This window comes from Lissotriton vulgaris, chromosome 10, assembly GCF_964263255.1.
Source record: "Lissotriton vulgaris chromosome 10, aLisVul1.2, whole genome shotgun sequence".
Taxonomy (NCBI): domain Eukaryota; kingdom Metazoa; phylum Chordata; class Amphibia; order Caudata; family Salamandridae; genus Lissotriton; species Lissotriton vulgaris.
Window position 1 is genome coordinate 63,048,383 of NC_141698.1, and position 531,419 is coordinate 63,579,801.

General features: G+C 45.8%; 2 protein-coding genes across 6 annotated transcripts; one reads left to right on the plus strand and one right to left on the minus strand.

The window, feature by feature from the left end:
* Positions 1-98,676: 98,676 nt before the first annotated feature.
* On the minus strand, positions 98,677-420,079 carry GRID2IP (Grid2 interacting protein). 2 transcript variants are annotated; one of them, XM_086942375.1, is made up of 23 exons: positions 419,959-420,079; positions 385,558-386,138; positions 351,964-352,118; positions 183,728-183,985; positions 178,899-178,984; positions 174,868-174,937; positions 174,591-174,685; positions 167,367-167,550; positions 164,238-164,392; positions 163,548-163,652; positions 162,515-162,612; positions 160,999-161,119; positions 156,247-156,569; positions 154,446-154,868; positions 150,596-150,683; positions 146,484-146,561; positions 138,233-138,429; positions 136,973-137,128; positions 129,433-129,519; positions 124,049-124,178; positions 120,875-120,993; positions 118,714-118,878; positions 98,677-99,143 (listed from the first exon to the last, which is right to left on the minus strand). In XM_086942375.1, the coding sequence occupies exons 2-23, from the start codon at positions 386,128-386,130 to the stop codon at positions 99,072-99,074; spliced, it is 3,738 nt and encodes a 1,245-aa protein (XP_086798501.1). In that variant the 5' UTR covers positions 386,131-386,138; positions 419,959-420,079; the 3' UTR covers positions 98,677-99,071. The 2 variants fall into 2 exon arrangements, with proteins under 2 accessions (XP_086798501.1, XP_086798502.1); XM_086942376.1 differs by lacking the exons at positions 351,964-352,118; positions 385,558-386,138; positions 419,959-420,079 and adding an exon at positions 306,363-306,714.
* Positions 420,080-433,291: 13,212 nt separating this feature from the next.
* ZDHHC4 (zDHHC palmitoyltransferase 4) lies at positions 433,292-475,972 on the plus strand. 4 transcript variants are annotated; one of them, XM_086940473.1, is made up of 8 exons: positions 433,292-433,395; positions 451,878-452,011; positions 457,261-457,391; positions 461,493-461,566; positions 463,989-464,167; positions 470,897-471,022; positions 473,703-473,947; positions 475,139-475,972. In XM_086940473.1, the coding sequence occupies exons 3-8, from the start codon at positions 457,269-457,271 to the stop codon at positions 475,418-475,420; spliced, it is 1,029 nt and encodes a 342-aa protein (XP_086796599.1). In that variant the 5' UTR covers positions 433,292-433,395; positions 451,878-452,011; positions 457,261-457,268; the 3' UTR covers positions 475,421-475,972. The 4 variants fall into 4 exon arrangements, with proteins under 4 accessions (XP_086796599.1, XP_086796598.1, XP_086796600.1 ...); XM_086940474.1 differs by lacking the exon at positions 451,878-452,011 and adding an exon at positions 438,894-438,942 and having other exon boundaries at positions 433,303-433,395; XM_086940472.1 differs by lacking the exon at positions 451,878-452,011 and having other exon boundaries at positions 433,294-433,536.
* Positions 475,973-531,419: the final 55,447 nt, after the last annotated feature.

Sequence of the window (531,419 nt, forward strand, 5' to 3'; positions counted from 1 at the left end):
ACATGACTTGGAATGTCAGTCTGGGATGCTGTGTCAGGACTGGGATCCTGTGGCTGATTTACAGCGGCCATACCTTCCTGAGAGGGTGTTTCAGGATGGAGTTCCCTGTCCGAATCACACTTGGTATACCAGCATGAGAGGGTTTCTCAGAAGAGTGAGTCCTGTCTTGGTTCACACCTGGAATATCAGAGATGCTGGGTCTGTATCACACGTGGGATACCTGCCTGAGAAGGTGCTTTAGGAGTGAGCTCTCCTGTCAAGAGTCACAAATGGGATACCTCTTGCAATATAGTGTCTCAGGACTGCTAGCTCTGTCCTTGTCAATCCTCGGACATCCTGAAAGTGGGTCTGAAGAGAGGTATTCCTTGAGTCACACTAGAGATAACTGCTTGAGAGAGTGTCCCAGAAGTGAGACCCGCCTACACGAATCAGACCTAAATAGGAAGATGTCTTAGAAGGGAGATCTCCTGTCTGAGTTCGTTTTTTGATAATTGCCTCAGGGTGTATCTCAGGAGCGAGTTCCTCTATCTGAGTCACACCTGAGGCACTTGTCTGAGAGCCAGTCTCAGGCGTGAGGTCTCCTTTATGAGTCTCCCCTGGGATATCTGCCTGAGCGAAAATCTCTGCAGTGAAATGTTTGTCAAGAGGATGTCTTAGGCAGAGCCCTGATTGACTCACATCTAGAATACCTGCCCCAGAGCCTGTCTCAGGAGCGCGATCCCCTGCCTGAGTCTATTGACTCTCATCTAGAATACCTGCCCCGGAGCCTGTCTCAGGAGTGCGATCCCCTGCCTGCGTCCATTGACTCACATCTAGAATACCTGCCCGGGAGCCTTTCTCGGTAGAGTGATCCCCTGTCTGAGTCCATTGACTCAAATCTAGAATACCTGCCCGGGAGCCGGTCTCGGGAGAGTGATCCCCTGCCTGAGTCCATTGACTTTCATCTAGAATACCTGCCCGAGAGCCTGTCTCAGGAGAGTGATCCCCTGCCTGAGTCTATTGACTCTCATCTAGAATACCTGCCCGGGAGCCTGTCTCAGGAGGAGGTATCTTCTTCGGCTGCCGGTCGGACCCAGATTGGCAGGAATGGTGGCCTGTCAACATGTTTCCTCCAGCAGGCTCTTCCCAGCTAGCCAAGAATCTGGGGATTAAGATCGATAATGGCCTGACGTTGCAATCACAGATCCTGGGCCTAACGGGCACATGCTTTGGCCTCCTCAGGATGCTCCGCAAGTTTCTACCTCTGCTCTTGGAAGATCATAGGAAGATCACGGTTCAGGCCTTAATTGGCTCGAGATTGGACTATTCCAATGTCCTTTATCTCGGCTTGCCGGAGTATCTCTTGCAACGACTGCAGGTGGTCCAGAACTCAGCAGCACGGGCCATTTTTGGCCTTTATGGGCGAGCCAGAACCTCTGGCCTCCTGCAGTCACTTCATTGGCTGCCCATCCGGAAGCGGATAGTTTTTAAGGCCTTGACCCTGGCTCACAAGGCTCTTCGCGCTTCTGGAGCGAAATATCTCCAAAAGAGGCTAGCCTTCTACCATCCTGCCAGATCCCTGAGATCCGAGTCTCTGTTCCTTGCCGTGGTCCCTCGAGTAAAAAGGGCACGCATTGGGGGCCGGTCTTTCAGGCTGCTGGCGCCACAGCTTTGGAACACTCTGCATTCCGTAGTACCTCCAATCTGTTGGCCTTTAGGAAGGGCCTTAAAACTTGGCTCTTTGCTCTTTAGATATGCTCTTTTCTTTGATCTTTGGTCCTTTTTATCTGCCTTGTTGTGTTTTCTGCTACAGGTTTACAATAAAGCGCCGGGACACTCCTTGGAGTAGCCGTGCGCTATAAAAGACTCAGAAGCAAAAGCAAAGACTCAGACTCAAAGACTCAGAAGCAGGAGTGTAATCCCCTGCCTGAGTCTATTGACATCTAGAATACCTGCCCGAGAGCCTGTCTCGGGAGAGCGATCCCCTGCCTGAGTCTATTGACTCTCATCTAGAATACCTGCCCCAGAGCCTGTCTCGGGAGAGCGATCCCCTGCCTAAGTCTATTGACTCACATTTAGAACACCTGCCCGGGAGCCTGTCTCAGGAGAGCGATCCCCTGCCTGAGTCTATTGACTCACATCTAGAATACCTGCCCCGGAGCCTGTCTCGGGAGAGCGATCCCCTGCCTGAGTCCATTGACTCACATCTAGAATACCTGCCCCGGAGCCTGTCTCTGGAGTGCAATCCGCTGCCTGAGTCTATTGACTCCCATCTAGAACACCTGCCCCAGAGCCTGTCTCGGGAGAACGATCCCCTGCCTGAGTCTATTAATTCTCATCTAGAATACCTGCCCCGGAGCCTGTCTCCGGAGAGCGATCCCCTGCCTGAGTCTAATGACTCTCATCTAGAATACCTGCCCCAGAGCCTGTCTCAGGAGAGCGATCCCCTGCCTGAGTCCATTGATTCACATCTAGAATACCTGCCCCGGAGCCTGTCTCTGGAGTGCAATCCCCTGCCTGAGTCTATTTACTGACATCTAGAATACCTGCCCCAGAGCCTGTCTCGGGAGAGCGATCCCCTACCTGATACTATTGACTCTCATCTACAATACCTGCCCTGGAGCCTGTCTCAGGAGAGTGATCCCCTGTCTCGGGAGTGCGATCCCCTGCCTGAGTCTATGGACTCTCATCTAGAATACCTGCCCCAGAGCCTGTCTCAGGAGAGCGATCCCCTGCCTGAGTCTATTGACTCTCATCTAGAATACCTGCCCCGGAGCCTGTCTCAGGAGAGCGATCCCCTGCCTGAGTCTATTGACTCACATCTAGAATACCTGCCCGGAGCCTGTCTGGGGAGAGCGATCCCCTGCCTGAGTCTATTGACTCTCATCAAGAATACCTGCCCAGGAGCCAGTCTCGGGAGAGCGATCTCCTGCCTGAATCTATTGACTCTCATCTAGAATACCTGCCTCGGAGCCTGTCTCGGGAGAGCGATCCCCTGCCTGAGTGTATTGACTCCCATCTAGAATACCTGCCTCGGAGCCTGTCTCGGTAGAGCGATCCCCTGCCTGAGTCTATTGACTCACATCTAGAATACCTGCCCGGAGCCTGTCTCAGGAGAGCGATCCCCTGCCTGAGTCTATTGACTCACATCTAGAATACCTGCCCCGGAGCTTGTCTCCGGAGAGCGATCCCCTGCCTGAGTCTATTGACTCACATCTAGAATACCTGCCCCGGAGCCTGTCTCGGGAGAGCGATCCCCTGCCTGAGTCTATTGACTCTCATCTAGAATGCCTGCCTGGAAGCCTGTCTCAGGAGAGCGATCCCCTGCCTGAGTCTATTGACTCTCATCTAGAATACCTGCCCGGGAGCCTGTCTCGGGAGAGCGATCCCCTGCCTGAGTCTATTGACTCTCATCTAGAATACCTGCCCCCGAGCCTGTCTCGGGAGAGCGATCCCCTGTCTGAGTCTATTTACTCTCATCTCGAATACCTGCCTGGAAGCCTGTCTCAGGAGAGCGATCCCCTGCCTGAGTCTATTGACTCACATCTAGAATACCTGCCCGGAGCCTGTCTCGGGAGAGCGATCCCCTGCCTGAGTGTATTGACTCTCATCTAGAATACCTGCCTCGGAGCCTGTCTCGGTAGAGTGATCCCCTGCCTGAGTCTATTGACTCACATCTAGAATACCTGCCCGGAGCCTGTCTCAGGAGAGCGATCCCCTGTCTGAGTCTATTGACTCTCATCTAGAATACCTGCCTGGAAGCCTGTCTCAGGAGAGCGATCCCCTGCCTGAGTCGATTGACTCTCATCTAGAACACCTGCCCGGGAGCCTGTCTCGGGAGAGCGATCCCCTGCCTGAGTCTATTGACTCTCATCTAGAATACCTGCTCCCGAGCCTGTCTCGGGAGAGCGATCCCCTGTCTGAGTCTATTGACTCTCATCTAGAATACCTGCCTGGAAGCCTGTCTCAGGAGAGCGATCCCCTGCCTGAGTCTATCGACTCTCATCTAGAATACCTGCCCCCGAGCCTGTCTCAGGAGTGCGATCCCCTGCCTGAGTCTATTGACTCATCTAGAATACCTGCCTGGAAGCCTGTCTCAGGAGAGCGATCCCCTGCCTGAGTCTATTGACTCTCATCTAGAATACCTGCCCCCGAGCCTGTCTCAGGAGAGCGATCCCTTGCCTGAGTCTATTGACTGTACTTCAGTATTAAAGACTACTCAGTACTGTAATGGGATTCATTACTTGTAAGCTGATCTCTGTTCTTGACCTTCTCTGCCTCCTTTCTTTTTGCCTGTAGGCCTACTATACATAACACAGCTTTTGGAGAAGCTCTCCTGGATACAATAAGTGCCAAGACTTTTCTTTACCTCTGTATCTAAGGAGATTTCACCACCTGGTTCGACAAGCCAGCACTGTGCCTAACCTATGCATACTCAGTACCTTAAAGCACTTTATTTCTACCAGTATGGGATTGGTCTCACCCTAATGGCAGGTCATAGTTTTCGTGACACTATCTTCACCCCAAGTGGTGTAAGTACAGAGACAGATATCAGTACATTTCATCGTTTTTAGGCCTGCAGGTACTTCACTAAAATTATTAGGCTGGAGGAAGTCTGGAGTAGCTTCCACATTAGGGAAATAGGAAGGCACATTGGAAAATAAAAGAGTTAGGAGGCTACAACTGCATGTTTGAAAGAGCGACCCACAATTATTTGTGTACCTCTAAACACAGAAACTCGTTTCAAGAAATCACAGGTTTTAAAGAAGCCATGGTGGTTTTGGAATGGCTCATTGTTTCTTAATAACTCGACCACCAAAATGTTAGTGTTAAAGTTCAAAGGCCCAGGGAATATTTAAGTAAGTCTGACCTCATAGCCATCTATTGAAGACTTTTGGAAGTCATGCAGACGGGGGAGAATTAAAAAAATAGAGTGTGCTGGGAGAGTGCGTGCAGGGTATGGTCAATGGCCATGCCTTCATCCGTAGGCCTGTGGGCACAACAAATGCCACGACTCTGAGGTCGTGGTCTGATCACAAGGCATGGAAGGAGACAAGCCCAGCAAGCCTGGTCAGGGGACTGGGCTTATAGGACATGATCAAATTCTCACCTTGAGCCAGGAAATCTAGCACATTCTGGATCAGAGTCTGCTCAGAAGGTACTTGTGGTAGAGTTAATGCGCACAGAGTGTGGCTAATAACCACTCTCTGTATCTAGTGTGAGTACAGCCCATACAGTGCCTAACGCGTAATGGGAGCACGTCAAATGGGCACAAAGTGTGACTAAATACCATGCCCTTTTTTGCTGGCTGCAGCCACAGATTCGTTGGGCGGTGAGAGCGGGAGTACAGATTTAAGTATATCATGATTAAAAAAACATAATGCACCCCATAAACTCTTCAGCCAACTGAACGTTTTGGGTACAATCCTAAAAAACATTGAAGGTTGCTAGTTATAGTTAACTCATTACGTTTTATGTTATCCTAAACACAGCACATGGCCTCATACGAGACGTCTGCTCATAATTCAGAGAACGTTATATTTTTGTTGAATGCTGATTGTTCAAAGGTTTAGCTCCAAGAAAGAAGAAGGGTTGACACTACCTGGATGTCCATATGGTAACTCTGTTTTCCAAATCCCTCAAGGAGCCGTCACCTCAGAGACTCATTTTAAATTATTTTAATCCTTATCTTCCATTTCTGGCAGCCCTAGTAGTAGAAGAGAGGGCTATAGAGGGAGTCAGAGAGGCTAAGCTGACTAAGTGATCTTTACAACCCCTCACCATGCTCCTTCAGGACATGCCATTGTTCGAGTTTTATTGGGGGAGTTCAAGTTTCCTACCTGGCAGAATGTGAGAAGTCAGAGGAGATATTATCTGTCTACCATTACTAGGGTTGGACCAGGTTGGGGAATCCTTTCCTGATGTAGTTTGAGTGATTCTCACAAAAACAGTTTGGGAATTTGCAGTGCCTTTTATCACTAGATCCCAATTTTCACCATCTGTCCCTGAGTGTAAATTACTTCACACAGCTGTCTCTTGTGATTGTTCACCATCTCGCCAGTCACAAGGCAGATGTATACGACGTAGTGACTCACGTACAAAAGGCTTGCAAGGTACTTACCCCAAAATATCCATTCAATATCTGTAAGTCGGGCAGTGAACGTTGCTGTTGCAGCGCATGTTCCACATAGAGTTTCACAGTTCACATAAGACTTTGCAGCTTAAACCTTAGGTACACGGTTGTGTGAGATTAAGGCAAACAGGAAATTAGGTGCACAACAAGGAGCACAATAACCAAGGTCTACACAAGAGATGCATGAGTAATCAAAATTACGCAGAAGCTACATCCTGTCGGGGTCTTGAGAGTAAAACAAGGTCATAGAACTCTAGCTCCCATTGCCAGGTATTGATGACAGAATCTAACTTAAATAATAATAATAAAATCATTTGTAAAGTGCATGGTTACATCTAGTTAATGTGTCCCAGCGCTGGCCAGAGATCTCCTAGGGGGGAGCCATGGGGCATTGAGATCAGGTGAACTGCATTAGAGTTGAATTGGGTTATTGAACAGCCTGGTTTTCAATTTCTTCCTAAAGTCAGCTTCAGAGGGGAAAGCTCTGAGAACAAGTGGAAGAGAGTTCCACAATTTAGCCGCTTCATAGGCAAAAGATCCTGCTGCCAATCTCGCTTTTCTGATCTTGGGGATTTTAGCCAGTTTCGCATCTGAGGTTCCAACCTGGTATGTAGGCTTGAATCAGAGAGTGGCGATAGCTGGGGCCTTGTTTATTAAGTATACGATGACATAAATACAAGGCTTTGAAACCGATTCTCTTGGACACCAGGAGCCAATGTAGCTGGCCAAGACCGCCTGACGCAGTTGATCTTTTGTAGATATTCAGTATCAATCTAGCTGCCGCATTTTGAAGCCGCTGCAGTATGTTAAGTCTACCTTTAGAAGCACCCAGATAGAGTACATTCCCATAGTCCAGTTGGGAAGTAATGAGTGCATGAACTAAGGTTTTCTGCGACTTAGTGGGAATTAGGTCAATAATTTGCCTCAGCGTCTTGAGGGTGCCAATACACTTTCTGCCTGTTTTCCTGATTTGATCTTCGAAAGAATGTTTTGAGTAAAATACCATTCCCAGATTCTTGACATTTTGTTTAGGGACTGGTGGTTCCCCCAGGTTAGCAGGGCACCAAGTTCTCTTTATTTTGGAAATCTGTTCACGAACTGACTGATATCGGCTCGATACAGCTGAATATTTCCCTCAAATGTTTTGTTTTTGGTTACACATGCCTCTTAAGTCCTCCAGTATTGGAAATGAAACCACAGGCTGACCAACATCAGCTGGATAATTCATACTTACAGCCAGTGTTTGACATCAGACACAGGTTGGTACTCACACCACATGCATTTTTACGTTTGACATGATACATTTAAGGGCCTTCTATTGTATTTCTTATATCAATGTGCAGTGCTCATGTTTTCACTCGCTTCGAACTCCATTTCTGTAAACAGGCCTGTGAATCTTGTTCTTATCTCGTCACATTTACTGTGCGTTCAAATACCAAGGTCAAATGTCAGGCGCTGAGTTTATATATGCTTAAACTGAAACCAAAGTGCTTTGACGTAAGGACATGGTATATACTTATTAGAGACTCCTTACCTTTCAGTTTCCTGTAACAAAATGTGGGCAGCCACACTTAGCTGTGCTGTTGCTTCACGTGCCGCTAAAGTTCTCTATATTTTGAAAATATGCTCACAGACTGACTGATGTCAGAGCGTTTTAACATGCACATTTGTTTATCCAACAGCTGTTAATGTCGGTCCATTAACTGTGATATGTTGGCATCTGCATTTGAAAGACTGTTTCAGCCCTCTCACCCACTGGGCTGTATAATGCTTGATTCCGTACAAAACAAATAGGCAGAAGGTCAGGAACTAAATTTTATTTAGCATTTCAGAAGTCTGACAGTTATAAATGTAATTGTATATACATGCCACTTCAGAACCTACTGATAGAGGTAATTAGGTAACAGTTAGCACTAACACATAAAATCAAGGCCACTGGAATAATGTGTTTCTGCAGCTGCAGCACTTTGCGCATTGTCATGGATTTTCCTCATTTGCCAGATAGTTCACCATCTGTTGCATAATTTGAAGATTCCATATGATGTGTTCAGGTGTTAAACTGGTACTAGTGTGGTGGAATTTGCTTAGACATTTTTATAGTTGCTAAAATGTCAATATAAAGAAATGATACTCCTACAGATTGTGCCGCATTATTCTCCATATTTGTCCTTTTCTTGAGGAATAGTTTTGTCTCCTGTTGGATAATTTTGTCCATCACTGCCACATAATTCCAGTGGCGCAGCTTATAATACCATCCAACATTCCTGTATTATCAGTCAACAACATATTGCATTGTGCTGTTGGTTACGGTGACCTAAAGTGTTACGCATAACATTTAGCCACTTTCAAGCTATGTTTTAGAGAGCCTTTTAATGTATTAAAAAAAACTACTTGTTTCACACATAAAACCAAAGTCAACTCTGCTCCCATATTTTGTTAGGCTCACTCTTTCATTCCCCTCATGCATTAACATAAGCCTTGAAAATGAGGATTGTTTTGTTGTTTGTGTAGTTGTAAATTTAACACTGAGCTTCACATCACTACAACGGTATAATATGCGCAGCAGTGCACTACCTCCTCTAACACACAGAATGAGTAAAAGACAGATCACTGGAGGGACATCACATGGTTCTCTCACACATACGGAAAAGGTACAACATAGGTAGCTAATACCCTAATGAGGGAGGGAATGGAGTTAAGGGACCATTGTAAACACTCTGTGTACAGATATCATCAAGAAGTGCAACAGTCCTGGAAGAAACAGCTAATTCTCCTATGAAATTGCCGTACATTCATGAACTCACTTTGGATAATAAACCCTTACTGATCTAGCTTAGTATGCATCATCAATGGGTTCCACTTCTAGTTCAAGGTGCTTTTTTCTGTACCCCTCACTCTAGCAGTGGCGGCCACATGTGCTGCTTATAATGGAAATATGTCCCCCTCTGCTCTTGGCAGCCTAGGCATCCACCTCGTATTCCCCCATTCACATGTCTCACATTATCCACTATTGTCACTGCTACTCTCTTGGTCCCATTTTTATCATCCATCCCCTTCTTTTCTTACATTCACGGTTCTCATGATTTCTCTTCTCAACCCTCCACTTCCCTCACTCTATCTCCCATACTGCTTTCTCTCACTCTTTTCATACACACTAATTTCTGGTGCCGTCTGATACCCTGCTCTCTCTAGCCTTCTCACTTCTCTCAATCTCACTATACACTACTCTTCCTGACAGTGGTCTCTCTATTGCATCTGACGCACACCTTTTTCACATCTAGTTTCACCTTTTCCTCATGCCCTTCTCGCAGGGGGGGGGGGAGCGGCTCCAGATCAGTTGAAGAGCCAGGTCCTGAGGTCCTTCCTGAACGTGTGCAGGGTCGGGGAGTGTCTGATGTTCACTGGGAGCTCGTTTCAGGTTCTGGCCGCGATGAAGTGCTCCTCTTACTAGGAAAAGTGCACATCCCATTTCCTCTTTCCAGTCCTCCTTTCCTTTACAAACCTCAATTTCGTGCTCTTCTGAAACACTTAAACTTCCTCCTTACACTAAGAGTTCTGTTTCTCAGCTCCTGTTTTTCACTAGCATGTTCACTTTTTCACACTGTTCATACAAAGACACACACACAATCGATTGGCTGTGGTTTTTATGGTCCCTATCACCAGCTCGAATATTGAGTGATCATTTTTGAACATTACTCTAGAGAAAACAAGTCTGTGTTCCACAGTTTAGCAATATTGACTTACAGGCCCTGATGATTTGTTCTAAAGAGAAAATCCTATGAAGAAGTGTAGACTTAAATTAAGGCAGTGTTAATTTCAAGGTAAAACCTGAATACTTAGTGCCAGATGTAGGTGGCCAAATACCGATCGATAACGCCGAAATTTGCAGAATTTCAACGTTTACGATCAATATTTGGCTGAGAGCAATGTAGGTGAGTTTAAACCTACTAGCACAATAAGGAATTGCTAAATTGTGATTCCTTATTTTGCTCTTGCATTTAAGGAATCGGAGATTGCGATTCCTTAAATGCAATGTAAGTAGCACAAAAGAATGTGCACTTTAGCCTTAAGGAATCGCTAATTACCACCAATTTCAAGTTGGTGGTAATTAGCGATTTCCTTTAAAAAAACACTTTTTGCTTTTTTTAACGTGCCATGTTGCACACATTCATGCCCTTAGGGCATGTATGTGCGCCACATGTGCACACATGCACATTTCAGGGGTGCAACAAGGTGTCCTTTTGACACCCTGGCACCCTTGAAATAGTGCCCGCTATTTACGATTCTTTAATACCGAATCGCAAATAGTGAATATCTTCCCATTCATTCCTATGGGCCTCCTAGCCCATAGGAATGAATGGGTAGGTATTCCTTATTAACGAATCTCAATTTGCGATTCATTTTTAAGGAATATTAAGGAATCGCTAACATTTTAGCGAATCGGTAAAATTTGATATTAAGGACTCGCAAATTTGATTTTACCTACATCTGGCCCTAAGATGGGAAATGGAAGGAAAATTAAAGTTTGGCGCAATTTACAAATTGCAGGTGTTTGTGCTGATGGTTTGGTTTTCCACATATTGAAAAGTTGTTGTTGCCTTGTATGTTATTGTTTTTGGAGCAGCCCAACCACAGCCCAAGTTGTTATGTTCTAGACAGGCACACAGACGCCAATGTCTTCAAAAAGACGTTGAATACCCATGCACCAGGCGCTGTACAATCCCCACCTCAGTGCTGCATGTATTCAAAATATTGTGGGCCACGAGTGCCTAGAGGTACCACTGTATGTCACATGGGTGAAAGTTCATGCGTTCTTAGTGCCTGTACTTGCTGGTATATTGAAGGGGTTCAGTGTGGGTATGGATTGGTGCAGATGTGTGTTAAGTGTGATGTCTGTATTGAGCTTTGAAAAGAGAGCCAGAACACATGCGTGTGTGAGCTGGTGCAAGTTGCTGGCATCTTTCTGGTGTTTTTAATTCCCAATATATGTATAAAAAAAAATATGCAGCTTCCTCACTGTATAGTAGTATGATGTAAAAGTAAATTCTGCCTTTCTAAAATTACCAGTAACCACTTCTCAGTATTGGATGACAGCGCAGTGCCCGAAACAAGGGACAGAAAAGGGAGATCCCATTTCTGCCCGAACTCTGCATTTGCACACAGCCTGCATTTAGTTCTCAGAAACTCGTAATTTACTAAAACCCAATGTATTCCCTTAGTTGTAAGTACGATTCTCCAGTATTGGGGTGTCTTTCATAGATTCACATGCCTGAATTATTCCCCGTTGTCGGAGTGGGAGTACCACGGTACATAAAAAAGCAATAATATGCGTATAATAAACCAAAATCCTCAGGCTCTCAGATTTTCTACTGCACGTCGTGTGAAGGGAGTCTCCCTGAGCTCTGATCAGTTCTTCACAACTTGATTGGTTTTTCCTTCTTGAAGATGTCATCTTCTAAATCCCTCTTTAGACCTTGTGAATCTTGTGGAAAGCTTAGGCTTTTTAAGGAAGATCCCGACAAGAAATGTATTTATTGTTTATATCCAGATCATGAGGTAAAGGAGTGTTAGATCTGCAGAACCTTTCTGCAGAAGACCCTCAGAGACAGAGAAGGTCGTCTTCTCCTGTGGCTGCAGAAGATCAAGGACCAGGATAACCCTCTTTCTGAGGTAGGGAGTATAGCTTCGGGATCTACTGTGTCCTCTAGAAAGAGGAGAGCTGAGGTTGAGATTACTTCTCCTGGGGCAAAGGTGTTGAGAACAGCCCAATCCTCCAAGGGTTGTTGTGTGCCTTCGACTTCAACATCAAAAAAGGCATCTCCACCTTCTAAATCTGGTCCTGGAACGCCCCCGAGAAAGTCTGGAAAATCTTCATCTTCCAAGAGACTATCTCAAAAAGATTTACCTCAGAAAATGACTCCGACGATGACAGCGTCGACGACGGCCTCTCCATCGACGAGTATCTCCGGCGACGCATCTTCTACGTCGACGATTATCTACTTATCGCCGAAGCCAAAGATGGTAATGTCTTCAACATCTTCTCTGTCGACGCTGGTCTACGTAGCAGTTAGGCCCATCTCGTCGACGACGGTAATGCCAGCGATCGCCGATGCATCATCATTGGCGAAGATTCTTAAGGTTCCGTCGACGAGCGCATCGTCGTCGAAGCATACCTCGACAATGCACATTTCGTCGACGAAGGTCAGCCCGTCGACGGAATCCTCGTCGACGAAGACCACCTTACTGTCGACGGTCCCATCGTCGACGAAGAGTACATCATCTTCGACGGCCACATCGTCGATGAAGCCCACCTCGTAGTCGACGGCCACATCGTCGATGAAGCCCACCTCGTCGTCGCGGCCACATCATCGGAGAAGACCAACTCATCGTGGACAGCCAAATCGACGACGAAGACCACCTTGTCGTCAAGAACATCGTCGACAAAGATTGCCTCGTCGACGAAGACATCGTCGAAAACATCGTCGACGATGAAAGTCCTTTCAATTAAGGTTTTTGTCCCGTCGACGGCCCCTATGGTTACACCTTCTCTGTCAATGGCACCACCAACGGTTCTCCCGTCAAAGCCTCCACTCTCATCATGTAAGGAGTTACAAGCCTGGTCTGCTGTGTCGTCGGCAGTTTTGTTGCCGTCACCATCTACGACATCTTCCTTATTGGAAAGACTGGGTTCTTCCTTAACAGTTCTTCCCCCGCTGAAGTTACCAGAACAATTGTTAGACTCTGAGGAGAATGAAGAGTCTGAAGAGTTTTCGTGCAGCCAGAAGTCCATCGGAGCTGCTTATAAAGTACCAAGATGAGGACCAAGAAGAGGAGGAAGAACAACAGTTCCTTGAACCTAAAGGTCGGGCTCCTACCTCTGGGCATACGGCACAGATTCCGTTAGATCTCCTCAACAATTTACAATATATGCTAAACGACTACTATCGCCGGTTTCCACCATCGAATCGGGTGAATCACGCCTTTCTACGCATCTGCCTCAAGCTTCTACGGCAAGCTTTAGACCTTCAAGGCAATCTTCTCCGGTACCAGCCTCAGAGAAACAACCTACAGTTCCTCCTTCTCCGATACCATCTCACCACACACAGGGGGATGTAACTTCCGATGACGACAGAGAAGAAGGAGAGGTGGATGACAAATCAGTATTGTCGGAGTGGGATGATTATTTAACGCAAACTCCTTCTCCTACGGACCCACCTGCTGCAGACTCTCCGCCTGTTGATATCAGAGGATTCCACCTTATAATGGAAAGAGTGACAAAAATTAATCACAATGGAGACTAAACAGGATGATTTTAAAGATCAACCACAGAAACAGGTTAAGACGATTCCAATAATTGACTTTATTTGGAAAGAGGGCCTAAAGATAATGTCAGCACCGAATTCTCTTCCGGCAGTGTTGCCTCGGGTAGATAAAAAGTATAAGGCACCTCTCACTTCTCCAGCGTGCCTTATAGGACAGTCGAAGACTGAGTCAGTTGTCCCCCATGCGGCTCAAAGACGTGCCATAAATTCATCTTCGCAAATAACTGTTCCACCGGACAGGGATGGCAGACGGCTGGATTCCATCAGCAATGTGGTTTCCACTATAGCTGCAACTACGGTGCGTGCTGCCAACTCCCTAGCGATTTTAGGGAGATACGACAGACAGATGTGGTCAGACATATTGCCATACATCGAAAAGCTTCCGGTACCCAAAAGATCTGAGGCAAAGAAGATATTGCATGAAGGAGAATGTACTTCTGCAGAGAGATCATTGATGCTGCAGTTGATGTAGCAGCTACCGGTTTCAGGCAACTGGCAGGGGCTGCAGTGCTGAGAAGGCAAGATTGGCTGAAATCAACATCCTCCTACCAAGAAGTTCAGTCAAAGATTATAGACATGCCTTATGATGGGGAGTTCCTTTTTGGGCAACATGTGGATGAAGCATTACAGACCATAAAGAAAGACACAGAGACAGCAAGATCGCTGGGAAGTCTTCAGTTTCGTAAGTCGTCCTTTCGTGGCGCAAGAGGACGAGATAATTTTACCAACAGAGGGGGTTACTCTCAACAACGTTCATATCAAACCTCTCAAAATAATCAAAGATACCAACCGTACAAGCAACAAACATATGGTCAACGAGGAAACAATTATTCACAAGCAAGAAGGAAGTATTCTTATCGAGGAAGAGACTCCTCCAAGAATAAATGAGACGGACAGCCTGCCACAATCTCTGCCCATCCCAAAACCGAAAATTGGAGGAAAAATATCCTGATCTTATTGAATTGGTTAAAGATTACTACAGACAAGTGGGTCCTGGATGTAGTGGCCAGGGGCCACACATTGAAATTCGTCAAATCCCCTCCAAATTCACCTCCAAAGGGTCCACCACCAGCTCATCTAAAGGAGCTGTTCTCCCAAATACACGTAATGATTCGGAAAGGAGCGATCGAAAAAGTTCCCCAACTTCAAAGAGGAAGAGGGTTTTATTCAAGGTTTTTCCTCATACGCAAGAAATCAGGAGAATGGGGCCCTATCCTCGACCTGCGTGTCCTCAACAAATACCTCAAAAAACTATCCTTTCGGATGTTAACCCTTCAAGAAATTCTCCAGTTTCTCTCAGAAGGGGATTACATGGCAACACTCGACCTTCAGGATGCTTATTTTCAAGTGCCCATCCTCCACAGGCACAGGAAGTTCCTAATATACAGAGTGGCTGGCAGGGACTTTCAATTCAAGGTCCTCCCTTTTGGACTCCGCTCAGCTCCCCGAGTTTAGCTCCAGTGGCAGCACATGTTCGTTTGGAAGGTATTCACATTTTTCCATATTTGGACGACTGCCTTATCAAGGCCAGTTCTCTTGGAACAGCAAAAGCACATGTGCAAAGGTGTCTGTCACTTTTTCAGTCTCTGGGTCTCTCAGTCAACTTTGAGAAATCCCATCTGATTCCGGCTTGAAGAAAATCTTTCCTGGGAGCCATATTAGACACTCAGCTGACTCAGGCTTTCGTTTCAAAAGAAAGGCAACTCAAGCTCTACAAGATGGCTTCACTTCTACTGCAAAAAGGGTGCGTTTCCTTTCGGCGGTTCTGCCATCTCAGAATCAGACCCTTACAAGAGGAACTCAATCTCCAATGGGTTCAAATTTCACAATCATTTGAAGACATGATCAGCATAACTCCACGAATAAAAAGAGGCATTCCAATGGTGGAGACATCACTGACTTCATCACCCCTCACGCCCTCCCCTCCGAGGACTACATCCTACTAGGAGACCTCAATTTCCACCTGGAAAAGAGCAACAACAGCAACACCACCACTCTTCTGGACAATCTCGCCAACCTCGGACTCAAACAACTAGTAAACACCCCCACCCACTATGCAGGACACACACTCGACCCCATCTTCACCTCCAGCAAGCACATCTCCTTCAGTCACACCACAGCTCTTCACTGGACGGACCACAGCTGCGTTCACTTTGCCTACAAAAAGACCACAACCCACAACCACCCTCAACCTACTCTGCGAAGAAACTGGAACAAAATCACCATCTACCAAATCTCCACATCGCTTCTTCAAAACGCTCCTGCCTATTCGTCGAACCCCAACCAAGCAGCCACTAACCTCACTCAATGGCTAACCAACACCGCCGACAACCTAGCACCTTTGAAAAAATGCCATATCAAACTAGGCAGCAAAAACGCCCCCTGGTTCAACGATGATCTTAAGAAATCCAAGAAACTCTGTTGCTTCCTTGAGAAGGCCTGGAAAAAAGACCCAAACACTAGCACCAGGGACGCCTTCAAAAACGCCACCCGTCTACACCACCAACTGATCCGGACAGCCAAGAAAGCCGCATTCAAAGACAGACTTGACAACAATGCCCACAACAGCAAGGAATTATTCAACATCGTCAAATAATTCACCAACCCCACTGCCAACTCCAACGACATCACTCCTTCTCAAACCCTTTGCGACTGTTTAGCCTTGTTCTTCCACGACAAAATCGTAGACATCCACAACAGCTTAGACAACCAACCCGGAGACCAATCCTCCCAACCGTCTGCCGAACCTTCATCCCCCTTGAACACCCTTAATGACTGGAACTCAATCTCCACTGAGGACACCATCCGCCTGATGAACTCCATCCACTCAGGTTCCCCCACTGATCCATGCCCCCACCACATCTTCAACAAAGCAGACTCCATCATAGCACCCCACCTCCGAGACGTCATCAACTGCTCCCTCAACTCCGCCACCTTCCCGGAAAGCTGGAAACACGCCGAACTCAGCGCCCTCCTGAAAAAGCCCACAGCTGACCCCACTGAACTCAAAAACTACCGCCCCATCTCGCTCCTCCCATTCCCGGCCAAAGTCATCGAGAAAGCAGTCAACAACCAGCTCGCCGCCTTCCTCGAAACCAACAAATCCCTCGACTCCTCATAGTCCGGCTTCCGAGCCAAACACAGCACTGAGACCGCTCTCATCGCAGCAACGGACGACATTCAAATTCTACTGGACAATGGAGACACAGCCGCCCTCATCCTCCTCGACCTCTCCGCAGCCTTCGACACAGTCGGCCACAGCACCTTGTTACAACGCCTCAGAAACATCGGAATCCAAGGGAATGCACTTGAATGGATCACCTCGTTCCTTGCCGGAAGAACTCAGAGAGTCCGCCTCCCACCCTTCAAGTCAGAGGCCACTGAAGTCATCTGCGGCGTGCCACAAGGATCTTCACTCAGCCCCACCTTCTTCAACCTATACATGAGCCCCCTCGCGACCATCGCACGCCAACACAACCTCAACATCATCTCCTACCCTGATGACACTCAACTGATCCTCTCACTCACCAAAGACCCTAACACCGCCAAAACCAACCTACATGAAGGAATGAAAGAAGTGGAAGAGTGGATGAAGCACAGCCGTCTGAAACTGAACTCAGACAAAACAGAAGTCATTATCTTAGGTTCCTCCCCTTGCGCCTGGGACGACTCTTGGTGGCCTACAGCCCTTGGAAAAGCACCCATCCCGACGGACCACGCGCGGAACCTGGGCGTCATCCTGGACTCCTCACTCTCGATGACCAGACAAGTCAACGCCGTCTCATCATCTTGCTTCAACATTCTTCGCATGCTCAAAAAAACATTTCGCTGGATCCCCACCGAAACCAGAAAAACGGTCACCCATGCACTGGTTACAAGCCGCCTGGACTACGGAAACACCCTATACGCCGGTACCACCGCAAAACTTCAAAAAAAACTCCAACGCATCCAGAACGCATCAGCCAGACTCATACTAGACATCCCGCGTAATGACCACATTTCTGGTCACCTGAAAAACCTCCACTGGATCCCTGTCAATAAGAGGATAACATTCCGCCTCCTCACCCACGCACACAAAGCACTTTACGAACTTGGACCCGAATGCCTCAACACGCGACTTTCCTTCTACACCCCCTCCCGCCAGCTACGCTCTTCAAACCAAGCCCTTGCTGCTGTTCCTCGCATCAACAAAACCACCATGGGAGGTAGATCCTTCTCCTACCTGGCGGCTAAAACCTGGAACTCACTCCCCATCCACCTTCGCCTCACTCAAAACCACCTAGCATTCAGAAAGCAACTTAAAACCTGGATATTCGACAAATAATTCCCCACCCTTTTCCAAGCGCCTTGAGACCCTCTGGGTATGTAGCGCGCTATATAAATCACTTGACTTGACTTGACTCGACTACTCTGATTCAGGCATGTGAATCTATGAAAGACACCCCAATATTGGAGAAGTACAATAGTTACTTACCTGTGATCTGTGGTTCTCCAGTATTGGTGTCTTTCATAGATTCACATGCAACCGCCCACCTCCCTTCAGAGGCTCCTCAGACGAGTATATTGGTTTCACTCCTGTGCGAGAAAATCTGAGAGCCTGAGCCTCTGGGGAGAAAATTCTGGTGGGTGCTGACGCCTGATTGGCTGCAGTTTGGTCTATACAAAATGATTAGGATAGTCATGAGTGTGAGTTTGTTTTATACTGTAGCTTAGGGCTACTTTACTTCCTGGTTGGTTATTACCAAGGATTTTGGTTTATTATAGGCATATTATTGCTTTTTTATGTACCTTTGGCCTCCCACTCCGACGACGAGGAATGATTCAGGCATGTGAATCTATGAAAGACGCCAATACTGGAGAACCACAGATTACAGGTAAGTAACTATTGTTCTTCCACATTCTTTCCAGAACTTCCCCTGCCCAAAGAACTGCTGGGTCTCATGCACTGTCCCACCTCCGGTGAAGAAACCCCTTAGAGCTGCCATTCCTCCTCCACCCAGGTTTAAGCTCTGTACATACACTTGTGTCGGGCTTCCCCTGACATTGTTGTGTGATCAGCATGGGGCCTGCAATGGAGGACAGCCTTTAAAGCACCCAGACCTGTTTATACCCCTGCACTCAGTGCTGTAGACAGACTGACTGGGCCACACTGAGAACAGCCTGTGGAAAGATAAGAAGAACACCTGTACCAGCGCCTAGACACCACAACTCTATCTGATAGCACTACTAAGACCAATTGCCTCATTGATATATGCATTAGGGTAGGCTAATGGGACACTATTGCCTCTTGAAGCAGTTATCTCCCCTTTCCATGTCACCTCCTGCAATATTAACAGACACTGCCCTCTGTACAGAGATGATACTCCTCGTGTCAGGTTCGAAACAAATTCCTTGCGTACTATGTACTGACCTGTACTCCCCGTGCCAGGTGTGAGGCTAGGTTCTCCCTTACTGCAAACTGTGCTGTACTCCTCGTGCCAGGTTTCAAACAAGGCGTTCCCATACTATCTACTGTGCTATACTCCTCGTGCCAGGTTTGAGACAAGGCGCTCCTATACTCTCTACTGTGCTATACTCCCCGCGCCAGGTTTGAAACAAGGCACTCCCTTATAGCTTAGTGTGCTATACTCCTATTACCAGGTTTGAGACAAGGCGCTCCCCTACTCTGTACTGTTGTTACTCCTCATGTCAGGTTGGAGAGAAGGTGCTCCCATACTATCTACTGTGCTATATTTCTCCTGCCAGGTTTCAGACAAGGCACTTCCATACTATCTATCGTGCTGTACACCTCGTGCCAGGTTGGAGGCAAAGCACTTACATACTCTCTACTGTGCTATACTTCTTGTGCCAGGTTTGAGACAAGGCTCTCCCATACTATCTACTGTGCTATACTCCTCGTGTCATGGTTGAGACGAGGTGCTCCCATACTATCTACTGTGCTAAACTCCTCTGCAGGGAAGCAAGGCGCTCTCTTACCGTTTATTATGCTGTACTCCTCATGCCAGGTTTGAGGCAAGACATTCCTTTACTCTGTAATGTGCTGTACTCCTCGTGCCAGGTTTGAGGCTAGGTGCCTCCTTAATGCATAATGTGCTAGACTCCTCGTGGTAGGTTTGGGGCAAGGCGCTACCTTACTCTGTACAGTGCTGTACTTTTCGTGCTAGGTTTGCGGTAAGACGATCCCACACTATCTGCTGTGCTATACTCTTCGTGCCAGGTTGGAGGCAAGGCCCTCTCCTACTCTACTGTGCTATACTCCTCGTCCCAGGTTTGAGACAAGGCACTTACATACTATCTACTGGGCTATACATCTTGTGCCAGGTTTGAGACAAGGCCTCCCATACTATCAACGGTTTGAGATGAGGCACTTGCATACTCTCTACTGTGCTATACTCCTCGTGCCAGGTTGGAGGCAAGGTGCTTTCATACACTACTATGCTATTATACTCTTTATGCCAGGTTTGAGACAAGGCGTTCTCTTACAGCGTAATGTGCTGTACTCATCATGCCAGGTTTGAGGCTAGGTGCCTCCTTAATGCGAACTGTGCTATACTTCTCGTGGTAGGTTTGAGGCAAGGCGCTACCTTACTCTGTACTGTGCTGTACTCTTTGTGCTAGGTTGGAGACACAGCACTTACATACTATCTACTGTGCTATACTCCTCGTGCCTGGTTGAAGGAAAGTAGGATCTGCTTCTTATGGTTACCCCCACATTTTGTTTGATGTGATGCTGTTTTTGACTAGTCTGACTGGGATCCTGCTAATCAGGAACCCAGTCTATCTGCTTTCTCCCTAAATGTTTGTGTTCAGTACTTAGGTACATCCCAAGCTTTGAGACAAGGTGCTCCCATACTATCCACTGTGCTATACTCCTCATGCCAGGTTGGAGGCAAGGCACGTACATACTCCCTACTGTGCTATACTCCACCGGCCAGTTTGGAGGCAAGGCACTCCCATACTATCTACTGTGCTATATTACTTGTGTCAGGTTTCAGAGAAGGCGCTCCCATACACTCTTCTGTGCTATACTCCTTGTGCCAGGTTTGAGACGAGGCGCTTCCATGCTAACTACTGTGCTATACTCCTTGTGCCAGGTTGGAGGCTCCCATACACTTTTCTGTGCCATACTCTTCATGCCAGGTTGGAGGCGAGGCGCTCCCATACTATCTACCGTGCTATATTCCTAGTGCCAGGTTTCAGACAAGGCACTCCCATACACTTTTCTGGCAGGGAGACAAGGCACTCTCTTACCGTTTATTATGCTGTACTCTTCATGCCAGGTTTGATGCAAGGCACTCCCATACTATCTACTGTGCAATACTCCTCGTGCCAGGTTATAGACAAAGTCCTTCCATACTATCTACTGTGCTATAGTCCTTACGCCAGGTTTGAGACGAGGTGCTCCCATACTCTGCCCGACACAGTCTCATAAGCGGGACCAACCGACCTCAGGTCGGCGGTCATGGCTGCCTCATAAGGATGCGACGGAACACTTTTCGGTCACCTTCCGACATTTCCCCAAGGGAAATGAGAGGTGTTGTTAATCCCTGCACCCAGTGGCAGGCACCTTAAGGTGCCTGCCTCGGGATGTAGCGATTAACTTGGAACCACCACTGGTGTTCCCTCTGCGCCCAACTGAAGGCAGCGCACACAAGGGGGGCCCTGCTGACACGCTTTCTGCCATAGTTTTCATGTGGGACAGCTCGGTATGGAAACCCTGTCGAAAACAGTGCATCATAATCCCAAGGGTGGAAAGGACGCCTTTTGGGATTATGGGCTGGCCTCTAACGGGCTGACGGGCTCCTTGAGCCGGTCGTAAGCCAGCTGGAGAGAACGTCCAGTTTCAATTCAGCCTGTTGGAATTGAAACTGACAATGGCGGTCGGAAAGCCTCCGGTCGAAGGTCAGATGCTTTCCAACCTCCATCGTAATAAGCCCCATAGTGTTCTCTTGAGTCATGTACAGTGTTCCAAAAAAATATACAGTATTCAAAAATATATACTTGGAGGCCAGTTCTTAAATTCAGTTGGTTGGTCTGTGCAGCGATCTATCCCTTAAGTTGGTGCTCGTTCTAAATGCAAGTAGAGGTACTTCGATGGAAGTATCGCCTGTGTTCAGAATTTTCCAATTTTTGCAGATCGATTTCTTGATCTTATTGGTGAGAGTGCAGAATGTGTTAACACATGTTAGTCTAGAGATCGGCGGTGCGGTCTCTATGGATGCATCTCTGTTGTTGTTTTGTGCTATCTTCGCTGACTGTCGTACCAGACAAGATGGATAATCTCTTTACTTTAGTTGAGAGGTCAGAGTATCTGTATGTTCCACAAATTTTTCTGTGGCTGAGAAGTTCCTCCTAATACGTAGGAACTGTCCAAAAGGGAGATTGTCTTGTAAAGATTTTGAGTGGTAACTGTTGTACGATAACAATGCATTCCGAGCCATTGGTTTCTTGCATAGCTCTGTGGTGAGGCCTTTTCCTGGCGGATAAATCAAAATGTCTAAAAAAGATAGGCTAATTTTGCTATATTCCAAGTTGAACTTCAAGAACCACTAATGGAAATTGATGATGGTGTCTAGCTTTCCTCGCCAGATGACCGAAATGTCATCAATATATCGTTTTCACATGAGAATGTGGGCTCTGAAAGGGTTGTTTTGAGACAGTACCTGACCTTCTTTAAAAGGGTGCATCTACAGGTTAGCTAAACTCGGTGCAAACGTGCTGCCCATCGATGTTCCTGACACCGGAAGATAGAGTACCTTCAAAGCGGAAGAAGTTCTCTTTCATTGCTATCCGTACTGAGTTCATAATTAATTCATCCGGGGTGATGGGCAGCCTGTTTGCGCTGAGTTTAGCTAACTTGCACATGCACACTTTTGAAGAAGTTCCGGTCATCAACATACGAGTGAAAGCACCTGTTACTCCTCTTATCACTGCTCACGTTCCCGCATTGATTTCTGGCTCGTGACCAAAGATATACTTGCCTGGACCACAGTGGTGGAGCACTTGCAGCGCACGCTTTTGGACTGCCCCAATGTGATTGGTCATGCAGATCTCACAGACCCTCCCACAGACATTCTCATGGAGACTGCCGTCACATGCATTACAAGTTCAGACACTTCAGGAAGAAATCCGCCCTACCATTATAGACTACTTCGACCACAACGTCGGATCAGTTCAATTGCCATCAAACTTTTGGGAGGCGTTCACAGTGGTGATCCGAGGGACATGTATTGGTAACCAATCCAGAGTGCTATGGGCGATTTGGGGATCCATCAGCACTTTGGAGTCGGAAAGCTGGAGCCTAGAGCAGACATACAGTGCTGACCCTAACCTGGACACACTGGCTGACATCATAGATAAGCTATCGCAATACTGCATGGACGCGGACAGAGAGGTGAAATACTTGGGAAGGGAGGCGCAAGGAAGGCATCATTACGGTGAAGAGGATCAACCTTGCAGAAAGCCGGCAGGACTATTGTGCAGACCCCATGCCTCTACTTTTTTTAAAACATATTTTATTAGGATTTTCAATCTTTTGTTTGTCAAACAACAATCAGCTGCCATTACCATATAAACAATTATAGAGAATACATGAAGATACAGAGTACAGTCAATATTCAAGAGGCTATAATGCCTATAGTGGAAGTCACAAACGTACATTAAGGTATTCTAGTTCTTGGCACATCCGTGAACGGCAAACTGTAGTGTCCAGATGAAGCCTCAAGTTGTACAATGCGGTCTGTAGTGCAGTACTACCCCATGCCTCTACTTATGTGACTGAACTGATGGGCAGTAGTTCACAGCTGGTTACCTCCCCAACGAACCTTCCTACGGTCATGTCTTCCTTCTATGCCCAAGTCTATTCTGCTGGTCCGACATGCAACTCGAAGCCCCTGCATGACTTTTTTGATTCTATCCAGCTGCTCTGGCTAGGCTCAGGACATAGGTAATACCTTGATGCCCTGATAACGCCAGAAGAGATTGCCCAGGTTATAGCGAATCTGCTGGCTGGCAAAGCCCCAGGTTCAAATGGGCTCACAACTGCTTTCTATAAAGAGTACGCGGACATACTTATTCCACACTTAATAAAGAGGTATTAAGACTCGCTGACCACTGGGCCACTTCCTCCATCCCCCAGAGAGGCTATTATTGTAACTATACTCAAACCAGAAAAGCCAGCGGAGCTCTGCGACTCCTATCAACTCTTGTCCCTTATAAATGTAGACAATAAGATATATTCAAAAGTCTTGGCAAACCAGCTGCTGCCACTCATGACCCCACTTGTATGGCCTGACCAGTCGGTATGTGTGCCTGGGTGAGCTACATTTCATAATCTCCGTACAATTCTTTCTGTTGTGCACCATGTTCACTCCTCCCTTACAGCTGTGGCTGCTATCCTTGATGCCAGTAAGTTATTCAACTCCCTGGAGTGACCTTTTCTTTTCCCATTACTTAAATAACTGTGGTTCAGCCCTAATTTCATAAGAAAAGATCCAAATCCTGTACACTCTTCCTATGCCCCGTATTAGACTGAACGTGCATGTATCTAAACCAATTAAGATTGCTCGAGGAACCAGACAGGGCTGCCCCTTATCCCCACTCCTGTTTTCTGTGGCCATGGAGCCTGTTCACTGTTAGATTATGTCAACATCATGCTGAGCGCAGCATCAGCTTTACCACCTGGGGACTTGTGTCAAATTACGCTGACGATATTACCCTTTTTATCTGTGAGCTGCGTAAAGACCTTGAGCTCATGACGTGTGAAGTAATTCAGTTTGGGGGATCAGGAATACAGGTTAACTGGGGGAAGTCGGTGCTTTTCCCACTCATGGAGGCCACCACCTGATATCAGACAGAGTACCCCTTGAAATGGGCAAACTGAGCCAACTAAATATCTGGGTATATGGTTCAGCAGAGACTTGGAGGAACTCTCGAAGATGAATTACAGGCGTTCAATAGATTGGTTGGAATTGCACATCAAGATATGAAATACATTACGATTATCCATTACCAGGCTCATAGCAATGGCAAAAAATGATCATGCACCTGACATTCCTATACCTTTTTGTGAACATCCCTATGCCATTCATACTGCAGTTTTTTAGACAGCTGAAATCCAACGTAATCACACTTTTATGGGCAAGTCATCAGCCTAGAGTGGCATAAGAACTCCTACCATTGCCACTCGTACGAGACAGACTTTATGCTTCCGACTTGCAATTATAAACTCTCTGCGCCCAGGCAAGTTTTCTGCATTTCTGGATGCATTCCACCCAGTTCCAACCGCATGTGGCAGTAGAACATGACCAGGAGTCCCCATGGCCATTAGCAATGGCATTGTTCCAACCGTAGAAGGCATCCAAGGCTGAAATCAATACAGTGGATTGCATGAAATGGGCATTGGATGTATCCGCCAACATTCTAAGCTCACAATGCTATATGCACCATCTGCTGAGCTGGCGTACAACCCCCTGTTCCCCCTACTACAGGATGAAGGTGTGGCAGGCCTAGTTGCCACGCTCGGCATAAAAACAGGTGCAGACTTATTCCCAGTGGGCCAGTTTCCGCCCTCCATTTGTCAACTCCACTATACGCACGCTTACGCCTATAGACACGGTATTGTACTATCAAATTAGAGCAACCTGCCATGCAACATTTGATACATTCCTGCCCCCCTGCAGCCTCTGCGGCATTGGAGTATGTTTACACTACCCCATCTCCACGTAAACTCATTAAACCCGACTCTACTCACTATGAAGGCTTCCCTGCTAGATACCTCAAGGGCTCGAACGGCCTGTTGTGGGGGGGGGGGCTGGGCTGTGAAATCTCAACGAACAAGTGGGACTACTGCTGTGGCCTGACGGAACGATTATCCCCCAACCATAGGCTACTATTAATACACTTCAACTATTTACATAGAGCCTACCACACACCTTGGCAACTACACAAGATAGGTCTCCTAGGGGACTAGAGCTGCCCGCGCTGTTCTGCAACGGAGGCCAAGTTCTTACATTTGGCCTGGACCTGCCAGAGGGTGATGGGATATTGGGTGATTATATGCAACACTATTGGTGACATTCTGGAGACCCCTCTCTCCCTAGACCCACTGATCTGCCTTACCACCGTCTATTGTCGATGATGCTATTGCTGGCAAGGCGCAGGGTTGCAATACACTGGGGCTGGAGGCCAATGCCAACGAGTGCTGCGGGGCTGTCCGATGTCTCGTATTGTCAGGAGCAGCTCACTGCATTCTGGGACCTAATGCCTGCTAGATCTAGGCCCATAGATATCTGAGAACCTTTCATTATATATCTCAGAAATAGGGCTGCTTTAACACTGGACACACCTGACCCTGCTGTGCCCAGTGCCTCGGTTGCCTCTGTGGGGCGCCCTCCAGCTGGACTGTGAAGCCTCGCTGTGACAGTGGTTGCATTGCTCCAAGCTTGAGTAATGCTAAATGGGTTTTGTTGGCCTGGGTTCAACCATGGAAGATCTTTGCTCGCAGATGTGCTGGGGCCCGGGGGTAGAGCTAGAGCTTGGGTGTGAATTGCACTGAGTTGTACGGAGTAAGCGAGCGCCTTGCCTCCAAACAAGCATGAAGAGTACAGCACAGTACAGAGTAAGAAAGCGCCTTGCCTCAAACCTGGGACGAGGAGCAAAGCACACTAGATAATATGGAAGCACCTTGCCTCAAACCTGGCACAAGAAGTATAGCAAGGGATGCTAGCGCCATGTCTCAAACCTGGCACAAGGAACATAGCACAGTAGATAGTATGGGAGTGCCTTGCCCCAAACCTGGTAAGAGGAGTATAGGAGAGTAAACAGTATGGGAGGGCTTTGCCTCAAACCTGGCACAAAGAGTATATCACAGTACATAGTATGGGAGGGCCTTGTCTCAAACCTGGGATGAGGAGCATAGCACAGTAGAGAGTTTGAGAGCGTCTTCTCTCAAACCTGGGATGAGGAGTCTAGCACAGTAGATAGTATGGGAGTGCCTTGCTTCAAACCTGACACGAGACTTATAGCACAGTAGAGAGTATGGTGCGTGCCTTGCCTCAAACCAGCCACAAGGAGCATAGCACAGTAGATAGTATGGGAGCACCTTGCCTCAAACCTGGCACAAGAAGTATAGCACAGTAGATAGTATGGGAGTGCCTTGCCCCAAAACTGACACGAGTATAGCACAGTAGATAGTATGGGAGCACCATGTCCCAAACCTGGCACAAGGAGCATAGCACAGTAGCTAGTATGAGAGTGCATTGCCTCAAACCTGGTAAGAGGAGTATAGCACAGTAAATAGTATGGGTGCGCCTTGTCTCAAACCTGGGAGGAGGAGTATAGTACAGTAGAGAGTATGGGAGCATCTTGTCTCAAACCTGGGATGAGGAGTCTAGCACAGTAGATAGTATGGAAGTGTCTTGCCTCAAACCTGGCACACAGGGTGTAGCACAGTAGAGAATATGGGACCCCTTGTCTTAAACCAAGAACAAGGGGTATAGGACAGTAGAGAGTATGGAAGTGCCTTGTCTCAAACCTCGCACGAGGAGTACAGCACAGTAGATAGTATGTGAGCACCTTGCCTCCAATCTGGCACAAGGACTATAGCACAGTGGAGTGTATGGGAGCTCATTTTAGGGAACTTGCATGTACCCAAAAGAAAGTACTCTGGTGAGAGGGTTAGGGTGAGCTTGAAAAATATAAAGAAACAGGAAAAAAGACAGTGGGGAAATTAAGTAGCGTAGGTGCATCTTGGGTTTTGTCTTAAAAACTATCTAAGGATGGATGAGGCAGCTGTGACTCAGGGAACATTGGTGCCAAGGGCCCTGATACAACAGGAAAAGTGAACCTACTACCCATGCATAGCCAGGGAAATACAGTCATGAGTGTGGTGCAGATGACCTCTCACAATTCGGATCCATGGTGCCACTGTACCTTCTGTTCTTCTGATATTTACCCCCCCCTACTTGAGAATGGCAATCCAGAAATTTCCTGCAAGTTAAGAGAAGTAATGGCAGAGTTAGGTGACTTTGAGACAATGTAAAAAATCTGCACATAGAGTAGAATACGTAACAAGTAGGGAGTTTGTCTTTGAAATCAAAAAAGATATAGCCCAGCATACATACCATACAAATAAGTAGCTAACCACTACAATATACAAATAGAATCCCCATACTACCAAAGTAATGATCAAAAACTAAATCCTGTCATGGGCTACTCTGAAGACACTTCCATTTGCCCACTGCACCGTTCTAGCCACAGACACCAACCCAAGTTTTAAATACCACGGTGGAACGTATACAACAGTGCCATAGCTAAGCAATCTAAAACCAACAACGCAGTGGAAGAATACTATGCCTTCCAAGCTACATTAATGCAAAGTATCCTACCCTAAACAAATTTATAGAAATCTTGTGAAAATAAAAAAGTTGCCGACAACTACGAATACACCAGTCAGTAGGCCAAATCAAACCAAAAATGACTAAACAGACCAAAGAGATGTACCAAATTTTACAATTCAAAGTACAACTCTTTGTAAATAGCAAAGTACTACACAATCTCGAAACGATAGCTAAAAAAAACTTTAGCCAAATTGTATTTCTGATAGACTTTTAACCACAGATTCCTCACCTTTTGAATTTCCTCATACGCCAAACTATATTCCTCCCTAAGAAAAAATCTCACTGCAAACCACCTAGCACAAAATACAATTTTTTTAAATACATTTTACTGATATCTTTATTCCTCAGTCTATAACATAAAGGTAAATAAAATGTAAAATATGAATCAGAAATACAAATATTATAAAATAAAAAGTATTAAAAAAGTCTGAAAACATATTACAACAGAACTGTATTTGAACACATTAAAAACTCTACATCACATACAAACAAAATAATACATTACATTTTAAATTGCATAGAAATAAATAGGTATATAACAATAACATTAACCAAAAATGAACCTTAACATTTTGTAGCTGATGTCCTTATTCCACAACGAGTCTGCAAACTAAAAATCCACAATAATTTGCAAAACTACACTAAAACAAATGCAAAAATTATAGCTCTAGAAATACATCGAAAGAAATATCCCATAATACTAGGGTACCAACTTAGCCCCGAAAAATGAAATAACTATTCTTGAAAAAACAAAAACTAAAATGACATTTAAAAATAACGTTGGTTAAAATGTAACTCAAAAAAATTCTGTTTATAAAAAAACTCTGCCAAAAATAGGAAAAATCCTGTACTGTGACTCAACAACCTGTGAGAAAAAAAAAGAACATACTCGCCATCAAAAAACATACATTTCAAACATTACAGCATTATTACAAAGAAAACCTTATCAACCTAACTATAATAACTATTGTAGCCACCTACACTATGCAAACTATAGTAAGGCTTACAGTATTGCACCTACACCAAAATGCTAACTAAGTCTAAATAAAGTAAACACTACAATCTAACACTCTCACCTCCAGTAAAAACACCTACTCAAAACAAACACTACAATCTAACAGCCTCCTCTTCAATAAAAACACCTACCCACATCCCTCTCACCCAAATAAACCCTAAACAAAATAAGACAAAAAAAATCCTACCTTAACCCCTTCGCTGCGGCGGCTATTCCACCGCAGCGCTAAAGGGGCGGGGCGCCCGCGCGGCCGCCGCATGCTGGTGACAGAACCGCTCCGTCACCAGCTACAGTTGAGCTGTGCTGGTGACGGAGCGGTTCCGTCATGACCCGCCCCGCTCTTTAGAACGCCCGCGCAGGCGCGAAATCAGCGCCGCGCAGGCGCGGCGGCCGGGCCATGACGGAACCGCTCCGTCATCAGCACAGCTCAACTGTAGCTGATGACGGAGCGATTCCGTCATCAGCATGGAAGGGGTTAACAGTTGAAAGAGCAGCAGGTAACTAGAACTGACTGGAACCAAAAACTGCCAAACAATGATGTTAATAGAATACTATAGGTAGCGATAAAAAGAATTACCACATAATAAATATTTGAAAAGAATACATTTTTCCTATCAAAATAAAAGCAAATGTTACCATAAATGTACAAATATATATCACCATGTTCTGCACTAAAGGAAATGGGAAGTATACCACCGTTTTGTGAGAAGCACACTGCTGTGCCACCTTCCTTCTTTCACTGGCCTACTGGGAGGGAATGCCGATGTGGTGGGAAAATCTTGCTGGAGAGAACATATACATATAAACACTTAATTATATACAATATGTAAGAATATGAAAAAGTAACAAACCAATACTGATGTTTATGTAACAAATATATTTAAAGTATTATACAAATACACATAAACAATAGTATTAATAATCTAAAAAACTATGCAAATACTGTTATAAAAATATTTACATTCAATGTACTTGTGAAGAAATGCACACAAGAAACAAATATGTACTACGTGTTAAAAAGGAAAATGTATTTGACATAAATGCATACATAAAAATTAAACTACAAAATGTGTATAATTATTAAAAACTTTTACACATGTATGCAAAGGAAAAAATATATCATAGGTATTGTTTCTGCTATAATAAATGATATGTTTAATATAAGCTATGACAGGGTGTGTACAAAAATATTTTAAACGTCTTAAATATATAATAAAAAATAATTTGTAATAAATAAAATTGTTTTAATTACCTGCAAAACAAAAAACAAAATCAACTCCAACTAGTACAATACTAAAACACTTCACTTATCTAATAAAAATATATTTAAGTCAAATATCCCAGCAACAAAAACACAAACTAACTGTAATACTCTTAACGCCTTCGGTGCGGGCGTTCTAAAGGGTGGGCGGGGCTGCGTCGGCCGTTGGTCGTGCGCAGCACTGAGAAGGGAGTACTCCGGATGGCAGCACGGAAGCGGTTAAAACCCTAGAATATAATTTACTTACAGAAAACACTGCACTTTAAATAAATATACTGCTCCAACTCCATACTAAACCATCTTGGGAAAGGTGTTGGACACTAAAGGGTTCTGGTTTAGATTCCCTCTTCAATCTAAACCATCTTGGAGAAGGTGGTGGACACTAAAAGGGTCAGATTTACTATTCCTCCTCCAATCTGAAGCATCTTGGGGAATGTCTTAGACACTAAACGATGCCACTTCACTATTTCATTCCAAACTAAACCATTTTGGAGAATGTGCTGGACATTAAAGGGGTCAAATTTCTTATTCAGACTCCAAAAAAAGGTGTTGAACATTAAATTGGTCAGATTTACTATTCCCACTCAGTATCGGCCCGTGCTGCTGGGCGCTGACGTGAAGCGGGGGAGGGGTAGGGGGTGGTAAACTACGGATTACGGCCGATTAGAGTTAAGTAAACATATAAATAAATAAAACGAATTTTGGTGCGCGCGCTGCATCGCCAAATGCGCTGCAGCGCGCGCAATGAAATTCGTTTAATTTATTTATATGTTTACTTACCTCTAATCAACCATAATCCATAGTTTACTACCCCTCCCCCGCCCCACGTCAGCGCCTAGCAGCACTCCCACCACGGGCCGCTACTGTTCCCACTCCAATGTAAACCATCTCGGGGAAGGTGCTGAACACTGTGGGGCAGATGTACAAGCCCCATGCGCCGCCGGTGCATCATGTTACGTGACACACCGGTGACGCAGCCTGCTAAGGGATATTTACAAGCACAGGTAAAGTCACCCTGCGTGACTTAACCAGTGCTTGTAAATATCGCCCCTGTTCATGCAGCACTTTGCGTGTTAGGGGCGGGACATGCGTGTTGCTGTGGGTGTTCCCACACAACACCCTTGTCCACTGATGCATTTCCAGATTTACGAGAAATCGTAAACCTGGAAATGCGTCACTTTGCTGCGCCACCGTAGGGGTGGCGTAGCCAAGCGAAAGGAGGAGAAATGTTTTCATTTCTCCTCGTTTTTTCCTCTTTCAATGCGTGCTGCATTCTACAGCACGCATTGAAAGAGGAAAATGCCTGCAGTGATTGCTTTTGTGCAGGAAGGGGCCCCTTTCTTCACAAAAGCAATCTCCCCATTGCGCAGGCAGCTGTTTCTGCGCCAGCACTTGGGAGAGCACAGGAATGCGACATATCATTGTAGATATGTCGCATTCCTGTGCTCTGAAAGTGCTGCAGCGTGGCGCAGCCAAAGGGCTTGCGGTGCCGCGCTGCGGCACTTTCTTGTAGATCTGCCCCTAAATGAGTCAGATTTACAATTCACACTCCAAACTAAACTTTCTTGGGGAAGGTACTGGACAGTAATTGGGAAAATTTACTATTCCCACTCCAAACTAAACCATCTTGAGGAAGGTGCTGGATTGTAAAGGGGTCAGTTTTACTATTCCCACTCCCAAAAATGTTTACACAATACATAATGCTACAAGATCCTTAAAATATATGTTAAAATCTGTAACCCTCTCAGAGCAAAAATAAAGATACAACTTAATAAATGTATGATACATTACGAACACTCAAACACAAAATTGAAAAACACTAAATAAAAAAATCTAAATCTATTTTGGGGGTGTTTCTTTCCCACTCCCAGTCGGGAAATTTAATAACCTCGCCCAACAAAAGGAGTAGATACAGTAACCTAATGTCCACAAAAAGAAGTGTTGCCAGTTTTCATCCCATAATGGAACACCTGTTCTCCGCCCCGGTTAAAATAACTCACAAAAAAACAGTCTGAGTAAATCTTTTTACGATTCTGTTTGGCGTTTTGTTCGCACCTGTTGAACCGCATCTTGTTTTTTTCCTCTGTCCTTTCGTAACAACTTTCGAAAGCCACCACACCAAGCGGCTTCGTCTTGCTTCATCACTTTGCCCAGAGGAGCACCTGAGCCACTGTTTGTTCCCATGAAGTGTGAAATCCGTGACCTCATTTAAGAGCCTCTTACGGTAGACGCTTGGCAGGTGGGCCAGGAAGCGGGGGTTTAACCTTTAGTCCCAGAGAACATTCTGGTTTGTATCAAACCTTCAACATGTTATTATAAAAATACATTCTGGACTTGAAGTCCCAGCTGTCATTTTCTTTTGGGTACTGCCGTTGTGATTATTTTCATGCAGGATATTGTTTGTGTTCAAAACAAAACCTTCCCTCAGCTTTAGCCGTGGCACTTTCCATGTAACTTTACAGAATCGATATTAATCAAAGCGACCAGGTGATTCCCGCATCGCGCGTGACACCTTCAACAAAGTCCCTTGTTTTTAGTTTTTATGCATTTTAGGACTTTTGAGTCTATGTACGTGCACTGCTATAAGGCGGACTGCAAGTCCCAGAATGCAACTTGCGGATAGCTAAAAAAAGACAGGACAGGCTGAAGGCGTCACACATGACAGGAACGTGCTTGGTAGCTACAACATTTTTCATTTCAATACATTTGTTCTTGATAACTGCTCACATATACATCTTGGTTTTGGTGGAGAGTACATGTTGTCTACTGTCTTTGCTCAAGTCCACTTTTAATTTCTTACAGTGCTTTCTTCCCAGGGCTTTTTAATACATGATTCACGCAGCCACGCTGAAAAATTGCATAAATTGTCTGGTGCAAAGGCGAGTTTCCTGCTGTGCCTCCATCTTTCCGACATGAGCTCTTTTAATACCTCCCCTCTTACCCCCTTCCCCGCTGTTGGATTCGCCCACCCTGATTGGGTAACATTGACAATGAAATGTCCCAGCAGGCCAAACAAAGGAGCGTGTACTTCAGTGTTGACATGAGGTGGTGAAAGGGAGGTGGAAGGCCGCCTCGGATTGTATTATAGGGGCAGGGCTGCCTTTTTGTCAAAACATAACATTGGCAAACACCACACCACCTCTTTTTTGTTTACATTGCTGTCTTGCCAAGGAAATGATACTTAAGTTCTAAGTTTCCGTCCAACACGGAAGTGCAGTCTGCCCGTGGGTTATTGCCATTGATTGGCTATTTATAACAACGTTCCTTTCTCCCACCATCACCAGGCGAAAGTTTTTTCGTTTGTGTGTGACACTTCTTTGGAATACACTTTGTGGTAGGTGAAGATAAGCGCTTATTTCTATGAAGTGGGGAGCCAAGTTTCCTATGGTACAGCTGACATGAAAGATGGCTATCATGGGGGCTAAGCCCGGGCCCAGAGTGCTCAGGACATGACTGGACTAAGAAACGTTAAGCATAGAGGATAGGGATGGGGACACAGACCGCCTAGGACAGGGCTGAGTGATGGAAGACCGCTTAGGACGGGGCTGAGTGATGGAAGACCGCCTAGGACAGGGCTGGAGTGATGGAAGACTAGCATAGATGGTAGGACCAGAGACACAGACCGCCTAGGACATGACTGGAGTGATGGAAGACTAGCATAGATGGTAGGACCAGAGACACAGACCGCCTGGGACAGGACTTGAGTGATGGAAGACTAGCATAGATGTTAGGGCCGGGGACACAGGAGTGATCGAAGACTAGCATAGGGGGCTAGGGCCAGAGACACAGACCGCCTAGGACCGGTGGAAGTCTAACATAGGGTGCTAGACCATGAGCTACAGATCGCTTAGGGCATGGCTTGAGCAGTGGCGTAACATTGACTGCCGTGGTTTGGGGGGACCCTGAGCTCCAGGGGGGACCCCTCCAGCACTGTGGATGTGCAGCGGGCACCTGGCCTGAGAGTTCCCATCTGGAGCATGGTGCCCCTCTCCACACACTTTGCAGGGGAGCCTCCTCAAGTTTTTTTACGCCACTGGGCTGGAGTGACAGAAGCTAAGCAAGGGGAAGGCTGGGGGCACAGACTGTCTGGGCAAGGCTGTAGGGACAGTAGATAAGCATAGATGATAGGCCTGTGGACACAGACTGTCTAGGAAAAGGCTGGAGGGATTGAAGACTAGCATAGGAGCATCTAGGACGGGCTGTAGTGATAGGAGTTAGGCATAGTGGGTGGACAGGAGACACAGACCGCCTAGGACAGGGCCGTAGTGATAGAAATGTAGCCGCTGCTACGGAGGACCTAGACTGCCTAGGGCACGTTTGTAGTGAAGAAAGTTGACTTTGGGGTTAACCAAAGTCACAGAGTACATAGAACAGGCCTGCAGTAACTATGAGCTAGGTAACGGATACAGAATGCCTGGGCCACGGCCAGAGCGACTGAAGATTAACATGGGTGCTAGGGCCTTGAACGCTCATTGCATAGGATAGAGGAAGACTAGTGTGGATGCTATAGCTGGGGACAGAGGGACTAGGCTGGAATGTAAGAAGGCTAGCCAGGGGGCTGGAGAGACAGACTAACAGTGCTTGAGTTTCAGGAGCCTAGCAGCAAAAAGAGGTGGTGTGGGAAGGTAGAATGACTGGGGCAGTCCACATCAGAGTTGGAAAAAAGGGCTGCATTTTTAATTGAAGCCACCTATTGAAGAACACGATTATGTGAGTATGACCTTGTGCTCTTGTTTGTGCACACAAAGTACTTAACCACCTCTTGGCAAATACCTTATCAGGCCTCAGAAAATCCTAAAAATTTACTAAGCCTGCAGATCTATTGACTTAAATAATCTACTTAACCTAATTATAATGCTCTTGACCCCTAAACCGGTTTCAAATTATGCGTTCCTAGACAAATATTTTAATTCTAAGAAGGACAATTTTTCTTTATCACATATGAGAGCAGCTTCAAATAGCAAGTTCAACATGTTTGCTGTACAAAAAACACTTTTGTTTGATTTAATACACAAAACTTTTTCTCGATAATTATAATACAAATCAATGCCACATTTAGGATACACATGACCGCTGACTTGCCTCTTAGTTCATCAACTGCATTGTCATCCGGAAAGGGGCAGGAATGTTTGTGAAATCATGTTTAAAAATTATCCCTTTTAATAAAAACATACCTGAAGCATGAAGTGGTAGCCCACTTATTTGCAATCAGCAGATTTTCCATGGCAATGGCCACATTTCCCACGGATGTAGTTCTAATGATAAAAGTGTATAGTGTATAATGTTTGGAAATTGAGTTTCTGAAAATATTTGTCATTTGCACATCACCAAGTAAAGCGGATTTGTTTTGTTCCTATTTAACTCCTTGACAGCGGCGCAAATTCCACTGCGGTGCGGGAGTTCTAATCAGTGAGCAGGGCCGCGTCGGCCAACCGACGTGCGCAGCACTAGCGAGGAAGTGCTCGCGACGGCGTTGGCCGACGCAAGCACGGAAGGGGTTAAATCTTTGTTTGCATCACTGTTCTGAATTCAAAACAATGTTCTTTCGTAATTCCTGACATATTTTAAAAATACAAGTTGTTTAAATATTGTGAGTTAGAAAAAAAACTGGACATCTTACAGCCTTTAGTTTCACGATTGTCAGACCACTCACTTGACACAAACCTCTAACAGTAATAAGCGAAAGAAAAGTAAGCACAATTTTCCAGGATAAGATAAGAAACAATTAGTAAAAAGATAATTTGACATTTGACCTCTGTCCTTGAACAGACAGCATATGTGTCAATATAAAAAACAGTTTAAAGGCTTAGTCATTAACTTTCTGAATGAACAGAACACCTGTTCCTTCCAGCTTAAGTTCACTTGCAGAACCTATGGGTAGGTGCTAAAAATAGCTTGGCCTGATAAAATCTGACTTGCCATAGCCAGTGGGCGAGTAGATTTTTTTTAGCTGTGTTGATACGCTTAGGGAGAAGGATTTCACCACTATTGCTGGATTTCAGACCATCCACTCTACTTCTCCAGCTGAAAACAGCCTCTCCAGCATGTAGGAGATCTCCAGTCCAAGAGACACCTCAGCTTAGCTCCCTCCTAGGCTGTCACCAAGCTGCATGCAATAAGCTGCCAAGACTCACTTAAAAAAACAGTGACAGCATGAATACTTGAATTATTAATTAATCTCAGCACTGGCAATTGCTTGACTGCATTCTACTACATCGTTTTTACCTCACTATGTCACCCTAGACAGAGACTTGCGGTATGCAAATCAGCCATGATCCTACTCCAATAAGAACAGTGATGGAGCGTTTTCTTCTCCTGGTAATTTCTCAATGCAAAACCCTCATGCTACCTTTATTTACCGCTGAAAAGGTGTTGGGCCCTTGACACCTTGTACTACCTTCCGGAGACTTTAACTAAACATGAACAGTCAAAAATGCAATTATTATTTAGGCCAATGAAGAGAGTTGTTGAGTCTTTTAAAGGGTTTTATTTTCTAGTCAAACGTTACGTTTTTTCTCTGACCTTTTATTCATTAGTAAAATATCATTCAGGTTACAGAATTTGGAAAACAGGAAAAATAGCATTAATACAGAACACATTACATTCTGCATATAAGCATCACATGTAGAAAAGAAAATGTGACGCAAAATATCAGTTAAAACTCTTAAAGAGTTTCTAAGAAAAATAGTCTTACAAGGCTAATCATTAATTAAATAGTTTGCAACAATCTCCCATAAAGAGAAATAAATGCATAAGACAAATAAATATTTTCAGATCAAATAATTATTCAAAGCATAAACTTAAAGTTTAGCATCTAATTCTAAAAAAGCCTTTCTATCTGTTGCTGCTCTCTGCATCTCTGTTTGTGTCAAAAAGAGCGAGCAGCCCGCCCTTCACAGACCTCAAAGGAATGTGGCCTGCCATGCCAAAAATATGACGTGGAAGCAAGAAACCTCCCCCTGACTCTCCTCAGATGCAAATTCCCTCCCAAGGCTGCACTCGTGACGATCTCGTACCTAACCTGTATGAATGAAACAGAGCCTAAGCCTAAAGAGCCCAAAAGCCAAAATGAGCAAAAAGCCAGCCACGCCTCCAAAGAGGTCATTGTTTATACTCTAATTCTTGGCAGACTACACAAAAATGTTTCATCTTCAGGAAAACTTGTACATGATTGGTCAGCCATGATGGCATGAGGTCTCACTATCCTGACTCATTCTAAAATCCTGACTATACCAGTTTTAACAAAAGAAGCATAAATGAGTAAATACATTTTTGCAACATTTGCTAGGATTTTTTTTTCTATCTTTCCTCTTCCTTCCTGTCACAGCACAGGCTAGAAGGATACTTTAGCTAACTGGTACATTGGCACAATCACAAGAATGTACAGTTCACAGTGGCCTTGACTTCTTCATTTCGTGAGACAAGCTAGCACAGTCTGCGCATGCTCGCTTCTCTTTAATGCAAGTCATAGCCTTGATGGATTCACAGGCAGCCATGATTTCTTAGGCCCAAAAAGCAAACCAAACAAAAGAGAATATTAATGTCATGTAAATCAGCCCATTATGTTTCCCAACTCCATACTAACACCCCTTATAAATGTTTACCTAGCCAAGCTATTAGTTTAAAGCAGCTTTTATGACTGGTTATGTGCAACATGCAAAAAATGTGCAATGTACAACATAGCATTATTATGCATTTAGTGTAAAATTTAATAGCGCACACAGTTAATACAGCGCACACAGCAACATGCTTTAATGTTTTAGATCGCTTTTCATGCAAAAAAGCATTTAGCCCCATGTGTAGTGTTTGGTGCATTTGTTAATTCACACACATTATAAAAAGAGGTGTTATTAACTGAAATATTTATCTAAATGTGCAACAAGCCAAAGTCTTTTAAGACCGGAATAGTGAATTTAGATTACAAGGATGAGCTGGGAAAAGAGAAACACATTCTATTAATCTTCAAAACTAAAAAGGCCACTTTTCTCTACACTTCAAAAACACATGTTAATTCACCAAAAGCATTTCAGACTAAATAGGCCTCATTTCATGTCTTATGTGCCATGTGTTTTCACTTGCACCAAAATGAATGTGGCAATTTAAATGCAGTCTGTCTGAGGCACAATAATAAAACAATGCCTGACTGCAGATGAAACAGCTCCAACTTCCAGACCATGTTGTCTTAATATGAAAAAACAAGCCACACCAGACCAGTTTTGACCTGCCTAGTTCTCATCAGTGAGGTATAGCTTGAGTACTCTAACACAGTGACCGATGTTAGCCAGTGACTACAAGTGGTAGAAGGTGCTGCGTGCCCTTCCACAACAGCTAAAAATACACATTTAAAAAAGGGCGTATCTTACAGACAGTGCAAATTCAAATGCCTTATATGTCTCTTCCTGTGAAAAGCGCACATGTAGCGTTCCCTGGGGTTAAATGCAAAGTCCTTCGTGCCAGGCACAAGGTATATTGGTGGAAGAGGCCCCTCTCTACTCAACTTCCACTAAAATACAGCTGATGCACAGGCCACCCATGAGCAAAGGTTCAAACACCAAAATCATAGGAGCAGTACCCTTGGAGTTCAGGGACTGACGTGCTGGAACAAACTCAGCCTGTCCTTGTACTCCTCCTCTAGAGAAAATTCTTGAAGAGTGATCAATGAAAGAATTACTTCAAGATATAGCTTGTATGCACAGGTGCAGCAACCGATGACGCCAGACAAAAGACAGTGCCCTAAGGCTGGTACCCATTAGACTGCTGTATAATTACAAAGGTCTTCCTTCCATTCATGTATGTAAGTTAGGTGTATATGATTATTTGTAGCGCATGGTCGTAGCTAAAGAGAAGTGCTATACAAGAGTGTGAGTCAACAATACGAGTCAAGATTGTTTACAAAGAAGAGGTAGGGTCTTAACATGTAGGCAGGTAGTGCTCTCTAAAGAGCTGTATAGGTATTTTGTAGCAGTGTGTGTATATATAAGGCAGATACTAAATGTGTAAAACAGGGCTCTGTACGTTAAAAGCAGGTGCTGCGTCAAGCCAATGGCAAAGCCTAAAGGCCTTATGTGTTAACTGAGAAAAGGTATGGCAGAGTTCATTGGTTTAATCTGTTTATTATGAAATATGACGAAGCCAATAAGCCTGATTTATTGTGAAAAATGTGTTAAATGTAATAAGCTTTTTTTGTTTCATATTTCTTTATTGAAAATGATAACAGAGCATAATGCAGGTACATTATAGCACTACATACTGGCTGAGGTCTGTTGTCTGTACAGATACATCTGTGCTGTTGTAAAGAAGAGATAGAAAAAGAAAAAACAAGCAGAAAAAGGGGTAGGTGGGGGGAAGGGTGCAGAAAGGAGCCATAAACAAGAATATAATAAACTTTTAAGGATGGATAGTTATTACACTGTGATAAAGCCTATAGGCGGGTAGTTTGCTATGTGGAATCTCACAGGTTACCATAGTATGCAAGGGGTTTGGTGTTGGTGACCATAGTTCCCTCTAAAGTTCACGCGGGTGAGCACACTCAAATTTCTCTCCGAGAGACATACAAACACTGCGCACCACACACAATTCCTCTGCATTTGGAAAGTACTTAATTGGAGTCTTTGTAGTGCTGCTCAGGGGGGACTCCTCCGTAATGGCGGATTAGCGTCTCCTCACAGCCCGTGCCACCAGACAATAAATAAAATAATAATACCGCAATGTTGTTATCATTTTATTTATGCTGTCTGAGCCCAACATAAAAATATAGTGCGGGCGGGGCTGAGCAAGTCAGGGAGGAGTAAGGTGCACTCATAAGTGCACATTTGTGTTTGGCCGGTCGACCAAGGTCGACCAAACACACATGTGCACTTATGTTTCTCCAACCTGGCTGTGCTACGCAGCCGGGCTGGAGAAACAGCACAGACTCCAATGCTGTGTCTGAGCGGCAAACGAGGGCGCTCAGACCAATCCTGTCGCTGCTCTCGTGTTAGAGCAGCGCCTGGATTGGGTGCGAAGCCTGTGCCCTAAGGGCCCATCCACTTCTGGTCGTCTCCATCTGAGAGGAACAGTGCTGCAGGAATCAGCGGGAGTGGAGCTGGGCAGAAAGTACGTGTTTTTTTATTTATTAATATTATTTTTCCTTCCCCCTCTCCCCATCCCGCCGCCCTCTCCACCCGCGGCTGCCCTACTACTTTAGGGAGACGGCGGCTGCTACTAGTGCTGCTGTTGTGATGAAGCTGTGCTGCTAGAGGCATTTTAAAAGACGTGATTCTGTCTTTAAGAATGCTAATCGAGGTGTACATCAGCCCTGACGCAGCAAGAGAGCAGCCCCAGAGCCTTCACTGCAGCCCAGAGTCCTATCTGTTAATGCCTCGGGAATTGTGGCAGTTTCCAGGCATTAACATTCTTTGTAAATTGAGGCACACATTGGCCATTCAAGTGTCAGCTATCAGCAACATCACTGAGGCTGAAACTTTACAACTGAATTAAGGCCATCAGTTTTGAATGCCAATTTGTTTTAAAACTTAACAGCTGGCAAAGCTGTGTATTTTCACAGCTGAAACTCCTCTTGTTTTAAAGGGCAACATGGAAAGAAATTGTGCAGCAGATGCAGTGTCACCAGGACCCAGGTCTGCAGGGAACCCTCTGGTGGATCCTAAGTTCAAATGTGCTTCAAAACTCCTCTGATTATCATTGTTGCAGATTTTATTTGGTTCAAAACATAATAAGTATAATTAATTAACACAGTCCTACTACTTAGGTTAATATATTTTCACACAGAGAAGTTCCGTTTTCCTTATAGTCCGTGTCACTGGAATTACGCTCAGTTTCAGTTTATTTATTTTATTTTGCAGAGTTACTTAACACTTCTGTTGGTTACAAGTAAAAAAATGCTCGCACTAATCTCATCATAGGGCCCAGTAGTTTGGCTGATAAACTTTTCATGGTTAAGGCAAGGATCATCCCTTCCTTTTGATCTCTTCTTGTTGACGAGTAAATGATCCTTCTTTATCTAAGTAGACTCCCAGATACTTATAAGTCTCTGCTGGTTCAATGTGTTTGTCGCCTAAATGCCATAAGTAGCTCTTTTTTCGTTTGCTGTTAATTGTCATGGTCCTGGTCCTGGTTTTATTTAGGTTTATTGAAAGGCTATTTTCTTCTACGTAGACCTGGAGACCATTAAGAACATGATGCAAGCCAACTACAGTGTGGCTAAGTAGGACTACGTCGTCCGCGTATAGTAGATTGGACAATGAGGTGCCCCCTAGTCTGGGCGCATGGGAATTACAGGTGTTAAGTGTCTGTGTTAAGTCTGCCATGAATAATTTAAAGAAGATAGGGGCCAGCACACAGCCCTGTTTGAGTATTTTCGTTGTTTTAACTTTTCTTTAGAGATGGGACCCCGATCCTAATTTGAACTGTACCCAGGTGTCGGTATGTAAAAGCATTATCATTGATAGAAGGGCGTTTGGTATGCCCTATCTGGCTAGCTTAGTCCACAGTTTGGACCTCTCCATGTTGTTGAACGCGGCACTGAAGTCGATGATACAGATATGCAACTGTGCTTTCCTCATTTTTGTCGTGTCCATTATCAAAGATATTGCCATGGTGTTGGATATCGTGCCAGAGTTTTTTCGGAATCCTGTCTGATTTAGCGGGATTATTTCAATTATTTTCTGCCCAAGTTGTCAATTCCTCCAGAAGTGTTCCCGCAAAGTATTTGGCCTCGTTATCGATCAGTGCTACTAACCGATAATTGGCTGGCAAGACCTTGCTGCCACTTTTATGGATCGGAATGATCGTTGAACCTTTCCATGAATCAGGATGAGTGCCCAGTCGTCTTACTTCCAGAAATAGTAGCTGGAGTATTTTTGCCCAATCTTCCGGCCTTTCTTTAAACACTGCTGGTGGGATTCCATTTGGGCCCCGCACTCCTTCCTTTCTTCCCTTCCTGATCTGTTTCCTGATTGTTAGCTGATCAGTGACGAGTGGACTTTCCTCCTCATGATAGATAAAGTCGAAGAATTGAGTCTGATATCTGCCCTTAATCGGATAGCGGCGGCAAAGCTGTCAGGGAAGTTGTTGTTGCCTCTTTCCCTTCTTCCTATGTTGGTATGATGTCTGTCCGTGTCTGCTCTGCTCTGCTCCGGTGTGGGCTGATTGTTACTTTGGCTATTGAAGTGGGAGTTTAAGTAGCTTGCCCAGGTTTCGTCTAATATGTAGGAAGTAAGTCCCCCCTGATGCAGGTGTATGATAGTGTTTACTGTTTTTCAGAAACGTTCGCTGGCATTATGCTTTATATTGTGCAAGAGTTTTGCCCAGAAGACCTGTTCGTTGTTATAATTAATGTTCAATTTCAGCTTCTTTAGTTGAGTTCTTTGTTGCCGCAGGGATAAGCGGAGGAGTGTGTTCCCTGGTTCATGGCATAGAGATCTTATAGAGCCGTTTATCATTCTCTTAAGTACTTTTATTTGCGCTCTTTGAACCTTGGTTATCTTTTTCTCTTGTGTCAGCACCGAAAAACTCCTTGTTTTTATGTCTGTAGCCTTTAAGTTGCTGAGGTTAGTTGTGAAGCATTCCCAGGTTTTTTTGTTTCTTTCCGAGTGGTTGAGCGAGTAAGAGATTGATTGCTGTGTCTGTTAGGGACTCTATGCTTTCTGTTGTAAACTTGATCCTCTTATAAATCGTTGTATAACTTGAGCCTAGATGTGGAGCAGGATAAATGCTAGTCGGAGCAGTTGCCGCTAAAATAGTCTCTTGTAGGGGGTGGTCGCTGTCCCCTTTGTCGCCCATTCTAAAGCCTGTTACGTGTTGAAACAACGAGAGGCTGACAAACATGTGAGCTTGTTAGTTCAGTGTGGTAACTTGCCACTGGAGGAGTATCACCGTCTGTTCTTCCATTGAGGGCCCTAAGATTTAGGTGTTCTAGTTCTTCCAGCAGGAGCCTGTTTACCCTGTTAGGCCTCCCATGCGTAAAGGATCCTTGTTTTGGTAAATTGTAATTTAACGATTGGAGGCAGACTTCCTTTGCTTTGGGTGATCCCATTAGATATAGATTTAAGTCCCCCAATAGTTTAAGATTTGGGGTTTTGGCGCGGCCTACATAGGAAGTTATGTGATTTGTTAACTTTACTGAGTCAATTGCTGTCCGTTTTGGGTGGATGTATACGTTAAACAGAGTTACTTCATTTTGTGTCCCTGCCAAGGAAAGAAATGAATTAATAAATTGAAAGTCCGTCGGTGCACTCTATTAATTCTATAGTACTCTTATTTATCTGTGTAAGTTTTGTGCTTCTTCATCCCAGTGCTTTGTCTGGAAGCACTCTAATTAAAGCTTGTTTAGGTAGGACGGAAGGTTCCGCCCTGGTGGGTGCGTGCACTTTTACATAACAATCAAGTTTTCTCAGTTTATGCTCTTCTGTAATGAATTCATTCCACACTTTATCCTTGTTTCAAGAATGATATTTTATTCCATATATCCTTGTATTTCTTTATTTCATTCTCCTTCTCTCGTGAGATTATCGAACTATAGTGTGAATATTACATTCAAAATGGTAAAATGAGTTATCAGGATAACTAGCTGATTGTAGATAAGCCGAATTGTAAAGTTATAGCTGCATAGAATCAGTAAATTCATGGTCTGGTGTATCGGAGGTAAGGGCTGTAGCGTGCTAATAAGTGCCGAACTGAATCAAAGGTCAGAAGTCAATGTAATAATAGTGCGGCCGAAATACAAACAGAGTGGGTTCTGACTGGGGTGAGGGGTTCTTAAGTATAAAATACTTTAAATCGCTAAAAGTAGACTTACTATTGTAAGAAGCTTAGTCGGGTTCGAAGTTCTCCCGTTCTCCCGTCATGCGTGGTCTCGAGATTCCAATGACCAATAGGAATCGGTTTGTTGGAAGTGGGTTGATATCGGCAATCAAATGGTGGTTTCTATTGGGCGGGAAGGTGTCATGTGATCGCGATGTGATCGGGGAAGATTACATGATCCTATATCTTGGGCTAAAAATGTCAAGAAATAGTTGTGGCGAAAAGTATAAATGGCCAAAAAAATATAAGAAAGTGGATCAATATTTTTTTTCAAATGAGTGTGTATGGAGTGTAGCTCCTATATATGTTCACGAAGAGAAATTGTCGGCCATCTTGGGTGAGGATGAATTCAGTTATTCTACCTGTGTAGGTTATGCAGGTTTACAAATACATTCGTTCATAACAGTATTTACAAAAAACACAATAGTTCTATTCTGTCATTGAGTCCTTGGGGACAAAGACTCCCCATCTTCCGTATCCAATAATATTCTGCTCTAAGTCTTTGCTTATGAGGGTCTGTGTCTCTCTGTATGTTTATTACTTCCAAAATGGTAAATCTGAGTTGCGCGATATTATGACTCATTTCTTGCCAGTGTGTGGCTGCAGTAGATTTCAAATTCTTCAGGCGTATATTGCTTTTATGTTCTGTAATTCTTATTTTTATTTTCCTTTCTGTTTGGCCTTCATATAGATTTCCACATGGGCGTTTTATTCCATAAATAACGTTTTTGGTGTCACATGGGCTGGAATGTAGCAAAGGGATTTTCTGACCCGTCATTGGGTGAGTAAATATTTGACCTTGAATTACATTATTGCAGTGAGTGCAATTTTCACATCTTTGCATTCCCTTGTGTACTTCCTTCGTGTTTTTCTTTTTTTGATTGGTTAATAATTCTTTTATATTCTTCGATCTGTTATAAGCAAAGGTGTTTTTCTTTTTTTGATTGGTTAATAATTCTTGTATATTCTTCGATCTGTTATAAGCAAAGGTTGTTCGTTCTGCGAATAAAGATTTCAAATCACGTTCTTGAGTGATCAATGACCAGTGATTCTTCATTATTCTGGTGATTTGTTTAGCTTGTGTTGAATGTTTTAATACGCATACTGTGAGTTTGGAGTCAGATTTCATTTTGCTTTTTAGTAAGTCATCTCTATTCATATCCATTACTTTCTTTTTGGATTCTTCTAGTATTTCTCTGGGGTATCCTCGCTTTAGATATTTTTGGATGTGATTGTCATCAGTAGTTGAGACATCTGTGGGATCTGAAGTAATTCTTTTTTGTCGAATGAATTGTGATGTGGGTAAGTGCTTTTTGAGAGAGTAGTGATGAAAGCTACCAAAGTGTAAACAGCTGTTTCAGTCTGTACTTTTGGTGTAAACGTTGGTTCTTATTTTATTGTTTTCAATGGTAATCAAGACTTCTAGAAACGCTAGTTGCTAGTTGTCAATTTGATGTGTGAATTTGATAGGTTCATGTTGTGTATTTAATGTTTCAATATTTTCCACAAGTTTATGTTTGTCTCCTATCCACAGTATAAAGATATCGTCTATATATCTTTTGAATAAAATCACTCCTTGTTGCCAGTTAGGAATATTAAGAATATAATCCATTTCAAACTTCTGAAGGTATTTGCGTAGGATGGAGCCCCCGCAAATCCCATGGATGTTCCGCTACATTGTTCAAAGAACGTATCTTTCCATTGTAAATAACTATGGAATAGAGCAAAATGTAAAAGTTCAAGTAAGAAAACCTTCTCTGAGCCCTTTATTTCATTCTGAAGTAAACACCATTCCATTGCTTCCATCCCTTCATTATGTGGGATGGAGGTGTATAAGGCTGTTACATCAATCGAACATAGCCTTTTTTCTTGGTTGCTTGTGATGTCAATGGTTTGTAACATCTTCAGAAATGAAGTGGTATCTTTGATATGTGTTTGCCAGTTTTGTACTATCGGTTGTAGAAACCAATCTAGATACTGACCTAAAGGTTCAGATAGAGATCCGCAAGCGGAGACTATAGGTCTAAAGGGCGGTTTGATTGCATTTTTATGCATTTTAGGGAGCATATAAAACTGAGGTCTTCGTGGATATTTTATGTTAAAAAATGTGTACGTTTTCTCCGTGATCCAGTCCATCTGTAACGCATGACCCAGTATCGTTTTTAGTATGGTTGCAAAGGTATCTGTTGGATCTTGATCTAGTTGTCGATAGATGTTGGTATCCTGTAGGTGAGACCAAACGCTGTTTTCATAATATTCTGTGTTCATTATCACTAAGGCTCCCCCTTTGTCTGCTCTTTGGATATGCGTAAGGGATCCTTGTGTTGGTAAATTGTAATTTAACGATTGGAGGCAGACTTCCTTTGCTTTGGGTGATCTCATTAGATATAGATTTAAGTCCCCCGATAGTATAAGATTTGGGGTTTTGGCGCTGCCTACATAGGAAGTTATTTGATCTGTTAACTTTACTGAGTCAATTGCTGTCCGTTTTGGGTGGATGTATACGTTAAACAGAGTTACTTCATTTTGTGCCCCTGCCAAGGAAAGAGCAAGTTTGACTGCTAAAGCTACCTACATCTGTTTCTGGGCCAGTTGCCTCCGCTGTTGATATGGATGTTGTTGAAATATAGGTTGCCAGTCCCCCTGAAGAATGGCCCGTTTTGCTACCCTTAACGGCCAGACGGTCAAAGCAAAGGAACCCATGTATGTGTAGTGGTTCCATGAGCCATGTTTCCTGTAGAATAATAATATCCAAGTTCTTAAGATATTGCAGGAATTCTGGGTCTTTGAATTATGCGGTTAGGGAGGACCAAATTTTGTGGCAGGGTGGACTAAGTTATGCAACAAAAGGCAAATTATGTTGCACAATGTGGCACATTTTGTGATAGTATTGTTTCGTGTTTTTGCACAGGTTAACACTGTCTGGACAAAGGGATCATCTCATTAGTACCAGCTTAACACCCAAATACAACAATAAGCAACACAAAGGAGGCAAGCCAGCCTTTGCAAGACGCTCTGTGTTTACATGCGTCGCATCATTTTTAGTAACATATGATCCGTTTGAGCTAGAAACAATCTTTTAAAAAGAAAAATCTGCAGATTATGTAGCAGATGATGGATGACGTGGCAAACGTGGAAAAATCACAAATATTATAGAAATACTGCAAGCGCAAAATCGCATAATTCCAGTGGCTCTGCTTATATTCTGCAAATGCTTAGAAAAACAGCAAGTACCAGAACTGTGGAGAGAGAATTAACAGATGTTTTTAATCATATTTGTAATTTTATAACTTTATGCACACCGGTTAGCAGCTTTTGCGCACTGTGCCACTTATGGTGCGAAGCCAAAGGAAAAGACAATACACCTCATTCATTCACTGGGAAAAGTTATGTCTGATGCCATACGTTTTATCTAAGGAAGTAGGCCTGGCTCGATTATTGTGAAAAGCATATGTTAAAACCAACCGGCCTATAATGGGGGATTGGTATAATAGTGTGCTAAAGCCTGTAGGCAGGCATTTACTTACATAGAATTTCACAGATTACTGTAGTAGGCAAGGCTTTTGGTGTTGGTGACTGACTCAACCAAACTGTGGCGATAGAATACTTGCAGTATAATAATCCTTGTTAGGCCTTCTCAGGGGGATTTTTTATTTTTAGAAAACTGTCATGTGTATATATTTGCAATTTTATTGATGGTTGCCTTGTAGTAAAGCTTATGCCTATTACAGTTGGCCTACCTCTATTATAGTGATGAGCCAGTAAAAAAAGCTATAGACCTGATTAATTCATTGGGAAAAGTTATTTCATATGCCATAGTTGTGATCTATCTCTTGTGAAAATTTCTGATACAGGTAGTAGACCTGGTTTATTTATTATAAAACACACCTGTTAAAGCCAATAGGCATTTAAGGGTAGATTGTTATTGCACCCCGTTAAAGCCTGCCGATGTATTTTGTTGCATGCAATTCCACATATTCTTTTTTAAGCAAGACATTTTTGTGTTAATTACCCCTTTGACAAAACTTTGGGATACACAATTTGCACTGTAATAAATCTTCCTAGACTCTCTTCGGACGGTCTGACAGGATTAGTTGTCTGCCAGGATCTTGTAATAAAAAAACATATTTACCACTACTATATGTACCAGTGGTATATAAAAATGTATATACCATTACAATATATACTAGTGGTATGTATTCCACTTCAGTTATTGACTCTCTTGCCATGTGAGTGACATTTGACTGATCATATGTGCTCAGCCACCACACTTCAGTGCGAAGGCTGGTGGGCAAGTTCTCTAGTTTAGAGAAGACCTGGCTTGGCAGTTCGGGCTGCACTGTTCCCATGAGGGACAGGGTCAAGGCTGATTTGCAAATGGCTGGGTCTGAACTGGGGTGGCAAAGTGAGCTAAAGAACGATGATGGATTCAACCCAGATCTGTGACTGGGGGTAAGTGTCTGAAAAGTTTCAGAGCTCCGTCCATCATCTCCTTGTGTTTGTTTTGTTCACCCTAAATTGCCAGGGTATGCCCAGACGTGGGTCCCTAGCTCACTTTGCCACTGGATTCAAGCTAGCCTGGCTGATATGGGGTGTTACCCTGAAACCTGTCCCAGGATGCTTGTTTCCGGTCCATGGAAGACTTGGCTTGGCAGTTTGGGCTGGACTGTTTCCATAAGGGAAAGGGCCTAGGCTGATTTGCCCGTGGCTGGGCCTAAACTGGGGCAGCAAAGTGAGCTAAAGAACGATGATGGATTCAATCCAGATCTGTGACTGGGTATGAGTGTCTGAAGAGTTTCAGCGACCCGTCCATCATCTCCTTGTGTTTGCTTTGTTCGCCCTAAGTTGGCAGGGTATGTCCAGCCGTAGGTCCCCTGCTCAATTTGCCACTGGATTCAAGCTAGCCTGGCTAATGAAGGGTGTTATCCCGAAACCAGTCCCAAGATGCTTGTTTCCGGTCCAGGGAAGATCTGGCTTGTCAGTTCGGGCTTGACTGTTCCCACGAGGAACAGGGTCAAGACTGATTTGCACATGGCTGGGTCTGAACTGGGGTGGCAAAGTGAGCTAAAGAACCATGATGGATTTAACCTCGATCTGTGACTAGGGGTGAGTGTCTGAAAATTTTAAGTGCTCCGACCATCATCTCCTTGTGTTTGCTCAGTTCCTTAGTTGTCCATTTTCCAGTTGCAATTTCTTTTTCATTTCTTTACTTGTCCCCGTTTTACTGTCATGATTAAAGCATGCTACAAGGCCAAAGACATTTCTAACTGGCTGCTTGTCAGCCGCCCACTTCATCTACAGTGCACCACAACATGTACGGCCACTGCATGTAAACCACCTGACCACCATGAACGGATATTGTACATAAGGTTTAATTGTTTTTTCGATTGCAAGATGGTGAACATGCTGGTTCTAAACTTGGCAGTCAGATGGAACTATAAATCAATACCGTGTGTACAGAACAATTACAAGACGGCCAACTGCTGCTTTGTTTAATTTTGTTACTGCAAGCATATGGGGATAGCATGTTTTCTTTTTTGTACTTTTATTCTTTATATTTATCTTGCATATGCTGCTGGGTTCGTGCATGCATTTTATTGTGGTTGTGTAAATGGGTGAAAATAAGAGTCAGTGAGGAATGGATGCATGAGTGTAAGGATGTGTAACAGAATGCATGTATGAAGATTTATTCTGTGCCTAAACAATATATGACTAAGTAGGCACTTTCATTTATTAGCCAAGCCTTATCAACCTTCAAGTGGCCGCCGGTCAATTTTCCTAGTTGGACATCTGATCACTCGGCTCCGCACACAAGCTGGAAAGGTGCGCCCACAAACATTCTGCTCGCATGTGAAGAAAAATGAGAGGGAACATTGTTGGTGACCCACCCAAACAAACCATGGGGATAGAAGATGTGCATTGAAATAAACCTTAGTAGGCAGTTTTAGGAGGGATTTTATATTGTTTTCACAATTGTAATTTTGTACATATTTGTAATTTTACTATGATGTACCTGGTTGTTTTCTTGAGGGAAACCAGAATAGGTCTGAGTGATCATGTTGCAGTTGCTCAGTTGTTTCCGAGTATAACTGTTAAGTATTCAAAAAGTTAATTCTTTTGTACAGGAGTTGGGTGCCTATGTTGCAGCGCTGTTGGGCAGGAAGGTACTCTGTGTCGTTGGTGGCCCAGACAGCAACAGTGAGTTTGGGCAGCACCGAGCACGACCACCTGGGAGGAATACTGTGCTGGAGAGCTCGGCAACAGAGGGGCTGTAATGGAGAGGATTCCTTGGCGAACCATTGCTGTCCTTAAGCCTGGGTCCTGACTGCCTCTAATCGAAGACTTTGCTGAAGTTCACTTCATGTTTAGTGTCGGAAGGGACGAACCCTGGTGTCTACAGCATGTCCCTCGTTCATTCTTCTGGAGCCGCGGTCTTGCTTTCCGACAGATATGGAGGAAGGAAGACCTTAAACCACCCAGTGCAAGTCTAGTTTTTCTTACATCTTGGCTGTAATATGTATTGTTAAGATGCATTGAGGCAAACACCAGTTTTTTAAAAGGCAGTGTATGGAGTGAGTCAGAGATGTAAAACAACACCAGCCTGACTCTCCTTGACAGGGACACCAGGTCCCAGGATACTGCTGTGCAAGGGAGATGGAAGGAGGAGATGGAAGGAGGAGATGGGCCTCTTCAGGGGCCAGTGCTACATAGCTTGGGCCCAGGCATGGCCCGCCCTTGGCCCATCACACCCGTCAGCGACTGGAGGAGGCTGGTCCGGGCCACCCCGCTCTTATCTGTTATCTGAAACAGCATGGAGAAGTGCAAGAATGTGGAGTGGTTGGCGTGATTTCTAAAGAAATGTAAAAGTCATCTCTTTTGAGTGTATTGTACCTGCAAATTCTCAACTAGAGGTAATGGACCTTTCTTCTGTACTGATGTTCCCACATCACCTGATCTAGGTGTACCCTAATACTCTACCAATACAATTTTATCCCCATCCATGGAACCAGTGGTGAAACGCAAAAAGAGAAGCTTGCATCCCCCCAAATATATTTATAAAAGTGTCAGTTACAGACCCACACAATCCACTGTACTTTCTCAATATTTGGCTGCACAACTTATGTTACGTGTGGGGATCATTTGAGCTTTGTATGTCGCTGAAGGTAGTTCTACTGCGACTAACTAATTCACCGCACAATAATCTTGTGCCTCAACATCAATGCCTCAAAGGCCATTTATCGTTTCCAGCGACCCAAACAGCAGCCCTAAGAATTTTCTGCCTAGCATCAGTCTACCTCCTGAAACATGCCCAAATGGGCTTTTCCTGGCTAAGGTCTATGTTCTGAGTTTGGATAAGACTGCACCAAGCTCAAGAACAAAGTGGCTCACTGGCTGTCCAAACATCTGGACTTTAGCGTGTTTCATTTTAATCAGATTTTATTGGTCATGAGGGTGTCATGGATTGGTCCTTCTTAGAAATCCTATAAGGGTTATTGTATCATTGTCAATTCAATATATGTAGTTCCATGATTGCCTTAACCTTGTGCTTCTTCAGTCGGCGCCTACCAATGGTTCATTCATCAGACAACTCTCTTGAGTTTTCTTGTGCTTCACACACTAGAAAGTCTGGGTTATCGTTTGGTAACATATTTTGACATTAGAGAACTTAGTGTGGTCCAAACCCATGCCACTTTAAACCACAGTGTAATCACTGACTGCCTACGATGTGATCATGGTAATAAGATTCCCTGGCTCTCCTACATAAAGTCCATAGAGAAGATTTGGGTCTGCCCACGCTATTTCTCAATCCGTCTTCTGTTAGCAAGAGGACAAGGCATAGGTCAAGAATTCCTTTTTGGATGATAAATTCATGAACAGGGGATCTAGAAAATGAATCAAACCTATATTACAACATTGTTATCTTACAGACTAACCCTGGTGTAGAACCATACTAAGGGCCTCATTGTGATGTTGGTCGTAAACTAAACTGCCCGACTCCTAGTCAGATTCGGTTGCGGCCAACTGGCAATCAGCGGTTCTGCCAGACCGATTATGATGCTTCCAAACACCGTTCGGAAGGACACCCATTGACTCATATAGGAGCCTGTGTTCCGACTGACAACATGACAACACAGGCTCCTATGGGAAAATTAGGTGTCTGTGGAAAACCTTGCACCTTGTGACGGGCACCCCATGGTGCCTGCCACACTGTACTTGGTTTTACAGGGGGGTCGCTTGGGTACACGCTCAACCCCCAACCAGAGGACTCAGGAGGATGGAGGGGGCCAGCTAGAGGCCCCAAAAGTCAGTTTCCCACAGCCTTTTCGTGTCAGACAGACCGAGTCGGAAAGGCTGTCAGATTCTGGCACCATATTCAATCAGTGGGAAACGCGGTCCGTTGAGCTGTATCAATCCGCTCCAACCGACTCAGATTCTCCAATTGCCGGTCGGAGCCGATTGCGAATGTTCGAACTGTGCCTTTTCTGACCGCGAGCGTCGTAATCGGTCGGTCGGAAACAATTATGGAGGCTTTCCGACCGACATCGTAATGAGGCCCTACATGTATGTATCAGGCAACTGGGAAAGTCAAAGAACTTTGTTTTTTAGATTCTGAGTTGGGTTGACACGCAATCTAATGTTGTTTCCCCTGTGTCCATACAATAGTGCAACTGTTTGTGAATACCCCAGTGAGGATTCTCTGATCAATCTCTATTGTATTTTGTTTTCTGTTGCACATTTTATTGAATTTATGCTAAAGGGTTTTTGTTATTGATAAAGGTTAGTTTGATCTGAAAAGTTACAATAAATGCAGTAGGCCTGACATATTTATTGTGAAAAACATATGTTAAACTCAGTAGACATCTAAGAGTGGATTGTTATTACTCTACATTAAAGCCAACATATGGGTATTTTTTTACATAGGATATCACAGATTACCGAAGTAGGCAAGGGTTTTAGTGTTGATTAGCCCCTCTGACAAACTGTGGGTTTATAAAAATTGCACTGTGAGAATCCATATTAGCCCATTATAGGAGAGCCAATATTTTGCTTTGCCAATTGTAATTTTGTCTACATTTGTAATTTTATGACTGTATGCTTGATGGCTGCCCTGTGGGAAAGCTTACCAGTTTGTTTGGAGACAAGCCAACAATCACAGCAGTATGCCCGATTGGTACGCTGGAAAGGTTATCATAGATGCCATAGGTCTGGCCTATATATATTAAAGTTATAACAAAGGTAGGGCACCAAGCTTATTTATTGTCAAAATCATTTGTAACAGCCATTTGGCCTCTAACAGTGGATTGTTATCCTGTTGTTCAGGCTGTAGACTGCTATTTGTTACACGTAATCTCATAAATAACTATATAATTATAGGATACCAAATCCACTCCGACAAGCCCTGAGAGTAGAACATTTTCATTGTGATAATCCTTGATAGGCCCTATTGAGATATGTATATTGTTTTGCCATCAAATTTTTTACATACGTTCAGATTTATTACTGTACTCTTGGTGGTTGTCAGCTAATTTGCTCTTCAGTAGGCTTGTGTTAGTTATAGTGGCATTCCTGTGGTGCAGGCTATAGCCTTATCGGTACAGTAGTAAAAGTTCTCAAATTCTTTAACTGTGATCTGTTTAGAATGAAAAGGTCTGACAAAGCAAGTAGGCCTGAACTAATTAATTGTAAAAGTTAAATGGCTTTTAAGGGTGGATTGTTATACTGTGCTTAAGCCTGTAGGCAGGTTCTTTATTAGACAGAATCTTGCAGATTACTGTAATAGGCAGGGGGTTTGGTGTTGGTTGCTCACCTGAACAAAGCATGGAGACAGAAGATTTGCAGTGTTGTAATAATTATTAGGCTATATTAGAAGATATTTTAAATTGTTTTGACCATTGTAATTTTGTACCTATTTTTCATTTTATTACGATGTACCTGATGCTTGTCCTGAGCGAGAAAGCTTATGCCCAAATACAGTAGGTGTGAGTTAGTTATGGTAACAAGCCAATTATATAGGTTTTAAGCATGAATGAGTATCAAGAAAAGTTATGATAAAGGTAGTAGGCCTGATATATTGATAGTGAAAAGCTTATTTCAAAATCAATTTTTAACATTTATTGTTATTACTCTGTATTAACTCCTTCGCTGCGGCGGCTATTCCGCCGCATCGCTAACGGTCGCGGGCCGGCGCGCGGCTCACCTGCGCTGGTGACAGAACCTTTCCGTCAAGGCTCGTGAGTGAGCTGTGCTTGTGACGGAACGGTTCCATCACTGCCCCGCCCGCTTAATGAAACCCGCCGCGCAGGCGCGGCGGCCGGGCCGTGACGGAACTGTTCCGTCATGAGCACAGCCCACCCGAGGGGCGTGACGGAACGGTTCCGTCAGTAGCGTCGGAGTAGTTAAAGCGTCCAGATGACCAATTGCTAAAGGGAATCTTGCACATTACCATAGTAGACAAACATTTTGGTGTTGGTTACCCCTCTGACAAATCATGGACATAGAAGATTTGCACTTTGAGAATCCTTTTTAGACCCATTTTTTAGATATAGTATTTTGCTTTAGCCAACTGTAATTGTGTGCACTTTTGTAGTCAGAAGTACTTTATTTGGTTCATAGCAAAAACCATAAAAGTATACAAACATCAGGAATCAAGGCCAGAATAAAATACGACATTAAAAACTAACAATACCTTAACATGTTAAAAGTCGTCCACTAGCGATCATTGTTGAGACAAAAGGACACCATTTTAAAAGAAAGAAAAAGAGCAGAACAGGACATTCCAATACAGTTCCTGAAATCCACTATTTACAACTAGTCCACTTAATTTTTTTTCTTAGTCTCATAGCTACTGTCAGAAAGTTCGCTACATTAAAAATTTCCAAATGTTAGACAACAGCTGGAGGTACATAAGGGCCGGTTTTATGACTATATGCTGGAATGTTGCCTTGTAGGAAAGCTTAAGCAGAATACATAGGCCTGAGTTGGTTACAGTGACAAGTCAATCAATCAATCAATCATCGCATTTATATAGCGCACTACTCACCCAGAGGGTCTCAAGGCGCTGGGGGAGGGGGGACCGCTACTGCTCGAACAGCTAGGTCTTGAGTTGCTTCCTGAAGGCGAGGTGGTCCTGGGTCAGGCGGAGGTGGGTGGGGAGGGAGTTCCATGTCTTGGCGGCGAGGTAGGAGAAGGACCGTCCCCCTGTGGTGGCTCTTCGGATGCGGGGGACGGCGGCGAGGGCGTGGCTGGTCGATCGAAGCTGGCGTTTGGGAGCGTAGAAGTTGAGGCGGCTGTTGAGGTATCCTGGGCCTTGGTTGTGTAGGGCTTTGTGTGCGTGGGTGAGGAGACGGAAGGTGATTCTCTTGTTGACCGGGAGCCAGTGCAGGTCTCTCAGTCACTATAAGTCACTATAAGGGTGCCTTTTAGGATGAATTGTTTGTGAAGCATGTTAAAGTCTGCAGTCATGTGTTTTGTGTTTTGTTACATTAAATCTAGCATTTTACCTTTGTGTGGAGGGATTTTGATGATGGTTACCCCCTTTCCAAATCTGTAAGGGTAGAAGAGGTACACTGTAATAGGTCTTGCTAGTAGTTCTTTGGAAAGCCTGACAGACAAAATTGTCTGCCTGTATCTTGTAATAGTAAAAAGAAACATTAAGTAATACATACATCCATATATTTAAAGATATTATTCATATAAATACATGGATGATTTTTTTAGTCAGCCCTAATCTGGCCTTAGTCTGTCTGTGTGTCATTTACAGCTTGCTTGGACACGAACGGTCGCTCCCCTTGCCTTCCTCCAGCGAAGACCTGGTATTGTAGCGCCTGACTCTGCTGAATTCTATTCATAGCGCTGAGTGTTAACCTGTGATTGTAGCGCCTGACTCTGCCTCTGCATTTTCTATCATAGCGCTTGAGTGCAGACCATTTACCATTTAGTAGCGCTTGACTGCACTGTCTGTATTTAAACCATAGTGCCTGCATTATCAGTGCCTTTCATATCGCCAGCGCGCACTTCTTGGCTGTGCTTGTTTAGAGATACTTGATTTTTAAAAGCACCTCCGTTTCCCCTGCTGCAAAGCTTGTTGTTGTTGTTGCTGCCATTTTGTGTGCATCCCCTGGCCCTTCCCCCACCTCGCTCCCGCCTCCCGGCTGACCCTCCCACGCTCCGCCCCCCTCCACTCTCCACTTAAGACTGATGTCCCAACGCGCAGCGTCCACGCGCTACGGCCGCGCCGAAGGTGCGCCAAAGGTAAGCCCGTCTACGCCCGTCCGCGCCTGGACCGTGCCCAGCGCCAGACCCCCTGGCCCCCGTCCCACCCACCCCACCCGCATTACTTACGCCGCCTCCACCCTCCTAGCCCTTAACCCAGGCCGACTCCCCAACTGCGCCCAAGCCGCTCCTGGACACACCCATGGACCCTTCACATGCTACTCCTGCAAGTATGACGGCACCAAGACCTACTCCTTATCCACTAACACCAAACAGAGATCTGACCCCAACCATCTAAAATGCATCCTGCTCAACACCCGCTCGGTCCACAGACACGCCATCGACCTTTGGAATCTACTAGACACCATCTCTCCGGACGTCGCCTTCCTAACAGAAACATGGATGAACGCCTCCTCAGCCCCAGACATCACCATTGCCATCCCGGAAGGCTATAAGATCATCCGTAAGGACCGCATCAAGCAAACAGGAGGAGGCATCGCCATCGTCCATAAGAATTCCATCCGCATCTCAACCAGCACAGACGTCAACCTCGCTAGCGCCGAACACCTTCACTTCCAGATCCACACCGACCCCATAACCACACTCAGAGGCACCCTCCTCTACAGGCCACCAGGACCCCGCGCACAATTCAGCGAAGACATCACTGACTTCATCAGCCCACACGCCCTCCCCTCCGAGGACTACATTCTATTGGGAGACCTCAATTTCCACCTGGAAAAGAGCAACGACAGCAACACCACCACCCTTCTGGACAATCTCGCCAACCTCGGACTCAAACAACTTGTTAATACCCCCACTCACTACGCAGGTCACACACTCGACCCTATCTTCACCTCCAGCAAACATATCTCCTTCAGTCACACCACAGCTCTCCACTGGACTGACCACAGCTGTGTTCACTTTGTCTACAAAAAGACCACAACCCACAACCATCCTCAACCTACTCTGCGAAGAAACTGGAACAAAATCACCATCAACCAGATCTCCTCATCACTTCTTCAAAACCCCCCTACCCACTCCTCTAACGCCAACCAAGCAGCCATTAACTACACTCAATGGCTAACCAACAGCGCTGACGACCTAGCACCTCTGAAAAAACGTCAAATCAAACTAGGCAGCAAAAACGCCCCCTGGTTCAATGATGATCTTAAGAAATCCAAGAAACTCTGTCGATCCCTTGAGAAGGCCTGGAAAAAAGACCCAAACACCAGCACCAGGGACGCCTTCAAAAACGCCATACGCATACACCACCAACTGATCCGGACTGCCAAGAAAGCCGCATTCAAAGACCGACTAGACAACAACGCCCACAACAGCAAGGAACTATTCAACATCGTCAAAGAGTTTACCAACCCCACTGCCAACTCCAACGACATCACTCCCTCTCAAACCCTTTGCAACTCCCTAGCTTCGTTCTTCCACGACAAAATCGCAGACATCCACAACAGCTTCGACAACCAACCCGGAGTCCAACCCACCCAACCTTCTGCCGTACCTTCACCCCCCTTGAACATCCTTAATGACTGGAACCCAATCTCCACTGAGGACACCATTCGCCTGATGAACTCCATCCACTCAGGATCCCCCACAGACCCATGCCCCCACCACATCTTCAACAAAGCAGACTCTATCATAGCACCACACCTCCGAGACGTCATCAACTGCTCCCTCAACTCCGCCACCTTACCGGAAGGTTTGAAACACGCCGAACTCAGCGCCCTTCTGAAAAAACCCACAGCGGACCCCACCGAACTCAAAAACTACCGCCCCATCTCGCTCCTTCCATTCCCGGCCAAAGTCATCGAGAAAGCTGTCAACAACCAGCTCGCCGCCTTCCTCGAAACCAACAAATCCCTCGACTCCTCACAGTCCGGCTTCCGAGCAAAACACAGCACTGAGAACGCACTCATCGCAGCAACAGACGACATTCGAACTCTACTGGACAATGGAGACACAGTCGCCCTCATCCTCCTCGACCTCTCCGCAGCCTTCGACACAGTCTGTCATAGCACCCTGTTACAACGCCTCAGAAACACCGGAATCCAAGGAAAAGCACTGGAATGGATCACCTCGTTCCTTGCCGGAAGAACACAGAGAGTCCGCCTCCCACCATTCAAGTCAGAGGCCACTGAAGTCATTTGCGGCGTGCCACAAGGATCCTCACTCAGCCCTACCCTCTTCAACGTATACATGAGCCCCCTCGCGGCCATCGCACGCCAACACAACCTCAACATCATCTCCTACGCTGATGACACTCAACTGATCCTCTCACTCACCAAAGACCCTAGCACCGCCAAAACCAACCTACATGAAGGAATGAAAGAAGTAGCCGAGTGGATGAAGCACAGCCGTCTGAAACTGAATTCAGACAAAACAGAAGTCCTTATCTTAGGTACCTCCCCCTCCGCCTGGGATGACTCTTGGTGGCCAGCGGCCCTAGGAAATGCACCCATCCCTACGGACCACGCACGGAACCTGGGCGTCATCCTGGACTCCTCACTCTCGATGACCAGACAAGTCAACGCCGTTTCTTCGTCTTGCTTCAACATTCTTCGCATGCTCAAAAAAACATTTCGCTGGATCCCCACCGAAACAAGAAAAACGGTCACCCACGCACTGGTTACAAGCCGCCTGGACTACGGAAACACCCTATACGCCGGTACCACCGCAAAACTTCAGAATAAACTCCAACGCATCCAGAACGCATCAGCCAGACTCATACTAGACGTCCCGCGTAAAGACCACATTTCTGGTCACCTGAAAGACCTCCACTGGCTCCCCGTCAATAAGAGGATAACATTCCGCCTCCTAACCCACGCACACAAAGCACTTTACGATCTTGGACCCGAATGCCTCAACACTCGACTTTCCTTCTACACCCCCCCCCCGCCACCTGCGCTCTTCCAATCAAGCCCTTGCTGCTGTACCTCGCATCAACAAAACCACCATGGGAGGAAAATCCTTCTCCTACCTGGCGGCTAAATCCTGGAACTCGCTTCCCATTCACCTGCGCCTCACTCAGAACCACCTAGCATTTAGAAAGCAACTTAAAACCTGGATATTCGACAAGTAATTCCCCACCCCTCCTCTAGCGCCTTGAGACCCTCTGGGTATGTAGCGCGCTATATAAATTCTTTGACTTGACTTGACTTGACATGGCAGTGCAGTGCATAGGGTAATGGTTCTGTCCACTTCATTGGCTCTCTTCTCCTCTGAATTACAGCATTTTTGGATCAAATTTGCACATCCATCTGGGAAAAAACCTGATATTCAGTGTCTGTGCTGGTTGGTCGGTCCTTTAGTTTTCAGTTTTCTCCTTTTATAGTTCCCCTTTAATTTATTTGCTTTGTTTTTATTTTTCTTTACTTTTTTCTTAAGAGGAATGTAAACTATGTGACCATTATGGAATTCTGTCGCCCGCATAGTATTGTTGTTTTACCCTTCGAAGGTGGCCTACACGTTGGTTTTCAATGAGGCGAAAATGCTGGAATTTTAAAACAACGATGTACAATAATACCATAAGAAGATGGACCACACTGGTAAGTTTGATTTTGTTATTGCAAGCTTATGTCTGCCGTGTTTAGGTGGCAGCATGTTTTCTTTTTTCTACTTGTATACTTTTAATTGATCTTGCTGTTTGTGTTGAGTTTGTGTGTGTTTTATTGTGGATGTGTCAGAGGGTGAGTGCAAGAATGAGTCAGTAGATGTATGAACAGGTGCATGACTGCAGAAATAAGTGAAAGAGTGTATGTATGATGTCTTATTGAGTGCCTAAACGTATCAAAAGGCACTTTCATTCATCAGCCAGGCCTAATGACATTGCCAGAGCTTGTTTTAGTATGGGTTTAGGAATGAACTTCTGATGTGTGTGCTTTCATCATCACCCAATTAAATTACCTCCCTACCCACTTTCATGCTGTATGCAGGGGTGGCCGGCACAGCTCGCGGGAGGGGGGACGGGGTGGCGGGAGGGGGGGTTGTGGGGGGGGGGGCTTGTGTCTACTCTTCTGCTCACCTGTGTCCAACTCCTGGTCGGAACAGGAAGCAGGAAACCACCTCCCACCCCTAAGACAATAGCGTTGTGATTGGTCTGAGCTCAGCCAGGGGCCGGACATGTTCTCCATGCAGGCTGTAATGCTGACTGCATGGAGAACAGGGGAGTGTGCATGACTGTTTTGGGCAGCAGTCATTGCGCACAGGCGTGTCCTACCACTCTTCCCCTGCAGCTCCGCTCCGCCCCCTCACGTACTCCCGCAGCAGGAGGAAAAAAATAAAATTCCGTTATTATTCAATTTATTTCTTCCTTTCTTTGCTGCTCCTGGCAGTGGAGGAGCCGCCACTATTTGATTGTGACTTTAAGAACCAAATGGAACATAGTGTCTAAGAGGGGGAGGAAGGATGTTGCTTCTGTGGACTGGGGTCTGGGGTTGGAAAATCGTTTTTCTGCATTGTCTAACTTAAGCGATTGCGACTGACAACCATCTACCTGTAATACTGTTACCGTGCCTCTTTGTGCCAAAAGTACATCAGATTTAGCTTGTAATTTCACAACAACTAGCCCTCTGGGGCTTTTGACTGTCGATTTACCTGGGGTTTCTAATGTTACAACCATAGACCTGGCTACCAGGGGTAAGGTGTTAAACACGCATACTACAAGCTCCGGTATTCCTATGACACCTATCTCAGGGAATCTTTTGTCATGGAATGTGGCTGGGATATCTTCCAAAATGGACAGCGCTGATTGGTTTGAATTTATTAATAAGTATGACCTCTGTATTTTTCAAGAGACTTGGGCGTGTGAGCCTACTTTTGCATTGGGGTATGTAAACTTTCATGTTCCTGCTATTAAGGGCCCTAAAGGGCGGCCTATGGGGGGCCTTACTATATGGGTTAGGCAGTCTTTAAAAATTGCTGTAAAATGTGTGGAACTTGACCAAAAAGATATCCAGCTTATCAGATTGACCAGTGATTTACCCCTCTCCATGGATATATATAATATCTATGCTAGAGGTGGTAGCAAAGGTAGATCCGAGGTTCTTATGTGCCTCTCTACACTTCTTGAGACCGAATCTGCAGGAAAAAACATCTTAATTGCAGGTGATTTGAATCGGACATTCGAACCTCTCATCACTGGTGATTCTCCTCTGGGATCGGAAGAAGATAAGCTTTGGGACATTCCCGCACTAGAGTCCCCCCCGATAACTCGGTGGACGGCTGACATTCTAGGTCTAAACGCCATGTGCTTGGAGCATGGGTTACGAGCCCTGAACGGCCGAACCCAATCAGACCGTGTTCCCGCCATGACGTTTAATAACGGGCGAAGCAAAAGCCGTATTGACTACGTCATCTGTAGTACATCGCTATGGTCATCTCTCAGCGACATGGTAGTTACAGCCTGGATAGAAAGTGACCACGACCCGCTATGCGTCTCGCATAATTGGTGGACATCTAATGTAATCACTCCAATCCCTTGTGACTCACTTGTGCCGCCAACGATCACGCAATCCAATAATATGCGTAGGTTAAGATGGTCTGGTGTTAAGACGGACCAGCAGGCCCTGGAAAAGATAGGAGTAGCGGCAGACAAGGCCATTCTGGCATTGGAAAATATCACTACTTTTGGACAAGGACAAGAAGATGTTAATAAAGTTCATATGACTCTCTTTGATGAAGTCAAAAACTTTTTCTTAAAACCCGCACGAAACAAGGCGGCTTGTCCATTTAAATCAGCAAAGTGGTATAACCAAGATTGCAGGGCAGCAAGATTTAAACTAGGAGCTGCAATCAAAAATAATAATTTGAGCGAGACTCTGTCTGCTAGGAAGCACTACAAAAACTGTATCGCCAGGGCAAAAAGAGACTGGGACGAAGACCATTGGCAGAAACTGAGATGTGCTAGTGAAAGTAAAAATTCTAGACAATTTTGGCATATTGTCAAATGGGGCCATGATAGATCTCCAGAGCCTCCCAACAATAATGTTCCCCATGATGCCTGGGTTAAGTTCTTCAGCGAGCAGTACTCTTCCAGAGATCAGCCTGCTAGTAATTCTAACCTTACATATCTGTTCGCAGATGAAGATATTTTTATGCTAAGCGAAATCCTGATTGCACTGAAATCTGTTCATAGGGGCAGAGCCCCGGGCAATGACGGAGTTCCGGCAGATGTCTTCTTAGATGACATCGACAGGTGGAGTAAGTACATCTGCCTTTTATTAAACCATATAGCCAGGGGGGCTGAAATCCCGGTATCCTGGCGGGGTGCTGTCATTATACCAGTATACAAAAAGGGGGATCGTGCCCAACCCTGTAATTATCGCCCAATCAGCTTAATAGACACGGTCCAAAAGGTGGTAGGACGTGTAATCATTAATAATCTGCTTGATTGGGTTGAGGAGCAGAACGTCCTATCCCCTTTTCAGGCAGGTTTTCGCAGAGCAACTAGCACTGTAGACCAGGTGTTTCGCTTCCAACTGATACAATGGCGGACAGTGGTCCTGGGCGGATGCAGTCTCTACGCAGCTTTTGTTGACCTACGGGCTGCATTCGACCTGGTGCCGAGGGCAAAATTGTGGGAGGTGTTGGCAGCCCTGGGGGTCCCGATGGTTATTTTAACCTTGATCATGAGACTTCATGAGGGCACTTATGCTAAGATCCAATGGGGTGGCTACGGTAACGATACTATTGACTTCCCTGTCGAGCGGGGGGTTCGGCAGGGTTGTTCAATGGCACCAACACTGTTTACCCTTTTTATAAATGGAATTGTTCCCCTTATGCAAGCTGAGCCCGTAGATGCTCCCTCACTCGCTGGTGCAAAAGTTCCTATTTTAATGTTCGCAGATGACACCTTAATTTTATCAAAATCCCCAAGTGGTCTGCAAAAGGCATTGGCAATTTTTGACAAATTTTGTTGTGATCATGGTTTGGAGGTAAATGCAGCTAAAACAAAAATCATGGTTTTTAATCCTTGTAGGAATTATAAATCCAAAATAACCATGAGTGGGCGCTGCCTTGAAGTTGTGAATTCCTTTACTTATCTGGGGATACATATCTCAAATGACAACAGATGGAACCACCACTTGAATTTGGCAATATTAAGACACAAACAACTGGCTGGTACCATCATTAAGGAGCACACGAAATCTTTAACTAAGCCAATCAAACCGCCACTAATCATATATGAGGCTAAAGCAATAGGGTCTGCACTATACGGGGCAGAGCTGTGGGGGCAAGAAAACCTCCAGGAGCTACAGAGGTCAGAGAATAGCTTCCTCCGAAAACTAACTGGCACCCCACAGAGCAGTCCCCTCTTGCCACTCAGATATGATCTTGGTAGGAAGGAAATCTCGGCTATGTGTAAACTACGACCGATATTATATTGGCGCAGAATTTGGACCACTCCCGAGTTGTCACAATATGCAGAAGGATTTGCTGATGTGATCAAAGCAGATCGATTTCATGAAATTAAATGGTTTAGATCTTTGAGAACTGCACTAAGTGAACTGTCGGATCCAACCGGGTCATCCTTTCCATCAAAGTTGTTTATAAAAAACCTTTATTGGGAACAGGTTGAAAATAAGAGTCTCCTTAACAATAATAATGGGTCTATGACGACTGCCTTCCTTGAAGCTAAACTGTTTCCAATGTTTGAAATGTACTGGGATATTATAACTAAACCCATGGACAGGAAACTGTTTTTCCAAATGAGGGCTGGCTCTCTACCTCTTGGTAATCTAACATCTAAATGGAGAAATGGAGGTCCAGCAACCTGTCCAGTTTGCGGGGAAGGCAATGAGACGCTGGGTCACTTCTTGTTTGTCTGTCATGCATATTCTGTTCCTAGACGTGTGTGGTTGGCCCCCATGTGTAGAAATTTGGGTACTAAAAGCTCCATGGTAGCTCTACGCATTGTTAAAACTACCTCCTTAAATTGGATTATCATAGCGACCGCAAAGTACTTGGGGTGGGCGTGGGTAACTAGGCAGAGATTGCTAGTAGGGTGACTACTCTCTGCCTAGATGATCAGAGACTGCTAGTTCATCTATTCTCTGTTCCCATGCCAGGTGTCTATCTGATGAAAAAATGTTAAATTAATTTTTTACTATGTAATTGGATTGTTTTTTAATATGACTTTATAATATGAACTTTGCACCTCGATGGTAAATAACTGGATGTAATGTTATTTTAAACCTCTTTTTTAATGTGTATTGTGCTAAAAGTCATGCTGACTTAGTAATTTAATTGTATTTTATTATGTGTTTGTTTGTCTGCTTTTATGAGTAAACACTCGAATAAAGCACTTTTGAATTGAATTGATTGTGACTTCTGAAATGTATCCATGTGCGAACATGTTTCTTCCCTTTTAACAAGGCCTTTAATAAATAATAAGCACATGAGGTATTAAAGCGCTCGAGGTGGCCCAACGGAGACATGTTTGGCCGAAACTGTTTATTTGGGTGGGCCAAGGAAGGAAAACAAGGTAAACTCTAGAGATTAACCACGGCTGTTATGTCAGATCCTAGTCTGCTGTGATCTCTTCGAGATGAATCAGAGATTCCTCGGGGACTAAAGCCCTCGTGCGCAGGGCGTCGGCGGCCCCCTCAGTGGAAGGGAGACGACGCGCCTTGTGTTCCGGGAGTCCAGGGGTTCACAGTGGGAGGACGGAGGTCGGGCCGGGCGGGGTGCGCTCCTCATTGTGCTCGGAAGTGCCCCCTTCCTACCGCAGAACACTGGGAAAGCCCGGTGCCATTGGGCAACGCAGAGACCTGCCGGATATCAGGAAGACTCGCGCAGAATTCATGGATTTGGTAACAAGGGCATGTTTTGATCAGTTACATAACCCATTTAAAGGGGGCGCTGCGAGTCTTTAAACTAAGCGCACAATTCTACAAGTATTTTCCAGTTTAATGTTCGATTATTTGCCGGATGAAATGGACCCGGGGTGTGGTCACTCTCTCGTCACCCAGCTGGGCATTTCAAAACTATAATTACTGAAGTCTTCTGAGGAGTGAAAACAAGTGAGGTCACTTGTAGCAGACAGAACGAGCGAGCCCTTGTAAACAGGGCTGCTGTGTAGATATCTACAGGATTGCACCAGAGCTTCTTAGCGGGGCTGCTGTACTGATGATAGACAGCACCAGCACTACTCAGAAGGAGTGCTGTGCATTTAATGGGCAGGACCAGCACTTCTCAGCAGCAGCTCTAGTACTGCTCTGCTCTTGCATTCCTCCACACACAGGACGGCTACACCACGAATGGGGAGGACCAGCACTTCTCAGCAGGGCTGGTACTTCAAGAATGGACAGTACCAGCACTTCATAGCAGGGCTGCTGTACTGATGGTAGCACCAGCACTACTCAACAGGGGTGCAGTATTATTAATGGGCAGTACCAGCACTTCTCAGCAGTGGCAACTCTAGTACTGGACTGCACTAGCAGTCCTCCACACACAGGATGGCTACACCACGAATGGGCAGGACCAGCACTTCTCAGAAGGGCTGCTGTATATATAACACACTGTACCAGCACTTCTCAGCAGGGCTGCTGTATATATAACACACTGTACCAGCACTTCTCAGCAGGGCTGCTGTATATATAACACACTGTACCAGCACTTCTCAGCAGGGCTGCTGTATATATAATGCACTGTACCAGCACTTCTCACCAAGGCTGGTGCTCCAGTAATGGACAGTACTCTCACTTCTTAGCAGGGCTGCTGGACTGATGATAGATGGCACCAGCACTACTCAGCAATGGTGCTGTACCATTAATGGGCAGTACCAGCACGTCTCAGCAGGACAGGCATACCAGTGATCAGGTTTGGTTGTAAGCTTGAGGACGGTCTTAGATCAGAAGATTGAGTTAAAGAGTCCACTTTTCAAAGCCTTTATTGCAAACAGACCATCTATCCTTTATAGGCAGTAGTGAGTATGATATAAAAGCATAAGAGGAGCCTCTGCTTGTTCTGCAGAGTTTACTTAAGAAATGACAGAGTACAAATGTTATTAAAGACACAAAAGTGAACATATCCAAGTGAGAATCTTATACTATTCTTTACATTCTTTTTAGCCCCAGTCATATTGGTGCCTGCCACAAATTGAGGAAAATAAGTAAAAGGAAGCATGGTTTTGGGACAGGAATGTCCTTTGTGTGTGGAACAGATGTATGTATCTATGCTATGAGGGACCCGACTCCATTATGCTCTGGAATCCAACTATTTTCTTGTCCAGTTTACATGGTAGCTTAGCTTGTGCGACGATGCTTAGGCCTGTCTGTGATAGAGCCAAGCTCCAGAACTTGTTCTGTGATCTTGAGGACAGGACAAAGAACTCCGGGGCATATTAGCAAGGGCCATATCACCGCTTTAGTGGCACTTTTTGCCGCTAAAGCGGCGATATTTTTATCTCCCTATTCGCAAGCTATCGCTAACAGCAGTTAGCAACAACTTGTAGGCGATAGGGAACGGTTTGGGGCCCGCTTTGCATGTCAGCGATATTTATCGCTAATGACATGCAAAGTGGGCATACCCAAACTGTTAGCGACTGAAAGCAGTCGCTAACACAGCTATCGCCTATTAGCAAGGCAGGCATAGCGATAAAAAAATCGCTATAATCTAATACCTGCTAAAAACATGACTTACCTGTTTATCCAATGGGAGGTGGATTCTCAGGTTAAGTCCCCATTGGCGGTAATGTGTGAATATCGCTGGATTTCCAGCGATATTCACGCATTTCGCCACTATCGCTGGATATTTTAGCACAATGGAGAAAAAAGTTGCTAATAGCAGGTTTTCTCAGCTAAAATATCCAGCGATAGACAGCGATAAAAAAAAATATGCTAAGCGCATTTTGTGATAAATATCGTTATTTCTTGCTAATATGCCCCTCCCTCTTTTGTCAACATAGGGCTTCTGTCCATGGACTGTGTTATTCACATTAAGCGCTGGTGGCACCATACCGATTTTTGTTAATTTTTTTTTCTGTGTCAGAGAGGTTTGGGGTCTACTACTTCCTCTTGTGTAAAGTTACTCTTCTGTATAACATCCAACCTCTTTCGCTGATACAGTGAGACAAGTGTATGCAGGTAGATATATGGCACACATATGGTAGCTATGAGATGTGAGTAGGATTGCTGGGACATGCGGGATCCTTTTTGGGTGTGTGTGGCTTCACATGGCACAATCGAGAGGATGAGGACAGCTTCCTCAAACAGGGGAAATGTATTGCCTACGTCGCTGTGGCTCGAGGTTTGAAAATCAGACACTGAAGTGAAGGAGGATAGAGAACGGGTGACCCAGAGAAATTAAATGAGGACATTTTAGTAGAGCATTGATGATTAAATTTTCCCCAAGCACTGTTATTTGTAGGATCGTAGGGAAGAGGGAGTGAGTCAGCAGATTCAGGGTGAGGAAGTTTCTAGGCCGGGCCTGTCCTGTTGTCTGTCCCTGATTGCTACGTCAGGAAAGATGATGACAGTGAGGTTCAGAAACTTTAAACTTAGTTGTGTGTGTTTTGGATACTTCTTCTTGGAGCCAGCATCATTACTACCAGCTGTGAAAGCTATCACCTTACTCAAAGGCTCTGTCTATACTACCAGCAAAACCATACATTTAAAAGGGAACCACCCTAAACCAGTTTCATGACCGTAGACAGTGGATCCACATCCCTTGTTTGCAAACAAGTATAAAAGTGGAAACCAAATGACCCCTTTTTTCCAGTTCCAAGTTTCTCTTGATCAAGGAAGGCAGTGCTCCACCGAGTAATCAAAGAGCTGCTGTGAAACCAAGGCTTGTGTCTGCAAAACAAAGATCTCCCTATTTCTCCAGCCCTACAAATTTATAACATGCAACTGTGGGGGCTGCTTCGTATGGCGCGGAACTTTGGGGCCACAGGGATGGCACCTTGTTGGACCAAGTTGAAAACTGTTTTATGCGGTCGCTTACCAGCCACTCTGTCAGCACCACACTCATTCCCTTGCGATTAGACTTGGGACTCAGAGCACTCAGTGCCAAAAGAGGGCTTAGACCACTACTGTATTTGTGCAGAATTTGGGTGATACCTGAGTTATTAGTCTATCGTCAGGGTTTAGAGGATGTTCTTAGGTCACCTGGTGCCTCAAAAATACCATGGGTCAGGTATATCAAGCAAACGTTTAGCCAGTTAGGCTGTGCAAATCTTTGGACCACTCCAGCAGACCTTAGCGGGGCTTCCAAGGTTGCCTTGAAGTGCTTGTACTGACAGTATAAGAGATCCACATACATTGGGCAAGTGGGATCAGGTTCCCTAGCTGCTGCATTCCTTGATTTTAAAGTAGATTTTAAATTGGAACCCTTTCTTGATAAGATCGAACCCCTTTTAGCCAAGTCATTTTATTTGAAATTCCATTATGGGACTCTTCCTCTATGCTCCTTTACTTCCAAATGGCAGCAAGCAAATAGGGCTATGGAAGGAACCTGCCCTCTTTGTGCTGGACTCATTGAGACCATCGAGCATGTCTTGCCCTTTTGCCCAGGATGTCGGAAAAAATGTCGGCTTTTAGGAATACGAGACTACAGAATAGCAATAAAGATATTGGGAAGCGATGCAAGGCAATCCATAGTGTTTGCGGTCCCACTTTGTTTGTTCCATATGTGGAGACTAAGGTCCAAATGTTTGCAGTCCAGTGAGCCTTCTTTTATCGCTTGATTTGCATATATTTTGTATGTAAATTAGTTTCTAAATTGTATTGCTGCGATGGTTGTATTCGTTTATTTATTTATGTATTGTAAAAATTGCTTTAATTAACCCCGCCCCTGCTGGTGACGGAACCACTCCATCATCAGCCGCGGTCGTGCTGTGCTGATGATGGAGTGGTTCCGTCACGGCCAGCTCGGCACGCCTGCGCGACGCGGATTCCGCGCTTGCGCTGAGCGTTCCATTGAGCGGGTGGGGCCGTGACGGAACCGCTCCGTCATGAGCACAGCGCAACCGCGGCTGGTGACGGAGCGGTTCTGTCACCAGCATGGGCGCGCCGCGCAGCCCTCCCGCCCCCTTAGCACTGCAGCGGAATAGCCGCCGCAGTGAAAGGGTTAAACCATGTTTTTATGTACTTTCATGGCTTTGTGCTGAATAAAGAAACTTATAGTACGGTGCGGTAGGATTAACCAGCAGTGACGGTTTGTTGGCCAGTAGATTCTGTCTGCCCTGTGGCTCCCAGAATGGGCTCTGACCGTGGAAGTGTTTGTTTCTGTTACTTTTGGGCATGTTACTAATGCAACTTCTTTAACACAGAGACACATCAACCTATCGGCTAAGAAAAGAGGACTTGCAGACCGAGCAATGCGACATCCCTGTATGGTTCTTCTTCTGTCTCCCTAGAGTTTATTGCCTTCACAAGGATTCTTAGACTGTTGTCCTTTGGTAGTTAAGTTGGCTGCTATTTTATTATCTACCAGTACGGCCGAGCAAGATGTTTATGCCATTGCCATCTGCAGACATCTACTTATAAGTTCCAATCCCAGCAATGCACACTCGTCATTCAAGTTAGGTTCGTAAATTGAGTGCCATAAATTGGGTAATACTAACATCTGTCAGCTGCAGCTTAGAAACGGAACAGGTGTGGTGTGTAGTCCAATTTAAAAAAACAAGTTATTAGCACATACAAGATTAAGGAGTATACAACTCACCTTTGTGTCTTTAATAAAGTCGGAACTTTCAGTCCCGCTTCGCTATGTTATAGGCCTATTATGTTTCTCTATAATGCTTTCTATTTCAAAACTGCCGCATTGTTTGCATTGTGCAACACCCTGGAGATACCCAGACCTTTACCTCCATGTAATCCCCACTTCTGTGTGCTTTTACACATGAGGAGCATTGTTTCCCATTAACACAGCGTCATTTGTGCTGGCATTATCAGATTGTGGGGCTTTTTTGCTACTATTCCTTATTCCAGTAATTCAGTTTCACGTTGATTTGGAACACTGTGTGGTTAAGAAAAAACTTCCACTAGATTTCAGAATTAGTGAAATCTTTTAGTTTGCCTGTAGAGCACATTCTATTTTGTACAACTGGAAAAATCTGCTGCATGCAGAATTAAAATAAAATAAGCATTAGCAAAGACAATAGGCCTCAGCTTTATGAAGCAAGTGCCGAACAGGGGTGGCTCTTCCACTAAGGCGGCGGAGCGTCGCTCTTCCACTAAGGCGGCGGAGCGTCACCCAACTGCTCGCAGAGCAGAAAAAAAAATGATAATAACCTTGTTATTATCATATAATTTTTCTTTGCTACAGGGCTGGGTTAGGGAGGAGCGAGGCTGGGGTCACAGGGAGAGCAGTGGCTTGCACATCCAAGTGGGCATGACTGTTTGGCTGGCAGTGATGGGCCGGCCAAAGAGTTATGCGCACTTTGCATCTTCCCCACCAGGCTGTAATGCACAGCCCGGTGAGGAACATGCACAGGTTCCTTGTCCCAGACCAATCACAACGCTGCATTGCAGCGTTGTGATTGGCTGTGGGGAGCCTGGGTGCTTTCTGGTTCGGACCTCACCAAGAAGAGCGGCAATGCAATGGAGAGACGGTGGGCGTTTAAAAGGTAAGTGGTTTTTTATCTTTTCTTTTTTTCTCTATTTCAAAGGATTTTATTAGGCATTTCCAAATGAAAAGCACACAGAAACGACAAACGGCGTACAGAGAAAAAAAATGATGGGATACATCAGCTGGATAGATGTAGCAACTTCAGCAATATAAGTAGGTGGTATTGTCACAAACAGTATACAAAAAGTGTGGAGTACAAGGTACGAGGTGATACAAAGCACTGTACACTAATGAATAATCAACGAATAGTTCTTGAATTGAGGAGAAATAAAATTAAAAAGCAAATAGGAGGAAAGAAGAAGAACGAAAAGAATAATATAGTTATAAAGAGCTTAAAAGAGTTGAAAGATTGGCCTACACAAGCTTATATTGGGTATCAGATCAATATTCATGTATTGGAAAGAAGTCCTATGGAAATAGAGTTTTGTAGGTCCAGTACACCTTAAGTTCCTGAGTGTGTTTTAAACCGCCTTAAACACATTTTATGGCTGGGTAGTTAGGAAGCGGAAGTACAATATGAACAGTATCTGTAGGGAAATCATGGTGGTTTGTGTGTGGCGAAATACACATCTAGCTTGTCCCACATGTGTCTGGTTGATGGTTTCCTAGGTGAGGTTTGGAGAGCAATGTTATCTGCACCCCTGATGTGTGTAATCAAATTCATCCAACATTTGAATGAAGCCTTATGTGTGTCCTTCCAATTACTCAGGACAATTTTATTGCAGATGTGAGCAGGAGGTCCAAGAGAGTTTTGTCCATACGGTTTATTGTATCAGCACTAAGAAACCAACAATTAGAATGGAGAATTCTATTTTTAGTTGGCAATTGAATAGTTTTGATAGAAATGAAAATACGTTGTCCCAAAATGTTGATAAAACCTTGCAGTGGAGAATAAGGTGAGCTAAATCGCCTACCTCTTCATTACAGTTCCAGCAGGTTGGAGACCAACTAGGTTAAAAGTGTTCTTGTGGGCAGCTGGGCACTATTATGGCACCATTTCAGGTAATTGCTGAAACTGCTGCGATTGCTGGATTTGCAGAGAATGTTTAGCTGAAGCACTCTCATTTAGATCTGCTGTAGAGTGTCTTTGAAGTGGGGACACATTGATGGACATGTAACAGAACGGCAGTTCGGCTGTGAAGGCTGCACCACCCCAAGTTGGGGCCATGAAAGCTTGGAAATCCGGAGTTGGTTGGGACAGTAAATCAGCACAAATTATGGAACATTTATAATTTGGAGGCCCACTGGAGGGTAATTTTAAAAAGCATATTCAGTGTTGCAGTGCAGAGTCTACAAGTAATAGAACACTGTCTGAAAGGGACTACATATCCCAGCAGGAACACAAGTTAACTCACCTGTGAAACCTACTAAAGGTCAATTGAAGTGTGCTGAGAAGTTTTGCCTTTGAGTATGTCTGCGTGCACCCTGGCAGCCTGTGATCAAGTAGCTGTGCCCCGAAATGCATAAGGCTAACAAAGAACTCTGAATTTAAAATGCCTTTTGCTTTTACTAGATCTTGCTGTGGAGTGAGTCTTTGAAGTGGGGAAACATTGATTGACATACATACATATATATATATATATATATATATATATATATATATATATATATATATATATATATATATATATATATATATATATATATATATATATATTCACTGAAAAAACCATAGGTTTCACACCAGTTATAGTTAGGAATAGCATTTAAAAAACCTATGAAATTCACTGAAAAAACCGTAGGTTTCACACCGGTTATAGTTAGGAATTAGCATTTAAAAAACCTATTAAATTCACTGAAAAAACCATAGGTTTCACACCAGTTATAGTTAGCTGGAAATTTTACTGATATAAAACCATTGAAATTCCCACGTTATAGTTAGTCGGACTCACTATAACTTGCGCGTGCAATGCACTGCTGATGACATCACATATTACATCACTCATGACATGGTCAGTGACATCACTCATGACACCATCCTTGTGACATAGTGACAGACCTCCTTTCACTATAATGTAACCCTTGAGACACATATTCAAAAATAGAAACTGAAATTTTTAAAAAAATGGAGATACCTATATCAGTTACAACAAGCAATTCAGTAATTCCACTATCTATATACACATCCACTCATTCACCAACAGTTCTATATAGTCACTCATACATATACTCACTCATCATATGAAGTGATACACCTATACATCCTGTTACACACCGACATTCATCCAAAAGTTACTCACACACATATTCACACGTGCAAATAAACTATTGAACATCCATTTATTTGAATATAGAGTTATACACACACTTCCACCTTACTTCTATTTAAAATTACACATATTTATTCTCTTAAACAATCACTTATAGAAACACATACTTATTTAAACAGGAACTCTTACAATCTCTTACTCTCACATATACTCACTTATATACATCAATATTCATATATACTAGATTAAAACATATGTAGTTACTGATAAAGACACTAGTGAGACAGTCATTCACTCACTAACAAACACATATAGACACTCATCCACCCATACAGTCCTGTACATATGCTGTCTTCAAAACACATACAAACAAAGAGTCAGTCACTCATGCATCTATGTGCTAAGTAATACCCCCACCAAACCATATAGACACTCATACTGATACTAATAAAAATATCTAATAACCCATATACATACGCATGTAGCTACTTACCAACACATGTAGCCACTTATACACAAAGTGAAACACTAATATATATATTTAAATATTTAAACATAACTCACTAATATTTATTTTTCAGAAAGACACATATTCACTGGATGGTGTCATCAGTGATGTCATGAGTGATGTCACTGACCATGTCATGAGTGATGTAATATGTGATGTCATCAGCAGTGCATTGCACGCGCAAGTTATAGTGAGTCCGACTAACTATAACGTGGGAATTTCAATGGTTTTATATCAGTAAAATTTCCAGCTAACTATAACTGGTGTGAAACCTATGGTTTTTTCAGTGAATTTAATAGGTTTTTTAAATGCTAATTCCTAACTATAACCGGTGTGAAACCTATGGTTTTTTCAGTGAATTTCATAGGTTTTTTAAATGCTAATTCCTAACTATAACTGGTGTGAAACCTATGGTTTTTTCAGTGAATTTCATAGGTTTTTTTAATGCTAATTCCTAACTATAAGTTTCACTTTATAAATAAGACTGTTAGCACTCTAGTTGTTCTTTAGAACACTCTGGTACATTCTGTCATTGGGCTACAGTTGGGCTACATCTAGTTGAAATGTGGGCTACATTTACATTTTTTGGTCTCTGGTGGCCATCTTTGGGCTACATTGGGCTACTTTGGGCTACATTTGGGCTACATTTTGGCTCTAACATATATTAAGCCCAATGTAGCACAATACATATTTTTCTAAAGTGAATTTTTTTACAAACCACTTCAGAATAGGGCTACCTGTCCCTACAATTATCCCATTTTTTTTTTAAAACATTTTTTTGGAGCGCTCCCGGAGCGCGCCCCGGGGAGCGCCCCGAAAAGCGTATTTCTGAAAAGCGCCCCGGGGCGCGTTCCGGGGAGCGTCCCGTGAGCGCCAATATCGCAAACGAAAACATGATCGTGACGTATCGCGTAGCCGCGTCCGCGTGATACGCACGGCGTAAGCGCACCCGGAAGTACTCGAGCGAATACGATCGCGCAACGTAAACATCCGACGCGCTTACGCTGCGCGACCCGGGGCGCGCCCCCCGGGCGCGCCCCGGGCGTGTAGCGTAAGCGCGTCGGGTCATGTGACCAGAAAATAACACTTTTCATTGGTTCATAACAGTTTTAGTTTCATAATGATGAAGCCCCTGGTCTTGTGACCTGAAAATAACACTTCTCATTGGTTCAGGACAGTTTTTTTTTCTAAATGATGAAAGACCCCACCTTTTTTCCTTATTCTGACTTTGTCCTTTGACTGAGGAAGACCTGTTTGTAGCTCTCTCTACTTTTTTGCTCCAAATAATGGCTTCAGTAGTAGCAGCAGCTGGTGCATCTGCCCCACCACCACCACCACAACCACCAAGAGGACCAGCTCCAGATTATATTGGTGGTCAAGAACAGGAGGAGGAGGAAGAGGAAGAGGAGGAGGGGAGGAGAAGATGGCTGCCAGAAGAAAATACCCCATACAAACCCAAACCACACATTGTATGGGAGTTTTTTTCAATCCCAGAGGGGAAAAAAAAGGTGAATGCGGCCAAGGTGACTTGCCTAATCTGCAATGATGAACTTTCACGGGGCAACCCAAACAAAAAATATTCATTTGGTAACTATACCATGATTCGGCACATGACCAGAAAGCACCCAATCAACTACTCTCGTGCAGAGTTCAGGGAACTGGCCAGTAACCTCCCCCAGTCATCAAGGACCCCCTCCCAAAGAAACCAACCCACTTCATCGGAACCAGAAACATCCGAGGTGATGCCTTGCATTCAGCCAAGATTTGCTGATTTTAAAATCACTTGTTCTGCATGTGGCAAGCTTATCGCCTATGGCGAAAAAAGCGTTAAGCTCATCGTCCTTGCAGGTGATAATCACAAGTGCCCCAAAAAGAAGTAATTTTTTGGGTTTTTTGTTTTTTTGCTCCAGTTGAGCCAGTTTCAATTCCCTTTTTTTGTTTCTCCCCCTAAAAAAATACAAAAAAATATATAAAACTGTTTTGAAAAGCCAAAAAAAGTTCAAAAAGTTCAAAAAACACAAAAAAAATATAAAACAACAAAAAGAAGAAAAAAAAAAGTTCTTTTTAGAACTACCTCCAATTTCTAAATCAAAACTTCATTTTTTTAAAACTCTGTCACCTTTTTTCATCATAGTACGCTCCCCGGGCCGCTCCCCGGTGCGCGCACCGGGCGCTTCCCCCGCGCAAAACGAAAAAAAAAAAATATTTTAAATGCCCCGCGGGGCCCTTTTATAGCCCCCACATCAAACCTAGGGGGTCAAAGGGGTCTATCCCCGACGCCTTATGGTCATTTCCCCCTTTGTTTTAGCCACCTCTTATGTCTCGATTTTACCGAGACACAAGATGGCGGCCGCTCTGGACTGTTTCGAATGTTTACAGACACCCGAGAGCCAATCAGCTTTCCATGCGCACCTCGCGTCACGCGCCCGGAGCGCTCCCCGGGGCGCGTACCTGAGCGCTGCTATAGATATATATATTTTTTTGAACCTAAATTACTCAAAATCCACTGGAGCACATATCTTGAGACATAGCAAAGGCACATCGGGCTACCAGTCCCTACAATTTTGCCAAATTTGGTGGAAATCCATTCAGCCGTTCGGGTTAAAAGTGAAATCGACCGCCCTATGGAAATTAACATGGGGAAAACGCGTTTTGGGACCCCTCTTTTATCTCGGACCCCGCTTGACGAATCCCCCCCAAACTTTCAGGGAAGGACCGGAACGCCGCGAGGCCATTTTGAGGAAATTTTCAGTCAGATTCGTCAACCGGCGCCAAAGTTATTCCAAATAGAATTTTGAGATTTAACATTGAAAAAAATCCTAACTATAACTACCTACTGGCGACCGCCAGTAGGTTTTATATATATATATATATATATATATATATATATATATATATATATATATATATATATATTCATATTCAGCTCCAAGGCTGTCCACCAGTCGAGCAGCACACTTGGGCAACAGCAGCAAGACAACAGCCTTTAATTGGTACGGACAGATTACTCCTGCAGTACTTGAAACAGCCGTTCCGTATAGGACTGCCTGACGCATTTCGAAGTTCCTCAACTTCTCCTCAGAGGCTTTAACGGAACGGATGTGTGCATAAGCCAATCCCATTCATGGTAACCATCATGTCGGCAACGTGGGTCAGCAGCTGCAAACAGGATTGAGGACGAGCTCACTTGCAGGGTCCATACAGGACAAGATTTGTGTGCTATTGGGACACCATTTCCCACAATGCACAGTCTCATTCGAGCTTCCCATTGGTGGGTGTGCAATATGAAAATGGCGAAGTGGGTTCAGAGTTTGCACACACTGTCTCCGTTCAAGCCTCTGAAGAGAAGCATATGGAGTTTCGAAACGCGTCAGGCAATTCCATTACAGAGCGGCTCCTACAAGTGGATTCTGTGGAAGAAGTGTGGCTCAGGGGTTAGAGGCGGCAGACCCGGAAGCTGAGATCGGCCCTGGACCAGGGTTCAATTCCCCGCCCCGACGGGGGTTGGTCTCAATAATTCCACGGACTCGATAATTCTCGCTCCGGTGCCTACTCGACTCACGGGTTCACACTCTGCGACTCTGGGCAATAGCTTGCTTAATCTCCACAACGGCCCCTCGTGGCGGGATGCCTGGCTTTCACCTTGTGGATACCCTGCCGGGGTATCTCACAGGGGAATACCAGGACGGGTTCCCTAAGCAAGCGCATAGATGCCTGCGATGTGGGCGATTTGCGCTATATAAATACATGTACATTTACATTTACATTTACATTTACATTCTCTTCCCTGCCTATCATAAAAAAAGCTGCTGATCTAGTGCTACTGACCAGGTGGAAAACGTTTGGAGCAGAATATATATATATATATATATATATATATATATATATATATATATATATATATATATATATATATATATATATATGTAGGCAAAGTGAAAGAGGTGACGGAAGCATAAGTACGAGCTCTCTAATTGATATTGAAGACAACAAGAACAACACGGTTGTCAACATCTCTGGCATAACATCTGGCCAGATGAAGTTGCTGAATTATAGTTTGCCCCTCTGTAGGGCCTGACTTTATCAATCTACGGACTGAAGCATATAAGTTTGTGAGGAAATTGAAATTGCATACATATTTTGCAATGAAGAACTCCCGGCCCTCCAGTAACATACAATCAGTGACAGATGGATACACTGATTTTACTGGTGGGAACATCTCTAGTATTCTGGAAATAAACGCCTTGGATTCAGGCAAGGAAGTTTATAACTCTGGCACTTTGTCTGAAACCACGGAGGTCTCTTTGCTTAACCAAATAGGATTTTCTACGGACCGAACTGTTGATTGAGGCTTGAGGCCTAAGAGCAGATTTACTCTTCAATTGTCTGTGGGCAATTTTTTTGATGTCTACCATGAATTTTTAATTGATAATATCAACAAAGTGAGAACACCAGGACGACAAAACAAATGGGGTTACTTTTCTGCACAGGATTGGCTTGAATTAAAGGTATTACAGAACAACAAGAATATTATGATCAACCCCTCGGACAAGGGTGGAAATGTTGTTGTTTTAAGAACCAATCTGTACACAAAAGAAATGACAAAGCAACTTAAGGTCAAGGATCACTATCAAGAATTTAGAACGAATCCTTTCAAGGATTATCAAAAAGAGTACAACATTTTGCTAGAGGGTTGGGTTCAACAAGGGCTGCTATCACAGGAAGAATTTCAATATTTAAAAACTGACCATCCTAGGATGCCGGTCATATATTGTTTGCCGAAGATAGATAAACATCTTCAGGAACGTCCAGGGAGACCGATAGCATGAACTGCTCCAGATTGCTAGATTTATTTCTTTGCCTTTATGTCACCGGCCTTGCCTCATACATCCAGGAAACCAATGATTTTTTAGGGAATTTGAACAACATACCGTGGTGTAGTTGGTACATCATGGTACCATTGGATGTTTGGGGCCTTTGTACATCCATCTCCCATCAATTTAGGATAGAAGCTTGTCTATTTTTTGAGATCCAGGGCTCTGGCACTCACTCAACACACTATGATGCTTCTCACCATGCTCTCGCTCTGTATAACTCACAACATCTTTCTTTTTTACGAGAAAATATATCTCCAAAGGGCAGGGGACTGTGATGGGGGCAGCCTTCGCACCCATGTATGCTAACCTCTACATGGGATAGTGGGAGAAAGAAGTCGATTGGGCAGAAAACAAATTGAAGCATACGACAGGACTGCCATGTGGGTACGTTTTATTGACGATTTGTTTATCATATGGGAGGGAGATGATGCATCTCTATGTGAATACACTACAATTCCTAATGCGAACCCCTATAATATACAATTGACTGCGAATTGAAGCACGCAAGAAATTGATTTCCTGGATGTAAAATTACAACTTGCTGGTGACTCATTACAAACCAAGCTGTTCCGTAAAAAGACTGTCTGTAATTCTATTTTACATGGCAACAGTGGACACTTGTGGCCTCTAAAGTGGAGTATCCCGTACATTCAACTGTTGAGGGACCGCAGAATCTGTTCAACTGATGAACTATTTGAGAATGAAGCCAAGTTGATGATCATGAGATTTGCAGAAATATGGTATCCAATGAGGGCCCGATGGAAGCCAAACAAAGGGTTTTAACAAAGAACAGGGAACAGTTGTTGAGTACAGAATCCTCATCCGCTCTAATAGAGGAGGCAAATGTAAACAAGGATAAGACTACACCTTTTTTATGGGATACAATATGGAACATAGTTTGATTAGTTCCGTGAATAACAGGAACTGGCACATTTTGAAACATGATGAGCAACTCAACGATGTAGTTGATTAGTAACCCAAGATTACATATTGGAAGGCCCCTTCCTTGGGGGATTTGTTAACTGGATCCATGTATTTTTTAGAATCCAATTGGCTGACCAAAAGGAATTTAGGATTCAGAAAATGTGCCACTTGCAAGGCTTGCAAATTTGGACTGCATTGCACAGAATATCAGACATTTGAGGGTAGAACGATCAAAATCAAAGAATTGATTACTTGTGACACTGAATTCGTTGTATATGTATTGCAATGTGGATGTGGGTTGTGCTACGTGGGTAGCACAATTAATAGGTGAAAACTCAGGCTTTGGCAGCACATCATGGCAATTAAACACCAGGATCGCACCTACATCATGGCTAAGCATTTGTGAGACCAGCATCAAGGTGTCATGAGCTCTTTTCAATACTATGGTTTGAAACACATTAAAGTGCATCCACGTAGAGGTAACAAGGAGTTAGAATTGTGCAAATGTGAATCATGTATCATCATCCTTCTTGGTACAGAAAAACCATGGGGTCACAACATCAATGCCAAACTCCATGTCCATTTAGGAGTCTGTCTTGATATGTATCCCGTTCCTTGACCGATTAATAATTCTGGTTAGGGGTGTGTTAAATACACGAGTAGTGAAAACCCCTCTACAATAATTTGCATTCCCTGGGATGTTTTTAATAGCTTGCTTGGCTTTTCCCTTTTATCTCATACATAGAAGCAGTGAGATGTATATATATATGTACATTGTTTTCCAATCTGACCTATGTGTACCATTGTTAGTTGTCTATTAATACGCACTTGCACTTTATACAGCAGTACATTACAATATAATGGGATCTTGACACATCTGAGGCACATGTAATGAGATCGTATTATGTTCAGGGGTGCAGCCTTGCACTATTGGGGTCATCTAGAGCAGTCTTTAGAATTCTTTGATTTAGAGGATTAGGGATGGATTTATTTATACTTATTTGTATCACAGTGCATTGATTTATTCATTGTACAAACTCGTGACTGGATTAGTGAATATATTTAATCTTTCCAGATGATTTATTTTGGTATTTCTTAGAGTGGCGAATTATGAACAATTAGTTGTTTACAGATGCAAATGCACTTTACATTCCTTCCAGTGGAAGAGGTGTAGTATGTACGGTGTGGGCTAATTTGTCCTATGGAGACATTTGATGTATGTCGATGCACTTTAGAGATTAGTGCAATATGCAGCATGAGCACTTTATATAGAGGTTTGCCATCTCAGTGCACTTTATGGGTTTTGTGCAATATGATAGAAGCATTAGCACTTTATAGTATGGACTTGGATATCTGCATGATTAAAATTCATTGTTTTGAGGATATTCATACAGCAATTATATTGATATATTTACGTCATGCAGATTGATATGTTTATATAGGACCCATTGCGTCATTTGTAATTACAACCTTATTATTCTGAAATTCACAATGCCAAGCAGCTGAGTTGTATGTAGGATCATTCACGTTTCCAGTCTCGGGAATTTATGTATTAGTGTAGAATTCTTAGATTTTTCTTTTGTCCCGCCCCTCCACACACGTTTTCCTATTTTTGGTATACGTTGTGTATCTTAATTCATTCTGTGGAGTGAACCCATGAGACCGCTGTAAACTTCCCTTTGCAACGGTAATTTCATTATGGCTGATGTGAGAAGTTGGCCTGGTATATGCTGTCCACTAATTAAAGAGGTCACCTTGCACCAGTCCAAACGACCCTTATTGATGATTAGGTCAAAGACAACTTTTAAAGAAAGCTATCCTAGTGTTAGCTGTGGAGAGAAACCTTCAGGCCAAGTCTCGAAGGAATGTAAAGCAGCTTGTTTTACCAGATTGTAACCTCCTGAATTACCAAATAAAAGGAGAACTACACAAGAGATATATAACATATAAGTATTTGTTACTAAACACGCTCTACTAACCTCTTTATGAGATTAGAGCACAAAGCACACAATATTAAATCACTAGAACAACAGTAATTAGCACAATACACAGTGGGCTCCAGGGGGAGACCAAACCATATACTAAGAAAGTGGTATAACTACCATGACTTAACTAGACACAGAACCGACAGCACATATAATCGCTGGGACCCCAAGGAACCACCCAAAGTAGTGACACAGGGGACCCACGGAGGACGGGTGCACTGTGAGAAAACAGACGCGAGCTACGTACTACTCTTTGGGAAAGTCGCAGTTGGAAAATTAAAGATTAAGGACACTTCGGAGAGGACTTCAAACAACCCCTTTGGAACATAGAAGGTTCTAAGGCCAGCACCCTTGTGAATACTGGAGTACCTGTGTTACCTATTCCAGGGGAGCCGGGTGCATAGGTGCCAAGTGATATCGGAAACCTCCTTTGTTTTCTATTGCGTGACTCAAAGAAGTGCTGCTGCCGGGAAGGAGAAAAGTATCCGGTGGAATCAAAGCCTGGATCCGAGGTGAGAAGAACCTGAAAGTAGAGGGAACAGAGTCTGGGTCACTTCAGAGTGACCAGGGGCTCGGTAGACGAATGCCCACCGATGTCTGGTGCTTCAGGTGAGATGACGGGGAGCTTGACTCTGCAGCCACGCGGACCAGGAGACGTCTACGATGACCAAAGTCTGGAGGTGAGCTGTCCCACGGAGGATGTCGAGTGCGGAGGGGTCAGCGTCCGAATTGAACACCAATAAGCCTTGGCAAATGCAACCCATGCGGGCAGAGGAAAGCCGGCCCGGTGTGGACTAGCAAGGTTCAGGAGACTGTCCAAGCTATGGGGAGTCAGGGCACGTCTGGAGCAACCGTAAAGTCCAAGAGAAATCAAAGTTACCTTCTCAGGGACCTACAGGCCAACGGACCAGGGATCGCGAAGGGACCCTGAGCTGCATTACAAAATACCAGAGCACGGAACACTCGTTGAGTGTAGGTCGGAAATCTTCAGTGCAATTACTGGTCGGGGTTAGGACTACATGTAGCCCAAAGCACAGCCTCAGGGATCGCCAAAAAGCATATGCAGCTGAAAAAGTACACGGTGCACACAGGTCTGGATTGCACAGTCTCCACGAGGGATACTGGTCTCAGAATTGCTGAGAGGGCAGATCGACCTCAGGGACGTTCAGGAACCCACCTTCTGTGTTACAGAAATCTTCGGAGTCCTTAGGAGCTTGGGAGATGCAAACCGGTCAGATGTGTTGAAGGTGCCTGCTTCGCAGGGGAGTAACTCCTTTACTCCAAGGGAGATTCTGCAGTCATCCAGCGTAGTGTAGATCGTCAAAGTACTTGGTTTCTGCTTGCAGAGTTTAGTCCAGGTAAAAATCTTAAGTCCTGTAGTCAGGGTTCCTACTTTATACCCAAGGAAGGGGTGGGACAACTCTGGGGACCCACCTATGGGAGGGTCAGGTCAGAGGGGTGGTTACACCCATGTCTTTTGTCCAGTTTCGCGCCAGAGCAGGGGCAAATGGCTCCTGCAACCAGTTTGAACTGGACTATGCACAGGGACCCCAAATGTGCCCCCAGTGCAGACTGTCAGGCACTCTCAGAGTGCACCCACCCAGCCTCAATACACTAAATCCTGTCTGGGAGGTGGTCACACCTCCCTGTGACAGGAAACCTATTGTCAAGCCTTCCCCTGCTCGAGCTTGGCTCAGCAGCAGGAGGGCAAACTCGTGACTGTGGCTGGCAGCATCCACTTTGTGATGCCCAGGTCGGGAAAGCTGGTGCCGGCTGTACCAGTGTGTCGCATGTGTCCCTGGCGGGGAGGTATGATTCCAAGGTGTTTGACATCAAACACAACATGTTTCCAAAGTTATCATTTACCGCAAGGTTATAATGCACTTAAATATATAAGGTTGGCTGCATCACAAACAACCCCGGAAAATAGGTTCCGAAGGCTGCAGAGGGGCTCTGCTCATGCATGGGCACCTTCCCACATAAAACCCAGCACCCTGCCTTCAGGATTGATAAGGCCTGCCATAGGGGTGACTGATAGGTTTATGTGCAGTGATTCAGGATAGATATAGTGAACCTATATCTAAGTAAGGGGTGCATGCACCACCTTACACAGGCTGAAGTAGCAGACCTGTGTTGTCAGTTTGAATAGTCTTCCAGGAGTGGCATAATACATGTAGCAGCCCTTGAGAGGCCTCTGGGGTACCTATGCCCTGGGTATATAGTTTGCCCCAGTATTGGAACTTTCATAGATTCCCATGTTTTGTATCATTCCCCGTCGTCGGAATGGGAGTCTCTGTAATAAAAAATACCATAGTAGTAGGTACAAAAGAGAAAGGAAAGGCCTAGGCCTCATTCCCTTTTGTAGCATATCAGCCTCTTTTTGTAAAAGAGACCAAACTCTAGACATCAGCCAATCAGAAGAGCCTCACCCTTAGAACCTTCCTGAAGGAACCTCAGAGCCTCAGATTTTCTACCGCATGTTGTGCTAGGGAGTCTCCATTGAGCTCTGCTCTATTTTGAACTCTTTCTAAAACATTTCTACAGTTATTTCTTCAGGATTTTCTTCAGATTACTTCAGAAAACTCTCTTTTCTTCAAGATGTCTGAGGTTGAGAAGAAGAAAGCCCTTTTCAAGCCCTGTTCCACCTGTGGGAAGAAAAGGCTTTTTGTGGAGGACAAACACAAAAATTGCATCTACTGCCTTTATCCAGATCACAAGGCAGAGGACTGTAAGATTTGCCGCACTCTCTCCACCAAGACCTTGAGAGATCGTGCTGGAAGACTTCTTACATAGCTGCAGAGGCAGAAGGAAAGAAAACATGGAGTTTCCAGTGATGAGGAAGAATCAGCGTCATTTGCTTCCTCAAGAAGGTCAGTGAAAAGGGGTAGAGGTTCCCCATCTTCCTCTGTTGGGCGCCCCTCAAAGGCTTCAAAGAAGACCCCCAGGGAGTCTGATGGCCGGGGTTCAGGAAGTCCCCCCCACCACAGTGGGACTGACAAGGCAGAACTGGTTTCGCCTCCTAAGGGTGAGAAGACAGACCCAGCCTTCAAAAAACCCTCCTCACATTCTTCAGAGAGGAGTTCCAAGTCCTCTACGACGAAGACTTCGTCGACGGTGGCTCCGTCGACGACGAAAATGAAGCCCAAGATTCAATTGGTCCCGTCGACGGGCTCGTCGACGGGAGGGTCGACGACGAAAGCTCCGTCGACGTCGAAGAAAAGCTCGTCAACGGAGAGTGTGCCGACGGCATCGTCGACGAAGACATCGTCGACGAAGAAATCATCGTCGACGGCGGTGGCGACGACGAAAGTGGCGACGATGGTGTCGACGACGGTCATGTCGTCGACGAGTGCATCGACGACGACGACAATATCTACATCGACGGCGGGCTCGTCGTCGGTGGCGTCGACGACGACATCTGTAATTCCTATATCGTCGACGAGGATTTCTCCGGCGTCGACGGAACAACCGACGATACTGGCTGCGGAGAGACGGGTGACGATTTCTTTGACAAGAATCACGCCTGAGATGACGTCCCCGAGAAGGGTGACCTCTTTACCACCCACTATGTTGTTGGACCAAGAGGACTCTGAGGGAGACGGACAGGATGTTTTTGAATATGCCAATAGCCCATCTCAACTTCTCATCAAGAGTCAGGACACAGATTCAGAGGAGGCATATGAACAAGGCGGAGGTGAATATCAACAGACGGCCCACTCTAGGAACTATGAGCCACAAGACATGGTTTCAGTTCCGACGACATTCCTGCATGACCTGCACAAGATGCTGCAAGACTACAAGTCGAAAGCTGAAAGACCAGCACCACGTAGGTCTGCTCCGTCGACACCAGTGAGGAACCAATCATCTGTAGTCCCTCCAGTGCACCCGATACAGACTCCTCCGCCACCGCAGGGGCCAGTGCCTCAGGCTACGTCGGAGCCAACTGATGATCCGGATGGGGATCATGATGATGATAATGATGTGTCATCAGATGATAATCAAGACTCAGATCAGGACGGGGATGAATACAATGACTACATCATCCCAGATCAAGCTTCGCCTCATCAGGACTTAGGGGATTCTCCTCCCGCTGACATCGGCAGTTTTCATCAGCTGATGGAACAAGCAGCTTGAAGATTTAAATTGGTAATGCCTGCTCAAACCACGGACTGTTTCTTATACGATTTTAAAGAAACTTACCGCAAGACAACAAGGTCGATTCCGATTGTGGAAAATTTATGGGAGGAAGGTTTGAAGGCAATGAAAAACCCAGCGACGGTGGTCCCTGTGCTACCGCGCCTGGATAAAAAGTTTAAGGCACCAGAGGATGGACCTGCAGCGCTAACGGGGCATCCCAAGCCTGACTCTGTTATTTCGCAGGCAGCGCAGAGGAAGTCATGGAACCCTTCTGCTCCCTTGACGGCCCCTCCTGACAAAGATGGACGACAGCTTGATAACACGGGCAAGCGGTTTTCATCAATAGCTAGCCTTCTGGTTCGCGTTGCCAATGCTTTGGCAATATTGGGACGATATGATCGCCAGTTATGGTGCGATATAGCTCCATATTTGGAACAACTTCCACCGGAGTCAGGGCTGGAAGCGAAGAAAACTTTGCAGGAAGGTGAGGCGGTTTCGATGGAGATAATAGACTGCCATGGACATTGCCACAACGTCCTTTCGGGCTTTGGCAGGAGCGGCAGTGTTGAGACGCCAAGGATGGCTAAAGGCGACTTGGTTCAGACCAGAAATCCAAAACAAGGTCCTTGATCTGCCTTTTGATGGCGAGGCCCTCTTCGGTAAATTGATTGATGATACTCTTCAGGAGATCAAAAAAGATACGGAAACAGCTAGATCGCTGGGAACCCTCCAGTATCGCAAAACTCCTTTTAGAGGTGCGAGAGGCAGAGGAGGTGGTTACAGAGGTTCATACCAACAACAGCAACAGCGCTATTCTTCGAACAGCTCTGGATACCAACCAAACCGCCAGTCATACCAACAAAGACGAGGGCAATCTTCAGGTTACTCAAGACCTTACAACAAGGGCAAGCAGGCTGCCCGTGGACAAGATTCGTCCAAACGCCAATAGCGGCCTCCTGGCTCTGCCTACTGTTCCCTCCTTCAAGAGATCATCAGTTGGAGGCAGGTTGTCAAAATTCCTTCAGAACTGGTCCCAAATTACATCGGACCGTTGGGTGCTCAACATCATAAGACGAGGACATACTTTGGAATTTATGGAAGTCCCTCCACCCAGACCCCCGGCAGCCATTCCATCAAAACATCTGCGTCTCCTAAGACTCGAAGTACAACAAATGCTCCGCAAAGGGACGATAGAGCCGGTCCCCTCCAACCAACAGGGCCAAGGGTTCTATTCCAGGTTCTTCCTGGTGAGAAAGACGCTGGAAAAATGGCGCCCCATCCTGGACCTCAGGGAGCTAAATGCCTATCTCATCTCCCTGTCCTTCCGGATGGTGTCCCTACAGGACGTTTTGAAGATGGTCAGCCCAGGGGATTTCATGGCCACGCTCGATCTGGAGGACGCGTACTTCCATGTCCCGATTCACCCAGCACACAGAAGGTTCCTACGCTTCACAGTAGCCAAGAGCCATTTTCAGTTCAGAGTTCTGCCGTTCGGCCTTCGCTCTGCCCCAAGGATTTTTACGAAGGTGCTGGCACCTGTGGCAGCATTTCTGCGAAAGAACCACTTCCAGGTCTTCCCTTACCTGGACGATTGGTTACTAAAGGCCTCGACCAGAGCATTAGCGCAGGACGCGGTGCAGGCTTGCACCAATCTGTTTCAAAATCTGGGTCTCACCTTGAACAGAGAGAAATCCACGCTGGTGCCCTCAAGGAGAGCACGGTTCTTAGGAGCAGTGTTGGATTCAAAGCTCTCAAAGGCATTTCCTACTCGAGAGAGGATACTGAAACTACAACTATTGGCACAAAGCCTTCGAGGAAAAAAGTGTCTTTCTGTACGCAGCTACAAGTCGCTGCTAGGGGTGATGTCATCATGTATTCCCCTGATTCCGCACTGCAGACTGCGGATGCGTCCCCTGCAGGAGCAACTGGACCTCCAGTGGCAGCAAGTACACGGATCGTTCGACGACAAAGTGATTGTCACTCGAGAGATGAAAGAGGCAGTACTTTGGTGGTCGCATCAAGACAATTTATGCCAAGGTCTATCCTTCGCAAACGTTCCATCACCTCACATACTGACAACGGATGCGTCATTGGAGGGGTGGGGAGCAGTGATGCAGGATCTGCAGATCAGCGGCCATTGGTCTCCGCGCGACCAAAAGCTACACATCAACCTGTTGGAGCTGAGAGCGATCAGGCTAGCGCTTCAAGCCTTTCTTCCGCGACTCCAGGGTTCACAGGTGCTAGTCAGAACGGACAACACCACGGCTATGCATTATGTGAACAAGGAAGGAGGTACGAGGTCACTCCTCTTGTCGCGAGAGGCTCAACAGATTCTGGAATGGACATTCTTCACGGAATTTCTCTGAAGGCGGAGCACTTACCAGGAGCGCTAAACGAGGGCGCCGACAGACTGAGCAGACTCACCTCAGTCAGTCACGAGTGGGAGCTGAACCAACAGGTTCTGGATCGGCTCTTTCAAACATGGGGCACACCAGAGGTGGACCTTTTTGCGACGCCAACCAACAAGAAGTGCCGAGCCTACGCCAGCAGGTTCCACCATCAGGGCTCATTGGGCGATGCCCTCTCAATAGCCTGGACGGGGAGATTTCTTTATGCGTTTCCACCAATTCCCCTGATTCCACGCCTCATCAGGAAAATGAAGACGAGCCATGCAAGCTGATCCTTATAGCCCCGGCATGGCCGAGACAGTTTTGGTACACCGAGCTCCATCTGCTATCGCTAGTCCCTCCAATATGGCTGGAGGATGTTACGGATCTCCTGACAATGTCCGAAGGAACAGGTTTGGCACCCAGACCCAAGGTCGTTACACCTGACTGCATGGCTCCTGACCAGCGAGAATACATGAATGTCCCTCTTTCCAAGGAGATCAAAAACATCCTTTCCCAGGCAAGGGCGCCTTCAGCAAACAAAACGTACAGACTGAAATGGAAAAGATTCTGTATTTGGTGTAAAAAAGAAAAGGTTGATCCGTTCACCTCAAAACCTCATTAACTCCTGCCTTACCTTCTCTCGCTAGCTAAGTCTAATCTGTCCCATTCTACAATCAAAGTCCACTTGGCGGCAATTTCAAGATTCGGAAGATCTGATTCTGGTCCTTCGTTATGGTCTTCAAGAATTGTCAAGTAATTCCTCAAAGGCATGTTCAGGGTCTATCCGCCAGTGAGATCTCCTCCTCCGACGTGGCATTTAAACTTAGTCCTGGCTCAACTAATGAAGGGACCTTTTGAGCCGATTCACCGCTCAGACCTGAAATACTTGTCATGGAAGTTAGCTTTGCTCTTGGCCCTCACCTCGGCAAGGCGAGTGGGGGAGTTGCAGGCCCTTACTATCCAAGAACCGTTTTTGCAGTTCAAAAAGAACACAGTCATCTTGCGGACGAACCCAAGGTTCATCCCCAAAGTTCCTACAGACTTTCACCTAAATGAGCCAGTGATTCTGAAGACATTTTTTCCGAACCCAGTCACTCCAGTGGAAAAAACATTGCACACTCTGGATTTACAACGATGTCTCAAATTCTACATAGACCGGACCAAGGACTTTAGAAAGTCTTCGCAGTTGTTCATTGCCTTCGGCGGTCCGAACAAAGGTCTTCCTCTGTCCAAACAGGGGATCTCAAGATGGATTTCGAGTACTATTCTGCATTGCCACAAGATAGCAGGAAAACCTCTGGTGGGCAGGATCCGTGCTCACTCAACGAGATCAGTGGCATCTTCTACAGCCCTCTTTGCGGGGGTGCATATCAAAGACATTTGCAGGGCTGCTACCTGGAGCAGCGTGCACACGTTCACTAAGCATTACTGCTTAGAGTCATTGCAGCAGGATGACGCGGCAGTGGGCCAGGCTGTCCTGAGAAACCTCTTCAAGTGATTGGTGAGCTTTCCTTTCTATCACACCTTCCATGGGTAACACATTTTGTACTTTCATTTCTAATGTTATAATGTACTTCTTTACAAAATGTGTTTATGGTGTTTACTGCTTGCTATTCTGATACAAAGCATGGGAATCTATGAAAGTTCCAATACTGGGGCAAGAAAACAAGTTACTTACCTGTAACTTTGGTTCCCCGGTATTGGTAACTTTCATAGATTTCCATGCGCCCACCCACCTCCCCGGGGAAAGCTCAGCCTTCAGCAAGTATGGTGTCTAGCACACAACGGCTACGAAAATCTGAGGCTCTGAGGTTCCTTCAGGAAGTTTCTAAGGGTGAGGCTCTTCTGATTGGCTGATGCCTAGAGTTTGGTCTCTTTTACAAAAAGAGGCTGATATGCTACAAAAGGGAATGAGGCCTAGGCCTTTCCTTTCTCTTTTGTACCTACTACTATGGTATTTTTTATTACCGAGACTCCCATTCCGACGACGGGGAATGATACAAAGCATGGGAATCTATGAAAGTTACCAATACTGGGGAACCAAAGTTACAGGTAAGTAACTTGTTTTATACCATATACTATGGACTTATAAGGGTACCCCAGAATCCAATCTGGAGTGTACCAAAAGTACATGCAATCAATTTGGAGTAGAAATCAGCTTGACTGGGGTCCTGGATAGCAGGATCCAAAACAGTGAAACATGAGCAAAAAGTGGGGGTAACTATAAGAAGCAGATCCTACTCTCCAACAGCTGACACCCATTGACAAAGATATCTCTCTTAGCATTCTAGATGTTGCCAACAGGAAGTAGTGAGTGTGGGCGCAAGAGCTCTTTGTTGCTTTTTTAAACACTGGTTGTGGGTTGGATGGGATAGCCCAGTTGAAGGCGCAAGCCGAAATGCGTAGGCTTTCCTTTGGAAGGTGTTGCTACGATGAAAGAAAAACAATGAATTTATCGAGAACTGGACTGGTGGCTACTGTGTCGTTTTTCAGACATATGAGGAAAAGTGCGGCTGGATTGACCTGGAATAGGTGGGAGTCATTGTGGAATTATATATATATATATTTTTTTGTGTATTTATGCATTCATTGACATGATTCTATTATATATATATATTCAAGTAGATATAGGCTGTGGTTACGGTCTTCCCTGATTCCCTGAATATCAGAATTGTTTATATTGAATATTTAAATATTTCTGTGTATTTATTTGCCTCTCTGCACACATAGATACGACTGTGGTTACAGTCTTTTCCGATTCCCTGAATCGTTGATATTGAATATTTACATTCTGGTATTTATTTGCATCTTTGTACATAGATAAGCGGACATAGGCTTATGTCATTATCTCCTTTAAATGATGGATATTTGTTACTCGACATTCTTTTTTAATATTTACCAAGACCCTCAATGCGTATCAACCAAGATGAATAATTTATCATATGAGTATCTCTGCATAGACTTCTAGAACTGCAATTTATTTACTTAATTATTCACAAAATTATTTTGGGTTTTAGAATTTGTGTCCATCACAAGGACACATGAGTTAATAACATGGGTGTATATAGTTATATCAATATTTTACATTATATAGCATTTATGCACTTTAAACGATTGAGCACAAGAGCACTTTAGATCTAGTTTAATTAAGTTATGGTTAGAATTTTTAAACCAATTTAAGCAATTAGATGTCAGTATTTAATGCAGCATTTATGCCATCATATAACCATCTTGAATTGAGTAGGGTAGTGCCAATCAAACCAGATATATTCATAGATTATTTGACTGTACCACATGGGATATATAATCAAGAAGGAGGGAGAAAGAAGAAGCTGTGATCCATTCAGCTTCCTTATCGTTTTACAAAAAATCATGAGGGGAACGGATCACTTGTCTTGAGTAACCAGGGTTTTCAATTTCTTGTTTAGTGTACCAATAAAAAACCCTGCTAGGGTTTTTTATTGGTACACTGAACGAGAAATTGAAAACCCTGGTTACGCAGGACAAGTGATCCGTTCCCCTCATGATTTTTTGTACCATATGGGAGACACTAATATAAAGCATTAGTCATTGATAATATAGGCGTCCCCATTTCTATTTTTCATCTGGGACTCAGTCATTTATTTGTTACTGGTTGTAGAATGTATTGTCAAACACATCCGAATCATGCATGTGTAATTATCTGTATTTGTATTATATATGACACATGACATTTGATGGCTAGTAGTCAAAACCTAGGCACGTAGGAATACCTCAGCATGTGAATTATAAAATTGGCACAATTGATGTATTTGAACATCGGGATAAAAAAGTTGTAAATAATGTGGCAATATGCTAATGTTTATCTAACCGAACTTAAAGTGGTGGTATTGATTTTCACTGTATAAAATGCACCTAGAATTATAAAATGCTGCAAAGTCTGTTATTCATGTTTATGAATTGACTCATACTATGTGATCGGAGGTCATGACGGATTTAAGCCCTGAGTGGCTAATGCTTCCTCAGGTGATCAAGGTCACGTTAACCCCATGGCTGCTAAGGCAATTCCCCTCCTGTGCTGGAGATTGCTCTATTTCATTGTTTTATGACGAGCTGGGCTCGTCATCAGTGTACGAGGAGGCTACACCATGACGAGCCCAGCTCGTCATGAGTGTGGAAGGGGTTAATGACCGAAACGCATCATGGCGAGCTCGAGCGGTGATTAACAATAAACTGGATTTGCACGAAAACTGCAGTCCGTACTCTCTTTCTATGTAATGGTGGAGTTGAATGGGACTTATTCATGAATGCCGTAGACGCTTAGGAGCCGCCTTGGCAGAAACATGTCGACATTTTAGTGGGTTTGGTGTCCTTATTTCCCTATACTCCATTCCCAGTTTTTAAGATCAAGTGGTAAAGCCATACTGGCTTACCACATAGGTTTTTAATTTGTTTGATGGATTCTCGGTTAGAAACGTGCCTTCCTAACTCCAGGATGTAGGCCCGCTCTCTCCATCAAACCATGGCTTTGGAGCGAATGGGGCTGTCCAATGATGAAGCGTGACACCTGGCAGTTGTGTGAGAACATCTTGTCAAACTTTATTTGTATGTCAAAGAGTGACTAGACGGACAAAGAGAAAACAAAAAATTGTGAAATCTAGTCATACTTTTGTCCTTTTTTGTGAAATAGGTTCACCCTGATCCTCACACCTGTCCAAGATGTCATAATGCTGGTATTCCTCAGAGTCCAGCGACCCCTTCCATTCCACCTGAGTCTTAGCCCATAAGATTAAGAGTCAAGCTCTGGCCTGGAAGGCATGGCTCCAGTCGGCGACGATGCCCCTCTGGCTCCATGTCATATTTGGGGATTAGAATGGGGATGGCGCCGACGTTGGGCGGCGGTGGCACCGGGAGCATCAACATCGGAACCAGTTACGGGGGAGGTCGAAGCGGCAAGACCGGCATTGGTCCGTATCCAGGAATGGATTGTATGGCCCCAACTGATGCCGGGGCTGAAGCCGCCCCTGCTGAATTCTTGGGGCCTGAAGGCACGCCACTAGGTATTGGCCGCCCAGATATGAGGCATATAGCATGATATAATTTATTTTTTAGGTGGGAAGGGGTCGCTCAGGCGCCCAGAACTCTGGGAGGCTCGGATACGGCCCAGGCACTGGCTCAACTGCAGATTCAGGCCTCTAACGTGGACTCTCCCTCATCTTGTCAGTCAACGGATGTGGAGAACTCAAAGGTGTTGGGGTTTAGGACGTTATCAGATTTGGGGTCCCCACTGCCTTTTCCTCCTTTTTTCCGTTTCCCTTTAAATCTTTCCTTTTTCTTGGCTGCATGCGTAATTGGGTGCACATGCAGGATCGGGTTATCTTACCGGCAGCAGGTTTTTAAGTTCCTGCCTACAGGACACCGGCGCTTGGTTTCATTTCCGGTTCCTTGCCTCTGGAATTCCTACTATCAACAGCTCCTGCTTCGCCTGTGCCTATTTGCTGGACCTTTGTTTTACGGACAATTCGTGGCCTCAGGATTAGGGGTGTGCGCGGTTGAGCCCCCGCTGGACTGACTTTATTTTTACCCTTTTCACGTCCTTGGAGTTCGGTGGGTTGTTTTGGACCTTGAATGCAAAGGGGACGAGGGGAGTAAGGCGGCTGCGTTCCCGTGTTACTTTCCAGGACTTCCTGTAGTTTAGTACCCTATCCACCTCGTTATGAGGAATTCGGGTGGAATCAGTGGTTTGTTGTGCTCTCCGCTCCCTCGCATTCATGTTTGTTTGTTTTTTGGCTCACTGTGTGTTTCTTTTTTTCCCCCTCACGTTTGTTTTCTTAAGAAGGTGTCATTTTCGGGGATCTGAATAATTGGATTTACAGCACAATTTTTTGTGGAATACTATTACCACCTCTTGTGTGGAGTCAGGCTATATCGTGTTCATCCTTCTTGAAGACAACAAAACCAGCCTAAAGGGGTAAGATCAGTTATATCTGTTACTGTGTGCACCTAATTATTTGTGTTTGTTAAAGAGAGATTCCTCGCTCCTGCTGCTTGTTAATTCTCTTTTCTCTCTTACTTCTAAGGGCCAGCGGTGCCTTCCTGACGTTCCTTGGGTGGTAGAGAAGAAAAGAAGGAGGTCCTGCCTGACTGAAGTTTGTTTGTTATTCCCTGTATTTCCCCCACCTTCTCCCAGCGCCGGGCTTACCTGTTAACCTTATATGTATATAATGGGTGCAGGGTGACTGCGGTGTGGGTAGAGGATTGGGATATTCTTCACTCCAGCAGTGCTGGGCAATTGGCAGCGTGGTAACGGAACAGAAGGTCTCTTCAAATTCTTCTTCTTTCGGTGGTGTGACTTACCAGAGTGACAAATTAGAGTGAGACTAGGATCTCTGATTTACAAACCTTTCTCGGGACCTTCCTCTCAGGAGGGACCTTGATCGTCTCATTGTCACACATCAAGCCACCAGGAGCTTGAGGAATCACTCCCTGCTTTCGGGTTCATGGCACAGCAAATGGTGCAGAAGCATACAAGGCGAGTGTCTGTCACTGACATTGATCAGTGACAGGCACTGCAGGGCTTGAATCGAGCCTTCTTTGATAATACCCCTGCCACACCAGGAGCAAAAACCTCAAAAAAAGTTGACAAAAGTCGAAAAAAATGTAGTCAAAAAATGTCTGAAGGGTAGCTCTTCTCCGGATCTGTGCTGATTGGCGGAGATAGAAAAGAACTGATGTCATCACGCTGGGGTGGTGCCTACAAGGGCACCACACACGTCACTTCCGCCTGGACAATGCCGGCGACACCACACAGAGCTGAAAGAAGCCACCTACCGGCAACCAGGGTTACTGCTCATGAAAAAAAATCTGTATTCAGTCTGATGCCTGGGGGTAATTCTAAAGTAAGGAACTGCGGATGGAAGACTCAATAAGGTGATGCCAACAGCCATTTACTGAAGGGGGATGGCTAAAGGCCCACTCTATCGCACTGTAGTGTATTGATGTGGTAATCAAAGGTATCTGGCAGACAACTACAGCTGTCTGAAGGTGAGTCTTTCAAAGTAAATACCCCTTGTACAATAAGTTCTACACCTTACAATTTAAATGTGCACTATTGTTCAATTATTTACAAGTGTCTTGGAGCTCTCGTCTCTCACCACTACTTAACTTTGGACTCATGCTAGCAGTGTGAATACAAGGTAGTCCAACCTTAACCACATTCTCTCTGTGCTTCATGATCTGCTTGGAGTTCATAAGGATACATCCATTCACCATTTACAAGATGGCATATGACACAATCTACTGGTTAGTGAGGTAATATATTTTGCTGATGATATACTTATACATTTAGTAAAAATAAAAAAAAACAATAGTTGGGCGTCTTTAAGAAAATCAGAATAGGCTGCTACAGCATTATACAGTTGAGAGGTGAAGGGATAGGGACAATTGAATGCAGATGAAAGAATAGAGGAGGCAAGGATTAAGGAAGAAAGGAGTGATGTAAATGTAGACATGTGTGTGATTTTGGTGAAAGGGTGAAATAGTGAACTAAGTGATGGAAAAAAATTAGGGTGATGTGGAAATTGTACTATTAAGCGACTTAAGCAATGGCCAAAAAGGGAGGGATGGTGGAATGGATAGCAATTGAAAATACGGCGGTGGGGTTAATTGAAAATGTACAGGGCTTGTCTTGTAGCAGGTGGATCAGAAAGTCGACAGGATACTGAAGCCTTATCCTTGCAGAACATGAGTTTCCACGACTATGTCAGTTAGAGATACAACATGCTAAGAAACAGATTGATGCTGTGTAAAAGGCATTTACATATGTACCATGGGCTGTACAAATATTGTAGTACTTAAATAAGAATAGACACGCTAAAGCATATAATTCATATCCTCTGAAATGCTCCCAAAGGAGCAACACAGGCACCAGTAATGTGCACACTCCCACAATGCATGTCCACTATAAAGGTGAAACTGAAATGTTCTGTTGGACCACGTAACATTTCTCTACAGTTCAGTTTTTTAACAATAGGAATCTATAACTTTACTGATGTTGAGAAAATCTTCTAGATGACCAGTAAACACAACTGGAGCTAATCGGTAAAGTACCTTACACTTGTAAGTAATTTAATCTTACACTTTTGAGTAACTTTAATACTTTTGGTTGTTCACAAAATTTGAGGATAAAGTTAGTCAAAGGTGCTGACTTACATGTCTTCAGCCCCTGAAAAAGGGGGTGGTGACGAGTGTAAGTTACTACTGTGAAAATAGAAACAGTAGTAAGTCCAGCACCACACGTGGCCAACAACTGATACTGCAGGACACTCCAATAGAAAATAATGGAAGCAGGGACTTAAAATAAAATCCCATAGGAAATAATGTTAAATTACAATACATTATTTAAAATAGTTAAACATACACATAAATATAGATTAAAAAATTCTAAAATTTTTTTTTTTTAAATATTTAACCATAAAATATTTTAACAACCTGGTTTGAATTTGTGTAGCTTTAATTTGTCATTAAAATATCATTAAATTACTTTTAATTAATTATATACATTACTTGTAATAATTATGAATGCATATTAAAATATTTTTTTACTTTTGCTGAAAATGTATCTTTTTATTTAAACCTCTAAAACGAATTTTCATTTAATGTAATATATCTAATTTAATTAAAGATGTAATACTTACAATTCGGAAAGATTTAATTAAAAATGCTGTGGCATTTGTTTTATTTCGTTCTACATTCAAATAAATACATACAATTAATTTACATTATTTAACATGAACATATTTTTACTAATTTATTATAAAGTTTAATAAACATTTAATATTTTCCCTGTAACTACATCCCGACTGTGGAAAGGGTTAAAAAATGTTTCATTTTGCATGGACTGATGTGCTGCACATTGAGGGCGCCTCTCAAAACAAAAAACTAGGAACACAGATCACTCACCTCCCCACTGTTTCCTCTCTGTGGACCAGTGAAGGAATCCTGAAAATTGTAGATTCGTTGAGCGATTTGCTTCTCCAAACAAAAAATGTGCCCATGATTATTGGCCTAGAGAGACTATAGCAGCCAGGCCAGTGGTCTGTACCTCTTAGTAAGTCAGCAGTCTACAGATTAATGTAGGAGTATACCTTAACATAAAACATCCATTCTCACAGCCACATTGCACTCATAATTTCAGAAACCAGAGTATACACAGTTTTATCTTTTATCAGAAATCCAATAGGTTCTACAGCAAATACAGAGCTTGTTCGAAGCTTAAAAAGGAAACTGATTGTATTGTTGTCCAGACATACACATGGGGGACTGTAGTAGTTCACTGTGTACAACTGGCACTTACACGTTGTTTGACAACTGAAGAAAGTTGGTTATGATCATTTGGTTCAAACCTCCAATAAATACATGAGGTGGGAGAGCATTTCTTCCTTCGATGAGTGGTCTCTCATGAATAAACTGAGGCACCGTGGCAGAGACCCCTCACTCTCAATCAAATGTCTGAAGGTTATATGTTCAAGTACATTACAGGCTCCGCTCCTCTGGAAAAGGATTTCCTCTTATCATAGATGAATGGATTATGTTCCTGTAATTTTCTGGCAATGTCTGGGATTAGGATGGATGACACTGTAGTGGTGATGGGAGAGTCATTGACCACATCAGGCATGTACCAGGGTTGGAACAATCGTCTCTTTTGATAGATTACCTGTGCCATTAAAGTAGTCACTTTCTCCTCTCACTGGTAGCAGCAGCTTGCAGGCCTCCTACTATTCAATTTATCAGCTGTAATATAATGCTCTCCTACTGGTGATGATGAAAAGGTATTGCAACATCCTTCTATTGCAGACGATAAGGAGGTTTTGACGGTAACTGCTCTTTTACTCCTGCTAAACGAGATGCAAAAGCTGCTGCCTCATCATACAATTAATAGTGATAGGAAGCTTTCTTTTATCCTACCACTCATGTAATAAGGTCTTGAATCTCCACAAGCCATCAGTGATGAAAGGAACCCTTGCCCACCCCGCCCCCCACATCATAATAGAACTTTTCTCCTTTCACACTAGCATGATGGGAACATCACTCTCCCTTTACAATCTCATGATAGGAACCAGTCTCTCCTTTCACACTATCATTATGGGAACCTCTCTGCCCATTAACACTATCAGCAGGCATTGAATGGTTTCCCACACCACACAATTTATATAATGACATTACGGCGTCTCTTCATTCCACAGGATGACCTTCCATTGCACATGAAGATGATGTTGCCTCTCACCTCACATTAGCCCAGGCTGGCTTGCATGTCTCTCTTCTTGAACTATTTATGGACTATCCTGGCATCTCTCCTATGAGCAGTGGGACTGGGACTGGTCCTCCATTTTCTACACTGGCAGCAGTGATAAGCTGCCACTAGTCTCTTCACAGAGATACCATTGATAGGCTTGCATTATCACAAGCACCCTCTCCCACCATATACAAAAATAAGTAGGAGCGGGTGGAATAACATAAGGTATTTCTCCTCCCCTCAGGTAGTTACTCCTTATAGTTTCACTCCTTACGTAATGAGTGCTGAGAGGAAGACCTAGCAGTCTTCTTTCCAGTTAGCTTCCTACTCACATACAGCAGGTGGTGAAATATGCCACATCATTGATGCTAGGAAGGAATCTGTCACTCTTGTTTTGTGGGATGTGGAGCCTCCCTTCACCCGACTAGCGTATATCTGTAGTGTAGGTTAGTTCACAGATTTTGTACAATTTCCCATGAATACATCTAAGGCCTTGCTGACTGCCTGATGCAGGAAGTAAGGTTCCAGCAAGGTGTGATCATACAGGTACTGGTGGTGCCGGATGGCTGGATATGTGAAGCGTGGTTATCCTCCATTGAGTTGTTCACCTGCCCTAGTCAAAGTCCTTAAAGGGGCAGCCAAAAGGTCCTCATTCCAACAAAGGCAGGTAGGAAATGACAGAGCCAGAGCACCACCGAAAGACAAATCATAGGTGGGCCAAGAGGTCACAGTCCAAATTATTTCTTTGGATTGTTCACCTGCTTAGGTCCGCGGACAGATGCTGTGGTTTTGGAGCTAATGAGTTATCGTACCTTCTGAGATTCCAGACATCCACCTGGCAGAGTGATTCCAGTACAGGTTTCTACATGGGAAATTGATCTAGTACAGTATGGAGTCTTAAATCGCCAAAATATCTGATGCATCCCATGGTCTGCACATGCTCCAGCCTCTGAACTCTGTCGAGTGAATGTCTCTCCTTGGAAATGATTTCAAGGAGAAAAACCAATTGCACTTAGTTGGCAGGAAAGGCCTGGCATTTATGTTGAACCAAGGGTATCACCAGGCGAGTGGAGATGTCACGTGGGGAATCCGCATGCTTTGACTAGATTGGATGTCACTTATCGCCCTCTGAAAAAGAAGATTCCCAAAAAACATTAGTGGACAGTGCAGAGATTAGAAACCTCACCAGTAGTCACTAGAAAGTAACCACAATAACTCTTCCATGCAGCTACACTAAAGTAGCCCAAAGCAGTGGGAAAGGTACTCACCTGTTGCCTTTTTTATCAACTTTATTTAGGTTTTTGATTGACACAGAGATAAATGCTGTAAAACAGCAATCAGGTGCTTTTCAATAATAGAAATTACCACAAGAGAGATAAATCAACCAGTTATTAAATGAAGACCGGTAGAATGCTGTCATAAAGTCCTAAATTGGTTCATAGTAACACATTTATTTAAAAGCACATGAATCTTACACTATCTGTTGTGTTCAAAGAAGAAAATATTAGATTGTAGATCAATGTGAACATAAACCTTCCAACAATTGCTAGCTAAGTCAACTCTCACTAAAAAAGAGTCAAAGCTGTACACTCGTTTTGTAGACTACAGTCTAAACTTCATCTAATGGAAAGAGACTCTGTTAGACCTGTCAACTTTAGGGTGGTCGTCCCCCAAACTTTTTGCCTTCCCCCTATTTTTGCTGATCTCATTTTTTTTATGGTCTTGGGATTCTGCACACCTGCACACCTTACCATGGCTAACAAGTGCTAAAGTTCACATTCTTTAAAACATGGTAACATTGGCTTACCACCAATCTGCATATTTAATTTACTTATAAGTCCCTGGTAAAGCGGCACTACATGTGCACAGGGCCTGTAAATTAAATGCTACAAGTGGGCCTGCAGCACTTAATGCGCCATCTACTTAACTAGCCATTTAAATATGTCTGATACAATATGTGTGTCTGAAAACCCTTTGCCAGGCCCAAACCTTCCTTTTGAACGCATTTACGTTACACGTAGGTTAGGCCCTGGAAAGCCCAGAGGGCAGGATGCAGTGTATTTAAAAGGTGTAGCATATGCTTTTCTGTTTTATATGTCCTGGTAGTGAAAAACTCTCATATTAATTTTTCACTACTGGAAGGCCTTCTTCTCCCATCGGATACCACTGGAGTTACCTTATTACATTTAATAAGCTGTAATTTCTAAATGGGAGCAGATAAGCAGTTCATGTTTGGTGCCTTTGGAATTATAATGAAAAATCCTAACATATGGCTAAGGCAGGTTGTAAGTTACAGTTTGAAAATGCCACTTTTAGAACGTTAGCACTTACCTGCTTTAGCCATTTAGTGCCTGTAGCCTGTCTCTGGATCACTTGACTGGGTGTAGCTAACTGTTGAGCTTTGTGATTCCTCCTAGACAGCCACACCCAAAAGAGAGCTTAGGTGTGCTTGGATGGACCATCACTGGCAGGATGGGAGAGTGAAGCTTGGCTCAGCCCTACTTACACTTGAATAGGCTGAGTCCATCCTCCACAAAAAAAGACTGCATACCACCTGTAGTTAATCTGGAGTCAGGGCAGGCAGGATGCCTGGTGACTTCAAAGGGAATTTCTAGAAGCTTCTCCCACCTTCCAGAGGCAGGGTACCCCTCCTTATGAAGCCGAGGAAGCTTCTTGGAGGCCATCTTTTCACAGAATTCTATGTATAGGATTAGGGAGGCCATCCATTAGACTCACTAAGTTTTTAGCAGAAAACCATAAAAATATTAGACACTATAAAAATATTGCTAAAAATCACTTGTTTTGTTGGTCTTTGATTTGCTTAGGTGGAGATTCATGTTGATTTTATTTTCACTTTCAAGGGCCCACCTGGTAATAGTTAACAAATCTTTTCCATTAGATATACCCATTAACTCTTTAAGTACTCCCTAAACAATGTGCACAGTTGCGAACTCTGCACAATTTGAATAATTATCAGCCTGCTACACAGTCTTAAATTATTTTTTTTAAATCAGTATTTAGCTCTAGGATATTTTATATGATAAATTTTATAGTAACAGTAATGTCAATAACTTATTAAAGTGTTCCCTTTTGAGATTTATTGTGATTATACGTTTCATGCACATGTTGGTGGAAATGCCACTACAATGGTAATACATTTTGAACTTTTGAACCTTTTATCATACCGCTCTACTAGATTAATGGAATTCACAAACAATAACTGCCCCCACATGTATAGCGTCCTAAATCAATTTTTACGAAGAGAAAATATTATTTTGTTGGAAATGTAAATCTAAATGCACATTTCTTTCAAGACATTGAAATAATTTATAAGGGTTAAAACCTCTGTAATCTTTTAAATTATGTTTCCGCTAAAGTTAAACAATTAAAAACTGGAGAGATATGCAGGAGCTTCACAGAAAGGTCAAAAAGTGAACTGTTACTTTGAGGCTACATCTTCCCGCAGATTCCTAATCTTACAAATTATCCGTCCATGCTTCAGACTTCGCCCAGTAAAGCTTTTCCCCAACAACATCTCCACAGAGGCAGAAGGTGGCCCCATGTGGCATCAACTGTGACTCCGCCTTTGGATATGATAGTAGAAGAGTATATTAGACGCCAACAGGCATGGTGGAATCAGTTCCTGTGTTTCCATGCCACATTGACATGGGTCCACAGTTCTAAGTGATCTACTTCACCTGCAGGTAAACCACCTGTAAGGGAACGATCTTCCCAAAAATCTTTCCACAAAAAAAAGCTGCATAGGAAGGAAAATTCCTCTTCTTCCTCGTGGAACTGGCCCCACTCATGGAACTGTTTGGAGTCCCGGCACTGTTCCCACGATGCCAAACTCTTTCTCAGTGTTGGACAACATCCCAATGTTGAAAAAGATGAGACCAGAGTTCCTAGATCCATTGGCTGACCCACGCAGGTTGAGGCTTCCCAGCTTGCTATGTCAGATCTTTTCAAGATGGCCCCTGCATAGGTTGAGTCGTACCCCACGGGTACAATGTTCTTGTGGGCTTGATTACTCTAGCGGCTAAGACCCCACTCTTAATGCCTACAAAGGCTCCAAGCTTGGGGACTAAGAAGTCAAAGCCTGTAAAGGCAACGTTCCTCCATTAAGCTGTTATCTCACCTGTAGTAGAGAAAACAGCTGAAGCTGTGGAATTGTCTTTACTCTCATTGGAGGAAAAGTTACAAACAATTGTGAACATTTTGCAACCCTCCTCAGTGGCAGAGCCTTTGCTTCCATTCAATGAGGCCATTTTAGATTCTGACATGGCCGCATAGCGAAAACCTTGTTTGAGCCCAGTGGTCCCTTTTGAAGCCCAACAGTCCACAGACAGATAGCCAGTCTGCTTCAGGTGACCCACACTTTTTATCCTCTTGCCCATCACTGGAACATATGGTTTTCCAAATGTCTTTTTTAAAACTAAACTCGAATGCCATTGGCAAAAAGTGTTTGTTTCTGGCAGCCTAGCCCTCTGCAGTTTTAATGCCACCCCGCCTCCTAGGATTATTTGTTTATACCTTGTGGGAATTGGCAAAGCTTTCAGCAATCAGCTTATTAAACCACATGAAAAGATGTTTACAGAGATGGGAAAAGACAGACAAAATGCACCCAAATACATCTTGAATTGCAGCCTGGTCTCTAAGGACTCCGTTGTTTGATCCATGAGTATGGCTGTCACTCTGCACCAGAACCTTTGTTTGTGTTCCACTGGCTTCTCCAGAGATGTCCAAGCTGCTCTCATGGACATGCACTGCAATGATGACGGGCTGGTCGAGAGAAAGCCGACTCCTCCAATGAGAGCTTAAACAAATAGAGGAGATGCGACGTCCACGCTGCGTCTTCTCACCATGGATTGACTATTCCACCACCTATATAAAACGTTTCAAGGTTACTCCTGGCAGAGACAGACTTCTCAACCTTTCTAGACTCCGCCTGAGTTATACTGCTCCATCTGGGGAAGGGTATGATTTGAGGATAACAGAACCAGCAGCATATCCAGTTTCTGCCATCCTCTGTCAGTTCTGCTGCCTCAAAATATTTCCAAATCACCCCTCAAAATATTATCCTTCAGTGTGAAGTATACGATTTCCCATTTTGCATTAATTGGGAGAGTATAATGGCGGATCGGTGGGTCATCCTTGTAATGTGCAATGGCTGTGCCCTTCTCTTCTTGCCCTTTCCTCCAGACAGACCTCCTTCCATGGCGGCATGCTTAATGGCATTAATTTTGGAGATGGAAGTTCTTGCCCTGTTGAGCCAAGGAATCATAGAGGTGGTGCCTCAAGAAAAATATGAGCCCAGGATACTCCGCCCTTTACTTGTTGGTCTCAAAGAAAGATGGAGGTCTGCGACCCATTCAGGTTCTTCGCTCTCTGAACTTATTAATTTAGTAGGAACAGTTTAAGAGCCTGTCCCTGTGCCAAATCATACTGGCCCTAGTCGTGGGGTTCTGGTTGATGTCTCTGGAGCTCCGAGATCTTCTCATTCTTCCCGTCCACAGACCTTACTTAAAGCTCAAGATGGGATGCAAGCAAAATCAATTCAAGGCTATACCGTTTAGACTGATACCCGGTCAGTGCGTTTTATTAAATTGTTGGCAATTGCAGGGCCTTCAGTGTGACTGTCACAAGCCCATGTATTTTCTTGCTTAGATGACTAGCTTGTGAAAGCAGAGTCCTTGGTGCTGGTCATGCTAGCAGACAATGAATCTCCTGTACAATTTGATATTTGCCATGAATTCTCAAAGTATCACCCCACTCCTATGCTGATCTTCAAATGGGCTGGACTATTCCCATGAGGCACAGGGTCAGACTGATTTGCATATGGCCATGTCTGAACTGGGGTGGCTGAGTGAGCTAAATAATGGTGATGGATTAAACTCAGATCAGTTGACTGGGGGTGAGTGTTTGATTTGCTCAAACGCTCCGTCCATCATCCCCTTTTGTTTCGCGATCTTCAAATGGGCAGCACTGGACACAGCCTGCTTGAAGGTCTTTCCTTCACCTCAGAGCGTCGCATATATTTGGGAAATGATTCAGAAGTTCCTGTCTCAGACTCAGATTGCGGTTCGACTTGGGCTCATGGCATTGTGTGTCCTGTTGATGCCACACACCAAATGGTGGATGAGGGCCTTTCAGTGGTGGCAGTGGTCATGGTTTCAGCTTCGGGGGGGGTCTACTGGCTCAGGAGCAGACCTTGTATTCTGTTCATCCGGACCTGCACAGATGGACGACAGATCCCTCCAACAATTTAATGGGTCATCAATCAGCCCCCCACAAACTTAGACACCTGTGGTAATGAATACCCTTTGCTGAGATGTGAAGACCACCTGGGTGACATCAATCAGCCTTCCACAAACAAAGACACTTGTGGTCATGAATGCCCTTTGCTGAGCTGTAGTCTGCCTGGGTGGCATGACTGCACAGGGCCTTGGGTCCACACTAGAGGAGTGCCTTCACATAAATGTGCTTGAGCTGATTGTGGTCCACTTGTAATGAAGGCACTTCTCCCTTTCACCTCAGGGACCAACGTTCAGCTTCTGGTAGAAAACACTACTACCATCCATTATATCGTTAGACAGACCAGGGTGGAGTCATGGACCCTAAGTTGGAAGCTGACTATTTTGTGGCAGCGGGTGCAATGACAGGAAGCACTCTCAGTTTCTGCTGAATCCACTTCTACCGAGTGTACTCTGGAAGGTGCAGGAAACGAAAGCACAGCTGATCCTGATTGCCTAAAAATAGGGCAGAGGATCAAATACGCCTAGCTAATAATTGTAATTGCATAAATATAGAGCTTACTACCCCTGATGAGGCGTCAAAACGCTTTTTTGGTGAGTAACGCGCTATTCGGAACTCAAAGAGGATAAGTGGTGAATTAGTATGGTGGTATAGTGTGAGATTTAGGGTAGTTCATTGGACATGTTGAATTTGAAGTAAGGTAATCAATATAAAGGCACATGCCACTACAGCCTGAGAGAAGGATCTTGCAGTTGCCAACCAGCAGCCTTTAACAGATCCCAGAGCAAAAGGAAAATAATGTATGGGAGACTAATGTGCTTTAAGGAGGTCTGCACAGCCTGAATGGCAAGCCAGGCTGCACTGTTTGCAGACATGAAAACTTTTGGAATTCAGATAAATCTACCACTGCCTTAATTAAGGTAAATAAAGTCATAAATAGTACTCTATAGCAAATATATACCATGCACAGATGAAATCGAACCAGCAGCTATAAATTCCAAACCTGAAATTAGAAACAACATAAAACATTCCAAGTTAGAGGGAAACATAGGACTGCAGACCAGCAAAGGCAAGCATTGGCAAAGCCAGTAGGTCTCACTTATGCAAGAAGCCACTGGCTTTGCCAATTTGTTTTAGCCATGTTGCACACCAGCGTGGATGCTGTTCATCATGGCCAAACATTTGTGACGTAGAGGAAAGTGGCATAGAGTGTTGTAGAGTGTATTGGTGAAGTGCAGAGTGTCATGAAGTGGCATAGATCGTCATGTATTGGAGTCACATAGAGTGGAGTCGCTTACAGTGGAGCAGAGTAGAGTGGACTGGTGCAGAGAGCATTGGTGTAGAGTATTGTATAGTAAAGTGGTGCAGAGTGTAGTGGTGTAGAGTGCAGCGCCATAGAGCTCAGTGGTGTACAATACAGCATTGAATAATGCAGTGGCATAGAGTGTTGCATAGTAGAGTACAGTGGCTTAGAGTGCAGTGGTGCCAAGTAGAGTGGCATAGAGTGCAGTTGCGTAGTGTTGTAGATTAGTGTATAATGCCATAGCGTGCATTGGCATACAGTGCAGTGGCGTAGAGTGAAGTGATGCAGAGTGGGGTAGAGTGCAGTGGCAATTGACGCAGTAGTGCAGAGTAGATGGTGTAGAGTTCTGTGGCATGGAGTGCAGTGTTGCAGAGTAGATTGTCATAGAGTGGAGTAGAGTGCATTGGTGCAGAGAAGAGTGCAATACATAGAATGCAGTGGCATAGATTAAAGTGGTACATATTAGAGTGCAGTTGCGTAGACTACAGTGGCTTAGAGTACACTGGCATAGAGTATAGTGGCATAGAGTAGAGTGGAGTAAAGTGGAATGCCGGAGTGTACAGTGGCATAGAGTGCAGTAAAGTAGAGTGGCAGAAAGTTCAGTGATGGAGAGTGCAGTGTTGCAGAGTAGAGTGTCGTGGAGTGGAGTGGAGTAGAGTAGAGCTTAGAGTAGAGAGCAGTGGGGTAGACTACAGTGGGGCCAAGTAGAGCTCAGTGATGTTGAGTGCAGTGGCGTAGAATGCAGTGGCACACAGTGCAGTGACATAGAGTGGAGTTGTGAATATTAGAGCGGAGTGGCCTAGGCTGGAGTGGTGTAGAGTGCAATGGTGTAGAGTGGCATAGAGTGTACTGCCGTAGAGTAGTGCAGATTTGATTAGAGAGGAATGGAGTAGTGTAGAGAGGAACAGAATGCAGTAGTGTAGTGTAAAGTGAAATGATGCAGCGTAGAGTGCAGTGGCGTAGAGTGGAATATGCACGGTTTGGAAACACTCTTTCCTTATAGACAACACATCTTTAATTGAAATCCCCATTACATTTCCAGACACACAGTTTCACTGATAAAAGTATAGAGCGCACAAATGATAATATGTGGAAATATCACCTAGTGTATTGATTTGTTTTGATCGTTTTTAAATATTTTTTTTCACCACACTTCAGAATTACAAAAAAATGTGTTTCATTTGGACTTTTCCAAATATGAACTGTTTAATTTACAGACATTTACATTTTGTTGAGTGCTATAAAAAATACCATTGCATAGCCTTCCTCAAGCACCCCCGAGAGCCAGCGTGATTGTCACATAAATCCTCTCATTTTGAAGTCAGACAAACAATAGTAAACACCAAGCTCCCGAAAGAGAGAGCCTGATGTCTGACCCCTGTCTTTGAATGCAGAGCAAATGTGTCAAGATAAGTAAGGCCTGTTTAGAGAAATCGAGCACTGATGGAGGAATACAGTAAATCAATCAATCAGGACATTTGTTAAGCGCGCTACATACCTGTGAGGGTCTCAAGGCGCTGGGAGGGGGGGGGGGGGTGGTGCTGATACTGATCGAAGAGCCAGGTCTTGAGAAGTCGTCTGAAGGCAAAGAGTCTGGGTCTGTCGTAGGTTGGAGATGAGGGTGTTCCAGGTCTTGGCCGCGAGGTGGGACAAGGATCTGCCGTCACCGGTTGTTCTGCGGATGCGTGGCACTGTGGCGAGGTCGGCGGAGCGGAGCTTGTGGGTAGGGGAGTAGAAGCGGAGTCGTTTGTTGAGGTACGCTATGCCGGTGTTGTGGAGGGCCTTGTGTGCGTGGATGAGGAGCTTGAAGGTTATCCTCTTGTTGATGGGGAGCCAGTGTAGGTCTCTCAGGTGGGGTGTGATGTGGCTGTGGCGGGGGATGTCGAGGATCAGTCGTGCCGAGGCGTTCTGGATGCGTTGCAGCCCTTTCAGGAGTTTGTTCGATGTTCCTGCGTAGAGGGCATTTCCATAGTCCATCCTACTGGAGTCGAGGGCCTGTGTTATTGTTCTTCTCGTTTCGGTGGGGATCCACTTGAAGATTCGGCGGAGCATTCGTAGGGCGTTGAAGCAGGATGAGGAGACGGCATTGACCTGTTTGGTCATGGAGAGGGTGGAGTCGAGGATGACCCCCAGGTTGCGTGCGTGGTCAGTGGGTGTCGGGGCTGTTCCCAGTGATGTAGGCCACCAGGAGTCGTCCCATGCTGAGTGGGTGGAGCAGAGGATGAGGACCTCCGTCTTGTCCGAGTTCAGCTTCAGTCAGCTATTCCTCATCCATTCGGCGACGGCCTTCATTCCTTCGTGGAGGTTGGTTTTGGCGGTGTGAGGGTCTTTGGTGAGGGAGATGATCAGCTGGATGTCGTCGGCCTAAGAGATGATGTTGAGGTTGTCCTGGCGGGCGACGTGGGCGAGGGGTGCCATGTATATGTTGAACAGTGTTGGGCTGAGGGAGGAGCCCTGGGGTACGCCGCAGATGATCTCGGTGGCGGTGGAGCTGAAGGGGGGAGGCGGGCGCTCAGTGTTCTGCCGGAGAGGAAGGATGTGGTCCAGTCCAGGGCCTTCTCTTGGATCCCGGCGTCATGCCAGTGTGTTCGTAGTGTCTGGTGGCAGACCATGTCGAAGGCGGCTGACAGGTCCAGGAGTATGGGGGCTGCTGTTTCTCCGTTGTCCATCAGGGTCCTGTTGTCGTCGGTGGCGGCGATGAGGGCGGTTTCGGTGCTGTGGTTGCTGCGGAAACCGGACTGGGATGGGTCCAGGATATTGTTGTCCTCGAGGTAGCGGGTTAGTTGCTTGTTGGCGATTTTCTCGGTGACCTTCGCTGGGAACCGGAGCAGGGAGATGGGCCGGAAGTTCTTGAGGTCCTTGGGGTCCGCCTTGGGTTTCTTGAGTAAGGCGTTGATCTCGGCGTGCTTCCAGCTCCCTGGGAAGGTTGCTGTCTCAAAGGAGGTGTTGATGACTTTCCTGAGGTGGGGTGGGATGATTGTTCTGGCTTTATTGAAGATGAGGTGAGGGCAAGGGTCTGACGGAGATCCGGAGTGGACGGAGTTTATGATTTTGATGGTGTCATCGTCGTTGACGTTGGACCATGCGGTAAGGCGGCAGGTGATCGTGGCGGTGGGGGTCTCGGAAGTTAGCGGGGCAGTCGTGGCGTTGAAGCTGTCGTGGATGTCTGCGATCTTGCAGTGGAAGGTGGGGGCCAGTGAGTCGAACAGGTCCTGCGAAGGGGAGATGCCGTTGTTGTTGGAGCTGGGGTTGGAGAGCTCTTTGCTGTTGTGTGCGTTGTTATCTAGGTGGTCCTTGAATCTGGTCGTCTTGGCAGTTTTGATAAGTTGATGGTGTCTGCGGGTGGCGTTCTTAAGGACCATGTGGCTGTCTGCTGATCGTTCGCGGAGCCAGTTCTTCTCCAGTTTCCGGAAGGTATGCTTGGAGGCCTGGAGGTCTTCAGTGAACCAGGTGGCTTTCTTGCTGGTGTGGCTGTTGGAGGTTGTCTTGAGAGGGGCGAGGGTGTTGGCGCAGTCGTTGATCCACTGTCGGAGGTTGAGGGCGGCGGTGTCGGGTTCAGTGGGGTCGGCTGGTTGGCTCTGGGATAGGGCGGTAGCTAGCTGCTCTTCGGTGACTTTTCCCCAGCAGCGACGAGGCATCTGTTGTGTGTGGCGATGTGCGGTGGGCTTCCTGGAGGTAAAGTGGACGCAACGGTGGTCGGTCCAATGGGGTTCGGTGGTGTGGTTGAAGGAGACGTGAGGGCTAGCGGAGAAGATGGGGTCTAGCGTGTGGCCGGCGGCGTGGGTGGGTTTTGTCACGAGCTGTCTGAGTCCGAGGTTGGCAAGGTTGTCGATCAGGGTGGTGGAGTGGACGTTGTTGTTGTTCTCGAGGTGGAAGTTCAGGTCCCCGAGGAGGATGTAGTCTGTGGAAGCGAGGGTGTGGGTGCTGATGAGGTCAGTGATGGAGTCGCTGAACTGTGGTCTGGGTCCAGGGGATCTGTAGATGGGGGTTCCTCTGAGGGTGGTGTTGGGGTCGGTGTGAATCTGGAAGTGCAGGTGTTCGGCGGTGCTGAGGGTGTCGTCGGTGCTAGTTGAGACGCTGAAGGTGTTCTTGTGGACGATGGCAATTCCACCTCCTGTTCCGTTGGTGCGGTCTCTGCGGGCGATCTTGTAGCCTTCCAGGGTGGCTATGGCGATGTCAGGTGCTGAGGCGGGGGTCAGCCTGGTCTCTGTTAGGAAGGCGATGTCTGGGGCGGTTGAGTCGAGGATGCCCCAGATTTTGAAGCCGTGTTTGCGGGTGGAGCGAGTGTTGAGGAGGATGCACCTCAGGTGGTTGGGTTCGTTGGTTGGTGGTTTCGCAGGTTGGATACTGGTAAAGCTGCAGTTCCGGCAGGTGAAGTGCCCTTGGGTGCGCTTCGGGGTGGCCCGGTAGCAGGTGTGTTCTCGTCTGGGGTTTAGTGCGTGGAGGGTGCTCGCGTTGTAGTGTAGTCGGGTGTCGTGGTGTCTTCGGGGTCCAGGGGTTCTGGAGCTGGGCACGGTCCGGGCGCAGACGGGCTTGCCTTAGGCGCGCCTTCGGCTTTGGTGGAGGGAAGAGACAAACTCGAGCTGGACAACCTAAAACAAATAGAGCCAGCAAATTGAAAGGGAGCAAATTTGAAGTTACAAACCACAAAGCCAGTGGTAAACAACAGGCGGAATGCATTCCCGGGGAAGCTTTCAGAATGCACCCAAGAGGTCGTTAGCATACGAGCCAGCTGCGCTGTCTGATGGACTTTGACCTAAAAAAAAAGCTTTAAAAATTGTGAAATCAGATGGTATAGATTTGGTGTTTAATGATTGGTGTTTTTATACCATGTATGCTTTGACGCGGTCCTCATGGCACTGACTGCTGTGGGTTTACAGTTATTTCTGGACAAGTTTGTTACCTTTATGGCAAGCCTGGAACCTGCAGTACACTTTACAAAGTTGTATGTGATGGTAGTTGGCCCACAGTCCACCAGATAAAAAGACTTTTGGGGTGGGATACCACCCCTTGGCTAAAGTTCCTTTTTTATTTCTCGGGTGCCTGTTTGATTCGAATAAAAACTGGAAGCCCCTAATTGATGCTAAGAAAGTGGGGCTTATTAATACTACAGGAGAGATGGCTTGTTTTGCCCAGAAGTTGGGCTCCAGGCTCCTCAGTATTTTAACCAAGGTTTACCAGGCTAAATGAGTCTCTTAAGATTTTATACGGGATACACAAAAGGTGATAATATCCAGACAGAAGAAAAATGTTTTTAAGGTATGTTGCAGGTTCCCAAAAGTACTCAGGCTTTTTGGGTCCATGAGGAGCTAAGAGTAAAATATATAGGAGATGTAATTGCTCTCAGACCATTGTTATATTGGATCAAGGTATGGACCAGGAGAGAATCTCAGCTGAACAGGCTGATCCTCACTGATTGTCTGGCTCTTGACCCCGTGGACAAGGTCACTTGGATCACATATGTGAAGGCCGCCTTTAGCAGCCTGGGTAGGGAGGATGTATTCCATAGACCCCCAGTCCATGTGCACTTTGGAGCTGAAGTAGATGAGAGGCCAGTTTTTAGCACACACATCACAACTAAGAAACCAGATAGAACTGATGAAACCTAACGCCAGTTCAGTCTATGGAATCGTATTTATTCACTGTCACAGTAGATAACAGTGTTATTCTCCGTGTGCATAGTTAGCTAATCATTTGACCAATGTGGATAACACAGGTAAGCTGTAGTCTGTTTTCATAGTGGAAGTAGCACTGAATCTCGGCCTGGGCTCACAGTAGAAAGCCATAGCTGGCTTTAGGTTTACTGGGATATGGATTCCTGGTCTTTTCAGTTGTGGATGGAAACATTAAGTTGTAGTGTATTTATACAGTGGTTGGCAGTGATCTGCAGCATAGTGTACCATGGTGTTGTACCATTCTCATAGAAAAAGGCAATAGTTACCCTTATAGCAAAAAAGCCTGCAGTTGACGCTATGATACCGAGTAATTATTGGCCGATATCTCTCCTTAACATCCATCACAAAAAAGGGGAGAGGGTTCAAAAGTAAGTTCCACCACCCCAAAACCCCCAAATATAGTATACACACACCAAAGGGGGTGGGGAACTACACACACTGTGACGCAGAGACAGGATTAAAGAAAAACAAAATTTGTAAAAATACTGCCCTCACTCACACACAATGTGTGTGACATGCTTCATCATCGGGTCTGCTTACAATACGCCCTCGCGTAACCACACAGGGGGCGGAGCATAGGGAGGGGAAACACAAAATCACACTACTCAAACAAAAAAGTAAACAAACAACATATAGGTGACATACAGTGATCACAACCATTAGTGTTGTCCTTCCGGACTGGGCTAGTGATAGACTTAAAGTGCAGTGAGAAAGTGCTCTTTAAAACTGGCTCATGGGTACCCGCAGGTACTACATTCATGGGTCCCAAGGTCAGGATTAAAATTATGGTGAAGGATGTATGAGTGTTTAGGCAGAAAGTCAAGATCCATAAACACTACTCCTTATACTGCGGTAGTCAACATGTTTCGACCGTTACTACGTGCCCTTAATTATATAGGTCACACCGGTCTTCGTCAGGACAGTCTAACTGTCCCAGTCCTTCTACACCTCTTACCTCAAAGCAATGTTTGGTAGAGGGAACCACGTGGAGGGTACTTCCACACCCGTGGATCGTTATTACTACAAAAGAAAATATAGTAATTATTTTCAAAACAGTATCCATTGTGGTATACTGAAATAGAGTACTGTTAGGTATTGATTGCCCCAAACCCTATATACTTCATAGCTCATAGAAAAAGATTTTTTTAATTTAAAGTTAACAGACACGCTCCAGAGACAACATGATAATCCACTTGAGGAAAAAGAATAGTCAAGCCCATAATTGATGGTTAGAGAAAACCATGGTACATCTCCCATCATTCACTGTAGAGAAAAAATAGCCCCCAGGATAAAGATAGTAAAACCGGCATGAGCGTCTTACCGAGTCTACTGGTTCTTAGGGCTCGAATTGGCGTCATCAGGTGGAGCTCCAAAGAACACAACCTGTGTTCGTGGGTGAAACATATGCAAAACGGTAAAGTCATTCCCAATATAAACCTCTTATGCATGTCAATCATCCACACTTGCCTCCTATTGTACGCAAGAAGGTAAAGCCATTCCCAATGTGACCCTGCTATGCATGTCAGGCATCTTCGCTCACCTCTAGGAGATTCAGTTAGAAATATTAGTGGTCAGAATCTCCCTATCCAGTTTCCGCAGGACCTGAGTAAAAAGCCAAAGTTCATTGAAAAGCAGGGAGGGGTCGCCCATCGCCCAATCACCCCACTCACTGTTCTGCAGGACTGCTCCAGCACAATTCGTGCCTGATTGCCAGAGGACGCCGCGAAGATAGCGGGCATGTTGGAACGGCGGTGGTAATAGGCGCTGCCTCACGTCTCCCCCGTTCCCTGCACTTCCGCGTAATCACGTCAAGGAACGTCATTACGTACCTCGTGCTCACGGGACTTGTAGTATGCACATCCTCATTAGGACATCCATCATTGTGCCTACAGAGACCGCATGTCATTACACGCCCAGTACTCACTCACTTACTTGAGGTAAGAGGTGTAGAATGACTGGGACAGTTAGACTGTCCTGACGAAGACCGGTGTGACCTATATAATTAAGGGCACGTAGTAACGGTCGAAACATGTTGACTACCGCAGTATAAGGAGTAGTGTTTATGGATCTTGACTTTCTGCCTAAACACTCATACATCCTTCACCATAATTTTAATCCTGACCTTGGGACCCATGAATGTAGTACCTGCGGGTACCCATGAGCCAGTTTTAAAGAGCACTTTCTCACTGCACTTTAAGTCTATCACTAGCCCAGTCCGGAAGGACAACACTAATGGTTGTGATCACTGTATGTCCCCTATATGTTGTTCGTTTACTTTTTTGTTTGAGTAGTGTGATTTTGTGTTTCCCCTCCCTATGCTCCGCCCCCTGTGTGGTTACGCGGGGGCGTATTGTAAGCAGACCCGATGATGAAGCATGTCACACACATTGTGTGTGAGTGAGGGCAGTATTTTTACAAATGTTGTTTTTCTTTAATCCTGTGTCACAGTGTGTGTAGTTCCCCACCCCCTTTGGTGTGTGTATACTATATTTGAGGGTTTTGGGGTGGTGGAACTTACTTTTGGACCCTCTCCCCTTTTTTGTGATGGATGTTATTGTGAACGGCAGTTTAGCCGTAGGGGATTCAATATTGTACACAACAAACCTTTTTGTTGTGTCAGACACGCTCTTTGATTTGACAACTTTCGTTTCCGCTTTTTGCACATCACTGCATTTTCGATTCTTTAAGTAAACATGATGAATGATGGAATACCGTGGTGTGCTTTGGGGAGATAAAATAAACAGGTACGGGAGAACGTTCTCTAGATCAACACCCTTTTAACTAGACCCCCACTTTTGTATGCCCAGCAGGTAATCAACACTCTGCTAACTAGACCCCAGCTTGTATGCTTAGCAGCATGTTCCACCTAGCTGCTATGAGGCGGGAATTATGATGCTTAGTGACGAACTCCCCGTAACAGTAAACTAGGAGTATTCACTTAAACATCTAAATAATCGGAGCATAAGCCCTAATATGAAGGGCCAGATCTAAATAATTGATAACATTTATTGACTAAAGCACCATGATGGTCGTCGCATAGAGTATGCGCAAACTATCAGTCCCGTGAGTACTGGGCGTGTAATGACATGCGGTCTCTGTAGGCACAATGATGGATGTCCTAATGAGGATGTGCATACTACAAGTCCCGTGAGCACGAGGTACGTAATGACGTTCCTTGACGTGATTACGCGGAAGTGCAGGGAACGGTGGAGACGTGAGGCAGCGCCTATTACCACCGCCGTTCCAACATGCCCGCTATCTTCGCGGCGTCCTCTGGCAATCAGGCACGAATTGTGCTGGAGCAGTCCTGCAGAACAGTGAGTGGGGTGATTGGGCGATGGGCGACCCCTCCCTGCTTTCCAATGGACTTTGGCTTTTTACTCAGGTCCTGCGGAAACTGGATAGGGAGATTCTGACCACTAATATTTCTAACTGAATCTCCTACCCCGGGTGTGTTATGAGAGGTGAGCGAAGATGCCTGACATGCATAGCAGGGTCACATTGGGAATGGCTTTACCTTCTTGCGTACAATAGGAGGCAAGCGTGGATGATTGACATGCATAAGAGGTTTATATTGGGAATGACTTTACCGTTTTGCATATGTTTCACCCACGAACACAGGTTGTGTTCTTTGGAGCTCCACCTGATGACGCCAATTCGAGCCCTAAGAACCAGTAGACTCGGTAAGACGCTCATGCCGGTTTTACTATCTTTATCCTGGGGGCTATTTTTTCTCTACAGTGAATGATGGGAGATGTACCATGGTTTTCTCTAACCATCAATTATGGGCTTGACTATTCTTTTTCCTCAAGTGGATTACCATGTTGTCTCTGGAGCGTGTCTGTTAACTTTAAATTAAAAAAATCTTTTTCTATGAGCTATGAAGTATATAGGGTTTGGGGCAATCAATACCTAACAGTACTCTATTTCAGTATACCACAATGGATACTGTTTTGAAAATAATTATTATATTTTCTTTTGTAGTAATAACGATCCACGGGTGTGGAAGTACCCTCCACGTGGTTCCCTCTACCAAACATTGCTTTGAGGTAAGAGGTGTAGAAGGACTGGGACAGTTAGACTGTCCTGACGAAGACCGGTGTGACCTATATAATTAAGGGCACGTAGTAACGGTCGAAACATGTTGACTACCGCAGTATAAGGAGTAGTGTTTATGGATCTTGACTTTCTGCCTAAACACTCATACATCCTTCACCATAATTTTAATCCTGACCTTGGGACCCATGAATGTAGTACCTGCGGGTACCCATGAGCCAGTTTTAAAGAGCACTTTCTCACTGCACTGTAAGTCTATCACTAGCCCAGTCCGGAAGGACAACACTAATGGTTGTGATCACTGTATGTCACCTATATGTTGTTCGTTTACTTTTTTGTTTGAGTAGTGTGATTTTGTGTTTCCCCTCCCTATGCTCCGCCCCCTGTGTGGTTACGCGGGGCGTATTGTAAGCAGACCCGATGATGAAGCATGTCACACACATTGTGTGTGAGTGAGGGCAGTATTTTTACAATTTTTTTTCTTTAATCCTGTCCCTGCGTCACAGTGTGTGTAGTTCCCCACCCCCTTTGGTGTGTGTATACGATATCTCTCCTTCCCTTTTCAGTGAAGTGACTAGAGTGATACGTGAGTGGAAAGTTGTCCCAACATTGGAGAATCACTGTCTCCTTGAAGACGAATAATTTGAGTTCAGGCCAGGTCATGGCACTGAGTCAGTTTTACTCGTAGCAAAGGACGAGCTACGGATGAGGGTTGACAATGGTCAGCCAACAGTAATAGTCATGCTTGACTTGTTGGCAGCCTTTGATACTGTCAATCAAAGGAACACACTAACCAGACTAGTCACAATTGGAGTGAAGGGTATTGTGCAAAAGTGGTTGGAATCATATCTGACTGACAGGTGTCTGGCAGTAGTACTACCCCCTTCCTGCTTAGAATTTAAAAGCCTGGGTCATAGAGTCCCTCAGGGCTCTGCGCTTAGTCCTGTCTTATTTAATGTCTACATAAGTCCACTGATCTCTCTGATAAAGGAGTATGGGTTCAATTGGTCAACTATGTAGCTGACACCCAGTTGATCCTGTCCATCAAGGGTGGCAACGTGAGGTAGTAGATCCCTTTCAGAAGTGTATGGTAAATATTATCAATTGGATGAACTTGAACTCCCTTAAGTTAAACAGGGACAACACTGAATTTTTATGCTGTTCAGCCACAAAAATTTCTATGGAACTCCCCCCAACTGTATGGTCTCTCCTCACAGAAGAGGTGATTAATCAATCTTATGCCATCCGCAATCTTGGGGTAATGTTTGATAATTTAGCTCTAGAAAATCATGTTATAAAAGTGACTGGCACAGCTTTACACTGCTATGGGGCCTTAGGAAAGTGCTCCCATTACTACCTGTCCAAGCCAAATCACTTATTGTACATTCTCTTATACTCAGTAGATTGGACTACTGTAATGCTTTGTTACTGGGAGCTTCGGAGTATTTAATTAACAGACTATACAGAGTTCAAGTGGCATCTTCCAAACCTGCTCTAAATAGACCACGTAGATCCTCGGCGTCGAGTGCTTTGAGAGAATTGCACTGGCTACCAATCAGGGTGAGTATTCTGCTCTGTCTCCTCTCCTGAACAAAACAGACCTGCTCTCGCAGCAGAACACTCTGGTTCTCCACCCCAATCTCCAAATGCTGTGGCTGCATCAACTGACTGAGCAGTGCCAGCTAGAGTCCCTTTCCACTCCTGATGGAGTCACAGATATCATCTTTGCGGCCAGGAACCTACCGCTAAGCTCATCTATGCAGGTTAGTGGAACAATGTTTATTGAACGAGGCAAGTCGGAAAGCCTTAATCTCCATTTAAATATCACATTTGCGATATCTTTCAGTTTGCACAATCCCTTGCACAACAGGGCTTGGAAGTGGCAACAATAAAAAAGCTATCTTGCTGTTCTTTCTGTCCTCCTATGCCTTAATGCGTCTTCCTGAACAACTATCTCTGTTGTGATTGCGTTACTGGTTTCTGCGACTGCGGTTATGGTTTCTCACTGGGATTTGATTTGTTTTTTCTTTATTGGCATTTTAAACGTCATACGCTACAATGACAGCTTCAAAATGATAGTAGGCAAAGCAGATGGGAAGGGGGGGCACATACAGCATACACAGGTGACATGATGAAGAGGGTTACCACGAGCTGTCATAATTGACAATCACAGCACTTAACTGTGACATTCAAGGCAGAGGGATACATGTATCCTGAGCATCTCGGGTAGTCTTACAGAGGTGTAGTAGGTTAGAGCTACATTATACATTGCCCCCCCGTTATCTAATATCTCCTGCAGTTCTAATCTGGGGCATTCTGTACAGTGCAACCTATATCTAGGGTGTGGTTGTGGCTCGTGATTGCAAGTATGTTAAAAACAGTTCCCAAATATCCATCGGGCGGGCTTGTAAGGGCATCAACTCCCAGTAATTGGCACACTGTTCCTGGCAATACAAGGCATCTTGTAGGCATAATATAACCTGAGAGACAGCTCTCCTCCCCCAATGTTTAGTAAGTTGGCGTTTGGCTAGTAGCAAGAGCATAGCAATAAGACGAAGTGAGGTTGATGGCATGTCTTTAACATAGTCAAGGAGACTAACCAGCGGGGTAAATGAGATCTGGTGGCAAATGATAAGCTGAAGCGTAGAGTGTACCTCATGCCAATAATCCTCAGTGGGATTTGATTCTTAGTATTGACTTACTCGATAGCATCTCAATTCAAGCCGATACTCAGTTGCCCAGTTTCTTGAAGACAGTTTTGCTGGTGGCCATAACTTCAGCACAGTGCTACCCTCTATGCACAACTAAATTATTTACTTCTCCAGTGCGCAAAACCATCTGACAGTACCCACCACACACCCAGACTCTTCCCTCCATAGACCTTCAAAAGTTCAAGGCCCTACCTTGCTACTCCACATGCACACCCTGACACTTCCCCGTCCCACAATGCCTCTTGCTATTAACTCCAGCTCTAAGCTCTACAGTATACATTTTTCTTTCATTATCCACTTCATCTCACTATCCTTGGCACCAGCCTTACTCTCTGATCACACAAACAACTCCCCCTTCTACGTTGTCTCTTCCCAGCCTTTTAGCCAGTTGTCCTTTGCACACTACCCCTTCATGAGACCGTGTTCTACCCACTAAAGCGGGTGTACAATCGTCGGCCCTGCAATGATCTTCCTGCCTTAGGGTCCTGTCAGAGCCCGAACACAGTGATGGGGCAGTCATCCTTCTCAAAATACAGGGCAAGAGCTTAGTATCTTTCTTTGGGAATTTAGTTCCTCAGCTTATTGCCATGGCTTGGTTAACCGTCTCAGTTATCCTCTAACTCCTAGAGGTGCCCATCCACTTACAGAATGATTTTGGAACATAGAAAAATACCACCCTCTGTGCTCTCCCAACTTACCTCAAACTTATTCTTGAACTCTGCAAAAATACCAAAAAAGGTTTCAGTTGTGGTGACTTTTGGGTCTTCACCAAAGAATGATGAGACTTTACTGAACTCCTCCATGGATTTCTGTTGAAGTGTGTCCAGTGCCTGGATGCTCGGATAAGCGTTCTCCAGGAACGACTGAGTACCAAAAGTTAAGGAAAGTTTGGAAAACCGTGAATCGTACAATCAGTATGTACAGCTTCAAGGATAATGAAAGGGTTGGGTCTGTACATTTGCATACAGTATGTTACACTATGTAAGCTGGTTTGTGTGACTTCTGTGGAGAACTATGCCATTAGTTGTGATGAGTGTGCTAGATATCAGTTGTAACTAATCTTTTCATCACTAACCTTTTAAATTTCCACCTGTACCTTCATGGGACATAATAGTCATGCGAGGAACTGTGGCAGCAACAATTTTCTACTTTTTGCAATGTCATTGCCTGCCAAGTAGCATTACAACCAGGGTAAAGGTACAGGACCTCCACGGGTCCTCCTTGAAGCCATATAAAGAAGAGACTTGTGAAGCCATATAAAGAAGAGACTTGTGAATTGTTACATGCATGAGGGGGGTGATAAAACTCATGGTGACATTTTCACCTGTTGGGATATTGCTGTGTTAGGCATAGGAAGACATCTGCTATTGGTCTGCTGAGCTTAAGCACTTAAAATTAAACCAAATTAATGATGAATCACAAAAGCCATACCTCCAGCAGTTCAATGACCAATGACTATGTCTTCTCTGCACAGTAACAGAGAATAAGATGTAAATGTTCACACATAAACTCACAAAGCCTTGTGTTGAGTTTGGTAAACATAAGGGGTGGAAAGAGGATACACAGCATGGCTGGGGGACGATTCTGAAGGAACCAAGGGTGGAAGTGGGTTGAGGTTAAGAGATGCACACATTCAAGAAGGGAGTGAAAGCAGTGCTCAATGTGTGCCCATGCCCATGGCTGCAGGTGATGTGCACCAGCTATCAGTAATGGGGAATAAAACTAATATTTCTTCATCAGATGTTTATCCAGATGGTAAGCAAAACACACAAAAGGGAGCAAGAAGGAGGAAGAAGAAAATGAGAAAAAACAGGAAATATAGGATGGTGTTAGAGAGAAGCCTGGGGTGGAATTATATATATTTATATATATATACCATCCTGTCACGAGCACACAATGCACTAAATCCCTCTGCTGTTTACAGCTGTTTCCTTTTTTTTTTAACCAAACTCACACATTTCTGAAATTTAGACACCTGGGGGAGTCCAGGGAGGTGTGACTTGTGTGGATGCCCAACATTTTCCTACCTAAAATCCCTTGCAAACCTCAAATTTAGCTGAAAGAAATCAAATTTTCATCACATTTCTGTGTGGGAAAGTTGTGGAATCAGTAGGCTGATACAAATTTTTTACCACCCAGTGTTCCCCGATAAAAATGATACCTCACATGTGTGGGTGGGCCAAGTACCCATGGTAGGAAAGGGCCCAAAACGAATTGTGATGACATAAAAATCATCTATCACAGAACAACTTGGTTTTGCAAGGGAGCACCTGTGTTTTTGGTCTCGGACTGGGCGACTATCTAGGGAAACCTATACAACCAAGACATTACTGAAAACTAGACTCCTGGGGGAGTCCAGGGATGTATGACTTGCTTGGATGCCCTAATGTTTTCCTACCTAGAATTCCCTGCAAACCTCAAATTGTCCTCAAATGTGATCATTTTTATTTTTTATTCAGCTAAATTTGAGGTTTGCAGGTGATTCTGTGTATTTATTGTTTGCATAAATGTCAAATTAGTTTTGGCACAGAAGCACACAGTTGTGTTGGCACTACAAAGCAGGCATGCTGGATCGTACAGTAGGAGAGGGTGACGGACATTTTGACCAAGAGGTACACAAAATTGTTGAAGCATAATTTTAGATTGATGTTGTTGCAAAGATTCTTGTTTGGAGAAAATATGCGTACTGACATATCAGGAAAGACTGATTTTGGGCAGAAACTAAATTGTCCCAGCACAGGTGGCAGTCTCTGGTTCCAAATGGTTAGTTATATTTTTACAAGGGGTACTTTTTGTGACCTCTTTCCCTGCTCAGCTCATTGTCTTTGTCACATGTAAGCACATTTCTGGGAAGGATACACTCATAACGATGGCAAACCTGTCCTTCGGGGTGGCAGGCGTGCCCTGGCAGCAGTTCCGGATGTCCTGCATCGTGCTGTGCAGCTCAATAAGGTCTGTTGTGAGCATCCTTTGATTAACTGAAGGAAGATAAAACCAAAAAGGACTGTCAACACAAGGGTACCTTGGCTTCGAACTTGATCTCATCCATTTCCTCCTTGAGTGCGTAACACCACCTAGCCTAAGTAACCTAGTATCAGTGCGAGATCTTGCAACATAACAAGAGATGGGACACATTCTAATTTTGCGCAAGTTAAAGTATGAGTAGAGATAACCCAGTTCAAGTGGAAATATAAAACAATGTAGGATGATTGCTCTGCACAGGTTCATATACTCTCAGACCACTACCTTTCTGTATGCTTTACTCCTAGTGGTTATTGTGTGATTCCTAGAGGATTCTGATGGGGTTCTTGAATGAAGATCAAGCAATCCATAGGAAAAGTCTCCCAAGGACAGTTTTATGTCTTTCTTTGATGAGTTCCTATAAGAATTAAGCGTGACCTACTACGGTAGTAGGATATTACAGCAGCCAACATGGAATTCCTTGCCAAGCTATCACTGTTGTCCAATAGGAAATGAATATAAAACGATTCTATGGGTTTTCCATGCTATCTTACTTTCTGTTACAAAACACAACAAAAGATTTTGCACAGGTTTATTTTGAAAATACAGTCACTCTGGCTCTTATCTAGCCGAGTCTACACCCGATGAAATGTCATCACCTCTTTGGAGCAGGAGGTAGAATCACTTGTAGAGATATGTGTCACCTCTTACATAAAGAAAACATCAACCTACTAACAAGCTACTTACCTTTGGCATGTTTTAGCCATTTTGATACTTCCTCTGCCTTCCCAAAGGTTCCTCATCTTTGAAGTCTTACCAGGTTACAGACTGAATTTAGAACATTTCTACAGCAGTCTCTACAATGGGGTGCTGGGTAGCGCCAAACCTAGAAGTGATGTTTGAGGTCCATAAAGGCACCACCCATGATTGTGTTTTTGCACTGTCCCTAATTTATGCACCATAGAGAGAAAGGGATAAAAAGACAGGTCTGACTTGCAATGTAATACGTAGAAAAGGTATTATCAAGTGATCAATGACTTTCTGTAAAAGGGGGTTGATGAGGCACCTGTGGGACGATAATTTTATCCAGTAGTATAAGCACTACAAATGGTAAATACCTTGCACTGCAAATGGCTACAAAACATTCTGTTGCAATACCCATGTAAATGGGCTTTCGTATGACACCTGAATTCAATCAGCAATGTCTAGCAAATGTGTGCAGTGAAGACCTGGTTGCTTTTCAACCTGCGCAGATGATGCTAAGGATAAAGTCAACATAGATGCTTTTCTGCTTGTGGAGTTGATCTGAGGCATGTATGAGGTTATTTATTAGAGAAAGTGGAACAGAGTTTAACGAAGAGCCTGGACCACATTAAAATATTGTGTTTTGGTACTGATTTCACATTTGTTGCTCATAAGAATCCGACAGAGTTGACCATCACATGTAAACTCATACTTTTTATGCAAAAGTCAGAGTTCTCTTGCAGCCAAACCTATGTAGCCCTTTTTCATCCTTTCTGGAATGTGGAGGTGGACAGAATGTGTATAGAGCACCCCTTATTGTCCATAGCCAGGACAGCGTTATGCATTGTACTGTATTTCTAAAAAAAATCATTGTTCCTCTTCTTGAGGGTGGTAGTAGTGGTGGCCACATTTAGTGCCACCCGTAGAGTTAATCACAGGTTGTGAGCGGTTTCTTTGCCAGTTCTGGAGGAAATATCCTTAGAAATCAGTCACTGATGTAAGGAATACATAAACCTCTTGCCTCCATTCATATTCAATTTGAAATCTTCTGACTGGAAATTGAAAATATTCATCTTGCGGTCTTAGAAACAATAGGCTATCCTGGAATTCGAGGGTTTGAAGGGTCTGTGGAAGAGTGTGTTGAGGAAATGAAGCTATAAGTGTTCCCCTTTCTCAGGAATTAAGAAGTATCTCAAATAACATTTTCGTCCTCTCTTATAGTGGTAGTCTTTCTTTTCAATATGTTCCTCAATATGTTTGTCCTAATAGTGGGGAGATAGTTGGACAGGTGGCAGCTTTCTGGAGAATGGAAGAGAGTTCTCACTTTGAATTATTTGCAGGACTCGCCGTCCCAAAGTAATCCCTCCTATTTCTTCAGAAATCGTTTCACACTTTATGCAGATTGCGGGTCCTCCAAGGCCTCCATAATGAATCCAGTAAAGCCACATAGAATGGTAAAAGCTGCTATGTCCAAATTTCCACAGGTTTTAATCTGTGTAAAAAAATCAATTTAACCTCTTTGATTGCTATGGGGAATTCTAAGGCTATCGTAGTCTTTGTGACCAATGAAAGAAGATTGTTCGAGTGATGATAACCTTGTAGGATCTAGGACTGCTTTTTCTTGAGAGATGTGACAGTGACAAAAAAAAACTATTACTGAGGAAAATCCTCACAAAATTGGTGAATTTTTTTTAAAAACTGTAATGGGAACTTGCATCTGTGGTAAGCTGAAAATAGAAACAGAAGTTATGAATCGAGTAGACCTCTTTTTGTTCCGCAATGCCACTTCCAGGTGCATTCAGAAATAAGTGATATTGCTGCAAAAATTTCCAAATCCATCCTGAAGTGTAGAAAGACTTCAAAGATGAGGAATCTCTGGGAAGACGTGTTCATTGGATTTGTATGGTACTATCATCATGACTACACTTAGCTCGGCTGTAAGAAAATGACATGTGACTAAGAAAAGACATCACCATGCAGTCCCGATCACTGTGATTGCTTCAAGACAGCCCCTGCTGCTCTTTGTACAGGGACGTTGTAATGTTAGAAGACAACGACACAAGCCTTTCTTGAGCAAAAGGACACTCTACTCTAACAGTTAAGCCTACACTTTTGTCCTTGGGTGGTGATGGCTACTTAGGCAGTTGTGAAGATGTGAAAATAAATGCTTTGGCATTTCTTTTTAGAAAGCATTGACTCCTCTGTTGATAGCCAACCTGCACTTAGAGAATACATAAAAAAAATCCTGTTGTTGCACGCATTTCAACCTCAACACCTTACAACAGGTGATGCGGACGTTGTCAGGATCACTAGTAGACAGTTATTTACCTTTGGCAGCGAGGGGCACAGTCGGAAGATCCTTGGCAAAGCTCAGCAGTTCTGGAAAGTGTTGGCTCAGGGACATGGCAAGGATGTGAAGAAAGGTGGATTTCCCATCTGCTGTTTTCGTGGTGTTCAACTGTAAAATGGTAATGGAAAGTCAGATGAGTTAACCGCTGGTTTGGTAATGGAGTGATAATGTTAAAGAAAAAAGCAGTTCCTTAAATGTGAGCAGTGTTATGATACACATTTTCCAATTAAAAAGGACCATAAAGAGTCCATGCTCTGAGGGGTGAGAAAAACACAAGAATAGGAAGGCAAGCTATCAAACAAGAAGCAAAGAAATGAGTGACAATAAAGCTAACCAGAGGTAAGCAATGGGAAGACTCTTAGCCGACTGTAAGCTTACAATAGATCTTTCACAAGCAGACAGTTTGCCATGTCTGGGAGGCGTGAACTAAACATCGGCAATTTCACAGCTGGTAGATAACATTCAGAGGTAATCTCCGATTGGAAGGATGTTCAAGATAAAATCTCAGTGATTAAAAGAAAACATTTCCTTTCTTACGTGGTGCAAAACAAAATAGTTTTACTTATACTACCAGACATCATATCTATAGTCACTGTTGACCATTCATTTATTTTCAAAGAAGAGCCCCTGAAGTGGTAGGTGAGTCCAAGCAAGCCAAGCACTGGGTCAAATGATTTCAACTGGAACTTTCTGCGTGATGAAACAAAGTATATTTTCACTCAGGCATGGTGGAGTGTCTCATACGGTACATTGCTTTTTCCTGCATCTATCTAACATCCATCTAAAGCCCCTCCATGATGTCGGACACGAGCAGGCCATGATTTTTCAATCTTACACCTACAAATGGAGCTTCTCTTTTAGTTGTCAGTGAATATTATACTCTGCCAGATATACCCAAATCTTCAATTAAATGAAACGTTGGATGTGAGAAAATTGGCTCAGCCTAAACACAGATGAAATCTAAGCTCATGATTGTCAAATTAAAATCAAGTAAATATCTTCACGTTCCCATTAGTACTTTGTCCTGTCTAGCCATAACAATGAAATTACCTTTACTTAATCTTGTGTCCTTCCCTTTTGTTATGGATGCCTTCCTTTCATCTCATCTTCATGAGCCTATGCTTTAACATAATGGTAATAGTTTCCTTAATATAATTTCAATTATATTAGATTTCCTTAATACTACTCTACTGAATTAAGTTATATTTATTTATTAACTAAAATACTAAATTGCCTTAGTCTGACTCTAAACCTCCCAGCTTTACACTAAATTACATTTATCAAATGTAAGGTACTTACAATAAATTAATACTAATAAGAGTAATTTTTGTATCTGTTTAATTCAATTAATAAACTATCAACTGTTTTATAATCCTAATGATAACCGTCACCTTACACTTACCTAAATTCCAGTAATTTGAAAATAGTGTACATTGAAACCAAACAATTACCGTAATCCCATATTAAATTAAAATATATATGGGCCTTATTTTAACCCACATGATAATGCTCATTTTTCACTGCATTTATGTATAATGTTCTTGTCTTCAATTATTTGAGTAGTATGTTAACCCTATTCCTAACTCTGTATGTTAAGTAATTCATTTTAATTATATATAAGTCTTCCAGTTTTTCGTTTTTACAGATTTTTTACAGGTAAACTCAGACAGAAAACCACGTGTTGGCTCTCTGTATTGTGTTTCCTGTCTGTATTGTGTTTCCTGTCTGTATTTATTTTTAAAAGCGGAAACATAATGAGAATGGTGCTTCATGTGAGAGACTCTCCGTGCAGTCTTTAATGATTTCCAGGCAACAGCTGAGCAGATAGACAGCGTGGGGAGTTAAAAACAGGATGAGATTTCCTTTAATTCAGGCATATGTTAACATATATTTGTAGTATAACGCTAATATGTACCTGTGAGTGTAGTGTTTTGTTATTCTTAGCTGGGTAATTTGCTAAAACCTGATAGGCATCCATGTATGAGTGCATGTACAAGAGTTAAATAAACATGAAAATATACAATTTTAAAGCTCCATTTATTATCAAAACACTAAATAAATATGGAAGAATGCAAGTAAGCTGGGCAAAAGGTAAATATGGATAAATACCAACGAAAATGTTAAAAAATTAAATACCATCAAAACGAGAACCCTAATTATATATTATTCAATTAATAGTTAACGTATCCTAACCCTTACATAATGTTACTCAACTATTTTTTCAATTGGTTACAGTATTGGTAACTGTAAAGCTAAATTAAACAATACTACATTGATATAAATTATTTAAAATATCTATCCTAATGTTAGATTCTCATAAAATCTCCTTAATTGTTCTTTGCCTAATCCTTTGGCTAAAGTGATGGCGTAACTCTGTAAAAGGAGATGAAGAAAATGAGCTATTGAAATAGTGGCGGGAACATAAATGTCAGATGAAACAAATAGGGTGTATTGAACGTCAGACATTGCACTCTTCCACCAGAACATGCGTACTTTGTAAGTGTAAAGCGCAATTATTAGGCAACCTGCAGCCTGGCATAAATGTGTCTCTTTCTTACATTTACACTGAGTTGGTTCAAGCAAAAATATCTTGTGAAGATGGACAGTTGTGATGGAAAGGTATTTTCTATTGAAAATATGTTAAAAAAAGGGCATCTCATGCACTATATGCAAGAGTCATGATTTTCACAGAGACTTGTGAAATTGCCCACTCGTGTAACGTGTAAAACCCTTACATTCTTGTGGAAATTCTCTGTGCTACGTGAGCAAAAAGCCTACGCAATTCTGTCAACTCCTAATCATCACATAGCACAAGGTCAAACTTCTTCATGCTATTTTATTTTATTTAAAGTTTTTATTGACATCACATAAGGTTAGTATACATCAGTTCGTACCATGCTATTTTAACAGCATAGTCACCATGGAAGAGAAGTCCAAAGGCACCATCTGGTCCAGTAACTACTTAGTCCTAGAATCATCTGGTGCAGGAGATCCCTGGTCATTGAATCTGCTCAGGGTATTGAGAAAGATCTTCCTTTTCTTTATGAAGATTATTAGACAAGCATGGCACAAGTCATAGTTGAGTCCAAACCAACTACTGCTTCTCCCTTCACGTGGGAGCCTTGCTAAAAATTCCTAATCCAAATTCAAAAGGCACAAAATGTAGCTGCTAGAACTGTGGCTCAAACACACAAATAGGTCCACATAACTCTTGTACTAAGAAAGCTGAACTTGCTCCCAGTCGCGGCCAGTATCAACTTTAAACTTCTGACTGGATTCACAGTAAAGCCCTATCCAACCTCTGTTGCAACTAGGGTCAGCCCTGGTTTCAACCAACACTCCCTTTCAGTACCCAATGTTAACAGAAGGATTGTGGGAGAAAAAGGAATCCCTTCCCTGAGCCACATGAGATGGAGCTCGCTCCAATTAAGAACAAATAAGCTTTACAGTTTTCAATAAATTAGTGAAAACCCACCTCCTTCAGTCTCTTTTCCAATAACCACATTGTTCCTTGCTTGTCACCTTGCTTAGCGCTTAACACACCGATGTTTGAACACTCTATAAATGTATTTATGAATAAATTAATAATACAAATGTGCTATAATTACTTGCGCCAAAGGGTTTTTATGCATTTCTACTGCGGACTAAACAGGCGTAAAATTTTAGAGCTCTGTGGTCAGCCACCATTACCCAGAGCCATTTATTCCTACAGGTGAATCGCTCTGCGTTCCTTTACAAACCCTCTAAAAGGTCACGTCTTTGCAGTGAAAACCCTACATATGATTCCATGAAAAACTTAAACCCCTGAACTATCCAGTGTAAAAGGTGAAAAGTTATGTATCTAAGTATCATACCCTCGTGCCAGCCAACTATAGAGTGGAGAGCTCTAAATCCAAGTAAGAACCCTGACAAGTCAAAGTTTCAAATTCCCTAACCTCTTGAGTGTTTCAGTCCCCTAGGCACAATGTTTTGTATTGCTAAACCAACCCCATGGGATCTTATCCCAACAGGTAAAAGGTATTTTCTCCCACCATCAGCCCCCTTTGCCACCCAGTGTTAGATCAACCAACGGATGTGTCCAAAACTAGTGGTGATGGTTCTATATCCCTATAGCAGGCCTGATGGCCCCCAAACCAAGTAGCTTTTAGGGGGTGGTTTCCATACCCCTGTACTAACTTCCCAAACCAAAGACCCCTACAGGTGAAGGTTTTATATCCTTGAAACAGTCCCTAAGCAATGCACTCTTAGAGGTGAAGGTTTTCCATTCCTGTATATACAATCCTACAGGTGCATATTTGTATGTCCCTGTAACAGCCCCTGAAACATTCAGTTCTAGAGGGGAAGGTTTTGATAATCACATACTAATTTTGTCTTAGCAGTGAAGGCGTTCCATATCTCTCTACTGGCACCTAACCCAAACAGTTATATAGGTACATGCTTTATATCCATGTATTAACGCTTAGGTTATTCAGTCCGGGAGGTCATTGTTTCTATATCCCTGTACCAGCCCCAGAGACATGCAGTCCTAGAGGTGATGGTTTCTATTTTCCTATACACAGTTGTAGTAGTAGAGTTTCTGCAAAACTGTACTAACTATTAAAGACTAACATTTTAGCGGTGAAGACTTTATATTCCTGTACCCACTGATAAGCCGTGCAGTCCTAGATGTGATGGTTCTCTATCCCTTTACCAGTCCCCAGAAATATCCAGTGGTAAAGGTGTCTGTGTTCTACAAACTTTCTGTACCACTGGTCCTACAGGTGAAGGATTTATATTTATATTCATGCTCACCCCCAAGCCAGATAATCCTAAAGGTGATGAATCTATATTCGTGTAACAACCCTCTGAAACATCAAGTGCTAAAGCTAAAGGTATCTGTGTTCTTGTACAAACTCCCTTTACCACGAAGTCCTAAAGGTAGAAGGTGTTATATCTATCCCACCTCCTAAGCCATGCAATCCGATGTGAAGGTTTTCATATCCTTGTACCAATGCCATCAAGCTTGCTGTCGTAATGTTGAGAGTTCTGTATAACTATACCGATCCCTGAATTATTCAGTTATAGAGATGAATGTTCCTCTTACTTGGCATCAAGTCACTGAGCAATGCATTTCTCTAGAAGAGGCACCCCTATGTACCGCTGAGGCATGCATTCCTAGAAGTGAAGGTTCCACATATCTGCACCAACCACCTGAGACATGCATTTCAAGAAACAGGAATCCCTATGGGCCATTGTCTGCTTTATATGAGAATCAATTATGAGACAAAAAACACAGGTGAACTGGAATCTGTGATGAGTACAGGTCGCATTGATGTTCTTCGAAGCAACAGCGATAGAAACTGGCCGCCTGGGGTGGTCTTACCTCCGTCAGGAAATTGATCTTGAACCCTGTCGTCTTGTTGGTCTTTGGTTGCCCATTATTCAAGTAGTTCCCCATGGCCAGAACAAACTGAGGAGAAAGACAGAGTTGTTGTTCAGTGCCACAAATCACATTTGCCATTCAATATTTATGGAATAGCTCAGGCTCTTGAAGGTTAGTGGAGTAGTTTCAGTAGTAGTACAGAGCTACATGTAAACACGGAAGTGTCTGGAAGAGCAGATGTGTGTGGGGGGTGCAGAATATGAATATGAAGCGCTATGGAAGGCAGCACCTGAGGTGCATTGGAAGAGGTATGTGCAAGTGGGGTCCCAATACTGGACAGTTGCTGTAAGTCATGTGTAGGCGAATATGACATTGTGTCCTTGTCTCAGTACTAGAATATCAGGGGCTGGTAAGGTGCTTCTAACATTAACTTGCATGCTTGTGTGTAAGTTGTACTGTTGGGAATTGAGATGCAGTAGCCTGTGACAGTGGGCTACCCAGCAACAGACCTGGTTCTGCAACACAGCAGGCTGACACATCATCCTTAGGCAGAATTTAAGAGGGGAGCAGTTTGACGTGAGCCAGCCTAGTTTCAGACATTATGCACACATTCTGCATGTGGCTCTGCTTGTTTTCCCAGGTGTCACACATGTGCACCGCATACTGGCAGGTTGCAGAGTGATGGTTATTAAGAGAAGGCTGAAGGCCTTGTAGACCAGTTGCTCTTTCAGTCTAAGTTTTGAGCTTACATTGGTGCTTTTCTTTTGGACAGCAAATCCATTGGTTCCAACGCTGAAGTTACTGTTGATGCATTTAGGAACCATAGGCCAGATGTAGGTAACCAAATACCAGTCGGTAACGGCCGAAAATACCGATTTTCGGCCGTTACCGACCGGTATTTGGATACTGAGATGTAGGGAATGTCAAAATACAGATTCGGTAATTTTACCGAATTGGTAAATTTACTGAATCAGTAAAATTACCAAATCTGTATTTTTACATGTAGGTAGCACTTTAAACAGTGCTACAGGGCTTTAAGGATTCGTTATTTACCAACAACTATTAGTTGGTGGTAAATAACGAATTCCTATGTAAATGCAAGTATGTGCATTTACACCTGTGCCATGTGGCACACATACATGCCCTAAGGGCATGTATGTGTGCCACATGACACAGAAGCACTAATCAGGGGTGCAACAGGGTGTCAAAGTGACACCCTGCCACCCTTGACTATTTGCCAATTTTAACGAATCGGTATTTACCGATTCGGTAATTGCCATTGGTTCCTATGGGCCTCAAGGCCCATAGGAATGAATGGCAATTGCCGAATCGGTAAATACCGATTCGGTAAAAAATACCGAATAATTACCTACATCAGATTTACCGATTCTAAAATACCGAATCTGTAAAATTCTGTATTTTAGAATCGGTAAAAATGATTTACCTACATCTAGCCCTTAGTCATCTCTCATGTGACTGACTGCACATAGTGTCACTGAGCAGATTAGGAGATGCCTGTGAGCATCTCGGTCATACATCTGCCAATTTACACCCTATGCACTAAGACTTGTAAAGGAACACATTTGGAGAAGACTGGATCATCTTTGAACTATTCCACTAAGATGTGCTCATATGGACTTTCAAGGTGTTCCAGACACTTTCAGTGTGCTCCAGTGGAAGTCTATGAATACAATAAACAACAGTTGTGTGAATGGGAGTCTTTCAATATGTTTTGGAGGAAAAGTTGGGCATTTGGCTTTCAAAATGACACTAAGCTGTCCAACTTCCATTGTGACATGAAATAAAATTGCTTAACTGCCTCCTTAACACCTGGATATTGGTCGTACGTCATGGTGTAGTACTTTTCCATCTATATCGTTCTTTGACGCTTTGTTCCAGCCATGTCTCTTTCAATCAACAGTTGGTTAATATTCACCTGCCACCTGTAATTTGGCTAACTAGGTGTCACATTTTTGTAAGTTAGCACTATGTTTTAACTACTACACAGAGTTAATGTGTAAATTTCTTTGTTCACACATTAGCTGTCGGAACACGGATCTGCCACGTGCAGCACTAAAGGTTGGAGGGAAGATTGGGCGTGGGAGCAGGAGGGCGCTGTTCAACCTTATTCACATCCCACAACAACAAAGATGGTGTTTGGGGGGTCTAAGTTCGTTGCCCCGCACTGGGAAAGCAATGAGTGGCTCTCAGTCATGGAACAATACATAGGTGCAGGGCAGGAGCATGGGGCATGCATTGGGATTATTTCACAAGGTTATGGGTGGGAATTGTACAGCCTTTCCAGTAACAGCTACATTGTGCATATGAGACACGCTAAGCCTTTCCAAGGTGCATTGACGTGTACCCTTGCCCTGAGTGACCTACTGTACATTTGTCTGTATCCATAATGCTGATTTTTTTGTCATGGGCTAACACGGATCATGCTTGCACCATCACAAAGACCTATCTAATGGATTGCTGTCTTGTTGGACTGAGAGGGTTACCCAAAAAGCTAACCTCATAGTGGTGAAAGGCTGCCGACTCTGCCAGGAGTTAAGCAGTGCAAGAGCAGTGGTGGCAGCATACCGTGTAGTGATCAGTAGGGATGTATGATGTTACAACGCATGCTTTTACCATGCATGCTTTTACAACGCGGTTTTTCATCGCATACCATTACAACGCATAGTGCTTTGGGGCGCTGGATAGTGAATAGTTTAATTTACTATTCCAACTCCAGTCCCCGTGGACACTAGGGAAGGTGTTGGATAGTAAATTAAATCTATTCCCTATCCTAGAGCGCCCCCCAGGGCAATGCGTTGTAATGGTTTGCGTTGTAAAAGTTGCGTCGTAAAGGCACTGCGTTGTAAAAGTTGCGTAGTAAAGGATGTTTCCCAACCGGTAGTATTGATTGGGTCCTTTTTACCCTGTGTCACTGGGGTGAGGCTTACAGGCTCACTCCCCTTTTTAAAAGTTCTGCTGCTGTGTGCTTAACTCACCCTTGGCCTACATCGGGTAAATGTGTGCTAATGCATAGCGCAGGGGTAGTGACTCTTTGATGGATGTATGTGTGCCTGGGAAAGGTACAGTACAGGGATAGAGCAGAATGGTGTGATTCAAGTGTGGATAATACATGCACCAAGTGTATATATGCCTGAGAGGAATACATTACATGAGACATATAGAGTTGTTCAGTGTGTGCGCATGTGCTGAGTGTATGTGTGCTTGTGTAAAGTACAATAAATGAAAGGTGAAGAGTTGTGCAGCGCTCACATAGCGTGTATGTGTGTGTGCTGGCAGTAGATGTGTTTTGAAACAACAGACCGGTTAAAAATAGAAAAGCTTCAGTGCTAAACCATGCATGCAGACTGATTGTTTAAGTACTGAATGCACATGTACACGAGGGTACAGTGCATAGATGTATTAGTGCTGAACAGAAAGTGTGTTTTGAATGTACACTGAGTGAGGCTGCCCGCAATCGTACAGTGTATGGAGGACCTTGGTTTTCATTTTGGGAAACCCAGGCCAGGCTGGAGAAGACATAGGACATGAGGAGAAGAGGAATCCTCCCTGACAGATCAGTGTTTTGCTGCATTCATGTGAGCTGGGTGAGGACACACTGAAGAAAAGGAACAGACTTCTCTTCGAGTCAGTGATAGATCACCAGGAGAGGGCCTGGACACATCTCCGAAAGGGAGCTGGGGCTGATAAGAGAATTATAAAGAGGAGGACTTGGAATGTGGGATTAACCCTTTGATGTGCATGTCACTGTGCCATCCGGGTGTAAACCCTGGTCACTCCCATTAATTGTGTTGTGGACAATTAGCTTCTGAGTCGTGCATGCTGTGATAAACCTCTATCATGAAGGAAAATGAAAAGGAGAAGTGGCCACTTCAAAGAAGCCGAACCCCAACATAAAACTTCAAAGACCCAGGCCCTAAATTACTTTTGGTGTCTGGAAAAAGCCTATAAGAAGTGTCCCCAAAAGCTTGTCATCTGCCAAGCATCCAGATGCGCTGTGTGAGGAGGGGAAGCTCTGCAAGACTCCTGTCTGACAAGGACTGGGGGCCAAGGCCTGCTGGTTTTCCTGCTGGCTGAGGGGGCACCGCCCAAAGGCACCAACACCACCTGCCATGGAGCACCATCGCCGGCCTGCTTACCAAGACCAGTGTGCCCTCCGAGGAAGAGGGGAGCTTAGGAGCGAGGTACAGAGGGGTATGGCACCATATACACTTTTGACTGAAACTCCAACGATCAAACATGATCTCTTGAGTGTGGTTCAATTGTTTGCATTCCCTGATGCAGCCACCAGTGAATGGGGAATAACCCTGAACTGATTACACTATGGAGGATGGGACAGGAATTTGCTTGACAACAACTAGATTACGACCTCAAGGGTGATTGTGTTGTATTCCTTTGCATGTGTGGAGTTCGAAATTAAATACTACCTTTCCTTATAAAATTATTTGGCTGGACATTGGAATATTGTTCGTGCTGTCTGCACTTTGATTTATGATTTGTGCTCACTGATCTGTCTCTACATATCACCCCCCCCCCCTCCATTTGAGGGAACCTTGCCTGTTTGACCACAGCTACCACTGAGTTAGCTGCAGAAGATTTACTTGGCCTAGTAGGTCGGGCCAAGGGACATCAGGAGTAAAAGGCCGCAACCACCAATGGCTGGGCCCAGTATCCTCTGCATTCCCCGTGGCCCCCTGAAAGGGGTTCTTACAACCCTAATGTTTCACGATTAAAAAAAAAAGAAAATATTTAGTAAAACAAAACAACAAAAAACATTCTTTGAAAAACATTGTCTGAAAGGTTACAGATTTTAGCAATTGTTTGGTTGAAAAGCTACTAATTTCATCCAATGTGTCAAAATTTGCCCATGAGGACAGAGGTTTAGTGATCCATGTTCCAGATGTTCCATTCTTCTACATTTTTTCTTTTCCCCCTTAAAGTTTCTATAGTTGTAACTTTTTACCTTGTGGCTTCTGAACAGACGTTAACCATGGGACTGTTCCAAGGAGCCACCAGGCAGGCATTGATTCTGCCTGATTGAAGAGCACTCACAGCCCCCTCATATCATCTTCATAGGTAGTAGCCCACCCTAACAAATGAGTGACCACCTGATTCATGGCAGTATTGACCGGATATAGTAAGAGTCCAGCCTGTCCGTGTGTAAATCCACTGTGGTCACCTCTAAACTTAAGCTTTTACCAGACACTGTATGTGTGAGGGTGTGTGTACCAAATGGAGTTGCCTCTTCCTCCAGTTTCCTTATATTTTGGATTAGGTTACCATGGTACCTCTAGGGCTCAGGAAGGTCACATGTGTTTCTTGTGCATTGCCTCTATATATTGCCCTGGGTAGAGGCTATTGTGCAGCATTCCTTCTTGCCATCTCAGGGTTGGAATCAACATCCAGCTCTGGCTAAAATTGGCCTGGTGTGCCACTCTGTGAAAAGTTAAGCATATCTACCTTTCCCGTCCATTAGGCGACTGACACATTTTCATACCTAGAATGTCCTTCAAAGTTGAGCTCGTGCTCAATTCCTGAAAACCAGGATATATCCTGGCCCCTTTTGGACAGTACTTTGTGAAGCTACTGTTCACATTTTGCCCTGCAAACTTGTGTGCTGGGCTACTCAGGTTGTGGAAGTTCTGCCCATGAACTGATTGCCTGCGGCTGAAACTGCATTAAGAGACAGAAGGATACAAGTGCTAGGAGTCAATCAGTGACAAGTACTATCTTCCCATATTTACCAGAGACCATGGATGCTACTTGAGTGTGGGACGAGTGGCGGTGAAGGAATTTAGCGGTCCTAAAAATGATTGTTATTATATACATGCAGAAGAGATTTCCCTGAACAGTGTTCCTTCCTGGATGATTGCTCAGTCCCTACACAAACACAAATAGCTTGTTGTTCTATTCCCCAGAAGCCCTTTCTCCTTCACCCATGTTCTTCCAAACTGGCTCCTAATGCTGGTCCAGTTGGGCATTGGCTTGGGGCCTATACCGAGCCTTTTAATGAGCTCTGATGTTATTTGTAGTTGTCTAGAGGCTTCCTGGATCTCTGCAGTGAGACCACTTGACCCCCCTTTGGTTCCTTCATGTTTCTATTATTTCTGAAGCCCTCCAGTGTGTCCAAGAAAGCCCATAGGGGCTTATTGGCAAACTGTTGGTCAAATTGGTGATCTCTAACTTTACCTCTTAACGCAGGCCCCCAAATCTACAGAGGACCCTCTTTCAGCCCAAGACAAATGAGCATCTGTCTCATATGGGAGACCCAGGGAACCCTCATCACATTCTGCCGGGGTGCCCTATCATTTTGCATTATGCCATTATTAAGTGTGTGTTCCTGTTCCTGGCAAAATAGGTCCTCCAGTAGAGGGTGCATCAGGGAGCTCCTGACTTTGTGCTGTGAGACTCTGTGACATGGAGCAAGAGTGGACAAGTACTAGGGACCTGTTGTGCAGTAAGATGGTTATGAAAGTAACCACCTTGCTGACTGACTAACTTTTGCTAATTTTGTATTTTTTTATTTATTAAATGTATTTGTGCAGTTTGCTCAAGTACAACTTTTACCTAAGAAGCTGTCAGTATGGTGAGTAATATAGAAACACATCTGGGATAAACATATTTAAATCCAACCTATGCTTAACAAGAACTCAATACGAGAACGTTGCAAGGCAGGACACCCGGTGCAGCAGTTGCTGACAGAGGCAAATGAAGTTAAAGAAGACTGTAGCAGCCATCTTGTGTGTGTTGGGATCAGCCGCTGTCTATCTTTAGCACTAAATGCTTCCAGGTGGTTAATGTCTGAACATATGTATGTAACCACTAACAATAACCTTAACTCGTTAAAACTTATTTACACTAGATCTCACCTTCTGGAGCACCAGCCCACACCACACCACACCACACCACACCAGCCCACACATTTTCTGACTGAATGACAACATTCCATGTGATAATGCTATATGATCACGTCTATAGCCATACACCATGTTTTTGCCCACAAATCACACCCTTTTCCTGGTCACATCAATTGCTCCCGTAACAGCCCTACCCTCTTACCTTATCTTCATTCAGACCACACTTTTTGCAAACAAACCACCAACCACCTCCTCACCTATCACAATTCCTGCCACAACACCACAACATTCACAAAAAGAAGAGCTGACCACATCTCTCTCAAACATACTATATATCAGAAGAATACTCCTACCATGAGTCCCATAGATAAAACATCTCCCAGCACATCAAACTTCTTAGCACTGCACCACAGAACCTAACACTAGACCACTCTTCTTTCAATATTCCATGCTCACTATTACTAAATTATGCCTCCTGTCATAGGTCACACCTCCTAATATTAGCCTTCTTCCCATGCACAGAAAACACCTCTTTCTAATTAGTGCCCTCCCAATTGGACTATGCATCATTCTTACTTGCTCCTCCTAAATGAAGAATAAAGGGTATTTATAGAGGTGGGGGAGAGGGTGTGTGTGTGTGTGTGTTTACTGATAGCTTTTCTCACCTCTAGAATTTTTGCAATCTTGTTGCTATTCTTCAGCTCTGTGGAGGCCTGGTGGATGCACTCATAACTAGTCTTGATCTCCTCCATCTTCTCCTGTAAGGTGGTCTTGAAGTAGAGGCTGCGTAACCTCATTTTATACTCCGGGACCGAAAGCATCTGAAAAGTAGGAGAAAGGACATAAGCTGTTGCAGGGTTGACCAACTTAGGTCCAGAAAGGCTGGATTCATGCCACTTTGTCAGGATTTCTAAATAAAATAACTTCACATGTGATTAATTAAAAATGGAACTCAATTAAAAAGACAGTGGCTACCCCAAAAATTAAACATGGATCCGGCCCTCCTTGATAGAGGTTGGATTCCCCTGAACAGTGAAACAGTAGCTCATAATCCTTGCATCTCTCTTAGCCACTCAAACCACCAGCCACACAGCACCAAAATGCAAGCCAGTTGAACCAGTGGGCCTTGCAATATAAATCTCAGCTGTGTCCAAACTCCAGATTCCAGCTAAACTCAAGAGGTACTTATTTTAGGGGAAAAAACCTGTTCATGGGTATACCTAGATTGTTGCCTCAGGTCAGCTGGCGGGCTTAAAGGAGAGGCTAACTTAAAACCCTCTAATGCTATTTCACAGGTGTACAACATGGATCCTGGAAGTCACATTCATGCCAGATTGTCAGGATCTTTAACAAACATATTTACAAACACATTACAAACAAAATATTTACAAACATTAACGCTAAGCGGAACTCATTTACATAGTCAGTGGTTAACTGATAATCAGGTAGGGTTATGCGACGCGGACCTTTTAGAATATGTTGAACGGGCCAGCATTAAAGTAGACCCTTTCTGGAATGTTTAACCTACCCCAATGTATTCCAGGAAGGGAATTAAAATAGTATCTCATATCCATGTACTATTGTATAAAATCCTGCACCTTCCGCAAATATTCTGGGACTAAGATAGTTATTCAGCACTCTTAGAATCAGGACAACATTTGATAACTACAGAATCATGTATCTGGCCAAAATGACCAAAATACACTTGAGAATTAACTAGCCACCAGCTGGTTCAGTGCAATTAATACACATTACCTCCTCAACCACATTCCTGATCTCATCTCTTACTAAATGCAGTGGTGAGGCTCTGCTTTTTGTAAGTACCGGGGTGTGAGATGTGGAATCGAAGTGAAGATTAGCGGAACGCAATCTAGTCGTACGACACCCGGAATCCTGTCCACCACACCAGCTGGAGGCATACATACTTGCAGCACAAACTGGTCTGGCTCGCTCAGCTTGCTGGGGCTGTCCTGGTACTGCTGGTACCGCTGGGTCTCGTCCTCGTCTGGCGCGTAGAGTAGAAGCTGCTTGAGATGAGATGGTTCGAGGCGCTCGCTTTCCATAGTCATCAGCAGGCGGCGCAACTCCAGGTGGGAGAGCTTCAGGTGTGCGATGAGAATGGCTGTGGGTGAGATGGGGATGGAAGTGACCAGAAAACATCAGCATCCCATATTATGACGTAGAAAAGATTAATACCAATGTGGATACAAGCATATGAAGCATGACGTTTTGGTCAATACTTGGCTAGCAGGAAGATGGACCTCCATATGGAGAAGATGTAAACAACAGGGCTGAAGGAGGTGTGTTCAGGATTAGTGGTCAAGGGTGGGGGTGGTGGGTGAGGTATGGCACCACATTGAGTGAACTGTGTATGGATACCTTCAGAGCCTTGTTCGCACAGACTCTCCCCAATACAGCTGTGAATCGAATTCCTTGACTAAATCCGAAATAATTTTTAAGGGCCATATTTAGAGTTGGATGGTACTGGAAAATCCTCTGGTTTTTAAAGGAAATGGTGAATCGGACAACACAGAAGCTGTGATTTTCGTAAAGAAGACCTCTTTGTGGGACTCTACCTGGCATCCAGCAGACCTAGGACCCACACTGCCAGCCAGGCTAGAAACCTAGGGATAATTTTAAACGACAAACTTGACATGACCGCCCAGGTTAACTAAGTCACCTCCTTCCACATCCTGAGGACGCTGCGAAAAATCTTCACGTGACTATCAGAGAACATTAGAAAAACAGTCACACAGGCACTCAGCACACTCGACTACGGAACAACACTTTACGTTGGAACCCCTAAACTGCTCCTGAACAGACTCCAAATCATCCAGAACACAGCAGCAAGACTCATCCCCAACGTACCACACTGCACCCACATCACTCACCTCAGAGAACTCCACTGGTGCCCCATACACAAAGGCACTCAATTCAAACACTGCATGCACACATACAAAGCATTACACAACATGGGTCCTGCATACCTTGTCAGCCGTATACACTTCCACCAACACTCCAAACACCTCCACTCAGCAGGACTCTCACTTCAACATGCACCATGCAAACCCAAAAGCAGAGCAGGAGGTTGCGGCTTTTCTTACATCTCCCAAAAAGCATGGAACAACATCAGGGCCTCCAAATCACTTCTTGATTTCCTCAAGAAGCTGTAGACCTGGGTGTTCAAATATCCTCCAGGGAGTCCTCCACCTGCCCCTTCCTCGTACCCACCTGTAAAGTGCCTGGATAACCTCACGGGTGATTAGGACGCTATCCAAATCTGTATAACATAACAATCCAGAGTAGAATCCACTGGTGTGATTTCTTTGACTATAGTATCTGGAGTGGGGAAAATTCCACTGGTGGTTTCTTTTCCAGATTTATCACTGAGAGCCACATGTACATAGGTTCCATTTTGCGATTTCCTAATAGCGAATTTCTGTGATTCGCTAGAAGGAAATCGCAAACACCTGTGTACTAATGTGTCTTTGACACAGTTAGCAATTCCTAATGGGGTCGCAACTGAACTACCACATTAATATTCATGAGGGATTTGCAACCCATTGGGAATCGCTAAAAACTCAGGGTGGTGACCTGCTGGGGACAACAGACCACCATATCTGTGTTTGCTTTTAAATAAAAGGAAAATGGGATGCGTTTCAAAAATGAAAAGTTTTCTTTTCATTTTTTGAGAGTAGGCAGTGGTCAGTGGGACCACTGCCCGCTCTTAAAAATTGTTTTTGCATACATTCACAAATGGGAAGGGGTCCCGTGGGGACCCCTTCGTGTTTGCGGATGGGTTACCACGAACTTCAAGTTGTTGGTAAAATGCCAATGTTTTGCAATCACATTTTGGTCGCAAAACATTCTTACATACCACTGCAAGTCAAAATTAGGAAGGGACGCCCTTAACATGCCCCTTTCTAATACTGAATCGCGAACCCATTTTGCGCTTCGGTAATTGGTTACTGATTCGCAAAATAGGGTTCTGTACATACAAAAAGGCTTTTCTACGGTCGCAAACTTCTGCAAACTACAACAAAAAAGCTACGTACATGTGACCTTTTGTTCCTAAATTGCACAAGTTTGCATCCTTTCTTTTGATTGGGTCTCTCCACTGTCAATCAATAGAGCCTGTGTTCCCAGCTTACTGTGCCAAGCAGCCAATGTTAGACGTTCTGTTCCAAAGAGTATGCAGTGGGGGATGCACAGAGAATAAATAACAGAAAATCCTGGCATGTGAGCCGATGACGTTCACTTTGCTACTATTCTCACTTCACCAGCTGGCTCTTCATTAAAAGTTGCATAAGTGTGGGGGCTTTACATTCATCAGTTACTGATAGTGACATCTTCATCACGATTGGTATCGTCCTCTTAATTAGGGTTTCGTAATGTACAGCTGTGATAGTAAGCAGCTGTTTTCAGAACAGAAGGCCCTTCGAACTGTAAACGTGACACTTAGAGGTATACATTAGAAATATCTAGAATTGTAGCGCTGTACCTAGCAATAATAGGGTTGTTTTTTTCATCGAGTCATTTTGGTAAATAATCAGTATAAAAAAAAAAACACATACAAAAAATGAATCACAGACACGATATCGAATCCTGTGAAACTGTGCGGGGTCCTTGGTGCAAACACCAGACATGAACGTTTTGTGTAAATAAAGTTTGCCCTGGGCTGCTGGCATTATTTCTTGGTCTGGGCAAAATATTTGTTTTTGACGGCATAATTGGCATAATTTTAGTAATTTCTCATAACAAAATGGACGCAAAATTATCGAAATTACGTCATTACTGCACATCGCATTATTTTGCGGAGAAAGTTTAATGCAAGATGTTCCCGTAATCCCGTTAGGTAATTTTGGAACACAAGTTTCATTTCAGGTAGATTTTTTTTGCCCGAGTGCGAAGCTACAAATATGAACACAAGCAATAGTGATTTGGCAGCAAGTGTCAGTTTCTTTAATATGAGCGGCCCACAAACATTTCAGGTAGCTCTAGCTGTTATGGTTTAAATCATTTTAGTTTGATTTTGGTTTAGCTGTCAACGCCTATAACCCAGAGGTCGACGTGTAACATAAACCTCACTTGTGAAACTCAGTTGAGTTTTAACCAGGGAAAAACAGCACCTCCCTGTAATTCCTAAAATTAACATCCATTAATAGCCCCTCCCAACAGTAAAACTTTAAGCAATCTAAATAAATATAAACTAAATAGAATACCAAAGCCATGCTCATGGCTTACAAAAGTCATTCTTCGCAAGACCTTCACGTGGATCCCCCCAATTTCAGAAAGACCATCACCCGCAGCTCATAACAAGCAGACTGGACTACGGTAACGCCCTCTACGCTGTAATCAACAATTCCCTGTTCTGTAAACTCCAGATCATCCAGAACACCGCGACCAGACTCGTCCTTGGTATCCCACAGCATGAACACATCACCCAGCACCTACAAAACCCCCACTGGCTCCCTGTCGAGAAAAGAGTAACCTTCAAGCTACTCACTCACGCCTACAATTCACTCCACAACACCGGGCCCCAATACCTCAACGAAAGAGTCTCCCTCCATGTACCCAAGAGAAATCTCCGCTCCACCGACCTCGCCGAAATCCCGCGCATTCGCAGAGCCAGAGCAGATGGAAGAGCCTACTCCTACATCGCGGCAAAGACCTGGAATGAGCTCCTGTTCGACATCAGACGTTCCCCCACTCTGCACAGCTTCAGGAAGAGCCTCAAGACCTGGCTCTTCGGCTGAATCGCAGCTGCAAGCCCTCCCCCTCCCTCCCCCCCTGCACCTTCATACCCTCACGTGTGAGTAGCGCACTTCACAAATCCCTGATTGATTGATTGACCCGGGCGAATGTGGTTGAGTGGGAGAATGCTGATAAAGAAGAACAAAGGTCGGTTAAGTCAAAAGGTGACAAAATAACAAGTATAAAATATAAATATTAAACAAAAGTGAGAGGGAGATGGTAGAGGGGGTTGTGGAACCCGCCATGCATTTGAAAAGCAAAAATTCAGGAAATTCCACATAAATAGCAAAAAATTGGAAAGGAGGTCAGCTGTAAATTTCTATTCATGGGTCATTTGTATCCAAGTTAAAGTCGCCAGAATTTGGGAATCCAGACTCACCATTTGCAATTGTGATAATTTTTAGTAATGCCAATACTCCATAGTCATTCGTGATTTTTTTTATTCTTAGTCTTCTAATTCTAAATTTACAATTTTGAGAACCTTTATCTAATTTACTCACATTTTGAACCTTTCCATTAGACATCTATCTGTGGTTGTCCCTAATGCCAATCAGAAACATGGTCGGGGTCTCTATTTACTCTGGTCACTGCAAAAGTGAGTGTCACAGCATTCCAAGTACTGGGACCCACTGCAAGGAAGGTAGGGGATCCAGAGAATGGTGATAGTGCACTGTTCACAGTCGAGTTGTAGTGGTAAGTACAAAGGTTGCATGCCACATTTGGCATTGGTTACAGTTGCTAATGAGCAATCAAGCATTACCGGATGATTTATAAAATGTCTGCAACGTTGAGGAATTGGTCTTCGGTAATACAGATCTCTGATACCGGACAGTACTCACATGTAAGACAAGTCAACACCGCTGCCACGCTAACCTTCCGTTACTCTTTTTTAATGATGGCCATGAGACTAAGAAAAGTCTTGTATCGTATACAGGGGCATATTTACTCATGTTTCGCACAACACTGTACATCAAGGGAAGTTGCTGTGCTGCGTTGCGTATAAGGGAGAGAGCAGAAATGTGCCATATTTACAAAGATATGTAAATTGATACTTGTATAGCCCACTACTCACCCGCAAGGGTCTCAAGGCGCTTGTACGAATACCGCTGTGGAACCCATCCTGGCTTTCCCTGTGAGGCGTCCACTCCTGGGCACCCCAAGGTGGAGGCCAGGCACCCTTAGCGTTGTGGGGGCCGTTGTGGAGATTAAGCAAGCTATTGCCCAGAGTTGTAGAGTGGGACTCCATGATTGGAATAGGCACCGAGGCGAGAATTATCAGGTCCGTGGAATTTTTGAGCCCAAGACCCGCCAAGGCGGGGAATTGAACCCTGGTCCCGGGCTAGACCTCTGCATCAGGGTCTGCTGCTCTAATCATTGAGGCACAGTTCCGCTCTCCTGGCCAATGCAGGCAGCCTTGCACTTGAACGCAAGGGTACCTCTGTCATTGTCAGAATAGTTTTAGTGTAGGAAAATCTTCATACAAAAATATCCTTAGAGGCGTATTCCTCTTTGTAGGGGTGCTGCAGAGTTTAGCCTCGTTATGCCAGCCTCGCGTAGGCGCACCATTTTGGCCCACACCCATGTTTACTGACTTTGGTTAATATTGGTTTACATCAGGGCTTCATCAGAGTACATGGGTGGATGCAAGGGATGAAGGGAATGGCTATGCTCCACCCATGTAACGCGTCTCCAATGGAAGGTAACGCAAGGCTGCACTATGTTAGCGAACATGATTAACATTAAACAATGTATAAAAATATTTTTTTACATTTATGATCATTCAGATTCGTTCTTTTAAACATATTCACCCCCAAATAGTACGTGTGCATCTTCAAGTGAATTGATTTGAATGTATTCTTTCACCTTAATGCTGGTCTTACTTTTCCATTCGCGTGTTTAGCCTCGATCCCATTTCTGGTTTGGCGCTCTGCTGAACAGTGCTTTGGAGATATACCCTCACAGAATCAAGACGTTCATGTCTAGACATTTCAGATACAGACAGTGGAGGGGGAGTTGAGCTATTTTAAGGATTTTGAGGAGAACGAAAACAAAATGAATCAACAAGCACATTTTTTAACATAACACAACTGAACACTTACACAGCAGGCTGGTCACTTGGACTGAAAATCTTCTCTTATCACACAATGTTAGGGTTCGCTCTGTAAGACTCAGCAGTGCCTTGGTCTGTAAATGTCTGTAGACAGGGCAATTGAAAGGGTACAGCAGAGCAGATAACGTGGGGTGCTGTGGGTAATGTGATGTCTGGGGATTTAGTGGGGGAAGCAGAGGGGTGCACAATGAGTGAAACAGGTGAATTTGTTTCAGGAACCCACTCGTTGAAATAAATCCTGGTGAGTTACAAGGCAGGACGGCTTATGAGCACCTATGGTCTTAACCTATTAATGCAAAGAAACTTTTCCTGCAGAAACTGTGGATAGCTCCTAGACTGCCATTTCCGAGTCTGTGCCCATCTCCATGTTTGTCTGCATTTCAGAGAAAGAGTGGGCGTTCCTACATTTGTCACAGTTCAACACAAGACCAAATAACTCGCCCTCGTCTTCTTATCCCCTCCCTCTCTTGAACAGGCAATCACCCCCTCCCCAATGTCCTTTGTCTGAACGCAAAGGATATCACGACGGTTGTCAAATTTTCTTGTAAGGACAACAGTTACTGTAAAAAAGTTTGATATCTCCCAAACACCCGACAGAGTTAATTTACGTTCCCAAAAATCTGTTTGTTTGTATTGACCGGCTCCAAGGGTTGTTTCAGAGGTGTGTCCTTCCTTTTTATCTATGTCTAAAAGGTGCATATTTCTGGAAATAGGAATGCTCTGTAAGGGCTGCAAAGCAGTTCCCTTAAAACTCTGGCATGTTGCTTCAGTCAACAATTGAGAGGCATGCAGATATTACACTATCTTTTTATTCCAGGGCATAAACATACCATTAGATTAGCCGATGACTCCATATCATGTAAGACTCCATAATACAGTTCATTGGTTTATTTTTCTTTAGTCAAATCCATTCAAGTGTGGTGAACGTGAACTAAGCTTCCCAAGATGAACTGGGATCTTAAATGGATATCTAGGCCTGGAACTCTGTGTTCCTAGTAATGGTGTTCAGAGAGGGTGAGTTACTAATGCAAAAGTACCCGTTAGTTGTAATCTGCTTGTCCTGTTAATAATTCGGTGTCAAAAATTGTACGACAAATGAGCGTGATTTCCTTACATGCTGTTGATTCATGTCTTGAGGGTCAATTTATCATAAAAAAAATTTAACACGTGCATTTCATTGATTATAATCCATTTATGGTTTAATTGTATGTGTTCTAGTTGTAGGTCTGTTTCCTGTGAAGTATGTTTCATTATGTTTTTGAGAGTTGGACTTGAAAGAAACATTGAATGATGATAACAAGGCAAAGGCAACCTGAAAATGACGGTAGCTCAGGAGTTCACGAGACGAGAACTTCGGTGGTGGACTTTGAGCTCCTGTGGCTAATGCTTACCTCATGTCTTTCAAGCATTTGCATAGCACATTCTGACCACTTGTATGGACCCCTAGCAGTTTCCCTGTCTGGGCACCTATTGTGGTTCTGGCATTCTTTGACCAGTTCCAGGTGGTTTGGGGCTGTTGTATTGTTCAGTAAGATTATTGAATTATAGTTCGCATTGGGTAGCGGACGGGTAGATGCTGTCGCGTGTCTCTGAAGTGCACTGTGTGTATGGATGTGTAAAGGACTTTAGAGTTTGTTTTGTTTCTTTCGGCTGGGGTGCACGGTTATCCATTGCTCGAGTCTAAGGAACCCTTCATGGGGCCGATTGCATGGCTGGGATGGAAAGTGTGTGTACATAAATGAACTTGTCCTGAATGGTTGACTTGTGCAGTGATTGCTTGGAACTCTGGTAGTAGGTCAAAGTACAAACCAGGACCGCATAGCGTGTGAATGGCTGAGCAGTGTAGGTTAAACAGTGCCTACGTTGGTGCATTTACATATGTGAATATAAATGGGAGAAGCCGAGTCCTGAACAGAAGGCTGAGGGCCCAGGGTATGTGAACGTTCACCTGGGGGCGGAGAGGGTCTGGTGATGATGACGCTCGGGGACGAGGTGCGCTTTCAGGAGGGTAGGAGAAGTTCTAAAGTCTGGGGATGTCGCTCCCAGATTCTTCTGTACAGATTTTACCATCTCCTGGTTATGCTATGGCACCTGGGCCACGCGTATCTAAAAATTCACAACAATTTTTTCACATCCTGTCCCCCATGAGAAACAACTAAGCGAAGTAGTGTATTCACATAAAAGTGAAAGGAGAGAAGGTGACGCAACCGGAAGTGAGTGAAGGGGGCGGTGGGGGGGGGGGGGTTGGAGCCCTGTGATGTCAGAGCTGGTGATATTATAGTCGTCTTTCACTTCACAGAGTAGTTACTTACACGTGTTGTAAGCTTTCTTGTGAGACAGTATTTCCACAGCGTGCGTCTTCTTCAAAGACTCCGGGCGCGACGACGGCTCTGGAAGAGAAATGAAAAGAGTTATCCAGGGGCGAGGAGGGCTCCGGGGATCCTTGCAGGCACATGCATCAACAATTTTTGCCAGCGCAAACGGTGCGATTTGCAAAATTCGGCCGTTTGCGCCCGCAAAAGGGGCTTCTACGACATCAACCTGTCAGCCTCTCGCAATTTAAGAATTTGCAAATTATCGAGATTTCTTAAATTGCAATTGCATTTAAGGAATTGCACATTGCGATTCCTTACATGCAATGCATGATGGAATCGCAAATTGAGATTTTGCTAATAGGGGGTGCAAATTACCATCAATTTGTACTTGATGGTAATTTGCAAAAACTAAAGTGTATTTTTTTAAAGTTGTAGGTTACACACACATGCCCTTGGGGAATGTGTGTGCGCAACATGCGTGCACAGATCAATTTCAGGGGGTGCAACAGGGTGTCCTTTTGACACCCTTGCACCCTTGAAATTGCATGCGCAATTTGAAAGCACCTGTTGGTACTTGCAAATTGCGCATGTATCTCCCATTCATTCCTATGGGCCTGTAAGCCCATAGGAATGAATGGGAAGGCATTCCTTAATTGCGACTTGCAATTTGCGAAGCGCAATTAAGGAATGTTTGGGAATCGCTAATTTTATAGCGATTCCTACATGCATAGGCTTTTGCGATTCCTTAATAATCGCAATTAAGGAATCGCAAAAGCCTACATTAATGCATGTGCCTGTTGGAGTATACGATATGTAAGGTTGTTGAAGGTGTGACACACCACCAGCGAAGACCTATACTGGTAGCACAAGAACCTTGCTGGGGCGTGCTTTTGCGTGGCACAGGTGATATGCGTTCCCAGCTGAGACAAGAGCCAACGATTGTGTATGAAAAGCACCACTTATATCCGTATCCACCAGGGGGCGCCCTCTGCACGCTCCTTGCCTTATACTGACTCAAGGGCCCCTGCTGTGCCTGATGTACTTCTCCACATACGCAAATAGAGCGAGGCTTCTTTTGGGGGTTGGATTTGCCCCCCTCGGTTCTCCTAGTACTCTAGTCATTTTATCGTAAGCAGCAGGTCACCAAAGGTTGGGTCTGAAACACCCAGGCAAAAAAGATGCCAGAGATGCAATCAACAAGATAGACTGTAAAACCTGGGAACGGGACAGCACATCTGATAGCTATCCTAGACGTGTTACTCAATATCTTGTCACTCTACAAGTCTATGGAATATGGTGCAAGAATTAAGAGATCAGTATTGTTTCTGTACAAAGGGCTACCAGTTTAGGGATCACGTGGATATGTGGGTCACAATGATCCAGATGTGCTCGGAGTAAAATACATTTGTACTCAATAACCGAGTTTATCAAAGATCAGGGGCATGACAATGAGGTCACATTTGTTCCCTCTTTTGTCAATCTATGTGGGTTGGTAAGAGATGGTGCATGCATACCACTATGCCTTCTAGAGTAATTTTGATAATGTGATATTATCGATCAGATTTAGAGATGACATGTAATTTTATGTGTGATGGTTTCTTTCTAAGGATGCTGTCGCTAATTCCGTGCTACATGTCAATTGTGCACATTCATGGTGCCTAAATAACAGCCTTTGTTAGGGTGAATGTATTAGAATTAAGAGAACATGTACCTCACAGTGAAAGTTTGAATGATACATCCAGTAGATGTAAAGAAAGAAGATTAAAACAAGATGAAAAGAGAGAATGAAGTAACCGAGATCCTTCAAGGGGTCTATTAAATGCCAGGCAAAATACAATTGGACAGTCACAGAATCACACAAATTTCGCTGATACACTGGAAAGTGTTATTTGTGTATCCTGTATAATGTGGGAATCCCCAACATGAAGTTAACTTCCTAGTATATAGTCTAGCGATTAACACAATTTATAGATTCTGAATTAAAACAAGATTGGAGGATAATATATATATATATATATATATATATATATATATATATATATATATATATATATATATATATATATATATATATATATATAAACAAGTCCCAGCCGCTCTCGACATGGCTTCTGTTGGGTGCGGACCTCTTTCTCCCTCCAACTCCCAAAATCCAGGAATTAGGATGCCATCACACAAAGTAGAGTGAGCAGTGCAGTTTTAATATTCTGCCATTTGACAAGCAAGTGCTCTCCCTGACGCGTTTCGCTCTGCACGCAGAGCTTGATCACATGACGCGTCAGGAGTAGGCACGGCAATATAAAGAAATAAAAGCTCATGTGGCTAAAGAAATAGATCGCATGAGTACAAAACGAGTGCAACAGGTTGAAAAATAACAAATTCATAGCATGCTGTTTGTAAATACATTACACAGCAAAACCAAAAAATGAATAAATAGTCCTTGGTTTTTTAGAGGAATTTGAGCATAGTGCTCATAGATACAGATGTAATAAAGTGCAATTAGGTGAGCATATATCCAATATCAATAATGGTAAACAGTTTCCTGGCAATTATCAGCTGTCAATCAACAAAAAATAAAGTGCCAGTGCAACAATCACCTCAATGTAAATGGATACATTTGATGATTTAAATACAATAAAGTGCAAGTGCCTATATATATAGATATGTTACAGACTATTGTGCCATTCAAAAATGAGTCATGGGGCAGATAGAGCCATCAAGGAACTGGATTTTTAGCTATCCAGGAAGATTTCATTTTGAAAACAACCACAGATAAACATCACTTAATTACACTTTTAAAAAAACGGATTTCGTACTGTCACACATTAGGAGCATGCACCAGGTACTGGCAACTCAGGCAATTAGAATTGTATTCTATTTGGGCTAATGTTACATTAGTTCGAGGTGGCAATATTGGCAATGAGATGTTTGAAACTTTTGCAAATGGAACAGCTGGCAGTGGTTGAGAGTTATAATGGCTTAGTGTCCTTCTCCATTCAGACTTACGAATAAAATTAAAATGTGGAATGTACAGTAGATGGAAAATACCAGGTATTCGTGTCTTAAATGGTGCATTCATTTGAATTGATTTGCATAATTTTTTTAATGTATGAGTTTAGAAATGTGAATTGTTATACCAATTATTATTTTCTTTTATGTTTTTTTTAAGTTTAAAAACCCAGATCTTTGGGACCATAATTTAAGGGCATGTTCACATAAGAGGCCTTAAGAGTCCGGAATGAGACTTTGGAGAAAGTTACTAAACAAGGGTAGAATTAATCTGGAATCCCTCCTTCATCAAAAACCATAGTATACATTTATCCCATGAATCCTATTTCTAATATTCATGAGATTGGAGAGATCTTGTATTGGTTAAGTGGGAGTGGATGTAGGGGTGTTTAAAATTGTGATTATAGGCTTATTGTAGGAGAGACCTGGAGAGTAGATATTTTGGCGATCGGTAGAAAAAAATCAGGTGTAAAAAGTGCCAGTTTCCGTTTTCAGTAGCATACCAAAGAGAAAAAAAACACACACAAACACACACACAACCACACACACAACCACTCACACACACACACACACACACACACACACACACACACCCCCCACCCACCCACTAATTTGTGTGGATATATATCTGCCTGTATATGTGAATGCATGTGTTTGTATATGTACATAGGCAAAATACAAAGCTTTGCACTAATATACACACTAGACACACACTCACACATTAACTCTTTCGCTGCGGCGGCTATTCCGCCGCAGCGCTAACTATCGCGGGGGGGCCGCACGGGTGAGCTGCGCGGATGACAGAACCGTTCCGTCACGGCTCGCGGGTGAGGTGTGCTCATGACGGAACGGTTCCGTCACGGCACCGACCGCTCAATTAAACGCACCGCGCAGGCCTGGCGGCCGGGCCGTGACGGAACCGTTCCGTCATGAGCACAGCTCCCCCGCGAGCCGTGACGGAACGGTTCCGTCAATAGCCTCGAAGAGGTTAAGTTACTAGCACTCATCATAACAAATAAAGACCCATGTGCAGGTACCTCAAGTTGCACTGGGAATGTTTCACAAATGTCTAGGTGTCTGTCTGTACCATGCTCACTTACTTGCAGGTTTCTGTGTTCCAAAGTGAAGTTCCAGGTCAAGGTACTTGACCATGTCACTCAGCTTGTCGTATTCCGAGTCTTCTCCGAGCTGCAGAGGAAGGCGAAAGAGAGGAGAAGGTATTGGAGTTTTGTCGCCCTACACACAAACTTCCAAGAACAAAGGCTAGTGAGGAGGGGATATGGGAACCTATGTTCATTACGAATGAACCTCCAAGATCCCATTCCGACCTCTGAAAGTTTATCTTCAGCAGTTTATAATCACTATTAGAACATTGAAATGTTGGGAGCTCCATTGAAGACAATGGAATGCACCGGGCTTCTAATGGCTGGTAGAAGCCCGGAGTATCAACATTCTAATGTGTGTTCACAGCCGTTGCTGTCAACAAAAGCGTCACGGAGCCAGAGGGGATTTCAACCATCACGTGCTCCATGAGGCCTTTGTTTTACAAATTAGAACATTCTGCCTTAGAGCTCTCCGTAGCAGGCTCTAACGGCCATTTAAGGCCCGCCCCCTGATAAAGGCCCTCGCCAAAACGCTGGAGCGGACCTTTAATGGCCAATAGAGCCAGCTACGGCGGGCTCTAAGGCTATATTACATTTTGGAAAATATTACAAGTAGTCCAGTATACATTTATGTAAATAATGTTTTCCAACAGTTTATCAGAGAGGTTATAATATTTTCAATATTTGTTTCTTGACACCTCAAATTGCAGGGTTATATCGCCTATTTCGCCAAGAAACCTCTATCACGTTTTTGAATACTTTAAGGATAAAACGATATATGGCTGTAAGCCTCCATCACAACTTCACTTTCCGCAATACCCGAAATGTCATACTCTTGACTTAGGGGCACGGTCATGATACTGGATCCCCAGACAATTATATTGGTTTTGCTTCCCTGCATTTATTTCCATTCTCAATGGAATAGACCTGGCGATACCCAAAGCATCCTACAGCGACTCATAGATACTGAACGTATTTCCATTTATACCAATAGCATCTCTTATGGGTAGGGTATGGCTATCTGCCAAGCTGCAGTGGTAAGAACGCACATGCATGCCCTTGGGGTTCCACCCAAGAGCACTGATTTACTAAAGGCACACGCATTGCTTAATGGAGGGTTCCCCTGTGAAGCGCACATTCAGGGCAGCCTCCCCTTTACACGAATACGCAGTAGCTGGGCATGCTCTGCGCTGCTAAATATTCCTAGGCCAGGGGTAGGATTGGCGGCTAGGAGTTCTATTTCTACTGTACCATCGGTGTAGTCCTATACATGGATCCTTATGATAACATTCACCTATGCCACAGGCTGGGAATGTAAAACAAGCTGCTGGTCTCGGATGAGGAGCTGCATAAGGCTATGGTTATAAAGGCATGGACAAGAGGTACACACTTCCATTTGACCTCTGCTGGCATTGCACCTCTGACTAACTCCATACCAGGCTAATGTAAGTGGTCGCGTGAAGCAGGGATTCTGTTCCCAGTGAAGTGTCAGGATGCTCTGATGGCACCTCTGTGGCAGCCCCAGCCTCTTCCCCTTTTTGTGTGACTCAGAAGCTCTTGTAAATCTGTGTAAACGACGATCTAAAGGAGAACATGTTACCTTACCTTGATTTCCCTTTGTTTATTAGTTTCACTTTCTATTCGCCCCAAGTGGCAATAGAAGCAAGCGCAGATTTCACATGCTCTCGAGTAAATCTTAGCCAGGAGGAAGAAGCCTTTCGTGGAGCTCCTGAAACTCCTCAAACAAATTCGTAATAATAAAGGAAAAAAGTCTAAAAATGACAAAGGAAAATAGGTGTGTATTAACCCCCCAGAAGCTACACTTAAAGTCCATCTATAAGGGGCAGGTGTACTGAACTTCATTTTCCTTCATTCAAAGGGCCTCTTTGAGACATGCCATCTCGTAGTTGAGAGACAAACATGGCCTGGTGTCTACGCTGTGATCTATCGCCATTCTTTAGTTTCCGCTTGTGGGAATAACACCTTCACTGATTCTGAAAGGGTCTTTCGTGGTCCTGGCTCTGCTTGACCTCCCAGACCTCTTATCCATCTTAGAGGGGATCTATTTGTCACCAGAGTCACAGGCTCCACTCCTGAGTGGTTCAGTTCCTTCCTGGCAGATGCTGGTCAAAGATTACTGTCTCTATTAACCTCTTCCGTGCTCATGACGAGCTGAGCTCGTCATGAGTTGTGCCGCTCGCATGCTCATGACGAGCTCAGCTCGTCATGTAACGCAGCTTTTTGAAAAAAGCTGCACAGCGCGAAAAAAGCCGCCGCACGCATGTGGTTAATATTCACCCTTACAACCAAAGGCTCCCAGCCCTACTGCTCTCCAGATGGGAACTTTCATGCTGATCCTCAGCGGTTCAGTGCCACTCCAGTCCTAGGTAAGGATTTAAAGATCCCCATAACAGGCAGTGGGCCCTAAGAGACATTCACCAAAAGCACCATCAGGACTTAGACATCCCCGAAGAGTGAGCGGGCAGGAGCGGTGTCAAGCTTTACCGAGACAACATCAATGTACCTAATTCTCTCCGTAAGCGACATCATCTTCATAGTTATGGAATATCTGTCTGCTCTAGGACAGTTTAGGAGTGTTCCTACTACGAGTACACTTATAAACGTCTGTAGCTGTAGTACATTGGCAGGGTCTGGGGACACCTTTGTACCCGCCCTTCAAATGATGCTGTGCTGCATAAGCGGCCCAGCAGCACGGCACAGGCCGTGGCACAGCTGACTGTGTCATACGTGCAGCTCCTGTTAGTGAATCTGAGATATTGTTGGATTGACTCAGCATCGCAGGATCAACCATAACTTTGCCCATGTGATCCTTTACACCAACGCAGGTCTTCCAGGGCTGTAATCACAACAATCCCACCTTCAGAATACCCGCATGAGATAAGGTGACATTTACATCTAAAGCCAGATGAGAATTATCGACCTGGTCAGTGTGAACCTGCAAAACTGGTATGGGTGTAGCCTTCGGAGACCCTGAGGGGCAGGTTTACAGGGCCCCTGCGCCACCAGTACGTCACTTTTTGTGACATACTGGAGTCGGATTTTCCTGCTCCATATTTGCAAGGACAGGAAAAGTCACGCAGGGTGACCTTTCCTGTCCTTGTAAATACGGCCCCTTTACACGCAGCACTTTGCATGAAAGGGGTATTCCATTGGTGTTGCTGTGGGTGTTCCCACGCAACACCCATGGAACCGGACAGATTTCCAAGTTTACGAGGAATCGTAAATCTGGGAATGCGTGTGAATGCTACGCCAGGGAGGCGCAACGAGGAGAAATGTTTTCATTTCTCCTCGTTTTCTCTTCCTCTTTCTATGCGTGAATGCACTCTGCAGCACGCATAGAAGGAGAAAATCACTCTAATGATTGTTTTTGTTCAGGAAGGGTTCTCTTCCCGCACATAAACAATCATTGAAACAATCCACACACAGAAGTTGAAAAACAGCATTTCAGATTGTTTTTGTTCAGGAAGGGGCACCTTCCTGCACAAAAACAATCTCCCCACGACACAGGCATCCTTGCACCATGGTGCAAGGGTGCCTGGCAGCAGTTTGTGGGCCATTGCATGGCTAAGCACAGAAATGCGAGATATTGTTGTAAATATGCTGCATCCCTGTGCTTTGAAAGTGACTCAGTGCAGCGCAGCCAATCTGACCCAGATTGTTTAAGTGCTTCCTGAGACCCTGCAATGCACAACTTTAGAACTAATGTTAACAGGTTTATTGTGCTGATCATTCACCCATATTTGCTGGACCAAAGCCTACGAGTTGCTACCACTGCTTAGTTGTTGGCTTGTGGTTGCACCAAAGTGGTATTTCTGCTTCATCTCACCTGACCCCAGATGGTGCCTTCCGAGTTCTCCACTTGTTCCCATCGCAGTCGTTTCACGCTCATGTGGCTGGACTCACTCCTGCGATGTGGCCCACGGTGCAGAAGAGGTGGTGCGCAGGGCACTGGAGGCAACGGTGGAGGCGGAGGAGGTGGAGTCAGTGACAACGCAGTCTGAGAGTGGCCTTCTGCGGGCCCTACATGCCGGAGGTGGGGATTTCCACTGGCATCGAGAGTCAACGTCACCGGCTTGTGTGCATGGAACTGTAAAGGTGGTGGGGGAGGCGGACTCATAGGTGGGGGCGGGATGTGGTCAGACATCGAGGAGTACGTAAGGGAGCTTCCGTCATCGCTGCTGCTGACGTATTCGCTAGCACTACTCATCTCGTTGGTATGAACACTACCCTGGTCATCTTGGAAGCTCATCTGGTGCAAGAGAAGGGAACACAAGAGAATAGAGGAAAGTATCGATTAGAAAGTTAAATCAGAGACAAAAGTCAGTCCAAAAAAGGAGCATGCCCCAAATGCTGTGATCATAAGGCACCACTATAGAAAGGTAATGGAGCAAAGCCACAACACAGTATAAGATGTCACCCAATGGAAATGTTCCAGTCCTGTAGAGAACATTAAAGGACTGTCTTCAACAGTTTGCATGGCTGCCAGATTGCTCCATGCCATAAGTACAGGTGCTTCAAATAAGGTGAATCTGTACTACATATCACAGAATGCACTGGATTGTTAAATGAAAAATGATTAAATGGTGTCCCTAAGGACTTGGGCATGATGAAAGTTAGATGAGTGTATTGCACTCAACAAACCTCTCTCCCTTAGTTTATTTTCAGCTAGAATTATTTGTTTTTTATTTTTATCTTTTATTATAAAATGTGTTTAATTTATTGTATTGCCTAGCTCTAGGCACGCATCTTGGTTAAATAATGAACACGTCTGACAGTAGATAGGAATAAAATCCTTCCTGAGTCTGGTGTTTGTTGAAGAGGCGGCCAGCCTAAACCATAACTCTTTATCATCAAAAAGGGAACTATTTTCCAGTGTTACCACCATTACTACAAACAGTCTTGGCGAAAGTTTTCCTTTGTATATCATTGTTCGTCTGGAAATATTCTAGAAGGAAGTGTTTGTGCTTCTGAGAAGATGGGGCCAATACACGCATCACAGGAAGCTGCAATAATGAATCTATGACATCCCTACAGCTCATAGGGTCCTGGTATCAAGTTGTGTGGCATAGTGTGGGGGATTAACGAAGTCAATACATACTATTACAAAGGCCCCAAAGGGGTAATTAGAAAGTATCACACCTGATAAAATCCGATACCCCAGGCTTAAAAATGTATTGGGTACGATGGACTGAGCCTATTCTAATTTTGGGGGAATAACAAGTAGATTTGATGCTAAGCGCACCAAAATCTCACTGTCCCAGTCAATTCTGGGCCTTTTCCCCCTGTTAAATTCCAGCAGGTTTTGAGTTTTTCCCCTGTTATATGCCTTCAGGTGCTGTACTTTAATATAGGGTGCAACATTTATGGCACCCGGTAATTACCAAGTGCAGCAAATATCTTACCATGTATAACTGTGATTCCCATGCACACAGATGTTTACACAGGGATCACAATTTTACGAGGCACTTGTAATCAGACCCTTCCAGTGAAAAACTGTGGGGTGTAATAATTATTACACAACTCGTAATTCTGATTTCTGCAGAGTGTTTACAATTTACCCTTAGCTTATAACCGGGAAAGTTCCATGAAACTCCCTACCCTAAGCTCAACATTGAACACGTTCTTACTTCCTCATAGTCGTTTTCAGGGGTCATGAACTCGTCCACTATAGTCACTCTGTGGCCCAGTTGCTCACTCAAGGCATCCAGAAACCGGTCGGTGTCGCGGCTTCGTGGCGGTCTGGAGAAGGTGAACAGCTTCTTGCGTTGAGAGAGGGGGCTGCTGGCGTAGTCGGTGGGCGTGGGGGATGGCGCCCGACTGTTGTCCAGGCTGACGTAAGGATTTGAATCCGTGCTTCCAGGAGAGGGACTATTCCGTAAGTGATAAGGACACGGGGGCACTGGAGGTGGGTCCTTCTGCCATGAGATGGTCATCCCAGACTTCCTCCATCCTGTGGGAAAGGAAGAGGAGAAGACTGTAGAGGTTACTGCAGTACGTATTATAAAATGACTACACCTGTAGTGTAGGGCGTCCACTGAAATATGACCCTGGGCCTGCTTCTCGATAAAGTCAAAGAAACGAAGCAAATGGTGCTGAGAGAATTGAAACTACACTTTCTTTTGTTACTTGTACTCATCTATTGTATCAGGACTTCCCAGCCCTGCACTACAAAGATACCAGCATCTTTTTAAAGACTTAAACTCGTGCTCCATGTCAGAAACGTATATGGCCTTCTGTAAATTGCTCGGCTATCCTTTGCCCTGGGTCTTGATAAGGTATATGAAGAATAAACAAATAAATGACTCACACGGATACTGTGGTAATGCTCAAACAAAGCAGTAAAGATCTTTTCACAGGTGTCTTCACTATGGACCTTTACCATTAGGGAAAATGTAGTCCTTGCATCTATCTTTCATTTTCAATTTTGATTTGACTGTAAAAAACGAACCAATTTTCAATGAGGTAATCTTACATTTAAACAGTTGAATTTTCACTAAGGTACTTTCCTGACATCATTCATTTATCGTTCATGCTATTTTAAATGGGTATCGGAGTGTAAAACACAACATTTAGAGCCTTTTAAAAGAACTCCAGGGAATTTGAATCATAATATGCAACATTTTGCATTGTCTTATATAAAGACAAAATGTTTACTATATGGAATCTTTGACTTGATTACATTGCTAGCTAGACCACACATCCAACCTCTAAACAGTCCTCATTTTATACCACACAGACCATTCAGACGACTTCTCTTTTCTCTTTAGCGCGCACCTTTTCTCATAGTCATCAACTGTTCTTTCTAAGACACTTTCTATCGTGCAGGTCAACTTTCCCCAAAGATCACACATCCTCCTGAAGACAACACCTCCTCCTCAGATGATTCCTCCTCATACAGGCAACACCACTACCCTTAGACTGCACCCCCTATCAAAGATCACAGTTACAAAAGTCAACTTTTCATGCTAGAACCACACCCTTCCATAAATTGCTTCTTTTCAAACAAGCCCCACCTCCTCCCACAGACTACCTCTCCTCCCATAGACCACTACTACTTCTCATGGGCCGTGTCTTCTCCCTACATTCACGCCTCCAGTAGACAACACTTTCTCAGAGATATCTGCCCATCCATAGACGGCTTCTCATACAAGTCATATCTTCTTCTATGTATTCATCCTATTTAGACCATACTTTCTCTTCTTTCCTTTTTCTCTTTGGAGAAGTGTGGCTCAATGATTAGAGCGATTCAGAAAAGGGGGGTGGTGATGAACAGAGTGTCTGAATTAAGCAGACCACTCTTACCCAGTCCAAAGATCAGGGCTTGATCCATCACCGTTATTTAGCTCACTGCACCATCCCAGCTCAGAACCTGGCTATATGCAAATTAGTCTGTCCCTGGCCCAGTGCATCATGGGAACAGGGCAAACCAAACTACCAAGCCAATTCTTCACCAGAAAGGAGACAAGCTTCCGGGGACCGGTTTCTGGCATTTCAGCCGTCGTCGGCCCGGCTTGCTTGAATCCTGATGGTGCAGTGAGCAAGGGACTCACATCTGAGTATAGTGCAGTGAGCTAAAAAACGGTGATGGATCAAGCCCTGATCTTTGGACTGGGTAAGAGTGGTCTGCTTAATTCAGACACTCTGTTCATCACCACCCCCTTTTCTGAATCGTCAATGATTAGAGCGGCAGACCCTGATGCAGAGGTCTAGCCGGGAACCAGGGTTCAATTCCCCACCTCGGCGGGTCTTGGGCTCAAAATTCCACGGACCAGATAATTCTCGCCTCGGTGCCTATTCCAATCATGGAGTCCCACTCTGCAACTCTGGGAAATAGCTTGCTTAATCTCCACAACGGCCCCCACAACGCTAAGGATGCCTGGCCTCCACCTTGGGGGTGCCCAAGAGTGGACGCCTCACAGGGAAAGCCAAGATGGGTTCCACAGCAGTATTCGTACAAGCGCCTTGAGACCCTTTGCGGGTGAGTAGTGCGCTATACAAGTATCAATTTACATTTGTTTACCTCTCGACTTCATGCAAACTGCATCTCCTACCCTAGCCACCTTCTTATACAGACCAGAGCTCTTCCAACAGACATGTTATTGATAGGTCTCACAGATTCCCCTTTTTCTCATATAGGCCACACCAACCATAGATAGCGCATCCTCACATGGATTACATATTCTCATAGAGGAGACACCTGTTAACATAGAGAATGCCTCCTCTCTTAGATGTTATCTTCTCATATAGGACACACCTTGTAGCATAGACCATGCCTGCATACATAGACCTCATCTACACATGCAGGACACGCCTCCCACCATCAACAATGCCAGCTTGCATTGTTTACATCTTCCCATACAGAACATATCGTCTCTCACATTCTACACCTGCTCTGGTCTTCCATACTAGGAACATCCTCCACTTGATTTCTCATAAAAGCCATACCTTCTTCTTCGTATCTCATCTTCTATAGATTATACTTTCTGTCATAGAGCCCACGTCTCGCGCAGACTGCCTCTCCTCCCCTAGCCACAGTTCTTCGGAAACACTGCATTTCATGTTATTGATAGCCCTCCACCCAGATTCAGCCTTTTCTCACGTAGGGCACACCATCCATAGATAGTGCTTCCTCACATAGATCACTTCTCACACAGGCCACGCCACTTACGATTGATAGTACCTCTTTGCTTCGATTACATCTTCTCATCCAGGACACACCACCTAGCATAGCTAACGCCTCCTCGCATATATTATACCTTCTCATGCAATACCCGCCTCCTACCATCAACAGTGCATCTTTGCATAGATTACATCTTCCCATACAGTTGGCATCTCTCACATTATATATCTTCTCTGGTCTTTCCATACTGAGAATATCCTCCACTCAACAACATGCCCTGCCCCCAAACTTTGGGCACTAGTTTTTGTACCATAAAAATTAAATTCCTTTCACATTTAGCATACCCTTGTCTGACATGTGACCAGGGCCAATATACAGACATTTAAAACAACACCAGCAGGAGGAAACAAGAAGCTTTTACTGCCTCTATTTTTAAAACAATTCTGATTGGGAGCTATCAAACTGGAGCAAATGAGTTGTTTTGAAAGTCACTGCCTAAAGGACTTTGGCAATTCCAGTAAAAAACAAAAAATTATAAAGGGTGATAAATTAATTTTTGAATGTTCTTCCTCAATCCATTTAAATTGTATCATCTCCTAAAACAAGCTGCAAACCCCTTTAATGTGCCCACATGTCTGAAAGAAGATCGTCTCTTCTTTAAACAAAAAGGCCTAGATATAGAAGGACTACAGAACCTTCAATTACGCTTACAATATTTATACTCCAGGCTAACCCTCATGGAGTAGTACAGAACCAAATACCCCACCCTCACTTTCACATCATTATCTAATTCTAAAGGATAAGGGCACAGAAATGTATCAGAAATATTCGAACCGCTATCAGAACGGATCAATTTTCCTGTGCTATATCTGTGAATTAAAGCCTTCTGCTTCTGTGCAGCCCTTCGCCCAGGTGATGGATCTGTTTGACTGCTTGTAATGAATTTCAGTGGAGATAGGTTTTCAGAACGACCAAAATAAATGTAAACTAACAGGATTTTACTATGTGGTGGATTGACAATCAAACAGCTACTAAGTTCAAGTACAGCACTTCATAGATCTTACATTGGTAACATTGTTCAAATATCCAGAACTTAAATCTCAACATTTCTCCATTCAGAATCACAAGTAGACTTAGCTGAGTATAGAAGTGTGCTAGCATGGGTTTCTAGGTACACCACAGGCTGCCTTTTCAGAAAATTCCGCAAGACGCTTGGCAAGTGGGATCGTAATGGAAATTGAACTCAAAAGAGTGGAGGACGAAGAGAGCAGGAACTAACGGGAACTGAGTTTCCCTACTTTTATTTTGACTGCTATGTAATTCCGCTACTTTTTACAACTGATTCACAGTAACAATAATTTTCTTTTTTGCAGTAAAAGGAATCTTCTTTTTATTTTACAAGTGTAACCAATGCTTTTTGTGAAGCTAATTCACCTCTGCTCCTGTTGTGCAGAGAGGCTCCTAAATTGTAATTTGTAATCCCTCTCTTCAAATCTCACTTCCAGCCTGCCTGTCAGTGTTCAACTACTTAGGGCCTTATTACAAGGTTCCAATAATTTTCTTGGTACATTTTGCAACCAGTAATAACCAGTGCCACCGAGTATTGTATTTTCGGGGCCTCCAATTTGTCCATCATTTAGAGATGGACCTTGGCACAGGGGATAACCACAATATATTATTCTGCCTAGGTCTCTGCCAATCCTCCGAATGTATCTGCTTCCTCCTCGACCAGACACCAGACCTTACTACAAACCTCTACCTGCTGCATTGGCCAAGTCCGCCGGTGACACGGGTGCACTCCCCAGCTGCGACCCGTACTCTTTTTTTCTGAATGAACTGTTGGTGAAGCGGTTCTCCAGTTCCGCGTACACCGCGGACATCTGCAAAGAAAAAAGGAAACGTTGAACGCAAACATCTATTGCCCTGCCTCATACCCTGCTACTGCCGTGTATGCGAGGTGCTGGTTTTGTCTACTGTTGCTGAGGCGCTGAAGTGGGAATAGCGAATCTGAGCCTTTCAAACCCTATTTTTTATATGAATTTTTGTTACTTGTTATTGTTTCTTATGTTTTTTGGATTAATTGTTTCTTTAAATTATTATTTTTATTAAAATAATTGTATTGCACTGTTTATTGTATTATAACTTTCAATGTGTAGTATTTAATTCTTAATTGTTATTTTATATGTTATTATTCATGTTTAACCCCTTCGATGCTGATGACGAGCTCAGCTCGTCCTCAGCTACGACGCTCGTATGCGGATGACAAGCTGAGCTCGTCATGTAACGCGGGTTTTTGAAAAACGCTGCACACAGCGGAAAAAGCCGCTGCAGCGATGCGGTTAAAAAAAAATGGAAAGAAAAGTTTGTTGAGAAAAGGCAGATAAGCAATGTAAGAGCTTGGAGCCGTGTTTATCATTCAGACTACACGGTAAGAGGTTGTTCATATTCCCATAACTTTCCATTTTGCCCACATTACAGACGGTGTCACCTGTCAGCCACAACATGCTCCCTTGATGGGCTGGTAATGGTAAATAAAGCCAGCACAGCCAACATTCTAGTCAAAGCGCTTATTGCTAGAATAAATGAACAACATGTGGCACCATTAGATATTATATAATTCTGGAAGCTGGGAGCCTTACATTTACAAACAATATTACATTTTAAAAATGATCTAAATAGAATATACAAACCCTATTAATACATTTATAAATCTAAAAACTAAAATAAAAAAGCAAAATTATGCAAAATCAATTAGCATAATATGAACATAATTACAATTATTAATTCAGAACATTTTGCCCTTGTTGAGTGGAATATTCCAGTAGCATTATAGCCTTTCCGCCTTGGCTAACCAGGTTGCTAAGAGCCCTTTTAATAGGCTTTTATCTGGAGCTTGTGTGTATAGCTGAGGTTTAGAGATTTTAACAACCGGCATAGCCCTCTGCAGTGGGTTCTAATGCTATATTAATTTTTCTAATGCCTTTGATCTAACACAGCAATTAGGCCTACTCATGCACTCCCAGGATCAATCTCTGCTTCCCCTACTTAGTGTGATGCTTTGCAAATGCTTTATTGCGCTGCACCGCGGTTACCCTTTCTGCTAAAATTACAAACACTTAGGAGCATTTTAAATGAAGGTGTTATGTGCATTGCAAAGTACAGTGGTGTATTTGGCAGTACCCGGAACACTGGCACTGTTCTACTGTTGTGTTTTCTATGCTCCTCCCTGGCATACCACGCCCTCTTCCCCAGAGTGTAATGCTAAAGTCTCGAACCATTTTGGGGTTTGGTGTCTCTGGAAGGGATGTGCCATCGCCCGCCTGCCTCTCTCCTGAGCTGAGCCGAGAAGGAGCGTCCCCGTAGTCCCTGTTACCTGTTGAGGAAAGAGGAAAAGGATTATCTTTATTGTTATTATTTTTGGAACTTCATATTTCATGGTCTAGGCCTTGAGCCTGTCTGAGAGCTGTGCTAATATTTAGGTATTTTTATGAATGGGGAAACATAAAGCAGCCATGGAGATACATCTGGAGTCAAGAAAGGGATGTTTGATTGAGACTCAATCTTATCATAAGAGCGTTGCTTAAAAATACAAAAATAGAATGGGATAGCACAAAATATAGATATATCCAGGGGTCTTTTGATGGAGATGGAATTAGTTCCAAAACTATAGCAGGCCTAGAAAATAACAAAAAAGCCCAGTTGCCGAAGCATGGGGCAACCTCATAAGAAGATATGTGAGGGATGGAGGGCTAGGTAGGTCTTGGCAACTTATAGTTCACAGTACTGGACACACCATGAAGCGCATTTAATGGGCAAGATTCAGGTAGAGCTGCCGGTTGCGAGTGCAGGGCTCTTGCAGAAATAAGAGTAGCTAAGTCGTATACTTCTGTGCGTTTGGACAAACTTCCAATAGTGATTACTAAGGATCCTTGGGACAGATGTGCCATCTGACCGGGACATGGTAGCACTATCCTACACAACATATGAGCTGCAACCTGGCCAGGTCTTTGCCGTACCAATCCATATTGGCGCTAAGAGACAATTCACAGTATTTATGGCCATGGATTTGGAGGTGTGCATCCATGTGAAGGGCTGCAAGTGAGGTTTGGTGGCCTGCAAAGTACATTAGACCTTTGTCTCTCCATTCACTTTAAGAAAGTTTCATGTATTTACATGAGGCTGTTCAAGATGGAATGGGGCAGACAACACATCCGCCATTAGCTTGAAGCACTCCTAGTGGAATTTTGAAGCAATGTTACGATGTAAAACTGAGAGCAAGTGGGGTGGAACAATAAAGTAGATGGGTACCCGGTTCCTCATCTTCAGTGCCTCTTGCCCGAACAGTCCCCTGGTACATCAAGGGTACTCTCACAGAGTTCCGTGGTGGCACCTCTGGTTCTGGTTCTTCTGCATCTGAAAGAAACATGGAAATTAGTGCAAACTCCAAGTTAATCTGCCAGGAGCATCTCACAGGCCCTGTGGAGAAGACATACTGTTTGGCTTCCTATAAACGCTGGGAACCATCCTAGCAAGCGGAACAAGAAGCCATCCAGCCCATTTGTTGACTGAACGATCCCTGGGGCCTTTTGATGCTGCGAGGCAGTATCCACTCTTACCTCGGGTTGTGTAACCATGAGCATGGTCATTTTGTTACTGTACGTCCACAGAAGTTAATGTGAAAGGTAGATTGGACGGCCAGTGGATGAGAGGATAGTGGGTGGAATGGTTAAATGTGTGGGATAGTTTGGCTGGTTGAGTGAGTTGTGCGTTTAGGATCTTCCAGTGCACGGGTATTCATCGACGTTTTTTGAGAGCCGAAACCTGTTGGGCATGCGGCTCTCTAAATCTAAACTATGAGCTATTTACATTTCTGTTGGTTATACTGAGAAGTTCATGGTGCAGGTCGCTAGTGCTGTTGGCGATGCAGAATATAGGTTTGATCTTATATAGTTATACAAAATTGAAGAATATAAGTAGGTGGCCTGTGAAGTTTCTCACCTGCAGCAGCCTTGTAGCCGAGGAACCGTGCAATCTTCTGTTGGCAGTGCTCTTGTTCTTCATAAGTCAAGAGCTGGTAGATGAACTGCCAGATGATCTGCTTGGAGGGGGTGTCCAGTACTGGGTACACATCCACTATTAAAGTGTCAATGTTCCTAGGAGGGTGATGGGAATCAAAAACATGTCATCTGTAGCGTGAGATATATATCCTAACCACACATAGAAATCTTGCACCACTATCAGCCCTTAATCAACTAACTGACTTACTCAACTTTTTTTCACTGTGCTAAAGAGTGGGCTATTTGGGTTAGGAGCAAGCACGGTGCCCCGCAAAAGATCGCAGCCTGCCCTGCTGAGGACCATGCTTGCTTGGAAGCCGCCAGCAAGCTTAAGCATTCACATGTGGTCATACATCCAGAGATGTGGACATACATCCAGAGATGTGGACATACATCCAGAGATGTGGACATACAATCAGACATGTGGACATAGATCATCAAGAAGTCTTCTCTATCCCAGTGATTAGTAAAAGAAAAAAAAAGTGTTTGTCCCCAATTTTTTAAAGAAGTTGAGTGAGGAAGAGGTGTGCGCTGAAGAGGTCGATCTTTTCCGCTTTTTGATCCTGGCAGCAGCTGCACAGGCACACCAACCTGAAGCCCAAAACCACCTCTGACAACGATATGACCGACAGCCTGAATGAAGTGTAGCATGCACCCTGTTCGGTATGGACAACCACTATCCTTTTATTTCCATTGTGCGGGAAATAGAAAAAGGACTAACAGTACACCGAATGGCAGAGGTTCTCTGTATTGGCTGCCCATCTTCTATTCCTATTAAGATTTGTTGGAAATAAAAGAAGGGCGGCTCTACTATCGCTCGCTGCTCTATAACTTAAAGCCTGCAGACCATGTGGAGACACTAGGGGAGGAGACAGAGTGACAGGCCCCCTGATTTAAGGCTAGTGGTACTCACCGGCAACAACACAAATGAAGTACTGTCTACTCCTCACCAGAGAGGCCTACTCAACATTCACCTATCTCCAAGTGCAGGGAGGCAGAAGAGAGAAAACTCATCCAGATGGCACCCTAGAGCCAGACAGCAGTCTGCCCCACCCCTAAGTACCAAACTCAGGGGCATATTATCAAGACAGGCGATAAACTTATCGCCGCTTTAGTGGCAGAAAACTGCAGCTAAAATGGCGATAATGGGCTTGATAATATGCTTTATGGAATTCCAATTGAAGCCCATGTTAAATGTGAATGACATACAACATGGGCTTCAATTGGAATTCCATAGAGCATATTATTAAGTCTATTATCGCCGTTTTAGCTGCAGTTTTCTGCCGCTAAAGCGGCGATAATTTTATCGCCTGTCTTGATAAAATGCCCCTCAGTCACTAGTGGACTTCTTGCTTTGACTCTTAGATCTCAAAATAACCGCAAACATTGATCCCTTGATTTTGCCATGATGGAATATCGTTTTCCCTTCCAACAAATTGCACTATTTTCATTGCATTTCCTTTGTAATTCGCCTCTCAATCAGCAAGTGATGGCAAGCAGATTTTTAGGAGTTATCCTTTAAGAAGGAAGGCCGTGGTGCTCCATGTTCTCAAACACACCAGAAACTGCACATCATTTCCAAGCAGTCAGTGATTGTGAGCCGTATGTTTCTCTCAAATTGCGATTCCTTAAATGAAATGTATGAATCACCTAAGTTGTGCGATTTCTCCTTAAGAAATCGCAAATTACCACCAACTTCAAGTTGGTGGTAATTTGCGATTCCTTTGAAAAATGCCAAAAAGTGCATTTTTCAAAGTGCCATGTGGTGCACATACATGCCCTTAGGGCATGTATGTGCGCCACTGTGCACAAAAGCTAATTTCAAGGGTGGGCACCCTCGAAATTGCATTCTCAATTTGCGATTCTCAAATTGCGAATAGCAAATTGAGAATTTCTTCCCATTCATTCCTATGGGCCTTGTGGCCCATAGGAATGAATTGGGAAAGTATTCCTTAATTGCGATTCGCAATTTGCTTATCGCAATTAAGGAATGCCAAGAAATCGCTATTTGCGAATTTTTAAATACATCTCGTTTGCGATTCTCAAATAGCAATTCTCAAAAAATCGCTATTTGAGACTCGCAAATAGAGTATTTGACACATATGCCCCTCAGTGGACTAATGCATCCACTGCAGCGGCCTGTGTTCGACCTCATGGTCACAGGTTCAAATCCCGGCGGGTCCACTCAGCCTTTCATCCATCCGAGGTGGATAAAACGAGTACCATTGAGTTGGGTAACAAAAAACATGTTATTCAGCACCAAGAGACCTATGGGTGAACGTGCGCTTTACAAATACGCATGTTATGTTATTGTATCCTGGTTTTTATACAGTAACGGTGGACTCCCAGACTGGGGCAAATCTGTGGGAATGTGAGCTGGCCTAAATCTGATGATCGGCATGAGGTAAGGTGGATTAACGTGACCGCGAAAGGCATGCAAAATTGCATAAGTCATGGATCTGTGATGTCTGGAAGACAATAGATGACTAATTAGGTACATGCTGTGAACAACAGATTAAATAGATTTACTGATGAATCACCAACAAAGTAATTCATAGACTGACGTGAGTCGTTCGTGGACTTTGAATCTCTTAGACAATATTGTAGAACACCAGTTTTGCATTTAAATTACTAATGAGATCAGAAGAAGATTCATTAATATGGCTGATTATGAGTTTTGCTGCTCCATGAGACCACAGAATGCTATAAATGCATGGGTGAGGGGGAGGCGCATGAATGCAATGAATCTTACTTCCAATGGACAATCATTTGTTATGGTTCTTTTTTGTGCAACTGTCCCTAAATATACGATCATTCCTGTTTATTACTCCTACTTGTCAATTTTGCATTTATGTCCTTCCTCCCATCCTATTGTAAAGCGCTCTGATATCCCTCGGGATCTTGTTCGCGCTATATAAAATTTTATAAATAAATAAAATAAATAAATTACATATGGCATGCCCATAGGGTAAATAGTTTCCAGCAGACAATAGATGCTGTAGGGGCTTTGCAAATCTTTGTCGTTCGGATACATTGAACAACACACTAAGAGGGGGTTGTGCTGTCCTACCTATGCTGGAAGAACGCCTCCAGGGCTTTGCAGATGGTGTAGCGCTCAGGAGGGGTGAGTAGATGGTCCAGCTGCTGGTTGAATGTTCTTCCTTGCAGCTTGATGCTCGAAGGCAGGATCTCTGCCACCCACTGTACAGACGTCAGAGCGGACGAGGGGTTCAGCGGATCTTTCCCATCGAGATCTGCATTGAATATAAAGATCAATAATCAACAGATAACAATCGATGCAGACACCCCACTCTCACGTGCCTTTGACATCTTAGAGCACACCTGGTTCCTCAAAAACTAACTTGGAGGAAAGAACTTGATGGAAAAGTCAAATGATAATACAAATGTTATCCGAAGAAAAACTTAAAGAATTGATGAAACAACACTGAGGGACTGAGTCCATAGGGAAAATACAAAAACTAAATGACCGTAAAATAACACATATTTCGTACACAAGTAAAACGAGAAATGTAGAATGAAAAACAACAAGCATTGGCAAAGCCGATAGGTGTTGCCTTGAAAATGTGAGTGGTGAGCTCCTGGCGGTGCCTGTGTTTGTCTATAAACTATTGTTGAAAACAAATAAAAGGAAACAAAGTTCAAAATACAGGAGGATAAGCAAATACATATCTTATGGTATCTCAAAACTGTACATTGAATTCAGTTTTTTCAATCTTTACAAATAGCATGGTTTATTTTTCAAATACTTTTCACTCAGGAAGCTAAACAACATTTAAAAAGAATAATGAAGTGTCACAATGTAAAAGGAAATTCCTGCCAAGTCCTAATTTGCTTTCCACAGCATTCAGGCATTTGTCTCGCTAGTAGCCCAGGGAGCATATTTTTGCACTTGATGGAGACATGTCAAGCTAAGTACACCTTCTGCACCAGACCCTTGTTGAGTGAATGCAGCAGACGGCCCTTCCACTGCACCATACACGTCTTTGTGTGGCAAAGTATGCGTTTACATGCAATATGTGAAATGCAGTAGATAAAACAAAAACAACTCTTAAATTCTGCTTTTTAGTCATACCACAGCAAAAAGATCCCTGTTGTTGTGCTTTTACCGACAAGCTGGAGGGGAGTGGGGAGCAACACAGCAAGGGGGGCGGTAGGTTTTTGGGAGTTGGGAAGCAGCACATGAGTTTGAGAGAAAGAAAACATATGCACTCTCATTGAGTGCGTAACGTAAAAAAAAAAGTTGTTCCCATAATTTGAGCAGTGGAAAGATACAAGTCAGGCAATCAAAAGGAGCATAAAGAAGGAAGCTATGGTCCAGTATGGCAGTGAAGAAAAAGGCATACAGTGAATCCAAATCATGCAGCACTGGTCTTCTGCAAATGCGGCATTCACCAGCATCAGCAGTGGGCTCTTGTTTGGATCAGACTACTTTTAATCCATGCTGTATGCTAACACCAATCCCTCTAGCTCAAGAAGTTAATTTTGATGGGGTAGAAATGGGTTCTTTTTCACCCTTGCTTTCTCCCTTTGTCTCTTCTTCCTTCCTTCTCCCTTTTCTCACTTTTTATCTCTTCCTCTGAATTAAAGTCTGATGAGACATGTTGGAGAGCCGGCTGTTGGATGGGGGGTCAGACGATGAGGCCGTGGCCTCCCGGCAGATGGAGACTCTCGCTATCCCCGTGTGGTCATTGGAGGGTGACCCCTGGATTGGTTGACTGAGTTGTTGTACAATGTATGGCTACACAATGTACATGGGAAGGAGTGTCAGGGACTGCATAGGTTGTGGGATAGGCCATAGCCAAGAGTGTGAGCCTGAATGGATAGGTACGGGTCGGTTCTTTGCACACCCCCTAGCTGTCACCGGAATAGATAGTTTGTATACTTGCCTTAGCAAATTCAGCTGCTTCCGATCGCTACCCAACGCCCGCATCTTGCTTGCGCCCTACCCCGGTGGGATGGTGATCTGCCCCAGGTGCGCTTTGCTCACATATATAATTGGTTCCTACCCCCATTTCGAGGATTGTTTGGGGAATACCGCCCAACTGTCTGTCGCTGCCAAGTTTGTCGTTTTTCACTGTTCTGTTTGTTCTGCGCATAACTCACTCCTACGGGAGTTGTCATGTGTGCTATAAATGAAGATGTATGCCCTAAAATGATGCTTCCGAGCAGAGTACATGGGCAAACATTGAGGCTGCTGTGATATCCTGCACTAACAACCTGAAATGTAATGTAATATGTGATTGTTTTTCCGTTGCTCCGTGATCCTGTGGGACAGCATGCACCATGATACTTGTGCAATTTTGAATAAAAGACAAGTTAAAAAAAACAAAAGTCTGATGAGAAAAAATAGGTTCTAGTCCCCAAACATAAGTGCTGGCACATACCAACTGCACAAATTAAGCACTGTAGGTAGTGAATTGACCAACAAAGGTACAATTTTGAGCTCACTGTTAATTACCATATTGATCCTCTCTATGATCTTCTGCCAACCCTCTCTTCCTCTGCCTTATACCATATTCCTGTGTGCACAAGCTGATGCATCACAGCCCAGGGCACTCCTGTGTCGAAGAAACTCAAAAGGTGCATTTTGGAGGGATATTAAAGAATCCACAACCAAATCTCTTGCTGAGGGAATCCACTTGACATGACCGTGTTGGGTTTTAAAATATCACCAACAATTATTCTCAACTGGCAAGGGGTGATGGGCCTTTCTAGTTCCCCCATCCCATTGCCAAAAGACTGAGGATTTATTGATGTGAGAGAATAATAAATACATACATATCAGGGACACTGTGAACCCCACAAACAATAAGTCACTCAAGTCACTTGAGATCAATGGAAGCACGGTCTAACCTTGATAGTCCAAACCGAGTTCTAGATGGAGCATGCTCTTGCTATTGTTTCTCGGGCCTTGAATTTACAAGAAGGCAAGAACAAAACACTTCTCTTGGATACAACAGTGTTCTTAAGGATGTAAAAATATCATGCCGAGAATATCTAAAAGGGCCCCCTATCCATGTCCCAAGGAGTAAGTATGTCTAATAGGTACGCCTACCACAGCACTCTGCAAGGCTGAAGAGCATCGCGATTCATGAGCAAGTGAACTATTTATCCATAATGTTGCATTCCTAGTATCATCGGGAGGAGAATAGGGATACACCTTGGGTGATCCGGCCAGGGAGATCCTTGAAAGTGTGACTATACGACTCCCACCCATACCCCTCTGTGAGGTGAACAATCTCAAAACGCAGGAGTTTCCTCCTAGTACAGAAGGACCCGGTTTGGACCAAGTGACAATGTGGTATTGTATGCGTAGATTTGAAACGCATGTGATATATAGGGAAGCACTGTTAGTACGAATAGGGTTTAACTTGGTCCTGAAGAAAGCCCGCTGGGGGGCTGAAACATGTCGACCTGACCAATAGAATATAATCAGCACCATAACAGGGCTGTTACTATCCAATTTTCATGTTTTTAATCATCCCTACCCCACCAAGGAATAAAGATTAGGAAATTGAACTGGTAGGCGGTTGCGATTTTTATTGGACTCTTTTCCCTTTCCCTTAGTTTTCCACTAATGATTGAACTACAGCCCTAAATAAGGGCTTGTTTGCCATTAGAGGATTCTTTGGTGAACGCGGGATGGATGATGATGAAGCCTGACTCCCGGCGTGGGAGGTGGGGTGATCCGGGTAGTGAGGCCATCCCGAAAAAGTTTCTGCACATCTGTGTAAGTCCATAATATTGGATTAATATAGTGGTCAGTTAGTCATTACACATTTCTTGGTGAAGGTATACCTACACAACAAGGTGTGAAAGCCCAGAGGTTGGGCTAGTGATATTGGGGCTCGTTTGTTCTTTGTGATGATTTCATTTCTAGTATCACCACCGTGTACAATAATTCCTTCCAGTGATAATGGGACATCAGTGAGATCAGAAATGAAGATTGGTGGGAGGCCTGGCCTTTCCACTCATCTGTGCTCGATTAGATTCACATTTTTACAAGATACAATTGACCTAAGATGAACAGAAGCGTTGGCACCAAACAAGATGGAGAGTGCAGACCCCAAGGCCATGAGCAGAATCCACACCATCATTTTTGGTGAAAGCGTGAAGCGAGGGCCACGTAAAAGCTTCTCAGACTGTAGCACACGGAAGTCTGCCAGGCGAAAAGTGTTGCAATTGTTTTGGAACATACAATTCCCAAGGGCCTTTGTCCATCTGAGTCAATTTCAATAGAAAAGAGGTTGAGGACTGATTCAGAGAAAGCATAACATTTCTTATACTTTATCAGGGTTCAAGTTCTATACAATCATCTGAATGGTGCCTGGGCACTCTGGGGAATTTTACCACAAGTAAAAGTCCTTGCATTGAGAACAGTAAAGACTGCAGTCAATCACCAAACCTCTTCAAACTGCTCAGAGCCAATGGACGCTCATCAAAACTGCACTGGAGGTGGGTTGGCACCAGTAGACCGACAGAACAAATGGGAAAGTGATACACTTCAAGAAGTGGGCAGGCTACAGGGTTTTGGTGAGGGGAAATTGATAGGTATAGTGCACCTGAGGGATGTATGGTGAAGACAAGCTATACTCACGTTCTTGGAGCTACAGAAAGAATATCCAATTAGCGGATACAGAACTCTGTAAGTACCTACAGGTGAAACACGCACTAGTCAGGCACCTTAAGGCGGGGATGCAGATACCCGAGTACAGCCCGCTGGAGGACAGGTTACTATTGGATCCCATCCCGGAAAAAGTGATATCGTGCACCTATAGGAAGATTATTAATAACGCCACAGACCTCCTCGTGAAACTACAGGAGACTTGGGAATCCAATGTTGGACTGCTGGAGGACGACGACTGGGTGGAGGTGGTACAAAGCGCTTAGACTGGTCCAACTGCGACTCTTACACAGGTCCTAATCCACCAGTGCGCTAAAGTTCAGGCTGGGGCGTATACCCACAGAAAATTGCCAGAGGGGGTGCAATCAGCAGGGTACCTTCTTTCACATTTTATGGGAGTGCCCGATCTTACAGCGGTATTGGTGGGGGGTGACACGGATAATATCTGAAGTCGTGGGACAAGGAGTGCCCATGGATGCCAGGCGGCACGTGCTATTTACATCAGGGGAGCGTGTGACCTTAATATCAACAAATCTGGCTGCTAGTGGCGGCAATGGTGGCTAAAAGAAATATTGCAGGTGCCTGGGGAGCTATACAACCAACGACAGTGAAACATTGGAAGAGGGATATGGACTGGCGCTGAGCGGCTGAAAAGACAGTGTATGAAAGCAGGGGATGCCCCAAGAAATGGGAGAAAGTGTGGCAACAATGGGAAGTATATAGGGCCCATTGGGAGATGTCTGAGGGCTCATAACGGGAGGGGGTGAAGGGACAGGGGGTGTCTCGGGATGGGACTGGACTGAAAAGCTGAGTGGGTTATTACAATTCTATGTAATAGACTGTATACTACCGCAATAACAATTTATTATTGATGATTGTCTACAAGGCCGCAGTGTATAGATGTTGACGAATGTTTAATAAAAAGAAGTTTAAAAAAACAACGCACTAGAGAGCGGGTCCCCTGGTGCATTATGTATGCCCCGTTCAGATATTTTGGTTGATCTTGTTGTCACTCTTTTTTGTGCACTGGAGTGGTACCATGAAGGATTCCAAGCCGTGCCTTTGTGAGGGTGCTTTTTAGTGGAGCGATACCTGCACACAGTGAGCTGAGGTCTCCTACCCATGTCAACTAGGCGACAAGCAAATTGTGAGCTGACAATGAACTTCGGTCAGTGCAGACTGTGGTCAGCCTCAGACCAGCAGACAGGGGAGACTAACTCCCTAACCCACTTACCCAACTAGCTCCCTATGTGTCTCCTTGCTCCTGTGATGGGTACAGCAGCCAAGATGAATAGCTTATAAATCACACTCAACCAGCTGCAAAACATGATGGTTAATAGCAGAAATTAGCATGTCAAATGCCAGCAGATAAGTGGAGAGGAGAACTTTGCTTTGTCTGGAGATGCGGAGGATGGGAAGTTGGTTGGGAGCTAAAATCTTACTGAACTGCACACGCTATGCCAGCCCCACGTCCACGCACTTTTACATTTTGTGAACCTACTCTACTACAGAACAGAAAACTGGACTGGTTTTATGCACTGCAATATAAGCAATTCACCTTTCAGTTAAAAGGATATCAAAAAGTATCCTGTTCTCTGCCCCTATCTTTGCAAGCATGTGAAAACAAGAGTATGTGAGGCCAGTAGCATAGCTATGCCAAACCTCTATACAAGACGCCCAGTGCCCAATCATGCCCTCCATGTTTTGCCCACCCTTGCTTCTTGTGACCCTTTCCTTGTCCAGCCAAGGTCAGCTTCTTAAACCCACCTCCCTGGCTGGACCATGACACATAAGCTTGACTTTCAGCACATCTTAATTAGAAAAACAAGTGATGTATAGAATCTATCTCACCCATTGGTACATAATCGAGGCCATATTCCATTCCATTGTTTTTTGCTTACTGTGCCACTCCAAACAAACTAGTCTCGGTTCTGCTCCAACATGAATACTAATGCCAAGCCCCACCTGGACAAGAACAAAAGCAACTCCAGGGCGAATTCGGGCCTGTTGGGTCTCACCAATGAGTCCATTGTCACAGTTAGGACACGACAAGTATCTGTATTTCCCTGATGCCCCCAACAAGGTTGAAACTGGCATCAGGCTGTGGTCTCACGATAAAATTGGGCTTGTTCATGTCCTCATGTACCCAAATACTATGGAAGGGTGTAGCTTAACCTCTAAAGGCACAAACATATGGGATTTACTGGCATTGAAATTATAGACCAAAACATATTCCACCATGGTGTTGCTATACTGAAAAGCCAACTGTTCTAGTTATCCTCATCCTTGGAACCAGTTGAACAGTGTTTAGAGAAGGAAGTGTCATAATGCTACAATTTATAATTGTTCCCGCTTCCACACAAGTGTCCAGGCCTTTCTCTCCCACTCTTCCCCCATTCTCTGATTATAATTCTCCTTCCACCACTTCTAGGCATGACCGTGATCCTCCTCCTCTCTCCTAAGAACCTGGATGATTAGCAGAGTGAGGGCAGCGCTGATTGTGCCTAGGTGCCCTGGAATTGCCGGGGTGCTGCAAGGCAGGACGAAGATGAATCTGCTGGGTTCTTGAATGCTGAGGTGCTTGTAGGCCAAGTACCAGGTACATCTGAGGATGTGTGAGGGAGGCTTGGATGCACAATAGAGGCTCACCTTCAGAGAAGCTGATGAACCCTTCTTCTACCACCAGGGTGGGCATCGCACCGCTCCCTTGAAGCATGGACACCACCTTCTCATGAGAGCAGTTCCTTCAGGAAAAGAATAATGCATCAGAGAAAAATGTACAGAGGAAGCGAGAGATGAGAACATAAAGGAAAGTAACAACAAAGGTAATAGGAGGAGTGAGAGAAGAAAGGAAGTGTAAGATGTCTGGTATAACACAGAAAGAAAGCAAGGCAGCAAGAGTCAGTTATAAGTAGCAGATACGCACCTCATGTCAAGACCATTGAGGAATAGGATCCGATCCCCGGCTTTCAGGCCAGACATTTCTGCTGGGCTACCTGGTTACAAGAAACAGACAAAAAGTATTGCATTGATGTCGTGGAATTAACCCAGTGATGCATAGATCATGAGTACATGCCTTCTGAAGGTGGCCAGCTGCAGAGGATTTTATTTTCATGGCCAGACCACGGTTATGAGTGGTTTTTACGTGGTCCGCAATGGATGAGCCTCATTCAGGAACACACTTGACAGAGAATGATCATCCCAGAGTATTCAAAACAAGTCATCTAAGGGGATGTAGAGAATCCCGTGTCGTAGATAGATTTCAGTGCTGTATTTGGTTGCACTTCGGAGGCCAATCAGGGTCACGTCATGCACAGTCTGGAGCGCCTCTATGGGGCAGATTGGTTCATAAGACATTGAGACGGTTTATGGCTTTGGAGGAAGTACTCTATCTGGAAGGATGAAGGGCGCAGGATGGATATATGCTGGCCCTTGTATGTGGCCTCCCTTTAAGATTCTTGAAAACTTCTGTGACTTAGTCGTCAAACCTAGGCATTACTCAAGGTTTGTTCCCAGATACAGTGTAATTTCAACTACAGCTACAGAGCTTCTGGGGGGAAACATCCTTATCCTTATACACAAGGTATGGGGTCCCGATTGGGAACCCTAACAGGGTAGAGAGGTCCTCAAATGAAGAGGATGGAAGGGGTACGTCCTCCGGAGTAACTTCGGCCACTGACATAAGTAAGGTATGCCTGACTGTAAATCAGGCGGGTGGACCTGCAGACTGGATGAGAGATCTTGGTAGCTGTTGCGATGGACTGCGTTCTCTGCCAAACTCTAAATCATCAGTTAATAACTTAAAACTGGATTGTACGAGTCTTCGCCCAGGGGATAGGTTGTGACTTGGGGACATGCACACCGTATACCTATATATGTGCTGGATGGGTTGGTATGACGGTTGTCTGTGTGCTGTGAGTGTCTGGGTTAGCATGACAGTCTTCCGTTTGCTGTGAGTGCATGTTTCTGTCTCTACACCTTAGTAGACCTGCTGTTCTGTGTGCTTGTAAGACACTCACCCCAACAATGCATTTGTTGTGTTGTGTTTCCAGCATGTATGAGATCATTATTAGTGGTCAGCCAGTCAATTGTTTTATTTCAGATTTTTCAAAAATATTCATCTTATACCGTTTTCCTCCTTTTTACGACTTTTTTCTCATTCTTACTTCATAATCTCAAGAATAAATAAATTATTCGTCAGTGGTGCCATAGTGAAGGCCATTAGTATTTTCATGTGTGAACTGGGGAAGTTAAGTTTCTATTGGTGATCTCAACTTGTGTGTTGTGTGACCCTTTTATGTACACATGGAAGTCCTACGTATCCTGAGAACCACTGGAACCAGATTCCTTGGTTACGTTTACGGGGATGAGAATGAGCTACTGATGTATCCCCTGTGATAGAGAATCCTCTGTAGACCTTATTTTCTGTTTGGTTCATGAAAGAGTTTAGGCCGCCCCCTTTGAGAACACGTAAATCTGTCTCCCCAGGAAGGAAAATGTCCACAACCTTGGAAATTTGTGAGGCGTACACGCCATCTTAGGAAACCTCATTGAATCTCTACATTACAGCTGTGTAATATCCATTTACGATTCTGCTCTCCTATCCAGTCTTAGGAACTACAGTTGTTAGATTATTTCTAGAACCCCTGAAGAAATTTGGTATTCTGGATTAAGAACATTCAGCGACTGTCTTGCTGGGATTTAAGATTAATATTTCTACCCCAGGGAGCCAGGACCCACCATAAGCTTTCGATGCCTCTCCAGGGATGGTTTATGACTCCCACAACTGTAGGAGTAGTCTGCAGGGGACATTAGGTGTCCAACAATGACTACAGTCCTTTCTGGATAGCAGAACATAATTAGTTAACTCCTTTCTCATCATCTGCCAAGTGCAGCAGACTGTGGATTCCATGTATGATCTCAGTTTCATCCAGTTAGTATGTTCCTTGTCTCCCTTCTAAACCCAATCTCCTATATGTACAACGTTCAAATCTTCATCTAACGCTGGGGCAGGTTCCCAGTGTGTACCCGATGTGCCTTCACTCACTAAAATCTGTCTGCAGATGAGAGCAAGATGACTATGACCAGGTATGAAATATACTTAGTATTATTTTATGTTTGAACAAAACGCTCTACAACATTCATTCTTGCTACGAACCTCCCTCTCTCTTCTAAGGAAAGTATGTTCGGATTAAAAGAATGTAAAAAAATCAATAAACTTGGTTCAAGTCAAATGAATTAGGTTAGAAAACCAATTGCAGAACACTCATGACGCCCTATTATTGTCATTGTGACTTCCTGCTTGCTCGTCTTAGATAAATGTGGGCCTTGATCTCCCAAGAAGGTGGTCAAACAATAGTAGGAACACCTTTGTCAAGGGTTGACTCGATTAATGCATTCGTATATTTATTATCTCTGTAAAAAGAAACTGCCTGAGTCGTTCAAACTGTGGTTAAAAGACTTCCTCTTTGGAGGTATGCATAGGGTTTAAAGAAGCTTTTCTTGTGCAGAGAATCTTGTATGGAAAAACCCAAGACAATATCCGTCATACCGTATACATGCGAATGCCTAGTATAGTGATGAAGTTTGCCTATCAAAGTCTTCTGATAAACTTTACAGTCAGGCTTACAATGGCGGTTAGGAGAAATTTGAGTCAAGATACGCCCTCATTTGGAATAATCTGCCAATGTTTCAATGTCCTTTAGCCTTCAGGATAATTCTACAGAAGTTCCTAAAAGGGTGAAACACCTGATTTTCCAATACATCTTGGCCTCTATGCTTTCTGCTAATAGTGACCTTGCACAACAAATTGAAATGGTTGGATGCAGACAGGTCTATTCACTTGGATTTATTTACTGATTCTTAACAACCTGCACGATTTGTCTGTGGCCCTCGATGTTGCAGAAGGCGATATCTAAAAGCCGAAATCCAAAGCCAGCCTCTATTTACCATCCATTTGTATCTGTCTTGATGGGAAACTGGAGTCTTCCTAAAAAAACATCCTGCTAGTGCCATAACCAAAAAAAGAAACATAGTGTGCCATTCGGCACATCATCAGCCATATATTGTTAATAAAAGATTTTAAACAGTGTATCTACATGTGAACTGATAAAGATGTGATTTCGGATTTTCCCACATTTCTCTTTCTTTTATACATTTTAATCTTTGTTTAATTTTCTGTATATTCAAATCCTAAGGGGTTCAGTTTTCAGATGGTTTTGTTATCTCAAGCAGAAGCCTTGCACCGCCTCAAATATTCCTCTTCAAAAAAGAGCAAAATGCTACCTCTGCATTGTACTCTGTCCTGCTCATTGTGAGAGAAGCAGGATTGAGCAGGACGTCGAGTCCATGTGATCATGAATCTTGCCCCTCTACCGGAGAATCTGAGTGTGATCCTCGTGAACATATCCACAATATGGTAGCGAGAAGGAACTTTCTGAAAACCATCTGGAGACTCAAAACCAGTGCAAGTAGTATTGCCCACAAGTTTGGCATGAAGAGAGGAAAAGTTAGAGGTCTAGATAACATGGTCAACAGAAACTGACTAGATGAAAACACTTGTGGGGTTAGAATAACAGAGGGCTGTACAGATATATGAAAAGGGGCCTATTGGAATCTCTACACTGTAATGCCAAAGTTTCGGAAAACCATTGGGTGTGTTTGGATCAAACATCAGGAATTATTTTTATTAAGTACTCATTAGCAGAAGTGGGAGAAAAACTTTTTTTCTCGAGAAAAGTAAAAACACATAAAAAAACACATAATCCTTTCAAACAAATTGACAGATAGTCATAGCCATTCCCGAAAAGTATCATGAGTTGGACAGTTGGACATCATGGCCAGTCTGATGTGTCTACTGCCAGAGAGGTACAATCAAGAAACCCAATCACTTCAAGCAAAGTGGCTGTAGCTCCATACACCCTCACTGTGGGAGGTGAGGGTAGTTGAGTATCTTACCAGGAAGGACTGCCTCAATCCACACCGGTGCGTGACCTCGTAACGTGAAGCCAAAGCTCTTGCTTCCTTTATAAATCCGGACAGTCCTAATTTGAAAGAACAGAAAGGAGGAAAGGGAAATTTAGCAAAGCAAAGATAATGTGCAACTTTAACCCTGCATACCATGTGCAACAGGCCAGCACACAGTAGTGTGGAAACACACAACAAACAGTGCACAACAACACATATGCCAACCAACAGACTCTGCTCAGAAGTCTGCACACAGAGTATGAGACTAGAGTTGTTGGTGAGGGCTAGAGCCAAGAGGCAGCTTCGGTACTTCAAGAGTGTATATTCAATATTTGGTGCTACTTATGAAAACAATGTATGAGGCATTGACGAGGCATATAATACACCTATCAGGAGAGTTTCAGTAGTATCCAGTATCTAAGTTACTGTTCCACTGACGGACAATATTAAGTTGGGTTGGCGGGCAGTACTATTTGACAATTCGGGGCTTTATTTTGTAGCACTCATGTAAATTGTTCTCTAACACTCATTGCTAATATACAGAATAAATGTCCAACTGTTCTGTACTAATGGCGGACAATATTCTGGCTCTCTGATGTACAATAGTCTTTAGCACAAGGATTGCCATGATATATGATTGCGGTTGAAACTCTACTGATTATTGCCCTTAGTTGTAATCACCCCTTTAGGGAGGAACGTTCTGACGCCATTATTATTATTCTTTTTTTAATACTTTATCTATTTGGGTTTTCAACCAACATTAATTGAGCGATTGCGCATGACAATTCCATACATTACTCCAACACTTTCCATATGGGGACAGATTCCATCTACAAGTCAATCGTACATAAATATCTACGAGAATATAGGGTCTTGAGTGTGTGCTTTACGTTGGGCACATGCATTATAACTTCACACAGCGCTAGAGCGCAATACATTTCTTGTCTTCACAGTTCACTATTGCTATCAGGGACCTCAGCCTGATCACCCCAGTTGGTTAAAGAGCTCCCTCAGTAATTCTCTGCAGGTTGTGATGTCCTCCTCATATTTATCATCCTTTCTACAGGCTTCCATGTGCACCTCCTCTGCAAGAGACCACTCTCCCACATCCCTAGTCCAGCTCTCCGTTGTTGGGGCTTGAGCGCTCATCCAGCATATAGATACCCTATCCTTGGCCGGCACCAACGCTAACTGTAGCAATTTATAGGCCATTTGTCGTTTCTTGGGTTTCAGGACCAGCCCCAGGAGACAGTGTTCTGAGGTAGACTCCACCCTGATGCCTACCCCCTCCCGAGACCTTTCCCACCACCCTAGCCCAATACTGCTGTACCTCTGGGCAACCCTACGCTAAATGTAAAAAAAACATTTGGGCCCTGTGTTCTGACCCCATTATTGACAATTTCTAAAAACACAATCCATTTGAGAAGGGCTTCAGTAAGTAGTGAAATTAAGTCAGATATTCAGTATTCCCTAAAAATATGCAAATTCTCTAAACTGGAATTCATTCTCAGTAATTTCACTTCATGCATGGTTGCAGTGAATAGTCTGAAACGAGACGAGATTTGTAATTAATGGGTTAAAGGATGCCAGCCCTTGCATTTATGATCAAGAAGACCAGAAACGTTTGAACTGGCCCGCATGGCTCATTCTGGCATATAGCATTTGAGGGGGTGTGCCTAAGTACTCCCTAACGCGTATCTTTAAAAACCTAGCAGCTTCTACTAATATGTTGGAAGTGCATCAAAAATACATTACTTTGGGTTTTCTTTTTTTTTTTTAATCCATGGCGAGAAAACTGTAATTTTTATAACAATTATCTGTAAAATCAAATTAGTACCTCTGATAACCCTTGCCAGAAGAGTTCTAAGATTCAACACTGTTGGCTCCTTCTTTCGCAGAATCCTTTTCAGCGAAACCCAGAGTGAGTAGCGGAAGAATTATTTCTGTTAGCAAAGTTAACTTACTGTCATACATGGTTTTGATTCCATCTCACCCAATGTAAAGCAGCCAACAGCATCTTCCAATCATGGTTGTTTTTCATTAAGTAGGGAGGGCGATGAAATTTGCTGTTACTAGAACATTAAAATTCTGCAGCTCAAAAAACATTTCTCAACAGGCCTACTTTATATTATATATACATATATATATATATATATATATATATATATATATATATATATATACATATATATATATACATATATACATATATATATATATATATACATATATATACATATATATATACATATATATACATATGTATATATACATATATATATATATATATACATATATATATATACATATATATACATATATATATATACATATATATACATATATATATATATATATATATATATATATATATATATATATATATATATATATATATATATATATATCTCCAAACAAACAGGAAAGCACAGTTGAGAGAGGCCGCGGGAAGCTTAGTAAAAAGTTCATTTATTGTGCACTCGAACACTTGCCAGCAGTCCAAACACAAGGCAACAGACTTCTCCATGGAAAATGCTCTGCCAGACGCGTTTCAGGAAACATTTGCATTTAAATATCGGTGAGTGAGCATCGCATCCACTTGGAAATACGAACTACAAACACCATGAGGCATTAGGAATGCCACGCCCACATGGGCAGGTGTTTTAAATTGATAATTTGACGCGACGCTTGCACTACCGTCCATGCCACTGATGAAAGGAGTTTATTTCCTGAAACGCGTCTGGCAGAGCATTTTACATGGAGAAGTCTGTTGCCTTGTGTTTGGACTGCTGGCAAGTGTTCGAGTGCACAATAAATGAACTTTTTACTAAGCTTCCAGTTCCCGCGACCTCTCTCAACTGTGCTTTCCTGTTTGTTAGGATATATATATATATATATATATATCCGCTTCTCTTTATCTTGTTCCTGGCAGGCTATCAGCTGCATTGGACTACTGTCGAGAACCTTGGCATTATTTTTAATTGCAATCTGTATTTTACTCCACCGGTGACACGTCATCAGCTTGGATGAGCTAAAGAAGATCTTCACCTTCTATTCCAACACAGAAAGGACCTCATCGGCTGCCATGACAACTGCTGCAACACTAGTAACACCAGGTTGACAGATATGAAAAGAGACAAACTGCAATCCGACCAAAATCAAGCAGCATTCTTGACAAAGCAGACTAGTCTGAGGCCCAAACACCCTCCATTGTCAGTTTAGGACCTAATGTGTGTTTATGTATGTATGCCTGTGTGTATTTATGGATGTAAGCTCCCACAGACTCTGGACAGAATCCTGGTAATTCAGTCCACATTTGCTCCCTTCGGACACTGGTGAGGTGCATTAGTGCTGCTTCATAATGTTCCACTTAGTAGCACTGTGCATAATATGTTGCCTCATCTAGACTCAGGACCTACATCCCACTGAACTAAAATCCTTCATTGTGCGGGAGAGACGTCCATGACTCAGCAGCTGAGAACACTGGGGCAGATTTACAAGCCCCTTGCTCCTTTTTTACGCCGCCCTTGCGTCACTTTTGTGACGCAGTGGTGGCGCAAAGCCAGCGCCATGCTGCGGGGTATTTACAAAGTGACGCATCTGGGAGATGCGTCACGTTGTAAAGCCCTGCACCACAGGTAGGCGTTCCGGTGCAGGGGGGGGCGTTCGGGCGCAGGAACGCCTCCTAAAAGTGGCTGAGTGAAATCTACAAGATTTAACTCAGTCGCTTTTAAGACCATGCTGCATCAAAACCCTGTGCCTGCTTGAAGCAGGCGTAAGGATTGATGCAGCATTTCCAGGATAGGGCACCCCCGAGCCTTGCTGGAGCTGCGTCGTGCTTGCGACGCAACTCCAACAATGCGCCGCCTTTACGGCAGCAGATGCGTCACGCATCTGTCCATTTTTGCCCCATGGTTCACCGTATTGTAAATGCGGCGCATCCATGGCCACGCAGCCGTGACGCACAATAACTGGCGCATCCCTGCTGATATCCAGGGTTGCGTCAGCTATTGTAAATCTGCCCCACTGTTTCTTTCTTTCTCTCTCTCTTACCCCCACTTCCTGTGGTTGCTTCTTTCTGTCAGTTCAATCTCCTTCCGGGCTAAAGGGTCACAGAGGATACTCATTCGTTTCATAGCTTGGTGTCTTGATACAGGACACATGCTGGTCTAGGCTTAGGTCTTTATGATTTGGAAAGCAATTTAACCTAAAGCAGAAGTGAGTCAGCGGTTTGAATCTCAGAATGTCTGAGCCGGGGCTGTTTATTCCTATGAGGTTGATAATGCAAGAGACTGGGTTTCAGTTAGGTAATACTACTTTTACGGGAAACTTGGCACGTCACATACCTTTGAACAATGGAGCACATATCAGCAAAAAGCCACAATGACATAACCAGAACAGTGAGCCTCCTTCACATGTCTAAACAAGGTCAATAACGGGTGTTACTTTTACTACATCCACTGGCACTCAATGTACTGGCCTCTTAAGGATGAAAGGCCACGTTAGCCGTGTCAGGATTCCAACTCTTCACTGACACATCACAGCAGAGGTTAGCAGTGAATGTTCAACTCACCGAACCCTCTTACTGATCACTGTGTGCTACTACTCCCAAACCCCTCCTCTGCACTTGTCAGAAGCACTCTTTCCTGGTTACCCCACCTGCATCCTTTTGGAAACTCCACCTACCAGTTTGTTTTGCATAATTACATCATGTTCTTCAATCAAAGACAAACTCCTTCAGCTCTACAAAGCCCACTCTAGTCCCTTGGCCCACCCTATAACAATACTCTAAATAAGCGAGAAACATAGAACTGACATACCTTCGCGCCTTTCCTGATCCCACGTTGCTTGCTATTAGGGAGGTTGTCTTCCGTAGTCCTTTCCCCACCACCACCTCGTCCTGGCACCCTGGTACCGAGCTGGCCCGCGTGGACACCAGTAGCCGCTCATGGTGGTCCTCACTGCGGCTCCTGCGCAGTCGAGCGCTGGTCTCGCTCCTGGTACGGCACATCTTGCTGATGAGACCCTGTGACACCACATCATCGAAGCGCTGCCGGTGCTTTCTGGGAATGAAAATCCTGAGAAACATACGGATGGAATACAGTGAGATGATTGTTCAATGAACCCTCCAGTAGCCACCCTACAACGAAGCTGTTATGAGAAATATGAAAACGACATTGTTGCGGCAGTAGTACTATATGCCAAAGCGAGGGCTGTCATTGGACGGATTGCGTCGTGTTCCTCAAGAGCATCTGTTACAATCTACGAGAAGATGACGACTCTCTCCATTCTTGGCTACTCTAATCATGTAACAGGGCCAACACTATTCCTCTCAAAAATAATTGATTCTTGAAAATCCATGTATAGTCAGTAAAGGGACAAACAGTATTAATATGGTTCAACTTCCATAACCAATGCTGTGGCGCCCTAGCTGTACAGATGTTCCCTTAGCTGCCCCAGGTATCTAGCAGGCAGTAAAGTAATGTAATGACCCCAGAATATATTGGCAAGGTAGTTTCCCAATTCACATGTACTGCTTCCTGCGCAATTTAAAAAAATCTAAACCTTTGAGAAAATCTGCCTTCATTTTCAACATTTCAAAACCACTTTGGCAAATCAACCCCCAACTTTGTAGAATCCAGCTGAACTTCAACCTCCACTCTTACTATGAGCCTTCACAAACAAACATGAATCCCAATCTCTGAAATATAATCTCCAATCAGAATAAATATCCACTACAAAATCTAGGTCTTCATCTTCAAACCAGGTGTACTTCTGAAATTTGAGCTCCATTTCTGAAACTCAACCTTCACTTCTGAAAATTGACATCAACTTCTGAAAATCAACCTTCTGAAAATCAACTTCCATTTATGAAAACCAAACTTCGATACTTATCCTCCGCTTCTAAAAACCAATGTCACTTGCAAAAGGAACGTGCACTTCTGAAAGGCATCCTTCGCTTCTCATAACTGACATTCCAATAATGTACCTCCATTTCTTATCATCAACATCTTCTTCAGAAACTCCATCTCCATTTATTAAAAGTTACCCCAATTTCAGTAAATAAATCTCAGAACAGAACTCCAGCTCAAACAATTTACTCCCCTGGCAGAAGTTCTACTGAGTGGTCTTGCTGTCCTTCAGTGTGATTCCAGAGTGCAAGACCAGTTGTGTCAACAGACTGGACTGGCAGATGTTCTACTGAGTGGTCTTGCTGTCCCTCAGTGTGATTCCTGAGTGCAAGACCAGTTGTGTCCACAGACTGGACTGGCAGAAGTTCTACCGAGTGGTCTTGCTGTCCCTCAGTGTAATTCCAGAGTACAAGACCAGTTGTGTCAACAGTCTGGACTGGCAGATGTTCTACTGAGTGGTCTTGCTGTCCCTCAGTGTGATTCCAGAGTACAAGACCAGTTGTGTCAACAGACTGGACTGGCAGAAGTTCTACTGAGTGGTCTTGCTGTCCCTCAGTGTGATTCCAGAGTGCAAGACCAGTTGTGTCAAGAGACTGGACTGGCAGAAGTTCTACTGAGTGGTCTTGCTGTCCTTCAGTGTGATCACAGAGTGCAAGACCAGTTGTGCCCACAGACTGGACTGGCAGAAGTTCTACTGAGTGGTCTTGCTGTCCCTCAGTGTGATTCCAGAGTGCAAGACCAGTTGTGTCAACAGACTGGACTGGCAGAACTTCTACGGAGTGGTCTTGCTGTCCCTCAGTATGATTCCAGAGTGCAAGACCAGTTGTGTCAACAGACTGGACTGGCAGAAGTTCTACTGAGTGGTCTTGCTGTCCCTCAGTGTGATTCCAGAGTGCAAGACCAGTTGTGTCAACAGACTGGACTGGCAGAAGTTCTACTGAGTGGTCTTGCTGTCCTTCAGTGTGATCACAGAGTGCAAGACCAGTTGTGCCCACAGACTGGACTGGCAGAAGTTCTACTGAGTGGTCTTGCTGTCCCTCAGTGTGATTCCAGAGTGCAAGACCAGTTGTGTCAACAGACTGGACTGGCAGAACTTCTACGGAGTGGTCTTGCTGTCCCTCAGTATGATTCCAGAGTGCAAGACCAGTTGTGTCAACAGACTGGACTGGCAGAAGTTCTACTGAGTGGTCTTGCTGTCCTTCAGTGTGATTCCAGAGTGCAAGACCAGTTGTGTCAACAGACTGGACTGGCAGATGTTCTACTGAGTGGTCTTGCTGTCCCTCAGTGTGATTCCAGAGTGCAAGACCAGTTGTGTCCACAGACTGGACTGGCAGAAGTTCTACCGAGTGGTCTTGCTGTCCCTCAGTGTAATTCCAGAGTACAAGACCAGTTGTGTCAACAGGCTGGACTGGCAGATGTTCTACTGAGTGGTCTTGCTGTCCCTCAGTGTGATTCCAGAGTACAAGACCAGTTGTGTCAACAGACTGGACTGGCAGAAGTTCTACTGAGTGGTCTTGCTGTCCCTCAGTGTGATTCCAGAGTGCAAGACCAGTTGTGTCAACAGACTGGACTGGCAGAAGTTCTACTGAGTGGTCTTGCTGTCCTTCAGTGTGATCACAGAGTGCAAGACCAGTTGTGCCCACAGACTGGACTGGCAGAAGTTCTACTGAGTGGTCTTGCTGTCCCTCAGTGTGATTCCAGAGTGCAAGACCAGTTGTGTCAACAGACTGGACTGGCAGAAGTTCTACTGAGTGGTCTTGCTGTCCTTCAGTGTGATCACAGAGTCCAAGACCAGTTGTGCCCATAGATTGGCAGGGCATCTGCTCCACGCAGAACTTTACTTATCGCTTACAACCCATGACGCTTGGAGCTGATGAAGCGGCCTCGGCTCATCAGCCCCCGGGGGATGCGGTCCATATGTCAGATGGGTGCGGATAATGAGCACCCAGTTCAAGTATGGTTGGCACATAGCAATCCACTCTTTGTTCTTGCTCTAGCTTCGTAATCACACTTGGCATTGGAAACCAGCCCATGCCCTACATGTTATTCTACTTTTAAAGGTCATTTTTATTTAGAAGTTTACCTACCTATTGTTTTTCTATAAAATGCTTTAGTGAGTGGCTTTAAAGGTCATGCCTGCAGCTGGCATAAGCTCGTTCTTCAAAATCTGTTTAATTCCACTTAGTGACACAAGCTCCTCAGGCTGGATTTCTGTGGCTTTATTTTTAATCAAATGCAGGCCGTATTAAAATCAAGTCAAGAAAGTGGACGTCTGGTGACCTGCACAAAAACCCCACAATTGAGAAGCTGGGATGAAAATAGTCAAGATGCAATACACTGATATATGAGAGAGACATACTTCGAAACAAAAAATTGCAGCAGAGCCCACCCGCGGGTGCTGGAATTGAGGGCACTCACACCCAGCCACCCAAGTTGGTAGCTTCACCACTCAGATTAGGGAGGGTGTTTGGCACCCAGGCCTGGGTTTTGTGTGGGCACAAGCAAAGAGAGGCCAGGTCAATGATTGTGGGCAAGGAGTTGTAAGAGTGGATAGAGAGTGCGAAACGAGGGCAAAGAAGGTAAGATTAAGAGAGCTGGAGGGAGCCCATGAGCAGGTAGATCATGATGACGTATGGGGGTAAATTTGGCAACCAGGAGATGGAAGCGCACACGGAGTAAGGAAGAATAAGTGGGGCACGAGGATGAAGAGTCAAACAGTGGCAACCAAGAACGGAAGGATAGTGAGTAACAACTGAGCGCGCAGGGTAGAAAAATAGGACAATGCAGCCGAATGAACATGTGCAGAGGAGGGAAGGGTGTGATGAGGGGCGTGGCTAGCGTTGGTGGCTTTTGTGGCCTTCCTTAAGTGCAGATATGCAGTTGTTTGGGAACTCTCAGGTGCTTTTTTCAGATTAATCATATAAATCACCCTCTTTGTGTAGCCTCCTAGGCTTCGCCAGTCGCATTCTATTGCCACCGTAATACATCAACTGCTCTTCTCACTAGCCCTAGTCATTGCTTGTCGTAGCCCTTGTAGATGTAAATGTCTCCCAATAGCAATCTCTGTTGGACCTCCTAACTCTCTGTCCTATTGCATATTCCATCTCTTTCACATCAGTTATTTGCCTATAGTTTAGAAAACCTACTCCCTGCACTGGGTGGGTTTGCTTCCTCATTCAAACTGTTGATGCTATGGCCACTGGACTTAGTCCTAGTACATATTTTGTGGCACTTCCCTAAAATGGTTGGATACTGGTCATGGATCTGATCATCCCATGATGCTCCGATACCCCGAACTGCTTTCTTGGGTCTCTAGCTTGACATGTCTAACCTGTCTGAATTGGTCCAGTATGAACACAGATAGTTAACGATATCCCGTGCAGGACCTACACTTCGCATAGTCTGTCACTGGCAGCAACAGTCCACGCTCAGTGGACAAATGTCCCACATATAGCAATTCGTGTCATTTGAACATGTGATTATAAGATCAACAATCTGCTGGTCATCCTCGATCACGGGTGGAACCCCTACATTCCAGGAGTGCACATCCTCGGGGCCTGTGGGACTGCACCATCAGCCGTCTAATACGGCGCACTATGAGCCTAAAGCTTTACTGGAACCCTATTTCTTGAACACTCGATGTAGTATGTCGTTCTCCATCCGGTCTCTTTTCAGACTGACTGACGCAATCCTAATGCAGCCATTGGTAGTGCATTGAGACATATGATCGCAGCCATCAACACCTCTTCGTCCCATCCAGTTTTTACTCCCTGATATATGTGCTCTGACGACTTTCCTCAACCCTTACCTACTTGGTTTAGACTGTAACCTACCCATGCCTCTTTTTCAATGCACCTCCCTGGTGATGGTTCCTGACGGATTCCTTGACTTACTAGCACTGGATCATATGTTCTTTTACAACTCGTTTCATGAGATGATTTTAAATATTTACTTATGCCTTCCCTAGAACACCTATCGTCTCTGTGACTGGCTCGGTATTATTAACACAAGGTTCTACACTTTTACGCAAGATATGCACAAATTGAAATTCTTGAGACTCAGGACATGTTGTTGTTACTGTGAAGCAGAAGAACCCTGGGTACACTAGTAAGAGTTCTGGCACCTCTTTGACATTGTAAGTCGCTTCATCTTCACATCTTCTCAATACTTTGTCCACTTATGTTTCTTAGAAGGACAAAAAGGCCAACTCGTGTCTTGAGTGCCCCCAAACCAGATGCAGCTCATCTCAGCAGCCGGGGCTCACTGCACCCCACTTTCGACTAGGGCAGTATAAATGTTCCCCTCTGTGTTTCTTCACGCCTAGACACTATATAAAATGGAGTCTGAAGCACAGATCTGAAAGCACCCACACAGGAAGATGTAGCCCTGCGGACACCTCGTGAATTACAGTGGCAGGACCTCAGTCAGTCGCTGTGTTTCAGAACCTCCATCTCCATGTACATCCGTCTTGGATCCAGTCTAATACAGAGAGAGTTGTCCTCTCTCAGGTGAGAGGCGGTGCCATCTTCTTACTTCCTGTTACTCCTCGAATGATCTACAGAAACGACAGGTGTCAGCATTTCGTTTGCTGTCGCCCACTGTTTCTTTTCAGGCCAGGCATCAGTGTGGTTTACCACTCTCCAAGGATTTAGCCATCAGATTGTCGAACATCTAGTGGGAGCCCAAGGACAACGTGGCTTCGATGTTTTGCCTCAGGCCACCCACCCCACCAAACAACGTGTATGCAGTATACAGAAAACCTAACAGAATGAGGCCCACTGTGGACCTCCTGGGGTATTTCTACTACCATCAACGTTATTGCCTCTGTAATTCATACTTTCATTATCCTGCCTCCTAAACAAAGCTATCAGTTTCTAACTTACCCGGGGGGGTTGGGAACATCTGAACAAAATAATTATCACATCTGAGCTCTCAACCTTCACCAAATTCCTGGGTTTCATCGAGACACATATGGCATGCCAGACACTTTCTCCAGAGACCTGAGCTAAAGGACTTAACTCAAGCTATGGGCATCCCAAGAAGCAAACGTGGCTATCCCCTACCTACTTAATGTTGCTCCTAAAGACCGACTTGCACCTCTAAAAGCACCCCTGAACTCTGGGGTTCAACTCATATCCAGAACAAAGAAATGTGATCACATCAAGCCGGTCCTGGCCTCATTCAACTCGATAAACCTAGAGGCACAAAGACACACAAATACGCCTGCATCATCTACAAGGCACTAAATACAAGCACCCCCATTTAACTGGTACACAAACTCGCCTTCGTTGGAGGAAACAGAGCTGAGAGGAATATCATGCGTATGACTTGGAATTCCCAAGTACAAGAAAAGACCAACTATAAAATGACCATTCTTCTGCAACGACACAGCAATTTGGAACTCCCCAACCAACCAATGTATGACTACAAAATTCAAACCAGCCTAAAAACATGACTGGCTATAAGGAGCTTCATCGTGACATATCTGACCTTAAACTATTACTGACATTTACTATAGCCTTATTGCCCGCTGCCAAGCGCTATGCTGGTTGTTAAAGGCCACGAACCTAAGTTATAGATCCAAGTTGTAGGTAACGGTCAACAAAAAGGGATAGTGATTTCATGCCCAGTGGAGCTCAATGCATAAGGACTACAAGGCCTTTGGAATATTCCATGCACAGAGATTAATGTTCTAAATTAAACAGGGAGAAGCAGAAATAATAAACATTGGCATAGTTGAGCTGAAGGCCTTTGCCCTGAGTTATTCCATTGTCTCCAATGGACCCCCAATGTTCTAATGTAGCCTTGTAGCCTGCTACTGAGGCCTGTGTCTGTTGTTAAAGACCTTGAACCCGAGCTATAGGCATAAGCCGCTGGTACACTGCGTTTGTGAAATTTGGTAAAGTACCCGGTCACCTTAATAGAGGGCCAAGACAGTGCACTATAAATAGTAAAAATAAAGAAATATACTGGTGTGAGTTGAGGGATATCCAGTCTTCGTAGTCCAGAAAATATTGGATGTACTAGAAGTTTTTCAACGTGCCTCTGCTCTGTAGATTTGTTATGCCTCTTTACATTTTAGCACAAGCATAGTATATATTATTAGGCTGTGCTAAATCTGCGTGATGTCACAAGATTTTGAGAAAACTGAATAAAATTATGTGAGGTACATATACACATTTTGGCCAGGATCATGTGCCTCTTCCAGGAAAGGGCATATTTCGCACAAAAAAAGATATTCAAGATATGGAAGGAGACAGGTTTGAGCAAAAATGTGTTTCAGCAAGGCATTTTCTGCCTGAACCAGTCTCTTGCCGGCAAAAATCACGAACACTTTTGAGCTATGCGAAATGGTGAAAGTTTTGCACATTTCAAGTAAGGTGAAATTAAGGTGAAATTCAGGGTTATGTAGGCATAATAAAAACTCCACACGGGTCTGCTACACAGCCATTGCTTTCATTCAGTCTGTTTAGACAGGGTTGAGGCGAAGTAAGATCTCTGGGAATCATTCCAAAGTGGGTCAGATGGCGTTTGTTACTTGGGTTGGGTTGGAATCCTGGCTCTAAGCTGTTTCTGGATTAGCGGTCACTACCTTCAGACAGGCCTTCTCAGCCAATGGTGGACTCTAGGAGGTCACGCCCATGCACTGCACACCATCTATGTAGGTAGAGTCGGGATCCTTGTGATATCAAGGGCAGCGGTGTAGACGTTGCTGTAGTAGAGCCGCCTGGCTGTGCTACACGTAGCAAAGACCTGGTTATAATTTTTTTGCTCCATAGGTGTCTGTTGGATGAGCAGAATCTGGTGTCCCCAACCCCCAAGTAGCTTCATACATCAGGGTCAGACTGTGCTGATCGATATTGAATGAGTCTGGAAATACGAAGGCTTTATCTGAGGCCAAGGTTCCACATCCTGTGTCTAAAAACAGAGCAGGGGAGAGGGCCGGGTCACTGTACCCTTTTGGTCCTGGTTCGGGGGTTGTAAATGTAAATGTAAATGTGGGTGTACTTGTGAAGCACACTGTGACTCCAAGGAGTATCCTGGCGCTGAAGACCGCTGGGGAACCCGTCCTGGTTTTCCCTGTGAGATGTTCCCTTTCTGGGTATCTCCAAGGTGAAACCAGGCATCCACGGCGTCTGTGGGGGGCCGTTGTAGAGATGAGGCAGGCTAATGCCCAAAGTTGCCAAGTGTGATCCCTGGTTAAAGTAGGCACCGAGGTGAGAATTATCGAGTCCGTTTGACCCTGGTCCACCACCCTGCCGCGTCGGGGATTGAACCCTGGTCCAAGACCGTTCTCTGCTTACGGGTCTGCCGCCTCTAACCAGTGAGCCACACCACTCCACTTGTTTTTGTTGTACTTCGTTGGGCAGGCTTGGAGTTATCATGAGCTGTTCTCCCACCCCACCTCAATGCTTTTTTATTTGCACTCCAGTATTAACCACCCCCAGAAGGAAAGCTGTTCCAACCCACTGTTCTTAAGAGTGCAGATTGTATTGTATTGTAATTGCATTTATATAGCGCTTACTCCCCCTGACGAGGAGTTGAAGTGCTTTTTCGGCAAGTAGCACGCTACTCTGGAAGCCATAGAGGATTAGTGGTGAATTAGTATGGTGAAATATGCAAGTATTTTGAGTGGTGGATATGTTAGTCTGTTATTTGGATTGAGAAGGATAGTGGAGGGATAAAAGAGGGAAAAAGGTATGCATTTATATAACACTTGCTACCCCTGATGAGGTGTTTAGGAGCTTTTCAGTGAGTAGCAACCCAAACAAGATTACCAAATCACCAAATTAGGAACTACTGTCTCCCCCACAGACGTGAAAAAAGCCTTTCACTATCCAGTTATTTGATTGGTCAATGTTTGCTTAAGCTCTGGCCAATGTGTATCCCCTATACAAAAAAAACACATGCCATATTGCATTTTATTGGATCTAGCTAGTGTTGTTTTTACTAGCAATATTTAAGATAGGTTCTGTAAAATAAACCTTTGTTCAGTCGTGTTGTGTGATTATGTGCAAGAATCTAGTTTGATTTTAAGCACTGTAATATTGAATGTAGAAATGCATTTCCCCAACACAGACTTGTGCTGCCTCTCATTGTCCCGCCAAAAGTGGGAGGTACTCTTGAAGCACGTGGTGGAAGAGAAAGTTGGTGGAACCTACAACTCCATTTCCTGAATATTTTTTCAAAACACATGGAACTCTGCCACCTTTGCCCTTTCCCTTGGCAATGTCCTCCCCTCCTCTGCCCAAATATTAAATCTGAAATACTTCACATCCTGAAACCCGCCTCTAGTACTCTCAGTTTAAACCTTTCCTCCATCACACAAATATTTTGTTTTAAATACCTGGAAATCTGTGCCTCCCTCTTGTCCTAGCACAATCTGGGCCTTTCCTTCCCATACCCAACAAAAGCTGTGATCTCTGCTCCCAGTGTGAAAGTGAAGAGCCAACTTCAAGCAATGCTCTTTAAAATAACAACAACAGGGCACCACTAATCAACAGGGAAGTCAGGGGACATATACTCTTAGGTTAAGTAAGAACCCCATTCGCCCACCCTTTGGAGGTATACTCTACTGGCAAGGCATAACATGTATCCCAACATACATATGTATAAACAATGTTTGCAAAAACACATTTGTAAACATGTATTTATTTCTTCTAACAGTAATAAAATGCTTAAAACTATGTATTCACTATACAATAGTATTATCTATCCCTCACTATGATACAATAAATAATTAGATTGTGCAAACCTTTATCAATGTAGTCCTTTTTACATGTCTTTAAATTGTAATTACATTGAATTAGACCTCGCTGCATGGACTTGTATAAAGTCAGGAAGATGTCTCCTGATAGTCCAATAAGCAAGACTGGGGAAGTAGGTAGTATTTGCCCAGTGACATCACAACAGTGAAAAAAACAACAGCTGAGAGGTTAGAATTATAGGTATGGGGGTACCATGCCTTTGGAACCTGGGAGGGCTTCTTCTGAGAAACAGTTGGTGTGAGCTTCTCACCTCTGTTCTTACCTGTCCATTTTTAGGTCTGGATATCAAACAGATCTTTTGCCTAAATATACAAAAGTGGGCTTTGGGTCCACCACTTGCTGCTATTGACTTTCTTTAATCAGTCTCTTTCCGCCATTGGCTTGAAACTGTGTCAGCCAAGTCTTGACTCGGAGTACTCGTCTCTCAACCAATGCTATTGGCTCTTTTGGTGTATCCTACCATCTACACTTGAGTGTTTACCTTAAACTACTTGGCGGACTACTTTACAACTCTAGCCTCCCCTCTCTGCCCACTCCTGCTGACTCTCTCCCATGTGCCTCACTCATATTTGCTAATATTCATGCGTGAGCACATTAAACCCAGACCTATGGGCTGTGGCAAGGTTGGTTAGTGTAGTCTCCTACACTTTGGTTCCTCCCAGGAGGAGTAGTGTTTTATCAAATAGAATCCTACAGTATGGGATTTTGCTCTTTCTTTGTAGAAATCCCCAGAGAGGGCAGGACACTACCTTTGAAGGACAGAGAGCTGGATCACATAAATGCCTTATTTGGTGTTGGGCGAAGCAAAACCACTGCTGTAAATCACCAGTGTCTTTTCTCACGGTTCTCCTCCTGTATTCAGAGTGGTGTTAGCACTAGGAGCACCCCGGAATATCATCTGCTCGCTCAACAGATGAAAACCTCTGACCCGGCAGCCCATCTGCAAGGGGCTCCCAGATTCCACTGATGGTCATGCCGCCATATTGAGGGAAGGGCAGCCATCACTAATTTTCCCAGCATGTATGTGCAAACAATGCATGGTGGAAGCAGAAAATGTTGAATGGCTCACACGTGTTTCGAGAAACCTTACTGATCATCGGAGCCATTGGTTTTTCGTACTGAGAAAAAACTTCCTGCTCTGAGTGTTTACTTTTGCAATACAAAATGTCTGCCCTCTCGGCAAACCTTCAGCACTGCGGAGGGAGCGGAGGTGCATCCCCTCACTGCACAGAGATCCCTGACAGACAGGTGGCGATCAGTATGGTGGGCAGATGGTCCTCCTTTAGAGTGCCCGGGGACTCTTCAATTGAATTGGCGAGTCAATGTTCTTTATTGGAAGCCGGATGTAGCTATTTCCTGGTACCGCTCGATGCACCGTAGGCAGAAATGTGATATAGGCTGCAAGAAGATCCATTTCTCAGAAGAATTTAATCAATAAGCTTTGGGAAAAATGTATGAGTCCTATAATCAGTCAGTGAATGGCGGTGACTATTGATAAAAAGGAAGAACGACTGAAATGATCAGATGATATGTTCTGTCTTGCCACCTCCCACCTCTGTACACTGATTGAAAACAACTATATGGCACAAACAGAAAGCTTTAGATTAATTCCTTGGACGCAAATATATGGGAAACCCCAATATTAGAACAGGCCGAAATTGTGATATGCTAGAACTGGTAACTTGCAGTATTTTTCAAAACTTTGACGAGCTTAGCAAATCCGAGAGCTGGCAGAGTTTATAAAAACAAACAGGGAGTAAAAAAGGAGCCTTGTGCTACATAAGGAACCTTCTTGCTGCTGGAGCACCTGGAGCAGGCAACAAGCATTGTACACAGTAGCTGCTCACATTTGTTTTTGGCAGTACCACACACATCCCAGTAGCAGCTGGCCCAAAGATGGGATTCCAGCAGCAGGTGATGGAAGTGATGAGGCTGCCAAGGGACAGCTATTGAGTTTTCCTGGATCCACTCAGGGCCAGGTGGTCCTGCGTTAAAGCGGTTATCACAGTTCCAGGCAGCCGGATGTCTCATCAATGTTCGTTAACACCTTCCGTGCGGTTCAGATTTACCGCCGGTGCTGAGCCCTAATGAAAACGGGCGTGGTCATGACGGAACGGTTCCGTCATGAGCACAGCTCAACCGATGCTCATGATGGAACCGTTCCGTCATGAGCATCGAAGGGGTTAAGACATGCTTCTCTGGGGGAATGGGCTCGGAAAGGTGAAACTTGCTTCAGCAGTTCACAAAGTGTAAAGTTCCCCAACTTAACCCAGCTTTGTAGGTGCAAGGATTCACTTCGCCCACTCTTTACCTGTGCTTTGTTCTGGACAGGGCCGGTAAAAGAGGAGGTGGCCTTGCTATTATCTATCATGCCTCCATTGTGGGATCATTTCAGGCGGTGGCCTCACAGACGTGTGAGGCATTGGGGTTCAAGCTTTCATTATCAAATCATCAAACTTTCCAGGGCTGCCTCCTGTATAGACCACCCGGGACTAAGTCCCATTTCCTCGAAACAGTGGGCAATATTTTGGAGGAAGCCCTGTGTACTAAATCCTTCACAGCACTAGGAGATTTTAGACCTGGACACTCTAGCCCTGGCTGAAGCAATGCAGGGGGCGGGACTTACTCAGGTGGTAATGGGGGCCCGCATACAGTAGGGCACACCCTGGATGGCATTTTCACGAACAACCCGGACTTACAGTTTGTCTATACCGAGTCTGAGGCCTGGTCAGACCATTCAGTTGTGCTATTCAATATTCAAACGCCCCGGCTGGATAGGGCCAGGCAGGATACGAAGTCAGCCAGGCTGTACAGACCCTGGAAAGAGGTTGATGGGACGGCACTGGAAGACCAGCTCACATCCTCCATGTTTACTCTGCCAGCAGATGTAAATGAAGCCGCAGATAGGTACACAGATTGGATAGAGCGAGCATGCAGCACTTTAGCCCAGCCGAAACTTTGTTGCCCCACTCGCACAGTACCATCTGCTCCCTGGTTCTCTAATGAGCTGCGAGAATATAAGGTGATCTGTAAAAAACTAGAGCGAGTCTGGCGTACGGATTACCTTCAGGCAGACAAAATTAAGCTCAAAGCCAGTCAAAGGATTTATAAAGATATGATTAGGAAGGCTAAATGCACATATTTTACTGACCGGATTGAGGGAGCCAAGAACTCAACTAGGGAACTCTTTGACACAGTTGCCAATTTGGTCATCCCTAAGTCAGTGACCGTTCCTCCAAGTCTGGAACTTTGTGAGACCCTCGCTAAGTTCTTCTTAAACAAAGTGGAACTGATCTTTACTGCACTTGAGCATCAAGTGGGTTTGACTCTTCTTGAAGGAACACACAGGACCCCTTTAATCAATCCACATGAGGCAAAACTTTCTGGGTTCCGTCCGGTGAGCTCGGAAGAGATCAAAAAATTGCTATATGCAACTAAATCGGGTTCGCCCCAAGATCCCTGTCCTGCGTCAGTTGCAAAGTTGGCAGCTACCCCCATATCGTGTACTCTCGCAGATCTATTTAACCAGATGTTTGACATCGGGGAATTTCCAACATGCTGGAAACGAGCATCGATTGCCCCACTGCTTAAAAAACCGACACTCGATATTTCAGACCCCAATAGCTATCGGCCCATAGCTCGGCTACCATTGCCAGCCAAATTTATTGAGAAGGTCGTGAATGCGCAGCTCTGTACATTTCTCAGAACCTCTCAGTGTCTGGACATTGCCCAACATGGGTTTAAGGAAGGTCACAGTACCGAGACCGCCCTAATTAAGTCTACGGAAGAGATCAGGAAGGCGCTGGATGCAGGGGGACGTGCAGCTCTGGTCCTCCTCGATCTTTCCGCGGCCTTCGACACGGTCCACCACAGCATTTTGGTGGATCATTTAGAAGGCTGCGGGATCCAGGGGAGGGCCTTGAGCATTTTGAAATCCTTCCTTGCGAATAGGGTCCAGGTGGTGGCTCTGGGAGATTTTGAATCTAGACCTTTCAAACTCCCAGGGGGGGGTCCCACAGGGCTCCTCCCTTAGCCCCACCCTATTCAATATTTATGTCTCATCCCTCGCCCCGGTGATCCGGTCGTTTGGATTTGAATTAACATCTTATGCAGATGATACCCAGATCGTGGTATCTCTGCTCCCGGGGAGAGAAGAAGGCTTAGCTGCCAGGTTCCAGGACTGCATGACAGCAGTCAGCACTTGGATGGCAGGTAACTGCCTAAAACTCAACTCTTCTAAAACTGAGGTTTTACTCTTTGGTGCTGATGTCAGTTTCTGGAGCCCTAAATGGTGGCCTGACGATATGGGAACACCACCCATTCCGGCAATGAAGGTAAAGAACCTGGGAGTTCTTATTGACAATCAATTATCCTTCAAACGGCAAGTCAATGCATTAACCTCCTCCATTTACTGGATCATGAAAACCATTAGGAAGGTTCGCCCCTTCCTACCGGACAGTAGCGGGAAAATGGTGGTGACGGCACTTGTGCTCTCCCGCCTTGATTACTTCAACAGTCTCCTCCTTGAAGCCCAGCAAGGGCTGCTCAATAAACTACAGGTGCTGCAAAATGCAGCCGTGCGTCTTATTGCTGGTCTGCCCAAGTTTGCGCTGGTTGCACAGGAATTGAGCAAATTGCACTGGCTACCGGTGAACAAACGAATAATGTTTAAATCATTGTGCATTGTGTATAAGGCAGTGCATGGACTGGGTCCATCTTTTCTCCAGCAGCACTTCTAATTGTACACGTCAGGCAGATAGTTGAGGTCGGCCAACAAAGGGCTGGTCAAGACAACTCTGATTTGGAAGCCCCGATGGGGAGGCAAAAGCTTCATTTTTGGAGCGGCCACTACCTGGAATGCCCTGCCCTTGGTCTTGAAGCAAAGTACGGACCTAATGGCCTTCCGGAAAAATATTAAAACCTGGCTTTTTGGCCTTTAGAAACGGAACGTCACCTTGGGGAGATATCATTTCAGCGCCAGGACACCGCTCGGTAACAGCGCGCTTTATAAATGGTATAAATAAATAAATAAATTCTATTCACTAGTGGGAGATTTGCTTCCAACAGCTGCTCGTCCCTAAGCTGGCCACCTCAAATGAGAGGCACCAAGTTTACCCAGGGAAGACTGGCCATCACAGAAACATCAGAACTAGCAAAAAGTGGAATGTGCAGAGGATCTTAACTGGCCTTTTGAAGACTAATGCACCGAGGACAAGTGCCACATACTTTTCATTTGTACTTGATGGAGAGACTTGAGAAAAGCTGCCACTCATGTGGATATGGGAATCTGGTGTTTGTGGTTACAGGGAAGTGAAAAAGTATCAACAAGGGATGTTTTGTGAGTTAATCTCAAAATGTTTGGGGCTATGTCTACAATAGACTTAATGTCCAATTCAAAATTTGGCGGAGAGGGTAATCGGTCGCAAACATGATCCAGTACCCTGCATGCCGAACCCACTGTCCTACGGCCTCATTTTTCAAAGGGCTTACCTTAACTTTTCCATTGAAGTAGACCCCATTGGCTCCGTAGAAGGAAAACTTCCTACAAGAGCCGGATGGAGTAGAGGCCATCAGAAGAAGGATGTTGCACCACCCGCCCTATTGAGGGTTGACAGTGCAATTCCTTTTTTAATTTCTGCCCCCACGAGGGACAGAAAAAATAATAATGACCCCGAAAACTTCCATGGTGTGCATGGTGATTCGTTTCTTGTTTTTAAAAACAAAAAAATAAAGCAAACGTTTGGTGGATGGGCATTGTAACCAACAGTGGCTATCCACCAAACTTTGTGTTCTTTGGAGGAACCACCATCAAGGGGGGTTTCCTATGAATTCACAGAGATGACCGCTGGGGTGGAGGTAATCTCTAGATTTGATGGGCGATAGTCCGTCAGGATGGCAGAGGTAATCTTAGGGTCGGCTACTTGGTTTGCAGGCTTTAGGATGGCATGCAATGGTACAGAATACCACTGGACATGACATAACAGGAAAGGATGTGATATGATTGGACAGGATGGCATGGGGTAGAACAGGACAAGAGAAGATAGGAACAAGGACAACTTGCAGAGCTATCCCAAGGTTCATCCTGCCTTGCCTCTACTAGTTTATGGCCACTTTCCCAAAAGTGCCCACATCCTAGCTAGCATGCACAGGTAAAAACATGTTTGTAAAGCTGTCTTGTGCATGATACCTGCTGCATCCTTCCATCCTGTCACCTGTGAACAGATACTGACCTCTCACAGACCCTTTTCCCAGCTCATGTTCAGCAGGGGTAGGTCTGTTCGAGGGGCATTCTGTGGGCAGCCAGCTCCAGCATCTCAGCCCATCCCTGCCGCGGACTCACACTCAGAGCAGGGTTGTGACGGTGACTAGGACACATTGGTGAGTCTGAAGCCCTCGCGCTCATGCGCAAGCCGCCACGTCACCTTCACGCGTTCATGTCAGTCCCTGCAAGTCTCCCCCTGCCATCTGCCAGCTCAGCTGTCTGCTGCTTGTTCTTGCCAATTCAACACAACAGCTATTTTTACAAAATTATTAATTACATTATTAATAACTAGCATTTACATAACACATTTGCATAGCAGGGCACACATCCAAAAGCTTGTGTTATCTACCAGTTTGCCAACCTCCTACCATGCACACGAGCTGGGAGCGCTGAGTAACATGCGCATTACAGGAGCCCGAAACACACACACATAAGCACAGATCTCTATTAATGGCCTCTAACAGCCCCCAAAGGCACTCACTCTCGCATACTGCCTCATACACATGCACTTCTGCAGGGCAATGGGAATGCCAAAGAGAGGATACATACAGTCACGCTTTCCCTCAAAGAGGATGGGAAAATATTTGGCATATTTTAGATGCATTAGATCAGGGGTCTCCAAACCGGTCCTGGAGGGCCGGATCCATTCCAGATTTTTGGGATATCCCCATTGAGATACATGTAGTTATTTAAAAAATCTGGCATGGATCCGGCACTCCAGGACCGGTTTGGAGACCCCTGCATTAGATTATGCCATTCCCATTTATTTGGGCCTATTTGAGTACTTACTCCAAAGGAAACAGGTGGCCCAGTACCACGCTGCACATGTTCTACTGGAATCTCCCAGATTCAGCCTTGTGCGTCTCCTTCCCCGGTCACTACATTGGCTTTCTATCAGCGACAGTACCCTTTTCAGAACGCAAGGTTTATAGGCCAATGTATTGATAATATCCTTGATTTATACAAAATTGGATTAAGGTTTGTCAGCCCACCTAAAGTCCTGTGATTTTCAAAGGGGAACCGCCTGATAATCCCCAAATTCTCCAAAGACAGAATTGGTGGTTTGAACGTCTCTGTCGGAGCAGCCGGACTCTGGAACTCTATGTCAGAATACTTGACAACAAATGGCTGTCTATGTATTTTTAGATGGGATCTAAAACCTTATCTGCAGACTCAAACATTGGCTCATTTCAGTAGACAGTTAGGTAGGTCATTCCAGAGCCATGAAACCCTTGGTCTAGGTGCGCGTTCTACATTTTATTAACATGCTGTTCCATAAGCTGTGTGGGACAGCCCACTGGACTCCTTCACCCACAGCTCACTGAAGTTGACATATTCACCCAACATCAGAGCCCGCCCATCCACACCGCTGATAGCTCAGCTTCACAAGCCGGACGTGACGCATGTCTGCGGTGGAAACCTTGGAATCATTTGGAAAGTCACCCCTGGACCAATGAAAGAACTGCAGTGCCCAACCAAAAGCAGTGTGTGTGCTATCTATACTAATATAATAAAGAGAGAGCCCAAACCTTTGAGGTGGGTAATCTCAGGAACCACAGCACCAATCACAACACCCATTACAGTGTTGGAAAGGGCAGTTGCAGCAGAAGGACATAGGCTATTCAGACACCCACCATATACATTTAAAAGGTAAAAGAACCGTGCCAGCAAAGTAGTCCCTTGTGGGCGTGTCTGCGTTGTGCTGTGGGCGTGTACTGGGGGCGTGACAAACGCTGGGGGCGTGTGGTACGTTCCACCCTTCATGCCATGTCTCATATTGTGTGCTGTGGGCGTGTGCTGGGTGCGTGGGTGTGTGCGGGGCGCGGGATTACTGGAAAAAAAAAGTGAGCGTTGTGCCCAATATTTCATTGTTTTTTCTTCCCAGGTTCTGTACATTCCAGCTCTGGGTGTGCTTGCCCCGCGCTCTCAGTGACGTGCACCTACTTTACTGTATGGAGTTCAGGCATGGCGCTAATGCCAAGGGCCGGAAGGAGCACAAACAGGGGCCATTGTGCAGGAAATGTAATCTCGCCTTAACTTCCGGTGACGCCTGAAGCGCACACTGGAGATATTCTACTTCTGCTGCGCACAGGCCTCGCGCCACGCACATCCGGACACAAAGCCCGCCTCCACAGAAATAGCAAGAAAGGGACTATCCCTCCCCCGGGAATATGTGATGATATTCCGCAAACCAACATCCCGCATACCATCACTCCGCAATTTATATAACGCGGGACTATTAATCCGTAAAGACATCATTTCTAAACTTTTACAACGCATATGACTTTATCACGCATGCAAATGCATGTGTGGTAAAGTCATATACATTGTACATTATTAAAACATCAAATATATGTTTGTATATATGTGTATTTATATTTATATACACTTTTTTTTATTTAATTAAAACATTTATTCTTTTAAATTGCATTATTTATATTATTTTTATTTATTATTTTATTTTATTAACCTTTACACCCTAAAATCTAATCCCCCCCCCCCGGTTCCCTTTAAATACCCCTGCACCCCAAAATCATAACCCACACTTACTCCTTAAAATTCCCCAACACCCTTAAACACTAACCCATCTTAACCCTGTGAATATACCCTGTTCCCCAAACCTACCCCTGAACCCTAAAAATACCCCTGTACCCCAAAACCCAAACCTAGCCCTGAACCTTAAAAATACCCCTGTACCCCAAACCTACCCCTGTACCCTAAAAATACCCCTGTACCCCAAAACCCAAACCTAGCCCTGAACCCTAAAAATAACCCTGTACCCCAAAACCCAAACCTACCTCTGAACCCTAAAATACCCCTGTACCCCAAAACCCAAACCTAGCCCTGAACCCTAAAAGTACCCCTGTACCCCAAAACCCAAACCTAGCCTTGAACCCTTAAAATACCCCTGTACCCCCAAACCTACCCCTGAACCCTAAAAGTACCCCTATACCCCAAACCTATCCCTGAACCCTAAAAATACCCATGTACCCCAAAACCCATACTGATCCCTAAACCCTAAAACTACCCCTGTACCCCATAACCCAAAACTATATCTGAATCCTTAAAATACCCAAACACCCCAAAGCATATACCTCAGTACCCCAAAACATATACCCCTATACCCATACTTACCTTATCCAAACATTAAAAAAACATGCTTTTACCATTCACAAATTTTGTTGTAAATGTATGTGTGGTAAAAGCATATAAAATGTAATGCCATGCGTTATAATGGCATTGTGGAGTCATGGTACTTTCGTAATGAAAGAGTGATGGTATGCGGAAAGAAAGTTGCGGAATAATGGGTGTTTACCCTCCCCGGTAAGTACATTAGTGGCACGGCAGCCCACATCTCTAGCAACATACTCATATTTTTTCACCACCCATTTGAAAAATGCACAGGTCTCTCTCATTGATGGCCAGCACCGACATACACTTTTAGATACACCTCCCGCCACAAGTTCTAGAATTGCAAACTTTAGAGCTGGGGAGCTACGTTCGAATCTCGGCATCAGCTCAACATCCTGTGATTCCAGGCAAATCGCTTTGTCTCCCCGTGCCTACCACAAATGAATGTGTTATTCTGTAATGTAAATTGTGCTCATGCCATGTTGTCGAGTTCGCGCTATATAATATTGCAAGGAAAAATAAAGTAGGGAAACTCGAGTTCACACACTACTGAACGCGCACTCTTAAGTGCATCAGCAGTGCACTGTGAATCGGAGCGTTTCACAGGCCTGTCACAGATAAGAAATACTATCAAAATGAAATCCTACAAAACAATATACTACTGGCCGGCAGCAATTCATACCCGGACAACGTCGGGACGGGCTTCTAGTACAAATAATAAAATACATCCTCAATCTCAGATTAAAAACAGAATTAGCATAAAAGACTACTATTCACCAGGCATGATGCCAGCACACAACTTTCACACGCTGTTGGCGAAAGGAGGTCGACTAAAGCTAAAGCAATTAGACAGAGTTCACAAATCAATTTTCCCTGCAAACCTATGTCACAAATATTATTGGCTAGATTTATGGGTTCAAGGTATTTACAAAGGAGTGACCTGCATTTGTAAATTATTTTAATCCCACTGTCGATTACCTCACGCTTCTGTGATACTCTCCATGAGTAAATCCACACGAGGGTGAGATCTGCCATCTTAAGGTGTGGTACGCCATGACACTTGGTGAACACACACACACACATTAGTTTGTGGCCATTCATAAACCTTCCTCGAATGGTTTCCCACCCTCGACATACATGGTCATTCGCTCCTAGCAAGGACACGGGTGAGCCCCTTTACGTGGTGATCAAGGGATCAGAACACTCACAAACTTTCTGGGGGGGTGTCTGTAGGAATAAGCCTGATTCAGCTGTGGTAGTCACATTCACTGTATTGTTATGCTTTTCTCCAAAATCTAAATAAGAACCTACTAAGGAGTGTTTAAGTCTGTAGTAGGACTGCACTCGCCCAAGTAATGATCATTACAATCTTGATGTTTTTTAAGTAAAGGGTGCACACTACATCTTACAAGTTATCCTCAAAACTGAAACAGCTTGCCAGATACCTCAGGTGAGAGCCCCACTGCACCACTGCACACCCACCCGCCACCACACTGAGCAAGAACATTATGCGAGGAGGACCTTCTACAATGGAAGGAATAAAAACAGATGGGGGCTGATTCACAAAAACATTCATGAGTATGGGAAGTAGCTCTACACACACTTACGCGCCTTTCAGAGTTGGCCACTAAACATCTAAAGTGGGAATACTGATGGCATTTTCGTGTAGAAATAGAAAGGACTGTGCCCTCTTTGGACGTTTCCTAATATATAGTTGGAGGTTTAAGGCCAGTTCACAGTTCTATGTAAGAGTACTTAAAAAAGTACTCGTGTAGTACACTTCCCATATTCATAAATGCTTTTGTGACCCGGCCCAACTGACTTCACCAGGGCCCTAGACCGGATTTGCAGTAGAGGCTGAGCTGCGCTCCGTGAAGTATTGATTCTCCTCTGCAGTGGTCGAAGTGGGGGGGAAAAAGTAGGGGAACTGAGGACAGAGAATCAGAGAATCAGAGGGCGGGAATAACCCAAGGATTGGATCAGTGGGCGGAGTTAGAGGTGTGGCCAGAATAAGCAAAACATTCCAATTTTTAGTATTTGTTTGTCATTTCACTGACCAGTTACAGCTTATTATGTATTTCAATTCAACCACTGGATACACATGACTATTTAAGGTTTAATATTAGTTATTGACATTAAAATGAATTCACAAAGTGGGATATGTTTGCAATCACAGAATTTCCCAAATACACTTAAAAGTGGAAGCACAGGCCATTTGTCTCCGATGTCTTCTGTCATCAGCACTTCTCCTCCCTTTTTCCACCAGAGCAGTTCAAACAGGAATGGCAAAATATCCTAGATTGCGAATGTTTTCTATAACATATATTTGCAACATATTACAACAACATCTGCTGCATAATCTGAACATTTTCAACTAATAAATTATTTGTAGATCAAAGGAATCAAAAGTTACTAAAAAATGTGACTTGTGTTGCTGCAAAGTGGAGGTCTCTTTGCAAAGGTTGACTGATCACCTTTCTCACTGCTGCATGTGTGTGTTGCACTGGTACTAATAAGGGAACATCTTTGCAGAGACTGTTAGCATGTGTAAAAATGTCAAAATAATAAAGTATCAGAAAATGTACCGCATTACACTGCAGCCTTTTATTTGCTGCATAATTTTCTCAACACTTAGACATCATTTTGTCTTCCTTTGCTGCATAATTCCAGTGCCCCCAAAGCAGGCAGCACTTGCTAAAAGTGCTTGTGCATGAAGCAGAGAGACTGTAAAGTGTGCTAACTTAGTTTGGTGGGCGTGCAAATCCTGCATTGCCAATCCCTGATGAGTGGCAGCTACTACTGCTGAAACAAGGCCAATGAGGTACCAATGGGTGATGCAGACTGACCTCAAAGGCAGGGTCTGCTTTAGCACTTAAGGTGCCATGTGCAACAATGTTTGTCGGAGCCCCCTAATAAACGCCTTCACCACGGATTCCCTCTCTACCACCCTTTAACAGTGCCCCTCAAGTCTCCATAACCACACTCTCTCTCAGATGCATTTAATTGATTTACAGCACCACTCATACCAGTGTAGTGTGTCAGAGCACTTTACGTCACACACATTACACAGAGGCAATCAACTATACGTGTGTAAATCACTATGTAGGAAATGTTAAATAAGAGAAAAGACTACAAGGTGTGAGAGTCACATGACAACCATACAAGTAGGCAAGATAGTTTAATAGTGATTGGTCTGGAGAAACACAAACTCAGAATTTAAAATATAATACCATGGTTGGGGTTCTCTTAAATAATCAGAATTGATTTCTATCCAAAGGAACACTTTTTGCAACATTAGGTTAATCAAAGACTTGGGGAAAAAAACATAACGCTCTAGTTTATATCTTGCAGTTTGCATACAGCTCTTAGATGAAAGTTAATAGCTCACTGTTCTATGTTAGGATTTTAACTTTAAACTGCAAGTAACAAAAGGATCTCTCTGACAAAAGCAGTAACCCACTGACCTATTTACATTGTGTGCACTTTGTGATCTGCATGTTACATGATCTTTACAGCAGGCACATTAACCCTCTGCGCTACCTTTTTATGAGTCAAAACTTCCCCTAGATAAAACTCCGATCTCTCTGTAGGAAGAACATTAATCGTTGAAGTTATCATGACATTTTTAGTGTTGCCGAAAATTGCTGGAGGCCAGGAAGGAGGCAGCAAGTGCTTTTAAAACCATAATATAATTGCAAACACGAAGCCCCCACCCAAAGTCAGCGCCTGGTGCGGTCACAACGGTTGCACCGCCCTAGAGCCGGCCCTTCTCAAAGGCCCTGTGTCATCAGTGACAGAGTCACTGTTGCTCTAGGCTGTGCTGCTTCATAGGCCTGTCCGCAAGACTGGATATGATCTTCAGTATGGATTGTGGTGGACAAATTTTCGGGATTAACTCACACTTGCCACCACTACGGTCCACCTGATGGTGCTAAGACACCAGAGCTTCTAAGGTCTTGCATAGGAATGTGTACCTCATGAGAGTGGTCTACAGACTGGTCATAAAGGCTGAACCTGGTTCCGCAGTTCCAAATTCGGCAGCTCTGACCATAGTGCTACATCCTCTCCCCATTGAACACCATGCTGCCCCACTGAGAGAAACTCACACTGCCTTAAGTTACAACCCAATTGTGCCCGCTGTAAACACCTGGACGTGACTCAATTCAAAGTAGGCACTATGGGGCATATTATCAAGACAAGCGATAAAATTTTCACCGCTTTAGCGGCAGAAAACTGCCGCTAAAGCAGCGATAATTGGCTTGAAAATATGCTCTATGGAATTCCAATTGAAGTCCATGTTAAATGTGACTTCATGTTACTTGTTACATGTTAATTTTATCGCCTGTCTTGATAATATGCCCCGAGGTAAAATAAATATGCTGCTAAAAAACAAAGTAACAACATCCGGGAAAAAACAAACACTCAGGGAATGCAAGGTTAAGTAAAGCATGTGAAGTGTAAGCAGGAACAAAACCGTTACCTTAACGCTTTTACACTCACTATTCAGAAATCAGTGAGTGATTTTGCCTGGAAAGTTAGGGACATGACTACAGGGCCCGAAAGGGACCCATTTCAATGTCCATTGCTTATGTCCTTACAAAACGTAACCAGTGTGGTTTAAAAAGACCACATCCATGAACACAGAGGCACAGTACACATTTTGTTTCCCAAAACACCCATCAATAAGGCATTGCAGTGCCTCCAGGATTTGCGCATTTCCCCATCCAGGGAAAACAATGCTGTTCAAAGAACGACAAGAAAACAAAAGTAGAGCTTCACTGGCAAACTCTGAAAAAGTGACGCTAATGTGTTTGGGTGTGAATAAAATCAATCTGGCCAATTTACGACCACTCTGTCTTGTTTTATTTAGTTATTTATTTATTTTTCTTATTTTGAACCTTTTATTTCCAAGGCTGCACTTTGGAATAGAAAAATGTCAGAAAAAGACGACATTTACAGCAAAAGAGTTTTTTCATTGTTGGCTCTATCACAAAGGGGAACAAATAAACGAAAGGAAGAAAGAGGGGGTGAGAACCGTTACTTGAAGTCACTGTTTTCATAAAGTGAGGAGGAGCTAGAAAGAAAGAGAGGGAATAAGTAGATGAAAGCGAGGGGGGGGGCTGCCGATGGCAGAGCAGAAGTGGACACTGTCCTTGTCTTCCCTGGGAAGAAGGAAAAGACAGAGACCTTTTCCTCATCTGCCCACCTGCATGTCCACAGGCCCAGACGGACACAAACGCCCAGCCTTATCTGCAGGCCTTGGCTATTTCTGCTGTCCTGGGACGCATGTTTAAAATAAAAAAGTAGGGGAACAGAATCTATAGAATTAAAGAAGTAGGGGCACGCCTTGCCCTGCCGATCCCACCCACTTCGACCACTCCTCCTCTGTATATTTTCCATCTCATCTCTGTTAATGGAAAGTGTTCCAAAGCTGCAAAAAGATGTTAACGTTTTCCATTTAAAAAAACGAAATTAAAATGCACAAAAATAAAAATGGACAACAGCAGTCCTTGCTGTGTAAGTCGATTTGTTCCTAGGCCGCCTGGCAGTACAGCACAGTGGAGCACAGCAGGTCGCCCCTGATGCTGCCAACGTGCCCCGCACACTAATTGCACACGTTCTAAGGGGCAATTCTCTCCAAGCTGAATCAAGGAGAAATGCTGGAAGATGCAGGGGTGCACCCACTGAGCCGCCTCTACCACCTGCCATGATGAAGCAGCGCCCCCTGCTGCCATCCGCTGCTCTGGAAGCAGGGGAGCGGGCACAAGCTGTTGAAGAAGGAAGAAGTTGGCATTTCATGAGCCAGCTGGGCTGGTGAATCAATATCTTCTAACATTACAATTTTCTAAAGTTCAGAAGAGGTGGGATATTCTGGGAAGAGCAAGGGAGGGGCTCTAAGCTTCCATTGTAATTAGGCCGAGGCAAAAAGTAAACTGCGATTGCATAACTTGTATAATTTCAGAAATTTTGAGTTGCTCTTATTGCGAGAAATTCTCGAAATTATGCCACATTGCATAATTACGCTGCTGTTCACTGCATAATTATAGCACAGGAACAACGCAAATAGGGTGACCAACCGTCCGTAAATTTCACGGACAGTCCGTAATTTCGGCCGTCTGTCCGTTGTCCGTGAAGGAATCTTTAACGGACGCCATTTGTCCGTCATTTTTACCGGGCACCGGTTGCCTCACCCTAAAGCCGGCACAGCTTGCACCCACCTCTTTTCTTCACTCCGATGCTGCACCAAAGCTCCTCAGATGCCCCGCAGCATTGGAGAGGCACAGCGGGATGGCAGCCCTCACACCTCCAGCCCTTGATGACCTGTTAAGAGGTGCTTCGAAGGTGACTGAGAGGGAGGGGCTGCCGGTTCAGGTGCAGCGACATCTATTCAGATGCAAACAACCCTGAATGTGTCATGTCTCTGCTATTTAGAGGGGGCTCACACATTCCATTTCTACCCAGGGCCCCAAACATCCGAGACTCGGCCAGATTACACCCCTGATTACACCGAGGCAGCACGTGATTCTCTTCAGAGCTTAATTACTGTCACTAAATTGTAAGCAAACCTCGGTTCTTCAAACATGCAGTCTATAATGTAAGAAAATAAAGAAATGGCACAATCGCACCCACACTGAATAACAAAGTATGGAGGACAATCAGTTCAATCAGTTCTCTTAGAGTATCTCCTGTAAGTACTGTATATCACAGTGGGGGATGGCATTTTGGACAGAGAGCCTGTCTTCTCGTTGTCTTGTGCAGGAGAGGGCGAGGAGCCCAAGATGATACTAGAATACTGCTGTGCCCACCCTGGTGGATCCTGTTCCCTCTCCTGTGATGGCTACTGCCCTCCCCTCAGTGATGGCTCCTGTCCCCCCATGTGGTGGCTCCTGTCCCCCCAACCCCCCCTGCCTGTGATGGCTCTTGTCCCCCCTGTGGTGGATCCTGTCTCCGCCCTGGGTGGCTTCTGTCCCAGTCCTGGAACGGCCCCTGCAGCGAGGGTGAAGTTCTTGATGGGCCTCTTCTCAAAAGGGCTCAGCTCAAAATTAATATGGAAAGGTCGGCGAGTAAGTAAGTGATGGGATGGGTGAATGGCTGGATGAATTAGTGAAAGGGTGAATGGATGAATGAAAGATTGAATAAATGGCTAATGAGAGAGGATGGATGGATTGATGAGTGAGGGGAAGGATGGAGAGAAAATGTAAATAGCTTGATGTATGGGTGGAAGGGTAGCTGGATGATGGATGAGGGGAAGGATGATGGATGAGGAGATGGATGGATGGATGGATGGAGGGGAAGGATGGATGGATGGAGGGGAATGATGGATGGATGGAGGGGCAGGATGGATGGATAAGGGGAAGGATGGATGGATGGAGGGGAAGGATGGATGGATCAGGAGATGGATTGATGGATGAGGGGAAGGATAAATGGATGGGATGGATGGATGGGTGAGGGGAAGGATGGATGATGGATGAGGGGATGGATGGATGAGGGGAAGGATGGATGAGGGGAAGGATGGATGGGTGAGGGGATGGATGGATGGATGAGGGGATGGGTGAGGGGATGGATGGATGGATGAAGGGATGGATGGATGGATGATGAGGGGAAGGATGGATGATGAGGGGAAGGATGGATGGATGGATGATGAGGGGATGTATGGATGGATGATGAGGGGGTGGGTGAAAGGATGGATGATGAGGGGAAGGGTGGATGGATGGATGATGAGGGGGTGCGTGAAAGGATGGATGGATGATTAGGGAATGGATGGATGATGAGGGGGTGGGTAAAAGGATGGATGGATGATGAGGGGAAGGATGGATGGATGATGAGGGGAAGGATGGATGGATGACGAGTGGGTGGGTAGAAGGATGGATGTATGGATGATGAGGGAAAAGGATGTATGGATGATGAGGGAAAAGGATGGATGGATGATGAGGGGAAGGATGGATGATGAGGGGAAGGACGGATGGATGGATGGATGGATGGATGATGGGTGAAAGGATGGATGGAAGGAGAGTCAGTGGGTGAAAGGATGGATGGATGGATGGATGATTGGGTGGGTGAAAGGATGGATGGATGATGAGTGGGTGGGTGAAAGGATGGATGGATGGATGAGTGGGTGGGTGAAAGGATGGATGGATGAGCGGGTGGATGGTGGGTGGGGGAAAGGATGGATGAGTGGGTGGGTGGATGGTGGGTGGGTGGATGGTTGGGTGGATGATGGGTGGGTAGGTGGATGAGTGAAATGATAGATGGATTGATAAGTGCAAGGGTGAATGAATGGACGTATGAGTGAAAGGGTGGATGTAAGGATGGATGAGTGAGTGAAAGGGAGGGTAGATGGACAAAAGGATGAATAGATGTGTGAAGGAGTGAAATGATAGATGGATGAGTGATAGGATCAATGGATGGATTCATGAGTAGATGAATGGATGGATGGGTGGGTGGATGGATGGATGGAAGGAAGGAAGGATGGCTAAGTGAAAGGGTCGATGGAGAGTGAAAGGGAGGATGGATGGATGACTAAAATAGTGGATGGGTGGAAGGATTAGTAAGTGAAAGGATGGCTGGATTGGTGAAAGGGTAAATGACTGAATGGATGAGTGAATGGATGGATGGGATAAAGAGTGGATGGATAAGTGTACAGATGGATAGGGTGAAATGGTGGATGGATGGATAATGGAGATGAGTGAAAGGATGGATGAGGGGATGGATGAGTGAAATGATAGATGGAAGGATACATGATGGATAGGTTTGCAAACGGTTGAATATGTTTGGAAATGGCTGGGCTTACTTATATACTATTGCGCGACCTCTGATGTGTCTGTAAAACGTACCTATTGTCCTGAATTTTGACCTCCTGTCCTGAATTTGTGTCCTGAATTTTGACCCTTTGTCCTGAATTTTTACACTCACCGTCCTGAATTTGCACCAATGCCAGTTGGTCACCCTAAACGCAAAGAACCTGAACGCGGGAGTTTTGTCATTCATGGCACTTCTGTTTTTCGCTCTATTTTATGACACATTTGCAATTTGTATAAGTTTTCTGAATTTTTGTATAACTACACAAAAGTAAATGTAATGGATTAGAGAAAGTATATGGTGTTATAAGAGCGAGAAGTGCCAATATTTTCAGTAACTCAAAAACATGTTTACTTCAGAATTACCATAGACTGCATGCATAGATCTGTATTAAAGGGGCGATACCACGTGCAAAGCTCTGTTTTAATGGGCGATACCACGTGCAAAGCTCTGTATTAAAGGGGCGATACAGCGTGCACAGCTCTGTATTAAAGGGGCGATACAGCGTGCACAGCTCTGTATTAAAGGGGCGATACCACGTGCAAAGCTCTGTTTTAATGGGCGATACCACGTGCAAAGCTCTGTTTTAATGGGCGATACCACGTGCAAAGCTCTGTTTTAATGGGCGATACCACGTGCAAATCTCTGTTTTAATGGGCGATACCACGTGCAAAGCTCTGTATTAAAGGGGCGATACAGCGTGCACAGCTCTGTATTAAAGGGGCGATACCACGTGCAAAGCTCTGTTTTAATGGGCGATACCACGTGCAAAGCTCTGTTTTAATGGGCGATACCACGTGCAAAGCTCTGTATTAAAGGGGCGATACAGCGTGCACAGCTCTGTATTAAAGGGGCGATACCACGTGCAAAGCTCTGTTTTAATGGGCGATACCACGTGCAAAGCTCTGTTTTAATGGGCGATACCACGTGCAAAGCTCTGTTTTAATGGGCGATACCACGTGCAAAGCTCTGTATTAAAGGGGCGATAAAGCGTGCACAGCTCTGTATTAAAGGGGCGATACAGCGTGCACAGCTCTGTATTAAAGGGGCGATACCACGTGCAAAGCTCTGTTTTAATGGGCGATACCACGTGCAAAGCTCTGTTTTAATGGGCGATACCACGTGCAAAGCTCTGTTTTAATGGGCGATACCACGTGCAAATCTCTGTTTTAATGGGCGATACCACGTGCAAAGCTCTGTATTAAAGGGGCGATACAGCGTGCACAGCTCTGTATTAAAGGGGCGATACCACGTGCAAAGCTCTGTTTTAATGGGCGATACCACGTGCAAAGCTCTGTTTTAATGGGCGATACCACGTGCAAAGCTCTGTTTTAATGGGCGATACAGCGTGCACAGCTCTGTATTAAAGGGGCGATACCGCGTGCATAGATCTGTATTAAAGGGGCGATACCACGTGCAAAGCTCTGTTGTAATGGGCGATACCACGTGCAAAGCTCTGTTTTAATGGGCGATACCACGTGCAAAGCTCTGTTTTAATGGGCGATACAGCGTGCACAGCTCTGTATTAAAGGGGCGATACAGCGTGCACAGCTCTGTATTAAAGGGGCGATACAGCGTGCACATCTCTGTATTGAAGGGGTAATACCGCGTGCATAGCTCTGTTCAGGGGTGATACCGCATGCACAGCTCTGTATTAAAGGGGTGATACCGCGTTCATAGCTCTGTATTAAAGAGGCAATACCGCATGCACAGCTCTGCATTCAAGGGGTGATACTGCGTGCATAGCACTGTATTAAAGAGGTGATACCGCGTGCACAGCTCTGTACTTAAGGGGTGATACCGCATGCATAGGTCTGTATTAAAGGGGCGATACCGCGTGCAAAGCTCTGTTTTAAAGGGGGGATACCGCGTGCATAGCCCAGTGTTAAAGGGGCGATACCGCGTGAACAGCTCTGCATTAAAGAGGCGATACCGCGTGCATAGCTCTGTATTCAAGAGGTGATACCGCATGCACAGCTCTGTATTAAAGAGACGATACCGCGTGCATAGCTCTGTATTAAAGAGGTGATACTGCGTGCACAGCTCTGTATTAAAGGGGCAATACCGCATGCATAAATCTGTATTAAAAGGGCGATACCGCATCCATCGCTCTCTAATAAAGGGGCAATACCGCATGCACAGCTCTGTATTAAAGGGGCGATACCGCATGCATAGCTCTGTATTAAAGGGGCGATACCGCATGAACAGCTATGTAATAAAGAGGCAATGCCACGTGCATAGCTCTGTATTAAAGAGGTGATACCGCGTGCATGGATCTGTATTAAAGGGGTGATACCGCGTGCAAAGCTATGTATTAAATGGGTGATACCGCGTGCACACTCTGTATTAAAGGGGTGATACCGCGTGCATAGCTCTGTATTGAAGAGGCAATACCGCGTGCACAGCTCTGTATTAATGGGGCGATACCTTGTGCATAGCTGTGTATTAAAGGAGCAATACAGCGTGCACAGCTCTTAATTAAAGGGTAATACCGCGTGCGCCGCTCTGTATTAAAGAGGCGATACCGCATGCCTAGCTCTGTATTAAAGGGACAATACTTCATGCATAGGTCTGTATTAAAGGGGCGATACCGTGTGCACAGCTCTGTTTTAAAGGGGCGATACCGCGCGCATAGCTCTGTATTAAAGAGGCGATACCGCGTGAACAGCTCTGTATTAAAGGGGCGATACTGCATGCATAGCTCTGTATGAAAGAGGCGATACTGTGTCCATAGCGTTGTATTAAGGCTCTGTATTAAAGGGGTGATACCGCGTGCACAGTTCTGAATTAAAGCCGCAATACCACGTTCAAAGCTCTGTTTTAAAGGGGTGATACCGCATACATAGCTCTGTATTAAAAGGGCCATACAGCGTGCATTGCTCTGTATTAAAGGGGCGATACCATGTGCATAGCTCTGTATTAAAGGGGCAATACCGCGAGCAAAACTCTGTTTTAAAGGGGCGATACCGCGTGCAAAACTCTGTTTTAAAGGGGCGATACCGCGTGCAAAACTCTGTTTTAAAGGGGCGATACCGCGTGCATAGCTCTGTTTTAAAGGGGCGATACTGCATGCATAGCTCTGTAGTAAAGGGGCGATACTGCGTGCATAGCTCTGTATTAAAGGGGCGATACCGCGTGCATAGCTCTGTATTAAAAGGGTGATACCGCGTGCATAGTTCTGCATTAAAGGGGCGCGCTGCGTGCACACGCTGTATTAAAGAGGTGATACCGCGTGCACAGCTCTGTATTATAAGGTTGATCCCGCTTGCATAGCTCTGTGTAAAAGGGGTGAGATCTCTGTTTTAAGTGGCGATACTGCATGCATAGCTCTATATTAAAGGGGTGATACCCTGTGCATAGCTCTGTGTAAAAGGGGTGATATTGCATACATAGTTCTGTATTAAAGGGGTGATACTGCATGCATAGTTCTGTATTAAAGGGGTGATACTGCATGCATAGCTCTGTATTAAAGGGGTGATACTGCATGCATAGCTCTGTATTAAAGGGGTGATACTGCATGCATAGCTCTGTGTAAAAGGGGTGATATTGCATACATAGTTCTGTATTAAAGGGGTGATACTGCATGCATAGCTCTGTATTAAAGGGGTGATACTGCATGCATAGTTCTGTATTAAAGGGGTGATACTGCATGCATAGCTCTGTATTAAAGGGGTGATACTGCATGCATAGTTCTGTATTAAAGGGGTGATACTGCATGCATAGCTCTGTATTAAAGGGGTGATACTGCATGCATAGCTCTGTATTAAAGGGGTGATACTGCATGCATAGTTCTGTATTAAAGGGGTGATACTGCATGCATAGCTCTGTATTAAAGGGGTGATACTGCATGCATAGCACTCTATTAAAGGGGTGATACTGTGTGCATAGTTCTGTATTAAAGGGGTGAAACCGCGTACATAGCTCTGTATTAAAAGGGTGATACCGCGTGCCTAGCTCGGAGATGAATGATCAAATGTAGGTAGGTGGTGGAAGTGGTAGGAGATGTTATTTTGGTACATTTCAGGTTCCAGGCTGATAAGGAGTTAACGGTACTGTCAAAATTCAAGATTTTGTGAGGTCCATGGCCGTCTACAGTACTCAGCAATGGAAAATGTGTTTTATTTGTATCCGATATCTTCCAATTCGGGGCACATTTTTTGCTTTTGATCAGCAGTGGCAACAGCCATTTGTCTTTGTGAAATGCTGTGCTCTGCATATATACCAGAGCGGAGAAATATGCGGAAAGTGACACACTTGTGCATGAAAATGGGGTGCGTTGTGCCAATTTATACAATTGCTTAATGTTACTGTTTCTAGGTTATATTTGACAACGTTTTAGATGCGTTCCTCCTTAATATCCTTAGTATGTAGTGATCCATAGTTAAACCTCTATCTTGCTGGAAGTCATAGGACTTGGGAATGTAACAATGAATGCATCTGATGCTTGCTTGTCTGTAGCGTTAAACAGGTATTGTAGATTTTTAGAATCCAGGTATTTGGTGTTTGTTGTGTTCTTTCTGAGTTGTATGAAGGCTATTGTGGTTGCGTGTTTCAGGTTTTGAGGCAGGCTGTGTGGGTGGATAGTACGTGCCTGCATGTTGAGGGGATGTCTTGATTGTTTTTGTCTTCTGTTGTGTGTGTGCGTTGTGTAGGTGCATGTATGGAGACTGCTTGCACCTCCTTACTAGTATGATTGAGGCTTATAGGCTGTTCTGTCTGGATTTCCATGAGTTCATTCGTGTGGTTTTAGATGGGATGTGCATTTCGAGATTGTGTGCAGTTTGTCTTTAATATGTGTCCGCACAGAGATTGCTTACGGGGTCAGATTTCTCGTTTGTACATATGGAGATTGTGTGAAGGTTCACATTTGCGTGTTGTGCACAAGGAGATAGCATATAGGAGGCGGTTTCTGTTGTTGTATAAGCATGGAGATAGTATATGGGTCTGGATTTGATTTGTGTGCGTATGGCAGTTGCATATGGTTAACATATTAGTGTTACCTGTACAATTCAGTGATTGATGTGTGAATATGATGCGTATGTCAGATGGTGCTAGTGTGTGCACGTGATTGTGATGGTGAAATATGATGTGCTTCAGTCTGGTCATGGGAGTTGTTGAATTTGAGATAGAGTTTGATTACAATTCCTATTCTTGTTATTTTGTGCTTTGCCTGTGCAGACTTGGAGATGGTGGACAAACACTTGCAGGAGTGGAAGGGTTTTGTGCATGGCTGGCATCCTACAACTCCATGTCCTGCTGTCATAATGTTGTATTGTGGATTCTGTGTGTGCAGACATGGTTGTTGGGCCTCCTGTCCGAGGAAGTCTCAACACTTGCAGGCACTGGCCTGTTTTGAAGCTTTTATTTCTGTTTCACGTCAGGTGTGGGGAGCTTCCTGCCTTGTGTGCTGGCAGTGGTTTCCTTGACCTGACGTGGATTTACTCTGGCTGTTATTTGGACCTCTGTGGTACTACTTGGGTGTTGGAGAGTGTGCCAGGGTTGGGTGAATGTGTGACTTTCACGAGTTGAAGGTTTGTCGATTCGGAATGATTGCCCCAGTACTGGATCTGCAAGTGAATGGGTGTTTGTTTTGTATTTTGCAAGAAGAGAGGTGTGTAGTAATCAGTGTGTCCTCGGTTCCCGGTTGTCTGAGCCGGTGGCTGGAATGCCGGGAGTGAATGATGATGTGATGGAGGGTTGATGTGTGTGGAGTGGAAGCAAGGAGATTGTTACCGTTATTAGGAGGATCAGGGTTCGAGTCGGGTACCACGCAGGGGGACGGCGTCCCCCCACTTATTTTAACTTATTTTACCGGGTGGACGCCGTCCTCCCTGCAAAGATGCCCTTGCTGAGGAATAAAGTGTATTCTTGTCATTAACTGCATGCAAAAACATACCTAGTATAAAGACACTAACCTCCCATAAGCCTTTTTAAAAGCAGACCACTCACAGCAGACGGTGCACAGAAGATGAGTGCACGCTACTGCTACCTCTGCAACAGAGGGCAGAATTTGGGCCAGTACACAAGACTCTTAAGAAGCGTGCGTCGCAGCTGCCTTGGCCAGGAACTACCAGCCCCAATGCACCTCTATTAATAGAAGTTTATGTTTTTTATCTTTCGCGACGTCACTTCCGGTAGTGATGTCACTCCATGTCTTTGAGCGTCCCCCCACTTCTATGTTCTTACCTCTCGTGATGTCACTTCCTGTTGTGACGTCACTTCCTGTCATTGAGTGTTGTCCCCCCCCCGCCCCCCACACACTTCTTTATTTAGGACTTGTGCCCTGAGGAGGATGAAGCCCTGATTAGAGTTTTGCACCTAAAGAGTCTAAGCTGGTAATAGAGAAGGCCCCCTCCTCTACCTGTCTGCCTCCTGGTGTCACTGAAGTACCTTCTTCACTACTTAACAACCCAATGTTCCTAAACTGTCCACAGTTTGCTGCTGATAGGGGAGTGGTGGGACAGGGAGTGGAAACTTCATACATTTTGTAGTCTCCCGTTTACTTTATGTTCCTGCCAGTGCAGGGCCTCTGTGACCCCTGAAAACACGGACTGGTAAGGACAAGCCAGGGACAGCAGCTGCTTTCCCAGTGCATTAGTTGACACATCCCACCCTGCTCTTGCACCAGTCCTTTTTCTTCTTCACACTTCTAGGTGTGAAGGTACTGAGATGAATTTGCTATCGCCTCTCTCTCCATCCACACTGAAACAGAAGGACTGTCCTGAGAGACACAGAGAACAGAATGCAGAATGCACGCGCCCATCACAGGGTAATTAAGATGCAGCAACTTTTTGATCTGGCAGTGAAACCTGTGAAAGATTCTTCCTTCCCACGAAAACTAAGCAAAATATAAATGAATAAAATACATGCTGCATCAGGGAATTTTCTTAAATAAAGAATATTTCACCTACCATCTTACTCCACCTGCATGATAAGCGCATGTATGTCAGAGGGTTTATATCCTGTGCCATACCATCTGCAGGCAGCATAGGGTAACATGCAGGACGTTGGTGAATCCCTGCAGGGACATCTCAGCTAGGGTTGTGTCAGGTTCTGAAGCTTGTTATCTTGCCACTGTGCATAATTTTAATTTAGCTTTAAATAGTTTTAAACAACCACTGGCAATGCCAATAGGCCAGGATTTCAAAGACTGTTGTTTGGTAAGGTGAAACATTACAAGTAAATAGCATGAGAATGGATATGTGTTTGTGTGGAAGCAAAACACTGTAGACTAATATTGGTGTAGGGTAATAGGTCAGGTGACAGTTGCATTCTCAAGCCAGACCTAAAAAAAACATCTAGGATAATGACTGCCCTCCTCCCATCTGTGCTGCGGCCAGAGAAAGACAACAGAAATGATCTAGTTATCTAAGACACTTCAATAGAATTGCAATGTCATGTGTGTGCCTCTGAAAGTTCAAGGTCATGCTGCAGACAACAAAATGATCACAGCTGTGTGGAGGGCAAGCACTTTTTTGTGAAAGCACACAACTTCTGCCCAATCAAAAACTGGTACTCCTGATTCCCAACATGTGGGTGGAGCCAAAGGTCCTCTCCTAATGGTTCTCGCATAATTGTCTGGCGGCAGCTGTGCTGTCAAGCCAGACCATGAAAAGGAAAGAAAATAGGCCAGATTTAGTGACTGTGGGGGGAGTGGGGCAACTTTCCTGCTGCCACTCAGGACTGCAAGCGCACTAGGTAGACCGCCACGAGCCAGCAGCTGCACACTGCAATTCTCGGTCACCAACATCTGGAGCTTCAGGAGGCGGGAAGAGCTAGCGCATGGCTTGTGTGGCTGTTTACCAATTACTGCTCATGGCAAAGAGCGCCTTAGGGACCCATTAAGTTTGCCAATGCTTTTTGGCGAAGCTCCACAGTGTCTGGTTTTTCCCCAACTCCTGTAGAGCAACACAAAAAAAAAAAATGTCACAACTGCTGGTCACATTATTCCACTAGTGCCTATGCATGATGACATACGTGCATGCATGTATTAGAGAACACTTGTGTGTAGACGGAATGACGAGGGTGCCATTCACTTTAAAAAAAATTTCGCAAGTCTAAGATGCGGGACGCACAAGAGAGCACGACGCATACAAGAGTGACAGCAATGCGTGGAGTGGGGGAGAAGCTCATGAATGCAAGAACAACACAGAGCGAGCGGTGGGGCAGGGAGGGGTGCACGAGAGAGAAACGCGGAGTATGGGGCGGGCATTTGGGATAGCACACAGTTGAGGGAAGGAGAAAGCTGGAGAACACATGCACTCTCATGGGGGGTATAAGAAAAAAAAGATAAAATTAGCTCAGTTAAAGTGAGCAGTGGAAGGATAGAAGCCAGCCAATCAAAAATTAGTAATATACGGTCTGTAAGCACCTGCAAGTTTGGGGAAAATCCACAATAGTTCTTTTGCAACCAAACACCTTGGGCTATCTGGTAGGCTCCACCTAAAAACGACAACCACTGCTGTAGTCAGCCGAACCCATGGTATAGGCAGGAGATCCTAAGATTGCGAATCGGTATAAACCTATGGCTGGCAAATGAAGAATTAAAAACAAAGATGTTGGACCAAAAAGGGAGTTGTAGGTGCCGGCTGGGTACAAAGGGGGACATGTTGCATATCCTTTTTGATTGCATGTTAAACAAACAATGCCTTTGCCCTTTATTTTTAAAATATAATACAAGGACACACATACAGGCGATCAACTTACTCACAAAAATGCCCACCATGGAAATCGCAATTGCTTTAGGGAATTTTATAAAGGTAATACAAAGATTTTTTTAAAACTTAGGATCAAATTTCTAGAAATTTTACTAATAAATAGATGAACTATGAACCTTTTATGAAATTGGATGTTTTTAAGTGTATACATTTAATCTTTTTTTGATTAGGACAGGTTTGCACCAATGAATGTCTGCTGCTATCGCTACCTACTTGAAATAATGTTTTAATCAATGAATCTTCTATAAATAGTTTTGTAGAATGTTTTTACCGTAATACTTTTGAATTGTTTAAAGACCACGGTCTAAATAAACATAATCTTGACTGACTGACTGACTGACACTGCTGTAGTAAGAGCAACAGAAGACAAACCTAATTATCTATCAGTCTATCAAAAGATCACAATACTGTTGCATATTGTGTTATACAATACTTGTTTCTGGGATTCCTATTGCTTGATTATGTAACTCATGCACATAGGGCATCATTATAATGCAGGGGGGTCGGACCACGGACCGCTTCTGCGGAAGTCAGGAGACCACCCGACAAGCAGTCGGTGGTCGAACCAACAATTTAGGGTGAGCCTGCCGTGCTGATGGTCGGAAAAGCGCTCTTTTACATTACGGCTTGTTCTGCATGCCCAGGAAAAAGACTGCAGCACATGCTGCAGTGTAAAAGAGCACTTTGTGCACACCCATGCCCCATGTGGTGCCTGGCACACGGTGCATGGATGTGCGTGGGGGCACTAATTGTGCCTTAGATCCTGTTGGAGGCGGTGGTCTTTTCCCCCCGACCTCTGCAGTCCGACAACCTGCATTGATATGCGGTGGTCGGACCGATGGCCTGTCTGTCAGGTGGACCGCCACCGACGGCCTGTCGGTGGCGGGCCGCCCAACATCGTAATCGGACCCATAATGTTATTGCTGTGAATTATGGAAAATAAATTGTGGGTATGACATTCTCATGAAATACAGATTTTGAAATTAAGCCTAAAGGTATGTTGTAATGATATGAAACCTAAAAAGTTCTGCATTTGGCCAGCTATGGGTATCTGACCTAGTAACACATCCTCTAATTCACTTCTCATACAGTGAGGACCATGCCGAGGTTGAGGGCAGCGCCACTGGAATTCTAAAGCAATGGAGGACCAAAATATGCTGACGGATTGACTAAATTACGTGACAAGAAAGGGAAAATAATGTGGCGTAAAGCAGAATATTTTGTGGGAGTATTATTTGGCTATGCTATCATTTTAATACACATTTGTGTATGTATTTTTGTAGTCTTTAAATACTATGAACCTAGCCAAAAGACAGCAGCGCACTATACCCGGCCAAAGACAAAGACAGTTAATGCGTGAAAGGAGTGGTAGCAAGTTTCTAGACTGTTAATGCATCTTCAGCTCTTTCCTAAATTTGAGCATGGTTGGGGCAGTCCTGATGGGTATGGGAGTGTCATTCCCGATCCTAGGAGAGAACCTATTGCCTTGTTTTTTGCATTTTTTCACCTCCAACCTGATGGTGTCCTGACTGCTTATGTGTCCACAGCCATCAAAGAAGGTGAGCTTGTCAGCTTTATCTCAGATGCTACTTGTCGTGATGGCTGTGAAAAGTATGCCGTTGGTTTTAAAGATAGGGAGGGCAGCTATGGGAGGCAATGGAGCACCTTCATGGTAGGACATCCTGCGGCTTGAATGATGCCTGTGTGGGTTGAGTGTGGAGTCTGGAAGGTCATGGCGTGGGGAATTACAATCATCGAGATGCAGGTGTTCGAAAAGTTGCTTTATGGGAGGAATGACTTCACTTTCCAAAGCAGCGAGACCTGCCACCAGGCCGTCATGGTCTTGCCGGTATGTGTGCCTTGAGGGTGAGATGGGTGTCTAGGGTGGATCCGAGTGACTTGGTGCTGGATGAAAGCTGGGGTTCAAACCCGCTCAGGTTCATGTCTTTGTACCAGGTTTGACTGGTTGTCATTTGATGTACTTGGCAAATAGCAGGAATTCTGTCTTGCTTGGGTTAAGCTCCAGGTAGACACTGGACATCCAGTTGTGCATGAAGGTCAGGCAGTGTTTGAGGTATTAGATATCTTGTGCAGAGGAGAGATTCACATACAGATGTGTGTTGTTGCTGTACCAGAGAATATTATATGTTGTAATGTTGTCAGTAGACCCCCAGGTAGCCCCCAGTAGAGGTTGAAGATGACAAAGAACAAGATGAAACCCTTGGGGACTCCACAGGTGGATCAGGACCATCTGACACCTGGAGGCCCTCATATGGACGAACTAGTGTCATTTGGATAGCGGGGAGAAGAACCAGTCTTAAATCGGATTCACTCAATCCGATTTAAGACTTCAGGGTGTGGTGGTCGGCAGTGTTGGACCGTGAGAGGTGCAGTATTATCGGGCGGCTGTGGCCATTTTTAAAATGCAGTCGGGTGAGTGTTGTCTATGATCTTTGATGGAGCTGTCTCTAGCCTGCAGCGTGATCCGTATCTGCATTGATAGTCAGGCAGGAGATCCTGGATGCTGATTTGATCTTGGACTTATGCCTTAATTGCTTCCTCAATGATCTTGAAGATGAAGGCTAGGTTAGTGATGGGCCAGTAGTTGGTGTGCTCATCAGGGTCTAGAGTGGTTTCTTCTGAAGTGGGAGGATCTGGCCTGCATTGAGAGTGTGAGGGAACATGGCTCGAGTGAGGGAGGGGTTGTGGGTGTTGAGTAGAGGTGAGAGCTTCTCCATTAATACTGTTTGAGCAAACAATTTACCTTATTAACACCATAATAACAACTGCGCATGGATCATCACCAGAAAGTTGGACAGTTAACCTTTGCAAATGGTCTGACACAATGTTTTTTAGGGTTTTGATCCATTTAACCTATGAACAATTTATGATGAAATCTGAACATTAGGCTGCAAATGACATATTTTGATGAAACTTTAGTAAACTCATAATTCTATGGCCACAGAATTGCATAATTTCAGTGGCCCTGCGTGAGTGTAATTAACCAATGATATTGACTTGATCTGCTTTCAGTAATCTCCCAACATAACCGAATTAAGTATCTAATTATGTTGTTCTGTGCATTCATGATACACAGAATGTTATTTACTTTCCAGAATATCGTCCTTTCTCATGGGTGCCCCTATGACCCCTCATCCCCCAATACTTTCAATTCCTTGCTCAATGCATCACCTTTTTTTAAAGGGATACATCAGGGATTTTCAGGAAAGCGGAGACTGCCCTTCCTCCCTAACCCCATGGAGTAAGATAGGACCTAACTGCAGACGAGCAGATTAAATCCCTTCAATGGAGCTGATAAAGCCGGTCAGGTCTGTAGTTCGATGGGTGCCTGCCAGCCTCCAAGCAGTCGCATCATACCCGCCATCACTGGTACTTGCGCTCGGCTTGTCTTTTGAAGCAGGAGTGATGGACAGATCAGGGAGGCTCTGTGTACAGCCAGCAGAGAAAAATATAACATATTCAAATAAATGAGGCTGACCCAGATTGCAGCATTCGGCGCGCAGAGATTTTGAGTCCCCGGGGGGATGTGAGATAATGTTTATACTACTTACTGGTAATTCTCAATATTCCCATTAATCCTTTCTCATCCCATTACTTATGATTGTGAGCTTAAGGTGTGTCCTTAGCTCCCTATTTCCACTACCAAAGCATTTTTCTAGGGCGGTCAACCTCAAATCTGGGGAACCGGGTTCGAGTCTCGGCAAGGACGCGCAAAATCCTGTGATTCTGAGCAAATCACTTAATCTCCCTGTGCCTAACAAAAATGAATTTGTCCTCATGTAATACAACTGGTGCGCGTGTAAAGCCTCTGATACCCAATACCTTCAAGTCAAGTTCGCGCTATAAAAACTCTGTAAAAGAAAACCAATACCAACCCTACCCTCTCCCTGTTTCTTTTGAGCCCAAAATACAATGATGAAGGTGAAGGTGAAAAGGGAGAGGATGACATAAGTAATGGGTAATGGAAGGATTCATCGAAATAATGAGAATTACCAGTTAGTAACAAAAACATTATGTCCTCATATCCTTCCTCGTTCCATTCCTTACTATGGTGAGGGTATGCCCAAGCTGTTTTCTTCATCATTATTTATTTCAATATAAAATGAAAAGTAAGAAATTGGATTATTTGTTGAAGGAGGTGAGAACCCCCTTCAAAGACCGATCGCAAACCTTGTCAGGGTGAACCACAAAAGTTAATCAATAAATCTGTGCTTAACGCTCTGGTAGCTTGGCACAAAAGCAGTCAGACTTAATTTAGAGGTAAAGTGTAAAGTAATCATGTAGAACTCAAACAGTAATAAAGTGACAACACAACACAACAAGAAACGCAATTCATTGTAGCAAAATAGAGGATTTTTATTGCATAAAATGACACCAAAACTACAAAAATAAGTTCAGTAGAACCGGAGTTATGAGTTTTTAAAAGTAAAAATAGCACCATGCGGTGTATAGTGCCAACAGTGGGTATTTGGTCTTTCTGGACCACGGCAAAGTCACAAGTTCAGGCCGACTGCACTGGCACGCTGGCCGAATAGACGACCAAGTGCATCTCGCTGGGGATTTCACCGTCCAACTTTGGTGCGGGTCTGCTCGTCATTACTTTGCGTCGCTCGGTGTTCAGTTGGAAGCTGCACAGTCTGGCTCTGCAGGGCTCTGTGTCGGTGTTGGATCCGATGAAGCCTTCAAATTGGAGCTGCGTGGCCCTATGGGGCGGGATTTGCGCGGCGTGGCACTGCGAAGTTCTGCTTTGCTCAGCATCGGATCCAGAGAAGCATTTTGATTAAAAGCTGCACAGCTGTGCGAGGTTCTGCATCGGATCATGTGAAACCTTAGGAAGGGAGAAGTGCACTCTGACTCCAACCAAAGGTCCAGGACCTTGAGGACTTGGGCGCAAGACTCACTCCCACAGAGGCCAGAAGAGGGAACCAGGTAATGTCTAGTTGGTTCTGGTCAGCTGGAAAGCAGAAAGGGCACCAGGAAGCTTATTGTGTCTCAGTAGCTGTAACAGGAGGTCAGATAAATGACCTGTTGAGCCACTTCTGGGGTTCTGGGTTCAAGGAAATAAGGTATAGTTTTCTTTCCTGACAGCAGGGCAATCCTTCTTCTGAATCTTTGGAGGTCCAGGAGTGTCCTGGTTTCAGGTTCTGGGGGCCCTCTGTGTCAGTCTGTGTTTAGTGAACATTCCCATGTCTAACTCTAAAACTGGTTCTGGTCTGTTTTTCCTTCTTCCCCTGATGTTGACTCCCAGCTGTCGAGTGAAACCAAGGTCAGGCAAGCCGAGGTGTGACCTGGATCTGCCAGAATCAGGGTAGGCCTCAACTGAAGCCAGGCTACTCTATGAAGTGCAATCAGGGCAGGAACACAGCCCCTCCCCAGCCATCCTGTCAGGGGGCAAAACACATCACACCACAGGAGAGACTTTAACAGTCAGGTGCCCCTGGAAGCAAGCCATTTGACTTAGGCACGAAAATGCCAACTTTCTAAAAGTGGCTTCTTCAACATAGTAATTTAAAATTGAACTTCATCATTAGGTTGGATTATAAATTCCTTTTCAATGAGTCTTTGAATACCTTTTCTAACTAGTCCTAAACTGTAATTATGTATTGCAAGGTGTTAATATTTAACCCAGTGCTTTTGTACGGGAGAGCCAGCCTTGCAACAGTGAAAAACATTTTGGATATTTTTCATTGCCAGGACATGTAAACCATAATCACACATGTCCTACTTTTTATATACCATGTACCCTGCCCTATGGGCATTTAGGGCCTACCTTTGGGGTAACTTATAAGTATTAAAACTGACGGTTTATAGCTGGCAAAAGGCTTATTTTGCCAGGTCAAAATAGCAGATTAAATTACACTACAGTCTGCAATGGCAGGCCTGAGGCATGCACAACGGCAGGTCTGGGGCATGTATTCAGGGCTACTTTAGTGGGTGGAAAAATGAGTGTTGTAGTCCACTCGCAGCATTGAATTTACTGTATGTATGTATGTATATATATATACAAGAGACTTATAAGTAGATTAAATGTACCAATTGGGTGTATGCTGCCAGTGTTACCATGTTTAAAAGGGAGAACTTAAACACTCCACCTCTGGTTAGCAGGGTAAAGTGCAATGCTAACAAAAATGGGTTCAGCTACAGAAGGCGAAAATCTGGAGTGACCCTGCAGAAAGGGCCCATTTCTAACATCCAGAAATATAAAAATGCAGTGCAACACATTTGTTCCAACCACCAAAATGTGGGTACATGAACTGAAAAATTTAGTGGTTAAAGAGAATAACTATAAAGAAAATTGTAGAGGGTTTTAACCACATGGCTGCTGGGCGTCCCCCCCCCCCCCCTGTGCTGGAAAATGCCATTTTAGTGGCACCATGACGAGCTCAGCTCGTCATCAGCAGACGACACCCGTGGGTGATGACGAGCTGAGCTCGTCATCAGCATCGAAAGGGTTAATTCAATATGCCCACAACACAAAAAGGACTCTTTAGCTCTCATTACAAACTGAATCTTGCTTTGGATAAAGACTGAAGGTGAAGACCATGTGGCCTTTCTGCAAATGTCTACCAATGAGATACCAGGCCACACAACCTAAGATGCAGGCATTTCCATGTAGAATGAGCCTGAACAGAATTTGGAAATTCCTTGCGCGATGATTGGTAGGCAGAACCCATCATTAACTTAATCCACTAAGCAAAGTTAGGTTCTAATGCAATAAAACCTTTCCTTGTAGAGCCAAAATTGATAATCAAGTATTCTAATTGATGTGAGAGAGGAAGGAAAAATCCCGGATACTCAGCCACCTGCAAATCCTTGGGACCATTATATCATTCCTACTCCCTCTCCTCCGCTGTTTAACCCATCGGACTCGCCTCCAGAAGACATCGGGGTTTCACAACTTGATGTAGAGAGCATCCACCAGATTCCATCTTCCCATGGCTGTGAAACATACAGATTGTTATCTGTATGATTTCAAGGAGGAGGCCAGGAAATCTATTTGTACAATCCCCATAATAGATTATGTTTGGCAGGAGGGAGTGAAAATAATGAAGACGCCGGCCACGATATCGCCAGTGCTCCCTCGGAAAGATAAAGAATGCAGGGCCCCTGAGGATTCCCCTTCTTGCCTGACGGATCACCGGAGACCGGATTCCGTCATTTCACAGGCAGTGTAAAAAAATCCAGCCACCCGATCTCGACTTCCCCTGATAAGGGGTGACGTAGACTGGATATATTGGGTAAGCGCTTTTCCACCATGGCAGCAATTACCATCCGGGCGCCCAACACTCTGGCTATCATTGGCCGTTATGATCGACAGATGTGGTCGGATATGGCATCTTTAATAGACCTCATACCTGAAGATGGGAAACAGGAGGCGAGGAAGATCCTTCTAGAGTGTGAACGAGCAGCCTCTGAAACCATTGACTGTGCTATGGATATAGCTAATACAGGTTTCCGACAACTGATAAGTGCAGCAGTGTTGAGGTGCAAGGGATGGTTGAAGGCCACCACCTTCAGACCTGAAGTCCAATCAAAGATCTTGGATATGGCGTTCAACGGACATTCCTTATTTTGCAAACACATCGATTAGGTGCTGCTCTTCATAAAAACTGACACTGACAAAGTAAAGTCATTAGGCATCCTCCAGTATAGAAAGATGTCTTTCAAAGGAGCAAAAGGATGCAGGTTTTTTGCATACATAGGCATTTTTCAGAGGGCACAGCAATACCAGCCCTATAAGGTGCAATACAAGCAGTCCTATCAGCCTCCCACCTACCATCATTCTTCTACAGCTGGTTTCTCTCGTCAAGGGGGCCGCAAGAACACCGTCCCAAGGGCGAGACAATGTAAGGAAACAATGATCAACACCGGGTACCAGCTTGTCCCCCTCCTTACCCCGCCCGTGAGTGCCAAGATTTTCTATTTCTACTACAATGGGAGAGCATAATAACAGACCAATGGGTATTGGATCTAATTGCCTTTGGTCATACTCAGGAGTTCATGAACAAACCTCTAACTACTCCACCCAAGGGAGCCCCTCCCCTCGTCTTCACTTATTGCACAAGGAATTAAAGATCATGCTCTCAAAAGGTGCGATCGAAGAAGTTCCAACTTTACGAAGAGGTCAGGGTTTCTACACCCGTTTTTCTTAATAATGGAAAAGTCAGGGGAGTGAAGACTAATACTGGATTTCAGAAAGCTCAACAAGTACCTGAGAAAGCAAACTTTCAGGATGGTAACTTTAGTCGAGATCCTGCGTCGCCTCAACAAAGGAGACTTTATGATCTCACTCGATCTAGAAGACGCATATCTCCGCGTCCCCATCCATCGGAAACATCAAAAATTCCTCAGGTTCACAGTAGCAGGTATCCACTACCAATTCAAGGTTCCCCCTTTTGACCTCAAGTCGGCACCCAGAATATTTACAAAATACCTTGCGCCAGTTGCAGCGGCCTTATACTCTCAAGGTCACCAAGTATTACCCTTCTTTGAAGACTGCCTGTTGAAGGCACCAACAGCAAGCCAAGCAGCCAGAACCACGAATGCTTGTCTCCAGCTATTCAGCAAGCTTAGGCTGACAGTGAACATCAAGAAGTCTTCATTTCTTCCCAGTCAAATAACACCATTCCCGGGAGCCAGGTTGGATACAATCCAATGCAAAGCGTTACTAATGAACGAACAACAGACACGTCTATGGCAGTTGACTATGGCCATCTCAAGAAGAAAGTCTGTTTCAATGAGAAGGTACAAATCACTCCTAGGATGTGCTCTTCAGCAATTGACCTAGTCCGCTAAGCCAGCCTCAAGATGAGACCTCTTCAGGAAGAGCTTCAGATACAATTGCTGCAAACGTCGGGATTCTTCGAAGATATCATTCAAATCACCCTGGCCATGAAAACAGCATTGCAATGGTGATGTCACAGACCAAATATTTTGAAAGGACTCACTTTCTTGCAAGAGATTCTAGACTACATCCTGGCAACGGACGCCTCCTTGGCAGGCTGGGAGGTCACTTGCAGGACTTCCAAATCCAAGGCAAATGGTCCAATTCTCAAAAGCAAAGGCATATCAACTGCCTGGAGTTGAAGGCTATATTCCTCTCTTTACAAGCCTTTCTACCAAGGATAACAGGAGCCTCCGGACTGGTCCGTACTGACAATACGATCAGTATGTTCTACATAAACAAACAAGGGGCAACCAAATCTCTTGTGTTTTCAAAGAAAGCGCAAGAACTATGGAACTGTACAACAGAGCATGGAAACTCTCTCACGGCTGAGCACATTCCAGGCCTGCACAACACGTTAGCGGATGCTCTCAGCAGAGCTACAGACAATTGTCACAAATGGGAACTCAGCCACTCCCAACAGGATGGAGTATTTGCACTATGGGGGAAACCAGCACTGGATCTGTTTTCTCCAGATATCAATGCCAAATGCCAGTCCTGTGCCAGCAGGTTCCCCCTCCCGGGGTCTCAGGGCAATGCCCTTTCGATGCGTAGGTTAGGGATATATGCCTATGCCTTTCCCCATCCCATTGATCCCCAGAGTGTTGACTAAAATCAAGCGGGAGAGTTGCTGCCTAATACTCACTGTGCCCAGGTGGCCCAGGCAACACTGGTTTCCGGAACTCCTTCATCTTTCAGAAGCCAGATCCATATATTTGCAGCCATTCCTGTCTTTTATGACCAGGGACAATGGAAAAGTGTGCCACCCGAACCCAGAGTCTCTTCATTTGCATGCCTGGCTCCTGGAATTTAGGGACATGAACATTTTGCAGGAATGTAGAGACAACCTCTCAAAATCTAGAGCAGAAAGTACCAACAAAACGTACACACTGAAATAGAAAAGGTTGTGTGTTTGGTGCCAACGGAATGGTCGGATTCCATTTCAAGCACCTTTACAACAGATTTTGTCATATCTCCTCTCCTTGGCAAAATCTGGTTTAGATTTCGCCTCAGTCAAAGTGCATCTAACCTCCATCTCTCGTTATAGAAGAGCCTCAGTCAAAGTGCATGTAACCTCCATCTCTCGTTATAGAAGAGCCTCAGTCAAAGTGCATCTAACCTCCATCTCTCGTTATAGAAGAGCCTGGATCAAAGTGCATCTAACCTCCATCTCTCGTTATAGAAGAGCCTCAGTCAAAGTGCATCTAACCTCCATCTCTCGTTATAGAAGAGCCTGGATCAAAGTGCATCTAACATCCATCTCTCGTTATAGAAGAGCCTCAGTCAAAGTGCATCTAACCTCCATCTCTCGTTGTAGAAGAGCCTCAGTCAAAGTGCATCTAACCTCCATCTCTCGTTATAGAAGAGCCTGGATCAAAGTGCATCTAATCTCCATCTCTCATTATAGAAGAGCCTGGATCAAAGTGCATCTAACCTCCATCTCTTGTTATAGAAGAGCCTCAGTCAAAGTGCATCTAACCTCCATCTCTCGTTATAGAAGAGCCTCAGTCAAAGTGCATCTAACCTCCATCTCTCGTTATAGAAGAGCCTCAGTCAAAGTGCATCTATCCTCCATCTCTCGTTATAGAAGAGCCTGGATCAAAGTGCATCTAACCTCCATCTCTCATTATAGAAGAGCCTCAGTCAAAGTGCATCTAACCTCCATCTCTCGTTATAGAAGAGCCTGGATCAAAGTGCATCTAACCTCCATCTCTCGTTATAGAAGAGCCTCAGTCAAAGTGCATCTAACCTCCATCTCTCGTTATAGAAGAGCCTGGATCAAAGTGCATCTAACCTCCATCTCTCGTTATAGAAGAGCCTCAGTCAAAGTGCATCTAACCTCCATCTCTCGTTATAGAAGAGCCTGGATCAAAGTGCATCTAACCTCCATCTCTCGTTATAGAAGAGCCTCAGTCAAAGTGCATCTAACCTCCATCTCTCGTTATAGAAGAGCCTGGATCCAAGTGCATCTAACCTCCATCTCTCATTATAGAAGAGCCTCAGTCAAAGTGCATCTAACCTCCATCTCTCGTTATAGAAGAGCCTGGATCCAACTGCATCTAACCTCCATCTCTCGTTATAGAAGAGCCTGGATCCAAGTGCATCTAACCTCCATCTCTCGTTATAGAAGAGCCTCAGTCAAAGTGCATCTAACCTCCATCTCTCGTTATAGAAGAGCCTGGATCCAAGTGCATCTAACCTCCATCTCTCATTATAGAAGAGCCTCAGTCAAAGTGCATCTAACCTCCATCTCTCGTTATAGAAGAGCCTGGATCAAAGTGCATCTAACCTCCATCTCTCGTTATAGAAGAGCCTCAGTCAAAGTGCATCTAACCTCCATCTCTCGTTATAGAAGAGCCTGGATCCAAGTGCATCTAACCTCAGTCAAAGTGCATCTAACCTCCATCTCTCGTTATAGAAGAGCCTGGATCCAAGTGCATCTAACCTCCATCTCTCGTTATAGAAGAGCCTGGATCCAAGTGCATCTAACCTCCATCTCTCGTTATAGAAGAGCCTCAGTCAAAGTGCATCTAACCTCCATCTCTCGTTATAGAAGAGCCTGGATCCAAGTGCATCTAACCTCCATCTCTCATTATAGAAGAGCCTCAGTCAAAGTGCATCTAACCTCCATCTCTCGTTATAGAAGAGCCTGGATCAAAGTGCATCTAACCTCCATCTCTCGTTATAGAAGAGCCTCAGTCAAAGTGCATCTAACCTCCATCTCTCGTTATAGAAGAGCCTGGATCAAAGTGCATCTAACCTCCATCTCTCGTTATAGAAGAGCTGTCAGCGCTACCTCTCTCTGTGCCTCAAGCTTGGTCAAGCAATTTATGAAGGGTCTTTTCCACACTTTTCCTCTGGTGCGAGCACCTCCCCAGGCATGGAACCTCAACGTGGTTCTTGCACAACTCATTGGAACCAATTTATAAAACTGAGTTAAAGTTCCTGACATGGAAAGTTGCTTTTCTGCTGGTTCTCACCTCAGCCAGAATGTTGAGTGAAATTCAAACGTTGACCATCAAGAAGCACGTTCTACTGTTCAAGGAAGATGCTGTGATTTTAAGGGCTAATCCTACATTTATTCCTAAAGTACAGTCTCAATTCCACCTTAATGAGCCGGTCATACTCAGTTCCTTCTTCACGCAACCATCAACGCCTGCAGATCAAGCAATACATATGCTTGATGTTAAGCGTTGCCTTAAGTTCCAACTTCAGAGAATGAAGGACATTCGGAAAACTGATCAATTATTAGTGGCCTAAGGCCAAGGCAGAGAAGGGACTGCAATGACGAAGGCCACCATCGCAAGATGGATATCAGCAGCGATAAAGTTCTGTCACATCAAAGCTAACAAACCTTTGGAAAGAAGAACAAAAGCTCACTGCACCAGATCAGTAGCCACGTCAGCGGCCCTCTTCACAGGAGTGACTGTGGAAAAGATTTGTCATGCCGCAGCCTGGAGGGCCACTTAATATCTTCACGAAGCACTACTGCCTGGAATCCGCACAAGATGCAGACGCAGCTGCGGGCCAGGTGGTGCTTCATCACCTCTTTCATTAATTTAAGCCTCTTTCTATTTCTTAGAAAGCGTCTTTTGTTCTCATGGTGATTACATATGCTTACATGTTCATGATTATGTGAAATATAACTGAATAGTGTGTATTATGTGTTACGCTGTTTTTTCTTGCCTCTCGTTGCTACTCTGTACATGAAAATTCGAATTTATGAGAGATAAGTTAACTTTTTCTTACAAATATGTTCTGTGTTCATTTGTTCTCTTTTGTCCTTTTAGGGAAAAAAAAGAAAATGGAGACACAGAGACATCTTTAAATGTATATATTGTATTACTTCAAATGTTGGGGGGTCAGTACACTTTAGAGGTCTCCCACCATCCACAACTGACAAGATAATATTTGATGTTACTGCTTGCTATTCTAATTCAAGCATGTAAATCTATGCAAGATAGATACCCCAATACTGGATATGAAAATACATTACTTACCTGTAACTACGGTCATCCAGTACTGGTATCTTTCATAGACTCACGTGCACCCGCCCTCCTCCCGTAGAGGCTTTTTTCTATATTGTTTAATGAGATACTGAACTCTCACTTGTGCTTGGAAAATCTGAGGGGAATCTGCCCCTGCTAGGAGAGTTTTAGAGGGTGCTAGCAGCTGATTGGCTGCATTAAACAGTTGGTCCTTTTTTTAAGAAAAGGACATAGATAGGTTATTTAAAACATAGCTCTGTACCATTATACCCTATGGCATTATTTTAAATACTGCTTTATTATGTTACAGTGGGGCTCCCATCTCGATGACGGGGAATGATTCAAGAATGTGAATCTATGAAAGATACCAATACTGGATAACCGTATTTACAGGTAAGCAACTTATTTTCCTATGTGGCATTCCCCATTTCTGCTCTAATAACTAAACGGACGCATAAAGGTGTAGTTGTGGACCTTGTAATGAAGGCTTAACTGTTTAAATTTAGAAGAGAATAGTAGATCTTCTATACAACGATGAACTTTGACATGGCCCAAACTTTTTCAATCTCACATATGCATGCGTGTCATGATACTTATATGCTAATATGTATCTGAAAGCCAACAGATACCTTAACATGCTCTTTATAACATATTGTCACCAGAGTGTTCATTTTAAATGATCAATATCATAATGCATACATTCTGAAAGGCTGTCACTCTAATGCGTGCATAATGCCACCATGGTCCTCTAGTGTATAACTTTTAAAAGACTGGCATGCTAATGTATGCACTCTAAAAGATTGTCTTCTCCAGTGTGTATACCATAAAAGGCTGACAAGCTAAGTTATGCATTATGACAAGGGCTCTCAGTTTTCTGTTTTCACTGATTTTTACACTTCAATGTAGACAAAATCCATCTAACATAAAAAGAAAACATTCATTTTGGTTATCTGTCCATGACGTCACTTCCAAAGTCGAGGGGTGGCTATACTGACATCATGAAGTGGATAAATAAAGCCAAGATATTCACTCTGCAAACATTCCTAGCCACTCTCCCCTTATCCTCCTGGGCAGGACAAATTATCAGTTTGTTTGGAAATGTGGGTTGAGAACTATTTATATATTTTTTTAAAGTCTTCCTCTGTGGCTACCTGCGTTCCTGTAAGGAAATGGATAAATAAGGGGTTTTGTATTGGATTCATTTGACTTCTCAGGAATATTTAAAATCTGCTTTCAGGGCTTTTACCTACACACACACTTACACATTTACACACACACACACACACACGCATACACACAGACACAGAGGCACACACACACACTCATCTATGTTTTGAAGGCCTTACAAAATGTTGATTAGCTTGAAAAATATTGTTTTAAGTACCTATAACAATCCACGCTCCTCTCTTTCCACTGCACCTTAAGCCCCCCACAGTCCTGTTTCTCATATAATGTGTTTTTTACAAGACGCCCCAACATGATTGTTGGGAAATCTGTCCCCCCCCCACCAATCATACTGACCAAGCTACGCCCCTACCCTCTCTCACCACCACGAGCAGTCCGCCTGCATGCTGAGGACTGTGTAAGTTCGCGTGCACAGCTGTGGAGCATTTCAGCGTGCTATAGAATTTTAGCAAATGTCCTGATGCATCCCGAAGAAGCCTAAAAATCAAAAATGTAATGTATTTTATGTAATACATAAACCGGGCGCCCCTGTGTACAGAGTGATAATAATCGTATCCGATAAATTCTGATACATTGGCTTTCGGAATTGATAGATGTGATAATTACTGTCCATTCCGAGGTCTGCCCTCGTCGATTGTGGCTCAGTATGATGATGTTCGTGTTTTCAGCATCAAAATTCACAAGCACTGGTATTTACCACAATTTTTCTCCTGTTAAATTCCTTTCGGTTTGACCTCCAAATTGTAACAGAGGATTCGGACTTCTTGGCCCCTCGCTGTGTTGGACACTGTACCGCATATAACTGCAATCTGTCCACAAACGTGCGTAGGAGAGCGGAGGGGCCAGGTTAGGGGGGGATTCGACAGACGACCACGAGGGAAAATTAAATAAATAATACATTTTCCCTCTGCATAATCTGTCAAAATACCCCTACGTCCCCCCCCCCCTCTCCCCAACCCAGCCCCTCCCGCCCTACCGCTCTTACCTGTACGGGCTGTGGCTGTTTATAAACGACTCCTAATCAAGGCTGGAATTCAGCACAAAAACACCCGACATCCAAGCAAACGCCTCCATTTTTCATACAAAGAAATGTGGGAAAAAACAATCCCAATATTATAGGTTCACAAACAAAATTAAATGGGTTCACGATCAAAATTAAATGTGGATAAATACCAAAAAAGGGAAATAATAAATCTGTATACATGCCGATGGAAATGTCACAATAAATGGCATAGAACCAAAACAGTCAGTTATATCTGGCGCGTCTTAGGATGTGTGCACCTTAGCAGGCTAACTCTAATGCATAGATTTTAAAGGACTGAGGGCCAGAAGTTCTATTTACTTGTCATAAAAACTGGTTGAAATTTGTTACACGTATGTTTGACCAGTGTTGAATTCGCAAGCGACCCGCCTTTTAGTGAAGAGGACAAAACGCCCATAATTGAGGTTTAGGAGCCTGGGGTGCTGAGCAGTGCAGGGGAGCGCCCAGGCACGATCTGCCTGACTTAAACATGGCGCCCGCCGCTTACTATGCCTATACACGGTTTTGGCGCGCTGGGCCTGCCGGGGCCTCACTGCGGGTGATTGAGCCAGGCGGGAGACCTGACTTCGTGGCACAGTTCTGCCTGCCCTTGAGCGCCCTCCTCTATCCACAAGATGGAGCCCAGCATGACCTCAAGATCAGCCCGGGGATCCAGCATGCCGCTTCCCCCACCACCATCCGGCCTTCTACCCAAGACCACCACCCCTGAGTGCAACACCACATAAGCACCTGGCTGAACAATGTCAAGAATTTCTTGCTCTGTAAAAATGTAATATATAAATGTCCAAGCCTAATCGCTGTTAAAATGTAATCCTGAGTGAATTTGCAATTTGTATATATCTAGAACCAGTAGTATAAGTAGTAGACCTTTGTACCTACTACCATTCCTGTGTGATTTTAGAGTTTATCTGTTTGTATCTCTTCCTTGAGTGACTTTACAACTTGAACATTTGCAATTTTTTCTGTTTGTATCTCCTTTGTAACTCGTAATCCAAAATCCTTATGTAACGCAACTGGTTCCTTTGTAAAGCGCTCTAACACCTTAGGGTAATGTTTGCACTATATAAAATTGCATTAAATAAATAAATAAATAAAAAACTTGTGAATCAAACTATGTGACAATAGGTCAGTTCCCAACATTTCATTTCAGAGTGAGTCACAATCACTATTTAGAAGGGATGCCTAAAAAAGTCCTTTCCAAATAGTGATTTGTTATCCAGCTATAGGAGGCGGTAAAACGTATTCACCACCTAAAATATGTTTAGTATATTTGGGAAAACATTTTTGTGGTCACAAACTCCAATTCAGTGTTTAGTACCTCTGCCCCCTCATGTTTTTTTAACTTTTACCTATTTTAGAGTTTTAAAGTGGTGGAAATACATGCATCACTACTGATCCATGCTTATGTAGTTACTTATTTGAGTTTTAGTGGAGCACTTAAACTACTAGTAGCTGTCTCAGTGCACTGGTGGCAAAGGAGACTCATCCTCACAACAGCATAAAGAAGGAGAATCAGATGAAGATGATGCAACAATGAGATCACTCATGCAATGATTATGTCCTCTCTGAATGGCGGATGGCCTTAGTATGGGAAATACTACACACCGAAACCAGCCTGAGGTATTTGGCAAGTGACGGGAGAAAATACATGTTGAAAGTCAAGCAGAAGGCTGAGGTCATACGTGGACCAGTAGAGGGGCATCTACGGCTTCGCCTGAACTTCAAGAAGTCTTTTTCCACTCTCAGGGCCTGAGGAAGGGCATTCCTTCCAAATAACGGTACTCTGAACACAGAAAGTCTCCATACTTTTAAGTTTAAGTGGCGGCCTGTGCTGCCAGCACATTAGCAGACGATGAGTCTGGCTTGGTAAAGCAGCCACCTGCGTGACCTGTTGTTAACAATATACATAGAGTGGACTTTAGGTCAGCCATCTTCAACAACTGGCTTGTTCTTTGCGTTTTTGATGGAGGGTGTGATATGCGTCACATTTTACTTTTTTAATGGAGTATACCTCACAATTCTTGCTTTTCTGACACATCTCTTTTTTAGGTGTGATTTCCATTGTTTGCCTCCTTTTGTTGATTTCAAGTGGCACGCCCACTTACAGTCTTCCCCCTACACAGGCGCCACCTCTTCTTGTTCAATGCGTCAAACTTGTTTCTTTCCTACACTTCCCATTAATGCAGCTACAATTAGCAGAACTGTGTGTGGCCTGTTGGGTGGATAACAAACAGGAATGGCCATTATTAGGCCGCCCCAGCTATGGTGCAAATCCATTTCAGCAGTTTACAGATAAAAATACTTCAAAATGTATTCATAAAGTTCGTGAATCCTGAGACTGTCGCCATTCCACCCACCATCACTCCCCACGCGATAAACACTCATTTAGACATCTATAGCGTTGACATTTCCAAACAATAGGCCCTGATTACTGAACAAGAGGCTTAATTTGATGGCCCATTTGCATGTCACAGGTTAACTGTAAAAGCCTGGGTTCATTTTCAAGAATTACTGGAACATTATCTCATTAATTGCATCAGTACAGAGAGCTCTCTGCTCTTCTGCTGCTCTGCCTCTTTTTATCCTTTCCATCTTTTTATTTTATTCTCTTTCTGGGTCCTTTCCTTTCTGTTTCCCCCTATTCCTCTTTTCCTGTGCCGCTTTTTTCCCTGCGCTTTCCCCTCGCTTCTGCTGCCCCTGCAGCCCCTCCCCCTCTAGTGTGTCCTTCATACCTCCCAGCTGACCTGCCCTCCCCCCCCCCCCCCCATCTCTACTTAATGATGGCCACTGCGTGGCAAGAAGAGCAAGACCACTGACCTTGTCAGTGTGACTGCTCTCCCCCTGCGCCTCCCCACAACTAAGTGAAGCCCCCTGAGCTCCGTTGCAGGGTGTTCGAGGCCCTCCTCCACCCGCAGGCTCCCAACCTCATCCCTGGTGGTCTAGTGGGAGAGCACTCTGCTCTTCTGCTGCTCTGCCCCCTCTTGCCTCTTTTTCTCTTTTCCATCTTTTTACTTTTTTCTTCCTTCTCTTTCCTTTCCTTCGTGTTTCTCTCTGTTCCCTCCTTTTCCTCTTTTCCTGTGCCAATTTTTTCCCCTTGCTTTTTCCCCACCGCTGCTACCTCCACGGCCCCTCCCCCTCTAGTGTGTCCTTCCCGTTTCCCAGCAAACCCACCCTCCCCCCGATTCCTACTTAGTGGCAGCCGCATTGTGGCGTGCCGAAGGGGTGTCAAAGGCAAGTCTGTCTGCGCATGCCTGCGACCTGACCAGCACCAGGGATTCTTGTCCTCTGACCTGCCTCCTCTACGACTTCAGCAACTTCCACACTCTCAAACCCAGACGCAGAAACAACTGGCAGCTTTTGACGCCGAGCAACACCCAAGGCGCGATCTCCTATCTACACTGCTGCTACAGCTTCACCCACCTCCGGACCCCAGCACTAGCCCTCAGCCTTCAGTACCTCACCACTCACAAACTTCTCAACTGCATCCTCCTCAATGTGTGCTCCCTACACAAACACGCAATTGAAATCTGGGACCTCCATCAACACCTACGCGTCCGACGTCGCCTTCCTCACAGAAACCTGGACCAATGCAAATTTCGCACCCGACATCGCCACCACCATTCCCGACTGATACAAGATACTGATGAAGGACCGCCTCATCCGCCCAGGAGGAGGCATCACCATCGTCCACAACCCCACCCTCCTGCTGACGACCACTGGCCCGGACGACACTACGACTCTCATGGAGCACCTCCACTTCCAGACCAATCCTTAAACGACACTCCGCGGAACCCTCATCTACAGGCCACACGGCCCCATGCCCATTTCACCGACACGATCACCGACCTCATCCCACCTCACGCCCTCGCTTCTACCAACTACATCCTACCCGGAGTCCTAAACTTCCACCTGGACAACAATGATGACCCTAACACCACCTTCCTGCAAGAGAACCTCGCCAACATAGGACTGAAGCAACTAGTCACTACCCCCACAAACACAGTGTTACACACACTCAACCCCATCTTCACAGAAGGAAACAGCATCTCCTACAGCCACACATGGAACTCTTCTGGCTAGAGCACCACTGCATCCACTTCTCCTTAAAAAAAAACACCATACACAAGCACGCCCACCACCTCCTCCATAGATGCTGGAACAAGGTCACCGAAGACCAGCTCACCTCCGCCCCCATGAACACCCCACCACCAACTACGCCAGGCGCTAACACTGAAGCACGCAACATCCCCTGCTGGATCACGAACTGCACCAACACACTCGCCCCCTCAAGAAAGCCACAGGACGACACATCAAGAAAACAAACTGGTACACCCCTGCACTCTAACAATCCAATCGCTCCTGCAGATGACCCGAAAAGACATGGAGGAACAACAAAACCTCAGAAATACACACCGCCTACAGAGCAGCCACCACAGCACACCACCAACTCATCAAATCCACAGAGAAGTTATCCCTCCAAGACAGAATCCTCACCAACGCTCATAACACCAAAGAACTCTTCTCCATCATCAAGGAATATTCCAAATCCTGCAGCGAAACAACAGACATACCACCTTCCCAAGATCTCTGCAAAAGACTCAGCATCTTTTCTCACCTCAAGATTAAGATGATCTACGACAACTTCGATAACCAAGATCTCTGCACTGCTCCAGCCCCCCTCCTCTAGTGACGCCACCCAACAGACCCTGCTCACTTGGACCCCACTCAAGACAGAAGACACCTTAAAAACCATGAAGAGCCTCCATTCCGGTGCACCCTCAGACCCCTGCCCACTCCACATCTTCCACAGAGCAGCCACAGCCATTGCACCCAAACTACGCTGAACGATCAACTGCGCCCTCAAAACCGCCACATTTCCAGATGACTGGAAACATGCCGAAGTCACCCCCCTCCTGAAGAAACCCTCCGAAGACCTGACGGACTTCAAAAACTTCAGGCCCATTGCCCTGCTTCCAGTCGCAGCCAAGGTCATCGAAAATGCCATCAACACACAGCTAGCAAACTTCATCAAAACTAACAAAGTCCTGGACATTTCCCAATCCGTATACTGCAGCTATCAAAGAGACCGCCCTACTCGCTGTCACCTAAGACATCCGCTCCCTCATCGACCAGGGTCAAACGGCAGCCTTCATCCTCCTGGACCTCTTGGCTGCCTTTGACACCAACTCCCACTGCACATTAGCCACCAGACTCCACGACACAGGCATCCGCGGAAAGGCCCTCGACTGGATATGCTCATTTCTCACCGACAGAACTCAACGAGTCAGACTCCTGCCCTACCTCTCAGAAACAACAGAGACCAACTGTGGAGTGCCCCAGGGATCCTCCCTCAGGCCCACCCTCTTTAACATCTACATGGCCCCCCTCGCAACCATTGTTAGAAACCACGGGCTCAACATCATCTCCTACACCAACGACACCCAGCTTATCCTCTCCCTCACCAATGAATCCAGCATCACCAGACACAACTTCCAAGAAGGGACGAAAGCCGTTGCCAGCTGGATGAAGAAGAGCTGCCTGAAACTCAACTCTGAGGAAACAGAAGTCCTCATCCTTGGCCCCACCCCTCCGCATGGGACGACTCCTCGTGAACCCCCGCCCTCAGAAACCTCCCCACCCCAAAGGACCGCGCACAAAACTTCGGCATCATACTAGATTTATCGCTCATAGTGAACCGCCAGATCAACGCCGTATCCTCACCCCTGCTTCAACACCCACTGCATAATCTGAAAAACGTTCAGACGGATCTCATCTGAATCCATAAAAACTATCGCACACGCTCTCATCAGTAGCAGACGGGACTACAGCAACGCTCTCTATGCCGGAATCAACAGAAAACTACTTCTCAAACTCCAGACCGTCCAGAACACCACAGCCAGACTGATCCTGGAGGATGTATGATGGTACAACACGATCAAAATGGTCGTGGTACCATCACAACGCATCTTTAACAGCGCAAGTCGTTACCACGACTTGCCCTGTAGGGTTCTGGACTTAGGAATAGTAAGATTTACTATTCCAACTCCAGCCTACGTACAGTAGGGAAGGTGTTGGAATAGTAAATCTTGAATATCTTCTTGAATAATCTTTATTCGGCAATTTTCACCATAAAAGAACACAATATAAAAACAGTTCAGTTAGATTAAAATACAATAGGAACAGTGTGACAACATTCACAATTTGCTGACCAATAAAAACCATCCTTAACTAGAGGGTATTCCCGTTTGGAATCTCGACAACCGGCAGCGTATCCTCCACGCACTACCTAGGAATTTAGCCACCCCACAAATCATACTAGCAGATGAAGAGTCTGTCGTAAGGACTCGAAGTGCCTGACTATGGCACCTCAAACCTAGTTCCCTACAGACGGGTTTCAGCCAGAATTTCCGTGCCCCTTTGTAGGCTGGGCAGGCGAAGAACAGGTGGGCCACCGTTTCCTTGGGGGCCGCACAGCCAGGACAGCCATGTGAGCTAGCATCTGTATTTTTCCATTTACTCGTAAACTCATGCACCGGGAGTGTCCCATACCGTAATTTTAGGTACAGTGCTCGATCCTGCGGTTTAGTTATTAAGTCTAAAAAAGGTTCCATATTGCGTGTACACTTAATGGACAAAAATCGATCAGTGAGAGAACCCAGTTTCCTAGACCGCATAGCATTGTTCTGTACCCAGTCCCAGTATAGTTTTTTTATAACCTCTTTCGGAGGGGGTGATTGCATCTCCCATGCCTCACTGAGGCCCAGAGTAAAAACCAGCTCCTTCAGGTTGTTTAACCATGCTATTTTTTTACCGATGTCTAGTAAAAGTAGTTCATCTAGGCCTGCTGCATACTTTGCCAGCTCTTCAGTTCTTCGTAATCGGGACCAAAATAACAACGGGCGGAGCCTCACCAAATCCTTTACTGATTTCCTCCCCAGATCTAGTCTTAATGGGATCATGGGGGTGGATGTGGGAAGGGCTACCACTTTCCTAAAAAAATTGTTTTCCGCTGTCATCAAGTCAGAAATCCCTTCAAAACCCCACAACTCCGATCCATAAAGTGCTGCAGGTAGGATCTGACCCTCGTATATGATCATCGCTGGGGAAACCGGTTTGCTGGTTGACTCACGTATCTCCTTCAGCGTCACTCCGGATACTCTTTGATGGTTTAGAAGCATTTTGGACAGATGATCCTTCCAGGACATGTGGCTATTAATTCGGACGCCAAGGTAATCAAAGGACTCGACCAGTTCAAGGGGGGCGTTGTTAAGCACAAAATTGTTTTTAAATCTTTTCGAGGGTGCAAAGGCCATCAACTTGGTTTTCGAAGTGTTGATAGTTAAGCCCCTGGCGGTGCAGAAGGAGCTAAACCGATCCAGGAGTTTTTGCAAACCCACCGGGGATTTAGAAATTAACAGGGTGTCGTCGGCGAAAAGAAGTGTGGGTATTTTTTCCCCCGCCAGGGATGGGGCATCCGACTCCACCCCCATTAGATGGTCCACCACTCCGTTTATGAATAGGGAGAAGAGAGTCGGAGCCATAACACACCCCTGACGCACTCCTCTTCGTACAGGGATCCTATCTGTAAGTTGACCCTGGGATCCCCATCTCACCCTAGCATAATTCCCCTCGTGCAACTTAACAATTAGGCTCAGAAGCCCACTGGGAATACCCAACTCTCTTAGGATTCCCCATAGTTTTGTGCGAGGGACCAGGTCAAATGCGGTTTTAAGATCAATGAACGCCATATACAAGCTACCCTTCATGATAACAACCGCCTTCCAATATATGGCGAACAGACGAAAGACCTGGTCCATCGTACCTACCCTCCTTCTGAACCCCGCTTGTAAATGGGAGAGGATACTAGCCTCCTCTATCCAATCACCTACTCTTGAAATGATGACCCTGCCGACTACTTTCTGAATTATATCAATCAGACTAATCGGTCTGTAGTTTGCAGGGTCATCTCTAGCCCCCTTCTTGTACACCGTGACTACCTCGGCCCCTTTCCAAGAATCTGGGACCTGGTGTCCCTTCATGATCAGATTCATAATGATCGCAATTAAATTTGCCCAAGCCTCCGGATCTGCCAACAGTAAATCCCCCGGAATCCCATCCTGCCCAGCGGCTTTTTTTGGTGTTAGGTGTTTAATTGCCAAAACTACTTCACCCGTAGAAAAGACAAGATCACTATTATCCATAGGATCCCCTTCATCCTGACTATCCATCCCTAGGCTAGTTAGTTCTTCCGAATCGCCATAAAGAGATGAAAAATGTGCAAACCATTGCTGACCCGGTATATGATTAGCCAATGGTTGCGATCTTCTCTGCCTAGATCTATTGACCAATTCCCAGAAGAGGTTGGGGTACCTGCCACTCGCAGCATTGGCAAGATCCAACCAATGCTGTTCCTCCCACTCCCTCTTGGCCAGTGACAATGCTTTCTGGTAATCCCTCCTGGCCGCTCTAACCAATGTCGGGTTCCCTGAAAGCAAAGCATCTGTCAATTTTTTCCTATAATTTTTACACTGGTCATTATACCATACTTTACTAAGAGTAGAGGGTGTAGCAGGAGCCCTATTACCTTTCCTCTTGGAGATAAAATATTGACCAACTTGGTCTATTGTCCTTTTATAGGCAGAGTCAAGGGTGGGGTAATGGGGGGTGATGATCCTGTTTACACCAACCCATATATCTAAGGTGGAAGACAGGTCTTCAACCAGTGCTTTGATACTCCCTATATCACCCTCATTAAGCCTGGCCTTATCCCACTTCAACCTACGATTATTATTAAAAGGAATCACTTCTTTAGTTATTTTTGGGATGACCACCCCTCGTCTAACTTCCCGTGGTCCCCACTGGAACTTACAGCACAGAGGATTGTGGTCACTATCCTGGCTTGGGACGACCTCCATATCAATCAGGTCCGGCCAGGATCCAACATCTATCAGGATGTAGTCGATCCTGGACGGGCCCGTGGGTCTATTGAAGGTCCATGCCCCTGAGTGGTCGGATATTGTCCTGCCGTTCAGGGCTCTTAATTTATGGTCCCTAGTCAGTGCATTGATTTGTATAGCTCTGGACGACCATTTCCTAACAGGGGGCAGGGTAAGGGATGGAATAGACCATTTTGAATCCTCCTCTTCGATTCCTAGAGGATCGTCTCCGAGGAGGGGTTCAAAAGTACAGTTAAAATCACCCCCCACCAGAATTTTAGCTGAGCAGGGGCATTCAGCTAGAGTCAGATCCAGGGTTGTTAGGGTCAAGGAGGTGGAGTCACCCTGTGTCCCTCTTGCGTAAACATTAAAAAGGTCGAGCCTGACAACGTCCTCCCCTCCTTTCACCGAAAGATGGAGTATATCATTGCACTCCAAACTGTGTCTTGTGTCTAGTAAATCTACTATTCCTTAGTCTAGAGCGCCCTCGAGCGCAAGTCGTGATAACGACTTGCGTTGTTAAAGACGCGCCGTAATGGCACCGCAGAGTTTTCACCGCGTTGTAAAGGATGTTTCCCGATCCTAGACATCCCCCGTTGCAGCCACATCACCCAACACCTCCACGATCACCACTCCTATCGAAATAAGAATAACTTTCAAACTCCTCACTCACGTATACATGGCCCTCCACAACACCGGACCAGCATACCTGGACAACCGCCTCTCCTTCTAGGTACCCAAAAGAAACCTCTGATCAGCTGACCTCTCTCTGGCCACTGTACCACACATCTACAAGACCAGAACGGGAAGAAAGTCCTTCTACCTCAAAGCCAAGGCCTGGAACTACCTCCCCCTCCACCTCTGGCAAGGTCCTACACTGCTCTAGTTCAGGAAGTACCTCTAGACCGGGCTCTTCAGATGATCCCAGCACCCAGCACTGAGTCTTGTCCCCCCAGCACCTTGAAACCCTGGTGGGTGAGTGGTTGCGCTTTACCAACAATGATTGATTGATTGAGCGACGAACACCCCTCCTGAAAGAGCCCTACCCCTCACCATAACAATGCACGGGCATGCAATAAGGGGTGTGTGAAATAAGCGAAGGGTGCTAGGTTGCACATATATCACTATACTATCACATCATCCACGATACGGAAGTCACCTGCAAATTGCGCAGAATCTCTAGATAGAGTGACCAGATGTCCCGGTTTTTCAAGGAATGTCCCACGGTCCCAAAACTTTTTACTGAAACGAAGATATGTCCCGGTTTGGAGCAAGGGTAGGGTGAGCGCACACACGAATCACTGTGTGGGGCAGGGACCCATTTCCTTCGGCCCTCTCTTTACACCGGGAACAGAAGTGGAGTTGTTAAATGGCTTTCTCTTCACACTACTAAAAGAAGTTCAGTTGCTTAAAAAGATGCCTGCTCTGCCGCCTCGCCTCTAAGGCAGCACAGCAGGATTTAATGAGGGGTGAATAGGTGTCCGATCACTCCAAACCAGGATCATTAACAGCCTGCTCCTGGGTCTCATCCAAGAATCTAAGAGAGAAGGTATATAGGTGTGTGTGCATAATATCTATCTGTCTGTCTATCTATCTATCTATCTATCTATCTATCTATCTATCTATCTATCTATCTATCTATCTATCTGTCTGTCTATTGTATTCCTTTTGTGACCAGAATCCAGCTCTGGACAAAAAATAGTCCTATTTCTATGGCCGTGTTTTTCACTCTGACAATCTGGTCACCCTACCTCTAGGGCTCCTGCCATCACCACAGGTATGGTGAGTAAAAGATGTTCAACTAAATGGCTGAATTGGCCATATACGATAGTTTTCGCTGTGCCTGTAGAGCAGATTTTGGTCTTAAAAACAATCCAGGTCTGTTCCACAGGCGAACTAGAGAAAGAGGGAACAAATTGCTGTATTTGAGCTGCCTGAGGCTCCCTGGCGTGACTGGCCACTGCAATTCCGACTGGCCACACTTTCAACCAATCAGAACAGGGCCTTGTTAAACTGTTATAATTAGCCAATGGCAGTCAGACTAGCCCTATCACTCACTAGCTGATCTTGATGCCTGGGAAGGCTGGTAACCTTACAAGGGGTCTGAGGTTCCGTGACGATTTGAACCCGTGTTTTCAACATTGTCGTAAATACATAATTTTGGTATCAGTGAACCGCAAATGATCCATTTAGCATATCCTGGTGTTTTCGCTATGCTACGAGCAAGAGTACTCCTGCTACAAACACATTTCTGATCTACCCATGGCATCCATCTTAGATTACGGCAGCCATTTTGTATTTCTTGCCCTCACATAGTCAATGGACACACAATGACCTCTGATTACTTCATTTCAATTAAGGACACGTAAGCTTTAGCCGGCGATTCACCTTGCTAGTGACACGTGCACCTTAGGACAGAACACGCCATGGCTGCATGACTCGACAAAAGCTGCCTCCTCTGCCTGAGGCCAGTCCTGCTATACTGGTTCTCGTGTTCGTTGGCCTGATCATGATTAGGCGGCCGAAGCCGGTAGCCTTGCCCATTTACGACCCACAAACATCTCTTATCCTGCTTTTCTATCTTCTGCACCTGGCTCTGCTCCTTTCCTTCTGGGCCTTTATTAGGGGGAGGTAACGAAATTTACGATGAGGCGGTCCGGCTCTTGAATGAAAAGTTGACATGGGATTATGATGGAACAGTGGGAACCCCTCGTTCGTAATGTTTTGACATCAGATATTGTTGACGATTCTTGTGCAACACCAAATATTTATTGTTTAGGACGCAAAGGTTTAGGAATGTACTATCATGTAAAGAATTTGCCCGAAGCCTAATATTTAGTATATAAGGAGCAACCCTCTTTGTACAAATCGAACAGGCTCCTAGATACTGCCCGTGTGTAGTTTCTGTGACTTCTGTGTCCCTGCAGTAATAAACCTTTGGTCTTTGACGCCACCATCGAGAAGCCCGTGTTTCTGTTTATTTGTGCACCGAGACAGGTAGAACTCCGGGGTCTTCGGGTGTTATCCCTGACACCTCTGGACGGAACCAAAAAGTCCAGAACTCCAATTGGCGCCCAACGTGGGGTGACATCATTCGGTACCGGTCCAAAAGCCTGAAGAGTTCGAGAAGCTTCGTGTGAAGATTCCTGAGGGAGGCGCCCCACTTCATCGATCCCGGCATATCGCAAAAGTGGCCCGACGTTCTCTTCCACGAGGGTTCCCGTTCGGAAGGCTGCAGTGGTCCGTTGCCTTGACCGTCGCCCTGTCTTGGACCCGAGGTGCAGACCTTAGTACGGCGAGACGTGGACGGGTTTCTCCTTGGTGACGTCTTCAGTGCCTCAGTTAAGTATTAAGTGGTTGCTAGTTGGTTACTTCGTAAGGGTTGCTCCTGTTTGGATAATCCTTTTTAGTTCTTGGTTTGGTTTGGTTTCGTAAGATTATCACTGGTTGTTCTAGTTACGATAATCTTTTGGTTTAGTTTGGGTATCGATACATTTGTTCGCTTTGGTAGGTCTAAGTTCTTGGTTCGAGTGCACATTTTTGTTTGTGTTTTGTCTGTTCTGTGTTCCGGATTATAAAACGGTAAGTCGGAAAAATTGTATGTTGTCGTGTTTTGGTTGCAACAGTGATTCCCAGTTGGAGGACTCATGTCTGGTTCCTCCGATCGGAACTCCTCTTTATGATCTGTATTGTAAGTTTGGTGTGGGTCCAATATCTTATAATGAGGTATGGATCCGATATACCGAGAAAGACGGTGTCCTTAGTTGGCCACTGCATGGTAGTTTTGAACCTGAAGTCCTTGATAATTTGGAAGTGAAATTGTTTAAGAAGAAAGCCCGGCCGGCAATGTTTGATTCTTTCCGTTATTGGCGAAAAGAATCCAAACAAAGAGAGATTAAAAAGTTAAAGAAAGAACAGAAAGAGCAAGAATTGACTTTAGAACAGTCTGCTAAGCAGCTGCAACTCAATGAGTCTGAGAAAGCAATGGAGGTGGCTGTTAGAGAACGTAATTTAGCGATAGACAAGTGCTACCCTGCCTTGCCATCGAGTACAGCTAAGACGGTAGAGGACCCCGAAAATGATCCTCTGTTGTCTTATTTGTTAAGGTCACCACCACCGTATGCACAGGGTGCTACGGCTCCACCTTTACCGAATGTTCAATTACCGGTTGCTGGACAACCTGGTATTCCTGCTCCCGCTCCCCTGAATCAAGCTCCTGTACCTCCTGTGGTCAATGTTAATGTTCCTTCGGCACCCCCTCTTCCAGGGTTGCCGACTTCTTTACCTATACCTGCATCACTTACACCTGTTGTTTCACAAGCTACTTTGCCTGATACTCCTACTGTTCCTGTTCTATCTGTTCCAACTGCTACTGTATTTTCTGCTTCTGCTAGTATTATGACTCCACTTTCTGTTCGACGGAGAATCACTGATTCTGTCTCTAATATTCTGTCTCCCTTCTATAAAACTTTAATTAAGATTCCTGCCTCTGACTCTGTTCAGAGACGTAGTCAGCTTCCCAGTACTGAAGAACGGGGAATATTAGATTCCACCGCTCTTAGATGGATTTCAAAAAGTAGAAGATATAGTACTAGAGATGTATTAGATACATTTATGCAATGGAATGAACCGACACAACGATATGTGTTCGACGAAATGTGCTCCCTTTTGCGTGAGGAATTAGAGGAGGATGACTCCGAATCAAGTTCAGAAGAATTAATTATTATTCAGAAAGAGTTTGCTGCCGGTATGATAGTTGGTCAAAATATAAAAGAGGCGATGGAACTGATTTTAAGCTATAGGAATGATCCATCCCTTCGTTCACCGAGGGAGTTAGAGAAACGTAGTACGAACCAGAATCGCCAATATCCAATGAGGGAGGTTCCTCCAATTTGGCGCGAAGCTGTGCAAGCTAATGCGAATCTTGGTATTGCTGCTGCTCCAGCCCAATTCCAGAGAGTGTGGATACACATTCCATGGAAGCGAGCTGAAGTATTAGCAGTGAAACAGGCCTTGCCTGATCCGCGTAAGAATCCCGCCGGATACTACAAAGAGTTAGCGCAGACAGTTGAAGCTTGTGTGATGAATTTAGCGGACATTGACATGTTATTTGGAAATGTAGTTCTGCAACCAATTTGGGCTAAAATTCGTAAAGAGAATCGTCCAGTTGCCCTAGGTGGTGATTGGGCAGCTATAATTGCAGCGGATGGTCAACAAATAGGTAGTTCTAAACCCGAACCTTTAATTGCTAATTTACCAGGTAGAATAATTGACTTAATGAAGACTCTGATGCCAGCACTGCGCGTTAACTGGGACAAGTTGTCCGCATGCAGGCAAAAGAGAGACAAAAGTGTCTCCGACTTTTTCACAAGGTTCGAAGAGACTTTTGTAGATCACAGTGGTCAGGATATGAGCACGGAAGGAGGACAGAGACTGTTTGTCGATAAATTTGTACACAATCTATTACCAGAACTTAGTAATAAATTGAAAGATTCCGAGAGTGCGTGGGCTGTCTCTACAACTGCGCAAATACTTGCAACTGCACAGTATTATGAAAATAGGGATAAAGAAGAGAAGGAAAAGTCAGATAAGAAAACGAAAGACTTAAAAACTAAAGTTCTTTTGCAACAAGCGTATCCGCCTCGCACAAATCAGACTAATACACAGCAAGGGTCATATCAAAGAACAGATTATAGTTCGCCGAGGCCACAATACCAGTGGAATCAGTGTGCGTACTGTAAGAAAGAAGGTCATTATAAGAATGACTGTCCAGTCTTAGCGCAAAATAATGCTGCAGCAGCTCAGAGAGGTCGTGGTGGTTCCATGCAAAATTCTAGAGGTCGAGGACGAGGTGCTATGCCTCCACAAACGAATGATCGTCCTTCTAATCATTTTGATCAGCGGAATGGACAGTCTGCCCAACAAAATAGATCTCAACAGTATCATGTTGAAGACTATTGTGAGGTTGATGAGGGATTTCAACTAACTGAGTACTAGGACAGCCATGGACAAAGAGAGGGAGTAGTATCAGTTCCAGTGGATCAGAGTGGGCCTTATGTCGCAGTAGCAACATCAGGTGTAGTCGAACCGTTTCTGTTGGATACTGGTGCAGCAAAAAGTTCTATCATTCATGCGAAACTCCCTGGCGCACCTTTGTCTGGCTTAACAAATGTTTCAGTAGGTTTTTCAGGCGCCCCTGTTTACAACCCCGTATCTGGTCCTTTGTCTATTTCTGTTGGACCGCGTCAATTGAAAGCACCCCTGATTTTGACGACAGGTTGTAATGAGAATCTGCTTGGTTTAGACTTGTTAAAACGCCTATATGCGACATTGTACTGTTCTCCTTCAGGAGTACAGCTTACATTGGGTAAAAGAATCACTTCTCCGATGTATTTATCAATGGATGCACTCCCGCCAGAGCTGCGTTCACTCCCTGATACTCTTTGGGCGACTGGTCCTAACGATGTAGGCCTTTTGGAAATACCACCATATGTAGTCACTTTGAAAACGAATGTCAAATTTCCACGAATTCCACAATACAAGATTTCTAGTGAAGGTGAACGTGCACTTTTGTTGATTGTGCAAGACTTGATTAAGAAAGGCGTGGTTGAAGAAACTAGAGGAAATGTCTGTAACAGTCCCGTATTGCCAATTTTGAAACGTACTGATCCTTCAAAGCCTCCAGTATATAGGTTTGTAATCGATCTTAGAGAGGTTAATAAAATTGTGGATCCGCAGTTTCCTGTAGTTCCAGATATTACTGCATTGTTAACGTTGATTCCTGCTACAGCCACATGGTTTTCAGTTATCGACTTGAAGAATGCCTTTTTCAGCATTCCGATAGCCGAAGAAAGCAGAGATATTTTCGGCTTTTCTCTAGGAGGTCGAAGCTTCAGGTTTAAACGTGCTCCACAAGGCTATTGTGAGAGTCCGTCCATTTACAGTCAGGCATTAAAAGGTCAATTAGATTCTTTTGTGCTTCCTCCTGGTTCTGCCCTAGTACAATATGTCGATGATCTTCTAGTAGCCGCCGATGACAAAGAAACTTGCAAAGCAGCTACAATTTCCCTATTGCATCATTTATCTAGTTTGAATCATAAGGTGTCACCTTCGAAAATGCAATACTGCTGCCAAGAAGTGACCTACCTAGGTCATCTCTTGTCAAAGGAGGGAAGGAAGTTGACCCCAGAGAGAATAAAAGCAATTACGCAAATGAATGTTCCCAGCAGACAGAGAGAAGTACGTGCCTTTTTAGGTATTACCTCATACTGTAGGCAGTGGATCCCAAATTTTTCTCTTTTGGCAAAACCGTTGGTTGCTTTGACTGGGAAAAATGTTCCGAGTCCGGTGCCATGGTCTGCTGAATGTCAGGAGAGTTTTTCTGAATTGCGAAATGCACTATGTTCAGCTCCTGTATTGGGTACACCCGATTACAGTAAGCCATTCACGCTCTATGTTCACGAGAGAGAAGGTTGCGCGTTGAGTGTTCTGACACAGAGATTTGGTGATAAACAACGCCCTTGTGCGTATTTTTCATCAACATTAGATCCGGTAGCGAGAGCGTTGCCTAGTTGTTTGAGAGCTACAGCGGCAGCTGCAGCTTCCATTCGACAATCTGCTGGTTTGGTGATGAACAACATGCTGGTGGTTATGGTTCCTCATGCTGTGGATACACTCATGAACCGAACCAAGACGCAACACCTTACCAGTGCTAGATTATCTGGCTATGAGCTGACATTACTAGCGAGTCATATTCAGATCAAAAGATGCAATGTATTGAATCCAGCAACATTGTTGCCGACTAGTCAGGAGTTGAGTGATTCTGAGCCACATGATTGCGGTTTCAGAACCGAGGAAGAGACTAAAGGACGAATTGATTTAAAAGACACTCCGTTGTCAGATCCAGATGGCACGTTGTATGTTGATGGGTCATGTTTTAAATTGGAGAATGGTGATGTGACTGCTGCTTACGCAGTAACGACTTTGAGTACGATTGTGGAGACTGCGAGAGTGAGTCAGAATTCTGCCCAAGCTGCAGAATTGATCGCACTAACGAGAGCGTGTGTTTTAGCTAAGGGAAAGAGAGTGAATGTGTTCACAGATAGTCAGTACGCGTTCGGCGTGGCCCATAGTTTTGGCCGTTTGTGGAGAGAGAGAGATTTCATTACGTCCCATGGGACTAAGATTCAACATGGTCAGCTAGTTAATGACTTGTTGGAATCTCTAACCTTGCCGACTGAAGTTGCGATTGTGAAGTGCAGTGCTCATAAAGCAATCACGGATGATGTTGGTCGTGGGAATGCTTTTGCTGATGAGACCGCTAAACAGACAGCTAGAAATATGATGAGTAGAATGTATGTTGCTACGTCTGCAAGATGGATTTCTGAGTCTGGAATGTGTGAGGACACAGTGGAAAGTGTGAAAGAAATTCAGAAAGAGGCGACTGAGGAGGAAAAACTCGTATGGAAAGAAAGCACGGGTAAATTGGACTCGAGTGGGTGTTGGATTGATCTGTCGGAACAACAGCGTTGGATGTTGCCTGATGCGTACGTGCTTGCAGTAGTAACGATGGCGCATGGAGCAGCGCACATCAGTTCTAAAGGGATTTGTAAGATGTTGGCTCCAGTCTGGAAGAATGATGGAATTAGTAAGTGTGCAGAGAGAGTGGTGAGAAATTGTATGGTATGCCTGATGCATAATCCTGGCAAGGGAATCCCCACACCCGCTGGTCACTTCGCTCCTCCTTCTTGCCCCTTTGAAGTGATTCAGTTAGACTTCATTCACATGGATCGTTGCAACAATCTAAAGTACGTACTAGTGGTAGTTTGTGCTTTTTCCAGATGGGTCGAAGCATATCCACTGAAGGACAATACTGCCTTGTCCACTGCCAAAATTCTTCTCAAAGAATACTTCCCCAGGTATGGCATGCCACGGATTGTATGGTCAGATAATGGAAGTGAGTTCGTAGGGAAAGTTATGCAGAGTGTGTGTGCCGGTTTAGGGATCAAACAGAAGTTCCACAGTGCAAATCATCCCCAGTCTGCTGGTTTAGTTGAGGGCTACAATGGCACCCTCAAACTAAAACTTGCTAAGATACAAGCATCCACGGGTTTGTCCTGGCCAGATGCACTACCTTTGGCTCTGTTATCCACAAGAGCGACTGTGCATTCTAGAGTAGGACTTAGTCCATACGAAATAGTATTTGGTCGTCCGGCCAATGTTTGGGGAGTACCTAGACCGAAGGAATTTAAACAGTTGGAATACCCAATGTTAATTGATTACCTTTTCGACTTGACTGCTAAATTGAGTCTTATTCACCAACAGGTTTTCGATGCATTGCCAAAACCACCGGAGAGTCCAGGTCATCAGCTGAAACCAGGCGACCAAGTAATCATCCGTAATTTCGCCCGGACGAAGAACCTCCAACCCAGATTCGTTGGCCCCTTCCAGGTATTATTGGCGACGAGAACTGCTATTCGTGTGGCTGGACGGAAAAACTGGATTCATACAACGCACGTCAAGCGTGTGCCTCTGCCGCTTCCTTATGATGATTGGATAAAGAAAGGAATCGGTGCCTCTGAATCTGAACAAATTCCCAGGTTTATCCCTTTCAGCGATGCAGAACTAATCACTGGTACTTCGAACTTTGACTTCCCTTCTGAAACTGCTCCTTTGAATTCTGAACATTCGCCATCTGCGAACTTGAACATTGCAACCCCTGCTGAAAATACACTGTTTCCAGATCAAACAGCTCCTGCAAAATTGAGATACAATTTACGATCACGAAATATGGACAAATAAAGCAGGAAACTGGCTATTTTACACATTTGAATTTTGATATATTGCCTCCAGCCAGGAAGTTTGCTCATACTTTGTATTTCTTTGTTGTTTTAAAATTGCCTTGCCGTCTGGGTAGCCGTAGGGTCGTGGCTGTGTGCCTAGTTGAATCTGCGGGGGTCAGACACTAGGTCGATCTTTCTGATAGTTCTGGGAACTCCCAGGGCTGATAGAGGCATTTTCATCTACGTACACATCATCAGTGGTCGCGAGCGGATTGTAGAAGATGGAGCTTCCTGAGCTGCAACGAGAAAATGTCATTTATGTTCGCAGAAATAGACTTTACAAAATTCTTCACAGCAAATGCTTTCTAATGCAATGTGCAGTTACGTTTTTGATTGTTTTAATAATGTTGGTGGGTGGAATCGTCTTAGGCGTGCATTTAATGTTTACACCGGTAACAACTACAGTACCTCCCCTTAATCCTGTTTCTTCTACTGTTTCTTCTGTACATTCTTTTCACTCGTTTCCTGAACACGAACAAGCTCGACGCTCAGAATTCATTAATAACACATTTGTACAGCTCTTGCACCAACACCAACTGGTAGTTAACACTACAGACTGCTGGGTGTGTGGCTTGATACCCCACACTATGGATAAAGGCATTCCCTATCTAGTCTTGCCTTTCAGCTACAATGGATCATTTCAGGCCTTTCAGCCATTTTTGCCTATGCCCTCGAGACCTATCCTCCGCGTCCACCACGTTCCACTAAATACAACTCTGCCAACAAAGCTTTAGTCCAGGGAATTATTGATATGATTAAAGACGTCAATAATACTCCGTCTTACCCTAGAGATGAATTACGGGTATATTTGAGTTGGAATTCTACAGAGTATCGCCTTAGTTTGGGAGAAAGCAAGCGTAAAAGCTCCACTCCAGTCTGGGTCGTACCTCACCGAGGTCAAGTCTGTTTGCAAGGAAATGGGAGAAATCCGAGAGCTCGGCTAGGGAAGAGTGAGTGTGTTGAGACTTACGTATTTCCGTCTAACTCTTCCCCTGCCTTTCTTACTGCTAGGGTTACTTACTTCATCTGTCAAGACAGAGCATATACATGGTTGCCTGTTGACTTTTCAGGTTCATGTTATATTGCCCGACTGTTGCCTCCAACGTACACTGCTTCTTCAGATTATCCCAAGACCAGAGTAGCAAGAGGTGTCTTCAGCGAGGAAGATACCGCTGGTCAGGAAGCAGGAGACTTCTTCAAAGGTTTCCTTCCGTTCTGGGGGCCTATGGCCAATAGTAGAAATCTACGTCAGCTAACACGGGTAGTTGAATCTACTATTACGGAAACTGCTGGTGCCCTTAGTAACTTGACAGCTGAGCTTCAGGCGGATCGTCTCATGACGTTGCAGAACCGTATGGTTCTAGACGTAATACTTGCAGATCGAGGTGGGGTATGTAGAATGATCCAATCGAGCTGCTGTGTTTTTATTCCCAATAATGCTCCAACTGTCTATGAGGCTATCTCTAAGCTACACAAGATTTCCGACTCTATACACGTAGACAAGGGAAACTGGTCCCTAATGGAGTGGTTGTGGACTCTGCTATCAGCGTGGGGATGGAAGGTTCTGATGGTCATTGGTGTCATCCTAGTATTCCTGTTCTCGTGCTGCCTTATTATTCAATGTGGTCCCGCTTTGTGTAGTCTCTGTGCTGCAACCTGTTTCAGAAAACCACCTGCGTTTGGAGAAAAGGCGCAAGAAAGGATGATGATACAACAACATGTCATTGACCTGATGAGCATAGAGTTAGACTCTGACATAGATTAAGTAATTGCCTATGTAAGGGCAAAAGGAGGGTCTGAGGTTCCGTGACGATTTGAACCCGTGTTTTCAACATTGTCGTAAATACATAATTTTGGTATCAGTGAACCGCAAATGATCCATTTAGCATATCCTGGTGTTTTCGCTATGCTACGAGCAAGAGTACTCCTGCTACAAACACATTTCTGATCTACCCATGGCATCCATCTTAGATTACGGCAGCCATTTTGTATTTCTTGCCCTCACATAGTCAATGGACACACAATGACCTCTGATTACTTCATTTCAATTAAGGACACGTAAGCTTTAGCCGGCGATTCACCTTGCTATTTACACGTGCACCTTAGGACAGAACACGCCATGGCTGCATGACTCGACAAAAGCTGCCTCCTCTGCCTGAGGCCAGTCCTGCTATACTGGTTCTCGTGTTCGTTGGCCTGATCATGATTAGGCGGCCGAAGCCGGTAGCCTTGCCCATTTACGACCCACAAACATCTCTTATCCTGCTTTTCTATCTTCTGCACCTGGCTCTGCTCCTTTCCTTCTGGGCCTTTATTAGGGGGAGGTAACGAAATTTACGATGAGGCGGTCCGGCTCTTGAATGAAAAGTTGACATGGGATTATGATGGAACAGTGGGAACCCCTCGTTCGTAATGTTTTGACATCAGATATTGTTGACGATTCTTGTGCAACACCAAATATTTATTGTTTAGGACGCAAAGGTTTAGGAATGTACTATCATGTAAAGAATTTGCCCGAAGCCTAATATTTAGTATATAAGGAGCAACCCTCTTTGTACAAATCGAACAGGCTCCTAGATACTGCCCGTGTGTAGTTTCTGTGACTTCTGTGTCCCTGCAGTAATAAACCTTTGGTCTTTGACGCCACCATCGAGAAGCCCGTGTTTCTGTTTATTTGTGCACCGAGACAGGTAGAACTCCGGGGTCTTCGGGTGTTATCCCTGACACCTCTGGACGGAACCAAAAAGTCCAGAACTCCAGGTCCACGGACAGCTGTGGGGTGCTGTCTGCAATTGGCGTTTTAAGTCAGTCTTTGGTATGTGCAGTAAGATCCCTCACCCCAAAAAGGCAGATTCTCCCCAGATGTGCTTCCACATAACATGGGTTGAAAGCAGCAGTCGAAGTGCATTAAAAATGTATGGGAACTGTAAGCCTGAGTGCAAATAGGGGGCGGGGTCAGTGGGTGTGGGGCGAGGTAACTATTTTGTTAATCTTTCACGTTCAGGTAACTGCATATAAAATAACGCACAACTTAAATGAAAAATAAATGCCAGTTTATAAAAAGAAGGGAAATTGGCTATTAGTGTTCTGAAGCCTCCACTGGTTTATACGATCACAGCTAATGTATGTGCGTGTGTAACCACAGAGCCACAGAAGGAGTTTTTACACTCTGAAACATGTCGACGCACTCTTTGAGGTTGATGTACCCTAATATACAGTAAACAACCTCATCCTGCACCCCTTTTAACGATACCAGCCGAGGGCTTAATAACATTTTTTATTTTTTCCACCTACGAGCCAGGTATCTTTTAACCATCACTTTTCACCACCTCACCACTCACACTTATTTACCTCACACACACCAACACATAGTACACCTTCAGTGCTCCTACGTAGTCGTGAGTCGTAGCACGCTGCATCCCTTTGAGGGGTGCGAAGACCCCAATGATGAAGCATGACACCAAGGGGCCTGTTGGTGTGTGAGGGGTATTCAAAACAACACTGTGTGCTTCCCACCATTGTGGGGACCACTACCACTACTTGAGTGGATTCCATTCTGTTTATGTAAATTGCTAGGGGAGACCGAATCCACTTTCCCTCTCCCTCCCTCCTCTTGTTATACTTTTTTTTTTAACATCCTTACAATACCTCTCGAAAAGAATAAATCTTTGTCATTAGGAAGACTCAAAGGACTCCACCAATTAAAGCCCATGCCTGCTTCCCAGCAACCTTTACAATTACATTTACATCTCCTACAGGCAGCACACACCATAGCAAAAGGCCCCAGGATGGTTGTCTTTTAACAAGAAGTAGGCAAACAGTTTTTGCCTTACAGATCCCGCCCACTTTGACCTCTGGTTGAATCAAAAATTGTCTAGCCCTACCTCGCTGCAAAGACCTGGAACTCCCTGCCTCTACATCTCAGGCAATCACTGTCTCTGCTTGAATTCAGGAAGGATCTTAAGACCTGGCTCTTTGACGGAACCGCAGATTCCCCCCCACCCCCCAGTGCCTTGAGACCCTCATGGGACAGTAGTCACGCTTGTCAAGAAACCTGATTGGTTGATTGACATCATGCTGTAAATAAGTTGCAAAGACGTTGCGGCCCATGATGGTCCCCCTTGCTGGTAACTGGTGCTACAGTATGAGTTAGTACCCGTTTCTGTGAAGGAGGGCAAACAAGTGGCATTCTGCAGACTTTTATACGCCAAATTATGCCCATACACTTTCTCACAGCGCATAAACATCTTTCGTAACCTGCAAAAGGCAAATACCTCTACCCAGGTTCATTTTTCCAACTGGCTCACTCACTGTAGAACATATGCTTCCGCCCAGCACAAAAAGGAACAAGCATTTACAATGCAATAGGTCTGGCAATAGCGAGATTTTGAGCTACTGGCATTGTAGATGGCAATGCCTTTAATAATATTAACAGGCATTGTCATTTACAATGCCAATAGCTCAAAATTTTGCCAAAGGAATACCTATTGCGTTATATGTAGAGCGCGGTGTCCGTGAAGCGGGCACCACGCTCACCAATCAAATAAAATATATTAAAAAACAGAGCGCGGAGTCCCTGAAGGTGGCGCCGCGCTCAACATTATAGTTTTTTTTTTTTAATGAAACGGAGCGCGTTGTCCCTAAAGCGGGCGGCGCGCTCAAGATCCAACATTTTTCAAATAAATTAAAAGTGAGAGAATGCGCAGTGTCTCTGAAGCGGTCGCTGCGTTCTGATAAAAAGTAATTATTAAAAAAAAAGTCTTGGCCATAGTGCCATGAGTGCTGTGGGGGTAGGGGGCAGCCGCTTTAAAGTTGGAGAGGCATAGCGCTCTATACGAAAGCTGTGGGCATGCTGCAAATACCAAAAAAAAGCAGCTGCCATTGTTTGTCCCCATTAGTCAATAAACAACATAGTTCTCGCCCACATATAACGCAGTCCGTGTAAGAAGCCAAGTAAAAGGTCCAGTCACTATTGGAGGCAACAATTGCAGACAAGGCGGTACCAAGGAGGGACTAACAGGCCTACATACGAATCAGAAAACAGCATTTATGACAGACAATGACAAAAGCCAATAAAAAAATGTGGGTGGAGAGTGGGCGGGGCTTCCACTGCATACCCCAATACAGCATGCCTCGCAGCGCATGTGCACTGCCCTTAGGCTCGACGTAAAAAACAAGCTGGTTGACTGCACCAGTAAATGCTCTAAGCAGAACCTCTGCTTTATTTTTTTACTTGAGTCTCATCAAACCAACCATAATAGCAGAAACATTCACAAATATGAGCAATTTGGCAAGGTAATTGTTGAAATACTATTGCATGAATCAATAAGAACCGTCAACAATAATGCACATTAATTACTTAACTACCACAAGGCTTATGTACACGGTCACTATGTCCGCTTTAATACAACTTCATACTTAACTGCTTCTGACAGGTATTTAGAGAGAATCAACACAAATGGTGCTGTCTGAAAGCTGTACAGGGCCTCATTACCAGTGTCCCACAATCCAACGTGGTAACTGTGGTATTTACCAGGTCACAATTTGAACATCTTTCCTGGAAATGGGCGATAACGCTCTAATGGCACGTTTTCCCAGTTCATGGGTGCACAAACTGGGAATTCTGGCATGTCGAGTACATCATTTCAGCTATTTTTACCTGACTTAAACTGGGTTGACAAACATCTGTGAGATGTGCAAGTACCATGCTAGGTAGACTCTGAGCGTTTGCTCTGGAATAGGGATTAGCAGGACACTCAGAATACAAATGTAAATGTTTTCGGTAAACAGGCATCACTACAGGTTAAGCAAATATTTTGCTCTTAGCAAACTCTACTACATGTATAGCACACTCAAAGACATACACTTGGAATATTGATAATGCCAGTGGAGGTGTAACACAAAGTAATGTAACTAAGGGCCCATATAATGCTCTTCATCTGCCTACTTCACAGATAGGCAAAGTCATTCGACCAAGTGGTGGTCAATGTAGGGATATGTCCCCGTTGGAACTCTAGGCCTGAGCTACACCCATGAATGGCTAGTATATATAAGAGCTTTATTGCGTGATTAAAAGAAAAATCATTGCAAATACAGAATCTTTAAAATATGTAAAAGATACATTTAAAATACAAATAAAAAATGGCGACTGATATATAGAAAATGGCGACTGATATATAGAAAATGGCGACTGATATATAAAAAATGGCGACTGATATATAAAAAATGGCGACTGAATGGCTAGTAATCAGCCAGTATTCCCAGAAGAGTTAGTATTCACGCATCGGTTCCCTCCGGCAGCGATTGCCTTTTCTATGCACATAAGTATGTCTCATATCTGTCAAGCTACTCTATTCCATGCAGTATCAACAACAACAACCACAGAGGATTCAAGGTCCCTCCGCCTGTGTTAGACTTTATGCCCAAAAATATGATACATGATGACATGCTGTACCAAGGAATATACCTTAATTCCATTGTCTCCTTAATCACAGACTCTATTATTGACTATTCCTTCCCTCATCTAGCACATCTAACATTCTTCACAAACTATGCAAACCACTACACAATGCTCTATCCACCACCCTGAAATACAACTCAATGCCCCACAGGAATACTCTTAAAACGACCTTACTCTCTTTTTCATTATTATTTATTTAAATGAAATGTTATTGAACTTTCAATAATATCAGTTTGGTGTGTTTCAATAAGTTGCGCCACAGTAACATGACATCCATATCTTACCAACAGTCCTATATGAAAATAGAAATAAGACACGTGATGGGATCTTATCCCATATCAATCGGAGCTGTGCGCAAAAACTCAAATTGAACAATAATAACAAAAAAGAATAAGAAAAAAAATAATTTTATCATAAGTCCCCACAGGAATTGGGGGTTCAACTTCAATAACAAACATCCAGTGGTGCTGATAGGATATTTCCCTAAAACACAATGAATACAAAAAATGTAAAACAAATAGAAGACATTTTAAGGGGTAGTTTGGATTGCATCCTACTTAAGGAACTGAATGCATCAAATACAAATGTGCATGTGCTATGTGCAGCTGCAAATGAAACAGATGTCTCACTGTGGAGCTTCAATAGTTGCATGTAATTCCTTTGGCAACATTATGGACGACAACATGTCCTTCTACATTTAAGTGGATGCAATCCAGGCAATCATTACCATCAATCAGGGTGCAATTTAGAGTATGCCCCTTCGTGGATCTGTAAAAGATGTCAGATATGGTTGATAATATTCCCCATGCTTGCCCAGGAATGGATTAAAGAAGAATGTTTTCATTTATCTTTTAACAAGTAGCACACAGTGCCCACACCACAATTACTCAATACGTATTTTGAAGGGTAAGAAACCAATTCATTGTCGCTTCACAAGACCACATTACTTTGTGTTCATTATTTTATACCTTTTTCAAGTTTTCAAAAAATTCATAGCAGAAAAAGACAATGAATTCAGATATTTACAAGGCTAATTATGCTTTCTACAAACATTAAAAGGCAAACATTATTTACACATTAGAAAACATTTTGACATCAAGCATTTACAACAAAATTACAAAAAAATGAAATGATAATGGTTTCATCACAAACAACAATTATTACAAACGACAAATGAGTTTGTAATAATTGTTGTTTGTGATGAATTTTTTGAAAACTTGAAAAAGGTATAAAATAATGAACACAAAGTAATGTGGTCTAGGGAAGCGACAATAAATTGGTTTCTTACCCTTCAAAATACGTATTGAGTAATTGTGGTGTGGGCACTGTGTGCTGCTTGTTACTTATATAGGGTCTAGCCCCCACTACGTAAAGGACCTAACCCCTGTTGTTCATAATAATTAGAGCAGGTGCATACCTGCGAGGGTTTTAGGACTCATCCAGTCCTTCTACTAATATACATCCATTTGGGTGGAGGGACTTCCGTCCCTCCCTAATATGGCAGAAAAGGACACATTGCCCTTCACTGAGACGCATATTCAAAATTTGATAGCCTCACCTCCTTTCTCCTCAGTAGCCTTGAGCACTAGCACAAAAGAGCAAAACGAACCTAATAAGTTGATTCGACTACGAAAAAAGCATGTGAGAACAGAGCTACACGGGTATTTTCTCCTGAGGCACCTTAAGGGTGGTACCATCCCTTGGGGCCTTCAGGTGAAGAACGTGCCCGTCATTTTCACAGAAGACATCGAGTATAGAAAAGGGTTCAGCTACATTAATACCAAGTGTAGCCGGGACATTATGGTTCACACCATAGAAACGGCACAACGACTATGTAACAAGGAGGCCCAAGAAATCGAAGAACTGACTAAGACCATAGAGACCAGCCAGGTGGCCACCGATGCTAAGTCTCTTCTGGACAAAATAGAAAAAGTCATCCAGACTTTTAGGGACAATACCATTACTGATAAAAATAACAGATACGAGTGCGACGACAAGGCGTTTAAAATAGAGCAAGTATACCCATTTTTACGAGAAGATTATTATTCACAACAAGATTCTCGCCAGGCCTTGTCCGCCTACCAGGGCAGATCCAGAAATAGATCCAGCACTTTCTCAAGTACGTCTTCCTCTGATTCAACAAGGTCTGACAATAGAAACCAGAATAAGGGAGTGTCTTTTTTAGAAAAGGGCAAACAAACAAAACCGAGGTACAAGATACCATGGGAAATGCGAACCCGGAGCAGCAATTACAAGTCATAGGTAACTCTACAACTGTAGTCAGTCTGTCATCCAGAGTTTTGTCTATGGAGGAGGAAACAGTACTCAATCTTGGTCTAAAATTTGTACCCAGTAGAAACACTGATTTTACCAAATTGAAAATGGAGGCAATAGAGTTTTGCCGTAAGGTCAGACTGAAGGCTTTTTTTGCCAACACTCCATTAATTTCAAGCGCAGAAACAACTGGCCTGAGGAACAAATCGAATTTTGTTCCTTATACTAATATTCCAAAACAGGTCCAAGCCTTTGAACAGGTATTACTGTCCTCCATTACCAAGATGGAGAAAGCAAAGACTTTCACTCAACAAAATATGAGCAAACATCAGAGAGACATAATTGGTTCGCTCAAGAATGACCCTTCAATAGTAATCAAAACCAGCGGATAAAGGCGGGCGATAGTCATCTGGCCCCGTCCAATGTATTTGTCAGAGGGTGAGAAGCAAGTGAATAATACCACCTGGTACCGCGCACTAACAGAGGATCCTACAAAGGATATCCAAGGACAAATTGCGAGAGTTTTGGACTCCGGCAAGGAAAGTGGCTTCCTGGGCAACAAAGAGTATGATTATCTCTCTAAGAAATGCCCAAGGACCCCCGTTCTTTATCTTCTTCCAAAGATACATAAGAACCTGACAGAGCCCCCCGGACGCCCTATCGTGTCGGGCTGTGATTCCTGTCTAGAGCCGATAGCGCAATATGTAGATTTTTTTCTAAAGCCGTTCTTGAGTCAGGTTAAATCCTACTTGCGTGACACAACCGATTTTTTGAACAAAGTCGAAGGTACTAGCTTTGATCCACAATCACAAATCATGGTTACAATGGACGTGACGTCCTTGTATACCCAAATCCCCCAGGAAGAAGCCTTAGAGGTCATGCAGCTATATCTGGACCTGAGAGAAAGACCACACCGGGTCCCCACTGCCTTTATTTTAGAGCTGGCAGCAATAGCACTGAAGAGAAATTATTTTACCTTCAACGGCCAGTTCTACATGCAAGTGAAGGGCACCGCCATGGGATGTCCTTATGCCCCAGAAATGGCGGTGCTCTTCATGGCGCAGTATGAAGAAAAGTTTGTCGATATGAACAACCCTTTCAGACACCAAATTATACAGTGGTACAGGTACATAGACGACGTCTGGCTCCTGTGGCAGGGGAGCCAGTCCGACTTAATGGCCTTTCACGGGTTTGGCTTAATACTAGGCACAGAGACATAAAATTCTCCATAGAGAATAGCTCCCTCCGTATGACCTTTTTGGACATTGAACTAAGGTGTGAGGACAGACGGTTGGTAACATCATTGTTTAAGAAAGATACTGACAGAAATACGATTTTACACCACAGGAGAGCACATCCCCGAAGTCTAAAAGCTAATTTACCCTACGGGCAATTATTAAGAATAAGACGCAATTGCTCGGATATACAAGACTATGAGCGCCACGCACAAGCGTTTTGCTGCGACATGCAAGAACGGGGTTACCCTCGAATGCTCCTCAAACATTCTCTCAAGCGTGCTAAATATACACCTAGAGAATCCCTGTTACAAACTAAACAGTGCACACCTCTGGAGAAACTTGTGTGTGTCACAACCTTCTGCCCAGACACACACAAACTACGACAGGCTGTATTAAAGAACTGGCACCTTTTGGAGGGGTTGAACTGTCCGTTCCCCAAACCCATTTTTGCCTACAGAAAAACATCGCAGTATTGGCCAAGAACTCATTCGGGCTGATGTAGTCATACCCAAGCCCAAAAGCGACTTATTTGCGCAATGGAATCTCAAGCCAATCGAAGGCCACCACAAGTGTGGCAACTGCGTGGCTTGTCCGAGCACAATAGAAGGCGATGAGTTCGTCCACAAAGCAATCAAGTGGAGACACAAAGAGTTCTCTAATTGTAGAACCAAGAATGTTGTGTATATGATATATGTCCGTGCCCATTAATCTATATTGGAAAAACCAGCCAACAAGTGAATCAAAGAATCAGCCAGCACCGATCACGTATCAAGAGACAAGTTATGTCTGCTCCAATGGTTGAGCATTTTTGTGAAAAGGGCCACAATGAACAAGAGTTCAAATGGTCTGTACTGTATACCATGAACTCTAAGTCCAAATGCCATGACGTCGAGCACGTTCTGCTACAGAAAGAAGCGTATCTGATTCTAAAATTTAATAGCGCACAGACTGGCCTGAATACTCTGTCTGAGATAGCGCATGTATAATCAAATTTGCAGGTTCCGCCTTGTCCTGACTTGCATCGGTTGGACATCCCTGGTTTGTCCGTTGGTCTTTGTGATTGATTTCTTCACATTGATAATAAAAATCGGTCCTTAAAAGGCCTTGAGATGCCCCTTGAATGTTTTTACAAGTACAGGTTGCCAGAGTCAATATCCATAATAAGTTTAAAACACTAGGGGGCAAGCACCATTCACCCTTAATCAAAAAAAAAAAATTATGAGTGCAATGTGCCAGAAGTAGGATATTAATCCACGTGCATTCTGGTTACACAAAAACATTTTTTTAACTGACTGCAATCTTTGGGACTTCACGTCCCAGAATGCACCAGCTCATTCCTGTGTATTAAACAAACAGGAAATAACGGCAGCCATCTTTATTGAGAGAAAGAAGACCCCATCAGTATCGAGCAGTGGCTAAAGCAGCAGGTAATTATCCACCCTGCAACATTAAGCATTTATTTAGCGCCCCAACAACCTTAAAACATACCGCTAAGGTCGTGTTTTGTTTTCTATTAGGATGGTGATAGTGATACTCCTTTTTCATTGAAAATAAGAAAACGAAGGAAGGTAGGCCACCTTAATTGTTTTTACCTACCGTGTTACCCTGGTTGCACGCCACTAAGTTAATAACGTAAATCTCCCCAACACCACAGATTCAACCTCGATGGTTACGCCGCCAAAATTTATCCTGCCGTAATTCGGCAGTTCTCAAAGAATAAGGTACGCTTTCCCCCCCCCCTTCCACTCTCAATTTGTTTTTGTCATTAGCAAAATAAATCGACCTATAATGTAACTTACACACACTCAAAAAATTCCTTTAGGCATCCCTGTCTGGCCACGATATTTATCAAAAGGACCTTCAAAAGACCCCTCTCGAAGTCCTCCTCTGAACAGATTTGGTATGTAGCACAGAACGGTTTTTAGCTACTGAATGGAAATAAGGAGCCCACACACTAGATTAAGTAAAATAATGTTTTTGCATCTTGCAGATACAAGATACATACAGCCCTGATGAAAGACCAGTGACTTTACGCCAGGTCTAAAAACGCGTCGGCAGTGTTGTTTGGGAGTTAAAAACCATCATTGTAAAAAACACTAGGATCAGCTGGTCCAGTATTCAAAAAACTCATAAGTCATTGAGTTGCTTATATTTTTCCTCCCAACTCTAGTTACTCTCATTTGTCGTTTGTAATAATTGTTGTTTGTGATGAAACCATTATCATTTCATTTTTTTGTAATTTTGTTGTAAATGCTTGATGTCAAAATGTTTTCTAATGTGTAAATAATGTTAGTCTTTTAATGTTTGTAGAAAGCTTAATTAGCCTTGTAAATATTTGAATTCATTGTCTTTTTCTGCTATGAATTTTTTGAAAACTTGAAAAAGGTATAAAATAATGAACACAAAGTAATGTGGTCTAGGGAAGCGACAATAAATTGGTTTCTTACCCTTCAAAATACGTATTGAGTAATTGTGGTGTGGGCACTGTGTGCTGCTTGTTACTTATATAGGGTTTAGCCCCCACCACGTAAAGGACCTAACCCCTGTTGTTCACAATTCATTTATCTTTTAGCACTCCATATTAAGCAATGGCTCTACTCGCTCTTTTTGCTGTCTCCTCACCATGTCACCTATGCACCCACTCATCTGTTTCTCCCTCTCCCCACCCCTCCTCATCCCTCACGTCATTGAGTTTTCAAAAATATATCCTTTCCAACACACCTTCATATACATGAAAAGAAAATTCAGCAGCTATAGATAGCTGAGCTAACTATAACTCGCGCCCCCGCAATGAACGCTTATGACCTCACATATTACATCACTCATGATATGGTGAGGGACATCATTGATGACATCTCAAATGACATCACTGATGACATCATCCAGTGACTGCGAGTGTTTTTAAAACGTTTATGGGTGTTAAACATATATACCAAGGTGATTTGAAGAATCAGTGGGTGCGTGTATGAGTGCCTGCAGGGATGATTTAGTTGGTGCGTGACTGACTATGTAACTCAGCGATTAGGTGTCTCAGTGAATGCATGGGTGAGTGACTAGGTTGTGTGAATGTCTGTATCTGGCTGTCAGTTGGTGTTGAAGTGGCTGTACAGTTTGGTGAGTGGGTATGCGAATGGCTGTATGGGTGATCGATTGGTTATCTCAGTACCTGTATGGGTGTATGAATGTCTTTGTGGGTGGGTGAGGGTGTGTGTGACTGCCTGCATGGATAAGTGAGTCAGTGGCTGTATGGGTTTGTGAGTGCGGATGTGAGAGACTGTAAGGGTGACTGAGTGTGTATAAGACTGTCTCGTGAGTGAATGGATGTGTCAGTGGTATATGGGTGAGTAACTGCATATGTGGAAGGCAGTATAGGTGAGTGTTGGAGTATATGAGTGACTGTATGTATGAGGGAATGATTGTTAGGGTGGTTGTACTGGTGAGTGTGTGCTTGTGTCACTGACAGTATAAGTGCGTGAGTATGTGTCAGTATTTGTATGAATAAGTGAGTGGTTGTGTGTATAACTGTATAGCTGAGTAAGTGGCTGTGTGATAAACTATGGGTGACTGAGTAGGTGTGTGAGTAGCTCTATGGGTGACTGACAGTGTGTGAGTGGCTGTATGGGTGGAAGAGTGGGTATATCAGTGGCTGTATTAGTGAGTGAGTTGGTGTATGAGTGGCTGTATGGGTAACTGGGTGGATGGGTGTGCAGACCTATGAATCAGTTTGTGGGTGTATAAAGTACTGGTATGGGTGTGTCAATTGTTTTGAGAATGGTAGTTTGGAAGTTGGAGTGGGTGTAACAAAGGTTACATTGGGGTGTGAGTGGGTGCATCAGAGATTATGTGGTGATGTCATCAGTGATGTCAATTGAGATGTCATGAGTGATGTCACTGACCATGTCATGAGTGATGTAATATCTGAGGTCATAAGCAGTGCATTGCGGGTTGCGGGAGCGCAATTTATAGTTAGCTCAGCTAACTAAAACTGCTCAATTTCTTTGGTTTTGTACGAGTGAAATGTCAGCCTAACTATAACGTTCCTGTAAACTTTGGCTTTTTCAGTGAATTTCTAAGGTGTTTCGAATGCTAATTCCTAACTATAACGTCCCTGTAACCTTTGGTTTTTTCAGTGAATTTTTAAGTTTTTTTTTTAATTCTAATTCTTAATTTTAAACGACCAATTTATTTTTAGTGAGCCTCTAAGATTTTCATATTTTCTTTCTATAATTGTATATTATATACTTTCATTTTTTAATTTGGTATGAGTTTATCAGAAAGTACATTAATAACTGGTTTTATTTTGAATTTTTTTGGGGGGTCGGCATAACATTCTCTCATTAACTGTGGAGAATCTGTGATCAGCAAACGTATTTCACATATTGAAAAATACACTTAGACATTGTTTAAATCAGAGCCACCCAAGAGGCTAACATTCTGTTCATTTTCTTGTAAAATATATATTTTTTTTCTCTTTGAAATCTGCAATGACATAGCGATGATCGCAATCACGTTGCGAAATCGCAAAACAAAAGCAGACATTAAACGCCCACCACCACATTCAAAAATTATAAAGTATCAAATGAATTCTAACTATTACAATACACACATTACTAACCACATCACTGCAGTAAAAACATATTTGTGCACGTATATTTATAGTAACTTTAAAAAAAACTGTGTTCGAACACTACTTCCTGTTTTCAGGATTACACCAAGCGAGAGCCGTGATAACTCTGGTAACCGCGATGATCACGCTTTTTTAGGGGATGCAAAATACATATATGCTCTCATTTTCCATTATTTTAGACGCCAGGGGTTTATTACTGCACTGTTTAAAGTCATATTTTTGTAGGGAGGTTTCATAAAAACAACCATTGAAACCGATTTTTGGTTTTCGCTGTGATGCCAGGCATCACGATGATATCGCTGTTCGCGATCACCGCGAATACGTCACGGAATGACAAAACATATGCAGACATTCAATAGCCACCCCCACATTCAAAACTTATAACTCCAAAATGAATTACAACCAACACAGTACTATCTAAACGACTGTATAATAGCATGTACAGCTCCCTTAATATCTCTATAACAGAGTGCATAACTTTTTCAGTGTAATCTATGACTACATGCATCACTGTATCAGTAAGTCTCTCATTCAGTGTATAAGTATTTGAGGGGATCTGTGAGATGAAGAATCAGTCTATCAATAATTCTGTAACAAAATGCGTGACTGCCTCAGTACATCTATGAGTGGGTGCATCAGTGTCACAAAGGGTCAGGGATTGGTTGCATAAGTCTCTCATTCAATCTGTGAGTAGGTGCATGAGTGCCTTTGTGCATTTGTTAGTGAGTATATGACTGGCTGACTGGATCTGTGAGTGGATACATGGGTGTCTGAACGGGTGAGTGAGTGGGTGCATGAGTATCTGAGTTGATCTGTGAGTGAATGCATGAGTCTCTCAGTGGGTCTATGACTGGCAGCGTGAGTGTAAGAGTGGTTCTGTCAGTGGGTGTGTGGGTCTATGAGTGCGACTGTGTGTGGGTACAGGAGTCTCTGGGTGCATAAGTCTTTGAGTGGGTCTATGAGTGGCTGTGTGAGTGACTGTGTGGGTCCGTGAGTGGATGTATGAGTGTCTGTGTGGATCTGTGGGTGCGTGTATGAGCGTCTCAACGAGTCTGTCAATGAGAGCATAAGTCTCTGAGTGGGTGGGTGCATGAATGATTGGCTGAGTGGGTCTGGGACTGGCAGGGCGAGTGTCTGGGTGGGTCTAGAGTGGATGCAAGAGCCTTGACTGGGTGAGTGAGTGGGTGTGTGAATATCTGAGTGAGTTTTTGAGTGGGTGTGTGGGTTTCTGAGTGTATGAGTGACTGCCTGAGTCCATAAGTCTCTGAGACGGCCTGTGACTGAATTAGAAGTGACTGAATGGGTGTGTGAGTGGGTGTATGAGTGTATCAGTGGATGTGTGAGTGGGTGTATATAAGTGTCTCAGTGGGCCTGTGAGAACATATGTGAGTGTGTAAGTGGGTCTTTAAGTGGGTGTGTGAGTCTCTGAGTGGGTCAGTACATGGGTGCGTGCACAATGCCAATAGTTTAAACTCTCGCAAATGCGAGATCTATTGCATTGCAAATATTTATTGTGCCAAAGCGCCCCATGCTGTGCTTTCACATTAATAGAAGCCACGCCCCTTTATTTAGACAAGCCCTGTCTAAAGAAAGGGGCATGGCCGACATTAAAGTGAAACTGCGGCATGGGGGCTTTGACAAAAAAAGGCATGTTTGTCAAGCTGACAAACAAATGCTTTTTTAAAAAAAAAAATGCCCCATGCCGCGCTTTCACTTTAACAACGGCCGCACACCTTTCTTTAGACGTGGCTTGTCTAAAGAAAGGGCCATGGCCTCCATTAATGTGAAGGCACTGCATGGGCGCTAGTAAATAAAAAAAAAATACAAATTAAAAAAAATAAATAAGCGTGGCCGCTATACTTAAAGCGGACCGCGCTGCTAAAATAAAGAAAGAAAGAAACGCGGCCTCTATTGTTAAAGCGGACTGCAATTAGTAATTAACGTAGTGGGTGGAATAGGGGCAAATCATTGAATAAAATAGTGCTCACAGCCAAGATAAAGAAGACCATGTAGCAAGACAAGTAAAAAGTCCAGGGCCTCAGAAGCACTACCGGCACTCTTGCGCCGCCGGAACGTCACTTTTTTGACGTTCCTGTGGCACAATATGCCAAGGCATATTTAAAAAGCCTCTTTACGAGGCTTTTCATGGCCTTATAAATGTGTGCCCCTTCCACACTAAAAAACTACGTGAAAGGGGCGTGCAATGGGTGTTGCTGGGGGTATTTGCAGCAACAGCCATGGCTTTTTGACACTGCCCAAGATTTACGAGAATTTGTAACTTTGAGGCAGCGCCAAAAACTTACGTATCCAGGGTAGGCGTAAGGGAGGCACAACGAGGAGAAATATCTTTATTTCTCCTCTTTTTTTCTTTTTCTATATGTGCTGCATTCTGCAGCACAGATAGAAAGAGGAAAAAGCCTCTTGTGATCGTTCTGTGCAGGAAGGTGTCCCTTCCTGCACAAAAATAATCATCTCTGCAACGCAGGCACTTTCGCACCATGGTGCAAAGGTGCCTGCATTGGCGCACAGCAGCTAATTGTGCGGCGATGCAGGGGAAAAGGACAGGAATGCGCTGTATCTGATAGAAACTGCGCGTTCCTGCCCATTTCATTTGGCTTAGGCATGAAGCAGGAAGGCCTGCGGCGCTGCCCTCATAAATGCCGCCCCAGTCATTATGGAAGGTTACAAATGCAGACAAGGCGGTGCCAAGGAGGGAGTAGCTCTCAGGAATGAAAAGCAACAATGTTGCAAGGACGGTAACAGGAGCCAATTGAAAAGATGGGCGGGACATGAGCAAAGCTTCAAGGCCCTACGATTAAATATGTGAGGTCATTAGCAGTGCACGATGGGGGCGGAAGTTATAGTTAGTTCACTAACATATAACTGCCATATTTAAGTGGTCTTCATTCTTTTTTTTAAGTTAGCTCGTGTTTTATACCAACAGCTAACTGTAACATTAGCTTAACGATTGGGTTTTTTCAGTAAATGTATACTGCACACTGCTACCATGATGCTTGCTTCTTTCTTTCTGCACTCTCATGCACTCTTAACTTTTGAAAATGGCCATTGGTGATCTTGGAACAATAAGTTTAACTTTAAATACAAATGTCAAAATGGCCACTGGTGCATCCCACGTGACGACACACAGTTTAAAAAGAAACAAAAATAGAATACAGAAGACCCACTAAAGGACATAGATAGCAGCCTTGATCTCTTCTATTTCCGAGTTACCGAACCACTGCATTACCAGCAAGCATTTTTTGTGATTTGTGTTCTGATCCACTTTAACATTAAAGGGGGATTTTAAACCTAAAATCACCTCCATTGCAAAGAATTGGTAAGTATCTTAGTAAATCGAACACAGATGACTTGATCAAAGTGTTCCCTGATTTTGGCTGGTGCTCTGCCAGCACCTCCACAACCGACATTCTGAAAATGGGGGAGAAGAGACCACATACACCTGTGAGACAGAAGCATAAGTATGTATTTTTCTATGTACATGTATAAAAACATTATAAAGCGCACTATCGCGCCAAAGGAGCATCTTGGTGCTATGCGAAAGGGAGAAAAAGCGGCTCCAAGCTGCAGCAGACAGATGCTGGGATAAAAAAATCGACAGACTTAGGGAGTCCCGGGCTACAAAGATCCAAATTTTCAACAATTTCCTAAAAGCGGGATCTGAATGAGAAATTCCAAGATGGACAGGAAGAACGTTCCAGGCTTTTGCTCCGAGGACAGCTACAGATTTTTCACCTTTAGTTTTAAATCGAAAAGGGGCGGAGTGAGGAGGTTTGCTGATGAAGATCTGAGCCGACGCAAAGTGACGTATGAAGTGAACCTGGCTGCTAAGTATTTAGGACCCGGTGCTATGGTTGCTCTGAAGGCGAGAAGCAAGATCTTAAATAGCGCTCTTTCATGAATTGGCAGCCAATGGAGTACCTTGAGAGCTGCTGACGCAGAAGATCGACGAGGTAGCTTTAGCACCAGGGGTGCTGCAGCATGTTGTACCGTCTGCTATAAGTAAATCGTAAATCATACGTTCTTATATAGCGCCTTTCACCGTAAGGTCTCAAGGCGCTTGCTTTGGGAACCCGTCCTGGTCTTTCCCTGCGAGATTACCCCTACTGGGCATCCCCAAGGTGAAGACCAGGCATCCCATCGCGGTGGGGCTGTAGTGGAGATTAAGCAAGCTATTGCCCAGAGTTGCAGAGTGTGAACCCACGATTCGAGTAGTCACCGAGGCGAGAATTATCGAGTCCGTGTACATTTTGAGCTCAAGGCCCTGCCGCGTCGGGAATTGAACCCTGGTCCCTGGTCTGACCTCTGCATCGGGGACTGCCTCCTCTAACCGGTGAGCCACACTTCTCCACAGTAAAGTTACATCTGTCACTACAGAATCCAGGAAATGGCTCCATAGATGTGCAATGGCAGAGCCAGTGACAGACGTCACGCGGCCACAAAGACTGAGTCCATGCCACATCCACAGCCGTGACTGTAAGCGAGTCTTCAGCGAGCAAGGAAACCCCACTCTCAAGCTCATATCAAGGTCTATGGAAACTCATCTAAAAAGCTCTTCAGCCTCTCCTCCTCAACAGTCCTGGGATGCCGCATTTCCCAGGTAAAATCGCCGTGCTCCATCCATGCATGCATCTCCTCAGCGGATTAGCTTGACCTTGAATAGTGACAAGCTTCTTGTCTTCTCCTCACTCAAGAAGTCTCAGGAAACTCCATTATCTACACTGTCAAATCAATAAATGTGTCAGCCTCTCTTAACCACTTCTGAAATATTAATGTCATTAGAATGGCATTGCACGCTTTAGCCCCCCTCATAGCTAACTAAGTTAATAGCTTGTTTGCTTCCTCAGGACCTTAAGAATATCTTTATCAGCAAGGAACGCAATATAGATCAGGCAACCGGAGTCTATGTTAGCAATCAGATAGACACCCTGCGTGCGTGGCGCAACGCTGCCGGAAGAACGCAAGTAACAGCGCAATATTCTTGTAGATAAGGTGCTATCCTGCTCTCTTCGTCGTGTTTTAGTAAGGAAACGTCCTTTATAATGAAGCCAGAATCACGCTGTGCCTTCACAGCGCCGGCAATAGAACAAACGTGTCTTTAGCACGCTTTTATTCAGCACGCAAGTCGTTACAATTACTTGCTTTGGGGGAGGGGGGGGGGGGGCATTGGTGGAATGGTGTTGAATTTAAAAACCAACACCCTCCCTACTGTTGCGCAGACTGGAGTTGGAATGGTAAATAAAACTATGCCCCCCTAAGGCAAATTGCTACAATGACATGCGTGCTGAACGAAGGCATGCTAAAGACGTGTTCATACTAATGACGCAGTTCAGAAGGCATGTGTGCTACACGCATGCGGAATACCGACATACAATCGCCTTAGTAACTGGCCCGAGGTATTAATGCACCAATGAAATAGAACAACCTGAAAAACCCTGGGTGGCCCCAGGTGCCCGCTTCCAGTTCTAGACCGTAGAGTCCACCACAGGGCCTCTTTGCTCTGTCTCCAACTTTCTCAACACATCGTAGGGTGACAAACTCCAGCTGCACTTATATTTGATGGAGGAAAACCAAAGCACCGCGAGTATTAAAACTTACAGCATACACCACAATGCATTGGGAGGATTGGTGCTAGCATGCCAACAGAGTACTTTCACGGACTGGAAATAAAAGCCCAGGTTTACTTATTTATCATTTTGTGCCAGTTCAGAATCACCCAAATTATGCAAATTGGTGCAAAGTGCTGTTTTGGGATTTACTTTCTAGCACAAAACTTGTGTAGCACTGGAAAGTAGGCCCAAAGTAATGCCAAGTAACACTTTGTATTACTTTGTTCCAGGGGCATCCCATTGTTGGTACATACGCATTCCCAAACACCCACCCATGGGTTTTGAAGCTAATCCATTTCTACTAAAAACAGGTAGATTTGAGTCAAACAAATTATGTCACCTCAAGGCAGGCGTAAAGTTGGAGCATTGGTCAAATGTCTCCAAACATTACTGCTTGGGATGGGCGATGCATTGGACAGCCACAAACGAAGTGGGAAACGTTGGAAAGTGTCTGGGCATGGTATTTTGCACTGGAAGGGTACCCGTCAAGTACAAAGCCTACGGTAGCGACCGCATAAATGCCCTTGAACTGTGGTGCAAGGGTCTGTGCATGGTGCAATGCAGCCTAACGTGTGTCGTTGTTAGGAGAGAGACTACACGTGTCATATCCTTGTAGATAACAGCGGTGACCTGCTTCCTCCTAGTCTTAATAACTAGCTCATAGGTAATAATGTACCAATAAACTAGTATAACCAGAAAATCAAGGCATAACCCTAGGTTCCCATCTCCAAGCCTAGAGCGTAGAGTCCATCACAAAGCCCCTCTGCTCTACCTTAAACAACTCTTTGTCATCACATTGTAGGATGAGAATCACCCACTTAAATAGATATAGGCAGCACCCAAGCCCCTATGGGACACCTACCCAAGATGGCCTCATCCCTTCTCCCACCACCCACTACAAAGGAGGATTGCTTCCTACCTGCTACAGCACTTGATAGAATCTTCTGGTCAGGCCCTTGAGGCGTTGCTAAGCAACCAATAAATAAGGCCGGGACTGCAGCACCTGCCTCTACTAGAGCAATGGCGTTGCATAGCAACAGGCAAACAGAGCAGGGTACTCAACTGGCCTAGATACTCTAACTTTGATCCCCAGAGGTAGAAATGAGAGACAGCTCTCGCTGTGCGTCTTAATAAAGAAAGTTGAACTCAACTTAAGTTACGTGACTTTTGGGCAGAGCTCAGGAACAGTGCACAGTTGTTCTTCCAGGGCCTGGTACAACCATCCTGTCGCCTTGGTAACGGGAATAAGGTTCGTGACACAGGCCTGCGCTTCCGCCCCTCAATGTACTCACTATATTTGGTCCGGATTCATAAGTGTGTCCCAGGATCCCCACTCTCGTCCACAGGTGGCCTCTGATTAGTGGAAGATGGCTTCCTTCTACAGCTGGAAGGGTCAGGCACTGAGTCAGCGCCATCGTTATACCAGAAGAATGATGTCAGGGAGGCAGATGTTTGAAGGTTTCATTGTTCCCACATCAAAGGTGCGCCCCGGAGGTCCTACTCGGGCAGCGGACGGCAGCGACTGACCCGAGGCTTCCAATGCAAGCGCGTGGACACTCCATGGCACAGCAGGGATTGTGATGTCACAAGAGGTAAGCACAGGTAGAGAGATGGAAAGGGAGGGCCCACACTTCCAGTGCATAGAGGCCTCTGCAGCATAAACCTATATGTAAAAACAATGGGCCTGATATACAAATGCATTTTCAACAGATAACGCAGGATTACTTCAAAAATACCCCAAGAGTGCATTGAAGTCCACAATACTACATGTAGCGCTAGGGACCGTGAGCGGGCGTTCAAATGCAGGCTTTTTCTTGAACGTTTATGAATGTTCACAAACGTATGTTTATGGGTGTTCACACGTTCCGACCCAGCCTCTTTCTATCTTGGGACAGGAGGACATTTACTCCAGTCAAGGAGGGCTGTAAACTTCCCTTCGAGGATGATAATGCCCCGGTTACTTACCGGTAATCTTCATTACTCCGAGTCCATGTCTTCCTCGCCACAGTAATCTACATATGAGCCTCCGGCTCCACACAGAACTCCAAGTAAAATTCAAAGAGCAGCGCTCTAGTCTCCCCTCCCTCCTCCAATATGGCCCCCGAGGCTTCCACCAATCCCATAAAGGGACACATATCCAGCAACTCAGCCTGAAAACCAAGCCGCAGACATGAAGCCACCACCAGGGCCGGGAGGGAAGGGAAACTATACTGTGGCGAGGAAGACATGGACTCGGAGTAATGAAGATTACCGGTAAGTAACCGGGGCATTACCTCCTCGTCCTGTCTTCCTCGCCACAGTAATCTACATATGAGCCGATACCAAAGCAATCAGCTTCATGTAAGGAAAACAGACCACCACATCAGTGCAGCGAAACATATTTCAATATACAGAGGCACAACAACCCAAATGGACAACCTCTTAAGGCACCCCAGCAGTCAAAACCGATGAGGCAAACGAAACAGAACCCCCACCCCCAATCTGGAGGCGGTAATGGGACATGAAGGTATGCGGAGAAGACCACGTAGCAGCCCTGCAAACATCCTCCATAGACACCCCTTTGAAAGAAGCCCAGGATACAGCAACAGACCTGGTGGAACGACCCTGAACAGGAAGAGATGGAACCACCGACACCGAAGCATAGGCCAAAAGGATGGCCTCCTTAATCCACCGACTGATAGTGGACAGGGAGGGCTTCATACCCTGACGCGACAAACCATAATTCACAAACAAGCAGTCAACCTTACAAAAGGGAGAAGTGCGAGAAATGTAAATCAGTAAGGCACGCCGAACATCCAAGAGGTGCAAAAGGGACTCCTCAGCCGAGGAGGGATCAGGACACAGAACCGGAAGAACCACCTCGGCAGACCGGTGAAAAAAAGAAGCCACTTTAGGAACAAAGGTGGGATGAGGGCGCAAGACCACACGGTCCGCCAAAACCAACAAAAACGGGGCAGAACGAAGGAAAGCACCCAACTCACCCACACGCCTGGCAGATGCAATCGCCACCAGAAACACCACCTTGAGAGTCAAAAACTTCAGGTCCACAGACTCCAAAGGCTCGAACGGAGCCAACTGCAAGGAACGCAAAACCAAAGGAAGGTCCCAAGGAGGAGGACGCATGATAGGACGAGGCCGCTGGAAAGAAAGAGACTTAAAAAGTCGAGCAACCAACGGAGAAATGGACACCAAAGGCAGGACATGAAAAGCCCGAATGGCGGCCCACTGAGCCCGAAGGGTCGAGATGGCCAAACCCAACACAAACCCATCGTTCAGAAAGTCCAGAATGCGAGCTGGATCCAAAGAATCCAACGACAGCCCACGATCAATACACCAAGAAGCAAAATGATCCCAATGCTTGGCGTAAGACTTAAGCGTAGAAGGCCGACGTGACTGCTGAATGACACCAGCCACAGTCACCGAACAACCGCCACGTATCAGAGACTCCCTCTCAAGAGCCAGGCCCGCAGACCCAGGGAACGGAACACAGGCAGTGGAAGAAGAGGACCCATCAGCGGATACGGCACGAACGGCAAGGGCCACCCCGGAGACACCGCCAATTCCCTCAGAAGGGGAAACCAAGGGCGACGCTTCCAACAAGGCGCAATCAGAAGCACCAATGACCTCTCCCTCTTGATTTTCTGTAGCACAGCCGGAAGCAGGGGAACAGGGGGAAAGGCATACAGCAGACCCTCCGGCCAAGGGAACGAAAGGGCGTCCACCCTCCAGGCGTCCCGGCAAGGCATAATTGTGCAAAAACAACGGGTCTGGGCATTGTCCTGGGAGGCAAACAGGTCCACAATCGGACAACCAAACATCATCCGCAACCTCCTGAACATCCACCTCGTGAGAGATAAGGAACCCATGGAAGGAAACACCCGGCTCAGACAATCCGCCACCGTGTTCTCCGCCCCAGGTAGGTAGATGGCAGACAGGGACAACAGATGCACCTCCGCCCAAGAACCAATCCGACGAGCCAGGCAACTGAGGGAGCGAACCCTGCACCCCCCTTGATGGTTCACATACGACATCACAACCTGATTGTCCGTCCGGATCTGCACGTGGTGACCCCGAACAAGAGCTGAGAATTCCAACAGACCCAGAAGGACGGCCTTCAGTTCCTTGAAGTTGGAGGAACAGGACAAAACCGACTGAGGCCAAATCCCTTGAGCCGCCGAAACCCCCAGAGTAGCACCCCATCCCAGCAGGCTGGCATCGGTAGTGACCACGCGGGTGGGAACAATCAGAAAAGGGCGGCCTTTGGACAGATGACCCTCGTCCAACCACCAACCCAGGACCACCCGAACCTCCTCCGACATAGGAACCAGAACATCCATATCGAGGGAACAGGGGTCCCAATGCGATAAAATGTGGGACACCACCGGGTACATATGAAGGCGAGCCCATGGCACCGTCAACAAGGAAGCCGACATCAGACCCTGAACTCGCAACCACAGGCTCACAGGATGAGAAACCCCCACCAACAGGGAGCGAACAGCAGACATCAGGGACAAAACACGGGGAGGGGGCAGGAACACCATCCCCAACTGAGTCTTGAACAGAGCCCCAATGAAAGTCAATTCTTGTGCAGGAACCAGGGAGGATTTCGGTACATTCACTAGGAACCCATGACGCGTCAGGACCTGGCACACCTTCTGGACATGCAACTCCGCCTTAGGAAGAGAAGAAGCAGAAATTAGAATGTCGTCCAGATAAGGAAAAACACTAACCCCCTCTCCATGTAAATGTCCAATAAGAGGAGCCAGAATCTTAGTAAAGATCCGTGGAGCAGAGCAGAGTCCAAAAGGTAATACCTGGAATTGGTAATGACGCCCCTGCACACAAAACCGGAAAAACTTCTGAAACTCCGGATGAAGAGGAACATGAAGGTAAGCATCCCTCAGGTCGATCGAAGCAAGGAAATCCCCCTGAGAGATCAGAGGAAGGATCAAAGGCAGGGAAACCATCTTGAACCCTTGGTGAGGGACGAAAGTATTCACCCACTTCAGGTCCATCACAGGTCGAAGATCCCCCGTGCGCTTGGACACCAGAAAAAGAATGGAGTACACCCCCTTCCCCACTTGGTCGCAGGGCACAGGAATCACCGCCTTTTTGACCACCATGGAAGCGATGCCGTCCAAAAGCGCCAACCGTTTCACCGGCTCCCTGGGACAAGGAGTGGCCTTGAAAGAGTCTGGGGGCGTCTGGGCAAATCCAATGCGCAACCCCTCCGAAATCACGCGAAGCACCCATTGGTCTGACACAGTCTCGCGCCAAGAGTTCATGAAGCAAGAAAGTCGACCCCCAACCGGACCGACACCAGGAGCGATCCAGTCAGGATTTGGAAGCAGGAGCGGAGGAGGCAGAAGCGCCGGAGAACCGGGACTTATCAAAGGAGGGAGCACCCCGGCCACGCCCCCGTCCACGAAAGGGCTGACCAGCCCGACCCCTCTTCGAGGTACCAAAAGACCGATGGGAACCAAAAGCACGGAATCTGCCAGGACGGTCAGGAGCAAGCAGTTTACGGTCCTCTGCCGTCTTCTTCACCATGTCGTCAAGAGACGAACCAAAAAGCCTAACTCCAGAGAAAGGGATTTTCATAAGCAAGTTTTTCTGAGCAGCATCAGCTTTCCAGGAACGGAGCCACAACTGACGCCTCGCAGCCACAGAGGATCCGGCCGCAGAAGCAGCAGCCCCCAGCGAATCAAAGGAGACATCCGACAGCAGACGGACCTGCTGCTCCATCATCGCCAGGGTAGAAGAAACATCCTCCCCTTGGTCCAACAACTCCGACAGAGACTGGAAATCCTTGAGCAAGGACTGGATCGTGTAAGAGGAATAGGCCGCCGCCCGGATAGAAAAATTTGCAGCCGCAAAAGTGCGTTTCACAGCACCATCCACCTTACGGTCAACCGGGTCCGCAGGAGAAGAGTCCTCCGAGACAACGGACCCCTGTGAAGACATGCTCGCCAACAAAGAGTCAACCTTCACGGAGGCAGGGTATTTCACCGCAAAATCCTGAAGAGGGTACCTCCTACTCAAGAAACGAGGAAAAGAACCTTTGTCCACATCCTTCCATTCATTCTCCAGGACTTTCAAGACCGAGGAATGGAGAGGCAAAGAATCAGGCTCGGGACGACGATATTGCGAGAACAGATCGTCTTCCAGAGGCACCGCAGAAGCAGGGAACACCAAGTTTTCGCGAATGTGGCCCAGCACCTCCTTCAGGTCGGCACCTTGCACAAAGCGACCCCTGACATCAACCTCCCCCTCATTCGCGGAATCAGCATCAGCAGCATCGTCCTCAACCCTCGCCTTCTTAGGAGGAGGGATAGGAACATGACCCCGCAAAGCAGCAGAAACCGCAGTATTTATCATCTGCTGTAAAACTTCCATAGAGGGAACATGCACCCCTGAACCGGAAGCCACGGCCAAAGTATCAGGATCATCCACGTTAGAAGAATCCATGACCGACAGCCAAGTGAAAGAAAACAAACACAGGCATAACGACGAACAGCCCGGTAAAATAGGACCCCAGGTTGCTAGGCAACCCAACAAACTCCACCCGGACCGAAGCCGAAGGAAATAAAACATCCGGAAGAGCCGCGCGCCGCAGCAGGAAGACGCCCAGACCGCAGCGCGCCAAGCCCAAACAGCCCCAAACGCGCCTCCCGCTCTGCAGGAAACGATGGAGGCATGAAACGCCGCCGGCGCGAAAACCGGCAGCAGGTAAGGCCGTAGACCGGCAAAAGCACCCACGGAAGCCCTCGGCTCCCCGAGACCCCGCACCCGGCCGTGTAACGTCCGCTCAGCAGGACGCGCGGCCGGGAAAGGAAAGCAAATTTGCCAATCAGCCTACCACCAAACCCCGGAAGTCCGCTGAAGCAGGACACGAGGCAACCAGGCAACAGAAGGGGGAAACAAAACATTTAAGCAAACGCAGGTGCAACACCCCGCAGAAGGCAACATGCAGCAAACTAACTTCCCCCCAACCATATACCACGGGACAAGGGGAACCGCTAAGGCAGGAACCCCGACCCACTCACCTGACCAGCAGGGAAACCACAGCACTCGGAGAAGTGCAGAAAAAAAGAACAGGCTGAGTTGCTGGATATGTGTCCCTTTATGGGATTGGTGGAAGCCTCGGGGGCCATATTGGAGGAGGGAGGGGAGACTAGAGCGCTGCTCTTTGAATTTTACTTGGAGTTCTGTGTGGAGCCGGAGGCTCATATGTAGATTACTGTGGCGAGGAAGACAGGACGAGGAGGTAATGAGCGTGGATCACCCCAGATTGGGCGGGAGGCGGTAGGAAAGGACTTTTTCCACGGGGAAAAATGGTTTCCCTGTGGAGAAAAAAAATATGCATTTACACAACAGGCTCAATTCTACGGTACGTAAATGTACGCTTGTTAGGAAAACAGACGTATTCGTTTCAAAGAGCGCTTCCGGCGTTCGTGTTTATCCCCCGGCGGAGAACGCTAGCAATGCGTGTTATCACTGGTACCACGCATGTCTACCATACTGCAGATCTAGAGAAAAGGGGTAATGCACATTTAGGTCAAAGAATTAACGCAAAAGGTTCCACTAGCAACAGACTGGTAGAAACCAAAGCATGTAAAAGAAGAGAAATGCACGGTAATGTTTTTCATATGTCCACGTGACATCTAGATGCCACTGAGGGTTGTCTTATTACCGCTGTGGTCTGTGGGGTTTCTATCTACTCACAATTTTGCATAGACACTAAATATGCCCGCGGGATGGAAGTAACGTTGTTTTTGCAGAATACTAAAATACTCCACAGGCCGTGAAAATCATTGCGTTTCTGCCCCAGCCTGAGTTATAGAACGAGGATATTCGATCGTGTTTCTCCGCTGCTGATCTCGGGTTACTTGCGTCAGTTCCCTGAAGCAGGACTCCCAGAAGCCTTTGCACCTATCTCAAGCCACTTCCATCCGCGCCCTGGAGAGTCACCCAAATGTCTTTGCACCTCTCTCGTGCCATTGCCTTCAGCACCCTGGAGAGGGCCTATATGACGCCCATGCACCTATCGCACCCTACAGCACCCTGGAGAGAGTCTCCCAGAAGCCCTTGGATTTATCTCGAGCCATTACCCTCAGCACCCTGGAGAGCGCCTCCCAGAACGCCATGCACGTATCTCACGTCACCGCCTTCAACGCCCTGGGGATGGCTATCAAAAGCCCACACGCCTATCTCAAGCCACTGCCCCCAGTGCCCCGGAGTGGCCTCCCAGAACCTCATGCACGTTTCTCACACTACTGCCTTCAGCACCTTGGGGAGGGCCTCTCAGAAGTCCACGCAACTATCTCAAGCCACGGGTTTCAGCACCCTAGAGAGCGTCTCTCGTAGAACTCTGACGCCTCTGCCCTCCCCCAGAAGTCCATGCGCCTATGCACGTGGCAGAAGTTTATTTAGGTTGCCAGGTCCGCCTCCCTCTTAAGCTGAGGGTCCTCAACTAAATATACCAGTTTGGGAGAGGGCACTGCAAAGCATGTCTGCAATAAAAGACAGGGCTGGGTGGGGGAAGGGGTGCATGCCTGCTTATTGCGTTCTTTGCGGGTGTCTTCCCCCTCTGCTTTCAGTCCTCTTTTTTTAAGTTAGCTGTCCATTTCCTGCAGCTGTGTTTAATTTCCCTTTCCCTTTTTTGTGCTATTGTTCGCTCTTGTCATTCTCTCATCTTTTTCAAAGTCTCTTTCCTTCTGTGTCTCATTTCACCAACTTTTCCCTCTCCTTTCCTCCAGTGTCTCATTTCAGGACTCACCTGTAGACAGCTTCAGCTGTCTTGCACGACCTCATGCCACCACATACAAACACACACATACTTACATACGAAGGGACTTTTGGATATCTACTATTAGCCATTGGCTACTGACGTACCTGGCTTTATCCATTGGCTGGCAGGGTTGTCCATCAGCCTTAATGTTAGCCCATGGAATATTGTGGTATGTGAACTACTTAAAAATGTAGTTCACATTCACGTAGACCTCGAATCCCAAACACCCCACCCGAGAGACTCTGGTGCTCCCCCAAACTTGATGCTTGTTTTTTTTGTTTTTTTAAAAACATGACCAAATAAGTGCAAAATACTACTGAGTCTTTAACTGCATTTTTACGCGTTGGTGCACATTTCAAACTTGTTTTTACTTTACTGTTCTACCAAGGTTGTCAGCCATATTGGAACAGTAGAAGCATTAAGAAAGCCAAAAGGCCAGCACTTGCTTTTGAAGAAGAGACCTATCGGATTTTCCAGTGCTTGTTAGATCTGTGCTGGCCACACAGCTAACTGCAAGACATATTACCTTCAATATGCATGGAGTTTTATTTTATTCTATGACAGACAGGTGGAGGGGGGGTTCCGTACATTTATGCCCCGGCTATAGAACTGAAAATGAAACCATTCTGCATGTTACTCTTTTCTGTCCAGCCTATTCACATATACGAAGAAAGTGGATAATACAATTATGTAATAATTTGGGCATAAGAGACTACCAAGTCTTCTTTAGGATCTTGAAGTCTGACACGAATCCTTTGATAGTGTCTGCTATAACTAAGTTTCTGTTCTCCATGTGGTCTATCCGAAGGAAATTACTTAAATAACAAGGCACCTTATGTATTTATCTGATGACGTGAGAACTATTTGGATCAACAAATGTTATCTTAACTTTTTAAAAAACTTTTTTAAATTATTAAAATCGTTATTGTTTTAACAATTTGTCTTCTCCCCTCTGATCGCATATGACGTATTTTAATTCTTATTACTTCTTATTACTATTACCTTTTATGCAGCCACAAGCATTTTCTAAATGCTTTTGTCATGACATGATTTGAGTGACATCCTGATCCTAACATGGCCTGGTATTTGCTTCTCGTTTATCTCATCTCCAAGACCCCATCCACCACCAATATCTCATCACCACCACAATCACTAATACCATACCATCATTTATGCCACCACCAATGTGATGCACATGACACCACCACTAATACCACAACAGAAATACCACTTCCACCTACACCACTTTCCAAATGCCACACCAATACTACTGCCACCACCAATACCACCACCACTAACACAACTAATACCAATATAACCAGCCTACCATCAATACTACCACCTACCTACAATTGGCAAAGAGCATAGGTCTGGCTTTCACATAGTATCACATGAAGGCATCATGTCTGCATGCCATGGTCTGTATGTGTTATAACATTAAGTGCTGACCTATTATTGGCTGTGCTGTTTTTGTTTCATTTTGCTGTTGTGACACAACAACTGCAATGTAAATTTATACTTGTATAGCGCCCTACTCACCCTCAAGGGTCTCAAGGCACTTGTACGAATACCGCTGTGGAACCCATCCTGGCTTTCCCTGTGAGGCATCCACTCCTGAGCACCCCCAAGGTGGAGGCCAGGCATCCCTAGCGTTGTGGGGGCCGTTGTGGAGATTAAGCAAGCTATTGCCCAGAGTTGCAGAGTGGGACCCGATGATTGGAATAGGCACGAGGCGAGGATTATCAGGTCCGTGGAATTTTTGAGCCCAAGACCCACCGAGGCGGGGAATTGAACCCTGGTCCCGGGCTAGACCTCTGCATCAGGGTCTGCCGCTCTAATCATTGAGCCACACTTCTCGATGCGTGATGGTCAACTAGACCAGACACCATGTAAGGCCAACAGGGTAACCTGATCCTTGTCCCCGATGTCCAATGGCACAAGCACAGGAATAAATTCTTACAAAATGTGCAGGTTAGGGAGGGGTTAATTAGCATAGACGACACAAAAGGACACCAAAGGAAGTGAGGTGACAACCACATCATAATCTTCACGTCTATAGGATATCTCTATTTTTGTGTCAAAATTGTGATACAAACTGTATCATTATAAGTGTTTGAAATGGAGTCTCTAGTTGACAGAGGTATGCGCCCTTTCCAAGCAGGGACCAAAATCCTTGTAAGGGTAAGTGATAAACCAGTCCTAAATTATCCTGTGCTCACCATCTGGTAGCTAGGCACAGAGCAGGTCGGCTTAACTTGGAAGGCAAAACGTTAAGTATTTGTGCAATAACTCATACAACAACACAGTAAATACACCACAAAAGACTCCACAACAGTTTTAGAAATATAGAGACTATTTATCTGAGTAAACCAAGACTAAAACAATCATAATCCATCAAGTAGAAGTCGAGATATGGAATGTTGGAGAAATACATGCAAGAAAGCGCTTAGAGGCAGGTAGTGCTGAAAAGGTTGCTTTAGGTCACAAGGGACCATTGCAAATCCAAAGTTCAGGCTGATCGCAATGGAGCACGGGCCGGCTACAGGGACCTGCTTGGGCCCGCTGAACACAGTACCTTGGATCCTGGGCGCAGTCTGTGCGGCAAAGCTTTGAGTTGTCCGGGACCAGTTCCAAGAGGTTGTGCGGCAAGGCTTTGCGTTGTCTGGCGTCGGTTCTGAAAGCCGTCAGCTGTGTGGTGAGGCTTCACTTTACTTCACATCAGATTTGGCAGAAATTCAGCTGCAGAACCCACTTCTAAGGCCCAGAACTCTGAGAGGATACCTCAGGCAAACGTAGGACATAGACGGCAGAGTTCAGCAGCACCAGCAGAACTGCAGGAAATCATTTGTGTCCCTGAGACTTCAGAAACAGAAGGCAAGCTAACAAGCTATTGCAGATCGGTTTGATGGAGGAGAGCTGAACTCTGCCTTCCCTCCAGAGTCATGGAGGTGCAAGCAGCAAGGCAACAAGAAGGAAAGCAGTCCTTCCAGAAAAACAGTCCAGTTGAGTCCTTTGAGCAGCTCCGCAGTTCTTCTGACAGAGATTCAGTGTAGGTTCAGAAGTGTCTGATTAAGGAGGGTCAGAGACCCAGTTCTTACTCCCAAAAGTACCTTTGATGTGGGGGAAACTTCAAAGAGTGGTTTTGAGGAGCACAAGCAGCCCTTTCAAACCAGTTCTGCCTGCCAGATTATCTATGGGGATCACCAGCATTTGTGTGGGGGTCAAGTCATTAGTTAATGTCCCGGTGTGAGCCCCACTTCCTTCAGTCTCCCCAGGCCAGCCATCGGAAAGCAGATTTATGCAGAGTGTTCAGCCACCCCTGACCTTCCTGTGTTTATGGCTGTTGGGGAGGAATGAACAAATGGGATCTGTCACTCCGTCAAGATGGGTATCGGAGACAGGCTAGAGGTCACATATAGCAAAATTAAGAGCAGAAACATGCCCAATGTCTAAAAGTGGCATTTCTGCACTAGTAGATTTAAATCCAACCTTACCAGCAATTATCACTAGTATTCCACCCATACCAAACATGATAAAGTTACTCCCCTGGGATCAGGAATTATTACTTAGAAGCACGTAAGGGAATTCCCAATGTTAGTCTATGAGGGGGAATAGGTCTCACAGTAGTGGAAAACGAAACAGGCTGTTTTTCACTAACAGGATATGTAAATATACAAGCACATGTCCCTCCCCTTGTTTACATAGCACCCTGCCCTCTGGGTTTAAAAGGGCCATCCTTAGGGGTGACATGTATGTAAGAAAAGTGGTAGCTTAGGGCATGGCAGGTAGTTTCACATGCCAAGTCACAGTGACAGCGAACTGCACGTGCGAACCCTGCCATGGCAGGCCTGAGACATGGTTGGGGGGCTGCTTACGTGGGTGCCACAATCAGTGCGGCAGGCCCACTAGTAGCATTTAATTTACAGGCCCTGGGGACCTTTAGTGCATGTTACTAGTGACTTATAAGTAAATTCAATATGTCAGTTGGATACAATCCACTGTTACCCTGTTTTAGGGGCGAAAATACAAGTACTTTAGCACTGATTAGCAGCGCTAAAACCCAGAGTTCAAGAGCCAGTAAAAATGGGTTCCGAAAATGGAGGGAGACAACAAGCAAAATTGGGGGAAGAACCTCCCAAAGCTGTCAAGTCTAAGGTGTCCCCCCAGCTGAAAGTGGGGAGAGCTACCCAACTCCAGGGAAGGGCTCTTCGCTAAGGCGGGAGAACCTGGAGAGACCGTCAGCAGTGGCGTGGTTTGCCCCCGGGCGATGCTCCACCATAAAGTCTATTCCCTGTAGTGAGATGGACAAACTCAAGAGTTTAGAATTCTCCCCCTCATCTGCATGAGCTATCTGAGGGGCATGTGGTCGGTCTGAGCTAGCAAGTGAGTCCCAAACAGGTATGGTCTCAACTTCTTCAGTGCCCAGACCACAGTAATCGCTTCCCTTTCAATGGCACTTGACCTCTGTTCCTGTGGAAGTAACCTCCTGCTAAGGAGGGGTGTTGGTTGGTCTAGGCCCTCCTAGTCAGCTGTGCTAAGACTGTCCCTGTGCCGTGCTCTGAAGAGTCCATCTGCACAATGAACTCCATGGAGAAATCAGGGGCCCCCAGCACCAGTAATGTGCACATGGCTTCCTTGAGGAAATCAAAGGCTTCCTGAAAAGCGGGCTCAATCATCCCTAAGGCTAACATCTTCGAGACTCCTTCCTGGATGCGGGCTCACAAACATTTTGACAACCTCAAAGCTTGTTCTTTACAGGGAGACTGCCTCTGGTGTCAATATTATGGTCACCCAGATGTGTGATGCTCGGGTGAGTGAGAACAAGTGGGCGAAGTGCCCCAGTAACTGGTAACAGTCAACTTGCTGGTCGAGGGCCAGGGAGGCAGAAAGGTCAACACCCTCCACTCATCCATCCATCATATTCCTGTGCAGAGAGAAGGTCAGGGGAAGGTGGACTCTCCTCTTCCAATCCCGCATGCTCACTTCGGACCTCTCATCGCCAAAATCCAATGAAATTGATGTAGCTATCATAAGTGACATGGAAGCACTTGGCAGATACGGGTATTTTGAAGCATATGCAAGGCAGGCATGCCCCTGCCAGCTTCTCTGAAAAGGTTTTGAATGTGCACTGGCATTGGTACAGCACCAGTTCAAACTGAGCGAGAGCCACCTCTGAGGCTGCAAGCGTCGCCTCGATTGAAAGTTGGGTTATCATGTCAGGTGGCTGGGAGAGGAGGGAGAAAGGAGACTGTTCCCTTTAAAGTGAGGTATATTGGATTGCATCAAACCTGCTGACATCACTTCCTGTGATATTACTCGGAGTGGCCCTTATTGTCTATGTTAATTAGTCCCCCACTGTTGTTCTTAGGGATAGGGCCTTAGTGTCTCATGAGTGAATCAGGGGAGGGGAGATATCAATGTAGGCCAGTCACTGCTCTGAGGCGGTCAGCATAACCTGGCCTGTGAAGACAAAAGGGCCACCACCGAGATCACTGCAAAATAAACAAATTGATGGACAGAATGCTGAAGAGTGCAAACATGTACCCCCAAGGATCTGGGTTTAATCCATCAGTCTTTTGCTCACCACACCACCCCAGTTTGGACCGAGCCATATGCAAATCAGTCTTGACCCTGTTCCTTGTGGGAACAGTCCAGCCCAAACTGCCAGGCCAGGTCCTCTCTGGACCGGAATCAAGCATCCTAGGACCGGTTTCGGGCTATTAGCCCTCATCAGCCAGGTAGCTTGAATCCAGTGGCGTAGTGAGCACGGGACCCACGTCCGGGCATACCCTTCCCATTTAAGGCGACAAATGCAAAAGAATCAAATTCACAGCAGGGCCAAAAAAGAGGAAAGAGATAAGGTTTAAGTGACAGTGAAAATTGACGAAAGTGGCATCCCCCTTTCCCCCCTTTATACCCCCAAGAACATTCCATTCCCGGACTGCTTTTAAGTTCTGCAAGACAACAAGGGAATGGGTGTGTGATCTAAAACCAGTAACACACATAGTATGAGTAGCCAAGATGGCAACCGTTATTTGAGTCACGCTCACACTGCGGGTACAGACAGTAGTGTCAGGCAGAAAAAGAATAGTGCAGCAGCTGCGCTACTTTCTGTTACGAAGTAGCTCCTGTTAGACACAGCCTTTAGAAAAGGGCGGGTGGGAGCAGACGGAGGAGGGGGGGAGGATCACGTAGGGCGCCAAATGTGGTTTCGCCCAGGGCGCTATCTGAGTAAAGGCGGCCCAGATAACTCCATCCAAGCCCCCCTGTGTGAGTGCTCACAAAATATCCCGTGTCCAGGCCACCGTTGGTGCGCGTGCTCCAAATATCAGAGGTCATAGACACCCTGTGGGAGCTCTCTCGAAAAGTACCCTGTCCCGGAAATACTCTCTGTCCCGGTAATTGTGTGGCAGCCCTCTCAGAATACCTCTTCAGCGTCATCCTCTGTCAACACTCGCGTAATGTTGCCTCTTGTGTGCCCAAGTAGTCCTGTGTGTGCATTCACTTGTGACCTACCCCTGTCCAGGCCACCTTACATGCACATTCAAGAGACGGTCCCAGTCCAGGCCACCCTGCGCGCGACTTGCTCCCTGTCCAGACCCCCTGGGCGGGGTTGGATTGGGATTAAAAATCGGCCCGGGCACACATAAAAAATCGGCCCATATTTGCATAATGCCTTCCCTCAAATCACTGCTTTCAGCGTAATTTTACATAAAAAAGGGGGGGGCGGTAAAAAAAAAATGCACACATCAGTTTACACTAGTGAAACACACCTTAAAACAAGTGAGGCCACTTCTGCTCAGGCCCCCTGCCCCGCTCTGTATGCCTGCATTAATGGGAGGCTCAGCGAAAGAAAAGGGGTGACACCTCTACCTGTTGCTGATATACGGGAGGTAATGAGCGCCCATCTCCCTCCAGAAAGGCCACTCAAACACCCACTGGGCCGCTGGCGGTATAGTCGAACAACAGAGACGCCGCCCAAATCGGCCCCAAGGCTGCTCAAAAGCAGCCCTCAGCTGGAACTCGGACCCCGGCCCCTCGGGCATTGCCTGAATACCCCTTTTACCAATCCGACGCTGCCCTTGGGTGCACCTTGCTCCCTGTCCAGACCTCCTGGGTGCACCTTGCTCCCTGTCCAGATCTCCCGGGGGCACTTGCTCCCTGTCCAGATCCCCTGGGTGCGACTTGCTTCCTGTCCAGACCCCCTGGGTGCACCTTGCTCCCTGTCCAGATCTCCCGGGGGCACTTGCTCCCTGTCCAGATCCCCTGGGTGCGACTTGCTCCCTGTCCATGCCTCCCTGGGCGTGCCTTGCTCCCGGTCCAGACTCCCTGGGTTCACCTTGCTCCCTGTCCAGACCCCATGGTTGCACCTTGCTCCCTGTCCAGATCTCCCGGGGGCACTTGCTCCCTGTCCAGATCCCCTGGGTGCGACTTGCTCCCTGTCCATGCCTCTCTGGGCGTGCCTTGCTCCCGGTCCAGACTCCCTGGGTTCACCTTGCTCCCTGTCCAGACCCCATGGTTGCACCTTGCTCCCTGTCCAGATCTCCCGGGGGCACTTGCTCCCTGTCCAGATCCCCTGGGTGCGACTTGCTCCCTGTCCAGGCCTCCCTGGGCGTGCCTTGCTCCCGGTCCAGACTCCCTGTGTTCACCTTGCTTCCTGTCCAGACCCCCTGGTTGCACCTTGCTCCCTGTCCAGATCTACCGGGGGCACATGCTCCCTGTCCAGATCCCCTGGGTGCGCCTTGCTCCCGGTCCAGACTCCCTGGGTGCGACTTGCTACCTGTCCAGACCTCCCTGGGTACGACTTGCTCCTTGTCCAGATCTCCCGGGGGCACTTGCTCCCTGTCCAGGACAGCCTGGGTGCGACTTGCTCCCTGTCCAGACCCCCTGGGTGCACCTTGCTCCCGGTCAAGGCCTCCCTTGGTGAGCATTCTCAAGGTCTTCCGTACCGGTCACCATGGCAGGCGCACAGCGGGTGGTGCGGTGTGGACGGGCCTCCAGGCCCCCCTGCCATGCAAACAGTGGACGGTCGGGTGGGGAGGATGGTCAGGGTCGAAGGAGGAGTTCTGACCTTGGGAAGTCTGTCCCTGCCCTGGATAGATCTGCACCTCTACAGCAGGAGACGCCCCACCCCCCACATTGGGAACGCATCCTGCCGCCTGTCTGCACTAGAATCGATTAAAGAGGTAATCCGAGGATCCCGTCGGGATTAACCGGAGCTCCTCCAGAGCCCCCCACAGCCCCTCCCCCCGCCTCTGCTTCCGCATTTAGCTCGCGCTCGGCCCTCGTGCTGCTTCACTTCGAGGTGTAAGATCTGCGCTCTGCCAGAGGCTGCACGTCACTGGCCTGGGACGCAGCATCTTTCAGCAGCACAGATGCACTCCAAGGCACGCGGCACAATCATGAAACGCAATAAAACACGGCAGAATCCTGTGCTTGGGTGGGGCAGCCACAGGCTAGTGCTGGCCAGGCCGTATAGGATATTCGCCCCCTTTCAGTGCCCCCATGTTACTGCAGTGTGCTGCCGCATCAGAGTCAATATCGCAAAAGCACATATCCGTGTAAAGTTATCACAACCCAACTCCATCTGCACCTAACACCATCTTCGCCCATAAAACATCATCTCTAGACTCCAGCATCATCTCCACCTAACGCTGTCCTTATGCAACAGCATCTCAGCCAAAACCACCCCCACCCAACGGCATCTCCACCCAACACTGTCTCAATATAATACCATCTCAGTCCTACAGAAAATTCCGCCCAATCGTATCTCTAAACACCATATCTACTCAACTCCATCTTAATCTAACAGCATCCCAGGCCAACACCATTCCCACCTAACGCCACCTTCACTCACGGCATGCCCACCTACCACCATCGCAATCCAGCACCATTTCCACCTAACACTCTCTCAATCTACAAAATCTCTAATCCTCACCATCTTGACCCATCACACTCTCAGTCCAGCACTCTTTCGAGCCAACATTAATTCTTGGAATCACTTAACAGCAAGACTCCAAAATTAATGTCTAAGAGAATAATTAAATGCACTCCCATAAGCAGGCTAAACTCTAAAAGTTATCCATCCTGTCATCACCGATCACTTTGTGGAAGGCTATCTCGGCTCAACCCCACCAACTTGGACCAAATGTATTCACTGTCTCCAAAATATGTGTCGTTATGTTATTTTCAGTAAAGCTCTAAAAACGGGATATTTCCATGGTCACCTATCCACGGCTCTCTGTTTAAGTCTTCTTCAATACTGCCAGGAGGCCTACGGTTGGTAGTGTGCTTTATAAACACAAACTCAAATCTCTGCCTAACCCCGTCTACATCATCACCTTTCACAATCCAACGCCATCTCCACTAAACAGCTTGTCTGCCCAACACCATCTCAATCATCAAAACATCATCTGAATTCAACTTTCCCTACCTTACTCAATCTCAACCCACCATCCTTTCAATCCAATAACCTCTCCACCTAACTTCACCTCTTCCTGATACCGTCTCAGGCCAAAACAATTTGCATTCAACACGATTTCCACCCAGCACCATCTCCCTCAGGTTAGGTTTTTATTTTGTTGAGTATGCAATTCAGTGAGGAACCTCATTCCTATGCTAAGGCAGGTCAGGTAAACCCGTGCAGCGCAGTTAACAGGACACTGGTGCTGTTCTACTTTCCGATGGTTGTTACATATTTTTGGCATTCTTGTTTTTGCATCTTTGCTCGCTCCCATGTGCACATCCTTCTAAATAGTAGGTCGCTGCAGAGCCAGGGCTGGCTGGCCAGTCTCTGTTTTCATTCCTGCTTAATTTCATGTATGTTTTCAAATTTAGTTTTGCTAGGGGCCATTTGCAGGGCTCACCTGTTAGATAGCTTTAAGTTGTCTGGTAGGTCTCAGCCGCTTGTGGAGCATACCAAAAACATAAAGAGGGCTTAGAGCACACCATTTGCTTAGTATTATTTGGCTCTATTGCCGCACTCATTTTCTAGATTCTTATTGAATGGCATGGCTTTCTTTTGTTGGGTTTGTCTCACCTCTGGTTTCTACTATTGAAAATATCAATATTTTGACCCCTAAAGTTTTAACTTGGTGTCTTCATCAAGACAGAGGGTTGTAGCACCGACAATATTTGATAGCCCAAATCAAACCTTCTCAAAACGTAGATCTCTCAATGTAAGGAATCAGAATCAAATCCGCTCCATTCAAAAAGTTTCTCGCACTCAGCTTCAAAGTAATACGGGCTGTAGAAACACTAATCTATTGACGGTGTCTTGAGAGGATTAACGTAACCCTTGCAATATTATGAAATCGCAGTAGTGGATTTGATTTTGAGTCCTGAATTTGGGGAACTATGTTTTGAAAAGGTTTGATTCGGACTATCAAATATAATCTGTGCTACCACTCTGTCCTGATGAAGGCCCCAGGATAAAACTTTAGGAGTCGAAACGTTGACATTTTTGTATTTGTATTTGTATTTGTAGGTATACTTTTAGAGCGCGATCCTGTCACCCAGAGGGCATCCTGGCGCTTGAAGTTCGGTCAACAACACTTATCGCTGCTCAGACATTTCTAGGAAAGAGATGCGTTTTTAGGGCTTTCCTGAACGGATAGTAGTCCCTATGGCTTCTCAAAGAAAGTGGCAGGGAGTTCCAAAGTTTGGCCGCTGCAACACTAAACGAGCGGTCACCCATCCTAACTCTCTGGAACCTTGGGACCACAAGCAGTTGTGCCGAAGAAGAGCGGAGAAGCCGCGGGGCAGAGTACCTGGCAAACATATTCTGCAGTGGCACTGGGCCCTGTCGGTGTACTGCCTTAAACACCAGGCACGCCGCTTTATACAGTACACGCAGGTGCACCGGCAGCCAGTGTAGGTCCCTTAACGCTAGGGTGGAAGAGCTGAAGTTAGGGCGAGAGAGAGCCAACTTGGCGGCCATATTCTGCACCCGTTGCACCTTCCCCAGCAGATTTTTTGGGGCCTCTAGAAGCAGCGCGTTGCAATAGTCTAAACGACTCAGTATGGTCCCGTGAATTACTTACGGCCTGGCCTGGGCGGGGAGGAGGGGCAGGACTTTACGCAGTATGCGTAGCAGCATCATGCACGAAGAGATGGTCTTGTTAACGTGCATGTCAAGCTGTAAATTTGGGCCAAAGATCACCCCCAAATTGCGGGCTGACTCCGCAGCCAACACTGGCTCGGGGAAGGTGGCAGGCCAAAAGTTCTCTGGGAGTGACCGCGGGATCCGGTCCATGGAGCAGTGAAGTACCTCCGTCTTTGTGCTATTAAATTGTAGGGAGTTGGCCCGCAGCCAATCCGCTGTGGTTGCCATACAACAATGGAATGTCTCCAGCGGGACATTTTTACTAGTGGACTGTTATTCTTTGTATTTTTGTTCTCATTCTCCAAATTTGAGTCATGGTGAAAAAATTGCAGCAGTAATGGGTCCACAGTGTTGTTCATTACTGCTTTATATACAACACCAGTGCACCATTTTTTCACTTGTGCCACAACCCGCATTCACAGCGCGATTTGCTGGAGCACATACAACAAAACTTGTTCTTATGTCTGTGTATTCCAAATGATTCTAGAGTAAACACATTTAACTGTATCTCTATGATTATGAAAATTAATAATTTGTCAAGCCAAAGGAGTTTAGGCTTAATACTTCCTCGCAGGGAACCATTGTCATTTCATATAGGCTGGAAAGGTGCCTAGGATACCGGGTTATTATATTGCTCCGGCTGCTAGAGTGTGGCCGTTCCTTTCTGCATTTACACACCGGTAGGAGGTGACAGTCAGCAGCTGTAGGCTCTCTCGCCTCTAGCACCTTTTGAACCCACCAGCACCACTTGTCTCTCATCTGTTGTGGAACTGAGACTGGAAATTCAGAGGCGTCAAAAGCGAACCTTGATTCTTGTACACAAATAAGTGCAAATGGCCTATGGCTTGCAGTGGAACTCTCCTCCCCCAAGACTGCGTCAATTCATAGCAGTGTCTCCATGAGACCAGGAGCCTTTTTTCTTTGATCGACCAGTCGTTTTCAGCCACAAGGTCAACAAAAGTACACCAAGCCACTGCCACCCAAGCATCTCACTTTCAGTTACTAAAAGATATACCCCATCAGTGGTAGCAAGCGCTATATAAATGCAAACCTTATTCCCCCTTTATCCCTCCGCTATCCTTCTGAATCCAAATAACTGACTCACCTCTCCACCTCTCAAATTACTTTCATATTTCACTATACTAATTCAACACTAATCCTTCTTGGGTTCCGGAGTAGCGTGCTACTCGCCGAAAAAGGCGCTTCGACGCCTCATCAGGGATAGTAAGCGCTATATAAATGCAATTACAATACAATAAACTAGCACAGAGATGTATGCTCATATAAGCTGGGACCAGTTGTTACAAGGAGTTACGCAAATAGTTTGCCGGAATGCAAACAGGGCAAAATCCACACATTTTATAGTACACCTCTGGAGAGGAATTCGTTTTCGAAACCAACCAAAATATGTTCAGTGCGGGGATGGAAGAAAAGGAAAGATATCACTAACTTAACACAGAACAGAGCTTGTGTTCAGCCTGCCAGAGAATCCATTAATCGCAAAATACATTTAAAAAGGCCGGGTATTGCACAGCGGATCAGCCAATCAGAATGGTCCTTTCACCGTGGCCTAGCCTTATTTAAAACTGTGAAACTTGTCTGCTACTAAAGGTGCCTCGGTTTCAGCCTTTCATCATTTGTGGATGCTGCGTTGTCGGCCAGTTAATAAACAGATCTTGTTTAAAAGCTTATGCATCCGTTTTAAAGCTCCCAACAGCTCAGGTCCTTTTTAGGTCGAAGCTACAAAAGACCTATTGTGGCCTTACCATTGGTTGGCATTATTGTCAATCTCATTTGTCTGCTTCTTAATCAATTACTTTTGTTGCCCCCGCTTGTCCATCTTGTGTTTGTCCCTCCCCCGGAGCATGTCCTCTGTACCATCTCTCTGACGGACTGGCTTCTATCCTACTACTGCTCACTTTTAGAGAACTACTTTTTGTGTTTTTGCTTAGCACTCCATGAGAGTGCATGTATTTTCCAGCCCTGTCTCTCTTGTGCTGCCCCCCCAAAATACCCTCCATCCAGTGCTGCAAGCTGTCTCTCATGTGCTGTTTCTCCTCGCCAAACTCTCCTGATCTATGTGTTGCTTTCTCCCGCATGTGCTTCTCCCTCAATCTCCATATTGATTTTCCCATCACCCATCACACTCTATGCTTCTTTCCACACCCACCCGCTGCCCATTACTCCCTCCACTCCCAATGACCCTGTTTTTTTAGTTTTTTTTGCAGGGCCAGGAAAAAAATGATTGTGGCACATCCACCTAAGTTTTTTTGCACAACTTCAATTTCATATATTTTTTTCCTGGATCTGTAAATAAAAAATACATAGTATCCACGTCATTTCATAGGCATGCATGTGAGATGACACATGCATGTGCCTACTAGATCACATTGCTAGCCGCAGCGTTGCAACTTTTAAAAACATATTTATTTAGCCATCTCTTGCCAATGAAGTACAGCATCGCTAAAAGGTATTGGCAACATTAATAAGTCCCAATATGTCTCAAAGCTGAGAGCTAATGGTTTGTCCATTGCTTGGTTTCATTTGCCATCTTCTTCATTGGTACTATCCATCTAGTCCTCTTCGTTCTCCTGGGGTCTTTTTTCTTCAGGTATCTACATTGAACCAGGTCTGTCAAGAAAGTTGCTCCTTTGCTTATCTGACCTGTGTCCTTAAACTACAGGTCTTAGGTTTCGGAAGCAGCTTAAAGCATGGTTGGCCAGATGTATCAAGATTCCGTTTTGCGAATCCTAAATAGCGATTTTTTGAGAATCGCTATTTAGAATTCGCAAAACGGAATGTATGTACAAAATCGCAATTTTTTAGCGATTCCTTATTATTCTTTATTTGCGTATTCGCATTTTGAGAATTCGCAAATAAAGAATAATTTCCAATGCATTCCTATGGGCCAGGAGGCCCATAGGAATGATAGTGCAATAATTCTCAAATTGCGAATTCGCAATTTGCTAATCGCAATTTGAGAATTATTTCAAGGGTGCAGGGGTGTCTCAAAGACACCCTGCTGCACCCCTGAAATCTACATGTGTGTGCATGTGGCACACATACATGCCCTATGGGCATGTATGTGTGTCACATGCCACCCTCACAAATGCCAAATAGGGCATTTTTAAAAGAAATCACAAATTACCACCAACTACGAGTTGGTGGTAATTTGCGATTTCTTAACAAAATCGCAATTGTAAAATGTTTCATACATATCATTTAAGGAATCGCAAAATTTTCGATTCCTTAAATGCTATGGCAAAATAAGGAATCGCAATTTTTTGCGATTCCTTAAATTGCGATTATTTCATACATACCAGAAAATGCTAAAAGGCTGTTTGCGAGTCACAAATGCCGAAATTCTGTGAATTTCGGCCTTTGCGAGTCGCAAAAGCCTTGATACATCTGGCCCGGTATGTTAAGAGCAGCAGATGGGTCCAATAATGGAGGATGCCTACTGGCCACTGCGCGTCTTTATAAAGAAATTGATATAGAATGGAAGTATTGGTGAAAAGAATGACCAATCAGAATTGCTAACAAAGAAATGCTCTTTCATAAATCTTATATGCCAACCTTTCAACCAATGGGAATGCGGTTCTGGGTTTAGACAGTCCAACAGCCAATCTGCAAGAATTTGACAGATACTGCCAAGTAGCAAGTTGGAGTTAGCAGCAGTCCTTGGATAACTGCAGAATATTATTTGTTTTTGGCGCCATTGTTCATCATTTTGCGATTTATCGATGCAGATGCTGTAAAACGTGGATTCGCTCGCGGGGAAAAACACCCAGTCCTTACTGCAATGTCCGTGGTCCTTTCTAATATAATCTAGTTTACAGTAAGAAAATGAAGCCTGCTTTTATTAGGGATATTACAGTGGCATATGTACTATAGTAAAATTAACCATTCTTTTTGCACACACCACACAGATTGAGCGGTTTCTCTTGGCTTCAATAATAACCCTTGTTAATATGAATATTCACATAATGGCACAAGTAGAAAACTATTCCTTTTGAACTAAAAATGAATAAGTGCGAGGCAGATGCTATTGGAGTGTGACACGGGGAACATCCTAAACAACGAAGTCTCAACAACGACTTACGTTTTCAACGACGTCTTTACAACGAACCACGATGAACAACGAAGACCGGAACCACGAAGACTGGAAACCACGAAGACCGGAACCACGAAGACTGGAAACCACGAAGACCGGAACCACGAAGAATGAGGAAGTCGTGGTTTAGGCAGTAGTTGTTAGGTCATACATTCACCTGCACAATATCCCACAGCATGTCAGCAAGGAGAACTGGGTTAACCTCCAAACTGCTCAACTTGTGGCTTCCTTTAGAGCGCCTCCATAAGTGGTAAAGGAGCGGTAGTTGAGTCACCATAGATTGAAAACATTTCACTTATTTAAAGAAACATATTATTCCAGCCTTGCTGAATATCATATTGGGCTTGGAAATACCACGCAGGTTAACACTGGATAAAGCGAGGTGTAAACAACCCCCCCACATGTATGCGCATAATAAGGGTAAAGATTATTACCTTAGGCTGAGGTCTATCCTTCTAAGTTCAGCGCCCTAAAATTTACTTCCGGCAACAACAAAAAAATGATGTTTTCCTCTATCCTTCATTTGATGTATCAGGATACTATAAACAACCACCAGCAACACTGCCAACAGCTATCCCCATAGTATACCTATGGAAAGGTCTTCAGTAATAGTCCATTCCAGGGATAGCTCCCCACCCAACAAAAGCTTACAACAGAACACTAAGGGCCAGATGTAGGTAAATCTCATTTACCGATTCATAAATACCGAATTTTACCGATTCGGTATTCATGAATCTGTAAATGAGATGTAGGTAAAAATTCGGTATTTTTTACAGAATCGGTAAGATTCTGTATTTACCAATTCGGTAAATACCGAATCGGTATTTGCTATTGAATCCTATGGGCCTTGAAGCCCATAGGATTCAATAGCAAATACCGATTCGGTATTTACCGAATTGGTAAAAATACCGAATTGCTAAGGGGGACAGGGTGTCACTTTGACACCCTGTTGCAACCCTGTAACTGGCTTTTGCGCCATGTGGCACACATACATGCCCTTAGGGCATGTCTGTGTGCCACATGGCACAGGTGTACATGCACAGATGTGCATGTACACAAGAATTCGTCATTTACCATGCAATTGTATTGCATGGTAAATACCGAATTCTAAAGGCTCTGTAGCACTGATAGAAGTGCTACCTACATCCCAAAATACATTTTCGGTATTTTTACCGAATGGTAAATTTACTGAATCTGTAAAATGTACAGAATCAGTACATTTACCGATTCTGTAATTTTACCGATTCGGTAAAATTACCGAAAATGTACGTTTTTTTAGCCCCTATATCTCCATAGCCCTTTACCGGTCGGAAACGGCCGAAAATCGGTATTTTCGGCCGTTTCCGACCGGTAAAGGGCTACCTACATCTGGCCCAGAATGTTTAAAATCAATCTTTTAAAACATTTTCTTTTTGTATAATATGAACAAAAGGCCAACGTTATTTTTCACTTTTTTTTAAAAGAGTTATGTGAATCACAGCTGTCCTCTTATATCCTAATAAATGGAAGAATACTGAAATGTAAAAATCTTTAACCTATATCTACTAATATACAAGCTACATTATAGCATCTGCCTAATTTAGAAAAAAAACTCAACATAAGGCCACTGGTCTTTCTCACCATATGATGTGGCCTATTGTTTTAAATTCACCCCTAAAAAAAAAAACAGAGGGAAACTACAAAGAAGTAACCTGTATTATTGTTTTACCATTCCATGATGGCCGCCATGCAAAGAAGTAACCTGTATTATTGTTTTACCATTCCATGATGGCCACCATGGTGATAATTAGTCAGTGAGCAGTGAATCAGTACTGTGGAGCAAGTGCTTATAAAGCATCTGAAAAATGGATAGCAGATAAAAGAAGTTAACACTCTTTTCAGTAGCATCAATTTTTACATGCTTGTGTCTGTTTGATCTTTAGTACAAAAAGAAGCACTGGCAAAGCCAATAACATGCAGTACAAACATCTCACCTATTGGCTTAAGCAATGATGGATTACAAATCTGTTTAGCTCAAGCTTACATAGCTCAAGTTTTTTTCTAATGGATAGATCTTGAATGTTTTGTTTGTGTTCGGTCTAATTTAATCTGCAATTCCACAGACTGTTCCACAATATGGAGATTTCTGCAATGCAGAATTAACAAAGGAAGGAGTATCACCACCGAGACCTTAACAAAAGGTTCTGAATGGGATGTCAATGAAAAAAGGAAAAAATTCCTTTTATTAAAAACCCCTCACTCACCAACCTGGTTGGTGACATGCTTCATCATCAGGGTCCACCCTGACGGCCGAGTGCTAATCAGAGTGTGCTGCGACACCTGAACTACAGTGGAGCTGGGTTTTTTGAGTGTAAAGTGCAAAAAGTGGTGTTAAAAATTGTCCTGGTATGACCATTTGAAAAAACTTTATTCAAAGGCTACTGGACAATATTAAAAAAGGGGTGAGAACATACTAATAGGTGATTATGACCGTGAGTATCTATGTGAATGGTCTACATGTTTCAACCTTAAAGGTAAATCACAGGTTTTCGTCAGGACCAGAAACAAAGAAAATGAGTGGTCTGCACACACTAACGAGCAGCCGCTCCTAGATTCCTTTTGCCTAATTGCAAAAAATCGGCAATAGGCGTAGGCTCAAACCTAAATAGGCGAGGAAAAAGCAAGACCTGTGGGAGGAACAATGGAAAAGCAGTCACAAACAAACAAATTACGTGCCGGTAACATAGTGTCGACTCTCACGTGTCTGCATGCTTCATGCGAATCCCATTCTGATTATACAACCAACCAATACTGTGCTCAGAGCACATAAACGATTGTACTTCATTTTTATGGTGCTTGTTTGTCGTATAGTAAAAGCTGGCAGGTGCCATATGTTAGCACTCTTTCGCTCACTCAGACACACTAGATCAATGGTGTGCATGGTGGCAGTAATTGTAATTAGATAAGTCACTCACATCCAAGTTATGGGTAGGTGACCCATCAGAACTCACAGACATTATCGGGAGCTGATATACTCAACTTCTTCAAAGTTACTTCTAATTAATTTGATGCCTTACCATCGTCCTTCATCAAAGCTCTCTCTGGGGACTCTCTTGTTACACATATTTCCCACGGCCAATGCTTCCCTCACTCAAGGCATCTTCCCAGAAGCTCTCAAGACAGGCCAGATCTTCCCACTCCTAAAGAAGCCTACACTAGACCGAGATGATCTTGCCTATTACTGTCCCATCACTCACCCACCATTCATCTCAAAATACTTGAAAAGGAAGTCTATGTTGGACTTCAAGGCTAACCCTCTCTGGCATTGCTATCAGTCTGCCTTCAGACCACGCTGCAGCACGGCGACGCCACCTTACACCGTAGGCGATGCGGTCGTGACCACGGATGAACATGACCCCTGGCTCCTGGTATTGCTGGACCTCACAGCGGCCTTCAACACAGCTGACCAGCTCACTCTCATACGTACCGTGGAGTCTCACATGGGATTCACTAGAAAAGTCCTTCACTGGTTCTACTCCAACCTTTCCAACCGACACCAGTTTGTTCATAGAGGCACCTCCAGGTCACAAGAGTCCCTATTTCCTGTGGAGTACCCCAGGGTTCCGTACTGTCTTCTGTCATTTTCGGTCTTTACATGGAGCCCCTTTGTGCTCTACTCACAGACAACAGCATTAAGATTCCTCAGTACGATGATGATTATACCCAACTCTGCTTTAATATCTCTGCTACTTCAGACATCCACTGCCTCAAACACTGCTTCCACATCATCCTGACCTGGGTGTGCAGCGCCTACCTGAAGCTCTACCCAACCAAGACAGAATTCACGGTATTTGTCAAGAACAATAAACAAGATATAGTACAAACTGGCTAAATGCCAGGAACCATGACAGCTTCGAACCCTAAATTTCATTGAATACCAAGTCACTTCGATGAACGGTAGACACTAACCTCACTCTTAACCCCTTGGGCGCGGCTGCGATTCTGCATCTGTGCGGCACATTCCGATCGCAGGTGCAGTCATGACGGCCGGGAGCCGTCATCAGCACACGAGCACTGTGTGCCATGACGGCTCCCGGCCGTCATCAGCATGGAAGGGGTTAAAGAACACAATGCCAAAAAACAAAAAAAACAAAGGCAGTCTGCCACACGCTCTTTCTTCTTAAGAAAGTCAAAACATTTCAGAAAGAAAAAACAAGACAGCAGGTCTTTTCCATCTATGCTCCAAGGATAAGGAGCAACATCCCCATATTCACCTGGACAGCCTCAACACTGCTCTAATTTAAGGGGGTAGATAAAGACTCGCCTCTTTAAAAAACACTCCATCACAATGCATTAACTATCCACATCACAGCCTCCTCTCTTATTACTCGTTGACCTTCTGCTTGTCTTTGACCATGCAAAGGACTACGCTGCCGTTTGCCTAGATTCACGCTAGAGAAATACCATATACATACATACATAATGGTAGAAAAGCAGTCTGCTTCATTTTTAAATGCTTTTAAAGTGCACACTATTGGCAAAGGAAGCAATAACACACTATACCGCCAATAACAAGTACAGAAATACAGGAGATGTGGTTGAGAGGATATCGTTGCTTTGTTGATGTAAACAATAGTTCGACACTTACTTTAGCCTGATCTTTACTCATCTTTCTCTCCATAGGGCTGTTACACGGTTCAAAGTCCATCATCAGCCAATATGTTGGCAGAGCCCAGACAACTGAAGGTATCGAAAGTAAAGGTGCTATGAGAGTGAGGGGAGGCGGTTGTAAGGGTTGTTGCTGTGGTCTAAGGGAGGTCATGTGCTAGAAAAAAGGGAGATGCTCTCGTGGGGATGGGTCCTAGAAATGGAGGCATAGTTTACTTTAGATGCATGCTGGTATAGGGATGTGGTCTGGGTGAGATGTGATCTATTGAAAGAGATTTTGTCTAGTGTGAAGACGTGGTCTGGTGGACGAGGTGTGGTCTTGTGGACGAGGTGTGGTCTGGTGGAGAAGATGTGGCCTGGTGAAGGACATGTGGCCTGGTGGAGGACATGTGGCCTGGTGGAGGACATGTGGCCTGGTGGAGGACATGTGGCCTGGTGGAGGACATGTGGCCTGGTGGAGGACATGTGGTCTGGTGGAGGAGATGTGGAGTGGTGAAGATGTGGTCTCTTGGAAGAGATGCGGTCTGGAGGAGATGTGATCTATTAAAAGAGATGTTGTCTAGTGGGGAGGTATGGTCTGGTGGAGAAAATGCGGTCTGGTGGAGGAGAGTGGTCTGGTGGATGAGGTGAGGTCTGGTGGATGAGGTAAGGTCTGGTGGTGGAGGTGAGGTCTGGTGGTGGAGATGTGGTCTGGTGGTGGAGATGTGCTCTGGTGGAGGACATGTGGCCTGGTGGAGGAGATGTGGTCTGGTGGTGGAGATGTGGTCTGGTGGTGTGGTCTGGTGGTGGAGGTGTGGTCTGGTGGTGAAGGTGTTCTCTGGTGGTGGAGGTGTGGTCTGTGGTGGAGGTGTGGTCTGGTGGTGGAGATGTGGAATAGTGAAGATGTGGTCTTTTGGAAGAGATGTGTTCTGGAGGAGGTGTGGTCTCGCAGAGGAGAGTGGTCTTGTGGAGGAGATGTGGTCTGGTGATGGAGGTGTGGTCTGGTGATGGAAGTGTGGTCTGGTGATGGAGGTGTGGTCTGGGGTGGAGGTGTGGTCTGGTGGTAGAGATGTGGTCTGGTGGTGGAGAAGTGGTCTGGTGGTGGAGATGTGGTCTGGTGGTGGAGGTGTGATCTGGTGGTGGAGGTGTGGTCTGGTGGTGGAGGTGTGGTCTGGTGGTGGAGATGTGGTCTGGTGGTGGAGATGTGGTCTGGTGGTGAAGGTGTTCTCTGGTGGTGGAGGTGTGGTCTGTGGTTGAGGTGTGGTCTGGTGGTGGAGATGTGGAATAGTGAAGATGTGGTATTTTGGAAGAGATGTGTTGTGGAGGAGATGTGGTCTCGCAGAGGAGAGTGGTCTTGTGGAGGAGATGTGGTCTGGTAATGGAGGTGTGGTCTGGGGTGGAGGTGTGGTCTGGTGGTAGAGATGTGGTCTGGTGGTGGAGATGTGGTCTGGTGGTGGAGGTGGAGGTGTGGTCTGGTGGTGGAGGTGTGGTCTGGGGTGGAGGTGTGGTCTGGGGTGGAGGTGTGGTCTGGTGATTGAGGTGTGGTCTGGGGTGGAGGTGTGGTCTGGTGGTAGAGATGTGGTCTGGTGGTGGAGATGTGGTCTGGTGGTGGAGATGTGGTCTGGTGGCGGAGGTGTGGTCTGGTGGTGGAGGTGTGGTCTGGTGGTAGAGGTGTGGTCTGGTGGTGGAGATGTGGTCTGGTGGTGGAGGTGTGGTCTGGTGGTGGAGGTGTGGTCTGGTGGTGGTGGTGGAGATGTGGTATGGTGATTGAGGTGTGGTCTGGGGGTGGAGGTGTGGTCTGGTGTTTGAGGTGTGGTCTGGGGGTTGAGGTGTGGTCTGGGGTGGAGGTGTGGTCTGGTGGTAGAGATGTGGTCTGGTGGTGGAGATGTGATCTGGTGGTGGAGGTGTTCTCTGGTGGTGGAGGGGTTCTCTGGTGGTGGAGGTGTGGTCTGGTGGTGGAGATGTGGAATAGTGAAGATGTGGTCTTTTGGAAGAGATGTGTTGTGAAGGAGATGTGGTCTCGCAGAGGAGAGTGGTCTTGTGGAGGAGATGTGGTCTTGTGGAGGAGATGTGGTCTAGTGGTGGAGGTGTGGTCTGGTGGTGGAGGTGTGGTCTGGTGGTGGAGGTGTGGTCTGGTGGTGGAGGTGTGGTCTGGTGGTGGTGGTCTAGTGGTGGAGGTGTGGAATAGTGAAGATGTGCTCACTTGGAAGAGATGTGTTGTGGAGCAGATGTGGTCTCGCAGAGGAGAGTGGTCTTGTGGAGATGTGGTCTACTCTAGTAGAGGTGTGGTCTCTTTGGAAAGATGTGGGCTACTGGTGGGGATGGTGCATTATATTGGAGAGGACTGGTTCTAGTGCAAGAGATGTCCTAGGAAGAAGAATATATGGCCCCTTGCATCTGTATCGGAGGAGGAGATGGGATCTTGTGGGTAAAGCATCAGCTGTGTATACAGTAAATCTGTTGTGTTTTTTAACCTGGCTTCACCCCCCCCCCCCCCCCCTCAACCACACTGCGCGATTCTGATCATATCACTTCGTTTCCATGTGCCCTCAAGAGGAGTCGTTAATTTTTGCTTCTAGCGTCATGAGGGTCCCTATACAAAGTTGCATGTGTATATGTATAGATGGGGGCAGTGTGCACATACTAGCGAAGTAAAAAAACACAAAAGCATGACACCGCAAGGGCTGTCTGCCGTTCATTTGCACAATACATCACACGCACCTAGATGTCCTTGGGCGCACAGCATGCCAATATAACCCATCTCAGATAGTACTAATCTCATCCATATGATAACATGCGGAGTATATAGTTTCGCTTTTAAACATATGCCCCGCGGGTTACACCTAGCTCTGCAGCATGCGATGAACCCACGGGTCTACCTTGGGCGCTTGAGCGGCCCTCCCTCCTGCCTTGCCCCTTTGATGGTGGGTGGCAGAGGCCGACTGCTCTCTGCAGCATGCGCCGGACCCACGGGTCTACCGTAGGCGTATGGGCGCCCCCCCCCTGCCGTGCCCCTTTGATTTCGAGTGATCGAGACTGACTTACCCGAGGCAGCTCATCCTTCAGGCTCGGTGGATGTCCTCCGTCCACACCATCGCTCGGAGCTCACAGTCCCGGGGCCCCTTGGAAGCGGGGGGCAGACGGGCAGGCCACGGAGACAAGGGGGCGACGCGGGTCCATCCTGTCAGCCGAAGCCGGAGAAGGGGCAGCGGGCACCAGATAGGGTCAAACTTTTAGTGCACCTATGGAGATGCCAGTGACCTGGTCAAGGGCACGGGGGATATGCAACAGAAGTCTCGGGGGGTGGGGAGGACGGGTTGGCACAGCACAGCCAGTGACGCGGACTTCGGTGGCATTCGGGGTGGTGAGTGTTTCCACACCAGCAGCAACGCACTCCTTCTGAAAACTGTTCAACTGTCTGCTGTCGGAAGCAGGCGGGGGCGCAAGAGGGGGCTATCCAAGGAAAGCTACATTCAGAACAAGGGCGGCGTCCAATCAGAGAGCGGGGCTGGGAGAGGGATGCAGCTTAGACAGCCGGCGCATCTGGTCCTGATGCGAGAAGAGTGCGGGCTCTGCCAGCTGAGAGCCGTCATCCTGAAGGGACCGCGCGGGCGCGGAGAGCATCCCACCCGCGGGCGCATCCCACCCACGGGCGCAACCCACCTCCGCAGCACCAGAGGCGGCCTGCGGCAACCCACTCACAGACACTGCTCACCCCCACCGAGCTATCGCACGAGAACCCGTACCAACGGGCACATCCTAGAGCGGCGCCCGCCCTAAGGGCGTCCCGCTCACAGACACGGCTCACCCCCACGGGAGCCCCGCACAAGAACACCCACAACCAGGAACTTCCCACAGAGGCGCCCGCCCTAGGGGCGTCCCACTCATACACCTCTCACCCCCACGGGAGCCCCGCACAAGAACACCCACCACCAGGAACTTCCCACAGAGGCGCCCGCCCTAGGGGCGTCCCACTCATAGACACCACTCACCCCACGACAGCCCAGCACAAGAACCCCTACTAACGGGCACAACACACTGAGGCGCCCGTCTTAGGGGCGTCCCACTCACAGACATAGCTCACCCCCACGGGAACACCGCACAACAACACCTACCAATGGGCACAACCCAAAGGGGCACCCGCCCTAGGGGTGTCCCGCTCACCCCCACCACTCACCCCCACGAGAGGCCCGCACAACACCCACAACCAGGAACTTCCCACAGAGGCGCTAGCCCTAGGGGCGTCCCGCTCATTCATCTCTCACCCCCACGACAGCCCCGCACAAGAACACCCACCAATGGGCACAACCCACAGAAGTGCCGCCCTAGGGGCGTCCCACTCACAGACATAGCTCACCCCAACGGGAGCACTGCACAAAAACACCCACCAATGGGCACAACCCACAGGGGCACCCGCCCTAGGGGCGTCCCACTCATACACCTCTCACCCCCACGGGAGCCCCGCACAAGAACACCCACAACCAGGAACTTCCCACAGAGGCGCCCGCCCTAGGGGCGTCCCACTCATAGACACCACTCACCCCACGACAGCCCAGCACAAGAACCCCTACTAACGGGCACAACACACTGAGGCGCCCGTCTTAGGGGCGTCCCACTCACAGACATAGCTCACCCCCACGGGAACACCGCACAACAACACCTACCAATGGGCACAACCCAAAGGGGAACCCGCCCTAGGGGTGTCCCGCTCACCCCCACCACTCACCCCCACGAGAGGCCCGCACAACACCCACAACCAGGAACTTCCCACAGAGGCGCTAGCCCTAGGGGCGTCCCGCTCATTCATCTCTCACCCCCACGACAGCCCCGCACAAGAACACCCACCAATGGGCACAACCCACAGAAGTGCCGCCCTAGGGGCGTCCCACTCACAGACATAGCTCACCCCAACGGGAGCACCGCACAAAAACACCCACCAATGGGCACAACCCACAGGGGCACCCGCCCTAGCGGCATACCACTCACACACACCGCTCACCCCCACGAGAGGCCGGCACAAGAAAACCCACAACCAGGAACTTCCCACAGAGGCGCCCGCCCTAGGGGCGTCCCACTCATACGCCTCTCACCCCCACGGGAGCACCGCACAAGAACACCCACAACCAGCAACTTCCCACAGAAGTGACCACCCTAGGGGCGTCCCACTCACGGACACCGCTCACCCCCAGGACAGCCCCGCAAAAGAAACCCACCAATGGGCACAACCCACAGAAGTGCCGCCCTAGGGGCGTCCTACTCACAGACACCGCTCACCCCCAGGACAGCCCCGCAAAAGAAACCCACCAATGGGCACAACCCACAGAAGTGCCGCCCTAGGGGCGTCCTACTCACAGACACAGCTCACCCCCACGAGAGCCCCGCACAAGAACACCCACAACCAGGAACTTCCCACAGAGGCGCCCACCCTAGGGGCGTCCCACTCACAGACATAGCTCACCCCCACGGGAGCACCGCACAACAACACCTACCAATGGGCACAATCCACAGGGGCACCCGCCCTAGGGGTGTCCCGCTCACCCCCACGAGATGCCCGCACAACACACACAACCAGGAACTTCCCACAGAGGCGCTAACCCTAAGGGCGTCCCACTCACAGACACCGCTCACCCCCAGGACAGCCCGCAAAAGAAACCCACCAATGGGCACAACCCACAGAAGTGCCGCCCTAGGGGCGTCCCACTCACAGACATAGCTCACCCCAACGGGAGCACCGCACAACAACACCCACCAATGGGAACAACCCACAGGGGCACCCGCCCTAGAGGCATACCGCTCACACACACCGCTCACCCCCACGAGAGGCCGGCACAAGAACACCCACAACCAGGAACTTCCAACAGAGGCGCCCGCCCTAGGGGCGTCCCACTCATACGCCTCTCACCCCCACGGGAGCACCGCACAAGAACACCCACAACCAGTAACTTCCCACAGAAGTGACAGCCCTAGGGGCGTCCCACTCACGGACACCGCTCACCCCCAGGACAGCCCCGCAAAAGAAACCCACCAATGGGCACAACCCACAGAAGTGCCGCCCTAGGGGCGTCCTACTCACAGACACAGCTCACCCCCACGAGAGCCCCGCACAAGAACACCCACAACCAGGAACTTCCCACAGAGGCGCACGCCCTAGGGGCGTCCCACTCACAGACATAGCTCACCCCCGTGGGAGCACCGCACAACAACACCTACCAATGGGCACAATCCACAGGGGCACCCGCCCTAGGGGTGTCCCGCTCACCCCCACGAGATGCCCGCACAACACCCACAACCAGGAACTTCCCACAGAGGCGCTCGCCCTAGGGGCATCCCGCTCACATACACCGCTCACCCCCAGGACAGCCCCGCAAAAGAAACCCACCAATGGGCACAACCCACAGGAGTGCCGCCCTAGGGGCGTCCCACTCACAGACACCGCTCACCCCCAGGACAGCCCCGCAAAAGAAACCCACCAATGGGCACAACCCACAGAAGTGCCGCCCTAGGGGCGTCCCACTCACAGACATAGCTCACCCCAACGGGAGCACCGCACAACAACACCCACCAATGGGAACAACCCACAGGGGCACCCGCCCTAGAGGCATACTGCTCACACACACCGCTCACCCCCACGAGAGGCCGGCACAAGAACACCCACAACCAGGAACTTCCCACAGAGGCGCCCGCCCTAGGGGCGTCCCACTCATACACCTCTCACCCCCACGGGAGCACCGCACAAGAACACCCACAACCAGGAACTTCCCACAGAGGCGCCCGCCCTAGGGGCGTCCCGCTCACATACACCGCTCACCCCCAGGACAGCCCCGCAAAAGAAACCCACCAATGGGCACAACCCACGAAGTGCCGCCCTAGGGGCGTCCCACTCACAGACACCGCTCACCCACAGGACAGCCCCGCAAAAGAAACCCACAGCCAGGAACTTCTCACAGAGGCGCCCGCCCTGGGGCGTCCCACTCATACACCTCTCACCCCCACGGGAGCACCGCACAAGAACACCCACAACCAGGAACTTCCCACAGAGGCGCCCGCCCTAGGGGCGTCCCGCTCACATACACCGCTCACCCCCAGGACAGCCCCGCAAAAGAAACCCACCAATGGGCACAACCCACGAAGTGCCGCCCTAGGGGAGTCCCACTCACAGACACCGCTCACCCACAGGACAGCCCCGCAAAAGAAACCCACAGCCAGGAACTTCTCACAGAGGCGCCCGCCCTGGGGCGTCCCACTCATACACCTCTCACCCCCACGGGAGCACCGCACAAGAACACCCACAACCAGGAACTTCCCACAGAGGTGCCCGCCCTAGGGGCGTCCCGCTCATACACCTCTCACCCCCACGGGAGCACCGCACAACACCCACCACCAAGAACTTCCCACAGAGGCGCCCGCCATAATAGGGGATCCTAAAGCAGCTCCTCACAAGCGAATCCTACACACTGCACGTCCCATCCACCATGCTCCCCACAATATACCCCACAACAGAGACATTTCACTCAAAGGCACTTCACACAGAGACAACTGCCACAGGAGTGTTCCAACCACAGAGACCTCTCGCCTACAAGGGAACGCCTTAAAAATCCCACCCACCTGGGCACCCCCTCATGGGTATTACAACATTCTTGAATCCCGCAGAGACATCCCACTCACTCTGACATCTTACCCACATGGGCATCACAACCACCTTGACATCCACCTGAGACACCCCACTCATATAGACATCTTACCCACATTGATCTCACAGCAATCTGGGCAACACACCCACAGTAACCTCTCACCCACCAGAGAAGCACCCCACAAGCACATCCCAATCATGAGGCATCCTTCGCAGACATTCTACCCACAGGGGCATCACACCCACCAGAGTATCCTCCCGAGAACATCTAACCCACAGGGGCATCACACCCACCAGAGCATCCTCCCGAGAACATCTAACCCACAGGGGCCTCTCACCCGCCACAGCATCCTCCCGAGAATATCTAACCCCCTGAGGCCTCACACCCACCAAAGCATCCTCCCGAGACCATCTAACCCACAAGGGCATCACACCCACCAGAGCATCCTCCCGAGAACATCTAACCCACAGAGGCATCACACCCACCAGAGCATCCTCTTGAGAACATCTAACCCACAGGGGCCTAACACCACCAGTGCATCCTCTCGAGAACATCTAACCCACAGGGGCATCCCACCCACCAGGGCATCCTCCTGAAAACATCTAACCCACAGGGGCACCCCACACCCACCAGAGCATCCCCACAAGAACATCTAACCCACAGGGGACTCACACCCACCAAAGCATCCTCCCGAGAACATCTAATCCATAGGGGCATCACACCCACCAGGGCATCCTCCCGAAAACATCTAACCCACAGGGGTATCACACCCTCCAGAGCATCCACACCCTCCAGAGCATCCCCACAAGAACATCTAACCCACAGGGGCCTCACACCCACCAAAGCATCCTCCCGAGAACATCTAACCCACAGGGGCATCACACCCACCAGAGCATCCCCACAAGAACTTCTAACCCACAGGGGCATCACACCCACCACAGCCTCCTCCCGAGAACATCTTACCCACAGGAGCATCACACCCACCAGAGCATTCTCCTGAGAACATCTAACCCACAGGGGCATCACACCCACCAGAGCATCCTCCCGATAACATCTAACCCACAGGGGCATCACACCAATCAGAGCATCCTCTCGAGAACATTTACCCACAAGGGCATCACACCCACCAGAGCATCCTCACGGGAACATGTAACCCAAAGGGCATTACACCCACCAGAGCATCCTCTCGAGAACATCTAACCCACAGCGGCATCACACCCACCTGGGCATTCTCTCGAGAACATCTAACCCACAGGGGCATCACACCCACCAGAGCATCCTCACGAGAACACCTGACCCACAGGGGCATCACACCCACCAGAGCATCCTCACGAGAACACCTAACCCACAGGGGCATCACACCCACCAGAGCATCCTCACGAGAACACCTAACCCACAGGGGCATCACACCCACCAGAGCATCCTCACGAGAACACCTAACCCACAGGGGCATCACACCCACCAGAGCATCCTTGCAAGAACACCTAACCCACAGGGGCATCACACCCACCAGAGCATCCTCACGAGGAAACCTAACCCACAGGGGCATCACACCCACCTGAGCATCCGCTCGAGAACATCTAATCCACAGGGGCATCCCATCCACCAGAGCATCCTCGCGAGAACATCTAACCCACAGGGGCATCACACCCATCTGGACATAATCTCGAGAACATCGAACCCACAGGGGGATCTCTCTCATCAGAGCATCCTCACAGGAACATCTAATCCACAGGGGTATCGCACCCACCGGGGCATCCTCTCGAGAACATCTAACCCACAGGGGCATCATATCCACTAGAGCAGGGGTCTCCAAACCGGTCCTGGAGGGCCGGATCCATGCCAGATTTTTTGGATATCCCCATTGAGATACATGTAGTAATTTTGAAAATCTGGCATGGATCCGGCCCTCCAGGACCGGTTTGTAGACCCCTGCACTAGAGCATCCCCACAGGAACATCTAACCCACAGGGGCATCACTCCCACCAAAGCATCCTCCTGAGAACATCTAACCCACAGGGGCATCACACCCACCAGAGCATCCTCTTGAGAACATCTAAAAACCCACAGGTAGTTTCGGGAGGATGCTCTGGTGGGAGTGATACCCCTGTGGGTTAGATGTTCTCGTGATGATGCTTTTTTTCGTTCCAGACTTAGTATCAATTGGTCCTTTTTTTTCACTTGTCACTCTTTTTGGGCATTACACTTGGTGTATACATGTTAGCTTTCCCCCTCCCCAATTCGTTCTTATTCCCTTTTCTTTTCAATGACTTTCACTTTCAGGTTATTCATCGGTTTCTGCCTTGTTTTCGTTACTATTGGATTGACACTATTTAACAATAGCTTGTTGTCGTATCTGTCATAATGTAGGTCTACCTGTTTATTTATATCCCTGAGGAAGGCGGTGGATAATTCCACCAATCGAAACACGATTTGGCTAAAGTTGTTTTCTGATGGCTGAAGTGGCTGTAAGCTTGCTGAACTTGGATTAAACAAGATTGGAGAAGATTTCTTCGGAAATATTGTGTGGACTCATATTTTTCATTTTGGACAATTTGCTCAGGATATTGACTTTATATTGCTTTGTATATTTGTAGACTGCTGTCTACAAACGCAAAAACGTCTGGTGGGTGTCATGCCCCGAAGGCCTCTTCTTCTGTGGCAACCTGTACTCGGCGGCACACTGGAGGGAGGTGAGTTGGTGGTGGGGATGGGAAGAAAGGGTGCAGGTGGCCCACTCATGACCCTCGAGCATGTTCGCCAGGTAGAGTTACCGCGCCAGGGTCGCGGACCAGCACTTGGTCGTTGTTGGGCAGCTCTCCTCTCTCTCTGGTAAAATGGTTGACGGGCGGCTGCCAGTGAAACCGGAGGACTTCCTCAAAGCCTTTCTATATCTATGACATTACCCCAATCAAGCAGGCCGATACAGCAGCAGATGCTATAAAGATGGCCTACAGGCTTGTCCCCAGTCTTGGGAAGACACACAGCACCTTCAGGAAGTCACCAAATGTCCACATAGGTCAGCCTGCTGGCAGTCTTGAAAGAACTACCTCCAATCATTCAGAATTTATTTACTCTGGCCAACTGTAAAGATTTCAGTTCCAATCACAGTTTATGCAATTTTTCCATTTTTTGGCACCTGTTGATTATATAATAGAGCTCCTTCGCAGGTTTTCCACCAAAGTAGTCATGAGAAGTGGTTTAAGCAGGTCCTGGATGTGCATTCCACCACAGAAAAAAAGAAAGTCCTTATAAGGAGGGCTTTCGTTTTAGAAGTAGGACATCTTTGCAGGCTTTTTGTCAACATTTTGGAAAGACAACCTGGAGGAAATCTATGTGTGCGTCCGCTAGACAGACAAAGGACTAGGCAATAGCTGCGAGTTAGGAGGATGCTCATGTCCTAGTGCTGATAGGTATCCACCCACCATTATAATTGCGAATAGACTTTAGTGATAAAATCACACATTAGCGGGTGTTCAAGGATCCAAGGTCGGGCCACATTCAGCCTTTGGGACAATACTTAATGTGTGATTGACTGTTAAGCACACAGAGCCTGATGTATGAAAGTGTTTTTTTCCATTCTCTGTCTATGCCAACATGCCTAAGTACATATGGACCTTGGTTCATCATCAAATTATTTACGAACTCCATTGAAGCGCTTAACGAGAGATACTTTTTAATGTTCCTTGTATTGGATAAAAACCAAAGGGGATGATGGACGGAGTGTTGAACAATGCAAGCACTCACCCCCAGTCAACTGATCTGGGTTTAATCCATCATTCTTTAGCTCACTCCGCCACCCCAGTTCAGGCATGGTCATATGCAAATCAGTCTGACCCTGTGCCTCATGGGAACAGTCCAACCCGAACTGCCAAGCCATGTCTTCCCTGGACTGGAACTAAGCATCCTGGGACCGGTTTCGGGTTAACACCCCTCATCAGCCAGTCTAGCTTGAATCCAGTGGCAAAGTGAGCAAGGGACCCACGTCTGGACATACCCTGCCATCTTAGGGCTAACATTGTATTGGATCGGCACAAACTAAGAGCCTTGTGAAGAGGTTTTAAGACCTTTTCCATATTTGCACCCAGAATCTGGAAAAACGTCCTTATATCCACCAGGACCGCCCCCGGCATTGCAAAGCATTAACCCCTTAAGTGCTGCGTCGGTGCGTTGGCCGACGGCAGCACTACCTCCCCAGTGCTGCGCACGACCATTGGACGTCCATTCAGCACTGGTTCCAATGGACAGCGCAGCACTGGGGAGGGATGTTTACTAGCATCTATGAGGTTAACCATCGACAGTCCAGCTGCCTCTCCTATCACTTGTTGACTTTTTGCTCGTCTTCGACCATGTAATGTACTTCACTGCCTAGTGAGCAGTAAAGGTAATGCCCAGAGTAGTTGTGCCAGAATCACAAGACCCATTCACGTCATACCAGTGTTGTCTTTTTTTACCACTACGTCCAGCATCAACCAAACTGCCTAGGTACCGCTTCTTCCTTCTTCGGCACCCCCACCAGTAGGCACCCCAACATTCAGCGGTCAAGCTCCTCAACTCTGCCGCAAATGTGTTGTTCATATTTGATCTACCTCATTTGTTTGATGCAAGTTTGCACATTATGTACACGTCTATTCGTTTCGACTTGTTTTGTATTTTGTTGTATAATTTTTCTTCACTGCTGTAAAGCGCTCTGATACCTGCAAGGGTCTGGTTCGCGCTCTATAAAACTTTCAAAATAAATAAATAAATATGGTTTCCAGATTCTCTAAAGGACAGTAAACAAGTGACTGGCTTGTGGTGACTTTGTATCTTTCAGGACATGCCTCACAGACAGTTTTAAATTCCTATTATGCCCATCCTCTGCCATGCCAATGAAATGCCCTAGTCACAGAATTCTAGTGCTCATGACTCAAACGCTATGGATTCACTCATCACCCCTCCTGGATCTGACTTAACACTGCCTCAATGTCGACACATTAAATGAGGTCTTGTGATTTACTTGGAAACAGCATAAACTAAGAGTCCGACTGATATCACGCTCTCGGGCAATGGTCGTCTCATTTCAATGCCCTAATATGATGGTATTATGCTGCGGACATTCTATTTCAATGCAGTGATATCGTGCTCTCTACCTGCGGTGGTCCTCTTTCACTGCTCTAATATCGCTCTCTCTGGCAGTGACCATCTTACTTCAGTGCACTGATATCATGCGCTAGAGCAGTGGCCGTCGTACTTCAGTGCACTGATATCATGTTGTCGGCCAGTGGTCGTCCTATTTCAATGCACTTCCTTTCCTAAGTGGCGTATATTAAGTGTCTACCAATTTCACTTTAGGTCTGATATCCTGCTTGGAAGTGGTGCACTGCAGACATGTTTCACGACTACTGACATTGCTTCCTCTTGTTGGTCAGACCACTAACGCACTGGCATATACGGGAAACTACCTTTACAACTCAGTCATTACATCGCAACATCCTTTACATAGCATATCATTACAACGCAGCCATTACATAGCATGTCACTACAACGCATGTCATTACAATGCATGTCACTACAACGCAGGCATTACATCGCAAGTCATTACAATGCATACCATTACAACGCATAGTACCCTTACACTATCCGGCACTTACCCTACTGTTGCACCCCCTGGAGTTAGAATAGTAATTGTTACCCCTACACTACCCAACATTTACCCAACTGTTGCACTCACTGGAGTTAGAATAGTAATTTTTACCCCTACACTATCCAACACTTACCCTACTGTTGCACTCACTGGAGTTAGAATAGTAATTATTACCCCTATACTATCAAACACTTACCTTAAATGCAATGTAAAGGCATGCATTGTATATGTATGCGTTGTAACGTCATACATTTGCATATACAGGTGCTGCTCTCAGTAGGAGAAGATCATAAGGGTGGAGAGGTGAGGAATGTGTGATGCAGAATAACCCAATTCAACAGCTTGTAGACTTCTTCAAATTTGCCATCGCCTTCTAGATCAGTGGTCCTCACACTTTTTATTGCAACGCCCCCACATGTAAAACATTTGATTGGACTCCCAGGGCAAAAACATATTTTTTCACGATTATTCTATCAAATTGGCAGCTCTAAACATATTTAACGATTAGAACATTGCAGTAACATTGAGCGATCTCTTTTAAAATGCAATCAAAAGGGTGAAGCTGACCAGGGATCGGATCTCAGCGTGAGGTAATATTAGAAGGTACAGGGATTCTAAATGAATACCAAACTTTATACTGCACACTATGTGCCGTTGCGTCCAAATCTTTAGATCAGATTTGCACTTACGTAGCCACAGCCAATCTCACAAAACTTACCGAAACACAGCCCATAAAGTCAGAGAAATTTGTGGCAAGAATAAGACTATAAGTACATAGATCTGCGGTGGTCATTGACTTCTATAACACTTTTTGTAGGGTACACGCCCCCGTAGTAACCACCTATATACCATGTGTGCTAAGAGTTTAATTATACAGGTATAACAAAACCTGGCAAAGGTATGCGTTGTGCTCCTCATACAGACCAATATCGCTCCTAAATGTGGAAGCAAACATTTTCAGAAACATACTAATAACTAGCCCATATACTGAACCCTCTAATGCCAGGATTAATAGATCCAGATCAAGCAGGCTTGATTCAGGAAAGACGCTGCCATGGTAATACAACGAAAACACTGCATGTTAACCCGTTTACCGCAGCGGACATTCCGCTGTGGTGCGGGCGTTCTGAAGAATGGGCGAGGCTGCGTTGGCCAACGGTCGTGCGCAGGACGAGGGAGGGCCGTCGGAACGTGTTAAAGTTGAAATGAAAGGATCATGGATGAATTCTTAACTGCTAGCTGATGAAGCAGAAAAAAACATTCAACAAGGTCCATTGGCCCGATTTGAGGGAAACACTTTCAGGATAAGGCTTTGAACAGTTTTGAGTAGATGGATAATTAGTGGATGTGGCAACCTTTGGCAAGAAATGTCTAGAAAGGACAAACGTTGTGCTTAGGGTCCTAAGCCAGGGATCTCCCTTCGCCCCTCTCCTCTTTGCTCTGTACACGGATGCAATGGCTGAGGGGTTGAGGGGCAATGCCATTACCACTGGCATTAAGTCTAGCAGGGAGAGCCACAAGTTGTGCATGTACGCAGACGATGTCCTTTTATTTCTAAGAGACCGAAACAATCCCTACTGAACTGATACACAAACTGCAGGGCTTTAGCAAAGTTTCTGGATACAGTCTAAACTTACATATCACATCCTAAATATTTCCACCCCCCACTAGCTGCAAATCTCTCTGCAACAGTTTCCCATAAAGTTTGCTACAACAACAGTACAATACCTAGGGATCCAATAGCAGCATCTACTAGACACACCACCCAGATGAACAACCAGAAGACACTACCAAACACACAGCATGACCCGCATCCATGGCACTCATACCATAGCATGACTGGCTGAGATAGCAGCTATTAAAACGATCACATCACCAAAACCTCTATATGTATTCCAAACACTTCCACTACAACCACCACCGAAAACGGCAAAGAGGGTGATGGGTTCCACATTAGCGCAGCGAGAGAGAGTGCAAAAATATCAGCTCTTTCTTGGATGTTACAGGAGTGATACCATTTGGCCAACTTAAGAAATATGACAGCCTAGTGGAAACCCAAAGTCTGAGATACTTCTAAATATGACATTAAGTCACAAATAAGTCAAAGAAGCCACATGGTAGTAGACCACTTAAAGAATCTGAAAAATGGCTACGCTCACAACAGGACAATAAAAGGCTCCTACCAGAGATTTACAAGTGTCTAGTGTATGATACTCACTATAAGAAAATGGCAAGCCAGAAAACATCGGAATAACAAATTGGTAGTCTACTCACCTTTCACGAAGGGGATGAGTTACATTAAAGAGCTCGGACCACTACTCGAAGCATGCACAGTAAAGAAACAATGTAGAAATCATCTTGTTTGGGTACCTTCCCCCGTTAGATTAAAAGCCTAGAATCCAGACAGATAAGTGTTAGTGGGACTGGGACAACCCAGGCTTGCGACTGCGGATGTATGACGGTACAACGAGTACCGTTACAACGCGTCCCTTTACGACGCAGTTTTAACAACGCAAGTCGTTACAATGACTTGCGTTGGGGGGGCGCTGATAGTGAATAGTTTAATTTACTATTCCAACACCAGTCCTTGTGGATAGTAGAGAAGGTGTTGGATAGTAAATTAAATCTATTCCCTATCCTAGAACGCCCTCCAGCGAAAGTCGTTGTAACGACTTTCGTTGTTAAAGCTGCGTCGTAGCGGTACTGCGTTGTACCAGTTACGTTGTAAAGGATGTTTCCCTACTACTGCATCTGCTGTACCACTTTCTGAAGTTAACTGAGTACAGGGAAAAGGTGTTAGATGCCATTGATACAATTTCCAACTCACAGATCCCCACCTATATAATACGGGGTGCGTCCAAATAACAAACACGCCCATTGCGCTCACTGATAGGGAAACAAATAGCTTTACCAATCTGTCAGCAAAGCAACTTATTATCACCTATTAAGGAATGGATAGAACTCCAGAGTACAGAACCTCCATACACCGACTCTGGGAAATTCTTGGTATGGAAAAGATTGCAGCTACAATAGATTATAGGGTAGAGGTGTTTGTTAATATATGAGCTCAACTTACTAAGGACATGATTTAGAGTTTGGTGTGCAGGGTAGACCGTCGCAAACACGACAGAGTACCCTGCCAACCAAACCCTCAGTCTGCCTACCTCATTCAGAGACAGGTGGACCTTAAGTATTCAGTCGATGGAGCCCATGTTGGCTCCGCCGACAGAATACTTAAGGTCCACTGGTGCAGCCGAGTTAGACCATCAGACGAAGGTCATTATACCAACCACCATATTTAGGCAGATGCTGGAATGTATTTTTTTCCTGACCCTCTCCGCCAGGAAAAATCGGGCAATGAAAGAAAGACAGGAAAAAAACGAATTACCCCCAACACCATGAGAGAAATCTCCCAGTGCCTGGGGGTCTTTAGTTTTTTTTTATATAGAAACAAACTCCTGCTTTGGAAGTTTGATTCTGAAAAACCAATAAAAATTAAAACGTTTAGTGGACAGCTGTCAAAACTGATGACAGTTGTCCACCAAACTTTCTGTGCAGTGAATGGAACCGCTGTGACAGCGGTCATCTCTAAATTTGACAGGCGGTAGTCTGTCAGGGTGGCAAAGGTAATGCCCGCCACCACTCTGACAGACACTACTCCGCCCGACAAACCAAAAATCAAGTCCTAAGTTCTTATCTGAAGAATTTAGAGAACTGACCTGTCCTAAGTACTTAAAAGGGCTGTGCATCACACTAAAACAAAATAAAGAAAAAGCACCTGGGCGAGAACTGGGACCTAGTAGGATAACAACGAGAGCTGTTATCTAAGCTCTCAGGTTTTTAACATTCATCTCAGCTCATTCCTAACTAACTTCCCTTGGGTGGGGGGAGTAGGGGATAAGTATGTACATGTTATCTGTTATGTAAATTAACGCTTGAGGACAAACAGTATTCCCCACTGGCCACTGGTTGTTGGGTGGTGTATGTGTGAAGATTCTTGGAAATTCAATAAAAAAGAGTTGAACCATGAAATTAAAGTAAATACATGATTGTCAACATGCTATGGGCTATCTGGTCTTGCTAAAGTGTAAAATAATCTACAGTATGATTCGTCGTTGGAAATGGCGGGGGGGTCACTTTGAGAATTGCTTGGAGTTTCTTCCACTTGACACCTACCCCAAGCCACAACATGAGTAACAAAAGATGTTACTGATGATCCATTGGAGAGTGGCTCACTGCCGGTCTGCTTTTTCACTAAAAACAAAGCACTGTTTTCAGCATGATTCTTCTCTTGGCCAGTGCCCGACTCCCCCCTGAGATCAATCCAGCACCCACCCCCACTCCGTGGGCCCACCTCCCAGTTTGAAGACCTCTGTTCTAGAGGTTTGAGAAGCAGAAGTGCTCAGGAGTTTCTAAAACGAAGCCCAGATTAGGCCTCAAAAAGCTTAGATTGCCATATGTAATGGGGATGTGTGTCCTTCCTAGTTGGCATAACTATCAGACGGCATTTCTTGCTGCACATGGCGCCCGTTGGTTTGATACTGACTCCTCTGTGTTAGCCCCATGGCAAACAGTCAAACTCTATTGCCTTTCATCGTATTCACTACATGCAACGCTACAACAGAATTCTGCCCCATTCTAGATGTATTATTCTGGACACGATCCAAGTTCCATGGTTGCTAGAAAAAAATCTATCCTCTAATATTGAGAAATCTCAGGCCCTATCACTGTGCAATAATGAAAAACAGAAACGGTGAACTCGGCCACTATAAGCCCCAAAGGCACCAGTCTGATATCTGCTCCCTTTGTTAACCGTGAGCCCCTTACCATCGCTTCTCTGCAGGAGAAACACTCCCTTACCACCATGGATTTTCATGACTTTTTAAAAATCAACTCCTGACTCTCCAAACTTGGACCTCTCCAACCTCCATCATGGATTTATTTTATTCAACAAGCCAGAAAGGGTGGCCACCAGGCATCTAAAATATACAAAGTGTTACGCAGCTCACAATCCAACTTTGTCTCGCCCATTCAGAAGCGGTGGTCCAAACACTTTCAACTTACAAATGCACCCCCCCCCTTACTGGATACCGGCTGGCCCAAAATCTCTGCTAACCTCCTTCAGAATTAACTGATCCCACCCCTATCCCAGACTAGATTTTTTGCGACATATTTCCTATACTGGACCCCATCCAGACTAATCAAGTTGAAGCTAACTCCGATTCTTGCTGTTCTTGTGGAGCAGCCCAAGTCGACTCCGAACACGTTTTTTCTTTCACGTAAATGGCTTTCCTCATACTTGGCCTATATAAATAAACAACTCAAGGCTATTTTTAATGTGAATTTCTTGCTAACATTACCCTTTTAAAGTATTAGCCCCACTCTGGATGTCAGAGTGTTGGTCTGCACCTGGATGTATGATGCGGCCCTATGATGAAGCATGACACTGAAAAGTGTGTGAGGGCAGTATTAAGACATTTGTTGTCTTCCCTTTGTTTGTTGTGGGTCTGAGTAAATATGATATTTACCTTTCCCATGTGGATAACTACCTGACCTGTAGCTCCAGCCTATTTTGGACTTGAAAGGATAGGGTATTGTTTTTAGTACTTCTCTGGTGAGTGAGCCTACTATAACCCCTCTAACGTCTTAAAGTTCTGCATTTTTCTGTATAACTTGAGGTGTGCAAAATAAAACATCATCACCAATGTGGCTAAGTTGTTTTAATTTATGGAACAAAATATAGCTTGTGAAAAAAATCCCCAAAGAAGTAAAATTAGAAGGAGAAACAGAACTGTAAAACCTACTTTTTGAATTGTCTCACAAAAATGTTTTTTGAATGAAAAATAAAGCACATTACTATTTTTGTTTTAAATTTTGGCGGCAGACAGTTTGTAACAATGAAACACTTCACACCCCTGTAAAGTTGCCAAGTATGCAGCCCCTTAGGCATTTTCCCTGGTCCATGCAGTCGAGGGGGACAATGAAGCGCTATCAAAAGCTAGGGTGCTAGGGTTTGCAACTAACCAGGATTATAGGTATTCAGTCTGCCATGGGACGTTAGCTCCCGCAGACCCTGAGTGACAAAAACTAAAAAATGCTAGCTCTCTCCATGGAGTGGGCAAGGGTGCTACCTCCCTCAAGACTAAAGGGTGGTGAGACCCCCATATACTCTATTAGGGTATAGCAATGGGTTCCCATCAGGAGACTCAATTTGCAGTGTGAGATTCCCTCTGGACAGGGTCGGATTGGTAAGGCAAGCGCTCGGGTAATGGCCAAGGGGCCGGCATCCCAGTTCCAGCAGTGGGCTGCTTTTTTGGGCCGATTTGGGCGGTGTCTGTGTTGTTCGGATGCTGCCAGTGGCCCAGTGGGTGCCTGAGTGGCCTTTCTGGAGGTAGCTGGGCGTCCATTACCTCCCTCTTATCAAAGGGCAGAGGTGTCACTCCCTTTCTATCGCTGGGCCGGCCCATTAATTTATGCATATTGAGCGGGGGCAGGGAGCCTGAGCAGAAGTGGCCTCACTTTTTTCAGGTGTGTTTCACAAGTGGGAACTAATCTGTGCATTTTTTTCATCTAAGTAAAGCTAAGAAAACATGCCTCTGTCAGAGACCCCCTCCCCCCCTTCTTTTTACAAAACTTCGCCGAAGCAGTGTTTTGTGTGAAGGCAATAGGCAAATGTGGGCCACTTCTTTTTTTTGGGTGCCCGGGCCGATTTTTAATCCCAATCCAACCCTGCCTCTGGACCCCATAAACCATTGTCAAAAACAAAAAAGACAGTGGAACATCACTGCTTTCATTATAATTTTGCACCGTCTCTTATAAACGAAGCACATCACATGTCAGAATACAATGAAACAAGTCTGTAAGCGCTATTAACACTAACCAGGGATATGGGACATACTCCTTGGTTGCAATAGGACTCCTCGCATCCCTGCTATGCCACTGACTGATTAATCACATGTATTTTCTACTTAGCAGTGGTTCTGCAGGTTTTACCTACAGTGACCCTAGTGGGAAATTGCAGTGGGTCGCCCGCGCCTTTGGTAGCTAGATATTTTCTAACTCTCATCCCAAAAATCTACCATGATTTATTCTGAATTCGAGAATGGCTTCTTCCTAGGAGAACCACCAATACCTTTGTTTTAGTCTGGGGTTTAAACTATAAAGCGGCCATTATGGACTGATATTACTTTAAATTCATTATGCTTTTAGCTAAGACATTTTGTTACATGAACAGGAAATAAGTGCTTGGACCTTGTCCATTTAATTGTTTTGAGACTTGCTGAGAGTGCATATCCGAGGGATCTCCACTTACTTGCCACATATAGATTTGAAGTAGCACATTAGAGGAAGCTATTTTTAAGGAAATGTCACGCGGCTAAGGTAGAACGTGTGGGATGGTAAGAATACGGCCATTTTAGATTTCACATAACAGAACTGTTTGTCCTAAGGTAGTAAGCGCAGCATACGGCAGGTACAAGTTATTTTATTGGACATAGAGATACTTAGGGCTCGATGACGAGTAATACTACATTTCATGGGGAACTTCGGGGCAGCCAGAATCAGTGGCGCTGGATAATTTTCAGAATGGAAGTGCTGCCATCAATGTTACATCACTGAAGTCACAGGAAAGGTGAAAAATCCAGTCATGTGGTATGTGGGTGTGGTATGTAGCCGGTGGTGGACTTTGGAGCACACTATTGCAAATATATTACTAAAGCATGGTGTGGGAACCACTATCATTTACAGACGGCACGTTTTCCATTGAAATTGCCACTAAATTTGCATACATATGCTGGTTTACTGATAAAACTATATAGTGGACAAACAACGTATGAAATTCATCAGGTTTGAGTGAGCATTTATCATTTGTGAATCACCAAGAAAAGTGTCTAGATGTGTTTTGATTCTGTTAACATCTTTGTTTCCATCACACTCCAGAGTTAGGAAAAAAGAATGTGCCTCATGTGCTTTCTTAAAAGCGGAAATATTTGTATAGTGCATTTACAAGTATTTAAATGATGTTATGTGTTAGAATAAAAATTACATCCTACATCCTTTCCTTTCAAACTCCATGCAAGATTGACACATAGATAGCTCGCTTTACAAAATCCTCTTACCTTGCAATTGGAGAAAGAAAACTAAACACCAGTTTTCATGTTAAAAGAATAAGCAGCTATTTGCCAAAAGAAATAGCCGGCCATTTGACCTCTGTCTTTGAACACACAGCAAATGTGACAAGTTAAAAACAAAAGGCCTGATTACGATGGCGATCGGTGCAGGATAGTAACCACCCGACTAGTAGTTGGCGGTTCCATCCGACATATTATGATGCGACCGCCCTCTAGGCGTCCGTAAACATGCCTTTTTAGTTCGAGCCTGAGCCAGTGCGCATGCGCTGCTCTGCGAGGGTTCTTGTGTTTACTCCGTGTGGGTCTGACTCCTCCCACACATAGGATTGGCTTCTGCAGGTGTCGTTCAATGATGAAAGCACGCAAATGGCTAAAGGCGGGCGCATGTCCAACCTCTTTTTTAATGTTCACTCCCACTGTGTTTTGCTCTCGGAGCGAGCGGCGGTGCGCAGGGTAGCAGCTGCATTCCTCGTGGGTCAGGTTACACACAACTCGCCGTGCTTTCGCTTTTGCTTGTTTGCCCTGATGCCACATTGTAGGACAACAGAGTGTGAATGTCTAAATTAAGGTATTGCAGTAATCTAAGATAATTTATCAGTTTAAGGGGGATTAACATTTACCAACTGTGAATATGAAAGCTTCGCAGACTCTTGTGGCGGCAGTAACACGAAGTGTCCCGTGGAGAGTGGCGTCAGTCGTCACGTTTAATAAATTACCAATTTCAATGGTAAAACCTTTTTCAAAGCTCTGGGTAGGAAGTAAATGCGATGTCTATAGCTCTAACTACCCCAGTCGTGAAAAGTTCCTTTCCATTAACACTTCCTTACCTGTACCTTCTTCACCATTGTTTATCAGTTTTTAACAGAAAGATTGCAGTCTACCTATGAGCAAATGTGCATAAACGCATTTGCAATCAATGTATAGAGTAAACGTTTCCAAAATAAAGACTAAGGAATGGGGTCTCGTCCTGCAAAGGTAGACTAAGTGGTGCCATAAACCCTGTATTAATCGACAGTGTGGTTACAGCACAGAAATTCTCCATACATTATTTTTAGGAAATGCTCGAAAGGCAGCTTAAATGAGATTAAAGAACACAAAGAAACATGTTTTCCTTTCTTCTGCACCAGGGCATTTTATTTCATTTTAAGACCCCTGTGGCTGCTGCAAAGATCTTTTGCCCTGTACATCAGTGGACCAGTTCTAATTGAATTATTTGTTTGATCAAATATTTGACAGTTATGGACATGAAACCCCTGCAGCACAAGTCAGTGAGTGAGCACCAGAAGAAGACTATTCCAGATGAGTGTATTATTAACAATCACAGGCGGGCACAACAGAGTTATTTGGATGAGACAGACAGAGTGACACACAAAATTGTTGCTTGTTTCCAGAGTAGCATCGAAATTGCTTTCCCTGGTTAGGACTGTGGCTAATGGGGCCCACGAGGCCTTTGCGTGAATATCAGTGGCCTCCTTTATCTGAATGAGGGGGTCTTTATGTCAAAAGGGGCTTTGGGGACAGATGAAGATTAAATAAGGTCTCGGTTTGAGAACTGTTGTGATTTGTCACAGGAATTAAACAGTTCTCTTTGCAGTTGGGCATTTAAAATGAATATATAAGTAGCTTTTGAAGAGGTCGCCTTGCGGCAGCGAGGGGCCTGCTCAGCCGTTCAACTTTCCAGTGTAAATCCAGTGAATGCCACTGCACTGGGTAATACCTACTGTTGTTGCAATGTGCGTGTGCAATATGAAACGCTGTTCCTATTGTTAACATAATTTTCTAAGTTGCAGGCAAAATGTCGCAGTAAATCCAGTTTGCCTCCCAGGCATTGTTCAACCCTTTTCAGCCTATTGGCTGGTTGGACCTCAGTTCCCACCAGGCCGGTCCGTGTACTATTAGCAAAGTGCAGTATTTTTCCGGGTGCCCGCACAGTGGAGGCAGTTTTTTTTATTTGTATTTATATTTATTTACTTTTAAGACCTGCAGATATTTATATTTAAGACCTGCAGATATTCATATTTACTTGCTTTTAAGACCTGCAGATATTTATATTTAAGACCTGCAGATATTCATATTTACTTGCTTTTAAGAGTTGCAGATATTTATATTTAAGACCTGCAGATATCCATATTTACTTGCTTTTAAGACCTGCAGATATTAATATTTAAGACCTGCAGATATTCATATTTACTTGCTTTTAAGACCTGCAGATATTTATATTTAAGACCTGCAGATATCCATATTTACTTGCTTTTAAGACCTGCAGATATTTATATTTAAGACCTGCAGATATCCATATTTACTTGCTTTTAAGACCTGCAGATATTTATATTTACTTGCTTTTAAGACCTGCAGATATTTATATTTAAGACCTGCAGATATCCATATTTACTTGCTTTTAAGACCTGCAGATATTTATATTTAAGACCTGCAGATATTCATATTTACTTGCTTTTAAGACCTGCAGATATTTATATTTAAGACCTGCAGATATCCATATTTACTTGCTTTTAAGACCTGCAGATATTTATATTTAAGACCTGCAGATATTTATATTTAAGATCTGCAGATATTCATATTTATTTGCTTTTATGACCTGCAGATATTTATATTTAAGACCTGCAGATATCCATATTTACTTGCTTTTAAGACCTGCAGATATTTATATTTAAGACCTGCAGATATTTATATTTACTTGCTTTTAAGACCTGCAGATATTTATATTTAAGACCTGCAGATATACATATTTACTTGCTTTTAAGACCTGCAGATATTTATATTTAAGACCTGCAGATATTCATATTTATTTGCTTTTAAGACCTGCAGATATTTATATTTAAGACCTGCAGATATTCATATTTACTTGCTTTTAAGACCTGCAGATATTTATATTTAAGACCTGCAGATATTCATATTTATTTGCTTTTAAGACCTGCAGATTTATTTCCAATGCTCCTTCCAGTCTCCAGTAGTTACCTTCTACTCTCCCCTTTTTCACATTTATGGAAACTGGAACGAAGTCCAAAAACCTTCTATTTATTCTAAGATGCGGCAACCAGTGCTTGAAATGCACATATAAAAGTGCAGGCACCCTATACCAGAGTACCCTCCAATTACAAGTATTGCACCTCTGCTTGGAAGTGCAGGCACCCTATACCAGAGTACCCTCCAATTACAAGTATTGCACCTCTGCTTGGAAGTGCAGGCACCCTATACCAGAGTACCCTCCAATTACAAGTATTGCACCTCTGCTTGGAAGTGCAGGTACTTACTGCCTCTCAAATTGAAGAAGTGCAGGCACTCCGTACCGGATATTACCGCCCATCTACAGCCCTGGTTGCAACATCTGGAGGCAGCAGCCAGAGCCTTGTCTTCTCCTAGCCCATTGGCTTGCACATAGACATACCCCTGCTTCAAAGGTGTCCACGTGCCAGCAAAATCCGTGCAGACTTTTATCAGGCTCTCAAATAGGAATGCATAGTGAACCCCCGCTAGTGAATTCTGAAACATAACAACACCTAATTAAACACCACTTCATATTTAATATCGGGCACTTTACGCTTTTGCTCGTACGGATATTTTGAGTGTCAATGAAAGTTGAACAACCCACTGTTTACTAAACTGTTCAGCACACTCAACCCCGTTCCCTTTCGTTGGTTTCTTTTTAGGCACTTCCCGTCTTTGCCGAGCACTTTGCCCAGTCCAAATCGAGTCTAACTTTCGGTCTGCTTCAGCACCTCGCTAGTGGCGTGAAGCAATGTATTAATCCAATGTACTATGCTTGCCAATTACCAATCGTCGTGGAACAGACTGACACAGCACCAAAACAATTACTTTCACGCCCAACTTCTGCCCACCCATGTTAATGGGTAATCTGCTGAGGCACTAATTACAAAGAGAAAGAGGACAAACTGGTTAAGGTATATTAACTTTGGCACTCTACCTTTTTCCTCCAAGCTCCTACTCTGTCTTTTTTTTTTTTTTGCAACCAAATTTTAGGCACCTTAACGCTGTAGAGACGGACCCTTCTACTCGTTTGTTAATTCCTGTTATTACAAGTTGGGTAGGTGAGATGGAGTTCCCTTCTCCCTTTGTGTTCCATCTTGGCTTTATCAATGCTTATTCAGCTAAGGCGGTCTTCATCATCTGGAGGCAAGTGCATATATTTTTTTCACTCTTTACAATATCTAAATTATGCTGTCTTTTTTCCATTCTTTCCTTTTTCTCTTCTTTCCCTATTATTTTTCCACCCTTTAGTCTTTCTTCTTTTTGTTTCTTTCCCATATTTCACGTGCTTTCCTCGTCAGTGGCTCTGATAGATACCATTCTCCACCCTTTCTCTCTCTACTTCCTTTCTCCCCCCGTCTTATTTATTATTTTGCCCCCAACTGCAGTTGCACAATGTTTGAATTGAATTTAAAATTCTTATAGAGCGCACGTATACCAGCGGTTTCTTGGTTTGTTATGTTTATAGTGCACGAATGTGCCTCTGTTGGGCTTGTCCATTTTTGTGTTTCCCTTGTGTACATGTATATCTGTAGGTCGCTGTCAGGTGGAGCGGTAGCCGATCCCGCTCCGCCTGACTCATAATATGGCCACTAGTGACTGAAGAATTATTATAGAGTGGACTATATCGACACTCTATGGTCACGGCTATGAAGGTCAGTCGACGGGTAGGATATATGATTACCAATTACTTTAGCTCCATTTGACAGATCGACGCAAACCGTTCCAGTGAACGCATACATGGGCCTTAAATTCCTCCTTGAAATTTTCATCCAAATTTTTTTTAAGAGGGTGCACAGGGAATCCAAACTTTGCAATATGAAATCAGAATACGAAAGGAATTTTTTGCTGTCCGTTAGGGTAAAGGGTGCTGGACAGAATTAAAGCAAGAAGATAGAAACAAATCCCTCTGCTTCCTTAGCCTGGTTCTTTGCGTTATTTTAGTATGCTGTGGTAAAAAAATGGCCTGTTAATTTTATTTATTTATTTATTTATAAAGTTTTATATAGCGCGAACAAGATCCTGAAGGATATCAGAGCGCTTTACAAAAGGATGGAAGAAAGGACAATAAAGCAATATCAACATTTTTTGTGAGGCAGCTCAGGGCACCGGGTGATGGTGTGGAGAAGTTTGTGGCACACAGTGTCAGGCAGCTTGAGGCACACTGCTTGTCTGAGTCCTCACTCCCAACCCTCTTTCAAGTTCTCTTCCACATGCAAGTCACTCAGGAACACACGCCACCGCCAACATTTATGATTCAGACAGGAGAAGGAGACTTATTCTAAAAGCAAAAAATAATGATATTTCTGTTTTATCTTGCTTAAAACGTCCTCCATTGAAGTGCAAGTTATTAGGGAAATTATATTCACCTAATATTTTCCCAAATCTCGCTCTTTGCTGTTCCCAAATGCATACCCACCTTCATTTGGAGGGTGTGACCGTCTTTCATCATCTAAAAGCGACATGGTGTTGTACGTCACTATAGCTGCCCTCTTTGCAAACCTGCATAACCCTCCTAAACTCTTGCGCCTTTGTTCACTTTATTGGGATCAGACTCTCAAACACAAGACTTTACCATCATTCAGCAGCCAACAGGTTGAGAGATGCCACGTGGCGCCTTCTGCCTGCCCAGAGGCTAGGGTGACCAACTGGCATGGGTGCAAATTCAGGAGGGTGAGGGTAAAAATTCAGGACAAAGGGTCAAAATTCAAGACAAACTTTTAGGACAGAAGGTCAAAATTCAGGACAAAAATTCAGGGCAAAAGGTACTTTTTACACACACATCAGAGGAGGACAGGCAAGTTGCTGATACAATACTCTTTTTTTAAACCAAGCACCTTATGTCCCATATATGCAAATGCCATGAAGTTGTACCGGTCTTTTCATGGGCTGAAAGAGGCATTAGCCTCAAACCATGAGTTTCTTTATCAAAGGGGTGTGGATAAAGACAGGAAGAGAGAACAAGAATAACTACCTATTTATACGGTTTATTTTTTGCCGAACTGAGTTGTAAACAGTTTATCAGACTTGGAAGGATGAATAGCTAAGCGAGCCCTGACAGGATCTGGACCTGTGTGCTGTAAGAGATACGGAAGTCAGCAACAGCAATTTCACTCACTGAGTCATCCTATAGTTTACGGTGCTATTGCACACTTTTACATACTATTTTAAACTCCTAGATGGCTATCCCACGGCTTGAAAATAAATCACACATCAGCTGGTTTTAGCACCTTTTTATTGCTCAAGTTTTCTGTATGCTTCTCTCTGTCGCTTGAACTCTGCTTTCACAGCTTGCTCTGCCCTAGTCTCTTGGTCTTGTATAGATTTTCAAGTTCATGAACTCTGTCTACTAACTGTACTTTGCAATATCTTGTCATCAGGAAGATCCAAGGATTGAGCAATTAACCCCTACCAAGCAGCCTTTCACACATTTGCATTTATTTGGGCAAGCAGACACCCTGGGCTTATTTGTTTTCACCTGTCTGCCCCTCCCTCCAGAATGCAGTACAGGAGACTCCCTTGCCTGGAAGCTGAGGAATCTAAATTGTGTAAATAAACTTTTGTACTTTAGCTGAGAGGCTGAAATTACCAACAAATGCTGTCAGTGACGACATTCATCACGGACAACAGACTTAAGGGCTAATTTACGGACTGTCCGTGAAAATTACGGACAGCTGGTCCCCCTACCAGATGCTTCATATGATTCAACCCACAGGGAGTGCTGAATGAAAATGATACTCCGGTTACCCTTTGATATTTGCAGTTTTTTGTATACTCGACCCGAAGGTATTGGACCGCTTCACATGAGCACAAGTTACCTTACACAATGACACATTCATTAGGTCTCCCCTAGCGTTGCAGCGCGCTGCTCGCTCTGCGAGAGCTATAGTAATCGATAAAATTTCAGAAGGGGACTTAAAGCCCCGCCCCTCTTTTCCATTGGCTTGCGTCATCATTTGTGTTAAACGCTGGCGCGTGATTGGAAATCGGGCTTTTTTGTTACCGCACTGTCCAATTTTAGGACGGCCCATATGGACAGGCTGACGCCATCTTTTTTTCCTGTGACGTAGGAGGGCGTGCTGCTAGCTTGTTCTGCTCTCATTTTCTGTGCGCTACGCATTGGACCTGGACCCCAGGCGCTTGTTACACATTACAATCACTAAACATTATGTGAATTTTTGAAGACTGCCGGGACGCCACAGGTGCCCTGTCCACTCGGCGCAGTTCAGGAAAGATCTAAAATCCACCTCTTCACAATCTTCCTACCAAGTATGACTCTCCCTTTCTTCTCCACCTCACTTCCTGGCGATGCCATGTTTTTCTATATTAGAATCCTCAATTCTCATTGTAAATGTACCTACACGTCTTGGTATCATCTCATATTTGCTATGTATTCTCTTACGCGGTGCAGTGCTCACCAGCCTTTCTGGGCTAGGTTTGTGTTTCATAAATAATCTCAATAGAATAAATACAAAAATGCACGTCAAGTTTTAAATTCATCCAGATATAACAAGCATTTGCCATGTAACAGGTCTCGCATTTGCGAGAGTTTAAGCTATTAGCATTGTAAATGAAAATCCCTTTTATTTAGGTTTTAAAACCAAAACATAAATAAAATACATTGTCATTTACAATGCCAATAGCTCAAACTAGCGTAAATGCGAGACCTTTTGCATTGCAAATGCTTGTTTTTTTTTAGGCGCCAGGAGATAAAGGGATTTGCCCAGAATCACAGGATGTTGAGCCGACACCAAGGTTTCCCAGCTCCAAAGTCGGCGGCTCTGGCCTTTACGCCACATCCATTGCTGTGCAGTACTGCATGAGCTGGCAACTGCACTGCCAAAATAAATATAAAATAACAAACAGGTGACTGGAAGCTGCACCACTGAGACAGACCAAGCTCTGCGCACAGCATTACTTCACGGCTGCTCTCATCTCTCTCCACGAGACCAGACCGGCGGCAGCAGGAAGAGGACCGGAAGCAGGAAGCGGAGACGCGCCGCGTGCTGCTCTGCGGTCTGGAGGTCTATGCGTCCTCCACCTGGAAGGTCAAGGCTGCCAGTACATGTGGCGCCAGAGCTAAAGAATATTTTCCGTGTGGAGGGCAAGCATTATACATGCCAACATTTTAGAAGTGAAAAGTGGGAGATTGTGTATAAAAAAGAAAAAAAACGAGGAATGTATTTTCACCATTGGCGTATATTGAAGCAGAAAAGTGGCGAAATACTTGTCGGCTGCATTGCCTTTCACATCAGGCTCCAAATCCTGATGCTCTCAATATAAAAACCAATCAAGGATACAGAGAACTCTTTTTTACCCCCAAAAAGAACACAAAAAACCCAGGCACTGCCTGTGTCTCTATATTACTACTCCTACATTTATCTGGTGGCATTAGGGGTGTTGCGACCTTATCGGCAGTCCTACCTCAGGAATACTGAATAAAGGGCCCTGTCCTACCTCTGGAACACTGAATAAAGGGTCCTGCAGTGCTTTAAATGGGCCGGAATTCACCGGTACCAAGTACCAGCACTTCCGAACTTTCTGGGCGTCAGTACCAGCACTTTTCTTAGTTGAGGGAAGAGTCCCGGTACCCTCTTTGAGAGCACAGCAGGCTCAGGTTCGGTGACTCCTCCAGCTCAATGCAGACACCGTACGAGGAGCTTGCAATCAACAGAGCGCGTCAAAATCCTTTTGCAGAGTCGCTGCTGGAGATTCCAGCAGTGCTCACTTGAATGGCCCCAGACTGCAGGGGTCTGAGAGGGCTTGCCCTGCTTCATGCTGTGATCAACAGGACAGGGTCTAGACAGTGGCGTAACGAAAGTCGTAGGGGCCCCCCTGCAAGGTACACAGAGGGGCTCGCTCTGGATTTAATTGGGAGCTCTCTGGCGTGAGTACAGTGCTGATGGGGCCCCCTGCAGCCCCTGGGCCCCCCCCGCACTGCGGGGGATGCGGGGACCTGTGTTACACCTCTGGGTCTACACAGACACTGCACTGTCGATCAGGTGTGCAACGGGTATTAGCCTTAAAGTGTTAAGGCCCCCCCACCCCCTTCCTCCATTAGGCATGTGAAATGGGCTGGGGCTGCCAGTCATTAATCCTGTCCCATTTAGGGAAGTGCACTGGCCGTGCTAAAGTGAGCGGCAGCGGCAGCGCCACACAATCCACTACCTTCCCAAAGATGTTTTTTTCATCTTTTTGTTCCGCACAAGGGCTGCTTTCCTTTGTGTGCCCCTCTGTTGAAGTAGGAAACGAAGATGTAAAGTGTATAAATTATGTTTATTCAAGTAGTAACACCATAAGGGCCCAAACGCAGGTGGAAACAGTAACGTGTGAAGAACAGCTCTCAAACGATCGAATCCGCAGAACATCCTATAAGGTTATTTATATAAGATAAATGAACGTCCCAACAGATGCCATAATCAACACTAGTCTACCAATGAAATAAAGAGATATTTTTTTAACATAAACGCATTCCTTATGTGTTTTGATATGTGCTGGAACTGGTATGGAGGTCATTATTGTGTGGAGAAGTGTGGCTTAGGGGTTAGAGGCGGCAGACCCGGAAGCTGAGATCGGCCCTGGACCAGGGTTCAATTCCCCGCCCCGACGGGGGTTGGGCTCAATAATTCCACGGACTCGATAATTCTCACTCCGGTGCCTACTCGACTCACGGGTTCACACTCTGCGACTCTGGGCAATAGCTTGCTTAATCTCCACAACGGCCCCTCGCGGCGGGATGCCTGGCTTTCACCTTGTGGATACCCTGCCGGGGTATCTCACAGGGGAATACCAGGACGGGTTCCCTAAGCAAGCGCATAGATGCCTGCGATGTGGGCGATTTGCGCTATATAAATACATGTACATTTACATTTACATTTACATTATGTATCATCGTATCCTGCCCTTAGCCCCACCCCTAGCCCCGCCCCTTTGCCACACCTCTAACTCATTTTAATGATTCCTGCACTTATTTTTTCCTATTTAAAGTACTGTGGGTCCTGTCCGGGTCACGTAACCCCTTTAGCTTTACCCCTGCTCTTTCCTACATAATACAACTAGACTTGTTTTAGTGTTTGAACTTGTGTACGTGAAGCTTTGTACTTATACTGTGAATACTAAAAACTGAAATTACCATAAACAAGATTAAATTTACTACTCACACCTGACATGAGATACTCTGAGGTTATTCCATGTCCCATGTCAGGTCACATATAGAGGCCAACATTTTGAACGTGGTGATAGAGAGATTCTAAAAACAAAGATCAGGGGAAATTATTATTCCCGTTGACTTACATTGAAGTAGAGGAGATTTTAGGCTGGAGACACCTACAATAAAGGCATTTGGGGTTTAAAAAAATGGGGAGTTTCCCGCCTGATGCTTTATATGATTCAGCCCACATTGTATGGGCCACAGCCTTTTATTCTTCTTAGCTGCTTAGGACATGGCCCAGACAGTAATGATCACCAGTAGCATTACCTGTCTAAGACAGTAATGAGCCTTACTGGCAGAGGCTGTAAGAAGCATCTGTGGCCACCAGACATTAGGGAACATCCTTTCCCTTTGAAAGCACAAACATCAATAGCCCAGAAAGATGATGCACCATAAACATTGAGCCTAATCCTGAGTGAGGGATTCAAGACATCCATCAACCAAACAAGGACGACCGTGCTGCTCTCGTCAAACCTCACCCCCCCCCCCAAATCTCCCCCCCCCCTCTCTCTGAACAAATAGTGGCATGTCTTGCTGTCGTACATGGATAAATGCATTCTTGTATGCCCCCGTATCTCCATCATGCCTGCGGTGGCCATTATATTCAAGAATTATGACCACCATGGCAGTGGCATTATTATGCAAGATTTGGGAACCATCATGCAATTGTAGCCCACAATATACCAAGAATTACCGCCATTATGCAAGGAACAACCTAATACTAGAGAACTGATACTCTCATCCTGTTAACGCCCACATTCTGACAAGAACTGCTACCTACTGACCAGTGCCACCATTACACCAGAGGTTAACATCATCATGCCATGGATGTCCACAACATACTAAGAATTAAAACCATTATACCAGGACCAGCATATACCTGGAATGGGCATCATCATGCCATAAATGCCTATAACATACCAGTTGACTGGGGGTGAGTGCTTGCAATGTTCAACACTCCGTCCATCATCCCCTTTGGTTTTGCTTTGTTCGCCGTAAGTTGGCAGGGTATGCCCAGACGTGGGTCCCTTGCTCAATTTGCCACTGGATTCAAGCAAGCCTGGCTGATGACGGCTGATTAGCCAGAAACCGGTCCCAGGATGCTTGTTTCCGTCCAGGGAAGACGTGGCTTGGCAGTTCGGGCTGGACTATTCCCATAAGGCACATGGTCAGACTGATTTGCATATGGCCATGTCAGAACTGGGGTGGCGGAGTGGGCTAAAGAATGATGATGGATTAAACCCAGATCAGTTGACTGGGGGTGAGTGCTTGCTATGTTCAACACTCCGTACATCATCCCTTTGGTTTTGCTTTATAACATACTAATAGTCCTCACAAGTGGGCAAGTGGCAGTATTAAATCAGGGGTTGCCACCATCATGTTGTGGATGTCTATAGTAGGACAATAATTACCACCACTATTTCAGGGCATATGATATCACCTAGTTCTCTTTTTCACTTCGTCTTTCTCTCACTCTCTCTGCCTCTTCCCCCTACCCCCTCCTCCCCCCTAACCCCCCTTGGTGGTCATAATGACTCCGGTGGACCAGCTGCATATCCTTTGCTGCAATGAAGGCCATGTCTCGGCTAGTTAGCACACCAGAGGGCAGATTTACAAGCCCCTTGCATCACTTTTATGCCACAGGTGCGTCACTTTTGTGATGCAGATGCAGTGTAAACAAAGCGCCACTATGCAACATATTTACAATGTGACGCATCTAGTGAAATGCGTCACGTTGTAAAGCCCTGCGCTACATTATACCTGCATCAGGTATAATATATGCATGGTGGGCTTTTCGTCGCAAGGAATCCCGTAAAAGTGACGCAGTGAAATCTACAAGATTTCACGGAGTCACTTTTACGTCCCTGCTGAGTCAAAACCTTACGCCTGCTTTTAGCAGGCGTATGGTGACGCAGCACAGCAAGTATAGGGCGCAGTGCTGGAGTTGTGTCGCGCTTGCGACACAACTCCAGCCCTGCATCACCTGTACGCTGACAGATGCATCACGCATCTGTCTTTCCTTGCACCACGGTGTGCCGCATTGTAAATGCGGTGCCTCCATGGCTGCGCAAGGGGTTTCTAACGACAGGCAAAATAACTAGTGCATCCCTGCTGATATGCAGGGATGCGCCAGTTATTGTAAATCTGCCCCCAGATTTCAAATTCCTCAACGCTATGGTGGGCAATACTCACCAACACTACTACTGTCAGTACGGTGGGAGCACTTTTGGCCAAAATGAAATGACAGAGACAAACCTTCAAATCAGAGTTCAGTTTCTCACAACAAAAAAGAAATTCCCTCCCCGCGTGAGTGATATTTCTGCATTTTTCCCTTTTCTGAATGTGATCTATGCCGTGGCAGTCACTTATAAGAAAACAACCAGAAGGCCCAACCTGTAGATGAGGTCTTCCAGTCCTACAGAGCTGGTGGCCTGTAGCGAAGAGCCACCAGCGCATGTTTTCTAATGTTGGTGCTGTCCGAGTCCCAGCCTTGGCAGACTCAGCTTCTGAATGAAGTAGAGTAACTGGGAGGCTGGAAGAGCTGAGCATCAGCCACTTTGCAGCAGATGTTCCATCTTCTCCCTGGTCTGAAGCACTTTGGGCTTTAGCTGCACTTTGGGGCAACCCATGAAGACGCAACCTGTATCATGCTCTTCGGGATGCCCTTCTCCTCTCTGCTTTCAGTTACCACAGCTTGCACTAGAAACCCTCCTGGCACACTCTTACATCTTATACCAAAAGGTGATTGCCTGTCTTAGTTACAGGCCCACCATTGTCATCTTGCAAGTGTAATGTAGGGCCTTACGCTGGCTATAGTAAATTGCCTTACAGGGGTAGGATGCATAGCTACAGACTGCTATTTCCGTGTCAGGCTGACCAGCAGATGGGACGTGGTAGTGGTGGCTGACAGTGGCTGGACGAACACATAGAACCTTTTGGTTTGGCGGGCTGAAGGCAGCATATTCGGTGTAAGGAGGTAGGCTCGCAATCTAGAGATAGCATAGGTTACCATGGCTGCAAAGTTGGCAGCATCCCTCTTACAACTCTGATGGTGTTCAAGAGACTTATGCAACGAAATATCATGATTGGGTGCAAACCTAGAGGCAATTATTATATTAATATGGACACACAGAAAGATTCCTGAGGACAGAGTAGAGAAGTCTGCGGATAGCGAAGAACGTACAGGTGAGATGGGCCTTTCCTTCAGCATGCTGCTAACTTGGCATTAGAGGTAAGTAGCAAAAGGTTTGCCTTCACAAGGGCATTGATCTTGGAAGAGTGGTACAGATCCCATGGGAACCAAGTGCCAAATGATCTGGAGCAATGCCTGCAGGCAGATTCCCTGGGGCCACCTTCTTCCAAACCCATCTTTACAATTATCGGACGAAGGAAACGGAGAGTAGCTGAAGGATCTGGACCACAGTGTGGGTTACCAGCTCCATGGGATGTGTTAGGACAGATGGAGCCCCAGCACTCCAGGCTTGGGGGTGGGCTTTATCTGAGATTCCTCCATCTTTTAGGCATGGACTAGTTTTCCAACATTGGACTGAAAGTGTAACCCAACAGCAGATTGGAACCTACCTGATTTTGGAGCAATGATCCCTAACACACAAGGTTTCAATGATGCCTTACTACTGTCTGCCGTCCCGGGGCACGTGTAAGACACTTCTGCATTACCACAGGTAATGGTGGAGGTGCCACAGCCCTAGTGAGAGGATATATTTCCACTAAGGTACGTCATAATCGTACAAGCGTGAGCCGATGTTACCATAACTATGAAGATATGTGTGATTTGCTTTCCTTGAGTGATTGAGATGTAACTATACATTGTCCTGGCTTCATCAGACTGCTTTGATATTGTATGCAGCTGGAAATTAACACCTTAGCTGCGTGTAAACATCCCTCCCCAGTGCTGCGCTGTCCATTGGAACCAGTGCTGAATGGACGTCCAATGGTCGTGCGCAGCACTGGGGAGGTAGCGGTGCTGACGACCGTTGGCCGTCAGCAGCACTTAAGGGGTTAATATACCTCACTGTGTTTGCGGCAGCAGATTTATTGTAAATATACCCCTAAGTCAGATGAGTGTGAGTTCATATGAGCAGCGCCTGTTATTTACGGATGTATGTCGTTACAACGCATACTTTTACAACGCATACCTTTACAACGCATTTTTTACACCGCAACATCCATTACAACGCATTCCATTACAACGCATGCCATTACTACGAATTCTTTGAAACTACCTTTACAACGCAATCCACTACAACGCATACTACATTTACAACGCATACCATTACAACGCATACCATTACATTGCATGTATGGTAAGTATTGGATAGTATAGGGGTAAAAATTACTATTCTAACTCCAGGGGGGTGCAACAGTAGGGTAAGTATTGGATAGTGTATGGGTAAAAATTACTATTCTAACTCCAGGGGGTGCAACAGTAGGGTAAGTGTTGGATAGTGTAGGGGTAAAAATTACTATTTTAACTGCAGGGGGTGCAACAGTAGGGTAAGTGTTGGATAGTGTAGGGGTAAAAATTACTATTCTAACTCCAGGGGGTGCAACAGTAGGGTAAGTGTTGGATAGTGTAGGTATGCGTTGTAATGGCATGCGCTGTAATGGATGTTGCGTTGTAAAAGTTTCGTTGTAAAGGTAGTGCGTTGTAAAAGTTGCGTTGTAAGTGTTGTTTCCCGTTATTTACGTATACATCCCACCTTAGCAGCTAAAGCTTAGCGCCTAGATAACCTCGTGGGTGATTAGCCGCACTCTACAAATCCGAGTTGATTGACTGACACTTCCTGGATCTCGACAACCAAGTGAAAGCACCAAGTACATACTATGATGATGTTGAGAACGAATTGTAAGACCCAGATGCCCTTCGCACACTGGACGTGAATTTGTCTTGTACCAGCCGCGGTCCGTGCAGGTAACAGAGGTGAGGCCGCATGGGGAGGGGGGGGGGGGGGATTTTGAGGGACGATGCAGAGGGAAAATTAAATAAATAATTACTTTACCCTCTGCTTCGTACCTCGAAATACCCCCCACGCAGCCCCACTGCTCTAACCTGTACGGACCACGGCAGTCTTGCACAGGTAAGTACCAACCAGCTGTGCCACAGGAGATGACTCAAGGAGATGGCATTCAGCAAAAAAGCTGTGTTCTTTTAGGACCATACTGTCAATTTTGTTTGATGCCATCAACCACATGTGCCGAATAAGACTGATGAAGACGCAAGACCAGTGCCTGACAAAAGCCTTGCGTATTCATAGGCCGACTGGTGGACCAACTGTACGTTAACGGGACTGGCCATGATCGAAACCCCTTTGTGGAGAGATGGGTGAAGGATGCAAACCCTGTAGCTGGTCGTGTGCAGTCATGTGCTAAGTGTGGTGCATTCATTTGTCACAAAGGTGGAGACGGATATGGAGGGAAGTAAAATAAAATGGGAAAATAAGCAGAAGATGGATTTCCTTGCAATTCCAGAATAAAAATAGTACAAAAAATAATGCCATCAAGAAACCAATGGCAATATGTCCTATTTGAAAAGGTCACTTCTAGGAAAATGCAGCCAAAATGTCCCTGTGTCACCCTAACTATACGGAGGTTCGCTCCAGTTCTTCCGCATGTACTATGTAACTCTTTCAACCACCCCCACTTGGAAAAATGGTGGACTGTATTTACCTTTAAAAGTTGGAAAACATTGCTTCCTTTTCAAGATTAGGAGCGATTTATATCAACTTGGCTGAAGTATTGGTTCATTGCATCCTTTTGGGAGGGGGGCTGAGTTCACTGTCAGAGCAGAGCAGACTGACAGACAACCAGGGCCACTTTGGGACAGTAGAACGGATGCTGTGGACAAGAATACGTTTTAAGAAACACCCCTGCCTCGGGGGCATGTGGAAGGGGGTGAGCCTCTGAATCAAGACCTGTTGTCATAGTGACCCTTCGGCCCCTCCCCCACTGCCTGTAACTGGAGAGAGCAGCAAAGCGGCTCAGCACAGGAGCCAGATGGGCTCTCCCATCCCCATCAGCGACCCCTCCCGAGCCCTAATCCCGCAGCAGCGGGCAGCACGCTGCCCGGATTATCCCCAAACCGAAGCGGAGCAGGTCTTCATTCTCAACAAGCAATTACAAATCCCTGGGGAAATGAAATATGGGACTGGGATTGTCAAAGGGAGGGTTCCGATTCACTGACATTTTTCTGTGAATTATTGTGAGTTTGGTTTCGCGTACTTTCAGAATTCCAGGAAGAAAAGCATTTCGAACCAGCCCCTGAGAAATGAGTGTTGGAACAGGAGCGGGGAGGCAGGTCTTGCACTCCCCCGCACACTTCCTAATTCAGGAAACCGGTCCAGTGATTCTGATGAAGCAGGGCACAGAGCCCCGCGGAGACGCTTCAGGCAGCCGGCCATGACACCTCGGCGCCAGGCGCGGTGAGCTGTACAGGGAGTGCGGGGACACACATCATGGAGGCTGAGGGTGTCAGCTGCAGGGGCTGACATCTTGACACCAACAAGGATGCTGATCAGGTGTCCAATGGGAAGCACTTGCCATTCCTGGTGTTGTGGGGGTGATGGCTGCCCTGGGGGTTCAGTACTCGGGCCCTACGCTCAGGGGCATCTGGGAGTAGCTAGGCCTAACACGTGGCCCTAGAAATAACAGAGGCAGACACTGGGAAAAAAATCTTGGCTCTCCTTCTACGCGCCCAACTGGCGTACGTGCGTGCGGGGCCTCTCTTTATTATAGGGAGTCACATGACTCAACGTTGCACGCTCGTGGCGTCACAGGCGTGCCAGAACAGGGAACACAACACCTGGCTTCTCTTTTGGCGTCCCTGGCACTGTCATTGCGTCCCTGTTCTCATGTCCTTTGAAGACAGTCGACAGAACCTTATCTCCCTGTTTACTTTCTTTAGTGTTCACTCCTTACCTTTCCATTAACCTCTAAGCAGCAAATAGAAGGCTTCGAGGTACTAAAGGTGCACTGAGAAGACAGCTCGGTGATGTCACAGGGGTCAAAGGGCGTATGATGTTACCTATGCTACCCATGGCATTTAGGGGTAACCTACTAACATCTTGGTGTAGAGGCGAAAAGGGCTCATGGGTCGATACCCAACCTCTTACCACTCGTGGTTACCGGGTCTACGCGCCAGCACTGGGCTTCACAACATTTTCACTTGAGAGATGACAGGCTAATAGGCTAGAACAGGAACGTGCAAACTTTGGCTACAGGAAACGGTGTAGGGCTAAACAATCTGCTTTTTTTGGCACGGTGCGCTGAAACGTCTTACACATACCTTTCTCCACTTACGTCATTTCCTGTTTAAGTGAATAAGAAGTCTGTAAGAGTGGGGGACAGCCTAAGTAAGCAAAAAGTTCACCAAAAATGGTAAGCTTTTGATGAGTAGATTTGGCAATAAATAGAATATAATCCCTTTTTATTTTGAAAAAGGTTATGAGCCCGGTTGTGAGAGTGGAGGCAGGGCGGCCGCTGATTTACGTAGCGTCTTTGTTAATGTTTGAGAGGTAAGGTTTTACTAAGTGGCGCGTGAAAGCCCAATAGGAAAATGGAACCCATTCACCTGACAGCTAAAAGAAGTGTCTGAATAAGCCTGAAAGAATAGTGCGCTCACAACGCGGAAGTCGCTGCCCTTCCTACTGAGAACTTCCCAAGGAGAGAGACAACTTCAATTCTAGTGGTTCAGCCAAGGTGTAGGCTTGTATTCACACAGTATCAGTGAGAAATAGAATCATAAGGAATTAGGCATTGCTCATGATAATACGGGGCAACATATCACCAAACAGCTCACAGATTGCTCAAGCAAAGCAACGACTGTCCGCACTTTACATTGCAGCGATACATTTCCTGTATGGATTGTGCCTGAAGGCCCCTTTCCATATACATCACCCATGCCCTCCACCAAGAGCACCAGAGAGACCACTGTCAAGCATACATAGTGACAACTTCCCCTGCATCTCACAGAGGGTTTCGGGCAATATCCTCAGTTCCGTACCCGCACATACGCCCGGGCACCGCATAATGATCTGTCACCAGGTGAAGTCCCCACAGTGTTCAATTCCAGGCATCAGGTATTAGGGCAGAAAGGTCCAGGACTACCAGCAGGTCAGCCCCCCTCCCCTCCTGCCAGCCCAGTGCCCATACGAATCAACACCACTCCAAGGGGTCAGTCCAGTAACTTAATCCAAATATTTGGGGTAGCCCCCTTTTTCTGCTGATCAAAATGCTACCTTTCTGCAGGGGATAAGTGGGTGGGTGGGTGTTTCGTTCTCCGGTGTGCTGGTGGTGAAGGATGGGGAGAAAAAGAGGCCAATACCGCCTTCCGAGGCCTTAAATGCTACCATGCAGTAGGCCCCTCCTGATGACGTCCCGTCCTTCCTCAAACATCAACGACGGACTCATGAGTCTGGCTCCTGCCAGTGGAACGACTAATGGCACCCCTTACGCTATTTGAAGGGGGCACCGGGCATTAGCAGGGCTAGAGAGGTAGCCAAACCGATGACGTAAGTTTTGTGTCCACATGAAAGGAGGATGATGCGGTCCAAAGCCAATGTTTTACAATCGTGTGTAGTAACAACAACGTTTTACCTACACACTGAAGAAGAGGCAAAACAACATGTGATGCTTAACCCGTTTACCGCGGCGGACATTCCGCTGCGGTGCAGGCATTCAACGCAGTGTTCAGAGCTGCGACGGCAGTTGGACCTGCGTAGCACCCAGAAGGTAGTGCTCGCGTCGGCTAACGGCCGTCACGAGCATGCAACGGGTTAAAGGAGATGGGCAAACGGTTCTGTTTTGATGGAATCTTTGGCTACTGGTAGTCCCCATGTGACAGGAGTCTGCTGAGCATAGCCGGTGTCATATCCAGTTTGCTGATGCCCTCAGACAGAGTACCAGGAACATATTCACACTGTCGCCTGACTCTATATGAAGGACTGCAGAGAGGAGGCTTTTAAACTCTCTTCCAGGAGGACTCTTTCCAGTCGAGTGCTTCGTTGTGATTGGCTGGGATCTGGTCATATGAATTCCATCCCTCTAGGCTGGAAGATTCAGGGCGTCCAGAGCACGGGGACGCCGAAGCAAACAGTGACTCTCTGTGGTAACTAATGTTTGACCCTTTGGGCACTCTTTGGGCCTTTGGGGCCAGAAAGGCAGTGGCCTTGGCCAGAACCACCACACCACTTTCCCCAGAGAGGAAACAATCTGATGGTCGACCCTACCTACAGGATTCATCCCTTCCAGCACCCTAAGAAAATAGAATGACCACAACATATGCATCTAGAATCCAGAAAACAATTTCCAAATCGAACTACACCCCAACAACAAACTGAAATGTGTACTCTTCTGCAAAAAAGGAACAGGAAGAAATGATAGAATTTTACAATATGCGCAGCAGTAACCGGAGAGGAAGAAGATCGAAGCTTATCAAACCACCAGTTACGTTCCTGGTGGATAGATGGCCAAGCTTGAAAACCTCTGTCTTGGTGGAATTGAGGGGCAGAAAGTCAACATTCATCCAACAAGCAATGGTTAAACTACTGGTTTTGAAATGAGATAGAAGGAACACAATGTCCCTTTTGAGCACCAAGATGATATGAGTTTTGTCAGTGTAAGACAAAAAAAAGTGAAATTAAAGGAGTGAAAAAGACTAACGGAGTGGTCCAATGAATGAAGTCCCAACACACATGCATGTCAACAGACCTAATTTAGGCGGGAGCCTCACGATTTTTTAAGCCAAAAATGACTTTATTTTACCTGTCTCTTGCCTGAAATTGCTTCTGATGCAATTTATTTCAATGGAGAAATCCATTCTCCAGATTTGTTTTTCAAAATCTCCCACTTTTGACTTGTAAAATGTTGGCACGTATGTAACGTATGTGAACTCCTCAGCACACGTTATCAAACAAAGCAACATTCTAGAATGCCTTTTGTGGATTGTTCGCGATGGAGGCCGTGGTAAAAAGAGCTGTGTTTTTTTCTCGTCTCTGGATGGTCCCTTTAAATAGCGCCAGGCTAAGAGAAGAACAGTGAGGAATCCAACCAGTAATGAGTTTATAATCTGATTGAAAAGGAGGAAGGATGACAGCCGGCGTCTGGACAGAAAGGAAGGAAGGAAGCCAGTCCAGGACAGGCCCCCTGGGAGAGCATGTCAAAAGCAGCAGAGAGATCTAAGAGGACCAGTGGCGCTTCATGGCCAGAGCCAAGACACTCATACGGTATCACTGAGCTGCGTCTCAGTAGCAAAGAGTTACTCCGGGGTAGTGAGCACTGCCACTTCTACTCTTCCATTGCAAGCACTGGCTGGAGGAATAGGTCATCGATGGCAGAGCCGGTACCCATGCCCTTGGAATCAATGCAGACCTTTGTACATGCCAGACCCTTTCCGCAGACCCAAACGAATGGTGGCCCCAATAGGGAATTGGTTTCGTCTGACATGGACAGCGGTTTTCCCTTCAATGACCACAATGTAGGGTCATATGTAAGCTGGTTATTGAGCTTGAAAATGGAACAAAGACGAGGTCAAGACAGCAACAAATGAATACAGAGTACTTTTAAAGCCTTTTTAAGAGGGAAAGTTCAATTTTTGCACTTGTCCTTCTCTACAGAGGCAGTGGTAGACGGCATGTTTTGACAGGCCTAATGGGTATATGTGATATTCAGGGGGTAAGAGAGGCCTTCAGGCTTGCTCTGGTTGGCTCTTTTTGGGTCCATTCGATGGAAGTGCCACACGAAGTCTAGAGCGGTGCGAATACTGGTAGCTTCCCCTAGTAACAGGGGCGCTGGAATGGGCCAGGCCAGGTTGTCAGTGTATTATATTCATGAGCATTTGTATAACACACATCTGCCTCTAGTGCGCCCTTAAAGCACTGTGTGCTGTCAGTATAGGTATTAACCATCTCTAAGGCTGTGGGAGTCCATAGTGCGACGTGAAGCTTGAGTATCATGTTTAATTACAGGAGGATCTTGAGTTGTCATGTAGGGTGGTTGGGTGTCAGTGTCTTGTTCATTTAGCTCGGTTGAATGATTTTATACTAGAAGGGAAGCTTTATCTTAAGGCTCTCTTAGGGTGGGTGGTAATTGAACTGCTCTTAGAGAGTGTGTGTGTGTGTGTGTGTGTGTGTGTGTGTGTGTGTGTGTGTGTGTGTGTGTGTGTGTGTGTGTGTGTGTGTGTGTGTGTGTGTGTGTGTGTGTGTGTGTGTGTGTGTGTGTGTGTGTGTGTGTGTGTGTGTGTGTGTGTGTGTGTGTGTGTGTGTGTGTGTGTGTGTGTGTGTGTGTGTGTGTGTGCGTGTGTGTGTGTGTGTGTGTGTGTGTGTGTGTTTTTTACTGACTGTGTGGTATGTCTCACATGTGAGTGATGTTGTATTCAGTGTCTTCTATTGTATTGGTCCTGGTCGATGTTGCCTTAGTGATTAGTGCTAAAGCAAGCACCTTCAGGCTGCCTGGCATACCTGTGCTCTCTTAGATATGTGTGTGAGTGTGGCGGGGGTATGTTTTGCCTGGTGTCTTCTTTTAAATTTGCTGCATGATGTTGATGGAAATGTTGTGTTATTGGGTTGTGTGGCTACTGGAGTTTCTTTGTCATGTCTCATGTTTGGTGCATGTAATGAGTATTCCTCTAGTGTTAAATGCTGGTGGGAGCAAGGAATTTGAAAGCCAAGAGACATCCTGAGCTGTGATGGTTACACAGCTGAAGAGGTTTCTTTTTTTTTTTTCTTCTTTTGAAAGTTGTTTTAATTATCTTGAATGCAGTCATATACAAGCTGTACAATGTAACATTTTTTAGAAACAAATATATTTTCAATGTATTTTATAATTTTCTTATATTTCACTCCCAAAAATTATTTTGTAGCCAGTGCACACTCACACAGTGAGATGCAACTGCAGACGAAATAAAGTAGGGAAAAAGCTAAACAAAGAAAAATGTAATATCCAAAGACTAACTCATTTGGCAGTGCTCTTTATGGACAGGAGCACCCATCTATTAATTTAAAATAGAAGATCAGTCTACAATTGGCTTCTTGCAACTCTAAAAATCTATTGCCTTACATTAAAATGGAAGACTACAAAAAAACGAACAAAATATTACTATTTTAAAATGAAGGGGCCAAGACCATGGATAGTCTGAGGGAACATATGTTAAAAGGAGAAACTGGGAGTTGGGTAGGGATCACTTTCAACTATTATTGAGTTTTTTTTAACCTTTATTTCTCATTTTTTCACAATGAATAACAAACGTTGCACAAAACATACATTGCTGCAATTAGTGCATTATGCATTCCACGGGGTTGATGTCAACTAAGCAGTGAGCGGAACAGCTATATGCCAAATGTAAAATACTGTTCTTTTGAGTTTTGTATTGATTATTTTGTAGACCTGATATCAGGGTGTAAAGCTGTACATTGATGTGGTTTGTTCATTCATAGGTAAGGGATCCCATTGGTATATGAGGGTCCTTTCAACAGAATGTTTCTCATTGGAGTGGGGAGGAACTGTTCAGCTTTAAATGAGTTAGAGTTTAGTGAGAATAATTGGTCAGTGGCTGATATGATACTAGTCCTTTCCAGCATCCCCAGAGGTATTAGGCACTGAGGACCCTTGTATGTGAAGGATGCACAGGGTCATGGAAAGACTTTGGGGGAGCCATGCTGAGCACCTGACCTATCCTGAGCTGCTGGAGGTTGGAGTCTTCATCTGGTCCTGGGGACCGCAGACACTTCTGGTGGTATAGATCTGGTTTCCACCACAGTGCAACCAATGCCGGATGGAACCATTTGGAACAGTAAGCGGGCAATATTTATGGTCACTATGTGGGGCCACCAATCCTGGGGGTGGGTACAGCACTTGGGTTGACTCCTACCTACTGCTTAACTTGTCAAAGAATAAGTGCCAAGGCCCAATGCTTTGCTCAAAAACACAATTCATGTACTGTACAAATGCTGATGGAGGCACTAAGGGATGTTGACCATTATGCTTCTTGAAGCCCCAGACGCTGTCATTCATCCCTAAGAATGAAGGCCTGTCCTCTAAGAGTATAGAAGTTGGGTCACCTTAGGTCCTGATTAAGGTCCTGACTATCAGCGAGGCCTGCTTGCCCTGTGGTACCGCTGGCACTGTAGCTGTCACTCCTGGGGAGCTGTCTTCATGCATTCCCTTGGTGTTTATCAAGCAAGGTATTCACAAATTAAAAAAAAAAACTTTCAGATAAACATCCCATTGAAAAGGGGATAATTTGTCTCTCTCATTTTGAAAAAGACCGACAAAAGTTGTTTACACGCGGCACAGAGCCGAAATCTATCTTTTATGTTTTTGTTTAAACGTGGGGATTCTTGCACATCTTGGGGATTTATCAACAGCCAGTTTTGGTTTGATAATACTGCAGTTGCGATTCGCTTTCCAGTTTGGTGCATCAAAAACCTGGAGACATGAGCCCTAATTGATGTGCAATATACTGAATGTCTGACCAGAAGTTGGACATTTGTACATGATTTTTAAAATCCTCATTTTAACATCAACGTATGTGACTTTAAGTGGACTGATTAGCAATGCAGGGACAGGTTTCAAAACAAAGTACCCTCCTACCCCAGTTGTTTCCACTTTGTAAGCAATATTGCAGCACAATCACACATGGTTGCTCTCTCCGTGAGCACAACCTACTCTGTCACACATATGTTTGCCTTAACCCCTTGGCTGCGGCGGGGCCGCCCGGCGCTCCCGTGCTCGTGACGGAACCGCTCCGTCACGGCCCGCGGGTGAGCTGTGCTTGTGACGGAACGGTTCCGTCACGGCCCCGCCCGCTCTTTAGAACGTCAGCGCAGGCGTGGAATTCGTGCCGCGCAGGCGCGGCGAGCGGGCCGTGACGGAAATGTTCCGTCACCACCACAGCCCACCCGAGGCTCGTGACGGAAAGGTTCCGTCACAAGCATGGGAGGGGTTAATCTCTATTATTGTATTTCTGCAAATTGCTCACAACCTATGTACAAGATCACAACCTCTCCTCCTTCCTCTGAAAGTCACACCCCTGCAACCTAGCACTGCCTAATATCCACTAGGTCAGTCCCACCAACCATGTACATGAGCTCACATACCCTCCTCCCACACTAATAATCCCGACTAACTCCGATTCATTTAATCCACCATAAAGAAACTGAAGTGAATGAATGAAATGGTTTGCTTGAGTGCACAGGACTAATCCCAGTAGCCGACAATAGCAATAGTACTGGACTAACCACTAACCTTGGGTTGCGGAGCAGCGTGCTGCTCGGTGTACAGTGCTTCAATGCTATGCCTGGGGTAGTAAGCGCTATATAAATGGAATTACAATGACATATTGAGCAGGGTCACATGCACAGAAAACGAATGCCCACAACACAAGCAGAAATCCCAACAACTCGCTCAATGTGTCTCCCTAGTTCTTGCCAACAGACATGCATGTATATTGCGGAACCCCTCACCTCGCGGATGCTGTTTCGAGGATCACGGAATAGAATGCAGTAAGAGTCCACTTCTACTCGAAGAACCCATTTAACCCCTCAAAGTTCTTCTCTCTTTGTTTTTGACCCTCTGCAGCCCTCTGTGGCGCTTCTGCAAGGTTTGTGCTACAAAGATACCACATACATAAGCGCTTCCATGATATCACTTGTTCTTTGGCATCACATCCGGTGATGATCATAGGCCAAAGGTTCTCATGATGCCACTCCCAGTGATGCCATCATATGGACAAAGAGGGCATTATGGTCACTTCTGCTTCCACAAACATTTTGATGAATCGATTCCAGAATAGCTACTGCATCAAATCAAGGTCTCATGTGGGGAATGATGAAGTTATCACATCATACACATTATATATTAATATAAGCAATGTCACACCAGATAACCATCCGTGGAGATGTGCTGGCCAATTTCAGGTGCTAGTTGGTCAGCCACTTCTGTGTTTAAGTGCCTTAACTTCTTTACATTATAAATGCAGGACTATATGTACTAGAAAGCAAAGTGACAGAACTAAAAAAACAGATACTCAGGATTGGACCCTGGCAGAGGAGACCCTATGAGGGCCACCAGAAGGTATGAAAAAGCAAAGGAAGAGATTGTGGACTGGACTGGGTGGATAAGGCATTATCAGATTCCCAGAGGTAAGGCCTCCCCCATCAGCCCCTGCAGCTCAGGAGGGAGTAACGAAATAAGGAACATTACAGAAGAATGGGACACAGAGGGGAACCATGCAATGTTACAAACAGCATAGATCCAGCACCGGACATGACGAGGTAGGACGAATGATATGTAGGCCAGCCCAAGCTGATTGGAAACATTTTGTATCGGTCTTCCTGTGAAGGAGGTAAGATCCTGGAATTTCTGAAGGATGGTTTTGTTTCAGGGCTTACAGTATCTACTTTACATAGTCAATGGGCAGCCAGCAGAGGATCCCTCATTTCAAATTGTGAGACTCTTTTAGCTTTTCTGCTTAGGAGTTTTTATTCAAGAAGACCTCTTGAGGACATTCCTGCCCATTGCTGCAATGTTCCTCTCATGCTTAAGGAAGCTCCATTTGAGCCTCTGCAATCTGTTTCGTTGAAGTTCTCAACACTGACATTGTTTCCTGGCAGCGATCTAGCCTTGGTTCGTACATTTAAACCAGATTCTAACACGCTCACATCTCTCCGTGTCGATGCTTGAGTGAACGCAGCCACACGTTTGTAGCATCTTGATTGGATCACCCCTACCTACCTCATGCACCAAACCAACAATTGTCCCACAGGATACAGTACAAACCCACAATCTCCCGGCCATGCACCGCTAACAGGGTAGGCTCCCACTCAAAGATGGCGGCTCTACACAAGTGTACTGCTATCCGTCTTACACTGCTCCCCTCCACTCCATGATTGGGTGCTACAATATGTGCACCACAGTACGATTGCAGAATCCCTTCAACCCCCATGCACACGTAAGTGACCACTGCATAACCCCACACTCTCCCAAGCATGCACAATAAATGGAGGAGTCTCTTACTAAACCACCTGGAAGAGCTTCAGGACTGTTTCAGGGGAATGTGCACTACACAAATGCTGCAAAATAATACAGAACAATACAATACAATGATCTCGCCTGAAAACCGACTGAAGCTTTCTCGAACTCACCAAAATACTTCAAAACAATTTGACTAACACTTTAAATCACAGGGTTTGCAACCAAAAAATGTTTTCTTGCTATGTTCTAATCCAACTTTGCATGTAAAAAGCCATTTGTCACTTGCACAGGGATTTATCGTCCCATTCTAACTCGTAATAAAGGGGCATTAAAGGGCATCCCATCCTAATTACAATGCAGAATGCAATTTATCAATGGTTTGCAACCATTGTAAAGTCACCCACTCTTCATAGAGCTTTGTAACAGATTCGCAAATGCAAAGCTGTCCTCGTTGGACCCTTTGGAAATCACGTCAGGTGACCCTGGGGAGCGCAAGTGGTTGGCTGGGGGACCACCGTCTTCTCCGCCGCATATACTCCCAACAGAGATTTTTTTTAAAGCAGCAATCCTCTCACGCTTCCAAAAGGGTTTGTTTTTATTGTTAGAACATTCTGTCCTCTAGTGACAGAATGTTCTAATAGCCTTATAGCCCTTCGTAGATGGGCTATACTGCTATTAAAGTCCCTCTCCCTTGATAAAGGCCCTCCCCTTCGGCTCGGGGCCTTTAACGCTGGAGAGGGCCTTTAATAGCCGGTATAGCCCTCTATGGTAGGCTATAAGGCTATATTAATGCACGTTTTGCCATCCTTATACCTTCTCCAGCCCTAAAAAAAATAATCTATTTCACTAAATCTGATAGACGCCATCTCCATGCACATGTTCTCCTTTTGATGGTCATAATTTCATTAAATACATGCAACACCCTTTCTTTGAACATGATATTTTTTCATACTTCATCGCAATATCATAATCTCTAGTTTTGGGAAGTATTGTTCGAACAAAAAACCCTTGACCTGATTTGCGCCAGTGCGCGCTCATTCTGCTGGTCTCCGCCTACCTGATGTCATCGATCAGCGACTGCTGGGATTCCTGGCAGAGGATCATGGGCAGCGCGTACGCAAGGTATTCCACCCGTCTCTCCGCTGCGTACTGTTTCAGGACAGTGAAGACCTTCTCCTTGACTTCCGGCTGGTCCCCGAGGACCTCATCCACCTGAAGAAGGAGTGAGAATGTGTTCTGTTATAAGTCTTTGTACCATACATAGGCCCTCCTAGTGCTTCCAGAAACTGAGCACCCATTCCACATGAGTAGAGCAACAGTGGTTGAAGGGGTGGCTGCCCAGGGGGCCATAATTAGCTTGTATTACATGATATACAGAACAAAGAAGTAGCAGGGACAATATATTAAATACACTAATCAGCTCCAGTGACTCCCATGTGGTACAAAGCAATGTGGTCCGAAGGGTACCCAATTGAGGCGCTTGGTTGTGCAATGAGAGGTGCACTGGCCTTCGACCAGCTGCTTTTACAAAGAATGACTGACCCATAGGGAGGTCAGGAGATTCTAAAACCAACACCTGGAGGACCAGACCAGAGTAGAGTCAGTGGCAGGTCAGGCTGTTCTGCACCAGCCGCAGATGCTGATAGAAAAATCACTCAGTCCATAGCTCATGTTTCCTGCCACATATTGTTCTTGTTCGCCTATGTACCTGTGTCAGTGGCGGATGGATGTATGCAGCTTGGTGGGTGATGTGAGCTCTGGTGGGCATCCCAAAGTTTAAGATCCCTCTTGCACAAATCCAGGCCTGCTCTGGAGCAGCATTATGCATCTGGAACGCTCTCTCAATGGACACAAGAACCAAGCCAAATCTACTGTCTTCTCAAAAAAAAACATCTAAAATAAAAATTCAGCCGCTGCGATTGAACATAAATTACACTAGGATCTTATTTTATGTTCCAAAATCTCCCTTATCACCCCTTATCCCTAATCAAATTGTTCTGACATCTTACAAATAGAATGTTTCTTGAAGTAGTTCTTACCACATGTTCTTCTGTATGTGAATATCAGTCTGTGTAAAGTGTACTAATACCTTAGGGTTGAATAAAATGTAAAATAAAGTTTTGGCCCCAGACCAATTGCTTATTATCATAGGGTAACACGTGGAGTCTCATCCTTTAACCTTGTAGGTGGTCTCTACAACTTCAGGGTGTGGCAACAAAGGTGCTGTTCGTATTGGCATCCCCTGATGCTCGCCTACGAAGGCACCTTGTGCATTTCAGACCATTTGCCCGAATACACGTGTGCCCGGTTCCCAAAGGAAATACACCCTTCCTCAGTGAGCCAGGCCCCAGGAGCCAGCATTGAAATCTGGAACACAGGGAGAGGGGGAGTTTGAGTGCAGACACAGAGACACATTTCCCTCCTGATACCTGCCCCAGATTGAGTTTATTTTTAAATGAGCTGTCAAGAGGGATCCTAACCTAGTTCTTGAGCTGCAGGTAGCTGGTGAAGTGCAGCGGCCCACACTGCAAGGGAACGGATTGGTGATTCATTTAGTCTCAGCGCCTGCGCCTGGAAGGTTCCCGCGGCGCTAGGATGAGCAGGGGGTCTAATTCAGACCTTGCTCTCGGGAGAATGACAGAGTAGAGAAGAGAGATTTATTTATTTAATAATTTTATATAGCACTGCATGTTGCCCTTCATATACTTTGGAGCAGTTCACGTAAGTAAAAGTCTGGATGTTTTGAAGACTGGGAAGTTAGAGTCCAATTGGCCTAGAAGCACCCAAGGTCGATATTCATCAACCATCACCCCCATGTGTGAACTGTTTTGTTATAGGTGATCCAGACATTTGTTTGCAGGCAGCCTTTTCTGGCTGGCCTCATAGATATACAGATAGATGTATCAATTAGTCGATTAATAGTTCGATAGCTCGACAGAGTAAAAGAGCAGGCGCGAACGGAGAGATGTTAAACGCAGTGGGTTACCACCAGTTTATATGGCACCAACTTCAAGCTGTCCTTCCACTTACAAGAATGGTATACCACTCAATTTAATTTTAAAACATTGTTTGGAGCGCCACTGAAGATAATGAAGTGGGAGTGGGCCAATAATGGCTGGTATAGGCCTTCTGCTCTAACATTCCAGTGCTTGTTTTTCTGTTTCCCTCTTTTTAATTTAAAACAGTGAGCCCTCACTGGTTGACATTCTATCGTACCGCTATACCTGCCCTGGGCCATGCCCGCTGATTAACACCTTCTCCCTCATTATAACCGGTTCAGGACCTTTAAAAACCAGTACAGCCCTCGGGCTACTTATAATCAGGGGTGACTTCTCCATTTGAGCAGAGGAGCGTCACTCCCCCAACCAAAATAAGCCCCAGAGATGAAAAATAAAATGGTAATAAAGTTAATTTATTACCATTTTTCATCCACCCGTCCCGAACCGAGCATCAGGATGGGGCAGGGCCTTCTGAGTGACAGCAGCAGGGAGGAGGGTGGGCTGTCAGGGCAGTTTAAAGTGCGCATGTCCCTTTGCCGGCTGTCTTGCGAAGGCCAGCCAGACATGCGCACTTTCAAACCTCTAATCCAAGCTCAGGCCTCCAGTGCCTTTGGAAGCACTTAGAGTGGCCGCTCCCTCCAATCCTGGCGCTGCTCTCATGCTGATTAACAACATGAGAGCAGCACCAGGATTGATTAAGGGAATTGTTGAGGGTCCCGCGCTGGAGGCAGAGACAAGAAGATGAAAACTGGACAGGAGAGCGGAGGACGTTCGTGAAGGTAAGAACGTTTTCATTATTTTTTTAATTTAATGCGTCCCCAACCCACCACCCATTTCACTGCCCCACCACTCTCGAGTGCTGCCAGCCGTGACTGGCTATAATGCTAGACCAGAGCACTCGAAAGTTGAGAGTTCCACTGAAGATAATGTAGCTGCAGAGGTCCAATAATGGCTGGTACAGATTTCTGCTTCAACAGTCCAATGCTTGACTTTCTGTGTATCACTCTTTCTTTTACAACATTCTATCCCTCAGGGCCTTAACCAGCCGTTACTGCACTGAGCAGTGGGGCTTAAACATTGATTTAGAATGAGCTGTGTGTGCGTCACTGCCGTAAGAATGAGACTATCTGATTCTCATTGTACTTCTGTTGGGTGAGAAAGTGACCCCTCGTTTTAAGGTCTCTCCTAAGCCATCGCGTTAGCGATGCTTTGGCAAGATATTAAGTAAGGGGGCTTTCAAAAGTGCTCCCAAAGTCTGCAGGCGGATCGGGTACAGGGCATGTGTGCCGGGCGTGCGCACCATTTGTCCGCCTGCAGCCTTTGGGAGCACTTTCGCAGCCGCTTTGATGTTCTCAGGGAGACGCACGGCCACTGAGAACATCAAAGCGGCCGCAAAAGTGAACACTTTCCCTCCTGGCATTCCCCCCTCCCTTCTCGCCCAGTCCTTGTTTCCCTTGTTACTTAAGTCCCCACACTACGGACCAATCTGCTAGCCAATTTGTAGAGTAAATGGTATCTGCTGAAGTTCAGCAAATAGTTAAAACTTTTCTTTCTGCCTCAATTTCGAGAATATTTTGGACCATTGTGCAATTGTTGGCACTGCTTGTTACCTAAACACTTCGACCGAATGTTTGGACAAGCCAAACAAATGAATAGATGGGACATATTCTGATGTCGTAATTGTTTTTAATGAGTTTTACCTAAGATCGCGCTATGTTGTTCTTGAAAGTTCCAAAATTTGTTGCTTATCGAAATACCTTTTTATTAGAACGTGTCTCTTACTTTTGTAGAACTACATTTATTTTGTATTAATCGACTCAGTGAAGATTTTCAAACTTGCATCTATTCCAACAACAACGAAACTTGGATGTTGACATTCTTATACAAGAAGGCATTAGGGAAGCAGATAAGTCTCACTTTAGTTAACTTATCTCTCAGCTGCAACACTGTGCTCTATTTATTTTCCAGCTGTTTCTTATATTGCGATGGTTCCTGGTGCACCTGAACCAACCTGACCCACTTATGAACGGGCACCAGGCATTCTCCATTGGTCTGTGGCATCTTCTTTCCAAGGTTTCATTTCAGAATTTAGATCTCGCCTTGAGCTGACGGTGGTGTCACTTGTTAATTCTTATCGATATATGCCATGTGGGGCCCTTTTTTTCTTTCAGGCTGTTCACTGTGTTTTTTTGTTTTGAATTGCCACAGACACCGCGCTCAAAGCATGCTTGCTTTCTAGTAGTAGACTGCACTTGCACAGCACATTCTTGCAGAGCCCTGCGGGAGTCACGCGTGGTGTTCAGGCTCCCAGGTCTGCATGGAGTTGCCTTTGTCTCGTTCAGTGGGCTGTGTCTCACTTTGGTGTCGGGCGCCGGCAGCGCTTTGTTGTAGGCTGGTTGCCGGACAACGGACAGGCTCTTCGAGTGACCGAGCATGCAGCTCCTTACAGCCTCCATTCTCCTCTCATCACCCACTTGTGTATCTTTCCCTTCTCAACCAAGTGCCCCAGAGAAGAGGCCCTTCGTTACTCAGGGCTTCTTTCAGTCATGACCAAGGGGTTGGCACAGTTGCGTAATGCGTAACCGTGTTTGTGCTTTGCATATTACTGAATCGACCTTTCACACACCCTAACCGCCTCCTTGCTGCCTGAAACCCACAGTAACACATGGTTTGGAATTGGATTTTATCGAGTCGACGCCAGAGGGGTGATGGCTTTGAGAAAACCAATGGGCTCCCGGCTCATGTGAGAAATTAGCCTCTCCGTTTCCATCGTACCCGCCATGAGCACCAGCCACTTATAAAAGAAGCAAGCATATATTCACTGAGCCCGGCATGAGGATTTAGTGAGTTAAAAACGTTCTAGATATAACAGCTATGGCAATAAACACAATTAAATTTCATATGTATATGTATTGACCTCAAGTATGCGGACAGGTTAAGCATATGCTTCAATGTTAAATGTGTGCTCGGGCGAGCCTGGGCTGTGCTCATGTTGTCATCATTGGACTGCAGTGTTTCCTTCCAGAAACTCTGACCTTCTGTTCGTTTGTTTCTTGCCTTTTGACCGTGGTATACATTAGGCGCCAGGTTTCTTTCCGCTCACGTGCACTTCTCTCCTAATAGCACCCATTAGTCTGCGTGAGGTCCTCTTTCGTTGGCGCTGCTGTTTCACCTTTTTTGCTCTCTACCCCGGTTGCTACCTAACTGTTGATAAACCTAAATAATTCCTTGATTTTAGCCGTTTCTGCTCGAGGTTTGGATTCTTTTTTATATGAGGTTTTGCTTTTTTTTAAAATTGTGTTTGTTTGCAGCAGTCGTCCCACCCCACAACCCCCTCAGTCAACCACTGTCTCCTGGGTGATGGGATATCCTCAAGAACCACGGTGCGGGCCAGGCTGCCCCTGCGGCACTGGTGTGTCCCTGCACCCCTTCCCTTTAGTGTAGTCTCACTCTTTCCACCGACCGGTCCCTGTCCTGGCCAGGTCGATCTGGAAATATGATTCTGTATGATAATGCATACCACATCCATTATGTTATGGCGTTCATTGCCAAACTTGGATTCTCTTAATGCGTATAATTCTACATAGCCTTCTTCTTTTTTTTTTTTTTAATTTTTGGAAGACCTTTATTGACAAAAAACGCACATACAATCCAGCAACGAGGCCGAGGGCTAGCAAGTACAGTACATTGCAACAGAAAAGGTGCTAAGGACATGTAACAAGAATAATGAGGTCTAATTTTAAAGATTTTTTCTGTAGGATAGACAAGAGCAGGATATCGAAGAACAACGAGTTGGATCTGGCGTCGTAGGAACAGGATTGACAAATAGGAACCGTAATAAAATGCCAGATTCGCTGCCTACCACACATGCAAAACGTCTAAACCCAGAAAAGGAAAAAAGAAAAAGAATAGAAGGCCCATAGAACCTAAAAGGAAAAACAGAAAACCCCCCCTATCAACCCCCCACCCTGCACCCCTGCAGCTGGCTACGGCCCAACCCCCCTTAGCAGTGTGCCTGTCGCCCAGTAAAAGGAGTCCCGAAATATAGAGAGTAAGAAAAGAATCCTAATCTATAACTCTCAAAAATAAAGAAAGGTGGGGAGGAGCCCACCGCCCGTCCCCCGGCTCCACCGTCCCGCAAGTCCAACAACAACACAGAGTAAAAAGCCCGCTGGTATTAAGCAGTACAATCAGGATAAATTAGAGATGCAGAATCGACACATAGCGCAGTCAAAGGCAGCGACACACCACCCACATGCCCAGGTCAGCAACAGGAGATCCCCAGACCATAATAACAAACGTTCACCCCTGGCCCCTTCTCTCTCCGCCACCACTGCTAACCACGGAAACCCAGAGAATCCAGGGAGATGTGCACGATAGTCCAAACGGGGAACATCGACTGGAGCACTCAACCATGTCCCGTACATACAGGGCCAATGAGAACAAGCTGGGCCAAGAGTACGCCACACCCGTGGCACAGAGCGAAATCGATCCAAGGATGAAAGTCTCAGTGTCAGGCCCCTTCTGGAGCGATCTCCGGGTAGAGGGAGATACAGTGCTGGAGAGAACACTCGTCGTGATTGCAGTCCGTGCTTTCCACTTCGGCCAGGGCAATAATCAGCAGTAGCAAGAGGCACCCTGGGGTCTGGGGTCGCTGGGCAGGCACCGCTGCGCAACGCCGCCATCTTGTCGCGGTCAGATGTAGAACAAAGAACCCCGCTACGGTCTGACGAGGCGGCCATTTTAGAGCATCCACGATCACTTATTAGAACGTCCACCTTGTTGATCAGGGTTTGTGCAGAGTGTAGCACTTCGGAGTGAAGGGAGACAATAGCCGCCAATAGATCTCCATAGCCCCGAGCAGTTCCATGTGCCCTCCCGGTCAAGTCGTCTCGCATCACACATCCACCATCACTCCATGACACAGGCTCTCCGAAGCTGCCCTCCATTGTGCACTTCGTGATCACCACTGGAAACACCTCGAGTAGTGCAGGGCCGCTGATATTGGCTAAAGGCGTCCAGCTCGAGGAAAGGCGTTAAGCAGGTCTAAAAAGAGGCCGTAAACATTGCCCCAGAAGCAAGCCGCTCCGCCCGACATTGAGGGGGTAGAAAGATCGGGAGCCTCCCGCCGCTAGCAGGGCAGTGTTCAAGCACTCGTCCGTAGTCGCGGTATGGACATCTGCACTCATGCAATCTCTGCGGATAGATCGCCAGGCACAACCAACGCAATACCTGCAGTCCAAAGGAGCTCACGTTCCAACTTCGGCCGCGTCTATTGTAAATGGTCCGACCGGGTCAAAGCCGCTACTGACGCCCGGTGTTTATCACCCGGCAGCCGGCCCCAGCGTCCACTCGAGGCCCCGGACTCGGGTCCGCTGCGGGCCGCAAACTTCAGTCAGACATTTCTCCCACTTGCAAAGAGTCGCAAGCCTCAGAATTACACCGCAGGACGCCTGGGCACATCGGCTTCCACGTCGTGTCTTCTAAAAAGCAGGATCACCGGCAGGATAGTCACAAAGAAGGAGACGGTCTCCGGAGCCGAGGGAATACACTTCCGATCAGGTCGCCATCTTGGCTCCTCCCTACATAGCCTTCTTAATCCAGCCCTTTTATGGCCTGTCTGCTGTAAAAAGGAAACTGAGATACCACCCTTTTTTCCTGCATTACAAACCAGGCCTACATGACTCGGTACACTGGTTTGGCCGTTATCACTTTTTATACAAAATATCCTTTTCACATAATGGGGCTGTGGGTACAGACACAGACAGGAGGACTAGGCACATGGGGTCTGGGTTGCACGCGCCATAGGGGCAGGTTGGTCCTGCACGGGTCCCAAAAGGCCACTGTCTTGCAAGGTTGTATTATATATTTTTAATGTCGCAACTACTACATTTGCAGCATGGGTTGTGTTCTTCAGCTTTGCAACAGCTGTCACTCCCTGAGTCATTGTGGTATGACTGGCGGGACTTGTTTCCTAGTCCTCTGCAGGTTCTTCTCCTCTCCATTCTGCGTCTTCCTATCTGTGCATCAGAGGTTTTGGGGTCATACCTTCTGCATGAACTCTTACCTGAGTTACGCCAGGCCTGGCCTATGTCTTGCACACCCAACCACACATGCATACAACCACAGCCACAACCAACCAGACACACAACCAGACACACAACCACACACAACCACACACACACCACACACACACAACCACACATACAACCACACACACACAACCACACAATCACACACACAAGCATAACCCCACACACACACACTCACACACAACCACACACACACAAACACACACACACACACACAAACACACACACACACACACACACACACAATCACACACACACAAACAACTACACCCAACCACACAAACAACTACAAGCACACACACACAACCACACACACATCAACACACACACAACCACACACACCACAACCACACACACACAACCACACACACACAACCACACCGTCAGTGCACACTTTCACCAGACACCATCAGTCAGCAGTGAACGCTTTCACCAGGCACAAACACCACCAGCCGTCAGTGCACGCTTCCACCAGGCACACACCAACAGACGTCAGTGCATGCTTTCACCAGGCATCACACACACCAGCCATCAGTGCACGCTTTCACCAGGCATACACACACCACCAGCCGCCAGTGCAAGCTTTCACCAGGCACACACACACCACCAGCCGTCAGTGCACGCTTGGCAAACACCACCAGCCGTCAGAGCATGCTTTCACCAGGCACACACACCACCAGCCGTCAATGCACGCTTCCACCAGGCACACACACACCACCAGCCTGCAGTGTACACTTCCACCAGGCACACACACCACCAGCCATCAGTGCACAATTTCTACAGGCACACACACCACCAGCCATCAGTGCACACATCAATTGTTAACGCATTCACAATTAACTATTGTAGCAATCGCAGTATGGCGCACTCTACTTTTAAACATATTCATCTAAAGCGCAGCATGCCACAATTGCTACAAAAATAAATACACATTTTTTGGGCCTACAATTTATAGACTTTTGTTGCAATTGGTGTTGCAATATTTAGCAATGCCAATAGCTCAAACGTAATTAATGCGAGACCTATTGCATTGCAAATGCTTGTTTGCAGCGTTTCTGTGAAAAATGTTCATGTCGTCTCCAAAGAAACTCTGAGCATAAACAAGGCCCTTCACCGGTGCACAGCGTGGAGGTTGCCTGAAGTGACCACTGCTGCAGAACCTGGAATATTATATACATCGCGCGCAGCCCCCCCCCCCATGGTCTGTGCCTCGTTGGGCCCTCGCTGCGCGCACAGCGGCCGCCATTGAACCCTGGGAGGCCCAGGGCCTGACTGCGAGGGCGGCGTCACACCGAGAGCCATTGTTACAGCAGAAATGTGAGGATTCACAGCTCAGCTGCGAGATTCACACCCAACGTGTAACTTGACGCGTGCAGCCACTGAAAAAAGATCATTTTAGCGCAGAAAGCCGTTCGCTGAGTTAAACCGGGAGAACAAAGATAAGGGTTCTGCGTCAGTGCGCGTCACGATGTCACGGGAAAATAATGTTCAAGAAGACCACCCCAATCTCGCTGTAACACCCACCTGACCTTTCGAGGCTCTCACTAGAGGAACGCGTGCAGTATTATGGTCTATGGATGTGTTAAACCCAGGGCTTTAAGTGGGATGAAAAACACTGGGGGTCTCTCAAAGGGGCGTGGCCGATGTAATTGGGGCGTGGCTTAAAAAGTAAGCTAAAAATCTGTGCTTAGCATAGTGTACCGCTGGAGAGGTCTTTTGCTGCTTCTGTCATGGCATTCAGATATATAATACAAGTAACATTACACCTACAACAAGCCAGGTCTATTGGCTTTGTCAATGGTTGTTAGTTGCATAACAAATGAGCAACAACCACGGCTTCATAGTAAAGCATACTGAAAATGCTTCAGTTCTGAAATGATGAGACTGTGAAAGAACCATAAGGAGTCTCTTTGAAGTTACCTCAAAGGCTTTGAGCGGTGGTATTGCTGCAGAGTTAAGATTTTTTTTCACCCTGATGGTGAGGGCAAAAATGAAGATCCCGATAGGGACCCGTTTCGGCACCTGCTTTTTAGAACTGCCGGTGCTGAGCTCCGGCAGGACCCGGCCCACTGAAAGCCCTGGTTAAACTACCATAACAATACTTAATGTAGGCTAAAACGCTATTCGTTTTACTAGCTGAGAGATATCGTGAGAGTTCAGGGAGTCTAATCGAAAGAAAATGACAGTGAGTCCTGAATTTATTTTTTAATAAACATGGAAACTTGGCTGAGGGGGTGCTACCCCTCCCCAGTCCTGGTCTGGCCTTTTATTTACCAAAATAATGCCTTCTGGGAGTCGTAGTCTTAATTTGCCTATGCTGGACACACTGAACTAAGACACCATTGTGACCAAACATGCCCATAGACTAAAAACAAGGTGTCCTGATGTCTCATCCTTCACAAAACATGCAGCTGACTCTGTCCAAGCCCTAGACCTGCCTTTCTGGACAGTCACACGTTTTAGGCCCATCAGAAGGTTTTGTGTGGTCCAGGTTACTAATGTAATGCAGGGACTCTCTCCAGTTTTCTGGTACTATAAGCACCTCATTCAAAATAAAAATAAACAAGCATTTACAATGCAATAGGTCTCGCATTATTAAAGTTTGAGCTATTGGCATTGTAAATGACAATGTCTTTTATTCATTTGTTTTTAAAACCTGCAATCGGTGCATAAACATGCACTTTGAACGTATAGTCCATGCTTACACTGAGCAAGGCTGGCAGTAAAAGAGACTGCCAGCCTTGCTTCTCATAAGCATGGACTAGAAGTACAAAGTGCGTGTTTATGCACCGATGCAAACAAATAAAAGGCATTGTCATTTACAATGCCAATAGCTTAAACTTTAATAATGCGAGACCTATTGCATTAACAGTGAACCGTAAAAAGAGGGTGAAGAGGTACTAAACCATGTAAAGTCCTATCAAGGAGACCTCTGAGATGCTAGTGGGGCTGGGGAGAGTCCGCAACAAGTCAGGCAAAAGAGAAGAAAGTCAGACCTTTGGAAAAAATAACTCACAGCGGATTTTCAAAATGGTGCCACTCTGGCAAGAGGTTTCACAGAAGGACATGAAAATAAAGACATTTATAAACGGAAGGAACTTATTAAGAAGCATAAAGCCTTTAAAATAAAAAGTCTTGCCAGGGTGTATCTAAAAAGGGGACTTCTTGGGACGGAGGCAGAGTGAGAGGCACTATTGGCAGACTCGAGTGTGCTTATCCTGTTTGCCTGGCCTGGCCTTGGAGATAACTTCCTGTGCTGAAGTGCACTTACGCCGCTGCGGCAAGTGCCTCTTGAATGGTAACAGCTGGATGACAGCGGATTGCCTGCCTCACCGCGCTGGACTTTGGACAACCTGCATGTTAATGGCCGGGTGGCTGGCTTAGCAAAGCGCCTTGAGGTCGCAGGGCCCTTGCAACAGCGCGCCGCAAGCGTTCGAGAGCCCTGTCTGTGCAGGAGTGTGCATAATACTGCAAGCACCGTTGGCTGACTTGTAATCTCTCTTTTTTTACAACTGAGGAGAGACATCTCTCAGCCAGGCGGAGGATGTCACGTCCACAGCATTACAGATTAACCACCCATATGGTAGGTTTATCTAGAGGGGGCATCTCTCGAAATTGCAGCCTGCAGCACTACACGGATAAATTGCACCCAATCAACGCACAGGTTGATGTCACGCCGATCCAGCGAGAAACGTGCCAAGAGAAAATTCTGTCGGCTAATGCACCTGCTGCGAGTAACCAGAACGCCTCCAGTTGAAATCTTGCCACAAAAAAACTATGCTTCGGGCTGGTGGTGACCCCGATATTTACATTTCTGTGATACCACGAGTCAGCTTCCTTCCTAAAAGTGAGGTAAACAAGGTCTTCCAAGATGCAGTCAATCAACCCCACCTCCCCTGTGTAGTTTATAAACCTACTTTACAGCAGCATGCAAAGGGCTACGTTTATAAACTGCATGCAAGGGGCTGTGTCTGTGTGTGTGTGTATGTGGGGGGTTGTTAACCTTACTTATGGAACGCTGTAAAAACAAGTGTCACAGATGGTTTGTCGAAATGACACGCAGTGTGCGTGTCACTGATGAGGTAATGTTTTCCGGAATGACACCTTGTGTGCGTCACTAATGGTTTGCCAAAATGACACGCAGTGTGCGTGTCACTGATGAGTAATTCAGCTTTGTTAGTACTTACATTTATTTAACGGAAGAGTTCCGATGTGCTTCCTGTATGTTGCTAGGTTACCGGTTTTACAAAATGGAGTTACGTTTCTTGACCCCCTGCGTGACCTTGCACCGGTGTCTACGTGCTTGACGTCGTCAATTGTGACGATGTGCTGTAAATTGCGTCCATTCAATAACGTAGAGCATTCGAAATCACCGCCGCAGCCCTGCTCCGTGAAAACCGGAAGTCAGGCACTTTTGGCCGAGACGGGGGCGGGGCCTGCAATCCAGCAGGAAGTTCCGCCCGCCGCCGCCGCCGAGGAAGCAGTGAAGCCGGCCGACTCCGACCAGCGCTGAAGAGGAGACACGGAACACGCCGAAAGAGCCCGGTGAGTGGGAGGGGAGGGCAGGGGAGGGGGGGCCAGGGCTAATGTGAAGGCCTGTGTGTGTATGCATGTGTGCGTGCGTGTGTGTGTGTGTGTGTGTGCATGTGTGTGCGCATGCGTGACTGTGTGTGATTGAGAGAATGCGAGGCAGGGGATAGTGTGCCTGCGTGTGCATGCACGCGCCTGTGTGTGTGTGCGTGCGTGCATGCAGAGGGGTGGGGGCTGCCTGTGTCTGTGTGTGAGCGAGGGCTTGCGCCTGTGTGTGTGTGCGTGCGTGCATGCAGAGGGGTGGGGGCTGCCTGTGTCTGTGTGAGAGCCAGGGCTTGCACAGCGCATGCGCAGCTATCAGACGCGCGCTCCCGAGGTGAAATCTGACAATGGGAAAGCGCGCGTCTGATAGCTGTCCGCTCTCCTAAATACGGGCAGCATAAGTTGTCGAGCTGATGCATTCATGCTTCGCATGAATGCCACATCAGCTCGACCTAAAAATGACACATTTTGAATTAGCATCAACCTAGGGCGCCACCTAGTCACTGCTGACATGTCCTGTCTCATCTGGGATACATCATAAAACAAGCATTGTCAACGCCATTGGGTAAGAAGCTGGCCATTAGCATTTGAGCTTTGCCAAAGTAGTTTTGTTTTATCGTGTTTTTTGAAAAACATTGCTTGGGAAGATGCGGGCCGCCCATCTATTTAAAAATAAACATTGACTTAAAGAAAAAATATTCATTTGGATTAAAAAAGCACCCATTGCAGCTGGTCAAGCCAACCGCAGGGCAAAATAGATGAGACAGCACCTTAGTGTTGCTCCCCTGCTAGACAGAATTTGAGCCGGAGCCCAAGTGAGGCAGTAAGAGCCACTGTTTATTTTTTATTTATTTTATTTATGCATTTTTATATAGCGCGGACTTTACCCGAAGGCGTCAGAGCGCTTCACATTAGGAACAGAAATGAAACATAATGAGAAAACATTACAAAAGAACAGATTACAAAAGCATACGTTACGTTACGTTACATAAGGTAATAGTGACAATTGTGAGCAAACAAAATACATGAGGTAGTAAAAATTGAGAGCAACCAAAAATACATGAGGTAGAAAAGGTAATAGTGACAATTGTGAGCAAACAAAATACATGAGGTAGTAAGGGTAATAATGACAATCGTGAGCAAACAAAATACTTGAGGTAGTAAAAATTGTGAGCAACCAAAAATACATGAGGTAGTAAGGGTAATAATGACAATCGTGAGCAAACAAAATACTTGAGGTAGTAAAAATTGAGAGCAACCAAAAATACATGAGGTAGAAAAGGTAATAGTGACAATTGTGAGCAAACAAAATACATGAGGTAGTAAAAATTGCGAGCAACCAAAAATACATGGGGTAGTCAAAAGTGCACAAGAGGAAAAGTGACAAGTGTGCAGTTATAAGAGAAAACAAAGTATAATTTGAGGTATAATACTGCAATAAGTGCTAGTTACTCAGGCACAGGAACAAGCGTTCCGTAGGCAAAGGTGGCACTTGTGCAAGTATCAAAGGTAAAAACATGTGAGAGGTAGCAACCGTGTGTTACAAGGGCAAAGTGGTGTGTGCATGTTACAAAAGGGCACCGAACACAAGTACATGGAAAATACTGCAAAAAGGCAGACACTCCAACCACAGGAATACACTGGGAAGGCACTACCATGGTCATGGAAAGTAGAAATTATCAGTAGTGGGAAGTCTTCCTCCAAATAGCAAGAGGACGTGAATTACTTTTGGAGGTGTCTCTGGAGGAGGAGAACTTTGAGGTCCCTTTTGAAGGCCTGGGAGGAGGCGGTGGTCCGGAGCTGAGGCGGAAAGGAGTTCGAGATTCTCACTGTGTTGCCTGAAAAGGATTGGGCCATTGTTCTTTTCTTCTTGAAAGTGGGGGGTTCAAGCAGTAGATTCTCCGCATTGCGTGAAGGTCTAGAGCCTCCAGAGAGTTTCAGTTTATTCGCCAGGTAGCGGGGAGAGGAGGAGTGATACAAGCGGTCTTGTAGATAGCTCTAGCCTCGAAGGGAAGCCAGCAGAGGGTGGATAACATCGGTGTGATGTGATCGCTTCTTTTGGCCCCATAAATGAAACGAGCTGCTGAATACAAGACAGACTTAAGTGGGGACAGGTGAGATTTGGGGAGGCCAGTAAGAAGAGAATTGCAGTAGCCTAGTCTGGAGAGGACCAGCGATTGCACCAGGGTTATAAGGTCCTGCTCCGGGAAGAAGCGACGGATTCCCCAAAGAAGGCGCAGTTGGTAACGAGCAGATTTTGCAACAGAATTGATTTGGGGAGTTAGATTGAGTTTTTTGTCTAGAATGACACCAAGGGCTTTTGCGCTGTCGACAATGATGGGATGTAGGGTGAAAGGGCTCCCACCCTGATTATTTCTTTGTGGCATCACGAGGTGAGGAGGGAGGACAGAAGGGGGTGTATTAAGGGGGGTATATTAAGGGTCAACTTTGTGGTCAGTGTTCCCACCCACACACCCTACCTGGATACATACAAGGTAAAAGGAGAACAAGAATTCATGTGATGGTTTCCTTCGGCATTGCAAGGTAGAGTTACAGGGCGGTCCTATAGCTTCAAACAACTACAAAGGGTTCCAGATGGTGGATCTTGGAGCCAAAGCCGAACTACTCAAGTCAAAGGTACTCCCTACTGCAGGGTTTGAGATGATGTGACTGCACTCCTCAATCCCTCTCGAAATCCTGAGCAACTGCGGAGACTGTCCTGGATCTCGCTGTAACTTATCAGGAGCATGACGCGAAAAGGAAAGTATAGGTAGAGAGGCAACCGACAAAGTGAATGAGCTGTAAAGAATCTAAGGCAATGGGTGTTAACTTGTGGTCCGGGAACACTTGGGGGTCCACAACTGCTTAGAAAATGAAATAATATTAACAGATTAATAAAGTATATATAAATAAAGAAGCAAAAGTGAACACTTTAAAACGTTCTGTAAATGTGAAGGAGTTTGAAATTTGAGGCTGAAAATTTAGTCAAAATCCTCAGATTTATTTGTGAGAGCAGAACAGAGTATTGAATGGACGACGAGTAGCCTCAATTGAATTTATTTTTTACATATTTATTTATGAATTAAATACAATATCTCATAATTTTTGTTTTTGTTTGAATGCTTGTTTCTGTATTTTTTGTGTATTGTTTTGTGGTTCAAATCACTGAAACTTTTTAAGCTGAGATCCCCGTTTCCAGTAATGTCTCAGTGGGGGCTCTGGATTCCAAAATCATTCAGTGGAGGTCGCCGGCCAGTTCCAGTAATGATTAAGTGGGGTCCACAGAAGTCAAAAGATTGAAAAACCCTGATCTAAGGTCACTGGTGTTCATACTACCAACAGGGCGGCTCCATCTTTCTCAGGATGTGTCAACTGCTCGATGAACTCACCACTAACACCTGTTATGTTATGTTATAGGGGGTATTTGTAAAGCGCACAGCTATAAGCTAACCCAACCTTTGGAATAAACTTGCAACATATTTTAGCCACAAATTAGTTGCGAGTGCGTTTTATTATGCCGCATGCATGGTACTATTATGAATTCTCAATATTCTTCACATCCTCCAAGGGCTAAGGCTAACAATATAGTGCCATAGTTGTTCATGGCTTTGTGCATGGGTGTTCTCCTTGTGAATGCCAGTGGCTGAAAGTGACTGATCCACAGCCCCATTCTATATTGGGCAGATGGAAAATGTTAATGACGCAACAATAGACGAATAGATGAAGAGGGCTGTCTGAAAGTCCCTAAATTTAAGTATAGTATATATATATATATGTGACCAAGAACAACCACGAAACACGCTATCCTCGATCGCTTGCTGTGCCGAAATAAACTTCTGAAAAGGATTATGGGCTCGTCTGGATTCTGTTAAACTTACTGGAATTCTGTTGTTTCATGTGAAGACGGCGACGTCCGTCTGACGAAGCCCTCACTCGCTGGCTCGGTGTCCTTTCCGTCAAAAATGTAACCAAGAACAACCAGGGTTGTTCGAAACGCGTTATCCTCGATCGCTTGCTGTGCCGAAATAAACATCTGAAAAGGATTATGGGCTCGTCTGGATTCTGTTAAACTTACTGGATTTCTTTCAATATATATATATATATCACTACAATGCCCAACTATCATGTGTTAAGTATACGCCCACCACAGGCTTAATACAAAGCTTTCATGTAATGCATAGTTTCGGCGCGACTCAGAAAACATGCACTAAGCGGTTATTTAATCTGTAAAGCGTCCGAGCCTACCCGGATACGAAATGAAATGTTTAAAATGTATATATTGTAAAAAATGATCTAACTATGCTATATTACAACTAAAGCTTTTTTACTTGGACATGGAGGCAAGTTTAATGAAAGTAGTGAGCAATTTGAAATGTGCAAATGGCATATATTGTAAAAACTACGAGTCTGTTTTCACTGTCAGTCAGTTTGTAGTTCTAATCACATGACTGGTTTGGGTGCACTTTCTTTCTTAAAAATGGCGATTGAAATTCACTGAAGTATCGATGAGCAAGCCTGCTGGTCAGGCGAAACGCGTCCGAGGGCGACATAAAATAAACACTTTGGTCTGCACAAAGTCTCGTCACTGGTAGTTTGTCTACTTGGGAGGTGAAATATATACATATACATATATATATATATATATATATATATATATATATATATATATATATATATATATATATATAGATGGATAGATATAGATATATATATATAATTTAAATATAAATCTAACGCCATACCTAAACAGGTAGGGCTTACTTTTGTAATATATAAATACATTTAGTGTTGGTGCGAGGCTCTAAACAGTGGGGCTTTAGTTAAACACGAGTCACTGCTCCCCATCTTGTAGCAGCCCTGCTAGAAACATAGTCTACACTTCCTCTACACTTCCCCCATCAGCCAGTCTGCTTAATATAACTATTGAGGGTCCCACGTGACATGCAACACCTCCAGCAAGTCTTGGCTTTTTAGCACCAGTGTGTTGCATGTGGGTGTTTTGAAGCCCACACATACATTCATCAGAATGCCGGGGCTGCAGAAGTCACACCAGTGACTCTCTCACCCCTGATGACATAACAAGGTTAATCCCATGTCCCAACAGCCTCATGTTTGCTCCTGAGTGTCTAAAAAACGGACAAGGAGTGAAAACTACAGAAAGTGGAGAGGGTTCTGATAACTTGCTACTTTCTCTTCCTGTTCCCTGTACATAAACCCCAAGACCATGGTTAGTAAGAACGATGTAGGGACATGAAAGGGAAAGCTGCTGGTTGTGACTGCTAGCCCCCATAGACAGAGCCATGCTTGTAAAACTATAAGTCCCAGAATGCAATGTAGTGTTGGCAAAAAATCCAGGACATGCAAACGGTGTGACATATGACATGGGCCGCCACTACAGCTATGGCTTATGAGCAGAAGTCTCTACTGCTAAGACCTAAAAAAAGTAATCCTTCACTCTTTTATCCCTCCACTAATTCTTTCAATCAAGATTAACAGACTAACATGTTCACTTCTCAAATTCCATATTCAACTATACTAATTCACCACTAATCCTTTATTGGGTTCCAGAGTAGTGTGCTACTCGACTGTAGGAGAGTAGGGTCTGCTATCCTATGGTCACCCCAATTTTTGCTTTTTGCTTCACTGGTTTTCGACTTACTGAGGCTGTGGGCCTGCTAATCAGACCCCCAGCCTGCTGTTCTCTCTCTAAATTTATAATACATGTGCTATAGGTACATACCACAATTGGAAATGGACTCCTTGTCAGCCCCTGTACCATGCACTATAGGTGCTCAGGGCATAGGTGCCACCAAGGCCTACCAGGGGCTGAAGCATAGCTTTTGCCACCCCTGGCTGGTTCTTAAATTGACACAACTGGCTGATCACTCAGCTGGGGCAAGTGGGTGTACTCACCCCTTGCTTAGATATAGTATACCTATATCTAAACCTATATCTGGACACATATATAGCCTGTAAGCCACTCCTATGGAAGGCCTCATCAATCCTGGAGGCAGAGTGCGTGGTTTTATGTGAGATGGAGCTCTGGCATGAGCTGAGCCTGTCTGCAGCTGTCGGGAACAACTCCCTAAGCTGATCTGGGATAATGCCATACCATATACTCTTAAGCGCCTTATAATCCTCGCGGTTATATAGCAACTTTGGTTTGGCTTTATCAAAACATGTCGTGTAAGGTGTCATACGAATTGGAATACTACCCCCTCGCCAGTTCTGGCGACGGGGGTAGCATTCCACCCTTCTAGAGGGATAAGACATGTTACTTTACTGAAACGCGGTTGATTTAAAATGAGCCTCAGATCCACAAAATGGATGCCTCTGCCACAGACACGGGTCTGGCCTCCTGCTGCTGACCGAAACTCAGCAAATGGTGGCCTGGACAAAGGGTTTCCTGTCGAAGGGCGGTGTTAAACCCCCCCAGACAGGAGATAGTGGATTGTAGCAGGGAGGTTTCAAAGAAACCAGACACTGCCTGGGGAGCACAAGGCTGCCCCTTGCATAATCCGGCCAAACCGGTTCTGGGGCCTCCCAGCCCCTGTCCCAGCGCGGCCAGGATCAAAGGAAAGGGGTGTAACCACCCCCTTCCTGGGTCCCACCCATAGGGGGGGACCTAGCAGGATGTCCAGCCCACCAGATTCGAATAAGAGTGGGAGCAGTGCCAATGCAACTCAGATCATCCTGAAGAAACATAAGAAACGAATTCTGGACCCTTCGACTTTCTACTCAACGCAGAAGACTGAAGAATCTCCCTTGTGGTCAAGGAGTGACCACCCTGTGCAAACAGGCAACATCCAGCCCTCGACCCTTGCTTTGTTGCAGTTCCCGCCGGAACTCGAGCGACAGAGATCGACGAGATCAAGCTTGCCTGCCTTCTCCCAGCCCGATCCACAGTCCCTGCAGAGCTGAGACCAGTGGAGGCGACCGGAAGCGTGGGGCACGCCATCTTGAAAAGGCCACGAGACGCTGACCGTGCAGCCCACGAGTGATCCTCGAAGCTGTGCACCGGGGTCTGAGAAGCCCCCACCTCGAGCTACACTTGCACCAAAGCTACCCCCTCCACACTCGACGAGTGCTGCGTGGGGCCCTTCTGCTTGTGGCGGCTCAACGCGTTGGCCCGGTCACTTGCCAGCTGGCTTGTGGCCCCTGTGCCGACGAAAACCAAAATACGACTTGCTTTTCTGGTTGCTCCAGATCTGCACCAGCTCCTGTGAAAAGGAGCCCCCACTCTGACCCTCCTGGTTCGAGTGATAAGCAATCTCCCGGTTCCGCGTGGATTGCTTTTGCCAAGTGTTGTTTGCTGCAATCTTGAAGCCGACGGTGCTGACGGCGAGAGCCTACGTGGGACAGATCGTGACCTGCTCCTGGACGTCGCAGATGCCCCAGAGCCCACGTGACAGCGGAGAGAAGCCTATCGACAACCACCTGATTGCGCCCGACATTGCCTGGTTCCGTCCTGGTTCCACCCTGGTCACTGCTGAGTGACCCAGACTCTGTCCCCTCTGCTTTCAGGTACTTTTCTACTTCGATCCACCCTTGGATCGCACCGGACACTTCTGCTTCACATCGCCTGCAGCTGCAACAGCTTCAAGCACCAAGAGCCTGCGTGTCAAAACCCGACGCCACTTCGACCCTGTGCACCCACGGCCTGTGGGTGAGGTAACATTGCAACGCCGGTATACATACACTGGTACACACCTCTAGGGTCTGTGTCTAAAGTTTTGTTCCTCTAGGTTCAGCGGAAGTATCTTTTAATTCACTTTATCTAACTTTTACGCACCATTGACATTGCATTGGTGCGAGCCGCACTTTCCGTTCTGCACCCGTCTCCGGTGGGCTACTCCCGACTTCAGCATTGCTAGTCCTGACTGCTCCCAGCGAATCTCTAGGCCCTAGGCCTAACCACTGTTCGAGAAGTGTTACTTATACCACTTTTTTAGTATATGGTCTGAGTGGCCACCCGCCCTCATCCATAATTGTGCAACTTTATATGTTTTACTGTGCTTTTGATTTAACGCTTGTGCCCCTTTCCTCATAAAGAGTACTGGGGAGTAATTTAGAAATAAATACATATATTTTTATAATATATACTTGTGTGGTGTCCTTTCATTTGATTACAGGATTGTATGTGGTAAAACAGCTCGCTTAACACGACCTCTTAAGTTAAGCCTTTAAGGCTGCTTAGTCCATGCTACCACTAGGATAGCTTGTCTAACAAGGTTGACTTACAACCAGACATCTTTGGGGTTTGTTTGGACTGATACACAGTGGTTCCAGAATTGGAAACACTACATATCAGGCCAACTTCTCACATTGGTGTGCAGCGGTGCGGATTTGAGCTTGCTGTTTGTTTTACCATTGCAATCTTTACATCAAATTGAAAGATCACATCAAGTACCTTAGGTACATATAAATCAAAAGCTTAGCATATTAAGTTCTACTGAACTTAGTAGTTGTAGATTAAAGGGATTAGCACACCCTGACTACAACTCACTAGCAAGGTACAGTAGGAAAACCCTTAGTGTAGGTAAGTGCATCACTTACACCTCACTAGCAGTCATGTCTGATACAGGTAGAGCCTCGGGCTCTGCTCCTGTAATAGTTGATCCTATAGGGACAACATCCAGATATGACAACCTTAGCCACAAAGACCTGAGTGCCTTGTGCACAGCCAGGGGGCTAAAAAAGGGCAGAGGCCCTACCATGCCTTCCCTAGTAGCTCTCCTAGAAAAGGATGACTTAGATAAGGTGAGTCAGGCTCCCTTAGAATCAGGTGAAGGGATACACTCCCCTGAGATGAGAATCTTCCAGAAGATGAAGAAGAGGAGGAGGAAGAGGAAGAGGAAGGCTCTGATTTAGAAGAGCCTGAAGATCAGGATCAGAGGGGAAACCAGGTACAGGTTGCCAGGCTTAACCAGGCCAACCGGGACCTACATGAGAATGGAGAGGGCCAGCACCACTCCAGATCTCATAACCAAATTCTCCCAGGTAACAGGAGGGTGAGATCTCAATAAAGGGACTCTCATCTTTCTAGTGCCTCAAGAGAATCTCAAAGAGGGATGACTCCCTCCCAGAGAAAAGAGCATAGGGCCAGGATGAGGGCTGTCCAACTCCAAATAGAAAGGGAAGAGGTAGCCTTGGCTCAAGCTAAACTTGCTTTAGCAAGAGAAAGAAAATTGTGTGGCTTAGATGCCACTGGTGGCAGCAAAGTTCCTAAAGAAAAAGACAGGGCCTATGACAATAGAAACCTGACAAAAATTGTGCCCCTCTACAAGGAAGGGGATGATATCCACAAATGGATGACTGCTCTTGAGAGGACCTGCATGGTACAGCAGGTCCCTGAGGATCAGTGGGCAGCAATTTTATGGTACTCCTTTTCTGAGAAAGGGAGGGACAGGCTCCTCACTGTTAGACCTGAGGATGCCAAAAACTACTCTGTTCTGAAGAGTGCTCTTATTGAAGGGTTTGGCCTAACCACTGAGCAATACAGGTTGTTGTTCAGAGACACCCAAAAAGCACAGACTCAGGACTGGACTGATTTTGTAGATTGTGCCACTAAGGCTCTGGAGGGTTGGCTGCAGGGAAGTAAAGTTTCAGACTATACAGGATTGTACAATCTTATGATGAGAGAGCAGATCCTTAATAACTGTCAGAACCAGCTGTTGCATCAATACCTTGTTGACTCTGATTTGACCTCTCCCCAAGAATTGGGAAAGAAGGCAGACAAATGGGTCAGAACAAGGATTAAGCAGAAAAACCAGAACCAAGGTGACCAGAAGAAAACAGACCAGAAGGGTGGGAATCAGAAAGATAAAGAAAAGGACCAGAAGTCTTCAGGTCCCCAAACTAGCAATAAGGAGGGGGGTTCCCAAAATGGAAACAAGAAAAAGAAGAATGATGGCCCAAAGAAACCTTGGTGTAATACCTGCAAATCAGTTTCACACTGAGGCAGTGAATGCACTAAGAAAAATCCAGTCCCCACCACTGCAGCTCCTAAAGCACCTGCACCCCCTAGTACAGTTAACAGTGGTGGTACACAGCCAAAGGGTTTAGTAGGGTTGACCCTGGGTACTGAGGTGGAATCTGGCCTAGTCAGAATCCCCACACAGGCAGTTCTCCTATATGATGTGGACTTATCTTTGACCACTGCAGTAAGCCCCAGTAACCTGGGCAAATATAGGCAGACTCCCTTAATCAATGAGAAACTGGCTCAGGCCTACAGGGACACTTGTGCCAGTGTCACAATGGTGACACCTGACTTTGTGGACCCTGGTCAGATTGTACTAGGTGAAAGTTACCTAGTGACCAATGCAAGCAACTCCACTACTTCCCATAGTGTGGCTGTTGTGAACTTCTCCTGGGGAGGGGTAGATGGCCTAAAGAAAGTTGTTGTGAGTGCAGACCTCCCAGTAGACTGTCTGTTAGGCAATGATCTTGAAAGCTCAGTTTGGTCAGAAGTGGAGTACAGGACTCATGCAGAAATGCTAGGGATTTCAGCTCATGTCCTTGCAGTGACAAGGTCTCAGGCTAAGAAGTGCCTTCCTGAACCAGTGGTGGATCCTGAAACAATAGACCAACCACAACCCAAGAGAAGGAGCAAGAGGGTTAAGGCTGTGCCTTCCCACTTGCCCCAGGTTGAGGATCAAGTTTCACAGGAAACTGATTCTGCAGTCCAAGAGGAGACTGTCTCAGAGGAGCTTGAACCTGATCAGGTTGAGTTTCTGGGGACAGGGGGACCCTCAAGGGCAGACCTGGGGCAGGCCCAATTAGATTGCCCTTCCCTTGAACCCCTCAGACAGCAAGCTGCTGCTGAGGCTGCAGGGAATGCTCAAGGTACCCATAAAGTGTATTGGGATGAAGGACTCCTTTATTCAGAGGCTAGAGACCCCAAGCCTGGCACAACCAGGAGGTTGGTTATACCTTTGAAGTTTAGGGGCTTCCTTCTTACCTTGGCCCATGATATTCCCCTTGCAGGACACTTAGGCCAGAATAAGACTTGGGACAGGCTTGTTCCACACTTTCACTGGCCTCACATGTCAGAAAATGTCAAGGAGTTTTGTCGCTCCTGTGTCACTTGCCAAGCCAGTGGTAAGTCAGGTGGCACAACAAAGGCCCCCCTGATACCACTACCTGTGGTGGGGGTACCCTTTGAAAGAGTTGGAATAGACATTGTGGGTCCCATGGATCCTCAAACAGCATCTGGGCACAGATTTATACTGGTGGTAGTGGATCATGCCACCAGGTACCCAGAGGCAATTTCCCTGAGGACCACCACAGCCCCTGTGGTGGCAAAAGCCCTCATTGCAGTTTTCTCAAGAGTGGGCTTTCCAAAGGAGGTTCTTTCAGACAGAGGTACCAACTTTATGTCTGGATACTTAAAAGCAATGTGGAAAGAGTGTGGAGTAAACTACAAGTTTATCACACCCTACCATCCACAGTGCAATGGGCTTGTTGAAAGGTTCAACAAGACCCTAAAGGGAATGATAAAAGGTTTACCAGAGAAGCTTAGGCGGAAATGGGACATCCTTTTACCCTGCTTGCTCTTTGCTTACAGAGAGGTCCCACAGAAGGGGGTTGGCTACAGCCCTTTTGAACTTTTGTTTGGCCACCCTGTAAGAGGTCCATTGAGTTTGGTGAAGGAAGGATGGGAGTTACCTCTCAAAAAGCCTAAACTAGACATTGTGGACTATGTACTTGGTCTCCGCTCCAGGATGGCTGAATACATGGAGAGAGCATCCAAAAACCTTGAGGCAAGTCAAGAATTACAGAAAGCTTGGCATGACCAAAAGGCTGTTCTGGTTGAGTTCCAGCCAGGGCAGAAGGTGTGGGTGTTGGACCCAGTGGGGCCAGCAGCTCTCCAGGACAAATGGACTGGACCCTACCCTATCATTGAGAAAAAGGGAGAAGTCACCTATGTGGTTGACTTTGGCACCCCTAGGAGCCCCCACAGGGTGCTCCATGTAAACAGATTGAAAGCATTTGTTGACAGGGAGGACATGAGTCTCCTCATGGCCACAGATGGGGAACAGGAGGAAGAGAGTGACCCTCTCCCAGACCTGCTTTCCCAGAACCCTGATGATGGTTCAGTTGATGGAGTAGCCTTGGCAGGCAGCCTCACTGAGCAGCAATAGGTGGACGACTGCAGACAGGTGTTGCAGGCCCACAGACATATGTTTTCACTCACACCCAGCCAGACTAACTGGTGCACCCATGAGGTGGACACTGGTGACAGTCTGCCTGTGAAGAATAAGATCTACAGGCAACCTGACCATGTCAGGGATTGTATAAAGGCTGAGGTGCAAAAGATGTTGGAGCTTGGAGTGATTGAGCCATCAGAGAGCCCATGGGCTAGCCCAGTGGTCCTTGTGCCAAAACCTCATACCAAAGATGGGAAGAGAGAAATGAGGTTTTGTGTGGACTACAGAGGTCTCAATGCTGTCACTAGGACAGATGCTCATCCCATTCCAAGAGCAGATGAGCTCATTGATAAATTGGCTTCTGCCAAGTTTCTGAGCACATTTGATTTGACAGCTGGCTACTGGCAAATCAGACTAGCTGAAGAGTCAAAAGCCAAAACAGCATTCTCTACCCCTAGTGGACATTATCAATTTGTGGTAATGCCCTTTGGTTTGAAGAATGCACCTGCCACCTTCCAAAGGTTGGTGAATCAAGTCCTTGCTGGGTTGGATGACTTTTGTGCAGCATATCTAGATGATATTGCTGTCTTTAGCTCCACCTGGGAGGATCACCTGATCCACCTGAAGAAGGTTCTGGAGGCCCTGCAAAAGGCAGGCCTGACTATCAAGGCTACTAAGTGCCAGATAGGGCAGAGCAAGGTTGTGTACTTGGGCCACCTAGTAGGTGGGGGTCAAGTTCAACCACTGGAGAGCAAGATCCAGACCATACAGGACTGGGCTCCTCCAACTACCCAGACACAAGTCAGAGCCTTCTTGGGCCTGACTGGGTATTACAGAAAATTTGTAAAGAACTATGGGTCCATTGTGACACCATTGAATGACTTGACATCCAAGAAGATGCCCAAAAAGGTTCAGTGGACAGTTAGCTGTCAAAAGGCATTTGATGACCTGAAGAAGGCCATGTGCTCTGCACCTATCCTGAAGAGTCCTGACTACTCCAAACAGTTCATTGTACAGACAGATGCTTCTGAGTTGGGGGTGGGAGCTGTGCTTTCACAACTTAATCAAGATGGTCAAGACCAGCCCATTGCTTTTATTAGCAGAAGGCTGACCCCCAGGGAGAAACGTTGGTCAGCTATTGAGAGGGAGGCCTTTGCTGTGGTTTGGGCCCTGAAGAAGTTGAGGCCATACTTGTTTGGTACTCACTTCCTAATTCAGACAGACCATAAGCCCCTCTTGTGGCTAAATCAGATGAAGGGTGAAAATCCCAAACTGCTCAGGTGGTCCATTTCCCTACAGGGGATGGACTTTACAGTGGAGCACCGCCCAGGGACTGACCATGGTAATGCAGATGGTCTCTCCAGGTACTTCCACTTAGAACATGAAGACTTATCTGGTCAAGGTTAAGTTTAATGTCCCTGCGTTTGGGGGGGGGGGGGGTTGTGTAGGAGAGTAGGGTCTGCTATCCTATGGTCACCCCAATTTTTGCTTTTTGCTTCACTGGTTTTCGACTTACTGAGGCTGTGGGCCTGCTAATCAGACCCCCAGCCTGCTGTTCTCTCTCTAAATTTATAATACATGTGCTATAGGTACATACCACAATTGGAAATGGACTCCTTGTCAGCCCCTGTACCATGCACTATAGGTGCTCAGGGCATAGGTGCCACCAAGGCCTACCAGGGGCTGAAGCATAGCTTTTGCCACCCCTGGCTGGTTCTTAAATTGACACAACTGGCTGATCACTCAGCTGGGGCAAGTGGGTATACTCACCCCTTGCTTAGATATAGTATACCTATATCTAAACCTATATCTGGACACATATATAGCCTGTAAGCCACTCCTATGGAAGGCCTCATCAATCCTGGAGGCAGAGTGCGTGGTTTTATGTGAGATGGAGCTCTGGCATGAGCTGAGCCTGTCTGCAGCTGTCGGGAACAACTCCCTAAGCTGATCCGGGATAATGCCATACCATATACTCTTAAGCGCCTTATAATCCTCGCGGTTATATAGCAACTTTGGTTTGGCTTTATCAAAACATGTCGTGTAAGGTGTCATACGAATTGGAATACTACCCCCTCGCCAGTTCTGGCGACGGGGGTAGCATTCCACCCTTCTAGAGGGATAAGACATGTTACTTTACTGAAACGCGGTTGATTTAAAATGAGCCTCAGATCCACAAAATGGATGCCTCTGCCACAGACACGGGTCTGGCCTCCTGCTGCTGACCGAAACTCAGCAAATGGTGGCCTGGACAAAGGGTTTCCTGTCGAAGGGCGGTGTTAAACCCCCCCAGACAGGAGATAGTGGATTGTAGCAGGGAGGTTTCAAAGAAACCAGACACTGCCTGGGGAGCACAAGGCTGCCCCTTGCATAATCCGGCCAAACCGGTTCTGGGGCCTCCCAGCCCCTGTCCCAGCGCGGCCAGGATCAAAGGAAAGGGGTGTAACCACCCCCTTCCTGGGTCCCACCCATAGGGGGGGACCTAGCAGGATGTCCAGCCCACCAGATTCGAATAAGAGTGGGAGCAGTGCCAATGCAACTCAGATCATCCTGAAGAAACATAAGAAACGAATTCTGGACCCTTCGACTTTCTACTCAACGCAGAAGACTGAAGAATCTCCCTTGTGGTCAAGGAGTGACCACCCTGTGCAAACAGGCAACATCCAGCCCTCGACCCTTGCTTTGTTGCAGTTCCCGCCGGAACTCGAGCGACAGAGATCGACGAGATCAAGCTTGCCTGCCTTCTCCCAGCCTGATCCACAGTCCCTGCAGAGCTGAGACCAGTGGAGGCGACCGGAAGCGTGGGGCACGCCATCTTGAAAAGGCCACGAGACGCTGACCGTGCAGCCCACGAGTGATCCTCGAAGCTGTGCTCCGGGGTCTGAGAAGCCCCCACCCCGAGCTACACTTGCACCAAAGCTACCCCCTCCACACTCGACGAGTGCTGCGTGGGGCCCTTCTGCTTGTGGCGGCTCAACGCGTTGGCCCGGTCACTTGCCAGCTGGCTTGTGGCCCCTGTGCCGACGAAAACCAAAATACGACTTGCTTTTCTGGTTGCTCCAGATCTGCACCAGCTCCTGTGAAAAGGAGCCCCCACTCTGACCCTCCTGGTTCGAGTGATAAGCAATCTCCCGGTTCCGCGTGGATTGCTTTTGCCAAGTGCTGTTTGCTGCAATCTTGAAGCCGACGGTGCTGACGGCGAGAGCCTACGTGGGACAGATCGTGACCTGCTCCTGGACGTCGCAGATGCCCCAGAGCCCACGTGACAGCGGAGAGGAGCCTATCGACAACCACCTGATTGCGCCCGACATTGCCTGGTTCCGTCCTGGTTCCACCCTGGTCACTGCTGAGTGACCCAGACTCTGTCCCCTCTGCTTTCAGGTACTTTTCTACTTCGATCCACCCTTGGATCGCACCGGACACTTCTGCTTCACATCGCCTGCAGCTGCAACAGCTTCAAGCACCAAGAGCCTGCGTGTCAAAACCCGACGCCACTTCGACCCTGTGCACCCACGGCCTGTGGGTGAGGTAACATTGCAACGCCGGTGTACATACACTGGTACACACCTCTAGGGTCTGTGTCTAAAGTTTTGTTCCTCTAGGTTCAGCGGAAGTATCTTTTAATTCACTTTATCTAACTTTTACGCACCATTGACATTGCATTGGTGCGAGCCGCACTTTCCGTGCTGCACCCGTCTCCTGTGGGCTACTCCCGAATTCAGCATTGCTAGTCCTGACTGCTCCCAGCGAATCTCTAGGCCCTAGGCCTAACCACTGTTCGAGAAGTGTTACTTATACCACTTTTTTAGTATATGGTCTGAGTGGCCACCCGCCCTCATCCATAATTGTGCAACTTTATATGTTTTACTGTGCTTTTGATTTAACGCTTGTGCCCCTTTCCTCATAAAGAGTACTGGGGAGTAATTTAGAAATAAATACATATATTTTTATAATATATACTTGTGTGGTGTCCTTTCATTTGATTACAGGATTGTATGTGGTAAAACAGCTCGCTTAACACGACCTCTTAAGTTAAGCCTTTAAGGCTGCTTAGTCCATGCTACCACTAGGATGGCTTGTCTAACAAGGTTGACTTACAACCAGACATCTTTGGGGTTTGTTTGGACTGATACACAGTGGTTCCAGAATTGGAAACACTACATATCAGGCCAACTTCTCACATCGACAATAAAGAGTCTCAACACCCCATCAGGGTTACAAGTGCTATATAAATGCAAACCTTTTTCCTTTTCTACCCCTCCCCAACCCTTCTCAATCCAAATAACTGACTAACGTATCCACCACTAAAATTACTCTCATGTTTCATCATACTAATTGAACACTAATCCTGATGGGTTCCAGAGTAGCGTGCTACTTGCGCTTCAAAACCTCATCAGGGGTAGCAAGCGCTATATAAATACAAACCTCTTTCCCTCTTCTATCCTGCCACCTTCCCTTCTCTACCCAAATAACTGAATAACATATCCACTACTCAAATTACTTCATATTTTACTATACTAATTTTCAACACTAATCCTTTATGGGTTCCGGAGTAGCGTGCTACTCGCCAGAAAAGCGTTTTAACACCCATCAGGGGTAACAAGTGCTATATGAATGCAAATCTTCCTTCCCCTTTTATCCCTCCGCTATCCTTCTCACTCCAAGTAACTGACTAATATCCACCACTGAAATGACTTCATATTTCACCATATTAATTCACCACTAATCCTTTATGGGCTTCCTGAATAGTGTGCGTCAACAAGCGCTATATAAATACAAACCTTTTTTCCTCCTCTATCCTTCTGCTATCATTCCAAATCCAAATAACTGACTAACCTATCCACCACTTAAAATGTCCTTGCATGTTTCACAGTGGCATCACTAGGGGAGTGCGGGGGGGTACGGACCACACGAGTGACACCATCAGATGGGGTGACACCTGACCAAAATGTAAAAGGTGGCTAATATATATCTCTGGAGATTTAATCGGTGGTTTTGTAGAATAAAGTATAGGAAATAATTCACAAAGTGGTTAAACGGTAAACGCATTTGCAACAGAGGACACATGCAAGGGACAGTGAGAGTGACACAGAAGGAAGAGCGTGAGCTAGAGAGCGAGAGAGAGAGATTGAGAGTGAGAGAGAGAGAGACAATGGGGGAAAGTCAGAAGAGTGTCACTGAATAGCCAACAAAAAATAGGGGAAAGGCGAGAAAGGGGGCCTGAGAGAAACAAAGCGAGTCATGGTTCAAAACCATGCGAGGTTCCTGTTTTGTAACCGCTACGGCGCACCACACCTCTTCCTATATCACACCTAGCCCGTGACCTTGGACTCCCTGGCTTAATTTGGTCCTGTTTGGAAACTACCACGCTGCAGACCACAGTTTCTGTAGCACTCATCAGTCATGGATCGAGGGGTGGGAGTGCGATGAAGTTCGCCTCAAAAAGGACTTCCTCTTCACTGCGCATTGTTAATTCACACAATTTTAATCCCAGCAAATGTTGAGGGTCAAGTTTACTGAAATATTGTGCAACGCTCCGCAGCTGAGGTGCTTTTAGGAAAAGTAACTTGCCATCCTGTGAGAATCCAGATTCAGACACCATCAAGAAGTTTGTGCACAAAACCGGATTTACGGTTTCTGCTAATCACTCAAACAGCTAATTGGTGTCGTGAGTGGGTGATACCATGAGTTACCTACCCGCATCGAAATGGTGATTCTTCCACTTCTGTGCAAGAAATCATTTTACCCATGCCCATCAATTGGCTGCCCCCTCTTCTGTGGATACCAAATCAGGAGACATCCCCCTCGCCATTGCACCCCACCCCCCCTCAAGATTATTTTGTTGTGTTAAGGAGTTGAAGGATGAACGTGTTCTTTTGCCCTTAAAGAAGACATTTGCTTCTTGTGGGTGCACTGCCCTCTCGCAGACTGCATTGCAATTTACAGTCAGCTGTAATGCCAACCCAGTTTCCATTTATGTTGATTTTTGTCTGGCTACTGGGAATGTGGGCTTGAGTAAAGGTACAGTAGTTACTTGCACATGGCACGTTGACTGAAGAGTGTATCACCTGGCAACATTTTATTTATTTATTTATTTATTTTATTTATTTATTTATTGGCATTTATAAAGCGCAGCATATACCCTAGGGTGTCTTGGCGCTGATTAATTTGCCAGCTTGATGTTAAATAAGCTTTTATCAGTCTCGAATGTGCCCAAATTATATTTAAAATGCCACTGACGTATCTCTAAAAACAGCACCAATCAACATTATATGGATGTCCTATTATGTTATGTTTTATGAAAATGTTAAAAATATCTTTGGTAAAATACAAAAAACACATGCCTGAAGCAGTTTACCTGTATTTCCAGAGTTACATAAGTAGAGTATTGAAAAGCCAGGCATATACGGACTCAGGAGCCAAGTGAGGACATAATGCTACCAGACCGGAACTGTAAGATGCTGGGGTCGGATCCAGAAGATGTCATCTTGTAACTGTGAAGGAAAGAGGATGGTGTGGGGTGGAGAGCTGAACAAGCCATGAAAGCTACAGTGATGAGCAAATTTTAAGGCTGCGGGTGGGCGGGTGGGAGCGGGAGGTAGGGGGGTTAGTCGGAAGATATGCACAAGGCCTGTGTTGTAACTCAAAATGATGGCAGAAGAAGAAGGACCCCCTCCGTGGGTGCTGCATAGAGGAATACATCTCCCCGAGGAGGTCCATCATGGATTCACGGGGTACGTCGTGTCGTGAGGGGTGACACCATGAGTTACCCGCACTGGGTGACACCAACCCTAGTGACGCCACTGATGTTTCACTATACTAATTCAACACTAATCCTCCATGGGTCCCGGAGTAGCGTGTTACTCGCCGAAAAAGCGCCTTAACGCCTCGTCAGGGGTAGTAAGCGCTATATAAATGCAATTACAATACAATACAATACAATGGAGTGTCCTGAGTTCAGGAGCTTCTGAGCCGGCTCAGACATAGTTTTGGCCGAGTCCGACAGCGCGGGCTGGGCCCATAATACCACAGCCTGGATGTATAGAGCTTTCTTTAACCTGGAAGACTACCCGCCCCCGACTAATCTCTTCCCCTGTGCGCTGTCAGGGAAAGCACAGCGTGGAGGGAGTCCTCTGCGAACGTCTGACATCCCATAATTACCCCCTCGCTGCTTCCTCGTTCCTTCTGCAGCGTAGCCCACTCTCTCCTCCTAATTACAGAGCCATCAAGTCTGGGCGGCTGGCTCACAGCCTCAGAACGCTCTCAGACACGTGACGTCACCAGCTCTCTCTGAGGGGAGGGGACGCTCTAGTGATGGGGCTGGGTGATCCTGTGACCCAGGACGGGCATCCTTCCGCCTGACCCCAAAGAGGACTCGAGCTCCGTCACCAGAGCATACCGTACTTAAGCCAAACTTCATTTTTCATATGAAAGACACAACACACGTTCGCACTTAGAAGGCATGGGCTGGTTTTAATATGTGCCCAATTAATTATTCGGAATATAACAGATAAGTGACGCTAAAGGTTTCACTTATTTAAATGCATAGAGCTCTCAAGCTTTGTTAGGTCCATGCATGAGTAGCTCATAAAGGTTTGTTTTTCTGATTTGCATTCTGGAACTTGTAGTCAGGGGCTTAGCTCTGTGGTGCAGCAGGTGCAGTGGCGCTGGGGGCCAGGAGAGTTAGGGACACTGAAAAACAAATAATGTTCGATTTTTTCCTGACAAAATAGGCCCATTTGCCTTGCTTACAGTGGGACCCATAGTTCCCTTGCTACACCACTTCTTGTAGTCATGTTTACTCCAATATAAAGTGAGGACTACAAGTCCCAGAACACACTGGAAGAAACCTGCTCTGGATGAGCGACTCATGCATAGATTTGGGAGAATTGGGAGCACAGAACGAGAGCACTTAGAGAAAGGGTGTAGGTTATGTTTATTTTAAAGCATTTTTATTGAGTGTTTCAATTTTATGAGCAAAATACCCAAAATTTACAAACAAAATATAATTTGGTGACTTTGTGTTCGCCCTTTCCCTGTATGGCCTACAGAAATGAATTTATTTTCGCATATACCCATATACGGATTATGTTATGTTTGTACCACCTCACCCTCTCCGGTAGACAACTCCAATTTGAGGGGCCTCAACTTGCCCTCCATTAGTCGTGCACATTGGGCTGGAGTGCACTGGTTTTGTAGAACTGTGTTTGTTGGGCACAGTTGTTGCTTATTTGTTTGCTTTTCAGATCGGTAAATAATAAAGTGCTCGCTTTTATATACCGGATCATGTTTTATGACACAGAGGTTTGGTTACAGTGTAGTATGTAGTGCCAAGATTTAGCCATTACCCTGTGGCAGCGCCTTCTGAGGACTCTGCCCGACCTTTCCTGCACACAGAGGTTCTGGGCCTCAAGCAGAGACATAAACCCCTCACACATCTAACACCCGGGTGGGGTCTCTGCGCAAACTCTCTTGAGGATATCTATCTATCTATCTATCCATCTATCCATCTATCCATCTATCTATCTATCTATCTATCTATCTATCTATCTATCTATATAAATATATTTCCATGCTCCATCCCCTGTCCTCATCCCTACTCCGCAGCAGTGTGTGTAAGTGTTCTAAAGGGGGACCTCAGCTCTGTCACTGAAACTATCTCTTCACTTGCAGAGCCTGACCTTCCCACCCCTGGCATTCCACACTGAGCTCTTCAGATGCGCCTCAGTCCTGGCACAGGTTGTCCTCTGCTGAGACTGAGACCTTCACGGGTTTTGATGGTTGACTGATCATCCTTCTTCTCAGTGGCTACACGTAGGCAGAGGGTGTTGGCACTTACCTTCTTGTTGAATTCCTGGGCCTTGCTCCTCCGTTCCTGGTGCACCGCCTCAGTGCTCTGTACATACTCCCGGACGCTACTGTTGCTCCTTTTCTGCTTCCGGTTCAACAGACCCAACCTCAGGGTCCCAATCTGGGAAGCCTTGATCATGGACACCGCTGCCTCCAGGTGCTGCACCGGGACCCCGTTCACCTCCAGCACGTAGTCTCCTGGCCTGATCCCACTGTCCGAAGCGGGAGACTCCGGGGTGACCGTCTCCACCTGGAGGGGGCTATCTCCACTTAGGCTAAATCCAAAGTGACCAGATGCATCCGGCAGGATATCAAGCTGCCGTATCCGCGACACCACGCCGATGCTAGGTGGCACGTCGGCACACTCCCGAGCCAGGTTCACCAGGGCATCGCTGGTCAGCGACGAGACGTTGTGACCCTCAATCTCCAGGATCTGATCGCCAGGCTGCAACCCAGCCGCATGGGCACTGCTGCCCTCCTCGACTGCCAGGATGTAGCAAGGTCCATACCCACTGATGCGGAAGCCAAAGGCATCAGGCCAGCCCTCATTGGTAGCCGGCATGGTCAAAACTGTGAAGAAAAGGGACAGAAATGGAAGTGACTTCACAAAGAAAATTATGTAACAATGTCTATTTCACCACATAAACACTGTTGATTGCATTTAAAAGCAAATTCAGTGACCCATCTCACACTTCTAGACACAAAAAAGAAAATACTACAAATTGGTTCCCAAAATCATGTTAAAGCATTTAGCCAAACCCCTCAAACTGCACGGTTCATGTAGCAGTGTATCAATCTGTCCTCAGGAAACCCCTAAATAACCTGTTAAAAAGCTACAATCATACAATTCTTGAAAATATACAAAACTGATACAACTGACTCCAGAAATGTTGAATATAAAGCCCTACATTCCCTTCAAACAGTAAGAAAGCAAGAAACTCCCTGCAGAATGCATAGAAAGAGAAAAATGCCTTTAAGGATTGGTTTTTGTGCAGGATGGTAATTCTTCCTGCACAATCTAATGTTGTTGTAATCTTGTTGGTAACACAGGTACTTTTGCACCATGGTGCAAGGGTACCGCATGGGTACTCGGCTTCCCACAGTGCATCAGGGTTAGGAGACAGCAAAAATGTGCCATCTCTTAGTTAATATGGCACATTTCTGCTGACTCGCATGCACGCAACACAGCAACTTTGCTTGCTGCTATGTGTTGTGTGAAATGTAAGTAAATATGCCCCAATGTTTGTGTCAGCAGAGCTCAATCCTGATCAGAGGGTGTTCAGTAGTTTGAATTTTGTAGAAAGGATTTTGAGACCACCCCTGCCATAAACATATCTTACAGAAGCAGATATTGTTAGGCGAATAGTAGTGGGACACATGGGGGACAGTTAAGTGTCGATTGAGACGTTTCTACCATTGACATGCTTGGAAAACAAACATCGACTAAGCCAATCGATTTCACCTTTTGGACCTATTGGCTTTGCCAGTGCCATGATTTAGCCAAGCAGTACATAATCCTCGCAGCTGTGCCGCATGGCTGAGTAAGAAAAACAAAACCCTATTTTGTCATTTTGTAGACATGCTTACAAAATGATACAGATGCTTTTTTTTCTATTTGCCGAGTTAATTCGGATCAGGAAATAAAGTGAAATAAAGATAGAAAGGCATTTTTTTTTAAAGCAGACAGGGAGAAGCAATATGGGGAGGAGGCATGGAATCAACATGGTGGCAAAGCAAGTGGGGAGGAAGTAACATGGGCGGGGCGTGGAATTAACCCCTTGAGTGCTGGTGACAGAACCACTCCGTCACCAGCCACGGACGCGCTGTACTAATGACGGAGTGGTTCCGTCACAGCGCGGCCGCCCCGCCTGAGCGGCCGTGATTTTGCGCCTGCGTGGGCGAGCTAATGAGCGGGCGGGGCCGTGTCGAAACCACTCCGTCACAAGCACAGCGCGCCCGTGGCTCGTGAAAGAGTGGTTCCGTCAAGAGCATGGCGGTGCCGCGAGGCCCCCCTCCCATCAGCGCCACGGCGGAATTACTGCTGCGGCCAAGGGGTTAATAAGCTGAGCTGATAGGACTGAAGCAACATAGGGGCTGTAAGCAATAGGGAGCATGTTGATGGGGAGGGAAGCAACACTAGTCATGGAGGAGCAAATAAGTCAAAGGGATAGCAACATGGAGCACAGGGAGCAGGGGCGAAAAGCAAAGGGTAAGAGATACAACATGGAGGTGGGAGAAGCACATGGGTGAGAAAGTGATGTGAGCAGGGGAGCACATGAGGGGAAACGCCTCACGGTGGCAGGCAGGGGCGAACCACATTGGATAGAGAGAGCAGCACTGAAACGGGAATAGAAGCTCACTAAGGAGACAGCTGGAAAACACATGCACTCTTGTGGAGCACATAAATAAAAATAAAAAAGTAGCACCTGAAAAAGAGAGCAGTTTAAGGGCACGGTAATGAGTCCATGCTCCAGGGCAGAGACAAACTCAAGAACAGGAAGCAAAACCTACACATGCTAACGAATAAGAAGCAATCAAATAAGAGTGACAGTGAAGCCAACCAAAGGAAAGCAATGGCAGAACTCTAAACTCAATGCAACTAACAATTGGTCTGACAATAGATAGTGCATGCGCTCTCTTGTCGGCGTAATCTAAAAAGGAAGGAAAACAAAGAGCGCTGTGCTGACCTGTCAGCCTCTATCCCGGCATCCAAGGCCGTCCTCCAGAGAAGTAGAATACAGTCTCCTCAAAGATAAAAGATGTCCTAGTGCGCTCTTGACAGCCTGCAACATGCAAAGGAACTTGCCTTCTGAAGTCTGAAGTGCTTTGACAGACAATAACAACCAAAGACACTGACTTCACCTCAGCCACAGCCGCCTATGTGAGGATGATGCCATTCCTCAATTTTCTTGGTGTCTTGATGCATTTGAACTGACATTTTCAATACATGGCAATTTTTGAAGCTCAAAAGATCTGATCTGTCAATCACCTGCTACGTACTTGATAGTTATAAACCTAAAAAAGATTTTATGTATTGTGATTTTTGACTATTTTATCTTTTACATTTAACCCATTTGGGTTGAGTTAAGTAAGTATCAATCACTGCAAGGGCAATTTCGTTAAATGTTCTCCTTTTCTAATTGTCAAAATGTGTTGGAATTATATATGCTAATGTCTTTGGGAATTTATGTTCCTTATTTCTTTAACCGCATGCGCGCTAGCGGAATTCCGCTCGCACGCTGGGTTTTTAAAAAACGCACTTTACGTGACGAGCTGGGCTCGTCATCAGCGTGCGAGGGGCCTAGGCCATGACGAGCCCAGCTCGTCATCAGCGTCAAAGGGGTTAACTGTGTTTTTCTTTGGTTGGTTTTATCACACAAACTTATCTGGATGTCTGTCTTATCGCTCAGGTCTGACTACCCAATGTGAGCCGAGGATTCTCTATGGGGAAAAGATGTTACCATAGTGGGTCCGTCTGTTTGGGAGATGACTCACAGCTCAGATCAAGACTACGGGCCTCATTTATACTTTTGGGGATGGCATGCTCTATCATAAACATGATGGATATCCAGCCCCCCTTATTACAATATAATCAATGGCATTTGTAATACGGCAGACGGGATATCAAGTTTATTGTGGAGCATCTCATCCGCCAAAATCTAAATCACGGTTAAACATCAATGGGGTGACCCTGTGTGCCTCAGAACCTGGGTTTCATATAGTATACAAACAAAGAGTTAGTTCTGTCAAATAACTCTATAATTACTCGTTTAGAGAAACATGGAGGTCCAGACAACAAAATTCCTAAAAATTATATATATATATATTTGTTTAATACAGCAACATCTATTTCCAAGAATTAAGCATTAAAGTTACTCCATATGTGATAGGTGAAAGAAAGTGCTTGTGCAGTGCATACAAAAAATAGTGCTCAAACAATTGTGCAAAAAACGGTTGATGATTTTCAATACACATTTCCATGTTATTCAAAACTATAGACCCTCATTGATGGGTCAAGTACATCAGTCCACAGCCCAGAATCCGGGAATTGATTGATCTTAGGAAACGCCGGCTTTCTCTACATCATAGCAGGTCTTCATCAGGACTGTATATGGAACGACGTATGGTTTGGAAAATATCCCTCCATATTTTTCTTCTATGCTAACTCTCTATACGAGTACTTATTGAGTTATCCAACAGAACAATTTGTTTGTATACTAAAGTCTAAATAAGGCCCTATAACCTCTTCCCTCATAGCCTCACAGTCGAATTTACCACACATAGCAACTGAAAAAGATCCAGAAGGAAAGAAATCCTAGATCCCCGCCAGTTCAGTTGGGTCCCAGCATTGGAGGCTACTCTGCCTGACCTAAGGTAGACAAAGGTGGAGTGTAGGTTTGAATATTACCGACCAATCTCTATAGACTGTGAGCGTTAATAGCATACATGCCAACCCTCCCGATTCAGGCGGGAGTCTACCAATGTGAAGGCTAGTGTCCCACCTCACAATTCCTGCATTCAAAAACCCGATTCCTCTACGCGCTGCAGCTGGGACTGGTCTAGTGAGACTCATAGTATTCACTGACATTAACCTGATTCTCCAGGCCAGTGCACAACATTTTTGTCACAGACTCTCTGCCTGCAGTTTCTCCGTGCTCCTCACAGTTAAAGCAAAAAACATGCATTTGCGTTTCTGATATCCGATCCTGCAGCAGCACAGTTACAGGTAGAGGCATCAAGCATTTTTGCGAGCGCAAACGGTGCGTATTGCAAAATTCGGCCGTTTGCGCCCGCAAAAATGACATTTGAGATGCATCAAGGGTTCATGCACTCGCAATTTAAGAATTCGCAAATAATTACGAGTTCTCAAATTGCGATTGCATTTAAGGAATCGCAATTTGCGATTCCTTAAATGCAATGCATGAACCATTCCAAGATTGCGAATTCGCAATCTGGGACCGCTATTTACTGCGAAGGCAAACTACGTGGTAAATAGCAAAAACTTAGAAATATGCACTTTAGTGCATTTTTCTAAGTTGTATGTTACACACACACATGTCCTTGGGACATGTGTGTGCGCAACACCAGTGAACATTACCATTTCAGGGGTGCAACAGGGTGTCCTTTGGACACCCTAGCACCCTTGAAATTGCGGCACATTTGCGATTCGCTAATTGCTCATCGCAAATAAGGAATGACTCCCCATTCATTCCTATGGGCCTTTAGGAATGAATGGGAAAGCCATTCCTTATTTGCGATTAGCAATTAGCGAATCGCAAATAAGGAATCAGTAGAAATCACAAATAATATTGCGATTCCTACATGCATCCCGTTTTGCGAGTCTTTAATAGCGATTCCTTAAAATTCGCTATTAAGGACTCGCAAAACATAACTTTGATGCATCTGGGGGTAAGTTCCATACATGATAGTGGACCCGAGTCAGGCCTCGATAGAAGTCAATGGGAGAAAACAATCTCCCAGGTATCTTTCTAAAATCTTCCACTTTCCTCTTAAAAAATGTTGCCATGTATGTAAAAGTATTGAGGCTTAGAAAATAGATTTTACCTGCGCATTCCACACAACTAAATAAAAAGGACAAGAACACTTCGAAGCACAACAGTGTGTAATAACAAATCCTCCAAGACACAATGATCTACATCTGTGATATGTAAACTTTATAGGTTACCTGTGGAGTGACAGCTCACACTAAAGATTTACTCTGCTTTGCCCATCGGGCATATTCAAACTTTGGCACACCTTTCTTAATGGAAAAACCCCAACACTGCAGCTTCAGAAAGGACTTTGCATTGCACAAGAATGGGAAGCAGGTACTCGATAATGCATGTCAGGTGGGTACCAAAACTGCACCCGCAGCAGACAGGAGCGGCTGGATGCAGAGGTCAAAATCGGAGTTTGGTCCAATGCACTTCAATTGAGACTGGGGATGAGCGAAGCCACACTGCTTGCAGGTAAGTAAATCGGTTGCAGGGGTCAAGTTTTGTGGGTTAGAGCAAGCACAGGGGGCACAAAGCAGCACCAAACATACACCACCAGGTGCACGGGGTGGCCGGGTACAGGGTGCAAGATCAGTGTTGGGCACCCAATGCTTTTCAATAGAGAACTTGCTTCAAACAAACAGGCTGCAGGTGTTGCACCAGAGTTTGCAGGAGGGAGACCAATGACAGCAGAGGTAAGTAGAGATGTAGGGGATTTGTAGGGGCACCATCAGTTCAGCTCTACTAGGCCATGAAGTTTCGGGTGCCTTTCGAAATCAGAGTCTTTTTACCAGAGCTGGTCGTGGTCAGCGGGAGCCTCTGGATTCAGGATGCAGTCGTTGTTGTGGAGTCTAGGAGAAGACAGCCAACGCTGGAATTGAGGTCAGGATTTCTGGGGAACCTTTTCTGGGTCAGTGGTACACCTGGACACGGGCCGGAGACGTCGGGTGCAGAGTGGGCTAGACTCGGAGGGCACCGGAATCCTTTGTGTTGGTTTCTTGGGGACAGAACAGCTGCCCTCTGGAATTCTGGTCTTTGTCACAGTTCAGCCAGTCTCCCTTGGGTTTCTGGAAGTCGCTGGATGCCTGTCAGGCCCAGTCTTCTCGCAGGGTCTTAGAAGCTGGAGACAGGCCAGTAAAGCAGGGGCCAAGTCAGTAGTCATATTCAGGCTTCGATGCACAGAGTCTTCTTCGTCCTTCTTCTTAGGTCCCAGGTAACTAGTTTCAAGGTCTAAGGGAGCCTTCTAAATACTAGATTTAAGGGAGTAACAGATAGGGCCAATGGGCCCCTCACCTGGGGTGACTCCACCCTCTATTATATCACCCTCTCTTTTGAGGGGGCATAGTTCTAGCCCTGATTGGAGGAGTCCCCTCATTTTCAAAATGGAGGGGACTGAAAAGTGTGCCTAACTTCACCTCCTCCACCTGAGGGGTGGAGTTGGCAAAGGTGGGCACACCTCCTAGTCTTTCAAAGTTTTCCCACCCAAAGTGGGGGTGGAAACCGGGGGCTGCCAGCTGCTACTAGCAGCAGAGACTGGGGGTTGTATTACAAAGACTGCAGGCCTTTGAAGCTTCCCCTTGGAGCACTGTGCCCATCCTAGGGGAGGAAGTGTGACACCTCTGCACAGGATGTGCATTGTTTCTCATCCCAGAGAGCAGAGGCTCTCCATCCAGGGGTCCAGAAACATGCCTGTGTGTGGCAGGCTGCCTATAGCAAGTCAGTGATGACATCAGGGTCAGTAGGTTTTCAGGGGGCACCTCTGAGGTGCCCTCTGAGTACATGGTTTAATAAATCTCACACTGGCATCAGTGTGGATTAATTACGAGGAGTTGTTTGGCACCAAACACTCCTGGTTTCAGTGAAGCCATCATGGTGCTGGGGAAATCATATCAAGTTTCCAGCCCATGTACTCCTTATCGGGACGTACTGGGAATGCAAAACAGCCCTAGTGCAAAGCATGAAACACTGCTATTTAACAAAACCGGCACCCAGCACTGCTGCTTTTGAGACTGAGGGCCATTATTGCAGCATCGGTGCAAAATCGACCTATCTACTCATGCAGATATGCCATCACCTGTGGTATAGTGCACCCTGCCTTAGGGCTGTAAGGCCTGCCGGAGGCGTGACTTACCTATACCTTCAGGCAGTGCTCGCTGGCATAGCACTCAGGCAGGGTACCATGTTAACTTTGCAGTGGCAGGGTCCACTTAGAATTTAGAATTTGTAGGAAAACAAAGTAATTAGAATTACTGTGTTGTTACTTTTTAATGGAGAAAGCTACATTAGGGATATATGCTTTCAAATGTTTTCCACTTTCCATTTCAGGTACATGTTTTTCTCACTGCAAGTTTGTCACTTTGACTTCCTCAGTCAAACATTTCTCACTTCTTTCAAACTTTCATATAGATTCCTTCGCAAATCCCAGTGGCTGAAAAAAGGCACCATTGGAATATTTTTTGCTGAAAAAAACATGCCCACCGTTAATTTGGAATATATATTCTGGCACGTCCTACAGACAAATCTGGCAAACGATGCCTTTTCTTTCTTCTCCTGGAGCTGGAAAGCGAGGGCGGGATCATAGATTCCTTGCACTGTTTGCATCTGAAAATCCACACTGAAGTAATACTGAAGCACAATCTTAGAAAAACATTATCTGCCAAATCACATACCTTGCACAAACATCTCCCTAATACATTTCCGACGTGCACCTCAACCCACGTCCAGACTGACCCTGAATAATGAAAGGACTGATGGATTAATATATTATCCGAGCCTTACACCAAGCGGAAAGTGACTTTAAGAATTTTAAACAATTCAATATTTTTTGCAGGAAGATATCAATGTATGAGAATTACTATATTGTATGGGGCATATTTAGGGGCACACTTGTGAGTGGGGTTGCGTCGCACTTGCACCACGCAACTTGGTGCTTGCTCCTCGCGAGCTCAAAATGCAATGTATGAAGTCACGCAAAACCACTTTACGTGGCCAAGTGGTTTCATGAACGAGAATAGCACAACGCTGCGATAACCGCTGCGTTGCGCTACTCTGCAACAGGGGGGTGTTCCATGGAGGTTGCATGGGTTTTTCCATGCAGCATCCATGAATTTTGATGCTTTAACGAAAAGTGGTAGACATGGGAATGTGCCAGAATGTTAAGCCTTCCCGGGTGAGGCGTAACGAGGAGAAATATCTTTGTTACTGCTTGTTACTTCCTCTTTCTATGTGCGCTGCTGAATGCAGTAAGAGGAAATGCCTCAGAGGATTGTTTTAGTGCAGGAAGGTGCATGTTCCTGCATAAAAACAAGCCTTTTTTTTATCTCATGAACTACGTCATGACGTATTTCATGACTAATCTTATGTTTTTTCCGTTTGTGTTTTCCAGTCTATGTTTTCTTATGGCTGCCTTTCTATTTTATTATGTTTCAATACAAACCACAGTCTTTCTTCTCCTTCCATCCCTTTCTGTTTATTTTGTGCTGCGTAAAATGATCTTTTCTTGGTTTTCTCCTTTCCCTTTTTTCCTACCTCCTCTTCCTTTTTGTTTGACATTTCCTTCCTTCTCCCACTCCCTCTGTTCTTTCCTCCCCAATATATTTTTACTTCACCCTTTCTTCCTTTTCCACGGTTTCTCTCCACTTCCTTCTGTCCCTTTCTTGTGTTGTTGTCTCTTGCCTCCTTCCTACCTTCTCTCCTTGCCTTAGTTTCTCTCTGTGCATCCCGTGCTCCATTTCGTTTACTTTCCCCCTCCCTTCTCTTTGCACCCTTCATTCTTTCCATTTCTCCTCCCTTACCCCTGTTCAGTCTCTCCAGTCCTTCTTGTTCCTTCCCAACTCCCTTACTTCCTTGCCCACAATGCCTTCCCATTCCTTCTTATCGTCTTTTCTTTTCCCCCTGTTTTGATCTCCCATCTTTCCCCTGCACCCAGCTCCACTCTCAGTCCCTCCCTTCGCGCCTTCCCTCCTTTCTGTTCCCTCACTTTCTTATTTCCTTTGTCTTGTTTCATTTCTTCTATCCCGCCCTCTTGTTCCTCTCTGGACAATTTCCTTCACTTCCCCCAACCTTCTCTCCCTTCGACCCCACTCTCTGTTCCCTCCCACTTTATTCCTTTTCCTTCATGCTACTTGTCTCTCCTTTCCTCCACCTGTTCTTCTTCCCCCTTGCGTCCATGCCATCTTACCCTTCCTTCATCTCTGCCCACCACCCCCTCTCCGTTTTGAATGCACATTCCAAGCCCCCCGTCCCTGCTTGCAGCCCCACGTCTCTACGTCTCTCGCACCATCAGAAGGTTAGCGCGGGGCCACGCGCTGCTTCCTGCTCCAGTTCCGTCTCCCTCTTCCCCGAAGCGCCCCCGGGGCCCGCGCGGAGGCAGCGGCGCCGCTAATTAGGAGGCAGACCGGTGTCTTCAAAGAGGAGGTAGAGGCTGGCCCCGGGCGGGAGGGCGCACTGCTCTAATGCTGCACGGCCACGCCCCCACACTCACTGGCCCCCTAGAAGAGGTTACCCCTGTGCGCCGCCACCCTGTGCTTTGCAAATTACACCCTGTTTTACAGAACTCCCCAGGACCCAATGGCATTTACAGGGATAGTGCAGCAAAATGTCAGGCGCACCCCTGCTGCCGCTGGGTGGGGTCTCCCATCAGGAGCCATTCGTCTCTGTGCAAGTAACTGTTCTACCTGGTGTAGCCAGGAGGTGGCAAGATGGCGGACCCAACACACAAATTCTGCTCTTAAATGGTGTAGCTAAAGCTTCTGGCGCCCGGGGCTATCCCCTAGATTGTCGCCCATGGCAGGTAGCGGTTGGTAGGGGGGGGGGGCAATCTGTTCACTACTACCAACATGTCCACCACCACCATGTCCACCACCACAATGTCCACCACGTCCACCACAAAGTATACCACCACCACATCCACCATCACCACTATCACCATATTCACCACCACCACATCCACCACCACCACATCCACCACCACCATCACGTCCACCACCACCACCACATCCACCACCACGTCCACCACCTCCACCATATCCACCACCACCATGTCCACCACTACCACGTCCACCACCACCACCACCATGTCCAACATCACCACCACCACGTCCATCACCACCACCACGTCCACCACCACCATGTCCACCACCACCATGTCTACCACACCCACCGTCACCATGTCCACCACCATGTCCCCACCACCACGTCTCCCACCCCCACCACCACATCCACCACCACCACGTTCACCACCACCACCACATCCACCACCATGTCCACCACCACCATGTCCACCACATCCACCACCACGTCCACTACCAAGTCTACCAAGTCCACCATGTCCACCACCACGTCCACCACCACACCACGTCCACCACCACCATGTCCACCACCACCATGTCCACCACCACCATGTCCACCCCCACCACGACCACCACCACCATGTCCAATACCACCACCACCACCACCATGTCCACCACCACCACCACGTCAGCCACCACCACCACGTCCACTACCACCACCAAGTCCACCACCACATCCACGACCACCACCATGTCCACTACCACATCCACCACCACTACAAGGTCCACCACCACCACGTCCACCACGTCCACCACCACCATGTCCAGCACCACCCCGTCCAGCACCACCACGTCCACCACCACCACGTCCACCACCACCACATCCACTACCACCACCACAACGTCCTCCCCCACCACGTCCACCACCACCACGTCCACCACTACCACCACCAGCTCCTCCACCACCACCACGTCCACCACCACCCGTGACAGGTAAAGTGTCACTGGAGGGAAGGGGTAATAGGAGTGTCAACCCCCGCTGTACATGGAACATTTAAGGATGCATTGGGTCCAGGAATAGGGGCTAGAAGTATCACACCGGACCCAAGATACATTTTGAAGAGGCACAATGTCACAGGGTCTCCTGTAAAGGGACTTGCAGCATCTCTACCGCACAGTGGCATACCTGCACGAGCCACTCACTCAAAACAAGCATTGGCATAGCCAGTAGGTCTCGCCTTTGGGACCTTATAAGTGTTTAGCTAAGCAACACTTGATGTTATTGCACCAAGGATATTGTGCTGGATAACTAAACACTTATAAGGTCCCAAAGGTGAGACCTATTGGCTATGCCAATGCTTGTTGTCCTTAGTTGCAGGTGTTGTTCTGTTAAACAGTGTAATACTACTCTTCCAAGTGATGAGTGTCCATCTGTGCAGAAGGTCTGTGTTTCTTCATGGTCTAGGGGAGTCCTCTGCGCCGTGCTCTGTTACTGAGCATGGGCTGGTGTGTGTGTGCTGCTGACTTTGATGGTGTGCACAGTAGCTTTCTTCTCTGATAACAGCTGCTGCTTCACTGTTGGAGGTGACGGAGAACTTGCACCTGTTGTAAACGTTCACCTTAGATCGCTACTGTGCGGGGGTGATATCTGGCAGCACCCGGGGTTGTAGAGGCCAAAGGCTGGTGCGTGGTCAATGGTTGATTGGGAACTGTGTCTGGAGGAATTGCAGTGTGAAATTGTGGGCCCCTGCCAGCCCGGTTCCAGGTCCTATATGCCCCCTCAGCCCCTCAAAAGCAGCATTGCTCCTGTGTTCACTTAGGCAGAGGGTGGCTCTCCCCACCTCCAGGTACTCACAGCTGCTGCCCCTGGCTTGCCCTTTGGTACTTTACTCCCGACACTCGTTTTACTACTCTTGGTCTCAGCTCAGGGACAAAGAAGGGAGCGGCATGAACAGAAACTAAACCGGATTCTACCAGCCATGTTCCTTTTTTCTACACCTTACCAGTTTACTACCCAATCATCAACAGATAGGAGGTTGTTGAGGGGCAAAAGGTGAGACAAGTGGTCAATCAAGTGATGTCATCGGAGATTAAAAGGTGCAGGATGTCGCTTCCATTACTGTTGACACTGATGTATCAACGTCCTAGTGATCTCCCATGGCTTGACTGTACAGGGTATGTTGCCAAAGTAGCGCAAAGCCTAAGATACACAAGTAGGGAGAGGGTGGACTTGAGGCAGCCATTACCATTTGAATCCCAGACCCTACATCGCACTGAACATCCAGCCTTTACAGAATAAATATATTTTTTCAAAACCTTGGCAGCTCGTGCACAATAAATGCTGTTGCCAGTACATATTCTTCGGGGTCCAGTCTGAGGGTAATGCAGGTATACTGAGGGTGCCTAGCGTCGAAGGCGGTGTGCCAATTACACTACCACCCCCCTCCTGTGACCCATGGTGTACCCCTGTTACACCATAAAAGTGCAGAAACCTTAATGAAGGAAGCCTCCTAAACCAGGAGTCATTAGGAAGACATTTTCTCTTCCTATTTTTCGCACTATTTTCACCTTTCTTTTTCACTTACACGTCCCTAGGCAAGGGTGGGCCTTAGCGTGCTCATACCGCCAGGGTTTAGTACACCTATATAGTCCTGATGAATGCCTGGTAACTTTGCACCGTTTCAGAGGCAGAAACATGTTGACTGACAATTAAGGAAATAACCACACAATTAATTTGTGGACTGCTTTCCTACACTAAATTTTAATAACATGTCCTAAGTGATCGCCTAGTAAATAATTTCTTGATACACGAGAGAAATTTTTGAATCCCCTCACCACTATTTAGTTTATTTTTCACTGCACGCCTTAAACTCACATACCCTGCTCCGCAGTAGATCTGGCGTCGAAGCACACTGAAGAAGCATTCGGCCTCTTCAGTGGGGTCCAATGATGAAGCATGTCATCACCAGGTGGTGAGTGAGGGCTTTCCTAAAAATGTCCTGAATGTGGCAGTTTTTTCCGTTTTGTTGTTGCTCCTTCGTGTATTGTCGTTGAAACCATATGACACTTCTTTTTTTGCTTACTGGCCAGTACATATTCTGCATTACGTAGGATCTGCTTCTTATTGTTAACCCCACTTTTTGCTGATGTTTCACTATTTTCGACTTAGACTGGTTGGGATCCTGCTATCCAGGACCCCAGCCTAGCTGCTTTCTCCTCTAAATTGATTGCATGTACTTTAGGTACAATCCCGATTGGATTCTGGGGTACCCTTATAAGTCCCTAGTATATGGTATACTATGTACCTAGGGCATAGGTTCCCCCAGAGGACTCCCAGGGGCTGCAGCATGTAGTGTGCCACCCCTGAGAGACAACTCAAACTGACACCACAGGTCTGCTACTGCAACCAGTGTAAAGTGGTGCATGCACTCCTTACTTAGATATAGGTTCACTATATATACCTTATATCACTACACATATAAACCTATCAGTCACCCCTATGGCAGGCCTTGTCAATTCTCAAGGCAGGGTGCTGGGTGTTGTGTGAGAGGCTGCCCATGCATGAGCAGAGCCCCTCTGCAGCCTTCAGAATCTATCCTCCGGGGTTGTTAGTGATGCAGCCAAACCATATATATTTAAGTGCATTATAACCTCACGGTAAATGCTAATTTTAAAACGGCTGCATGGAAACATGTTGTGTTTGGTGTCAAACTCCTTGGAATCATACCTCCACACCAGTAACTTGTGTTGGAGGTATGATTCCACCTTCCTAGAGGGAGAAATATGACCACACCGGTACACCCGGTACCAGCTTTCTCGACTCTGGCATCAAAAGATGGATGATGCCACCCACAGACACGAGTCTGCCCTCCTGCTGCTGGACGAAACTTTAGCAAGGGAAGGCTTGACAATAGGTTTCCTATCACAGGGAGGTGTGACCACCTCCCAGACAGGCTCTAGTGTATTGGGGCTGGGTGGGTGCACTCAGAGTGCTTTGATGTCTGCACGGGGGGCACATTTGGTGTCCCTGTGCATAGTTCAGCTCAAACCGGTTTGCTCCTGCTCCGGCAGGAAACTGAACAAAGGACATCGGTGTTGCCACCTCTCTGTCCTGAACCTTCCATAGGTGGGTCCCCAGAGTTTGTCCCATGCTTTCCTTGGTATAAAGTAGGAACTGACTACAGGACTTTAGATTTTACCTGGACTAAACTCTGCCACAGAAACCAAGTATCCTTCGACGATCTACGCTTTGCTGGACAACTGAAGAATCTCCCTTGGAGTAAAGGAGTTACTCTCGTGCAAGGCAAGCACCTGAACTTCATCTGACCGGTTTGCATCTACGAAGCTCCTGAGGACTCTGAAGATTTCTGCAACACAGACGGTAGGTTCCCAAGTGTCCCCGAGGTCAACTAGTGCTCTCAGCAAACCTGAGTCCCGCAGCCCTCGTGAGGACCGTGCAACCCGTACCCCTGTGAACCGTGTCCTTTTGTAGCAGCATATGCTTTTTGGCGATCCCTGAGGCTGTGCTTTGGGCTTCTTGTAGTCCTGACCCCGAGCAGTGTTTCCACTGAATATTACTGGCCTACACTCAACAAGTGTTCCGTGGGCTGGTATTTTGTGACTCCTCTCGAGGTCCCTTCGCGATCCCTGGTCCGTTGGCCTGTGGGTCCCTGTGAAAGCAACTTTAACTGTCAGTGGGCTTATCTGGTTGCTCCAGCTGTGCCCTGACTCTCCATTACTTGGAGAGTCTCCAGGGCCTTGCTGGTCATCACCGAACCTGATATCCTCTGACCGCGTGGGTTGCAGTTGCCAAGACTTGTTGGTGTTCAATCCGGACACTGACCCTCCAGCACTCGACATCCTTCGTGGGACACCTCAACTCCAGACTTTGGTTGTCCTCGACATCTCATGGTCCCCGTGGCTGCAGGGTCAAGCTTCACCTCTTCTCACCTGAAACACCAGACATCGGTGGGCATTCGTCGTCAACCGAGCACCTGGTCACCCTGAAGTGACACAGACTCTGTCCCCTCTGTTTTCGGGTTCTTCTCATCTCTGATCCAGGCTTGGATCACACTGGACACTTTTCATCTTCACTGCAGCAGCCCTTTTTAGCATCACGCCATTGAAAATTACGAAGATTCGCTACACCACTTGACACCTATACACCCGTCTTCCCTGGACGAGGTAACACGGGTACTCCGGTACTCACAAGGCTGCTGGCCTTAGAACCTTCTAATTTTGAAAGGGTTTGCTTGAAGTCCTCTCCTAAGTGTTCTTAATCTAAAAAAATCCAACCGCAATTTTCCCATAGAGTTGTACGGAGCTCACGTCTGTGTTCTCCCACTGCACCCGTCCTCCGTGGGTCCCCTGTTTCACTGCCTTGGGTGGTTCCTTGGGGTCCCAGCGATTCTACGTGCTCTAGGCACTGTGTCTAGTCAAGTCATGGTTGTTATACCACTTTCTCAGTATATGGTTTGATATCCCCCTAATACCCACTGTGTATTGTGCTATTTGCTGTTGTTCTAGTGATTTAATATTGTGTGCTTTGTTCTCTAATCTCATAAAGAGGTTAGTAGAGGGTGTTTAGTAATAAATACATATATTTTATATATTCCTTGTCTGGTTCTCCTTTCATTTGGTCATTCAGGAGGTTACAATCTGGTAATACAAGCTGCTTTACATTTCTTCGAGACTAGCCTGAAAGCTGCTCTCCATAGCTACCACTAGGATAGCTTTCAATAAAGGTTGTCTTTAACCTAATCATCAATAAGGGTTGTTTGGACTGGCACAAGGTGCCCACTTTAATTAGTGGTCAGCATATATCAGGCGGACTTCTCACATACGCTACATAATATAGAAGTATATAAACCTTGCGGTTATTGGAAATAATAACTGCGATGCTGTTTGCTCCTGTGATAGTAAAAGTTTGTACTCTTCTATGAAAGTCGGACAACAAGGCCTTGACTTGTGGCACCTCAATAAAATTAGCCTCATTGGCTCAGTAGACCTCAGATTTTGGTTAGGGCGATATTTTAAAGACATCATTAATGTCTGCAAGCCAGAACCTTATTTATTTATTGATTTATTCTATTAAATCTTAAATTTCCATGAGGGTTACCCGGCTGTACAGCAGAAAACAGCCAGGTCTTCGGATATTTACGAATAGCTAGGTGGCTGCTTTGGACACGCAGATTAAAGAGGCCGCCTGTGAAGCGACAAGAACAGTTCTCTTTATCCAGTCCTTCATCAGTAACAATCACCAACCATAAGCATTCTAGAATGTTCCTTTGTTTGATGACTTCTTCTGGGGGTTTTGAGTCGCAAATTGTGTAACATCGCATAAATTACTTTACTTCCACTGAACCTCATTGTTATCGAATGTGAAATCTGACACCACCTTGAAGGAATTTGGTTCATGATATCCACTAAATAAAAACCAGACTCTTGTATTTTTAACAGGCAATAATGTTGCTACACATGCAACAGCCTTGGCCATTTATACAATGCACATGATCGACTGATATAACTTGGTTCACTTGTGGTGGGCTGCCATGGCCATGTGCATGGTAAAATGTCATGTTTAAAAACTAAGGGGCAGATCTACAATAACTGACGCATCCCTGCATATCAGCAGGGATGCACCAGTTATTGTGTGTCACGGCTGTGCCACCAAGGATGCGCTGCATGTACAATGCAAAAACAACAGTTGATGGACAGAATGTACAATGCAGCGTACCATGGGGCAAAAATGGACAGATGCGTGACGCATCTGCTGCCGTAAAGGCGGCGCATTGCTGGAGTTGCGTCACAAGCGCGATGCAGCTCCAGCAAGGCTCGGGGTGCCCTATCCTTAAAATGCTGCGTCAATCCTTATGCCTGCTTCAAGAAGGCACAGGGTTTTGACGCAGCATGGCCTTAAAAGTGAATGAGTGAATTCTTGTAGATTTCACTCAGCCACTTTCAGGAGGCGTTCCTGTGCTGGAACGCCCCCCCACCCCCTCCCTGCGCCGGAACGCCTACCTGTGGCGCAGGGCTTTACAACGTGAAGCATCTCCCAGATGCGTCCCGTTGTAAATACCCCGCCGCATGCACTGGCTTTGCGCCGCCGCTGCGTCACAAAAGTGACGAAACGGCGGCGTAGCAGAGGCGCAAGGGGCTTGTGAATCTGCCCCTAAATCTGCAACTAATAACCTATTTTTTATCTGAAACAGTGTTAATAATATGCCTACATCACCTTTAAATACACAGCAACTTTTGGAAACTGGAAAGCAAAAGATATCGGAAACAATTCAGCGGAATATATTTTCTCCACCGACATATTTAAGGCGGGACCACAGCTGAACTAAAGCTGCTTTTGGCTTAAAATATTGGAGAACTGAATCAGGTGCACTGGAATGTATGTGATTGCTGCATCACTATCATTTACATGTTGTATTTTCTGGCTCGACTCGTGCTTTGGCTCTGAGAGCCTAGCCAGACCCCCAGATTAGCTCCGGCTCATTTCTCCCTGGCCATCTGCCGGCTCGCCCCCTCTGCACGAGCTGCAGCTTTAGCTACAGCAGCCTGGCTTTAAGAGGGCTGACACCTGCCTAGCTCAAAATGTAGTTCTCGAACCAAGTCCCTATGGGGCCAGTATATAGAGTTCCCACTTATCTTAGAAAAAATAAAGTCTATTTGTTTACTTTTTGCTATTCTAGAACAGCCAAGGGCACCTATTTTTCATAGATAAGTAATAATTCCTGTAAAATTGTCCGGATTTGGTTGGCGACATGGCAGTTATCCGTCTGTTTCCTCTGATAACCCTTCTGAAACATTTAAAAAGCTCTCAAATACGTTTAACTGTTTTCTTAATGTGTTTGCTGTTTTTAGCTAATTAATGTCTCTGATGGGATAAACAGAGGGTTCCACTACTTTTCCCAATATTTTCACCTGCCTGGATTTAAGAATACAGACCACGGCTGTATAAAAACCCAGTGGCACCCCTACCTGTACACATGGACTCCGCCCAGTTACAAGTACTGAGGTCATAAATAAACCCAGGAGTGAGAGGAAAGCTGGGGCCTCGTGCCTCAGAGCGGGGCCGGGGTCGTGACCTGAGCTCTCTGTGACCAGTCACTGCAGGCTGGCAGTAGCACAGGGCTGGTTCCCACAGCAAGGGGAGCATCATAGCTGAGTGTTGAGTGGTGGCTCGCGCACCCCTGCTCGGCTCAGTGAGCTAAACACTCCCCTTTGAGAAATGCAGCTACTATCACCTCTGTGAGGGTCACACGTGTGGGTCTAGTAAGGGAACTGGGCCTTCCACCCCTCCGGGCTTGGAAAATTGATCGTCAATAATTATGTCAACTTTTATATACTGCGCTTAGAGATGGCAGACTTGCGGTATAAAGCACAGCATATATGTTTATGTTTATTAAGCTTATAAAGCGCACAGCTACTCAAAGTGTCCCGGCGCTGCTCCTGAAGAGAGAATGAACGTGTATCAGGTTAAAACAGCAAGGTCTTGAGTTTTTTTTTAAAAAAGCACTGGGTCCTGAGTAGTCCTCAGGGCTAAAGGCAGTAGATTCCAGGCCAAACCAGCCCTACGCACAAAGGAGTTGCCACCAAGACGCTGGCGCTTAAACTTCGACTTAAACTTATATAAAATAAGTTACCAAAAAAAAAAGTCTTTGACTGATTCAATGAAGTTGCTGCCTTTTATTGACCGTTTCATTAGGAATAATTTCCCTTGCCTGGTAAAATGTTTTCTGCATTATAAGAGTGACAGCAAGTGCACTGAAAACTGGGATACAGAGTGAGTGACACGTGAAGCGGAGATGTTACGATACCAGAAATGGCTTCCGGCCACAGCAGGGGTAGGGACTGTATTTCACTTTGTTCCCATGTTTGCAGCCTCGGTACATGTTCCTTGGCGCGGTTCATTTGAATGCATTTATCAACATGGAAGTGGGAATCCGCACAGATAGACCCATGCAGTTTGTTTCCAGTTGTCTGTCGTGGCCTTCTATACGACTGATAAAAAAAAGATCTTCAGCCTTTGAGCTGTCATGTATGGAGCCACATAGGGCTTTAAGTGGGCCGGGTCCTGCCAGTACTCGCAGTTCTTAAATGCAGGTGCAGAGACGGGTCTCTATCAAGCTCTCCATTTTTACTATCGGGGTCGGGAAAAAACCTTAACTCTGCAATAGTACCACCTGTCACTGCTTTTGATATGGCTTCAAAGAGACTCATTTTTCAGTTTTATATAGTGCAAACATGAGCACCAGTTACATTACACAAGGACATATTCATGTTTCGAATCACAGGATCTTGAGCCAAAATAAGTCTCGAACCTGCTTTTTTAGCTTGAAGGTCGGCTGCTCTAGCCGTAGCCACAATCTCGCCCACAAGAAGGGAAGAATTTTCAATATTATATACAACAAAGTCATAGTTGTTGCTTATTTATTTTATGCACTTTACAACCATTGACAAAGCCAATAGTCCAGGCTTGTTGTATGTGTAATGTTACTTGTGTTATATATCTGGATGAATGAACAGAAGCAGCAAAATACCAGCGGCCGGCACAGTATGCTGAGCACAGATTTTTAGTTTACACGTTATAAGCCACGCCCTTAATTACATTGGCCACACCCCTATGGGTGACCCCCACTTTTTTTCATCTCACTTAAAGCCCTGAAGCCACAAAAGGAAGGGTCGTATGAAGGACACAGATATGCAGAGAAGAAACAACACCTCTTTTGGACGAACACTGTTGTTCAAACTGAAATCTCGGAGTTGTAAGACAGTTGTGAGACTGCGCACTGTCGAGGTACAGCTGTAGAGGCAGACCGGGCGTACAAACCCTTTAACTCCTTCGGTGCTCATGACGAGCTAAGCTCGTCATGAGTCACAGTGGAGCTGTGCTGTGCTCGTCATAACGGCCGCGGTCAGCCGACGCGTGGTTAATTCCCAGCCTGTGCGGGAGAATGAATCAGTGGGCGGGGCTGTAACGAGCCCAGCTTGTCATGAGCACAGCTCCACTGTGAGTCATGACGAGCTGGGCTCGTCACGAGTACAGCCATGCCGCGGTCCCCCCTCCCCCACGCCATGGGGGAATAACCCCCGCAGCGAAGGGGTTATGAACATACTGTCACCAGCTGATTTCACGTACTCCATATTTGCAATGCTCAGTTTAGGAATTTATCACTTGCAGACTGTGGCCCGCCCTAGTTACGCTTCCAAACCACACTTATTTTTAGACCCCGATATCCATTTATTACACTGGAGACATTGCCTACTTATTACCTTGAATGAATACCTGAGCTGCTACAACATAAGATGACGTGAGGTCGAGCCTGGGCAGCGCATACGCTGCTCTGCGAGCCATGCTGAATTGGAGTATGGAATAGAAGCCCCCCTCACTCTGCCCCCATATTTTTCGTTGGCTTGTGTCATTGTCCTTCGACTGACCCTTTTACTTTGGTTGTTACACTGTATGTTTGTAACCGCTATTTTCTTTAATGAGTTTCTCCTACTGTAGGCACAACATGCTTTCCTGCAACATTCAGCGCGCCATGCGTGCTTTCACTTTACGAGCAGCTGAGACAACGGCGGACGCTTTTTTGAATTGGTCTCGAATATACAAGAGTTTGAGCTATTGGCATTGTAAATGGCAATGCCTTTCATTTGTGTGTTAATTAGCAAAACAGATACATAAAAAGGCAATGTCATTTACAATGCCAATAGCTTAAACTCTCGCAAATGCGAGACCTATTGCATTGCAAATGCTTGTTTAAAGAGGCCTCTGGGAACAGTGATGAAACGGGTCTCAAACCCCAACAGAATCGTTTCTGGTGCCGGGAGGTGAATGATGCCACACTGGCTTCACAACACACGCCAGGCACTCCCATTGAGGCATTCTGGAATCATTAGCATAAGGGATTGCTGGTGAAGGTAGATTGGTTTAAAGGCCAATCCAGTGAATGACGTCACAGTGAGTCTCAGACAACATCTAGACATCATCAAACTAAAGGGACATTCTAGAAGGTTGATTGCTGAGGATTGTTCTGGGATTCAGGATGGTCATGGGGCTGTCCAGTGAATGATGTCACAACATATGTCAGAACCTCAGCACACGTCATCAAACAAAGCAAAATCCTAGAGCGCCTGTTGTTGGTGTTTGTTACAGAAGCATGACTTGGTAAATAAAAACTCTTTTTTTCTCTCTCTGAGATGACTGCCACTTTAACGGGGCTTTCCAGTGAATGGTGTCAGAATGGGCCTCGACCCTCAGCAAGACGTAATCAAACAAAGGGACCTCCTGAAAGCGCAGAGTTGAGGGTTCTACTACTTTGTTACTGTATACGGCGTTCCCTATAGAAATAAGTTTACCTTTTTAAAAACACTAATAGGAATTGGTGGTGGGGCAATATTGAGTAAAAAGAAGAGGGTTGCGATCATTTCATTGGTTGAAACCTTTAAACAAAAGGGTAGTCAGTATCAAACCGGCTTAAAGGGAACTAGGACATTACCCTGACAAGTCTGACAGTTCAGGAGGGCTCTGACCAGGTCGCTGTCTCTCACCAATCATTAACATCTCATTAAAAATTCTGCATTTGTCCACCTCTAATGACCTTTTATGGGCATAAACTTCTCGAAAAACCTCTTGATTCTACTGACTCTTTCCCATCTCTGCAGGGCTGGAAGACATACAAGCAGAGACAACTCCAGCCCGAGAACGACCTCAACTTCTGCAATAATGCGACCACCCCCTCAACGTCTCCTATGGGACTCCAATGCTGCCAAGCAGGCCTTACCCTCAAGGTTGAGCGCTCAGCGAGCCCAAAGACTGAGGCCCCTCTTTTAAGAGTGCCCCCATTCCAGCCAGCACACCTCTCAATAACTCCAAGCATACATCCAGCAGCCCAAATATGCATTCACTGGGTATTATGGCAACCAGCAGCACACATTATCATGGTTGATGGGCCGGCTTAAGGTTCGAGAAGATGCAGCGACCCTTCGGTGCAGCCCACCAGGCCCAACCATCAAAAACCAAAAACAGTCATCCAAGACCCAATGAAGCAAACACACTCATCTAACTTAGCACTCAGTGCTTAATTGGATCCTGTGGTTGCAGGTGGGACACACCAGCACTATTTTTTCCTCAACAGACGTTGATCCACAAGGGAGAGAACAACATAAAAGAAAGCGAGAATGAGGAAGAGAAATATGGAAACACTGTGATAGAGGGAGAAACAAGGATGAAGAACCTGCAAGAAGGAGATAAAGAGGCAGGGAGCATCTGGGGTGGATTAAAGAAGCATGAGGTGGAGTCAACACTACACAACCCTGGTGTTTGGCACACCGGCATTCGATGGTGCCGGCCACTGGCTTCTGAGCATAACATTGGGCCCGGCACTTATTCTTTTACAAATTAAGCACCATTAGCAACAGGCCCATTCACTGACAGCACGTCTTCACTCCCCCAGTCAGACTCTGGGCAGATAGGAAAACCATTTGACAAGTTACCTCCAGACTATTGAAGACGCTATGAAACCAATGGCAGATTGTGCGCTATACCAATGCAAACCAATAATACAACAATACCCCATGGTAATGCAGGTCTACTGGCAGCCACAGACACAGATAAACTTACAGAAGTCTCGGGCCAGGGCCAAATGAGGAGATGGGTTCTGGTGCTTAGATGGCACCTCTCTTTGGACCTTCATGAACATTCGCCTTGTCGCCTCTTTCCTGCTCGCCATCTTGCGACCGACAGACGCCAAGTGCCCTCGAAATCTCTCAAGAGCATCCCTCGGATCAGGCTTCCACGCGGGATTTCACTTCATGTTTTCAATGTGTATAAGAGAAGCCAGGACCCAGGTGAGAAGAGGAAATAAATATTACGAAGGCAGCGGATCACCGTCCATACATGGCGTGGCTAGCCACACTCCACGCCAGGCTGCGGGCACCTTCTTGCACAATATTATATTGCACTCTCCGTACAAAACGTCCTCCATAGGTGTGTGGTGTAGAACAGAGATGCTCATAGACACTTGATGTGGACAGACACGCATGCTCAGAAAGGATTTAAAGGTATTATGGGATTGCAGGGATCAGTTGTAATGGGGCAGACGAACCGTGACAGGGAACCTCGCCTGTAAGGTCACCAGAGTGAGAGCAATCCCACCAGTGGGCCAGCGTGACCTCTCCTCTCCCAGTTAGGGGTTTTGGACCAGATGTACTAAGCCATTTGCGGCTGCAAACCCTGCGATGCACAAAATGACAGTTTGCAAATGCAAAATTGCATTTTGTTATTAACTGGACCTTTTTGCAAATCTGAAAGCCCTTTCCAATGTATCAGATTCTTTTACAGACTCATTCTTAACTGCAATTAGGAATGGTTGTAAAAGGGGTGACCTTTCCCAATTGTGAGTTGCAATGAGATGTACTAATGAATGGGTTGAGCCTAAACTGCAGTCACAAACCAGTGATAAGTTACCAACAATTCAACGTAGGTAGTAACCTATTCACAAAGGGGAAGCTGTCCCCATCATATAGCTTTGCCTTCGGGAGGCGTGTTGGGCCGTCTCCCAGGAGACCATTGTCTGCTCCTAGATGATTTGCCTCATGGGAAACTTATGTTTTTTAAAGGAGCACACGTTCCTTTAATTGACACAGGCTGATTTAAAAAACAGTTCATCATTTGGGAATACAAGCATAGGGATACAGTTCCTTACAGGCCACAACCACTGTGTTTGTAGCCAATCACAGATGGTCACAAATTGCGGGCTGCCTAAATAATATTCAACACGTGGAGAAGTGTGGCTCAATGGTTAGAGCGGCAGACCTTGATGCAGAGGTCTAGCCCGGGACCAGGGTTCAAATCCCCGCCTCGGCGGGTCTTGGGCTCAAAAATTCCACTGACCTGATAATTATCGCCTCGGTGCCTATTCCAATCATGGAGTCCCACCCTGCAACTCTGGGCAATAGCTTGCTTAATCTCCACAACGGCCCCCACAACGCTAAGGATGCCTGGCCTCCACCTTGGGGGTGCCCAGGCGTGGACGCCTCACAGGGAAAGCCAGGACGGGTTCCACAGCGGTATTCGTACAAGCGCCTTGAGACCCTTGCGGGTGAGTAGTGCGTATACAAGTATCAATTTAATTCGCAGGTTGTTCTACCCAGATGACTGGATCTTTGCGGTGACCTATTAGTACGTAAGTCACTTCGCAAAATCAGAGAGGTCACAGTCAGTGTGCAATTTCTGAATTGCTATATCCTATCTGTCTCTTTGTACACTTAAGTGCAGGGCGATATTAAAGCTCAAATGTTGCTTTCCTTACTGTAGTAGGCAGTCCAGGATACCGCCATCAGTGACCCCGCCCCCATTCCAAAGAGCATCCAACGATACTATGCCGTAGAAAGCTAAAGAAGAAAGACCACTCACAGGAACAATATGTGCTTGCCGCTGTTCAATAACTGGCTAAGTGTTGGCAGCATCAAGTGCACAATTCTGTAGCTATTTAACACAAGACTTCAAACTACTTCTGTCCCTTAACCACATGGATGATGAGTGAAAACCTAAAAGTCAACACTGCAAAGAGAGATCATGGGCGGCAAAAATACCAGCCGACCGCCGTATGACCCAAGGAACTCGAGGCCCCTCAACAGTATCAAGAGAAGTCAGAAACTTTGGGGTAACCATGGATGCAAACCTTTCATTGAACCCACATGTTCGCAAAGAGAATTTTGGTACAAAGAACGGTTTGCATCTTTCCATACCTTGGATACCTACCAAAAGTATAAGCTATCCTCACACTTGTAATCTGCAAGCTCGGCTATGCCAACAGCCTATATCGCGGCACCCTCAGCTTCATCATAAGCAAATACAACTAACGCAAATGGTACTGCAAGATTCCTTCTCTACCTCCACTTCAGAGAACACATGACATCAGTTTATCAAGCACTCCACTGGCTACCTATAGCTAGACAAATAAGGTTTAAGATACTTTGCATCATCCACAAAGCCTCTGAAGCCACAGGATCCATATCCCTTTAAGTTAAATTCAAGCAACATAAACAACATATGACACTGCCCTCCAGGCTTACACCATGAATCATCACACCACCTTAACCCTTTAAACGTGGGGCTAATTCCCCCACAGTGTGGGGGGCCACGCGCCGCGCGCCGCGGTGCTCGTGACGAGCTGAGCTCGTTATGCAGCACAGTGGAGCTGTGCTCATGACGAGCTGAGCTCGTCACAACTCCGCCCACTCAATGGAACGCCCCGCACAGGAGGGGAATTATCCCCGCGTGAGCGTTCCGCGGCCATTATGACGAGCTCAGCTCGTCATGAGCACAGCGCCACTGTGCCTCATGATGAGCTGAGCTCGTCATCAGCGTCCAACGGGTTAATATAAGAAATCCATGGTAGGCACCATGTACTCAGTGCAAGCCACCAAGCTCTGGAACTCACTAACAGCCAAGTTCCAAAAAGTCCTTCCAGCTAAAAAAGAGGTGAAAACGTGGCTATTTCCAAGGTAACCACACATCCCATAACCCTGAGATAGAATCCTGACCAGTAATCACTCCTTCAAGTACAATATAAGGTACAGAGATATGGAACAGCGCCACCAGCACACTTTCCTCATGTTGGCAAACACTATGGGAATTGCTGATGTTCTGGTAGCTTAAGCAGGGCTGATCTGTGTCTAATGTGGGTAGTAATGTACGTTTGTACAAACCCTCCTGGCCAGGGCCGGACTGGGAACAGAAACCGGCCCTGGGAAACTGCTCGGCCGGTCTCCCTGGGAAGGAAGGAGGGGTGCGGTCGAGCTGTGTGTTAGGGCCGGTTTCGGCTGATTTTGTTACAGGGAGCCGATATTGCCGACCCCATAACAAACACAGCCCGTAGGGGCCAAAAACCGCCCCCCACCCTGGCGGCCCACCGGGGCAACGCCCGGAGCCTGCTAGGGCCAGTCCGCCCTGCTCCTGGCCCTCACTAATACTAAAACACTAACCGGTCATGCAGCCATTTGTAGTGCAAACGGTCTGCATAATAATGACCTTAAACCTCATGGCTCTCGTACTTTCACATAAGATAGAACCCCAGCAGGTTATGTCTATCACGAGGTACTGAACCAATCCACAGCAACAAACCACACATCCTCTTGTAAAGAGGCATGGAAAACCTGAAGCTATCTGCCACATACTAATGGCCTCCGGAGGACTCTAATGCACTCCCCACTGCATGTCCAGACTAACTTCATGCAATGAACACTGATTGACATCTCAGAAGGAAATTCAAATAAGAGAGGATTGAATGAAGTTCATACCAGAAGATCTCCAGAGCATCTATCCCTCCAGCCTAAGGCTGCTCTGGAAAAGTAAACACGAATCTCCGAATGGACAACCCTTTGCGGTAAGCAGTTTCATGGACTGGGACTATGAGAAGTACCATAAAGGAACCTATTGGGCTGTTCAAAGCTGCCAGCTTAGACGATAAACTGTGTCCCTATCTGTCACACTTCCTCAGCCCTGCTAAGTTTCCCCGGTCCATGGCTGTGATGTGCTGGTCCAGACCAGGTTTTTTCTTTAGATGTTTATTCCATTATGAAACAGGCCTATAAGTCCCAGAAGTCAAAGAAAGAAATGTGGCCTGGAGCAGCTCAGCACAAATGGCCCTGGCAGGAGCGTAGCTCCAGGGGGGTATTTGGGGTGTTACACCCCCCAAAAAAATGTATTCTGTACTAAATAGTTGGATAAAAGTGCAGTGTCTGTTGGATTTTACCTGGGATTTTTACATGCCAACACTCAGGGCTTTTAGTGTGCTGGGTCTTGCCGGTGCTCAGCACCAGCAGTTCTAAAACGCAGGTGCTGAGACGGCTCCCTATTGGGCTCTCCATTTTTGCCCTCACCCTCAGGGTGAAAAAACATACATCTTAACTGCAGCGGTGCCACCGTTCCCTGCCTTTGATGTCACTTCAAAGAGACTACTTATAGTTGTTTCACAGTCTCACCATTTCAGAACAGAAGCATTTTCAATATGCTGTACTACGAACCCATAGTTGTTGCTTATTTATGTTATGCAACTAACAACCATTGACAAAGCCAATGGTCCTGGCTAGTTGTAAGTGTAATGGTACTTGCTGTATTATAAATTTCGATGCAATGACAGAAGTAGCAAAATACCAGTCGGGCAGCACGCTAAGTTAAGCATAGATTTTCAATGTACGTGCTTTTATGCCACGACCTGAATTACATCGACCGCCCCCTTTGAGAGCCCCCCAGTTTTTTCATCCCACTTAGTCCTGTCCACACTGACGAAAACACACACACACACTCTCTCTCTCTCTCGTCTGTTTTGAAGGATTTAAAAAATGTTGATTATAAAAAAAAATGTGTTTTGAGTCAGGGCCGGCTTTGGGCATGTGCAAGCTATGCACCTGCACAGGGCCACCAAACCCCAGGGGCCACCGCGCCAATATATATCCTTAATATAATAATCCTCTGAGGATGGATACATATTTGCGTGGCGGCCCCTGGCAGGGATTTGGCAGCCTCCGGCTCTGTATCACTTCCAAACACCTTGATCCCCCCCCCCCCTCCCCCCCCCCCTCTACACTGGCCTCCGCGCTCGCCCTGACCGGACACCCTTTCCGGGGCCCCCTACCTACGCTCCCTGCCCAGGGCCACCATGAGCCTAGAGCCGCCCCTGTTTGAGTACCCTTAATAATCAGCACTCCAATCTTTCCCCTGCCCCTTATGCCTCCCCGTAATTTCTGCTTCTCATATAATGTTTTTTTAACAAGATGCCCCAGTGTAATATGGTTTGTTGGGAAATCTAAAATCCCTCTCCGCTCCACCTCCATCATACTGATCAAGCTAGGCCCCAGAGACCTGGGAAATTTGCAGCTTTCGCTGCTGCTTCTTCATCAGTGACGCCTCTGAGAACTGTTCCCATAAGACGATACCCGCACGAACGCGCTATATAAAGTGTACAATACACCAGTCTATTCATCTGAAACGATAAAAAAACACTATAATGGGTATTTTGGAAAAGGGGAAGGCACCCCTCCCGTCTTGTGTGGGGCATTCTCTCTCCTGCTGCCTTTGCTACTAACCCTTACTTCTCTATCGCTCCCTCGTGAGTTTTATAAGAGTACAGCTATGCTGAGCAGGAGTGGTGTCTTTATTTCAAATAATGGCCCAGTCGTATAATGCAGACTAAAATGTCGACCCGACTTTCCTGTGTGACCACGCGCGAACACAGAGGCGAGCCGGCGCAATACACAAAATGTGTCCTGCTCTGCCCTCCGGTGGTTGCTTTTGGGAACTGCAGCTACTCCATAAACGAAGCCAACATAACAACAGTACATACACAGGCCTGGAACAATATCGTTATACATACACTTTGACAGATAATGGAATAAACACATATTTAATCACGTATCCTTTCTTTTCGTCAAACTTGGCAGCACACTTCAGTTACTTTCAGGGGGTATGGAGTGAGCTGCCAAGTTTCCAAGGTCCAGGCGTGCAGAGCTGCTTAAGTCCAGGTTTTTTATTTGAATTCTGGGTCTTGTTATCCCAGTTTTATAATGGAAAAATCAAGACTACAAGTCCCACGATGCAAAGAAAATATGGACTGGAGCAGCTAGTCACGCATGCACCTGGGAAACTTGGCAGGGCTAGAATGTTACTCCAATCCAGTGGTGGCCCTCGGCTTTTTGAACAGGTGAAATGTGGTGAAGGAAGCCAGGACTCTCTTGAAGTCTTTAACGCCTTATTAGTTTGAGCTGGAAGAAATATGATCCTCCTCTCACCACCCACAGCTCAGCGGGCGAGAGTAGAATCTCTACACGATGCATAGGTTCAAAGGAACACTCCTGAATAAAGGTTCTAATGTAGCCTTAGACCCCACTGTAGTGGGCTCTACTGGCCATTAAAGGTCCGCTCCAGTGTTAAAGGTCCGATCCGGAGGCGAGGTAATTTAACAAGGGAGCGAGCCTTTATTGGCTGGTAGAGTCAGCTTCGGCGGGATCTAAGGCTATTAGAACATTCTACGCCTAGAGGGCAGAATCTTCTAATCTGATGGGTGGAGACAACATAAACCCGATCTCCGCCTATATTCCTAGTACCTCCACACAAGCTCCATGTGTGTCTAGACTGCATAATTTGCTCGTCACAACTCTTCTGGTCATTTTTCACTTCAATTATCTAGGTAGACACATATAGGATCATAGTCCATTAGTGTCCTCCCTACAGTAGGGGCAATCACTCTCTCCCTTTCCTACTTGGCGTCTTCAGGCCATTACCCAGGAAGATTACACTTTTAGGGATTCACTAGTTTTCTACATAGGCGTCTACTTTGATGCAAATGCCAGTTCTACCAACTCTTGCTCCGCGGAATGGATGCCCTCAAAGTGGTTCTGTGGGGCCACTGCCCACACAAAGCAACATATGCTCAAAAGCAGACAAAGAACTCCATCCGGCAGAAGGCGCCACTAGAACTTTGGAGCAACAGCCAGTCGCCGACCCAACTGCAGGGATGCCCTCCTCCTTGTCAGAGTCCACACGGAGACAGTGTGGGAGAGGCTGCAGCGCTTCAGTTATGCGCAATACATTGCTTGTGTACACACAGTGGAGAAGTGTGGCTCAATGGTTAGAGCGGCAGACAATGATGCAGAGGTCTGGCCCGGGACCAGGGTTCAATTCCCCGCCTCGGCGGGTCTTGGGCTCAAACATTCTCGCCTCGGTGCCTATTCCAATCATGGAGTCCCACTCTGCAACTCTGGGCAATAGCTTGCTTAATCTCCACAACGGCCCCCACAACGCTAAGGATGCCTGGCCTCCACCTTGGGGGTGCCCAGGAGTGGACGCCTCACAGGGAAAGCCAGGATGGGTTCCACAGCGGTATTCGTACAAGCGCCTTGAGACCCTTGCGGGTGAGTAGTGCACTATACAAGTATCAATTTACATTTACAGAGGGGGCCAGAGTGGGGAGGCTAATTGCCTGGCTTGCCACCCATGGCTCCTCTCAGACTCCTGTTACTGAACTCAGGGTTCCCACAGGAGATCTCATGTATTCCCAGCAAGAAAACTTTTAGGGCTTCCAAGACTTCTATGCCAAACGTTATGCTTGGGGCACATCCCCACATATTGCTACCTTTCTTTCAGACCTTCCAACCCCCTGAATCTCCCCCCAAGATTGCAAACGATGAACCAATATCCACCCAGGACATCAAGGCAGCCCAGTAGGAAGGCTGCATGCATCCTCCTATCTATCGCCTCTTCCCCAAGTTTCCCAATATCAGCTAAAGCACCAACTTCAGCAGCCCCTTTCCTTTCTGTCCCACCAAAGGTTGTGAACAGGTCTAGCGCCTTTTTGCACTAAATGCTCTTTACGGCGAGGAGCAGCATCACTTTATTTATCAGTTGCTTTTACTTTGCCTTAAAGGTTCTGTGGAGGTGTAACCATGCTTGTTTGTTAGTTCTGATCTGTGAGTCTGACCTTATTACAGATCATAAACATACACAAGTATACAATTTGTTTTACACTATCGAAGCGCTTGCAAGTTATGACCCATTTCTATGTGTGCCTAATAAAGTTCTCTTTTTTCAGACATTGCTTCAGAACTGAACACTTACTGATTACCTTGCACACCTCAGCTCTGCTGATGGAACTATTCTTTACGGGAGGAGATACATTACTAATCAATGTATAGGCCTAGCAAGCAATATACAAATGCTCGAAATTATATGTTCTTTATAACTCAATAAAAAGCTCTGAAAAAAAGGTTCTGTAGAGTCGACAGGAGCCTCCTAGAGTTCACTTCACTGACATCACTGCCCCTCATTATTCCCTGAAATGCTATGAGGTAAGGCCATGTGGATTAGTGAGTGCCACACCTATGCGGTCAGGGCTGCAGGGTATAGCAAGCCGCACAACACTGTCCCCATGCCGTATAATATTACAAATCACACAGTACTGCAATCAGTATATACATTATTCCCATCCTACATGTCATTGCCATCCGTATCACATGCTATTCCAGTCCCAGCATTATTGCAATTCACGCAATACGGTTTAGCCATGCCACACACTGCTGACCTCCATTCCATATTGGATTTCTGTGCCACACATTTTTTACATCTGTGCCATGTGGTACAAGCAACCCACCCAGTATCCCCACCGCTGTCATACTGTATTACCAACCCACCCAGTATCCCCACCGCTGTCATACTGTATTACCAACCCACCCAGTATCCCCACCGCTGTCATACGGTATTACCAACCCACCCAGTATTGCCATCAGTGCCACATGGTATTACCAACCCACCCAGTATCCCCACCACTGCCATACTGTATTACCAACCCACCCAGTATCCCCACCACTGCCATACTGTATTACCAACCCACCCAGTATCCCCACCGCTGTCGTACTGTATTACTAACCCACCCAGTATCCCCACCGCTGCCATACTGTATTACTAACCCACACAGTATACCCATCAGTGTAATCTGTTATTAACAACCCACAAAGTATTACCATTACTGTCACAGGTTATTACCAACCTGCCCAGCACTGTCATTGGTGGCCTATGTTGTATTACTAACACAGGCAGTATTGCCATCAGTGAGATATGTCATTACCAACCAACACAATATTGCCATCAGTGGCCTTTGTTGAATTATTAACACAGACCGTATTGCCATCAGTGAGATATCTCATTACCAAACCATACGGTATTGCCATCAGTGAAATATGCCATTACCAACCCACACAATATTGCCATCAGTGGCCTTTGTTGAATAATTTACCCAGACCGTATTGCCATCAGTGAGATATCTCATTACCAAACCATACGGTATTGCCATCAGTGAAATATGCCATTACCAACCCACACAATATTGCCATCAGTGGCCTTTGTTGAATAATTTACCCAGACCGTATTGCCATCAGTGAGATATCTCATTACCAACCCACACGGTATTGCCATCAGTGAGATATGCCATTACCAACCCACACAATATTGCCATCAGTGGCCTTTGTTGAATATGTCATTACCAACCCACACAGCATTGCCATCAGCGCCATTTGTTAAAGGAACTCGTGTGACTGCTAGCGGTAACTATGTTGCACAAACCTAGCTAAAAGGCAGCGGGTGCTGAACAGCGTAAAAAGAAAATAGAGAGTCAACGTGTGATTGGCCAGACAGCTGGTTTGTAAGAGCTAGGTTGAATTGGTCTGTAAGGCACTCTGGCATTGCCAGATGTGCCTGTTTGAAAGGGGCAGTGTATAGGCTGCTTTTGGGGCCTTGGGGTGTGACACTACTAAAAAGACAAGCCCCCACATTAGCCCTTTCAAACCAGCCCATATGGCAGCCCCAGAGTGCCTCACAGGCCAGTTTCTTCAAGGAGCGCGTATTCTTGAGTTGGAGCATGGTTGGGGCACATGTTATTGTCATCGGTGCCATATTGCATTCTCACTTCACACTGTATTGCCCTGCATGCCATCTTTGTTAATCATGCCAAACATTATGGCCATCAGTGCCACTTGGTATCACCAAGTAGCACCACTGACGCCGTACGGTATTGCCATGGTACACATTGATGCAAACTGTGCCTCAGTGTGTTACCCTGTCCAACAAAATTGCCATCAGGACTATGAGGTACTGTCACGTGAATAGACGCACACATGGGCTTTAATTGATAAAATCTCTCGAAGTATTGTGATGGCAAATATTTCTTCTTATTTGAGTGGTAATTTAAAGAGTTAACAACTGAACTGTGAAGTGCGTCCTTTTAATTGTAATTGTATTTATATAGTGCTTACTACCCCTAAAGAGGTGTTGAAGGGGCAGTTGTGTAAAAATATTGCATTACGTACAGGCTGGGCCTAAAATCTATATTTTAGAAGCACCATTTTTATCTTAAACCTTTTTGCGCATTTTGTAGCAGTCTATCTTATACTTTGTGTAAAAATACAAAGGTTAAGATAATGACTTAAATATTCACAGAGCTTTCTGTCACATGCTGGGACTTCGTAGCACTAAAAATACACAAGGCACTATTCTCCACTGCACCAACCAAGATTTAATTCTGTGTCTCACTGGTTACACACAGGCCTCTGTAGTACCTTAACTAATAGCGGCCTCATAATGTTATAGTCCATTTCCCACTGAGTAAAATCATGTGTTTTATTTGTTCTTCATTTAAGCTGAACGTTATTTTACTTGTAGCTCCCTGACGGCGAAAGACCAAAACAACTTACAGAATATTTTGGTTTTTTTAGCCACATCTTTGACCCTGCCTCCATTACATGCATCACAGTTCCCATGTTTCTTTTAACGCACATCAACCGCTGACAACAACACACCGAATACTCAGAACAACTCAGGATGTAACGAAAAGCACAGGATGCACAAACTAAGACCAGCACGTTTTTAATGCAAACTTGGAATGTATACACCCGCCCAGTACACTGGATTACACATATGATGGATAACAGAGATCATGGGGCACATACTATAAAAGGTGCATGTATTCCAACACCTTCAGCCGCGCAGAACGTTTCAAACATTGTGTATGGTGGTGGGGCGTTTCATCTAATTCACACATAAAGCAGCCCCAATATATTATCAGCACGTTCCAGAGTGGCCGTGCTGAAAGTGGCTAGTGGGGGGACGCGTGACATGGGCAGGGGCCTGACGTGGGCCCCAGCAGCCTCACCCTGCAGAGGACCCCATCCAGCCCAGGACCAATGAATACCAGTGAGGTATGGAGGGTAGGGGCCCCGCATGTCATTCTGAGGGCAGGGGGGTGCTCGACTTGGGGGTACTTGACAGGCATGTTTCCCCAATCCCCCCACCTAAGCTCCCCCAAAACTCAGAGGAACCTACTAATGGTAGAGCCTTGCATTAATAGCTGGGAACGGACTCCTTGGGTGATACCATTCGGGGGGTGGTGGGGGGCTAGACTGGACAGACTTACGTTACAGCAGCGTCCAAGCATCCCAGACTGCCTACCCCCCTCCCCCAGCCCGGGTTAGCACAGGTCGAGGACCCACATGGCCTACAGGAGAGGCTGAGCCCCGGGCAGCAGAGAGCGGAGCGGGCCTTACCTGTCGGCGCGGCGGGCAGCCCCACACCGCCTCCGGACCAGGCTGGAGGCCGCCTGGCCAAGCATGGAGCTCGGCCGCCGGGGATCGGTTACCTGCGGCCCGCGGTGTTTCTATAGCGAGGTCTGAAACCCGAGAAGAAGTCACCTGGGGGAAGGTGCACTCGTGGCCAGCCCGGCACCGATACAGTTACAGCGCGGGCCCTGCACTGGGAAAACAAAAACACACATGCAGGCATGTGTCTATTCCAGCTCCTGTTTGCTGCTCAGAAGATGCAGTACTGTGCCATCACTGGCAGTGCGGCCCGGGCAACAAGTGCCAGTATTGACAGATCAAAGCAATGCAGCCCTGGCAACAAGAGCCAGTATTGAAAGATCAAAGCAATTCACCCCTGGCAACAAGTGCAGGTACTGTTCGATCAAAGCATTGCAGCCCTGGCAACAAGTGCCGGTACTGACCGATCAAAGCAATGCAGCCCTGGCAACAAGTGCCAATACAGTCCCATCTAAAGCAATGCAGCCCTGGCAACAAGTGCCAGTACTGTCAGATCAAAACAATGCAGCCTGGCAACACGTGCCAGTACTGACAGATCAAAGCATTGCAGCCCTGGCAACAAGTGCCGGTACTGACCGATCAAAGCAATTCAGTCCTGGCAACAAGTGCCGGTACAGTCCCATGTAAAGCATTGCAGCCCTAGCAACAAGTGCCAGTACTGACCGATCAAAGCAATGCAGCCCTGGCACCAAGTGCCAATACTGACCGATCAAAGCAATGCAGCCCTAGCAACAAGTGCCGGTACAGTCCCATCTAAAGCATTGCAGCCCTGGCAACAAGTGCCGGTACTGACCGATCAAAGCAATGCAGCCCTGGCAACAAGTTCCAATACTGACCGATCAAAGCTATGCAGCCCTAGCAACGAGTGCCGGTACAGTCCCATCTAAACCATTGCAGCCCTGGCAACAAGTGCCGGTACTGACCGATCAAAGCAATGCAGCCCTGGCAACAAGTGCCGGTACAGTCCCATCTAAAGCATTGCAGCCCTGGCAACAAGTGCCAGTACTGACCGATCAAAGCAATGCAGCCCTGGCAACACGTCCCAGTACTGCCCCATCTAAAGCATTGCAGCCCTGGCAACAAGTGCCAGTACTGACCGATCAAAGCAATGCAGCCCTGGCAACACGTCCCAGTACTGCCCCATCTAAAGCATTGCAGCCCTGGCAACAAGTGCCGGTACTGACCAATCAAAGCAATGCAGCCCTGGCAACAAGTACCCGTGCTGTCCGATTAAAGCAATGCAGCCCTGGCAACAAGTGCCAGTACTGACCGATCAAAGCAATGCAGCCCTGGCAACAAGTGCCAGTACTGACCGATCAAAACAATGCAGCCTGGCAACAAGTGTCGGTACAGTTCCATCTAAAGCATTGCAGCCCTCGCAACAAGTGCCGGTACTGACCGATCAAAGCAATTCAGTCCTGGCAACAAGTGCCGGTTCAGTCCCATCTAAAGCATTGCAGCCCTGGCAACAAGTGCTGGTACTGACCGATCAAAGCAATTCAGTCCTGGCAACAAGTGCTGGTACAGTCCCATCTAAAGCATTGCAGCCCTGGCAACAAGTGCCAGTACTGACCGATCAAAGAAATGCAGCCCTGGCAACAAGTGCCGGTACTGACCGATCACAGCAATGCAGCCCTGGGCAACAAGTGCCGGTACTGACCGATCAAAGCAATACAGCCCTGGCAACAAGTGCCGGTACAGTCCCATCTAAAGCATTGCAGCCCTGGCAACAAGTGCCAGTACTGACCGATCAAAGCAATGCAGCCCTGGCAACAAGTGCCGGTACTGTTCCATCAAAAGCATTGCAGCCCTGGCAACAAGTGCCATTACTGACCGATCAAAGCAATGCAGCCCTGGCAACAAGTGCCGGTACAGTCCCATCTAAAGCATTGCAGCCCTGGCAACAAGTGCCAGTACTGACCGATTAAAGCACTGCAACCCTGGCAACAAGTGCCAGTACTGACCGATCAAAGCAATGCAGCCCTGGCAACAAGTGCCGGTACTGACCGATCAAAGCACTGCAACCCTGGCAACAAGTGCCAGTACTGACCGATCAAAGCAATGCAGCCCTGGCAACAAGTGCCGGTACTGACCGATCAAAGCAATGCAGCCCGGGCAACAAGTGCCGGTACTGACTGATCAAAGCAATGCAGCCCGGGCAACAAGTGCCGGTACTGACCGATCAAAGCAATGCAGCCCTGGCAACAAGTGCCGGTACAGTCCCATCTAAAGCATTGCAGCCCTGGCAACAAGTGCCAGTACTGACCGATTAAAGCAATGCAGACCTGACAACAAGTGCTGGTACCGTTCCATCAAAAGCATTGCAGCCATAGCAACAAGTGCCAGTTCTGAACGATCAAAGCACTGCAGCCCTGGCAACAAGTGCCAGTACTGACCGATCAAAGCAATGCAGCCCTGGCAACAAGTGCTGGTACTGTTCCATCAAAAGCATTGCAGCCCTGGAAATAAGTTCCAGTACTGACCGATCAAAGCAATGCAGCCCTGACAACAAGTGCTGGTACTGTTCCATCAAAAGCATTGCAGCCGTAGCAACAAGTGCCAGTTCTGACAGATCAAAGCAATGCAGCCTGGCAACAAGTGCAGGTGCAGTCCCATCAAAAGCATTGCAGCACTGGCAACAAGTGCCAGTACTGACCGATCAAAACAATGCAGCCCTGGCAACAAGTGCCGGTACTGTTCCATCAAAAGCAGTGCAGCCCTGGCAACAAGTGCCAGTACTGACCGATCAGAGCAATGCAGCCATAGCAACAAGTGCCAGTTCTGACCGATCAAAGCAACGCAGCCCTGGCAACAAGTGCCAGTACTGACCGATCAGAGCACTGCAGTCCTGCTCGCTACTGGATCTCCGTTATTTTTAAAGCCCACCCTCTTGCCATTGTTCTTTTCAAACTCACTACCCCCCTCCCCCGCTCTTCTTAACCCAACCTCCTGCTTCCCTTTGTTTCTAATCCCCCCGTTTTCCTGTTGTTTCTAACCTATCCCTTCTCCCGCTCTCTATTGGGTTTCCCACCCTCCTCCCTCGTGTCCCAACCCCCCATGCTGTTTTAATTTTTTTACATGTTACAGTGCAGCAGCAGGCTGATGTGCAAAATAGTTTAAAGTAAAAAAAAAATGTAAAAGCACTATGACGAGGACAGTGCTGGTTTCTGCACACTCTTTTCGTTTTTTGTTTTTTTTTGCTTCTGTGCAATATGTTTTAAAACACTGCTAAATGTGGCTTCTAATTGGAAGGCCAATTGAGTTGAAAGCATTGTGCTTAGTCAGGTGAACAATATCTGCCCCAAAAATATATACACCAGCTGGCAACTCGTGGTGTGCCATCCCTTTCTTTAACTGGAACCTCATCTTCAATGGGGAAGGTGAATTAAAAATTTGCAAACATTCGTGACAAGAATTTTCAATTCTATTAAGGACACGGAGGCGAGGATTATGCTTTCTCTATTTCTTTACTACCAACAGCAGCCAATAGGAACATAGTAAAGAAAACAAAAAACTACAACTCCCATGAGCCCTTAGGCAACCATAGAGAGTACATGCTATATAAGTCACCATAGAGGACAACACTTCCTCTTTCTTTATCCAGGAACCATAAACAGTCTAAAGTAATTTGAAGAAAAGTACCGCCAACCATCCAGAAAGGAAAGTCCGAAGGCAGAACCGCAAAGAAAATCCAACAGGAAAAACAGGCAACCACTCCAAAAGCACCGAAGGTGCATCAGGAAACACAGCAAATCCAAGCTCCAAGGCGCGGAAAACGGTGCCGGAAAGACCAAGATGATAGATCACTTCTGGTCCGAACCTGCAAGAAAAACAGAGCCGTAACATATATCCCCAAAACCTTTGAAGGTCGCATCACATAGGGTGGGGAAAAAATCAATGCAAAACAATGCAGATCATAGTAAAGCCAAGATGCAACATAAACAATGCAGTAGAATACCAATGGGTGGGATAATCCTCGCCTCTGTGTCCTTAATAGAATTGAAAATTCTTGTCACGAATGTTTGCACATTTTTAATTCTATGGCAGGACAGGAGGCTTCAGATTATGCTTGTTCAAAGCTGTTCCACCACAACAGAGGCAATATCTACAATGGCTTTGAAATAAAATGTCTTAAACACAGTATCAGAAGACCAATCAGCTGTCTTCACAATGTCATGCAAACTCACACCAACACGAAAAGCCTTAGAGGCCATGGCACCCCTCGCGGAGTGAGCTCCAAAGATGGAGGTATCAATTCCTGCCTCAGACATAAGCCAGCGCACCCACCGAGCCAGAGTAGCTGACGCCACAGGCTTAAAAGGCTTTAACAAAGCAATCAATAACTGTCCAGACATATCTTGACGAAAAGGAGCAGTACTCACCTCATAATCCTTTATGCAGCGTACCACACACAATTGTGGATTGTGGGGAAACGCTGGGTAAGTGACAGTAGACAGATTAGTCTTGGTACGTCTGGAAACCGTAAAAGTAACGCCCTCTGGGGAAAAAGAACGACCCGCGAGGTCCAACGCGCGGACATCCGAAACACGCTTACAAGATATTAAGCACAAAAGCATTGTCAATTTCGCAGACAACTGCTTACGAGACAGAGAAGCGTTGGGAGGCCAAGCCTCTAGAAAACGCAACACAATGGAGACATCCCATAGAGCAACATATTTCGGACATGGTGGTTTAGCCATTCGCACACCACGTAACAATGCAGAGATGAGAGGATGTTCCCCAACAGGCTTTCCGTCGACCAAATCATGGCCCGCAGAGAGAGCGGAGCGGAAAGAATTGACGGTCCTGTAAGCAGAACCAGCAGAAGCGATGGAAGCAAGAAAATTAACCACTAGAGAGACATCTGCAGAAGCGGGATCCAGATTCCGTTCAGAACACCAATCACACCACCGACGCCAAGCTGACGCATAACGCTTGCGCGTGTTGGGGGCCCAAGCTTCACTGATAAATCTCTCAGCGTCTCCAGATAAGCCAGGGACTTTCCAGCGTTCCCCGAGAGACGCCACGCCACCAGACGGAGCTGGCCCGACAGAACTAGAGGATGCGGTTGGAGCAGAGGATCTAACAGCAAGTTCCACCTCGTTGGAAGCAGAAATGGAGTCGAGCAACTCATTTCCAGAAGGTCCGGAAACCACGCTTGAGCTCTCCAAAGAGGAGTGATCAGAGCGATCTCCGATAGAAACTGCTTCGTCCTAGCCAAGACTCGCGGAATCATCGCGAACGGGGGAAAGGCATAGCAAAGCTGAGGAGGCCAAGTCTGGAGAAAGGCATCCGTGGCGATGGCCTCCGGATCCGGACGCCAGCTGTAAAACCTGGGCAGTTGAGCATTGAGGCGAGAGGCGAAGAGATCGATCCAGGGGCGACCCCAAAGGCGAGACAGGGATCGAAAGAACCGAGGGTGAAGACGCCAGTCGCTGAAGTCCAGCAGATGGCGAGAATTCCAGTCGGCCACTTGATTCTGGCGACCTGGGAGATATTCTGCAATAAGAGTGATCTTCCTCTGTAGGCAGAAGTGCCAGAAATCCTTCGCAATCTCTGCTAGCAACTTCGACCGAGTTCCCCCCAATTTGTTCACATATCGCCCCGCTGAGATGTTGTCCATGCGGAGCAAAATGCAACAGCTGGTGGCTTGTGGAGCAAGACTGCGGATCGCAAACGATCCCGCCAGAAGTTCCAGGCAGTTGATATGAAGGGCTAATTCGTCCTGAGACCAACGGCCGCCCGTCGTCAAGTCTCCGCAACGGGCTCCCCAGCCCCAAAGACTCGCATCCGATTCCAAAACCAAGTCCGGAGTCGAGCCGAACAGAGCTTTCCCGTTCCAAGCCTCCATGTGATGGAGCCACCACATCATTTCCGATTTCGCATCTTGGGACAGAGGAACCAGGTCGGAATACCGAAGACCCTTCTGCAAGTGCCTGATTTTGAGACGTTGCAAGGCCCGATAATGCAGGGGACCCGGAAATATCGCCTGAATGGAAGAAGCCAACAGCCCGACAATCCGAGCGATCGACCGCAACGATACGTTCGGTGCAGACAACAGTGACTTCAACTACCTCTTGATAGACCTGACTTTCTGGGCAGGTAAAAGAAGTTGGCAAGAGACCGAATCCACAAGGAAACCCAGAAACTCTATCGATTGAGTGGGCAGTAAATGAGACTTCTGCGGATTCACTAGAAATCCAAGAGACTGAAGTAGATCGATTGTCCAAGATAAATGTTGTAGAGGGCACTGAGCCATCAAAAGAATGTCGTCCAGATACACTATAAGTCGCACCCCCCGCGCACGCAGTGATTCCATGACTGGTCGCAGGAGCTTCGTGAAGCACCATGGGGCGGACGAGAGACCGAACGGGAGAACCGTGTATTCGAACCAGTCCCCCAGCCATTGGAACTGCAGAAAACGGCGATGAGGTGGAAAGATGGGAATGGACAAGTATGCGTCCTTCAAATCCAGGCGAACCATCCAGTCGCCCTTGCGAAGAAGATCCCTGAGAAGATGGATGCCCTCCATCTTGAAGTGACGATAGATCACCCCGTTGTTGAATTCTTTGAGGTTGAGTACAAGGCGAGACCCTCCCCCTTTCTTCTCCACCAGAAACACATTGCTGACGAACCCCTGTGGATGGAGGGTCGTTCGCACAATGGCCCCTTTGAGAAGAAGAGAATCGATTTCCTTGGAAATCACCTCGCGATCTCGTTGGGAAAAAACAAGGGGAGAAGGGACGGGACCCTGAAGAGGAGGATGGTAGAACTCGATGTGGTACCCCTGCACTGTTTGCAATATCCAAGCATCGTTGGAGATCGAGCGCCAATTCTCTAGAAAATACTGAATCCTGCCCCCCAAAACAACACTGTCGAAATGAATCAGGCTCACCTGCAGAGGAGTAATCCTGTCGTCCTCCCTGGTTTCCACCGTAGCCTCCCTTGTTGCCTTGGCCTCGACCTTTTCGGGAGGGGTAGAAGGTGGTTTTAGATCCGGAATAGGACTGTTGCTGTTGCTGACGCTGTCCGCCTCCACCCTGGTGGGACTGTTGGCCACGTTGTTGACCAGAACCTCGGCCGAACGAACGTCCCCCAGAACGTCCGGCCTTGGCAAAAACCGGGCGGAACGCCCTGCGCAAGGAAGATTGCGCCTTGTCCAGGCCACTAAAGGTCGCCACAAATTTAGTCAGCTCCTTCAAAAATGGCTGACCAAATAACAGACCTTGAGCCAGAGGCACCGAATTCGGAGGTAGCCAGCTCAGACAAGCGCGGATCCATTTTCAGCAAGATGGAACGCCTACGTTCCGTTGAAAGGGCACAGTTTGCGTTCCCCAGGAGACAGATAGCCCTTTGGGCCCAGCCAATCAGGACATCGGGTTCAATGCCAGACGCCTCCCCTTGGGCTTGATACCCCAGATCCAGGATTTTTGTCAATGGACCAAGTAGATCTAGTAACTTGTCTTGGCACAGGCGCCAAGAACGGTCAATACCCTTCTTGGGATCCTTATTAAATTTTTTAAGATAAGTCAAAATTGTGGGGTCGACCTCCGGAGTATCAGCCAATTTGTCCGCCAACTCCGGACGAGGGCACTCGGAACGTAATCGAGCACGCACCTCCTGATCAAAAGAATCACGGATATGGGCTTGGATATAGTCCGCGACTTCTGGAGCAGGGCACCAAACCTTGGAATTAGGGTGTATGATATCCGTAGGCTCAAAGGTCAAGACTGGGGGATGTGGAGAAGCGTCAACAAAATGTTCCTTTCGGGACTTTTTTGCCGGAGGGGGACCAGAGGGACCAGAAGATGATGAAGAAGAGGTATCCTCAGTGTCCGGAGCAGGAGCAGACAAAGACCTGGCCAAACGTACAAAGTCAGACCTGTGAGGGTTACTGGGTGACTTAGAGGAATGCTTGGAAGCAGAGGATGGAATCCAACCCTGTTGCTGGGCATAGTCAGTCAAATGACGTTTCAGTGGCCCAATGGCACGGACCAATGCAGTATTGACGGAATGTTGAACGCCCTGGTCAAGGGCATCGACTAAATCATACTCAAATGATTCCTCCTGCTCCTCCTCATAAAAATATTCCTCAGCATCGACGTAGTCTGCCATGGTGTTGGAAAAAACAATGCACACCACTGAGGAAAAACAGGCAGAAAATATAAATATAACTATAAATATAAATATACCGAAGTATATCTAGAAGCCCACAGCAAAACAAATTGTAAGTAATAGGTCACAATCAAGCGACTCTGACCGGGGGGGGTGACAGCCCCACGCAAGCTAAGGAGGTAGAGCAATAACTCGACCAAAACAATCAGGATTAAATGTGGAGGGACCAGCTTGCGTGTAAAGTACACCCTAGGCACCGCCTCTAATGATTATGCAGCCCAAAACCTTCCGAGAGGTAGAGGGCGTCAGAGGAGCTCTCCGGCAGACAAGTGGGCAGAGGCAATGAGGAAAAAACGCCGCCTCGTAGCGTTTTCAAGCTCCTGTCACACGGAGCGTCAAAAGTCACCAACGCGCATGCACGGTGGCGTGTCTGCTACCCGGAAGAGGAGCGACGCGCGACACGCGCGCGCAAGTCCCTGAGCTCCGGTCCCACTCCACGGAAACACCAACGCGGGCACAAGGCGCCCGCAAGGCCAGAGAGGCGAACGCGCGCTCTCACAATCACACAACAAACGTCCTGTGCAAACCAGAAGAAAAAACGCCAGTGGCAGCACAACGCGCAAAGCGGCTGCAAGCAAACTACAAAGCGAAAGCGGCGTACAGGTAATACAACAGGACAACAAGGTAACAGTGCAATAAAACATTCAATTAAGCATGAAACATAAAAAAGCACTTAACGGGCTGCGAAGCAGCAAAGAAAGAGGAAGTGTTGTCCTCTATGGTGACTTATATAGCATGTACTCTCTATGGTTGCCTAAGGGCTCATGGGAGTTGTAGTTTTTTGTTTTCTTTACTATGTTCCTATTGGCTGCTGTTGGTAGTAAAGAAATAGAGAAAGCATAATCTGAAGCCTCCTGTCCTGCCATAGAATTGGCAGTTTAGCGAGCTGTAGTGTATCTTGCTGGTCTCTCCACTGAATTCTAATAATGGAGTTCCACTTATCTGCTTTAGGCGAATACAGACTGCAGATTTATCGCACAATTTCTCTGATAAGAGAAAATTAATTACATAAATGTTGTGGCTTGCTTTCAAGGTGACAACTACTAATCACCTTAAAGAGCAATAATTCTGGTTATATCATTCTCCTTCTTACTTTTAGCTTGCATTCACTCACAGAAGCCACGGGTGACTATGCACAATGCAAAAGAAGCAAGTTAAATTTGCAGGGTTTCAAAGGAATGCTTTGTAAATCGAGTGTTGCGATTTTCAGTTACTGTGTAATTCTCTAAGCTATTTCACCAGGGCTGGATCGTGTGATAAAATGCATTAAATAGGGAGCTCAGCTATTTTATCACTAGTGTATGCAGTAGACCTTTGTACTCTCTACCATTCCTATGTGACTCTCAGAGTATATCCATGTGTTTCTCTTCCTTGAGTGACTTTACTACTTGTACATTTGCAATTTTTCTTTCTCTTTGTATCTCTTCCTTGTGTGACTTTACATCTTATAAATTTTTCAATTTTTAGGGCTCGCCTGTTGTGCGCAGCACAGCTGGCAAGCTCTATAGGGGCTTATCCAGTCTTTATCCACACCACCACTGGCTGGCGATTCCTTGCAGTGCATGAAGCGCGTGCACAATGCCACCAGCCGCCTGCCTGCCTGCCTCGCATTCCCACATCAAAGGCAGCCCTCCCAGCGCATTTCTCACCCCCTAATTATTCACGGCCGGAGGCCGTATCTACTTTTAAAACGTGCACACCCCTCACCCCCCCAGTCACTTCATCCGCGCCCACTTCACACGCGCTCTGCAGGTCATAAACAGGACCATCTGCTCCACTCCCAGCACTGCATGACCATCTTCAAAGCAAGCTTGTAACACGAGCTGCCCTCAGACGTTCCAAGACACACACTTTTAATGCTTCTGAGGTCGATAACATGAGCCCCGTTGCATTGACACACACTGCCCTCACACACACAAGTTACTGTCACACACACACCCTCAACCCCTCACCCTCACTCACCCTCACTCACCCTCAACACCTCACCCTCAACCCCTCACCCTCAACCCCTCACTCACCCTCACTCTCACTCATCCTCACTCACCCTCAACCCCTCACCCTCACTCACCCTCAACCCCTCACTCACCCTCAACCCCTCACCCTCAACCCCTCACCCTCACTCACCCTCGACCCCTCCCCCTCGACCCCTCCCCCTCAACCCCTCACCCTCCCTCACTCACCCTCACCCCCTCACCCTCACCCTCACTCACCCTCACCCTCACTCTCACCCTCAACCCCTCACCCTCACCCTCACTCACCCTCAACCCCTCACCCTCAACCCCTCACCCTCACTCACCCTCACCCTCACTCACCCTCACCCTCACTCACCCTCAACCCCTCACCCTCACTCACCCTCAACCCCTCACCCTCACCCTCAACCCCTCACCCTCAACCCCTCACCCTCACCCTCACCCTCACTCACCCTCACTCACCCTCAACCCCTCACTCACCCTCAACCCCTCACCCTCAACCCCTCACCCTCAACCCCTCACTCACCCTCACTCTCACTCACCCTCAACCCCTCACCCTCACTCACCCTCACTCACCCTCACCCCCTCACCCTCACTCACCCTTACCCTCACTCACCCTCAACCCCTCACCCTCACTCACCCTCAACCCCTCACCCTCACTCACCCTCACCCTCACTCACCCTCAACCCCTCACCCTCACTCACCCTCAACCCCTCACCCACCCTCAACCCCTCACCCTCACTCACCCTCAACCCCTCACCCTCACTCACCCTCAACCCCTTACCCTCCCTCACCCTCAACCCCTCACCCTCACTCACCCTCAACCCCTCTCCCTCACTCACCATCAACCACTCACCCTCAACCCCTCACCCACCCTCACTCACCCTCACCCACCCTCACTCACCCTCACTCACCCTCAACCCCCCACCCTCACCCTCACTCACCCTCACTCACCTTAAACCCCTCACCCTCACCCTCACTCACCCTCACTCACCTTAAACCCCTCACCCTCACTCACCCTCAACCCCTCACTCATCCTCACTCACCCTCAACCCCTCACCCACCCTCACCCACCCTCAACCCCTCACCCTCACTCACCCTCAAACCCTCACCCTCACTCACCCTCACTCACCCTCAACTCCTCACCCTCACTCACCCTCACCCACCCTCAACACCTCATCCTCACTCACCCTCACTCCCCCTCAACCACTCACACTCACTCACCCTCACTCACCCTCAACCCCTCACCCTCAATCCCTCACCCTCACCCTCACTCACCCTCACTCACCCTCAACCCCTCACCCTCAACCCCTCACCCTCAACCCCTCACTCATCCTCACTCACCCTCAACCCCTCACCCTCACTCACCCTCACCCCCTCACCCTCACCCCCTCACCCTCACCCCCTCACCCTCACCCCCTCACCCTCCACCCTCACTCACCCTCCCTCACCCTCACTCTCCCTCACCCTCACTCACCCTCAACACCTCACTCACCCTCAACACCTCACCCTCAACCTCAACCCCTCACCCTCACTCACCCTCACCCTCACTCACCCTCACCCTCACTCACCCTCAACCCCTCACCCTCACTCACCCTCAACCCCTCACCCTCAACCCCTCACCCTCACTCACCCTCACTCACCCTCAACCCCTCACCCTCACTCACCCTCACTCACCCTCAACCCCTCACCCTCACTCACCCTCACTCACCCTCAACCCCTCACCCTCACTCACCCTCACCCTCCCTCAACCACTCACCCTCAACCACTCACCCTCAACCACTCACCCTCAACCACTCACCCTCAACCACTCACCCTCAACCACTCACCCTCAACCTCACCCACCCTCACCCACCCTCACCCTCACTCACCCTCACCCTCACTCACCCTCACCCACCCTCACCCTCACCCTCACTCACCCTCAACCCCTCACCATCACTCACACTCAACCCCTCACCCTCACTCACCCTCACTCACCCTCAACCCCTCACCCTCACTCACCCTCAACCCCTCACCCTCACTCACCCTCAACCCCTCACCCTCACTCACCCTCAACCCCTCACCCTCACACAGTGCAATAGGTCTCAGACCATTTCAGTTACAGCTTTAAGAAATGTTTATGGCTTTTTTTATTTGTAATTCTTTAGCATTGGCTACAGGAAACAAAAATGCTAAACATTTACAAAAAAAACCCATAAACAATTCTAAAAGCACTAACTCTAATGGTGCGAGACCTATTGCATTTCCAATGCTTGTTTCTGCTTGTATCTTTTATGTAACGCATGTAATCCTAAATCCTTATGTTTCGCAACTGGTTCTTATGTAAAGCGCTCTGACACCTTCGGGTAAAGTTTGCGCTATATAAAATCGCATTAAATACAATAAAAAATGTAAAACCACAACCTGTGAAGACATGGTGATTGCTGCTCTGCAGCAGTTGCGTTAATTCTCTAAGTTACTTTACGATGATTCCAAACTGTGTTGAGTTCCCTGGCTGGAATGCATACAACGCCGGATTTTTCTTATGGATTTCATAGTCATTTATTACAAAGGCCTATCTTAAAACTCAGACTGGTGTCGTGATAAATAGACCTGGTGTTGTTCCTTGCCATGTTCTCATAAATGTGTTTGGGAACAGATTTTGTAAAACGAATCCATACAAACTGGTGATAGAGCGTTTCACTCCACTGACCTCCCTTCTAAGCTCCTCCAACTCCAGCTCCCAATTTGTAGTTCCCTGGAATAAAGATTTTCCATGTGCAACAATGGTGGATCTCTCGGCCAAAGTCGGTTGCAGACCACCTGCAGTGCTAAACCTTTCTCCCGTTTAAGCCGCGACGACACGCTCCAAATAACAAAAGCCTAGCTCTTCAAAGACGTTAAGACATTTGCATCCGTACAATTGCAGGACAGGTGGTTTTGAAAAATAAAGTCGGAGAAATTTAATGAACCCCATCAACGTGTATTCTAGTCTAGGAACTTTTAAGGCGCAGATGGTAAAATCTGATAATTTTTGACGTTTAGAGTGTTCCGCAGAAATTTTGTTGGACTTTGTAGTTTTGACTGGCTTGTGGGTGCGCCATGTTACAGTCAGGCGGAACGTCGCTTCTTTTAATTCAACTCCGCTAGATTTCTCTGTCTTCCGCCTGCTTCTAACATGGCCGCCGTTCTCCGAAGTTTCAGTCCACAGCGCTGCTGTGTTTGAGTTAGACACGGAGAGAGGCGCCTCCGTTACAGCGAGGCGCAAGAGGCGACGTTTGTCGGTTTCCAGGAAAACTGTGCCACATGAAAGGCAGCAGTGTAGCTCCTTCCTGGTGACTGTAAGTGATTGGCGCAGGGGCTAAAACGGCGGGCCAATGGTCATCGTCCAAAACCCCCAAAGGTACACATTCTAAACATGTCTTTGTGCATGTACTAATACTTAAGTGTCTCCAAAGTTAGTTGGAACATCTAGGCTCTTTATTGTTTATTGCCATCCTAAATGGGTTATCTTCATTTGCATGTATCTGGGTCACCTGCTTAAAAAACACAATACTCCTTCCACCGTTGAGGGTTAATAGGTTGACAGGTTTTAGTAAGACTGCGTGCGAATTGTTATCTATAACAACTTTTTTTTTTAAAGGAGTGGTAGTGCACACTTGCTATGAATACATCCAGGTGACCTGACCTGACCCGCAACGGTCGCTCCACTCGCCCCGCGGCTCCCCCTGAGTGCGCCCGGCCTCCCTGCCTCCTCCGTGTGTCCGCCACTGCCCCTGTGGCATAGGTTCCTTTTTGGTGTTCTTCTTTTTGGTGTTCTTCTTTTTGCTCCTTGTGCATCTTGCCCGCTTTTTGTACCCTCTGTTTGCTTGCCTTTCTCGGCCCCTCGGGACCGCTTCCCGCCTCGGACCCCTCCCCACTCCCTGCCGCTGCTCCCCTGCGGCCCGCCCCCTTGTCCTTCTGTTCCTTTCCCCCTCCCTGCGCCACCCCGCTCCCGCCTCCCAGCTGCTCCTCTCTCCCACCGGCTATTTAGGGTCTAGCCGCGCGACGGTGAGCTCTGACCTGACCTGACCTGACCTGACCTGACCTGACCTGACCTGACCCTGGTCTGCGACGGTCGCTCCACTCGCCGCGCGGCTCCCCCTGAGTGCGCCCTGCCTCCTCCGCCCCTTTGGCATAGGTTCCTTTTTGGTGTTCTTCTTTTTGCTCCTTGTGCATCTTGCCCGCTTTTTGTGCCTTGTGTTTGCTCGCCTTTCTCGGCCCCTCGGGACCGCTTCCCCCCCGCCCCCCCTTTTGACCGCTTCCCGCCTCGGAACCCTCCCCGCTCCCTGCCGCTGCTCCCCTGCGTCCTCGCCCCCCTTGTCCTTCTGTTCCTTTCCCCCTCCCTGCGCCACCCCGCTCCCACCTCCCAGCTGCTCATCCCTCCCACCGCGCTACGTATGGCGGAGTCCACGCGTACGCGCCAAAGGCAAGCCCATCTACGCCCGACCACGCCTGGACCACGCCCAGCGCAGAACCTCTGGACCTCGCCGGAACCAGCCAACCCGACTGAGCTACGACGCTGCCACCCTCCATGCACTCAACACCGGCCGACAGCCAGCCTGCTACCAAGCCACGCCAAACGCACCCACGGAGCCTTCACCTGCCACGCCTGCAGCTTCACCTGCCACCGAAACTGCATCGCACCCGCCAAGCCGAGCACCAGCAACAACCACCTCAAGTGCATCCTGCTCAACACCCGCTCTGTCCACAGGCACGCCGTCAAACTCTGGGACCTCCTAGACACCATTTCACCTGACGTCGCCTTTTTCACAGAAACATGGAGGAACGCCTCCTCAGCCTCCGACATCGCCATAGCCATCCCGGATGGATACAAGATCGCCCGGAAGGACCGCGCCAACCAAACCGGAGGAGGCATCGCCATCATCCACAGAAACACCATCAGAATCATGACCAACTCTGACAACACCCTCACCGCCGCCGAACACCTTCACTTTCAGATACACACCGACCCCAAGACCACCCTCAGAGGCACCCTCGTCTACAGACCCCCGGGAACATGCACACAATTCAGCAAAGCCATCGCTGACTTTGTCAGCTCACACGCCCTCGCCTCCACAGACTACATCCTCCTAGGAGACCTCAACTTCCACTTGGAGAACAACAATGACCGCAACACCACCACCCTGCTGGACAACCTCGGACTCAAGCAGCTGGTGAACACCCCCACCCACTACGCCGGCCACTCGCTCGACCCCATCTTCTCCTCCAGCAAGCACATCTCCTTCAGCCACTCCACGGACTACATTGGATAGACCACAGCTGCGTCCACTTCAACTACAGGAGAACCACGACCCACCACCACCCTCAACAGGCCCCCCGAAGAAGCTGGAGCAAGATCACCACCGACAAACTCACCACCTCCCTCAGCCAGAACGACCCCACCTACACGACGGACCCCAACGAAGCAGCCCGCAACCTCACACAGTGGCTCACCAACTGCGCAGACGCCCTCGCACCACTGAAGAACCCCCCCAGCAGAAACGGCAGCAAGAAAGCCCCCTGGTTCACCACCGACCTTAAAAACTCCAAGGAAACCTGCCCGGCCCTCGAGAAAGCCTGGTGCCACGACCAGACAACAGAAAACATGACGGCCCTCAAGAACGCCACCCGCAAAAACCGCCAACTGATCGGCACCACCAAAAGGACCACATTTAAAGATCGACTGGACAACAACTCCCACAACAGCAAGGAACTCTTCAGCATCGTCAAAGAACTCTCCAGCCCCAGCGCCTGCAACAACGTCATCACACCCTCGCAGGACCTCTGCGACTCACTCGCCACGTTCTATTACCGCAAGATCACAGACATACACAACAGCTTCGGCACACAGACCACACACCCCACCACCGATCCGGCGCCCCTCACCACCACCCTCAGCAACTGGACGACGGTATGCACCGAAGACACCACCTGCACGATGAACACCATACACTCATGCTCCCCAACCGACGCCTGCCTACACCACATCTTCAAGAAAGCCGACTCCACCATCATTAATAGCTCCTTCGCATCCGCCACCTTCCCGGAAAGCTGGAAGCACGCAGAGCTCAGCGCCCTCCTGAAGAAACCCATCTCGGACCCGACGGACCTCAAGAACTTCCGCCCCATCTCTCTCCTCCCCTTCCCGGACAAAGTGATTGAGAAGACCGTCAACAAACAACTCTCCGCATTCCTCAAGACCAACGGATCCCTCGACCCCTCGCAGTCCGGCTTCCGAGCAAACCACAGCACCGAGACCGCCCTCATCGCAGCCACCGACGACATCATGTCCCTGCTTGACAACGGGGAAACAGCGGCCCTCATCCTACTGGACCTATCGGCAGCATTCGACACCGTATGCCACCATACCCTAATACATCGCCTCAGCAACACCGGAATCAAAGGAAAAGCCCTGCAATGGATCATCTCGTTCTTCGCCGGCAGAACCCAGAGAGTCCGCCTCCCCCCGTTCCATTTGGCGGCCACCGAAGTCATCGGTGGCGTCCCGCAAGGCTCCTCACTCAGCCCACCCTCTTCAACGTCTACATGACCCCCCTCGCAGCCATCGCACGCCAACACAACCTTAACATCATCTTCTACGCCGACGACACCCAGCTGATACACTCCCTCACCAACGACCCCGCCACCGCCAGAGCCAACCTCCAGGAAGGAATGAAAGACGTCGCGGAATGGATGAAGCTCAGCCGTTTGAAACTGAACTCAGATAAGACGGAAGTCCTCATCCTGGGAACATCACCCTCTGCTTGGGACGACTCCTGGTGGCCACCTACCCTGGGCTCCGCACCCAAACCAACAGACCACGCACGCAACCTGGGCTTTATACTGGACTCCTCCCTCACGATGACCAAGCAAGTCAACGCCGTCACGTCATCCTGCTTCAACACCCTGCGCAGGCTCCGCAAGATCTTCAGTTGTATCCCCACCGACACCAGGAAGACGGTCATCCAGGCCCTGGTCACAAGCCGACTGGACTACAGAAACACCCTCTACGCTGGCACCACAGCCAAACTACAGAAAAAACTCCACAGCATACAGAACGCCTCAGCACGACTTATCCTGGACACCCCCCGCTTCAGCCACATCTCCCCCCAGCTGAGAGACCTGCACTGGCTCCCCATCAGCAAGAGGATCACGTTCAGACTCCTCACCCACGCACACAAGGCTCTCCACGACATGGGACCCACATACCTCAACAACCGCCTCACATTCTACACGCCCCCTCCCGCCCCCCCCCCCCACCCCCCCCACCCCCGGCGCCTTGAGACCCTACGGGTGAGTAGCGCGCTTTACAAATTCCGTGATTGATTGATTGATTGATCCATGTTTGGTATAAACATGCAGTTTGTTCTAAAGAAATGCAAAATGCAATGCTGCGGCTGGAAGGATGTGTTATATAATAGATATATTTGTTTTCTCCAGTTGTGTATGGAATTGGCTAAGAGCGGCATTTCTTATTAGAGTGTTCTCTCTTTGCTAGGGCGATTCTTGTACGTCTATCTATATGGGATTAACACCCTCCATTTCTCGTCCTCCCCAATCCTAGAGAGCTCCGATATCAGTATAACATATTCACTTTGAATTAAGAAGGTGAAAGCTCACTTGGTTAATGTACCAAAAGTTAGTATTTCGTTAGGTTATCACTAGGAATGATAAGACTTTGATTGATGTACTTAAAAAAAAAAAAGCCTACAAATTTCACATAAAAAGCACAATTACTGTTATGGATTAAAAAGAAAAAAACTCTTACGTTCACTAGTTATGGTTAGCTCCGCAAACCCTAACTCGCACACCAAATGCAATGCTTATTGCCTCACAATGCTTATAGCAATAAGAGAACTTGACATACCTTTGAATGTAAATTTCAACATGCACACAGAGAGAATACTGTCAATATATCACATGTAATGTTAACAATAATGTAATTACACATTAGCATATGTCTGGCCACAAGCCTAGGGCACAAGTCCTAAAAAAAGAAGCGGGGGGACGTGGACGTCACGACAGGTAGTGACATCACAAAAGGTGGCTTGCACCATCAGACTCATTGCCTCCCCTCGCTCACCCCTTAGATGCGATTGCATCAGAGAAGCCAGCATGTGAGCAGCATTCTGAATGGGCTCTGATCTTGCCCCAGAGAGGCCAAAGAGTGAATGTGTGGCTCCATTTGCTCCAGTTATCGAGCTCCCTGTAAAATAAGTTGGGGGTCACTGTCCCCCCCCCACGTGGTACCCCGACTCGAGCCCTGCACAAGCCCTTGTGAAAAAGTTGGCACACAGAGCTAGAGACAAATTGTATGTTAAGGGAGGGTTTTAAAGGTGTTCTTGTGTAGAAGTGAATCTCCCTGATTTTTTTTGAGTAACTGCAAAATGTTGAAGAACATACAATCTGGGGTATCAACTTATGCATGTTTTAACTTGCAGTGGGATTTTAAGCATTGCTGTAAAGATGTATGCTATTCTGCTCATATCAGCAAAGTATGACATTTATTTTATAAACCAAAGAGGGTTGCGCTTTGCCAAAGGTGGCTTATCATTGACTAATACATACATGTCAACATTTCGATTATAAATGGAGTCTTATGACTTGGTTTGGCGGGTATTCCAATTAAGCTGAATGAACCATTGTTTCGTTGGTAGCCAAACTTTAAAAAGTATGTGATCCTATTAAAAAACAAACAGAGGCCATTTTTTTTCCTAGGTAAGAGGATACAAGTAAAAAGAGGGTGACACATTTTAAATGTGGGGGAGTTGATCTATGTAATCGCTATTGCACAGTAGCTAAATTAATGTTAATTATCTGTCAATCACTTTTAAAGGCTTGGTTTCTTTTCCAACTTGATCAAGTGCTCGTAGCCTACAAAGGCATGTGGCACACTGACACAATCATTGGATGAGGTCATTAGTGATGCCATCCATTATGTAATTTGATACGTCAGCAATGATATCATCAGTAGTGTAGTGTAACATGCCAGGAGTGATGTAATATGTAAGGTCACAAGCAGTGCATGACAGGGCACAAGTTATATTTCACTAAATTATAACCTGCAAATTTCTGTGTTTTTTTGTGGTTTTTAATCACCTGTACGTATTTAATTTCATCACCTAACTATAATGTCACTTTATCCTTTGTTTTGTTTTTTTAAAATTGATTTTCTTTTTTAAAACCCTTTTTTACACATTAAGAGCTTACTACAAAGCATTACTGTAATAAAGTGAATTATCAATCGGAATTGATAGGGGTCCATCAGAAGAAACAAAATCACTAACCTATTTGGTCCAGACAAAGGTTTCAGTAATTTAAACCAGAGCTTAATCTCTGGTAGCCATGGTAGAGAACATACAGGGTTAGTTTAAAGAAAATGCGCAAAGCATTTAGAAGTATCAAAACAGTTAAAGTAAAAATGTAACAAAATAAAAATCTCACTCCAACTTAGAGAAAACGAGTAAAATGTAATAAAAGTTCCACTAACTCCCAAACCTTAAACTTCGCAGTGGAGAGTCGACATAGGCTTGGCCTCCAGCCAGCTTCTGCCCAGTCATCCATAAGACGGCCATGCACACTGGAGAGATGGCCAGAAACCTGACCCTGCATCCACCCACTCTGCTGGTGGCCAACCCCTTGGCTGTGAATGGTCATTAGCCATGCATATTGGAGATTTGGGACCTTTTGAAACCCCATGGCTCCAACATGGCCTGGCGATCGGGGTGCGCTCACTCTGTCCCTTATGAACCACTTTAATTTTTTCAGGACTGTGACTTATTCATTTATTTAAAAAAAAAAAGTTAAAAACAGAGTTATGGTTCTGATTGAAATGTTCAAAACCACAGAAATTCACTATTTGTGGTATACAGCACACGCCGTCATTTACACTACCTACAAGGCTTTGCTATTATTAGTCTTTTTTTTCTGTGCCATTTTGAAAGAAGTTGTTTTGTGCTTTCTTATGATGTGCACTGCATACCGTAACGGGCAAATTTCATTGATTTTGCGAGTTTGAGCCAGAACCAAAACTCCATTTTAAACCGTTATTTTAGGTCTCGCCTGAGCCAGCGCATGCGCCGCTCTGCGAGACATTTAGTTAGGGCTTTTAAAAGTCCTACCACAGCTCTTTGTATGGCATTCTGCGTGCGGCTTCGCGCACAGGCACGAGCAGAGGCGCATATGGCTTTCCTCTCGCTCAGCAAAGCACGCGCGCCTCACCTCAATGCCCCTCCCCCACCACAGAGTGTGTCTCGCAGCTTGTTTTTTTAAAACTTTGAGCATGAGGCGCGCGCGGCCAATGCCTGTTTAAGACTTGTGCCCTGCACGCATAACTCACTCTCTCTCTTCCACTATCTATCCTAAAGTGAAGAGAAACGGATTACACAACACTGGCACCTCACGCAGCCCTCCCGCTGTCCTTGCTCTAAATCTAATCCACGCTCTTCTGCTAACATTACTGCTGTCGGCTGGGAGAACACAAGCCCACCGGCTTTCCCAAGAACATTTTTTTTTTCAGCACATACGGCTGTAGACTGCGCTTCCAATCCTCAGATCACACAATGTGCAAACCCACAACAAAAAGCCGAAAACGCCGGCCTACGCGCGTCTGTGCGTTGTCTGTTTTCCAGAGCAAAAAAGCAGTCTCTTCCGGTTCAGGAGCAACTGCGTTGAGGATTGGTGAGCCGACTTTATCGGGCGGGTTATGTGTTTTTTCTAACCAATCGCAAGATTTACTTAGGTCAGCCTCCTAGAACGTACTTTTAAACCAGCATTATTATTTTACCTTCTCTGCGTTCAGATATTGAAATTGGTTAGAGACAGAAGCAATCGTATATTGTGCTTCTATAAGAATTTAAGGGTAGGTCCTCTTACGTTCGAGAACTTCCGGCTTTATTAGGGAGTTTGGCATGGGCAGTATGTGTTCATACTTCTCAGACACGTGACGGGTACCGCGCAGTCATCACAGATGCAACACAAATAGCCGAACAGATGTTGCATACATAGTGGCTCATGTGCTCCAGGGATTTTCATGTGGATTCTTTGACTCCTCCAGTTTTATATACCGTGAACTCGACCCGAAGGTAGTAGTGGAACGCTTTACATGAGCACCAGCTTTCATTACAGAAGGACACATTCATTTTTGTTTTTTACGCACAATGAGATTAAGTGATTTGCTCAGAATCACAGGATGTTGAGCCATGACGGAGAAACTCGAACCTGGTTTCCCTGCTCCAAAGTAAGCAGTTCTGGCTGTTAGGCCACATCCTCTCCTTGAAGGACTTGTATACCTGGTTTTATAATTTGTCAACCCACACTACATATCCCATAATACAGACTAAAAGCCAGCACTACATGAACTACTTGCGCATGCAGTTGGCATACCGGACACGTTTTTAGAATGGTTATGTGAGAGATTTAAGTTTCTAGTGTGTGTATGAGTGATATAAACTTCCTTATGTGTGACACTCTGGGAGACACTTTATTACATGTATTACAAAGCAATTCTGTCCAAGTAAAGAGAGAAACTTCATAATTTAACTCATGTTGCCTTACAAAAATTTGCAATGTGTGTGAAATTCTTATGCTCTTTTTGGGACACATGCAACCGACTTCTTGCCCTGTATCGCAAGTAGTTGGCCTCTGCCTTGTACCTACATCATTACATGGCAAGGCTAAATAATTGAACTGTGACAAGGGTCACTCTTTAGCCAAATAAAGCCTCTGCCTTCATTGTTCAGTTGTGATACTTTCGGCTAGTACTGGCTTTTTAGGCAGCATCACTGTGATATCTAGGATTTGTGGCGATATAGGTTTTAGATAGAAAGCCAGACTGTTGAATTGTTAGATGCCAATAGCATCATTTTAGTATGAGTTCTAGAAGGATGAGTTCTGCCTCATACAAATATTATATCAAGTGCTGGGCAGAAAGTCGAATAAAAATGATTAGGAAACAGACAAGTGCTGCCTACTTTGATTTTTTTTTTGAGGATTGGCGTGGTAAGGTAAAACAAATGCTTTTAGTGTGGAGAAGGAGGGATTTTGGTTTATAAGCTGTTCTATGTACTGGAAAAAGTGGCATAGTTTGCGACTTTTATAAACCGGGATCTTAACTTGCACACAAAAAGTATCTGTAATCCAAATTCTGCATACTTCCAACAGCAAACTCTCAGAGTTTGCCTCTGCACTTCTGGAGAGCTGCGATGTTGAGACGTCCAGGATCAGAACAGAAAATGATCACAAATTCCACTTGAAGGGAACAGGCTAGGACTGCCAATGCTGGGGGATGACAGGGAGCACGTTTTTTTTGGTCCCGGCTGCTGTCCATCCTAATGTAATGTTTGTAGCTGCTGGCTTGGAGCCCTGTGTTATGATGTTATGTCAGTTTGTATTCTGAGCCTTCTTGGGCCCCATAAAACACACAGGCCCAGATTAACAAAACTCTCATGCAACGCAATGCAGCACCCAAAGTTGCTGTATTGCGTGAAAGTGAGAGAAAAGGACAGCGCCATATCTACCGAGATGTGGCTCTCTCCCTAGCATTGTCACATGTGACATTGTGTCCCTGAACACAAGTATCCAGCAGGAGGCAGCATTGGATGTGATCTCTTCGGCTCTGGACCAACGTGAGGCTCCAGTCCCTGTCCCAACTAACTTCATCATTTTACTTCTCAAAATTACCATGATGCGCAACTTCTTTGTTTTTCAGAACAATTTTTATCTGCAGACCAAGGGAGTAGCCATGGGGGCGGCCTTTGCCCCTGACCTGGCGATTATCTTCATGGCTGCTTTTGAGCATAACCTCATTCTGAAGGATTCAAACCCTTTTCGGCCCAATATAGACCTATGGATGCGTTATATCGACAACATCATAATGGTATGGACGGGCAACCAAAATCAATTGACCACTTTTCATACTTGGCCCAATAGGTGGTCTAGAGACATACAATTCACAACTCAATCAAACCCCAAAACAATCAACTTTCTGGATTTATCCATCTATGCAGAAGGTGATGTCCTATGTACCACCTTATTCAGGAAACCGGCAGAAAGAAACTCGCTCCTACAATACTCCAGCCACCACCCCAGAGGCTTGAGGGACAATCTGCCTTTTAGGCAATTCTTGCGGATAAGGAGGAATTGCTCCAAAAAAGAACACTACACGATTGAATCTGAAGACCTAATGAAATGCCTTGTGGAACGTGGGTATCCAAAAAGACTTGTCAAAAGAGCAAGAAAGAGAGCTTGGTTTAGCCCTCGTGAGTCACTTCTGCAAACCAACGACCGTGGGGACAAGGAGGCACAACGGTTCATTTGTGTGACAACTTTTTCGACTAAAAGTAATGAGATTAAGAAAACCATCAATAAACACTGGAAACTTATCTCTGATGACCTGGGACTAGATACCCCACCCATGCATTCCTTCAAAAAGGCAAAGAAAATTCGTGGTTCGATCATTCCTCGATCCACCAGCAGCCACCACCTTAACGTCACTTTGGAATTTACCACCTATACTGGGGCACCACAAATGCGGTAATTGCAAAGCCTGTGCCAGTAGTATCCAAACAAAGGAGTTCCACTACAAACATCACAAAATCCCACTTAAAACCCACACCAATTGCAACACCTCAGATGTTATTTACTACATCGTTTGCCCGTGCGATTTGATCTATGTTGGCCAAACGCAACAGAAGGTAAAAACGAGAATTTTGCAACATTTCAGCCGAATTAGATGCGAAGTAACAGGGGCACCTTTAGTTGAACATTTCAAATTTGTAGGACACCCACCGGACAGCTTGAAATGGATTGTCCTAGAACGTGTTTCACTCAGCGCCAGAGGTGGCAACATTGGTCCGTTACTCAACTCGTGTGAACTCAAATGGATAACATACTTTAACTCCATTAACAATGGATTAAATGAACTGGACAGCAGTTTTGCCCAACTCACAGTACTGTAAAGCCAATCCTCACACTTTCTTGATAAATGCCAAAATTGAGACCGGCACTCTGTGTCAGGCTGACTTACTGTCCTTCTGAATATCTCCTCTTTTTTTCTAATACTTTTCCAAATTTACGAGCGCCTTTACCACCCTGCGAGGCAGGTAGACGCTTTGTACACTGTTTTTTGATAGTCAACTAGCTAAAAATCTTGTGCAACAAATGTAAGGATGATAAGACACCTATCCTTTTGCATGACGCCCCGGCCCATTCGGCCTCACTGTTAAATATTGCCACCTAATGTAATGTTCAAGTGCTTACAGTAGCGCTTTTAGCACCCTATGCGGTAGCTACGCGCTCTATGCATGTAAATGACGTTTTACAAAGATGATATATCTCTTATTTAATATTAGCGCTTTAACACCCTGTGTGGTAGTTACGCGTTTTGTATTTACGATGATCCCAATTACGTTATCACAAATCCCCCCCCTATAATAAACAGTTGAAATCGTGCTAACTTCAATCAAAGACTGCCCCGATTGTTTATCTAGTCACCATGGAAACGGCAGGTTCGACTCCCAGTCTGTCGTCCATTTCCACTGCGTCTGACGTATTACGTAGAATGCTACCCTAGGATTTAACTTCCTGGTTTACCGGGTCGCCCGCCAACGGAGTGTCAAGCCTGCAGTTTGGAGCTCTGACAGAGGTTTTTAACCCAGCATCAGGTAAACTGACACCCACTAACCTTTGGTTATGTCCCTTACTGATACCGCCAGGCCATATGCCCGTGCGTTGACCTCGATCCCTTCATTTTTATTATTCTCCGTAGAAAAACGCGGTACTATTGACCGGTTTCCATAAGCCTAGCCCAACTTCCCTTGTGAAATTTGAATCTGTCAGGTATACCTTCATTTTCCTATTTGCCCATCTTATCGGTCTTTGTGCATTATGCCCCCTGGCCCTCTAAATCTGGCTTTTCTGTATTTCTAGAAGAGTTTACCTCCTTCTCGGCGACAGCGCCTTGTAACCAGCCCAACAGCTTCGGAATTTGATTTATGTGTAAGCTTTTCTCTTAATTACCCATGGCATGTTTCGGAGTGTTGATATTAGTTGTGTTAAGCTCCTTCTCCACAGTAATATATTGGTTGATATTGCATGTGCCGCTGCTATAAACTCGGATGTGGCACCTAGTGCGTCCTATCATATAGCCTCTACCTCATCCTATCGTGCTGTTGTGGATCCCTACAGGGGACCTGTCTAACTATGTGTTTGTATACTTGATCCCTCTAGGAAGCTTGCCCTACCCCTCCCCCCGTCCTGAAGAAGACCCGCTCTGTAGGGGATACTGACCCTACTACCTTCTGGGTCGAAACGTAGACCACTACCCCTATACCAACTTCTACCACAAGTGTGATTTACAACGCTATTTATAGAAGTATGGCCATATAAATAATTGTAACATTTGATGTACTTTCGCCTGGCTCCTCTGGAAAGCCAGCATCAAACTTGCTTCGCATAATAATAAGTATGCTTGACTGTTTGTCACAATCCTTACTCATCACCATTTCCAATCACTTCACTACCCTATCCCCTACCCTACCATTGGGCACTCTAACTTTTGAAAAGTAATGTACATTAATATGTTCTTGAACAATGTGTGATTAAATAACTTTGTGTTCCCAAAGAGACGTAATAAGTTTTTTCTGCATATCTTTTCTAATTTGTCCGCATGTTCTGGGACCCTTTTCTCTTTGTATCTCTCCCTAGCATGGCCCAAAATTATACTGGCAAGCGCCACACACACACACGCACCTTTGTGCCATAGAGCAAAGATGTTTGCATGAGTTTAGCATATATTTTGTTTTGGAAGTGTGCCCTTCAGTACAAAATGCTATGCTTAGACTGACTTTAAAACTTTTCCTTCTTTGTATGTGTGCTTGTGAGAAAGTGGCTCTATATATACTGGACCAGAATAAGGTACAGTGTGTATGGAGTCCACAAACCCCAGAGGTATAACAGAGGTTAAAACTAGGTACAGGGGTTGCAGTAGGCAACACAATTCTTCACACAATTTAGCATTGAGCTCAATAGATTTTCTTATATAAACACAGTTGATTACTTTGTAGATTACTTTGGTAGGTCCAGGAGTAGCTCCTAGATTCAGTCCTGGAGTCTATGCTGAAAACAGTTTAGTAAAAACGTTTTAGGTATTGCAGTGATTTTTTCAGGAATATAAAGCTATTTTAAAAGTTCACACTTAGAAGCTTTTAATTTTCAACAGAAATCTGGCAATGTTATCCAATAGGAGAAAATTCAGGTTGCAGGTAAAGTACGATCTTGTTACTTTGGTAATCCAGTACTGGGCTCCTGGGTCAAGCACTGGGGTCTCAACTTAAAACAGGTAAGTAATTTCGTTTCAGTATTTCGCATGATTTTTAAAGAATATTTCAAGTTTTCAAATGTAGACTCTTAGAAGAAATGCCTTAGAAAAAGTAGACACTTAGAAGAAATGTCATAGAAAAGCGGACAATGGATTCCTATGAAGAAAATTCAGGTTACTAGTAAACTCAGTAAGGATTACTTTTGCGGTTCAGCACTGGGCTACAAGGTACAGTACTAGCTTCTCTCCTGATCACAGGTGAGTACTTCGGAATTCGGTTGATTTTATATGAATATTTTAAGTTTCCAAAACTTCACACTTACAATATTTTTCGAATCAAACCAGTCAATGTTATCCAATGGCAAGTAAGTGAGTTACAGGTTTCCAGGTGAGTACTCGACTGGTGAAGTTGTGGTTCTGGGCATAGACTCAGGGGTCCCCCAGGGTCAGGTAGGTACAGTTGGTTCACCTTCAGCGGCAATGTTATCCAATGAGGGACAGGGGGCCTCTGGTTGGTGGCTGCTGGCTAGCAGGCCACGCGGCTGTGGGAGCTGGGCTCCTGGTCACTTACTCAAGACAAAGGGGGAAGCAGGATAGGGCAAATGGTGGCACAGCCAGCGGTACTCGGGCGGCTGGGTGCTAGGTGCTTTTGAGCCGTCGGGTGCTCAATGTTATCCAATGGGAAAGGTAAAACGGGAACCAAGGCTGCAGGCTCGGGGGCGGTGACTCTCCGGGGGCGACGACTCTCCGGGGCGACCAGCACTTCGAGAGGTAAGTTGGGATGTTGGAGCACAGGTAGGTACCCCAAAGGGAGGCACAGGGGGCTGTAGGGCTCTGGGTGCAGGGGTGTCTTTGGGTGTCGGAAAAGCTTGCCCTCAGCTGGTCGCGGTGGCCCCTGGTTCTGAGTCTGCACGCGTCGTCTGGTTCGTCAAGGAGGGTCTTTGGGCACAGGACTTCAGGTCCCAGTCATCGGGGGGACGTCCTCGTGGTCTTGGATCGCACGGGCCAGGCTCGGCGGGTGCAGAGTGGGCTTGTCCGGAGCTTCCTGGATGGCACCAGGGGGGGTTGTTGCAGAAGAGCCTCTGCTGATGGGAGTCTCAGTCTTTAAGAGGGTCAAGGCAGACAGGTCATCTGGTTGTCCCAAGGTTGCTGTCCGCAGGAGTCGCCGGGATTTAGGCAAGAACAGGTTCCAGGATCGACAGGCCTGTAGGGCTGGGGCCAAGTCAGTTGTTGTCGTCCTGTTGTTAGCAGCTGCCCAGCGGGTCTTCTTCCTCTTGGTCTTCTTTCTTCTCGGGATCTGAGGAAGGAAGGTTCAGGGAGCCCCTAAATACTGAATTTAGGGGCGTTACAGGTAGGGCAAGGGCAGGGACCAATAGGTCCCTGTCCTGGGGTGGGTACATCCCCTATCCTGCTCCTCTCCTCGCGGAGGGGGGCAGGAGCCTAGCTGTGATTGGGCAGGGCTCCCCATCTTCAAGATGGCCGGAGCCCGGGGTCGTGCTTCCTCGTCTCCCCCACCTGAGGGGTGGGGTTGGCACAGGCTGGAACACCCCCCTTCTTGATGTAGTTTTTCCGCCAGAGTGGGGGTCAGTTGCTGGGTACAGCAATTGGTCTGGAGAAGCTCACAGAGGCGGCATGCCTTTTGAAGCTTCCCCCTGCCCATCCTGGGGGAGGAGACCTAGCACCTCGCCCAGGATGTGCATTGTTGCAGGCCCAGAAGAGCGGGGAGCTCTCCACCCAGGGGTCTAGCAACATGTCTGCTGTGCGGCAGCCTCTCAGTCCAGACGTGGATTGTAGGTTAGGTTTTCAGGGGCATCTCTAAGATGCCCTCTGGTGCATTTTACATTAAATCCCACACTGGCATCAGTGCGGGTTTAATGTGCTGAGAAGTTTGGTACCAAACTTGTAAGTCTTCAGTGTAGCCATTATGGTGCTGTGGAGTATGCAATGACAACCTCCCAGCACCATATACTCTTAATGGCATCACTGCACTTACCGTGCCCAGGAATGGCCCTGGGTACTGTAGGGGCACAGGGCTCATGCACCTGTGCCCACATCTCTGGCATAGGGCACCCAGATAGAGGGGTGACTGAAGTATGCCAGGGCAGTGGGTTCTGTGGGCATGGCACACAGGGGTGTGTGCCATGTCGACTCTTTGTTTAGTTCTGTACTTTGACACTCAGCCTGCAAAGGCAGTGTGTGGGTACAGGGCCCCTGAGGGTGGCACAATAAGTGCTGCAGTCCTCAGGGGTCTTCGCTGGTCGCCATGCCCTGGGTACCTAGAGTACCATTTACTAGGGGCTGACAGGCGGCCAGAGATGCCAATTGGGTTTTACTTTCAACACAGTTTTAGGGAAGGAACACAGGCCCTGGGTACCTGGTTGGCAGGAACCCAGGGCACACTCAGTCAAAGCACATCAGCAGGTCCGAAAAAAGTGGGGGCATACCAATGCAAGAAAGATGGCACTTTCTCACAGTGCTGTACAGTGTAGCACACATGTAAAGTGGGAAAAGAAAGGAGAAATGAAAGCATTTGTTCTTTTAACGCCTGCTTTCAAGTGGTGCTAATTTTAGGGCAAACCCCTGTTTACTATTGTTTGAAGATAGGGTTTGCACCAAAACCCATGAGTAGTTGCATGGGAACGCCTATGTACTACCCATTGAACTCCTCTTAACACAGAGTAACGCAAAGCAGTGCTTCTTTGCTGGTTTGCGTTACTTTTTCTTTCAAATCAACGCGAATAACAGTTTGTGTTGGTTTGTGCATCCCCCAAAAAGATTTTGCATCAGGTCTGTGTTAAAAAAGTAACACAAACCCGACAGAAAACCTTTTGTAAATCTGGACCATACTTTTAATTCTATAATGTAGGCAGATTAGGAACAGTGGTGTTTGGAGGCTGCACTGTATATATCACTGGGGTTGAATAAACAGGGTTCTGTACAAATACTCATGTCAGATACCTATTGAAATTACCAACAAACAGCCCCAGTACACACCAATGCACACTTTTGTGAATGTGCATTCTGTTTGTTCAGTGCTCAGTCGTGAGCCCAGGACAAATCCAACTTTCAACTACGCCGCTTGATTAGCGAGTACCTGCCACAGACTTTGTATTTTGTTACAAGTACCTGCATTATTCAACATTACTGCAGGAGTAAAATACTACAGCTGTTACGGTTCCGGCTGCTGTTTGATGTAATGTTTGTAGTTGTGGGCCACAGGATTGCTCACTAGCAGGGCCCTTACCTGGTACTTGTACAGGGCTGTAAACGGGTAGGCTGGTGATAAGCAGCACCGGCCCGTGCAGGAAAGAGCGGTGGGGCCAGGTGGGGGGGATTTTGACAGACGACAAGGAGGGAAAACAAATTATTTAATTTTCCCTCGTGCTATTCTGTTGAATCCCCTAACCTGGCCCAACTGCTCTTACTTGCACGGACAGGGGCTGGTAATTCGGTTGTTTTTATCCGGCTGGGGAAGCGGCTATCTGTATCTGGGGGAGGGCGGAGGTGCTGATGCATTTTGCTGGAAACCAACAATAGGCAAGAAGCTATCCCACTATACCCCCTAATCCGCTTGAGGGTACTTGCTGTCTGAGTCAAATTGTTAATGATCATTACCCCGCGTCACTGACAAAACACCATGTGGCACACTCAGGAGCCAGGCTCAGCTTGATTGTGGGAGATAATGTTCATTCTCTGGTAAGCATGTGCCTAGCACAGAGAGTGGTTGATGATGTGTGAATAAAAGAAAACAAAGCTGAGACACACAGGTTTATTTTAGGGCAACGATGCGGACACTAGCACTGTAATGCCTTAATCTAACTACTAATGCGTCTGTCACTTCGTTGTCCTGCTAATTCAGTGGTGGATGTTGGACTTGGCTGTTGAGATAACTGATCATCTAGGGCAGCGCTTTCCAAACGTTTTAGAACCACAACCCACTTTTTAGAACAACACACTTTTGTGGCCCACCTAGCTTTAATGGACATGAGGTGGGCGATTTTTATTTTTTTAATTTAAATTTTTTTTTTTTTATTGAAGATAATCAGGGCGAAAAAGATATTCAGTAGACAATCAGAATTTACCATAATGTACATGTAGACAGTTCCAAGGTGGCTGTAATACTGGCATGGAGCGTTATAAAAGAAATACAAATAAATCATAACATAAGCAGCAATAGCATTTAGTCCCAATTGAACAACACAGATACTCACGGTACAGATAGCCCTTCGTTCTGACTCCCAACCCACTGATGCTTTATGGGGTTGCATCACTTGAAGTACCGTCCGGTGGTTCACATATGTTTCCCTGAAATGTATTCCATGCTCCCCAAACCTTTTCCCATTTGCGAGGACAGCCCCGGTGTATAAATACCGCCTTCTCGATCACCATGATCACATCCATATCCTTACACCATTTACGAAGTGTTGGGGTGACGTCCGACCCCCATAACATTGCAATATTACGTTTGGCTACAGTCATGCCCAGCATCACCCAATCCTGCTCCTGATGAGTAAGGCCATTAGGTTCCCACACATTTAAAAGACAGCGCCTAGGTTCCGGAAGCAGTGGATTTGTTTTTTAATGTAACTACAGCAACCTGTGGCATCGCACTGTCATTTACAGATAACACATTTTCCATTAAAATGGCTGCTAAATCTGCACAGACATAAAGTTGTACTGATAAAACTATATTGCAGGCACATGATTGATTATGTGTGGAAATTGGATTTCAGTGAATATTTTTAATTTGTGCATCACCCAGTAAAGTCTCTTGATTTGTTTTGATCCTATTAGATTCTTTGCTTCCACCGCACTTTAGAATTACAAAAGAAGTGCTTGATTTTTGCTTTCCTTACTACTGAATGTATGCGGTTATTTACATGTATTTAAATTTGTAGTGTGTTTCAAAAAAGGACATCGTAAAGCCTTTCCTTTCACACTCTGGACCGCAGCAAGATTGTCACATAATGAACTTTACTTTTTTTTCTCTGACTGCAAAGCATGGGGAGTTTGTAACCTCCAAACCCATGTTAAACAAGCATTGGCATAGCCAGTAGGTCTCGCCTTTGGGATGCAACATCATTAACTGTTGCATGGCTAAAAACTTATAAGGTCCCAAAGGCGAGACCTATTGGCTATGCCAATGCTTGTTTTCCTTTCAGTTACTTTCCAGTTTTTTTATGACGCACTCGGTTGCCAATCCTTGGTGGACGAACTTGGCCTTAGTCGTGCAAGGCTTTGGTTGGTGGCAGGGCCTGACCGATGTCCCGACCCTGCACCCATACCGCTGCACGTGGCCTGTCCCTGTTGCTCATGGCGTTGTGCAACAGTGTATGGCCATTAGCCAGGCCTTGTTTTTATATAAATTGTTTTCTCTCCCACAGAACCTGATTTGACACCACAAACCAAGGACAAGCTTCATGCCAGAGTACCCTGAGCCATCGGCAGTTTTCTCTGACTTATACCTCTCCTTCCTGGCGTCCGCAGTTCTGATGCCATGTCTACAAACCTCTTAATGGTGAGACATTAGTTGGTGAACATTGCTCTGGGTTTGCGCTGCTCGGGTTTGAAGCTTGTCTAATCTGTGGATCCTTTTCAGGATTTACAGTACTTTGATACCTACAATGGCACATGGCTTCTGCGGTTCACGGAAAGGTAAAGTGTATCGCAGGTGCCATTTGTGGTATCATGGGATCATAAGTTCAAAAAATTATCTGTGGACCTGCAACTTTTAAGCATAATTTAAGCACATTCTGACTCCAAGTTATAGTGTGGGGGACTATTAGAGGTCCCTTCGCCATAGCTTGGGGTCAGGGTACGCTCACCCTACCCCTTAAATGGCCTTTAAATCTTTTTTTTCAGGTCGCGGGGACTGTGCACCTCATCATGAAATGGCAGGAGCAAGATACCTTTTTCGATTGCAGCCAGTCACTCGGAACACTTGGATCAGCTGGTCTAACTTGAATCCGAAAGGGATGACATGAGAAAAGACTTCATCGTCCAGTTGGTGTCCTTTACTTTTTAAGTTTTGGATTTGTGGATATTTATGGATTTCAACCACGAGCCCTCAATTTAAATGGACAAGATTTACAAAATGTTAACCATTTTAAAGCCTGCTCTGCAACTTTTTTAAATACACATATGACTAAAGCTACTTAACGGATTTAAACCAAACCAACAAAATCTGTTTTCTGAGTAAAGTTTTACTTTCATGATAAGTATAGTTCCATTCAGCGATTGTCCCCACATCCCCTGCAAGCGAGAGTAAAATGTTCAATGGGAAACATATATTTTTCCCCTTTAACTTTTTTTTCTAATGGCAATCTTAACTGACTATGCCACCCGATTGCCAAATGTAGTGCACATCTGTCTATGAGGGTCAAAAGTAATAGGCAAATCGCAAAATCCATTTTTAATGGAAAGTACACCTGCATTATAACTAGTGCGTGTGTGTGTGCGTGTGTGTGTGTGTGTGTGTGTGTGTGTGTGTGTGTGTGTGTGTGTATGTATGTATGTATGTATGTATGTATTACGGTTCACAAAGCACAGTGAAGACTGTGCCGATGCACTCCACTTCAGGCAGCACATTAATCACTCGAACAGTCGGGTGTACTAGCCAAGGTGGTGTTTATTTCAGATCGGTTCCACACACAGGTACATGAAACAGCCCAACGCGTTTCAGCGAACCAGTCGCCTTGATCACGGGTAGTTGAGTGTTGTTTCAAGCACACATAAATAAAGTTTCAAAAAACATAACATTACATTGCACACGTGATTATTAAGTGAGAAACATCAACAAAGGGCAAAAGTCAAAGTATAGTGGCCATCTTATAGTGGTGTTTTTGCATGATGGCACATAATGAAACACATGTAAGGAGAAACTTATCCATTATACTGTGTTTACTATTCACGAAATTAAATGTTTCAATTGTTATCATATTTATACCCTATTACCTGCGGGACCTAAAAAACATCAAAGGTAGTATCTTAATAGTTTCGAAATTCGATTCACTATACATATCAAGGTACCTAGTTGCTCATAATGTTCAAAATGAAATTCCAAATGAAATGCAAAATAACTGATCTCTTGGAATGCTTCATATTATAAACAATTTACATAGTGCAAGTGCCTAATATATAAAAAATCCTTGAATTCCCAATGGGAAAAAAAATATATATATATATATATAATATATATATATATTTTTTATATATATCAAAAGACATCTCTGCTCCACATGAAAAAGAGCACGCACATGAGGGTTATTGGGTTTAAGGCATTTTTATTACATCAGGCCTCCTCCGACCCGGCAAACAAGAGAGACACGTTTCTGCTGGTGCAGCAGCCTTTCTCAATCTAATGCGCACCATTTTTGCTACAGCCTAAATACTATGATTTAATCATAGACATAGAAGAGTTCATAATCATGGAAGTTTAATTCACTTAAAACTGAGGACAAATATATATATATGAACTATACAAATGAATTGCTTAGTGGAAAAAACGTGTCATTGAATATTTAAACACAAAGTGCATCAGATGTAACTATTAACCCCTTGCCTGCGGTCGGAATTCCGCTCCTGTACGGCACATTCCAATCGCGGGCGTGACGGCTCCCGGCCGTCATCAGCACACGAGCACTGTGTGCCATGACGGACGGAAGCCGTCACCAGCATGCAAGGGGTTAAATGCATAGTGCATAAACAAACCACTCTCACATGTCAACAATGAAAAGTTTATACATGAACCCAGAAAAAAAAAATTCTTTGATGTGATTCGAACAAGGTAATCTCATTAGGCCCCATTATGATAAAAACATTGCGCTAACCCATCAGGTTACAATATTAAAAATAGAGCGTGCTGCAAGTAAATGGAACTAAACGGAGACTTGCTAGAATTAATCTAATTACCACATTGGTGAAAAAGCACCACCAGACACCGTCCTTAAAGTCTCGTTTTGCTACTACAAATAATTCAAAATTTAACGTGGTGGCGTCCAGTATCGGGGTTAGGCATACACAAAAATAAGAATAAGCATGCCACACTGACATTCCAGATACTTAAAACAAAATAATACCCAAATGTATGCGAAACTTGAACGCCCCCGATATACATTCAGTGCCAGTCTCATATTGATATAATACCCCCGGCAAGGACTACTGACTACGCCAACCGATGCCAAATTCTGTGCATATCTGTCTATGAGGGTCAAAAGTAAGAGGCAAATCGCAAAATGCATTTTTAATGGAAAGTACAGCTGCATCATAACTACCCAGTGGGGGCTGCTACTGTGAAAAAGTGTAAAACGTGTGTGTGTATGTCTGTGTATGTATATATATATATTCATTAGGCAGCAGGACACTCAGTGTGAGCGTAGATGGGAGCCTCGTGGACACTTATGGCGCTGAAGAAGGCAATGACTGCCGAAATGCATTCGCCGGTTTCATCTGAATAAAGTGCTTCCTTACTGTCCTCAATGGTGGCCTCTGCTCTTTTCAAGTGAAGGAGGTGTTTGTATATTGTTATGCGTACAGGCCAGAGACGCATTTGGAGGCCCACGCTTTGAAAAGTTGGCCCGGGCACTTCTGGCTCAGCTTCGGCTTTTTTGGACATCAAGGGATTGGTACTGCCAGGGCCCGCCAACAAGTTCAGGATCAGGAGAAGCGGTGACATGGATATGTATCCCCGTCCTGGGCGGCGTGCACTGACACAGCTGCCCCCGTGTACATTTGGACCTGGGCTTTGGGGCTAAAGCGGTCTGGGGACGTAAGGAGGCATTGTTCATTTTGAAAACAGTGTCTGGGGTCTCTTCTGCGCAATCCTGCATCCCGCACCACCACTGGACTTCGATATTCCATCCCACCACTCACCTGGAAGCAAACTGTTGCATTCTGGGGTTTGCAGTTCAGGACTACGCAAGGAACTGCATCAGGTGGGTCCTTGAAATCGGGGGCGGGGCCTGAGCCACATGGCTTCATTAGGCAGCAGGACACTCAGTGTGAGCGTAGATGGGAGCCTCGTGGACACTTATGGCGCTGAAGAAGGCAATGACTGTCGAAATGCATTCGCCGGTTTCATCTGAATAAAGTGCTTCCTTACTGTCCTCAATGGTGGCCTCTGCTCTTTTCAAGTGAAGGAGGTGTATATATATAATATATATTTTCACTGAAAAGCTGGACATTTCACTTGTATAAAACCATTGAAATTCCCCCGTTATAGTTAGTTGTATAAGTATATTTAATAGTATTCTATTGATCTTTGATAGCATGTATGACTGATTGTATACGTAAGTGTTTAGATGTGTGTGTAGATGTAGGAATCACTAAGTGGGTTTTTAGAAACTTGTAAAAAAAAAATATTCAACCCCCTTTATACCATTCCACTCTATGCCGCTCTGCTCTACAACACTCTACTCTGCTCTATACCACTACACTCTTATCACACTACTCCACTCATTGTAATTCCACTCTACTATACCACACTCAATTCCACTCCACTCTATGACAATCTGATACGCTCTACGCCATGCTACTCTAAGACGCTGTACTCCACAACACTCCATAACACTGTATCCCACCCTACGATACTCTAGGCCACTCCACAATGCTCTACTCCAGTCCACTGTACTCCAATCTACGCTCCTCTTCTTTACGCCCCTCAACGATACTCTATTCCACTCCATGCCACTCCACTGTACAACACTATTCTTCTTTATGCCACCCCCACTGTACGACAATCTACTCCACTCTATGGCCCTCTATTCTTCTTCACTCTACTCCCTCCATGACACTCTACTCCAGTCTGTGACATTCCACTCACGCTAGGACATGACTAAAACACATTGGCAAAGCCAATAGCTCTTTCATGTGCAAACTCTATTGGCTTTGCCAGTGCTTCTTTCTTTTCAACTTTGTTTTCTTTTCCATTTCTTTTCATCTGGCATTCTGTTTGACATTTCCTTTTTTCCACCATCCTCTTTTATTACCTACCTTCTTTCAATCTATTTTCCCATGTGTTTTAAAAATCAATTCTTACTCCTCTTGTCTTTATTTCACTTTTACTGTGGGGTGGAGGGGCTTCACTAGCTCTTTGAAGGTTGGCCATATAGCGCCACAGATTAAATAACTAACCATTCATCTTGATGTCTCAAGATCTCTAGACTAATGATTGTCTTCCGTTTTTCGGGGAAGTGAATGAGGAGTGCACAGTTGTAGAACTGCAAAAATGTATGAGTGGCGTTTTCTTGGTAACATCCACAATGGTCCCAGAAAAAGGGTGGCGCGGTGCAGCAGCTAAAACCCTACGCAGCAGCATAACTACCAGTAGCATCTAATCCTACGATGATGTTGCCCTCATTAAAATGCTACAGTAGTGGATGGCTTTTTAGGGGGTCAATTCTGTTTAGCTTGAATCTTTTTTGAGTGACCCATATCCCTGAGCTGGTCCTGTAACATTATTATAGCGCCTGCGTCCACTGTGACAATTTTTGTGTAAGTATTTTGCAATACAAAAGATTCCAAGTAGACCTCATCAAACATGTTTTTGAACAAACCAGTGAAGTGAAACCAATCATTGTTAATTTAAGCAAACATGTTACATATGATCACCTTCCTTCCACTACTCGGTGTGGTTACCTTTGGTAAGTTACCAGTTTGAATTACTTGAGCCTGGCAGGGATTGGCGCAGGCCTGGCAGGAAGGGTGAAATGTTTGCCATAAATTGACACTCCTTCTGCTGAGCTAAATTAATCCCTCTTCTCGTTTCAGGACCGAAGATGGACTTTTTCAGTCTTTTCGTCCTTTATTTGATTTTTGTTCTGGCCAGTGTTGTTCTGCTCTGCCTGGGGGCAGGACGAAATCGGAATTTCCCGGGACGAATACTAGGGGGAGCTGCTCAGGTAATGCCCTATTCCTTACACTGGTCCCTAATGTCTCATTGTATAACGTTGCTCTTGGTGTGTCTGTAAAGCACGTTTGTGAGGCGCACTATAAAAGCGCACATCTTACTATCATCTGTGTTACCAAGTTAGCCTATAATAACTCCCTGCCCAAAATGCTTCCCATTGCAAGGAATTCTCTAACTCATCTGTTATTCAAACTTTCGTGTTCATGCGGCTTGTGCTAAATTAGTTTTTGCATGCTTTTTACGTGCCCTGGACAAATACTAGCAATTCAAATGCCAAAGTGTCTAAATCTGATGCCCCCTAAGGCTGCACCGGGCCAAATAGACAATCTAGCTGAATTCTGGGGTCGCCGAGACCTGGTGAATAAGTAATGCTCTCTGGCCCCTAGGTTACCGCACAAACATCTGGGGGTGTGTGTAGTAGGGAGTGACACTTTTATGTTGGCAGGGATCCAGTCTGTTGGCATAAACTAGATAAAATGCCCATAGGGGCGCGAAGTCATGCCCCCGGCCAAGTAGCACCGCCGACAGGAGTTTATGAAGTTGAAAATCACTTTCCCATTCATATTTGCCCTGGGGGAGACTGCGTCTGACGCCTGCCTGTCCACCGGAAGTTTAGGAAATCTGATGCAGGTGCAAAGGCCACTTCTTGTGGTAATGTGATCTTGAAAACACCTACCAATGCCCCTCAAGGAAGTACTTACAATGTTGTAAATATGTAATCTATGCCTGTACGTTCCGAATCCTAGTGTGCCTTTGGACTTTTGTGTGACTGCCATCTACTGTTTTATTTTGCTTTTTCTTCTTCCTTGTTGTATTTTGTAACTGGTAAGTGTGTACATTTCCTCAGGTAAACGGTCTTGGTTCTAATGTAAAGCGCTCTGACACCATTGGGTAAAGTCCGCGCTATATTAAACTGCATTGAATGAAAATAGAAAATAAAAATAAACCAGGAGTTCATGTGACTCTTACCTGCACCCGAGCCGTCTCTCGCGTTCTGGCAGGTGAGGGTCCACCCCACACACCTCTTCATGCTGACCACCAGATGGCGATAGAGGTCCGTGCGCCCCTGCACCGCGGCTTCCTGCCCCTCACTGCACTGTCCGTCCTGGTCTCGGGATCACTGTACGCCGACCACCCTACCACAGAGAAGACGAGAGAAACTGGGGAATAAACATCTGCGCCTGTGGTAGCAAAGAGGTCTTCCCTCGAGTAGCTCTGATGCGGCCGCCACAGCCGGGAGTAATTATTTTCTCTGTTCTCTTCCAATTGAATTTTCATGGCTTTGATGTTCCGGCAACAAATTAAGTGCTTCATATAATTAGGGTGCCGCGCGAGAGAGGCGTGAAAGATCACTTGGTCGCGTGCTTCTGAAGTGTGCCTCGTGCTCCCAAGTTGCCGTGCCCAGTCTCGCGCTCTGCATCTGAGCAAACACAATCTGGACTTCATTGATTGACGGCCTCAGAGAGGAGGACAGGAGAGCTTGGTTCATGGGGTGTCGTGTTGGTCCTTTGGATGGACCAGGGGTTGCTATAGCGATGTGTGGCCCACCAAGGCCAGGAAAGGGCTTCTGTTAGGAGGATGCAAGTTGGTGAGCAGGAAGCGTCAACCGCCATCTTTAGATCTTTCTAGCTGGTTTCATCTCCTAGGCTGCCCAATAACCCCATTACCTGTAAACACAAACTCCTTCCTCCAGGAGCTGCACCAGCCCTCCACACTCCTGATCAACTCGTATCTGAGCCTGCCCTCGACCCTCGTGGGCAACACTCAACCCATCACCTAAGCAACTACATCCCCACCCAAACATCATGGCCACTTGCCATTCTTGACCTTCCCCAATCTCCTATTTATGTATTTATTTAAACAATTTATAAAGCGCACAAATACCCATAGGTGTCTCGGCACTATGTACTGGAAGGATAAGCAGACAGCTTGAGAAAGCCTATTGCTTTAACCCCTCCCTTGGTGATGACGGAACCGCTCCGTCATCAGCCGCGGTGGCGCTGTGCTGATGACGGAGCGGTTCCGTCATGGCCTGCCCGACGCGCCTGCGCGGCGCGGATTCCGCGCCTGCGCTGGGCGTTCTATTGAGCGGGCGAGGCCATGACGGAACCGCTCCGTCATAAGCACAGCGCAACCGACGCTGGTGACGGAGCGGTTCCGTCACCAGCATGCGCCCGCCGCATTTCCGCCCCGCCCCCTTAGCACTGCGGCGGAATAGCCGCCGCAGTGAAGGGGTTAAGAGCCAAGTTTCTATTTGTCTAAATGATAGCAGTGTGGGACTAGCCTTAATCTGCAGGGGGAGAGCGTTCCACAGTTTAGATGTAGCCACTATGACGCTTCTGTCCCCCCCCCAGTTGGCTTTCTTAGCTCTGGGGATGATCAGAAGGTTGGCATCTGTTGAGCGAAGAGCAGTATTGGGTGCATAAGCCAAGAAACCTTTCTTCAAGCATTCTGGTCCTGTATTGTGATTTGCCCTATAGGCAATGCATAGGGCCGTAAACTTCTATGATTCTGCAGCTGTCAACCACCTACCTAACAACACGCATGCCACTCCCACCAGTTACATGTAGCTTCATCTCCACCGCTCTGCCACAATCGGTGGACGCATTCAAGGTGGTACTACGCCTTACGCTGTCCACAACAGCACACTGTCAGCGACGTGGAACTTTTATGCTGTGATTGTTGAAAAGTATTGACAACTCATACTCTTATAGAAGCCTGGGTGTGCCCAAGGGGATGTTGTTTCCAGCAGCTAAAAGGCTGAAAGTGTGCACACATGTTTGGCACCATGCCAGAGCACTGCAGATCCTGTTAGACCGTCACAAGCCTCCGAAGCAGAAAGAGCCATCAGGAGGGATGATACATGCTGAACAGCTCAACCGAGAACTAACTTCTGAAAGATGAAAAAAGAAAACCCCTAGGCCAGATTTACTACGAGGGGCACGGGCACTACGCTGCACCGTTTTGTGTTGCCCCTGCAAGCCTTTTGAATAGAGAATGAACTGAATCTTTTACGCTGCCTTGGCCACACAAAACCTTACTAAAGTAACCACCTTAGTTAATGAAACAAATGTATAGGAAACGAAATCATAGTACTTAATTAGACTGCTAGGTGCAAAAAAAAAGAAATTGCTTGCTACATTTGAGTGACTTAGTACTGCAAGGAGTTCGGATTGGTTGACTTCGAAGTGTTTTTATTGTTTCTTCCTTTTCCTAGCCTTCTGGGAAATGTAGTTATTGAATTTACTGATGCTTCTATTCTAAATAAAGGACACCAGAGCTCAGTAGGGGCACCTGCTCTTGCCCTAAATCTCAAGTCGGAGCAGTATTTCAACATAAGAGGACCACCCCGCATTGCCATGTGGAAAGGCTGAGGGCTTGGGTTGCACCTGGGGGCAGGTTGGGGGTGATGGGGGTGGGGGTGTGTTAGTTTGTTTGTTTGTTTTCAGATGGTAGAGGACTACCTAGCTTGCACTTCTGGCCTGTCATGTTTTCCTCACACTCTGACACTGCCGGAAGTGCCTGCGGCCTCTAGAGGTTACGCATAAGGACACTGTCCCCACCATGCTTCGTGCAGACCTGAAGTGGGCTCCTGCCCATGCTGGCGATTGGGATTTTGAAAGAATTTATAAAGTTCACGCCCACTCAAGAGTGTCCCGGCGCTATACGGTCTGTGAAAAGAAAGCAGAGAGTGATTACTGAGAGAAAAGCCAGGTCTTAAGCTTTTTCTTAGAACCAGCTTCAGCCATTGTTTGACGCAAGTCAAGAGGGCGCTTGGTCCACCATTGGTTGCAGTCACCCACACTAATGGAATGGTGGGAGGAAGAACACAGACGAGATGGCCGAGTAGTATTGGGAAAATATCCTTATTAGAACTGAGGCAAAGAGTGGCAGCGAGGCAGGGCTTGTTGATCCCTCACCGCTGCAATGGGCAGATGTAATAGCCACTCGCTCGATCAGGCAGCTCTGGTGTCCATGCTTACCATTTATGCCTCTTGTAGCTGCCATTGGATTACACAGACATCCTGTGTAAAGCATACCTGAAGGAGATACTTAACAAGTTCATACAAACGTGTTTTCTTTATGTTCACAGGTGTGTTCCTGCGTGGTCCCGGAGTGGCTGCAGAGGGTTGTACAGCGCGAGGTGCACAGACTGTTCTATGCTCGGTAGGTAAGCCATGCAGCGCAAGTGCACAACCGGACTATCGTACAACCCATCAACCAACATCCTCTCTCGCTTCCCACCAAGGAGGCTTGGCACCCCCAGGAAGATCTCTGAGGTGGCTTTGTGCTGATATGCAACATGTCCATTGGCCTCTTTTAAGACCCGCTTTACAAAGCTTTGTCTGTGTGTGGTTGATTGTGCATTATTTCAGCCTTAGGTGTTATGTTAATAGTCTTTTTAAAGCGCAGCGGTTACCCGTGGATTTCCTGGCGCCAATTATTTATCCTGAAAACAAAAGCACTGAGGCAATGAGGTTTATTCAGCAAAAAGCCAGGTCTTTAACCCCTTCACTGCGGGGGCTATTCCGCCGCAGTGCTAAGGGGGCGGGCGGCGGGCGCATGCTGGTGACGGAACCGCTCCGTCACCAGCCGCGGTTGCGCTGTGCTCATGACGGAGTGGTTCCGTCACGGCCCCGCCCGCTCAATAGAACGTTCAGCGCGGCGCGGAATCCGCGCCGCGCAGGCGTTCAGAGCGGGCCGTGACGGAACCGCTCCGTCATCAGCACAGCGCGACCGCGGCTGGTGACGGAGTGGTTCCGTCACCGGCAGGGGAGGGGTTATACCCTTCCTAAAGGATAGGAGATCCGTGGCAGGTGGGACTTACTCATGTATTTACAGAAGACATGCTTACTCACAAAAAAAAACCAACATTTGGGATTCAAAGAGGGGAAAGGCACAGGTGGAGTGCTTAGAATCAGAGCGGGATTCACAAAGCTCTTTCCCATACGTAAACATGCATCACTCCCAGAAAATCAGGAAAGATTCCGTAATTCACACCTAAGATAGGAGTAAGACACAATTACATTCAGAAAATAGCTTTGTGAATGAGCCTCTGCAGAGGCCACTCACAGCTCTACCAGTTCACCTCCTTTGTGTACTGCATTACAGTCTGTTGTCCCAGTATACCAATGTCCATGCACAGCTCTGCTAAGATACCTCAACCCGATCTGCATCACATGTAGCACTTAATTACTGAAACCTGCTCTGCCAGTGTGCCTTAATTCATGCTTGAATAGCACCCAGAGACAGTAGAGGCCTCCTGATAGCATAGTACTGGGACCAACACTCAGCCATGCTAATACATCTCAACATTAACTGGCATTGCAACTTCTACCTTAATAGTGGAATCTAGATGCAGTTCTGCCAGTACACTTTAACTCTGAAATGCGTCCCTCTGTCCTTTCGAGACTGGATGCTAGGGCAAGGCACATCGTGGTGGCTATCCAGGGCCCCCCCCAGATTACCCCTGCAAATTAACAATGTTTAACTCATATGGGGCTGAGTTAATAAGGGGTGCATAAAGTGTCACTTTACCCATTGCAACAAAAACCATTGTACTTCTGTTGCTTTCTTAGTGTAAAGACCTACAAAGCTTTACCAATGAACTTCATTCTTTTTCTTTGTTTCACCCCCTGGTTTTCAAGTGCCTCAACGCAACTCAGCCTCTTCTCTAGCGAATCAATAAAATCGGGGAAAAATACAAGAAAAAGACACCTGATGACTGATTTGTCATCATGATAGACTGCATCAATATCTCTTGCAATCTCAACAGCAGATATTCCTGAAGGTTTAACCAAATGGCGTTAGGCCTAGCTTTAGAAGGTAAGAGTGTATGAGATAAGTCTGCAGCTTTATTACAATAGATAATCTATTGAATCCATTCATGTGTGGAAGAAAGGGTGTCCCTTCCCCACCTCCTCACCGGACATCCATGCGCTAATAGGAGCCCCAGAGCTGGGTATTTCCTCATAGCAACAGGAACATCCTTAACCGACCCCAAATGTAAAAGCCAGCATTTGTAAAGTGCACAGCTACCTCCGGAGAGGTGTCCCGGCGCTGGGGGGCGTCGGGAAGATTAAGCGAGCTATTGCCCAGAGTCACATGGTGCTGAGCTAACCTGCCTCCGGAGCCGGGGATCGAACCGCGAACACTCTGGTCTGGAGTCAGGCACCCTGGCCGCTACGCCAACAGTACACGCATCGGGCACTTCTCTGACACCTCATTCTGCCTAGTTTATTGCAAATGTTCTGCCAGTAAGTTTGTATACCTGGACCCCACCAGGCCAAGTTCCTGAGGTCCACCCATCTCTATTGCATCTTATACATCTGACATCAGCAGTCAGTCCATATTTCTGTAAACTGGTAGGTGTATAAGTGATACCGCTGTATGAACCTAAACTGAATTAGCCTGTGTTTGCTACTGAGAGAGACACTACTAATTAATTAGCAGCATTATAGACATAGTTTATCAGAGACGCATCAGGCTTTTTAATATGTTTTATTCAGCACTCAAAATGCCAGCTTAATCTGTTGGCGTTGACACTGCTTGCTAAGCTTACGCTTGACTTCTCTCTCTTGCTTTGCAGAAGCTGGGTTTTTCTTGCCCTGCATGTTATTTTGGAAGCTGCGGTGTACAGCGAATACACCCTGGAGATCTATGGCTACTGCTCTGAGCTGGAGTTCAGCAGGTACCATCTCCTCCTGCCCTACGTGCTGGGTTCTGTCAACATGGGCTTCTTCTGGCTCTGCTGCACGACTGACCCTGGTAAGCTAAGACGTAGCGAAGGAAGGAATATGTTACTTACCCTGTAAGCATTTATTCATAGCAGGTAGTGCTGTAGATGCATATGCTTAGCATATCCTGCCATCTAGTGTTGTGCTTGGACTGTTGTAAGTTGTTTTTCTTCAAAGATCTCTGAGTCACAAGTTATTATGACTCCTCCTCCATGGTGTATTGCACAGGTTCCTCTGCTTCTTTGTTAGATTGTTTTTGGCTCATGGGGTGAGCTTTAGGAAAGGAGCAATATAGTGATACAAAAGATAAACATGCGAATAAAATTAAGTACAGTAAATAATGTTAGATAGATGAGAATATACATCAACCAACAACTTCCGGGGAGGAGGGTGGGTGCATATGAATCCACGGCAATACATGCTACAAATAGATGCTTACAGGGTAACATATTCCATTTGTAGCGTTTGTTGGCTGTAGATGCATATGCTTAGCATCGAATGTACAGCAGTGCTCCCCTAAGCATTGGCTAGAGATTGGTTGATGTAGATGTTCGAAAGAGAGCTCTTGCCCAACTTTAGCTTATTAATTAGATAAGGCATCAACACAATAGTGTTTTGTAAATATATGTGGGTTATTCCATGTGGCTGCTATACAAATATCTTTTATTGGGATGTTTCCTAAGAAAGCCAGTGTGACTCCTTTTTACGTGTGGAATGAGCTCTTGGAGGTACTGTAAGTATCCTTTTTGCTCGGTGGTAATAAGTTAGAATGCACCTAACTATCCTTTAGGAAATTCCTGCATTGGATATGGGGGACCCATGTTGTGGCTTTGCAAATGCAACAAAGAGTTGTGCTTTAACCCCTGGCATGCTGATGACGGCCCCCAGCTGTCATGGACTACGATGCTTGTGTGCAGATGACGGCTGGGGGCCGTCATAAACCCGCCCACTCGCGATTCTGCCGCACAGGCGCAGAATCGCGGCCGCATGGAAGGGGTTAATAAAGAACTTGGTTCTATCTATGATATTTTGTGTATACAGGGCTCTTTCCGCTAATGAGTCTGGTTTAGGGAAGAAAACTGGTAGCTCTGTAGTTTGGCTTTTGTGAAAGGCAGACAATACCTTTGGTAGAAACTTTGGGTTGGTACGGAGTACCGGTTTTGTTGGAGATATTTGAAAGAATGGGTCTTTTAAAGTAAGTGCTTGGAGTTCACCTATTCTCCTAAGGAAAGTGATGGCCACTAGGAAAGCAACTTTCCATGTAAGGAATGGAAGTTCACAGGAGTGAAGTGGTTCAAATAGTGGTCCCATAAGTCAAGTGAGAACAATGTTAAAATTCCAAACTGGGGCTGGGGGAATGGAAGGTGATATGATTCTTTTTAGTCCTTCCATAAAGGCTTTAATCACTGGTATTTTAAAGAGTGACGTGTTGCCAGTTTTGCATGTAAGCAGCTAAAGCTGCTAAATGTAATCTGATAGATATATGTGCGTGTCTTGCTTGCTGTAGGTGGAAGAGATAGGCCACTGAGGTGTTCTACTGTTGGTGATAACGATTTGTTTATTTAAACAGGAATGAACAAATATTTTCCATTTTGCTGCGTAGCAAGCTCTTGTCTTGGTCTACGTACTTGTTTAAGTAAATCCATACATTCTTGTGGTAAGTTAAGGTGCCCAAATTCTAGGATCTCAGGAGCCAGATCATTAGATTGAGGTGTTTGGGATTTTGATGCATCACTCTCCCTTGATTCTGTATTGGGAAATGTGGCCAAAGAGGTAGTTTTTCGTATGGCACTACCAACAGTTGCAGTAGGGTTGTTAACCATGCCTGCTGTGCCCATGTTGGGTATCAGGATTAGTGGGGATATTAGGATTAGTGTGAGGGATGTTTGTGTTAATTTTTGCACCACATATGGAATTAGTGGGAGAGTGGGCAAAGCATATGCACATGTCCCTGACCAGTTCATCCATAGGGCATTGCCTCTGGAGCGTTTGTTAGGAAACCTGTGGGGCTCCCCACTGTTTGAAGTAGGAGTGGTATATTGATTTCCCACTCGTGCACTTGTTGGTGAATTCTGCTGAGCATATCTGCAAAGTTGTTATCCACCCTAGGAGGCATAGCTGTGATGCTGTTTGTTAACATAGTGCATTGCAGTCAGGTTGTCTGTACGTATTAGTACTATCTTGTTGTGAAGACAACTGTGAAAAGATTTCAGAGCTAGTTAAATTGCTAGAAGCTCCAGATGATTGATGTGAAATTATTTTTGATATATTGACCATAGACCATGTACTGTGAGGCTTTGCATATGTGCTCTCCACCCCCGAAGAGGTGCATCTGTCGTAATCTACAGAATTGGGGCTTTGAAGATCAGATTGTTGCTGTTCCACCACTGCAGAGAGTGATGGGTTGCTGGCCCTGTCATCCCTAGATCTTCTCAATGCCCTTTCACTTGAGACCATTGTGACTGAAGAGTGCGTTGAAGGGACTCTTATGTTGGCGAGCATTTGGTACTATGGCTATACATGATGCCATAATTCTTAGAAAACTCATGACTATTTTTACTGAGAGCTGAGTTTGTGGTTGTAACAGAGGTAATGCTAGTTTGAAGGTTTGTACTCTTTCTGGACTGGGATAGGCTTTGGCTGTGACTGAGTTTAGTGTTGCACCTAGAAAGGGTTGTACCTATAGAGGTTGCGGTTGCATGTGAGACTTCGGTATATTTAGAGAAAACCCTAACTTGTGTAGAAGGTTGATCACTTGTTGGGTGTCTTGAAACCACTGCTGTTTGGTTGGACTTTGGATGAGCCAGTCGTCTAGATAGGGGAAAATATGTATGCCTCTCCTTCCGAGATATGCCGCAAGGCATTTGATGAAGACCCTTGGGGCTATAGTGGCTCCGAATAGTAGGACCTTGAACCAATAGTGCTGCCCATTGACTTGGAAATAGAGATAGCGGCGGTGCGCTGGATGTATCGGAATATGGAAATGGTTAATGCTGTCCTGAAATCTCCTTGTTGTACCAATGGAATCACTTCTTGTAGTGTTACCATGTGGAAGTGTTTTGAGGAGATGTAACTGTTGAGTGGTCTTGTGTCTGGAATTGGCCATCAGGTTTTGTCCTTATTGGGAATGAGGAAAAATAGTGGGTTTGCCCCGTGTCCCTGATGTTGTTTTGGGCCTACATGTTTTGCGTCCTTGGTGGTATTGTAGGAGGTGTGTACTTTAGTTCTAAACAATACCCATCATTGATTATAGAGGACACCAACTAATCTGTGGTGGTTTTTCCACTGACGGTGGATTTGTTGTAGCCGTCCCCCAATATGTTGTGGCAGGAGGCTTAGATGGTCAGTGTTTTGGAGGTGGGGGAGCTTTAGCAGTGAACCCTTGTCTTTTATTGTTTCTATAGAGTGGCCTACAGTATGTAGCTCTTTAAATTGTTCTTGATAGGACCCATGTTGTTTTTGGCCACTGCCTGAGTTGGTGGATGTACCCACTTTTGCTGACCCTCTATACTGACCTCTGCAAAAGGAACCTCTGTGTTGAAAAGTTTGGGGGGCTCCCATAGCTTTAACAGTGTCGACCGTATCCTGTTTTATTTTCTCTAGCATTTCATCCACTTGTGGTCCAGATACGTTCTGACCATCAAATGGGAGGTTTAAAAGGTGATGTTCTACATCTGGCTTAAAGCCAGAAACCCAGAGCCATGCATGTCGTCTAATGAGTATGCTGGTATTTACCTCTCACGCACTGGTATCCGCATAATCCAGTGCACATTGTATGGTGGCATTTGATATTGTCCTACCTTCTTCTGCCAACGGAGTCCCTCTTTGTCGGAATTGGTCTGTGAGCTGTTGTACAAGCCCCTGCATTTCCTCCTATTGGGCACGACTGAGAGTAAACCAACAGAGTTTGTGATGTGTAGGTGGTTGGCTGCTTGTGCAGCAACACGTTTACTTACTGCATCGTATTTTTTACTCTTTGTCTGGGGTGGGGTGGGGGAGGAGCATCCCTGTGCCTTGGGAAGTTGCTCTTTTTCTAAGCAGGATGTACTGCTAGGGAGTCCGGGGTGAACTGACCTCTGATGTATTCAGGGTCTGATGGGCATGGTTTATATTTTTTCTCTATTCTAGCGGTGATCATCCTAGATTTAACTGGTTTAAAAATGTCTTGAGTGGATATTAGCATGCCTTTTAACATGGGAAGGGACTGTGCTGTTTTTTGTGATCTGTTTAGTGTTTCCACCAAAACATCCTGCTCAAGTGTATGTAGCGCCACCTTGTGGTAATGTGCTGCCCTACTGATGATGTTGTGGTAAGATGTGATGAGATCGGGTGGTGATGGTTTAGAGCAGAGGTCTTCAAACTTTTGGGTGCAGAGACCCCCCTGTCAACATTTTCAGTCATAAGGACCCCCTCCTGACAAACATTTCTAAACCTGTAGTCAGGGCTTCTGGAATTACGAGGCAGGTGAGGACTAAATTACACGGAAGGCTTGACTAAATTGTGTGAGAGGAAAATGTAAATGTTATGTGATGCCACGTTATTTTGGGATAGAATTGCTTCATTATTTTGACATTTTTTTGCTCACAATAAAACAGTACCAGTTTACAACCAAAATACAGCAATTAACATCAGAAAGATGTCTAGTCAACCTTTGTGATGGGCCTTCCACTCCACAGGAATACGTGCTGCCACATTAGAAGCTCACCTGGCCCTGTCCGGGAGCAGCAGGGGTCCCTAAAACCCTGCCCTCTGTGGATGAGAAGAGTGCCCATGTGAGTGCACGGTGAGCGATGCAACAGTATGAGAGTAGGGAAAGAGGAGTGACTGCAGGGTGAGTGAGGTGGCCATATGAATTTGAGTGTGGATATAAGTGCAGAGTGGGATGAAAGAATGCATGGTTAATGATGGGCTTGTTTGAGCGAGTTGCCAATTGAGCAGTGAAGGGGCAGGTGAATGAGGTGTCTGTCACATGAGTGCAGGATGAGTGCAGATGAGTAGCGTGACTGCAGGTTGAGGTACAGGGAGACCATTGCAAGTGCATTGTGATTGAAGAGTGATCACTGTGAGTGCAGGGCGAGAGGGTGAATGATGTGAGTGCATGGTGATCAGTGTGAGTGCATTGTGATCGCTGTGAATGCAGGGTGAGCATGAAAGTGAAGTGCTAGAATGAGGAGTGAGTTCTCTGAATACAGGGTGCATTTCCAGACAGTTGAAGAAACTCAACATATTATTGACTGCGGCGTAGGGTTTAAGATATAGGTTAAACTATTGCTATTATGACATTAATCAGGGATCGAGGGTGGAGGAAATAAATATTCTGATCTTGCAACATACTTCCAGTCTTATGATTAGGGTTGCCTGCTCAATATTTTGATGTCCCAGACAGTACAAAAATAAGCAGTCACGTAAAGCTGTTTTTTCAGCACTCATCTGTGCATATATAAATAGAAAGCACTTTTAATTGTGTTCTAGGGCAGCCTCAATGATCCATGACTGATAAAGGGAACAGAGACCGAAAAGTCACATTACGAATGTATTTATTTATGCGTTTTTATATAGCGCGGACTTTACCCGAAGGTGTCAGAGAGCTTCACAATAGGAACAGTAATGTTACATGAGGAGAAAATTACAAGTGAACAAAGTACAAAAGCAAATGTTAAGTTACATGAGGCAAAAGTGACAATAGCGATCAACCAAAATACAAGAGGTAGCAAACGGTACATTACATGAGGAAAAAGTGATATGTGTGCAGGTTACAAAAGCGTACAAAGTAAAAGTAGAGGTATAATACTGCAACAAATGGCACACTCAAACACAAGAACAAACGTTACGTAGGCAATGGTGGCACTTGTGCAAGTATCTAAATCAAACAAAATGTGAGAGGTAGCAAACAGTGTGTTACAAGAGAAATGGCTGGTATTTTTTTTCTTCTGACAACTCTACTTTTTATTATTTCTTTTTATGAAATACATTCTCACACTATTGCAGTAAATGTAAAATACAAATGTAAGGGAAAGGCTGAGTTGGGGCCCAGGGGGTACTGGAACTATAAAAAAAAAACTAAGCCTCAGTGACCAGTTTTCAAAAGCTATGTAAATATGCAAATGGCCGTTAACGACCTGTGAAAAACTCAGGGGTGCCGGGCTGTGCTGGAGATAAGACGGCAGACACAGCCCAGCGCAGCTCACAGCAAGCTCGAGCTGAGACACACTATGGGGGAGGAGGGGGGGCTGAATCCCTGTAGTCAGATGGGCCTGGGGAAGAAGTGTGATCGGGAATGCGCGACCCCCTTTCAATCACTCCGTGGCCCCCCTGGGGGTCGCGCCCCACACTTTGAAGACCCCTGGTTTAGAGGGTCTCCAAACCGGTCCTGGAGGGCCGGATCCATGCCAGATTTTTAAAATAACTACATGTATCTCAATGGGGATATCCCAAAAATCTGGCATGGATCCGGCCCTCCAGGACCGGTTTGGAGACCTCTGAGGGCTGTAGGTCTGGGTCGATGTCCTCTACCGGATCTGCGTCATATAAGTCCCATGGGACTTGTGGATCCGCTTGCGAGTCTGGAAAGTATGTTGCCTCCTCCCCAAGAACTATTTCATCCGAGTATGAATGCCCCTGAGAGATATGTGGCTGCTGTTGCTGTTGTTTTGATCCCTTGAGTGTCTCCCGCATCCTTCCTTCCACTCTCTGTGCCTGGACTGGGGAGGTGATACGATTATTATAGTTGTATGTAAACAATGTTGTCTTCACCTTGCAGGTACAATAACCACATACAACCAAGCATTCTACCTCCAGGTATACAAATATGACGGGGTCTTGTTTCATAAGGGCAGAATATGTGGCACTTGCCAGACTGCGAAACCAGCTCGTTCAAAGCATTGTGGTAAGATTTGACATTACGTTCAGTGTAATATTGTGTTAGGAGCATTCCAAAATGTATTCCTGTTAACACCAGTTTGGGAATATTCCATGTGTAACTCTCTCTTTACCCCACAGTGAGTAACATCCCCATTTTGGGGTCTGAAGAACACACCAGTAAGAGACCCTATTGGTTTAACACCATTGTAAGGCACTTCTCCTGACTTGCCCGGCAAGAACTTCTCAGGCACTGCCTACAGTTCACCTCATGTTAAGATATTCTCTTGCATTACTTTTGCTTCACCCCATGGTAAGAACTTCTCTGCAATTGCCTGTGCTTCATACTATGGGAAGACCTTCGACGGCAGTGCTTCCTCCACACCCCACAGTGAAAACTGCCCCAACCCAGCCCCGCCCCACCCTCTGGTACATACTTTTTTGGCTTTGCTACTGGTTTGCCCCAAGGTAAGAACATCTCCTCCCATTGATATAGATTCCAGAACCAGACTCCATTTTTAAATACACTTAGCATTAGCTTGATTGAGTTGCTTTCCATTGTCAACCTCAAACAAGTGGTCTGCACACTTCACAGCATGCATACACATTCATTTTGCAGCACATCATCTTCTCAATTATCTATCAGCAGAATAGGAAACATAAATCTGGCCAAGATGTCCTACATCTTAGCGTCGCATGGTACACATGTTAAGCTAGAGCGCTACTGTGTGCGCAAGAGGCGATGCATATCAGGAACACTGGTTCCAGCTGGATTTTTCCACCTCGTTTCTGCCTTGCTTTTCACTCATAGTTAGCTAGACTTAAGCAGTGGTCAGTTTGTTATATGAACAGTGAGATTTGTTCATTCAGGTGGGAGAGGCCTTTGCACCCGAGCCTTCCAGAAAAAAGTTAGATTCCAGACTGCTGGTTGGTGCCCCTTTCTGGGCCGAGATTGGATACCCTCACAGAAGCTGAGTTGAGCTGTGCTCAGCTGGTAGAGTGCATGCTTTCATTGAGAAAACAGAGGCACTCCCTGCTCATTCAGCCAAGAGTCTGATAACAGAAGTACACTGTGATCAGGTATGCGGCGTGGCAATTGAAACATTCTCCAAGGCAGGCAAAGTAAGTTTACTTTATACTCTCAGGGTAGTGCTGAACATAGGGTGTAGGAGTTGGGAAACATATTCCTGGAAAACATGGTGGAAATGTTTGTCGTTTTCACATTTATAGTAGCAATATGCTCTATGTTTTGTGGTCACAGTGCATGTACTAAATAGAAAAATACAGCACAAAACCATTTTCAACATACATTGTCATTATTATTACAGGTTCTTGAGTGTGATATTCTGAGCACAAAAAGGTGGGTTTCCCAATAACCACTGTATCCCTGGAGAACAAAGGGATTGTTTTGTTTCCAGACAGTACTTCCCCCCCATGTGGAATAGGGCAGAATACAGGTCTGCTGTAAACCAGATGTGCCATACATAGCACATTGAACCAAGTCCTTCCGTTATAGTGGTAGGGGATCTAAACCTCTAGACTTTGGATATATCCAGAGATACATAATTCCATTCTCCAGCATATCAACATGTTACTTCGGTTGAAATTGACATGAGCGGAATAAGGCCTGATACGACAATTAACATACAGCGATGTTATGAGGATTTTGGGCGTAATGATTTTTCTTTGACATTAGATAATAGATCTGAGATGATACAAACCTATATGAATGGGAAAGGGAATAATATAACCTTAAAAGTCCCTGGTGCAGCAAAAAAATGCTTTAATGCTGCTTTCATTAATGGGATATACTGAGAAAAGTAATTCATCGTCTGTTTGTAATGCACATATAACCCAAATGCAAACAACTATGCAGGGGTAAGGGTTGATCGAATAAAAATACTCAGGAAAGTAAGATTTTGTAATAATTTTTAGTCTAATGCAGACTGGCGGCCTTGTAATAACATTGCAGTTGTTTTACCTTACCGTTGGAACTTACCTATTGTTTCTCATCATGGTAGACTTGCTTAGTGTACTTCTGACCAGTCCTCCATGGCACGAACCTCTGCAGGATTGCAATTCTTACTCTACTTTTTGCTGCTTAAAACTACAAAAGAAAGTTTGCTTAACATACACGTAAGAACTTGCAGAACATTTCTCCTAAACAGCAAGGCTGTACCATTTAATGCATCACTTTTACTTCTCTGGGGTTGAGTGTTTGCAATGTTCAGCACTCCATCCATCATCTCCTTGTGTTTGCTTTGTTCGCCCTTAGTTGGCAGGGTATGCCCAGACGTGGGTCCCTTGCTCACTTTGCCACAAAATTCAAGCTAGCCTGGCTGATGATGGCTGTTAGCCAGAAACCGGTCCCAGGATGCTTGTTTCCGGTCCAGGGAAGACATGGCTTGGTAGTTCGGTCTGGACTGTTCCCATGAGGCACAGGGCAAGACTGATTTGCATATGGCTGTGTCTGAACTGGGGTGGCGGAGTGAGCTAAAGAACGATGATGGATTCAACCCAGATTTGTGACTGGGGGTGAGTGTTTGCAATGTTCAGCATTCCGTCCATCATCTCCTTTTGATCACTTTTACTTCTCACCAGAGTAAGAAATTCCATGGTAGCCATCATCAGTCTCTACTGGAAGCATATCTCTACCCAAAGACCTGTCGTCTGAGTAACAATTCATGTATTTTTCCTTTTGCCTCCAGGTGTGTGCGACAGATGTGTTCATCGATTCGACCACCATTGTGTCTGGGTGAATAACTGCATTGGCGCTTACAATGCTAAATATTTCCTCGTCTACCTCATCACGTTGACTCTAATGACTGTAGACCTCGCTGGCATCATCACGTACTTCTTGGTGAAGGTGGTCTTTCTATCAAACATGTTGATGGGAAGTTACTTGGACACACAAGGACAGGAGCATGCTGTGGAAATGCTTTTCATTATTCAGGTGATTCAGAGACCTCGCACTATCAATTTAGGCTAGAATGGGTAGGAGTGTGGGAACACAAGTAGGGGTCATATGAAGAGCAGGAGATAACTGAATATCCTCTAGGTGTTCATATTCTTGCAGTGCATGTTGATACTTTCCATATTAATTTGGTTCCCTTTATGATGAAGACTTTTTTTTTTACAGAAAACTCTATCCCTGCGTTGGAAAAATATATTTTTATTGGCCCACAATCATATCAACAAATTATACTCCTAGCTCTGATCCTGACTTACTGATATAGCTTAATAATAAAGGTTTCCCCATGTCCTGAAGAAGGATCCTTCCACTTGTTTTGATAGCCGAAAAACGTTGACACTCCCTTTACACTATATTGCATGTCCCAGCCGATGCTAAATTTACTTGTTCTATCGATGTACCCAGGATGGAAACTTGTGGCTGAACGTATCACAAAACATATAATACACTTACCTTTTATTGTGTACGAAGTCTTAAGACAATAAGTCACAAATCTGTCTTGGGGTATTGTGTGAGCATGTGATTTTTTTTGCCCCTGTAAAAGCAAATTAAATGATGTATTACATGTGTGCAGTACTGCAAGTGATGCAATGAAGCATCAGGTCTTCATTTTGTCTCTAACTATAGCATTCAGCTAGGCTTTCTATTCTTATTTTTCTAACTCAAATTATTGCAGATCAAACTTGATTTGAAAGTCTACCCGAGCGTTCCAAGTAGTCCCCACACAGCCAATCAGAGATGCTAAGTTGTGTGGTTTGTTCCATTTTTAGGTTCTCTACTGAGGAACTAGTATATTATAACTAAGAGGTTGGCTATCAATTAATGTATTCTAGTTTGTCAAACAAAAGCATTTAAGGATGGTAATGCATTTTAGTATTACCAGTGCTTTAACCATTGACCTGGAGGTGAAGAAATCAGTCACCTAGTGTCAACTGTTAAGTCGCAGCCACCAGCCTTACAACAATCCCTTTGTTCGGCTAGCTTTCTACCCATTGCCAACAGCATCTGCAATATACACACTACGGAAATGGCAGACTTTGAGTAGCACACCCATGCTGAACTGCCACCATTATCTGTTTACTCTCTTTTAGTCTTGTGTAGCTGTTTGCATTTGTAGATTTTCTGTTGACCGGTTGGCCTTTTAAATACTTTGCATTTATTTTCTTTGTTTAGCATCTGTTCCTGACCTTCCCAAGAATCGTCCTCCTCCTTGGATTTCTCATCATTCTCTTCTTATTGATCGGAGGTTACACTTGCTTTGTTCTCTACCTTCTGCTCAGAAACCAGACCTCCAATGAGTGGTGTAAGGCGCGGGCACAGGGGTGCTTGTCATGTCTACAGCACGTCCCCCATAATCAGCATGTCCACTACCAGAACATCTACACAAAAGGCTTCTTAGCTAACATCAAAGAGGCCTTACAGCCAACTGCAAGCTTGAAGGAGAAAGATAAATAAAGGAAATCAGCGAGGAGAGAACCATTTGTTTGACGAGTGTCTGTATTTCCTCTACACCAGTGTGCAACAGGAGAACATCTCTCTTAAGGTGCTCGGGTAGCTTGCCAGACAGACATGGGCCATCTTTTTGATTTGGATGAGGCGGTAGGCAATCTCAGCTACTGGACTACAGATTGTGGGAAGAGATTTACTTTGGTGGCTCAATTTCGCAGTTGTTATTTATGTGAGCCTGGAAGCTCTCTGGTGTGACAAAGTATAGAAAAGTTTCTCAGTACAAAGACCAGTCTCAAAATATGTCAGTGACTTGCTTTTAACACATTGTACACAAAACAGCTGAGCACTCCGGCACATCCCATATTTCAACAACTAAAACGCAATACCATTTGAAGGAAGAATCCACATTAACAGTCCGCAATGTATGGAGATCCCTCTTCCATAACAAACTACTCCAAACTCCCACCTACCCTAACCCCTCTGAATCTAATGGCTGTCTTTTTCTGTATCAGAGAAAGTTGATGTGGTGCAAGCAACACGAAACGTCTACCAACATAGTAACCTGCGTGCCTTATTTCTCCAGTTGTTAGTGGAGTTTTGAAAAAATTGCTGAATTGTTGTTGAGTGAGATAACCTCTTGCACTGCTGATTATTTTACATTGTTAGCTTCTCTCTGCTTATAAATCACGTGTGAGGAAAAGAAGTGTATTATAAGGTGTGGTTGTACGACTACACTGTGTAATACCCTTACAGACCCCTTTAGGACCCTTAGGTTTTGTTTGTCAAACCTTCAATTTATTCCTAGGTAGTTGTGGCTCTGAGCAGCTAGGCTTATACAAAGTAACAAGTGTAAAGCGTTTAAATAGCACCGAAACAATTGAAGAAACCAACAAGACACCAAACAAATCCAACAAAATAAGACTGTATTTTTAGACACCACTACAAAAAAAATCCACTGGGGGGTTCCTGAGATATAGAATGTACAAGGTCTAGTAAATCAAAGTGTTTTACTCAACAGTGAACAAGCACTGGCAGATTCAACAAATGTGAATCTTCGAAGCGTTTTCAGCAAAAAGTATGAGCTAGCTGTAATGCGCACACTTAGAGTTACTTTAGGTGACCAACTCCAGTAGAGAGCCAATCAGGGAGACCAGTATGATCATCAGATACGGTTACATCTGCAAGTTAAACAGGCTTTAGGCAGTTCGGATAGTTTTATCCTTTGCGTTGACGGGGCCAAAGGGGGGGGGGGGGGGGTCTTGCTGCAACTACTCTTCGGTCCATGAAGAAGATGAGGTGATCCTGGTCATCTGCAAAGTCCTCTCTGTGTTGGTTTAAGCCTAGTCACCACTGGACAATCAGTTGCCTAGTCTTGCAGTCACATGCCAATCCTTCCTGGGTCGATAACTCTTCCTCTGGAGGTCCTAGCTGCGCTTGCTGGCACTCCCAGGCTCAGCGAGCCCGGTGCATCTTTGTGCATTGGGTCTTGGGCCCTGGTGCTGCCTATCGGAGAACTGAAGACTTTGGGCCACGAACTGGCCCCAGCATGTTTCTTCAGATGTTCTGTCCCTGTACTGCAAACAGGAAGCCAGTCAGCTGGCCCTAGGAGTCTCTTGGCTTTGGCTGGGCCCTCGAGACGACGACTTCTTAAGTAGGGTATCGGCAGGCACAGTCCCTCTCCTTCGCTAGCCACGTGCTGCAGCAAGTGCAGTCCACGATGGTGCAGTCTTTCTTTGCCAGTTCTAAGTTGCAGCAAGTCATTCCTTTCTGGGTCCTTCTTCCACTATAATCAAGATCTGAGTAAAGAGTGCCCTGCTATGCACAGAAAATGCCCTCAGGGCAGGATGTGGTTGGTAGCCAATGGGCTACTAGGCCCCCCCCCCACCTCCACCTCAGGACCACTTCCTGCAAAGTCTGGTCACTACCAATAATGCAAGACCCCCTTCCTGGCGTGTGGAGCTCCCTAGCCCATCCAAGAGGTGTGGCTACCAAGGGGGCTACACACCCCTGGAAAACCAGGTAACTGATTTCCCCTCTCCTGCCCCAAGTGTCAGCCTGAGCGGTGGAGCAGCCCCTCTCCCAAGTGTTACTATTTGCCTGTCAAAGGCAGCTTCTCCTTTTAAGCGCAGGAGGAGGTGACACCTCCTTCCAGAGCAGGCCCCTATTGTATTCTTTCCTGGGAGTCATTAGCACATCTCCCCAGGAGGGCAGAAAGCTGTCTTGGTGACAGTATCCCGTGTGCAACCTGTATGGGCACAGGAGACTAAAGTTGCACACTGCAACTTCTTACATTAATTTCAACCTGGGAGTAAAGTCTGGCTTAATGTAATGAGTTGTTTGATACCATGGACGACCAACTTTGGTTGCACCGTTCCACAGTTACCTCTGTACTCGCCAATTGGGCGACCAAGCTTTTCCACAGTAAAAATGACCGTTTAGCATTTCTACTATCAGAACATATAAAACTCACGTTCTGCCAGTGGGATGAGTTGCACCCTGCCTTAGGGCTTGATAGGCCTACCACAGGGGGGACTGACACATATACTAGGCAAAGTCTGGCTCTTCCAATACTTTTTTTTTTTTTTTTTTTTTTTTATTTTTTTTTTTTCTCCCATTTTTTCCGTAGATTACATTACAGTATATACAGTACAGAATTTTCTTACAATTATACAGTCAAATATATTATCATACAATCAAAGCCATGAAAAAAGAAAAAAAACGAGACCTAAAGAGGTACAACACAATAATTCCAAACAAAGAGTGTTCCTGAAAAAATGAGCACAGAAACCCAATTCACGTCTTGCTATTCTTCCACTCTTCTATGGGGCGCCATATCTTCCCCCCCAGTATTCTTGCCCTTTTGCCTTTCCTATCATAAATGGCTTTCTCCAGATTATATATATGCAGAAGCCTAGCCATCCAGATATGAAATAGTGGTGCAGATTTATCTTTCCAGGCTTTCGCAATAATTAGTCTGTACACTGCTGTGGCCAAAAATACGAATTCGGGATAGTTGTTATTATCGCCTATGCTAATTCCTAATATTATCAGCTCGTCTGTGAGTTTTACCTTCAAGCTTAAAGATTCCACCAAGAACTCCTCTATTGCAATTTTTAGTGTGCATAACTGAGGGCACTGGCAGAACATATGCGTAATATTAGCATTCGTTGCGTCACACCGTGGACAAGTTATACCAGTGTTGCCCCCCCATTGTGCTATTCTGGCTGGTGTGTGATATAACGAAAAAATAGTTTTATAATGTTGTGTTTGCAGTGTAGCAGAACAAAGTATAGTTCTTCCAAAGTCTAAGGAGGCTTGCAAAGCTTCCGGGTGAGCCCCAACTTGCTCAATCCATTTCTTACTAAATTTCTCCCTGTCATCGGCTTTATATTCCTGTAATTCTATGTACAATTGTCTGATTGAACCCCGTAGACCACTCCCTAGGTATTCCATAATCCTACAACTTGACATACCTGCTGGTCCCCCCTTTTTTAGATGGAAGTAGCTTCTTATTTGTAGGTATTTAAAGAAATTATTTCCGGGTATTTCAAATCTATGTTGGATATCTTGAAATAACAAAAAATCCCCTTCCCCATCCATCAAATCGCCTATTTTCTTAACCCCTTTGTCATTCCAGGTTTTCATTGTGTTATCCCAAAAAATTTCTGTTGGTAAATCAGCATTTAGGTATAGCCTCAGATATCTGTTAAATCTGCCTAGCCCTACTCTTTTCATAATAACCCTCCAAATTTTATATACTGCCTCCAGGGTTTTAAATCTAGTATGCTTAAAATATGTAAACTCTACTGTATTAACCAAGGCATTCTCAGCCCTTTCTCCTAATAGTGCTTTATAAGTATTCTCTATACCTATCCCTTCCTCGTGAAAAGATCCACCACCCAGTAGCGCTTTAGAGTACTGCAGTACTGCAGCCCAATAATAAAATCTGAAATCTGGTGCCCCCCAACCTCCCTTTTCCCGTGGTAGTGTCAGAAATCTGTATGCTCTTCGTGTCTTGCCTTGTGCCCATATTAACCTATTCAGTGTTGCTTCTATTTTATTGAACCATATCCCATCAAACAGTAAAGGAATCGCCCTAAAGAAATATAGAAATTTGGGGAATGTGACCATTTTAATAAAGTTAATGCGCCCCATTAAAGTCAGATGTAGATTATTGACCCTCTCCAAATTTCTCCTAACTTTCCCTAATAATGGCCCCATGTTTATTTCCACCAGCTTCCCTAGATCGGCCGTCACCTTAACTCCCAAGTATGTAGCTTCTTGAACTACTCTACTATCACTAAAGGTGGTATACTTATTCTGCACTATCTGTGTTTTCCCTTTGTTTATTAGGTATCCTGAGAATATACCAAATTTCCTTGCCTCATCTTCAATTTCGATCAGTGCTTGCGCTGGCTCTGGAGTGACAATCGCTACATCGTCTGCGTAGGCAAATAATTTATAATCTTCCCCATGCAGTGTAACAGGTCTAATCCTACAATTCGCTGTTAACCTTCTCAGATAGGGGTCCAAATAGATGGCAAACAGCAACGGAGAAGCTGGACACCCCTGTCTTGTCCCCCTCCCAATCTGTACCGTTTTCGAAAAAGATTTATTTATTCTTATTCTAGCTGTAGGTTGTCTGTATAGAGCCTGGATTGCTGCCATAAATCCTTTACCTATTCCCGCCCACTCCATCGCTTTCCATAGGTAGGCCCAGGAGACCCTGTCAAATGCCTTCTCGGCATCTAAAAAGATTGCTGCAACTGGGTCTCCCAAGGCCTCTGCTGCATCCAGGACAGTGATCATTTGTCTGGTATGTTGGGTAGTCCCTTTACCAGGTATGAACCCATGTTGTTCCGGGGACACCATTTTCTCAATGATCTTACTCAATCTATTAGCGAGGGCCTTAGCGTATATTTTCACATCGGCATTAAGTAGAGTGATTGGTCTATATGACCCTGGCTCTGTTGGTGGTTTATCCTTTTTTAATAACACAATGATGTCTGCACCCGACCATGACTTTGGAACAATCCTACCACCCTGTGCCAGACAACATATCGCCCACAAATCTATACCTAGGACGTCCCAGAAGATCTTATAAAACTCGACGGGTATCTGATCCTGTCCTGTTGCTTTACCTGCTGGAAGGTCGGAGACAGCGTCCCCGATTTCCTGAAGAGTTAACACCTCGTCTAATTTATCTCTCTGCTCTATACTAAATTCTGTCTGTGGTCTTGGAGTTAAATAAGCCATAATTTCTTCCTCACACTCAGACTCGCTCGTATTTTCATCTTTCTCGTATAATACCTCATAGTACCTCCTAAATACCTCCTGTACCTCCTCAACCTTATTCACGATTGCCCCAGTGTTATCCCTGATTTCTTTTATTTCCCCTGCTGCCATCGTTTGTCTTGTTCTTATTGCCAGGAGGTGCCCTACTCTTTCATTGTATTCATAGCACAACTCTTTTTTTGCTAAGTAATTCCTAGCTAGCTTCTGCGCTAGCGAGACCCCTGTTTCTGCTTTTTGAGTTTCCAGTTCAAGTAATATTGATTCAAAAGGTTCCCTCTTACTAATTGCCTCTACCAAAGCCTCTTCAATTGTTGCAAGGATTCTAATCTCTCCCTCTGTTTTCTCCTTCTCCCTTCTATTTCTAGCGATTGTGTAGCTTAGTGTCTCCCCCCTTATACCTGCCTTGAAGCTATCCCATACTACATCTGCCGATGTGGAGTATCTATTAATGTCCCAAAAATTCCTTATCCAAGCTTTCATGCTTATAATGTATTCCTCCTCCTTTAATAGCCCTCTTTCAAACGTCCAGGTAGAGTTTAATCTCTCTTTAACTTGAGCAGTTCTTATACTTAAAACCAGGGGGCTGTGATCCGACACAATCCTAGGGAGTCGATCTATACTGGAGATACCGACAAGAGAGCTAGAAATAAGAAAATAATCCAGTCTAGCTATCGACTTATGTGGTGCAGAATAAAATGTGCTACCTGACCCCATTGGGTTTTTTTCCGCCCACATATCACTTAGTGCATTGTGTCTAGCAAGATTTTGTAATGATCTGTATACCTTTTTCTTCCTCCCCGTGTAACTCTCCCCATGCTCAAACAAACCATTTAACCCGTTGATGTTAAAATCACCACAGCATATCACAGGCTCTGGCCATATTGCTAATTCTCGATCTGCAAATTCAAAAACATCCGGATCGTCCTCGTTTGAGCCGTACACAGAGATAATTGTAAATCGAGATGTATTTGTTTCCAGTTCAATCATCACCCACCTCCCTTCGCTGTCCTCCTTTTTCCTTTTGACTATTGTGCAGCCTTTCCTTGCCAGCACTGCAACCCCCCTACACCTTTCTATCTGGCCTGTATAAGCTAAAACATCATACCCCATTTGCTCCAACAAATAAATCTCATTAACGGCTATGTGTGTTTCTTGCAGACAGACAATGTCAATTTTCCAGAATCGCAGTAGAGCTCCCAATTTTTGTCTTTTTTCTCTGTTGTTCAGACCACATATATTCAGCGTAATTATCTTAGTCTCCATCTACCATGTTTTTTTTCTCCCCCTTCCTTTTTCCCAGCTTTCCACTCTCATTACTTCCGCATTTCCCTCTTGAAAGCGTAATGACTTTTATTAATCTGTACTGTATTTTTATTCCAAACACAAAACGTGCCCCCCCACCACCCTCCCCTTCTGTACCCCCCCCTCCCCTGCAGCACCCCCCCCCCCTGTGACAGGCAAATAGGTCAGAGCTGACCTATGCGTGCCCACTGTGCGTTGTAGCGTCGCCCCCTCTCCTCCCCTACCCCACCGGCAAAGAAAAATCCAATCCCAAAGCAACTCCTATTCTCCCTAGTCTTTATATTGTTTTCCAATTTACCCGTTTTTATTAGGCAATACTGTTTTCTCCCTAGTTTCATTTCCTCTGCTTTTCTTTTCTTTTTTTTTTTTAACCTTTTCACCCCTCTACCCCACCCTATTCTCATATGTCTACTTGGTAATACTATCTACTAGCTCCACCTTTACCCTTCATCTCTTTCAATTCTTCTAGATATTCTCCAGCCTTGATCTCTGAAAAGAACATCCTGACTCTGCCCCCAACAATGACTTTTAGTTTTGCCGGAAACATTAGATAGGCTTCAGCGCCTTGACTCTGAAAGGCTGCAATCATTTGCCTAAGTCTCCACCTCCTTTCCACTGTAACGTGGCAAAAGTCCGGTCTTGCAAAAAATGTAGTTCCATCCACCGTCTTTTTAGAGTCAGGTCTGGCCTTATCCATCAGTTCTTGTCTCGCCAGAAAGTTCCCGAAGAACACTAACATCGCTCTTGGAAGTGAGCCATCCCCTCTTTTTTTCCCCTTTGTCGTGAGCGGAAACCTATGTGCTCTTTGCACCTCTTGTTCCCATTGCCATGGGGTCTCCGGGAAGGCCCCTTTTAGCAACTTTATCACAAAGCCTCTGGGGTCTTGTCCCTCTGTCCCTTCTTCTATTCCAAGAAGGCGTGCGTTATTTCGCCTCTGGCGATTCTCCAAATCCTCGACCTTCCATTGCAGATCCTCCATCACCTTTGATTGCTCTTCTCTGTTAGTCTGCCAGACCGTCACTTCCTCCTCAATCCTGCCAGTTCTTTCTTCCACTTCGGTAACTCTTTCGCTCACTTCCTCATATTTTTTATTTATTCTCCTAATGGAGGCTTGAATTTTTTTCGTATCATGCCTGGCTCTTCTACTCTCTGCTCTGGCTTCCATTTGGATTTGTTTTAAAGTTGTAAATATTAAGTCTAGTTTCCCATCCTCACTCTGGGGGTCTTGCCCATCCTCTTTGTAGAGATTTGAAGTAGCAGAATAGTCCCACATCAATTTTTTATGAGAACTCTTGTGCGTTATTGTGGGGGATCCTGTTCTCCTACTAGTCGGTCTGCGTTTTTTCTGTGTGTCTTTTTCTTTGGAGCCCCCTGTATCATCAGTGCTGGAGAATGAGTCTCCCGTTTCACCCTCCTCTTCACTGCTGGTGATAGTGGAGTCTGACCCTTCAGGAACAGAGAAGAATTCTCTGTCCCCCTCCGCTCCCTCTGTGCTCTCTGTGCTCTCCGTATATCCACCACCCAGCTGCTCCTTTTGCCCTTGCAGTAATCCTGCCTCCACCTCTTGAAGCGCTTCTAATAGCGGGTCTGTGTTTAACGATTTAATTTCAATCGCCTCTTTTGACACTCTCACCTCTTTTTCCCTGGTCGTCCGCCCAGCCTCCTCTCCGGCAGTAGCTGACTCCTTTGCAGCTTGTTCCGCAGTAAGCGTGAGCTCTGCCTGCTCCGCTCGCGTCGGTTGCCTAGCAACGCCTATGCTTGCGTCCACGAGGACGCTGCCTCCAGGTCCGCCTGCCAGAGAGTTCTCCGTACCCAAGGCTGTCTCTGCATCCTCCGTTAGGGCTGGCGGGGGTACCTTGCTGCTGAAGATCTCGATTACTGAGGGCTGACGGAAGGAGAGGTCTCCCTTCTTTCTCTCCGTGGTGAGTTTTCCCGCTTGGCCAGGCTGCACGCTGTGACTGCCGCTGCGCGTGTCATCATTTAGATTCAGATTCTTGCCTCTGTCTTTCTCGGCAGCCTTCTCTATTTTGCGCTGCTGTGCCTTGGCCGCCGTCGAGATCGTAGGTGTGGAGCGTTTGCTGGGTGGGGGCATCTTGGTCTTCGGGATCGTACCAGTCCTTCCCGGATCCTTCAGGGCTATCTCTTTTGTTGGTCCGATACTTAGAGCCACTGTTTGTTTGTCTTTCGCCCGGTTTGCCATTTTAGGAGGGCAGGCCTTTCGGAACTCCTTAAAGAGTGATTTCCATTGCAGTAACCTTTTTTTAAGGTAATGAAATACACCGCTATTCCCTTCCCGCATCTGTCGGCGTAACCACCACTGCATGCTTCTTTTAGCAGCCGATCAGGATCCTGTTATCTCCATGGGTCAGAGAGGGGTCTAGATGCGACTTGCACCTACAGCGCTACAGCGGCCATCTTGCCTCCCCCTCTTCCAATACTTTAAATGGCAAAATCGGGCCAGCAGTTCAAACTGCTCGTTCAGGGTGCAATGGCAGGCTGGGAGCCTCGTTTTACTCATGTCAATCCCATGGTGACACAAACAGTGCTGCAGGCCCTGGGCCTCTTCCTCTAGCTTACATGCTGTGGGTTCTCTTGGCACCATTTACTAGGGACTTACAGGTAAGTTAGCTTGGCCAACTGGTTAAGAGTCAATTCGACATACCAGTTCAAGGGTAAGTGCACAGGCACTGAGGTCTGTTTAGCATGTCTCAGTACACTTTCAGAGCCAAAAAACCTGCAGCATCGGTCCAGCGTGGGGGTGACCATACAAAAAGAGGCATTTCCTTATAGTCTGTCTGTTCGAAGCTAGTCATTTTTTGTCACTCTGTTAAACAGATGGAAGTGCATTGATTTGATCACCTACTTTTCATTTTTTTACTTATGAGCACACTGAAGCAATGTACTTTCTGGTGTCCAAACGAAATCTTAGAAACACCACTTTCTTCAGTGACCAAATATAATGTCAAATGTAGTCCTGGGCATAGTTCGCGTAGTAGCGCTACGCGAAGTGCACTTCGCAAGCTACGCGAACTGCGTAGTGCACTGTGCAAAATGCTGTTCACACTGATTGCACAGTGCTGGATGCTTGTCCTCACTGTGCAATCATTGCAAACTGCATGTTGCACAGTGCAAGTGGTCGATTTCTGACGCTCTAGTAGATTTATACTTGAGCGGCAGCTTTCTCAATGCGGACTGGTAGTTACTCATCGCGAGCGGTCGCAAGCATACGCAACCACTCGCAATGAGAAACCTGACCTCGCCGTGTTGAGAATCTCACCGGGAGGTTTATTTTCCACGCTCGCAATCGTCAACTTGATGTTGCTGATCGCGAATGAGGAAAAAGTCTCGTCGGGATGTTATTTTGCTCGTTCGTGGGCGCCAACTTGACATTAAGGGCCTTGCGCAAGCAAAGAATGCCCGCTACGCGTTTTTGCACTGTGCTACGTGCAATTCGCGTAGTTGTGCAAACTACGTGAGCGTAGCATAGTCCTACCCCAGGATTAGTCAAATGCCCCTTTATTTATTTCATTATATATATTTTTCATATCAGTTGAAACACAGGTTTCTTGTCATATGATGTGCCCTGATAATAGCTATTTTGTACATTATTTCATCCATTGTACGGTTATGTACAATTGTAAGAAAAACGGTTAGAATGGTGCTATTTACATTTCTACTGTACTTTTAATGTATTTCTAATTCTACTGTACTGCTCATACAGATGAAGTCTCTCTCCCAACATTGTGCATTATTATTGTTGTAAAGACTCTAGTGTTGACCTTCTTACCCACAGCCTGCTGGTGTGAAGATCCCTACCTGTAGGAATGTGAGCAGCTTACCTGGGGTGAGATTCTGGGTGTGCTCCATGTGAAAAGTCATGTGTTTCATTTTGAAGGTTGCTTGTTTTGTACTCTGGCATGGCATACTTCTATCTTATGCTGCATGGGCAGTAGTGTTATCCGAGTGCTTCCACCCAACAATGGTGCTGACTTGGAACCACCATGGGACAGTTTGATGAGCCACAGGGGAACCCATTCCTCTAGGGATGAGTGGGGGTGAAAGGGGATCTAGTTGATTAAATAACTATAGATTTGTGTACTCAAATGCTGGATTCAGCACTTCCCTTTCACGATTAAGACCTTACAATGAATCACCCTGGTGGTGCTGGAGGGGCTCACCTGGTGTTCACTGACTTCATGAATGCTCATCTCCAGGCTCCTTTGGCTCTTTGTCATCAGCGGTTCTCAGGGTTATACATCCAAGGGCTGTGTTATCAGATCCAGGTCTTTCCCTTTGGATTCCCGTCTGCACCTTGAGGGCCATATTTATGGCCAAGTGATGCAGTGCAGTGCAGTGCAATGCAATGCAGCCAGTCACCTTACTGCGCTGTTTGACCTTACTTTACAAAAACAAGACGGAGGCTTTTTCTGCTTCTCATGCAGCACACATAGAAAAAGGAAAACATGAGGAGAAATAAACCTATTTCGCTGCATAGGTTTCTGGCACATTCCCAGGTCTGAAATTTCAAGTTAAACAGTACAGGAACGGCGCACAGCTTGTAGATTTGAAAAGTGTTTTTACTGTGAAGATGTGTGAAATTTGGAAAAAGATCAAGGTGCTCCAGCAGGTGACGTAACTGTCCTAATGCGTCTACCACTTCGGGTGAATCTGGGAATACGTCAAAATCCATGGATGTTGCAGAGGAACACCCCTGGAAACGGCTCCCTGGCGCAGAGTAATGCAAAGCAGTAACTTGCGCTGCCACCCCGTGGCATGGTGCGAGAGCGATGCAAAAGCGTTAATAAGTATGCCCATAAGTGTTTACGCATCCTGGCTATTCTCTATCTGCAGTTTTAAAGTCACTCCTTGGAGAACGTATTCTGTCCCCACTCAGATCATCAAGGGTTTCTGCTGAAGTGTCAACTGTTTTTTATCCAGGGCTGGATTTTCCTTTTTTCCCAGTCCGGATTGATCTGCGCATGATGTTTATGCCTGTGGACAGGCCCAGTCTTCATTGTTGGCTCGCCCCTTTGGCTTCAGCACACCTGTGTTTCTCGGTACAGTCTCCTGGCCTCCAGTTTTTCAATGTGCCTTTAGCCCAGGGGTCTCCAAACCGGTCCTGGAGGGCAGGATCCATGCCAGATTTTTTGGATATCCCATTGAGATACATGTAGTTATCTTAAAAATCTGGCATGGATCCGGCCCTCCAGGACCGGTTTGGAGGCCCCTGCTTTAGTGCATCTCCACCAGCGTCTACATAGACCCCACATTCCGGCGTCCCTGGACTTTGAGGGTTCCATGGCTGTATTTTCATCCCATTGTCATCAGTTTGAAGCAGTGGCTAGCTCCTGGTCTGAGAGTTTTCTCTTCATACAGAGAGGCATTTGGTGGTCAACACTGATGGTAGCACCTTTGGCTAGGGAGCATCTTGGTGCATGCGTGTCAAAACAGCCCAGTTTTTCCTAATCGTGATGTAGTCACTGCTATAGCTGACATGTTTTGCAGAATACTGATTTCTCAAGGCACTAAACGCGATCGGAACAGATCCTGGTGGATCATTTCAAATACGATAAATCCCCAAAACAGATGTCCTGATGGATGCCCCAACAGTGGTATCCGCAATCCAATGAATGGTACAACATCCTCATGATATACAATCACACTTCAAGACACGTCTGCTGTAGTAGTGAGTATATCAGGCTTAGGAAAAACTGTACTGTTTGAATTCAAGTCTTCACTAATAAAGAAGACTACGAATAGTTCAGTGTCATGGTGGATTGATGGACTGACAATTAACATCTTAATATATGTCCTTGTAATAATGGAATTGTGTGGTAACAGATATTGATGTTAACCTATTATCAATCCTGCAGAAGTTACCATTTGTACTTCTCCCTGCACTCCCATATACACCCAGGATTTCGTTTCTGAGATGAGTTCCAAGGGAAAAAGCTAAATATTGTACCCAGTAAGCCACCAGGGCCTAGATGTACTAAGATTCTGCAGCTGCTATTTGGCGCAGCCCTGACACACAATTCATTTTGGGATTTGCATGGCTTTGAAGGAAGGTAGGAAAAATGACACTACTTTGCAACAGCTAGGTGTTGTTGTGCATCCACCCATCGGTTTTGATGAAAGCCCATATTTACAAAGACTTGTAAAAACTGGTTTGTGCAAAAAAAAAAATATATATATAGGCATAATGAGGAGAGATATTATTTTCCTTGTTATTTCCTGTTTGTAAAGATGGTTAGCATCAAAACAGACAAAGGCTTGTCAACATGGATTTGTGCAGAAAATGTTGCACCTAGCTGAGGCTCGCGTAATGAGGAGAAACATCCTAATTTTTTCTTGTTATCTCCTGTTTGCTGCATTCTGCAGCACACATTCAAAGAGGAAATAGCCTCAAAGGTAGCCCTTCCGGCACAAGAACTAGTGTGAACGCAACACAGTCACCCTTGCCGGATGATGCACTAGGCCGCAACAAGTGCACCAGCACTAGGAGAGAGCAGAACTACACAACATCCTTGAACATAGCTCACTGTTTTGCTCTCATCCAATGCAGAGCAGCAACTTAACCTGCTTCACTATATTGTGTGAAATGGTAGTAAACCCCCCCCCCCCCCCCCCCCAAGATTTATTAAGAGGAAGGGGACTCTTACCGGCTTTAGCATTGGAGCCTTCCTGGCTGTCCTTTAAAGACTCTTACCCCCAACAAGACACACACAGCCCTTTTAAAGTGTTGCTGAAAGTTTGGTGCAACAACTCCAGGCCCAAAAACACACTTGTGTTGCAAAGCAGGAACCCCATGTCATGACTCCATGGTAGCGAGAACAGGAACAGCATTCATGCAAAATTCCAGGAATGAGCAGAGGCTGCTGCCCCTGAAAACACACACAGTGAGCTCCTCTCCTCACCCAAGGGCAAGTCCCCAGTGGGTACACTAAAGGATTTATTTACCATGACCAGATAATCCACAGATAATTCCAAGATTTAGACCTAGGTACCTAGTAGAAACTGGAAAAATTCTAACTTCAATTTGAGGCTTGTGACACCCGCATTTTTCAAGAACATCAAAAACAAAGCGGCGCTGGCAAAGCAGGTAGGTATCACCTTTGGGGACCATTGACTTTGCTAATGGTTTTTAGCAGTGCAGCGTGGCTAACAAGGGAACCAAATAAAATGCTATGATGCAGCAAAATGCACAGTGGGTCAGGTTCTTTTTATTTACCGATTTAAGTTGGACTGATAAAAAACAGAAGTGCCAAAGTGTTTTTACAAAAAAATTATATTGGGTGCAAGGAAGCAACTAGGAGAGCAGGGGTGGAAGCGACATGCAGGGTGATGGGTGGAGGGGACTCATACAAGACAGGGTAGGAAGCAACATGGAGGGTGGCCAGAGAAGTACACAAAACGCAAAGAGAGAGCAACATGGAGTGCAGGGAAACAGAACACCACGTCCACGAGACCATGGAATGGGCTGAAACACACGGGTGAGAATGCAATACGAGGGGAGAAGCACACAAATATAAGCACAACACTTAGGGATGTGGGGGATCAACATGGAGCACAGTGGATGGGCAGAGAGAAGTACACAGTAGAGACCGCTGGAAAACACATGCACTCTCAAGGAGTGGTTAACCTGATGTAAATATATAATTTACCGTCTTAATTTCTATGCAGGTAAGTACTTAATCAATAATAACTCAGATCGGAAAGAAAAAACCAGAGTCCGTGGTGTTAGAGTTCTTAGGGGTTTTATTCCTCAAAAAGGAATGGTCAAGACCAGAATATCATGTTCTTCCCACCGCAGGGGTGGAAGAAGGGATAGAGCGCTACATTTTATTGACAGTACATAGCTTATATACTTAATTCATGTCATAGAAAACAGTACAGTAGGCGTAACAGCTGAGAGAAGACAAGATAACAGTATACACGTGTTACTAGTACGTAATCAGAAGGCGCGGACTAGGCGTGAACTGGAGGTGTGTGCTAGAAACGTCACAGGTAGGTGTCACTAGGGGGTGGCACCAAACAGAAATGTTGCAATGTCAGCAGAAATCGGAAGCTTGGATGCGCGCGCAGCTGCATGACGTGTAATAGACGTGAAACTGGAGGGTGCAGGGGACTTGACATTTACACTGACGGAAAGAGACAGAAGTCTGGCATGTCAGATCAACTTGTACTTCTATCATATCTGATATCTGATGTTTGGGAACCATATTATCTGGACGGAAAGGTCTCTGGGGCAGAAGCTATTCTATACTGACTGTGAGTGCGTGTTTAAGCGCCTAAGTGTCTGCATGAGAAGCGTGGGGCATGGGGCCTTCCAGGGGAGCATGGTAACAGAGGCTGTGAATTACTTGCACGGAGACAGGTCGGCCCTTTGGCCCCGTAGCTGAGGGGGATGTTTACTGAAGCTAGTAGGCAGGAATGCATTTTCGAGGAGCGGAACAGATAACTCGAAGGTTATAGCCAGTCTTGGCAGGCAGCAGGCTGAGCTGAGCGCGGTGGGCCGCGCTGGAAGTAAGTCAGAGTCAGAAGCCAGAAAAGAGGCTCGATGGCAGAAATTCAGGGCCTACCTTGCCAGAGCTGAAAAAAACATGTAAGGTACCCTACAAAAAGACGTTGGCATAACATACTTAGGAACGAACTATTTAATCCATTCAGGGTGGATCTGAAAGAGGACAAGTTAACGTTGGACGCAAATGTATTTGCGTCTTCATAGCTGACACAGGAGGGAAGTTACATGCACTTTAAGCTGGTACATGGAGACGGTGGGGTACGCGCTAGGGAACACAACTTGACCATAAAATTTATATTTCCTCATTCCCTCCTTGTTCCCTACGGACCCTTCATGATATATCGATCCTCATGAATCGATCAGTTTGTTCTTGTAACATCATTTGCTCTTCTTTCTTTCTTTTACGCTTTGAGAGGAAACTGGAATGTTCAATACAAGATGTGGCACACAGTCCACAAATCGCTGGCCCGCACTGCAGGCACAGGCAGCAACTGAATACTAGGACTAGGCCAATGCCTAGGAAGGATAGGATCTTCCATCCCCAAGCGGTTAACGTTGTCCAGAACCAACCGGACCAAGTCCAGGTGCCTGGATTCTGATGTATCTGATTTGCAATTTTATGGAGACGTGTAATAGCTTGATATACAGATGGTGCGTTTTGTGGAATGAAAACACAGCAACTTGACCCGATGACCTTGCAGGCTCCGCCTCTATCTGCCAAGATGACGTCAATAACAAGACGATTCTGAAGGACAACAACCCGCATGGCGGACTGCTCTTCTGTTAAGTTACCTAGGGCGGAGGCAGTTCCATTCACTACTGCTTCAAGTGTTCTAGTTAATCTACGTATTAGTTTACTATTTTGAACAGGTCCTAAAAAGAAAAAGAATCCTTTATTAAAATCGGTGTACTGTTCCCATGCCGTTTCTGTGTAGTCGACAAGTGTGATATCTCTTCTGGGTCTATTCTTTACTAGATTTGTATTTCTGTGGTAATCAGGAGGAGCTAGGAAAACAGGTGGCAGAAGGAATGCAATGTAACAGGTACCATCCCAATCAGGAGGTAGGCGTATGTATGCGGTATGACCACAAACAAAATAAGAATGACGAATAGCTTTAAAGGACGATTTACCATGATCACTGAATTTGATCACAGTAGTGCATTTACTATGACCTAAGTGTACTGAACCTTTCTTCCTGATACATAATTCACCGTGACTGGTAATACTGACATAACGGGTAGAACTGGTGCGGCTTCGGATTCAACAGTAAGAATCATAAGGCTAATTGTGTAATTACCTAATCCATATACTTCATTTTCTAGATCAGTTCCTATTCTAGTGGGGAGTCCCTCCTTGTCAGGGTAACAGACGTCGAGCAAGACCAAGTTCAAGTTTCCCCAAACCCAGCCCCCGTCGAAAACAGCAATATCAGGATCTAAGGAATTAATTATTTTAAACCATGCACCACAGGAACCATTGTGAGTGAACGGGTACGGAAAGAGGGGCAGAGCTCCCTTGTAATTCTGGTAGGGAGGGAGTCGGCCACATATCCAGCAGTCTGTAGCATTGTTAGTTTGATGGGAATGGTGTAGCATATTAATGAATGTGTTGTTGCGCAGCGCAAGTCTGTAGGAGAGTTCATGTGGAGGTAACTCGCTAAAAGTGTGTTCAGCAGAGGCATTGTAAGCAGATTGTTCACGCTTGAAAATAGGGTAGTAGATAGGGAGAAGTATACTTGCAACTATTATCAGAAGACTTAGAAAAAACATTATTAACAATGTCACTATACAGTGACTACGCAGTGATTTACAGTATGTACGTTTCTTGAATTCTCTCTCTCTATCTCGATCTAGGGGATACATGTCAGAAACTATTTAACCGATTCACCTAGGGGAGGACTTAAACAATTAAACTGTCTGACTTGCTAGATCGGAGCTTGAGTCTGTACTCCTCTTGGGGAGTTTTTTCTCGTTCGGAAGTTTTAAAGTCACTGGGCTTGATACAGTCTTTGGAAGGGGTGGATGAGCCTGGGTCGGATTTCAGTTCATTACACAGTTTAACATGGCTCATATGGACCCACCCCTTCCTGCCCTCAACCTTCACCGCTGTCCTCGTAGTAAGTAGAACGGTCTTCGGCGATTTCCAGCGGGGCTCCAACGGACTTTTCCGTTCGAAGTTCCTTATGAGGATCAGATCCCCTGGACGGACATCATGTGGCTTTACATCAGTGTTGTCAGGGAAAGCTGCGGCAACCTGTGAACGACATGATTGGAGTGCAGACATCAAGGAGGCAAGGTAATCTGTCAACATATTGCAATCAACATCAGTAATTTTCTTCGGAATGGGCGTCCCCCACATATTCGGTGGTCTTCCAAAGACCACTTCGTACGGGGATAGTCCTGATCTCGAATGGGCAACCATCCTCATATAGAACAGTGCCACTGGCAGGGCGACTATCCAGTCGACCCCTTTCTCTTTACATATTTTAGCAAGTCGTGTCTTTAATGTCTGATTATGCCTCTCTACAAGGCCTGCGGCTTCGGGATGTCGGACACAATGGAATTTCCACTGGTATCCTAGCAATAAAGAAACTTCTTTCATTAATTCGGATGAGAATGGCTGACCGTTATCTGAGTACACGACACGAGGCAAGCCGTACCGTGGGAAGAATTCACGAACCAACTGCCTGGCAGTGGTCGGAGCAGTGTAATCTGGGACTGGGTATGCTTCGGTCCAACGGGACAGAGCACAAACAACTACGAGAACATATTTAAAACCTCGACAACGGTCCATCTGGATATAATCCATCTGGAGGACTTCAAAAGGGTGATCGGGAGGATGAAATCCACCTTGCTCTACAGGGACGCTTTTACCTGGATTGAACTGACAACAGATCATGCAAGTACGCACTTTCTGTTTTGCTGCTGCTCGTAAGTGTTTATTGTTCCAAAGAATTTGTAAACTGTCTAACATCGCTTTTTCTCCTAGATGTGCTGGACTATGTGCTGTATTAATCATGACTTGAACCATAGAGTCAGGGAGAAACCATGTAGATTTCCCCTTCGTCACCCATCCTTGATCTGTCTGGATCCCTCCTAGTTCAATCCATTTCTTTATTTCTTCTGGGGTAGCATGTGTCTGAATATCGATAACATCTAGTGTGGGATCTCTGACTGTCATACAATGTGTCGGTCCTGTTGTCTTTGTCATGTCAGTTGTCTGAGTGTGAGTCAGTGCTGTATGTTTTGCTGTCTGGTCTGCCAGGTCGTTACCCTGGGAAACAGAATCTGTGACCTTAGTATGTGCTTTACACTTCATGACGGATATTCCTGAAGGCAGATGTATTGCTTCTAACAGTGCTTGAATGAGGGGACCGTGTTGGATCTTGGCGCCATGAGAGGTCAGAAAACCTCGTTCTTGCCATAACATACCGAAGTCGTGTACAACTCCGAACGCATAACGGGAATCAGTGTATATGTTGACATTTCTGTTCTTGGCTAGTATACAGGCTCGGGTCAGAGCAATAAGCTCTGCTGCTTGAGCTGACAGTGTGTCAATACGATGTGTTTCTTTAACTTCGGTTTCAGTGGTCACTGCATATGCGGCCACTAATTCTCCTGTACTTGTTCGCATACATGAACCATCCACATAAAGTGTCAGGTCTGGATTTGTCAATGGAACATCTGTTAAGTCTCGTCGGGGCTTTGTTACTGCATTAATGATCTCTATGCAATCATGCGGGGCTGGATCTGTCATAATTGTAGGTAACAGTGTTGCGGGGTTCAGAATGCTGCAGCGTCTGATCTCTATGTGTGGCTGGAATAGCGTTAATTCGTAACCTGTCAGTCGTGCTATAGTTAAGTGCTGAGTCTGGGTTCTATTTAACAGAACCTCTACAGAATGTGGAACTTGTACTGTTAACTGATGGCCTAAAACAATTGAGTCGCTCTGTCTTATTGCTAACGCTGTTGCTGCTACTGACTTTAAGCACGCAGGGAGTGCCTGGGCTACTGAGTCCAATGTACTAGAAAAATAAGCGCAAGGCTTATGTGAGCCTGCTTGATCTTGAGTGAGGACAGACAATGCTGTACCATCACGTTCTGTAACAAAAAGAGTAAACGGTTTGCTGTAACATGGTGTCGCTAAAACTGGTGCTTGACATAATGCTTTCTTTAATTCCTCAAAGGCTTGTGTATGTTCCTGAGTCCAAGGGAGGGCAGTCGAAGTTGCTGCCTCCTGCGTCGTTAACTGAATGAGTGGTTTAGCTAGAAATGCATATTGAGGAATCCATTGTCTGCAGTACGAGGTGAGGCCTATAAAGGCCCGCACTTCCTTTTGTGTCTGGGGTCGTGGCATATTTACAATTAACTGAATGCGATCGGGGGTGAGCTGTCTCCCCACTTTGGACAGCAAGTGACCCAAGTACACAACTTGCTGAACACAGAATTGTAGCTTCGAAGGAGACACCTTGTGTCCCTTGTCTGCCAGAAAATGTAGAACTGTCAGTGATGCTTGTTCACATTCGGGCTCACTTCGTGCGGTGATCAGCAGATCATCGACGTATTGCAGTAAAGCGGTGTTAACTGGCATTTGAATACAATCTAGTTGTCTTTTCAGTGCTTGACTATAGATGCTGGGGCTTTCTGTGAATCCTTGAGGTGCGCGGGAAAATTTGAAGCTTCGTCCATTTAAACTGAATCCGAAGAGATATTGGCTCTCTGGATCAATAGGTACACTGAAGAAAGCGTTCTTGAGATCAATTACAGTAAAGAACGTTGCTTCTGAATCAATAGCAGTCAATAGGGAAGAGATATCGGGGACCACAGGGTACTGTGGTACAATACATTTGTTCAGTTCTCGAAGATCAATCACCAGCCGATATACTGGCGGTGCATTGGGGTCGGTACGTTTAAGAATTGGAATGATAGGTGAATTACAGATATTGGAGTCAGTCTCTACGACCACTCCTTGTGCTATAAGCTCTTCAATGATTTCCAGTAAAGCCACTACAGCATCGGGTGGTAACTTGTATTGTCTGATTCGTGGTAGTACAACTCCTGTCTTGAGTGTAACACGGTATGGTGTGATATGCATACAACCTACATCAGTTGGGCCTTTTGCCCACAGGTGATCTGGTACATTTCTCAATCTGTCATCGAATTCTCGCAACACATAATGACCCTTGAAATCCCGTAGAAAGAGTCTAACTCCCTCCGGGGAACAGCAGATTATAGCTCCTAGAGCCTTCAATGTTTTAATTCCTAACAGATTTTCTGGGCATGAGTTCGTAAGTAACAAGTCTGTAACTCTTGATAATGGACCCACAGCCAAAGGTACTGGTTCCGATACTTCATTTACAATGGGCTGTCCTGAAAAACCAAGGGAAACATTCTGTGAGCCTGAGAGGGGTGCCCCTGGGACTTCATTATGGCTGATTGTGGTGCGGCTTGCCCCTGTGTCAATTAAAAACTTTCTGTCTTTTCCCAATACTTGACTGTGTACATAAGGACCTTCTTGATCTACAGGAATTTCAATAAGAGGCAAGCCAAATTCCCTCTCTAGGCTGTTTCATGTGTATCGTTGATACTCAGGGTAAGCAGATTGGGCATACTGGTACATCTGTTGAGAAACTTGTTGAGTCGTGGCCGTGGGCTGCGGTACCGCTACTGTCTGTGCTGTATGCGATGAAGCATGCATAGGCTGTGTGTTCTGCATGGGCTGTACATTCTGTGAAGTCTGTTGCTGAACCTGGTCTTGTCTAGGTGGATGCGGTCTCTCTTTAGTTTTACCTGTCGCTATGTTATGTTTCAGAACTGGACATTCATGTACGTAGTGACCTGGCTGCTTGCAATAATTGCACGTCCCTTTAACGGGACCTGCGACGTGACCTGTCTGGTTCGTACCCTTTCTGTTTCCGTCGGTATGGACCGACTGGGCTACCAACATTTTCATTTTCGTGTCTTTCATACGTTTCTGTTCCTGTTCCTGTTCTTCTCTAATTCTATTCTGATGGTATTGTAACATTTGTAACATCTGGGATGGCGTATTTGCTTGCCATGTACTCTCAACCTTGTATACACGATTTTTGACTGCTAACAGGGAATTCTCAACCAACTTGGATACAAAAAGATGCGGGTACGATTCGCTACTTGGTTTAAGACCACTATTAATAATAAAACATTTCTCGAATCTTGAATAAAAGTCACTAGTATCTTCGTCGGGCTTCTGTTTACATGCTGAGATCGCATCCCAGTCTTCTTTTCTAGTTGCCAATAATCTTGGCAGAACCTGTACTATTAAACCTGGTAATGCTTTAGTTTTGTCCCCAAGGCCTACCCCTGGGACACGTTTATTCTCTTCGTCTTCTATTTCTGCCCATACAATCTTTTTCTCTCCCACCTCCCATTCCTTTTCCTTTAGTTTCTCGTAGATGCCCGTGGGCAGCAGTACCTTTAACATTTTCATGATATCATCATATGTGTAATCCCCCATCAGTAACATGTCTTTGAGCTCTCTGTGAAAACCTGCAGGATCTTTATCATGGCTCGGGACTAGTTTCTTCATTTCTAACAGTTCTAACTTAGTCAGTGGCGTGTGTACATATACACGTTTCAAGAGATGATCCTCACCCATAACTGGGTGAACTTCTCGTAAGGGGTTCTGACTTTCAATGCCACTCAGGCACTGCATGTGATACGTTTTCCTTTCTGGGGGCGGAGCAGGAACATATTCAGAGCTTATGAAAGTGTTATATCTATGTCGTTGTTCTAGAATTATTTGTATTAACTTGGTACTTAAACCTCTCCATCTATCCATGAGTAGTGCTTCTAATGTTTCGTGTAAGGGACCTGGATCAGAATGTTGGTTTCTGTATTTCGTGAGGAGGTGCTGAATCATGTATACACCTGCTAGTTTCTGTTCGTCTGGGGAGAGGTTCAGAAATGTCTGCGCTAATGTATCATCATTATACATATCCGGATTTTCAGCCCATAATATGGCTGACCGGGCTAGTTCTTGTTCATCCATCGAATTGAGTATGTGGTACCCCACTCGGTCTCGGAGTCTTTTATCAGTCTCCTGGAACTGGTGTTCAGAAGAATTCGGAATTTTTAAGGCAGAGAGGAAAACTCTCTTGCTTTCTGGACGGATACCTTTCCTAAGGTAAGTTCCCTTACCTACATACGCTATAGTATCTGTAGTCTTTTCTGGTTCTTCAAGCTCTTCTTCCTCCTCCTCGGAAGCCTTTTCTTTCTCTTTTTGGTGTACATCTATTACTGCCTTTCTAATTTTCTTGTACATACTGGCTATGCAAGTTCCTCTATCGTGTTTTCCTTCAGATATATTTTGACTCCACTTGTTTAGTGCATCTAATTCACTCTGATCTGTCCCAGGCCTGTCTCGCTCTCTTATTAGGCAATTTATGAAAAAACGTAGTATCTGTGCTTGAACGTCAACTTTTTGTCGCTCCATGGCCTCCTGAATACTGTCAGGATCTTTCCCTGTCTGAACAAACTCATATATTCTATCTAGGCGCTCCCTCATTCCTGCATAGCATAGCAGGAAATCAGTAGCAGATCTTAACCGTAGTGATGCCATCATCATTACATTGTCTTTACCGGGTACTGGATCATATCTGCAAACTGAAAGGTTTTCCTTGAATACATCAAGGCTGGGAGACTTGAACGTAAAAGGACTCCGAAAGTCCCTGAGCTGTAACCTGCGTGTCAATGGTGGGGTGTGTAGACCCCCCTCCGCACCCCCTGAGGCGGAAACTTGGGCATCATCTCTCGGCGGAGTCTGTATCTGAACTTGAACTTGTCTTTTAGTAGGATCGGGTAGAAGTGGTTTCGGTAGATCAACTTTAAGTGCGGGAAGTGGTGGAGGTGGTGGAACAGGAGGTTTCTGTTGTGGTACTGGCGGAAGTTGATCTTGGGGCGGGTTACCACCCCCGTCCCTGTCGTTAGGCAGGGCGCGGACAGGCAGATTGGTGTAAGCGGGTGCTACATCCTCTAGATAGGAATTCAGGAATATGTCTTTAGTAGTCTTATGCATTACTTTAGTTGGAACTAATGGTGGCGGTAGGTTTTTCGGTATTTCAGAAATGGCCTCAGGCGAACCCTCAGCCGCGAGATACATACCGTTCACGAGGTTATTTTGTGCGCGGTCTACTTGTTCTGTTTTTACTCGAATCCCCTCGGTAACTAACTCGTTTTCTTGGGCCTTTTCTGATTCTTTAAGTCTGTCTTCTCTACGTAGTGCTTTTTCAGCACGTCTATGCGATTCCTTACGCCAAAACTCTATGGCGTCTTTCTGAGATTGTCTGGCTTTCTTTTTCCATAGTACTTCCTCCACCTTCATGATGCACTCAGCATCCCATGTTCCGTTAACAGGCCATCTGTGTCTTTCGTCTAGGTGCTTAGTATAGTCGGCCCATAACTCTAGAAATAATATGGCATCTATGCCATGCTTGTGGTACATGAAGTTTCCTGGAGTGTCCCTAGGGGGGATAGGAATTGCTTCCTCTAGTATCCCTTTCCTAGTTCCTATCTGCTTTAATTTGTCGAAAAACGGCATCTTGTTTACTTAATACTGAATGCTCAATCCTTACTACTTAATACTGAATACAGCTAGCTATACAAGAACACAACAATGCACATTTAAAAACGGTCACATTCATACCACGACATTAATCACATGAAAAGATATTTTTGAAACATATATGACTACCCCCTATACTAGATGTACTGCTAAACAGTACAGATACACTGGTAAACAGTGCAGAACTTCAGAATACTAGATATACTGCTAAACAGTACAGATACACTGTCTAAAAACAGTGCAGACCGGACTTGTGTACCCAAACCCGTCTAGATACGTCCCAGCAATGGTACTCACCGGGAAGCACGGAAACAGAAGGCCTCGGAAAACTCGACTGGACTGGACTCGACTCGGCTCGACTTCGGAGAACTTCGGAAAACTTCGGAAAACTGGTGGGCCTCTTGACACCTCGGACCTTGCTTCTTTCGGCTAGGCTCTGGTCGGGATCCTCCGCACTCCTCACCGCCTCGTCTGGGTACTGATCGCAGTCTTCGTCACCTCCGTGGGCCAGAGGGAGATGCAGGAAATCCTGCCGGTACGCGTAGTTTCCGTCTAACTGATGGCAGGGGACAGAGCTTGCAACGCACCAACCGGCGCGTGAGGTGGGGGAGGGGTCCCTGTTCGGGCGCCAAAATGATGTAAATATATAATTTACCGTCATAATTTCTATGCAGGTAAGTACTTAATCAATAATAACTCAGATCGGAAAGAAAAAACCAGAGTCCGTGGTGTTAGAGTTCTTAGGGGTTTTATTCCTCAAAAAGGAATGGTCAAGACCAGAATATCATGTTCTTCCCACCGCAGGGGTGGAAGAAGGGATAGAGCGCTACATTTATTGACAGTACATAGCTTATATACTTAATTCATGTCATAGAAAACAGTACAGTAGGCGTAACAGCTGAGAGAAGACAAGATAACAGTATACACGTGTTACTAGTACGTAATCAGAAGGCGTGGACTAGGCGTGAACTGGAGGTGTGTGCTAGAAACGTCACAGGTAGGTGTCACTAGGGGGTGGCACCAAACAGAAATGTTGCAATGTCAGCAGAAATCGGAAGCTTGGATGCGCGCGCAGCTGCATGACGTGTGATAGACGTGAAACTGGAGGGTGCAGGGGACTTGACATTTACACTGACGGAAAGAGACAGAAGTCTGGCATGTCAGATCAACTTGTACTTCTATCATATCTGATATCTGATGTTTGGGAACCATATTATCTGGACGGAAAGGTCTCTGGGGCAGAAGCTATTCTATACTGACTGTGAGTGCGTGTTTAAGCGCCTAAGTGTCTGCATGAGAAGCGTGGGGCATGGGGCCTTCCAGGGGAGCATGGTAACAGAGGCTGTGAATTACTTGCACGGAGACAGGTCGGCCCTTTGGCCCCGTAGCTGAGGGGGATGTTTACTGAAGCTAGTAGGCAGGAATGCATTTTCGAGGAGCGGAACAGATAACTCGAAGGTTATAGTCAGTCTTGGCAGGCAGCAGGCTGAGCTGAGCGCGGTGGGCCGCGCTGGAAGTAAGTCAGAGTCAGAAGCCAGAAAAGAGGCTCGATGGCAGAAATTCAGGGCCTACCTTGCCAGAGCTGAAAAAAACATGTAAGGTACCCTACAAAAAGACGTTGGCATAACATACTTAGGAACGAACTATTTAATCCATTCAGGGTGGATCTGAAAGAGGACAAGTTAACGTTGGACGCAAATGTATTTGCGTCTTCATAGCTGACACAGGAGGGAAGTTACATGCACTTTAAGCTGGTACATGGAGACGGTGGGGTACGCGCTAGGGAACACAACTTGACCATAAAATTTATATTTCCTCAAACCAAAAAGAAGAAAATAAGTTTCTTACCTGTAACTGCAGTTATCCAGTATTGGTATCTTTCATAGAACTACATGCTTGAATCATTCGCTGTTGTCGAGATGGGAGTCTCACTGTAAAATAATCAAGCCGTTTTAAATAAATATCATAGGCTATAAGGGCTCTCGGCAATGTTATTGATAGCCTATCTAAGTCCTTTTTTTTTTAAAAACCTTTATTATTCCTTCACAGTTCTACAGCTTGTCGCCTACAACCCGAATGGGCCGGCCGCTATTCAAGGTGTCAAAGGAAAACGTTCTTTACAATACAATTGTGCTGGTAATTGCCAAAGTCATGAAGGTAAAGATCGGTAAGCGAGTGGTGAAGGTTAAATACGAATGGTCCATGCTTGGTGAATGAGGTTCTCATTTTCTGTTTTTTACCTAAAGAAAGAACATTCAAAACTCCGGGAAATCACAGTACGATCAATGAGTATGCTTATTGACAGTTAGACATGAGTTTATTCCTGAGACGAAACCAGCCTCATGCACGCCCACAAGGCAAGTTAGGGTGTGAGCGAACCATCTCCACCCCCCCCATCCCCCCTTGAAGTACCCCCCCACACTAATCAGCCCTCCTCATTCCAACCCGTCTTCCTCATCCGAGTCTAACGGGTCGTCCTCAGGTAGTGGATCGCAGATGTCGCCCCGGTAGGCGTTCCATGGGGACCACACCTTGTTCCATTTGGCCGGACAGGCCCTGTTCAAGTAAACCGCCTTTTCTGCAATCATGGCCCTGTCCATATTTATGCACCACTGTGAGGCCGTCGGGGGTTCCGCCACCCCCCAGCGCTGCGCGATGTCTCGCTTAGCCACCATCATCCCCAATGTTACCCAGAGGTGGCCATGCCGGGACAAGTCAGTTGGCTCCCACACGCTGAGGAGGCATCGTCGCGGCTCCGGCAACACTGAGACCCCCAGCGCCTGTGACACTGTGCGCATGACCTGACGCCAATAGGTGTGTATAACTGAACAATCCCAGAATGTGTGAAAGAGTGTGCCTCCTCCCCGCAGCCTCGCTAGCAGAAGGGGTCAGGGGACCGTTGTATGCGGTGAAGCAGAGTCCTGGTGTAATATGTCCTATGTAGAACTTTAAGTTGGATGAGCCTCATTCTGGCCGATATGCCCGCTTCCCTAGGGGAAGCCAGTGCCTCGTTCCATTCATGTTCATCTAGCTCGCCCACTTCCTGCTCCCATTTCTCCTTAAGAGACACTAGTGGGTCTGGGGAATTGTTAAGGAGTTTTCGGTAAGTGAGGGAGGTGGCCTTTTCTATCATATAGTCCGTCAGGAGGCGATCTTCTAGCGGGGAGGAGTCGGGGAGAGTCGATCCCGCCGGGATAGCTGCCAGTAATGCATGACGGATTTGGACATACCGGTAGGTTTTATGTGGTCCTAGGTCATAGATCTCCTTCAAACGGGCAAAGGTGATAACTCCCCCACGCTCCCACATGTCCCCCACCGTAGAGATGCCGATATCGTCCCAACGGGAGAACCCCTTACTGATCCGAAGATTGCCTAGGGCTCGTGTGTCCCAGAGTGGAGTGAGCTTAGTGAGCGTGTCTTTCCACCCTAGCGCAGCTGTGGCTGCGTGCCAGGTGGCCACTGTGAGCCTTGTAGGGCCCCTCAGCGATCTGAGTTTCCGTCGGTCATAAAGCGGTGCCAGCAGGTTATTGGTGCCCAGTTGAGCCCTATCTGCCTGGAACGCTGGGTCCGATTGCGATGCATGCAGCCACTGATTGATAGGTCTGAGCTGTGCCGCCCAGTAGTACAGATACAGGTTGGGGAGTGCGATGCCGCCCTCGTACCAGCTCCTACAGAGCTTGGCGTGTGCTATACGTGCCGGGCGGTTGCCCCATAGCAGACCAGAGACCACTGCCGCCACTCTCCTGAAGTATGTTTTTGGTACAGCGAATGGGGTATTGTCTAGGATATTTAGGAAACGGGGCAGGGATTTCATCTTGAACAGGGCCGCTTTCCCTAACATCGTCAACGGCAACCCCGCCCAAAAGCTTGCATCTTGTTTGAGGCGGTCAAGCGGTGGCAAGAGGTTCAGCTTTTCGTGTTCTGCCGGATCACCCGTGACGTGGATACCTAGGTACTTGAATGAGGAGCCGGCCAACCGCAGAGGGCATTCCGGACCAAGCGTTGGGTGACCACCGGTCAGGGCGTACAACTCTGATTTATCCCAGTTAATAGTGTAGCCTGACATCTCGCCGTGGCCATTACAGAGGCGCAAGAGGGCCGGTATGCCCTGATCTGGGTCTGTCAGGTACACCAGCATATCGTCCGCATAAAGCGATATGCGGTCCTCCCAGCCCTCCCTCCATTTAATCCCCTTAAGTAAAGGGGTGGTCCTGATGCGGATAGCCAGAGGCTCCAGTGAGAGTGCAAAAAGAAGGGGGGAGAGAGGGCATCCTTGTCGGGTGCCACGCTTGAGCGGGAAGGAGCGTGAAATGTGGCCGTTTGCTACCACGTGTGCCACCGGAGCAGTGTACAGCAATTTGATCCAGGAGATGAAGATGGGTCCAAATCCCATATACTGAAGGACCTCAAAGAGATAGGCCCACTCCACCATGTCAAAGGCCATCTTCGCATCAAGCGCCAATATAGCCGCGGGTTCGCCTATGTCATCCGCCCTCGCTATCACCCCGTGCACCCGTCTGAGATTGCCGCGGGTTCGCCTATGTCATCCGCCCTCGCTATCACCCCGTGCACCCGTCTGAGATTGAGCGAGGTGTTCCTGTGGGGCATGAACCCTGACTGGTCCGGGTGAATAAGATCGGACAGATGGGGCATGAGACGATTTGCTAGGAGCTTTGCTAGAATTTTACTTTCTGCGTTAAGCAAAGATATAGGGCGGTATGAGGAGCAGTACTCGGGGGGCTTACCAGGCTTAGGAATAGCCACAATCGTGGCCGTCCGTTGGTCTAATGGGAGCAGCCCCTTACCACGACATTCTTCATACATTTTGAGCAGGTACGGGCTGAGAACGTCTGAACGTGCTTGGAACCATTCGACTGGGATGCCGTTTGGCCCCAGCGCTTTGCCCGTACGGAGGGCCCCAATGGCTATCCGCAGTTCGTCAGCGGTAAATGGTGCCTCCAGCTCCGCCACGGCCTCCGGTAGCAGTGTCGGGATGTTTGTCGTATAGTGCGCTTTGGGCTGCAATCGCGGTGATGTCCCGTTCCGGGGTGTATACTTTTTCAAAATGGGTAGCCAGTGCCTCTACCACGCGATCCGGGTCCGTCTGAGTCCTACCCTCCTCGTCCTCGACCTGCTGGATCCCTCTGGAGCTACCCCCTCTCTTATCGAGCCAGGCCAGCATCTTTCCCGCTTTGTCTCCAACATCGTATACTCGATTCTGTGTGTCTGAGATGTGTCCTTGTGTGATGAGCCGTGCGTGGTCTGTATATAGGCGCTGAGTGAGCGCAAGTGCGTGTGCTGTGTCATCCGTGGGGTCGGCTTCGTGGGCAGTGGTGGCCTCGCGCAGCCGGAGCTCATGGGCCGCGTGTTCAGCTGCCTGCTCCCTTCTGTGTGACGTTATAGAGCTGATAGCTTGCCCCCTCAAGACTGTCTTGTAGGCCTCCCAGAGGACCTCAGCCGAGGCTGCGGTCGGTTCGTTTTCTATGAAATAATGTGTCGTGGCGGTCTGCAGGGCCTTCCTGACCTTGGGGACTTTAAGATAAGAGGCGTGTACGGGGAAAACGCGGCGGCGTGTTCGTGTCCGTGAGGTGATGGTGAGAGTCAGTGGTGAGTGGTCTGAGATGCCCCTAGGGTGTATGAGCACCTCCTCTATGCGCTGCAACCCGTCCCCCAACGCCAGGAAGTAATCAATGCGGGATAGACTATTGTGGACGGTGGAGTGGAATGTGTACTGTCGCAGTGCAGGGTGAACATGGCGCCAAACGTCCACCAGCCCCAGTGCCTCTGTGAAGCGCTGAAACCTGGAGGGACCCCCCGGGAGGGCAGTTGCTGGGAACTTGTCAAGCTGTGGGTCTGCAGTTGCGTTGAAGTCCCCGCCTAGAAGCATGTCTCCCCCAGGGAGGGACAGCAAGAAGTCGCCCAGGGCTGGCAACATCACCGAGTGTAATGAAGGTGGGATGTAAACTGAGACTATTGTTAAGGGGCGCCCGTCCCATTGTCCTGCCACTGCTGCAAAACAGCCCTGTGTATCAGTCCTAGTGCTAAGGGAGATGAAGTTGGAAGATTTTCTGATTAGGATGCCTGTACCCCGGGACCCAGTGGAGAATTCAGAGTGGGCCAACATTTTATACCCCCTTCTGTCCAGGGCCTTGGTAGCGCTACCCATTAGGTGGGTCTCCTGGAGGAGTATTAGGTCAGGTTTGTGACGTTTCACCTCGGACAGAACGAGGCCGCGTTTCACTTTATCACCTAGGCCGCGCACGTTCCAGGCTAGGAGTCGGAGGGCGGAGCCGCCCATCTGCGTCTCCTCCACTCTTATTGCGTTAAGCGGTTAATCCGCCATCAGTAAAAATCAGAAGCATAAACCATCGGCATAGACTCCACCGCCCCAGCAACGTTTCAATAACCATCATAGCACATTGTACAGTTTGAGATCGATTCTGTGAATGTCCCGTAAAAACGAACAAACCCCCCCCCCCCCCCCCCAACCACCCCCCACCCCCCACCCTGCCTCCCTGCCAAACAGACTCAAAACTGCCCGCCACCCCAACTTAGCAGAGCGCTTATCCCATGCCAAAAACAGAGTACTTGCGCGCCGGGGGAGAGTGTCCCCCAAAGCAGGTGGTCCCTCTGCTGTCCTCGGGTTGTCCGGGCCAGCGTCCAAGAACGACGTAATGAGCAATCGTAGTGGGAGTAAAGTCCAGGTCACACATTCAGTCCCTCACGGTAGTTTCATTCGCCTCCAGCGGCCCCAACTTGGTCCCGCGGCGGCGATCCATTTGCGCTGCCCCTGGTCGACGATTGTGAGCCCGGCCGGCCCTCCTCTTCTGTCCTGTTGCGTCGACGACTGGAAGTGCGGTCCACCGTGCGCCATCCATCCAGCCATTCTCTTGCGGACTCAGCCGAGTCAAAGAACCAGACCTTCTTGTCGGCCACCACTCTCAATCGGGCCGGGAACAACATGGAGTATGGCAGTTCTTGTTCGCGGAGCGTTCTTTTTACCTCGAAGAAGGTCCTCCTTCTGCGGGTGACCTCCGCCGTGAAGTCCGGGAAGAAGGATATCTGTGAATTTTGGATTTGGATGGGCGGTGCCACTCTGGCTGCCTGGAGGACTGCATCGCGGTCTCTAAAGTTAAAGAGTCTTGCCAGGATGGGGCGCGGGGCGGCCCCCGGCGTAGGTGTCCCGCCAGGGACCCGGTGGGCCCGCTCCACTGTGAAGAAATTGGAGAGTCCCTTCGGGGCCAGTTTTGTCTTTATAAGTTCCTCAACATACAGATCCATGGCTCCCTTTGTTTCCGACTCCGGAACTCCTAAGATACGGACGTTGTTGCGTCTGGAGCGCCCTTCATGGTCGTCCAGTTTGCTTTTAAGAAGTTTATTGTCCGCCTGCAGTCTCTCCATGGCCACTTGTAGGTCGGAGACGTCCTCTATCAACGATTTAGTCACCACCTCCACCTGCTTCACCCTTTCACTCATTTTCTGAAGGTCGGCTCTAATAAGGGTAACCTCGGCTGCAGTCGAACCCACCGTGGCCTGAACCTGTTCCAGTGCGCGCAGTACATCGTCCAGCGTGGCCTTTTTTGTCCCGTCGTTGTCCGCGCCCTTTCCCAGTGATTTCCGCTGCTCAGGTTGAGTGGACGTCTGGTTATCATAAGCAAATTTTCCGAGCTTCGCCTGGGCGGCGGTTTGTCGTGTCCCCTTCCCCGCCATTTTCCCTCTGCGGCGAGACACCGTTTATGCTGGAGCGGGCCAATCGCCCGTGGCCGGCCGCTTGGGGGGGGGGGGGGGCTACACAGAAGGTTCAGTCTGGGTACAGGCCAGGAGTCGCTGACGATGGCAAGGTGCTGCCGGCGGCCGCGGGGCTGTTGCGGCCTCGGCAAGGTCAGGCAAGATGGCGACCGCTGCTTCGCAGGTTCCACGGTGTATGCCGAGTGCAGCAAAGGGGGCACTACGGCGTAGCGCCACTGGATATGCCGTGTGAAGGGTGAAGTGGTCGCTGGGAAGGAATGCCAGCCGGTGGTGTCGAGTGCTATCGTGAGCGGCTACTTCCGGTTGATCGTGCCGGGGAGGGTTGACTTCCACCCGGCCCAGGGTTCCACTCGACACCGGTGCTTGCCTCATGCCACCAGGCCTTTCGTCCGTGAGGGGCGCGAACGAAGATTCGTCCCGTTGCTGAGGTCTGAGCGCTCCCAAATTTTTCTTGTGTGCGCCGTTCGGTCACCGCACCCAGGACACCCCTTCTGGAGTGATCAGTGAACGGATAGGCATGCGGATTGTTGCGGGACGCCGCCTTGCTACGGGAGCCTCTCTAGGTTGCCGCCGCCATCATCGGCTGCTAGCCACGCCCCCTCTAAGTCCTTTTTTAAAAAGACCAAATGTTGAACACAGCCAATCAGCACCCTCTAGAACACTCCCAGCAGAGGCAGATTCCCTCAGATTTTATAAACGCGAGTGGGAAGGAAGAATCCTATAAAGCCAATAGAGAAGCCTCTAAGGGGAGGAGGGTGGGTGGGTTGCATGTGATTCTATGAAAGATACCAATACTGGATAACCACAGTAAAGGTAAGTAACTTATTTTCTTATCCAGTATTGGGGTATCTTTCATAGATTCACATGCTTGAATCAGAAAAGCAAGCAGTACCGAAAACATTGTACTATTGGTAGTGGATGGAGGGAGACCTGCAAATCATAAATACCTAGTAACTTTATGATGGACTGTATGGAAGGCCACCGAGAGATCTAACATGATCAAAATTGCGGCGCCTTCTTGGTCCAAGGCCTCTCTAACCTCCTCTGTGGACTTGCTCAAGGCCAGTTCGGTGGTGTATTCCGAACTGCGTTGGGTCCAAGATGTTGAAGGTTTGCGGGAGCCAACTAAGTTGCACGGTCAAGGCTTTCTCGATCAATTTCACAGGTAGTGGAAGGCGAGAGATGGGTCTGTAGTTATTTGGGTCTATAGGATCGAGGTTCTACTTTTTTAGTAAGGGTAAGATGGGTGCCCTTTTCCATTCCTTTGGAAAATGTCCCATTTTGAAAATGCGATTGAATAAAGGAGTGAGAGCAGTCGCATGGTTTCTAAAACTAGCTTTATCACGTCGGCCGGACATGGATCCAGCGAAGAGCCTGATAGAGTAGACATTGGGATTTTGATCAAGTCTTTCGTATCCAGGGTAGAGAAGCTATCTAGCGTTGATGTCGCCTTTGACCCTTTGATCTTTATCATGGCGGAGTCTCTACTGTCATTCACTTGTGTGATTGCAAAGGATAAGAAAATAGCCTCCACCTTTAATTGAAAAGTGGAGGCGAGCCTTTCGCACAGTTCAGAGCTACTCTGAATTTTAGGCGTTTGGGGGACTGCAAGTTTAACAATTGTTCTAAAGAGTTCTTTTGAGGAGGATTTAGCCATATTTATCTGCTACGAAAAGAACCTCTTTTTGGTGTCCTGAAGTAGTCTCTTATAAAGGGAGAGACTTTCTGTAGAAGCCTCTTTGTCGGTCTTACGATAACCACTTCTCCAAAGTCGTTCAAGCCTTTTGCAGGCGAGTTTTTGTACTTTTAATTCATCCGAGTACCAAGAAGCTGATGGATGGATTAGTTTAGGAGTCCACCATTTTACCAGGGCAAGTTTATTGCAAGCTGCCTCTACACTTTCCGTGTAGGCCGCAGCTGCATCATCAATTCCCTCCGGTATATCTGGGGCAGTTTCTTTAAGTAGGTTTCCTAGCTTTATGCTACTTACTTCTTTACAGACCCTTCTGGCCATCTTATCCTTCGGTTCAGGTTTCCCTTGGGACTGTATTATCTGTGCCACTTCGAATAGCATGGCAGAATGTTCAGTCCACGGGAGCGGCAGCACAGCTGTGCAAGTCAGATTGGGATGATTAGAGTAGATCCCATCCAGAGTATGACCTGCTACATGAGTCGAACCTTCAACCCTCTGCCTGAGATCTCCCCCACTTATCACTTGGCTCATCTGGCAGCAGTGGCCTTTGTAACTGCTGTTCCTGCTCGGGCCTTGTCCGTAAGCTACCGGTAGCTGATCAGTCTTTCTTATGTCTTTAGTCCTTTGCAGGTAGAATTTGAGACCTTTGTTTACATCTAGCGTGTTAAACGCTTGTCCTGCTGGAGTAGATATATGTGGAAGAAAGACTGAAGTATGACTGGTTCGTTAAGGTGGAACTGTGTCGGTACCTTTGGAATAAAAGCTGGGTTTGTCCGTACGGCCACATAGCTTTCCGTGAAATGAAGAAACTATTCTTTGCCTGTAAAAGCCTGGATCTCCTTGTGGAAGTAAGAGACACTTTCCAATTTAGAAAGGTCAGCTTGGCGTTGTGAATTGGTTTGGAAGGCTGTTTCATCAGTTGCACGAGGACCAAGTTGAGCTTCCATTCCGAAGGGGGTGCTCGTACCAGAAGGAAGGCACAGATGAGCCCCTTCATGATTTATTTAACTAGACTGGAGGTACAGAGAGACGGAACTTGAGATTACCTGAATGGGGAAATAGAGACGAGAATGTGAGACCTGACTTTGCTAAGGAGAGGAGATATGGCAAAATCTGTTCCAGAGACTCTTGCAGCGTGTGTAAGTTGTTCCCTGTTAACCCGCTATACACTCCCTTTATCCCAGACAAACTGGTTCTGCGGACATGAGCATTGTTTTTGCTGAAGTTGTGACACTGTTCCACATCGGTCAAACCATCACACTGCCAATGTTCTATGCTCTGCCTCCCCTTGCTAAGGAGGAGGAGAAACTCCATTTATAGACCACAAAAGAACACTGAGCTTTTTTTACAACAGTCATACCAAAGAAGATTTGGTGGACTATCAGCTGTTTGTGGGGTTTACTGCATTAATAAAAACAAGTGTTAAGCTGTGCAAAAAATAGACCATCTTCCACTGGATCGGGCTTTGCATCAAGAGGTGCGATGTGCTGGCCCAAAAGCAGTTTCCAGGAGGACTGCAAGCTCATTCTGCCAAGGTTGCTACCACTGCGATGGTATATGGAGTTCCTGGCCTGGACATCTGCCAGGCAGAGCTGTGGGTGTCGCTCCATACGTTAAAGAAGCTCTCCTGTTTGTGCAGCTCGGTTTGAGGAAGCGGGGGCAATTTGCCCACTTAGTCAGAGAGGACTTCTTGGTTTAAATCCATCAAATGGCCTGCTTTGGCGTTGATGGCCTCTATCACAGAGTTACTGGAGGTTTCTGCTAACATCCTGTATAATGCTGCAGTGGGACTTAAATTTAGGACTCACCTTTGTGAAACGTGCCTCTTTCAAACCAATGCACAGATGTTTATTGTGTCAATTCACTTTAAAAACTGTCTTCCTGGTGGTGATAGGGAGAGATCCTGAGCTCACTCGCTTGCTGCACCAAGGTGATGGCAACGAGGAAGGCCATCTTGAGGGTGAAAAACCACAAAGGACAGCGGAGCGGTGGCTAAAATGGAGTACATATCAAATATGGGAGGACCACGTTAAGTCATAAGACCAGAAAATGGGGTAAACAAGTGTAGCAGGCATTACAAAAAATGCTTCAAACTAGTGGTTTAAACAATGAGGGCTGGTCCACCAACCATGAAAAGGTACCCTTTAACCATACTCAAAGCAAAGCCTTGCAGGGTGAGAGAAAAACAATAGAATGTCAGGTAACTTGGATTGGAGTGGGTCAATCTGCTTGTGTCGCATCAAACCACAAATCTGTCACATTGACTGACGGACACAGTTTTTGTCAAGGAACACCTGGCTGCCACGATAACTACAATCATTCATTCAAAACCTTTATTTCGGTAAAAATGTACCATAAAAGACAATTTATAAAAACAATTCCTTTAAAACGAACCTAAAGTTTGGGCTCCCTACTTTGAGGTGCTATTCAATTCCATCTTGAAAGGCCTCCCAATTCCCTCCACCTGGCCAGGGGCTGAAATAGTGCCAATTTTTTTTAAAAAAGGGGTCCCCCCTCCTTCCGGTAAACTATAGGCCAATAAGCCTAATTGATGTAGCCCAGAAACTCTTCTCCAAGCTCTTGTTAGATCGCCTACACGAGTGGATCAGGGACTATAACATCCTTAGCCCCCTGCAAGCAGGCTTCAGGGAGAAGGTCTCCACTGTGGACCAGGTCTTTCGCCTTGTCCTCATATACTGGAAAACGGTGCAGTTGGAGGGTGGCAGCCTCTACACTGTATTTGTGGACCTGAGGGCAGCGTTCGACCTGGTCCCGAGGAACAAGCTTTGGGAGGTCCTTGACAAACTGGGGGTCCCCGAAGGTCTTCTGAACATGATAATCCGCCTCCACTCTAATAACTTCGCCCAGGTTAGATGCGGCAGGAGGGGGGAACTATCTGATAGGTTCCCCGTTGGCAGGGGGGTAAGGCAGGGTTGTGTGCTTGCACCAACCCTGTTCTGCCTCTATGTCAACGGAGTAATCGCCCACTTAGCGGGTGTACCTAACTCTGACGCCCCAAAACTGGCCGCTGAGAGGGTCCCAGCCATTATGTTTGCCGACGACACTCTGTTATTATCCAAGTCGGCAACAGGCATCCAGCGCATCCTTGATGGCTTTGTGGACTTCTGTGAGGCCCATGGATTAGAAATCAACGCCACCAAGACGAAATTCATGGTCCTCAACCCCCCAAAGAAATTCCACTTTAGCCCAAGCATTGCTCAGACCAAGCTGGAGAGAGTAAAAACCTTTGAATATCTGGGAATTGTGTTAAATGATAAATTCACCTGGAGCTCACACCTAGAGAAAGCTGCTCTCAAACTGACCCAGCATTCGGGAGGCATAATGAAGCTCTTGGCATGTAACAAATCTCCGATTAGGCCCATTGGCCCTCCTCTACAGATTTATAAATCCCAGGCCAAGGGGGCTGTTATCTATGGATCTGAACTTTGGGGCCTGGAAAAAACAACAGTGCTGCTGAAGGTGGAAAACAAATTCATCCGTAACCTTGCTGGGCTACCACCGAGCACCCCCCTTGTCCCCCTCAGGATGGACTTAGGCCTGTGCCCACTCGATGAGGAATTGGCTCTACGGCCGCTGGCCTTCTGGCGGAGATTATGGTCAACCCCTGAACTGGCCAGTTACAGGGAAGGTCTACGGGAGGTTCTTGCCATTCCAGGTGCTGGAAAAATAAAGTGGCTCAACTCTATCAAATCTGAATTGGAGGCCCTCGGCCTCTCAACAATGTGGTCTGACCCCTTGAACATGTGCCATATCCTCTCTAAGAAGGACCTAGCCAGGAGATATCGTGAAAGTAAACTTTCCCTGATACTTAGCCACCATCATCTTGGGACCTTAACAGCTTCTTTTTTGTCCCACAAGGCGAACTATAACATGGAACAAACTCTGGACAAAATTTACCCCACCTTATTGAGAAAGTTATACCTGCAGTGGAGACATGGATCTCTCCCCATTAGAACTTTCACATCCAAATGGTGTCATGATCCAAGTAGTGCCTGTCCAGCGTGCAGATTAACGGAGGAAAGTGAGATCCACATTCTTCTTTTCTGCCCAGCTTATCGGGAGATCCGAAGGTACTGGATTGTGCCCCTATGCAGGAATCTTGGATTTAAGAGGTGTCTGGCCGCCCTTAGAGTTTTAAAAACTGATCTCTCAGACCACATCGTGTTCGCTATGGCTAAGTACCTGGGCGCTCTCTGGTCTATCAGAAGGAAGTGTCTTAAATTACAGACCTGAGCGCAGACCGGTTCTTTGTATACAATGACTTTTTTTCCAGCCATGTTTCTATGAATTTTATAAATGCTGTACAAAATTTTTAAATGAATTGTTTTTATAAATTGTCTTTTATGGTAAATTTTTACCGAAATAAAGGTTTTGAATGAATAACTACAATCATCTCAGGAGGAAAGTCAGAGGTGTTCAGCTGTGGCTGCTCAATCTCCATGCACGAAGGTGGAGACAACATCTGGGTGCAGAAGTCACCTTGTTGATGTAACAGCAGGCCCTCCCGAAGGGCAGTCTGATTGGAGGACAGATTCTCAAGCCCAGGAGCTCTTGATACTATACTCTGTGCCCAATATACGACCGCTAGGATGACATGGTCCTGGTCTTCAGAACCCAGAGTAGAAGAGGTTTGACGGGAAGGCATCCAGAGTCCAATCTAGGCAGAGCGGTCGCCATCGAGAGATGCCTAGAAAATTCCACTGTGCAGAACTACAAACATTGTGCATCCTCAGCAGTAGTGAATATATTTAGCAAAGGATCTCTCCGAGCATAGAAGTGACCCTGTACCACCTCTGGGTGTTAACTGTCACTTGTGATCCGCTAGGGGCAGAATGCAGAGTTCATTCTCCATGGCATTCAAAGATACTGCCAAGTGCTTCACCACCAAGAAAATCCTTTGATGATCCAGCCATTTCCAGAGGTTTAGTTCCTCCTTGCACAAGGCTCCAATCCACCCTGTTGGTTGCAAAAAACCACATGGTAGTGGTATTGTCCACGAGTACATGTACCAGCGTCCCTTTGATGGATGGAAGGAAGGCTTTCAACACCAAAAGAATGGCCCAGAGATCCAGGTGGTTGATATGAAGCAGGCCTCTGCCGGAGACCTCTGAACTCCACCTGGTTCACGTGGCCGCCCCAACCCAGAAGTGACAAGTCAGTCATTACGGTCAACTATGGGAAAAGTAGGGAGAGGGGTCAGCCACTGACCCAATTGAGGTCCACTAACCACCACTGCAGAAATCTGGACATGGAGAGGCCCCACTGATAATGGGCCCACTGGGAGTTCAGATGCTGCTGCAGTGCTTGCATATGCCACCTGGCGTGCTTCACCAACAGGATGCAAGAGGCCATCAGTCCCATCAGCTCGACCTCAGAGAGTTCCCGCACGAGGCCAGAAGATCGGAATTATAGCCTGAATTTTCACATCCATTAGCACAGACTGCAAGGAAGATGCTGCAACAAATTCACCACAATCACAGGCATACCGCACAACATACAATTCCTGGCAAACATAACATGGAGTAAGACACACCCAACAAAAATATTGAGCGGCAAATGCCCTGTTACGACTCCTTTGATTAACAACAATAAGCTTTTTTACTGCAATGCTGTAGTAAGTGGTATATTTAGAAGTACAGTAAAGCTGCAACTATGCATAACTATTGCTGATCAGAGTCACGTTTAAGAAAGGCCGTTGTAAATCAATCACATTCATACTACGTCAATATTGCTCCTCGCCTAGAGTTGCTTTTAAATTTACTAACCGAGGAAGTGTCAAAGCACATTCAGCTGAAGAGGCCTTTAAAATAGCGTTAGTTTCTAATGCAGATTGGGGGTTTTGGGCCCGAGATTCAACACAGATTTATACTTTACACACACATGCACCTGTGCCAGACTTGCACACCGACAGCAAAGCACATTGTTCTCCAGGTCTACGATAGTACCCTTTCAGACCTCCTACAGTCCTGCAAATCTGCCCACACGGTGGCATGCAGCAATCCATAGATGTGTTCAACACACTATGATGGAATCATGCACACCACTGTTCAGTTTTACGGTGCACCCCAAGGCACGCATGTTCTTGGTTTCTACAGCATTGCAATAAGTTCTTTACGGTATACAACAGTGTCTCGCACACACTAGCGCATGCACTCGCATGCTCGACTCTAAAATAGAAGGAACGGAACTCTGAATCCAAATCTGAAGGTGCAGAAAGAAAGAAACGGCTATCAGAGCACCTGGGTGCCGCTTATTATGCAGCTCCACCCATCATTGAGTGAAATGGCGGCAACATGGAGTCACAGCGCCACCTGCTGGCGTGCAGCGGCAGTGCTCTGAATTTTTCAGATCCAGACTGGCACTTGGAGATATCCACAATGTGAGAAATACGCAGTTCGAAGTATCCATCAGAAGGGGATAGTCCTCCTGGATGAACTGGAGCCCCAATGGGTTGGATGTGATCATGAGTCATATTTGGGGGAAAAGTTTGAATCAGTCTCTCACAGGGTGTCGTGCGCCCAGGGCCGTTTCTAGGTGTTTTGCCACCCTAGGCGAGAATTGAAAAATACCACCCCCTATAAAAAAAGGTATAATACCATACTGTTTAGGTATAACGTAGAGCTGCTAAGGAAATAATTAAAGCGTTTGTAAAACCTGCTGTTACTTAAAACGTCATAAACGTGGCCAATGCACCGCGTGACACCTTCAGCTATTACAGTCTGTTCTTCCACTGCCCGATGCATTCGGTAACATTCGGTAACTTGCGCTTTTGTTTTTACTTTTGTAAACGTGGATTATTAATCTACAACCAGAAAGTGTTTTTTTGCCCCCCTCCACCCAAAAAAAGTAATGATTGGATGAAGGTGTCATGCCTGGCGCGATGCCACTAATCCCAACACAAGTATGGCAAATGCAACACTCAAGTGCCTGAGGCCACGGGTTGATCTATCAAGAGCTGGTTCGTAAGTACATTGGTTGTTGCAGTTATTTCGGATTTACAGCAGAAGTGATTTTTGCTGCATTTTAGAGCAGTAAAGAGGCGGTGACAGCCCTCAATGAGCAAAGGCTATTGTAAATAGAAATAAAGCTTCAATTGACCTTATTTTTTTGTCGTCCTGTTAAATTCGCTCTCGACCAGTTTACAGAAAATATTTCCAAACGTTATGTATATTTAGCTTTGTATTTATGTCAAAATATTCTATCGCCTAATATTCTGTACCATGCTGATTAGGATGTCCTTCCCCTGTACTAATTGTGTTGATCCTAAGAACTGACTTTTATGCTGCATGGCATTTTTGAAAGTTCAAATAATTAATGTATGAAGTTGGCATGTTAGTTGTGGGTTGTAACAGCACATCCGCTTAAATTCTGTATTCAAAACCGGACATTGCTGACTGAGCAGAAAAGCCTCCGCAATCTGCATTTCCCAACAAAAGTCCAAAACGTTGATAAAAACCCTAAAAAACGATTGTTCTATGGTTTTAATTGAATCCTGGCGAGCGAGCTGCATTTTGAATTCTGAAAGTTTAAATAGCTTGGTGGGTCAATGCACATGTTGCAGAAGGATATGAAGAAGAGCCTCCCTGCAGACTGCAAGAGGTCTTAGGTTTGAAGCCGGGTTTGGTCAGTTTAACTCAACCTTTCATCCTCTCAGGCTTGAAATGAGTACCAGTAATCTTGGCTGTAACTCATCCTCTCAGGCTCGATGAAATGAGCACCAGCAATCTCTGTTACGTTAAGGAGATATTTGTTAGTTGATTAAAAAACGAGTTATGAAATGGTTATTTTATTTAAACGGAACCACTTTTCCGCTCAGCAGCTCCATTTTATGAAGGGTGAGCAAAGAAACGCGGTAGGGCGTCAAAGGCTCGGCAGAACGGCCTCTGCCGAGTGACGCTCAAATAACAGGCTTGCCTTTGTGAATATAGGAAGTGCTCACTTTATTGCAACTGTAGATTCAGGGAATACAATTGTGAGACTATAATCTAGAAAGGTGTCCGCAGAGCAGAATAGCACCATATACAGATGCCAGGGTCTACTGCGTCTTCAAAATGATGAAAACGTGTGGTTTTTGTTCACCTTTGTATGGTGCTGTGTTTTAACAGGCAGTTGCCCGTGCGCACAGTGGGCTTAAATGCACCCAAAAAGTAGCCCCCTGCCAGGTATGGGTAAAAGGTTTCTCCCTTTTGCCGCCCCAGCTTTTTTGCCGCCCTAGGCGGCCGCCTAGTGCTGCCTAATGGTAGAAACGGCCCTGCGTGCGCCGCTAAGGGAAAAGTAAAGCAGTTTGGAGGCTTATGCCGCATGGGAGTGGAACAAGGCAGGTCAGTGCCCCTGGTGACCTGCACATTGCCTGCCTGATCCCCTCACCAGGCCATGAAAGGGGTGAAGTGACTGTGGCTGGGTCTGGGTTGGGTCCTAGGATTGAATATACACCAAACCTCTGGAGTAGCCTTGGACTGAAACTGATGAGGAAACTGTCTGGCAAGGGTCGAAAGGCCCACAGAATATACTATAGCCTGTTTTTTTTTTTTTTTGAAGCGCTACAGAGCGGGATCAACTCATTGAAAAACAAGCATTTGCAATGCAACAGGTCTCGCATTTGCGAGAGTTTAAGCTATTGCCATTGTAAATGACAATGCGGCCACCATTGTCCTGGGCTGCTTGGAAAGTGAAAGCATGCATGGCACGCTGAATGTTGCAGGAAAGCATGTCGTGCCTGCAGTAGTAGAAACACATTAAGGAAAATAGTGCTTACAGACTAAATATGATATACTGTGTAACAACAGAAGTAAAAGGGCCAGTCCTCATGGAAGGTTACAAATGAAGAGGAGGCGGGACTAACAAGCCTATTAAGAAATCAGAAGGTAGCATTTACAAAGGACAATGATACAAGCCAATGAAAAACATGGGCGGAGAGTGGGGAAAGCGTCAAGTCCATACTCTAATTCAGCATGCCAAGCAGAGCATCACATGCGCTGCCCAGGCTCGAACTAGAAACGGCATAGAAAGCACACACTATACATACATGTATGCACAAAGACGCTCCCACATTATACAACCGCATGCACTTGCAATTACGCCAACACTATTGCCACAATATTTACATACTCGTAACAGTGTTATAGGACGTCTGGAATTCAATATGTAAATTGTGCACCTGAAGGTTGAGGGAGAATAAAGCTTTGGTAAACAAGTGAATTTGAGGCATGCTTTATTTCGATATCCATTGTATTATCATGAGTGTCATTCAACTTCACCTATTGCGGTTTTCTACCTTAAGAAAAGCACCCTTAGGGAAAAGCTGCTGCCCAGGGCAATCACAGATCAATTGCCCAAGCTCAATAACAAATACTGGTTAACGCTCCATAGTGAGCATAGAAAACCATGCAACATATGAAGAGCATTACAACATTTGATGAGAATACCCTCCCAAGTTAATTTAAACACCAAAGAAACAAGAACTTTAAATTGGAACTACACTACTCCAATAAGAAGGTCAAAGTTGTTTTGAGTTTTGTGTGGTGCAATACCTTTTCAGTAGTAGTCTCCAGCTGAACACAAAAATGTAAACATAAGGAAGTCAGCTTAGCTTTTGATAGACTATATTTGTAAAAGGAAATGTCTGCGCAAATCAGCAGTTTCAACTATTCACAGTTATGACTGGCTGTCATAACTAAGCATTTACAGATGAAATAGAAGAGTGAAATTAAATCCATCAAAAAGTATTTTGCTTTCCGAAGATGATTTGAAGAAGGCCATTCCTATAAAACTTGTTTTCAGGTTGGTCGAAAAACGAGTGGTTGACAAATTACGCTATCCTCTCAAAGTGTTATCAAAATATCCTTCCTATCTAAACCAGTATATTAACAAACATGTGGTAGGGGTTCAGAGAAGGAAAACATCCTATTTTTTTAGTTTTATATTGTGCAAATTCGACCCGAAGGTATCAGAGCTCTTTACATGAGCTCCATTTGCAATACAGAGGGACACATTCATTTTTGTGCTGCAAGAGATTAAGCAATCAAACCCTGTTCCTAAGCTTCAAAGTCAGTCGATCTAGCAGTTACACCTCTATGAATGCTGATGTACATAACAGAGCAGAAGCTAACAGAGCGAATAATACCCTAGAAACAATCTTGCCTATAGGCAAGCAAAATAGACCCAGAGACTGCTTTCCGGTCAAGTGGCACTTTGATGACAGCAGTGTAAACATGCAATAAATGAAAGTTACCACGTTTAGGTCTCAACTTAAGAACCTCTTGGGTCAGGCACTGGCTATCTTAAGGTTCTTTGGGCAGTTCTGCAGAGCACTTCCGTTCAGCTACACTGCCACCCTTCATAAACAAAACCCACAGGTGAAGCAGAGAGAAGACTCTGGAGTGGAGTTGTGAATATCCGGTCCAGCTGGAAAAACAAAGCTTATAAAATAGTTTCCGGCTTTAACAGGAGTTGGTGGTAGATAGATAGGACGCAACTTCAGAATAAGGGACTGGATGGACCCCAAATTACTGTATTAATGATACAAGCATTCGCAAAGCAACCTTAAAGTACATCAAAACCAAACTCTATGGCACGGCCAGGGTTGACTGTGCCATGGAGCTTTGTTGCTTTGTTTTGATTTACCTATAAGCAATGTGTTATAGTGCGCTGCTTTGCAATAGGACTTTAGACAGCGTGGGGGGAGGGGGTTGGTAGTGTTAACAATTGGGAGGGAGAAGCGTGGGAAACGATGTGCTGCAGATAGTTTTAAGTGAACTAAGACAGGTGGGGGTTGTTTTAAGAAGAATGGGCAGCGGGAGGATTAAAAAGATCGGTCGGCGTGAGGTGGTGTGTGGGAGGTTATCACCACAGAGAGCAGGATTAGGGCAGAGCTGCTTACAGGTGGGGTCCGCACTATGCAGTGCAGTGGGCAATAGATGTACCGCAGCCTGTCCCTGAGATGGAGCAGGGCGAGGTGGTGCATGTGCGCTAATAATTGTGTGGTAAAGGCACAAAAAGGTGAAAACCTTGTTGTAAAGGCAGTTTCCCGTTGCAGCCTCTCCTTGCGAGGGAGCAGTGTTTTTCGGGGCGCCTGACAGCAGATGATGCAAATGGCCAGGCGGGGGTGGGTGGAGACCCTCAGTTTGCAGTAGAAGCGCCTCCACGTCCCTCCCCTGATGCGCAGGCACAGGCTGCCCAGATCCGTCTCAAACCGCAAATTAACAAGCCCCCGTTGGGGGCTTGGCTAAAGCAGCATGAGGGAGGACGGCATGTTGAGTATTAAACAAGTTGTCGCAGTGAGATTGAAAGCGCGCATGGCACTCGTTCTGGTCAAACGCCACGAGCATGGACAGGAGATGTGTGTGCCCATGCACATCGCCTGTCCGGGCACGTGCCATCTCCTGTCTCCCTTCGCTAGCAAAAGCAACGACTATAGGTCTCGCCAAGGCGAGCAGCGCATGCGCTGCATCGCTAGGCGAGACCTAAAAAGGTGGAGGATCTATCAAAATGCATATCTATATGGAATGCCTGTACAGCTCCAGAAAAACCTGTGGGCATCAAGTGTGGCGACAGAGCAACTCACTAGTACCAACTGCTCACTCCAAACAGGTGATAGTATCTAGCCCAACCTGAATAACATATATGGGTGTATCCGTGCCATCATAGATGGCTAAAGCCAAGGAAGTCCTAAACACCACCGGGTAAGCTGGCAAGCTCTTGCTGACCTTTTCTTAGAAGAAGTGCATAAAACAGCCTAGTAGGAAACTTGCTTTGACCAACCTCAATGCTCGGCTCGCCAGATTTAACATTTTGTTTTCTCAATCCAGTTTGACTACTTTTCAGGGGGTGTGTGTTGTAGGGAAAACATATAGTGTAGGAGTAGGATGCCGAGTCTCTAATAAAAATTAGGGTCACCAGGCACCAATCTGAAGTACCTGGCCACCTGCCTGTTCACTGGTGGGCAACAGAAAGGATTAGACCAAGTGCTCATCTGCGCATCAGTTGAGGCATCATTGAACAGTAGTACGGGTTCAAAGAAGCCCTCCCAGGTAGAACTTCAATAAGTGCATTGGTTTTAGCCTCAACAGAAGGAGGCTGTAGATCCAGGTCCTCTGCAGCACCTCCGATGACTACAGCAAAGGAGGCTCTCTTCCTTTGGGCAAAGGGTAGATATCAATTCTGTATCTGAAGTGTCACGCTCACAGGCCACATGTAAATCCATGTATAAACTGTCATCATAATGCAGGGGTAAATCATCCCCATTCTTATCTCATAGTGGCCGAAACTCTGCTCAAAGCCTGGACTGAATAAGCTTGAAGAATAATGGAGTACAGCTCGTGGTAGAGGGAGTGTTTGGTCTAAAACAGGCTGTACAGGAACCGGGTGCCCAGCAGTGGAGTCACAGCACAACCATGGTTGGGGTCACAATGGTGTTGATCGGGGTTGGACAGTTAAGTTGGCAGTGGAACCCCCTTCAGCAATAACAGAAAAAACATCGACAAAGTAACCAATACAGGTCCTGGGGCAGAACCAGAGTTTGTGCGCAACTAGGCAGGTGCCAGGGGCTCAGACGGTGCAGAGGTTGGATCAGCCAACGGTAACCCAACTGGAGACCCCTGCAGATCTAGGTTTGGGTCAATCAGTGGTTATCCAACTGAAAGCCCCTGCGAATTCAGGAGCCGGAAAAGTACTAGAAATACACATCGTGGCCACCCTAATGGCTGGAGCATCACTGCTGACCAGAGGAACTTGGGGGTGCATTGGGATCAACTGAAGGATAGTCTTCTCAATTGGAGATAGAGTGGCACCTTGAAGGACAGGACAACTGTGTGGGCACTGCATGCTGAACAAGGCAGCCACCTTCTATTGCTTTATGCCGAACAGTTGTCTTTGAATGTAAAGTGTTACATGCTGAGCAGGTTTTTCTTTGTTGTCCTCCCGGAGACCGAGGTTATAGATCCAAAGCTCATCCAACCACAGGAGTTTGCTATTGCATGACAAGCAAAAGTTAAATGGTGTTTTCCTGATCATTCCACCCTCCCCCACCCCAACAGGGTCATTCTCAGACAACCTTCATAGCAACCAGTCTCTAACCATTCATTAAGAACTTCTGTCCCACACCCTGATAACACAGTACCTTGGATGTCTTGGTAAATTAGTGCTCCGGTCCTCCAGCATCAAAGTTTATTTTTGTATTGCAGCAGTGGCACTGTAGTCGAAACGTATCCGAACCAGACGGGGGGAAATAAGGAATATGCTACTTACCAGTATGCATCTGTTCTTGGCATGAAGGGCTGCTGACATTCATATCTGTGCATAGATCGCCGCCTAGTGTTGGGTCCGGATGATTGCACATTGTTGTCCTGGAAGAGTCTTCGAAGTATCACGAGATAGTTGGCTCCTCCCCTGGACTACAGTGCGCATGGGCATCCTCTCCATCCCCAGTATGTTTTTCGCCATTGTGGCAGAGATGGAGTGTAATACTGAAAGTGATGACCATGCCTGAAAATGATTGAGAGCTACAGCTGCGACAGGCACCGGGGAGGAGGGCGGGCGATATGAATGTCAGCAGCCCTTCATGCCAAGAACAGATGCATACTGGTAAGTAGCATATTCCGTTCGAGGCATGAGGGCTGCTGAATTCATATCTGTGCATAGAATAAATAGCAGTTTCCTCCTTACTGGCGGGTGCCCTTGCCAGCTGCAGCAGTCTGAAAGAGAGTTCTGAGAACAGCCTGTCCTACAGCAGCTTGCTGTTTGGAGTGTACATCTACGCAGTAGTGTTTGGTAAATGTATGTATGGTGGTCCATGTGGCTGCTCTACATATATCTTCCAGAGGAATATTACCCAGGAAAGCCATGGAAGCCCCCAACTTGCGTGTGGAATGCGCTCTAGGGGGAACTGTTAATGTGCGCTTAGCTTTCTGATAACAGATTTGGATACATTTAACAATCCACCTGGCTATACCTGACTTGGAGATAGGGTTGCCTTTATGTTGTGGAGAGAATGCAACGAACAGCTGTTTAGTCTTTCGAAAGTCTTTTGTCCTGTCGATGTAATACAGGAGAGCTCTTTTGACATCCAAGGTGTGCAGTGCTCTGTCTGCCACTGAATCAGGGTTAGGAAAGAAAACTGGCAGTTCTATATTCTGGTTAAGGTGGAACTGCGAAACCATCTTTGGCATGAATCTAGGGTTGGTGCGAAGCACCACTCTATTCGCATGGATTTGCAGGTAGGGTTCCTGAATTGTGAGGGCTTGCAGTTCACTGACCCTCCGCAGCGTGTAATAGCTATTAGGAAGGCCACCTTCCAGGTGAGGAACTGTATTTCACAGGAATGGAGTGGCTCAAAGGGTGGGCCCATGAGTCTGGTGAGAACGATATTTAAGTTCCAGACTGGTGAAGGGGGGTGTCTGGGAGGGATTACTCTCTTAAGTCCTTCTAAAAAGGCTTTAATGGCAGGCACCCTGAAAACGGAAAGGTGTTGCCTGTTTTAAAGGTAAGCGGCTATGGCCGCCAGATGGATCCTGATGGAACTGTATGCCAGGGTGCATTGGTACAAATGCAATAAGTAACATATGATGTTTTGCGTAGATACGTCCAACGGATTAATGTTATTGTTGGAGCAGTAAATAACAAACCGCTTCCATTTGGCTGCATAGCAGGCCTTGGTAGTCGGTCGTCTCGCCTCCTTGATGATGTTCATGCACTCAGGAGGCAAGTTCAGGTATCCAAACTCTATGACCTCAGGAGCCAAATTGCAAGGTTCAACTGTTGGGGATCTGGGTGCTGAATGTCGCCATAGCTCTGAGTGAGGAGGCTAGGAGTGAGGCGCAGCCGTTGGTGAGGCACCACTGAAAGTTCCAGGAACGTGGTGTACCAAGCTTGCCGTGCCCACGTTGGAGCAACCAGGATGAGTGTCATGGAGTGCTGTCGCAGTTTGCGCGCCACCAGAGGTATGAGGGGGGGGCTGGCGGAAAAGCGTACGCAAATCTGCCTGACCAGTTCATCCATATCGCATTGCCCTGAGACTGCGGGTGTGGGAACCTGGCGGCGAAGTTTGGGCATTTTGCGTTCTCGCTTGTGGCGAAGAGGTCGATGTCTGGATGACCCCACTGTTGGAAGTACGGATGGAGAACTGACGGGTGGATGTCCCACTCGTGTATCTGATGACTGTGCCTGCTGAGCAGGTCCGCCATTTGGTTGTCGACACCCGGGAGATGCTCCGCCATGAGGAAGATGTTCCTCTGAATGGCCCACTTCCACATGCTCTGGGCTAGGTGAGACAGCTGCGGGGAGTGCGTGCCCCCCTGCTTCTGGATGTAATACATGGCGGTCATGTTGTCCGTCCGGACTAACACAACCTTGTTGCAGAGGTGCAACTTGAATGCCTTTAGTGCCATGAAGATCGCCATCAGTTCCAACACATTGATATGCATCCTCTGCTGTTGTGCTGTCCATAGTCCCTGCGCTGTGTAGTGGAGGACATGCGCTCCCCAACCCTGGAGAGATGCGTCCGTCGTTAGCACTATCTGTGGGACAGGCTCTTGGAACGGTCGTCCCCTGCAAAGGTTTTGTGGGTTCCACCAATGCAGAGAGTTGTAAGCACGACCGGTCACCAACACTAGGTCTTTTAGACGGCCATGAGCCTGGTTCCACTGACGGGCTAAGCATTCTTGAAGGGGACGCATGTGCAGCCTCACGTGCGGGACTATGAATATGCAGGATGCCATCATGCCGATCAGCTGCATGAACACCTGCGCTGGGAGGGATCGCTGAGGTTGGAACCTCCGGATGAGCGTTTGCATGCTTTTGACCCTGGCCGGGTTCGGCTGCACCGTGGCCGACTGGGTGTTTAGTGTTGCCCCCAGGTACTGTTGCACATGGGCTGGCTGCAGGTGAGACTTTACGTAGTTGAGAGAGAACCCCAGACTGTGAAGGAGGTGAATGGTCCGCGACATGTCGCGGCCGCACTGCATGGCAGATTTGGCCTGCACGAGCCAGTCGTCCAGGTAGGGATACACGTGAACACCTTGCCTGCGAAGGTGCGCCGCCACCGTCGCCAAGCACTTGGTGAAAACCCTGGGAGCAGTAGTGACCCCGAACGGCTGAACTTTGAATTGGTAATGCTGACTGTTGATTGTGAACCTGAGATATTTTTTGTGACTTGGGTGAATGGGAATGTGGAAATACGCATCCTTGAGGTCCTGGGTCGCTAGGAAGTCGCCCTGACGGAGCAGCGGCAGGACTTGTTGTAAGGTTAGCATGTGAAAGTGCTCCAAAAGGATGTATTGGTTGAGGGGTCTGAGGTCTAGAATGGGCCGCAGGGACCCGTCCTTTTTTGGAATCAAGAAGTACAGGGAGTACACCCCTGCACCCCTTTCTTCGACAGGCACGAGTTCTATGGCTCCTTTTTGCAGCATGGAGAGTACTTCTTGCTGCAATAAGAGCGAGTGCTCTGCGGAAATAGGACGGTTTCTTGGGGGTATGTTGGGGGGGGGGGGGTTGGTTCTAGACAATAGCCATACCGGATAAGTTGTCTCACCCACCTGTCTGTTGTGATGTTTTCCCAGAGTGGCAGGAACTGCTGGAGTCTCCCCCCGACAGGTGTTAAATGGTCGGGGGGCAGTGACAAGAAGTCACTGTTTGTTGGGAGTGGAGGACCTGGCGTTGTTATTGCCGCGGCCTCTCCCTTTGGCGCTGTTCCCACGGTATCCACCTCTGGTGTTTTTAGTGTAGGCAGATTGCAAGTTGCCCTTGGCGTACTGGGAATGCTGTCCTCTTGTTGCTCCCCTGTTACCGGAGCGACGAAAGTAACTGCCCCGAAACTGCTGTGACTGGAGAGCCCCCATGGATTTCGCTGTCTGTGTCTTTTTTCATTTTCTCAAATGTTGTGTCAACTTCCGGTCCAAACAGGAAGTCCGGATTAACCGGCTCATTGAGAAGAGTAGTTTGGATCTCGGATTTAAACCCTGAGATGCGCAGCCATGCATGGCATCGCAGCATCACGCTAGTATTTACTGCCCTTGCTGCAGTGTCTGCTGCGTCCAGTGCGCATTTGATTGATGCATTGGAGATCAGTTTTCCCTCCTGTATAACCATTTCTGCTGCCTCTCTGTACATATCAGGCATGTGCTGCATTAATTGTTCTAGGGTGTCGTAGTGCGCCCTGTCGTACCTAGCCAACAGGGCCTGTGTGTTGGCTATTCTCCAAATGTTAGCGGCTTGCCCTGCCACACGCTTCCCAGACGCTTCAAAGATCTTTGACTCTTTGTCCGGAGGGGGAGCGTCACCAGTTGATTGAGAGTTAGCCCTTTTGCGTGCATTAGCCACCACGAGGGAGTCCAAGGGGAGCTGGCCTTTGACATAGGTGTGGTCCACTGGGGCAGGCCTGTATTTGTCGATCCGGGGATTGATAACCCTGGCTTTGGTTGGCTCCTTGAAAATGGCTGTGGCATGCTTGAGGACCCCCTTAAGCATGGGCAGAGTCTTGGTGGAGCGTTCAGATGTGGGGAAGGTGTCAAATAAGAAATCTTCATCCACTGGCTCAGCATGCATTTCGACGTCATGGTTAAGGGCTGCCTGCTCTATTAATTCATTGAATGCTGCAGTGTCGTCAGTTGGAGATTGTTTCACATTGTAAGACTGAGAGTCTGGAGCGGTATGGGGGTCATCAGGGTCATCGCCTTGATCTCCTGCTCCTGCCCATTGATTTGAGACATCCTGATCAGTGTCAGTGTTGTAAGAGAAGGCCATTTGGCCATAGTCCACATTCAAGTCCTCCTCACTCTGTGTTGGAGAATGAACAGTATGGTGCGAATAGTCCTGAAGAGGTTCAACAAGAACCGGAGAGGTGGTGGAGACCATCTTCTTTTTGAGGGGAATCCTGTAACCTTCCAAAGGATGTTCAGGCGCGATCTTCCGCTTGTGGACGGTAAGCCTGCCCGACTCAATAAACAGTTTTGCCTGGTTGTCGTAAGAAGGCTCATGATAGACGACCTGTGCATGTGAGGACACTTTCGCCATCTTGGAAGCCTCGAGATGCTTTGGACGGGCCGTGGGCGGAAGGCCAAACTTAAGCGGCGTCGATTCCGCATGCTTCGAACCTGAAGCGGCTGTTTCGGGTTTCTTCGACGCCTGTGTAGGCCGCTCGCTTGACCGCGTCGAATCGAGCTCCCGGCGCGGTGCGCCTTCATCCTTGGACGTCAACGACAATTTCGGGGCGTCCTTGGCCGTGGCTTCGACCCTCTTCGCCAGCCCAGCCTTGAGTCCTGAGAGGGGTAGCTGGAGACCTTTACCCAACGGAAGTCCTTTGCCCTTCTCGCCATGTTTCGTCGTCGACGCTGGCGCGGACGCCGAGCCCTTCGAGGCGACGTGCTTGGTGGCCGAGCCCTGCTTCGAAGTCCCAGTCTTGGCGCCGACGGGTATCTTCGGCGTCAAAGGATCGTCGACAACCTTCGAGGTATTCGTCGACGTCGAACCGACCACCATCTTGAGTAGTTTCGGTTTCGATTTCAGCTCCGTCTGTTTCGGTTTCGAAGAATCGACCGATGGCTCCTTTGAAAGGTTCTTAGCCTGGCTATTTCGCGGGGCTGTAGACCGAGAGGATGGATCTTGGCTAAGGCCTTTCGGCGATGCCTCGACCGGAGCCAGAGAGGGCTGAATGTTAATGATAGGCCCCGTAACTGCGGGCGGACTCGGTTCTCCACCGGAGTGGTCATCAACGGCCGCAAGGGCCTCATCGTTGTCCCCTACCTCGACGACGTCTTGGTCGTAGACGAACTCATCTGGCTCGTCCACCTCGAAATTGGAGTCCTGCTTCGACGCCGGTTCCGACATTTCTTCGGGAACGTCCTCTTCCGCCTCTTCCTCATCCTGGAAGAGTTCCTCGTCCCCGAAGATGTTCGCAGGTGCTGGAGCCGACTGCTGGGCCGACTGCCTAGCCGTGCGTCGAAGTTTAATAGTTTTCTTTGAGCGGAACCTTGAGCAGGCGAAACATTTTGACTCGTCGTGGTCGGGGGACAAACATGTATTGCACACTGGGTGCACATCTAAGTTCGAATATTTTGAATTACAAACGGGGCACCGCTTAAACGGGGTCCGTTCCATCGTCGATGTAGTCTGGGCGTGTTTTGTAGAGAGAAAAACTTCTTTTGATGCCGATCGAAGAACCGAAAGGGCCAGGCACCGAACGATACAATACCGACGCTATGAAGGCCTTTTGGCCTTAGGAATAGAAAGAGTACAAGTTTTTTAACTGGAGTTGAGATTAGAAATCCGAACCCAATGGCGGAAAAAAACAATCTGGGGATGGAGAGGATGCCCATCCGCACTGTAGTCCAGGGGAGGAGCCACCTATCTCGTGATACTTCGAAGACTCTTCCAGGACAACAATGTGCAATCATCCGGACCCAACACTAGGCGGCGATCTATGCACAGATATGAATTCAGCAGCCCTCATGCCTCGAACACTGAGGTAGAATCAGAGTTTTGGAGCACTGTGGGTTCCTCTTCAAAAGAAAAACAACTTTCAAGTCTGGGCCCAGTACTAAATGGCATGAGTTTACACAACATGTGATCTACAGCAGCACATGATGCAAACCACAACCTACCTGCTAGCAGAATACTGGATTACAGCTGAGGATATAAAATGTAGTCTGAAACAACAAATTGATTTACTTTAGAATTTCTGTGAAAAATATATAAAGAGGGCAGATCTGTGTGTTCACGAATGCCTGTGCAGAGTAAAAGGAAAAGTGCCCAAATCTTACTGATGCATTCTGAGACAACGGCACACTTTTTTTTTTTTTTTTTTTAAAGGCACAATGCAGTTTTTCCTCGAAGGGAATTAGTATGCTTAGTCGCACAATTTCATACACATTTTCCTATTCATAAATTTGAAAATAAAATGCTGTCCCTTGTGTTTTTTAAACTCCTCTGATTTGTATAAAGGATTATTTTTACATACAGGAGTAGATTTTCTTTATTAAAAAACTACAAAGTCAAATTAAGCTGACTCTTGAAAAAGTGCTGTTACCCAATGCACAACAGGTCTATATATTCAATGTTCATGACTATTAAGATCCCATAATAGAAATATTCAGGAGTCCAACAAAATTATCACGGTGTAGAAAGTTAAAACTGCTGTAAGCTCAATCCACAAAAAATCTGTAGTATCGGAAAATGTAAAACAGGAAAATGGAAATTTAAAAGGTTTTACGAGGTGCAGTCTTATAGGTTTTCTGATGTCATGTGGGCTGAAGATAAAAGCAGCTTTACCAGCATGCCATACAGGTTTTTCAAGATATTCTTCAATCCACACGCATAGTCTTAGCATCTGTTTCTAGAGGCGATCCAATGGAGGATCAACATAAAATTGAGTAAGCCTCAGTGCATGTCCTTTTCCAGCCCATCCATTGGATGTATTACAGACACCACTCATTGCAGGGTGCCCTCATAATCAGACAAAAACAGTGTAGGTAGTGCTGGATCAGTGAAGTGAAGAATGTGAGCTTTTGTTTTACCCTCCCTCCAAAGCCATCAGAGGCACTCAACTACAGACCCCCCAGGACCACCCCCCACACACACACACTTACAGTACAGAAAACACGCTTCACCCATCCTTCAGGGCCAGCGACAGTCAAATTCAGCCATAACACAGAACTCCACTAGACCAACCATACCATTGTCAACTTCACCTTCGCAAGATCACCGTGCACAGACACCAGGCCTCCCAACTCCACCAAGCTCAGGCCTACCCAACAACCAACCTAGAACAGACCATCTAGAACCTCACCTTTTGCATCACCAACTGCGCCACCCAAGTTGCTCCCATCAAACCAGCAGATACCTGCATATCCACCAAACAAGCCAGCTGGTACTCACCTGAAATCAGGACTATGAAATGCACCTGCACACAACTGGAGAGAAGGTGGCGCACCAGCAGAGACACTATAGACCGAGCCAACTTCAAGTCAGCCCTCAACAAATACCACCTCAAAGATTCAAAAAGATGCCCTAGCAAACCACACTGAAGCAAGCGCAAACCACACTAAATAACTCTTCAGGATTGTCAGAGTTCTCCTGCCCAATGGCCACAGGGAACGCCATCTCCCCATCATAGGAACTCTGCGACAATCTAGCGAACCATTTCCACAACACGATACCCACCATCTACAGGAACTTTGAACTCCAACTCACCGACCTCTACAGCCTCCTCACTCATATAGACGCCATTACCAACCATACGCTCACCACATGAGAACAGAACACCACAGCCCTCATGAACTCCGTCCACTCTGGAGCACCCACGAACACCTGCCCCACCGCCTCTTCACCTTGGAAGTAAGGATATCAACAGCCAACTCACTACCATGCTTAATGCATCCATCTCCACAGCCAACTTCTCTACCGCATGGAAACACACAGAAGCCAGACCTCTCTTCAAGAAACCCTCCGCAGGCCATAGCGAGCTTCAGAACTACATCCCATCTCATTGCTCCCTTCCCCCGCCAAAGTCCTGAGAAAGCCCTCGACCATCGGCTCACCAAACACCTGGAGAGATACAACCTGCTCAACGCGTTTCAATCCGGCTTCAGCACCAACCACTGCATTGAGTTCGCCCTGATCTCCACCACTGACATCCGTTCCCTCTTCGACAGAGGAGAATTGGCGGCCCTGATCCTCCTCAACCTCTCTACAGTATTCAATACTGTATACCACCACAGGCTCATCAAGAAACTACACTACATTGGGATCCAGGGAGACGCCCACAGATGGATAACATCATTACTCATGGGACAAACTCAGAATCAGCTTACTTCCCTTCACTTCTGAACCAAAGAGCACCATCTGCGGCATCCCCAAAGACTCATCCCTCAGCCCACCCCCTTCAACCCTACATGGCACCTCTAGCTGACATCATCAGAACCTATGGCCTCAACATCATATCCTACGCTGATGACTCAGCTCATACTCTTGCTCTCAGCAGACCCTTCCACCAGGAGGACCATTTTCCACAAATGCATGAAGAGTATCGCTGACTGGATGAAGACCAACTGTCTGAAGCTCAACAATGACAAGATTGAAGTTCTGATCTTTGGGAACAACACCTGGTGGCCTGCCGAGCTGGTACACCCCCGCACCCCTCCCCTCACAAACACACACCAACAGACTCCGCCTTCAACCTTTGCATCATACAGGATGACAAAATCACCGGGAAACAACAGATCAAACCAACCTCCTCTGACTGCAGAATCTTCAAATGGGCCCCCAACAGCACGAGCAAAACGGTCACTCAAGCCCTAGTCACCACTCAGCTGGAATAAGGCAACAGACTATGCAGGAACCACCACCCAACTCATGAGGAGACTCTAGACGACACAGGACTCAGCAGCTAGACTCCTCAAACTACCCAAACTGACCTACATCACTCCCCCAGCTCAGGAGCTCCACTGGCTCCCAGTCCACAAAAGGTGTCAATTCAAGATGTTGGCACGCCTAAAAAGCCCTCCAAAACCACAGCCCAGCCTATATCAACCACAACCTGAACTTCCACCAACCCTCCAGAGACCTTCGTACTGCCTCCCTCACACTTGCACAGGTACCGTGCATCTGTCGAAGCTACGGCGGATGCCGTTCCTTCTCCTGCTGCGCTGCCAAATCCTGGAAAAACATTCCCTTCCATGTCCGGACATAATCCTCCATGGCGGAAGGAACTCCAGACCTGGCTTTTCGACTGAGCCCTACAACCGTTGATACCCTGACGGGTAAACAGCAGCACTGTACTAATGTGTATTGATTGAAAGCCTAAAACCAGAACAACATGTGCTGTTAAATATGC

What these genes read in the sequence shown, in the direction of transcription:
- ZDHHC4 (XM_086940474.1), top strand. An exon ending in TACTAGGGGGAGCTGCTCAG is followed by an intron (nt 457,392 to 461,492) that starts GTAATGCCCTAT and finishes TTATGTTCACAG; the next exon opens with GTGTGTTCCTGCGTGGTCCC. An exon ending in AGCTCGTTCAAAGCATTGTG is followed by an intron (nt 471,023 to 473,702) that starts GTAAGATTTGAC and finishes TTTTGCCTCCAG; the next exon opens with GTGTGTGCGACAGATGTGTT.
- GRID2IP (XM_086942375.1), bottom strand. Translation starts at nt 386,130, where the DNA reads ATGCCGGCTACCAATGAGGGCTGGCCTGATGCCTTTGGCTTCCGCATC. An exon ending in GTTCATCAGCTTCTCTGAAG is followed by an intron (nt 167,551 to 174,590) that starts GTGAGCCTCTAT and finishes TATTCAATGCAG; the next exon opens with ATCTCGATGGGAAAGATCCG. An exon ending in AGATCAATTTCCTGACGGAG is followed by an intron (nt 124,179 to 129,432) that starts GTAAGACCACCC and finishes ACCATTTTACAG; the next exon opens with TTGAACACCACGAAAACAGC.